The 565,427-nt window shown below is 39.8% G+C and overlaps 3 protein-coding genes and 2 long non-coding RNA genes across 38 annotated transcripts; 4 read left to right on the top strand and 1 right to left on the bottom strand.

Annotated features, from left to right (window-relative positions):
* Positions 1-2,837: 2,837 nt before the first annotated feature.
* On the bottom strand, positions 2,838-3,670 carry LOC116788184. Its single transcript, XR_004357568.1, has 2 exons — positions 3,270-3,670; positions 2,838-3,075 (listed from the first exon to the last, which is right to left on the bottom strand). It is a non-coding gene; the product is annotated as an uncharacterized LOC116788184 (long non-coding RNA).
* Positions 3,671-14,182: 10,512 nt separating this feature from the next.
* On the top strand, positions 14,183-60,411 carry ICE1 (interactor of little elongation complex ELL subunit 1). 5 transcript variants are annotated; one of them, XM_032690187.1, is made up of 21 exons: positions 14,183-14,522; positions 15,306-15,364; positions 16,881-16,938; positions 17,180-17,200; positions 17,366-17,382; positions 18,502-18,613; positions 19,603-19,679; positions 31,700-31,737; positions 33,511-33,593; positions 33,853-33,892; positions 33,978-34,034; positions 35,680-35,769; positions 35,853-35,906; positions 41,104-41,456; positions 42,624-47,075; positions 48,918-49,086; positions 51,962-52,122; positions 54,708-54,898; positions 56,281-56,387; positions 58,529-58,627; positions 59,530-60,411. In XM_032690187.1, exons 1-21 carry the CDS (start codon positions 14,442-14,444, stop codon positions 59,709-59,711), a joined length of 6,501 nt encoding a protein of 2,166 aa, XP_032546078.1. In that variant the 5' UTR covers positions 14,183-14,441; the 3' UTR covers positions 59,712-60,411. The 5 variants fall into 5 exon arrangements, with proteins under 5 accessions (XP_032546078.1, XP_032546044.1, XP_032546060.1 ...); XM_032690153.1 differs by lacking the exon at positions 17,180-17,200 and having other exon boundaries at positions 16,881-16,915; positions 17,364-17,382; XM_032690160.1 differs by lacking the exons at positions 14,183-14,522; positions 17,180-17,200 and adding an exon at positions 14,552-14,754 and having other exon boundaries at positions 15,325-15,364; positions 16,881-16,915; positions 17,364-17,382.
* A 4,903-nt stretch (positions 60,412-65,314) lies between these two features.
* Positions 65,315-73,375, top strand: HUS1 (HUS1 checkpoint clamp component). 6 transcript variants are annotated; one of them, XM_032690651.1, is made up of 9 exons: positions 65,331-65,531; positions 65,732-65,859; positions 66,325-66,501; positions 67,201-67,308; positions 68,268-68,342; positions 70,201-70,300; positions 70,623-70,754; positions 71,566-71,570; positions 72,883-73,375. In XM_032690651.1, exons 1-9 carry the CDS (start codon positions 65,450-65,452, stop codon positions 72,916-72,918), a joined length of 843 nt encoding a protein of 280 aa, XP_032546542.1. In that variant the 5' UTR covers positions 65,331-65,449; the 3' UTR covers positions 72,919-73,375. The 6 variants fall into 6 exon arrangements, with proteins under 6 accessions (XP_032546534.1, XP_032546542.1, XP_032546570.1 ...); XM_032690643.1 differs by having other exon boundaries at positions 65,315-65,443; positions 71,566-73,373; XM_032690635.1 differs by having other exon boundaries at positions 65,333-65,531; positions 71,566-73,373.
* A 53,218-nt stretch (positions 73,376-126,593) lies between these two features.
* TNS3 (tensin 3) lies at positions 126,594-356,078 on the top strand. 25 transcript variants are annotated; one of them, XR_004357506.1, is made up of 34 exons: positions 126,594-126,704; positions 163,151-163,195; positions 186,587-186,698; positions 201,436-201,473; positions 215,060-215,098; positions 230,344-230,382; positions 239,039-239,091; positions 239,883-240,054; positions 247,413-247,463; positions 248,434-248,556; positions 250,001-250,065; positions 252,889-252,972; positions 256,214-256,326; positions 257,983-258,043; positions 258,213-258,285; positions 262,348-262,477; positions 263,451-263,516; positions 266,163-266,267; positions 282,798-284,057; positions 294,806-294,984; positions 296,482-296,599; positions 296,695-296,778; positions 325,226-325,394; positions 327,726-328,369; positions 329,017-329,103; positions 332,128-332,256; positions 334,566-334,661; positions 337,388-337,465; positions 338,931-339,008; positions 343,062-343,230; positions 344,185-344,253; positions 344,471-344,497; positions 345,450-345,699; positions 354,031-356,078. XR_004357506.1 is itself a non-coding variant. In XM_032690197.1 (33 exons), the coding sequence occupies exons 1-33, from the start codon at positions 126,609-126,611 to the stop codon at positions 345,592-345,594; spliced, it is 4,797 nt and encodes a 1,598-aa protein (XP_032546088.1). In that variant the 5' UTR covers positions 126,594-126,608; the 3' UTR covers positions 345,595-348,734. The 25 variants fall into 25 exon arrangements, 24 of the variants coding, with proteins under 24 accessions (XP_032546088.1, XP_032546116.1, XP_032546110.1 ...); XM_032690197.1 differs by lacking the exon at positions 354,031-356,078 and having other exon boundaries at positions 345,450-348,734; XM_032690365.1 differs by lacking the exons at positions 126,594-126,704; positions 354,031-356,078 and adding an exon at positions 136,693-136,711 and having other exon boundaries at positions 345,450-348,734.
* Positions 356,079-479,236: 123,158 nt separating this feature from the next.
* Positions 479,237-495,204, top strand: LOC116788189. The gene is made up of 3 exons (XR_004357572.1): positions 479,237-479,246; positions 479,945-479,948; positions 494,713-495,204. It is a non-coding gene; the product is annotated as an uncharacterized LOC116788189 (long non-coding RNA).
* Positions 495,205-565,427: the final 70,223 nt, after the last annotated feature.

Raw genomic sequence — 565,427 nt, 5'->3', positions numbered from 1 at the left:
TGTGTAATATTTATTTGTGTATATACTTCCCCTTCCCTCTGTAGAAGCCTCTGGCCTGAAAGTTTCTCTCCAGTGTTGGGATAAATTGTGGGAAGGGGTGGGGGAAAGCCTGGAAATTGGATTTTGGATTTCTAATGTGGCTCAAACTGCCACACCTGAAAAATCTCTAATATAAAACTGCTTTGGTAGGAGAAGACAGGGATGTGTCAGCTATAGCTGACTTTAAAAAGCTGATTTTAAAAGAATGCTATAAGAAATCTAGAAAAGTACAGGCCTGATGTCCATAGCGGGCAATTTAATGGAAACTGTAAGATAGATCAGAATTAGTAAGCATATGCATAAAGATGTTGTAATAGAGATGAGTCATAATGGCTTTTGTAAAGAACTGCCTCACAATTCCACTGAAACGTTTATGAATCCCTTGTGGCTAAGGGAGATAGATCCTGGAATCCTGACCAGGGATTTCTGGAAGGTATTTGGAGAGGCCAGTCATCAGCTCTCAAAAGTTAGACTGCCAAGAAATAAATAATTGCAGGACTAAATAACTGATTGAAAGATAGGAATCTATAGCAGGAATCTACAGTAGGAATCAATAGCCCATTTTCACAGTAAAAGGAGGTCATCAATAGAGTCCCACAAGGAAATGTTTTAGAACCTAATCTGTGCAACATATTTCTCAAAGATCTGAAAATGGCAGTGTCAGAGTCTGCTGACAGTACAATGTTATTTAGGGAAATATAGGCAATGGCAGGCTGAGAAGAACTGCAAGCAGAAGAGTCTTTGGTACTGGGTATATGGGCAAAAAGATGGAAGCAGGGCATATGGGAATAAACCATCCTATCTTCACATTTGAAATAAAGAGCCCTAAGCTGTTACAACAGTTATAACAGGTAGTTGTATGAGAATGTCTTTTTTATGCTCAATAGTGTGAAAAAAAAGCAAATCAAATTATTAAGCATTGCTAAGAAAGAGTAAAGAATAAACAGAGATAACACCAAGACAGTGTAAGAATTGATCAATACTATACACAAATCGAGGTCCTCTATCTCAGAGGACAAAGGAAAAGGGAAAGGTTCAGAAAAAAGGCAAAGAAAAAGGGATCATAAGCAAGAATGACTTAGATATGTTGCCTAAAAGAAGCACTTAAAAGAAACCTCTAAGTTTTAGAAATAAGGCATTCTTTAATCAGCACTGGGTGCACTGGTTATCATTTTGCCATAATTCACCCTGAGGTATCTTCACTACAGCTTATATGTCAGCATTACATGATTATTCATTTTTCATTCCCTGCATTCCTGTTACATATTCACAGAATTTCCCAACACTTATTAACATATATGCATATCCTTATAAGGTCTTTGAGGGTCTTCATCAGTGGTCTTCCGTGGTCTTCTTTGAAGCCCCCCAAAGTTCTAAGTGACCACCTTGTGAACTTCTTCAAGTCAGTGCACCTGGTTAAAAAGTAACTGGATGTTGCCTGGCTGACTGCCTCAGTTCCCCCCTTCATTGTTTCTTTAAATCACTTGGCTCAGCTATCTGTAGTTTCTATGTTGTTCTGAAAAATATATATGTCAGGGTTGACAGCAGGTCTGTCGGAAGGAAGACAGGGCTGTAAAAGCTGATATCCTGAACTTTCTGCAAAGTAACCATGAGCTTGCTAGAGCAAGTCACTGTGAGTCTGCAAATGCTGAATCATTGTGAGTTTGCTATAGGGCAGCCAATCCTGAGGTATGTTTATGAAGAAACACCAATTATAATGAAACATGTATGTTACACTGGGGAGTACAAATGTCAGAGATCTGTTGCAATAAAGATCCTATCCCTCTCCTGTGTCCTATTTTTGGAAAAAGACTGTTTCTGTGTTGCTTTGGCCGTCTCAACAGCGACATATATATATGTTTCTGTTATTATGAGCCTCAAAAATGTCCAAAAGACAGAGGAGCTAACTAAAACTTTTATTCGAATAAAAGGGAGAGTTCACTAGACAATCCCCAGTGAAGTCTCTCAACTTGATAGAGGTCACAGCCTCTTTTATCTCCTTGCCTGAAATGCAGGTCCCTCCCCATTTCCCCATTGGCTGAGGTACTCTGGGGTTACCGCCTTCCCAACACGCCTACAATGTGTCGCCCATTATATGGTTCCTTTGTTTCTGGGCAAATTGCACTTTTCTATAACTAAACAACTGAACAACCAGTAAATTGTCACTACTCAGCATCAAATGCAACCACACCACAAGTTTTGCAAGAACACCTATTTATTCCTAATATTGTAAATACTAGCAGTTCTTGTTACATTTCTAAACCCCGACATCAGATAAACCTTTTGGAAAAGAGTGTGTATGTTTATGGATATGATAGAGGTCTGCAAAATCTGGAACAGCACAGACAGAGGAAATAGACTGAGCACTGACCTTTGAAAGGTGATATAAAATAAAAGATCATTTAGAGTCCTGGTGAGGCAGCACTGAAAGAGTAAAATATCAAAAAAAAAAGTTACATTGCACTTAAACTACCAAGTATGGGTGCCCTGCTGATCCAAACAAGTTTGAAGCTAAAAACCATAGTAGTGGGGTACTAATAACATGGTACTGATTAACAGAATGGTCAGTGTCAGTCAAAAGACAGTGGCCCAGCAGGGAGCCTCAGAGATAACTTTTCAGATGTTGAAATTCTGTACCCACTTCTGACTTCTGAGGTGCATAGCACAAGCTGATCTTGCCTTTTTTCCTGGTGTCTGTCGTGGTTTGAGCCCTCTAAAAATCCATTTTCCAATTTCCAAGCCCCCCCCCCCAATTTACCTCAGCACCGAAGAGAAATTTCCAGGCAGGCACAACTCAGTATGGGGGAAGGGGATTATATACAATTTATTACTATACACGATAAATACTATAGAAACTAAAAAGCAGTTATATACACAATATTAACACAATCCCTACCACCCCTTGGACCCTCCCACATCGCTTAAGGAGAAGTCTTCACGGCGATAGTGATAAGTCTCTCTCTCATTGGGGTATCTGGGAAAAGGGTCTCTTGCACCCCCACCAGCCCTCAGCTCTTGCTGAGGTCTCCTCCTGAGCTGCAAGGGAAACACTTGCATCATCAGGTTTTCATCACAAAAGGTCCAGGGAGTCAGCTTTTGAGTCCTTTTTCCCTGGTTCGTGAAGGTTTCCTCCCAGAGAGTAAGATGTTCCATTCTCACTCTCCAGGTTGCAGGCTCCTGGGTCTTGCTCAGTCTTTTTACCCCAAATAGCTTTCACCAAAAGTCCTTACCCAGAAAAAGCCCGCCAGTTTGGCTTCCTCTCTTCCTTAGCTGCTGCAGCTTTCAGTTTTTGGCTGCCCTCGTCCAAACCCACATAGGGCACCTCCGAACCCTTTGGCCCGTCTCCTGGCTCGGCTCCAGTACTGAGCCTTATGTCCACACCACCGCCTCCCCGGGCATTGGGGGAAGAAAAAAAGAGCCCCCTAGCCTTGGCCACGGGTACTCGGTCCAGTTATAAACTGTCCCAAGCTCCCCTCAGCCTAGCCGGCAAGGGAAGAGGGCCTGGCCCCCCGGCATAGGGGGCTGGAGGCCTCCCTCCTCTCACCTCATGGTTGCGAGTCTCTCCCTCACAACACACACACTCACTGCCACACACTGCATCCAGCCCTGGCCAAGCCAGGGCCGTGGGGGCCCAGGGGCCCCCCGGGTTTCAGGGACCCTTGGCCACCCCTCGGCTTCTCTCTCTCTCTCTCTCAGACACTCTCACGCTTTGCCAACAACTTCTGGCTGTTATGATGTCTAATTTCACAAGAGCGAAAAAACCAGCTGCGATTGGCCCCCTAACCAGAAACTCAGCTGGGACCAACCATTTCCAGCCCCCTGGCCCCCGGGGGGGCGGCTCAAACTATGACAGTGTCCCAGGTCCTAACAGCGTTCTTCCTACTTATGGAAGACAAGTTCTGAAGTCCCCACACAGCCCTTTTACCTGGACAAAGAGAGGTGGCCTACAGCAACTGTTCCCTTCTACGCATTGCTGAGATAGTGGACCAGTCCCACAGGGCTCCAAAGAACTTGCACCTTGGTTTGAACCCTTCAGCAAGCAGCAGCTCTGCTGTACTAGGAGGAAGAAAGCAGCACGTAACCCATAGGCCTAAGGAGGTGCTGAAAGCTGTCTGGTTTGTTTTTAAGGAAACTTCACAGTGAGCATTTGCGAGACTGGCAGTCACACTCTCAACACCAGACACTTTAACTGCTGGGACCAAAGCCCCTTCACAGCAGTCGGCTGCAGTGAACCAACAGGTGCCCGGCTTTACTCCCTGCACACCCCACTCACACAGTCAGACAAGGTTTCCTTATCGGTTTGACCCCAGGTTTCCCATAGCAGAGTCTCAGATGTCTAGTTCATTGAAGTAATTTATTCATGGCACAGCCATTATTCGAAAGGTCAGCAGTTCACAGCCTCTTGTCTCGGGGCCAATCTTCTGCATTTCAATCTGCAGCTTGCAAGATGAGCTACCTAGACCAGATATATTCCTCAACAGTTTGGAAAACAGCAAATGAGGTAGCAACGTGCATCACCTAAAGACAGCACAGGAACTAAGCACAGATCACCAGTCTGCAGGTATAGAGTAGGTATTATTTTAGTATGGCATCCTTAGGGAGGCAAGTAGGACCACAGGCTTTTACGCTAAAGGACTCCTGGCAACTAACTTCTGATGCGCTTACTGCAGGCAACATATTTTGGGGGAAGAATTTAGCTATAAACTCTATCTTGCTACAGAGTTTCCGAGCATCCATTGTTCTGCCTGGAAAATCTTGATGAGTGCTGCTGAGATACCCAATATGAACACAAAGCATCTCCAATGTCCACACAAAACCCAATGTATTTGGCTTACCATACATATATTTTTCAGTTAACTACACTTCTAACCATAAGGCACTTGCTCCATTGCATCTGTCACATGTACAGCTGGCATGTAGTGGATCTAGCACTGAGTAGTCACATCTCTGTGATTTCTAGTCAACTTTTCCTACTTTATGTAATTTCAAGAAAAAGAATACAAGAAGATTCTTACCAATGTTGTGTCACACAATTTCTCTCATGGCTAGGCTTCGCGAACGAAGATTTGGGAAGGCACTATCCACATTTGCTGCAGGCACGCTGGTGGCTTATGAGGCCAATACGTGACAGACATATCCGATTGCAAAAGGCGCAGCAGAAAGACTCCTTAGATGGTGTATTTTGCAAGATACGGTTCTTTCTGCGTTGCCTTTTTTCCTCGAGAGTGATCCTACGTGAGTTCTCAAAGGAGACAGCTGCGTTATAGATGGCGTGTCTCCAGGCCTCCCGATTGGAGGCCAGAGTAGACCAGTTATGGTGATCAATATGGCCAAGGCTGAGATGTTGTTTCAGGGTTGTTGTTTCACACAACAACCAGTAAAGTATGAATTGGATACTGCCCCCACTTTAGGAGAAACCCTCAAGGCCATACAGCAGGTAAAAATCGGCAAGGCAGCTGGGGTTGATGGAATTCCACCTGAAGTCTGGAAACATGGGGGCCTTGCACTCCACACCAAATTTCACGAGTTTGTGGTGCGCTGCTGGGAGCTCGGTGAACTACCATCAGACCTTCGTGATGCTGTCATCATCACTTTGTATAAGAAGAAAGGTACTAAATCAGATTGCTCAAACTACCGTGGTATTACTCTGCTCTCCATCGCTGGCAAAATCCTGGCAAGAATACTCTTGAACAGACTAATACCCACTATAGCAGAAGGAATTCTACCTGAAAGCCAATGTGGTTTCAGAGCCAACAGGAGCACCACAGACATGGTATTTGTCCTCAGACAACTGCAAGAGAAGTGTAGGGAACAGAACAAAGGTCTCTATGTAACCTTTGTCGACCTCACCAAGGCTTTTGATACCGTGAGCAGAAAAGGTCTGTGGCAGATTTTGGAACGTTTAGGTTGTCCCCCCAAGTTCCTTAAAATGATCATCTCACTCCATGAGGATCAGCACGGCCAAGTCAGATATGGCAACACACTTTCTGAGCCCTTTTTAATTAAGAATGGTGTGAAACAAGGCTGCGTTCTCGCTCCTACCCTATTCACCGTCTTCTTTAGCATGATGCTCCAAAGGGCCACAGCAGATCTCGATGATCAGGACGGTGTCTACATTCGATACCGTACTGATGGAAGTCTATTCAATCTAAGGCGACTGAAGGCCCACACCAAGACCTTAAACCATCTTGTCCGGGAGCTGCTTTATGCTGATGACGCCGCCCTTGTTGCCCACACAGAAGCAGCCGTGCAGCATTTAACATCCTGCTTTGCAGATGCTGCTGAGCTCTTTGGGCTGGAAGTCAGCTTAAAGAAGACAGAGGTCCTCCATCAACCTGCACCTCAGGAAGTCCCCCATCATCCCCACATCACCATTGGCCAATCAGAGCTCAAATCTGTCACACAATTTACTATGATAAGATTAAGCTTTCTTTAAAAAGGAAAGATCTTAATGTTTAATTGTGAGGGATTTTAAATAGATCATTGCAACCAGTATACCCTCCTTTCTCTACCACTTATCATTCTTTGAGGAAATTAAGTAAAAGAATTCACTGCATGAAGTAAAACTATATAGGACCACCAATGCCAGATAATTTAACACCTGGATGTTATCCCAATACTGAGAAGAGGCACTAAGAATGATACTTCAGAAATTATACAGAAAAAGTCTTTGATGTCATGGTAACAGAATGAAGAAGCAAAGCCCCTGTGGTAGTTTGGGCTAGGCCTTCCTTGGTGACCAGTTTGTAACCAAGGAAGGGCCCAGATTTTACCCAGTATTCCCTACGATTTTTATGTAAGCCAGACTATAAGAAGAAAGGAGGGAAGGCCTTCGCTCTCTTTCCTTCTGGCGACTTGGAGGTGCAGGTTCCCTGCTGTTGAGTCTGCCGTGTTGGGGAGCGAGGCCTGGTAAGGCCTTGTCGACCTTGGGAGGCGGAGGTTGCCGGCGATTGTTCCAGAGCGACTCTTGGTTGTCCCAAGGAGAGTAGTGAGATATTTCTTTGCTAACTCTTTTAGTGGATAGATATTGGGCTACTAATTGGGAGATATATATATATATATTTTTTATTTTGGTTTTGTTCCTTTTCCCTTCCCCCTTCCCTTTCCCTTGTGAAATTGTATATATTTCAATTGTATATAATTGTAACATAAGTGTAAATATATTTATATATATATCACTTTAGCTGTCTCTCTCTCGTTTCGGGTTTTCTTAGTTGTTTTTTCTCCCTCTTCTCCCTGAGGTTTGGGGGGGGGACACGGGGACTTCTTGTGGTAAGTTTTGGAGACTTGGCAGGGAGCCAGCTTCAAACCATATCAGTCCCTCTCTGAGTTACTTTCATAATCAGAAGAAAGCGTGTCTCTGAATTGATGAGTAGCCTGTGGTAACAGAGGTGCTTTCCAATATCTGACAAATCAGATCTAAAAAAGAGGTATTACAGTATTGAAGAGATATGCACTCAGAAAATACAGTAAAGAAGGAGAAAGCTTGAGAAGGGAGATAAGAATATGATATATCATCTTCACCCTGAACTAGGACTCTCCCAGATTCCTACACAATATCCATTAGACTACAGGAAACAGAAGCTTTTTGCATCCTGCAGTACAGTCACCTGAAAAATCTCCTATATATTTATTCTCAGGACTCTGAATACTATGCAGCAGTGATAACCCAGCAGGACTCTGAATACTATGCAGCAGTGATAACCCAGCAGACAAGTTCAACTGGTGTGTCTGGATATGTCTTACACTAGAGGAAAAACCTGAAAAAGATGAAAATAGAGAAGAGCAAAAAAGAGCATACCTGTGTCAAATTCCTTTACTGTCAATTTATGTAACAGAAACTCATAATTCTGCAGAATGCATGTGTGTGTATGTACATATCTGTATAGAGAGTGAAAGAGAGAGAGGAAGAGAGAGAAGTAAAATAGGAAGAGGTTCAGTTATACCAGACAGCCAAAGGTAAACTGTGACTAACCGCAAGTAATCATCTAACTGGAAGCCTAGTTAAACAGAATTTCTTAAGGGTCAACACTGAGGCTGACACTGTTTAACATCATCATCAATGACCTGGAAAAGGGGACAGAAGGATCCTAAGCAAGTTGGCATATGACATAAAATTGCAGGGAGCACATGAAAGGCCTGTCATTCACATTGACATTCACAAACTGGAGGAACGGGCCACTAAGGGAACCCATAATATATACACGGAGAGGCTAATCTAACTGGGTTTATCCAGCCAAAGGAAGAGAAGACTAAATCTCATTCCTATCTTCAACTATCGAAGGGGGTTTATAGAGAAAAATGAGCCAAGCTCTTCTCTGAGATGCACAATTAAATAAGAAGCAACAGACTCAAACTGAAACAACAGAAATTCTGACTGGAGAGGATAAAATGATTCTTCACTCTTGTAACAGTTAAGCAGGGTGGCCAGAGAGATGGTAAGATCTACACCCTTGGAGGTTTTAAAAAATCACATGGACAGGACCTTGTGCAACCCGATCTAGCTTGTAGTTAAATCCATTTTAAGCAGGTTGGACTACAGATGTCTAGAGGTCCCTTGCAAGCCATTTTTTTTCTATAATGCTGTAATGTTATTTATAGTAACAAAATTACAATATGCTTGCCTGCTAATGTCTAAATAAAATAGCTGTTTCAAGTCTGCGTTAAATGAGTTGCTTCCCTGCCATTATTGCATGCCAGGGTGCTGGGGACAGGAAGCAAGAAAAAGTGAAGCTTATACTTCCATCCTGATGTATTTTCTTTCTACTGAAAAGAGTGGGATCCTATTTGTCTGTGTTTCCATTCTACAGGTGTGAAGTATTTCTAACCTTTCATGTTAGATTGTCAGTAGGAGAACACCACAAGAATCTGAAATCAGCAAGAGCATTTGAAACAAGAGAAACCACTGAAAGACTGCATAGAAGTTTTTGCATAGGAAGTAGCTCTCCGTATGATAGGTAGAAGCAGCACATTTCCATGGAGTAATATTAAAGTATTAAACTGTAGAATAATTTAGGTTGAAAAAGACCTCTAGGATCATCATATCCAACTGCTAACCTACCACTTCCAAGTCCACCACTAAACCATATTCCTAAGTGGCTACATGACTTTTAAATACTTCCAGGGATGGTGACTCAAGCACTTCATTGGGTAGCCTGTTCCAATGCTTGATAACTCTTTTTCGGTGAACTAATATCCAGTCTAAAGATTTCTTTTACACTTACTACAGTTAATAAACTTTTCTAGTATAAAACTGAGAGTGCTGTCACCTTGACATGCTGTGAAGGTGGTTAGGCATTTCCTCTGCAGTCTCTCTAATTGCACCTATCATCAATATTGCCTTCAGTTACTGGTGGTGAAAGGATGACACTTCTGTGCTATTAAGGACCACCTGAGTGTTTTTTTGGGAACGTTAGCACCTGATTCTTTCTGTTCTTCATTCATGAAAACCAGGAAGGACAGTCTATGTTATCTCTATAAGCAACAGTAAAGAAATCATGTTTATGTGCTGCCGACTATTTCGGTTCCGCTAAACAAACCCTGCAGTCATAATTTTATTCTTTTAAAATGGCCCCATTCAGCAATGAGGAGATTCACAGCTAACCAACTCGCCAGTTTTCTGTTTTATCATCAACAAAAGAGACCAAAGTCTCTGTGACTCAGACTTCATGGCACAGACATCTTAGCCCTGTATAAGTCTACTGTTAAACTCATAGGGCTTTTTAAATTCCAGATTTATAACCTTTCTCTTTTAGATCTAGTCTGCCCTTCCTAGTGCCTTCCCATCCCCATGCATCTTCTGAACTCTGATGTGCTCATTACTGAGCACATATATATTCATTCATATATAATGAAGTAGAACTTGGAATTCCATACCCTACAATCACTCTTCTACTTGGCCTAATCAAGTTAAGTGCAATGTTTAAAAAAGCATATAATTTACGTTATTATTTAATATTACCTATTTTAAATTGTAAGATATATTATTTTTCTGAAGGAAAATAACTAGCTTTTTAATAACTAGTTTTTGTAGTGTGAGTTAAAACAGAACTTTAAAATATTTCTTGTTGTCAAGGAATGGGAATGTAACATAAAAAAATAAAATGGCAATACAAAATTTTCATAAGTTTACTTGCCTAATTCTGCCTGTATTCAGAGTCTGAACCATTAAAACTTACGAGCTGTTTTAGAAGAAGTGTGCATTAGGGAGTGTTTCAACTCTACAGAGCTCAACGATAGTGATGATAAGGTTGAGTGCCTATGGGTAAGAATCAGGGGGAAGGCTAATAAGGTAGTAGGCATCCTGGTGGAAGTCTTTTACAGACAACCTAACTAGGATGAAGAGGCAGATGAAGTATTCTGAATGAGGCTGGCTGATGTTTCATGATCCCTAGCCCTTGTTCTTGTGTGATACTTCACCTTGCCAGATGTCTGCTGGAAACTCAACAGAGCAGAGAGAAGGGAGTCTAGGAGGTTCCTGGACTGTGTAGAAGATAACTTCCTGATATAGCTGGTAGCGAGCCTGTCAGGGCTGATGCCACATTAGACCTGCTGTTTACAGAGAGAGAAGAAACCTGCTGCTGGGAGATGGGGGGGCTGGAGGTCATCTTGAGCATAGCGATGACAAAATTATAAGAGTTTCCAATTCTTGGTGAAATTAAGGAAGAGGGCCAACAGAACATCTACTTTGGACTTCCAGCAGGTGGAAACAGTCATCAATAACAAAGGGGTCCAGGAAAGCTGGACATATTTTAAGAAGGAAATCTTAAAGGCACAGAAGCCCATCCCTATGTGCCAAAAGATGAGCCACTGGGGAAAAAACCTGGCCTATCTGAACAAGGAGTTTTCGCAGGAACTCAAGGAAAAAAAGAGTTTATGACCCTTGGAAGAAGGGGCAGGAAGCTCAGAAAGAGTACAAGGATGTTGTTGGGTCATGTAGAGAGAAAATTAGAAAGGTGAAGGCTCAGCTAGAACTCAATCTGGCCACTGCTGAGAAAGCTAATAAAAAGTGGTTTTTATAAATACATCAACAACAAAAGGAGGGCCAAGGAAAATTTCTTAATTGGACATGGTGGGGAACATTGTAAGCAAGAATGAGAAAAAGGCTTAATGCCTTCTTTGCCTCAGTCTTTAACAGTAAGACCAGTTATCCTTAGGGCAACTGGCCCCCTGAGCTGGTACACAGGGACAGGGAGCAGATTAGAATCCCTGTATAATCCAGGAGGAAGTCATTAGTGACCTGCTGAGCTACTTAGACACTCAAAAGTCTATGAGTTCAGGAGGGATTCATGAGACAGTACTGAGGGAGCTGGCAGAAGAGCTCACCAAACCACTCTGTCATTTATAATCAGTCCTGGCTAACTGGGGAGGTCCCAAATGACTGGAGGTAGGCCAATGTGATGCCCATCCTCAAGGTCAGAAGGAGGATCCAGGGAACTACGGGCCTGTTAGCCTGACCTTGGTGCCTGGGAAGGTTATGGAACAGATTATCTTGAGTGCAATCACACAGCATGTACAGGATAACCAGGGGATCAGGCCCAGCCAACACGGGTTTAGGAAAAGCAGGTCCCGCTTGACCAACCTTATCTCCTTTCACGACCAGGTGACCCTCCTAGTGGATGAGGGGATGGCTGCAGATGTAGTCTACCTGGACGTCAGTAAAACCTTTGAAACTGTCTCCCACAGCATTCTCCTGGAAAAGCTGGCAGCCCACAGCTTGGACAGTTCTTTGCTTGGTTGAAGAACTGGCTGGATGGCCAGGCCCTGAGAGTGGTGGTGAATGGTGCTGCATCCAGTTGGTGGCCACTCACTAGTGGTGTTCCCCAAGGGTCAGTGTTGGGCCCAGTCCTGTTTAATATCTTCACTAATGATCTGGATGAGGCAATCGAGTTTGTGGACAATACTAAGTTGGGTGGGAGTATAACAGGCTGGATTGATGGGCTAAGGCCAATTTTATGAGGTTCAATAAGACAAAGTGCCAGGTCCTGCACTTGGATCACAACTCCATGCAGCTCTACAGCGTGGGGGAAGAGTGCTGGAAAGCTGCCTAGGAGAAAAGGATGTGGGAGTGCTGGTCGACAGCCATCTGAACATACACCAGCAGTGTGCCCAGGTGGCCAAGAAGGCCAATGGCATCCTGGCTCGTACCAGAAATAGTGTGGCCAGAAGGACCAGGGCAGTGATCACCTCCCTCAGCACTGGTGAGGCAGCACCTTGAGTTCTGTGTCCAGTTCTGGGCCCCACAATTCAAGGACACTGAGGTACTGGAGCGTGTCCAGAGAAGAGCAGCAAAGCTGGTGAAGAGTTAAGAGCACTATGAGGAGTGGCTGAGGGAGCTGGGGGTGTTAAGCCTGGAGAAAAGGAGGCTCGGGGGGACCTTATCATTTTCTACAACTACAAAGGAAGTTATAGCAAGGTGGGGATTGGTCTCTTCTCCCAGTCAACTAGTGACAGGACAAGAGGACACAGCCTCAAGCTGCACCAGGGGAGATTCAGGTTGGACTATGAAGAATTTCTTAATGGAAAGCACTGGAAATGGCTGCCCACGAAGGTAGTGGAGTCACCATTCCTGGAGGTGTTCAAGAAACAACTGGATGTGGAACTTATTGCTACAGTCTAGTTGACAAGGTGGACGTTGGTCAAAAATTTGACTTGATGATCCTGGAGGTCTTTTCCAACCTAAATGATTCTGTGATGTCAAAACAACTAGAAAATTTTGACATTGTCAATGCTAAAACAAAATTTTGATAACATTTTCACTTAAGCATGAAGAGTCAAAAGAAACACTGAACTCTTCTAAAAACATCTTAGCTATTAATTTCTTTCAGATATAGTGTGATATCTTTCTGCAGAACCCTGCCTTTAAATAACTCACCTAATAAAGTGCCTTGTTACCTGACCTGATCACAGCCCCAAATTCTCAAATCTAAAATGAGTAGTGCTCAGCTCCATTCTCTTTGAAGGGCGCTTCACATGGAAACTTTACCCAAGAGAGTGAATTCATTCCAGTGACACTGACACTTAAACTCTACTGCTGCTCTAATGACTATTTTATTATTCTGTTGTAAAGCTCTCAAAGTAGAAAGATTGAGAAAGCCTGAAATACTGTGTTTCATCAGAGCACTGATCAAGGAGTTAAAAGTTTCAATGTCCAGATGATGGAAGATTTAACATGGTCCGCAGACCTAGAGAACAATATTGATTCCTCTGAGGAATATGTACAAACTACAAGGAAGAAAACAATGAACAAGCAATTGGATAAACTGAGTCAGAGAAAGTTCTAGGTAGACTAAAAATGTAAGCATCAGCAATGTTGCAAAGAGTATTCAGTGAATAAAATCCAACAGCATGTGCTGAATAGAACTAACTCACACTGTGTGCAACTATCTGTCCTGTGTACAAAATACCAAATGATCGCTATGGAAATAAAGTGATGGAATCATACCTCAACAGTAATACAGGGTGGAACAACACAGCAGTTACTACTTTAACTTCTAAGTGATCGAACGCATGGCCTGAAACACATCAGCAATCTGTTCTAGCAGCAGGTGTCCCTACCCATTGCAGGCGGGTTGGAACTAGATGATCTTTAAGGTCCCTTTCAACCCAAACATTCTATGATTATGTAAACTCTTACCGTAGCTCGCTCACTATAGAAAGATGTTGCATAAGTGGTAGGTGCAGGCAGCCATGATAAGTGTGCTAAATATTACCCTTGAAAGCCTCTTTACAAATGCTCGAGTGAAATGAAAAGTTTGATCTTTTGCCATCAGTATCATGCTCCCACAAAATGCTGAGTGAGCTGAACTGGTGTGCTCCCGTTTTAAGAACTGGGGGTGTGTGCGTCAGAGAATAGCAACAGCTAAGTATGCCCATATCTAGACGGCAGCTCTAGTTCGCCAGAAGGGAAGCAGAGAGAGGGTGGCGAGAGCAGTTCGCCTCAGGCTTGTAGCGGATCACAGGGGCCAGTGTTCGGCAATCCTGGCTTCAGTAGAGCTCCGCTCGGCCCGTCCCCATCCCAGTCCGCGCTGCCCCCTCCTCCGCTGTGCCCACGGGCCCCGCCCCGCTGCTCGCTCCAGGCGAGGGAAGCTGCCCTGTCCCGCGCCTGCGCCGGGAACGCAGGAGCGCCCAGCAGAAGTGCCCGCACCTAAAAGGAGATAAAACAACCTGCTGGTCGAAGGGTGTTGCAGATGTGAGTGTCTTGCAGTTGGTCGAGTCGCTCTTCACCGGCTGCTTTCAACGTCGGTTTCTGCACAGAGCACTTTCTACTGTCTTTTCCGCTGCCACTACTCAGGCAGTGTTTGGCATTACCCTCGAGGAGGTGAAGGCGAGCTGGGTCCTTGCTGAGGCCATGGCGCGGCGTGTGACGCAGCGGGCTGCGCAGAGTCGCCGCTGTAGGCACGATGATGCCGGGGGAGACGCCGCCGCCGGCCGGGACTGCGGCCGCCGCCGGAGCCTGCGCCAACTGCGGTGTTCTCCAGCAGGTAGACATGGGCTGCCCTCCCTGTGGCGCTGGAGCGGGGTAGTGGGGCTGCGCCGGGCCGCTGGCGGGTGAAGAGTCCCGGGTCCCACAGTCACCGCTCCCGGCGCGGCGGGAACCCGGCTAGCGTGTGTGGCGAACGGGCTTTGTAAAAGTAGCAGCAGTGTCGAGCTTTAGCCGGGCGAAATGTGGAAAAGTAGCTCAGGTGTCTGCGGCGTGCCTGGGAATTTTTAGGCGTATCCTTTTGGCTTTGCTTCGGTGCAGTGAAAAAACTGTTATGATTCACTTTCTTCCTTGAGGTCTGTTAAGCGAGCGTGTACTTTTATAGTATTATGCTTTGGGCAATATTCGTTTCTCTTGTAAATAAAGGGAAGGCCCTGTTGAGAGTCCATAAGACACATTTAGAATGAGTATGGATTGAGAATCTGGAAAATCTGTAGACTCAAGTGAGCTGATGTTTTTTATTGCTAATATTCTGCCAAAGCTTAATTGAATTTTGAGGAGATAATCTTATGGGGATTTAGTATAGAATCTACCACAAAGGCAACGTTTAAACAGCTTTTGTAGTAAGGTCTCATTTAAGTATGTGTACTTTCTTGTGCAGCTTGCATTCTCTATTTGTATTTAAATGAATATACTTTTGATGACTTAGTAATAAAGACTAAAATAAAGAAGACAGATTATTGTGTTCTGTACCACACTAGCAATCAAGTTAGGGGTATTTACAGTAGATAGTACTAGTTTTGGGGGTATAAGTTCTTTACCAACTTGAGACTCTTCCTTACAGAATATAAATGAATATGTAGCCGCATTAATTGCACTGAAGCAAAAAATGATTGATGGCGAGTAAGTACAATTGCACGTATGTTTTCGTTTGGTGGGCTGGGTTTTATTGCTCTTAAGTGCTTAAAACAATGCAGGCGGATGCACCACACTAAATGCTCCAAAATGAAAGTAACTTCTTCACAAGCGGGTTCTAAATCTAGACTATAAGACTTCTTTAATATAAGCTCTAAAGCAGTGGTATGTAATGGCAGTAAACGGGGCTAAGTACAGGCAGAAGCAGTTCTGTGAAGAGATTTATTTCATTTATTTATCTATTAATTCATTTATATTATTATTTCATTTATTTGTGTTCATTTATTTCATTCTTGTGAAGAATATGAGAAATAAAGTCGAGTACAGGTATGTATGAACCTTTTAAACAAAATTAAGTCTGATCATTAGAGTGTGAAATGCTGTTGTATTAAATATCAGAATATGGAAAGTGAAGCTGAACATTTTTCAGAACAATAAGGTTCTAAAATACTTCTTATAATTTGTTTTCTCTTATTGCTTGCAGTTCTTTTCAAAAACCATCAACATATGCTTGTATGGAATAAAATATCAAGATATGTTATGTATACCTCCATAGTGTGGCCTAATATCCATGCTATGTCTCCTAATTGTAATGTTTTGTTTCTCATGTACTCTCTCCCAGATACATGTCAATTTGGCTTGAGTGAATCTAAATTCCAGTCCTGCATTCTGGTTTCCAAACAGTATTTAAGAGAGCACACACCGGGACCCTTTTTTCAAAGCTCCTTTACTATGTATGATTGCTTTTCTGACCTCCAGACTTTGTATCCCTCTTCCTTCTGCCAATGCACACAATTCTTGTGGGAATTGCCTCTTTAACTACTTGCAGCTCAGTCTTTCTTTTTTTGCCTTTCTTCATTACTCTTAAATGTTGCAAGAGAAAGTAATGCAACCTTCTCTGTACTGGGGTAATGGCCATGGTATTTCTCTTTCTTGTCCTTTCTTCTCACAGTTCCTAAAAACCATAGCATTTAGGGAAAGAGTTACTTTCCTTGGTGCTGTCCCTCTTGGATCATGGTCTTACCCTCTTATGGCTGCTGGGAGAATAATGTAAAGATTAAGGCATTTTAGGGTCTTTTGAAATATTTTTCTGAGATTTATGTGTTCTTTTTTAGGAAAACATCTTTTTAAGTTTTAGGAAAACATCCTTTTGGTAGCATGTTATATATGTATCTTTTAATTTGTGCATGTATATTAATCTTTACATACATACATATACATATGTATATAAATTTTTACCTAAACAGTATTTTTTTAAAAAACTGCAATTAGTTAATGGCTACAAAGTAATGTAACTCATTGAGTTTTTTATATTTCAAAGCAGTCTGATTTGAGGTTTGAGTGACTTAATGAAACAAAATGGTTATATTGACTACTATCAGAAAATGCAAACCAATCTTGCACTTTCTGTATTTATCTGTAAAGCAAAAGGAGAGATATCCTGAGACATAATTGTCAAAATTGGGGAAGAAAATTAGTAATGTCTTTTTTGCTTTACTTGCAGTCGTTTGCTGACAGAATATCAACAGAAATGCACTGATATCCTTTACTTTTCTATTAGTGTCCTTACAGAATTACTATACTTATAACACTTCTTATAAGAGTACTTGAGACTTTTTACTTAAGGTTTAAGTAGTGATATCTCCAGTGAAGAACAAACTGGGTAGGTTTTATAAAGAAAATAGGCCTTTGGAATTAAAACTATCCACTTAAAATCTGTCTGTGTCTAATATATGGTTCAAGATGGTCTATTTGAAATCTGTATTGCTGAGAATTACTCTTTCTCTCACGTAACAGAAGAAGCTCTGCTTATTTACTTCAAGTGTACTGAAATGTATGTATTAAACACTTAGTTGTGCAAGTCTTGTGGAGTTTTTTGTGTGAAGAAGTTTTTATTGGATGTATCTTTGCAAGTGGCAATTGAGTTGAAATACATTTAAGGACATTTGATGAACTGTTTTTAATTTCTACCTTAACAAGAGATTACAGCTTCAATTTGCTGAACGGTAAGTTGATATAGGTTGTTTAATAAAGATGCTATGTTTTCAATTTGCCACCGGCTGCCGCAAGAGAGGAGCCCCAAAGAAAAGATACAAGGACTCCCTGAAACAACATCTCAGCCTTGGCCGTATTGATCATCATAACTGGTCTACTCTGGCCTCCAGTCGGGAGGTCTGGAGACACACCATCTGTAACACTGCTAATGCTTTTGAGAATGCACGTAGGATCACCCTTGAGGAGAAAAGACAACACAGAAAGAATCGTGCCTTGCAGAATATACCACCTAAGGAGTCTTTCTGCTGTGCCTTTTGCAACTGGACTTGTCTATCTCGTATTGGCCTTTTTAACCACCAGCGCACTTGTAACAAACGTGGGTAGAGCCCTTCCCAAATCTTCGTTCGCGAAGCCCAGCCATGGTGTTTTCAATCTTGTGGTTAGTTTTGGGAGTCTGATGCTGTAATAGCAGCAGCCCTGGGTTTCAGCTGAGCATTTAGTATGGTCCTTTTACTGTGCTTCCTAGGCCATAGTTAGCAAAGCAGAGAAATCTGTTGTCCTTCTACAGTACCTGTGTGGGATTCTTTCCTGGGCCTATGTTACATAAGAGTCTTAAGTGACCAAGTGGAGATGTGGAGCTCATATTTTGGTGGTAGTTAAATGTAAGCCTATTTGGGGCGGCCATATTTGTATGAAGCATTTTGCCTTAGAGTTGTGGCTGCGTGCTCTTGCTTACTCTGTCTGATTATAGAGGAAGAGGCAGCATATAATCCTGCCTGCTGAAGAATACTGCAGTTGGACTCTGCTCTAATTTTACAGCAATATGTAGGCAGAGACACTTTTTACCAGCACTTTAGTGTAGGCAGCACACCTATGTGGCATGTGCCATCTGCTTGCATTTAGCTTCAGGCTCAGTGTAGTGTTTTTTAACCAGATCTTAAATTTTCTTTAAATGTTGGATAGAAAAATGAGACTACTGAGACTCTAAAAGCTTTTGGGTATCTCTCACAGCAGTTTTCCATAGGAAAAAAGCAAAGTACTCAAGACACTTGACTGAAGAATCAGAATATTACATTTGAAAGCACCTGTGTTTTTGGCAACTTCTGTTTTAATTGCACATCCCGTTTCAGAGAGATCTCTGCTCTTCGTTGCCAAGTGGAGCAGATGTTACAGAAAATTCTGCCTCTGGAAAAGTGCCAGGAAGAGTTGGGTTCCTTGAAGGCAGAGTTGGAAGAGAAAAAGGTGTGCTTGTAAGGTTTAAATGACTTGCACTTTTTCCATTGAAGGAAATGTGTATATTTAATGGTCATCTTAATGAAGCTGACTTTAATGAGCCCAGTTGTTATTTCCAGCTTATTGGGACAGGCAGCTCTGGGTTTAGGTGAAATTGATTAAATGATAGCAGGTTTCAGAGAGGCAAAAAATTTAGGTTGTTGTAGTTCATATGATTTTTGATCAGATTATTTGTTTTTTATTTCCTCACTTAGGAAGGAAGGAAGGAGAAACACTCAGATTCCTTTGGTTTTCTGTTCTGCTCTTATCAGAATACTGAATTCTTGTACTACTGAAAAGGTGCAAAGAGAGTCTGTGCAGAATAGGTTATGCTTCTGTTACCATTTTGAACATATGCTTTCAGATTATTAGCTTCTAGAGTTTATCCCTAATTTCTCTCCCATTTCTCCTGAGATTTAGTCTGCAGGAGAAAAGCTTTTAACTGTTCAAATCACGTAAATATATGTATTTCCTATACATTAACTATTATTTCTGCAAAAAATACCCCACGCTCTTTCTTATATTTTTTTTCATGATGGTACAAGGCAGGATATTAATATTTGTCTTGTCGCTGTACATAGTTTGTCTTCCCTGTTAGAACTGTTTTTAAGTCCTCTTCCCTCAGCAAGTTTTCGTAGCTGATGTCCTGATGGTACTTTCAAAAACAGCAGGATTATACATATGGTGCATAATAGTTGTGCTCTTGACTTCAACTTTGAGTTCCTATCCAGATAGATGTTAGAGGCACATACTCAAAAGATAAACACAGAGATTTACATATTTGTTTGTTTGTTATAACTTTTACCAGTAAAGGAGGATAACCTGACTTTTCATCTTGCTTGTTTTCTCATGGAATATACTTTTTTGGCTATGCATTAGAATAGGTAAGGTGTCTGCCATCTTTTTTTTTTTTTCTCCGCAGTATGGACATATTTTAACTCTGCTTTCCTTCTTCACAGAGTTCTCTCAAGATTTATCGTGAGAGTCAACTGGAATATGTTAAAATTAAAGAAGAAATAGTAAACAGTGATGCTATGTGAGTGACGCTTCTTTTTTTCACAATCTTTCTTTCCCCCTCTTACCTCTTCCAGAACTTGATCTTATACTTTACCTAGTTACGCTTTCCATTTGTTTATGGGTTCTTACAACAATGAGTTGATGGAAGGCCAGTCTTAAATTTTGTAGCAAGCACACTTGTGTGGTGTTAGTTTAATTATTATCTTGTCTTGAAGTGGCCCTTGGTGGTTGTTTAGCAGAAGTTTTTTAAGAACAGGATGAGATAGAGAAAAAGCTTTAGTTCTCCAGTTTTAAGTGATTTTTAGTCTCAGCTTTTTGTTATTTCCATCCATTTCAGTTGTGCTGATAAGTCCCTGAGGACAATAGAGAAATTATATTACCAAAGTGGTCTGCACTAAAATCAGTCCTTAAAATAATTGTTTTTAAAGAAACAGCTCAGCAGTTTAGGGTGAACTGTGTGCCATGTTTGAAAGTGAGCAAGAGGGATTTGGCACCAAAGTGCAGAAGCTGTTTTTGCTGCCACAGTACAGAATATTCTGAAGCTGTGCCTTGATAATTCCCAAAGTTTGTTTTTCCAGTAACCAGTCACTCCAAAGGTTCCTTGCCTGGAGCATATGTGTGTACTGTCATTTCTTACAGCTCTTGATGAATACTCTAATGAACTTGTCTACTTGCTTTTTAACCCTCTAATCTAAATCACCTGTATCACGGAATTGTGACTTCTCTGTATTGTTTAGAAAAGTGCTCATGCTCTCAAAGAGAACCAGCTAATACATAGCTGGGTGTTATTAGTTGGTAGTTGTGGTTATTTTTCTCTAGATGCATCACTTTGCATTTATCAAAACCAGTGATTGCTCTCTAGTAACTTGGAGTTCTAAGACCCATTTGCTCTTTTTTGTAGTCAACTTTTATTTCTGATGTGTTCCAGCACACATCTCAATGGGACTCCCACTGGTGACTCCTTACTTGCTTGTTAGCTTGCTATCATTTTTAATTTTGGTGTTCTTAAGCTATTTTGGTGCTACCAGCAGGTCAAGGGAAGGGATCAGTTCCCTCTGCTCAGCACTGGTGAGGCCAGACCTGGAGTACTGTGCCCAGTTCTGAACTTCTCTGTACAAGAGATATGGGTATACTTGCAGAAGGTCTAACAAAGGGCCATGGAGATGAACAAATGACTAAAGCATCTCTCAAATGAGATACCCTAGTGTCTTTACATGACTTGTGAAATATACAGTACTCACAAAGCACAGCAGCATGCCGCTATTGTCCAAAAGACTGTATAAACAGACTAACATTGTTGTCTCTTCTTCTGCCAGACTGCACTTATTTCACATATAGGTGTACTCAATGTTCTGTGAGCTTAATGGAATATTTAGCGCATCATCCTGTCTAAGAGCAGCAGAGGGCAGCTACACCATTGCTAACTGTATCTTAGGAGGGGACTGAGCAGCCCAATGTGCTGGCAGTGTACTGTGTCAATACAGATACGTTGCTTGTCTCCTATCTGTCATTTATATGTTCAGGAAGAAGGAGCCAGGGAATTACAGGTCAGTCAACCTCACCTTGATCCCTGGGAATGTGGTGGAGCAGCTTGTCCTGGAACTCATTTCCAGGCACATAAAGGACAAGAAACTCCTTGGGAGTAGACAGCATGGCCTCACCAAGGGAAAGTAATCCTTGACTGTCTGGATAAACTGACATGCCTGGTAGATAAGGGGAGAGCAGTGGCTAGTGTCTTCCAGTCCTTCAATGAGGTCTCTGACATTGTCTCCCATAAGAGCCTCACAGCCCCTCAGGCTTGTAGTGTAGGGGCTGCATGGGCAGACAGTAAGGTGGATTGAAAACTGGCTGAATGGCCAGGCCCTGAGGTTGGTAATGAACAGTGCAAAGTCTAGTTGGAGACCAGTAGGTAGCAGTGTACCCTGTGGGAGGACAGTGAGGGCCGCATACTGGGTCTAGTCCAGTTTAACATCTTTGTTAATGATCTGCATGATGGGGCAAAACATGCCCTCGGTGAGTTTGCCAATGATACAAAGTTGGGAGGAGTGGCTGATGGACCAGAGGGGCGTGCTGCCATCCAGCACGAGTTTGACAGGCTGAAGAAATGAGCTGACAGAAACCTTGGGAAGTTCAGCAAGGAGATATGCAAAGTCCGGCACCTAATGAGGAACAACCCCACACACCAGTACATGCTGGGGGCCACTCAGACGGAGAGCAGCTTGGGATTCTGCTGGACACCAAGTCGGACATGAGTCAGTGATACACACTTTGTGGCAAAGAAGGCTACCAGTATCCTGGTGTGCACAAAGCAAAGTTTTGCCAGCAGGGAGGGAGGCCTGAGGGAGCTGCTCCTCTACTCAGCACTGGTGAGGCCACCCCTGAAGTACTGTGTTCAGTTCTGGGCTCCTCAGTACAAGAGAGACATGGACATACTGGAGTGAGTTCAGTGAAGGACTATGAAGGTGATTAAGGGATGGCAACATCTCTGCACTGACAGAACGCTGAGAGAACTGGGACTGCTAAGTCTGGAGAACAGAGGTCTCAGGGCTGATTATCATCAGTGTCTATAAATACCTGAAAGGAGGGTGTAAAGACGACAGAGCTAGAGCCAGGCTCATTTCCATGGAGCCCAGTGACAGGACAAGAGGTCATGGGCAAAAACTAAGACACAGAAGGTTCCCTCTGAACATCAGGAAACATTCTTCTTTGCTGTGAGAATAACTGAGTACTTTCACAGGTTTCCCTGGGAGGTTGTGTCCTCTCCATCTTCACAGTACTCAGAAATCATCTAGACATGGTCAATTAGCTGTAGGTGGCCCTGCTTGAGCAGGGTGGGTTGGATAAGATAACTTCCAGAGGACCCTTCCAACCTCAACCTTAATTCTGTGATGCTGTAGCTATTTTGTATACATCTGATGCTGATGTATTTTAAGCAGTAGGTCATATGACTTCAGTAACTTGAAGGCTGGGTTTCTTCAGAAGCAGAATAATAGTGAATTGTTCATAAAATTATTGTTAATCTACAGTTACTGTAAAATAATTTAGGTCAGAAATTATCTCGCAAGTCCTTTGATCCAGTCTGTCATTCAGAGTCAGTGTCAAAGTTAGCTTGCTCAGGACCCTGTCTAGTTGAGATTTGAATATTTACAAGGATTGCCGTTCCCATGTTATGGGAACGCAAATTCTGTTAGCATAGCCTTCTGTCAGCTGCAGTTGTGCATGCATCTTAAAGCTCAGATCATGCACATGAGGAGAGCAGACTTCAGGCTGCTCAGGGAATTAGTGAGGTCCCCTGAGAGAGTGTTTTTGCAGGTGCTGGGATCCGTCACTGCTGGTCACTTTTTAAACATCGCCTCCTAAGGGCACAGGAGCAGGCAATTCCCAAATGTTGGAAGTCAAGCAGACAAAGCAAAAGGCCAGTTTGGCTGAGCAGGGATTATTTCTCTTGGAAATAAGGCAAAAAAAGAAGATGTATGCCTAGTGGAAGCAAGATCAAGCGATACAGGAAGAATTCAGAGATGCTGCTTGCCACTGCAGGGAGAAAATTCATGTGGCCAAACTCAGGTGAAGTTGAAGCTGACCAGAAATGTGGGGGACCATAAAAAGAGTTTTTTAAAATAGATGAATGGCAATAGGCAGTATAGAAATGTCATTGGCCCATTATAGGATGAGGATGGTCACCTCCCAAACAGGGACAGAGAAAAGGCAGATGTGTTTAACACTTTCTTTGCCTCTATCTTCAACACAGATGATGGACCAAGGGTGTAGCGTGGTGGGTACTTATTATGGTAAAGAAGGATGTACGCCCTTCTGAGGTGGTGATCAAAGAGAGTTTATTTCAAATTTTGTGCTTCCCTTTATACCCTGATATCATGTGACCTTCTAACCAATAGGGTTATCTATTTAGACGCATGCTCCTTTGGGCTTCCCAGCCCTGGCACGTCCCCTGTGCCTTGGACACGTCTCCTACACAAGGGGGTCTCAGTGCCCTGAGCTGGAGGACCATGACCACGAGAATGCACAACTCCCAGTCGACCCTGAAATTGTGTGGGATTTTCTCCTCTAGCTGGATGCCTACAAATCTATGAGGCCTGATGGAATTCATCCTAGAATCCTCAAAGAGCTACCTGATGTCATCACAAAACTCCTCGATGATTTTTGAGCAGTCTTGGAAATCCAGAGAGGTCCCAGCTGACTGGAAGCTGACAAATGTTGTCCTGATTCTCAAGAAGGGCAAGAAACAGGACCCTGGAAACTCCAGGCCTGTCAATCTCACTGCAGTGCCTGGTAAAGTTATGGAGGGGTTTATTCAGAGACGTATTGAAAAAGACCTGAAAGACAATGCAATCATTAGTCACAGCCAGCATGGCTTCATGAGAGGAAAGTCCTGCCTATCCAACCTGATTTCATTCTATGACAAGGTAACCCACCTAGCTGATCGGGGAAGCCAGTGAATGTAATCCTTTTGGATTTCAGTAAAGCTTTCAATACTGCCTCTCACAGTATCCCACTGGACAAAATGTCCAGCACACAGCTGGATAAACACATCATGCGATGGGTGAGCAATTGGCTCACGAGTCGAGCACAGAGGGTAATAGTGAATGGGGTGATATCAGACTGGCGACCTGTCACTAGTGGTGTTCCAGAGAGCTCCATCTTAGGCCCTGTGCTCCTCAACATCTTCATAAATGACTTGGAAGCAGGACTGGAAGGGATACTGAGCAAGTTTGCAGATGACACAAAACTGAGAGGAGCTGTTGTCTCCCCTGAAGGCAAGGAGGCCCTGCAGAGAGACCTTGACAAATCAGAGGACTAGGCAATCACCAACCAACAAGGGAAACTGACGGATTCTGCATCTGGGTTGGGGCAACCCTGGCTGTACGTACAGACTGGGAAATGAGATTCTGGAAAGCAGTGCAGCAGAAAGGGACCTGGGGGTACTGGTCAATGGCAAGTTGAACTTGAGTCAGCAGTGCCCTGGCAGCCAGGAGGGCCAACTGTGTTGTGGGGGGCATCAGGCAAAGCATCACCAACCAGTCGAGGAAGGGGATTGTCTCACTCTGCTCTGCACTGGGGCAGCATCACCTTGAATTATGTGCAGTTTTGGGCACCACAATATAGGAAAGATATTAAGCTTTTAGAGAGGGTTGAAAGGAGGACAGTGAAAATGGTGAAGAGCCTTGAGGGGAAGCTGTATGAGGAGCGGCTGAGGTCACTTGGTCTGTTGAGCCTGGAGAAGAGGAGACTGAGAGGAGACCTCATTGCAGTCTGCAACTTCCTCCTGAGGGGAAGAGGAAGGGCAGGCACTGATCTCTTCTCTGTGGTGACCAGTGACAAGATCAAGGGAAAGGCCTGAAGTGGTGTCAGGGGAGGTTTAGGTTGGATATTAAAAAAAGGTTCTTCACCCAGAGGGTGGCTGGGCACTGGAATAGGCTTCTCAGGGAAGTGGTCACAGCACTAAGCCTGACAGAGTTCCAGAAGCGTTTGGACAATTCTCTAGAGTGTGACTCTTGGAGATGGTCCTGTGCAGGGCTAGAAGTTGGACTTGATGATCCTTGTGGATCCCTTCCAACTTGGCATATTCTGTGCACTTGAGTTGTGTAGCATAAGAGGAGTTCTGTCCAAATGTATTATCTACAAACCTTGCTGTTTGTAAATCACTAGATTTAATATCTACCTATTTTCTTAATGTAATTGCAGGTGTTGATGAAATTAGTATACTACTGCACCTGTAAATGTAACTATTTAATTTGTAAATATCATTGCAGTGATAATGTTGGCACTTAGTGGCTGTTTGGTTATTCAGATTTTTTAGTTGTTTGTATCATAGAATTTTTATCTTGAGTTGAGAAGGACCTATAAGAAGCATTGAGTCCAACTGCTCAAAGCTAAACCATGTGACTAAGACTGTCAGTCACATGCTTCTTGAACTCTGACAAGCTTGGTGCCAATGATGCACTTCCCTGGGAGTCTGTTTTGGTGACCAACCACCCACTCACTGAAGAATCTTTTTCTAATGTCTGACCTGAACTTCTACTGACACAGCTTCATTCTGTTTCCTTCTGTCCTATCACTGGTCACCAGAGAGAGGACATCAGCATCTTCCCTTCCACTGTTCACCACTAAGGAAGTTGTAGACTGCTATGAGGTTACCCACTAGCCTTCTCTTCCCTAAGCTGAACAGGCCAAGTGACTTCAGCTGTTCCCTGTAAGTCTTGGCCTTGAGACCTTTCACCATCTTGATCATGCTCCTCTGGATGCACTCTTACTAGTTTGATGTCTTTATATTGTAGCGTCCAAAACTGCGTACAGTACTTGCGGGGGTGTTGCACCAGTGCAGTGTACCAGCAGGTCAGTCACCTCTCAACCAGCTAGCGATGCTAGGACATGGTTGGCCCTTTTGGCTGCCAGGTAGCACTGTTGACTAATATTCAACTTACCATAGATCAAAACCCCAAGATCTCTTTCTGATCTCTCATCCCCCAATTTGTGTGCATAACCAGAATTACTTTGACCCATATGGGGAATCCAGCACTTGCCCTTGTTAAATTTTGTATGGGTGATGATTGCCCATTGCTCTAGTCTATCCAGATCTCTCCGTAAGGCCTCTCTACCCTCAAGGTAGGAGGGTAGAATCTACAGCTCCTCCTAATTTCAGTTGGCAGAGCTACTTAGTGTACGCATTTGACTCCTGTATCCAGATCATTGAAGAGCACTGGCCCCAGAACTGAGTCCTGGGGAACCCTACTAGTGACTGAGCACCATCCTGATGTAACCCTATTTGCTATAACTCCTTTAGCATGACACATCAACCATCAAATGTATCATGGACTTTTCTAGCTGGATGCTGGTCATTTTGTCCAGAAGGAGAAACATATCATAAAGTCCAAAAAGCCTCACATCGACTGACTTCCCTTAGTCAAAAGGATGGATGACCTTTTTGTAAAAGGAAATTAATTCATTAAACAAGACTTTCCCCTCGTCAGCCTAGCTAAGACCAATGACTGCATTGTCTCAAGTGTTTTTCAGTAACTCCCAGAGTAACCTTCTCCATCATTTTACCAGTAACTGGAGTAAAACTGACAGGCCTGTCATTACCAGAGTCTTCCTTCTTACCCTTTGTGAAAACTGGAACATTTGCCAGCTTCCAGTTGACTGGGACCTCTCCAAATGCTCAAGACCATTGAGAAATAATGGAGAGAGGTCCTGTGCTAACATCGTCCAACTCTTTTAGTACTCTGGCATGAATCTTGTCAGGCTCCATAGACTTATGTGTGTCCACCTGGAGCAGCAAATCTTGAACAGGTTCAGAGTTGTCTGGGAGTTTATCACCCTACCAGTCATGGTCTTCCAGCACAAGTCTCGGTGTCATCAGGGCCCATCGTTGATGAGAGATGATGAGTGACAAGAGATGAAGAAGGCATTAAAGATCTCTGCTTTCTCTGCATCCCTATTTGTGATGTGACTGACCTCATCAAGCAGTGGACCAATGTTATTTCTGATCCTCTGTTTGCTGTTAAGATATTTTGAAAGACCCTTTTTGTTGTCCTTTAGAGTACTGGTCAGCTTGAACTCTAATTGAGCTTTGGCTGCATGAATCTTCTCCCTCAATGGTGAACAGCATCTCTGTAGTCTTCCCATGTCAACTGACCTTGCTTCCACTATCCACACACTGTAGATGCAGTGCTTCTGTGCATTGTTTAGAAGATTATCTACAGAGAATCAGATGTTTACCTCCTATTTTCTGAAGGACAACTCCTCCCCCCCTTTTTTTTTCTCTGCAAAGATGTTTTATGAGCAGTTTTTTTCTGAGATTCTCATCTACGGCTTGACTGTCAAAGTCATTATATAGAGAAGTAAGTATGAACCTATTCAGGCTGAGAAGACACAAGATCATTGGTCTATTACTTTATAGTATAAATGCTTTGACTACTTGTTATAGGCTATAAATCCAATGAGGGAATTTTTCCTTCCCCTGCTCCACTATAAGAAAAATGGAGTTTGAATGGGAAGGGGGAAGAGGGTCAGTTAGCTTTACAAAAGGTGTAGCCAGCAAAGCCGGATTCCTAGCTAATGGTCCATTGAAGGCTGGAGGGAAGGGGGGGGGGAGGAGTTTGGGATTTTTTTTTTTGGGTAGCTGGCCCGGCTCATGGAGGGTGGGGGGAGAGGTCAGTTTTTCTGGGTTCTCTCTCTGGGACAGAGATGGGGTTTGTGTGAGTGCTTTTGGAGAAGAGGCTTAGAGGCCTGTCTTTCTGGCTTCTCGTCCTGGTCAGCCCTGACTACTGGCCTCGACTTGCTTGCAAGCTGTCTTTGTCTCCAGCCCAGACCTGCTGTGTTTTCATCGGAGAGGTTTTTTTTGTGCTCACTGGGATAAAAAAGGAGGAGCCTTGAGATACCATCATCTGAGGACAACAGTGAGTTCCGTGGGGGTGGACTGCTTTCCTTTCCCCCTTCTTCCATTGGGGGAAGGGTCCCCATTTTTCTTTTCGGTTTCTCCCGCGATCCAAGACCACCCCCCAGACCCCCCGCGCTGCGCGGTGACCGCCAGCGCCCAACAGCGCCCCCTGCAGGTCAACACAGAGAACTGCAGCCTCTGCACCTCCAGCGATCCAACAGCGCCCCCTGCCAACCGTGATTAGAACTGCGCTAAAAGACAGAGAAGTATTTAGACTTCTCCTTTTGTTTGAAGAGGACTTTTGGGTACAGGACTATTGTCTAGTCTTTTTTTGTGTTCTGTTACTGTTCTTGCCAATATACATATATCTTTTATAAAGAGTTGTTATTTCTTCTGTTTTTCCACACTTCCTCGATTAAACCCCTTAATTTTGAATTTACAATTGCTGAGAGAGAGGAGTTTGGTCTGTCTCATAACTCATCCTCTTTAGCAAACATTCCAGTCTCTTCAGACTGAGACATTTTTGGCGCCAAATGTGGGGCTTGGAAAGAGGAAAGGTGGAAAAGAATAACTACCCTTTGTGTGAGTTACACATGTTTTGAACCCCTTGTGTGATTGACACGCGTTTTGAACCTGTAGGCACCATGATGTTAGGGGTTGTTGCTTTCCTCTGGCATATAACCATGCCAAGATATCTGTCCCACCTGTCAATGTGTTTCAGTTCAGATACTAGTACTCTCATTGCAATAAGTACCTTTGAGTTTGTGCATTGGGTATATGATACGGCAAACTCAGCACCTGTGATTTTCATCCGGAATATGTCCTCAAGGATGCACTATTGTTCTAGCCTAAGCTGTTTCCTCTGTGGTTTTAAGGATAATGGCACCCATTCCTATGTTTCTCCATCTCCCTATGGAGAAACACAGGGGAATGTGTTTGCCCAGCCCTTTATTCAGTTTCCCTTTGGATACAATACAATGGCCCTTGGGAAGTTTAAATCCTCTTTAGATGTCAGAGATGTTTTACTTGTTGGGCTTTCTATCCTAGTTTGTGCCATTATAGTATACCTAATGTACGAAGCCAAGGCCAAAAATTACCGAGAAGGTGTCCAGGAGCCTGCCCTAGGGATGGAAAACCTCGAGTGGCATGGATTATGGGAGGACATGGGCAAATTCTTAGAAAGGTGCTCAGCTCCCACAAAATGGAAGCTCACCCTTGAACAACCCTTGAACCCTACAAAAATAATGAAAGCCGTGAGGGAGAGAGGTTGTGATGGATCCATGGAGAAGCAGTTGGCAGCTGCATGTGGGGTTTTGGCCATTGCCTACCGGAAGTTGCTCGGTATAGTGCAGCACTTCCAGGGAAAAGGAAAAGATGAAAACAAAATGCCTAATACCAAGGTGACTCAGGATAAGGCCAAATCAAAGGGGCAGACCAAGCCAATGGAGGTTGCCCATATCCAAAAGAAGAAATATAAAGCCAAATCAGTTCACCCAGTTGATGATGATGGGAAGGCAGGACCCTCATGGGCGGCTGCTCCGAAGCCAGAAATCATCACTGAGTCTTTATTGTATAACAACCTCCGGAGCTTAGGGACAGACATTGCCCATCGCCCGAATGAGCCCGTTCTGTCCTGGATGATCCGAGTTTGGGACTCTATGGGTGATGCCATAAACCTTGATGGCGCTGAAGTGAGCTTCTTGAGGTCTGTTGCCCAGGATGTGGGTACTGAGGAGACCTTTCTGAGGGAATCAAAGTCCCTGTCTCTCTGGGCATGGCTTTTGGACGGTGTGAGGGAGAGGTTCATCTACAGAGATTCCTTGCAGGCAGATCATTATACCAGGGGCTGGAAGACCATAGAAGAAGGGATCCTACGTCTGAGGGAAATGGCACTGCTGGAAGTATTGTTTGGAGGGGATGGGCAACCCATCAACGATCCTGACAGGGTTAAGTGTACACCACAGATGTGATGGAGCTTCACCTGTATGGGGCTGTCCACACATAACGGTTACCTGACATCATTGCAGGCTGGGGAGAAGCGGGAGCCAGTGATGTCTATAATAAATAAACTTTGGTTGTATGACAGTATGATCAAAGGACCACTACAGGCCCGCATCTCCACTGTGGAGACAGTGATTAAGGATCTCAAGGAATTAACTACAGGGTTGAAAGATAAACAGGAGAGACTGAAAGAGAGGATTGAGGGAAACAATTTCCATATGGCCCCAGTGAGAACCAGATGCTCCCCAGCTAGAGAGAGCGGACAGACCTCACGAACTGAGTTGTGGTACTTCCTAACTGACCATGGAGAAGACATGAGATGGTGGGACAGGAAACCTACTTGGGCCCTAGCAGCCCGAGTACAAGAGTTGAAAGAGAAAGGAAAAGGGAAGTCTGTGAAAGTGAGTGCCGTGCCAGCATCCTGTGGGCAGGGATCTGACCCGCTAGAGGGTACCTCCCGTCGGTATTCACAAGAGGAAAACGGCGATTGGCAGGATGAAGACCAATGTTAGAGGGGCCCTGCCTCTAGCCCGGTAGAGGCACAGGACAACTGTGTCTATTGGACTGTGTGGATCAGGTGGCCTGGCATGTCAGACCCACAAAAATACAAGGCTTTGGTTGATCCTGGCGCTCAGTGTACGTTAATGCCCTCAGGACATGTGGGATCAGAGACTGTTTCCATTTCTGGGGTGACTGGAGGGTCTCAAGAGTTGACCATGGTGGAAGCTGAGGTGAGCTTGACCCAGAAAGACTGGCAGAAACTGAGACACTACTGAACATGCAAAAGGTGGGCAGTCATCATCCTGTTTATGAGTGAGTTTTCGAATATATTCCACTTAATGTCTGAAGTGATAATTAAAGCCTGCACATCCAAAAAGGCTTAGACTGTAAATCTCAATCCATTACACAGGTTTTAATATGGAGAATAGATGAACTGTGGTCTGCTTCATGAGTGCCATCAGTGAGCATGTGTTTTTCAGGACAGAGTTCTCTGTCACAGCAGTTTAAAAACAATTTCTGGGATATTGGATATTGAGATTTAACAGAAGGAAATAATAAAAATATTTACTTGACTACTTATTTTCCAGTTCTGTGTATGTTTTACATATAAGGTAGGTTTGGAAATGCTGAAGTCAAAATTATTCAGGATGCATGATTATTTTTGGTTTGGTTTGGCTTTAGTAAACACCTGGATATTGTAAACAAAAAGCTGTGGGACATGAGTGATCCTGAAGGCTATTCCTGATTATCTCATTTCTTAGATATTATTCGTTGTAAGCAAGGCTTAATTGTTTTTAAGGAGTAAAACCAACCTGTCTGCATTACATTATAGAAATACAAAAAACAGAGGCCGGTTTTCTGCTGTTGTGTTTCTAACTCCAAGATGTAGCTAAAGGCATATTTATGTACCTGGATTAGTGGATTGACCCTCTTAAAAGCAAACTCAGATATAGCTGTTGTGTGAGAAAGTCAGCAACATACTGCTGATTTATTTTTTCAACTTCGGGTACTTGTTGGTCTCACAGGTCCTGGGGTATAGGAAGTGTGTTTTTTCTGAAATGGCTGGATTTATTTTTTTTCTGGCTTTTCATGCAACATAATTCTGTTTAAAAAATGATCTATTAATGTGTTCTTTTTAACAGGAGAAAGAAACTGGAAATAAAAGTGAAGAAGCTTGAAGGTAACTTTCTACATTGTGTTGCTGTACTGTTGTTCACCTCAATCTCCTGGTTCTTTTTCTATCCAAAGAAGTAATTGTGACTTTAACTTAGAGGCCCCAAGGAGCAAAGCAGGGCCATAATGTGTGGAATTACATCAGCCCTCCTATAGAATGTTTTCTGATGAGTATCATAGGTACATGACGTAAATCAAGTTGGAAGGGAGCTTCTGGTCATGAAAACCTCAAAGGATAGAGTCTGACCAGCCTGTCCAGGCAACTTGCATGACTGACATGTCTTTCCTTATAACCAGTGGGAAACTCCTGTGTTTCAGTTTATGCCTGATGTCTACTGTACAACAGTGAACAGTCTCATTCCGTCTTCTTGATACCTTCTTCTACAGGAAAGCTGTTCTTGGATTCCTTCTAAGATTTGTTTTGTTCTCTTCTCAGACTAATTAAGTCTAGTTCAGTGATTTTTTTTTCATAGGACATGTGCTCCCGTGTTCTAATAATCCTGGCAGAATTCTTCTAGTCATGTTTGTAATAATGTTTAAATATATGGTGATCCTGGTGCGTATTTTCTGATTTTTAAATATTCTGGCACTTGTATTTTGGTTGGTCAGTTAGTTTGTTTGTTTGCTTTGTGTTTAAGTAGAGATAAAGCATTTGCCTCATGGCACTGTGTTTTTCTTGTTTTCTGGTAGAAGATGGATATGCATAAAACTTTCTGGTACTTCACTTGTACTGTCATCTGGCAAGGCAAATATTTGCATTCATTGCATGCTTACAGCTGTGCTTACCAAAGTTTAAAGTACAGTGAACTGAGAGACTTGTATCTTAGTGTTAGAAACCTCCCAAATCCTGCTCTAAAGTACAGGTACAAGGTGTTAATTTGGATGAGAATTTTGGAGTTCCATTTTAGGACAGCTAGGTTTTTATACACATTTGCCTCCAAAAACTCAAATTCTGCCAGAACTAGAACAAAATACTGAGAGAGAGTTTGTGTTAAGTCCAATTTTAGTGACTATTTTATGTGTTTTGGCTTTTTTTCTGTGTTCATTAAAATCCCAGACCTCATATCTTTTGTCAATATGAAATTTTGCCACGGTTGTTTTTTGTTAGCCTACCACCTTTGATGCCTTTTTAAGACCTTTTGTTTTAATATGCTTTCTTCTGTGACCTAATCTGATCAGCAGGCAAATTCCATCTGTCTTTTCTCTACTGTTCTGGGAACCTCACATTCAATTCTCATTTACTTACCCTGTACTCTCTATTCCCATCCATCTGCAGTCTTCCAAGGTGTCTGTTAGACATTAAGAGATAAGGTCCTCTTCTCTGTTTATTAGTATTGAGTGCTATCTGCATCTTTCTAATGCAGCTGACTGTGGTGTTTTCATCTTTGAACAAGAGCCCTCTTTTAAATAAGAGAATCAAACGTAAAAAACCCACTGCACCTCATTCTTAATTTTATTTCATTTTTTCACTTGGTCTGTATTGTTCTACAGTACAATATCATTACAGTATGACCCACTCTTCATTCTTGCATGTAAGTGAGAAAACTTATGAAAGTATTGCAGTAGTTCAGAACAGTAATTATGCAATGGAAGACAACATACTTGTATGCATGTGTTGTTGTCTTAATGACCCAAAATATAACTTCAGTAGTTCTTTATTTCACACTATATATTTATTTTTTCTGGTAATTTGATTTGCAAACTAGTGACGGGCACTACTTAAATTAGTGGTCATCATAGTGTAGTTTCTAACTTGAATTTTGGTTCATTTTTCTTGAAGAGGCTGCAACAAAGCATACACAGGAGTTCAGACAACTGAAAACTGAGAAGAAAAGGCTTGAAAAGGAGCTTAAAAAGGCACAAGTAAGGCTTTCCTTGTCTTTAAATGAAGCTTTTTTAAGTATTTCTAGGGGAAGCTGCTAGTAGTAGAGATACTGAAACAGTAAAATTACATTTATTGGGAGTATTGAGTAACTAAGCATAGCAATTCACCTTAAGAGAGAGAAATTTTCCAACTGAAGAATGACCTTTGAAATGTTGATTTAGTTTTCATGCTCATTGAGAGTAGATGCTCTACAAACTATATATGGCATAAAAAATTAATACCTTTTAATTTTAACAGGGAAAACTTGATGGTGTATTTAAAGAGAAGTGCAGAAAAGGTAGGTGTTTACCTTTGATTGCCTTCAGATTTGTATGTGGTATTGTTCCATTTGAACATTTTCTTTCCACCTCTCTTTTTAATAGTTAAGCATGCAGAGACCCAGAGTTCAAGTGAAGATCTTAAAACAGATATAGACAAAGGTAAGACTTTTTGCAAGACTGTTCTCTGTGTGGAACCAATCATTATGAATTTATTGCAACTCTTCTGGAGATGCATTTTGGAAACAGAGGATAGTGATGGAAATGCTGTAAGAGCAGATGTGGTTGATATGAGTGTGTTACACTTATGAAGGACTAACATAATAGGTGACTATTTTTCAGTTTTACAGTAAGGAAAATACTGGATTCATAAAAAGGACTAGCCTGCCACAAGCATATGTGAAGTCAGTTGATGTGCAATTATAAAACAGAATGCAAACTCTGAGAAAAATACACATGATCCCTTTGTCTTTGAAGCTCATTGCAATCATAAAGGACAAAAGAGGAGTATAATATGCTGCAATTTCTGTACGAGGATCAAGTGGAAATCCAGGAGTTATAACTGTATCTTATCCTATTGACTTTTTTCCCCCTAATGATGTAAAATATATGCTACAAATAATCTGAATGTAACTGTATGGAGCAAATTCCTTCTAAACTTCCTCTAAAGTACTGAGGCCAAACTTGAAGCAAATTTATTTTTTGTATTTTTTCAGTCTTTTAAAATATTGGTATTGCCTTTGAATTGTTTTGATATTCTGAAGGTGATTTTGAGGCAAAAGAACCTCCTTGTTCTGTTTCTTGCTTTGCAATTAGTTTGTTGCAGAAATTAAATTTTCTGGAAAAGGTAGACCTTGTCAGTTCCTGTGTGCCTTGGCATATTTTTTTACTTCCTTTTGAATTGTACTGAATTAGTACTCAACTTGGTCTTTTCATTTTTAATTCATGGCAAAACAGGAAAATTAATACCTGAGCATGAATTTAACCTCCAAATAGCAGACGAGTTTATTAGTAATGAGAAAATGTTAGTGTTGTTAATAGCCGCTAAGCAAACTTTTGCAGCTTTTCCTCTTGCATACTGAGGTTTTTTTAACATGCCTTTTCATAAAACAATTGCAATTTGGTGTGGCCTTTGACTTAACGGAATTGGCACAAAAACAATAGTCTCTATTCCTGGTTGTTGAATCTGATTATAGTTTTGGCATAAGTAGATGAGGTGCTTGTGTATTTTACTGAGGTTTTGGGTTATTTTTCCTCCTCCCCCTGCCCTTCTGTCTCTGAAACTAGGTTGTTTGACATCACCTAGCAATGGTGCTGTTAGGACTGTAGACAGGGTCTTCTAATGTTGAGGTCTGATAATTGATTCAGATACATGGTGCTATTACTCCACAATAAGACTAAGAGTAAGCATAAATGTGATATAAATCTGCCTAGAAGTTTTCCTCCCCCATTTATGTTCCTGTCAGTTGAGTTGTTTTAGAAAGCTATTTAATTTCTCTAGTGCTACATTCAAATCTACTTTTCCATTTTACTCGGGGGGCTGCTACAAATTTTTGCAGTGCTCACTATAAAAAGGAAAAGCTAGAGCATTCTGCCCCTGTTCCTTTAGACTTCCCTGTGGATATGACCAATACAGGATCTAGCATTTCTCTTTCTCTGAAGCTTGTACCTTGTCTTAATTGTTGTTGTGGGTATGTTGTATTTTGTTGTAGGCATGTCTGTGTTATAAGTAAAAATAAAGAAATGCAAATTCTTAGTACAATTTTCTCAATTTATTTTAAATAAAGATTTTTATTTATTTTTACAGTAAAAGTGAAGCTCTTGTTAGAAGAACTCTGGATGTGCATTGACAGTGCAACAGGAAAAAGAGAGAATGAGGAAAATCATCCCGTCTTGGGTAAGATGGCATGCAAAGTCTTGAAATTGCCTTGAAGCTCTCTCTTTTTCTGACCCAAAATAAATATTGGTACTTTTTTTCAGCTTCTCTTCAGGATAAGACATGGTCTGAAAAAAGAAGACTGACTGTCACAGAAGGTGGGTTCAAGTTGAGTACTGTTTGCGTAACACTTTTTTGAAAGACTTAAATACTTTCCTTGGTGACTACCTGGTCAAGTACACGTGTGATTAGCATGTTTGAAAATAATTCAAATATTAAACAGCCAAATAAACACTCTTTTAATCAAAAGCTATCGTAATCTGTTGTTGCAATTGAAAAATCAAATTCTTTTAGTATCAGCTGTTTTGACTCTTTTTAAGTAGTCAAAACTCACTGCATGTTTAACCTGTAATTATTATATCATTAGAAACTCTTCAGTATATAATGTGAATTATGGGATGCAGTGCTCTTTTTAGTTTGAGACAAACACATGGTAACATAATGGGGTTGTAAAACTTACAAAGCAGTTACCTCCGTTTTCTTCATTGTAGCATTTTATTCAGTGTAATAATAAACTAATCTGAATAGTTATCCATATGTAGTCACTGTTATGAGGTTTTGCTGTAGATCAGATGAGATTCTATGGCTAGGTTAGTTATTTTTATAAAATATCCAACATCTTAATCTTCTCCTTCTTGAGAGGAAAAAACCACAAGACTTGTTTCAGAAAGTTGCTTTGTTGCTTGAAGCAAGGAGAGGACAACTTGCAACAGTGAATTGCCCTACAATGGGGACAATCAGAAGTGAAGTTTTGTGTTGTGAAATTTAATTTGTTTAGTACCAAGGCAATCAGTGTTAGCATTGGATTGCTTATTTCATTTCTGCTCTTTTTTCTCCATTCGACATCAAGAAGGTATTTCACAGCAGTATGTGATAGATTTTGATGGAGTTTTCAGATCAGAGTAGTCTTAATCTTCTCTCAGAAGTGGGAAGAGGCAGCAATGTAAGGGTTTGAAGCTATATGAACTAGATTCCAGGTTGTAGATTTCAGGAGAGAACTTAATAATTTCAGTAAGTGACATAATAAAAAATTCCCTGGATAAAGTAAAATTTGTCTGTGAAATATGATTTTTAAGGGGATTCTTTCAATGAGATGAGGTTAATATCAGTAGGGCTTTTCCCGGACCTGAAGTTCTGGCCAAGGTGCCAAAGAGTTGACATTTGCAATAGAGAAACTTGCCATATCCTGAACCTTTAAAAATTGCTTTGACAACTCTTCATACAGTTAAAGAGGAAACTACGAGAAAAGCATCTCTCCTAAAGAAATTCACTGTTATCAGGGACTGGGTTGGTGTTGAGAGCTCCAAAATCCAATTCCGTAGTCCAAGTCCCCCTCCCACATCTCAACCCAGTGTGAGAGGGGTTTTCCAGACACCACATGAGACTCAAAATGGGGGGAAGGGATTATATATTACAATGACTGTACAAAATAAATACTACAATACATTATATACAATCTTAACTATCTCTACCATGACATAAAAGTATTTACAATAGATCAAATCTCTTCTCCCTTCCAATTAAAAGTCCAAGAGGGAAGAAGGAAGAGATCCTTTCCACTTTCAGAGCAGCGGTGTCTCTAGGGCAGCAGTCTATCTCTCTCTCTCTCTTCCATGCAGCAGCTGTAGCTGGATCTCTGCCAGTACACACGAGGGGCGGTATCCAAGCCCTCGTGGCCCTTCATCTCCAAGTGAGGGTCTTCTCTTCTGTAGGCTGTGTTCACCGGGACAAAGGTCACTTCACTACGTCATACCACGAAGCGCAGGGGTCTTCATGAAAGTCCCTATCTTCAGGGGATTCAAATTCCCCTGCAGAGATTCTGTACTCGGTCTCAAGGCAGTGGGGGGGCGAAAGCCCTCCTCTGCATTCCTTTGGCCGTCCTGGTCCAGCTTCCAGGATGCCTGAATTTCTCAGCTCCTCTCTGCACTGCTGCTGCACTTCACCCCTCCCTTCTAGGAGGGGTCTCCAAGGAGTTTGGGGGTTTTTGGTTCAGTTCTTACCCCAAAACTCTGTCTCTGTAGAGCTTAGTTCTCTCTCTGTTGCTGGCTCTCATCTCTCAGACAACTCTGTGTCTTCCTGCTCAGCTGCATGCTTGTTTCTGCTGCTTCTCCCTTATCTCTTGGCTCTCTGCCACTTTCTCCAGCCAGTGTTGTTTTTGCCGCCGCTGCTGCTGCTGCTTCTGACAGTGGAGAAACATCCCCCAGTTTTCTAACTACAGGTACTTAGCCCAATCTTACACTGTTCCAAGTCCCTGTAGCCCCCCAGCCGGGGGCTGGAGGGGCCAGAGCCCCCTGTGGGCTCCTGCCCTTTCTCCTCGTGGCTCTACAACATGGCTACTTCAACAACAACTACAACTACTTTCTTTTCTGGTCTGCTTGTGATATGTTTATATTTTGCAAAAGTGCTCATTGGCTCAAACCACCCCCTAGGGGTTTACCGTTTTATAGCTTCAGGGGAAAACTGTTTTCCCCCACCACAGCTGGAAAGGGATGGGTAGAGAAGGATGGAGAATCTCTTAGTTATTTAGAAATCTTTGATCCATTTCTTAGAGGAAACTTTTCAATGGATGGTGTGTTCTTGGGCCTGATGTAGGTGTATAACTGATCTTGAGAGTATAGATAGGATGTAAAGTTTCTAATAAAGTACTGTTGTGTAGTTCACTGTGAAAAGTAAACTTCCTAATTATCTAAGTTCTTCTAGGGGCCAAATATGTAACTGTGTTGCTACCCACTTCAGTGTGGGGAAAGTTCTGAGCTTTGAACTGATTGGCACAAAGCAGCATGAAAGAAACCTAAGAGGGAATCACTTTCTGAATTTTCCTTCTTTGTTTCTGCTTGTGTAGGATCTCCTTTTCTCTTGGATCATCTAATGGAACTCATTTTGTAAGAGAAATCTAGGTTTTCCATGAGAAAATTTAGAACATCCGGGAAGCTCTATGTGACTGTAGCTTATAAATACTTTTATAAAACAATATATGATCTTAAAACTTGTAAGATGCAAAAGAGATAGCAGAGTTTACTTGTCTTTGGGGAAAATGAGGTGATAAGGCCATTTAGGCTGAGCAGTTTCTCCCTCTTCCTCCTCATGTCCATTGCAGCAATTGAGATTTTGATACGGAGTTGCTACATGAAGTGACTGAGATGGATCTTTGAAATAGGGTTATTGGTCAGTTTTTCTAATTTACTCCTTCAGTGGAACCGACATATCAGAATGTGCTTAGAGGTTTTTGATTGCTGGGGAGGTTATTTTGACCTATTAAATTAATAGTTTTGAATATGATACTAACATTGATGTTGCTTCAGGAGTATCTCTGCACATTCTAGTAGTGGATTAACACAATACATCCTCAATACATCCTCTGCTCAAAACCACGCTGTGCATGTGTTGTTCTTTCTATTGTGGGATGGTGCGGTGACTTGCCTCTAAGGCAGGGCAGCCAGGTTCATTGTTAAAGGATCCCTTGGGGTGGATTAAAGCAAAACGACGGTAAATAACCAATATAACAATGAATTTTATTAGAACAACTGCTTTGAAACCATAACTGGGAAAAAAACGTAATGGACTGGAACATGGATTGGAAAGTGTGTAACACTTCTGAAGTGTATGATCATCCTAAGAGAGAAAAATTGAAAAGAGAAAAATAGAGAGAGATTAGAGGCAGAAAGATATTATTACCCATAGCTCCAGTGATGCATGGGTGATTGTGGTCTGTGGTTGTGATACGCAGTCCTGGTCCATCGGAGGAGAGGGCCCACATAGGCATCAAAAATTGGGGGTTTTATAACCCTGATTCTTCCAATAAGTGCCCCAGTACCTCCTCCAGAAGGGGTTCTGGGCATGCACAGTCTTCTTTCTGGAAGTCTGGAAGTCTGGCGGCATCAAGCAAGGGATTGAATGTGTGTGTGTCTGCATGTGCCTGGCAAAAGTCTTGAGTAAACTTTTCAGAGTTTTGCAGCTGTGCAGTGCAGGAGAGAAACTGGCATTAAAGAAAAAATCCACTACCCTGCTTCTGCAGTATCCATTGCTTAACAGCTGTTTCTCCTTTAATTCTAAAACAGCTTGTTTAAGGCAAAATTTAGCCACAAGGTCCAAGTGGTTCACTGCAGATGGTAGTCAGGTGTACACAGAATAGGCTTGATCTCTTGCTTGAATACTGCTAATTCGGTGTCCAGTAGTGTTTGTGAGCACTGTAAACAAGATCACACATAAAATGTCATACAAGAATTGCAAATACTACAGAGTAGATTCTAGTTCCATGTGACACACTGGGTTTTGGGATTGTTGATTTCTACTGTTTTCTTGGAGGTAATATTTTCATTTTATAAAATCAAAGAGTTTAAATTTCCAAAAACTGGGCCATATTTTCCTTTTTGAAAGTATTTAGCACAAATATAATCAATTTAAATTATTTGTCTGTAATGCTTAGACTTTTCTGGGGCAGTGTGTTTTGTCTGCATACATAAGAAATCAGTTCCTGTGTAATAGTAAAAACTGTAATCTGAAAAGTAGCAAGAAAAATGTACAATGTAAAGAATCACACAGGAATTTGGACATGCTTTCTTGCTGTTAGAATAACTGTGTAAAACTGGTATAGTTGACTCTGTCTTGGAAGGGTTGTCAGCTGTTCTTTGTCTTAGTGGTTCAAACTCCTTTGTGCATAGGTGTGTTGTGAGACTTTTCTATTGAGGATACAGTTTTGACTAAGCTATATCATTGAAGACAAAATCTTGTATGATTAGACTCAATATTGAAATTCAAAGAAGAAACAATTCAAAAGCACATGCATATTAAATCATAAACTAGGAATATAGCTAAGAACTCCATTACTGTGTTTATGGCAGGGTATAATTGTAACTGGCCTGCAAGTACAGGTGCAGGTTGCTCTAAGCTGAGAATTACAGCCTGAATGGGGAATGTCACTTCATGCTTGTCCTGCTTTTCATGACCATGACTTACTGGGAAAGACTGAAATAAACCACTGAGCTGTATGGACCTTCAGTCCTACCAAGAACTGCCCTTCCTGATAAGAAAAATTAGGAGGAATAGTCTTAATGACAAGTCAGAAAGCGTTTGAGAAGAAACTCTTTGCACACACATATGCCTTTTTCATGAAAAAAATAATTGTGAATAATAGCATCTCATCTCTGTAAGGAAAGTATTTCTGAAAGTGACATTAAGATCTTCTGTGGAACCATCACTTTAAAATATGGTAATGCATTTTTATTACTATTATATATTATCTCTGTAAAGAGAAACTGGAGAGGAAATATTCTTAACATTTTTTTTCTGTCTTAGACACTTTACAAATCCACCAAAAGATCAGGAAGTGTGATGGCAAAACTCTACCTTGGTATTCTTCAGTGGAAAGTGCTGTAAAGCAAAATTCTGTAACAGCCATGCAACTTCAAGCGAGTACTGAGCCTTTTGGAGATGATTGTGTTGAGAACAGAACTACTGAAGAATGTCTGCATAGCAGTGAGGATAAAAATGTTGATGTGATAATACAGACAGGTGGGGAGCACAGCACTTCAGGCTTCTCTGATCAGGAGCAAAAGGGCTCAGGTGGAAATGTGATGGAAATATTGAATTGGGCCAGGCCTCTCCCTGCTTTACTTTCTCCAGTACAACTTTCACCACTGACTACACAGGTGAGTTTCAGGATGCATCAGACTTGGCACTGACTTGGTCTTAAAATTCCTGCAGAACTAATGATTTTATATTCCTGGGCTTTTTTGGTTTTTTCGATGTTAGTTACTCATGCACTGAAAGGGTCTCTGTGTGTTTAGATTCATATGGATACTTTTTTTTACCTTGTAGCATACTGCCTGTGGAAGGGAGCAAAAGATAATTTTGGGAAATGTATGTGTCATGATTTAACCCCAGCCAACAACTAAGTACCACACAGCCGCTTGCTCACTTTCCCACCAGCCGGAACGCTAGGGAGAATTGGAAGAGTAGAAGTGAGAAAATATGTGGGTTGAGATAAAGACAGTTTAATAGGTAAAGGAAAAGCCACGCACACAAGCAAAGCAATGCAAGAAATTCATTCACCATTTCCCATGGGCAGGCAGGTCTTCAGCCATCCCCAGGACAACATGACTTCATTATGCATGAGTGACTTGGGAAGACAAACATCATTCCTCCAAACATCCCACCCTTCCTTCTTCCTCTCTCTTTATATACTCAGCATGATGCCATAGCAGTATGGGATATTCCTTCAGTCATTTGGGGTCAGCTGTCCCAGTTGTGTCTCTTCCCAACTTCACATGCACATCCAGCACCCTCACCAGTGTGGCAGTATGAGAAATAGAAAAGGCCTTGATGCTGTGCAAGCACTGCTCAGCAATAACAAAAACATGTATATATTATCAACACTGTTTTCAGCACAAATCCAAAACATAGTCCCATAGTAGCTACTGTGAAGAAAATTAACTGCCTCAGCCAAAATGAGCACAGTCCCTTGTGTCTCAAATTGCTGTAATAATTTATTTTCCCAATGCTGCAGACATAGTCCCAACTCCTGTTCAAACATAAGCATGGCTTTCATAGCAAAACTGCAGAACTTGAAAGTCAAATGCTACTCAAATGCAGTTTTCCAGTAACCTTAGAATGCAAGTAAATAGGTAAAGAAGTCTTTTAACAGAGGTACTTTCCATTTGCTGTGAAAAACAGTGATGGAGAAGGTTGTAATTTATGTTATCAGCCTTAATCTCTCAAAACCACTGCATCAGGGCCACCAGTGCATTTGTTTACAGAAGGATATCTTAAAACTGATACCAGGGTTTAGATTATTAACTTTGTTTTTTTCATTGAAGGATATGTTGTTTGGAGAAGTCACTTGTTCCAGTGATGAAGAAGGTGATTGCAGTGCTTCTGCAGCAGAAGATATTTTGCAAGAAGACCAAGTTCAGCCTCTGAGTTGTAATGTAGTCAGCCTCAATGAGGAGTGCAACAGACAGAGTAAATCATGTGAGCATGGTCTTGATGCAGAAATCTCACTTAATCTGAGTTGGAATGAAAAGAACATTTGTATCAGTCCAAAGATGACAAGCAAAGAGGAGAGAGAGGCTGAAATAAAGCTAGCTGAAGCTGCTACTTTAATTACAAACATGGAAACTAACAAAGATCGTTTGGAGAAGAATTCTGAGAATATGGAAGCTGAGAACAGAGAAGAAGCAACAGCACACAAACTGGAAGACATTAAAGAACAGAAAAGAGATAGTGAGAACATGTACAGTGAAGAGGGAGGTTCTTTAGCTAATTTTATGTTACAAAGTTCCAAGCCTCAGAATCAGATGGAAAAAAGTAGTGAGCAAACAAAAGAGAATGTAACCTTAATCAGAGCTGTTGATAATGAGGGTAAACATGAAAATCATGGTGAATTAATGAAAGCAGAAAGAGGTGGATTATTAGAAGAGAGAGGAAGTCCCAGGAAAGTATCTGTTCCACAAAGTGTAACTCATTTGCCAGCTGAGCAATGCATTGTGCTTCAAGGTGAAGATTCTGAGGAGAAATCTGGTATGTTGATGCAGAATGAAGTTGTTGAAAATGAATCAAAAAATGTAATCAAAGTGACTAATATGGCTGGAGCTACTGAGATCTCTGCACACTCTTTGTGCTCTGAAATAAAACATGACAGTGAAGAGATACTGGAGAAACAACATGTGCAAACAGCAAAGGATGAAGTGGGCAGAGAATGTGAACCAGAGACTGTTAAAGTCTCTAGGCATTACTTACCTATATCTGCTATTGAAGGAATCAGAAATTTATTGTCAGCCTTTCCAAAAGATGAACAGCTCAAAAGTGAAAACATGAATGTAACCAGAGCTCCAACTATTGAACTAGCCATGAAATTTAACAGAGGAAGTGTTCGAGAAATATCTGAATCATCAGAGTTACTGCATAGTACAGAAAATGGAAAGTTAGTAGGCATAAAGAAGGGGGGATATATGAAAAGCAAACCACATCAGGAAGAAAATTGTAGTAATTTATTTCAAGGGAAGTCAGACTTGGAAAGTATACTTGCACTACCAAAGAGAGCATGCATTATTGATGCAGGAAGCAGTGTAGCTAAGTGTGAATCCTCTGTGTTAGATTTTACAGAAATGAAAGGTGAAATAAAACACTCTGAAAACTTGTATAGTACATTAGAATGTAAGCAGTCCAAAACTCAAAACTTTAGGGAGTTTGAATCTCAAGAGACTCAATTCAAAGTTAATCCAGAAGATTTTGGAGAGGAAAGCAGTGAGCTGTTAACAAGAGGAGATTCTATTGACTCTATCTTAGTAGAAAGTAATCTTACTTCTCAGGCACAGTTTGCAAAACCTCTCAATCAGTTCTTGATAACTGAAAATATTAAATGTGATGAAATAAAAGGGGAATTAAATATGGTGACTGAGACTTGCTCCAGTTCATTTAACTCTGAAAATAATGACGTGAAGAAAAATAATTTTTCAGGGATCATCTGCCAGCCTTCTTCGGAAATGGATTATAAAAGTGGCTTGGCTTTTTCTACTCAAGAGGACTTGAAGAATCACTGTATAAGTAATGAAGAAACAGATTCTCTTGTGCAAGTAGGAATTGGCTTGGAATCCACAAGGCCTCCTGATCTAAATTTCAGTCTTCTGAAAGTTGTTGGTTTTGTTGAAACTAATGTCACAGGGAAGGCTGCTTTTTCCTGTACATGGGAAAACAAGGGAGATACAAATTGTGTTATGGGTAGTACATTTAACTGTTCTTCAGAAAGCTTGGAAGAGAGTGCTGAGATCCTGTCTGCTGAAAAAGGCAACATGTGCAAAGAACTGGGCTGCCCTGAGAGGGGATATGTACACAAAAACGAAGTGAAAATTCCAGATAAGGAGCAAACAGTAGATAAAGAACCTCAGGCATCTGTTAAATCACAGATATTGGATGCAAACTCTTATAAGAAGAATGCTTTTCTCTTCCAAAAGTTTGATTGTCAAGAATCAGGATGCAGGACTTCTACACGGGAGGTTAGAACAGATCCTTCTAGAACTGGTTCACTGTTAGCTGGGGGAGAAAGCAAAGAACTGAATAGTTCTGAGGGATCTGGGGAAAATGCCCTTAAAAGGTGTAAAAATGATTTTGATATGTCAGAGCAGAGCAATTACTCTGAAGAGAAAGACTGTTCTATACAAAAAGTTAGGTATGTGAAATGTTCTAAATGTGGTCCCATGTTCAGAAAGGAACTGAGAGCTTCCAAGAGAATTGCAGTGGGTGGTCTGGAAACTGGTGCAGTTGTTGATGCTGATTACGAACTGTGTGAACTTCATTCAGTGATGCACCCAGGAAATATTTTTACAGTTAGTCATCTAAAAGCAGGCACTATGGTGGATATAGATACATGCTGTGAACTAAACAGCTCTGGAGATACTGCAAATGAGTGGTCAAGTGTGACTGAGGAGGGTTATGCTAGAGACTCAGCCTCTTGGAAAAGGGAGTTTATATTAGTAACCTCTGAAAATACTGAGGGTGATAATGAACTCATAGATTCTAACATTGCTGGATGCATCAATGACAGTGAGGAAAGTCTTTTAAAAGCTGGGACATCAAAAGAAAGCCCTGTGATGCCAAGTGCTTCAAAAAATAGGTTACCACTATGCAAGATGTTAACCAGATTCTCAGAAAATTGCAGGCTGACTGTAAAAACCGGTAAATTAAATACAAGAGTGTTAGCACTTGGCAATTTCTTAGAAGGAAATGATTCTGCAAAACTGCAGTCAAATGTGGAACAAGGTCTACTACGCAGTGTTGATATGGGGGTCTCAGTGTTTGAAGAATATAATAATAATCACGCCTCTTGCAACATAAGAGAAAACAACACTGATGTTATCATAGATAGTAGTAGTAGAAAAAAAATTTTCCTCAAGTATCTTCCAAATCCAGCCCTATCTGATGTTAAGTGCAGTTGTCAAACAGTTAGGCAGCCCTCTGAGCCACGAAAGACAGTATTTGAGAAGTTATGCATGTTGGAATCAGATTCTTGTGCTCTCAAAAAGAGCAGTAAATTTAAGTGCCAAGAGCAAGAACCATCTGAAATCTCTACTGTTTCTATCAAAACAGCTGCCCAAGTAATGCATACCAAGCTATCAAAGAGACTGTTTAAAAGTAAAAGAAGAACAAAGACTCTCGAAGTTACTAAGCCAGTTCTTGCAAATGCTGATACTTCTATGCCAACAAAATGCTCATCTGAGATGATAAATAAAATTAGGCAAGAGATAGGTCCTCCTCTGCCCCCCTTGCTACTGCCTTTGATTGCCACTCCTCCTAAAACTGCTGGTATCATGTCCCCAGTAATGTCTTCTACAGGTCAATCCTCTTTGCTCTCCCCTCTTGATGACCTGATATCCCCACTACATGACACTCCTGTTCTTCCTCTCATTTCTCCATTAACAGATACTCCAACAGTAAAATCTGCTCTTTTATTTTCTCCTCCCTCACCCTCAGAAGTGGCAGTAGGTAGAAGGATTTGTTCCTCACCTTTGAAATTTTGTACTTCCATTCCAAAGCACGCACTTCCCGTTCCAGGAAGATTTCCTCTGTTTGCAACTGATAGTGCTAGTCCAGGTACTCCTCAAGAGAACTCTGTGAAAATATTGGACACTATGTATCCAGAGCTGTCTGCAAGGGCAAGGACACTAAACATTCTGAAAGGCAATATTCAACTTAACCGATGTGCTTTGTCAGAAAGCCAAAATTTGCCAGGACCTGTGTCTCAAATACGCGGATTCAAAGCAATTGCATCTACATCAACTGCTTTTGTTAAAACTGGGAGCAATTTGAAATCTGATAGTAGCAAAGATGAAGACAAAGATGTGCAAAATCAGCAATTGTTTTCAAATTCATCAAATCATCTTGAAAAAAGGACACTATTGCAGGTATCTATGCCAAGAAGTGCCAAGAGATTGAGGTTGGACAGTGAACCACCAAAGCTGGAGCCCAATGATACTGCTGCTGTCAGAAATACTAAAAATACAATCTCTGAAATGCAGAAGGCTTTCCATGGTAAAAGAAGTGAAATTAGCGATTCATCACACAGCTCCAGTTTAGAAGCATCACTACCAGTAAAGAAGGTTATTGATCCTGACTGCCAGAAAGTTTCTTTGGCATTAAAGAAAGTTGCTGAGTCCTGTTTTGACTTGTTACCAGTTATTAAAGGACACGTGTATGTTGGCAATATCTCAAAGATTCCGATAATGAGAAATGAAGAGAAAGAAGTTGTCTATGAATTTGGTATAAAAAACAAGGTAAGTAGCATAATTTTAAATTTTATGGTTTAATAATCACTTCTGTGCAGATGAAGAGTGTAAGTATGTAGTATTTGAATTCTCAATTGTTCTGGCAATCTGTAGTGCCAGAGTATAGTCTTGAAAGGTTATTAGACATCTCAATTTGTATAACATAAGAAAATATAGAACTGCATAAGAAATTATTGTTCAGTGGTGTCCAAGATGCAAAAGTGCATTTATAAGTACAGAATCACATAATATTCTGTGATGGAAGGGACCCACAAGGATCATAGAGGCCAACTCTTAAGTGTACAGGGATCGAACCCATAACCATGGCATTATTAACACCATAATCTAACCAACTGACCTAATCTCAGGGTGTAGTACATATGCTTTTCTAATGTATGCATAATCCACTTTATTTTTGCAGCATTTTTTTGTAGTGGATGGAGTGGAGTGGAAGGAGTTCCTCCAAAATTATTTTTTTTTAATTCAATAAGATAAAATTCATTGAATAATAATAAATAATAAAATACCTTTATTATTCTACATGAGGTTATTCAAATTAATTTTATTGGAAAAATCTTCCCATAGTTTGTTTCCCAGAACTTGCTTAGCATCAGTGCTGAAAAATTTCAGTTGCCATTTTTCTCATAGATAATTTCTAGCCTACAGCAGAGCAATTCACCAACTGATACATGGCAGCATTTTGTCCTGTTACATTTTTTGTTCATAAAGTTCTCCTTAGAAGTTGCTACCAAGATCTCAGGTCATCCTTGTTACGAGTTGCCAAATCTGTAACTTCTTAGAAGCAAGGCTATGGCAGCTTTATGTTTCCAGGTCCAGCCAGTAGAAGGGCCAGATATGTACTCCAAATAGGCACACATGCACATAACATGCAGCTAATCTTATTCCCTTTTCTGACTAATTGGAATGAAAACCTGGTAGTGGACAATACATACATGTATATATATATACAGGCAGTCTGGATTCCTCCAGTAGCTAACAGTAGGCACTCAATATAACTAGTAGGTGGCTTCTGTTCTTCACACTTGTCTTGTGCTCTGGCAAACTTAGAGACTCAGAAGCACATATGTATTCTTCCAGTAGCTGGTCCAGATGTGTCTGACTCTTAGACTCCTGGGTCATTCAGGTGGCTGGCTTGGACCTCCTGGTTCCTCACAACTACCTTGTGTCTGCAGGTACCCAGTCTGAACAGTGTATTCTCCAGCACTTGGCTCCTAAGCATCTCATTGTACTCCCTACTTTTAGCTCTCCCTCTAAACATCCTGTAGTAAGGTGTGTGCAATCCCAATATTCTCTTTCCTTGCATCTCATATTGAGTCCCATGTTACTGTAGGCAGGAATATCTCATCCCCACCTCCTGCAGTACATAAGGTGGTCTAGGGAGAGACTGCTGTTAACAAATCTAGTAAGCCTCACACCTGGACAGCGGGCTGTTTGTCTTCCTGTGGCAGCTCTGGAGTACCTAAGTCAGGATGCTGCATTTGCTTTGATTAGGTTATTATCTTCTACCTGTCATTATTCTTCTCCTCATTCCCTCTACCTGTTATTATTCCTCTCCTTGTTCTTTGTTTTAAATCACATAACTAAACAGTTTATATTTAAAGAATAGCAGCCCTATTCTGGATCTGTTTAAGGCATGTTTATTCCAGGAAGTTGCTCCTCACTCCTTTTTCTTTCACTTGTTGCTTCTGATTTAGTTTTCTGCATTTTCATATATATGCAAAAAATATTTTTGCAAATAAGATAGTAGTCCTTTCTATTTGTCATACTATTACAATATTGTCAATATCCTTAAGTATACAAGAGTCTAACAATATTTTTTGTGTCTTATAGCATTTAGCAGAGTCCTTGCTGCATGTTATTCTCAATAAACTCAAGGGTCAGAAGAATGCCACAAATTACAACTTCAGTCAGGCTCTGTGTCGAGTCTATGCAGGAATTTGTCAACAGTTGGGAGATTTGGAAAGAGCTCGCCTTTTCTGCTATAGCCTACTTAAAGAAGGTATAGTGTGGCTTAGTGGTCTTACACCTTAAATATGCTGTATGTCTTTGCTGTAGTGTTCCAGAATTATTATGTTTGTAAAAAAAAGCAAAAATTCTGTGAAAGAGTTGTTTTCCTTAGAACTTCTTTCTATAATGCAGAAGTATCGACTGTTCTAGAAGAAATTTCTTTTCTCACAGTTCCTTCACATCTGTGTTGTTGTTTGGTGGTGACCTGGGCTTTTAGTAGTTTACTTATTTTTCCAGAGAAATATTTTACTTAGGATCCTCTTTGCTTTCATTTTTGCCCTACCATCTCCAAAATGATAATATGATTCTAAGGACTTTTGTCCTTTTTGCCTGTTAGTATTTTCTTATTTTAATTAGGTCCTGATTCATAAAGTAAGTGTGATTTAAAAACATGTATTGGCTTAAAATAGTGTCTGGAGCTGGACAATACCTTAATCAAAACTCGTGTATTTTTATGACATGTCCTCTTTAAAGTTTTTTTTTGCTTCCCATTATTCAAAGTCTCGCTTGGTTGAGAGGGTTTTTTCCATTTTGGTTCCCTTCCTCTCCCCTGCTTCCTTTTGTTCCCAGTAACAAAGGTAATACATACATACTATCACTGTACTAAATTAAGAGTCTTAGTTTTGAAAGGACTTCACTAAGTTTGAAAGTACCATTAACATGCAGGGCTCAATAGTATCCTGGTATCCATGTTTCAAATTAAAATAAAATTTGAGAGCACTGAGGAACAGAATGCTAGAACTTGTGATTGTTTCAATTAGTGATTATCTTTCATATAACATTCTTGTCTTTTTTTCTGTTTTTTATCTTCAAAAGCTTTGTGATTTCATTTTGTTCTTAATTATCTTTTTTTTCTGGGGTGTCATATTGTTATTTGCTTGGGTTTTTTCTTGGTTCTTTTTTGAATTCCTGGGTTTGTATCTGTTTTTCTATCCTTCATGCAGTCCCTTATAATTCTCCTTTTACTTTTTCATGTTAATAGTTTTAATACTGCACCATGTTAGAAACTCATCAGATATCTTTTCTTAGTCTAAAATAACAGTTAAGCCTTTTGTTTTGCAGTATCTTGTTGTTTTTTCTTTTTGTGTGTTCTTGCAAATATTAAACATTCCCCTTTTTTTCCCTTTTTTTTTTCTGGGTAAGATTGAAACTTTAGTAGCTAAACGCAGATTTTTTTTTAAATGATTTTCTATTCTATACCTTGAATTGCATAAATTCCTGTTGTCATTGTTCTGTGGTTTTATACTTATGAGTGTGAACAGCTGTAAGCACATCTTAAAGGTCATTTAGTTTTTTTAAAATTCGTTTGTTTTTATTTGATTACAATGTACTCATTTTAGGGCTTTCTCTTTCATGTAGTTTTACGTATTCCCATGAGAATTATAGCAACACGAGCTACACAATTAACAAATTTACTATAAACAGTCAGTACTACCTCATTAGACTTGCATCATCTTTTGTCTTGACAACCTTTTTGTTCTGTTCTTCTTTCAGGTATTCTGCCTTAAATGACAGTAAATAAAATATTACAGTTTTTTGGTTATTTTGTCTTTTACCCCTCCTCTGTTCCCTTTGTCTTTTTTTTTTTTAAACTTTTCTTCTTTTCATGCCACTTTAAGTCTTAAGTCTTTTATATCACTGAGTGAATTTTGTAAGTGTTTCAAATTCCTGGGCAGGCAATTCAAGTTGAAGCATGTAGATAATGCTAGTTCACCTACAGTCCGTGTCCTGATAGAAAAAAGTTAATTATTATGTTATGAGCAGCTTCAGAGTAGAAGAAGGTTCATCCAAGACACTAAATTCTTTATGCTCATTAAAGCTTTGTGATTTGATGTATTTTGATATGCTCTCTAGTTCTTGAAAAAAGTTCTTCTGAAAAATGTAGAAGTTATACTTAAGTGAAGAGGGAAGGCACATTTAGCTTTTCACATTTCGTTTGTTTTTTCCAGGCATATGTATTCCAGTACTGCATTCCATACATGAAAGTAATATCTACTTTTTTACTTATTCCAGTGTATTTGTTATTGCTTACAGTCTACACATTCATGTTTCATCTTCATATTCTGCTCTGAAGCTTTCTGCTTTGGTGTTCAGAAGCATCTGTTGGCTTCCTCTTCATGGCCTGGAACTCTGTTCTCTCTTACTGATACATGTCAGATATTTGCACTGAATTACTTTAATGAATGAGGATTCTTGAATTATGTGGGAGTAGTGCAAATTTTTATGTCCATGGAAGTACAGATATTAATATGCATCATTCATATATGCTCACTTACAACTTGCATAATGTATAATTTCCCTGACAAAGTCTGGGAAAATTGCTAAGAAGTATCATGTGTGAATTGTATGAAAGTTCTTTGCAGGCTTTTTCTTTTTTTTAATGTGGATTTCACAGGTGTATGAGTGCAAGGTATTAGCAAGGATTATTTTTTTCTTTGGACTAGTTGTAGTTCGATCCATTAATCAGAGTGCTCACTTGTGTCTGGGGTATATATAGGTAGGCTTTTTGAGTGCATCTTACAGTTTAATCCTAAAAGAATCCAGTTTCAATGCTCCGAGACCATTCTCCTTAGTGAATTAAAGTGAAGTAAGAAAGATAAAGGGAGACAGAGTGAAATTACAGCGGGGGAGGTGGCTTAAGGTTTGGATTGTTGTTTTTTTTGCCTTGGGTCTTATTTTCTTATTTAGTCTCAGGACTGAGATGTGCTAGTTTAACTCCCCTTCCTTGGGCTGCTGTTGTGATGTGACTTCTATGCCTTCTTTCCTAGTTATATTGCTAAAGACTGTACTGGCTTTTAATGATTGAATATATTTTTTTGTTGTTTTTAAATACTAAAATCATACCTTGTTATTTCTTTTTTTCTTAGACTTTCCAGACTCAGAAAAGATGATTTTATTTATCACAAATGTATGGCCTGACATCCTTGTCTCCCAAGGTGCAGTTAACAAAGCTATGCAATTAGTTGTCAGGCAGAGTGCAAGCAATGAGATGCTGGCCTGTTTGAGTGCTTACCTCAGCTGGGAACAGGTAATGTCTGCTTTCATTGTGAGTGTCAGGTTTTGTCTGCATTGGTCACTTTGCTGTCTGAATCAAAACAAGCAGCTTACTTCTAATGAAGCGTGTGAAGATCCCATGGAGTCTGTATAATTGCACAACTAATGCTGCTTCAGGCCTTTTTCCTCTAGTTGTCTAAACCCTACTAGAATACAATACTTGTCTTGTTTTCCCTGTTAAATACTAATCTCTCTACTAAACGTTAAAAGTAAAGATTGTTTTTAAACTTTAACTAGCATGATCTTGGACTAGGGAATTCCCTCCGTCTATGGAACTGAGACCTTGATGTTCTTTGAGATGTTTTTTTGTTTTGTTTTTCATTGTTGGATCTTTTTAATACATATTGGTTTTGTCTGTCTTTCATAGTTCCCTGTGTAATAGGTAATAATGTTTCACAATTAATTTCAAGATCAGCCTGTCTCTTTTTACTCATGATCCTTTTGCAAAGTAGACTATAAATACCCATTTATCACCAAAAAAAGTCAGGCAGTTAATTTCAGAAGCAGTTGGCAGTACAAAACAAGTGATGGCAGAAGAAGGGTGACCAATGTTAAGGACTTTTGAGATTTGATTTCAAGTTTTTGAGCCCTTGGGCAAATAATTTCTATCAGTTTTCAGCAGGCACATATTACCATCCTGAAAGGGATGCTGCAAAGAGGAAAAATTGGACACAATTGAAATCATTAGGAACAAATTTATATCATAGAGATGGAAAGCCAGAGGTGCTTTGCTTCTGGAGAAGGAGTTTGTGTAACAGGCTTGTGTGTTTGTTTGAAAGCTAGGGCCCTGTATTTTTTAAAACCCCATATTAATGCTTGATTGAAGTGCTATAGTTTTGTAAATATCAAGTGAACAAAATCATATTGATTCATAGTTCCTGGTTCCATGATTCCTATCCTGGTTCCAGCCACGACAGGATTAATTTTTCAGTAGCCAGAAGGGGGCATGGCTAGGACCCATAGGTTGGTTATTCTATATATTCTGTACCACCTCATGTCATTGCCCAGGTGTGGGGAAGAGCTTCTCTTCCAGGGAGAAGAGCTCCCTTCTGCGTTGGCATAGCATGGTGGGGGGAGCAGTCAGTTATTGTTGTTTCTGTGTTAATCATTAGCCTCTTTCTTTTACCCTGTCACTAGTATTACTGCTGTTACTGTTTGATTTCTTACCTCACTGACTCATGGTTTCACTGAGAGCACTAAATTGCAGAATACCATTCCTAAACCATGACAATAGCTCACCTGTTCCCTGTCCAAACACACTGTTCCACAACTGCCTTGAGGACTGCAGCTAGTCTTACTGCTGTCATCATAGCCTTTATTTTTGTTTATTTGTTTGCTTGTTTGTTTTTTAAATCTGAAACGAGCCCTGAATCTAAAATGGTATCACTGGAATTACAGCCCCCATAAACCTCCTGCTTTAGAGCAGGTTTATAGTAGAGTGAGTTAAGAGGGCGTGGATTTGTATCTGCTTTTTTTTATTATTAAATCACAGTTGTGATGTAGCATTAAGCTCTGGTATTCACTTATGCTGTACTGCGGTCCCTGTTTAGCAAAGAATTTGCATTCTCCATGCTATTAGTTTACAGCTTTAAATTTCATGCCAATAGAGGTGCACATAAGTATGTCTTAGTAAATGTTCTTGGAAATACTAATTCTGTGCACTCACACTACCTACTTTATTTATGGATCTCTGAAATATGAGAGCTGCTGCAGGTGGGGAGAAGGACCTCAGAAATTTCTGTATTGATGATAGGAGATGGCATCATCCTATCTGTAAGCTCTCTTTTACTTATAGAAATACAGGGAAAAATTTCAAGTAGATTGTGATCAACAGTCTGTTATGAGAAGATTATTCTACTTATGAAAGTAAAACTCAGGTAGAATGGGTATTTATTTCTTGGTCAAAGTGTACCATTTTAGTGACTTAAACCATGGCAGAACTTGCCTATTATATGAGCTTTGGTACTGAGAAAATCTGCCAAGCAGCCACTCTGTTCCTGTGATAAGCCTAGGGTTTTTTTCTTGATACTTCAGACATTCAGAGAATGTTTGTTTTTAAATTTCCTTCTTCCCCTAGCTATTTAATTAGCAGAATTGTTTCATATGGCATGTTTTTAGTTATTACTACCTCAACTATTGAAAGTACTTGCTTGGAAATTAGCCCCTAATGAAGAATAACAGTAGCAAATTTTAAAATTATTTAGAAAGCGAGAAGTATTAGTCTTATCTTCTTGCATTGGAAAAATACTCTTCTGACCTTAAAGCTGTATTGAGAGAAACAAAAATCCCCAACTTGTAGGAGATAAGACAGTGGGCGTGAAGTCTGTGGGTCTTGCTGTTTGAGGGGGGGTTTTCCCAACTCCCATTTTAGTAGAAGCGTCAGGAAAAATACCGAGTACTTGAAGGTCTTGTACTCTATTTGTTTGTGTTAATTCAAACCAAAAGTTGGATTTATGGTATAAGATGTTTTGTACCGTCACTATCAAAGAGTATGTAAAGAGTTTGGTTCTCGGCTGGTAACTTTTCATGCACTAAGGTGATTACCTTCTAAAATTCCAGAGTTCCTCTTTAGATGCTGGTATTATGGTCTCAAACCTGCTTTTAGAAATGCAGTCATGTACAAAAGTAGAATTTCAATTGAGTGAGCACTATGGAGAAGATCTGAGTGAAGATGCCTGGCAGTACATATTTGCTGTTGATCTACTCTGCTCTCACTTGAAGTGGGATTGGACACATGACAATGTTATAAGGTATTGTGGCAAGCAGTTCTTTCAAATGTTTTCCTGTATGTGGTTTTTCTGTGGTTTGGTTTTGGTGGTGATTTTTTTTCCCCCAAATTCACTATGACTTAGCTTTTAAAGTAATAAAATATTGGATACATATTTAGAAATGAGGGTGTTTTAACCTGATGAGACCTAGACTCTTGTTTTTGTGTGCCTTATTTTAAGATAGAATGAATGATCAATGAGGAAAGGTAGGATTTTATAGTACTGTTCCAAGAAATGAACCCTGTTTGAACCATTCTAGTAAAGAATTGCTTTCAAAATAGCTCTATGTGGATGATTACGAAAGATTTTGAGATTGTCTGTCAGTGAGGCAAAATTATTGTTTTCCTCCAAAATTACTTGTTGAATTCCTCTCCCCCCATCAGAAAAAAATGAGGGTGGAACTTCTATATGTAAATAGCACTCCTTCAGTGCTGAAAGTGAAATGTACCCATATGCGTTAGTGTACTATCCTGATTTCAGTTTGATTTTAATTCTAAAATCATTATAATAGCTAGATTCAATGTCTTGAATTTTCTTTCAACCTATAATCCAGTACCTGGACTGCTACCATATTTAACCTGCTTTGAAATATTTCATTTTGACACCTACACTGATCTGACAGCCCTGATTTTCTAGAGGTTTCATAATGTAGTGGACATTTCTTTATCTGACATAACATAATAATTGATTATAAAGTAAATGCAAATAACTTACAATCATCGTCGTCTTTTGTACAAGTTCCATTACTTTCAAATAGTAAAGAAGTTGGTTTTGGTGAAATACTTTTAAATTAGTACAAATTAGCTTCAGTATGTCAGTTTAATTAAAGCCATACAGAGTTGATTGTGTGGAGTTGTGCTGATAATAGGTAACTAGGTCTATTGGCATCCTTTTAAAGACTAAAAAAGTCTTGGGTACTTTTATGTTTAAAAACAAGCATCAGATCCTACTTGTAACATACAAACTGACTTTTTAGTCATATAAGAAACTTACAGAACATTTCAGCATGACATTTGGAAGTAACACAATTTCATATATATCTATGAAGTCAGTCTACCTACAGTCAGTAGAGATGTAGAATGTTGCAGGGAAATGAATAGAAGATGAACATGAATCCTATCCTGAACAGGAACGATTCCATCCAACAGTTAGCTTTGATTGTTTGGGTTTAAAACCTTCTTTACATTACTCAGTTTTGTGGATGCTTGGAGTGTTATGAGTTTCCCTAGAAGGTGAAGTAAAGATGCAAGTGGAGCTATGGAAATATGTGGTAAACAAAAGAACCATTTGCCTTCATTATTGTATGAATACTGTACCATCCCTTCATGCACTATCAGATTTTCAAATTCATTTGTCTTTCACAGCAAAGTGCTTTGGCCTTCTATGGATAATTGGGTAAAGAAGAGAAAGGGGCAGGAAACTGCTCAGTCCATTCGTGATAGTGTTATAGCACTGACACTCAGGCTAATTGGTAAGTAATCCAAATTCTTGGTTGAACTTCTGCTTTGTATAACTATGTCCTTTGAAAGTGTCAGACTGCCTGGAAAGTGAGTTGATGTATTTTTGCATTTTACTGCATCTTTATGCAGATCTTTTCTGTTTATCAGCCTGTGGAAATCAGGTACTTAAGTCTTGAGAGATGTTACTCTGATTCATGATAACAAATACCAACATCTTTTATGTATTTAAAATTAAATAATCTGTAGCTACATATAGAATCATAGAAATCCTGGATTGGAATGGACCCACTAGGATCATCAAAGTCCAACTCCTGACCCTGCAGAGGGACAGCCCCAGGAATCACACCATGTGCCTGAGCATTGTCAAAATGCTTCTTGAACCACTCTCTGAGTGAAAAACCTTTTCCTAATAGCTAACCTAAACCTCCCCTGACACAGCTTCATGCCATATGGTTTATCGCAAAGTGTATTGTAGTGGTTTGGATCTTGTTTTCCCCCAGAGGCTAAGAAAGTGGTAAGACCCCAAGGGGTGAAAACCCCTGGAAGTTTTGAAGTTCTGTCCAATGGGCGCTCCTGCAAAAATGTAAACATATCACAAGCACTGGAAGAGACGAGTTGTAGTTTGGGTTGTTAGAAGAAGTAGCCATGTTGTAGAGCCACTAGGAAGGGGCTCTGAGCCCCTCGGGGCCTCTGAGGCCTCCCAGCCCCCGGCGGGGGGGACTGCAGAGACTTGGAACAGTCTTAGATTGGGCTAAGTGTCTGTAGTTACGCCGGGAGATGTTTTCTCCATCGTGGGCAGTGGCCGGAGAAAGCAGCAGCCGGCACTGACCGGAGAAACAGTGGCAGAGAGCCAGAAGAGATAAGACAGAGCAACAGTGACATGCAGCACCAGAGAAGGGACTCCTGGAAGGAGAGCTGAGGAAAAGAGAGTCAGTAGCTGAGTTCTACAGAGTTTTTGGGGGTAAGAACTGATTCCAGACCCCTCAAAACTCCCTTAAGACCCCTCTTGGAGAAGAGGGACATGGACTCCTATTTTGGAGAGCAGTTTTGGACATGCAGCACTACAGAGAGAGAGAGAGAGAAGCTGAGAAGCTCAGTTGTCCTGAGAGCTGAGCCAGGACGGTGTGGTAGGTTGGCCTTGGGGGCCCTCCCTTGCTGCAAGCTACAAAGAAGCTCGCAGCCTGAGACAGGGCACAGAGGCCCTGCAAGGAGCTTGAATCTCCTGGAGATACCAGACCGTCACGAAGACCCCCTGCATCTCGTGATATGACCGTGGTGGAACGACCTTTGTCTGGGGTGACGTAGTCCACGGAGGAAGACCCCTTTGCCTGCGTCAAGGGGCCCGAGGGAGCTTGGATACCTCCCTCGTGAGTGCTGGCAGAGGTCCAGCAACAGCTGCATGCATGAGAGAGAGATAGACTGCTACTCTGAAGAAGCTGCTGCCCTGAGAGACTGGAAGGGATCTGTCCTTCTTTCCCTCCTGGACTTTTATTTGGAGGGGAGAAGAGATCTGATCCATTGTAAATACTATATGTCATGGTAGAGATAGTTGTGATCATGTGTATAATGTGTTATAATATTTATTTGTACAGTCATTGTAATATATTCCCCTTCCCCCATTCTGAGTCTGGTTGTGTTTTGTCTGGAAAAACCCATCTCACATTGGGTTGAGATGTGGGAGGGGGAATGGAGCTAGGGAATTGGATTTTGGGGTATCTCAAACCATGACATGTATAAAAATAAGGTTTTATATGCAATATAATACCATAGTAATTTTAAGTTATATTAATTTATTTGGGATCTAGAAAGCATTTGAGGTACATAGATATAGTTTGAGTTTCAATAAATATTTTCCACATGTAAGCTATATAATATTGTTTGTTAAACAAAAATTGCATTCTTTATGATTTTAACACTTAAAACCTACAAACCTGTGGGAGTTGGATCAATCTGATGAAAAATGCCTTGGGGTGTTTAGTTACAAAAGGAATAGGACAACTGTTGTTCCCAAGACAACATGGTAACAAGAATGACTATTTTTTGTAATTGAAATTTGTATTTTCTGTTGATACTTCAACAATCAGGAAGTCTACAAGTTAGGAAGTTGACTGTCTAAATAGTCAGATACATAATAACCCTTTTTTTCTTTCAGGTCGATTGGGCCAAATAGGTTTGAAGGAAGGATATCTTGCTGCAGTGAAGAATATTAGTTCTGTAATTGGACTGTTTGTACAGCATGCAAAAGAGGAAGGTAATGTTTATTTTGAGGAACTTTAGTGTAATACCTGCAATGCGAAGTTTTGCCAGTGCCAGTATATAACACAAATTGAGATACATATGCCAAAACAGCGTGGTTTTGCAGTTTATGTTAGTGCATAATAGGTCAAACAGTTTTCAGTTTGAGTCCCTTTCTCTTCCAAAGTTAATGAAGTATTAACAGTATTACCTTCTGTTTGAGACAGAGAACAATTCGGAGATGGTTTTAGCCACCTTGGAATTAGACTGTTTCATATAAGAGCCTATAGCTACATTAGAGAATTTAAAGGGTGATCTTAACTTGAGCAGCAATAGCTGATTTTTTACCTGAGCAATTCATGCTGAAGCTTACTGCTAGCAAGATGTTGTATGGGAGAAAGACAGCCCAAATTCTTGACTGAAACAAAGCAAGGCAGTTAGGGCAGCAGAGATCGACATTGCTCAGTTATTCTGGATGTCAAGTACATTTTGCAGTGAAGCACTGGCCGATGTTAGGGAGCTGTTTTGAGCCACCTGTATAGCTTTTCTTCCTTGCAATCTCAAGTTTTTCCAAATAAGTGGTATATGTCTGTATCTGTTTCAGACTCAGTGTCAACCTGACTGTTTTCATAAGTCTGATCACTCTTAACTGGAGTAAAATCACTAGATACTCAACTCTTTTATGCCCTTTGAATGCTGAAAACTTGCTGAATAGAGAAGACTGAAAAGTGCTAGTATAAAATGTTATGGAATTTGTGTGTAGGTTGTCATCTTGCTACATTCTGGTTTTAGACATCACAGTTGCTGATGTGTTTTATTTCCAGTTCTTGAACTAATAGTTTCTTTAAATTCAGAATTCCCAAAAACATTCTTGCATATCAAAGTTTCTATGAGCTGATTTGTGTTAACTTTTTGCAGGTGTTCCCTGGGGTGTGCAGCTGGCAGCCATATATTCACTATGTGACTTGAGTTCAAGCAATCCAGAAGGTATTGTTGAGGCCATCCATGCTTGGAGAGCAACAGTTCTTAACAACATCCCTTCTGCTGTCATAAGTGGCATAGCTGAAATCACTTCTCTATGTGAAATGGAGCTATACTAAAATCTAGGGAAGTGGACTGATCTAAAGGAAGAAGTGCCTTACCAACTAAGCAGTAGTTGGTTCCAGTTAAAAACTGTATTAATACAAAGTGGTGTGTCTTCTTGTATTTCATGTTTTTAAACAGAATGTCTGATCATGCAAAGCAAGCTCAAGTATTTTATTTGGCTTTTCTGTTTGAGGGAAGAGTTTTTAAAAAATAAATTAAAATATTTACTTTTCAGTGATCTGAAAACCAGTGCATCTTCACCTTCTGAGATATTTCTGGTTTGATGTCAATAAAAATCAGTAATACTTTTCATTCTTTTCCTTCCATCAATTTGGAGTATGGCTATTTGACACAACAGAAAATTCAACCTGACTTGGAAACCTAGCTCTATTATTTTGTACTCTACTTATAAAGTAACCATTCAGATAGCAGAACTTTATTTTGCTTGGGTAATCTCATAAACTTAACTTAAAATATCTGTGCAAAACAGGTAGGAATTGACTTTTTCTATAGCAATCATGTATAGAATAACAGAGATATTAAATCTCTCAGCTTGTATATATGGTGTATTCTAGTGTGTCTCACATTTGGTATTGTTCCACTTGGGAAATTTTCTGTATGTAAATAGAGATTTGGTTCAAAAAAAGTTCATGTTTGTAATGGTAGTTTACTAGACTCTGTTTTTGTATCTTTCATAATAAAAGAGAAAAACACCCTTGTGTTTTTGTTGATCTGTTTAAATAACACAGAATTAACTGTTATTTCTAGCTTATATAGACACTACTTTGAGGGGCAGGCAGGAATTATCTGATGAGGTAATTTCACTGAATGAATTCCGCATAACTGCAGTTCTGGCCACTGGAAAGAGAGTATATTGTATCTCTCCAAAATTTACTGGTATGCTTTGAGGGCTTGGGAGGTAGCTTAAAAAAAAAACATTGAAAACATCTGTTTTCACTCTGTGATTGTAACCAAGTGAAGGGGTGAGCTTTGCTAATGCAGGTTCTCAGTTGTAGTGGGTTTGTGCCTAGTTCAGAAGTTCAGTTTCAGAAATTCACACACAAATGCATACACCCCGAATTATCTGCCCCTTGTCAGTACCCACAATTTTAACTGTTTTTCACATAATGCAGAAAAGCAATAGGATATTTTTTATGCAAGGATCTATTTAATTCTGCTTCAGGAACAGTAATTTTACTCAACATGCTGTAGTCCCAGCCTCTGTAGTCTTGTAAATATGTTTTTTGCCATGACTAAAGGCCACAGATTTTGTACCAATCTAGCAGTGCATGGTTTCAGGACTGTCCTGGCCTGTGCTGGTTGTAATTTGTAAATTTGTCAAGAGATTACCACCTCATCTGTGTTAGCTTTAGTTCTGGGAATATCCCATATGGTGAAAGTCTGACATTGCTAAGTAGTCAATGCATAACCAACAGCCCTTTGTGTTAAGTAGGTTGAGAGAGGTCAAACTGCAACCTTCAAACTTTAGCTGGAAAGGAGTGAAAAGGGAGAAGGTTGAGGTGAGAAAACGTACAAATATAGCCCATTTCAGGTGGCTTAGAAATACATGAGGGAGTTTTCTCATCTTTTAAGCAAAAAAGCCAGACAAGAACGGTGGTAGTACTGCATTAAATTGAGTGTATTGAGGGTAATTTCTTAATCCAGGTGATAGATTAGAAAAGAACTTTCTAAGGATGTTTTCCTTAAAAGAGCTTTCGATTCCCATATGTAAGAAACAAGGCAGGAAAAGGAGAAGACCAGCACAGCTGAGTAAGGACCTCCAGCCAAATGAAAGTGTAAGAAGAAAATGCGCAGGCAGTGGAACAAGGGACATGTATTGTGGGGAGAATACAGGGATGCTGCCTGGATGTGTAGGGATAGGATCAGGAAAGCTAAGGGACAGCTGGAGCTGAATTTGGCATGGGATGTGAAGAATAAGAATGGCTTTTGCAGGTACGTTGATCAGAAAAGGAATATTAAAGAAAACGTTCACACTGCGGTAAATAAGACAGGAGAGCTACTGACAATCAACATGAAGAAGGCTGGGGTACTAAAAAATTTTTTTATGTCAGTTTTCAGCAGTAATCCCTCTTCCAACCCCAAACTTCAAGGCAGGGTTAGAGGAAGATTACTTGAGGAACCTGAACATAAATAGGTCCATGGGACTTGATGAGATACATCCTATGGTCTTGAGAGAATCATATTTGGAAAGTTATGGCAGTCAGGTAAAGACCCCAGTGACTGAAAACAGGGAAACATCACATCCATTATTAAAAAGAGTGAAAAGGAAGACCCTCAGAACTACAGACCAGTCAGTCTCACTTCTGTGCCTGGTCAAATCCTGGAGAAGTTCTTCCTAGAAGACATGTTGAAACATACAGAATACAGGGAGGTGATTAGAGACAGCCAATATGGCTTCACCAAGGGCTAATCATGCTTCAGTGGAGAAGGGAATAACTACAGATGAGATTTACCTTGATTTCTGCAAGGCCTTTGATATGGCCCCCACAACAACTTGTTGCTAAATTGGAGAGAGATGAATTTAACAGATGGACTGGTAGATGAATAAAGAACTGGCTAGATGACTACATCCAAAGAGTTATAGTCAAAGACTCAATGTCCAACTGGCAACAAGTAATAAGTGGTATCCCACAGGGACTGTACTGAGATCAACAGTGCTTAATACCTTCATGAATAACACAGGCAGCGGGATTAAGTGCACCCTCAGCAAGTGTGCTAATTACACCAAGATGAGTTGTGCAATTGATTCTCTGGAGGGAAGGGATGCCATCCAGAGGGACCTTCATAGGCTTCAGGAGTGAGCCTGTGTGAACCTCATGAAGTTCAACAAGGACAAGTGCAAGGTCCTGCAAGGGTGTTGGCAAATCTCCAATATCAATACAGACTGGAATATTCAGAGCAGCCCTATGGATAAGGACTCAGGGATATTGGTGGGTAACAAATTAGGTAAGAGTGGGCAATGTGCACTTGCAGCCCAGAAAGCCATCACATCCTGGGCTTCATCAAAAAAATTGTGGCCAGCAGGTCAAGGGAGGTGATTCTCGCACTCAGCTCTAGTGAGACCCCACTTGGAGTACTGCATCCGGCTCTGGGGTCCTCAGCACAAGGAAGACATAGACCTGTTAAAGCAGGTCCAGAGGAGGACCACAAAGATGATCAGAGGGCTGGAGCACCTTTCCTATAAGGAAGAGCTGAGAGAGTTGGGGTTGTTCAGCCTGGAGAAGAGAAGGCTCTAGGGAGACCTTATAGCAGCCTTTCATTATACAGGAAAGAAGAAGAGAGTCTCTTTGTTTACACCTGCAGTGACATGTCAAGGGGTAATGGTTTTAAACTGCGAGTAGATTTAGATTGGACACAAGGAAGTCAATATTTATGATAAGAGTGGCGAGACACTGGAACAGGTTGCCCAGAGAAGTTGTGGATGCCCCCTTGTTGGAAGTTTTCAAGGTCAGGTTGGATGAGGCTTGAGCAACTTGGTCTAATGAAAGATGTCCCTGCCCATGGCAAGGGAGGTTGAATCAGATGATCTTGGTCCCTTTCAAATCAATTCTTTCTATTACTCTACAAGTCTCTTCTATGATTTGAATTTGGATAAGAGTTTAGGGTTAGAAGGTTTAGGGTTTGGCTGAGAAACAGGGATTAGGACTAGGATTAGTGTTAAGGTTAGGGGAAAACATATAAAATCATTGCTTTTGAAGCACAGAAACACAGGTTGTGGTTATTTGACCTGACTGGAAATTGCCCGGTTTAGAGCGGAGGGGGGAGGGTGAGGGGAATGGGAAAGTAGAGGAGATTAATTCAGAGAGGAAATAACCGACTGTGGTATCAAGTCTAGAAAGGAGCTATATAAGTAACAGAAAATATATAAAACCCCTCAGTAATGAGAGATCTGAGAAGGCTAACCTAGTATTCAAATGGAAATGGACATTTGAAAATTCCCTAGAAATGCCACAGCACTGAAGAACTTGCCATTTATTTTTTTCTTTTTTTCTTATTTTCTGCTTTTAAAGTTATAGCAAGTTCATATTGCCTAGACTGACTTGTTTATTTTGTAATTGTTATTTGCATATAAATGATTAACTGGAATATGAAGCATGAAAAATGTTGATATTAATCTGAGTATACATGTTCTTTTGCCAGCTTTCAACACATTGCCTAAGTAAAATTTTAAAAGTACATTTATACAAATTCTTGTACTGCATCTCTTCCCTGATTACCTAGTCCTTTTTAATTAAGTGCTTAATCATAAGATAGAGGTTTCTAAATGGATAACAGATATAAATAATATAACTGAGCAAATTAAAGAAGCCACAATGAAGATCTACAGCATAGCTAACGAGACAAACTTAAAATAAAGTTTTGCAGTGTTAATTTCTATCTCTCTCACTAGAAACAGAGTTGAAACACATCTCATTCTATTCTACTTTTTGTGAAGCCATCAGTATTTTAAAAATATTTCTAAGCTTGATGGCTAAAGACTAAGATGGTAGAGTCAGGCAAACAGCTTACATTTTCTTCCTGCCCTCAGTACTCCAGAAAGGAAATGCTCACCACTCCGAAAGAAGTGCTCTGTTGACATCCATCTGGTAGAACACAGAGGAGGTAGATAGGATTGATAAGCAGGCAAGGCTAAACCATGACTGTTTCAACTTAAAATAGGTGGGGGAAAAAAACCCATGTATTAGTGTAGAAAAGTCTAGGCCACTTAATTTAATCTCAGTGTGCTCTGTTGAGAAGTCACCCTGAACTCAAGCAACAGCTTTGAGCACTGGAGTGCCATAGTTGGGTTCTGAAAACAAAAAGTAGAAGGTTTTTTAGTATATTTATAAAAAAAAAGGAAAAGTAGTATCTTCAGAAAACTTTGAAACTATTCAGTTCCTTAAGTTATCTGTGTTCTTGTAAGAGCTGACATAAGAAAGAAACATCAACAACAGTCATGGAATTGCTTTCACTGGCTATCAGCTGGTAAGGACTGCTGTGTGAAATGTTGGGATACACCACTTGAACTATTCCAGCCTCTGCATAAACCCCTGCACATTATGCACTAAGCTGAAATAATGCCAGGCAAATGGAGCTTGTCTGCACAAGCTACCCAGTCTGATAGAGAATGCCTTTCTCTAAACACTCCCAGTTGGCCAGCCCTTTCTGGGTGGCCTGGCTAATAATGGGTAAGTGGAAAGGCCCGAGAGAAAGCTTAGTTTGCTCTGCTTTCTTACACTGACTGTTGCTTTCCTCCCTCACCATGGCTTCATGTTGGGCATAGTTCTGCACCCAATGGTAGTGTGGGGGCCTATCCCCTGCCATGGGCTGATGGTGTCTGCTATAAGGGGTCCCTTGGATTTGAAGAAGAAAATTCTTCGAGACATCGGGGGCGGGACCAATACAGATGAATTTAGACATATGTGCTGGGAGTGCCAAGAGGTTTTGCTTTGAGGTGAGCTTTTCAGCTTTGCCTGCGAGAACCGCTGCTGCAGAGAGAAGTCAGCCAGTGCAAGGCCGCAGGGGCCTGCCCGCCGCCACTGCGCATCCAAAACCGCATGCACTGCCCTCTGCCTGCGAGGAACTGTTCCGCCAGAGCACTCTCCCTCTCTGACCGCCTTCTGCCCGGGCCCGCCCCCAGCCGTGCCGTCAGCGGCGGGTGGTGCTGCCGCGGCGAGCGGGGGTCGCGCCGCCATGCGATTTCGGGCAAAGATTGTGGATCTCGCCTGCCTCAACAACTTCAGCCGTGAGTATGGCAGGTCAGGCTGAAGGGCGGCAATGCCTTGCTAAGCGGCTGGCTTCGGCTTTCCCGGGCAAAGGGGAGAGGAAGGGAGGTGAGGACCGGGCCGCGGGCCCAGAGGCCTTTCCTGGGAGGCGGCAGCATGAGGCGCTTTCATTTGCCCCGAGGTGTTTGAGAGTTTCCGCAGCAGCACGAGCTGCATTTTTGGAGACTGAGGGTTTCTCCCCTGTCCCGCAGGGACCGGGGTGTGTGGAGCGGTCACCTCTGTAACGTCCCCCTCCCTCCCTCCGGCAGGTGTAATTAACACAATCTCCAAGTTAACCAAGACGTGCACCCTGCGCCTTACTGTCTGCAAGTTGTATTTCATCCTCTCCGATAAAGTAGCAAATGGAGGCGCGAGTATGTGGTGTGAGCTGTGCCAGGTGAGCCCAGGGAAGTTCAAAAATCACATGGTGTTGAAAACCAGAGCATGCAGTTAGGTTTGGTGTATGAGGCATTTCTTGCAGCCCTCACCTGAGGTGTGCCAGATCTCTTAATGCCTGTCTGGTCACAGGCGTTTCAGGTTAGATATCCTCTTTGTCTCAATTGTCACTTCAACTGTAAAGCTTTGGTGTGTGCTGGCCCACATGGGCCTGCCCAAAACTGGAAACAGGAAAGCGTAACTCACTGTTTTGTAGACTGATACGTGTTAGACGAGAAAATAAATAGATTTAGAGCCTGAAGCAATGAGCCTTCATGCTTATGCAGCCTGTTTTGATTCCAGCAGATGATGCCAGGCAGAGGAGAGTTTCCTGTTGTTCCTGTGCAGTTCTAGGCTTAAGGTCTGATGGATAAAACTTGCCCCTCTCATTTGCTTTATTTTATTTCCCAACTTTCAAAAATTGTAGGGGAATTTCTTCGATGAATTTCAGATGGAAGGAGTAGCTGCAGAGCACAATGAAATCTATTTAGAGTTGGTGCCTGAGAACCTGTCAAGAGCATTAAAAACTGCCCACAGTGCTAAGGCAGTGAAGATCAAGCTGACTAATAAACACTGTCCTTGTCTCAGAGTTGCTGTGGAGTTAGTAAGTGCAACCATGTTTTTATGTTCATTATTAAGAAAAATTAATTCTTTAAAGTTGTGCTTTTCCTAAGATCAAATGATAATCTTTAGTGTAATTCTAGAAAACTGAAAAAAAATTGTGCTATTTTCCGTTTCACTAGCCTTTCTTGCCATTATGGTTGGTAGCACACAGAACCAGCTTTGTATTTTCCAAAAGGCAAGGGGGAGGAAGAATGAAAGCTATGCGATTGAAACAACTTTTTCTAATGTCTTCTTCTTTCCATTACTTCATTCTCTATATTTTCTGTGGATTATTGCCTTTTTATTGAAGCCATTAGGTTTCAGTGTAGTGTTTGGCTCTAGTGTTTTGCATTTGATTATCCTGACATTGCATTTCAAACTGCTGTCTTCTGATGTTTTTGTTGTTGTTGGTAACACCACTGATTCACCTCTTCAGGTCTAAGGATATCTTTTATATATATATATATATATATACATACATATATACATACATATATATATATATACTTACGAATGATACCTCAGAAACCTTTCCTCATTCAAAAGGGAAGTCCTCTTTAGAGCATATTGAGAGGAACCTAGGGAAAACTGGAACTGATGTCTGGGACACGTAGTTACTGCCCACAGTGGGTCTGAAAGCTTTAAATTTGGAATTCAAGTCCTGTTTTTAACTGCAAGAGCATCATCTCTTTCCCTCAAGCCATCCTTATCAAGCAGCAGTAGGATTGTGACACATGACATTCCTGTGGGGGTTATTCCCAGAAGAATATGGAATGACTTCAGAGAGCCCACTATGCCAGACTTTGATGTAAGCCTCTGTTTTTATATTCTGTATGGAAAGGGGAGGTTGCAATTGGAATGCTACTGCTACAGAGTATACTGCTGGGATTTGGAAAGGAATTGAAAAGAAAGAGGGAAAACTGGAGGCTACAGATTTGGAGAGGGATGGAACATGGCTTCTGTCTTGACAAGAGAATCCAGAACTTGTGAAAACAGAGCAGATAGTTACCAGTTTTTTTCTGTGATATTCAGAGTGGAGGAAGGGAGGAGCAAAGGACTTGCATGTCTCTAGAGTGGAATGTCTCTAAACCACACAGTTTTAGGCTGTTTCAGCTGTTTCAGCACCAAATGGCCCAAATAATCTGTTCTTTCTGAAATTCATGGCCTACCTGGCAGAGTTAGAGATATGTGTGTTTCCGCCTTTTAGATTTTTAGATATCATCTCTATGTCTTTTGTGACTTTTAGCAGAGTTGCAAGGAAAGGTCTTTGTGGAAATGTGCTCCTATTTGAGGTTGTGGATGCCTGTTACCTCTAAGTTAAGAGTATTTAAATTTTGAAGACATACAACTGAGTAGAAACTTGAAGAATTTTGTTCTGTTATTTCAGATTTACACTGCTGCAGTTCCAGAAATGAATGCAGTATCATGGGAATCTTTTTCTTTCCTTTCTGGCTATAGTTATTAACTACTTAGTTATACAGGTGTACGTTCATGTGAGCATCTGACCTGCAAAAACCTGTCTCTATTTTGAACACGGATTTGGAACATTATGTCTGAAGCAATTGCTAGAGTGCAGTTGCCTGTTGGTATAATGGGAAAGAGTTCCTCCATTCTGAGACATTTGCTGATTTCAGATAAATATTGTGCATCCTGCAAGCCATAGATAATTCAGTCCAAACTAAGATAGAATTGAAAGGAAAAATAAATGTGTCACATCCCAGACACACATGAAAAACTTGTGCAAATGAAGTTTTTATGTCTTTCTAGGTCAGTATTTACCTACCAGTGCTGAAAACAATGAAGAGTGTTGTGGAAAGAATGAAGAATCTCAGCAATTTCATTGTAAGTTAAGGCACTTCAAATATGTATGCTACAGACCTTACTTCATCAGGGACATAACATTTCACTGTTGCCTAAACTGGTGACACCACATTATATCTTATTTTGGGATGAGACAGACATTGAAATCAAGGCACCTGAAGACTATGTGAAGTTGAAGAGAATGATGGGATTTATTTTAGGATTTACACTGAAGAGCTTCGCAGAAAGTGATACTCTTTGTACTGAACTCTTGAAAGAACATGGCATCGTGTTGCTACAAGCCATCTTTGTAGCTGATAAGAATTTACAGTCCTTCAGGAAGCTGGCTAGAGACTTTCCAGGTGACTTCATTAAAGAAACGAAGAGTGAGTCTTGGGTTAGGTGTGTGTGTGAATGAACTTTAGGTAAACTTGAGGTAGGATTTAAAGGAAATTCTGCTAATAGCTCCTGGATGACAGACTGTGCTTTAGGCTCTGACATAGTGAGTTTCCAGTCTACTCTGGGTTTCTGGAGTCCTGGAGTGCCTTCCATCAAAAGAACCCCTCTGCAGTTGGACATAAAAAGGCTTTGGGTTTTTTATTTAGTTGTTTTTGCTCACAGTCACCAGAACTGATTAACATGGAAGTTAGTAAGTGTAGAGCTTTGAAATAGTTTGGTTTTGGTGCTGTTTATACCAGTTTTGATAAATAGGACATTTTCTGTTAACTGACAATCCTGAAATTGGGACAGTCTCAGTTTTCCAGACTTGGAAGAGTTGAGAGATTACCCTGGGTTTCTGGCAGTTTTGCAAGTGGCAGTCATCCTGAAAATACACTTGAAACTCTTATTCTTTATCAGTCTTTTGGGGGACTTAATTTTTGCTTTCTTCCCCCATGTCCTCAATGGAAATGCCTACACAAAATTAAGCACAGGGCTTTGTTTCCAGAGCTAAGGATCTTTTCTCACATTGGATAGCTGTATGATGGGATTGAATTTAGTGTTCAGCAGCACTCAGAAGAGGTAGTGTATCAACACTGGGCATACCCACTTTACTAAGTGCCTTGCTTTCATGTTATTAAAGAACAAAAACATCAGTTATCACAATTATTTTTGCTAGATGCATCCTGGTAATAAAACTGGTCAAGATCAGTGCTGCAAAATGGGTTTTTAGAAGTAATTTCAGATAGTTGGCCCATTGTTTGGGAGCTTGGCATCTCCATTCTATAGGAGATTTTGGTTGTGATGCATCTTTTTAAAAATTATTGAGAATTCTTCTAATCACAGAAATGAAGTGCTTAGTTATGCTTTAGGAATCCTCTGATCTGCTTGGGATTTGCCTAAGGTCATGTGTAGTCTCCTTCTGGCTGGACACTTGGTTAGGATGGAATTTGAAAGCTTTCAGCACTCTTCCAGGATTTCTAGTGGTTCAGCGTCCTTCTTAGAGTTACTGGTCTGATGCAGTGGTTGTCTTTAAGTTTTCTAAAGCAGCTCTGTAACTGCATGGTGCATCCCATATTCTGTGCGTGTCGTACAGACTGTGAGGTGCCTTTCTATTTGTGGAAATGCTGAATGGAAATGCAGGAATTCTTGCGTTTCTTCAGATTCAGCTTCTCATTTCTAAAGCCTTTTTATCAGCACATGAATTTCCCAAAGTGAATACTTGTTCTAAAAGTACTGGAGGGCAAGTAAATTTCTTTCTTTTCATAATTTCTGAGAGTTTGGTCTCGGATAATTCATACAGGAAGGATGAGAAATACACTTTGTAGCTGAACATTTGAATGTTCAAACCTGCACTGAAGTGCTTCTGGAAGCTTGTATTTCAACAAAACTGAACTGTATTCTTCTGTAATTCTGCAGTGTAAAAGTGGGTTGCCTAAAATCGAGATTGATTGTGTTGCAGGTGATTGAAGCAAACTTGAGTGGAGAAATGAACTTGAAAATAGAAACTGACTTAGTATCTGTAACAACACATTTTAAAGACCTGGGAAATCCTCCCTGGGGTATGTTTCTCTGTTTGCTACCTCTTGTGTGTTGATTATAACAGTACTTACTTTTTATTCTTTAGAAAATAGCATCAAGTACTTTAAAGTCTTCAAATGAAATCTTAAAAGAAAATGTGGCCTATGGCTGTTTCATGTTTAGAGGGGTGGGAAATCTCTTCCAATATTGTTGACAGCTTTGTAGGAAAACTCAGCTTTCTTTTCCTTGCACTGCTGTTTCTGAAAAACAAGCCAGTTTAGTTCCAATGCTTCAGCAGTTTTCAGTTGGGTCCCTGTATGTGTTGAAACTCCTTATGTAAGTGTTGTGTTCTTATGCTTTTAGCATCAGAAGATGGGTGTCAAAGTTCTGTTCAAGGTAGAGATCTGGAAAGTGTGGCTGAGGCACGCATAGACATCAAGAAGCTGCAGCAGCTGCTTGCTGGACAGCAGGTCAATCCTACAAAAGCATTGTGCAGTAAGTTCAGCAGCTCTGTTTGCAAACTCCAAGGAGGGATGTTTGCTGTACTTGTAGTCTCAGCAGAACAGCATATCCTCTCTTTTGTCTGTTTAAAACTCGACTATTTTTATTGTACCTGATGACTTTTAATATTTATATTTTTAGGCAGTAAGCTTCAGACTTAAGGCATTTGGGGAAGAAAAAAAAATAAAATAAGTCAAGCCCTTTTATCAAGTTGAATAATCAGACTGACAAATCATGGGTGTCTTCTTGTCTTTGTTTTGAAGTTGTTATTTTTATTATTATTTTGAGGTATTATTTTTTGGAAGTCTTAAAGTCCTTAGGTTCTAGTGGAGAAACTGGAATTTACTGTCATGTGTTTTTTTTTTTTTCCCCTTTGGATGCCTTCTTACATTGATTCTAATACCAAAATGCTTTTTATACAGCTTGTGTTTCTAGTCATAGAAACAGTATGTACTTTATAGCAGAAGGCTATGCAGGGGTCTATATTCTCTTTTAATAACTCGATATGCTTTTCCTGATAACATCTGTGTATTATCGTTTAGTGCAGATGCTAAGAATTTCCCAAGGAAGATTTAAATAATGGGTATAACATTATAAACCTATACCTATTACATATTTGCTTTTTGATATCAGCTTTCATAGACTATTAATGCTTCCTAAACCCTCAAGGACCTGAATATATCTAGTCATCCTTCTGTCAGAAGTGGTAAAAGCATCGTATTCTTATGGTGGCATTCTGTAGAAGATGTAAGTATTTTTCCTGCTTTAGGATGGATTTGTTTTTTATTCTTTTTCTCTTTTACAGATATTGTAAGTAAAAGAATTGTCCACTTCATCTTGCTGCATGAAGATGTTTCACTTCAGTATTTTATTCCAGCACTTGCCTGAATATTTTGGAATCTTGAGCATTTTCCAACCTGAGCCCTTTTCCATGAAGTCTGAAATCTTTCCTGAATTGCTGGAGTATTTTCACATGATACACTGTTAGAAGCAGCCATCAGATGGACATTATTTCAGTATATATGAAATTATTCATAATACCTCCTCATCCAGAAAGCCGTTTTGGAAAGGTGTACCTCTGGGAAGCTGGCATATTGCAGTCTTAAGGGAAACAAAACTGAAATTTGAATGTGCTTTTGGGATGCTTTGAGCTATGGGGATGGCAATGAAGTATTTTGGTTTTGTCAAAAAACATAAAGCTCCATCTCTGGAGCTGCTGCTGTGTGTATTTGGTATTGGGCAATGCAGCTTCAAGTTAAGAGGTCTCTAAGCAAGCCATCATACTTCCATGGAGCAGGAGAGCCCTCTGGAGGGTTTGCAGATTGGTATTTGCCTAAACAGGTACACACAGCCCTCCTGAAGTGGTACTAAATTGAATTCTGTTCCAGTAGCGATGTATGTGAACTCGATGCTGTTAAATGCTGTGCAGCAGAAATCTGACTGCCAGCAAGTAACAAGATATAACAGATGCTAAGGAGCACCAACAGTTCAGCAGCATCTCTTTTTACCTGGTTGTATCTTTTGATCTGACTTGCTCCAACATAACTCAGTAGCTCTGTGCTTACTCTTTGTTTAGCTCTTGGCCTAAGAGGATGAGCTAAACAGTCTGGATTACTTTGCTAATGTGGCAGTGAAAATCTGTGTACAAAATGAAGGTCATATGAGGACATGCATGAACACGGCAATTGGTGTGAAATAAAGGGCAAGTTATCTGTGAATCACATTGTTTTCCCTCTTCAGATGGAAAGCATTGTACAATATGTGTTGTCATGGTGTCAGACATGGTGAGATTGCATCTAGGCTCTCATGCCAAGCAGCCAAGAGCAAGACTTAAGTCTCATTCATGGGAGTACTGCCCCTTCTTCTACTTCCTGGTTATCTTATGAGGTCTTTTCCTCCTTATTCCATGTGTGATTTGTTTGTTATCTGGACATGTTCCATATAGCTTTTAGTTGTTTTAGAAATAGTGAGTGAGTTTTTGCTGCCAAATGTGACTGGGAGTTTCTACTGGGAAGTAACTTGTCATGGTCAGAAGTGCTGGGGTTTTGGTTGTTTGGTTTTTTTTCTTTTTTTTTCAAAGGGCATTGAGGGTAAGGGAGCAATGAATCTTTTGTTCTTGCAGATGCAAAGGGTCAGGAGAAGGCTGAAAGAGAGGTAGTGGTCTGGAGATCTTACGCTTCTTTGCCTTCTTTCACTATTATCATCAGACTAACCAGGAGGCATCTTCCAAATGCTGTTAGTTTTCATGGGCAGCTTCAATTGCGCCAAAAATCTGTGTAAGATCAAAGTAGGTGTACTCCAGCTTACAGGAATTGCATGGTAAGAGGTATGTGGTAAATATTCCTGGTTTTTTTCCTGGGGAGAGGGAAAAAACTATCAGAATGCGATACAGAACATGCACTGTGACGGTAGGCTTTGAAATGTTTGCATTTCTGTTTGAAAAATATGTGTATAATATAACCTGATGGAAATTACTTTTTCTGGTATAGTATAAAAACTAGTAATAATGACCTCTGTGCAGGCTTTGCAATTGGTAGTTTTAAAAGTGATTAGAAGTTATAATCACAAGAAACTGGTTGCCCTTTTTTTTTTTAAAATAAATAAATAAATAAATATGAGAGTAATGCTGGTACATGTCAAGAGTATGCAGTGACATGTCCATTTCATATTCTGGAGGGGAGGAGGCTAGACAGAGCAACAGAGATGTAGTTTCTCCAGCCCCAGTACTTTCTTACCCTCCTCGTCGATAAGTACAGCACATGGATACAGCTCAGACCTGCCATCCAGTTGACCATCCTGATCAGAGGGAAAAATACTACTTATTCAGGTTTAAACCAGCTGTCAACTGTGAACCAGTCATCAGAGCCCTGAGGACAGTATTGGGCCTTAATGGCCCTAACCAGTCTCACCAGGGAGACTGCCCCCATCCATGGGCCCACAGCTGGTGTTTCAACTCTGACTGTGTCATCCTGTACTCCCCTAAACTATGCCTGGGCCCAGCCCTATGGGCGTTTGGATTTCCTGGATTGGCTTCAGATGGGAGTTGTTGCTCTCACCACGGTTCTGCCTGCCTGGTTTATGAGCCTGTGCCCCAGTTTTACGGGTGCTGCCTAGCCTGCATTGTGGCCATCCTCTGCTTCTGGCTTCCTCAGTCCTGGGACAGCCTCACTTCCTGCTCCCTAACACCAATAATGAGAAAAACTATTTGTCATTATCAGCCCTGGTTGGTTCCACATGGTGAACCAATTGTTTTATGCCAAAAAATTATTGTTGTTGCTTAAGCCACCAAGACAAAAAGGTTTGGAGCTGCTGATGGGTCTAGAAAATAACTAAGACAATTCACCTTCTCTTCAACACTTTGTTCTCTGAACACACATTTCTATTACAGGATGTAATCTGATTACCACCTTCAGCAGCTCTGGCTCAGGACTTCTGCACAGCTACTGGAGCCTAGTCTAAGGTACCTGTGTACCAGGACTGTGTTTACCCTGGGCTGCGTGATGTAGTTGCCACTTTCCCACTTGCTGGTTCATCTGGAAGTGAAGCTGAGCTTTTGTCTCAGAGACACGTACAGACATGCACACAGGACACTGACATGGCTACTTACAGGCTGCCACAGACAGCTGCATCTTTAGCTGCATCTACCTACAGGACCTATGTTAAACAAGCCCAGGTGGCCACATCCCTTTCCTCCCCTTTGTCTGGCAAAGGCAGAAGGGCCGTAATGCAGGCACGCACACAATGCTCTCTAGGTTCACAAGCACATGTTCATAGATTCCTCGAGTACTGGCACTGTGTGCCTAGCACCCCTGCACAGATCCTGGCTCTCTTACCTGCCCTATTGGTCCCTTATTCACTGTCTTGTCCAGGCTGGTGCTCACTAGCAACGTTCACGCTCTCGTCCCACAGGCATCCCATACTCTGAATATAATCACAGACCCTTCACCTGCCTAATACCCCAGCCTGCCCCAAGCCCTCATGCTCACTGGCTCATCCAGCTTTGAGTTTGGTAGCAAATGCTCACCCCAAGCACACCTAGTTTGGGGAACGCAGACATTTGACCTGCATCATCCAGCACAAGGTACGTGGGCATGAGGTACATCACCTACAGTTCGGCTCTAGCTACAAGTACTAAGCTCCACACCTGCCTCAGTCATGGCAGTTCCATGCAGTACTTGGTATTTGGGACACACACCAGTGGCTGGTGGCTGGAACCCCCACATTCGCTCCAGTAGCTGACACCACAGCCCTGAGGCACTTACACCTCCAGTCTGATTCTAGCAGCTGGCACCAATCTCACTCATGCTGATCCCATCTGTAGCTGGCACCTAATCCTTGCAGCACATAGACACACAGGAAGGAGAGTGAGGTAGGCTATCCAGAGATAAGGAAGAAAGGAGTTAATGAGAAGATAGAATAGATTTGCAGTGATGAGTATGTTGACTGACTGCATTTATAGGGCTTTCTGCCTACTCTCCCTTTGTTCCTCTCAGCTCTCTCTTGCCCTGCACATTGCCTCATCAGTTGTCATATTTCCACCCACTCCCTCCAACATGCCGGCCCCTGAGGTTTGCATCTTTATAATTTGCAGCGTTCCATTTTGCCTGTGTTGTGAGTTTCCAGCACAGAGTGGCTGGAAAGCAACCAGGCAGAAAGGGACCTGGGGGTACTAATTGACAGGAAGCTCAACATGAGCCAACAGTGTGCCCAGGTGGCCAAGAAGGCCAATGGGATCTTGTCCTGTATCAAAAATAGCGTGGCCAGCAGAACCAGGGAAGTGATCCTTGCCCTGTACTCTGCATTGGTGAGGCCACACCTTGAGTATTGTGTTCAGTTCTGGGCCCCTCAGTTCAGGAAGGACATTGAGGTGCTGGAGCGGGTCCAGAGAAGAGCAACAAGGCTGGTGAAGGGACTGGAGCATAAGTCCTATGGGGAGAGGCTGAGGGAGCTTGGGGTTGTTTAGCCTGGAGAAGAGGAGGCTCAGAGGTGACCTCATCACCGTCTATAACTACCTGAAGGGAAGTTCTAGCCAGGTGGGGGTTGGTCTCTTCTCTCAGGCACTCAGCAATAGGACAAGGGGGCACGGGCTTAAGCTCCGCCAGGGGAAATTTAAGTTGGATATCAGGAGAAAATTCTTTACAGAGAGAGTAATCAGGCATTGGAATGGGCTGCCCAGAGAGGTGGTGGATTCACCATCCCTGGAGATTTTTAAACGCAGATTGGACGTGGCACTGAGTGCCATGATCTAGTAAATGGACTGGAATTGGACAAAGGGTTGGACTCGATGATCTCAGAGGTCTTTTCCAACCCAATCGATTCTATGATTCTATTCTATGATTCTATTGACCTTGATAAGCAGCTACTCAATCACTCACACCTGGTGGGATAGGGGAGAGAATCAGAAGGCTAAAAGTGAAAAAACTCTTGGGTTGAGATAAAGCAGTTTAATAGGTACAGCAAAAGCTGTATGTGCAAGCAAAGCAAAGTATAGAATTCATTCAGTACTTCCCATGAACAGGCAGGTGTTTAACCATTCCTAGGAAAGCAGGGCTCCATCATGTGTAACGCTCACTTGGGAAGACAGACTGCATAACTCCAAATTCCCTCCCTTTTCTTCTGCTTTTCTCTGAGGTGAACACAATGCTGTATGATATGGGATATCTCTTTGGTCAGTTGGGGTTAGCTGTCTTAGCTGTGTCCTCTACCAACTACTTGTGCACCCTCAGCCTATTGGCTGGTGGGGCAGTGTGAGAGTAATGCCTTGACACTGTTAAGTGGTGCTCAGCAAAAACAAACCCATCCCTGTATTATCAAGAGTGTTTTGGTCACAAATCCAGAATATAGCACCATATGAGCTACTATGAAGAAGACTAATTCTGTCCCAAACAAAGCCAATGTAACCTGCCATTTCTTGGTAACCCAACAATTATTGTGAATAACCAGATGTTTTTGGCTCTATTTTATTCTGGTTACTGTCTTTGTTAATGGTAATTAATCAGGGTTTATATTTGTGTGTTTGTCTCCTTCCTTTTCTTTTTATCATCCAATATAGGATGTGATAATCAAATAACCTTGGAATAAACATTGTGACACTCCCACATACTCTGCCTCTTATAATATTTCCATCAATTTTGTGTCCCTTGATGTTCTTTTTTACAGTTTCCTCCTCTTCTTTTTTTTTTTTTTTTGCATGGTGTGGAAATTTACTTATAACCTTCTCTTGTTTTCCTTGCTTTCTGGTTACACACTACATTACTGATCCTTATTTTAATGCTGCTTTTGACAAAGCCCTTGCATAGAGTCTGATTTTTTTTAAGGCCACAGGAATTCAAAAGGAGTGAAATTATGATTAGAAAGAGAAAACAATAGAAGGTACTCTGCATTCCTAAGAAAAACAAAGCTGGAAACAAGCAATGGACCTCAGTTAACACTTGTGACAGGGTGAGATTTTTTTTGTAGTCTTTCTTAAATGACAGTTCTCAAATGGGCACAGGGCAGTGACTAAATGTAAGACTGAAATTGTTTCAACTTCGTAAGCTATGGAAATAATATTGTATCTAGAACAAGCATCATAAATGACCCAGTTCAAATAATTTAGACACAGACTGTGGTATGCTGAACTCAGCTGAGATTAGGTGGCTAAATAGCTTACGTGATCTGGACTTCAGCATCTCTATGTTCAGTGCTTCATATGTAAAACAATAATCTTCCTACTATACAGCTGGGTGCAATATGGGGCAAATAAATGCATGAAGAATTTCTGGTGCATTTGGCTTCTCTGATAGAAGCTTAAATCTAAATTCTGGCTTTTGTAGGTATTATGTGGAGTATTTCATAGGTATTTATGTCAGGGAAACAAACTTTGTTAGCCTGTGTGGGCTGGTACCATAAATGTTTGGCTCTCCTTTCCCTAGAATGGGAGGATGTGTGTGTTCAACTCCTAGTTATTTAATAAGTAATCTCTCACTTTGTGATGTACTATTGATGATAATCTTAAGCACAATTTATTGCAGTTCACTAGAAGAATATTGGATTTCCCCACTTTTCAAACCAGGTTGTTGGATTTTCCTTATCCTTAACAGATTTAAAGACTGTATTTTATGAACTTGTATGGTTTACTGTCACGCCATTTTAACTATGGAAGATGTCAAATTGGAGCTGATTGCCTTCTACAATGGCTGGCTGGATAGATGAGGGGAGAGCAGTGGATGTCATCTACCTGGGCTTCAGCAAGGCTTTTGACACTGTCACCCATGATATCGTGATAGGCAAACTCAGGAAATGCGGGCTGGATGGTTAGGTGAGTTGAGAACAGATTGCATGGCAGGTCTCAGAGGGTTGTGATCATTGGCACAGGGTCTAGTTGGCGGCCTGTCACTAGTGATGTCCTCCAGGGAGAAGTACTGGATCCAGGAGGGCTGATACCCCAGAGTTCTGTACTGCCATTTTCTCAACAGGTTGAAGAGATGGGCAGAGAGAACCATCTGAAATTCATCAAAGGCAAGTGCAAGGTCCTGCACTGGGGAGGAATAGCCCCAGGCACCAGGACAGACTGGGGGCTGTTCTGCTGGAAAGCAGCTCTGCAGAGAAGGACCTGGGGGTCCTGGTGGGCAACAGGCTGTCCACAAGCCAGAGGTATGTCCTTGTGGCAAAAGACCAATGGTATCCTGGGGTGTATTAGGAAGAGACTGGCCAGCAGGTCATGTGAGGTGATCCTACTCATCTACTCAGCCTTGGTGAGGCTGCATCTGGAGTGCTGTGTCTATTTCTAGGCTCCTCAATAGAAGAGACATGGAGCTCCTGGACCAAGTCCAGTGGAAGGCAACGAAAATGATGAAGGGACTGGAGCACCTCATTTATGAGGAAAGACTGAGGGAGCTGGGACTATTTAGCCCAGAGGAGAGAAGAGTGAGAGGGGACCTTATCAATTGTCTATCTGAAAGGGAAGGTAGCAAGAGGCAGAAACCAGGCTCTTCTCAGTGGTGATGAGCAGTAGGATTAGGGACAATAGGCAGAAACTCAAACGGAAGAAGTTCCACCTGAACATGAGGAAGAACTTCTTCACTGTACAGGTAACTGAGCACTGGAACAGGCTGTCCAAAGAGGTTGTACAGTTTCCTTCCCTGGGGATATTCAAAAGCCATTTGGACATGCTCCTGAGTAACATGCTCTAGGGGACCCTACCTGAGCAGAGATATTGGATTAGATGCCCCACTGTGGTCCCTTTCAACCTTACCCATTCTGTGATTCTGCAAAGCTTGTCATGACCCAGTGGTCATTCAGATTTGCTGCGTCAGAGATTCAAGAGGGCCTTTTGGACAGGAGGGATGCATTCAGTAGTGTAGAATTAGGAAATGTGGAGCACGTGCAACACGTTCTTTATTTCATTCTAGTCTGAAGATGCTTCTTTTTCTGCAACCATATTTGGGGAAAATGTTTAAGGAAGTAGACATAAGGAAGAATTAGGATTCATTAAATCTCCCCTATGGAGCCTTCTAGCCATGATGACTCCAAGTTTTTCTAGAAATAACTTTCAGAATTTTGTCTTTTTGGCCTGCTTCATATAACGCATCTGAGCTCCAATCCTCTGGGCAGGGATGGCAGCGTTGTCCAAAAATTTGGCTACAGCTTCAGTGCTTGAGTCAGCCAGAGTATAGGAAGACAAAGTGTCCTGCATCTGCAACTAATTCTGTTAAAGGCAATTTTTGTATTTTTTTTTGGTTCATGGCTAGGCTTCGCGAACGAAGATTTGGGAAGGCACTATCCACTTTTGCTACAGGCACGCTGGTGGCTTATGAGGCCAATATGTGACAGACATATCCGATTGCAAAAGGCGCAGCAGAAAGACTCCTTAGATGGTGTAATCTGCAAGACACGGTTCTTTCTGCGTTGCCTTTTTTCCTCGAGAGTGATCCTGCGTGTGTTCTCGAAGGAGACAGCTGCGTTATAGATGGTGTGTCTCCAGGCCTCCCGATTTGAGACCAGAGTAGACCAGTTATGGTGATCAATATGGCCAAGGCTGAGATGTTGTTTCAGGGAGTCCTTGAATCTTTTCTTCGGGGCTCCTCTCATGCGGCAGCCAGTGGCAAGTTCACCATAGAGCAGGATCTTAGGGAGGCGGTGGTCCTTCATCCTTGAGACGTGCCCTGCCCATCGCAGCTGCGTTCTCAGTAGCACGGCCTCAATACTAGTGACAGCTGCTTGCTCTAGTACAGATGTATTGGTCACATAATCAGACCAGCGGATGTTAAGGATTGTACGGAGGCAGCGTTGATGGAAGCGTTCTAGGAGACGCAGGTGGTGGCGGTAGATGACCCATGATTCGGAACCATATAGGAGAGTAGACAACACTATGGCTTTGTAAACACCGATCCTGGTGCTTTTCTTCAAGTGTTTATTACGCCATACTCTTTTGTGGAGTTTTCCAAAGGCACTAGACAGGGGGAGCCTTGCCGGCGGGTGCTGCACCTCCATGAAAGAGGAGAAGGAAGCTTCGGAGCACACAGAGGTTTGGCGTTCCAGGGTTGGGGGGGAGGGGGGGGAGGGGTTGGGGGGGGGGGAGGATTAACGTAGTGTGTCAAGCGGGCCGTGGGGGTCCGTCGACCAGCAGGAGGGAGCACGGCACAATCCCGTATGAAATGTCGCAGGTGAGTAGTGTACCTGAAGATATGTGGAAACACAGTGGGGGAAGGATAAGGTCAGGGTGGATAGTGGGTTCTTTTAGAATAATGGGGGGCCCCGCCAGGCTGGGGCCAGTAAAAGGCACCCCCGCCTTGATAGGTACTGGGGTCAGAATGCTTGCTTTGTTTGTTCTGTCTGTCTGGTTTTGGTTTTCCTGTGGCTACTGCCCAGGTTCGGCACGTTCTGGATATACTTACTTTGCTCTGTTAAATCCTGAAACGGTGGACAGGACAAAGGGTTGTCCCTGGGTACCTCCTTCAGTTTGTTTATAGATAGGTGATAATAAAGCAGGAAATGAAAGACTTGCCCAAAGCGATCTAATAGGAACATAGTCTCTATAGCCCTGTGTGGTTGCAAGCTATATGGTACATGCCTCCAGAAGGGTCACCCATGCCAGACAGATCAAAAACGTGGGACCAGATCTAATACATTCTTGGGCAGGATGAGCTCATTAGCCTCCTGGCAGTCATCCTAGGAGAAGGACAACTCCAATCCCAAACCCGGGCAGATGGAGCTCGCTTAGCCCTGTAAGGCCATCCATCTAAGAGAAGGTCACTCTAATCAAACCTACGTCCTGAGGACCTCACTGCCACCGTCCAAGCTCGCTCGGCCCTGGCAAATGAACCTTGGGATTAAAGGGTGGGTTCAGTTCCGTGCACACTGAGTCTCACCTAAAAAATCCATTGCGCAGGCTTGAAGGCTTTACCCACATGCAAAAAGTCCTGTAGCGACGGGCGAGGGTCGAAACGGCAGGTGAAAGGTGCACTGGGAGCCGCAGACCCAACCCTGCATGCAGGCGGTTCAGGATATTGGTCATTTGAGACTGACTGGAGATGACAGTCTCTTGGGGCAGCACCCTGAATGACCAAGCAGCCTTTTCAAGGACAGCACTGCTTGCTCCACTCGGAGAGGGACCTAGAAAAGGTGGCCTAAACAAAACTCATCTCCACTTTTACCCGGTTGGTTAACCGCAGGCCAACGGGCATCTTCTTCCAATGCGGTCGCACAAAGAGCAAAAGACAAAGGCATGCACCTGCCTCCAAAGGTGTACCTAAATTAACTCTAGCATGTTGGAATATCAGAACCATGCTCGATTCTGCGGATAGCGGATGTCCTGAGCGTCGGTCTGCCCTAATTGCCCATGAGCTGGCTCGTCTCAACATCGACATTACCGCTCTCAGTGAAGTTCGCCTTCACGAGGAAGGAAGCCTCAGAGAACATGGTGCCGGCTACACACTCTTTTGGTCAGCCAAGCCCAGAACCGAAAAACACCTCTCAGGAGTCGGCTTCATGATCAAAAACTCCATTGTTCCTAAACTCGAAAATCTGCTGACAGGTCACTCTGACCGCATTATCTCCCTACGCCTTCCACTAAACAACAAGCAACATGTTGTCATCTTTAGTATATATGCCCCAACCCTCCAAGCTGACCCTGCCGAAAAAGATAAATTTTACACCGACCTGCGCCTCCTTACCCAAAAGGTTCCTGCAGACGATAAGATCATTATCCTTGGTGATTTCAACACCAGAGTAGGCAAGAATTTTGAAGCCTGGAAAGGAGTATTAGGCAAACATGGTGTTGGAAACTGCAACGATAATGGTCGACTTCTGCTAGAATTCTGTGCAGAGCAACAACTCACCGTCACTAATACTATCTTTCAGCAGAAAGATAGTCTGAAGACAACCTGGATGCACCCCCGTTCTAAGCATTGGCACCTCATTGATTATGTCTTGGTGTGACAGAGAGATGCCCGCGATGTCCACCATACCCGCGTGATGCCCAGTGCAGAATGCCAAACAGACCATCGGCTTGTGCACTGTAAACTCAATTTCAAGCTCAAATTCAAACCAAAAAGGGGCAGCATCCCAAGGAGAAGACTCCAAGTTAACAATCTCCAATCAGCCACAGTAAGAGACAGTTTCCAGGCAAACTTTCAAACCAGGCTCGAAAACATTCCCACAGCTTCTGCAGATTCCTCTCCTGAAACAATCTGGCATCATATTAAAAACAGCATCCTGCAATCCTCTGAAGAATCCTTAGGGTTCTCCCTCAAGAAGAACAAGGACTGGTTTGACGAAAACAACCAAGAAATCCAAGACCTGTTGAGGAAGAAGAGAACCACCCACCAAGCACACCTTGCACTGCCATCCTGTCATGCAAGAAAAACAGCCTTTCGTCTCGCATGCAGCAAGCTCCAGCAGAAACTCCGTGACATCCAGAACAAGTGGTGGATCGATCTAGCTGAAAAAACTCAATTATGCGCAGATATGGGTGATCACAAAGGTTTCTATGAGGCCTTGAAAACAACATACGGGCCTACATACCAGGTCCAAAGCCCTCTACTCAGCGCTGATGGTCAAACCCTTCTAACAGATAAAACCTCCATTCTGAATCGATGGTCTGAACACTTTCAGACTCTTTTCAGTACCAACCGTGTAGTCCAAGATTCAGCAATTCAGTCCATCACACAACAACCAGTAAAGTATGAATTGGATACTGCCCCCACTTTAGGAGAAACCCTCAAGGCCATACAGCAGGTAAAAATTGGCAAGGCAGCTGGGGTTGATGGAATTCCACCTGAAGTCTGGAAACACAGGGGCCTTGCACTCCACACCAAATTTCACGAGTTTGTGGTGCGCTGTTGGGAGCTCGGTGAACTACCTTCAGACCTTCGTGATGCTGTCATCATCACTTTGTATAAGAAGAAAGGTATTAAATCAGATTGCTCAAACTACCATGGTATTACTCTGCTCTCCATCGCTGGCAAAATCCTGGCAAGAATACTCTTGAACAGACTAATACCCACTATAGCAGAAGGAATTCTACCTGAAAGTCAGTGTGGTTTCAGAGCCAACAGGAGCACCACAGACATGGTATTTGTCCTCAGACAACTGCAAGAGAAGTGTAGGGAACAGAACAAAGGTCTCTATGTAACCTTTGTCGACCTCACCAAGGCTTTTGATACTGTGAGCAGAAAAGGTCTCTGGCAGATTTTGGAACGTTTAGGTTGTCCCCCCAAGTTCCTTAAAATGATCATCTCACTCCATGAGGATCAGCACAGCCAAGTCAGATATGGCAACACACTTTCTGAGCCCTTTTTAATTAAGAATAGTGTGAAGCAAGGCTGCGTTCTCACTCCTACCCTATTCACCGTCTTCTTTAGCATGATGCTCCAAAGGGCCACAGCAGACCTCGATGATCAGGACGGTATCTACATTCGATACCGTACTGATGGAAGTCTATTCAATCTAAGGCGACTGAAGGCCCACACCAAGACCTTAAACCTTCTTGTCCGGGAGCTGCTTTATGCTGATGACGCCGCCCTTGTTGCCCACACAGAAGCAGCCCTGCAGCATTTAACATCCTGCTTTGCAGATGCTGCTGAGCTCTTTGGGCTGGAAGTCAGCTTAAAGAAGACAGAGGTCCTCCATCAACCTGCACCTCAGGAAGTCTTCCATCATCCTCACATCACCATTGGCCAATCAGAGCTCAAATCAGTCCAACAGTTTAACTACCTTTTTTTTGGTTACTCACAGAATAATAGTCTTTACAGTGATGCTTTTCTGTCTGCCTTATAGTTTCTCTGGGAGAGAGGCAAGGGGGTTTGAATGTACTCTATATAGTTTTATTTCATTATTAAGGTATAGAAGGATCATTGCTATAATGCCAAAGAAAAAACCTCATAGATGTGGAAAGCAATCTGTTCTGCTGGTGTCTTCCTCCAGCTTTAGGCCAACATGTCGATAACTTAAGATCCACGCCCCACCCCAAAAAAACCCCAACCAACGAACCAAACAAAATCCTTCAGTTTCTGTACATGTGGAGAGTTTTGTGTACTTGGTTTGTGCTATACTGTTGCAGTCCTGTCAGCAAAATGATTATTCACAATTTTCTCACTGTTAGATTAGAGATCTTTGTCATGCAGTGAGTTAGAATGAGGGTGTGAATTTCATCTTCCTATTGCTAGTAGTTGTTACATGTGTTAAACAGAAATGACAAGAATCCTTTCATAGAAAGTTTATAGGGATTGGACTTTGGCAGTGTTCCTGAATTTTTGAATTCAGTTAGTCTTTTCTTAGAAAAGGGAAGGAAGTAGTTGTCAGAACATGGAAGAAAACTAATTTTCTGTTATAAAAACTGATTTATGCTAGAAAGACCAATCCAGCAGAGGAAATCTTTACAGCATAATCATTTATACCATCTAAATTACAAAAAACCCACCAAAACCAGAAGGTAATTTAAACGCTAGTAGTGTAATTTGGTGATGCTCTATTGCAGTCATTGCTGGGCAGTTGACTTGCATCTATGGATGGGTTTGACTTCTGATGAACTGTCCTTACCCTGAGAGGAACTCTGAGAGTTTTGTTATGTTGTGGTTTGGTTTTTTCCACTATATGCAGTAGTAATAGAACTATCAGGAAGGAAAAATGTCTCAGGGAAAAACAAACAAACCAGATTTCCCTCACTTTTGCATTCTTGTATGTCCTTTCATGTAGCACTCCAAGTCTCCTGCTTCTACCTGATTTCAGAAAGCTAAAATGTCTGTCAGAGAACATGATGTAATTTATGTCAGTATTTACCATGTCATTTCTTTCACAACGAATTGTCATGGTTTTAGAGACAAGATATATTTCTACTTGTAGTCTTAATTAGAATCATAGAATCATATTGTTGTTAAGGTTGGCAGGAGTCCAACCATTAACCTATTGCCGTGTTCACCACTAAACCATATCCCCAAGTGCCACATTCACACACCTTTTGAACATTTCCAGGGATTGTGATCCCACCACCTCCCTGAGCAGCCTATTCCAATAGCTGACCACCCTTTCAGTAAATAAATTTTTGCTAATATCCAATCTAAACCTCCTCTGGTACAACTTTGAGGCCATTTCCTCTCATCCTGTCACTTGTTACCTGAGAGAAGAGACTGACCCCCATCTGGCTACAACCTCCTTTAAGGTAGCTGTAGTGAATGACAAGGTTCCCCTGAGCCTCCTCTTCTCCAGGCTAAACACCCCCAGCTCCCTCCGCCACTCCTTATAACACTTGTGCTTCAGACCCTTCACCAGTTTTGTTGTCCTTTTCTGAACACACTCCAGCACCTCTATGTCCTTCTTGAACTGAGGGGCCCAGAACTGGATACAGGATTTGAGGTGCCACCTCACCAGCACTGAATGCAGGGAGAATGATCACTGCCCTAGTCCTGCTGGCCACACTATTGCTGATACAAGCCAGGATGCCATTGGCCTTCTTGACCACCTGGGCACACTGCTGCCTCATGTTCAGTCAGTTGTTGACCAACACTCCCAGGTCCTTTTCCACCAGGCAACTTTCCAGCCACTCTACCCCAACTCTGCAAAGGGCTGTTGTGCCCTAAGTGCAGGACCTGGCACTTCACCTTCTTAACCCTCATACAATGAAATTTCCTGCATGAAAGTGTGTGCTTTCATTTAGTTAAAGATAATCCAACTTTCTAACAGAGACCCTCTCAGTGTAGGCAAAATTTTCTTCCTGAATTCATGAAGTGTATGTTGGTCCAACAGTTTGTTGGATTCTCTCATGCCTGAGCCTTGATTATCTGTCTGTGTTTTCCCATGACTTGGCTTCTTTTTTTCAACTGGAGTGGTACTAGTGTTTTTCCTGAGCGAAATCATCAAACTATATTTTTGTTCAGAGCCTCTTTCTAGGATGAGGGGTGCGTCTGCATTTGTATATCACAAAAAACTCTTTGAGTCTGACTGAAGAGCCCTGAAAAGCTGTTTTGGAGTGGTCTGGCATACAGATTTGGCAGTAAAACTCTTCACAGGGCTGGATATGCCTAGATGCCAGGTCAGTGAGATCCCTTCTGCACTTTTCAGGTTACGTGTTTTCTCCCTATCTGTACAACAAGGCTTAACACTTCCCTAGAGAGTTGGAGATCTGTCACAATTTAAATTACTAATTTGATGGTCAAACAATTTCTAATTCCTTGTCAGAGAAAATCCCCCATTTTTAGCTTTGATCATAAAAACTTAAACATCACATTTGTCTGACAGAAATAGAGAAATAGAAACCAATTATGTGTGTTCTTAAATGGTTCATATACTGAAAGGTATTTGAATGTCTTCAGATATATTAAATAAGTTTCTGTCATTTTCACCCCAGTGTGTGTCCAGGAAAATAGGTATTTTGAAGAATTTCTCCAAGCTTCTTCTTTGCCTTTTCTAATAAGAAATTATTCCTTCAAATAAAGTTTGATTTTGAAAGGAAAATGTCTTCAGCATGAAAAGGATATGTTCTCTTGCAAAAATAACATAACAGAAAACCCTCATGCTGTAGAACACCGTATTCTTTCTCTGAATGGCATTTCCTTAAGAGTATTCACAAACTGGCTTAAAACATATATCATTCTTTACCCTTAATTCACACAATGAAAGGATTGGTGCAGATATGAGGATGCTCATACATGCATACCTAATCATAACTGTGATTCCCCTCCCTGTTCTAGAAGAAAGTCTGTGATAACTTTATGATGAACAAGCGATAGGCAAATTTTACAAAAACTTCTTTTTTTCTTAAAATAGTCAGATAATATTTGGATTTCAGAGGCAAGATGAAACTCTGCATTAGATTGCACGAGACAGGAAACCAGGGATAATTTGTGGCACTACTTTGAAAACACAGGTGCTGCTGAAAGAGTGAGGTATATCACCCTAATGAAATAATCAGAACGCTGGTCTCCAAGTGTTAATTTTGATCCATCACAATTCAGATTAAGATAATTATTTCTATGTCAGGGTATTTCTAGTGAAATGTTCTCCTCTACAGAGGTCCAAATAAATGACATTTGTAGCCCTTCCTTTGTCCACTGACATCAGAGAAGGGCACTAGGTTGATCAGGGAGGATTTGCCCTTGGTGAAGCCATGCTGGCTGTCTCAAATCACTACCTGTCCTCCATGTGCCTTAGCACGGCTTCTAGGAGAATCTATCCCATGATCTTCCCAGGCACAGAGGTGAGGCTGACAGGTCAGTAGTTCCCTGGGTCCTCCTTGCTACCCTTTTTAAAGATGGGTACAATGTTTCCCTTTTCCTGGTCACCGGGGACTTCGGCTGACTGCCATGACTTTTCGAACTTGGAAAGAATAGAGAACTCACGTTCTAACCTTTGATTTTGGTTCTTAAATTTGCGAGATCTTTTGAGCTTACCTTGAGATGGTGAAGAACCCTGCCTCATCTCACAGCCTCCAATCACAGCTCATGGCAAATCAGGGATGTCTTCAGTTGCATGCAGTACTGAAGCTTTTACTACTGTGTTGGCAAAGGTGTTTCTCAGTAACCTGGTGTAAGGACTTAAAGGGTACAATTGCCTGTCTCAAACGCTGTCAAGACCACAGAAGGAACTTGCCATAAGATAAGATACCACAGTGGGAACTTAGCACAGAAGGGAGAAATTTGTGACAGGAAGGCATGAATTCCAGGCCTGGCAGAGGTGAGATCTGCTTAACAAAAATTGCCACTGTGGCAAACTGCAGGAAAAGAAGCAACTGTTCGTACACATATCACAGGTCAAACAAAGATCACCCCAAGTTATGGGACAGATGGCATCTGCGACCACCAAAGACCCCCAAAATCTTGGAGGAAGCATGCACAGAAGGAGGACACACCCCTCCCTGCTTTGCATGCAAATGAAGGCACACCCATCCTCGCTTCACATATAAATTAGGAATATGCCTCTGTGGATATCCAGAACTTGGAGTGTATAAAGGAGATACCCCTCGAAGAACAACTCAGGGACCCCCACCCCTGAGAAGCCCAGGGTGAACAAGGACAAACGGGATGGCGCTGGATCCACAGGTGGTGACTATCTTCTGATTGATCTCTCTATCTCTATCTCTCTACCTCACATTCATTATTAAATAAAGTCTGTATACTTCGTGGTGTTGAAGCATAAGTTTCCATCTCTCAGGTCAGACCTCAATGACATTGCCGGGAAGAAGTTTGCTGAGTTGCTAGAGGAATAGTTGAGAGGTCTTTTGAGGTACATGGCAATTACTGTACCTCTGCAGGTAAGGAACCAAACATGGAAGATTTTCTCATCTTCTGAGAGGAATGAAGAATAGGTAAGCTGCAGCAGGCCTTCTGCTTCTCTCTTTTCTGTGCATTGAGAAATTGAAGTGAGGAATGTGCAAACATAATTAGAGCAACAAGAGAGTTTCTCCTTTTCTTCATGTCTTGTCAACCTGTCAAAACCTAACACCTACACTCCTTCCTGTCTTGACAGAAGACTAGATGCCAGGTTACATCTGCATGTCGTATCATGAATGTTTTTCAAAATTAAGGAGACAAAACCGAGGCATTAGCCTGTAGTCAGATTAACATAACCAAATACCTCTTCCATTATTCCTCCCAACCTGACATAAGAAGTGCATTCTGGTCCTCCTCATGCAGCTACCCCACGTAATAGACCATTTGCAGTGACCTTTCACTGTAACTAACAATTATTACTTCTGCAACCAGCAGTTCAGAAGTACAAGTTTGTAATATGTAGATAAGCATTGCTCTCTGCAGTACTTTGGAGAAGTAGGGAAACAGGCTCAGCCTCATTACTGAATAAAGGCAGCATTCAGAAATTCCAGGGAAAAAGCAGAATCAGGTTACCTTAGTGGGTATTATGGGATGTAGTATTCACAGCAACTTTTTCTTTTCCAAACTGAAAAAAATAAATTTCTGAAAAAGTAAAAAAGGGAGACATTTAACTTTATGCTGTTATGCCAAATAGTTGATTATACCTTAGTCTTCACTGACTGGCATTCATTGCTCTTCTTGCTTTTCCCTGATTGCCTTTTTTTTTCTCGTGAAAATGTTTTCACAATTTATTTAAATATATTAATTTATTTAAAAAACAAACAAAACCAACCCACATTTCATCTCCACAGACATAAATGCTCTTAAATTAAGCTCTGTTAATCTACTTGAAATGTATAAATAGGAAGAAAATCAGATCTCAAGAGAACTCAAGAGCTTAAATGGCAAAATTCAGATGTGGAGGTTTCCATATGACTGTCACATCCTTTAGCCCACTCTCTCTTGAGAAAACAATAGGTCAAAGCAGAAGCCTAGCTCTCAGAGCCTTTTAAACTATCTGTGCCAAGATCCAGAGTGAGTTTAAAGGGTGATTCAATTTCCAGTGGTTTTCTTTAAGGCTCTTTGTTGGGAATTTGACAGTTATATAAGTATTTTATCACAGGCAGTTAAAAACAATAGAAGATTTTGGGAGGTAAATGTCTTTTGCAGTTAAGATCACAAGGTGCTGTGTTGTCTTGAGTACTTTAGTGGAGGTTCTACAGACAACTGTGTTGAAATATGGGATCAAAAAATGTAAATCTGCATATATTTTAGCAGTGGCAACAGCTGGTGAAAGCCACTGGATGTCTGTATCACCATAACTTCCTGTTGCCTCTCTTTAATTTTTGCCCAGTAGTTGTGATCACTGGTTGTTCCATTTTTCCCTTCTTTGATGCTGATTTTAATCTTCATTGCCTCCCATTAAGTCAAATCAGGTTAGTTATATCTCTTATCCTGACTTGGTACAATGTTCCCTGCTCGGACTGCTTAAAGCACCATCTGTGACCCTTTGTTATGTGAAAAAAATAATATGAAGATATTCCTTTGTAGGCTGTACAAATATTCAGGTTTCTCCAGCACTGTGAGACTGTTACAGTTGCCCACTCAGACCTGAAACCCAGGTTCTGGAGGCTCATCAAGTGCCTTTCATACCAGCCTGCAATATGTGTTCAAGCTATGCAAATCTCTTGGAAAGAGCAGCTGAACCACCTACTTCAAAAATTATATGACTGCTTCAATGTGCATATAAAATGTTTCCAAAACACTTTAACAAATCCATTTTACTGGCATCAATAAAAAGGTGCCGTTCATTTGATTAACACTGAAAATTTGAAGACATGATAAAACTCAATCTATATAGAAAAGTGTGAAATGTTGCCCGTAAGTGAGAAGGCATTCTACACTGCTGCCCTTTATCCTCCTCAATGAAACAAAGATCAGATAGGATTGTTACATACACCTGAAAAAATGGGACAAGTTACGATTCAACAAATTATGACTCTTCTTCCTAAGCCACAAGTCTTTGGCCATGGGGAATTGCAAACTGTTAATGAAAAGATCTCCTCTTTACTATACTTCTTACTGGGATAAAGGTATTTTCCTGTCTTCACTGGATTCTCATACTCTGTTTAAAATGCTGTAAGTCTCATAAGTTTAATGAAAACTGACCACAGCTTCGTTTTCACAAGGCAGCACAGAGATTTCACTCTGATGGAGTTGGTAGAGATGATCAAAAGTTTTTTCAAAAAGCAGTTCTCCAGATAGTCCAATCTATCAAAATTTAAACTTCTTTTCATACCTTGTTTTTGATAGACATTTATTATATATATTTTGAGGGACTATCTTGACCTTGTTCCATGGGTTTCAAGTAACCATTTTTGGTTACCATTCCTAGCCAAAGCAAATGCCCTTTTTGTCTGCTACATGAGGTTACCCATGGTTCAGCTTCTCTTTAAAGTTTGTAGATCTTCAAAGCCTTTGAAAGGCCCAGAAAGTCAGTTTCAGCTCTTTCCATTATTTAATCCTTTCATTCGAAAGACATTAAGTTTGTAATAGCTACTAAAGTATTTCAGAAGAAAACCTATTCCTACTGTGTTTTATTATGCCTGATGCATCCACACAGCCACCCAAGAATGATTACACTGGCAGGAAAAACAGTAATAAAGAGTTATAATCTGTGTTTGGATGGCGATTACATAATTTCTAAACAGTTAAAGAAATTTCTTTTAATGTAATTTCTGCGGCACAAATCAGGAACAAACTTATAGAACTGGATGGCCATTGTGCATCTGGTTTCTGTTACTGAGAAGCTGACAGGCACCATTTACTCAGACCATCTGCAGAGAAAATGTTGGCATTTTTTGGTTTTGTTTTTCTTCTAAGACAAACCATTTTTGCTGTCAGCATCTCAGGCTTGAAGTAACACAAAGCATGTGTTACTTCCAGATAAGGGGAATGGTACTCTTAAAAATGTTCTGTTTAGAATTTAATCATATACTTGACATATGAGGGATACACTCTTGAGAAATAGAATGTCTCATTTTAAATATTTGTTGTGTATTAAGGAGCTGATACAAAGTCTGCTGTAATTGGTGTGTGTCTCCCTAGTTTTACTAGCATGCATCAGATCCTCAGTCCTTTCTGAGATTTGCTAACAGACTCAGATTCTGTGAAAATATTAATAATTTGTCTGCCTTTTCACTTGCAACATCCTGTGTTAAAATATTCCTTTAATGGATACTCAGAGTTAAGGAAGACTATAGAACTCTAAAACTTTCTTAAATGAAAGAGAAATAAAGGGGAGCACCTTACATTACTTGTTGTAATGAAGATCTTTACTCACTATTTTTTGTGTGAAGTCCAAATTATGTTGATGAAGGTACCTCAAGGCTTTATTTGACACACAGGACAAAGCTGTTGCTGCATGCCAGCTCCTGACAGAGAAAAGAGACATCCAGATGCCAGTGTTGACTGCATCTCTCAAAATTAGGTGTGCGCTGGAGCTGATGTTTGGGGCTGAAGGGCACAAAGAGATTAAAGTATTATTGATTCTTCCTGCAAGAGATGGCCAAATAATCCAACAGCTCCTGAAGACAGAGAACAGAATTTCCATGCTAGTGAATAAACTCCATGAATGCATGAATTTTGTTAGATTTGAGGGCAAATTCAGACAAAGCCACATCCAGTCTGTAGGCTAAGGATAAGCTGAAAAAATAATAATTATTCTACTAATACATTTGTGAAACAGAAGTCCCATCCCTCTTTCAAAGAGTTTTTAGGATCTGAAATAAAGTAAGAACCAGTTTTGCTGGTATTTAAAAGATTTTTTTCCTTTAATTAAGGAGTCTTTCAGGAATATCTAACTTCTTTTTCAACAATCTAGTAATATCACCCCTTACGGATGTAGTAAACATTAGGGCAAAAGACATGAGCTATATGATATCCTTCTACACTTAGAGTCACACTACAATTACCAACAGCTTTGCCATTTGTATGATAGCACTTGTTTGGGGGGTCCTTGAAACTGTATGCCATTGACCATCTCACTCACCTACAGTGTGCTGTCACTTAGATGACAACACTTAAATCCTTTTTACAGCCTGCTCCTTGGTATTTAATTTAGTCCTTGTCATAGGAGGTTGACATTTCTAGTTTTGGAGGCTGAAAGTCTTCTCCCTAGAAATAATGAGAGAAGGCAACCAATATTTCTTCCTGCAGAACAGGTAGAGGCAAACTTTCCCAGCTATCCCAGTCTTATAGTTTAACCTCCATCCAGATGGACTAATTAGTAAATGGAAAGTGCCTCACCTCTTTCCACAGAAAATCCACAGGATGTTTATTACTGTCAGGGATGATAAGTTTTGCTGCATTGTATTCCTAAAGTGAGTAGTTACATATTCAAGTCCTCCTTCAAAGTAGGTTAGCTGTTTACAGATGAAGAAGGGCTAAGAACTAAAAAATATGAGGGTAGGCAGGAGGAATGCTATCCAGAGTGCAGAAAAGTTTTTGGGGTTCTCAGTGTCAGTCCAGTAAAGTGGATGCAAGTACAACAGGTTTAAGATGCATTAGGAAAAAATATTTTAATTTTTTTTGCAGCAACATCTGTTTCTATTCTGTCTCATAGGAAAAATAGCAACAATCTCACACAACAGGAGCTGAAACAGTCAAAAAGGCAGTAGTATTGCAACACAGTCCCCGGAAGAACAGTATGTTCTGTTGCAGCTTTTTTTTTTTTTTTACAGATGGTTTTCAGACAAGTTTCTGACTTTAAATATTTGATTTGATGGTTGTTAGAATAATATGGGCAAAGAACAGCACAATTCACAGATGGACATCTCTTTACTAATCTGGTTTAGTACAAGAAATTCTGTGCTTCTTATTAAGAAGAACAAGCTCCTTTATCACTGTCTTATTTGGATTTTAAGTCTCATCTGCCTTTTCAGAATCATATTATAGTCTGCTGTCACACGAGCTTGGGCTCTAATTATCTCATAGCTCAAGCAATGTTAAACGTTCTCTGGGGCTGGTTGGGTGAATTCTAAGAAAAATTTAAGCTGCCACAGGAGCTGATTCTGATGCTTTCAATATGTGACCTTTGGCTGATCGTGAATTGTACTAGTAACCCAGTCTGGTGGTGATTATATCCTCTTCTAAATCCAAAGTAAAAGTTGGATTTTGACCTTAAGAGATAATGAGGGAGCTCATTACCTATATTGGGCTTGACCTTTTGGACTCTGTATTTTCTGACACCCCACCAGAGTCTTTGCACCCAACCTACAGCATTTTACCCTCAGCCAACAGGTCTTATACTAGAAGCCTTATATTTTAGCACATGTGCACATAAATCAGTTTTATAAAACTTAGTCTGTGCTGTAGACCCTCTGTCAGCAATGCACTACACCATTGTAACAAAATAGGACTGGATGATAGATTATTTGTTTTACTACACAGGCAAAGAAAAGCTAAATCTATGCATCGTTTTATTTTGGTGTTATAGGAAAATACTTTCATAGTGTTTCTAAAATAAATTCCTATAAAATATAGTCATCATGGCTAGGTTTCACGAACGAAGATTTAGGAAGGCTCTGTCCACGTTTGTTACAAATAAAATATAGTGACATTTAGGAAAAAACATTACTAAATTTTTGGCTAATTGTGGCTGAGAAGTAATTTTTATCTTAAAACAAACCCCTTTTCAGAAGTATATACTAATGCAGTTATGACACCTGACCTTCCAAAATACCAATGGAGTGCTGTGATGCTCTGAACATCTGTAATTACACAGAAAAATTAGTCTGCTTTTTTGGATCAGGAAGGTGCTCTTGCTATGAATCTCCTAGTAGTCTGGTTTTACAGCCCTTCAGTTCATATTGTGGAGAGGCCTTTGAGCACATCAACTGGATTCCTTCTGGATGAAACTAAGTATGAAGGCATGTGCTTTAATCACAAGTGGGCACTTGGTCTTTGTGCTAGTCTGAGAGTGGTGTAATGCCCAGTTCCACAATGCAACGTATTAAAAATTGTAAATCATTGGTTCCCAACACCAATGATTCCACTGGTCAGATCTGTTTCTGCTGGTCTGCTCTGTCAGCTAAGGTAGATGTAGGCTAGGGCACCACTTTGTAGCTCAGAGCAAGGGTTTGCTATGGGTTCTCTGTATGCCGTGAACAGAACAGCATCTCCAAAGAAAATTGCATCCACAGACAGTTCTGTAGGCCTGTTTTACATCTGAAAGAGTGGGAAATTGTTTGTGAAGTGTTGAGTTTAACAGACATTTTCTTACTGTGCTGTGTTTTTTTTTAAATACCACCTGCACCATACTTCAGCATGATCCTGATGTTTAAACCCATCTCCCAAACTGTCTTGTTATAGACAATTCCTATTTCTTCATTCAGGAGAAAAGATGAAGTGAGAACATTATAATTGTCCAGTCATTATTGGCTCTTGATCTTACATGGTCTCAATGAATTTTACTAATTTTACAAAGTTCTTTCCAGTTTGACTCCACCCTTTGGCCCAGTCTGAGAAATATTCAGGACTCTAGCCTTCTATGGATCCTCAGATCTGTATCTTGGTTTGAAGCTCTCCAATGTTTGGGAATGCTAGCTTTCATTACTGTAAAACATATGTTATTAAATTACGTATTCTGATAATATTAAGAGAACTTGTGAGGTTGAGCATCTACTTAATGTATAAAAAAAAAAAAGTGGTTTTCATTGAATCTGCAACTTCAGTTTTACTTTCTAAAGAGCTTTGTGGAGTTCCTAAATTCAACCTCTAGACTAATTGTGACTGTCAATTATATTTACAAATTTTGAAATTTTAGCACTTTCTTCATTAAAATAATATTTTTACAGAAAAATTTCCACTACAATTTTGTCGAATCATTGTTATTTCTCAGCAAAGAAGTAAGTTGCTTCTGCTTTATTTCCCAGTTATTTCTGGACAGGAAATGTAACACATTTGAGGAGTGCTATGAAAATTTTTTGGTTTCCGTTATCCATAACTTGGCCAAAGGAAATGTAAGTCAATTGTGTAAAATATTTCTGGCAGATAATAGCATCTTCTTTGTTCAGGATAAAGCACGATGTTACTAATGGCAGGGTGTATTTCCAGTGCATTACCATGGCTTAACATGGTATCAATTTTTTAATAACCTGACAGTTTACCTTCTCCTCTCCCTCAACAACTCAAAGATATTGGAAAGTGTGAGGGATTTGTCTGTTTTGAAAAGAAATCATGGCTGTAGTCACCTTGGGTTTTTTTCAAAATTTTTCAGATTTTTTCCGAATAATCTTGGAAGCTTGAAAAAAATCAACCACATGTTGTGGTGTGTACCATGGCTTTGACATTAGGCATTGTCAAACTGTTGAAATAACTGTTGAAGAACAAGATACCACTGTTAAAACAACTTTCATCCAAAGGAACATTTTAAGTTTATTTTTCTGAAGGCAATTTTGTGTTACAAATCTCTGAAAGAAAAGAGAAGTCCTTTACAAACAAGCAATCTAAAGATAAACTTTTCTCATGATCCACAAAGGTTAAACTTAAAAAAAGATGGCTAGAAATTGTCCTCTACCTGACTGAGGAAATTATAGAAACACAGAATGCCCTTTCTCTTCCTCGCCTACAGAAGAATAGCCACTGAACCCCTAACTTTACCAATGAAATAAATAAGATTATTAATGTTCTGAAAGAGGACTTTTCAACAAAGTAATCTTGAGGAAAATCAACTCACCCTTCCCCAATACTTTAAATCCATCAATATAGAAAACATCCTGTGCTTGTATTATCTGGTGTTATTCATTGAAAAAACTTTTACTCTTTCTTTTTACATTTACCTAACTTTTTCTCTTTTACTCTTTTTCTTTTTCTTATTTTAATTTCCCATTTTTCTTTTAATTCTTCTTTTTCTTTGCACATGCTTTTGCATGTACAAAATTAAGCTACAACAGCATAATGAAAATTACAAAATGCAGTCCACCTGAATAAGGCAATGTCAGACTTAGATGTTCTACACAAAATCTGAAACATTTCTGTGCCATGCATTATGAAGCCAGTTTGTTGAGGTGGGTGGGTTGAGCTGCAGGCTGATCGTTTCCCCTGGTGATAACATCAATCTTTTCTGGTTCACATTTTCCCCTTTCCCTTGGGGAAAAATTAGATTCTAATTAATAGGGGTTAGAAAAAGCAGTGCTTTAGAAAACACAAGCTATATGCTCAGATGTTCTTTTCTTTCAGGGCTTTAGTGATCTAGGTTTCAAGTACAACTTGGCAATTCCTGCTATGTTTACCACTTTCAGCTCTGTAAGAACTTTTCTGCTAGGGTAACATTTCTGCTAGTGGAGTGGTATTGCAAGCTCCAAGGCTGTCTCTGGCAGATCTTGATAGTATAAAGCTTTTGAAAAAATGTGAATTGCAACACCTCCTATGACAGACTAAGAAGATTTTCCAAAAGAACAGTATGCTTTAAGAGTTGCTGCAGTTCCAAGTTTTACCTTATTTTTGCTTCACTTTTGCTGTGCTTTGGTTATCCTGCACAAGACTTCATTGCTTTGGTTATCCTGCACAAGACTTCATCATTCCCAGAGTAAAATAGCTTCAAGCCTTCAAGCATCTACCCAGTTCTGGCTACAGTACATGCAAAAGATTGTAAATTAAGCAACTGCATAGATTTGCCAAATTCTTAATATAGCTACTGGGCACATTATCTCATCATAACCACATTGCAGCTTGGCAATTTTCATTAAAGGTTATGTTGTTGTTCAGTCACCTTGAGGTAAGAGCAGTCACATGGAGAGTTAGAGTGCAATAAGTAGTCTTCTGAAATACTCATACAACAAATTTTTACAGTGGTCAGACTGTATGGTACTGACATACTGTGTAGTAGTCATATTGCATGGTACCAGTAGCAGAATGTTTCTACTACAGACAGTATTGTTTCAACCATATGACTGCATTGCAGAAAGCTTCCGTCATAAAATCATTGGCTTCAAACATTCACTTGATCTAGAGACAGGGATCTTTCTTACTAGGGTTTGACAACCTGACACAGATTGATTTAGAAGATACACTGGTCTTCAGTTGTTTGGTTTAGTTATTTGTTGTTAGTTATATCTGGTTTGTTTTGATTGCTGTTTGTTTCTCACAGGACTGAAGCATTTTAAAGAGAAGAATAGTGAATGCTAGGCTTTGTATGCCTATTTGTACAAATTAAATTTCATCAAAAAAAATAGTCAAATTTCCAGGTTTCAGAAAAAAACCCATAAGTATCATAACTATACAGCAATTGTTCAAATGTTTGTTTGTAATGGAAATTAAAGCAAAGAGTTTTTGTCAAGATTTCAGTTTTGGTTATCTGCCCCCACAAGCTAAGATGTGGAAAGAAATACCATTTATTTACAGGCTACCTCTTTGGTAAGAGATAGAGATGTCACTAGGATTGTTTAGGACTTATGCAAGAAAGTTTTTTCCTTTTTGTGCCTCTTCTTCCTTGAAGTCCTATGCCACCAAACACCATGATGCTGTAAGATCCTTTAGTCAGTGGTGCCCAGGTTCTGCTGTTGAGGGCCTGGGTGTTCCTCATACAAGTGTCTCAGGGAGGGCTTTAGACAGGATCTGTCCTGACCAGACTGTGTTTGGAGATGATGGAACCTCTTTCCCTCTCCGAGATCCTACCATTCATCTGAGTTGCAGCCTCTCCCTCTTGCTCTGCGAGGGGGAGCCCACACTGACTTCAGCAGACAAGAGAGTCACTCCACAACGCAGCTCAGCCAGGAGCAAATCTCAAGTTCCTTATTTTCTCTGTTAGTATGACATACAGCTTGGTTTGGTGTATGTTTATTGGTATTGCTGTAGTCTGTACATTTCCCACTACAATTCCAAATGGGATTTGCACATCCTTGTGGATGCTCTAAATGGTTTTGACCCCATGTTGACTGCCAGGGACCTGGTGTGTTGGAGATCTACTGCAGAAGGAGCCTAAGGTATGAAAAAGTACCACTCTGTCTAGTAAATATATTAATTTAATAGAGGGTTTTAAGGAGATTGCTACCTCTTATATGTCAGCATCACCCTATCTAGGATAACTGCAACAGTGATATAAGGAGGGCTTAGAGAAGAGTGAAAGTTACATAGCTGGAGCTCAGACTCCTACATATCGGTCTTTTCTAGCACCATGAAGTCAGATAGATAGGATGAAGACTGCCTTAGATTTTAAATTGATTTTGAAGACCTTTTCAAGATTTAATAAAGACTGCAGTATCAGTTCTTGCACTGGTTGCATAGTCATCCCAAGTGTTTCTGCAGGAACAAAATTAGCTTTGTGCAACAAACTTAGGAGTAACACTTGAATTATACTTATGGTCACTAGTAAAAGTGTATTTTTTAACCATTTTCCACACTCAGTCCCCTTGTTTCCACAGCCACACTTTGTCTTCCTGCTTTATTTGGAAAGTGCTTATCTTTCCAGCCTGTTCCTCACAGTGTTTTTAAAATTTAACATCTTACTTCTGCCATTGTTATTCCCTGAAACTTCTGTGCATTTTTCATGAATATGTTGTCATGCCTTCATTAGATAAAGATTTTTTTCCTCTCTGCTGTAAAGATCTTATGGTCAGAATATGGATCTTCTTTTGGTTGTTTCATTTTGGGCAGTGTCTCCCACTTGGGCACTGTCCATTAGAACAAAATAAAGATATCACAGTGTTCAGTACATCTCATTTGAATGTACTTTGCATTTTCTTTATCACATTTCTATTTTGTTTGTGTCTGATGTGTGGCTTTGAAGCCCTATCATTTTGGTTTTGTGGCTTGAAGAGGGACTGACATTCGTGCAGGCATCTCTCTCAGGTAAGTTGATGCCTGTGGGGCGAAATAGCAGAGCTCATATTATTAACACAAGTGCTAGGGGGCTGCATGCTCACAAACCTCCAAGACCTATTAGCTGGCCTTCCCTGCCTGTACTGAGTTACTCAAGCCTCCTACCAGTGCTGATGCTTCCCAAGTTGTCTGCTTTAGAGATGCAAAAATTGCATAAATTAAATTGCTGGACTGTGCACAGCATTACTAAGATAAGGAACTACCTCCTGCACCTCCTCAGCCACTCTGGCAGCCCAGTTCTGTTCCCCAGGTCTCTCATGTAATACACAACTTCCTCCCTCTGTTTCTTTCCAAAATTACCCGCATCATTCTCTTTTTTATTTTTTCCTTTTTTTGTTTCCCAGAAGTTTTATACGATATTCCAGGCTTGTGTGTGTTATTGTAAATGAGAGGGGTTAATGTCAGTCTGTAATCTCAGTTCTGTACTGCTAGGAACAATTCATACTCATTATTTATTGTTGATTTTAGTATTTTCCAATTTGTTTTATAATAAAAAAATCACAGTTATGTGGCTGACGTCCATTAAAACTTCCATAAAATTTTGTCCAGTTGGTTAATATTTTCCAATGACAGTACAATGACAGTACGTTAAAAAAAGTTGGTTTTCAGTCACGTCAGTTATACATTTTTCTGTGATTCTATTTCTTTTTCCCTCTTTGTGATTGGAATGTTATTGAATCCAGCACAACGAAAGCAAAATACAAATTAAGCCTGGTAATTTTCATTGCATTCCTTTTCTGATGGATTCTGAGAGGTTTTGGAAGAACTTAATCCAGAATATATGAACAAGGACTACAGGATGCTATAGTGAAGTTTTATAAACCTAAGGATAAAGACTGTGTCTTCTGTGTTGGGATTTTTGGAACCACCCTACTGAATTTGAGAGCAGGAATCAAATTTTTTATTAAATTCTAGACATGTACATAAAAATATATCACTTTTTATTACATTCTGAAGTTTTTGCAAAAAGGAAAATGAGGAACCGGTTATCAGAGGATATATAACAAAAGCGAAGTGAAAAAAATGAAGTGAAAGTCTTGAGAAATATTTCTGTAGAAGGTAGAAAAATATTCTTATGCTGAGTTAACGTCAAGTAACCTTTTTTTCTTATGGAATAAAAGACCATTATTCTTTCATTGTTGGGTGACTGCTTCATTAAACATAGTGCTGACACAATTTTGTTTCAGCATGACTGGTGTAAAATGTCTGCAACACAGCAGAAATCAACATCTGTCATCCATCTTATTCCATATCTATCTTTTCAATAATCTACTTATTTGTGACACTCACTCCATTGGGGTTTTTTTAATCTGCTTAGATGGTACACTGCAAGGAACAAGGTCTGTTTTTCAGTTTGTTTATATACAGTGAGTAACTCAATGGTTCACTGGCAATTTTAAGATGCTTTTGAAATAGTGACTAATAATAATTAATAATGTTTTGAAATGAAATTATTTCCTAATTTTTTTCACATTTTTTCTTCTTACAGCTATATCTGGTATCTTTAATCCTTTTTAAGTTTCCTGTTGCACACAATGTGCAAAGATACAATGTGGTAGCCACTAGTATGTTGGGCCACATAGGAAGTAATACAAGTGTAAATAGAGATCTCTCTGTGTAATTTTTTTCTTAGGAAATGAAATACTGTCTGTTTTAACTGCTCTTTTATTTGCTTTATAATTTGTTTATTTTATTTTGTTTTCTTCCCTGATTTCAGCAAGCACTGGTCTGGCTAATTTCTATTCAATGTTTTTAAATCTGAGTTTCCATTGTACCTGGGAACAGGTGGGAAGTGGAAGCCACTGTTTGACACTATTTCCAACCTCACATTTCAGAAAGGCTGGAGCTAAATCTAGATATCAGATGTCAATTACCAAGTGTAGACTAAGATGGAAAGATGGAGGAGAAGGAGCACAGGTGGCATGAGCTCACAAGCACAGAAGGGATGCCTGCAACCCAGACCACTGGGCATGTGAACATGTGACACCTTACCATCCTCTCAGTCTCTCTTTCTCCTTGGCTTTAAATGCAGAGGCCAGAGAGGCAAAGTAAATGCTTTGCACTGAAAATCTTGACTGCAACAAGCCATGAAAAGGAGCCTCAATGAGCCTCCACCTCTCCCTGTCATATATTGCATTGACTAGATGAAGTTCTGAGAGGGGAGTTTTATACCAGAGACATCAGCTCTGTGTAAATTAGTATCTGTGTCTTCTTGGGGGAATTTTGTGTAAGATTATTTGTTTATTCTGTTGTCTCATCTGGTCCAGCTATGGACCAGCTACAAACCAACCTTGGTATTATACAATCCAACCAGATGAGGTGTTACTCACCAATACAGATGATCTCATTAAAGAGGCAAAAAATGGAGGCAACCTGGACTCTAGTGACCATATCTGGGTTGAGTTTGTTATCTTGAGGAATCTGGGCCTGGAGCGGGTCTAAAGTTCAGGACTCTGAACTTCAGAAGAGCAAACTTGCAGTTATGTAAAGAATTAGTGGATGACATCCCCTGGGAAACTGTCTTTAGGGACACAGGAGCTTACCAGAGCTGGCAACTCTTTAAGGCCAGTTTTCTGAGAGTGTAAGAGCTTTCCATCCTGATGTATAGGAAATCAAGCAAGGCAGGCTGGAAACCAGCATGGCTGAGTAAGGATCTCCTCATTAAACTGAGGACTAAAAAGGAAATGCACAGCTAGTGGAAGCAGGAATGTTTGGCTTTGATTGGCCCTTTCTTTGTTTTCCTAAATAAGTTAGCAATTAGAGTTTAGACCACAGTTACTCAGTTACTGTTTACCTATGTCACCTATTTAAACTAGTCATGCTAAAGGACTGAATTTTCCTCTCTCACATTTAACTAAGCCTAAGTAAACAGCCAGCCTAAGTAAACACTTTGCCCAGGAACTAAAAAACAGTGTCTGGATTCATGGGTTTGATTTCACTGAAGGATGATTAAAGTGAAATTGGACTAGAAAGAGGAGTCAGTAAAGCAGAACTTTTCATCTTTAGAAAGCATTTAAAAAATAATTCCCTATATGCTTCCTCAACTATAGGGCTCTTTCCTTCCAAATTTAGTTATGTGCTTACATTTCCAAAGGTAAGGGGAAAACTGTGGAAAAAATGCATTTCCTAATACTTAAATAGTATCTCTGAATAGTGCAAGAAAATGCTTTCACCCAAAAATTCCACCGTAATTGTCCTTTTTTCAGTAACTTCCTTTTCAGTGCAGACACAAATTTAAATCCTTGACATAGGCTTTAGTTTTCATGGCAAAATATACACAGGGAGAAGATAACTTTATAACTTGTAGAAAAGCACATGCTTGTTTGCCTGGGCAAACATCCTGTGTTTCCCATCCAGTTTAATAAGAAGACCCTAAGCAATGTCAGTATAGATGACAATAGAATAAGAACACTTCAATGCATAGCAGCACTTGATCAATAAGTGTGTGCAGAGACATTGGGACAATATTAGCTTTTCAGCTGGCTGCTAATATAAAGAGTTTATGCATAGGAACTCACATGTAATGGCCCAAAGACATAAAGTAGAAGCCTCAGCTAATAGAGGGAATTATTAGTTACAGCAGAGGTCCAGTTTTCAGGGTTGAAAAATGCTTCCAGTTTCATTTACCATGAAAGGAATTTGGAGAGGACAGGAAAGGGCAGCTGATGATGTATGATGATAAACACACATGGAGGAGAATGCAAAAAATGTTAAGATTGTAAAAGAAGAATGGATTAAAAGAACAAGTTGTTGTTTTTTCTCTATATGTTCCAGTATAAGAGGAGGATATAATTTTTATTATATTAAGGAGTACTGATCTGATTTTCCTTGTTCAGAAATCAAGTTCAGGAAAATATAGCTGAATATTACACGGAGTATGAATATTGGATCAAAAGCGAAAAGGACCTGCTGTTGTACAGTCATGTTAGTCTCTGACTGGGTGTCTCTAGATGGAAATTTTGCCATAGAAGTCTCTCTGGCTGCAATTACTAATATAATTTCCTCCTCCTATGAGAAATAAATAATCTGGTTTTATTATAAGCAAATTGAATTTAGTGGAAAAACAAAGGGTGGTGGGATATTTTTCTCTTCTTTCATTTAATTCCAGGAGATTTTAGGTGCCTTGTGGAGATTGTAAGGTGAAAGGCCCCATCTGGGCCTGACGCCAGGAAAACATCGCGATCGGGACAGGGAAGAAAATATATAAAAACGGAAAATATACCCTGGCCACATGGCCGGCCTTTGTGTGCGGACAGACCCCCCTGTATGTACAGGGGGGTAGTCATCAATCAATCAGAAGGGAGGGTGACACCCCCTCCTGAATTCGAAAAATTACCTTTTAAGGTAAAATACCTGTTACCTGTTGAATATTTAACATCTTAAGTGGCCAAGAGGGTACAAACCGCGTGTGCTTTTCCATGCCATGTGACTTGGGATTGCACCCAGCGCTGCAATAAAGGATTTCTTGCTGCAATTTTCCTTGTCCTGCAAGTATTTTTTGCCATTTCATAAATTGAAAGCAAGGATTTTTCTTACACTCCCCAAGCTCTGCAAGGTTATATGTAACTTCTCTGATATTTGTAATTTGTTGATTGGATGCTTTTACTGGCTATTATCACATAAAAGACATAAAGAAATTAAATTGAATGCTTATATATAAAATTTTTTTCCCTCAATCACTATGTACTACCCCTTGAGAGGAGGGAAAAGAGAACTTTGTGCTCAATGACTTTGTGCTCAAAGAATCTCAAAGGATTCTTTTACATTAAGCTTAAACAAAGCAGTTATGCAACCTGGAAAGAATTACATTTCAGGAAGTCCAGAGTTCTGGAAGTGCTACCCAGCAAGGCATGAGCTAAGCAGGCAAAGCTATCTAAATGCTTCTCATGGGTCTCCTTTTACAGTGTTCAGTCAGACAGGCAGAAGCCCAACAAAAGCAAACCATCCCAAAACCAGTCTCCCTCTGCCCAAGAAAAAAAAAGCAACAAACCACAACCGGAAGAGATATTGCAACGTGAAGTAACATTGTAATAAATCAGTGACTTTGCAGTAATTAAGCATCTTCTTGAAAGCTTTGCAGGCCTCCATGCACGAGCTTGAGACTTTTTAAAATATTTGATTATATGAGGAAGGTGTACATATGACTTATAGACACAGCAAATACAGTGAAGGAGGGATGAGTACGTGTTAGAAGACTTTATAAAAAATATAACTCTGGAAAGGATATTAGAAATTAAATCCTAACGCACTAGGGGAAGAAACACCTGTTTTAAAAATCTGATTTCTAAGGTGATGAAGTTGAATGTAATTTTTGCTTTGTTGTAAAACATGTGTGAAGAATCTTTCTGTCAGATCAAACATATCCTTTCAGAGTGCCAAAATCCCTTGTAGCATCATTATCCTCAGCTATTTTAAAGCAGAACACCTCCCCCTGCCCTCCCCTTTCCTACACATGCACACACATGCTTGTACACCTGCTGCCTTGCAAGGAAAAACTGCTTTTGCATTGACATATCATCCAGGATAAGGTATTTCATACGCATATCTGTAACAAAACTGAAATATCTGCTTACTTTTATTTTCTTAACTGGTTCATCACAACTCCAGATAGTCAGGACTACAAATTTGTGGGGTTATTTTTCAGAGACCTCTTTTTGAGTGTGTTTGAAAAGTCTTAGGGAATTATGTGAGCCAGGCACAGAACAGTGTTAAAGCAATTTGATGAAATTCAATGACGTCTCAGTTTAAATAATTCTTCATAAAACAAGCACAGAATCCATTGTCTTAAGGATCTGTACAAGTTCCTTTTAAGGAAAGACTGCATTGTCCAGAACTGTGCATGACTTCAGGAAGAAGAAGACATACAGCTTATAGCCTCAGGGGTCTCAGCTTTCTCAGTTTTCTTCCCATGATTAAAATATCTCCTGATACACATTCTTTACAAGGCCTTATATGAACCTGATATGAATACACAAAAGAAGACACAGGTTTCTTCTTCTTAAAGAAGATGCAGGTTTCCCTGTGTCGTAGATTTACTTGTTCTAAAAAACCAAACAGAAATTTTTCTTTCCCCTGCCCCACTGTAAAAGAAAGATGTTGAATGGGGGAGGGTGTTTTTGCCTTGGGTGATTGATCTACACAAAAGAACTAACTGGCGGAACTGCATTCCAAGCTGATGCCCCTCCCTAAGGCTATGGGGAGGTGATGAGTTTTTTTTCCTCCTCTCCTTGGAAACATTTCACTTTTGCCTTGGCTCTGGCAATGTGTGTGTTGGACAGGTTTCGGGGGCGTTTCGTTCTTGGCCTGGTCATCTGGCTGTTTTTTGGCCCCAGCTTGTCTGCGCTTTGTTCTGCCCCCAGCCCGGACTTCATCAGAGAGGTCTGACTCATCTGCAGAGGAACTTTTTGAGGAGGAGGATGCCCTTTTCCCTCTTTGGCAGCAGTTTGTGCTCATCGAGGAAGGGGGGGAATCCTGACCACAGCCAGCCGCAGACAGTGTGAGTTTTGTGGGAAGAACCTGCCTTCTTTCCCCTTTTCCCCCTTCCCCTTCTTCGGGGTTGGGGGGGAAGGGGGTGGAAGATCTCAATTTTTTGGCTTCTCCCGTGAGCCAGGGCCCCACGTGGTGACCGCCAGAGCCCAACAACATCCCCTGCTGACCAACACCGAGCACTGCAGGCTCTGCTCCTCCAGTGATCCAACAGTGCCCCCTGCTGACCGTGGTTAGAATTGCACCAGAAAAGCAGAAAGTACTGAACTGTTTCCTTTTTGAGGGGGATTTTTTTGGAGGGTACAGGATTATTGCTTTAGTTGGTTTTGTGTTCTTTTGTTGTTCTGCCAATACACATATATCCTTTAATAAAGGGCTGTTATTTTTTTCTTTTTTTTCCATATTTCCTCAATTGAAGCCTCTTAATTTCAGATTTACAATTGCTTAGAGGGAGGAGTTTGGTCTTCCTCATAACTCATCCTCCTTAGCAAAACACTTCAGTCTCATTAAACTGAGACACCCTGTCATTTAGATGGTGGTCTATATGTAGATATATATTTTTAAAGTCTATAGCCTTTACTAGCCTTCTATTTAATACTATAGCCTTTAATAGCCTTACTATTGTGACATCTTGTAAATGTTCAGCAACAAGGCTAGAGAAAATGGCACAGCTTTAAAACAGAGGTAATAAAAGAAAGACAATGTACTGCTATAAGCCAAGAACATTAGCCACGAGCATATGGATAATTTCTCTCTATGTTTTGATTTTGATACAGAGAGGTATAAAATTAATTAAGAAGTGAGTATTCAGAAAGCAGTCAAAGGTTTTTCAAGCTAAAATGAAAAAATATTTTATGAAACAAAATGATCTTATTACCTTCAAACAAACATTGCAGAGTGAATTAAAAATGGTGATTAAGGGATTAATCTTGACCATTTTGACTAGTATAGCTACAAGTCCTACCAGAATTCTGAAAGATAAATAAGGCAGCAGGTTGGCTTTAGAATCGCAGTTTTCACTGACAGTTCCAGTGAAGGCTTCCCCAGTCATATGTGCCCATGTGCACATAAAATAGCTATATTTGTAAAGATGGGACCAGAAATAGAGTGTCCACGCTCCTCCTCTTCCCAATTTTTACTCTTACCAATGGACTCGTATTTCACTGTGCATTCTTGCCCTTTCCAAGTCCAGCATGTTTGATTAATCTTGTCACTGCTAGTTAATGCATTTTATCTCACAGAATAGGATAATCTCCATCATAATTAACTGCTCTGGTGTCTTGCTCTAAATGATCCCCTGCCTTGTTTTATTGTCATTAATTGGCAAAATACTCTAGACCTTCTTATCAGAAGAAAAGGAAACTGATGCGTAGAGCCTCAACCTGTCAGGAGAAGGCCAGCCAGGGCAGTATTCTGCAGGGCATGATAGGGCCCTAAACAACATTTCCTGTGAGCCTGACACTTGGTCTGGAGAGGAAACTTTTGTACAATATTTGCCCTGTTGGTTTTTTTTTGAAATCCTATTTTCTCAATAATAGCAAGTTCAAGAAAATGCAGATAGTAAAACATGTTCCATCAAAGAAAATTAATTTGTTTCCTATAATACCTGGATTGCAACTATCTTATTAGTAGTTTCTGCAATTACAGCAAAAGAGCTCTTCTCTTCCCCATATAAACAAGGAATAACTATCACAACTTGATTATCCACTAAGTAAAAAATGTGGTACTTTCACAGGCAGGGGGAAGTGTTAATTGTGGTGCAGCCAATACTGCCAAGCTGTGTTTTCAAAGAGGGGCCAGGGCCACTTCTGGCTGAACAGTAAAGCCTCTTACCAGTGTTGGGGATTGTATGACACAGTTCACAAAGGCTCCAGAGAGAGCACAGTCAATTCTATGTATCCCAGAGCCAGGTTTCTGTTCAGTTCTTGTTTGTCCACAAGTGACCTATTTCTCTATTGTATGTCACCATTAAATCCTTTTTTGTTTCTGATGTGGTTAATTACCACTTTCTTTCTACAAAGTGTTGTCAAAACAGCCCAAATGTAATACTTCATCTTTCAGACCCACTTTTTTCCCCTTAGCCTTCCTCTTGTTCCTTAATCTATTCTCTGTACACTTCCCTTCATATTTTGATTTCTGTTGTTTTTTTGTAGGCTTTTAATTTCCAGTCATGGTTCATGTCTTTGGTAGAGTTCTTTGTTTTTTACTGCCAAATATCTTCACAGTTCTCTTTCAGAAAGTTTAATCCAAATGAATAAAATTTACTCCTTTGAGAAACTTTATTTTTGTCTTTACAAAATCACTTTTCATCTTGTACGCAACTACGATATCTTTAGGGTCAGCAGTATGTGAGAGTTTGCTTTATGTACAATTGATATATGCAGCTGGGCCTTGCTAAGCTATATGTAGTATTTCTGCTTAGTCTAGTCTGCTCTAGAGATGGTTCATTGTGGTGTGAGTGATTACTTGAGCAGACACAGATGAGATTTAGCTTGTCATGAAGATGCTGCCTGTCTTTTCAGAGACAGGTTGAAAGCCATCACCAATATCAGACCCACTGAGGAGGAGGATCACAGGCGAATGGTAAGAGCAAAACTTCTTTGCCAAAAGGTTAGGTTTCTCAACAAAGAGTGACTTAGGAAAAACACTTTTTTCTGCCAATGAGATGCCACTGATGATTTTGTCATTTGGCAAATCTAATAATAGATACTAAAAGACGTCAAGATTTGAGGCAAATTGAGTGAAAATTAAAATGTCCTGGGGAGAATACATGAGGTTTTGCCCTCTTATTATTTTAAGAGGAACCTGTTGCTTACTGACATCAGTTAACCTTCGAAGCACAATGTTAAACAACATTTCTATGTAAATTCCTTCACTGCACTTGATCGGGTGAAAAAACTCTTTCATAGCATTGGTTTCTCTGCAAATCGTGGCACAATGGCTTGGCACAATGGCTTTTCCCAAAGGATCTGAAAATCTGGCTCATGTTATACATTGAGGTACTACTGTCATTATTTACAACGCTCACTGCTCAGTAGAACTGGGCCATGTGGGAGGTACTTTGGATTCATTGTTTAGCACTGGACTACTGATGTACTTCAGTTTTATAATAAAATAAAACTTATTTCCTATGAAATTCAGATCTCAGAAGCCAAGAACTGTATTTACACATAGAGATTCCTGTTGTGGGGGTTTTGAGGTGATGCTGTCTGCTTGAGCAACGCCCTGTGATTCAGTCTGGCTCTCTGTAGAAGCATCAGTTAAACCACCAGTCTGCACCATGAACCTAACATTTTAAAACTAGTGGCAAGAACCCAAAAAATAGCATATATAAGCTTCTCCAATGTTATGGGTAAAGTAAGGGAACTACATCTTCTCGCTCCCTCCCTATTTTCTTCTAACTTCTACACCTAATTCCAGCTTCGACTGCAGAAGATGCCCAGAAAGGCATTCACTTGAATGGTCTACCATTCAGAAGGCAATTAGGCAGAGACTAGTGATTTTGTTCTCACTGACAGAGAATCTCATGGATTTTCTACTTAGGATAGAAAAGGTTGATGGTTTCACTAAGAAAAAATAATATTTAAATGTGAGAAGAAAGGCAAGAACAGACATTGCTGTGAGTATTTAAACCTTCACTACTTCTTGTTTTGTTTAGGAGATTAAAAACTGTTTAAAGTTTCTTTCAAATTAAGAAAGCTGCTTATAAGCATGAGAGCCTGTCCTCGTCTTGACTCTCCATCTACACGTTATTTGAAAGACAACAGTGAATTTCCACATAGTTTAATGACCATTGTTTTTATACACTGTGTTCGTAGTATAGTACATACTCTTTACTTGCTTCCTTTGAGATGTGACCTTGAAGAGCATTTATGCAGATGGACATCAGTATGTCATTTATTATTAAAACTTTCTATAGTTAGGACTCAGGCATTTGGAATATCTGTGCCTTTGTGTACTAAAAAGGCAAAAGTAATAGCTTTAGTTTTGCCTGAAGAATCCAATAAAATTCTTGGGTCTTTCATTGGGCTTCAAGGTATTCTTGCAAAAATGCATCATTCTTTTGTGAACTATTATAATCTCATCTATTTATTTTCTCTCTTAAATCATTACCATGTTTCACCGCATGAATTCTTCATAACTTGTTTTTGCTCATTATGCTTCTGGAAGCAAGAAGGGAAATCTCTCTGGTGGTACTGCATGTGTGTGGTCGGGAGCACGTAGCCATACATCCTTAGTTCTTTGTGAAGAACAAAAGGTCTCTGAGTAAATTTTGTTGATAGTATTGCAACATAGATCCGGTATGGCAATGCATCTGATGCCTTAAACCCCTAATGGTTTTTATTTTTCTAATACTTATAAGTTTTATAAGTAGATTTTAAAAGCAGAAACCCTCCCTCCCTTGTCCCTTGTTGCTTTCCCTTTCCCTCTAGCACCCTTAGTTTACACATTCCTTAACCCTCTTACCCCATTCTATGCTCCCTATATCACTCCTACCCCTGAATACAGCAGAAATGTTTAGTCTTTTGTCAAGGCAAGGCCTAGATTGTTGGCAGAACAGCATATCAGGGCCTAAACCACAGAATACGGTCATAATTAGGTAACTATGTACCCTTTGTGCTCTGATGATGGTGAAGGTGATGAAGTAGGTGGTCCCAAAATACACTCCAGACCCATTTTCAGGGGGTGGACCCGGGGCGGTCCAGAGTAAAGGTCACAGGGTGGACACATTTGGGATTGGATGGATGGTATTATAAAATGTAACATCTCAGGCACGGCCTGCGCGCGTCTTCTAACATCTACTGCCTTGGCATAATAAACCATTTCTTATCTCACCCCTAATTAACTGCTCCGGGAGATTTTTTCAGCACCTAAATCCCACGGCAACAATCTAAAAAATGAGATTCTTCCTGTGACCTCCTGGAAATGGCATTCCAATGGAAGACCAGATGACATGGTCATTTTTATAAACCAGAAGGTTTCACCTCTTCTGTAAGTGTATCTCAGGTGTTGGCAGGCGGGTTCTTTAAACCTCTGTGGTCTGCTTTTTATCTTTTGCACTGAAATTAATTTAGCCCCAGCTAAAGACACAGGCGGAGATGGCTTAATATTATACATTACACTACAGACAACAGCCAAAATTGCTATCACCTGGGCTCCAAGAAAACCTTGGCTCTTTTCTGATTCTAAAACCACCAAGAAAGAAAAGTACATTGAATGTTAAAGACTATTCAGAATATCTTGTAGGACAGGTACTGAGATGAAAAAATCACCAGTAATATATTACTTTTCCAGTGGGGTAAATCTGGATTTGCATGCTCTAATGGGAGCATATTTTGTCTACAGGACATTCATCTTCTGCTTTTTGGTTCAGCAGTTTGGGATGACGGCTAAGTGGAACGTTCAGCCAAACTACACCATAAACAATCTCTACATAATGAATGATGCCCACTCTGTCTTATTATGACTTGGGAAATGTTCATAGTCCAACTGCATGTTTCAGGCTTATATTTTATGGAGAACAAAACTGTCCTCTTATGTTCAGATTATAAGTGGAAGAACTGGATCATGCTCTCCTTACAAAGTCAAGGATAATTCTGTGGGAAGGGAATACTTTGTATATCTCACCTTTTTCCCTGGAAAAACATTTTTTGCAGCCTACAATGTGAAATACTGCGGTAAAGATTGAACTCCTCTCTGTAGGTCAGCATCTGACTCCAAGAAGAAAAACCTGGGTCTTGCTTCTGGCAGATGTTGATCTGATTTGTTTCCAAAGATTTCCATTAGCCTCCCTTTCCTTGCCAATCTAGTCTGGTCTAGGGTATCCTTATCAGTAGAAAATTTTTTCTAATAACTGACAGCAATTATACTGCTGCTGCTTAAACCCATTTATCCCTTGTTGTCATGCACTGGGGATATGTAAAATGCATTATCCTTCTCCTTTGTCATCAGCTGTATATGTTTTTAAAAATGCATGTGCATCCCCCCAAATGTAAACTGCAGACATAGAAAATAGCAGAACGTCTGTTTTTTCAGCCACCTAAGGTGTGTAACCATGCAAACCAGAATCCTCTTTACGCTGTTCAGTAGTATGCTAGCTAGCATCCTCTTCTGTTTGATAAATTCACAGAAGCTTTAGTTCATAAATATATACACTAATGGACACACACACGAATTGTAGGAGGACTGAGGTCTTAAGGAATAAGAAACTAGCAAAAAATAAACCCTTTGAACCTCCTTCCACTCATCATCTCTCCACCTCACTTGGGCTACACAGATTTAAAACCTACTTTCAGATCCATAAGAATGCATCTTAATGGATTTGCAAGAATAACTAATTCTTGTTTTTACAGACTACTTTTTCGTTTGGAATTTTTAGTGTTGCAGACACAGTGATTAATTAAATTTAACTGCTTTTACTGTGTGAAAGATACTGCAGTATTATGCCAACTTAAAAAATAGAAAATGAGACTATACAGGTTCAACCCAAAATTGGACATAGTTAAAACTAGACATTTTCAGAAGGTCTAAGCCCTCCTTAGTAGTGCAACTTTTACAAGTATCTACTTATGGCTACTAATAAAACTTAATTGGTCAACTCTTGAAAAGGAAACAGAATACTTAAATACTTTTTTCTCACCTTTCACAATAAATCTTTTTGTTTACTATAGTTGTTATACTACTTTCCAAACACATTTTCAGAAAATATTGTGAGAAGAGATGCAGCAAGGCTATTTCTGCAGAGTTGGTGACTTTATTGCCTTCTTTAATTCTTTTTACTTGTTTAAATATAGGCATGCAGGAAAAAACATAGTCTGTATTAACCATTGGAATTTTGGGTGGCTGACCCCAATCTATCTTTGATGACAACTCAACAAAGACATACAAACTCACTTCCATATGTTTCTCACTATTTGCACTCAATCAGTTACCTAAACATTCAGAGAACCTGGACATTCATCATTGCAGGAAAACTTCAGTGAGCTTTTGGGGTAACAAGGGATGCAGGATGTAACTCCCTAATGTGAAGCTTGCCAGACTAAAATTAGATGCATTAAGGAATTTTTATGGACACTTGCAATTATTTCTTCTCCAATTGCAGTGGTATTCAACAAAATTAGTCTCTACGTCTTAGATCAGCTGGAGGAAATGCAACTTTAAATCTTTCAAAATCTTAATTATTTCTTTGTTTTAGAGCTAGACACAGTCTGGTGGCAAAAACTTAGCTTCCCTATAATCAGTGATCTTTAATCAGTCTTTTTACCCTGAAAACTATTACACAAAATATTCTATATGCTGTTAGAAAATAAAACTTGGACAAAGTCCTACTTTGTGTGAGGACACATGGTTATACGTGTTTAAATGCTTTTGACTTCAAGCTTCTTTAGTTCAGTATTTAAACTCTTTATTTTTGGAGAGACTTTGCACTTTACCATTGGGTATTAAAAATATCAGAGCCAAAAGACAGTGTTTCTTTATGCTGAAAAAAATCCCACACTTTGAGATCCATCCCCAAGATGTAAAATAAAAATATGTGTGGAGATTGTTGAGCATGGTAGGGTTTTATTTGGAGTTCAGATGAATTTAGGAATTATAACTAATCTGAGATAGGAAACTCATTCTTCACATAGCCTGATTGATTATTCATATACTTTTAACATGTGCAAAAAGCCTAAACATTTTGCTATCTGTCAGTGTCCAAGTAGAGGAAAAAAAATGACTTCATTTTTATCAAATGGAAATTTGATATGTCCTAGAAACCACAATGGGATAGTTGGGAATAAAGTAACTAAAGAAATGTTGGCATCGATGCTCTAGTAGTGGTGAGTAAATGCCCTAGGCTGCAGTTACACAGTCAGATCAGTTCTGAGAATTTTGCTGTACTAGAATTATGGAGGATGTGGGTGGGGAGGTCGTTTATATGACTTCAAAGCATATCCCCATTTTTCCCCCTCATTTTTCTGAAAAACTTGTTTTTTAACATTTTACCTGCACCAGGAATTTATTAAAGCTGAACCAACTGAAATATGTGGTCTGCTTTCAGGTCAGCGCATGCATGTTTATTCTAGGTATATCTCTCTCAATATCCTTATGTCAAATGACTTTGAGGTTTTGTGTTTGCAACGGACTGATTTTGACTTTGCATTTAGCGAGTAAGCCATCTGGGAGAATTCAGGAGCATATGAATTATAGGAACAGACCATACAACCACATTGGTTTGCATAAGTTGAAGGGACTTAGATGCAAAACTACAAGGACGTAAAAGACAAAGGTAGAATTGTAGGGGGAAGTTTTACTCCCTGAATCAGCACACACGCATTTCCATAAAAACTAGTTATTTTGCACAGATGTTGTGTGGCTCAAGGCTCCAAAACCAGCTGGCCAAGGTAATGAGTGTGCTGTGTTTCCTCCATCTTTTTTTCCAAAGAAGTGAAATACAAGAGGTGAAACCTTGGCATCAAGTTGGGATTCAATTGAAGATGGCAAAATGTGAAGGCAAGGGCCCTCCCAGCCTCTTTAATTGTCACTCTTGAGAAGGGATTAGTGGCAGGGAAAAGTAACATAGACAACTTGCTATGGTACTCTAATGTAAATGAAAGCAGAGGAATAGTGACTTTCAAAAAGTTGCAGTCCTCACAGATAATCAGACCCCTTTGTTTGTGGCTTTTCTGCTGTCCACATCAAGGAGACTCCTGACAGCTTTGAAGAATAGACATGACTACACACAAAAATTAAATTACCAGATGGCTTACACTAGAACCTACTTCCAAGAGCAGCATTATGCAGATGTGTAAGCATTTGCAGTTTGGGGCCTGCAGTATAATTAATATACTGCAGTCTCCAAACTGCAATAAAACTCCAAAACCTACTTCTGCTTTGATTTGAAATCTCCCTTTTCTGTCCTTCTTCCTCTTATGTATTTATCCTCATACATTTTTAAGACTGTGCTAATTAGCTGGATCTGCATGTCTTATCACCTATTCAACAACCTATGGGAGACCATACAAACTAAATAGCTTTGGGTAGAATCACATATTTTTTCTTTAAAAAAATCAGGATACACATATCAAATACAGCTTTTCTTTTCCTTTGGTATAAGCAAGTGAATGTGTTTGGAAAGGATGTTTTGATTATATGCTAGGAGAAAGGGTGGTTTGATGATATGTTTAGGACTCGGGAGACAGCCTTGCAAAGGGAAAGTTTATTGGATACTCGGAGGGACCAGGCTATATAAACTCTCCCGAGTTCTGCAGAGCCACTCTGTACATGTTTGGTTTTTTTCTGAAGACAGCCTGCAGAGGTAAGTTTGGTTGTGAGTAATGAAGGTCTGGCAGAGATCAAGCTCAAGTCACCTGTCTGCTCCTGAAATGACCAAAGCATGATAAGCTTGAGGTAGAGGGGATGTGAAACAGTTCAGAAGCTCAGACACTGGGAAAATGAAAACATTACTGCAGCTTTGGACCATTTCCTGGTGTTTCACTACTTTTTTAGCAAGGGGGCATAGGAGAGGGACAGGTCTGGAAAATATTAAATTGGCTCCAAAGAGCATTTAAAAAAAAAAAGTGGAATTTTGCAGACATTAACTGTGTATTGCATGGCTGTGTGTTTGGAAATCCAGCACAGTTATGTAACACGTCTGAGCTTTTTTAACTTTTTTTTGTCTTTTTGAGATGCCCCCAGAGCTTTTGGCTAATGTTTTCATCATTATAACAAAGTAAGTTTTAAGTATGTGTTCTTACTTTTCATCAGTAGCTAAGCTGATCTAAGAACAAACACAAAACCTGAACAATTCTCACTCAGATCTGCATTTATGCAGAGATTTACTTTTTTCTCTCTGCTGTGTAAAACACACTGTAAGGTAGCTTTTGACAAAAGATGATGCTCTTTGCTTATTTACTTTCAGGATGAGGTTTTATTTGTGGTGGGAGAGTTAAGGTCAAAACGATAATGGGAGCATTTTAAATGGTTTAGCATAACACCCTTTTCTTTCTAGTCTTTCCAGGCACATATACTAGGATTATAAAACACATGTCTTTTCATTAGGTTTCCTAGACATGGTGAAGTTGTTAAGTCTGCCACATCTGTCTGTCTTTTCTCAACATTTTGGGCTTGGGATGAAAAAGCAATGTTTCCCCCATAACTGGATGACAGAGCAGGAAATGGGGTGTTCTTGCTGCTACATATCAGAGCTAAATGACATATTTTTCTGAAGCTTTTTAACATCAGCTCTTTTGAGAGGAAATTTGTTTGGTTAGACTTTATTTTGAGGGTATCAAAAGGAGAGGTTAGGGGAGGTAGTGCACAGAGACAGGAGAATGGCCAGAGTGGTTTCTTTGATATGTGAAATTAGTTCAGTTCTATCTCCAAAACAATCCACAGGAGTTAACTTAGTTGGATATGCTGGTCTCAGTTTGTAACCCAAGGTAGTTACATATCTTGGATAAGTGGGTCATGAAGATTCAGTTCTTAGTTCTTGATGAGAATTACATTCACCCAGATTTTCCCTAAACAAAGGTCGGAACAGTTTTTAAAAGAATCTCAATAATGTTACTTATTAGAGGAACAGGGGAATTAGAAGAATTTTGACACTATAAAGAAGCCATACTTGTCATTACTGGCTCTAATGTTGTGGTTTTAATCCCAGTCTGAAACTAAGTACCACACAACCACTCACTCACTCCCTCATCAGAGGCATGGGGGAGAGAATCAGAAGAGAAAAAGTGAGAAAAGTTGTGGGTGTGGGTTGAGATAAAGACAGCCGTGTACACAAGCTGTCTCAGTTTAAAGAGACTGGAGTGTTTTGCTAAGGAGGATGAGTTATGAGGTAGATCAAACTCTTCTCTCTCAGCAATTGTAAATCCGAAATTAAGAGGCTCCAATTGAGGAAGTATGGAAAAAGGTAGAAATAACAATCTTTTATTAAAGGATGTATGTATATTGGCAAAAACAGTAACAGAACACAAAAAAACCCTAAGCAATAATTCTGTCCCCTTCAAAAAGGAGACAGTCTGATACTTTGCTGTCCTCTAGCGCAATTCTAATCACGGTTGGCAGGGGGTGCTGTTGGATCACTGGAGGCACAGGGCCTGCAGTGCCCAGTGTTGGTTGGCAGGGGGCGTTGTTGGGCTCTGGTAGCCACTGCGTGGGGCCCCGGCTCACGGGAGAAGCCGAAATAGAGATCTCCCCCCACCACCACCAAGGAGGGGAAGGGGAAAAGGGGAAAGAAGGGCAGTTTCTTTCCCACGAAACTCACGTTGTCTGCGACTGGCTGCAGTCGGGGCTCCCCCTTTCCTCAACGAGCACAAACTCTCTGATGAATTCTGAGCAGATTCGGGCTGGAGACAGGGGCAGCGCACAGGCAAGCCGAGGCCAGAGAGAAGCCAGATGACCAGGCTGAGAGCAAAAACGGCCTCAAAGCTTTTCCAACACACACATATACCTTGCTTCTGTTAAGGCAAAAAGTGAAGTGTCCCGCATTGGTAAGGAGAGGAGGAGAAAAACTCTCCCTGCAGTTTTTTAGAAGGGTTATTATCCAGGAATGCAGGTCTGCCAGCTAGTTCTTTTGTATAGTTAATTACCCCTTCCCCCTCCTCATTCAACCTCCTTCTCTTACGGGGGGGGGGGGGGGAAAGGAAAATTTCTGCTTGGATTTTTAGAATAAGTAAATGTATGACACAAGCAAAGCAAAACAAGGAATTAATTCACTGCTTCCCATTGGCAGAGAGGTGTTCAGCCATCTCCAGGACAGCAAGGCTCCATCACTCCTAACAGTTACTTGGGAAGACAAACACCATCACTCTGAACGTTCCCCCTTCCTCCTTCTTCCCCCAGTTTTATACACTGAGCAGGACGTCATATGCCTTTGGTCAGCTGAGGTCAGTTGTCTCAGCTGTGTCCTCTACCAACGTCTTGTGCTCTCCCATCCCTCTCTCTGGTGCAGTGGTGTGAGAAGCAGAAAAGGCCTTGATGCTGTGCAAGCACTGCTCAGCAATAATGAAATCATCTCTGCATTATGAGCACTGCTTTCAGCACAAATCCAAATTTAGCCCCATACTAGCTACTGTGAGCAAATTAACTCTACCCCAGCCAAAAATAGCACAAATGTACACTTCATCCATATGTGTATCAAGATGGGATTCAGGCTTATTTTATTTCACATTCCTCATATTTATGCTGTATTCAGACCTAGAACTGATTAGGATAGCCAGGGTATCAGCCCCACTATTTCAGAACTCTACTGCTATTGATACAAAGTGTTGCTGATGCCAGAGCCAACCAGTAGCTTTTGTTGAGATAAATACATGGTCCCTGAGGGAAAGCATCCACAGGTGCTAAAGTAGCTGGCAGACATCATTGCAAAGACACTCTCAATCATCTTTGCTCAATCGCAGCAGCTGGGAGAAGTGCCCAAAGACTGGAGGAGAGAAAATGTCATGCCTATCTTCAAGACAGGCAAGAAGGAGGAGCTCAGGAACTACAGGCCAGTCAGCCTCACTTTGATCCCTGAAAAGGTGATATGATACTGGAAACCATTCCAGGCACTTGAAGGACAAGAAACTCCTCAGGAGCAGTCAGCCTGGCTTCACTATGGGAAAGTTATGCTTGGCCAGCCTGATAGCATTCTACAGTGAGCTGATTGATGTGTCTGGTAGATGAGGGGAGAGCAGTGGCTAGTGTCTGCCAGGCCTTCAAGTAAGGTCTCTGACACTGTCTCCCATAACAGCCTTATAGCTCAGGGTGGGGCTGTAGGGGCTGGATGGGGAGGTGGATTGAATACTGTCTGAAGGGATGGGTCCTGAGGGTGGTGATGAACAGTGCAAAATCTAGTTGGAGGCTGGAAAGTAGCAGTGTACCTCAAGAATCAATACCAAGTGAGTCCTGTTTGTTAGTGAGCTGCATGATGGGTCAGAGCATTTTACTGATGACACAAGGTTGGGAGGGGTGCCTGATGGACAAGAGGGGCATGCTGCCATCCAGCATGAGCTTGACAGGCTGAAGAAATGAGCTGACAGAAACCTTGGGACGTTCAGCAAGGAGAAGTGCAAAGTCCTGCACCTGGTGCCAAACAACATATCACTGTGTGCAGGGGGCCACTCAGCTGGAGAGCAACTTGTCAGAAAATGACTTGGGGGTTGGACACCAATTTGGACATGAGCCAGTGATGTGCCCTTGTGTCAAAGAAGGCTATCAGTATGCAGTAAGCAAAATACTGCCAGCAGTCTGAGGGAGGTTCTCCTTCCTCTCTATCCAGCACTGGTGATCTCTCACCTGAAATTCTGGATCTAGTTCTGGGCTACCTGGTACAAGAGAACTATGGAGTCCAGCAAAGGGCCTCTAAGATGATTAAGGGACTAAAGCATACCTCCTATGAGGAAAGGCTGAGAGAACTGGGACTGTGCAGTCTGGAGGGATATCATCAATGTGTGGATGTATCTGAAGGGTGAGTGCAAAGACAAAAGAGCTAGGCTCTTTTCAGTCGTGCCCACTGGCAGGATATCCTGGATGCAGAGAGGGACAGGGCTTAGTGCTGTGTTGGCATGGCTAGGTTGCTATTCTATACAACCCACATCATCGCTGGGGATTATGGTTCCAGGGGAAAGAAAAGGTGACTGCACCCCCAGAAGTGCACTATTTTGTCTCCCTGTCTCCATCCTGAAGGTTGTTGGATCAGCCCTGTGGACCTCGTCCTCTGCTGTTGCTGCCTGTTCCGCCAAGACATGGTTTGGAGATGTGATGCTGAAAAGCAGCGAATGCGACTCCAAGATGTAGTGCTGAAAAAGGGGTGAAAGTGGCTGAGCCCAATGAAGCTGATGCAGCAGAGCCCGAGCCCCAGCACAACAGAATGGTGGCATGGTGCCATGCAGATGATCTAGCTGTCGGGGTTTTGTCCGTCATTGTTTTCCATCGCCTCGGGCTCAGGGATGGGGAGCGCCTGCCATCTTGTCTTTGTTCTGGCAGCCACGTGGAACTAAGCTGAGGTGGTGAACAGCTTTTGTGTGTAAAGCACCTTCTCTTTGTATACTTCTGTTATTAATATTGCTGCTGTTATAGTGCGTTTCTTATGCCATTGCTGTTTGCTTTCAGTAAATTGTTTTCTCAACCAATAGTCTCTGCTGTTGTTCCTCTCTTTCCAGAGGGGGCAGGGGGAAGGGGCATGGCTTGTTTGGAGTTTAATTTCCAGCTGGTGTTAAAACCACCACACAGGACCAGAGGCAATAGCACAAAGTGAAACACAGGAGGTTCCCTCTGAACATCAGGAAACACTATTTTCCTGTAAGGGTGACCAAGAACTGTCACAGGTTGCCCAGAGAGGTGCTGGACTCTCCATCCTTGGAGATATTCAAAAGCTTTCTGGATGTGGTCCTGGGCAATTGGTGTCCCTGCTTGACGAAAGAGGTTGGACCAGATGACCTCCAGAGGTTCTTTCCATTTTCAACCACACTGTGATTCTGTGATGTTAATATTGATTGATTATTATACTGAATCTGGAATTTACTCTGGAAATATTAAACCTGACAAACCTAGTCTTCCCTCAACTCTGCATGCTCACATTCCTTCTCAGGAAAAAAGTGTTTTGGAACAACTACTGACAGCAATGCTGCTCTTGCATAGTTATCAGACTAAGGGCTTGTGACTGACACCAGTGTATCACACTGTCATTCCACCAGTGTCAGAGGGTCTAGGTATTGCACTGCATAGCTGAGGTACTATTTCACCTGCCCCGGAAGACAGTACTTAGTTTCTTCAGTCTTTAGAACTAGACATTACCTCTAAAGTCCTTACCAAAAAGCTGTACTGCTTGTGCAGACTCTGAAAAATGTGAAGCGTTACAGAAGAGGACATTCCTTCTTGGTTTAGCTTGGCTCTCAGATTGTACCATTTAAAGCACTATGCATAAATTAACCCCAGCCAGCAACTAAGTACCATGCAACTATGCAACCATTCTCCCCTCCCTCGCTCAGAGGGGTGGGGGAGGAGAATCAGAAAAAGGTAAAACTTGTGGGTTGAGTTAATAATTGAAATAAAGTAGAATATACTGCTACTACTATTAGTTGTAATGAAAAAGGAGATAACAGAAAGAGATGAATAAAAATAAAAAAAAAAAACCACCCCAAGTGATGCGCAAAACTATTGCTCACCACCTGCAGACAGATGCCCAGCCAGTCCCCAAGCAGTGATCATCCTGTTCTGCCAACTCCCCCCAGTATATATACTGAGCATGATGTTCTGTGGTACGGACTAGCCCTCTGGCCAGTTTGGGTCTGCTGTCCCAGCCATGCTCCCTCTCAGTTTCTTGTGCACCTGCTCAATGACAGAGCATGAGATACTGAAAAGTCCTCGGCTTAGGGTAAGCACTACTGAGCAACAACTAAAACAGCAGTGAGTTATCCACATTATTCTCATACTAAAATCAAACCACAGCACTGTACCAGCTGCTAAGACGAAAATCAACTCTATCCGAGCCAAAACCAGAACACTAGTGTAGATTGATCTATCATGTTTAAGACTTATTTTTGTCAGCCCAAGTAGAATAAACTGGCTATATTTTTTTTCCAAATACATAATTATTGTTATGTCCAGATAAACTAAATAATAAGAAACAGCCTATTGATACATACTGCTAAGGCTAATGGGAGTCTTTTGGCAGTCATATGCTGGAATAACAAAACTGTTCAGTACAGAGTGAAGCTATGTATTTGAAGAACAGAGGGCTGACAATTAGAATCGTGACAGTATGTGCAAAATTTAGGAGCTGCTCCCATTCCTGCTGCAATAATGCTAAAAAATCCTGGAGCCTTGAAAGAATGTCAAGTACTTTCTGTGCATCTTTCTTTGTAGATGTTCAAACACAGATCAGAGTCATGAAATGAAACTAACTTTTGTGCTACTAAGTAAAAATAATGGTACCACAAGGAAAATGTCCCTCTTGCCTGATTCCTCTCCCACCAAATAACTGGCTATAATGTCATTAATGTCTCACACTAGTGCATTTCCTGGAATGTTAATGACAGATTTGATGCTAATACAGCTTTGCCTCTGGTTCTGGTCATTATCCTCTAGAAGTGATCTATGTCTTAGTGACAATTAGTTAATTTTAAATCACTACACATCTGTGCATTTTTTGTTTCTCCTTTCCCCTCACTCCTTTGTCCTCCCCAGTCTCCCTCTGGTTCTGCTTGTGACAAGGCTAAACCCCATCTTTTCTAAACACTAACAATTGTGGAGGAAGTAGGAGGGGGACTGAACAGTTAATGAAACTCTTCCATTATTATTTTCTTAAATAATGATGGATCATCAGTGCTTGCCTGCCCCTCTTACAACTAAAAACCACATTTACTACTTTCTTTAAAAATATATCCTTTTCATTGGAGGTACTGCAGTAGATCAGGTTTGTTGTAATGAGTTCCCTGAATTAGCAATTAATGGAAGTTGAAAGCATTTGACATGTGTGTATCAGAGAGGGGTTACTTTATTGGGGAAAAAAAAGGTTCGAGAGATACTGGAAGGTAGAAAACTAGACACCGTTACTAGTTAACAAAATAACTATTTATTATGAAAGGTGGCTAACAGTAAAAAACAGGCACTCAAGAGAAAGGGATTAGGAAGGAGAAAAGTGAACAAAAAAAAACCCTAAAAGGAAGGTGCGACACCCAGGTGCCACCTATAAGAGAGTCTTACCCACCCTAACCAGTAATAAAGCCTCTCTGTAGCAGCTGCGTGTTCCGAAGGGCTGGCAGGCTCCCACTTCAGCAGGCGTCCCTGCTAAAAGCAACTTGGTCCTTCGTGAAGAGCCGGCCACTCAACATGGAAAGCGTGTCTGCTTTTATACAGTTCATTGAGTACACCTGCCCCGGGGAGGTGTGGCCAGTACTGCCCCGTCAGGGGTTCTCAATCCCACCCCCTTGGTTATGTAAGTGCACCCCTTCTGCGCATGTGTGAGAACTTTGGAAATCCCCTCACGCATGCGCAGTGAGTCCTGGGGGTCTTTCCCAATTGAGTCTAGGGGCGAGCCTTCCTCATCTCATTGTCAGTTTCTCCTCCAAATGCCTTTGACGAGCCATTGACCAAGCACAAGAAACCAATTAAAACAGTTTATACAGAAGTTCTCCCTCCAAGGCCAAATTCACTGTTTTATCAGTGAACTTAGCAGGGAGAACTATAAACTACTGCAGGTGGCTAAGGCCAAACACAGACCAAAAATATCATCCCAACTTCGTCCCAATACACATGTGTCATAGTTTGAGATTGGCCCCCCTGAGAGTTGGGGGCTCAGAGGTGATTGGGTGCCAGGGCAGTGTTCCCTGGAGAGCCAGTCACCATTCATGTTGTTCGCTTCTGCTAAAAATCATATATACACAGCACCGGAAGCTGTTGGCATTCTATCTGTTGGTGTCTGCTGCATGTAGATGTAGAAGGCCGGGGGGGAAGGGGAGCTCTGTGGCCCCACCAACTCTGCCTAGGCCAGAGTTGGAGGCAGCATTGGAGTGAGTGTTTGTGAGGGACGTGACTCACAAAACAACTGGTAAGCGGGAGAGAGAGAGGCAGGCCTTGTGGTCAGGCCCTCTTTTTCCCCCCCTCCCCCCCCTTTGCAGCCAGGCTGCAGAAGGGGGCTGTTTTTCCCTCTCACTGTTTAGTGGGAGTGGATGCAAGGCTCAGCATTGAAGCGGAGCCAAAGTGTACGGGCTGAAGCAGCTTGATGCCAGGGAGAAGAGTCCCAGGCGAAACTGGAGACAGGCCAAAGGGCTCAGGAGTTGCCCTACAGAGGTTTGACCGGGGGCAGCTGAAAACTGACTCGGAGGATGCTTGATAAGCTGAATTACACTACAGCAGCCTATGAACCAAAGTATGAAAGCAAAAGAGAGAACCACGCAACAGAGATGGCACAGAACCAAAGAGAAAGGACTTGGAGCTATCTTGGACTTCATGAAGAAGAAAGAATTGCAGCAAACAGCTGAAGGTTGGTAGGGAGTGTTCAGGGGCCCCGAACACTCCCACAAGAGAGAGACTAGTTACTTATCAGCCTGAAAAGGCTTTTCCTGGACTAATTAAAGGAGAAGCTTCGAAGGGACTGATAGAAGTATAATATATATATATATATATAGTTGCTTTTAGCTTGTATAGTATTTATTTGTGTAAAATAAATGTAAATGCTTCCCCTTTCCCCTATAGAAGCCTCTGGCCTGAAAGTTTTCTCTTCAGTGTTGGGATAAATTGTGGCAAGAGGTGGAGGAAGCCTGGAAATTGGATTTTTGGATTTCTAATGTGGCTCAAACTGCCACAACATGTCAAGGAGGTCATCACCTTCTGGAACTCACAGATAAAATTCCCTTCTAATTATGAGCAAATAACCACTGGATACTTTTGCATAGCTTACAAGCTGCCCAGCTGCATTTGAAGAACTGGTAAACCAAGGAGTAGCACATTAAATAAAGCTCTAACTTTAGTTATCTAACCAGTAGTATGACCCTCTGTCCTCTTTTAATTCTTGATTCTACTTTGGTTTTCAGAAAACAAATCCTGGTTGTTTGTTTTTTAAATACCAGAACAAGCAGCAGCACCATATGAAACATCAGCTTGTTAAGTTAAGCTTTATAAACACTTTCATATATACCAAATCATACTTAGAACATGACAGTAATTAAAAGCAGGGTCAAAGCTCTAAAGCAATGAAAATGATCAACCCAGTAAGATAGGATTGTGAAAAGTCTTTCAGAAGGTGTTGACATTTCCACATTTATACCATTTCATTTCAGGTATTTCAAACTTGTCAATAGCCATTCCTATTCTGTCAAAGTAACAATACTGACTTGAGTTTTCTCCTCTTTCTGCCTTTTATTTGAGCATCAGTCAACAAGGACAAGATGAACTCCTCTTAAAGTGGATGAGCCAGTACAGGGCCAGGTGGGGAGGTTGCTTTTGACTAGCTCATAAAAATCACCTTCACATGTCATGACTCCAGTTAGTTTGGAATATTTCCAATATATATATATATATATATATATATATATATATATATATATATATATATATATATATATTAGCTTATTAGTCATAATTTGTGACTTCTCAAGGAAAGCTTACATGACAATATCAGAACCACAAGTTATCTAAGACTTCCCGTACAATGACCCTTTCTCCCTTAATCTCTCACCCTACAGAAATAACTCACTTGTGCATTCAGACTCTTTGAACACAGAGTTCAGGGAATGGAGGGCAGAAGGAGAAATATGGGAAGATTTATGCAGTTAAATTAAATTAAAAGTCAAAAAACGACCCCTCGTAAGTTACTCAGTGGATACCTGAACTCATTCATGCACAAGATCAACTCATTTGCTGAAGTTAAATAACATCAGTCTCTTGAAACAGAGTGCCTGGCATAATGGGGGCCAAGTACTCAAGTAGAACATCCAAATGGTGCATATAAATATAAAAGACATATTCTTTTGAACTAAATCATAACTTTCTAGATGTTATCTCAATAAAAATGTTCAGAAACTATTTCTCATCTCTTGTGTTCCTTGAGGAAAAACAAAATTGATGAACTCAGTTCCTCTAAATCTATTTTAAGATACCTCTCCTAGAATTGAAATTCAAATGTTTGGAAATAGGTGATGAACTCCCTCTGTTGTTCAGCTACAGACATTTTTTTACAGCATGACAGGAAGTAAATATGTCTTGAACTTCTCAGGAGGAATCAGAGTCAGGGAAGCACTAGTTTATACTGTGACTTTTGCACTGGAGGAAACTGGGGAACCCAAAGAGAAAACAGCTGAAAGGTTTTGCCCACAAACCTTTAATTATAGTAGCAAAAGTTATCCAGTCTTATGGCCTTAGGTCCTGGTGGGAGGTACAGACTCAGCACTGTGTGTAAAGCAGCTGTGCCTTTCCTAAAGCTGAAGATATAAGAATTAAAACATTACAGAACATTTCTACTAACTTAAATTGCCCAGACAGCAAACATTTTTTTCGAGGAAGGAAACAGAGTCTCTGTCGCTAAGCTTACAGTGCCGTGCTTTCATCACATGAGTATCCTTCCCACCTCTTAACAGTATTCATTCTTTTGCAGGCAGGGAAAAGAAGTTATCCTAAAAACTTAAGGGAAATAATGTACACAGGCAGGCAGATTACACAAAGAAGCAGGAAATTCCTGTAGGTTCTCTCCTCCTGAAACTGTGTTCAGTCATTCTTGAAGTCAACTTTACCCATTTTACTCTCTCAAGTTACTTGGGTACTATCAGCTTGCTATAGTGACAGACTGCTGGAAAGTTTGCTTTTCTTTTGCCCAAAAGCAGTGCACCCTCCGAAGCGGACTGTTTTGCAAGTTATTAGTTTCGTTATTATTGTATCCATACCACTCAGTGATCCAAAAGCCCTCCCACAAGGGGTAGGGAACGCTAAATATCTCCAGCTGGAGACAGCTTTCAGCACCGGCTTTCTGATTTGTCATCGCCCCCCACGGAGGTGGCACGTTGTGGTCAGTTTGGGAGCCCGATAGCAAAAGGCGATGCGGAGAGGGAAAGGGCTCGGAGAGCGGCCGGGCGGGTGACAGCCAGGGGAGCTCACAGCGGCCGGCGAGGCCCAGCACCGGCGGCGCAGGAGCGGAGGGCTCATGCCTGCCGGCGACGGGTGAGGAGCGGAGAGAGGGCAGAGCCGTGGGACCGCGCTGGAGGCGGGGAACGGCCGGGCGCGCCCCATGGGCGGCCGGGCCAGCCTGGCGTACCGCGGGAAGAAGCTGCGTCCCTTGCCCCGTCGCCGCGTGGCGCAAGAAGAGGCCGAGACAATGATTCAGGTGCGCGGGCGAGGAGTGGGTGGCGGGGCGGGTTTTGGAACTGTCGGAGCCGCCGTCACCCCTTGCCAGGCGCCAGCGGCTGCTCTGCTCCGCTCGGGGCGGCACAGGGTGCGCGTGGCAGCGCCCGCCTCTCCCCTCAGCGGCGAGGAAAGCCAAAGCGCGGGTTTGCGGACCGGCGTCTTGGCCACCTTCCTACGGCCTGCCGGGGGCTTCCGGCGCCCGGTTTCAGCCCGGCGGAGCCCAAAGCTCCGCTCCGGTGCGCGTTCGCGGCAGCTCGCTGTTCCCGCTGCGTGCGGAGCTGGGTCAGAAGCGTGCTGCTTTCTCGTGACACTGGCCGCAGCTGGCACATGCCAGACCATGCGTTCGTCTACCTACTCTTGCAAATGTTCCTGTTTACCTTTTAATATAAGCCTCAATCTCTTTTTTTGGTCTTTTTCTTTCTTTTCTCTTTATTGTTGTTCAAAAATGAGGAAGGGTTGACAATCCTAAAGTACATATACCAACTTTTCACGGGTATGAAAGTTTGATCAACTTTGAATAATTCTGGTTTTAAACCCATTTGATCTCAGTGATTTTATGAATGTGTGCAAAACCAGAGAAACTGACAAAACAGCAGCTTCTCACACAACTGCAAATAGGAACCACCAGAAATCTGTAGAGCATTAGCTGAGAGTCTCAGCACCATGCAACTCATTCCACAGGCTCATTCAAGCATCTCTATTTCTGGTTTGCTAAGCAAAATTCTGGACCTTTGAGTTTTCATGCACTACCTTCTGGGTTACCTCTGAAAGCTTGATTCAACAGTGGATTTAAATTAATTTTAAGCATATGTTTAAATGCTTTTGCTTACTCAGGTTCAGCTATATCAGTCTTTCTCTCCTCTTGTGTGCTCAAGTAAGCAACCTCTTTCATTTCAAATTGTTTCTGAAAACATCCCATCTCTGTTGTAACCTTTTAGGCTTAGTTTCCCAGAAATTCATGAATAATATACCATACAAGTGGTAAACAGTGGATATATGCACTAAATAATCTTTACTGGTTTCAAGCTCCCTTTGATTGTCTCATATGCACTCTATCTGTGAAAATATCTCCATCACTCTTGTGTCTAAAACTTCAACCAAGCAGCTTCAAACAGCCATTTTATTATTAAAAAAAAAAAAAATATCTAAGGATATAGAAGGCAAGGAAATATCTAAGTGTGTTTACCTGTTCACCATGACAGTTTTGCCTCACTGTACTTTGCTTCTTGCTTTTCTTTGTGGCTGCCTGGGGATGCTAATTGAGAGTCTGCTGCTCAGGTGGCTTTCCAGGTAATTAATGTTATTAATATTGTTTAGGAGTAACTCCTTTTAAGCTAAATTTTTACTTCCAAATTTTCTCCTGTTAAGATATCTTGAAGGGTCAAGTGAACCTGAACATTGAACCTAGGTGCAAGAGAACAAACTGAATGACAAGTCCATGAGAACAAGTTCTCTTTATGTGACACTTAAAAGGAGAGGGGGGAAAGTAACACCAAACAAGAAGATACTGAAATCTGGTAGTTTCCTTACCACCAGTCTATAGGGATGTAGCAGGGGCTGCTGGGGCTAAGCAGAGCTTCACCACACTCATACAAAGTTATGTGAAATAGATGGTCTGCATTCTTCTCTTATTATATGTTATTATAAATCAAGAGTTTCTTCTCTTAAACCCATTGCATTTCATCAGTTTTAAATTTTTTGTTCCTGTATGGATTTCAGGATGGAGGGACCAGGTTGATGATGTTTTACTGTGGGACGGGTAATAGAGCTGTACTAAGCTGTTACTTCCAGTTTCACAGCTAGCTGGCCTTGGCTCTTTGGTACCTTTTGCCCTGAGAAGACCTTCCAACTCTGACCTACCCCAAATGCATCTAATACTGTGGAGGCATTAAGCCCTCCATTCCACGTCTGGCAGGAATGTGGAACACAACTGATGGAAAATGGACTGTTGCTTATGGATCTTCACTGTTATGAATACTTGTCATACAGTTTGGCTATTCCACCAGGACAACAGGCAGATAGTTGTATGTGACATTCAGGGACAAACACATGGAGTGAATTGTGGCAATATGTGGAAACATTACATATTCTTTCCTTTCTGTTAATTTAAAGCTGCCAGTGGTGAATCAGAGCTTGATGTCATAAGCCACTTATTTATAAAAAGCAGTTGTAAAGGAGACAAAGAGTGAATGTGCTGTTCAGCATCTTGTTTCTGTTGCTCTCAGTTCTCTGTCATCCAGCTACAAACACTAATGAAGAGCCTACTCCTAATGCTTTTTTTGTCAGTTATCCAAGCAATCAGAGCCAGACTCTCAAAAACTAAGGCAAGTTTTGGCCTTGAAAGAGCAAAAGCTTTTCATTATGTTTTTAAAGCAAATGTCATGTCCATGTAAGCCCAACGGGCATGTAATGCCTGCTTCCTGCCAAATCAGGTATTTATTATGGCTATCATTTAGAGGAAAATTAAAACCATATGTGTCTTTGTCCTTGAAGTCTCCCCATACAAAAGAAGGCTCTCTGTAGATTTATTACCATATCAGTTCACGGGTTTCCAGTGCATGCATCTATTTATTACGGGTTTTCAACAACAGACATGTTGTGGTCTTGAATGCAGTGGCCATTTAAGCATATGCATAGTGGCACCAGGACCTAGACACGGGTGGTGTGTGTGCAGGCATGTGTGTGTGAGAGAGAAAAAAAGATCGTACAGAAGTTGAGTTTGTTCAACCTGGGGATTTTGATCTGGATTTTGTATGGCTGTAATTTTGGTAGGCACTTAAACACAGGGTTGTATTTTTAGCCTGTCTTTAAGGTATTTGGAGCAGTTTTTTCTTGCTTTTGTGCTTGAGCAGGGGAAAGTGCTACTTTGTGCATGAATGATTTTGATGGGCACTGTAAGAAGAGCTATGTTCATGTGAAAATGATTTTAAGTATAGTCACTTCGCTCAGCACTTCCAGTGCCATGATGCCAGTGGCAGTACTTGAGAAGGGCTGAAGTCATGCAGTCAGTCTCGTGGCTGATCTGCTGCCCTAAGGTCTGATAGTTGTAACTTATAAAAGTAGGAGAAAGCTGAGGTTTGCAGTTACTTTGACACAAAAGAGTGTTTTCTGTTACCTGCTTATGAGACATCTGACCTGTAACTTTTGCCTGAGTCAATCCTAACTTATTTCCTGTTGAATTCTGGGTAGCTTTAGTTGCGTGAAGAGTGTCCCTACCTGGAAAAAGAAGAGAATCTGTTGGTTCAAACTGAACAAACCTTGCAGGATTTTAGGGTTTCTAGGTTGTGATATTTTAAAATCAGTGATCTGAAGGCAAAAGCTGTAGTGTTCTTCATTGTGGAACCATGTCAGACCAGTATGGGGATGGCTTTTGTTTCCTTAGCCCTCATTTGTAAAGAATTCCTATTTATGAATGCATTTATGCATGTAGCAAGAAGATTCTTAAGATATGGGAGCCTAGAGAAAAGGAACACTGACAGAACCATCCAAAAGAGTGATGGAGTAGCCTCTGTGTCACCAAACCATGACACTGTGCTGTTTTCCCCACAGAAAAAGTAATATGGTTTTAATGTATCACACAGATAAAGAAGCATTATTTTAGACTGGGATCACTGAACGTCCATAAAATGCGAAATGGAAGAATACCGAAAGCAAAAAGATGTTTTCCTTATTCATTTTACTTCTCCCTTGCAATCCATCTTGAAAGGACATTGTTGCTGAATGTTCACTGAAATGTAGAACTAATTGACCAGAACCAAGTGCTTGGTTTCATTGTGCGTAACCCCCATCTTCAGAGGCACAGATTTTCTAGAAGTGTGGAAGCTGAGCTGTAGGCAGCTCTGGCTGGCATTCCAGCAATGTTTGCTTCTTGGGTTTTGCAGCTCTATTGAAGTTGTCAGTGTAACAGTATTGGAATATCATTGGAAAACTTAGGAAACGTGAATGGCTTTCAGCAATGTTGGAGGACATTCAATGGAAAAATTAATTATGTGGAACCTATCAAGAGTTTAAAAAGAGTTTTAAACTCTTTTAATTCTAAGTCTGACAGTTAGCTGCAAAGGCCTGGCTCACAAGGTTTAAAAATATAATATTAACTTTTTGCTGAAACATGCTGAGAATGGTGAACATTGCTACAGGTTTGTGCACTTCAAAGAAGTAGCTATTATCCATACTGTGGATTTTATGATTTTCTTATAAATATTCATATTCTCTCTGTTGCTTCCCCATACTGTAGAAATTTCCATTTAGAATTTTATGTATTATGCTTTGTTACAAAAATTAAAAACAATGAATAAATAAATAAATAAATAACAAGAATACTTGTTAATACTGCAGTTGCATTTCAGTGCTATCTTCAGTGTTTTGATCAATTATCACTGTACCTTTTAAAGCTAAAGATATAATTAATTGAATTATTGTCTTCAACACTTATGTATCTCAAACTAAAACTGCAAACTAAAATCTGGCTTATACCTGTCAAACACTGACAGGGCAAATATGAAAAATGCATTGTCAGTCGATGTTTACTGAGAAGAAGGATTTGAGTTGGGGTTTGCAGTATGAAGCTCAGATCCAAGCATCAATTCACAGGGATTTGGCACAGATAAATGGACTGCTGGCTTCTGGATTCTTGAGAATTCTTTGAAGATCTAGTTTTGGCTATCGGTGGGTGGAGAATCACGTTTTGCTCTTCTTGTAATGAGTCCGAAAAAACTTGCTACAATGCATTCCTCCTCTCAAATGTTGTTGGAAGTTTGGCCATTATACAGAAACTGGGAGACAGGACTAGAGGGGAAACCTTACCAAGAAATCCTGAAAATAGAAAGCTGAAAAATATTACTAGTGTCACTTGGAAGACCTACACTTCTAATTACTTTCATCGTTATGGCTTTAAATGCTGTGAAAATCAGAATACATTGAAGGCATTCTTCTGAAAGTACTTGCAGATTTAAAAAAAAAAACCAACAACTTGCAAGCTGGACATTTAGCTGTGGATTGATTATAATATCATCTCATGGGCTATTGGACTTTATTTTGAGGTACACTTATTCTGACTTTCATTGACTGATATCCTGCAAAAACCTACACTAGTGAAGCAAATGACATTAGGAAAATGTACAGAACTATGTATGGGATTATAACCTGTTTTGTTTTTCTTTTGAATTACACACAAAAATGTGTAACTGGGACACAACATCATGAGCTGTGGAATACGTGTGAACCTAGTTCTCACAGTTGAATACCATGCAGAGTGTGGGAAAACCAGAAACTTTGCTATAGAGAGAGGCTTCTTCAAAGCCACATGGATGACATCTGAGATATCAGATTAATGTGCAAGAGGAGGAAAGAGCTGATGATTACAGTTTCTGATGCATACAGCTCTCAGGACATAGCAGAAATCATAAGTTGCAAACATAATGGTCGGAGTGCACCCAGAAGTAAGTTCAAAGGGACTTTTTTTCATTCTGTGCAAAAAACATGAGGCTAACTGGGTTTAGCTGCAGTGCTAACCAAGAGAAGAGTTCAGGCTTTTGGGGTTGTATCGTGCTGTCAATTGCAAAAATTGCAAAAGGCAACATAATGTCTTGCTTTCAGGCAGACTGAAGACAAAATCTTTTGTCTTATGTTTACTGTATTTATTGTATGTTCTTGAAACTGTCATTGGGAGCTGAATAATCGGTGTTAGCAAAGAAGTGCTCTGGCTTTTCCCCTCTGGATTTTTCTTCCTCAGTGCATATTGCATATATTCTCCTAGTTTTGTAACCATCTGAAAGGACGGGTGTTTATAAAGGTGCAAAAATAATTTTCAAGGAGATGAGAATTCTTTTTTTTAGCCTCTGTCAAAACTATCTAGAGGACAAGGGCAGGAAATCCTGACTCCTTCCTGGAGCAGCACATCTCTACTTGGGGTGCCAAAGCCAGAACATCAACCCCACACCTTTCATTAGGAAAGGCCTCTCTATAGTTGGTCTTTAGCCTTCTGATTGTTACCACTGTTACTGATCTGGATATCTCTGAATGTTTGTGGTATCTATTTGCAGCGTGCATTGCTGGTGGTGAAAGTTTTCCATTACTGGGAAGGGCGCGTGGGTTGAGAAAGCTGTGATTTCCTTGTGAAACCAGAGAGGTGTGGTAGTAGCAGCAGCCAGTGATTATGACCAGCATGGGTCCAGCACTAGGGCCAAAGTGGGAAGCCCCACAACCAAAAAATGGCCACATGGAGCCATTTGGAATTGCCATGCATACTTGCACCTAGGACGCTCTTTTTTTATATGCTGCGGCCTGTTACTACATGCAGAGTAGTTACATTTTTTGTTTGCTCCCATTTCTCCCTCAAGTTCTACACAGATGTAGCAGTGGGGGTTGATGGGTTGAGAGCCCATTCAATGTCCATCTATCTAATTGTACTAGAAAGTACAAGGTGAAAATGGAGCAAATGTAGTATGAAAAAGACCTGCTCCTGCCATGTGGATGAAGGCAAATAAATCCTAAAAGAATCTCTACTTCCCTCCTGGACTTTGATTTGGAGGGGAGAAGAGATTTGATCCATTGTAAATACTTATGTCATGGTAGAGATAATTAATATTGTATATAATGTATTGTGGTATTTATTTGTACAGTCATTGTAATATATTCCCTTTCCCCCATTCTGAGTCTCGTGTGATTGTCTGGAAAACACATCTTACACTAGGTTGAGATGTGGGAGGGGGCTTGGACTAGGGAATTGGATTTTGGGAATCTCAAACCATGACAGAAGTGAAACAAAAATAGCTGAGGAAATTAAAGATAGGGTGAGGAAGAGACGGGGAAAGGGAGCAGAAGATGAAAAACAAAGAAAAGAGAATACACAAGCTGCGCAAATTTCTATAATACGTATGTAGTTGCTTACATTAATATTTATCCAGAAGTTATGCATCCAGGCCACTAAGAATCTAGGCTTCCTACTTAAGTATTCCGGAAGATCATTCAGTCAACCCGTGTTATAATTGGCTACTGCTGTTTGCTGACTACAGAAGGAACTTAGACAGTTTAAGCTTGAAGACCAGCTTTTACCTGGCTCACATTTGGCAAAATTATTTCTACTTACTATATAAGAGTTGGATACTTTTGTTTTTGAAACTGTAAAAGATGTGGCTTTTTTAGAGAGATCTTGGTATTCTTGTAGGATCAGGATGGAACCATAGGCCAGCAAACTTCCTTGGTGGGGAAGGAAAACTGTTTAGGTCAAAATAATCTAGCTTGACACTTATACTTTTTTTTTCACCCATGTCTAAAGAATATGACAGTGTTTAGTTTGTGTGTGTACTTTGTATATCACTAAAGGATCAACACCAATAGCTTTTTAGAGATCTTGCCAAATTGTGAGGGTGTAAATATAAGTATTGGAAAGGTCTCTGAGCACAGCACCTCAGAATGGAGATTAAAAAAAATAAAAATTGTGATTATACAAGAAACTTAATTCTGTTAATAAGTACAGTTAATAAGCTGTACCAGTCTTCACACTTGTAATTATGATATCCTAAAACTTCAGTTCCCATAACTGAGAATATAAACCTGAGTTACTGTTATTCAGTGTTAAAGGAGCTTAATATGTTTCTTTGACTTCTGATTACTTATCTAACAGCACTGAAAGCTATGGGCTTGTCTTCCAGTTGAGAAGGGGAATGTATTGCTTTAATTCAGTTGTATTTAGTCTGGGATAATTGTGGAAAAAGACATTGCTAATTGTTTTTGAGGGAGAAATGGAGAATTTTTCACACACATGCACTTTTGCCATGTTTAAATGTCTGTCTGTAAGTGCAGGTGTTTCCAAGTAAAATATTAGGAACTTTTCTTTTTGCTTTTCTGAAAAAGTGTTGAGTAGAAAATGAGTATAAATAATTTTGCTAAAATGCTGCAAGTAGTCTTTGGCACTTAGGACCATCACATGATTTAGGTTTAATTGACTCTATGTACCTTCTTACTTGGTAAGCCAGAAGTATATGGTGATGTTTGCCTCAGCTGTGCTAAGATAAAAAAAGCATTGTGGTTATTGTGTATATGTGAAAGACTAAAACACACAAAAAGGAGGATATAGAATATATCCATGGGGAATTAAAGGATTTAGTAGGCAAGCAAAATTTCACATAGAAAAGAACTACTTACTGGAATATATGGTTTTGGGATTAAATGTTTGATATTCCTCCCTACATCTCTGAAGGCTTGAATCACCCAAATGAAATTAGCACAGTATTTCCTGACACAGATTAGCCAAAAGCCTTTTCTATGTTTCCTGTATGATTCCAGGCCTGTGCTTGGTGTGCTTGGTCTGCACAAAGGGATATTTGTGTGCGTGTGCTGTATCCTCCATATTGAAGCTTTATGTAACCATTTCTCTGGACACTCCAGCGGCATGCTCTTGTACTCCTTGTTCTGTGTCCTGTCTGCACAGCCAGCACCGTCATGCTGACTGAAGCTGTGGCTGTGGTTTCTGTTGCTCAGAACAGCGCCAGCTTTTGTATGAGCATCTATCAGGTGCACTGACCTGATCCCGGAGGGAATAAAACCCGAAAATTATTAATTAGTTATTTAAATTTATTTTTACATAAAGTATTAATTGATTATATTAATTAGTTATTCACAATTAGCAACTCTGTCCAACGTGTGCGTTTAGAAGAGAGCAGATGGTTTTTGGAGGGTTAGTCTACTATTGCACGGGAGGTGTAAAGAGGAAGGGTTTTGAGAAGCGCAGGAAGAAGCCTCGTCCCTGGCCGCAAGCCTGCGGAGAGCGGGCGCTTGCTGCCACGGGAGGGCACTGCAATCCTCCCCCTCCATCGGCACTCCCCAGACTGGGCCTTATTTCTGGGAAATATTTTGAAGTTTCAGGAGGAAGCTTGTAATTTTTACCTTTTTTTTTTTTTTAAATGTCAAAAAGGTATCTCCTCCTCATTTAAGGACTAATGAAGTAGCCTCTCGTTTTAGTTGTGTTTCAGCACGTACATGTTTACAAGGTTTCATAGTAGTTACCACAAGCAGATTGCGACTTAATCTTCTTTCACTATTACTCCATCCTTTTCCCTCTTCTTAATTAACCATCACTGCTGCTTGTTTCTCTGCATATACTTTTACATTCCTCTTTATTCTTATTTTTCAAGGTGATTGTATTATTTTATTTATTGTAACCAAAATAAAAGAATAAAACCATAACGCAATCCTATACAAACCACCTACATTTAAGATAATGTTTATGTAAATCAGGAGAAGGCAATATTAAAGATGCCTTTGCAAAGAACCCAAAGGAAAGCAAAATGAAAACCCAAACTCACCACCAAGAACAAATGCAAAAATTTTTCCCTTAGGCCTGTAAATAGCTCCTCTGTGACCTGTAGCTATCCTAAATAAATTTATAACCTGAAAAGTAAATATTTATTAACCTTGATGATTTCTCTGCTGAAAATGGAAATACCTAAAGAGAAAGTCTGGAATCTCTCAGACTGAAAAGAAAATTTTTATCAATATTTTCAGAAACAGAAATGTTTGCGAGAATCGTCGCTCTTGTAATATACCCTGCTTTTGGTTATACCAAGTATTCTTTTCTTCATGTGGTAAAAGCTGACTGCACTGGAGAGTCGTCTCCCTGGATTAAGTGCCACATGCCAAAGACACTGACTTTAATCAAACTTGGAGTCATTTAAAGCTGTATTGTGGCACTGTTGAAAGTCAGGGGAAGTTACTCTAAATGGATTGCAAGCACAGAGATACTCAGCATTACATGCCGCCTTTACTACTCTTTTCAGCTTGATATTCCCACTAATTTATAACTAGTAAGCAAGTTCCCTCCATAAAATAAGTTGTGTCATCTGACAAGCTGACTTTGTTATATGTTGTGTAACATTTTCCAAGCCTTTATTCTGCAGTCTGAAGGAGCTGTTGCACACTGCCATTAATCTCAGGGCCCCTGCCATCCCTCTCCTTGGGCTACCATGGCCATCGCTTGACTCTAAACAAGTTAGTATCCATCTGCTGGTTTCTGCACATCTCTACTGTATTTCTGTACAACTCTACATTATGTATCTGTCTATAAGTTTGACTGCTCCTTGTTATTTATATCTCCAAGTTTTCTTGGTGAGAAAGAATAAGAAAAGTGATCAATATTTTATCTTTCTGTGTAATTTTAAATTATTTTCCTTCCTGTCAGTCTTTATTTGCACTGATTTTGTTGTCCTATAGCACAGTGAAACACTGGGAACTTGTTTTGCATATGTCTCCCTGGTGATGAAAATGAAAGGAAGCATGGTGGATTTGAGGCTATAGCATGAGTTGAATGGAAGGAAGTGGTTTAAGACATGCAGTGGTGTATCTTAGATTCAGAAGTCACATGCATTTAATAGCTGTCTATTGATCTGCAGAAGAAGGTGCAAGCTATCTCTGGGACGCATAGACCCTGATGTCAGTGTTATAGCTGTCTGTCTGCAGCATTATGAAAGCTGGAGTCCAAAGAGAGGTGGCATAAAATACTGCAAGTCCAAGATGTCATCAAAATGTGTGCAAATTATTTAAACCATTGTCAAGACTTATACTGAAGAAAGATGTTAGTGTTCTAATTTCTAATTCTAATTTCTAGAACTAGTGTTCTAGTTTCTAATCTGTCAGGTAGTTAGATACTTTTGCTAGATTTTTTCAACACTAGCAAAAAGGTTTTGTAAGGTATTTATCTACAAAAAAAACCAAACTCAAACTAAACAGGAGTTAGCCTTATTGCTAAAATTAAAGTAATTGACATTTAATAGGAATTTAAATAAATCTAAATTAAATATGAAATCTGATAATCTGGACATAGTGGTAAAAGTGGAATAAAGAGAAGAAAATGACAAACTTAGCAAAGGGAGGTGATTTAAAATGACTGTGCAGGTACAGGCATTTTTGGAAATAGAAAGGCTTGAGCTAAGTAAAGGGCAGAAAATGGATAGAAACCAATGTAATTCTGCTTTATATTCTACTTAGAGTTTATATGCAAATACTCTGATGGTAGAAAGGCACTTGTGCTGGTTTAAAAGTTAACCAGCAGGGGAAACCAACCCAACTCAAAAGAGAGATTACAAGTCAGAATAACAATTTAATAAAATAATACAATAAGTATGACCACACAGACAAGCAACCGGCCCTAACCCACAAAGCCCAAAAGTACAACCCAGCACCCGGGGGCACAAACAAAGTGGTGCTCCCTGGGCCCCCCCTTGAGTCCAAAGCAAAGGGAGAGGGGAAAAACCTGCTGGTGGGAGAGCTGCTGCAGTCCGGCCAACAGTGGTGATTGCAGTCCAGTTGAGGGTGGTGGTCTCAGTCTGGTTGAGAGCGGTGAGCTGCAGTCTTCCTCTGGATCCCATGAGTGGTAAAAAGGTTCCGAAACTCCAGGTTTATATACTCTCCAGTTCAGGCAGGAATGTTCAGTCCTCCCCTCAGAGTGGGGAATTCCATAAAAGGGTGTTTAGTCCTTCCCTCAGAGCGGGGAATTCCATAAAAGGGTATGAGGGTGCTCATTCCATAAAAGGGTATGAGGATGCTCATTCCATAAAAGGGTACGAGGGTGCTCAGGAACATTTCCCCCCCCACCTCGCAGGCCTCTACTGACAACAGTTTCTGGGAAAATGGCATGGAAGGCTATAGAATACACAGTTTTGGGCTACACCCATCCAGTGATGAATCGGTCCCAGCTGTTCTAACTAGGACTGCACTCCAGGTTCTGAGGGCTATGGGCCTTGCAAGTCAACAGGAAGCTAGCAGTGGATCCCAGTTAGGATGTACTGTACTATTAAACTAAAGAATGGGCACATTCATAATGCACAAAAAGGTGAACACCAGCAAAAGTAAAGAAAAGTAGGCACTGTATATATCAGCTTTAATAGCAACTACATATATGGTGTTCAAAGCTGAAGATAATAAAATGGTGCAGTAAAGTAAGGGAACATAGTAAATACAGAAGAAATAAGAACTGATCCCAATTGTATTCATGGTGGAAAGGACAAAATATGTAACAGGGAATTCTACTAGAAACGAAAGAGTTGCTCTTGGGTAAACCTTAATTTCAAACCTTTCACTTTTCAAAATTCATCAATTATTCAGTTGTTCCAAAATAGTTATTTACATGATTCCCTGATTTCTCTGTCAAGGTTGTTCTGAAAAGGGACAAAAATTCCTATCTCCAAAGTTTTTGGAAGTATTTTAATGGTAAAATGAATTTGTAGAGAAGTTCCTCTCACTTTTAGTATGGAGAAGGGAGTGGCTGACAGGATGGGTCTTATAAAACCTGGGCATGAGTTAATATGCTAGGAGAAATTGTTATATATACTTTAAAGGCAGTCAGCCTCCCTGTATATCACTTTCAGTGATAACTCACTAAAAAATGGCAAGATGCTTTGGATATAAGAATGAATACATGGATTTAATTATACGTAAAGTCACTGGTATTGTGATAAACTGTTATCCACACGTACTTCCCCTTCTAGTGCACTAGGGATTAGTTGTAAGGAAATGATGTTATCAGTACTGTTTTGTGATCTATGCAAAGTAAGCTCTGACCTTAACACAGCTCTTGCTGAACAGTTGTTTGGTTTGAGTGATTATTGAAAACTCAAACTGAAATGCTGCTTACTTAGCAATTTTGGCATTTTATCTATTTCATCAGAGTGTACAGATGAGGTTGAATTGGCTGAGTCTCTATTCAGTAATCTCTGCTCAGGTACTGCATGTTGGAAGTACCTGAGCAGAATAGTAGTAGGGTACTTGCACTGTTGATTAAACTTGGCCCTGGGATCTAAATCAGGGAAAACAGAATAGCCTTCCTTTGAACAAGGGCATTCCCTTTCTTTACTTGAGTTTAGGTTCAGATATAGCATTACCAAATGTCAGACATGAGATCTCCCCTCCACTTCTATACCTATAAATTACGAAGCAGTACTTAGTAGAATTCCTCAGGGCACAAGAGTTAAGGCTGCATGATGTGCATGCTTGAGGTTTCTGTGGCCACATTTGCAAACAATAAATGTTGTGTTTTTATCTTATTTCCCTTGGGGAATATCTTTTGTGTAATTTGGTTAAATGGTACGTGGATTATAAGTGTGTACCTGTGTGTATATAAATACATACCCACAATTTACCCCCAGGCAGAAATATGAATAAATTGTTAAAGGTCAACAGTTGTCTTGTTGCTGACAGAGGCTCTCTCTTGATGAGCCAAAGAATTATGCTTTCTTAGTTATGTTCACTCAGGTAAGTTAGCTGAATGTGATGGAAGAGTTCTCTTGGAAGTTTGTCAATGTGCTAACATATCTTAAAGACACGTTTGCTATTTATATTGTAAATTACTTCTAGAATGCATCATAACTTGGCCTGATAACTTGGCTTCAGATGTTCTGTGAAGCTATAAACATGACGTTGGTTAGAGCTTGGTGCTAGTAATGCCAGGGTTGCAGGTTTGATCCCTGTACAGGCCATTCACTTAAGAGTTGGCCTAGAGGATCCTAGTGGGCCACTTCCAACTCAGAATATTCTGTGACTGTGAACAACAGTGAGATCTTAAAATACAGCTTTTGATGTGTTTCAAGTTGTTTGAGATTTTGTTGTACCTTTTTATGGGGGCTGTTTAAAATAGAACCTTAGAAGCCCACCAAGTTTCTTTTTCTAGACCCTCTCTCCTCCACTAAATGCATTAAGCATTGCTGCAGTGAGTGTTGGAAGAGAAAGGAAAAAGCAATTACAAAAATCTGAGTCATGTAGTTAGGCTACCACCATACCTTTTTCTGCTATTGCAGTAGGCATAGGAAGGATCCAAAATAGCTATAAACTTGACAAAGCTTGAAAGAGAAATTCCCTTATTGCAAAAAAAAAAAAAAAAAAAGAATGTGAGGTAACATTCCTTATTTTAGGCTTAGTTCTGTTCTCCATACTGAAGAGAGAAAAGCACTGTACCTAGCTCATTTCGGAGTTGCTACTTTTGGAATAATGCAAGATCAGGAAGATTTGTCAGTCTGTAAATTTGACATACATCAGCTATTCTGCTGACATAGGTAAATAAGTAGATATGCCTTGCCCATAGCAACTTTCTGTAGTTCTAGGCAACATCTACTACCTGTGGCTTTGAGAACGTGGATTTGCTTGCCCATACTGTTCATTTTATTGTGAGTCTTGCAATAATTTGGTATATTTATAAAGTCCAGGTTCTGAAGATAAGTAAATAATACATTAATCTCAGTTTTCTTTGTTATGAGTAAAGTTCCTGGTTCTGGATAAAGGCTTGAAAATGTGAACTCTCCAGCCTTAAAAAACAAATGGCAAAGAAAGGGAATTAAAATGAAGATTATTATGGATGAAGAGGGTCTTCATCTCAGAATTTTGTCTTGCTCTACTTTATAAAGTTATAAGGTTGGAATGGCACCATCATATCAGTTGGGAGTCCTTTTAGGGAAAATCCCTTTTTCTAAACTGATGGAGCACTGCTGACAAAGCCTCAGTGGAGATGGATGCCTCCTGGCAGAAGAGTAGTTCTCTGTGTGTGGCTCATATTGCTAGAACAGGTGAGATGGCTGTAGTGGCCAAAGAGATCCTGTAGGCCAGGATGTAAGTGCAACGTAAGTCTGTGCTAGGAAGATGTGTCAGCATAAGTGGGCCAAAAGTGTGGGACAGCACCAATTAGGGGTCCGTAAGCTCTACACGAGAAGTTAAGGGCTTTCACAGGTGCCTGAATGGACATAGAGAATAGCTCATGACAGTGCTTCTTGTCACTTACTGTAAATAACATCTTTGTCTTTATTTGTGTAAGAGTGGCATAATCTAATGGGTAGGCAGAAAGCAACTTTTCAGAAACTTCTATGGAGAATGCTGAATTGTAAGAAGTTTTTTTTTTATTGTCTTCATTTAGTACAATGAGAAAATATGAGCACCGAAGATGCAGTGAAATTCTTAAAACATTCCATATCACTAGAACAGATTTCAGTGAGAAATTTTATTGTTTTCTATCCTATATTTTTCTTGACTGGGTACTATGCTGAGATTTGGTTATTGAACAAGTAGCTGATGTGATTCCCCTGTGTTTTATAATTGCTGCTATGCTAAAGCTTTTCTTCCTTCTCATTCAACTCTTATAATTTTGGTTTGTCTTGCAGAGTTGAATGTAAATTCTGGGAAGATACAACAGACTTATTTGTGTCCCTTGTTCACTCGTAATACTGTTCCTCTGTTCTATCTTATTATAGCTAACTGGAGGTATTTTCCTGATTCATGTGGCTACAGTTATCTTACTGCAACTCTCCTGAAGTCATGGGACAACATAAGCTCACATAAACTTGAAATTGGTGTCTCCCCGTATGATTCAAACTGGGGAGAAAAGGATTATTTTCATTTATAAACATCGGAGTGGAGGGGAAAGGATACAGGAGTTTGAAACGGGATTTGGTGCCTGGAGGCAGACATGTCTCAACTCACATGTCATTCAACTCGGTAATGTTTTTTATACAGCTGATATTATAATTAAAGTTGAGGAAAATTCATTAAACTGGAGATGACTTTATGACGATTGATAGCTGACACCACTAGACCATAACTGGGAGGTAGGAGGCTATGCGTAGGCTTGAAGAAAGCTTGCTTTCTCTTCAGTTTAAGGAAATCCTACCATCTCCACTAGCTAGTGTACACAGTTACTAACATTAATACATAGACACACAACGTCTACAGCAGATTCTGTCTCAGAGCTGTTAGCTGAAAAATAAAAAGTCCTCTACACATTATTCTGAGCTGGGCCCTGTTTCACTATATGAAGAAGGGAGGTGGAGGAAGAGAAATAAATTATTTTGAAGCTCCCATGCCATCAAAAAAAAAAAAAAAAAAGGCAGTCACCAATGCTTAGAGTACGTATGGAGCAATGCACTGAGATTTGAGAAGGCATGTTGCAACATCCAGCTCTTGGTTCTCTGTTTTCTTGAACTCTGTGTAGCCAATTGCAGCAACTTTTGTATCCTCTGCACTGAATTTTCAGTCATATTACACTAAGTATATGACACGTGGCATTTGATTCATTGCCCACCCAAGAGTTGAAGAATTGTGCAATTGATCCCTGTGTGTGGAACTTCTGTCTGAGCCCTATGAGAGGAAGTGATTGAGTTCTGAGAAGAGCAAGAAGCAGCAACTGTTTTACTTTTCATTTAGTTCTCTTTCCTATCAGTTTTCTCTGTATCAACTAACACGTGATTTCCCTCACTCACTACCACCAGACTTGTGTTGAAAGCACCTTCTGGACTTGGGAGTTTTTTCTGGACTATAGTCATGCTAGTATATGTTACACAAAGCAGCAATTATACAGTACATCAGAGGCTTTTCTACAGCCTTCACAATTTTACTTTTAAACTTGCCAATTGCAATGTTTCTCACTAGTTTCTTCTTACTGCTTTTTTATTTTTTCAAGGGGAAAAAAATAAAAAAGAGGAACAATTCTAGGAAACTGAACAATAGTGGATAATGTAAAGTATCAGGCATTTTTTGTTATATCACAGGGCATCAAGTATTGGATTACGTGAATAATTACACACACAGCGCTCATTATATCATAATATATATGAGCCAATGTTAAAACTACGTAGTCCTACCTTTTAATGGTTATTTTCAGCATGCCTGTACTATCTTGTAGTGGGCAATGTAGACATGTCCTTGCAAGCTGATAACCTGCAAAAATGTAATCATTTATTAGGAACATAATAAGCAAATCAGTACAAGGAGAAAATGTTGTAAATACTGTGCAAGGTTCTTGTCCATTTTTCATAAAGAATCAGAGTACCAAAAGACAATAAGATTAATGTCAGATTTTTCTGCAGCACACTATAGGTATGGACTGAAGTTATTAATAGTTTAGAGAGATTTTGTATTTATCATTTGATTTTGTACAAATAGAATGTTTCAGAAGGTTAATGTAGATTTATGTTTCATTGCTACACTTGTAAGACAACCACTGGTGTGTTTGATCAGTTAGCAGATTTAACATGAGCTTTTTGACCACCACAGATACCATGTATCATCTCTACTAGTAAGTCAGTGATGGAAAATAGGTAATGTGAGTTCATTCCTAGAACATAGAACATGGGGTTAAATATGGTCAGTTGGTGTGGTAACTTGAATATGTATGAAATTGTGACTTGGTGCCCAAAGTTGACATATGGAGGGGCAGTTCATAGAATCATAAAATAGTTTAGGTTGGAAAGGAACTTAAAAATCATCAGTTCTGTTAACAGTACATGAATGAGATGATTATTACTTGTACAGCACTGCAGCTATAAGGATTTGTTTTGTTGAAAATGAAAGGAAGCAATAAAACCAGTTACTAGAAAACTCTGCTTTTTTCTTGTTGCAAATAAAAATGTGGTGGTTGTTCATCCTAGAATACAGAACTGCTGGGGAGACATTTATGAAGCATTGTAAATTCTTAGGCTACTGTTTATGTTACATAGTTTCTTTGGAGCTACTTAAAGCTAATATTTTGTGATCTGACACTAAAGTCAGATTACAAATTTATATTGTGGCCTAGTTTGAGAGAGTATACCAAGTTTCAGGAGACTTGCTCAAGGGAAACTTGGTATGTGTCAAGTACTCTCTACACAAATGTGACGTATATCTCTATGCCTTATGAGTGTTTATAAATATAGGATATGTCATCACTGTATATACTTTATGCACATGAAAGAATATTGTTTTAGTTTGTGTTTGTGTTATTTGAGCAAAATAGCAATAGGACTGAAACCATTTTTCTGTGTTGTGATCTCTGCATAGCTTGCTCTCCAAGTTTTTGGTTGCTGATAAGTGTGAATGGTTAGTTTCAACACAGTGATGATTGACAAAGCAATTCCCCTTCATTCTGATTAAAAAACTTTGTTTACCTGATACATGATTCAAATTTCATTACTTCTATAGAAAACAGTAAGAATAAAGCACATTGCAAAATCAGTGACCCCCAGTGTGTAAAAGATATGAGTCATTACTATAACTCTTCTTACTCCATTATTTGGAATGTTTAAAAGTGTTTGTGGTGTTATTAAATTAGAAGGCAAGACTATTTTGATTAGCAGGTTAATGTAGCAACTCCCTTCATATAGCAAATTCCTTGATTAAGCAAGTTTGTGTCTGAGATGAATGCTTAATTTGGTCATTGACTACACCTCTGGGCAAATTCAAATACACTGAACCTTCTTTAAAACACAGACACAGATTTTCTCTCTCCTTTCCTATTCTTCCTCATTCCTAGGAGAAGTGAGGAGGGTAGGAATTCAGGGTATAAAGATGATAATTACAGATGTAAACATATAAGAAGCTATCATTTATTATAGATGTAATATAAAATGTAAAGAACGTGGTTATGCTAAACTAACACTGTGGCATTAACCCTACATACTGAACTTCCTGACATTGAGCCTTCACATTTTTGTGTTGTTCAAGGTGTTATGCAAAAATAAATACTTTTTTTCCTTTGGCTAGTGTCGTGTAAAAATATGTGCATCTGTAAGCTGATATCTGCATATATATGAAGTATTGCATTTCAAAATCATGTGTCTGAGTGCTAAATCCCATGATAGTTTAAATTTTTAAAAATATAATAATTTCTGCCTTTTTTCCTTGGAGGTCAAGTTTTGAAACTTTTGCTTGAAAGCTAGAAGGTGACTGTAATTCTGTTTTTGTTTTGTTGGTGAATTTTTCAGGTGATTTGTGTGATGGGGCTTTAAGAGAAACATCAAATGTTGTGAGGCTTTGAAGGTGCTGATTATCTGTACACTGCTGATTAAGAGCTTGGTCCCATTCCAAGAGCCTCTTGGCTTAATTTAGGGACACATAAGATATTATTTAAATGAGCCATAACAGTGGGGTTATGCAGATGGCATTGATCCAGCAGGAAGTCTAAGAAAAACTGTATCTCAGAAAACAGTGAGATGCACATGTCTAAAAGATTTGTAACACGTTCTCTTTCTCTCCTTGGCACAAAGAAAAAGAAGAGATTTAAAATGTGATGATGAATAAAGGATTTTGATTATGTCTGCTTCTAAATGTGCTAGAGCTTTTCTAGCAATATAATATAGTCTTCTCTAAGTGAGACCCTAAGCATATCTGGGAACTAGTGTGTCTTTTGTTTGCATGGTGTTCATTATATTGCTCTCCCAGTGACATGTATTTGTTCGGGTGTCATTGCCTTCCATATGGTCAGCTGTCTGCCTATTCCCATAATATGAAGCATTGCAAAGAACAGACTTTGAACTTTGAAACCTGGCTCTGGGATCTCTATTGGTGGTCCTTCATCCTCAGTGTAACAGAATTGCACATATTAGCCACTGTATTGCCTAAATACGTCTGGGGGAAATGCCTAGTGCTAGAATGGGCTTGGCTGTAAATCTAGTCTCTAAGAGTAATAGAGTAAGGTATCTATTCTTGCTTATCACTTCTATCAGCTTGTTCCTGGATCAAGCTACAAAGAGGTCACATCAATATGATGTCATAACAGGCATGTTCAAATCCTTTCCATTGTTGCTGATGATATGCATTCACCTCTCAAGTTATGACTCAGCTACCAGCTAATAGTGTGGTCTGTGTTAGCCATCTCAATCCTATAAATGAAGTTCCTCTTTGCTTCAGGAAATATTTGATTTTATATATATATATATATATATAAATGTATATATATATATTCTAATGCAAGGAATGGGCCTCAGGTTATACCTGTTTCAGCTAAGTTTCAGGGTACCTAAGGAGATGAAATTCTACATCAAAGGACGGACATGAACTCTCATTTCTTGCAACTTGGGTGAAACTTCTGCTTTCTGAAATGTGAAGTAAAAGGGCAGTAGTACCTCTGTTTCCTCCCTGCCCTGTTCTTTGTGTTATGCCATGTAAGTTATCCCCTTATTCAAGAGTCAGCAGCTGTGAACCAGCAGGTACAGAGGACAGTGCCTAGCTTGTGGATCCTGCAGAACTCCAGGTCTGAAGCTGCCCTTTCTTGAGCTTACCTGAAGGGAGAGGTTATTCTTGCTGTGTAAATAACTTAAATGTCAGTGCAGTAAAGAACTGTACTTGCATGAACACACGGAATATAGAGCCTTAGGCAGCGTCTAAGCAGTGCTTCTGGGGATCATCCTGGCACCTCTGGTGCCGTGCTGAGAAACTTAGGCAGGTGTAGACCTCTCGGCACCCAGCCAACTTCGGCCTCGTTACTGTGGCCTCTTAGCACGTGGCTGCCCATGGCTGTAGGGCTCACTCTTCTGCCGGCAGCCATGGCAAGCCGTCCTGGAGAGAGGTAAGTGTTCGTGTCCCAGAGACTGCAACTCCCAGCCTTGCAGTTAAGCTCAAAGCCGCCGGGGCACGGCTAGGAAAGCCCAGCTATGCAGGGCCCGAGGGGTGGCGGCGCTCTCCTCGCCCGATGCCCTCCGCCCCGCTCCCAAGCGGACCAATCTTCCGAGCGGGGCAGCCAGGCTGCCGCGGGGAGATGGCGCCAGGGAGGGAGCCCGAGGACGGGGCCGGTGTTGTTGTCGCCGCAGGGCGAGGGCAGAAGGGCACGGCACGGCACGGCTGCTCCGCGCGCCCCCGCCCCAAGGCGGGAGTGGTGGTACGCGCCTCTTCCCCGCCTCCTCCCCAGCCTTGAACGAGGCGCTGGACGCTTTTCCCGGCGGGAGGAAGCGCACGAAATAAAAACAAGTGTGTCCGCGCTGAGGGAGGGGGATTTCTGCATCCCCTCACCGACCGAGCCGCCGTGCCCTGTTGCGGAGCCAGGAAAGCGAGGTAAACTTTGTCGGCCGTCGGGAGCCATGGGAGTGAGAGCGCGCCCGGCCGGTGCAGCGGCGCGAGGCTTTGTTACTAGGGGGGCGGAGGAGGTCTGGCGGCGGGGAGGGCAGGGAGGCCCCTTGGCGGCCGCAGTGCCGCCGCGTTTGGGACTGAGGAGAGACGGTGGTTCCGGGGGCAGCCTACACCGGGAGCGGAGGCCTGCACTCTCGCCCACGGGGGGCGCGTTAGGGCGGGAGAGGGGTAGTTAGTTGCAAGCGGTGGGGCTGGCCGGGGGCTGGGGCATGATCTCCAAGAGGGATCGGGAGCGCCGTCCGCTGGGACAGCGTTCACGAATTCGCGTTACCGGGAAGGTAAAGGTGGCGGAGCGCCGCCGCAGGGCGGGATGGCGCCGGGCTTGAGGGCCATACCGTCCGCAGGCAGGCTCCGGCCGAGGGACGCGGAAGGCGCTCTCGTATCTTTGTAGTCAAGCTGGGTCTCTCCATGCTGGGCAGCTTAGTGGCTAGGCACGCGCCTGGAAAGTTACTTAAACCCGTGGGCTTGTCAGGCAGGGAGATCCCCGGTGTGGGACTTAAGTGCGTCCGGCAGCGGGAAGCCGCCCTTACGCCCGGCTCCTCGGGTCGCCGTCCACGGACAGCCCCTGCGAGGCTGCCCGGCCTACTGCAGCGCATCTGTTCGTGTGTGTGATAAATGGAGTTGTCTTTGGTACCCACCCAGATCTCTCCCAGTGCCAAACTGCTGAACTATTGGCAGTGTTATGTTATTGGCAGTGTTTTGCCATCGCTGGCTAAATCTGCCAGCTGCATGAAGAAAGGTCAAAATCTCTAGTTGCTTCCTGGTGCCTTTACTAAATAAATAATATTTACTGAGGATCGAGGTTCAGGATCTTTGTGTGTCTTTTGACAACTGTACAGGTCATAAACCTGCATTGGTGCTGGCCAGGAGTGCAGGCTGGATAGCTCAGGCTCTAGAGCCGTGATCTTCCAAGTCGAGGTGGTCTCCTGAGTGGTAAGGAGTTGCATGTTAACCAAGGGTCACATTTCCAAGCCTAAGATTAGGTGATAATTGCAGCATTTTGTGGAATTTGATTTTTTTTTTTTAATTTTGGAATGCTGTGTACATGTTAAACAGAATTTTTTTTTGTGTTGAGGAGTGCCTGGTGGCATTACATTTGTAATAGCAGTGTTTACATTTTACTAGGTATGAAATGAAACAGTGGCGAGAGCTATAAGGGCGCTAGCTGTATGAATGAGACTGGGTCTTTTTAAGGTCATATTTGATAGGAAACTTCTGTATACTGCTCAACTTCATGACTGATTACAAACATCTTAAGCTGGCTGATCATTAGAAGAAACTGCTGCAGTTAGTTAGTCAAGTTTATTGTATAGAAGGCCAAGCAGGATTTTTCCTGAAAGTAATGAGGTTCTTGATGACTTTGAAGCTGTGAGATAGAACCTCTGAAGTATTTGAAGTAGTGGATTTTTAATCCTATATAGCCAAAACTGGCTTTTTGTTTGTGGTAAATAAATTGATTGTTTCTAATAAATAATGTTTATTGGAAAGCTTACTTAGTCAATTTGTTGGAAGTACAGGTGCTCATGAATCAGTGCTGCATTGTCAGGAGTTTTCCATGAGTTAAATTAAAACATTCCGTTTCAGCATAGACATGTATGTGATTATTTAGAGAAGACAGTGGCCACAAGTGGTTTAATCAGTGTTTTTTGCAATCTCTGATTTAATCCAAAGTACTTTTCTGCAGGTTGTTTTACTGAACAACTGTGATATTTTGGGATATCATTACCATTGGCATTACCTTCTTTGGCCTGCTCCTTGTTTGCTGGTCATTCAGAAAATATTTATATCTTGAACACAGAACCCACAACAGGGATCTTTTTCTTTCTCTCTTTCTCTGCTGCTTGCAGATGGCATGGGAGTCCATCCCTCAGGCTCATCTGTCTCTTTGACGATAAGCTCTATGCTGGCAGAAGATTGGACGATATCACTGAGATAGTGATATAATAGTGCAGAATATTGAAAAAATACAGCAATTTATTTTTCATTAGACAAAGCTGATTGAGAGTTTCTTCATCTCTTTTGTGTCTGAGTTTCCTTCTCTGTAAGTGACCAAAATGACAGAGAATGAGGTGGTATTTTTGAGAGATGTGTGGGTCTTATTTGGGTAAAACCTTATTAGTATTGTTACCCACGTGTCTCCTAAATATGCTCTTTAACAAAAATAGAGATGGTAACCAAAACAGCAAGCAGGGCTAAAATTGCAAAACAGCTGTAGTGAAGGAAAACCAATGCAAGGAAATTAATTTAAAAGTAACTAAAGATATAAAAACTTACTGACTGGTTAAGCATTTAATTTTAGGGCTTAGAGTTCAGTTTTATTCCTAGTGAGATTTTCTAGTGGTGTTTTTCTGGCTACCAGTTGAAGAATCAGATATTAATTCATTTGCATGTTGGAATAATCTCCTGATTGTACAATTCCTACCATAGTAACAAGTGCTAAATGTGCTTTATCCCTCAGCTTCACAAAACTTGTCAAAAATTTACAGCTTTATTTTTTTGCCACAGTTTTGCCCTTTAAGTGCAACTTAAAGTGTTGCATGGGTAGTCTGAGTCCTAATTCTCATTGAACAAAGTTGAGAAGATCGCAGTGGAAGTGATATTAAGTAAAGGTATTTGTTTACCTCATGTTGATGATTTAAGAATTAAAATGTATTGCTTGAGTGAAATGACACTGTAGAGCAGTTCCTTTTGTTTTCGATGCAGAAATGTCAGACATTTTTAGCAGTGGGGTGGATCAACAGGCTAAGACTGACCAGCACCAAGGAAGTGAAGCCTAGAAAAGAAGAACCTTTGCAGGTCAAGTTAACTTTAGTTCCTGCGCCTCAGTACAGAGGGCTCACATGTGGCACTGAAAGTAATCAGAAGTTACCATATCCTTATGAGGGTCTTTATAAAATGATCATCTCACTCCATGAGGATCAGCACGGCCAAGTCAGATATGGCAACACACTTTCTGAGCCCTTTTTAATTAAGAATGGTGTGAAACAAGGCTGCGTTCTCGCTCCTACCCTATTCACCGTCTTCTTTAGCATGATGCTCCAAAGGGCCACAGCAGACCGCGATGATCAGGACGGCGTCTACATTCGATACCGTACTGATGGAAGTCTATTCAATCTAAGGCGACTGAAGGCCCACACCAAGACCTTAAACCATCTTGTCCGGGAGCTGCTGATGACGCCGCCCTTGTTGCCCACACAGAAGCAGCCCTGCAGCGTTTAACATCCTGCTTTGCAGATGCTGCTGAGCTCTTTGGGCTGGAAGTCAGCTTAAAGAAGACAGAGGTCCTCCATCAACCTGCACCTCAGGAAGTCTCCCATCATCCCCACATCACCATTGGCCAATCAGAGCTCAAATCAGTCCAACAGTTTAACTACCTTGGTAGCCTCATCTCCTCAGACGGTAAGATCGACGGAGAGATAGACAACAGGTTAGCTAAGGCATATAGTGCCTTTGGAAAACTCCACAAAAGAGTATGGCGTAATAAACACTTGAAGAAAAGCACCAAGATCAGTGTTTACAAAGCCATAGTGTTGTCTACTCTCCTATATGGTTCCGAATCATGGGTCATCTACCGCCACCACCTGCGTCTCCTAGAACGCTTCCATCAGCGCTGCCTCCGGACAATCCTTAACATCCGCTGGTCTGATTATGTGACCAATACATCTGTACTAGAGCAAGCAGCAGTCACAAGTATTGAGGCCATGTTGCTGAGAACACAGCTGCGATGGGCAGGGCACGTCTCAAGGATGAAGGACCACCGCCTTCCTAAGATCCTGCTCTATGGTGAACTTGCCACTGGCTGCCGCATGAGAGGAGCCCCGAAGAAAAGATACAAGGACTCCCTGAAACAACATCTCAGCCTTGGCCATATTGATCACCATAACTGGTCTTCTCTGGCCTCAAATCGGGAGGCCTGGAGACACGCCATCTATAACGCAGCTGTCTCCTTCGAGAACACACGCAGGATCACTCTCGAGGAAAAAAGGCAACGCAGAAAGAACCATGTCTTGCAGATTACACCATCTAAGGAGTCTTTCTGCTGCGCCTTTTGCAATCGGATATGTCTGTCACGTATTGGCCTCATAAGCCACCAGCGTACCTGTAGCAAAAGTGGATAGTGCCTTCCCAAATCTTCGTTCGCGAAGCCTACCCATGAGTGAATGAGGGTCTTTATGTATTAACTACACACCTGAGCTATTGCTGAAGAACTTTCTCTTGAAAAATCCCTCTTGACGAAGATTCTTCAGCTATGAAGGAAGATGTGTGTGATAGTAGTGGGGGGCGGGGAATGACATTGGTTCAGCCTTTTTTGTTTTTTTTATTTGTTTTGTGTTTGTTTGGTTGTGGGGATTTTTTGTTTGTTTTGGTTGGGCTGGCTTTTGGATTTTTTGTTGTGTTTTTTTTGGTGTTTCTCCCGGCCTTAGTACCTTTGTGGCTGGAAGGCAAGAAATAAGCCAGGTGACTGTATAGCTTCTCTTAAAGTCAGTTTGGTCCCTGCTTAATTTTTTCTTGCACAACAGGGATTTGATGTAAGTATTTGTGGTGTTTAGCAGCAAATTATTTTAGTGAGGGGTGGGAAAGCAAGCATCCAGGAAAAGTCAAAGCTGTTAAAGTTTTGGCAGGCCAATGTCCCCAAAGTGAGGACTGCCATTTGATGAACAGAAGTTACATTTCAGAAAAATAGCCTGCAATATGATATTATGCAACTGGGGATAGAGCAGTCTTCTACCTTGCTCCTTGCAGCACCCTTTAGCACTGACAGGAATGTACTTCATTGCATTAATTTTGGCTTTTAAAATTAATCATAGAATCATAGAATCATCAAATCAGACGGGTTGGAAAGGACCTCTTGAGATCATCAAGTCCAACCCTTGATCCACTACCACCACAGTTGCTAGACCATGGCACTAAGTGCCACGTCCAGCCTCATCTTAAAAACCTCCAGGGACAAAGAATCCACCACTTCCCTGGGCAGCCCATTCCAATGGCTGATTACCCTCTCTGTAAAGAATTTCTTTCTAATGTCTAACCTAAACCTCCCCTGGCGAAGCTTAAGGTCATGCCCTCTTGTCTTACTGCTGGTTGCCTGGGAGAAGAGACCAACCCCCACCTGGCTATAACCTCTCAGGTAGTTGTAGAGAGTGATGAGGTCTCCCCTGAGCCTTCTCTTCTCCAGGCTAAACAACCCCAGCACCCTCAGCCTCTCCTCACAGGACTTGTGTTCTAGTCCCTTCACCAGCCTTGTTTCCCTTCTCTGCACCTGCTCCAGCACCTCAACATCTTTCCTGAACTGAGGGGCCCAGAGCTGGACGCAGTACTCCAGGTGAGGCCTCACCAGTGTTGAGTACGGGGGCAGAATCACTTCCCTGGTCCTGCTGGCCACATCCTTTAGTGCAGTGCAGTGCTTGGGCTGGCAGAATAAACATAATAAGCTACTTCTGGTAAATGAAAGACTAAAGTTTTTCTTTATGGCAGTGTAAGGGAGTCTGCAGTGATAATGGTGATGCATGAAAGTACCCCCTCACCCTTTTTCCCCTCTTGATTCGGTAGTCTTCTGTATTGATGTATTTCATCATGTAGCTCTGCTTCTAAAGTTGCTATTTTTTTGCACAGCTTAAGAATATAACTGGACTTGCATACTCAGGACTTGTTAAGCTCCAGAAAAGGGTGTAGTGTTCTGTGCTTGATATATTAAGGCAGAATTTTCATAGCCTGCAAGATCTGTTGTGTTTCCAGTGATAGGAAATTAACATCACCCTGCTTCACAGGGACTAGGTGTTCACTTCTTTCTTTTTCTCCCCCCCCAATCCCACTGTGCTATTATCTAATTACCCTGTGGGTACAGACCTGTGTGATAACAGAATTGAGAGAATGCATTGCTTCAGGCATAAAGTGGCAGATTGATCTGCAGTAATCTAATGGACAGATGTGTTGATGCAGCCTGCTTTCAGTGTACCTCCACTGAAAGCCATCTGAGGAAATTAAGCAGCCTGAGACAGAGGAAGGGAAGATGCCGTTACCTCTTTGTAGTTCCTTAAGCTACATAGACACTGTCTTAGCTTTGGGGGTGGCAGAAAAAGGATGTTAATCCATTTAGGAATGTATTTGCTATTTTGGGGAATGAGAAAAAGAATGGTAATGTTTAGAGAGCACTCTATTAGGTTTTATGTATTCAGGGAAAACGTCTAGAGTTCAGTTCAATTTAAGCTTTCAGTCTTGCATTAATTTACTAAAAAAACCCAAAAGCTTCGGTGGTGATCTCTTTTAAGCCTTAACCACATAAATAAAATAAAAAAAGTGGACTAGAGGTCATCTTTTTTCCTCTCTGTTCAAAACTGTATGCTTGCAGAGTGAAAAACTGAGAGTGATTTAGACTTTTTCTTTCAATTAAAATGCTGTATTATTGTTTTTCTTGAAGGAGATAATTTTAGTTGGGGAAACTATGGAATCCTGTGATGAGTTTGATCTTTTTTTAATACAAGGAAGCATGTGCATTAGACCACATATAAAATTTTCTATGTACCATTCTGCCTTCTTATCCCTTGCATACCATTTCTCAGACTCTATTCTCACTTGTCAATATGTGTATTTACAACTGTCTTTTTAGTTGAAGTAAAATGGGTTGGCTTCCTTCTTCCATAGGTGTTCATGTACTTTTGCTTTTTCTGCAGCTAGTACTACTAAAATTCTTTTGAGAAGATAAGGTAAAAAGAAGCTACTAGTGTGTAATTTGACGAGGGCTATTTATATTTCTGTAATATTGTCTTGTTGGATACCAGGGCCTCTGCTGAAATATTTTCTCTATCAGTGTTTCTTTCTGCCAATAAAAAAAATAAAGCAAGTTGCACCTTCTGTCTTTCAGCATGAAAATATCTTAGACAAAACCTTCAGGTTTTTGCAAGGCTTCATGATTGCCAAAATAGGGCACTTCTGTGTCTTAAATCATCCTTATTAATCTCAATGTGTTTTGAGGCTTTTTTTTTTCTTTGCTGTCAGGTTTCTCTATTTCCATTTTAATGATTCAGCAGGTTGGTGCAGTTGAGAGTGACCCAGGGACACTTCCATTGGGCTTGCCATCTTTTTTCTGTAGGTGATGAGGAGGTTCCAGACAGCTGTGTGCTGTGTTCTGCATCTCCTTTCAGCCTGCTGGTCAGTGTCAGATTGCTGCTGTTGCTTCTTGCAAGGGCAGAAGTGGCTATATACTTAACTCTTTCTCCAGTCCTCTGCAGCTGTAGTGTCGGTAGCTAAGTCCTTTGAAACAGCTAGTTTAAATTTTCCTATTTCAGGGCAGCAGCTGGGTTGTGGTGGCCAGTGGATATGGCTTGTTGCGATCAGGTGGGTAAGTTGGTAGTTAGTAGGGTGGGTGGAATTGAGGGCAACCCATTGGGAAGGGGAAAAAATTGGTGTTTGAATTGTGGTAAATAATCCAGTATTCACAGAGGCAAGAAGAGGCAGATGCTGTAGCACTGTGTTTGGGGTGCTCATCTGCAATCTGGAAGCAAAGGAGAGAAGGAGCTTAAAGCTGAGCCTTCCACATCAGAGGAGAGTGTACTGGCTTAGAGGTCCTACGATTTTACCCCTTTATATGCTGTGCATGCAGACTCTCCCCTTACTGCTTCAGTGCTTTAGTATGAAGTGTAATTGTTATACCAGGAGAGACTGAGATGTGCTCTGGCCAGGTGTAGCACAAGCATTCCTGGCTGATACCAAGCGCAAGCTAATGAGTTACTCCTGTGAGAGTTTTTTTTCCAGAGGTGGGGTGGTTCATAACCCCTACCTTTAGCAGTGTTAGGTTCTGTACCACATGGTGGGCATCCTTGTTTTCTGCCTTTCATGGAGCTAGTGAAGAGGGAGATATAATCTGTGTTCCACAGCCTTGTATGACTTTTCCCCTAGTTGTAAATGTGTTAGTAATGGAAACACAGCTTGTGTGCATCCAAGCTTTTGTTTTGAAATGCAGCTTGTGTGCAAGAAAGGTTTTGTTTTGTCTAGCTTTGATGACCGATGGATGATAGTGACTTGTTACAGGATATTTTCCTAGCAGTCAGTGTCCTGGAAGTAGTAGCTGTGAGACCAAAGAATATCCTTGTGGGTATTGTGTATTTGTACTTCTGAGAACACCTGATTTCCTGAATATACGTTAGGTTTTGTTTATCCAGTGGATCTGAGCCTTTCTGTAGTGTTTGCAATTGAAATGTAATTTTTAACAAATTGTTGATGTTGTACATCTGCCAGGCTATGAGTAATTTGTCAGGTTTTTATTTATAATATGTACACAAAGAAACTTTAGGTGCCTGGATTTTGGTAACAAACCATTCTCTTTGGTTTTGGTGAAGGAGTTGTTACCTGATCTTAGGTCATAAACATGTAGTCTGTTGCAGTGGTCAATAAGAGAGAGCCTAGGTCTATGGTTAAATTAATTATGTTGATTTTAGCATGTAGTCAATTTAATTTGAGTTTGAAAAACCTCTGAAAACACTTATTTATGATCACAAAATATTTAATTAATTAAAGGCTTTTCTGAGGAGTGCTGTCTTTTTTTTTTGCAGTCATTCATTTACTCTTGCAGTTATCAGCCACACTTAGCCTTTAGGATAATTTTTGTTTTCAGCTGAGATGGATTTGATTTAGAAGATGAAAAATCAAGTACAATTTATGACCTATTACTGCAGGTTCTGGGAAACCTGGCATTTCTAGTGGCAGTTTCAGTAAGTTAGGGTGTTTAAGATCAAACTCTGGAGGAGGATGTATGTTTTTAGTAGTAGATTGGATTTTAAGTAATAAATGTTTAGATTAGTAGATTTCAGTTGAACCACTGAGATTATTAGCCCGTTTCTTAAAATTCCGCTCTCCTTTCCCCTATCTAGCCCAAATACTGGATTTTTTTGAGCCGTAAGGTTATAAGTGTCTAAAAAGCCCTGCTATTCTCTTAGCTGCTCTTACACTTTGATTGCAGCTTGTTGAAAGAAAAATTGTGTTTTTCAAATATCAGAAACATGTACATTTTAGAAGTGCATCCTCAATCCATAAGTGAAATATAGCAAGTAAATATGGGCAAGTCTTATACACCTTATTTATAGGTTGTGACTGTGAAAAGAAATAACTGACAATAATTCTGTAGTTGCTTTCAAAGGAGTTTTATGCATCTTTTGTGCTTTTTGTAACCTTGCAGGTTTCCCTTTCAGCAGATATTCAGCACTGGCCTTGCTGAAATTAATTCCAGTTCTGTGTTATTTGGAGAGCTTTTCACGTTCTACTGTATTTTATGGATGCCAATATTCTTTTACTTCTGTCTTATATACTGTGGTTACATGAAATATTTTGGTGCTGTCCTGCCACTCCTTTGCCTGCCTTCTGTCCAGAAGCATACTTAAATGTGTAAGCTTTTCAATTACTTAGGTGTTTCAAGATACTTAATGATGGGACAGGAAAAGAAATGAGTTTAATTCTGGCATGACACTTAATTTTCTTCTGTAGACTTCTTGCCTTCTGAAGCTTGAAAATTTTGCATTTTCAGTCTAATATTTTGCTTTTATTTCTGTTCTGCTTCGTGGAATGTGCTTAATTTGTGATATTTTCTCCCCCCTTCCCCACCTTGGTAAGCACTGGACTTTACTCCAAGGAGTTGCTTTGCTGAAGCACAATGGTTTTGTTATTAGAGTTGATGAAGTGCATCAAGTAATTTGTAGTTTTGTCTAGGAAATTAATCTCTAGAAGAGTTATTCCAGAAGGCAGCTAAAACTCTAGTCCACAGGAAGGGCAAGAGTAGCATGTCAAAATCTTTTGGCTTAAGCTGGGAGTATTCTTTTGTTAAATATCTGCTTTCTCTGCTGTGCAAAGTTACTTTGAAGAAAGCTAATTTTAAAAAATGCAGTTTTAACTTTTTATTTCTATGTAACTGAAACACTTTGACTGTCTCCTGTTTGTATACATGCTATTATTCACAGTTTTATTTTGAAATGCAGATGCTCATTGTGTTCTGAAAAGATAATAGCCCTTTTTTTGTACAGGTAGGCTCATAAATTTTGTCGACAAGCTGACCTTTCCTGAAAGCTAGAGACTACTTAATGAGGCACTCCAGCTTTCATTATGGCCTGCAGGAGATGGTTTAACGCTTCCTAAGAAAGAAGATCTGGAGGCTAATTGGGAAAGAGTGGCTGTGTTCAGCTGTGATATCTCAAATCAGGAAGTACAGAACAGTACCTCTGGGGGAAACCAGGACCAATACCTTGATTCATAGTCTAGTTTAAGATAATAGTATCAAAATGGTCTGTGATCATGTGGTGCAAGATCACATGTGGCTTGAAGGAACTGATGAATAATCGGAAGCATCTTTGAGAATTGTTTTCTAATGGCTGGTGCTCATTTGTGAAGAGGAAGGCCTCTAATGAATTAACACATTATATCAACACCCAGTTGCACTGGTTAGTGCCTTATCTGTGTGCCTTTCAGTGAAACTGCTTTCCCTGCAGGTATGAGATTTTGTGAAAAAATAGTTATTTTGCTTAATACAGAAAACATGGTTAGGCTGAGCTGGAACAAAATGTGAATAAAGGCTTTCCTTCCTTTTAATACATTTTTTGATTGAGTTTTATTTTGTTTTTAAAGAATGTGGTGACTAATGTGTGGAGCACAGGACTGAAATTCAAGCAAAGCAGACTTTACTGTCACATGTGCTCACTGTATCTGACTCATACTGATATAATCATCAGTAATATAGCTTGATACTGATATGCAGGGAGAGAGAATGATATGCAGGGAAGGAGTTTGACACTTAGCCTTCTTGAATGCATTTTCTGTCTTTTGGGATACAATAATTGTTCCTACCTCTTGCAAAGCAACTTCAGTTTCTCAGGTGTCATTTGCACGGTGATGTCTGATGTTGCTTAACTAGGTGGAATTGTGCATCTGGTGCTTAGAGCAGGGCTATGGGTGTTACTGCTGTGGGAGAAAGATGCTTCTCTTACAGTGTGTGTAGAGGGAGCATTGGCTGTATTAACGTTTTTGGGTAGTTCAGTTCACTTGCTTTGGCTTACCCGTGTGGATGCTATTGTAGTTAGTTGTAGTGTTCCAAAGACCCATAGAGCTGAGAAGGAAAAACATTTCAGAACAGTTGGAATGTTCAAGCAGGCATGATTTTTCACTTCATTATACTTGAAGTGGTATGAGAGATGAAGCATGTATACAGAGCAAATCAAGGTTTTCCCGTGAGTCATGAACTATGTTTTGATAGTTCTCAAAAGTGGTGAGCTTGCTCCATTTATTTCTTAATGACACCAAATTGGGCACCAGTTCTATCTGTTTACTATGGCCATGAAATCTGCTGTATGTGGTAATAGATTTGGGAATTTTAGTTCAAGTAATGGACTTGCTGTATTCAGAACTGAAGTTCTCCTGCACTTTCTGAAACAGTGTTGTGCTCAGATGAAGATTGAGTACAACTTCAGTGTGATATAGCTGATATAATGAAGTATTTCAGGTGTAGCTGGATCAATTAGTTAATGAAGAAATGCGGTGATTTTCTGAATTGCACACTCTTCAGTATAGTGAAGCTGATGGATGTAACATGGGTGATAGCAGGATAGGTTTGCTTGTAAACTCACAGGAGCCATTGCTTCCTTAATCCAGCCTGTGTCCTGATGTGGTGAGAATTTGATTTGGTATTATTATAGCTCTAACCAACCACAGCAGCTAATATCCTGTTTTAACACTTTTTGTGAAAAATGGGAATTTTGATGCTTCTGTAGGAATGAAACTGGGTTATTCATGTTAACAACTAGACTTTTTTTGGAAGAGGTAGCTTTTTTGTCCGTAGTTTAGCAGAACAAGAATCTTTTTTCAGACCTTCTCTAAATCATGATAGTTTTCAGCTTGTCTAAGAGAAAAATGTAGCAGCTCAAATGTGAATAAAATTGTGGAAATACTAGAAGAACTACCTCTCTTAATCTATATATTTGCCTTTCCCAATATATTTAGCTTCTTACTTTTTCACTTTTTCTTTTTTATAAAGCAAATTTGCTTCAAAGAATCTGTGTTACGGATGATAGATATTGCTTTTGCTATTTTATCATTGGGAAAGGACAGACATATGAAAAATGACTCTTTTGTGATGCAGGTGCCATTTCCAACCTGAACCTACATTGAATTGTTTTGGTGAAGGATAATGTTGTGTTTGATAGACAACAGGGGAAAAAACTGTCAGCTATCTGCTTGTACATGTCTGGAGATAGAGAGAGAAGAGGTAGGAACATAGTCCTTCGAAGAGAAAGGAAGGATGCGTGTATTCTGGGGAGTATCATATTAGTTTAAAAGAGTTTGACTTTTTGCTCTGAGAGGGACTGGGGGAACATAGTGTGAATGGGGGAAGATGGTGAACATTCCTGGAGGGAATTAATTTTAAGGTGACTTAAACAGACGCTTTGATCCTTTCCATCTGCAGGTTGGCTTGTTTTAGCTTGTTAATGTATGGGTAGCAAATTCCCTCCTTCCTTTTATGTTTGCAGAATTGCTCATAGCCCACACATGACTCTGTAACTGGAGAGAGATTGTTCATTCTTGCCTGCAGGAAGACATTTCTCTGTCTGCTGAGATGGAGTTCCAGACTAGATAGAGAGAATGCAAGAAAAAGCAGATGGGAAGGAAGAAAAAAAGAGATGGGGAAGCAAGGCTACGCAACTCCTAATCTATGATATTTGAAGAAATTGGCACTAATCCATCTGAGTTTGCATTCAGAACAACATCATGTATTCTGCAGGATGAGGGAAGTAAAACTGCTCAGTATCACTCAAAGCCTCCCATGCATCTCAGTGTATAATGTTGTGGTTGTCTGTAGGATGTGGGTACTATGTAGAAATGTCAGTGAGTTTAGGAAAATTTTCTTTATTGTCAATCCACAATAGTTCACTCTTATGAACATAATTAGTTCTTGTTTATTTCAACTTCAGACATCTTAAATATGAATAGAAATGATTACATATATTTAGGTATATGATTATATATATTTAAGTAACCTGAAAGTAAGCAGGCGTTTGGTGATATCAATTATCTGTTTCTCAACCAGACTTCTTAAAGATTATTGAAATTGTTTTCTGTTGAACTTGTATTGCCCTGCCTCCTCTCAAGTTGCTCTTTTAAGTCAAGATTTTCCAAAAGTATCAGGATTTTCTTCACACTGTATTTTCTCAGAATTCTGTCTGAGTGCTTATCCTGCAGGTAAGATAGCACTCATCAGGTTAGAGATATAATTAATCTCCTGCCTCTTTTCCCACCCTGGACTAGGGTGGGAAACCTTTGGAAAGGTTTGTGTGTGCATATATGTCATTTGAAACTTTTAATCTCTGTGAGGGTATATCATGCCACAAATGAAGATTTTATTTCTTGATTAAGATAGAAACTAGAAGCACATAAAAGTCAGTGCTGGCATAAGCTTCTAGTCTTTAGTTAGTGGAATTTTTTCCTGTGTTGCAGATCTCTCTTTGGTTATTTTAAAATCTCACAGAATTTTGTTCAGAAGTATGTTTTACAAAGGCCATGTTTTAGGATGAATAATTGCAGTCTGTCCTCAGTTTGATTAGATGAGTTGCCTTGATGCTTTTGTAGTTGCTGGCTCATTCTGACTGCTTTGGGGTCCTAAGGAAACAATATAAAGACTCACCCACATCACAGAGACCTTTTTAAAAGAAACTGGGGGCAATTGAATCCTCCTGAACTCATGGAGACTTCTTGTCAGCTGCTGGTGGCTGGGCCTCTGCTAGTAGGAGATTGTGTATTCGAGGTTAAATTTGAGTAAACCAAGAAAAACATGGGGTGTTTTTTTATGTTTGAGAAATCTTGGGTGATATGGAAGTATTAAAAAAAAAAAATTAAAAAATTGGCAAATCCTGCCATTTTGCAGGTGCCAGAAGTGGTTTCTAGTAATAGAATTGCTTTCTTAACAAATGTCTCTTGAAGAAAAAAAGCTGATGACTAAAGAAAGTTGGGTGAGTTAAAGAAAATTAACTGTGCAATACCTGCAAAAACTATTTTTTTTTTGAGAATTGCGTAAGATATAGGGACTTATTATATGAGGACCTTTGGAGGTCCTTGGAGGATGATGGTATGTTGCTGTCTGTGTGGAAGTATTTACCTCTAGATTTAAATCAGTCAACGGTAAAGAGAAACTCTTAGCATAGGTCACGATTTAAGTAATCACTTCAGTAGATTATGAGCTGTACAAGCTCATGTTGGCTGTAATGCTTGGAAATGATGACATGAGTTGGACACCTGTAAGTGTAAAACTTCCAGGTAGTCAGATTGTTTTAGAAATTTTCACTTAGATGACCTTGCTTTCCTGAGACTGAGCTTACTGGAGCACCAAGTTGCATGAATGAAATCTTAATCTCAGTTCGGGGAGCCTGATGTTTATAGAATACCTCACATAAACCAAGAAGTCTATAAGGAGTTTTCTCCTCTTCACAGAGCACACTCATATGACTACATTCAATCTCAGAGAGAGACTTAAACACAGCCATCCTCCAAGAGGCAGAGTAATAGAAAGATAATAAATATTCTGCAAAGTGTCATTATGACAAGACATTTCATTTAGTCTGAAGGCGTCTGTCTGTACTCGCAGTACATGCAAGCAGTAAGAACAAAAAAAGGGCATCTGTATGTTGTGGTGTAGGTATTATACAATTAATAGCTTGTGTATATGTGCATGTTTTGCATGGAAAAGATTAATTTGTCATAGTTGAGTTTATAGAGTACAGTAGTTCAGGTTACTGAATTGCAGAGTTTGGTTTGGCTTAACTTTAAAGGATTTTATCACTTATTCTAAGAAAAAAATACTTAACTCCACTCTTTATTTGGTTGCAAAATGGTATTTCTTTGTTTAAAAATATATGCACTGGTATTGATGTCTTACTGCCTGTTCTATCAGTGGTAAATTTTGATTTCCACAGTTCAAGTTGCTATGATGTATAAGCATAATATGCTAGTGGTTGTATGGGGGACTTTGCAGGGACAGGTTAGAGTCTTGGGGGCACATGGTGAACCATGGCCTGTTAAGTTGCTCAAAGTGGTAGAAGAATAACTGGAAAGCAAAAAGGTGGAAAATTAATTGCAACTAGGGGAATGTGACAGCTGCAGTCAGTATAGTAATAGGCTGTGAATTCAACTTAACCTGAACTGAAAACTGGTTTGAACAGTTGTCTGGCATTTTGCTTTCCTTTATGCTTCCCCCCCCCCCCCCCTCCATGCCACAGGCCTCCCCTCTGCCCCCCATAAGGAACTTCAGTCCTATCAGGATCTGATACAGGTCTGAAATGAATTGTTGCCATAATCCTCTGGTAATAATATCAGTAAGCTTTTTCAGATGCTTTGGTAAACATTTTTATTGCTCACTTAACTATTTTTTTGATGTACAGAGGAGAAATGGATATACTTAGAGCTTACCCATGTGGTTGTATAGGGGTTAAGTGCTATTTAAAAAATTGTTTTAATGGGGGGGAAAAGGTTTTCTAATTGTAGTGAAGTATTTTTGGAATTTACCCTGTCAGTAATATTTCACTAATTAAAGCAACCCTTTGTTTAAAACAGGCTGACAACAGGTCGTCTGGAGAGTTGGCTGGTGGACAAACTGAGGTATGTTCATTCCTCAGCAATTCAACCTACTTTATATGCTGATGTTTCTGAAGTAATGTTTTGAACTTGGAAGAAGGTAATCACATCTCTGCATTCCTTGTGGTTTCTCTACTGCTGAGGGTTTCAGCTTATGAAAAATTTTACTGCCTTAAAGCCTTGTGTGTAGTGAAAATTAACAAATAAAACAAGTATACAATCACTAGGCTCTCTTTGACTGGAGGTAGTAGGTTTGTTTGGCAACATTAAGGGATTATAAATCTTTGCTGAAAGAACATTAGCAAGAGAGTTCTTTTCTCTCTTTTTCCCTTTCTCTTATGTACACTCTTGCTTGGGAGAACAGTGTATATTCTGACTACGGTCAATAAGGTTTTATGTGTTTGTAGAAAAGTGGGTTCTTGTCTGGAAGTTGTACATTTGCTGTAAAGGAAGGGGCAAGGGCTACATTGACATACAGTGACAATTGAAAAATTTTACAGATTTTTCTGCCCTAAACTGCATACAAAGAAAGTCACATAATACCAAAAATTCAACATACAAATCTTGAGTAGCTAACTATACACTTGCAGATGGTGTTTTCCCAGTGCTCCAGTATTGCTGCTTACTCTTAGTTGCTTGGTTTTGTCAAATGGCTTGCCATTGTTAAGAAGCCTACTTTGCCAGATTGAAGATCCTGAAAGAGTAAAACTTCTGACCATCCCGGCATTTTGAGTGAAATCTGTTGAGTGATAAATACCTACTTTTGACTAGACTGAGACTTGGTAGCTTTCTTTTGAAAGATTACCTCTTTATTAATAAATTACCTCTTCATTAATAGATGTTCACAGACACACCTCAAGTCTTCAAAAAACAGTGTTTGTGCTTTCTCTTCCCAGCATTTATAAAAATACCAGTCTGCCGATCGGCTTTGTCAGCAGACCTGCAAACAAACATGTCCAAGCAGCGAAGATAGGTCAAAAGTTTTATTTGATTTAAACAGCAAAATTGATACATTGCATGATGTACTCTGTAATAATGAAGATGATGCTGGAACAATTGGATGTCAGAACTAGCTAAGACTTTGGAATAAGGATTCTCTAGTCTCACATGGTTTTTGTTTTACATTTCCATTAAATTATTTCAGCTTTTAGCAAGTGTATCATGGGACTGTTGCTTTTGTAAATTGCTGTGATCTAGAAATGACTTTATTTGAAGAGTCTGTTCTTGGAATGGTTTCTTTTTTTTTTGGTAGGGTAGAAGGAATAGTAACTGCTGTGATAATGAATGAAATCCTCTAAAAGTGCAAGAAAAGAAGTCTTAAGCTATGATAAAGTAAAAATCATGAAGAATTTGAAGGAAACTGTTGTTCTGAGAGAAGGGTGAAAAAACTACTTTTCCATTGTGACGATATGAAAGTACCCTTGGTGCAACAGATGTGAATGGAAACTGGAGAATCCTGATGAAGTGATACTGATGAGATTGGAGATAAGAAGAGTAAGGGTTTGTGGAGCTTCGTGGTTGTTAGAAGGAAGAATTAAAATTTAGTATTTCACGTGGATTCATTGGTCCTTTAGAAAGGATCATGAAAATTGAGTTAAGCATATGTTTTAGTGAGCTTTTCTTTACTTGCTGCGATAAGAGGTTCTGATTTTAATGCCAGGGAAATAACTAGGATAGTTATTTGGAAATTTAAAGTGCATAGTTTTTTGAGCCAAAAGGAAGGAGCAAGTCAGTTGAGTTAAGTAACAGTTGTGTTTAATGTAATAGTTTTTCTTTAATTATTTGTCCTTGGGTAAGTGACCAAGTTAATCAGCTACAGGGCAGGCACTGTATAATAACTTTGTAAATGTCTGTTGTGTTTGATTTCCATTTCCACAAGAGCTTTAGGTCTTGTGGCTGAATGTGATCCTTGTGCTTATGCCAGTTTACATTATCCTGGTTCATTTGCATGGCAGAGGAGAGAAATTAAAGTTCCAAGCCTCAGGCCAGTACAAACAGAAACAAATCTTTTCCTGGCTGGGTGGGAGCACACAGTGCTCCCAGTTGTTTGCAGCCTGCACTAGTCAGTGACCCAAATTTATGTAATTTTTCAAGATGGCTATTTTCTTGTATTTCTGCTAGAAGTTAATATTTCAATGGAATAGCTAATCGAAAAGGTGGAGACCACTCGGACAGGCAGGCCAAGGGTGTCATCACTCCAGTCTGTGATGAAAGTGACTGTGAATATGGTTACAATAATAAGGCTAAGGTTAACTTAATTCAAATTTTTTTAGGTATAAAAATCTGAGGTTCTGCAGAAATAGTAATAATTTTGGTGATTAGCTTGCTATTGATGCATTCTTTTACCATAACATGGTATGCTTTGCTGCTAAATTGTTCTTACTCTGAGTTGGAGGCTAAACATCAGAATGTATATGTGTACTGAACATCATATAATTTAATAAATTTACTCTCTCAAAGGTAAAGGTTGAATCTGACGTGGCAAGTGCTTTCTCTTTCTGTATGTCTCTTTCTCTTGTGCTTGGCATGTCTGCTGGAGCCTGAACAACCTACTTTTCATAGTACTGATTTAGGTACCAGAATGTGAAGAATGGTTAGAGCTGGAAGCAGCGTGAGAATCAGGAGAGGAGCCTTATTTTGCTCTTTGCCACAGTGACAAGTGTGTCTGCTGCCATCAGGCTAACCTTTATTCCTTCTCAGTATTTTTTAAAATAGTTGTACATCACAGAAGTGTTGTTTTAATATGAATAACAGTTTTAACCAGGAAGTTTTAACACCATTGCTTGCTGGGTTTTGTTTGTTTGGGATTTTTTTGTGTGTGTGGTTCATGTTCTTCAGTAGAAATACAAACCTACCTAGTACTAGCCTTTACTCTCTCTCTTTCCTCTGATTTACCTGTTAGGGCTTAGGTGAGTGTGGCTCTGTATTAATATTATCTGTGGTTAGTAGCAATAAGGGAATATGATTGAGACTTTCTGGTTCAATATACTGTTATAACGTGAAACACTTTGAGAGATGTGTTCAAAATGGTCAGTACCACTAATCTTTTAATCTCAAAGGAGAATAAATAGAAGGTATGCAAAATCTACGGTTGCAAGTAGAGTGTTTTTCATCAGCTTGTGTTTTCAAAGACTCATCTGACAAGACCACACAGGAACACCAGGAAAAAATACAAAATAAATGGCTAACCACAAGTTGTCTGCTCTCTGATGAAAGTAGTGCAATTACATCCTGGAGCAGGAATGTTGAGTAAACATTTCTGATTTTTGGAGTGGCACTTATATTATCCTGTAAAAAATTTTGTAGCAGTCTGTGTAATATTAGTTTGGTTCTGTTTCCTGAAAATGGTTGATTATTACTTGATGGAAAAAATTGTCTAAGCTTCAGTAAAATGGCATCAAAAAGTAAAACCAGATATTATGAAAGAAACTAAGTTCTACCTAAAAGTGGACAATAAAGATTTTTATGTTCCCCATGAGGTTCTCTTCTTAAATTACTTACATTACTGAATACAAAATTTTGTAAGCTAAAAATTTTGAATCCTCAGGTTTTATGAAATGCAAAAAAATGTGCCTTTTTTAAGTTATATAAAATATGTTGGTTTAGATTACTGTTTGGAACAGTCTTAACTACATAAAGTAAGATAAATTTGTAAAAAGAGGAAATAGATACAGACATAATTCCATGCATAAACACAGAATGTTGTTTTCTATATGAGTTACTATTTTTAGTGCAGATGGTAATCTGTATGGGATTGCTTGTTTAACTAGAGCTGTTTCCATACTGAAACACAAGTGCTTGGAATACCTTTGCTTCTGGCCTAGAGGAATAAATTGAACTACCTACTTTGGCGTGGAGAGAATAGGTGTTGAATGAAGATGTTCTGGCTACAGATGCTGGTCTGCACTCTGTTCCTTGCTTAGTGTTTCTAAGGACAATGTTCAGGTAGACTTTGTGCAGTCTTTAATACTGTCTTTGTTAGTAGGTCCTATGAAGCACACAGATAGCTTTCGTTAAAATAAAGTAGTTAAGTAAGGATATGTGTGGGGAGAGGAGAAAATTGAACTGAGGTTGCCATTTTTCATCCTTCTGAATACCTTTAATGGGGTTTTCATGCTTACTTGGAAAGCTTGTTATTTCCTATTTTTGAAGATGTAATCTGACTGATGACTTCCCTGATAAATGCACTTTCAGCATTCATGCTTCCTTAGTATAGCAGCTGCTAAATGCACATATGTACATATATATATATATTATATATATATATATATAAACGAACTGTGCAACTGTGAGCTTCCTTACTGCTGTGTATTTCTAGCCTGGATGCTGACTTTCTCTGGAAGATAGTGGGGGGAAGAAGATATATCTGAAAGATCTATTTGAAAGGTAGCACTTCTGTGCTGTGCACAGTATCTGCATGAACCTAAAGTGCTAAATTGAGTATGTATTAGTGTAGCACATCTGCCTCAAGCAGGATTGTAAGGGTAAGGGAGAAAACTCAAGCTGTGAGCCTGTATGAAATGGGTAACATTATTCACTGCCTTAGTAAAATTTCCTCTGTTTCTTAGTGACTGACATAGTGACACGCATCTTCATCCCTCTCAGCTATTTTTTTCTGACCAGTGTTCTGGCACACAGCTGCTGCTGTCTGTCCTTTTTCTAGTGCTTGTCTGACCTGTTATGCTTCTACTTCCATTTCTCCTCTTTCTTTATAGATTTTGGTAAATTTCCTGGTTGTTTCCTTGGTAGATTTTCTTTTTTTTTTTTTTTTTTTTTTTTTTTTTTTTTTTTTTTTTTTTTCTATTTTAATTATTATTTTGTTTGTTTTTGATATCTGGTTCTTACCGCATGATATGGTTTGAAGCTGGCTCCCTGCCAAGTCTCCAAACCTTACCACCAGAAGTCCCCTCTCCCACTCCCCCAAACCTCAGGGAGAAGAGGGAGAAAAAACAATCAACTAAGAAAACCTGAAACGAGAGAGACAGCTAAAGTGATATATATAAATATATTTACACTTATGTTACAATTGAAATATATACAATTTAAAATATATAGAATTACACAGGGGAAGGGGGAAGGGAAAGGGAACAAAACCAAAATAAAATATATGTGTATATATACATATATATATATATCTCCCAGTCAGTAACCCGAGATCTAGTAACTAAAGAGTTAGCAAAGAAAATATGCCACCACTCTCCTTGGGACAACCGAGAGTCGCTCCAGGACGATCGCCGGCAACCTCTGCCTCCCAAGGTCGACAAGGCCCTACCAGACCTCGCTCCCCAACATGGCAGACTCAACAGCAGGGAACCTACACCTCCAAGCCGCCGGAAGGAGAGAGGGCGAAGGTCTCTCCTCCTTTCTTCTTATAATCTGGTTTACATAAAAATCGTAGGGAATACTGGGTAGATCTGGACCCTTCCTTGGTTACAAACTGGTCACCAAGGAAGGCCTAGCCCAAACCACCACACCACATCAGAAATTGCTACAAGATAAAACTCTTGGTAGATCTTTGGTGTTTGGGCTTATAACTAGCTACATCATGTCACAGGAGGATTAAGTTATACATTGCTGCAGTCCTTTGGGCATTTGTTGGTTTTGTAAAGGTTCATTGGGGACTATTGAGACAGAGGGAGGAAACATGGATAGAAGTGTATACTTTCCTCAATGTGTTTGTGTACCTGCAAGATTCATCTTCAGTGGGAAGAGATTTGATTAGAGATTCTAGGAAGAAGATGATTTTTGGGAAAAAAATAAGCTTTAGCTGACAGCAGTTCAAGGCTAGATGTGATGTTGGTGAATTTTAACTTTTTAAATTTTATTATGCCCTTTAATGTTTTCTGTGAACAGAGTAAACCAAGTATGTTCAGAGATAGCCTTTTCCCCCTCTTATTTTAGTATGTGAATTCTCGTCTTCAGCTGTCTAGCTCTGGCTTTGGGGGAGTTCCAACCTTCATATAATAAAAGCGGTGTTGTAGCTGCAGAGAAGCCAAAGCCAGGTCATTTAACAAAGAAGAAAAATAGCCATTGACAAACACTGAGCTTTCATGATGCACATAGTCCTTTGCTGCTTTCAGACATTTCCTTTGTATGGTATTTTCCCACACAGAACAAAGTGTTGGTTTGCCAATGAGATGAGGATGAAAAAGACAAGTTTTCCAGTGTCTGGAGTAACGATTGTCTTAATAGACTGTCCATCTGTCTTCTATTGCTTTTCCACAAATACAGATGCATGTGCAGTGGAGAAATGAAGATGCTGAAACAAAAATGCAAAGAAGTGATGAAATGGAAAATGTGAGATCTGCTGCTATTTTATGAGTGAGGAGTGACTATAGGCTCCCTTGTTTGTTCCTGTTGGGAGGAGGGGGAATGAACCACTGCTCTCAGCAGGTGACTGATTCCTAGGGATACTGGGATGAAGGAGAGCAGTGAGGATTTGGCTGGAGAAAGGCAGCCTTACCTTTCTCGAGCAGGTGTGCTGCCTGCATTCTGCTGGAAAGAGTGTTGGGCTGCTAATGGGCATGCATTCAGACCCCCATGGGTGCTGTTTTTCTTCAACAGGTGTCACCCACCTCTATGCAGATCTGGATCTGTTGTTTTCTGGACTGAAATCTCAGCAAGATAATAAGGGGAAGGACTTCAAACTTCCTGGGAAAATTGCATATATGATGAAGTTTCTGTATATTGTTTAAAGTTGGAGGTGGCTGGCTTCAAACTTTAAAAAGGAAAGAGAAATTTATGTAACTGTCAGTCTTTTTCAAACACTTTACTCTCATATTACCTCTGCATCCTGTAGAAACCATTTTTCAAAGAAAGCTGATAGCGCTTTGTCTCAGGAATTTAAAACCTTGAGAAGAGCACATGCAATTGATTAAGGACCTCCTCCAGGGTGAATTGTCTACATAGAACAAATGTAAATTCGTGTAGCATTAAAGAATAGTGCATGAGACATAGGTCTCTCTTGTCAGAGAGCAGTGAAGTTGCTGTTATGTTCAGTCATGGCTCCTTCCAGACAGCCTCATGACTGAGGCTGCAGACCCCCATTCCAGAACCCTGTGGCAGACTAGGTTCTGCTGCTTCTTTATTAACGTAGACAGAGCTAGTCATGCAGTCCCACAGTGCAGAAAATAGTGTCAGAAGTGGTGGGAATTTACTCTGAAATGAACAATTGAAGGTATTTTAGACAAAGGGGAGTGTGACTTTTTAGAACTTGCTGCTGTAGAAGGTTCTGGCGCAGAAAGGACCAGCATGTTTAAAGCAGAGTTTGACAAAACTAGTGGAAAACAGGGATATTGGAAGGGTGAGTCAGTGATGGACCTTCCAGCAGGCCTGGTCGAGCAGGAGTGGGACACAGAAGGGGTGGTTTGCTCACAGAAGGGGTAGTGTCTCTGAAACAACAATGAAGTGCTTGGGTGAATGAGATGCATATTGTGCTGACCCAGTAAAGCATACTTATGTTTTGAGCCATGTTTTTTACAACTGGCTGTTGATATGCTGAATAAACCTTGAATGGAGGTGCTTTGCACATTGACCTCCTTCTTTACATCTGTGTAAGTCCTGTAAGGTCATTGGACAGAAACTTCCTTTTCAGTTTTTTATTTTAGAAAAGTGTATAGCTTTGAAACCTTGGTACCTAGGCAGAGTTTCTTATTAAAGTAACGAAGACCCTGATCTTTTTAGACTTCTGCTGTTTAAAATTATAGTACCTGATATGGTTTGAAGCTGGCTCCCTACCAAGTCTCCACACCTTACCACAAGAAGTCGTGTCCCCCCCCCCCCCAAAACCTCAGAGAGAAGAGGGAGAAAACCCGAAACGAGAGAGAGACAGCTAAAGTGATATATATAAATATATTTACACCTATATTACAGTTATATACAATTGAAATATATATACAATTTCACAGGGGAAAGGGAAGGGGGAAGGGAAAAGGAACAAAACCAAAATAAAATATATATATATATCCCAATCAGTAACCCGAGATCTAGTAACTAAAGAGTTAGCAAAGAAATATCTCACTACTCTCCTTGAGACAACTGAGAGTCGCTCCGGGACGATCGCCGGCAACCTCCGCCTCCCAAGGTCGACAAGGCCTTACCAGGCCTCGCTCCCCAACATGACAGACTCAACAGCAGGGAACCTGCACCTCCAAGCCACCGGAAGGAGAGAGAGCGAAGGCCTTCCCTCCTTTCTTCTTATAGTCTGGTTTACGTAAAAATCGTAGGGAATACTGGGTAAATCTGGACCCTTCCTTGGTTACAAACTGGTCACCAAGGAAGGCCTAGCCCAAACTACCACAGTACCAAATATTTTAAACAATCGCTTAATGTTACTCTTTTGACCCCTTATGCTTGTACAATTATGTACTACCAAATTGCATGGATTTTTTTCTTCTTGACATGAACTTTAATCAGCTGGTTTGGTGAGACATTTTTTTCATCACCAACATCTGCATGTGCTCTCACTTGAATCATATATCTCTTCTCTGGCTTGGTCTGCTAGTCTGTCTTTCTGTGAAATGCCTTGAATGAATGAGGAGGAAATGGAGTGTTTGACAAATACACTATTTACTTTGCAATTCCTCTGAAGTTATGTGGTAGTAGTAAGTGTTAGTAGTATAACTAGCTATTTGTGTACATTTTAGTTTGTGTGTGTAAATACAGATATAAATATATGTATGTGCTATGTCTGACACTGTAGAAATAATCTTTTTGAATGACGCAGCCAGAAATGCCTTATTTCAATCTGTGTAAAAATCCTTTGGTGCTTTTAGTTCTTTTGCCACCATCCCATATTCTCTGCAAAATTTATGTATTCACTGGTCGTAGTCGTGGATGTACTTCAATGTGTGTGATACGTTCAATTAATGTCATTTGGCTAACGTACAGTGCAAATTATAGTATGTTTTCCAAGAAATGCTCATACACGAGAGCTGCAAACAATCTCGTAATCTATGGTCTTTGCTATTTCTGTAAAGTTCTTCATTGCATATTCATATTATCTTTGGGTGAGACTTTTAAGATAATCAGTTTTTAAAGTTACCAAAAAGTTGTGGTCAGGCCTGTTGTTCTCAAAGCCATTTTTAGAGGGGTCTGTATGCATGGTAGGCACTCTTTTCTAGAAATGAATCCTGCAGCAAATGTGGAATTCTGGTTCAGGAGTAGGACAGTTAAAAAATGCTGTTTGCTATGTGGAGAGGAGAAAAAAACCTCTAAACTATTTTGTGTCATCAGCATAATATCAACTGTTGTATTCTGGGCAGACCTATCTCATCAGTGTTCACTGGTTGCGAGAAACTGTGGGTAAATTGATGGGATTTTATTCTTTGATTTTTCTATGGGATCTTTAGGTAATTGTTCAGAAATCATGGGACTTTTGCTGTGCACTTCAAGTTGGACTAGGGAGAAAAGAAGTGGAGAAGTAACAGAAGTAACAATGAGTAAACTTAACAGAAAGGATTAAGAGGCCGCATTCCTCTCAGTTGGGTGTACTTTTTTTTCCTTATTTTTCCTGTAATTTATTTTTGAAGCAATCTTACAGAAATAGATATATGGCTTAGTTTTGCAAAGGTTTCTGTTTTTTTAACTGGGCCTCAGCCTTTTCATGAAGACTTCTTTTCTTCATCTTCATCTTCATGGCTAGGTTTCGTGAACGAAGATTTGGGAAAGGCTGTATCCACGTTTTTTACAAGCACGCTGATGGCTAATAAGGCCAATACGAGATAGACATGTCCGATTGCAAAAGACACAGCAGAAGGACTCCTTAGGTGGTATATTCTGCAAGACATGGTTCTTTCTGCGCTGTCTTTTCTCCTTGAGAGTGATCCTGCGTGCTTTCTCAAAGGAAGCAGCAACCTTATAGATGGTGTGTCTCCAGGCCTCCCGATTTGAGGCCAGAGTAGACCAGTTAGGTTGATCAATATGGCCGAGGCTGAGATGTTGTTTCAGAGAGTCCTTGTATCTTTTCTTTGGGGCTCCTCTCTTGCAGCAGCCAGTGGCAAGTTCACCATAGAGCAAGATCTTAGGGAGGCGGTGGTCCTTCATCCTTGAGACGTGTCCTGCCCAACGCAGCTGTGTTCTTAGTAACATGGCCTCAATGCTTGTGATTGCTGCTCGTTCTAGAAGAGATGTATTGGTCACATAATCTGACCAGTGGATGGAGACAGCGTTGATGGAAGCGTTCTAGGTGACGCAGGTGGTGGCAGTAGATGACTCATGATTCGGAACCATACAAAAGAGTAGACAGCACAATGGCTTTGTAAACATTGATCTTGGTACTTTTCTTCAAGTGTTTATTACGCCATACTCTTTTATGGATGTGCTGGTTTAAAGGTAAACCTGCAGGGGAAAATGATCTCAACCCAAAAGAGAGATTATAAGTCAGAATAACAATTTAATAAAATAATACAATAAATACAATTATACAGACAAACAATTGGTTTTAACCCACAAAACCCAAATGTATAACCCAGCACCCTGGGACATGAACCAAATGGTGTTTGTTGGGCCCCCTGAGTCCAAAGGAAAGGGAGAGGGGGAAAACCTGTTGGTGAGAGTGCTGTTGCAGTCTGGTCAAAAGTGGTGGTTGCAGTCTGGTCGAGAGTGGTGGTTGCAGTCGGGTCGAGAGTGGTGAGCTGCAGTCTGGTCGAGAGTGGTGGTCTGCAGTCTGGTCGAGAGTGGTGGTCTGCAGTCTGGTCGAGAGTGGTGGTCTGCAGTCTGGTTGAGAGTGGTGGTCTGCAGTCTGGTTGAGAGTGGTGGTCTGCAGTCTGGTTGAGAGTGGTGATTTTCAGTCTTCTTCTGGATCCCATGAGTGGTTAAAAAAGTCCCAAGACTCCAAGATTATATATCCTCCAGTTCAGGCAGGAATGCCCAGTACCTCCCTCAGGGCAGGGGGTTCCTCAAGGGGTGTGAGGACAAAAACACCCTCCTATCTTGCAGACCTCTTAACACCTAGTTTATAGCCTGAGGAGTCAGGCTGCTCTGGGAAGAGGGTGCAAATAGTCTACTGGCAGCACTTTCTGGGAAATGGCATGGAAGGCTATAGAATACACAGTTTTGGGTTACACCCATCCAGTGATGAACTGATCCCAGCTGTTCTAACTAGGACAATGGAGTTTTCCGAAAGCACTGTATGCCTTTGCTAACCTGTTGTCTGTCTCTCCGTCAGACTTACCATCCGAGGAGATGAGGCTACGTAGGTAATTAAACTGCTGGACTGATTTGAGCTCTGATTCGCCAATGGTGATATGGGGATGAAGGAAGACTTCCTGAGGTACAGGTTGATAGAGAACTTCTGTCTTTTTTAAGCTGACTTCTAGCCCAAAGAGCTCAGCAGCGTCTGCAAAGCAGGATGTTAAGCTTTGCAGAGCTACTTCTGTGTGGGCGACGAGGGTGTCGTCGTCCGCATAAAGCAGTTCACGGACACGATGATTTAAGGTCTTAGTGTGGACCTTCAGTTGCCTGAGGTTGAATAGGCTTCCATCAGTACGGTATCGAATGTAGATACCGTCCTGATCATCGAGGTCTGCCGTGGCCCTTTGGAGCATCATGCTGAAAGATTGTGAAAAGGGTTGGTGCTAGAATGCAACCTTGTTTCACACCATTGGTAATTAGAAAGGGCTCAGAAAGTGCATCACCATATCTGACTTGGCCGCGCTGATCCTCATGGAGTGAGATGATCATTTTGAGGAACTTGGGGGTACAACCTAAACATTCCAAAATCTGCATAGACCTTTTCTGCTCACAGTATCGAAAGCCTTGGTGAGATCAACAAAGGTTACATAGAGACCTTTGTTCTGTTCCCTACACTTCTCTTCCAGTTGTCTGAGAACAAATACCATGTCTGTGGTACTCCTGTTGGCTCTGAAACCACATTGGCTTTCAGGTAGAATTCCTTCTGCTATAGTGGGTATTAATCTGTTCAAAAGTATTCTTGCCAGGATTTTGCCAGCAATGGAGAGTAGAGTAATACCACGGTAATTTGAACAGTCTGATTTATCTCCTTTTTTCTTATACAAAGTGATGATGACTGCATCACGAAGGTTGGATGGTAGTTTGCCTAGTTCCCAACAGCGCACCACAAACTCGTGAAATTTAGCATGGAGCGCAAGGCCCCCATGTTTCCAGATTTCAGGTGGAATTCCATCAACCCCAGCTGCCTTGCTAATTTTCACCTGCAGTATGACCTTAAGGGTTTCTCCCAAAGTGGGGGCAATATCCAAATTATTCTTCACCGGTTGTTGTGGGATGGACTGAATTGTTGAGTCTTGAACTACAGGCTAGTACTGAAAAGAATCTGAAAGTGTTCAGACCAATAATTCAGAATGGAGGTTTTATCTGTCCAGAAGCATTTGACCATCTGCACTGAGTGGGGGGCTTTGGACCTGGTATGTAGGCCCATATGCTATTTTCAAGGCCTCACAGAATCCTTTGTGATCACCTGTATCTGCGCATAATTGAGTTTTCTCAGCTAGATTGATCCACCACTTGTTCTGGATGTCACGGAGTTTCTGTTGGAGCTTGCTGCGTGCAAGATGAAAGACTGTTTTTTTACGTGACAGGAAGGCTGAGCGAGATGTGCTTGGTGAGCAGTTCTCTTCTTCCTCAACAAGTCCTGGATCTCTTGATTGTTTTCCTCAAACCAGTCCTTGTTCTTCTTGAAGGAGAACCCTAAGGTTTCTTCAGAGGACTGCTGGATGCTGTTTTTAATATGGTACCAAATTGTTTTAGGAGAGGAATCTGTAGAATCTATGGAATGGTTTTTGAGTCTAGTTTGAAGGTTTGCCTGGAATCTGTCTCTTACTGTGGCTGATTGGAGATTGTTAACTTGGAGTCTCCTCCTTGGGATACTGCCCCTTTTTGGTCTGAACTTAAGATAGAAGTTAAGTTTGCAGCGCACAAGCCGATGGTCTGTTTGGCATTCTGCACTGGGCATCACGCGGGTGTGATGGACATCACAGACATCTCTCCGTCGCACCAAGACATAATCAATGAGATGCCAATGCTTAGATCTAGGATGCATCCAGGTTGTTTTCAGACTATTTTTCTGCTGAAAGATAGTATTAGTGACGGTGTGTTGTTGCTCCGCACAGAATTCTAGCAGAAGTCGACCATTATCGTTGCAGTTTCCAACACCATGCTTGCCTAATACTCCTTTCTAGGCTTCAAAGTTCTTACCTACTCTGGCGTTGAAATCACCAAGGATAATGATCTTATCGTCTGCAGGAACCTTTTGGGTAAGGTGGCGCAGGTCAGCATAAAATTTATCTTTTTCAGCAGGGTCAGCTTGGAGAGTTGGGGCATATATACTAAAGATGACAACATGTTGCTTGTTGTGTAGTTGAAGGCGTAGGGAGATAACGCGGTCAGAGTGACCTGTCGGCAGATTTTCGAGTTTAGGAACAATGGAGTTTTTGATCATGAAGCCTACTCCCGAGAGATGCCTTTCGGTTCTAGGTTTACCTGACCAAAAGAGTGTGTAACTGGTGCCATGTTCTCTGAGGCTGCCTTCCTCGTGAAAGCGAACTTCACTGAGAGCAGCAATGTCGATGTTGAGACGAGCCAGTTCATGGGCAATTAGGGCAGAATGACGCTCAGGACGACCGCTATCCGTAGAATCGAGCATGGTTCTGATATTCCAACATGCTAGAGTTAATTTAGGTACACCTTTGGAGGCAGGTGCATGCCTTTGTCTTTTGCTCTTTGTGTGACCCCATTGGAAGAAGATGCCCGTTGGCCTGCGGTTAACCAACCGGGTGAAAGTGGAGATGAGCTTTGTTTAGGCCACCTTTTCTAGGTTCCTCTCCGAGTGGAGCAAGCAGTGCTGTCCTTGGAAAGGCTGCTTGGTTGTTCAGGGTGCTGCCCCAAGAGACTGTCATCTCCAGTCAGTCTCAAATGACCAATATCCTGAACTGCCTGCATGCAGGGTTGGGTCTGTGGCTTCCAGTGCACCTTTCACCTGCTGTTTCGACCCTCACCTGTTGCTACAGGACTTTTTGCATGTGGGTAAAGCCTTCAAGCCTGCGCAGTGGATTTTTTAGGTGAGATGCAGTATGTGTGGAACTGAACCCACCCTTTAATCCCGAGGTTCATCTGCCAGGGCCGAGCGAGCTTGGACGGTGGCAGTGAGGTCCTCAGGGCATAGGTTTGATTAGAGTGACCTTCTCTTAGATGGATGGCCTTACGGGGCTAAGCAAGCACCATCTGCCCGGGTTTGGGAATTAGAGTTGTCCTTCTCCTAGGATGGTTGCCAGAGGGCTAGTGAGCCCATCCTGCCGATGTGCATATTTTATATGTGACCCTTTGGTTTTGACCTGTCTGGCATGGGAGACCCTGCTGATGGCATGTACTGTCGCCAGCATAGCTCGCAACCTCATAGGGATACAGAAGCTTCCTCCCCACTGAGACCCCACGGCCCGTCAGACCCCCTCCCCCACCCCCAAATTGGACTGGCAAACATCTGTGCGCTCCGAAGATCCTCCTCTCTTCTCTCCTCATCTGGGGCAGCCTGCTAGACCCCTCCCTTCCTCCCCTCCCCTTTCCCCCTCCCTCCCTCCCCCCACTCTTCCCCCCCCTCCTCCCCCCAGCCTCCCCCAAATTGGACTGGCAAACCTCTGTGCACTCCGAAGATCCTTCCCTCTACTCCCCTCCTCCAGGATGGCTGCCGGGAGCCCACCCTTATTTGAACTTTCTTTGGTACATCACCTGTAGGCATTTCCCTAGCCTATAAGAGGTGGTGAAATACCTATTCTGCTAATGACACTGCTGGCCCCTCCCTTCATGTATTTAAAATAATAGTCATAAGCATTATATCATCCAGTGGATTTAAAGCTACCTTGGAGAGTAGAGGAATATACAAAGAGAATCCTAGGAAATTGCAGTATTGGTTGGTAAGTTAGAGAGAAGATAGGGAGAAGGGATCATATTTGTATAACCACAGATGGGAAATGAACAAAAGATATTTTTGCTTTATGTGATTCTGCTGCTGTAGTAAGAGGCTGTGTAAAATTCAGCAGGAGTAGAGTCTTGACATAGGGCTTTGTATGTATGTTTATAATTATCTTTTAGCTGGAATATGACATGGATTGTTAGAAGTTTTGGAGATGGAGAAATAATGTACAAACAAGTTTTGGAGATGGAGGAATAATGTATAAACAGGTTTTGGCTTTTTTTCCCCCTTAACTTAGAGTAACACCTGGAATTAACGATTTACTTTTTAAAGTCTAATAATTTTTGTGCATAATAATTTTGTGTTTTGTATTTTCTCAAAAAGATTACTTAGTCACTGGCTGGATGACTTTGTAAGGAACCAGTTCTGTAGAAGTAATAAATAATCATCTAAGTGCCTTTTTCTTGGTTTGGTTTGTTTTTAATGGAGTATATATGTGTGTGAATATAGTTACATACTTTTTTTGAAGATCAATTGGCAAGGTTCGATTTTAAAGTATTTCCTTGATTATTTGATAAAAGATCTAAGCCCTCTGACTACCTCTTTAAAGAATGAACTGTTATCGCAGTTTCCAAGTCAGAAGAGTGGAGTTAAAATAAACAAATATAGCTTGGGTCTGTTATTCATTAGATAATTAATTGCTATGATGTGATCTGGTATTTGGCAATAACATTGTGAATGCCTGTTCCATAGGTGTAATGAACCAGTGTTAAATCTCTGTCACGAAGGAATTGCTGTATCAGTATTGCCAAAACCAAAGTTGTGCATCTTGTCTGCTTTAATCTGTATTGGCTTAATTTAAATCTGGAGAATGCTTTTTGTGTAAACTGCTTTTCCCTTCTCCAAGTGTTACGTGTCTCAAAAGTCTTTGACAGAGTTGCTGTGAATTTTGCATCTGTTTGCCTGTTGCTACCTAATGAAAATGCTCAATGATAAGTAGTATTTGAAATTCATCATAGCCAGGGATGCCCATTTAAGTCTTCAGGCGGTCTGCAGTGTTATATTGATGCAAGTCCGGGAGAAACTTCAGCTTCATTAGATTTCTGTGTACCACAGAGAGTGTAGTATGGCAAAATATTTCCAGTGTAATTTTCATAACACTATCAGTTGAGACCAGAAATAATTATGGCCTTTTTCTTGGGCAAAAACTGAGTCTGTAGCCTGTGATTCTGCACTGTTTTCTTGCAGTTTTTTCTCCCAACAGTTATATGCACTTTAGATTCCAGTCTTAAGCCTCATGAAAGTAGCACTGCTTGCTGCCTGCTGTGGTTGCTTTTATTTTCTCCCCCTGTCCCCATACGTTCCACACAGTGGAATGTACCTAAAATAAACAAAAGGGAACAAAAAATGCATGTATTTTAATGCAGATGCAGAGGCTCAATTGCAGAATATTTCTTAAATGCCATGGAGGAAAATTACATTTGATGTTTACATTACAAATTAAATGGACAGACTGACGAGTTGATCAACTGATATTAAGACCTACTTACACAAAACTCCAGTATTCTAAACAGTGAGTTCTCATGACAGTTGTCTTTCTTTGGAACAGTTTAAGCATCACAGTTCACCAAGAAGTGTTTGAGAGGTAGGAAATAAGGAGAAGCAGGCCTAACTACAGAATAAATGTTTAGTGAAGTTTATCCATTAATTTCTTCAAAAGTGCAAGCTCTGCAAAACTCATTTTCAAGGAATTGCAGACATGTCCGAGAAGTTAGACTCTGTAGGGAAGAAGAGAGGAGAAAATAAAATGAGATTTCTGTTTTTCGTAAATCTACAAAGCATAGAAATTGCAGCAACTAGTGGAGATGATGGCATTGCTGATTTATTTTTTTTTTTTTTTTTTTACATAGAAGAGGCTGTGGACATGAGGGACTCTCAGCTCTTTGGGCACAATGCCTGAACCGTGTATGTTCATATGTAATTCTGGAGTTCGGCTGTTCTTTTTTTTTAAATATAAATCATATGTCTTACAACATCTTTCAATTTAATCTGAAGTAACATATTGCAAATGCCAGCAGTTAGAGATACAGGGAAATTTGTGATTTTGATTTCTACGGTGAGTGATTGAAGTGTCTAATGAAGCACTGTAATTACAATTCAGTTTTATTTCTCAAGTGTTTTATCCCCTGCTCGAGCCTTTCAAGGATGTGGACTATTAGATTATTTCTCTTACTAATTTCTACTGATTAATACACTTCACTAGTGGAAAGATCCTGAGAGTCCAGACTAAGGCTTATTCCTTCAAACCCTGTAATTTCTACCATATTGTTTATGGAAGTATGTGAATTATCTTGGTTTTCCCGCCATGGCTAGGCTTCGTGAACGAAGATTTGGGAAGACACTATCCACTTTTGCTACAGGTACGCTGGTGGCTTATGAGGCCAATACGTGACAGACATATCCGATTGCAAAAGGCGCAGCAGAAAGACTCCTTAGATGGTGTAATCTGCAAGACACGGTTCTTTCTGCGTTGCCTTTTTTCCTCGAGAGTGATCCTGCGTGTGTTCTCGAAGGAGACAGCTGCGTTATAGATGGTGTGTCTCCAGGCCTCCCGATTTGAGGCCAGAGAAGACCAGTTATGGTGATCAATATGGCCAAGGCTGAGATGTTGTTTCAGGGAGTCCTTGTATCTTTTCTTCGGGGCTCCTCTCATGCGGCAGCCAGTGGCAAGTTCACCATAGAGCAGGATCTTAGGAAGGCGGTGGTCCTTCATCCTTGAGACGTGCCCTGCCCATCGCAGCTGTGTTCTCAGCAACATGGCCTCAATACTAGTGACAGCTGCTTGCTCTAGTACAGATGTATTGGTCACATAATCTGACCAGCGGATGTTAAGGATTGTCCGGAGGCAGCGCTGATGGAAGCGTTCTAGGAGACGCAGGTGGTGGCGGTAGATGACCCATGATTCGGAACCATATAGGAGAGTAGACAACACTATGGCTTTGTAAACACTGATCTTGGTGCTTTTCTTCAAGTGTTTATTACGCCATACTCTTTTGTGGAGTTTTCCAAAGGCACTATATGCCTTAGCTAACCTGTTGTCTATCTCTCCGTCGATCTTACCATCTGAGGAGATGAGGCTACCAAGGTAGTTAAACTGTTGGACTGATTTGAGCTCTGATTGGCCAATGGTGATGTGGGGATGATGGGGGACTTCCTGAGGTGCAGGTTGATGGAGGACCTCTGTCTTCTTTAAGCTGACTTCCAGCCCAAAGAGCTCAGCAGCATCTGCAAAGCAGGATGTTAAACGCTGCAGGGCTGCTTCTGTGTGGGCAACAAGGGCGGCGTCATCAGCATAAAGCAGCTCCCGGACAAGATGGTTTAAGGTCTTGGTGTGGGCCTTCAGTCGCCTTAGATTGAATAGACTTCCATCAGTACGGTATCGAATGTAGACGCCGTCCTGATCATCGAGGTCTGCTGTGGCCCTTTGGAGCATCATGCTAAAGAAGACGGTGAATAGGGTAGGAGCGAGAACGCAGCCTTGTTTCACACCATTCTTAATTAAAAAGGGCTCAGAAAGTGTGTTGCCATATCTGACTTGGCCGTGCTGATCCTCATGGAGTGAGATGATCATTTTAAGGAACTTGGGGGGACAACCTAAACGTTCCAAAATCTGCCAGAGACCTTTTCTGCTCACAGTATCAAAAGCCTTGGTGAGGTCGACAAAGGTTACATAGAGACCTTTGTTCTGTTCCCTACACTTCTCTTGCAGTTGTCTGAGGACAAATACCATGTCTGTGGTGCTCCTGTTGGCTCTGAAACCACACTGACTTTCAGGTAGAATTCCTTCTGCTATAGTGGGTATTAGTCTGTTCAAGAGTATTCTTGCCAGGATTTTGCCAGCGATGGAGAGCAGAGTAATACCACGGTAGTTTGAGCAATCTGATTTAGTACCTTTCTTCTTATACAAAGTGATGATGACAGCATCACGAAGGTCTGAAGGTAGTTCACCGAGCTCCCAACAGCGCACCACAAACTCGTGAAATTTGGTGTGGAGTGCAAGGCCCCTGTGTTTCCAGACTTCAGGTGGAATTCCATCAACCCCAGCTGCCTTGCCAATTTTCACCTGCAGTATGGCCTTGAGGGTTTCTCCTAAAGTGGGGGCAGTATCCAATTCATACTTTACTGGTTGTTGTGTGATGGACTGAATTGCTGAATCTTGGACTACACGGTTGGTACTGAAAAGAGTCTGAAAGTGTTCAGACCATCGATTCAGAATGGAGGTTTTATCTGTTAGAAGGGTTTGACCATCAGCGCTGAGTAGAGGGCTTTGGACCTGGTATGTAGGCCCGTATGCTGTTTTCAAGGCCTTATAGAAACCTTTGTGATCACCTGTATCTGTGCATAATTGAGTTTTTTCAGCTAGATCGATCCACCACTTGTTCTGGATGTCACGGAGTTTCTGCTGGAGCTTGCTGCATGCGAGACGAAAGGCTGTTTTTCTTATGTGACAGGATGGCAGTGCAAGGTGTGCTTGGTGGGCGGTTCTCTTCTTCCTCAACAGGTCTTGGATTTCTTGGTTGTTTTCGTCAAACCAGTCCTTGTTCTTCTTGAGGGAGAACCCTAAGGATTCTTCAGAGGATTGCAGGATGCTGTTTTTAATATGGTGCCAGATTATTTCAGGAGAGGAATCTGCAGAAGCTGTGGGAATGTTTTTGAGCCTGGTTTGAAGGTTTGCCTGGAAACTGTCTCTTACTGTGGCTGATTGGAGATTGTTAACTTGGAGTCTTCTCCTTGGGATGCTGCCCCTTTTTGGTTTGAATTTGAGCTTGAAATTGAGTTTACAGCGCACAAACCGATGGTCTGTTTGGCATTCTGCACTGGGCATCACGCGGGTATGGTGGACATCGCGGGCTTCTCTCTGTCGCACCAAGACATAATCAATGAGGTGCCAATGCTTAGAACGGGGGTGCATCCAGGTTGTCTTCAGACTGTCTTTCTGCTGAAAGATAGTATTAGTGACGGTGTGTTGTTGCTCCGCACAGAATTCTAGCAGAAGTCGACCATTATCGTTGCAGTTTCCAACACCATGCTTGCCTAATACTCCTTTCCAGGCTTCAAAATTCTTGCCTACTCTGGCGTTGAAATCACCAAGGATAATGATCTTATCGTCTGCAGGAACCTTTTGGGTAAGGAGGCGCAGGTCGGTGTCAGCAGGGTCAGCTTGGAGGGTTGGGGCATATATACTAAAGATGACAACATGTTGCTTGTTGTTTAGTGGAAGGCGTAGGGAGATAATGCGGTCAGAGTGACCTGTCGGCAGATTTTCAAGTTTAGGAACAATGGAGTTTTTGATCATGAAGCCGACTCCTGAGAGGTGTTTTTCGTTTCTGGGCTTGGCTGACCAAAAGAGTGTGTAGCCGGCACCATGTTCTCTGAGGCTGCCTTCATGAAGGCGAACTTCACTGAGCGGCAATGTCGATGTTGAGACGAGCCAGCTCATGGGCAATTAGGGCAGACCGACGCTCAGGACGTCCGCTATCCGCAGAATCGAGCATGGTTCTGATATTCCAACATGCTAGAGTTAATTTAGGTACACCTTTGGAGGCAGGTGCATGCCTTTGTCTTTTGCTCTTTGTGCGACCGCATTGGAAGAAGATGCCCGTTGGTCTGCGGTTAACCAACCGGGTGAAAGTGGAGATGAGCTTTGTTTAGGCCACCTTTTCTAGGTTCCTCTCCGAGTGGAGCAAGCAGTGCTGTCCTTGGAAAGGCTGCTTGGTCGTTCAGGGTGCTGCCCCAAGAGACTGTCATCTCCGGTCAGTCTCAAATGACCAATATCCTGAACCGCCTGCATGCAGGGTTGGGTCTGCGGCTTCCAGTGCACCTTTCACCTGCTGTTTCGACCCTCGCCCGTCGCTACAGGACTTTTTGCATGTGGGTAAAGCCTTCAAGCCTGCGCAGTGGATTTTTTAGGTGAGACTCAGTGTGTGCGGAACTGAACCTACCCTTTAATCCCGAGGTTCATCTGCCAGGGCCGAGCGAGCTTGGACGGTGGCAGTGAGGTCCTCAGGATGTAGGTTTGATTAGAGTGACCTTCTCTTAGATGGATGGCCTTACGGGGCTAAGCAAGCTCCATCTGCCCGGGTTTGGGATTGGAGTTGTCCTTCTCCTAGGATGACTGCCAGGAGGCTAATGAGCTCATCCTGCCCAAGAACGTATTAGATCTGGTCCCACGGTTTTGATCTGTCTGGCATGGGTGACCCTGCTGGAGGCATGTACCATATAGCTTGCAACCACACAGGGCTATAGAGACTATGTTCCTATTAGATCGCTTTGGGCAAGTCTTTCATTTCCTGCTTTATTATCACCTACCTATAAACAAACTGAAGGAGGTACCCAGGGACAACCCTTTGTCCTGTCCACCGTTTCAGGATTTAACAGAGCAAAGCAAGTATATCCAGAACATGCCGAACCTGGGTAGTAGCCACAGGAGAACCAAAACCAGACAGACAGAACAAAGAAAGCAAGCATTCTGACCCCAGTACCTATCGAGGCGGGGGTGCCTTTTACTGGCCCCAGCCTGGCGGGGCCCCCCATTATTCTAAAAGAACCCACTATCCACCCTGACCTTATCCTTCCCCCACTGTGTTTCCGCATATCTTTGGGCACACTACTCACCTGCGACATTTCATACGGGATTGTGCCATGCTCCCTCCTGCTGGTCGACGGACCCCCACGGCCTGCTTGACACACTACATTAATCCTCCCCCCCCCCAACCCCTTCCCCCCCTTCCCCCCCTAACCCTGGAACGCCAAACCTCTGTGTGCTCCGAAGCTTCCTTCTCCTCTTTCATGGAGGTGCAGTACCTGCCGGCAAGGCTCCCCTTGTCTCTCCTTTCTCCTGCAATGGACGCACCCGGGGGCACAACCACGCGTGCAGAGCGTGCGCGGCGCGGGAGCAGCCCGTGGCAGCCCGGGGCCTCCGTCCACGAGGGACGGGGGGCCCCCCCAGCCTATCTTGGTTTTACACTGTGGGTAAAACCAGTGATACTTCCTGAAGCTATTCTTAAGATCAGGCTGACTGTGCATCCCTACTGGGGATGGTCTCTGAGCCGCTAGTCTGGTCAGTGTGGTCAGTTACTGCCATTTGTGTTCCTCAGGGCTTCTTTGGTGTTTTGGGTGGGCCCATGTGGAGGTAGTACTTAGAAGGTGACATTCATTTTTATGGCTGTTCTTGTGCCTATTGTGGCACTATGTTGTAGTTATGTTTGGAGACAGTAAACATTTTGCCTAGAGCTGCATGTTGAGTTGCTTAAAGCCACAAAGAAATCCCATGATACCTCATTGCCACGTTACCTTGTGTGTTGCTCACACACTGGGAAACTTTCTCATCAGACGTATGGATGGAAGTTGGGTGCTGTGGTGGTCTGGCTTGGCTGTGGAGGGACAGCTTTCTGCTTCTAGACACTTGCGCTGCTAAAGCTCAGCACAGGTGTTAGTGTTGAATGCAGGCCTGTTTGCAGTACTGACTGTAAAAAACGTAAGGTGCAAATGTGAAATGAAAATGAAGAATATGAAGAGATATTTGGAGATTTTCATGGTCTGGTGAAATGTATTTTTGTTTTTGAATAGGTAACTGATATTTTCAAAAAATCTGTCAGTGAAAATGAATGTTGTTACATGCCTTCCAGAGGAGATAATGGCTGTCATAGGCTTTTGGTAGACTCCTCTGTTCTGTTATGTAAATGTTACCTAAATGTTTCCAAAGTTGTAGAAGCCATTGCATACATGATACTGACTTTTTGAGTTCTGTCCCCAGTTAGAAATTTCTTTATTGCATTGTATTTTAACATGATATTTCAGCTGCTGTGACACTGTGGAAATAATGTTACTTTAAGCTAGTGTATATTTCTTATGCAGGAAAGAAGGGATTTTAAAATTAGTGATCTGTGCCAAAGTCAGCTTACATGGATGCTTTCCATTTATTGACCAAGATATTATTAAGACATCCCATCCTACCTTCTGCACCAGATGAGTTAAATTTACTACTGTGATAGAGCATTGCTTAGGATATTTTTAACTAGTTTTTATGTAGATAAGACCTTAGGTTGGAAGACTGTTGGGTCATATCGTAGACGCTATTCCATATTTCCTCTTAAAAGGTAAGTCATAGAGTGAGTTCTGAAATGACAATAAAAATGAATTGAAATGTCTGTGTCCTGATATGCAAGAGGTTCCTAACATTCTGTTGTTTCCTACTCTTGAAAGTAAAAAGCTCATGTTGTTGAACAAGAGCAAAGATGAGCGATAGAGTGGAAGCACTAAATATACTACTAAATATAATATGATATTATATTAGATATGCTACTAAATATTACTACTGCTATATTTATATATGTATTATATATGTGTATTTATATACATACTATATATGTACTACTGTTATATTTATTTTAGAATTATTTATATTTCACTTAAAAGTATAACTCAAAAGCTGAGTGATGGTCTGATGTTATTCTTCTTGCTTCCAGCCTCAGGAAACAGCTTCAAGGTCTCATACCTTCAAAAACAAGTCTTTTAAAAAATCCAGAATCTGTGGAATCTGCAAACAAGTAATTGACAACCAAGGAATTTCTTGCAGAGGTGAGTAATGTGTGATGTGGTGTTTGCTTTCTTGCTGTGTAAAGGAAATTAGTTCTATATTGATGTTAAAATTTCTAGGAATCCATGTTTCTGGAATTCCCCCTGGACTAAGCATGTATTAGCTTGGTTTATTTCCTTCCTTTTGTATGATAGTGTTCCCAGCTTTTGTCAGGCAATAGGTTGCTGTAGTAGGTAATTAGGCTTGTATAATCACATGCTTTTAGTACTGTGCTATTCAGACAGGTTCCAGAATAAGGCAGTGCCTGTGGAGGCTCTGTGAGGAGCATGTGAGTGATGTGTACACGGTGGGTGACAGATGCCTCTGGAATTCAGTCTCCAAATGAGGAAGTGTGTGACCCTCTTTCCCTGAGGCATGTTTTATCTACATTAATTTACAAAAAAATCACAAGAGCAGCTGTGTATTTATTTAATTTTTCCAGTTGTATTATGCTCTGTCTAATCCTTAGTCCTTCAGTCTGATCACTCGCAAAAATAATAAAGATCTGCATATACAGACTAGAGACTTTCTGCCCCTAGCATTGCTTCCTGCTCCTTACTACTGTTTTCCCTCAGTCTTCTCCCTTGCTGTGTAGAATTGAGCCTACTTCTCCATGGGATACCTGTGATGAAATTAAATGTTGGGAAAGCTCAACAGGTACTTTCTGCAAGTTGTTCAGGGATAGATAGGGCTTTTGATCCCCTGTGCTGGTTCTGCCTGGTTAATATTCAACTACAGTTATTCCATGTTAATGAAACAGTTTCTTTACTTGCTGTATATATGGTTTACTTCCTAGAATGCGAATGCTATTGTCTCTTCATGTAAAATGTAGTGGATATTTCACTGAGAGATGTTTGCACCAACTTCCAGTTCTGGTTGGATCTCATTCTCCCACCTTTTCCCAACCATATTCTTCAGACACCTTAGGGTCCCTTCGAGGGTTTGAGAGGGAGGTGAAAGATTTGGATGTGGAAGGAATGTGGCCATTACCTGAGCTATGGTGCAGACTTTACAGATGAACAGCATTATAGTTATCATCATAGGAGTGGTAGTTATGAATGCATTTCTTTAACATATTTCTTCTGTCTGTCCTGAAGGTTGGTTCTTAGGATTTACTTGTTTTCAATTTAGCAGAAATAGTATTTATGGAAGGAAGCCTGCTTAGTGAAGGAACTGCCTAAAGAACTTCTTGTCTGTGGTACGTCTGTGTCTGTATCTAAGTCAGTCCGGGATAATTTTCTCTAGGTTTCTGGATGCAATTTTCAGAAGGAGCCCCTTGATACTATCACATAGCCCCTTTTGTTGATGTAAGCACCAGGCAGACCCGCTGTTCTTTGCTGTTGTTACATTTTGGTTGTTCATTGATTGATACTTATCTGTGGGATGGGAGCAAACAGGAGTTGCACAGTGAAGTGATGATTCCAAGTAGTTTCAATTTAATAAGAACCCATTTGTATTTTAACCTACAACATGGACTTCATAAAGAAGAGTTCTGGAAAAGCTGGAACTGAAAGTTGCCTCTTTCTTTGCCAGCACTGCAGTACTTGAAATGTACGCTAGTGTAGCACTAAACCTGCATTATATGGGAAAACTGTTGTTTAAACATGTTTCAAAATGGCTTTTTGTATTTTCTGCAGTGTCATTGCTGCCTCTTCCCGACACCCCCTGTGAGGCTATTGTCTCCCATACAGAGTGTCCTGGGAAGGTGTCCTGAGGTGTTTCCCATTGGCCTTTGTTAACCCCTTCCTGTGATTGGGTGTTCCTGTAAGCCCCTTGAGACTTCTAATCGGTTACTCTGTGAATCCTCCTGAACCCTATAAAATGTAACATCCCCAACAATAAACCCTCTCTTGCCTCCTCTCCACACCCGGTGTGCTGTCTTTGTGCCGGCCATGGGACCACGTGCGTGGGGGGAGGGGAGGGCAGGGCAGCTCTCCCCTCCAGGCTCAGGGCCAGAAGAAACCCCTGAAGAAACCCCTGGAGTTCCCTTTCCCCATCCTTCAAGACGTCAGAATGGTTCCTCAGATGGAAATGGAACTAGAACTGGGCTGCCCCACGTCGTGGGTGGGGAAAGGGATCCAGAATGCTAGTACCGTGAAACTCTGTTAATATGAAGAAAAATAAACTAGCTGTTTTGGAGTCAAATACTGATGCTTTTGGTAAATTTCCCCTGATGTTGCTGAATGAAAGTGTGCAAACTGGCATTGCAGGAAAGGGGGGCAGGGAGGGGAGAAAAAAACCCTTTAGTTAAGAAGAAATAAAGTTTGTCTATTAATGAGAAAAATCTTGCTTTTTAACAGTTTTTTCTCAGAAAATAACAGCTCTTTGTACAGGTTGCAGTTTCCTTTCAGTCTGTGTCTTATCAGTTAAAGGAAATTTACATATGAGAGAATTGAGGGAGGGGAGAACTCCAGATTGGTCAGTATGTAGTATTTGCTGTTTATCTAGCAATGAATCATTGACTTGTAAGGAAAAAAAAAAGCTATAACTAGGTGTTGTGTTGGTTAGACAAGCTTTCATTAGTATGTGGCAGACATTTTTGGGATGTGTTTTTTAGCCCTGTCTTGCAAAATGTGTCCTTTTCTTGTAGCAAGGTCTAAATGCAGTTTCTAAAAGCTTACTGTGAACAATGAACGATTGAATGAAGGGTACCCTTGAATGATGATGTCCCTTTGTCCTTGTGTACTTCAGTCCACCTCAGTAAAGCGTACTCAGTTACAGTTTTTCAGCAAAAACAGTGGCATAAAGCAAAGATAGATTTGAAGAAGGGGAAGCTCGTGGCTGTTTCTGTGCCTGGTAAACATGTTTGTCTCTGGACAATGTCTTTGATGCAGATTCTCATTATGAAGTAAGGACAAACAGCTGTTGATTGATTTCTACCATACCTGCACATTTTGCAGTAAACCGTGGACCACATGACTCCCCATATCTCTTCAGCATTACTCAAACTTGAATGGATTTGAACTCTGGTTTGATCTTCCCTGAAGTACAGTTCAGTTTAATTCAGGGCCAAGCAGATATTTACATAGTTAGTGAAAGGCCTGCAATGTTACAGAAGTATTTTGATTTTATTTTTTATTTATTTTATATATGTAAAATAGATGTTCAAAATTTTCTATTTTACTTTATTTTCCCTTGCTTTTTTTCGTGGTTGTGTTGTGATCGAATGATTGTTAGTGTAAAACAGAGATGATCTTAGGTTCTTTGAATCTCTGGAAAGTACTTTTCTGGCAATTAAAAAAACTGGAGACCAGATCTGGGAGATTTGAGTAGTTTTAAATAATATAGTATTATTTCGTAGCTCTTAGAGCATTGATGTGATGAGTGAAAGAAGCATGAAAACTTGAAGCACTGTACAGATGTCTTTTGATGAAATTCTTCTCACCTCCAATTGATGATTAAGTGACCTAGTTTAGGTGCTGCTAATGAGGCTTTACATGCAATACAAAGTATTCCATAAACTAAATTTTGAACTTAAAGCAGTTAATGGTTCTTTGAATGAACTGAGTATCTTTTTGTTAATCTAACTCGTCTATGAATGTCTTGGCTGTGGAAATATATGTTGGAATGATCCCAGAAAGAGTTCTTATAGAATTTTAGTTTCTAATTTTTTTTGTGTTTTCCTGAAAACCTTTTTTCCTTGATGGTTTGACTACATAAGAGCTTTGCTTTTTTCCTTTGAAATCATGTATATGTATGTATATATATGAAACTTTCATACTTTGAACCACGTATAAATGTTAGCCCAAGAGGTGTTAAATTATGTTGATATGTGCTGTTAGCTATATTGTTAGCAGAGAAATGCTTACCATGCTATTATGGGCAAACTGAGTGTAACAAAGAATACAATTCACCTTCTTTACTATGATAAGTTATTATACATCTGTATAATAACTTCTGGGTTGTAAGTTGTGTTAACATACGATTTCATGCAATTGTTAATTGGCTTACAGTAAATAAGTCCTTAACTGTTTCATTGAGCATGAAGTGCCTAGTAGAAACTATATTTTCTCATCAAATTACAATATCTGTGTATAATCAAGAGCTTCCAGATGCTTAAAGATCATAGGTCAGGATTTGAAGAGACAATTGGAGCTGTTTTTCTCTAAGAGGTTTGGTATTTTCCTCTGAAATTCACCTACTCGTTTGTGACTGTGCTTGTGGTTGGGTAGTGATCCACTTAAAGTCTCATTTTGGGTTAGCTGGAGTTACCCAATACAAAGAGACCTCTGTATTTAATCAAATATTTGTTGCTTCTGGCAAGTCAAAATACATTTTTACATTAAGATTCACTTGGAGCCGACAAATTGTTTGGACATACCATGTGTGTAAATATATGCATATTTAATCTTATATAATTATATTGTAGGTGGTTTTATATACTCTGTTTTTCAATAATTGCTAAGTTCTGTAATAACATATGAGCATCTTAATAATGTGCAAAGCATGTCTCTTTTTACAGGCAGACAAATTAGAAAGCTAGAAATGCCAAAGGAATTTGTATCATGCTTGGGCCAGTGGCGTTACACTTGGCTCTAAATGGCAAAGCATGTAGTGAGGAAGAGGTGTTTGTGTTACTCTGGTTTCCATGGCATGATCCTTATGAAATAAGATCCTGTATTAGTAGGCACTTACATGGGTGTATTATGAGATCTATCAATCTATTGATTTTATAATACATATTATACATATGAACCCCCTGTAAATTCAACAGAATGAAACCATCTTATAGTTAATTATGACAATAGACATTGGTTAATTAACCATAAGAATCATTAATGATGGCCATAGGCATACCCATCTAATCATGTTAATCTTAGTGTGGGACATCTTTGAGAGGAGGAAAAGATTGTCAGCAAATTAAAAGGGTTTTTTGTCATATCACTCTTCGCTTTCTGTGTGGTGTTTGTATGTACGCTTACATGTTTTTTTTGAGCAATGATCCAGCAAATCATATTGCCTTCTGTGGGACTGTTTTAAGAAAGCTTTAAAATAATTGCTTCAGTTGATAGTTTAAAGATTTACAATGATGAATCTCTTGCATGTGTGGTTCAGACTTGTCAAGGAACAGCAGAATACAAACCAGAAAACCATACTATTTTTCTAACTGCTGATTACCTCCGAGTTTAAATCAGGACATGCAGGCTATAGGACCAAATAGCATGGTTTGTTTTGTCCCTAGAGCAGATTAATAGCTCACAGCTGCAGTGAACTCCAAGGAAGAGAGATTACGAGTTGGTCAAGCAAGGCTGAGTTAGGTAGGGACCCACGCTCTTGCTATAAAATTTCAGTTGACTGTCACCTTGTTTGTGAAAGTCATCTGGGAGGATATCCAAGGGAGACTGCATGAATTGTTGTAGTTGCAGTAAAGAAGTCTTTTTAGTACCCCTTCAGAAAAGGGTGGATGTTGACCTGGACATGAGTGGTGCAGAGTGTCCTGTTCTGGGAAGGAGGAGACTGAAAAAAGAAATGTGGACTGTAGCCCATCTGTGGCTTCGGAGGTCAGCTCCTCTTCTCTAGACAAAAGGTGCACACAGTAAATAGCAAGTTCCACTAGATTAGTAAAACGTACTCTAATTAACAGAGCTGTACAAGGTATGCATTCATATTTCAGTGCAGAGCTTAGATAGTGAAAGATGGAAGCTATGTGCATTATGGAAATTATGTGCATAACAGCAGCAAAGACATGAAAGGGAAGGATGAATAAAGACTTACTGGAGCATAAGAGATACAAAAGAAGCCACTGTAATTAGTAAGGAGTACACAAGTGGTACATAAGCATCCTGGCTGAACACAGCGCTCTCTGGAGCTAAGAGAGACAGTAAAATTGACAACCTCAGTGGGAACTGGGGAAGGGGGGAGGAGTTTTGACAGAAATCTCTAAGGTAAGTTTCTACTAATTTAAAAATAAAAAATACACAAGGCAAAGACCTCTAGTGGAATGTTTAATGTTCACAGCTGGTAGATGATGTTTCAGAAAATTGTCTGTATTGAAAACACGAGTTCCCTATTTGTTTACCTCAGAAGGACCAACTTAATCATGCCAGAATTTGATCTATGGTTATAAAATTTATTTTAAAGTTAAGGTTTAAATCTCAGAGTTCTCTAAAAAGCTGCAGCTTCTGTTCATTACAGCTAATAAATTAAAAAAAAAGTAAATGTGATCCTGTGTGCTTTCCACCTCGCAATTTTTGACAGGAAAGCCAGGGACTGCTGCTGGATCTGGTACTCCTGCAATTTTGTAAGCTTAGCCCACTTGAAGAAAACCTAAAATTCCTAAGGGTAAATTAAAGTTAGAATTACCTGCTCTAACATGAAAATTTGAAATGAAATGCTACCATCATTAGAGTGTACAATTTGAATGTGATGAACTTGATATGCCGTGGGGTGAGAGTAATCTCAGTGTAAATCTTGATGCATTTGGCTTAAAGTTCACCCTTCTAATTGGCTTCAAAACAAGGGGTGGGGCTGGAGGAACAACTACTATGGGAGACAGGAGTAATGTATAGGAAGATAAAGTTTAAATAAAGAAAAGATGAATGAAGAGAACTGTTGTAACACTGGAGAGTTTGCTCCAGTACATGAAGAAAGCTACAAACATAACTCAGTTTAGGCACATTCTGGATCTGAACCCTGTAAATAGGTAAGAGTTGTTAACTGTTAAGTAGTTGTTAACTGATTTTGAACAGCATTCCCATCTATTGTCATTGATGAGATTTAAAAAATACCCTTAGAAAACATGCCTACAACTGTGTAAGTACTTAAGGATCATACTGATGATCTCCTTTGCATAGTCTATATTATTTTTTCTTCTGGTAATGGTCTTTGTCACTTATATTTTCCATAGGAGCTTAAGAACATCTGCGAATCAGAACTTCAGGCCCACTAGGTCTTATCCACAAAATAAGTTTCCTAGCAATATCAGATTTCTTACTTATTTTGGAGATCGCCCATTTTAAGCCGATATCCTGTTTTTCTTTGATCCTTGCTCTGAGCATGATTTATACAGTTTGTTTTCAATATCCATCACAGATGTGCGAGCTCTTGACATCTTACAGTTCTTGCACTGTCTGCAGCTGAAGATGAGAAAAACCTGGAGACAGTCTAGCCATTTTTTTGTTTTCATATGGGTTGCTGGCATGTAAGCTGTAGTCTAGTTGAAATAGTTTTGTGGATGAAATGTTGCAACATGGGGTTATCTGTTTAGCTGGAGGGAGGAGGTAAAAAAATAACCTTTGGTTCTAAACTGGTTTAAGGTTTAATAATTTCCTACCTAACTGGTAGGTGTAGCTTAAATAGATGGGAGAAATTTGCTGTATGAGTACCTCATTTTTAAAATTGTGAAAACATTTTCATTGTTGGTAATATTCTGCCTTTGTAACAGCATCTGTAAGAAATTCAAAACCAAACACCACACACAAACAAAACAAACAAAAAAAGGCCCCCAACCAAGGACTTTTCAGGATGAAGTTAAAATGATAAAGTTAGACTATACATTCCACGGTGGGGGGGAAGGGAAGAAAAAAACCCAAACAGAAAAAACACCCCAAACCCTACCCTTTGATGGTCAAGATTTTTCTACAAGACAAGAAGAAAGTGGGAGTAAAGAAAGAGACGTGCTATTGCAGCACTAGTGCCAAAATATTTTTCTCTTAATAAAGATTTTCCACTGCTGTTGTCAGTAACAAGTAGAATATTTTTTCTGTGGGAAGGCTCATTCACAACACTCTTTACTGTATAGCCACTCCAAGTAAAAAAATGCTGAAGCTTTGCACAAATTTCCCATAACTGTCTGTTAGCCTTCATCTTCAAAAACTATATTTGCAGTCACTGTCATGAAGTACTGGGAGCAATAGTCAGATGAAGAGACAGTGGTTGGCTGAATCTAAAAAAAGAACAAAAGAAAATCTAGAAAAATGTTTGAGGCATAGGAAGTGCACCAGCAGATGTTGCTGGAGTGTGTCTGTTAGACTTGTGAAATCCTTGGCATGTAACTCTGATAACTCCTTAAAAATAGAAGTGTTTACTTTTGCATCTAAAGCCCAGTATTTCCAGCGAGGGTACTCTTCCCTCATCCCCTGCACAAAGGGGTAAGAGTCACACAAAACTGCTTCACATAAAATCGCATGCCAATTTATATTTAATGCTGCAAATAATTTCCTTCTGTCTGGTTTTCATATTGCTGTCCTTTTGACCTTTTTCTTAAGTCGAATTGTTGCAAAGCTGGTAGGAACAGGTCAGCAGGAATGTGTATGTTGGTGCAAGTTTATTTCTAACAATCTGATCACAATATTATTAAACACTCGTTGAAATAAAAATAGCCGGCAAGCTGCATATGTTGCAACATTTCATCCACAAAACCATTTCAACCAGACTACGGTAGTTGTGGCAGTAAATCTGCAGTATATGAGAAACTGTGGTTTAAACATGCTTCAAAATGGGTTTTTGTAGTCTCTTTGCTGGCTTGTACTTTCTTCTTCCCAAGACCCTGTTACGACCCGCCCCAGGAAAAGGGGGGGAGGGGGTAACTCAGGTTTTTATCAATAATTCCCTTGGGGTGGATTAAAGTGAAACGACACTAAATAATCGGTGTCTGAAAACATATACTGGCAAGGTTTATTTTAACAATTCTGTATCAACAGGCATGCTAGCAGTTTGGGTGCTGTCATACAACAATGTGATACAGAGATAACCTTTGGGGGGCGAAGAAAATGCATAGGGGAGAGGAAAAAAAAACCCAGGATGACAGTAAGGGAAAGTAAGAGAAAGAAAAGCTGAGGGTGGACAGATGTATATAGTCACCGCCCACGTGGTCCAACGATGCTTCCATGTCTGAAGTGGTGGCCTTGATCCGCTGGGGGTGAAGGAAGGAAGCCCCCACACTCCAAGAAGTTGTGAGTTATATCCATGGTCAGTGTCACAGGCCGTGCCTCGAGCCTCCAAACATCTCCCGGGTCTGTGCTGAGGTTTTTTTTTTTGTGCCTTGCCTGGTTCCTGCCTTTCCAAATTAGCGGAGGGAGGGGCCTGATTGCTCAGCAGAGGTATCAACAGTCAAAGGCCTGCGAGCTGGGCTTCTTGCCTTTTCAGGATTTCACACCTTCAGCACTGGAGGGAGGGAGGGGCCCAATTGCTCATCAGAGGTATCATGCAAGTCAAAAGCCTGTAAAAGTCTCCTAGAATGCATAAATCATTAACCATTTCAGTCTCTGACAGACCCCCCACTGTAGTGTTCCTGAGAAGATACCAAGAAGTCTTCCCATTGGACTCTTTTAACCCCTTCCTATTGGTTGTTAACCCCTTCCTGCAATTGGGTGTTCCTGTAAACCCCTTGGGACTTGTAATTGGTTACTCTATGAATCCTCCTAACCCTACAAATGTAACCCCCCCAACAATAAACTCTCTCTTGCCTCCTCTCCACGCCCGGTGTGCCACATGGGTGGGGGGAGGGGAGAGGTAGCCAGCAGCCATTTAAGAGATTTTGGTCATATGTGGCTTTCTATACCAAGCTCTGCCTGGAGACCCTGTTGTGGTGGCCTTGCTATGCATTTTTAGAAACCAAATTAAGATGTTTTAACAAAAAAACCCCCATCTTTTCTTCAGAGCCAATGGCAGACCTGATATTTTGTGCAAAACATTTCCTGCAGGCCTGAGATATTGCTCAGTAGTGGTAGCACGAGCCTATGTACTAAAATTGCTAGGCTTTACCACTACTGCGATGGTCTGATACCTATCTTACCTGGTATTAAGAGAGAAGACTGGAACTGGGAGCTATAAAAACTAAGTCTTAATTACACAAGTCTTTTTATATGCTTGGTTTAGGTTACATTTTGTTGTGGATCTTCAAGGACTCTTCTATTACTGTCAAAAAATAGGTGTAATAGCATCTGTCTGTTTTGGGAAGCTGCATTGGAGGTGCTGAGGGAAAGAAAGCATCTTTTAAATATGTAAGCCTGTGACCTTGTATCCCAACTTGTTTTGTCACCAGGAAGTTAAAAATTCATATCGAGGCCTGTGGAGTCTATGCTTTCAGGGCAAGTGATTTTTCTTAGAGATTAGAAAGGTATTAAACTGGGTTACATCTCTTAGATTCTCTATTTGTATGCAAGTTTCTACCCCAAGAGGATTCCTGAATTAGCTTGTTTCTGCCCTTACTGTACACAGTTGTTTAAAAAGAAACACAGAAAAACCCACTATGGAGAATCACTCGATAACAGCTGTGGTTAAGTGCAAGGTTGTCCTTATAAACCAGCCATGTTTTAATACTCACTGCGTGTGCAGTGTGACAGAATGTTTGTATGGAATATATGAAATATATTGCCATACCATATGACCATTAAATGCTAAAATCTGTCAAGGTGCATAGCCTTTACCACACAGAGCAAAAGTTAAACTCTTTGTCCTGTTAAATCATAAATCATGCTCTGGTTAGTGAAGTAGTTTCTTACTTTACAAATACATTGCTGTGGGTTTTCAAAGAGCATCTTACATGCAAGAATGTAAAAAGCAGAACTTTGATTTCACAAAAATTTTGGAACTTAAGTCTGAAAACAACGACTCACCATGCTTGTCCTTCTCTCTTTAACCTGGCAGCAATATTGGTAACTTACAGGAGTGTACTGGTTTAAAGGTAAACTGACGGGGAAATGAATCCAACTCAAAAGAGAGATTATAAATCAGAATAACAATTTAATAAAAATAATACAATAAATACAATTATAAAGACAAACAATTGGTTTTAACCCACCAAACCCAAATGTATAACCCAGCACCCTGGGACATGAACAGAGTGGTGTTCGTTGGGCCCCGAGTCCAAAGTAAAAGGAGAGGGAAAAACCTGTTGGTGAGAGTGCTGCTGCAGTCTGGTCAAGAGTGGTGGTTGCAGCCTGGTTGAAAGTGGTGGTCACAGTCCTTCTGTGGATCCCACTACTGGTACCAAAGTCCCAAAATCCCCAAGATTATATATCCTCAGGAATGCCCAGTACCTCCCTCAGGGCAGAGAGTTCCACAATGGGTGTGAGGACAGGAGCATCCTCCTATCTCACAGGCCTCTTAACACCCAGTTTATAGCTTGAGGGGTCAGGCATGCTCTGGGCAGCAGCTGTAAATGGTCTATTGATAACAGTTTCTGGGAAATGGCATGGAAGGCTATAGAATACACAGTTTTGGGTTACACCCATCCAGTGATGAACTGGTCCCAGCTGTTCTAACTAGGACAAGGAGTTAACACATCTTCATTTTGATGCAAAGAAATGTGGGGATTTTTTTTTTTTTTTTTTTTGTTTTCTTCCCCCCCCCCCCCTCCTTTTCTCCTCCTCTTAAGAAAATGGATTCTTGGATCTATTGTTTAGGAGCTGTTTTGAAGTATAGTAAATTGACTAAATATGGCTTGGTCTCTGTTTTATTACCAGCCAGCTTGGGACAGTTGTTCTTGGAACTGGTGCCAAAATCCTTGAACACAAATTTGGAAAGTATGGTATTTGCAAGAGCTGATGTGTGGGATGCAGAAATTCAGCTGTTCAGCTGAAGAACTGAAGTAACCTTGTAGAGTGTGACATTGATTAAATCCTCTGGACTGTTTTGGACACATTTTAGAATTTGAATACACTTAGGCTACAGTCCTGAGGAGAGCTGAGTGCTAGTTCACTTGTGAGCTTTACCTGAAGAATACCAGCTTTCAGTAAAAGATGCTTGTTGAGATCTTTTAAATGTAAGTTGTATGTATTTTCCTTAGCATACTAACAGCACATCAGTTGTTCAGTTATTCATATGCTTTTGCATTGCATGTTTGTTGCACTGAAAAGACATGTGTTGCACGATTATGATATAATACTGCTTTTTTGGCCTTAGAAATTTTCTGAAAGTGCATCTCTAATATTTAAGGCTTTTCATTAAAAAAAAAGCTGGCATATTGAACCATGATTCAGTCTCTCTGGCAATCTGGTAGGGATTGAAATAGTTTATCTCTTTGCAAGTACTGTAAATGCCTGGGCTGAGATAAAACCAGCATTGGACTGAAGTGTTGCAATCATCCAGGTAAAACAGTTCTGCGATGTAGTAGAATTCATCGTAGCTTTAGCACAATGAATTCTAAATAATGAAATATCAAGCAAATTGATTTCTCTCTGTGGATAACTGTTGAATTTGCTAGTGTTGCTGAAGGGATCTCTCACTGTTCTTGATGGTAGCAGCTATAGCAGAGAAACCCATATGAATTGAATTGTAAAAGGATGTGCCTGGAAAGGCAACAGTGCTTCTCTCCAGTACTCATCTATACTCAGATACTGGACTGCTGCAGCCTTGCCCTTATTCCATTCACTCTTTCTTAGCGTGCCCATATGCTTCCTCATACCCAATTCATATTATTTTCTTAATATCTCCTTCCCTTTCAAGTGCTTCGAATACTTCTCCCTCCCTCCTCCCCCCTGTGATCTCCTTTTGGAGTGCTTATTTCCATCCAGTTTTATTATAATCAGCTTTATTAGATATTGAAGAAGAAAAGATAATGACTTAATCTAATCCATACAAGTGCTGGATTTAGATATGAATAGGATGTTTCTGTATGCTGAGGAGGAGTAAAGCAGTCTTTGTGAATGGATCAGATCTCTATGTTCAGAACGTAATAGATTTGAACACCTGAAAAAAAGTACACGGTTTGTTTCAGTCAGAGAGCTTTGCCTGATGTTATTTGACTGATTACCTCTTGAGGCTATAGTCTTTGTTTTGTTTGAATCTCATAAATATAGCAATATAGTTTTGTTTGTGTTTTCCCTTTAATTATGTATGGAGTTCGTATGATCTATTTCTGTGTTGCTTATGAGTTTGAATGAGGTGCTTCTTCAAGGCTGAATCTTGATGTTGCTATCCAGGCTAAGCTCATGTCTGACTTGAGTGATTTCTTTCCAAAAAAGAGAGTAAGTACTGTTGTGTTTCACAAGAGCAGAAAACACTGACTTTACTTGTTACGTGGAAGCTGAAAAAACTCAATGCTTGCATTTACTGTTATTGACATCTTTAATAGAGATTTTGTGTTTTGTTGGTGACATTTGTGATTTGGTTTTGCATGAAGTAGTAGCAATATCATGGAAGTTTGTCATGGAATGAAATCTATTTTTTGTATTTCATCTTGCCCCCCATAAGTCTAGGTATAAGCATCAGTAAAGAACATGAAAACCTTGCCTGTAATATTAGGGTTTTCTTACAGATTTACTGTTTTATTCTTTGTTTTTTTGTGTTTGTCTCAAAGTAGCTTATAGAATAAACATATAACATGCATATTTTTAGAACATATTAGCCTTTTGCAAAGTTAAAGCTAATCATGCTGATTTAAAATATGGATTCTACTAGACAGTTTTGGTATGTCAAATCACTTAATGAATTTAGTTGTTTATTCTGTATGTCACACAAGAAAATGAAGCTTTTTATTATGAATTAAAAGCTGTCTTCCATTTGCTTTAAGGTGATAGCATTTGTAAGTGGTGTGTGGCTATAGATCATTATCAGTGCTAATAGTTAGAGTAGTGTATTTGCGTCAAAGCTAATAAATTTTTAGAATAAAGACAACTTATCCTGTGAAGCACTCTGAACAAAGAACTCATTCCTAACTTATACATGGGGAAAATAAGTGAACATAGCATGTACAAAACTGAATAGAAGATGGGTCAGTAATCCTTACTTTTTTTTACCCTGAGAAGTGACTGCAGCATAAGGGTTTTTCATTCAGCAGTTAATGCACTTGAATCTGAAATGAGTTTTTGCTGACCTCACACCTTGATAGTTGTATCTTTCCTGTTGGGTCAGGCTGTATATCTTCCTCTTGGTAGAAACATCAAGAAACAAGCATGACTTTCAGCTTCAGTGGTCTAAGGTTAGGCTGCAGTTAATTTTTCAGTTAAACCTCTATGGTATTCTGTAGCTTACTGATCTTGGAGACTGAATAAGTAAATTTTTCCTGAATTTAAAATTTAGTGAGTTTAGCTCATGGTAGCCCAAAGGGTAGACATTGCATGGAAATAAAGGAAATTTCAGAGTAAAGAAGGAAGTGTATATAAGTGGAAAACCAATTAAAACCAGGCTGTGTCAGATTCTAGCTATTGTGCTGCTGCATCATAGCTACATTGCTGCTCATCTGGCTGCTTTTTAAGTTAAGTGGTGTTTTCTGAATCTAAACTTGCTGCTACAATTAATCCTTGCCTGCTCTTACAGGAATTTAAAAAACCTCAAGTGCTTATGTCTTGGAAATAATGTTCGCAACACTGTATAACCTGAATATCACATTATGAAATTATACTCTGGCCAGTCATAGTTGCCTGTGAGTTGAAGTCAACCTGTTTTTCTTAGGTCTCTGGAGCTGCTGATATGACTAAGATTCACAGGTTACTCTGGGAACAATTTCATCTTACTGTTGGTGTTATTTAAGTGGTAACACTTCCAGCACATGTGAAGCTGTAAAAGTAAGTGTCAAGACAATCAGCTCATGACGTTTAACCAGACATATGTTATCACAAGCTGATAGAATGCACAAATCTGATAATGCTGCTGTAGTTTAACTAATCTTTCAGGAATGGGTGAAAACTAAATGAATTTCTATTTTTAGTTTAGTTTTGTTTTGAAGTATGTAAATACTTTTATATATACAGATTTGAGTTTGGCCTGATCTCTTGTAGAAAGCTGCTTTAAAGAAAGGAGAGAAGTCAATCCACATACTCTTTTACTCATATATTCTGTTTATTTTTGTTTTAGTTTGCAAATATGCCTGCCACAGGAAATGTGAAGAAAAGGTAAGTGTACTTACTGGCCTCCCTTTCTGCTATTGATCCCATGTATTCACAGTTGAGACTACAAAATCTGTATCAACTAATAAAGAATAAGATGATTATTAAATCAGATGCCTATCTGGGATATTGTTCTTACCATTAATAAAAAAAAGGTCCCTATGTAGTCAAAATATTTACACCAGTGGTTGAATTTCTCATTCTCCCACAGGAGGATGTGTTTTCAGTTGAAAACAGCAAGTTAAGTGGGTGAAACACAAATCACACAGTTCTGCCAGAAAATAAAAAAAAAAAATATTTGAGTGAATAAGGTGTATATAGGTATCCATGCACACCTATATTATTTTTACAGTGCCCCTCTAGGTGTTTCAGAGTGTGTGTATATACACACACCTATATATGTAGATATTAAAATTTGTACAGCAACAGAGATTTAAAGGCAAACTTTTGGCATTGGGATATAAAAAGCACATTATTACTTTTCATTAATTACTGTAGATTCCCCTCAGTTCAGTATCATTACTGGATTTTTATTACTTTTAAAAATCTTCAAGTTCCTTTCACACATGTTGAAATCAGTATTTCCATGGTCTCAGGTGACTTAGAGTTTCCCCTTGCTAGATTTGTGTAAATCAGAGGCATTTACAGAGTGTTGCAGTCTAAATCTAGGAGTCTTGGAGGGCTTTATTTTACTGGAAGCACTTTAATGAGGTAATATTCCCTTCTTTTAACTTAAAACGTTTTATTAGTACTTGCTATCTGTAAAGACAGCGTTTGTTATAGTTAGAGAGCACTGAGCTTCTGGACACCACAGATCTAGTCCTATTACCTGTGTTGTTGACTTGATGTTTGGCCTTATGCAAGGATTTGTTTTGTTCAATGCTTCCAAGAAATGTAACTAAATTCAAGAGAAGACCTCTACTTGTGAAGGACTTAGAGATTTTTTCAGGCCGTTTGGGGAAACTCTAGTAAACACAAGTTTCATTTGGCCGAGCATCTCTCATTTTGAGTAAAAATGGCACATGTGCATTTGAAAATCACCGTGTTATGTGGTATGCTGAGTAAATGCAGAATTCTGGTTTTTTAATGAAATAAGATGATAAAATACAGTGGTAATTAAATTTACAAGTAAGGTATTACCTTTTAAAGAGTTTTATCACCTATTTACTTTGATAATGATTTGTAATAATGCTATAGAAATGGTGGTCCAGAAGTAGAAGCAAAACTGTTTAGTAGAAAGAAGTATTTTTTTGTTAGACCAGATGATGTAATTGATCCCTCTTTGCACAGTAGCTTTAGTTCTCCAAATAGCACTTGCAGTATGGAATTCACTGGTTCCATGACAAAGAATCTAGTTTGTTGATAACATTGGTAACTTGTAGATTTGCTTGGGTGGGCGCTACACAGAACTAGAGTTTCCTGAAATGATGATACTTAAATGATGCTGGAGACTGTTGTAATTCTTTAAACTTGTTTTGGAGACAAATAATTTCGTATGTGTAACATATGTTAAAAACAGAAAACTGTCTTTCAGCTAGTATTTACGCTCTCAGGATGTTGAGTGTTGAAAAGACTTAATATACAGAGTGCCAATACTATATAATAGCCTAACTATCATCAAGATACTGGCATGCTTTATAATTTTTGAATAATTGAAATGAAGTGTACTTCATTTAGCATGTACAAAGCATGTATTGCAGAATATAAAAACCCAAATTCTGGAAAGAGGACCGAATTTAATAATCAGTTATTTCTTACAAGAGGCTTATTTTCTGATTTTTCAGAGAAGTAGTAAGCCAACAAGTAGCTTAAATTCAGAATCTTTCTATGAGTCTTCTCTGCCTACTTGTATAAGGCTCATGACTTCGGCACTCATCAGTGTGGTGTACACTGGTAGTGCTGAGCTGGGACAGCCCTGTTACTCTAGCCTCAGAAACTGCATCAGCTGCATGTTGATGTAAAAGAGAGCCTAAAAATGCTGCCCTGCTTCAACAGTGCCAGGGTGTTATTAAGTTGCTGAACCATAGTGATGCCTCTTCTGATCATGGGAAGTTCTCATAAACTTGTCATTGAGCTTGCATAGATTAAGCTGTTGTAATGTATTTGGTTTTGCAGCAGGCTTATTTAGAACTAAAGCAAACTTTTCAAATTTTATACCAACATATAATACTGTCTCCATTTACTTTTAAAAATATTTTGTGCTTTACTCATCTGTACTACTTTTAAGTGATGGGGGCAGAAAACCACTCTAGAGGAAAATAGTTTCTATTCCCATATGTATTATATTTTAGAATGCTCTCTAAAAGGCAGTGTTTTTTATTTCACTCTGAAAAACATCATAAGAATGAATTCTGAAAGAATTTTTTTTGTTGTACAAAACCTGGTTCATTTTTTTGACTGTCCTGTGTGGCCTCAGTCTTTGCATGTTTAACCTAGAAATGTTTCTGTATTGTTCAGATGTATGTACCTAGTTAGTGTTCCCTGACATTTCTGAAGCTGCAATATGTCTAATGCCTCGGGGCTTTACTCTGGATTTTTTTTTCTGGGAACTTGAGTCCTTTCTGTTTTGTAGCTTATTCTTGGGACACATCTCTCTGCTTATGATAGGAATGTATGATCTGTAGGAATATTTAGTTGTCCCACCACAAGGCTTTCACTTAGCTCTCTGTCTTGGGATACCATTTTTTTTCCTATCTTTTGCTTTTACTCTGTCTGTTAGGTATAGAGCTGAGTCATTGAAAGTTGTCATCCCATGACTGTAGCCAGACTTTGTCCTTTGAAGTCTGGGAACGTGAAAACCAGTTTCTATCTTCTGTCTTGTGGGAAGAGTGAAAGCTAGAGGGGGAACCTCTCGACCATGTTTTTTTTGACTTGTTTCTTGTATGTTAATTCTCCCTCTTGAGAACTGACTGATTTTATTAAGTGTGTAAGCAAATGCTTAAATTCTCTTAGAATCAGTCAGCATATTTACTGGAGTCTTTGGTTGAATCAGATGTGATGCAGCTTTATGCTTTTGCATAAATTATTTAATCTGTGCAAATTAATTATTAATTCCTTAATTCCTTAAGTTATCCTTTATTCAACCTGGAAAATATTTTTTTTATGCTTAAGCCAAAAAGACTCTTTACATAATACACATTGAATCTTAGCAAGTCTGAAATGATGTTTCAAGAAGACTAATAACCTAAGCTCTATGGTTTTTTCCAGTTCCAGTAAGATTAATTTATTTACGTTTGATTCAGCACACTTCCTCCTTCAGCTTCAATAAGCTGTCTTAAACATCTCAGTCGAGTCCAAATTTAATCAAAGCTTCAGAATTTTATATTATTAGACTAAAATACTTGTTTGGACTAATTTCCTGTGCTGTGCTGTGCCACTTGAATGCTGGTAAACCAAGATCAAACAATTCATTACTTTAAAATTCTGTAGGTGGGTTTTTTTTAAAGAGAGAAATGACATATTTATAATATGTTTTTAGCATTTTTAAATTTATAAACCTACCAAAATTATTTTAATCATAAAAGGTATAAACTCTGACTTGGCACTTTGTCTTCTGTTTTTCTCAAAGGCTGTTTTTGCTAATTCTTTCTTGTCTAGGCATTTGTGTCTGAGAAAATATAATTCTTCCCTTCACACTGTTCTTCTTTTTCCCTTAAACTGATTAAACTGTTGATGATGGAGAGGATTGAAAGGAAGCTCCCCACTACCCCCGAAGTTCCTTGTGATACCCTAACTTTTTCTTTCTTAGTCTCTTTTAACAGTCTAGGAAATATGAACATGATTGCAGAAAAATGCATAGAAATAAACTAAAACTTAACTTGATTTAATATAAAACACGTGACTAGCAGCAGTATAGAAGGGAGAATGAAAGTAATCACAAGCATAAAAATTAGCAAGGAGCGATAGTTGGTTTTATTAGTTGGTTTGTTCGGTTTGTATTCTGAAAATAAAGAACTTCTACCTATCTATATATATCTGCATATATAGACACATTAATATTGGTCACGTGTTTTTAGTCTGGAGATTTAAAGCACAAGCTGTCCTGGGTCTCAAACGTCTCTGTTGGCTTTTGTCACTTGAGTACTTCCTGGACAGGTTTGTGAATAAACCTTGTGCTTTCTTGGAGCAGGCTTGTTAAGGTTGTGCAGCTGGGCTCTGGCTCTTGCAGTGGATGAGCATGAAGGCAGATAATTTTACCCTTTGAAGAATGAGTTTGGTTGGGTTTTGTTTTATTTCAGTATGGGTTCTCCTTTACCCTTCTTAGATTTTGGGCAAAGGGAATCAAGGATTTAAATGAAAACTTTTGTTTTGTTGTTTTCGGGAGAGAACTGTGTGAATGAACTTCTGTGATTGACACATTTCTCTGGAAATCCATAAAGCCAAACACATTCAATAAGGCTGAAGACTTCAAGAATTTTTTTGTTTAGAGGCACTGTTTCGCATGAATATTGCCATGCATGGAACCCTATTAGTGCTGCCTGGCATTGGGATGAAATGAAAATGTTTGCAGTTGAAGTCCAAGGGATTGCTGTATGAGTTTTGTGATTGACATTTGTAGCTCATATGAAGTCTTCAATGTTTTTAGATAAGAACTCTCATTTAGACTTAGTTTCAGATAGCTGGCTCTTGTTGTGCAAGACCTAGGTGGAACATGTATACTTTGAGGTTGGTTTGTTTCCTTGCTGATTTTCATTAAAAATAAATAAATCTGTTGGCAAGGGGAAAAGAGGATAAGATTATATTAGTGAGAGAAAGAAACAGCAAAAAAATTTCTGCTTTTTCCTCCTGTGCCCTATCCTGTTCTGGCTGATTTTGGGAAGGATCTGTTTATTACTCCAGTTATTTGCTGACTAGGTCTGATCATTTTGTATAGATACAGGAAATCTCACACAGGCTTGCCATCTAACTTTTAAAAATGATTTATTTATTATTATTATTATTTTTTTAAGAGAATTAGAAAGGCATTTGTTAGCCCTTGAAGGTAGGATGAAAGAACCTAGGACTGATGCATTTTACATTGCTGCTACTTGGAATGCTTCCTTAGATCATATTACATATCTCGTGCTATGTTTGTCTTTGGGAAATGGGAATCAAGTAGCTTACAAGAACATACCAATCCTTTCTTATTGAGTTTCTGTTATAAAAAGTTGTTTGCCCTTACTGTACATTAGACTCTTAGCTTCTATTCAAGAGGCACTGCCTTTGCATCCACTATTACAGCTAAAGGCAATAGCAACATCTTGAAGGGTACTCTGAACATCAGCAGTGGCTGTAATTGGGTAGCAGGCAAAATGCACTGGGCCTCAGTGATGTATAGCATTTTACACCATTGTTGTGCCATATTATTTTACTTTTACTGTGTCATACTATATTGCTTTTGCTGGGTATTTTGATGAAGTGTGCATACTCATGAAACTGGTTGAATTCCTTCATGCAATATTGCATCTCAAAGTTAAAGCCACCTGAGCCGTACATTGCCTTACTGTCTTGATAAAAGATTGGAAACCGAGGTACAGACGTCATTATGAATAACCACAATTTTGTGGAAACATAATGAGAATATTACCTGTTTTGAACATTATGAGCTCCATCCCAGAAGTTCTGACTGTTTTGTATCAGCAAACTGAAGTATCTAAGCTTCATTAGAATTTTCTTTTACTACTTCTGTGTGGTAACACAGCATTTCATGGTATTTTACTAGAAATTATTTCTAAAAGGCTCCTTCTCTTGTCTTGTTCTGTCTTGCTGAAGGAAGCATTTAAAATACCTCCCACAGTTAAAGCATAATAGAGCAAATTCAGTCTTAGTGAAAGCCATCTGGGAGAACTAGTTTTGATGATTAAAAGAATATGTATTTAAATGTGTCATTCTGTACCCTATTCTTGCATTATGTCTTTTCTGAATAGCTGGAAAATTGAAGATATGTTGGGAATATAAATGTTTAAGACTTTGTTTTAATGTATTTTGAGAGGAGAGGAGAGAAATTTGTTAAAATGAGAGCTATTGTGATATAAGAAAGTCAGAAATAATGCCATAAAATTCAGACACTTCCTTTGTTTTCATGTCAACCTCCAACAAAGTGCTCTCAATCTTAAAAATGGGAAAATGGGGGCCTTCTAGAGGGGACCCCTTCTTTACAACATGAGAGTACATTTTAGTGGGAAAGTGAAAGATTCCTGCTTGGTTCACAACCCTTTGGGCTACTTTAGTGTCCTTTGGCTTGTTGAGCAGTGTACTCCCAACAGTTTTTCCAAAGGTTTTCTATAAACTTCATGCTGGAGAGGTCACTGCCTCTTTGACTTGACTCTTGCAATCCTTCTGTCACAGACTGAAACCAAGCCTGTGCTAAATTGCTCTGTGTATCTTAGTATTGCCTGATGCAATTCCTTTTTGTGATTTAATACATTAAAGCATTGAAGGCCTTAGGGAGATGCAGAGTGTTGTAGGAGCAGCTAAAGAAGAAGAAGAAAATACTAAAGCAATAATATTGTGGTCCTGAGCTAGCTAGAGCTAAGATTAGTCTGCGTGTGAAAAGAATCGCAAGGTCAAGCTGGAAAGCTGCTTGAAGCATGGTTGTTCTCTGTGGCTGGGAGAGTCACATGGATGTATGTGATATGTGAGAGATAAGAAACACCTGGCCTGGCTGGGGAGTTTGGACCCAGAGTCAGCTGAGAGCCTGTGTATAGTTATGGAGCAATAAAGTTACAAGAGGGTTCTACCTGGACAAAAGTCTGTCCCACTTGAATTCATTTGCCACAAGTGGTGCTGTAAATGGTGCCCCATGTGCCACAGAGTGTCATCCTGCAGATGGATGGGTTTCAACTGTAGGGAAATAAAGCAAAAAACTGAAACCACCCCCAAACTCATTACTTTACAAACAAGCTTGACACATGACTTCTGCTTTCGTATCTTTCTGTGATTTGAGTGGAAAAGAATGACATTGCAGACTTCTGGTGTTCTTCTTTACCACATGCCCTTCTTCCCTGTAATATGTATCAAGAGAAATACACCTCTGCCCCCCATTTTAACCTATGTTTATAATTTATATATTGCTTTAATATCGTTAATATCTTATCTTTAATTCTTTCCTATCATGGGCGGCATCTATATGTCCTAGATCTTAGGGGTACACTGGATGCTGTGAAACCTGTGGGCTGAGCAGTGGCCTCTGCAGTTTGTTATGACAAAGCTCCTATTTCATTCTCCTAAAACTTCTGATACTTTTGACTCTGTGCTGCTTATGACCATAGGACCATAATGCCTGTAGTTCTTATCACTATTGCTCAGACGTTGGAAGCCTACTGAAAGCCTGAGAAATCAGACCGATATATATGTTATAGGTCCAAAATTCTGAGGTACCAGGTCTAGTGCACAGTTCGTTTCCATTCAAGAAAATCCAATCCATACTGTAGCTTGTTCCTTTGGGAGTGGAAAATATTGGTAGAACTGTATCCCCTTTGTTTCCTGGGGCCCTCCCTGTCTGGTAGTGTTGCAAATTTTGTTTGACTTTGCAAATGAAGAATGTTTTCTCATGGGGATTATACCAAAAGAAGTAGTCCTAGTGTCGTGAAAGGGTAACATAGTTCCCTGAGGAATGTATACTTCGTTAAGCTTGGAGAGGTCAGATCTCATACAAAGAAAGCAGAAGTCAAGTCTCTCAAAGATGTGTACAATTGTCAAAATCAGGATTATTTTTTTTTAGCTGAAAACACTGCAAAGCAAGACATTTTGAGCAAAGATATTACGCTTTTACACTCATTTGCGTCAAATAATTTCAACCTACTTTATAAACCTCTTTAATCCGTTACACAGATTAGCTCAGGAGGGACAGTAGCTAGCATTTACAGTTCAAATTGGCAAACTAAACCGCAGTGCAGAGGGCTAGCGCAAAGTCCAGTAAAATCTAGTTTTAGGATCCTGGCTCCTGCTAGCTGTTTTAACCCCTGTTAGCTACACCCAGGTTCTGACCAAGTTTATTTTCTTTTGCTTCTGAACTCTTTTGGAGCAAATCTAGTGAACTGATAAAGGAAGAGGCTTCATCTCTTGTTTACAGTTATCAAGAGAAACTTACCCATTTTTGCTTCTAGGAACCTCCTATTTCATTGGAGTTTGGAGTTGTTTGTTTGTTTGTTTGGGTTTTTTTTGTGTGTGTTTTTTTCTTTTTTTTTTAACCCTTTTCCCAAATAGCCAATGCAACAAGTGTCTTTGCCCTATATGTGTTCTTTAAAGAGTTGAACAACTTCAGTGATGTAGGTCAGGACTGTGACATAGCAAGATCAAAATATCACAGCATGGAAGAAAGCCAGACTTTTAGATGGCTTTCTATATGTGAACAATACATTTCTGTATCTTGGGATAACTGCATTCCTAGTTACTTGTGAAAGATTCCTTTTCCTTCAATGAATTAGTTTGAAACAGCTTTGTCGTTTTGTAGACAAAGGGAAATGTGAATTTTTATGTATATAAATACGTTAAATTTTGAAAACCCTCCTGAAGGCACGTAACTTTTAATTTCAGGTGCTAATTTCAGACATTATTTCATAAGGCATAATCCCAAGTCTATAGCTGCATTGAAGCTCAGCTGATTTTACTGTATCTTATCTTTTTTCTTTTGGGCAAACAATTGTATCTTGTTTATTAAAATATTCTACTGACTGCAAAGTGCTTGTTCTGTTTCTACTGTATTTGCCAAGTCTTCCTTTAAGGCTGCTGTTTTCAATGTATCCAAAAAATGCTTAATTTGAAGAGGAAAACTTGGTGGGTTTTAGGCATGCTTTAGAGCTATTCTGTCTGGCATGAAATACGGAGGCTACTTGATATCTCCAGGACAAATGTCTGAGTTAGATGCTAATATTACACAATGGGAGATGGTCTATTTAAAAGAACAAACAAACAAAGCTATTGTAGTTTTTTATCTCAAGTTAATATCCTCTCTGTGTCCCTTTTTATCCTAGAATTTGAATTTACATTTTTCATTTTGTCATGCTGCAGTTTGTATCTTTGAGAGCACAGAGTTACTTGAAGATATACTGCACTCAATATCCTTTAGTTTGTTTTCTAAGTTAGTAAGGGAATTTATGGCTTGGGTGTTTTGGGACAAGAGGGACAATAACTGACAGACATGCCAGAAGAAGAAAACTAAAGAGAAAAATTTCTTACATTTTCAAGACTTAACTCCAAAGTTTTAGATTGAAAGAAATAGCTAAGTGTTTGTGTTTAAAAAAAAAAAAAAGTGTGTGTGTGTAAATATATATATATATATATGTATATAAAGATTCATATTAAATATGTCCATGAGCTTACCATTTGGGCTCCTCACAATCATCTGTGCAACATCCAGAAGGTCTCCTAACATAACTAACTTTACGTTATTTGCAGGATGTCAGTGGCTTCAATTTGCTGCTCTTTTCACCCTTTCTCATCAATTTTGTAACATGGTTAGTAGTGAATTAGTGATCAGGTTTTTTAGTAGGTCACTTTATATATTTGGTGAAGATTCCTTCACCTGCACATCCTTTGTGTTACATATAACCTGTGGCATGCATGCCAGCATTTCTTACTTGATAAAACTGTAGCTCGGAAGAAAGTGATGCATTATAGCCAAGTGGTTAAATTGCTTTTGCAATTTTGAGATTTGAACTTTGAAATGTGCTTTTGGTAATAACTGGCTCATTCTTTGAAGATGGTTCTGCCTCTGAAAAATCATGTACGTTTTGCAAAGAGAAAATTAAAAGGAAGGAAGATAAAAATGAAATATGCATTTAGGAGTGAAAAATGCACCGAAATGTCATTACTGGATATCCCAGCAAATGACCTGTTGCAATGGGGGGCACTGTTGTGTCTCTGTTACAGCAAGCGGGGACAGGTTTTATTTCCTTAGTGCCAGATATCCTGCCATTTGTTGACTTTTTCATTTGAGTTAACATTTATCTCATGTTAGTCAGTTATTCATTAACTGATGTGACTGGTGTTACACTCATATGAAGAAAAATTACCCGCAGATTCATTGAAGTCAGAATTCTTCATCAAAGAAATTTGTTAAATCTTTTTCCATCTGTATGGTATGTTTTTAAACTAAGGCTTGATTCAGGAAGTATCAGACCAGGAAAATGTTTTCATATTTGCTGTGTATGCAAGAACAGGTACTTTGTCTTTCAAATATGTGCTTGATTATTTGTGAATAGGTTGATAATGTGCCTATATGTGTGTATGTGCCAGGCACTGAAGAGGTAACTATTTTTGAAAATAAGCAAGGGATTCCTATATTCTGACATTGCTTGTTAAGATGTGAATGTACAGAAGTGCAGAAGCTAAATGCACCTTGATTGTGTGTAACTATGAAATATTACACTAATGTGTATCCAGTACATTTCTTTAAAAGAATAAAGAAACAATTGAAAGCTGACAAACCAGGTTATTGTAAATATCTCTAAGATTAGCTGTAGCTTCAACTGGGGGACCAGAGAAGTCTTTCTGAAGTTTGTTTTATGCAGTTGGCACACAATGTGTAACTTTTTAAACCCATGAATGAGACTCTTACGCTCCATTTTCTGTCCCTGCATTGTTATTGAAGTCTTGCAGTCTTGCTTTTCAGCTCCATACTTTTTCGCTAAATGCTAATTTCGTAGCATGTCTCAAGCCTTTGGAAACGAGGAAAAAAGTTGGAGCTACTCACATATCTTCAGTGTAGGTTGTTTGGATGTTATAATAGCCTCTCTGTTATCTTTTAATAAGTTAAAAACTCTTTTGCTTTTAACCTGTGTCTGGATTAACAGTGGAAGAATTTGCTGCAACTGCTCATGAGAACTGAAGTTAGATACAATGGATCTTGCCTGTTTTGCTTCATATGGGAAGAAATAATGCTATTTGTATACATGGAGTCAGAGGAAAAAAAAATCAGTGTATCATAGGTGGTTCAATGTGTCTTGCATTGAGTCTTGTAGCTCAAAACCAGTAGCAGAGTATTAAAGTCTTCTATTGAATGATGCATTTTGAGTGCTTTGCAGTTTAGTGACAGTTCAGCATAGTGATAAGTGGTACCGTGCAATTGCAAAGGGATTGTTTTATATACAAGAAAGGGTACTTTGTGACTCTCGTAGTCCTAGAACAATACCATCTAACATGGGAAAGTGCGGACGACACAGAACCAGAAGAATATGGAATTTTTCTGTTATCGATAACGTTAGCTCTCATCTTCTGTATCTGAGATGAGTGCAGTTGGTTAGAGCATGATAAATAATGCCAAGGTTTTTTAGCTTGGATCCCCATATGGGCTTAAGAGTTAAACTTGATGATCCTTGTGAGTCCCTTTCAACTCAGAATATTCTGTGGTCTTCTTACAGCCCAGAGTTGCCTGGCTAAGATGCCATGAAGCTACAGAGATTCTCACTTCTTTTCTGAAGTTCTCGTCCACTGGATGTCCCCAACGTTCTTGTGTCAGAATAAAGGGGATTTTACTTAGGCAGTAAGTCAGCTGTAATTATCAAGCAAATTGCAGCAGAGTTGTGTTTTAGTCAACCAAAGGATAAAAGATATGCTTGATTCCTCACAGGTTTTGATCAATGGAGGGAAGGGAGAGAGCAGAGATTATATTTATGTATGTCAGTAATGACAGTTTTATTCTACAGTGCTTCCAGTTATTAATTACATGAGTATATAGTATCAGTTCATCTGTGCTTTTCCACTGCGCTATCCAGCCAGCCTGCAAACTTCTTTGGGGTTTTTGTTAATTCTCTCTTCTTAGTATAGACAGTGAAAGTAATTGAAATTTCATGTGTTTATCTACTTTAACCTTAGGTGTTGCTAATGAGAACACTAGCAAAACCTGTTTATAAGCAGTGGGTGATCATGTGGTCAGGACAGTCTTTTCTCTGTAGATAGAGATGTTTGCTGCTTGTGATAGTGGTGCAGAGTGCATGTGGCTTTGATTCTTTAACTGTGAATTACCCTGCCTGGTGGTTTGTCACTTTGGCTTGAAAGGAGAATTGGCAGTTGTAATTGAAGGTGGCATACGAAGTTTTGCATGCTGTGTCAGGCAAGAGGTCACAGAGGCAGATTATATCTTTGCTTTCAGCAACAGGAATGCTATCATGACAGCTTAATTAACATCTTCCGTGTTTTTAGTATGGGTGTTTGGTGATACACTAGTAAATCATGAGTGGCAGTTACAAAATGAGCTGCAGAGATGCAGACCTTGGACTTACAAGCCCACCGAGGAGTCAGAGGGTACCGCAGACAAACTTCAAGGGGTTCAATCTGTCTTATTTTCTTTAGGGGTAGTGTGGAGATCATAAGCAGGCTAGGAGTTGAACAATCAATGTGCCACTTTTTTTTCCTTTTTATGAGTATTTGCGATTTAAGAAGTATTGAGAATCAGAGATAGATCTTTTTCATGACTACTTGTGGAGGGAAATGCTATCCCTTCTATGCTAGTGGTTAAAAGCTGGTACTCAGTGTTAAAGCTGGAATAGGTTGTCCTAGTGTAGTCAGGTCTCTTTCTTTTTGTCTGTGCTGCGTACAGGACTGATGCTTCTTTTTGTTCTTGCAGCTTGCTCTGTTGTGTGGGCTGCATCTTCTTTTTATTATTCTAAGGATTATAAATTACATGAGGCATGAGGGCCCTTCTGCTCAGTAAGCCACTCTGTGTACCATGACTTGAGATCTGGCAGGACAGCTCACCAACAGTTCCTGAAAGAAAACTCCTTTGTTGTCCAGGTGTTACCACAGAGTTTCTGACTCCACTCTGCTGGTTGAGAGGTGAGTCTGTCCTGGAGAGCCATTAATTTGAAGGTGAACATATTAAATGAAACAGTTTTCACTGTTTAACTGGGGTTGACCTCAAGGTGCTTGTTAAAGTGAGCATGCACGGTGACTATTACTGAAACTCACTTGAGTGGCGTAAATGGGTGAACCTACAGTTTTCTGACTGTATGTGTGAAATTTGAGGGTGCCTGTTGTATGGGATTGTAGAAATAATCTAACACTTGATTTTCTCTAGTCATCATGTGATCCATGTTAGTCATGCTTTTCCTGGATTTCTTTGAGTTTTGCTTTCTGAATATTCAAACAAGGTGGTTTTGGTTTTTTTTTGTGTGTGTGTGGTGTTTTGGTGGTGGTGGTGGTTTTTGTTTGTTTGTTTGTGAGTTTTTGTTTGTGGTGTTGTTGTTTTCTTTGGGAGCGATGTATACACAATATCTTCATCATAGGAAGTGTTTTAATTTGGAGCCAAACCTCTGAAATTGTGTGAGTGCACAGAATATGTATTCTGCTTGCTCTGCTCAGTTCCAGAACAAGGGTAAGGTATTGGGGATTGCAGAAGTTCCAGATTTCTCAAAAAGCTGAAAAGTTACTTATTAACTAAAACTGAGATGATGATAGAAGAATGCTGAAAAGGATAGAGGAAAGGAGAAAGCCCTCCATGTTTCCCTGTAAGTAAGTAATGCAGCTGAGAGCAGCAGTGGACACTCGGGTTCTGCACCTGGTCTGGCTGGTGACCCTTTGACTCTGCCTGGAGGGAGCTCAATCAATGCAATTGGGACATATTCAAAGGAAGTATCTGTTTTTCCTTACTTTATTATCATTTTTTATTCTAGGTAGTGATACCCTGCTTTTTTCCAGGCAACTATGAGCTGGTAAGTATTTTTGGCACTACTGATATCCATCAAGTTTTATTAGGTTATAGGTTAGGTTATTGTTGCAGTCTGATACATTCTCTTGTTATTTCAGTACTGTGCCATCACCTTTCCTCTCTGAAGGCTTGGCAAATTAAGGGTCTATTCCTGAAGCTTGTTACTGTGTCTTGTCCCATGCAAGAAAGCATAAAACTGGATGTTTTATGCTTTTATTTGTGTTTTAAATAAAAAAAAAAAAGACAACGATTATTTGTTTCAACATACTGATGCCTCATGTCAGTTTGAAAGTACAAGTATTGTAAGATTTGGTTGGGGCCTGTTATTTTTTGTTGAAGGTGGAAGACAGGAAGTTAATCCACACTTAGTCAGGATAGGAAAATTATAAACCTTTTCTGGCTTGCATGACTGAATGTGGTTATTCCAGCTCCAAGGGTAACATGAGTGATGCCTGGAGGATGGGGTGTAACAGTTACTTGTTGAACCAGCATTGGTACCCACTAGTGTCATTACTACGACTAATCAGCCAACAGCTGATGCCCAAGTGTCAGCAAAGAACTCTGTGTATTGTAATGCAACCACTGGCAATTAGGAATCCTGCATCTCACTTCTGCCTTGCTAAGTGAATTGGCTAAGTCACTTTGCATATTTTAGTGTCTTGATTTCCCTTTTGGAAGAATACAGGTAGCGATACTTACTTATTATGAACCACAAAAGTCAAAAGGTGCTTTTTAAAATTATTATCCTATAAAGGAAAGCCTGGGAACCTAAATCAGTATTCTGGTATTATGAGGAATGTGAATGTCAACTCATTGGAGGTCTCTCCTAAATTTGACCCAGTAATTTTATGAATTAACCCACATCAGGGTCTGAGAATCTTGTATGGCATCACTGCTAAAATTATAAATAGAAAAAAACCCCTTTCTTATGTATGCAACTCACAGTATTAGGTGCATACTGGCAACTGCACTTGCTATTTCTTTTGTGTTGTGCACACAACCCGAGTATTGATTCTGGCAGAGGACATTTGTCATTGTGATTCAGGAACAATTTTAAACCTGTGGAGTATGTTACCAGTCATTAATAATTCTGATTGAATTTGGTTTATGTGAAGTGTTTATATAGGGCAGTGCTAATCTGGGCACAAGTGTGACCTGCTGACAGGTGAAGAGCTTAGATGGCAAAAGCGGCCTAACCAGTTCTAGTTTACTAGCAGGGATGTAGACAGAGGTATAGTCAGTCTCCAAATAAAACATTTACTAGTTTTAGGCAGAAGAAGGAGTAGAATTCTATTTAAATTTCTTGCAGGGAAATCTATAGGTGAAATATTTTACTACATAGTGTGCAATGTGTTCTTATTATTGAGAGTGAGATTGAACAGTGTGTTTTGCTTTTGATGTGAAGTGTGGTGACATTTTTAGATTAAGAGTCTTTGTTGTGCACAAGTAAATTTTATCTGTTTAGTGAAGAGTTCTATTGGTCTGAAGGAGCATGATCTGTGATAGCATTAGCTGTAAGCTGTTTTTTTTACAATTTTCGAGTGTAAAATCTTGAGAAGATCAAGAATTGATCTTCTTGAGATTTTTAGATAATAGAGAGGGCAACATCTATCCAAATTAACCAAAACTTTGTGGCATTACAATTTACTGCAGAACCATGGATTTGTCACCATTTATTCCAGCAAGGAATTCCAACCTTTTAGTTTTCACATGAGTAAACAATTTCGTATGCCTGCTTTAAATCAGCGTTGCATATATTTAGCCAGTGTAAAGGCTTCCTGTATTGCTCTCCTTAAGGTGGTTTATAGCAATAACTGTAGTTAAACTCTCCATGACATGTTTGTTGGAAGACTGTTGAAGCCTGATGAAATTCACAGATGTTCTTTTTCTTCAGAACATGGGGTTTATTGATTATTTTCGGCTTGGATGCCAGTTTCCAAAGAGGCCCTTTCTTCCCATTTCTCCCAAAGAGGCATTGTCCTAGTTAGAACAGCTGGGACCGATTCATCACTGGATGGGTGTAGCCCAAAACTGTGTATTCTACAACCTTCCATGCCATTTCCCAGAAACTGTTATCAGTAGAGGCCTGCGAAACAGGAAGATGTTCCTGTCCTCATACCCTTTTATGGAATTCCCCGCTCTGAGGGAAGGACTGAGCATTCCTGCCTGAACTGGAGAATATATAAACTTGGAGTTTCAGAACCTTTTTACCACTTGTGGGATCCAGAGGGGGACTGCAACTCACCGCTGTCAACCAGACTGCAGCTCACCGCTCTCAACCGGACTGAGACCACCACCCTCAACTGGACTGCAATCACTACTTTTGACCAGACTGTAACAGCTCTCCCACCAGCAGGTTTTTTCCCCTCTCCCTTTACTTTGGACTCGGGGGGACCCAAGGAACACCACTTTGTTCATGCCCCAGGGTGCTGGTTTATACATTTGGGTTTTGTGGGTTAAGACCAATTGTTTGTCTGTATAATCGTACTTATTGTATTATTTTATTAAATTGTTATTCTGACTTATAATCTCTCTTTTGAGTTCATTTCCCCTTGCTGGTTAACTTTTAAACCAGCACATTTTTGGCGCACAACATGGGGCATAGAGAGAGAAGTCAGAATCACAATTTCATTTTAAGCATTTGTCTATTTGGATATAGAAACTCCCTGATCACCATGTTGTTTGATGCATTCACGTGGATGTTGTATGTGAGCCTGTTCATATTTCCACAGATGGGGTACTATTTGCCTGTTTTGATGCTCTCTTTAAGACCAGGGAGAGGGATCCAAATTGCTTTACTAGTATACTGTGTTTATGTCGTCATAACATCAGAAGCAGTGAGTTTCATTGTAAATGTGTATTCAGTCCTGTTTGCCTGTCCTGGTTTGGGTTGCTACCTCTGGGGCCTCATTAAAAATCGCACCCAGCCCTTTGGGGGAACAGGGGGGAATGGTTGTTTCCAGCCTCTCACCTCCTTCTTCCCCTTCAGACCTGCTACAACAGTTTTTGAAAATATTGGGTTCCCTTTTGATGTTAAGGATAGCATAATGTTATTGTTAGTGTTGCTTTGTTTGCTCTGTACTGTCTACACCACTTTTAGGGTCAGAACAGGGCCTTCTAGGGAGGTTGTTTGGACACCTGCCCTGGGAGCAGATAATGCTGAGTGGCACAGGAAGTGGGAGGACATCGGCCAGTATTTGGAGAAGTTTTCTCCTCCAATGATCTGGAAATTCACCCCTGAACAACTGCAGGATCCCGTTAGCATGATAAGACTGGTAAAGGAAAAATGCTCTGGCAACTCCAGAGATGGCCAGCTCACAGCACCCTCTGGGCCCTGGCCACTGCCTACCGGACACTACTTGACATGGTACAGCACTGTCAGGGGTAGGAGAGAAGGAGCAAATCCACAGGCACCACGTCCACCCAAACCACAGCTGAGTCAGAGGGAGAAAGAAATGAATCAACCGGCACCGTGTCCACACAAACCATCGAGGAGCCAGAAGAACGACCGAAACCAATAGCAGTCGCCCCTGTCCAGAAAAGGAAATCAAAGACTAAATCAGTCCATATAGCAAATGATGACGAAGAGGCAGGACCTGCACATCCACCGGAGGAGACAGAGCCAGAAATAATCACTCGGTCCCTATCCCTGGGTGAGCTACGTGAGCTCCGGAGAGAGTTCACACGACAGGCGAATGAGTCCATTCTGACCTGGCTGCTCTGAATCTGGGATGCCACAGCTAACGATACAATTCTAGATGGGAGTGAAGCCAGACAGCTGGGATCCCTGTCTCGAGATGTAGTCATTGATCAGGGGATTGGAAGGAGGCAGGAAACTCTCAGCCTCTGGCGGCGACTGTTGTCCCGTGTGAGGGAGAGATACCTTTGCAAGGAGGACCTCCACGTACAGCAAGGACAGTGGAACATGATGGAACAGGGTATCCGGTGCTTAAGAGAATTAGCTGTACTGGAGATAATCTTTTCAGAGGACGAAAGATTCCCTAAAAGCCCAGATGATGTACAGTGCACATCCCAGATGTGGTTAAAGTTTGCACGACTCGGGCTGGAAATGTATTCCCACTATTTAGCAGCGCTGCAATGGAGGGAGGGAGAGGACAAGGTGGGTGCGTTGGTCAGTAAACTCAGGATTTATGAAGACACTGTCACCACCCCATTACAAGCCCACGTCTCATCTGTGGAAACCAAACTGGCCGAACATGTCCGAAGCCTGGAAGAGAAGACTGAAGAGGGACACCAGAACCTAAGAGAAGAAATTAAGGAAGGGATTTTCCATATCTCACCAGGACAAACAAGAGTCTCTGCTATTAGGAGCCAGCGTCCCCCAGCTAAGGAGAGAAGGTACACTCCACGTGGCAATCTATGGTTTTACCTCCATGAGCACGGAGAAGATATGAGGAAGTGGGATGGGAAACCCACCTCTTCCTTAGCAGCCCGGGTACGTGAACTGAAAAGAGGAACAAGTACCACAAGGAACTCTTCAAGGGTAAATGCTGCTCCAGTCTCTCGTGGGCAAGACTCCAGACGGTACAGGAATGATGATACGTCTGATCCTCTTGAAGGGACCTCCAGGTCATACTCACAAGAAGAGCACAATGAGTACCATGACCAGGACTAGGGGTGCCCTGCCTCTAGCCAGGTAGAGGAGAGGGACAATCGAGTCTATTGGACAGTGTGGATTCGGTGGCCTGGCACATCAGAGCCACAAAGATATAAGGCCTTATATCTGGCGCACAATGTACTTTAATGCCATCAAGATATGTAGGGGCAGAATCCATCTCCATTTCTGGGGTAACAGGGGGATCCCAACAGCTGACCGTACTGGAAGCTGAAGTGAGCCTGACTGGGAAGGAATGGCACAGACACCCCATCGTGACTGGCCCAGAGGCCCCGTGCATCCTTGGCATAGATTACCTGAGGAGTGGGTATTTCAAAGACCCAAAAGGACTTCGCTGGGCTTTTGGCATAGCTACTGTGGAGACAGAGGAAATTAGACAGTTGAACACCTTGCCTGGTCTCTCAGAGGACCCCTCTGCTGTGGGACTGCTGAAGGTTGAAGAACAATTGGTACCGATAGCCACAGCAACAGTGCACCGTCGGCAATACCGCACCGACCGAGACTCTGTGACCCCTATACATAAGATGATCCGTGACCTGGAGAGCCAGGGGGTGGTCAGCAAGACTCGCTCACCCTTTAATAGCCCTATATGGCCAGTGCGTAAGTCCAGCGGAGAGTGGAGGCTGACAGTGGATTACCGTGGACTCAATGAAGTCACACCACCCCTGAGTGCTGCTGTGCCGGACATGCTGGAGCTCCAGTACGAACTGGAGTCCAAGGCAGCCAAGTGGTATGCCACCATTGACATTGCCAGTGCCTTTTTCTCCATTCCTTTGGCAGCAGAGGGCAGGCCACAATTTGCTTTCACTTGGAGAGGTGTGCAGTACACTTGGAATCGACTGCCTCAGGGGTGGAAACACAGTCCCAGCATTTGCCATGGACTGATCCAGACTGCACTGGAAAAGGGCGAGGCTCCAGAACATCTACAGTACATTGACGACATCATTGTATGGGGGAATGTAGCGGGGGAAGTCTTCGAGAAAGGAGAGAAGATAATCCAGATTCTCCTAAGAGCTGGTTTTGCCATTAAATGGAGTAAGGTCAAGGGACCTGCTTAGGAAATTCAGTTCCTGGGAGTGAAGTGGCAAGATGGACGCTGCCTAATTCCAACGGAGGTGATTAACAAAATAGCAGCCATGTCCCCACCAACCAGCAAGAAGGAAACACAGGCTTTCCTAGGCACTGTGGGCTTTTGGAGGATGCATATCCCCGAGTACAGCCAGATTGTAAGCCCTCTCTACCTTGTGACATGGAAGAAAAATGATTTCCAGTGGGGCCCTGAACAACAACAAGCCTTTGAACAAATTAAACAGGAGATTGCCCATGTGGTAGCCCTTGGGCCAGTAAGGAGAGGACAGGACATGAAGAACGTGCTCTACACTGCAGCCGGGAAGAATGGCCCTTCCTGGAGCCTCTGGTAGAAGGTGCCTGGGGAGACCCGCGGACGACCGCTGGGATTCTGGAGTCGGGGATACAAAGGATCTGAAGCCAGCTATACACCAACTGAGAAAGAGATCCTGGCTGCTTATGAAGGAGTTTGAGCTGCCTCAGAAGTGATCGGCACCGAAGCGCAGCTCCTCCTGGCACCCCGACTACCAGTGCTGGGCTGGATGTTCAAGGGAAGAGTTCCTTCTACACATCACACCACCTATGCCACATGGAGTAAGTGGATCGCTCTGATCACAGAGCGAACCCGGATAGGGAATCCTAATCGCCCTGGGATTCTGGAAATTATCACCAATTGGCCCGAAGGTGAGAGTTTTGGACTATCCTCTGAAGAAGAAGAGGAGTAGGTGACACGGGCTGAGGCCCCACCATATGACAAGCTACCAGCAGATGAAAGGCGATATGCGCTCTTCACGGATGGCTCCTGTCGCATGGTAGGGACAAACCGAAAATGGAAGGCAGCCGTGTGGAGTCCCACACGGCGAGTTGCAGAAGCGACCGAAGGACAAGGTGGGTCAAGTCAGTTTGCAGAGCTTAAAACCATTCAGTTGGCTTTGGATATAGCTGAACGAGAGAAGTGGCCAAGACTCTATCTCTGCACTGACTCATGGATGGTGGCCAATGCTCTGTGGGGATGGCTGGAGCGATGGAAAAAGGTCAACTGGCAGCGCCAAGGGAAGCCCAACTGGGCGGCAGAGATATGGTAGGACATTGCTGGCTGGGTAGAGAAGCTGAGTGTAGGACATTGCTGGCTGGGTAGAGAAGCTGAGTGTGAAGGTCGGTCACGTAGATGCTCATGTAGGCAAGAAACGGGCTACTGAGGAGCATCATAACAACGAACAGGCGGACCGAGCTGCCAGGATTAAAGTCTCTCAGGTAGATCTGGATTGGCAGCACAAAGGAGAATTATTTCTGGCTCGATGGGCCCATGATGCCTCCGGTCACCAGGGGAGAGATGCAACATACAGATGGGCTCTTGACCGAGGGGTGGACTTAACCAAGGACATTGTCTCACAGGTCATCCATGACTGTGAGACATGTGCTGCCATCAAGCAGGCCAAGCGGGTGAAGCCTCTATGGTATGGTGGACGGTGGTCGAAGTACAGGTATGGGGAAACCTGGCAAGTTGACTACATCACGCTCCCCAAAACCCGCCAAGGCAAACGCTACGTACTGACCATGGTAGAAGGAAGTACTGGATGGCTGGAGACATACCCCGTGCCTCATGCCACTGCCCGGAATACCATCCTGGGCCTTGAAAAACAAGTCCTGTGGCGACACGGCACCCCGGAGAGAATTGAGTCTGATAATGGGACCCATTTCAAGAATGGCCTCGTAGACACCTGGGCCAAAGAACACGGCATTGAGTGGGTGCATCATATCCCCTACCATGCACCAGCGGCTGGAAAAGTTGAGTGGTGCAACGGACTGCTGAAAACCACCCTGAAGGTACTGTGTGGGAAGACTTTCAAACACTGGGAGCTGCATTTAGCAAAGGCCACCTGGTTGGTCAACACCCGAGGCTCCATCAATCGAGCTGGCCCTGCCCAAGCAGAACTTTTGCATACTGTAGATGGAGATAAAGTCCCCGTGGTGCATATGAGAGGAATGTTAGGGAAAACTGTTTGTATTAGTCCCACCTCAAACAAAGGCAAACCCATCCGAGGGATTGTTTTTGCTCAAGGGCCTGGTTTCACCTGGTGGGTAATGCAAAAAGGTGGGGAGACACGTTGTGTACCGCAAGGGGACCTAATTTTGAGTGAGAAGGGTCTGTAATGTTTCATTGTATATTTATATATATATATAAGTGTATATAGTTTTAAGGAGACATAGTTTTTAAGGGGGTTAATTTGGGCATGACATGGATGGCATAAAATAAGGGGTGGATAATGTCCTAGTTAGAACAGCTGGGACCGATTCATCACTGGATGGGTGTAGCCCAAAACTGTGTATTCTACAACCTTCCATGCCATTTCCCAGAAACTGTTATCAGTAGAGGCCTGCGAAACAGGAAGATGTTCCTGTCCTCATACCCTGTTATGGAATTCCCCGCTCTGAGGGAAGGACTGAGCATCCTCATACCCTTTTATGGAATTCCCCGCTCTGAGGGAAGGACTGAGCATTCCTGCCTGAACTGGAGAATATATAAACTTGGAGTTTCAGAACCTTTTTACCACTTGTGGGATCCAGAGGGGGACTGCAGCTCACCGCTCTCAGCCAGACTGCAGCTCACCACTCTCAACCGGACTGAGACCACCACCCTCAACTGGACTGCAATCACTACTTTTGACCAGACTGTAACAGCTCTCCCACCAGCAGGTTTTTCCCCTCTCCCTTTACTTTGGACTCGGGGGGACCCAAGGAACACCACTTTGTTCATGCCTCAGGGTGCTGGTTTATACATTTGGGTTTTGTGGGTTAAGACCAATTGTTTGTCTGTATAATCGTACTTATTGTATTATTTTATTAAATTGTTATTCTGACTTATAATCTCTCTTTTTAGTTGAGTTCATTTCCCCTTGCTGGTTAACTTTTAAACTAGCACAGGCATTTATCTTGAAGCTTTGTAATGATATCAAGAGCCTCATATATCAACTCAATGCAGCTGTTAGGAGTTCAGGTGCTAGAATATAAACAGGTGCTCTTAAGTGTTCTAATACTACTTTATGTTGTCATGCACATTCCTCAGATTGGAGAAAGGGAGATAATGCTAGTCCAGCTCTGTTAATTCAAGCCAAACGTTTAACAAAGATGACCAGTTCTGCTGCACTTATATTTCATGAAGAGGCAATGGGCTATTTTTAAAAATGGTCTTTCATTGCAGAGATGTATAGCTTGACCCAAAGATTTTGAAAAAAAAAAAGGAAAGAAAAGTGCCATGTGTGATGACCACACATGGTCACTGCCTTTTTTTTTTTTTTTAACCTGAGAGTGACTTAACCTGCGTAATACTTCTAAAATATGATAAAATAAAAAATGGTAAGTTTGTTTAAAAAACCTTTATTGGAATTATTGGATCTTATTTTGCAAGATTACTAGTTACTCAGTAGATCGTATTTTTTTAAATTAAAAAAAATTGCTAACAACTACACAGTTTTTTTCTTAAATAAGTCTTTTTCTCTAGTGCTACCAAAATGAGAAGGTTTAGGCCCTAACCTTAAAGCTCCAAATAGTTTTTGTTTAATCTATTACTTAAAGATAAAAATTAAAGGAAAGCTAGTAGAAGGATATTATTTTTTAGGTAATTTTTAGATTCTGGGAAATATTCTAGGATAGTTTAAGATGCTTCAAGATCAGTAAGTTTGTCTTCTTCGCTGAATTTTTTTTTCTATCCTTCATAATGGTGTGTCTTTGAAAAGAATAAAGGAAACTAAATCTTAATTCTTCAGAGGCCCATCACCTATCCTGACAAATACCTCGCAGTAATGAAATGTGGTGTGAAGGCCCAAACCTCTTATGTACGTGGATTCTTATTGTAGAATAACTTCATTGATGAATGGTCCTTATCACTGGATGATTTATCAATTCTAAGACATGGTTAAATAGTGATCTTGAACAGAGAAATTTCTGATTTAATCTTTATAACTTTTCTTCCTTTCCCACCGCTTTTTTTTTTTCTCCTCTTCCCTCCGCTCCCCCAAATGATTACCAGGAAATTCTGCATACTTCTAGATTACCATTTAAACATCACTTTTCATAACCAGCTGTTCTGATGTGGAAAGAGTAAGTGGACACTTATTTGGAACATATATTTTATTATAACAGTCACTTCAAACTGAAGTTCAGCTATTTTGCTAAGTCTTCAGTGGAAGTTTGATCATTTTGACAAAATTGGGGAAGGGTGTCTAATTATGCCTCCCTCCTCTCCCCTTAATTGTTCAAGCCTCTTTTCTGTCTCTGGGGAGAAAAATTAAAGACTTGAACATTTATACCCCTCATAACTAACTAAACATTTGATATTGAATAGTGAGTCAAACTGTGCTCTAGCCTCTTTGAAAATAAGAAGAGAACAGAATAAAAGTAATTGTGGGAGAAATAGATTTGGGGATTTTTTTTGTGTGTGTATGTGTCCTTTTTTAAAAGGAGCAGGAGAGAATACCTTGAAAAAAAATGCTGAAGAATTAAATGATAAAGTCACAAAGCCCTCATTCTACTTGCATACCTCATTTTTTACTTGAAATCTATGGCAATTAACATATACCTATATGTATTCAACCTAGTGCCAGCATTTTCTCAAAAAAACCCCTAAAAGCTGAAAATACATGTTGATAGAAAATAAAACCAACCCCCCAACTATATATGGGGAAAGTGAGCAAGACAACAGAAAACCTTAAGAAAACTCAGTACTCTTAACAGTGTTATAAAGAATGTTTGTTCCCTATGGCAAAAAAACCCCTCCCTCTTTTTCATGTTGTCCGTTGAATGCAATCCTCCCCAGATGCTTTGTATGAAAAAGATCAGTGAATATGACAGCTTGAATTTTTATGTTTATTGCATTCATTTTTAAACACATCTTTTCAGAAGAACAATGTGAGACAATCTGATGGAACTCTGCCCATCTGTTTTTAATGTGAACCTGCAAGAAATTTTTTGAGAAATATGAGGCTAAATAAGTGTGTGCTATTGGGAAGGCCTGTGCGTGTAGATGAAGGATTGCATTCTCCAATTTCATTTTAAGTGGGGCCTTGGTATTAGAAGATGTAAGATGTTAACTTGGGTCGATCAGTATGACCTCTGAATACCCTGGAGTATGATGACTGTGAGTAAATAGTTAGAAACTGACATATGCAATGATTTTGCTCTGCTGGCTGTAATTTTGGTGTCCAGCTTAAATCAGTGAAAGCTTTTCTGGAAAATGTGTCAGGTGGGTTTGATTTGTAATAAAAGTGTGACTAATGGCTAATTAGTTTCTAGATTTTCCTGTCTTTCTTCTTTCAAACAGTAGCACGGAAATCTTACAAAAAACTAGGAAAATGCCCAGGTCTGTTTTTTAGAGGGACTTGACTTTTTTTCCTATTTGCTGCATTCAGGCATTTGCTCACACGACCTGTGAGTTGCATACAAAACAAGCATTATATGCACAGAGCAAGCATGAGTTGGTGAAGGATACACTGAGTCTCCAGACATCCCCAGTTGCTGTGACCTTTCCTGGCTCCTTTCATGACTCTCACCAGAGCAATTCTGCCAGGGAGTGCTGCAAATTGTAGCTTGCTCTGTCTTGCTATTCAGTTTTGCTTTATTAAATTTTGACCTGTGTTTTTTTCTTCCTTTCCTTTTTTTTTTTTCAGCTTCAAAAAAAGAAATAAATCTACTTTTCTTGATTTCTTAGTGTCAAAGATAGTCAGAAGCATGGACTTGATAAAACCTGTGAGCTGATGCCCGATTCGAATATGAATATTTTTCAAACTTTTTTTCGATTTGCCTCTGTGTAATGCACTTCACTGGAGTTTGTTTTTTGGTTTTACGTTTCAAGTGCTTACCAGAGTAAGACCATGGACCTCAGAGATCTGCAGAGCAGATGTTCAAAAATGCTATTTTAAGTGCAATCAGTGCCTTGTTCATAAATGTCTCTGATTTAGCCATAAGAGGGAACAGAGAATAAAACTGCCTGAGTATGGAAACGCCACTCCCCTAAATGAATGAAATGTAGTGATCCTGAATTGAGCAGTGCAATGTATACTAAATTCAAAAGCTATAATTTACTAGGAGGGAGGGCTCATGTTGTTTCTAGGAATATTAGAGAATTACAAGATTCAATAGGTCTTCAAATATGAAGTTTCGTTATAATGCAGTGTGTTCAGTCCCAGGTGTTCATCCAAAATGAAATGAACAGCAGGCTTTCTTTGAACAAAAACAAACTACAGAAGTAGGGGATCAGCAAGAGGGAGAGGTTTGGCAATTTTCAGAGCCAGGTTTGCCGGCTTGTTTATTTTCTCCAAACCTTTCCACTGAGTGAGGGAGGTACTTTTGCAAGGCAGAAGTGTCTGCTTTTCTGAAGCGTGATGCTATTTACTGTAGCAGATAAATGCAGAAGCATAATGTTCTTCCAAGGTAAAGCATGCTTCTTGCTGCCTTCCTAACTTTGTTTTTCTAAAGCAAAATTATCAGTGTTTCGGACTCTCTAGTATCATTAGTTTTCAATTGGCATAGAAACTTTTTATATATGTTTGATTTCTCTAAACAGCAAATGGACTTGCATAGATTCTGCTGGACAGCTCACACTGGAAAAGGGAAATACACACTCCAAAGTGTGGGTTTTTTTCCTGCTTATCTGCATAATTTTCTATTCCTTCATAGCTTATCCTAAGAATGACAGATCTTATATCCCCTGTGAATATGCTTTTAGTTAGTCTTTGAAAACGCTTTCTCAACAGTGGAATGTGTAAAAGGAAAGGACAGCACTAATCCCACCACTATAAAATGAATGTCAACCAAATATTAAAATGATAAATGACTGTAGTATTAGTTATTAGTGTCATGGAGGACTGCCACCTGTCTTTCGAAAGGAAAAGAAAAATCTTTTAATGTTAATTTAAAAATCAGCTTTTCTTATAGTCAGCATTCATTTTAATAAACATGATGAAGATGTAGACCCCTCTCTTCAGATAGAACTGTGATTCCTTAGATTAAATTCTTATGTTTGGTGTGACTGTTATATAATGGTGGATTCTGTTTGATTATTGCTTAACTAAACTTCAATCTCTAGCATCCAATTCAAGTTTAGTTCACTGTCATGTCAGAAGTCATGCTGGTTAATTTGCTTTAGGTTTTTCACACTGGCTCAAAAATTTAGTACTTGTATATAAGTAACAAAGTGTGTGTGGCAGAAGTGTTATGTATGAACTTGCTTTTGATTCTGGAGTCAAAGTTCAAGCCTGTTTCTTGGAGAAATGTCACAGCACCTTGTAGATGTGGGTGGAAAGGGGGAGCTAATTTGGTTTTGGTTGTCTTTAAAGTGGAATCCAAATGAGAAGCTTTCAGGGCAAGATAACCCTCCTGACTAGCAAAACGGTTAACAAAGGTGAAGAAACTGTCCTCAATGAGGCAAGGGGGTTAGAGCATCTCCTGTGGCATTCTTTTAAGGGCTGATGTATGTTCCTTTTTTGTAATTAGTAAAAGAAATATAACTTTATTTTGAAGTAACAGTGTCATTTTATCTTTTGCTTTAATGGCTTTTCTTTCAGAAAGGCTATTTTTAGGGAACCATTGGCAGGAATCTGTGATGGTGTTCTTCTGTGATGATGGAAGATGGGATAATTTGTTTTGGAATGATTTTTCCTCGTTCCGTAGAAAAGAAGTTTTTATTTTCTAACCATGTCAATCAAATTTCCTCTGAACTGTCTTTATTGGAGAGTGAGGACAAGAATATTTTGTTGTGTTTGATTTTGAAATGCTATGATTGGTGATGTGCGTAAGTAGAACCATAGAATCACAGAATGGTTTGAGTTGGAAAAGACATTAAAGATCTTCTAGTTCCAACTCCCCTGCCTAGGCAGGGACACCTTCCACTAGACCAGGTTGCTCAGAGCCCCATCCAGCCTGGCCTTAAACACTTCCAGGTATGGGGCATCGACAGCTTTTCTGGGCAACCTGTCCAGTTCCTCACTCCCCTCACAGTAAAGAATTTCTTCCTAATATCCAAGCTAAATCTACCTTCTTTCAGCTTAAAATCATTCCCCCTTGTCCTATCACTGCATACTCTTGCCAAAAGTCTCTCTCCAGACTTCCTGTAGGCCACCTTGAGGTACTGGAAGGCTGCTGTAAGGTCTCCCTGGAGCCTTCTCTTCTTCAGGCTGAACCCTAACTGTCTCAGCTTGTTTTCACAGGAGAGGTGCCCCAGCCCCCTGATCATCTTCATAGCCATCCTCTGGAGTTGCTCCGGCAGGTCTACGTCTTTCTTGTGTTGGGGCCCCCAGAGCTGGATGCAGTACTCAGGTAGGGTCTCACCAGAGCAGAGGGACAGAATCACCTGCCTTGACCTGCTGGCCACACTTCTTTGGATGCATCTCACAATATGGTTGGCTTTCTGGGGTGCAAGCGCACATTGTTGAGATATGTCAAGCTTGTACATCAACACTCCCAAGTCTTCCTCCCCAGGGCTGCTCTTGATCCATTTTCTGCCCAGCCTATAGTTGTGCTTGGGATTGCCCCAACCCAGGTGCATGAACTTGGATTTGGCCTTGTTGAACTTTGAGTTTTGCAATGTCCCACCTCTCAAGCCTGTCAGGGTCCCTCTGGATGGCATCCCTTCCTTCCACTGCGTCCATCACACCACACAGCTTGGTGTCATCAGCAAACTTGCTGAGGCTGCACTTAATCCCACTGAAGTCAAGTGCAGTCTTACCTAACCTACAGCACTTAGTTCTAGTGTTACTTCATTTTCTCATTTTGAGTGTTTTTCAAGATGAAATACTTCTGTTATTCTTCCATTCTAAATCCAAATTATAAAATCTTTACTCAAGGTATCTTCTCTTGTGAAATGCTGAATCTTGGTTTGTTGAAGTCTTAGGCAAACATTTTTACTTTTTCTGTTTTACATAGTTTTATCACTGTACTTCCCCATTATACTGCCTTAATTTCATGCTGATTGTGGTCATCAATAAAAAAGGATGTACTTTTGGAATGCTGTGCTTCTGGTGATTCATGTTACATTTTTGTAGTAATAACTTGGCTCATTGCTTTTAAAAGTTTGTTTTAAATCTCTGTTGATATAATTTAGCATGTTTTAAAGTCAGTCTTGAACAGATTTTTTTTGCACAGCACTTACAGAAAATTCTTGGCAGTTCACGTCATTAATACCTATGCAAGTGTCTGTTTTCATGAAAAAGTATAAAATGAGAGACTGGGAAAAGAGGCAGAAGGGCACATGTGGTTAACAGTGTACATCTCCATGTATATTGTAACTTGGAATAGGCACTCCCAGTACCTGAGCACTGTCTTACAAGACCTGAATATGCAGAATGATAAGGCAAAATCAATTAGTTTTTCCACATCTGTTTGAAAGATAATTTGTTTGTTAGTACTATAATATGAATATTGAATGATGAATAAGATGATAAGATGAATTTGTTGTCGTTGTGTGTATATGTTAGGAGGGGATTTCTTAGAATGTAGTTAAACTATCTGGAAAACTAAAGTCAGTTTTGTTAACTTTTCTGCTTTTGCAGGCTAACTCTGAGGTGGTTAAAAATCATGTAACCAGAAGCGTAAGTAATTTTATTTATTCCTTTTTCTTTTACTTGGCCTGATTTATTTTCCTGTTTGTGTCTGCTTGTTTTTACTACAGCTTCACAAAGCATCCATTGCTAACCATTTGCAAAGTACACATTTTGATTTCTATACTATGTGAAATTAGCTTCTGATTAGCCTAAGTGGTTTTTCTTTACCCTTCAGTTTATCCAGGAACAATGAAATGACCTCTGCATTTCTTATTTTTAATTTAAGCAGGGAAGAAAGTAAAGATAAATATTAAAGTATTCATAGACTGAATTGTATTCAGAAGAGTACAGAAAGTCAAGAGATTTTATTTTTTCCCAGCAAGAATGATGCTAGTTTTTGTCTTGTGGTCAATATGCAATTGATCTTTTAGCTTTTATTTGTTCCATTTGTATGCCATGTTTTTTACAAAACAAATAAATGCCCCTTCCCAACTCTTTATTACTATGACTGTAGTACTACTGGTACAAGTAGTATTAAATACATTTATTGAAGTGCAATAGAACCCAGCAGTCTAACTGATGTAGAAATTTCTGCAAATGGGACGTATAGCTGATTTTGATACTGATAACCCTTAAAAGTATACTTTTAGCACAATTTCTGTGAAGTAAGTAAGACAAAGAAGACAACTTTTTGAAGTCCTTTAGAGTTATCTTTTAACAGAGATGTCAAGTTTTGTAGATTTCTAAATAAATGATGGGAGATGCCTATAGTTAACTATCTGTTAGTAGGCAACTGTGATGCAAGTATTTGATTCACTACTGTAAAAATGAGGTTAAAATTTAAAAAGAGGCAGAGGAAAGGACTTGCAATATGTACATGGTCTTCACTGATTCATTGTTCAATTCCAGCGCAGTTCTCTATTGCAACAAATGAGCATGTGTTGCACAGTGCTAGTCTTGTGTGCATTGCATTTTTTTTGTAATGCTGCTGGTGCCACTCTGTGCAGGGTGTGAAGAGTTCTGATCCTTGGCTACCCATGTAGACAGGAGACATTCAGAGGTTACATTTGTATTAGCAGTATAGTTTGTTTACTTGGCCTGGCAATGAATGTTTTTCTACAACCAAGGGTATTTCTGTGGTTGGATCCATGCTATCAACCACAGTGTTCTAATAAAATTAGAGTTAGAATATATTTGATAATGAAACCAGCTATAAATGACTAGTGACGTGATTGTTTCACCTTTCAGTTCGCTGTTTGCTTTCTTATCTAGACAAATTAACTAAAACTAAAAAATCAGAGAAGAGCTAAGTTCTTAGTTATCTGTATGTGAATAATTGGTTTTGACAGCTGCTTCTAGTGCAACAAACATGAAGCAAAATAATGAGATACATTGTGAGGAAAATAATTGTAGATCATTTTCTGTCGCTAGTTGGAAGTTCTTAGCATAATTGTGTTACATTTGAATACTTTAGAGGGTTTTCTGTTTGTACTGGTTGCTTATTGCACAAACCAAGATCATATGTTTTTTGTTTTTTTTTTCTGTACATGTAATACCTTGTACACAGCCATTTTGAAGGCAGCCTTAAATGTTTTTCAGCTGTACCTTTTGTCTTATTGCATTTTGCAATGATTATTATTTGACCATTAGCAAGTTTCCTGAAATTGTTGGTAGTTACTTTCTATGGACAAGTATACTCCAGGCACAAAGGATGACTTGGTTCTGACACTACCTAGAATGCAAAATTTTGTTAGCTTAATTCTAGTGTTTGGGATAGCTCTGAGGGATGGATAGCACATTCTTACTTGGGAAATAAGAAGTGCATTTTCTTACATTTAGAGGGCTTCCTCGTGCCCTTATGGACTGGAATATTATTTTATTCTTAATATTAACATACTTAAAACAAATAATTAAGCTTCTTGTTTCAACTAAAGGCTGGCAGAAGTGTTTCTGTCACTTTCTATCCAAGGATTGTGTGCACATAATTTTCTGTTAGTTAACAGGGTGCAAAATTTGTAATGAAAGTTTACTTCAGTTTTCATCTCTTACATCCTAAATAGGTCAGAGAGAAACGCAGGAGATTTACTCTGAAGTCTTTCCCTCTGTGCACTATTTACAGAGTTAGGAAGCAGAGCGCACACATACAGGAACTTTGTATTAGGTACTACTGGATCATGCCATACATTACTTCTACAGAACCTCACCATGTGGTATGTGTAAATTAATGCAGAAACTTTTTTTACACTCTGCTGTATCTGTTGTGCTTAAATACATTGCCTGTGGATAGTATTCCTTCAGGAAGCTCTTTCAAAGCTCTAGTGTACTTGTGAAACTATACTACAACCAGAATTAGACCACATGTATTATTTTAGTCAGTTGAAGTACGCTCCCTGCCTAACACTTAAATATGAATATAGGAAGTTTCTCCATAGATTTGTAGTGGAATACAGTCATTTCAGTGTTGACACGACTCTAACTCACCTGGGTTAGAGTGAGTTAGTGCTCCTGTTCTGTGTGTGCAAGAGACAATAGCACTGGCTAGGGGTAGGTGCTAGCCTCACAAAGCTTTGTGTGAACTCTTTGTCTTGAGACATTGTAGAACTAAGGCTTCAAAAATACAGTTTTCCAAATGTGAGTATGTATACCTGTGAAATTTTACATTAATTAAAACACTAATTATGCCTCATTCTCACTTGAATAATAACTTTATATGTATTCAGTATTTTCTTCTAAAGAGTCCTTAGTAGCTAAAATGTGCTACATACCTTCTCTCTGTTATGAATTAAATATTTTAAGAAAAGAGCAAAGGATGAATAGACAACCCAGCTGTACCAGGAGATTTCAGACTGTGAGCAGGGCTGCTTTTGTCAATAAAAGTGAGTTGGAAGATGATCTTTCTGCCCTGATTGGTTCCTTGTTTCCCTGGCAGATTGCTAGATAGAACTCCATATCCAAGTGCCCCACAAACTTGATAAAAATGAGCTGGATTGCAAAGCCCTACAGTGAACTTGTTTAGAGGAGCCTGGCCTGTTTTGGCTCAAGTATCATAGGAAAGAATCATAGGAGCACCTTTGCCATCTGGGTAGGTTTTAGCAGAGAGAAAGCAAGCTGGGATTTATAACTTCTGCAGACACTGCCAGGGGCACATCTGTTTGGAGTCTTGCTGTTATACTACACAGGGGAACAGATCGTGATTTTTATGGGACACAGCATACAGAACAGAACTAAAATCTGCTCTCAAATAGCCGTCTGCAGTAGAAATGATAAATCTCTTCTGCAGAGAGAACTTCAAAAATATTTTTAATTAACTTGTAATATTTACTAAGCAATGCATACACAATAGCATAGAGACATTTATATTTTCAAGGCATGAATCTTTTCTGCAATAGGAATCATTCTAAAGCCAGAGACCAAATTCAGGTTCTGGTATGCAAATTCTGGTTCTCATCCAAAACATCACATTCACTGTGTCAGTAGGAATTATCATGGTGGAGTAGTCCAACTATCAGTGTAGTTCACTGTTCTGTCTTTTTCTGCAGTATCCTGGAGTGTATAGAACTGTTACACTGTGCCTTGGAATAGGTTGCAGAATTTCTTCTGATCCCTGTCCATGGCTTGGGGAATGAAAATGCATTACAAATTTGGTTCAAATGTATTCAGGTCTTCTGCTGATCAGTCTCTCTATTCTTATTCTTATTTATGGTGTTTGAATGGTGAGCAATCATGTGGAAAAGAGTTTCAGAAGCTGTGTAAAATGCATGTAGTTTTATGGCAGATTAGCTAATCAAATTTTCTGATGCTTATAGCAACATGAAAAATAGGCACAAATAAAATACTTACATCCCAAATAGATCCATGTCATTCTTTCAAAATATGTCCTGATACCTTTAAGCCACAGATTAATTAGTGATTTACATTTCAGATAGTTCTAGTTTCTACTCATTGGTCCTTATACCTGTTAATACTCTCACTCAAGAAGGACCCCAAGAGAGAAACAGATGAGCTGCATGAATACATATCAGATCCTGGAGCCCTGAGTTTTCAGCAGTGCTGTTTCTTGGAGGAACATATGTGTAGTTCATGTACAGCTGTCTCAACTGTTTAAAACAACCCAGTCCTTGAAATCAGTATTTCTTATATTCTGCTGAGATAGCTTTTAAGCAGATATTATTATAGTTCAATGCCAGGAACAGGGCCTTGGGGAAGGTAACTGAATTATTTTTCATTTGGCTTCCTTAGCCTGTCGTCTTTGATTCTGGTCTCAAAAGGGGCAAGTCATTATCCCACCTGGTATTTTTAAGTTCATGCATGGCCCATGTGTCTAGTTTTACTTTGGTATTGGAAACTAGTAGTTTACCCACTAGGGTTTTTTTTAATCTATTTTTGTAGAGCTGTTATATAAAACATAGTAACTCAGTGTACTGCCAAAATGCAAATGAGTTTATCTGGGGTAAAACTGATCTCCCTTTACCCTTTGTCCTTTCTGGTCTCTGGCACTCTATGACAGAGGACTTTAGCCTGTGAAGTGTGTAAGCCTACTGATTGTAATGCAGATTTCCATATTCAGTTCTTGGAAAAGTTGTGGATGATCATTTTTTTTACAGATATGATTTTTTTTTTTAGGTGTTATTTTTTACTTGATTGTCTCCATTTTTTTCCTTGAGAGTCAGCCTTTCATCACAGAAGACATAGCAGGAAGGTTATTTCTTATTCCTTCTGTTTCTGAACTTTTATGGAGAAGTTGTCTCAATGCCACCTCTGTGCCACACTGTGTGAGATGGCCTATACTATATCTTTTGTCATGTTTTTGCTCTGAAGCTGTGGAGCAGCTCAAAGTAGGATTGTAAAGGTATGAGAGGCTGCATGCTGCATTGGACAAACACAAGCTTGCTATTTGAGGCAGGCCAGGTAATCCATAAACAAGTTCACCATCTTTGGTGTCAGAAGAAGGTGAATTAACAGGGCTGATCTCAAAAGTCTGTTTTGTTCAAGCTGTACTTTAGTTTAATTGGGCTCTTTGGCCCACTTTCTATGCTTCCATTGACAGCAGGCTGTCTAGTGAATGTTGTCACCTGGTGAAAATTATGTAGAATTAAGTATGGGACTGTTTCTTACGTTCTTTATTATGCACAGGCTGTAGTGGACTCTGGGATGCTTTTGTCTGAGGACTGAATTTTTGAGAAAGTTGGGATAACTGGGCTCTGTGATGAGCCTAGGACTGACAGGAGCCAACGGTGGTGAAAGAAATAAGGATGATGTCAAAGGAAAGAGTTGAATGGCTTGAATTTTTACTGGAAAAGGGCAATGACGTAGTGCATTGGATGCAATGAATTTGCTTGGTAATCCAATTCTGTGACTGGTGAGAAGATGGCTGTCTTTTATAAGCAATTGCTTCCCCCTGCTGTCTTCCATACAACTGCAGCTTAATTTTACCAAAAGGCTCCTCGCACTTCTTTACATAAGAATAACTTCTATATGTTATTGTTTGGGATTGATCTGTTTGTTTGGAATACGAAAATTCCTTAAAACTGAATGAGTAGGTGAATAGAAGGTGTTTTCTGTTTTGAAAACTCTGTTTCTTGTATGACTGGTTATACCGTTTGCATTGCCAGGCAGTCCCAGGGAAGCAGGGGAACAAGAATCATGGGGAAAAGCTCACAGAAGATTAATCTCAGGTCTGTCCTACTGGCAACATATCAAGCGCTAGTTTCACTGAATCTGGCCTGGTTACAACTCTAAATTTTTAGCCAGATGTGTTTAAACACCCATTTTGAGCTACGGATTTTAATTCCCTTTCATCTTCTCTACTGTTGTTGGTTGTCAGGAAATGAAAATCATACCTAGTTTTGCAAGATTTTCCAGGTAACTGTCCATCCTGGGAGATAGCAGCATTTGCTCTCTGGGAAGATTAGCCAAATGTTTTGCTATTATCTCTCCAGTGTGCAGCAAGGCAGAAAACAATGTTTTTGGGTGGGTTTTTTGTTTGTTTGATTTTTTTGTTTTGTTTTGTTTTTATTTTGCTTGGATGGAGATGATTTGCCTTTATGGATAGTCTGCCTCGTGCCACTGAATCCTCTGCTTGGTTAAACTTGTATTCTGATGGTAGGTGTGTATGACTTGGTCCAGAATGAAAAAGAAGCCCTTCTTATCAGTGAAATGACCCTGAAACTGCACAGAAATGTTAGGAAAAAGCCCAGAGAGGCAGTCACAGAAGTTTGAAATAAGTTTAATAGTCAATCAAAACCAGAATTCAGTCAGAAGCATGGTAAGATGTGGCTTACATTTTCAGCTTACCTGTTGTGAGAAATGCTGGAACACTTATTTGTATTAAGAGCATGTTGTAGGGGTGTGTGTATATGTGTTATATGCTTCACCAAATCTTTGAAAAGCTTTTTCAGTAAACATTTTGCCTCTGTAGTAACTCATATCTTTGTTGGATTTTGCTAAATATTGCAGCTGTGATGGGAAAAGTTAGTGGTGTAGTCATCGAGAGTTAGTAAAAAATAAAAATGAAGAAAAAATGCATTGCTAGCTACAAGATAATTAAGCCATGGAAAAGAAGAGGAAGGGAATATAATCTAGAGGGCACGCAGAAAAATGGTTGTGTGTCCTTGACTGCTTGTCCATTTGCCAGTAAGTCATTGGCTGTAGCCAACATATAACATACAAGGTGATCGTGACCTTATGCAAGTTTAAGTAAAATTTGTTTAGTAAGTTTTGTGCACCATAGATAGGCAATGGAGAGTTTGATGGTCTGAATCAAAGTATCTTTTAAAAATGGTATAGTTCTGTTGATTTTGGGAACTGTACAGACTCTGTATAAAAGTGTACCCATAATGACAGACAGAAGAGTATTGCAGCTATTTGAGACCATATAATGCAACATGATACAGAGATGAGATATCGAAGGAAGAATTCTTTTAAATTACTAGTGTTGTTTGAAGTTTCCTTTGAGTATCCATAACACAGTCTAAAACACTAAGCTGATTGCTTACACATATAAAAATATAAATCTATCAGTTAAAATTTTAAGTTGTACCAGTTATTTAATTGTGGAAGTTGTCAGGACTATCCATTTTTGTACACAGAGCAGGAAAGAGTATATAGAACTGTGTATTTCAGTAGGTGACATGGCATGCTTACAGTAAATACATATCTCACTAACAGGTTTTTTTTTGTTTGTTTGTTAGTGGTTTGAATTATGTTGTTGTTCATATACTTACATGCTGCATGCTACTAGGTTATATGCTAATTTATGTGGCACAACAGTGCAACAGAGAATGATTTTATCACTTATTTTCTTACCAGAGGAAGCTGTTAAATGATTGATTTTTCAGGTTACATGGAGATTTAGTCATATAATTTTTAATAAATGGTGGAAGTACTTTTTAAGCAATGGATACATCTGTGTAACCAACAGAGACCAAGGAAGTGGAGGGAGAGTCATGATGCTAATTGCTTTTTAGTTACAAAACCAAAACAAAATATGCCAAACCCTTGAATTTATGTCTTGTATTTCAAGTATAGTTATTTACTTGTTTTGGCACCCATGGTGTATTACCTACAACCTTTAAAATTCTAAGAAAGGATTGTGTAAAAAGAGGCTGGAAATACCATGAAGTTCCCTCATTTTCTGTTGTCTAAGTAAAGACAGGAAGTAGTGAAACTGGAACTTATGTGAGGTGCACCTTATGACACCAGTTGTGCTTTAAAATTTGCCAGAACAGTTCTCTTTCAGAAATTCTGAAAGAAAATGTGTCACTTTCATGATTGTATGTCTTAGCTATTCCCAGATTTTGATATACAGCATCACTTTATGTAAGGTTCTAAGGCCTCTTCCATTCAAACACAGTTTATTTGGTTTGGGAATACTTGCCGTGTGTGTGCCAAAATAAATAGGGTTTATCAGCCTTCCAGCTCTTACCCTTAATCTAAATAAGCTTTTGTGTGCATGTTTCTGTATATTCAGGGGAGGGAGAGGAGTGAATACTCTTTCACCTATGGAGTTACTGATGCATGATATTAAATTGAACTCCTTCTTTTCTGTATTAAAACATATTATACTTATCTAAAGGCTAAAATAAAATATATACTATATGTAAATTAATATATATATAAAATAATATATATGGAAAGCTAAAATATATATAGAGAGACATAGCTAAATGTAGAGTGAATTATTTTTATTTATTTTTATTTATTGTTAGTATAGTAGTAGCTGTCTTTGTTTTTCCTTTTACCAAGGTTCACAAGGGAGAATATTTTTATACATGAATAGTTGCTATTATTGAACAAATGGAATTACAAGAATAAACTACTACAGAATAAATTCTCAGGAATATATTGAGTATATATTTCAATATTGTCATAAGGAAATCAGTTGAGAGGAACTTGGTTTTGCAGGTTTATAAAAAAATTCAAATTTCATCTTCTCAAAGACCACTATGTTTTCTCTAATCTTAATGCAGTTACCAAGAAGAGCACAAAAGACTTCTCTGGCAGTAGTGGGTTGGAAGAGGTGATAGAGAGTTAGACATAACTTGGTCGTAACCACAGTGTTTGCCTTCAAAACACAGGGCAATGATCCTCTCATATCCTCTTGTTATAATTTTCCTCATAAAAAATAAGGAAAAAAGCCAGAAACATTGACATCAGTGACAGTAAGTAAGCTTCTGGATTGACTGTTCTGTTTTCTTTGTTGCAGAATTGCAGTAGTGCTTCGAAGAATTCTGCTTCCAGTTGTGACAGAGAATCACAGCAAGTATTTCTTTCGTATTTTATGTAGCAGTGTCACATCTTGCCTTGGTGGGTTTAGATTTTGTTATTTGTGGTTGTGATTTCTGAGTTCAGTCTTCTGCAAGACATGACCTGCTATGCAAATACCATTTTACAATCTTTGTCTGAGAAAACAACTGAGCTTACTTTGTAATTTAATGACTAGAATCTTTTGATTATTCTATTAAGACAGGCAAGGTGAGATTGTGCCCTTAACCTGGAAAAGAAAGAAAAGTTAAAGTAAACAGTATCCGTACACTAACCTGTGAAATTAATTGGATTATATTCATGTCTTGCAGTCTGGGGACTGGTTTTAGATTCATGTCAGTGTTACTCAGAGCAGATTTCAAGATCTGCAATGTTTTACAGATCACTGGTGAATCTACCAACTTGTAAAGCATTTGCGGAATTCTACAGAGAGATGTGTGCAGACATAAGTACCTAGAAGTTTCCTATTTAACTCCCAAATTTGTTGTGCTAGTATTTGCCAAAAGTGCTTGTATTCATTTTAGTGCTTTTCCACGTTACTGGTTGCAGAGATTTTTTCACTATGGTTTTGATGTGAAGAACTCTGATTTTTGGCTAACTCAGTTTGTGTTCTGAACTGAATAATTTGAGCTCTGTAGGCATTTAATGAGTTGTAATTGTAATGAAATTATTGGAAACATCTGATGCTTGTCTATAGGAGTTCAAGTTGCAGTTTCTTTTCATTAATATGCTAAGTTTGTTCTTGGCTGCTTTGCTGTGAACTGCCATATCTAATTTCTTCACAGAAGTGCAGACTTTGATCACATTATGGAAGAAGGCTATGAACTTGACCTCACTTACATCACAGAGCGGATTATTGCTGTATCTTTCCCTGCTAGCTGTTCTGAGGAAACTTACCTCCACAATCTACAAGATGTAACCCGAATGCTCAAATCCAAACATGGCAGTAATTACTTGGTATGTGTAAGATGAGTGTTTTGTGATACATCTTCTTTTGTCTACACAGGAAGGCTACTGGTAGGTCCACATATACTATTATAAACTAGAAGTTATTCTTTGGTCCATCTTTACAGCCTTGCAAGCAAGTGCAAGATTTTCAGTAGTGTTTTAAACTGCTAGGCAAGAACAGATATTGAAAGCACTCTTTTGCTGGGGCACTGCAGTCTCTTTGTAATAACACGTAGTCAAACACTGTAGAATGATTGCACTGACCATTTTCATTGTCCAAAGTATGCTTTTAAAAAATACACACCCTGCAATGTGGAGTGTGTTCTTTTTTTCTAACAACCAGCTGTCTCTGGTTCCTCAAGTGGGCATCTGATAGTCTCTCACCATCATGTGTTCACTGTCTGTCTCTACCGTATACTGTGAAACAACACGTAAAAGTAGGATTGCTGTTGGTGTGTTCTCTCCAGATCTTTCTCATTAACTTGTTGTAGATGCATTTTTTTACTGCTGTTTAGTTTTCTGTAGGAAATTAAGTTGTAAGCAAATCTATAACGATCCTCGTGTGCAGATTTTTTTTTTTAATGATAACACAAGCTATTAATCTCCTGTGTTGTTTTCTGGCTAGTGCCATGGCATGTGTTGTCTCAGCTTGTTCTATGAAGGTGAATTTAAAACAAGACCAATATTTTATTTATTTTTTTCCTTCTACTGTCTTTTTAGTTAGTGTGTATAAACTATTAGAGTAAAATCTATGACTTCAGGAGCTTGAACTTTACTCACAGTAGAAATTAGTTTCTGGAGAGATTCCATCTAATGATTTCAATACATTATCTTTTTACTCACAAACCAAAATGTCATAGATGCATTATGAACCAGATTGTCCTCAAGATGCATGTGTAATACTTCTACCATGGTCTGATGCCCTCAGCATGCTGCCTTGGTGCCTTTTGCTTCCCTTCTGTCAGACACTGGTAGCTTATAAGGCACAAAATAATAATAGTTTGAAGGTATATATAAAGCTTCTGTATGTAAAACAGTACAGGTACAAATTCAGCTGTTCTCAGTGGTCTTTTCCATGGGACAGCAGTGTAAGCTTGTAAGTCTCAGTCCAGTTAAATCTCACTTAATACCTGTTTGTATTACAAAAATCTGATATATGGTAATTCTTGTTTAGTATGTCCTCTCTCTGAGAGGGAATGTAGTCAGTTTCTCTTGCAAAGCTGGAATTTTTTTATTTTGATTTGGTTTTGTTCTATTTATTAATTTATTTTCTAATGAACATTTTGGAAATCAGCTGTCTTGGTCATAAAAGACCTTGATGCCATCTGTTTCAAGTATGTTTTTGTGAATTCACAAGACAACCTGACAAACCACAACCAGGTTGTAGGTTCAGAGCTTGTTTTTAAACTCTTTTGTTTCTTATGTTTTGAATACCTCTTCAGCCTGCTCAAGAGGCACATGTATATCAGCAAAATCTGGCAAAATCCTGGCAAGAATACTCTTGAACAGACTAATACCTGCTATTGCAGCAGGAATTCTACCTGAAAGCCAATGTGGTTTCAGAGCCAACAGGAGCACCACAGACATGGTGTTTGTCCTCAGACAACTGGAAGAGAAGTGTAGGGAACAGAACAAAGGTCTCTATGTAACCTTTGTCGACCTCACCAAGGCTTTCGATACTGTGAGCAGAAAAGGTCTATGCAGATTTTGGAATGTTTAGGTTGTCCCCCCAAGTTCCTTAAAATGATCATCTCACTCCATGAGGATCAACACGACCAAGTCAGATATGGCGACGCACTTTCTGAGCCCTTTCTAATAAAGAATGGTGTGAAACAAGGCTGCATTCTAGCACCAACCCTATTCACAATCTTTTTCAGCAGGATGCTCCAAAGGGCCACGGCAGACCTTGATGATCAGGACGGTATCTACATTCGATACCGTACTGATGGAAGCCTTTTCAACCTAAGGCGACTGAAGGCCCACACTAAGACCTTAAACCATCTTGTCCGGGAGCTGCTTTATGCTGATGACGCCGCCCTTGTTGCCCACACAGAAGCAGCTCTGCAGCGTTTAACATCCTGCTTTGCAGAGGCTGCTGAGCTCTTTGGGCTGGAAGTCAGATTAAAGAAGACAGAAGTTCTCCATCAACCTGCACCTCAGGAAGTCCCCCATCATCCCCACATCACCATTGGCCAATCAGAGCTCAAATCAGTCCAGCAGTTTAATTACCTAGATAGCCTCATCTCCTCGGACGGTAAGATTGATGGGGAGATAGACAACAGGTTAGCAAAGGCATATAGTGACTTTGGAAAACTCCACAAAAGAGTATGGCGAAATAAACACTTGAAGAAAAGTACCAAGATCGGTGTTTACAAAGCCATAGTGTTGTCTACTCTCTTATATGGTTCCGAATCATGGGTCATCTACCGCCACCACCTGTGTCTCCTAGAACGCTTCCATCAACGCTGCCTCCGTACAATCCTTAACATCCACTGATCAGATTATGTGACCAATACATCTGTTCTAGAACAAGCAGCAGTCACAAGCATTGAGGCCATGTTGCTGAGAACACAGCTGTGCTTAGCAGGGCACATCTCAAGGATGAAAGATCACTGCCTCCCTAAGATCTTACTCTATGGTGAACTTGCCAGCGGCTGCCGCAAGAGAGGAGCCCCGAAGAGAAGATACAAGGACTCCCTGAAACAACATCTCAGCCTTGGCCATATTGATCAACCTAACTGGTCTACTCTGGCCTCAAATCGGGAGGCCTGGAGACACACCATCTATAACGCTGCCGTTTCCTTTGAGAACGCATGCAGGATCACTCTCAAGGAGAAAAGACAACGTAGAAAAAATCATGTTTTGCTGAATATACCACCTAAGGAGTCTTTCTGCTGAGCCTTTTGCAATTGGATATGTCTATCTCGTATTGGCCTCATAAGCCACCAGCGTACCTGTAACAAACGTGGATAGAGCCTTCCTAAATCTTCGTTCACGAAGCCTAGCCATGATGGGCAAAACAAAAAGCCCCCAAAATCTCCTCAAAAGAGTATTCAAGTCAGTAATTCTGCTGAAGTTGATGGGAACAGTTCTGCTCTTTCATTGGGCCAGGGTCTCAACTAGCAGAACATATACTACAAATCAGCATTTGTCATTTTTTACCTAGTTGTTCTCTCTTCGTTGAGAGAGAGTGAGAACAGAGAGAGAGAACTCTCAATGTGAGTTGATAGTGAGAACAGAGAAGGGAATGATACACTCAAAGAATTGTGTGAGTGCATTGTTTCCTGTTTGAGTCTGTTTGTTATGAAGAATATGAACAAAAAATCCTAAGTATCTAATTTTCTCTAAGCAGTAGAGGATTATACTTTGATGGTCTGAGATAAGAGTCCTTTATGGAGAGATGAAAGCCTTTCCATAGCTTGCGGTAAATTTTTCTGTGCTTCGTTACTGTAGTGGTTTGGACTTTGTTTTCCCCCAGAGGATAAGAAAAGTGGTAGACCCCAAGGGGTGGAAACCCCTGGAAGTTTTGAAATTCTGTCCAATGAGCGCTCCTGCAAAAATGTAAACATACCACAACGAAACGGAAGAGAAGAGTTGTAGTTTTAGGTTGGAAGAAGTGGCCATGTTGTGAAAGACCACGAAGAAGGGGGCTCGGAGCCCTTTGGGGCCTCTGGGCCCCCCCCCCCAGCCCCAGTTGGGGGCTACAGAGACTTGGAACAGTGTTAAGCTGGACTATATGTCTGTAGCTGTGAGCTGGAGGATGTTTTCCATCGTGAGTGAGCAGAGTCAGAGCAGAAGCGGTGGCAGCGTCCAGAGGTTATGGCTAAAAGCCCACTGATAAGACCTGAACCAGAGAAGCAGCAGAAACAGCATGCAGCCAAGGAAGACTCAGAGTTGCTCAAGCCGAGGTAGAGAACCAGCAGCAGAGAACAGAACTAAGTTTCTACAGAGAGAAAGCTTGGGGGTAAGAACTGCAAAACTCCCCTAAACTTCCTTGGAGATCCCTCCAAAAATGGAGGGGGTGGACTCTTACTGATTAGAAGTCCTAAATGGGTAAAGGAGCTAAGAAGCTCGGTCGTCCTGAGAGCTCAGCCAGGACGGTGTGTGGGAGGTTGGCCTTGAGGGCCCTCCCTTGCTGCAAGCTACAAAGAAGCTCGCAGCCTGAGACAGGGCACAGAGGCCCTGCAAGGAGCTTGAATCTCCTGAAGATACCAGACCGTCACGAAGACCCCCTGTGCTTCGTGATATGACGTGGTGAAACGACCTTTGTCTGGGGTTACGAAGCCCACAGAAGACCCCTCGGTTGGTTGACGACGGGGCCGAGAGGAACTTGGAGGCCTCCCTTGTGAGTGCTGGCAGAGATCCAGCCATCAACTGCTGCATGAGAAAAGGACAGATGACTGCTGCCTTAGAGACATTGCTGCTCTGAAGAAGAGATCTGTCCTTTTTTCCCTCCTGGACTTTTATTTGGAGGGGAGAAGAGATCTGATCCATTGTAAATACTTATGTCATCGTAGAGATAGCTAAGGTTGTATATAATGTATTGTAGTATTTATTTGTACAGTCATTGTAATATATTCCCTTTCCCCCATTCTGAGTCTGGTGTGTTTTGTCTGGAAAAACCCATCTCACATTGGGTTGAGATGTGGGAGGGGGAATGGAGCTAGGAAATTGGATTTTGGGCTATCTCAAACCATGGTAGTTACTCTAAAAAAGGATCTTCCCTGCAGACTTTGGTACCTAGAAGAAATGTGACTTCTCCAACAGATAAAAATTTAGAAACTGATGCTAATGCTTCTCTTTCTTGTACCAAAATATAAGTAAGTAGACCTAGGATATGCCAAAAAGGGACCAAAAAGGATGCAGTTAATCTTCCACTGTACCATGGCTTAACCTCAGCCAGTAACTTGGTCCCACACAGCCGCTTGCTCATTTCGCCACCAGTGGGACAGGGGAGAGAACTGGAAGAGTAAAAGTGAAGAAAACACATGGGTTGAGATAAAGACAGCTTAATAGGTGAAGCAAAGGCTCTGCACAAAAGCAAAGCAAAACAAGGAGTTCATTCATTGCTTCCTGCAGCAGGCAGGTATTCACTCATCTCCAGGAAAGCAGGGCTCCATTATGCGTGGTGGTGACTTGGGGAGACATCACTCTGAATGTCTCCACTTTCTTCCCCAAGCTTATATGCTGAACATGTCATACAGTATGGAAAATCCCTTTGGTCAGTTAGGGTCAATTGTCCTGACTGTGTCCTCTCCTAACTTCTTGTGCACCCCCAGCCCACTCACTGATGGGGTGGTGTGAGAGGCAGAAAAGCCCATGGCACTGTGTAAGCGCTGCTCAACAATAATGAAGACATCCCTGTGTTATTAACACCATTTTCAACATAAATCCAAAACACTGTGAGCTACTGTGTAGAAAATTAAATCTACCCCAGCCAAACCCAACACACAGTGACATCTATTTATGGCATATACTTCCCTTCAAAGACTTCTGTAATGCCTTGATTTGTTGTTGTATATGAAATGTTGGTTCTTGTATCTTCTGGTCTTTATTCTATGCTGATAGGACTCCTGGAGTATCTCAGCTTCACAGGACTTGGGTATCTTTGAGTTTGACATCTGATCCAGCAATGACAAATACCCATCATGAACAGGGCTGTATTCTGACACACAGGAATTTTAAATTGATCTTAAATATAAAGCAACAAGAAAGATAAATAAAAAAGTTATTATCAAATAGCCATTTTTTTCCCTGTGCAAAATTTTAGGTAATTGATTTCTTAACATAGCTTTATCACCGATTTTAAGAACTCTGTACTGAGATCTGTACCGAAAACTGCAACTCTTAATTTTTTGGCAAATATTAAAGCTAATAGAAAATTAGAAAAAAATGTCTCATTTGTAGAAGAGACTTTTCGTTTCATTCCGGTTAAATTACTATTGATATTTATGGAAGGATAAGTATAGTCTTATTTATAATTGTTGATATATCTTCCTGATATATCAGAGAATGAACATAAAAATTTTTGATTGTTATTTAACTCTTCAGGAGTAATCTGTTTAAAATGAAAACAGTATACTGGAATTTAGACAATGTTTCTCATAATATAAAGAAGTTTTATTCTTTCTTTTGGAGTTTGATCAATGGAAGTGGTGTATACCCTTTATGGTCAATATCATATGTAATTTCAGAAGCTTGTGCAGCTTAAAATAGAAGCTGTTGTCTTGAGTGCCTTGTTAATTTGGGTGTTTCTTCATCTGGATAAATTTCTTGCCTAAAAACCGTAATTTTTCCTAGAGGTGCCATAATGTCATACTGTTTCCACTATGTCCATAATGGAGTTGCACATTTTTAAGTACCACATTGGTGAGCAGCAGGCACCAGTTTCTAGAAGGAAAATGATTTAGTTCCTTTAACCTCTTTGACTTCTGGCTTTTTTGGTGAGCCAGCTGAGGTTAATGCCTCAGGTGGTATTTTAGAAAAGCGTTACACTTTAGAAAAGGGTTCTTAAATTGTCCTTGAGTAATAGTAAAATATATAATGGACTTATATTTACCCTATCTCAAATTTATGATCTGTTTATTCCATTTCAGAAGTGTAATGAAACTTTTTCAATGATTATGTCATCTGTACTCAACTTGTGATGTGAAATAGCCACACTGTGAATCTGCCTCAGTAGCATTGTTTCAGTTCTTCAGTATTGATATTTCAGCTTTTTGTTATTGATACTGATTTAAAGTACTTTCTCATGAAAGAGACAGTTGTACTTGTATACACTGCTTTTTTTTGTTCATTTTACAGTCCATCTCTTTAACTGTTCCTTATTGAGCACTAAGTGTATGGTAACTTGCTATCTAATGAGTTAACAGAAGAGTTGGAAGATCTCATAGGCTAAGCTATAGTTAAATAGCTATGTCATATCTTCCCTACAAAGTTTTGACAGAGCAGTAATTTCTTGTCAGGCCCACAAATTCGAATATTTAATGCTGTACCATCCTCACAGACTTTTCATTGTTAATTCTTACACTCTGCAGTTATTTTGCATGGTGCCCAGGTCTCTCACTATACCTCTTACTCAAATAAAGCCATACGAAATAAATAAGATGTAGTGGAATTTTAACTGTCCTTTTTCAAAATGTGCACTTAGTTTCAGTTTTAGCTTCAACATATAACAACTGAATACCTAAAATACATTTGCTAGTGGTACCTGACTTCAAATGTTAATTTAGTTTAGTAGAACAGTGGACAAACCTGAAACCATATCACTGTAGTTTCTTGTAGTTTTCATGTTTCAAATACAGCTATTTACGACATAAATTATGGATCTTAATGGTTGATTTTTTTCTTTCTTTTTTTTTTAACAGGTATTAAACCTCTCTGAAAAGAGATATGACCTTGCCAAGCTTAACCCAAAGGTATTGATTGTCTTCCATAACATCTCTTTCTAGTGTTAAATAAAACTTAAATGGCCTGGTAAGCCCTGAAGCTATGCAAGTGTTGATATACAGAGTAAGAGAACAAGTTTTGGAAGATGATAAAAAGCCCCACATGCATCCCTTTTTCCCAAGTTATGTTTTGTGTCTGTTAGGTCTGTGTTTTACGTACCTGTTCCTGTTGTCTTCTTAGACTTTATACACAGGACCTGAAGCCTGTTGTGACTTCTGAAAAACTCCTATTGAATGCTATAAATTTTACTTCAAGTATACTTTCTTTGTGCAGTCACAGGATACTGAGATTATATACTGTAATGTACAATCAGATAGCTGAAGCTAAAAGAACTCTTAGTTTTAACCGTTTTAACCGTTTCAGTGCTTTATTGATCATAAAGGATTTAAATTGTTCATGGTTACTGGGTTACTGGTTTTGTTAGTGCATATATTATATATATTATTATATGCATATATTATATATGCATATAATAATAGGTTGAGTAAACAGTATTATGTAGTGACTAAAGCTGAATAGAAAAAAGGAAAAAAATTAAGATGCCATGTCTGTTGCACATTAAGGAAATAAATTTCAAATCAAGTGAAACCAATCAAATTAGAACAATCTTTGACTTTCTTTACTGTTATAAAATACCTGAATATCTAATTGAAAAATCTTTAAAAACTTGAGATCTTCAGAAATGTTGTCACTTTTAAGTGGTTGGTGGGATTAGGGGGGGAGCTTTTTGTTTGTTTTTATAAAATACCAGAATCTTAAAAACAAATTCCCTTCTTCCCCTTAAGAGACCTGTAAGCATCATGGCATTTGAATGGCATGGTTGTCTGGGATTGGAAGAACTGTGGAGACTTTGAACCATCACAGTTATTTGAATCCAGATTATAATATGTGATACTAGGGTCAAGGTGTCTCTTGTAAATATTACTTGTTTAATTGCAGATTATGGATGTGGGTTGGCCTGATCTCCATGCTCCGCTTCTTAATAAGGTGTGCACCATCTGCAAGGCTATGGAGTCATGGCTGAACAATGATCCTCAACATGTGGTGGTAATACACTGCAGAGTAAGTGAGCCTTTTATATACACACAGTTTGTATTCATTTTCAAAAACATTATCCTTTATTCTTACTCTTTTTAAAAAATAATAAGTTTGATCTGTTTTCAGTGTTGGAAACAGTATGCCAGATCTTCAGTTGATATAAGTATGCTTAAATCTACTAACCTTACATGCTTCTTACAGATAGCTTTTTATGATGACTAAGATCCTAGCCCCTGCTGCAGATACAGCATGCAGTGATGTTAGCTCACATCCTGCAAAGATCACTGTTACTTCTGTGGGCGTATTTAGAAGCTTGAGGTTTTTCCAGCTTTATAGGAAACTCCTTAGAAGCTCTTCATGTTCTGTGATGTTCATGAATTTTGTTGTGGGGCAAGGTTTTAACTGGCAGCATCACTGCAATGCATTATAGCAAAGCTACCAGTATGCTCTGTTACTTCCCCTTCCATGCTCACAAAGAAGAGAAATAAAGAAAAACCTTAGTTAAATGTGGATAAAATGAATTCAGAACTGAGTTGGTAGCTATGCTGGTGACACTTGAGGCAAACCTGTCTCTCTATCACTAGCAGATGTTACTGTAAACAAAATGAGCATGATAATATTACCGAAACTTCTTTTCAAGTCAGGTTCTATAGTCCCCAGTCCTGAATTTCTTACAGACAGAATGCCATTATTGTATGAAACACTTGAAGTCTTACTAGTTTGCAGGACTACTACGAGGAGTAAGGGCCATTCACAGGACAAAAGAAAAGGGAACAAAGTATTTCTAGATATACAGTTATATACAAATTGATAATGCATGTTGTTGATTAATGTCTTTTGGTAATTTTGGTTTCCACCTGCAAAGATAGATACAGCCAGCTATGTGTATCAGCTGAGAGACTGAAAACGTTTTGAAATCCATGAGAATTACTGCTTAGTAGATTGTACTGAATTTGTCATGTACATTTATTTAAAATTACTTTGGAGCATTTTTTAAATTATCCATAGAAAATTAGTTGTAAATCTCAGATGTTGGGGAGGTAAAAATGCCTGAACCTGTTAGAAACTCATATTCTTTCCAAAATAGGTATTTTATAGCATTTCATGCTGGAAAGTGCAACACTGTCTAAACTTGTTGTGAATGATTTCTGAGAAAAAATAATAAAAAATTAGAATAGTTGACACAATTTTTCTGTCCTCTCCCCCCCCCATTCCTTTAAATCAGTGAGACTTGACAGGCATGCTCATAGAAATCCTATTTAGTGGGGTTTTTTGTCATTTCTGAGCCAGCTTGCATTGACAAATAAGCTGCTGCCCATTTTTTCCACCTTTCCATCAACAAAGGGGATGCATGAGTAAAAGGACTGACTGAATCTCTTGTCTTAAAATTGTATTTACTATGGGTCTTAAATAAAATAATGCCCATTCATGTAATAAATAAGTTATCATTCCCTTTTTCCTAATACAGGGGGGAAAAGGAAGAATAGGTGTAGTCATATCATCGTATATGCACTTCATCAATGTTTCTGCAAGGTAAGTATGAATAATGCATGTTGTGTGTTTTTTACAATATACATAAGGAAAAATGCCTTTTAGTTGAGTAGTCTCTGTCAGTTTGTCAGTTAAGGTTTGTTAGATTTTCCTCCCAAAGAGTCTTGGAGCATGTCTTAACAGAGCCTGCTTTCATGACACACTGCTCTTGTAGTCCTGTTTTCAGTAGGAGATTGGACTAGGTGACACCCTAAGGTCTCTTCAAAACTGAGATTTTTAATGGTTTGCAGGAAACTTCTAAAGGGTGTTTCAAGATGGCCTCTTTTGAATCAGTGAGAAATTATTCTTAAAGTACTTAAGGAAAACAGATATTAGAATCTGGACACAGTATTTGAATAGAAAATTCCTAGACATTGATCAAAGTGAAGAATGCAGTTTAAGAAATAATCTAGACTTTATTTTGATTTTTTAGTTGATTCTTTTGCTCAGATTATGAAATGGCAATTGATAATTTGTCAACAAGGATAAAATTTAATAGATGGTCTCAAAAAGGATGAAATGTGTTTCGGAGGGGTTTGTTGGGTTTTTAATCACATCGTTTTCTGTTGGTTTCTTTTATATGTATACACGTACATAAATGTATTACAATAAAAATGCCCTCTAACTGCCATGGTTAAGTCAAATTTGGTTCTGAATTCACACCACCCTGTCAGTAATAGATTTGATCCACTGCTGTAGTTGATGGGGTCTTAAATCACTAGAGGTTGATGGCAAATTACTCATGGATTTCATGAAAATGAGAATCTCAGATAACAATCTGTGCTCACTAGGGTAAGCCCAGTCAAGAGGTCATTATAGACCAAGAAGCTAGGTGCATTGTATACACCAGTATGTGCTGAAAAAAGTACTTGAACAACTACTTGAATATTTTCAAGTAGTAATTGCAACAGTGATTGCCCCAATTTCATAATATTTTGTTGAGAAACATTGTGAATGACAAAATCAGTCAAGTAAGAGTAGTACGGTACTGTGGTGTGATCTCAGTGTTGCAATATTATGTCATCCTTAAAGGTGGTACCTCGCAGAAAATTACTATGGTTGCAGCTGTTGAGGGTGCCAGCTTCTGTGTCAGAAATGGTACTCAGAAGACTTTGATGTTCATGCCAAATAAAATTCCTGATTTGTCAGCATGTACATATCTCCTACTTCTGTCCAGGGCAGTGTTAATTTTTGCAGTAGCTAGGAGAGGACAGGGGTAAGGGAGTCTCTTCAGGGGAGAAGGGTTCCTTCTGGTCAAAGTGTGGTGGAGGGAGTGGTGCGATGGCACCAGTTCTGATCTGGAGGGAATGGTTGGATAATGCTGGTTCCAGGCTGGAGGGACCAGCTGGGTAAGGCCGGTTCCAAGGGTAACATGTTGGAGGGGGTGATTGGGTATTGTCTCTTGCTGGGTTTCTGAAATGAGCAATAATATTTCTTTTCTGGTACCCTCTCATAAGTATTGTTGCTGCTACTGTTCATTTTTTGGCAGCATGCCAAAAAATCTAGGCATAGTGAATTTAGGCTTAACACCTTTCCTGTGAAGACAGGCTGAGAGGGTTAGGGCTGGTGTTGTTCAGCCTGAAGAAGAGGAGGCTCCAGGGAGACCTTCTGGCTGCCTTCCAGTGCCTAAAGGGGCCCTACAAGAAGAGTGAAGTAGGACTTTTGACAAGAGTATGCAGTGATAGGACAAGGGGGAATGGCTGTAGACTGAAGGAGGGTAGATTTAGTTTAGATATAAAGAAGGAATTTTTTACTGTGAGGGTGGTGAGGCACTGGAACAGGCAGTCCAGAGAAGTTGTGGATACCCCATCCCTGGAAGTGTTCAAGGCCAGGCTGGATGGGGCTTTGAGGAACGTGGTCTAGTGAAAGGTATCCCTGCCCATGGCAGGAGGGTTGGAACTACATGATCTTTATGGTTGCTTTGAAGCCAAACCATTCCATGATTCTATGAAAAAGCCTTTAATGATGTGAATCTATTTTGGTTATGTCTTATAATATCTGATTTGTCTCATTTAAGAAGGAATAATGTGCCATCAAATTTAATGAAGTCAAACAGAGCTCTTCATAATTGTTGGTAAACTCTGTTTTAACACGCAAACGCAGTCTTTGGCCCGTTAGGAATGGGTTACCTAAATTCTGAATGGTAGTTTGGATGAAGATATATGATGGATTGGGTGAGAAAAAGTTTTTAGGTCAAGTACACACTATGTAATCTTTAACATTCATAAAGAGAAGGTTTGACTTTACAGCCTGTCAAGACAATTGGCAACTTCTAAATAATTTTTGGAAAAGGCATAAAACACTTATTTTAAATAGTCTCTTCCTTGGTGGCTCAGGGCACAGCAAACAAAGACTGAATGAATTGTTGACTGCTTAAATGATCCGCTAGCTGGGTACTGTAGTTCTTTTTGAAAAAGAGAATAAATTTTTATTTTGTAGAGAAAAGTCCCCAGTGGCACTGGGAGGAAATTATGGCAAGTATCCTTCTTTGGGAGCTTCAGCTGCTTGGCTTTGCCCAAGTTCGTTACATTATGACTTTAACATACTCATGTTGCATGTATGCAATCCAGTTAATTGAATAAGAGGGTAGGTGCTTTGCCTCAGGAAGGAAACTGCCTTAACGTGTCGAATGAGAAGGTGTCAGTGGAAAAAATGTTGTTCACAATGTCCAAAGTGCTGAAGTTGCTAGTTAGGTGCTTCTTTTTTTCCTTGCTTCCCTCCTTTTTGTCTTTCAAATATTTTTGCATATTTCAAGCAGTAACCTGAAGAATTTCCAAGAAAACACCAAAGCAAAATAACATGATGTCTGTGTCTCTCTTTTGACAGTGCTGATCAGGCTCTAGACAGATTTGCTATGAAGAAATTCTTTGATGATAAAGTTTCAGCTTTAATGCAGCCATCCCAAAGAAGGTATTCAATTTGCTTCTGATTCATACCAATAAGAAATGTCATCATTATCTTCTGCTCCCATCCCTTACTCCCTCCCGTGCTACGTGAAGACTATTTCCACAAGATCCTCTGATGCTTCCTGAACTCTTAGCACTTTATCTTATGTTAATATTCCTTGATTGATGAGATCTCTCCTTCAGATCCTGCATGTAGACCAAGACAGATAAGACCTTTTGTACCACACTGTTATCTGAGTTCTTAACTGCATTGTTTGTTAATAAAGAGATGTCACAATCTGTTTCTTGATTCTTCCAAGATAATAATAAACTCATTGTGACGTAAATGATGTGTACGGAATGTGTGCTGATTAGTGTGCAATAAGGATCTTAGTAATACTTGTTTAGAGGATCTATAGATTATGCATTTGCCCCATCTCCATGCTAGTAAATGTTTGTCAAAGCAGGCATTATTCATTATGTATGTCTGGATGTGTTACCTTTTCAGTCTGTCTAAATAAAGTTGAGTTAGGACTCAAAGTAATAAAACATTTTGGAAAGGGAATAGATCTGGAGTTTGCTATTTACCTTGTTTTGATGAGAGGTAATGAAGGATTCAGTACCAGAAGAGTGATATCCATCAGAGTAATTGTGATATAGGTGAATCTTCTTTTAGAAATATAAAATATCAACTGGATTTGATTTGGTAATTACTGTTCATTTATTTTTGTATTAATCCACATGTAGGCAGTAGGTTTTTTAGAAGTTGTTTAAAGTATAAGCCTTTGCTAGTAATTAAAGCAGAAAAATCAGTAGTAACAACTAGAGTAAGGCATTTAGTTTTGTTATCTCTAAATAAGAAAAATTTTTCTGTTAGTTTTTTAACCTATTTGTTGGCATGCACAGCTATTTTTAACTTGAAAAATAGTCACACAACATTCCATTAGACTTGAAATAAACTTTTCATAACTAGAAGTTTAGTGGCCTTTTTTGGTTTTAGTTTTGTGTTTACATATATGTGTATTGCATTTTAATAATAAGAATTTGAGAATGCTGCCTACCACAAAGAGAAGTGTGAACCATAGCAGCAAAAGGGAACAGATGTTGTTAATCTTCCCATCAAGAAGCCTCACGCAGCAGGCATATTTCAGGGAGAGCCAGGAACCGTCACAGCAGCCTGTGAATTGTGCATCAGGGTAGTTTTTTCAATCATGTTGACAGGAAGCTTCAGTAGCCACTAACTTAAGTGATCTGTATGTGAGTCCTAAAGCTAGAGATTAAATAGATGTAAGTAGTTGCATTTCCTACCCTCTTCAAGGACACTTGCTTAATTAATTCTTCTGGGGGGGCAAGGGAGAGGGTCTCAGAGATACTCAGTTCACCTCTTGACTGATGTGATTTATATCTTTGCTCAGCAGTACTGAACTTGAGCTGCTCTTACTATCTTCCAGACACATACACTTACAGACACTTTATTTTGGAGAGTTATTTCCCATGAGAACAGAGGAGGTTCTCCAAACCATTGGTCAGAACCATTCTCCTCCTGAATATTGCCTCTCCTACCTTTGCCTGGCCTGCCAGTGGCTACTAATCCTATTGCAGGGAAAACCAATTCTAATATTTTTGGATAATTTTATAACCCTTTTTTTTGTTCCTGTTCTGATCAGTGAGTGGCCCGAATCACCTTTTTAATATGCTTTTTCTCTGAAACCATTCCTGGGTAATTAATTAGTGATGTCCTTGTTAAAATCCAGTTGACATATAAATGGATATAGCTTAGGTGGATCTCCACATGATAAAATATGAAAATACATCCATTAATTGTATTTTGAAAACTTTTCACCAGTAAGTTTTGTTCAGATAAATTGTGGCCATTAAGTGCATCAGTCCTAAAAATATCACTCAGCTTTTCCCCACTGCTGTAACAGTGACAAGAAAAATAACTATAGACTACATCTCCTATTCTAAATCCATTCTGACAATACTTAAAATGGACACTTACTCTCAGATAAGCAGTTGAAGATTTGCCTGAAGAACACATGCAGATACATACCCTTCATATGAAAAAAATTTCTCATAAACTTTCAGGATAGATCTTTGAACTCTCTTCTCAAAAGTAAGCCGACTGCCTATAGGCCTCTTAAATGCAGTGCTTTGAGAAAGGCTTTCAAAAATTCAGTCAAATTTTTGGAATAATTAAAAGCAGGTAGTGGTAGAGAGCAAACGTTCAGACAAAACATTTTGCTGCACTGTTTTTTTGTTTAAGTGTGACAGTTTGTAGATTTGTGCTTTTGATGTACCAAGTACTTTCAGAATACCTTTCTGAAGGTGGAAACCAAAAAGAAAAGTTGCCTTTACTTAACATTTCAAAATAAATTGAGCTTTGCTAGCTCTCTATAAAATGAAACCTATTTGAAACAACCACAACCCCCATTCTGGTGTAGTAAAGCTGTTGTTGTTGGGTAGAATATCTTTAGTTGTGCAGTATGAGTTCAGTTAATGAGATCTGTGGATAAAGGGGGAAAAACAGGTGATTTTTCTTTCTTTTATACATTCCTGAGAATAATGTTAAATGATGATCATCTCATAGGCATGGAAGAAAAAGGGACTCAAATCCAGTAGAAAAATTAGAGACCGATTTCCCTTGGTTATTTAAGGAAATAAGAGGAATTTGTTTAATGTACACTTCAGTGATATTCACTTGCATGTATTTGCTCATGAGCTTGTGACTAAACCAGGTGTTAAATAGCAGAAATAAAATGATTTTCACATTGCTATGGTAATTTTTTCTGTTTTGTGCTGAATGAGATAACTTCTCATTCTGAAGATGTCATTGGACTACATTGCTGATAATGCTAAGATTCCTGACAGGGCACTTCTTGCTTTTATTTTAATGAAGTGAACTTCACTGTAAATGGAGTAGGACCCATATCATACTGCTGTGAAAGCTATTTAAGACCTGCACTTGCAACTAGGAATGTATACCAAAACAATTGACTTTACTGTATCTTCTAGTTGTTTTCTTACTTAGAGTAGTGATGTAAATAACTAAAATGAAGATATCAACAACAGAAATGCAACAGCCATGCTTTTAATAAAGTGGTAAAGTGTCTTTTAATGCTGTTTTGTGAGGATTATTATTCTGGAGTTATGTGCCATGTCACAATGCTATTCATTATTCATGATCTAGAAATATCAATGTGTAAATAATGTATTTCCCTGATATTACTACTTTTATTTAATTCAGATAAATTTTGTATTTTTAGATATGTGCAATTCTTAAGTGGCCTTCTATCTGGATCTGTGAAAATGAATGCAACCCCTCTTTTCCTGCACTATGTTATTCTTCGTGGCATCCCAACCATAGATGCTGGGGGAGGTAAATTACCTAACTTTTCCTATTCAGGTATAGGATTAAAGTCTTGTTTAATTTTGGAGCTTTCGAGAAAGCCTGCATGAATCTCAAAGTAGAGTATCTTCTTGATATCCATCCAAATATTTCCAACAATGAAACCAGAAGAGAAACATCCTAAGAGTAAAAATTGGAGCAGGTCAAATGAATTTCATGTTCTCTCTTAAATGAAGAGTTGATGCTATTCATGTCTGCCTAGTTTTTGAACAGCTGTGAGCCCTGTTACTGCAAAAGATCTGAGAACCTTGTCAGGTTTCACAATCATTTCCTCTTTGTTTAGGAAATAATTGTAAATATAATTTCTTTTCTGTTTTGAGATTGAATTTTCTGTGGAAAAGCTGTTTGGCTGTGGTGTGCTTACAGAATTACAGAGTCACAGAATCATTTAGGTTCAAAAAGGCCTCCAAGATCATTGAGTCCAATCTTCGACCAATCATTACCTTGTCAACTAGACCATGGCACTAAGTGCCACATCCAGTTTCTTGAACACCTCCAGAGATGGTGATTCTGCCACCTCCTTGGACAGTCTGTTCCAATGCTTAACAACCCTTTCCATGAAGAGATTCTTCCTGATGTCCAACCTGAACCTTCCCTGGTGCAACTTGAGGCTGTGTGCTCTTGTCCTGTCGCTAGTTGCCTGGGAGAAGAGGCTGACCTTGCTACAACCACCTTTCAGGTAGTTGTAGAGAGTGAGAAGGTCTCCCCTTCTTTTCTCCAGGCTAAACACCTGCAGCTCCCTCAGCCGCTCCTCGTATGGCTTCCTTTCTAGACCCTTCACCAGCTTCATTGCCCTTTTCTGGACACACTCCAGCGACCCAGTATCTTTCTTGAAGTGAGGGGCCCAAAACTGAACATAATACTTGAGGTGTGGCCTCACCAATACTTCTAAGGTGGCTTGCTATACTAAGTGGCTTTAAAAGTAAAATGATAAGATACTGTGCTAGAGCACAGTAAAAGAATCCAACTCTAGTAGTTGGACTTGATGACCTTAAAGGTTTTTTCCAACCCTAACGATTTATGATTCTATAGCAGTTCTATGAATCTGTATTTTTATTATCTGAGAGTTAAATAACACTGGTCTTTTAAAATATTATCAGCATGAATTTACAAATATTCATTGTCAATGTTGTTCAGTCTGGTTTTATTTCTAAAATAACTGTTTCAATAAAGTCAGGGTATTGTTTGTTCAAGTAAGAAATTTAAGGGCCTTATTAGTTTTGAAATGAAACTGTAGATCAAATATTTTGTTTAATTTTGAAAACGCTTTTTATTTTTTGGGGAGGTGGTTGGTTTTGTTTTGGCCATTGTCTTACTTCCGTAATAATTTTATTTTCTTGCAGAATTTGTTTCTGTCCTTACCAGAATCCTTTAAAATCCTAATATCCATAATTCAAAACTAGTCTGGAGATCAGGAAAAAGTAAATTTGTCATAAAATACAATACTTTTTTGGGGGAAAATGAATCTATCAAAGCAAATTTTGCTTTGAAGGATATTTTTACAGTCAACATTGCACCACTTGTGTGCCGCTTTGCTCAGTCTGGATGTGCATGAAGCTTCCTAGTTGTAATTGTTTTCCTGTATCTAAATATTACTAAACAGTCTTTCTGTTGACTTCTTTTCAGCTTGTCGGCCTTTTCTGAAGTTATACCAGGCTATGCAACCAGTTTATACATCTGGAATATAGTAAGTTGTAAACATTTCCCATTACGTTTGAATTTAGGTTTTAATTTTCATAATTGCAGAATTACAAAGTCTTTTTTTGTTGTTGTTGGTTTTTTGTTGTTGTTGGTTTTTTTTGTTTTTATCTCTTTAAACCATGTATTTTATTCTTCTTTTCTCTCCTGTTGAGTAGTATAGGGTCAGAAAATCAAAACCAAATCTGCATTGCTATAGACCCTGCCCAGCTTTTGAAGGGAGATATTATGGTAAGCTAATTGTATGGAATGAAAATCTATTAATGTGCCATTTAGTTTACAGTCTCTGACCTGTTTTGTGTTCTTGTAAAAAAAATTATTTGAGGAAATGCTTGGAGATACTACAAAATACATTATTAAGTTAATTCAGTCATCATCTTTGAGTTTCATGGGAATCAAAATTCTTCTAAAACTCAAAACTAGAAGGTTTTTTAGGAGCCAAAACAATTGCTCTCAGCATTCCCATTTCATAGCATCACCAAGTCCAGTAAGGCCTGTATTGCTATTTTCTTCTTAAATACTTTGGGGAGTATTTGTAGCTTGGCATTAAAATTTGTTTGTCCTATAATTTGGCAGACAGTGTGCAAAATTGTAAAACTGTATGTTGTAAAGAAAATACCTAAGTAATTTTAAATTGTTTTGGGACTCAGAAAGGTGTGATACCCAACAAAAGCTTTCTGATTCTACAAGCACATGCAATATTTAGAAGGCAGTTTATATGTCCTGATACAGTGTATTGCAGCACTATAATTTTAAATCTCTCTGCTTTCTTTTTTGATTGTCATATACAGTTAAGCCCAGAGAAAGCAAAGAAAAATAGCTGCTGTGCCTTTCAAGTTGTTAAACTAAAACACGTGGATTGAATGGTGGGGGGAAGCATTGTCAGAGAGTATTCCTGGTCTATTGCTAGTAGCTTTCATAATGTTTTTTTATGTTATTGACTACTTTTGAGAAATGCTGGACCTAAATATAAGTGGGTCTGTCCTGGTTCCAGCCAGGACATGGTTAATTTTTGCAGTAGCCTGAAGGGGCATGGCTAGGACAGGGTGGTTGTTCTATACCACCTCACCTCATTTTCTGGGGAGGGGGGAAGGGCTCCCTGCTGTGTTGGGTACTGTGGCAGAGGGTGGGTGGGTGAGCAATCCTGTGAATCGTTAGGGATTTTTTTCTTGTCATTAGTATTGTTGCTGACACTGTTTGTTTTACTGTCCCATTGCTGTTTTCAGTAAATTGTTTTTATCTCAACCTGTGATCTTTGTCTTTTGTGCCTCCAGTTCTTCTCTCCAGCCTGCCCCAGGGGGAGGGGGAGGGATCGAGCCATGTGTGGTTTGCAGTGTTTCAGTGGGAACACTAAAGTGGAGAGTACCATTCCTAAACCACCATAGGGTCCTTAGCATCAGATTCTTTTTTTCATCTTCCCTCCCCCATTCAGTTTGAAATAGTGTTCTTTCTTTCTTTCACTGAAAAATGGAGAAACAATTTTTAAATATACTTTTATAAATTGGCTTACTGTGGAGGTTTTGGACAGTTTCAAATTCAAACGTATTGGTGGACTGTTGGTGCCTAAGGAAGTGGAATATATAACAACAAAAATCAGTCTGAGATCCATTCAGTATCTCTCAAATGAGTTTCTTAGAATGAAAAAAGGATACATAGCTTTTCAGTAATGCTTGCATAATTTTAAAAGAGATCATCTTCATTTATCACATGCTATTATTTGAGCTAATTCTGAGGAAGTAACTGTCTTGTTCAGCATAGTAATATTTCCTAAACAAAGGCTTCACTTAAGTTTTGAATATTTTTTTATTATGTCTAAGCAAAAGCATCAGTGGTATCAGACAAAAATAATAATCTCTAGGATGCTTCACCTCCAGTTCCAAAAGGTTTAACTACTTGAAGTGCATGGTTTAAAAAAAAGAAAAAAGGAAAAAAAATATCCTTGCTTTAGAGAATTTAATACAATGTGAACAGCATTTGGTGAAACAGCACAGCTGTTGAAAAGCTGCACTGACATCTGTAAATGCATATAGGTATTTTCCAGCATATTACAGTGGCTTGCATTAATTCTGGATTATGCATCAGAAGGTAGTGGAGTCAGAATTCAAAGTTACACTTAGACTTTATTGAAAGTTTACAATATGTACTGATCACTAAAAGATATTTTCAGTATCTGTGTATAGATGTACAATATTACTGATTGTAAGAGAGGACATATTTTCATAAACCAGTAAGTTAATTTTAAGCTATACTAAGTTAATTTTAATCTTTAATTAAGTTTAATTTTAAATTAATCTGTGTTAAAATTATCCAAGGCTGTTACTTTGAATTAGAAACTAGAAAGAAGGAGGAACTCCTTCTCTCATTCAGCATTTTTATGAACACAATTATGCAAAAGACAGTACATTTTCTGTAAATCCAGCAACTGTGCGAAGCCAACTCTTGACAAGCTGAAGTATAAAATGTATTGTTCAGGTATTTAGTTTTCTGTATCTTCAACAACTCTCATATGTGATCCACATGTAAAAATAGTATGATTGTTTGAACAGCTAAAGAAGTTAATGTTGTAATTTAAAAATTAAATTGTGGCGGAATGTATATAACTTTAAAGAAACTCTTTTCAAACTTGTTTTTGCTCACATCGTATGATTAAATGGAATTATCACAGTTACTTCCCCACCGATTCTACATTTTGGAGCAGGTTAGTTCTCATGCCTCTCATTGGGGCTCTCTTAATTCCATTTTTGTCTATTTTTCACTTCTGGGCAAACTGTCAGTTTTCATCCTTTATGATGATGTTTTGCTTTTACATAGAGTTGCTCCGCGTAGTGGAGAATGAGCATTTAGTTATTCTTGAATCAAGCAGTCAAACTTAGTTGTACCTTCCATTTTGGTAATTTAAGTAGTGAAGTGATGGTGGGAGTTGTGTTGGACTAAAAGGAAATAGATTCCTTCAATAGGCAGGGATCACAATGTTCACAATGTACACAAAGTTTCTTTTGGTGCATGTAAAGCACTGTCTAAAATAAGAAGCAAGTACTGTTTTATCTGGTATTGGCAATATGCTGTAGGGGGATTCTCTTTAAAAAAAACCCAAAAAAACAAACAACCTCGTCACTTTCAGATAAAATAATGATTACTTGCATAGAGAATCTCCCAGCCCTTACAAAGGATTAGAAATATGTAATTTGTGTAGAGAATACCATAAACCATCTCTGGTACATGGGCTGAAATATTTCAGTAGTTGTCCTATGTGCCATGTATATCCTGATTAACTTCAGGAATTTAAGACATCATGAGGTTACTATATGAAGGTCAGAGAACAAGGGCTTGTGTTAGAGTTTTCAAATCCTGTAGTGAGAAGAATTTCATAACTATGTTTTAATCCCAACTTCCAGAAGTGTCCCTCTTAAACTCCTACATCTTTCTTCTATTGCTTCATTTTGAATAACCACTCTTTAGTTGTTTGGTATTTTCTATCTAGGACACTTTTCTTAGTCTACCTTTAATAAAAGTGATTTTTGTTGTCTTTTAATACATTTCATTAATATCTGCTTTATCATAAAGACCTGATATCATCAGGATAATATAATAAAATTTTCAGCCCTGTGACTATGATTACCAAAACTTTTATGTATTGTTCTTAGAATACACTGAGTGGTTTTGTATTACAGTTGACTGAGAGAATTAGTTGGTAAAATATCCATAGATTTAGTCTTAGGGAAGATGGTGTTAGAGAACATTGTTTTTACTTCTACCTGCTGAAATTCATAGTAGATATTTTTATAGAGTTTTGTGTCCTACGCAAGATATCAAAACTGCTACCAACTTCCTGCAGTAACATAAAATATTGCCATCACTAGAGTAGATTTTTTTAAAAGTCCTAAAATAGATGTAATCAGCTTTCAGGCTTGCTTTGAAAAACTCCTCATACTCTTCAGTTATTTTGAAATGGGTGTACTGAAATTCATTAATTTGGTACTGCGAAGAAGTCTGGATACAGGTCAGCATTTCAGTATTGTACTGCCAGGTATTGTGATTCTGAAACATAACCTACTGATCAGTGACTGATAGTGATGAAAACAGCAATTATTATTTCTTATACATCTAGAAATATCCTGCCTTGGGCCTCTGTAATTTTAAAAGATTGAATAATGTATACCCTTCTCGGTTCAACATCAGAGGTGTCTACAGTAAATTGCATTGTGGCTGCTTTAATTAGCAACTAATGCATACACACTTATTTGTTCCAATTTGTAAGAAAATACATCCTGACATGTTTCTTTTTATTTCTAGATGAAGTGTTATCACAAAAAATACCGTTCAGCTACTCGTGATGTGATTTTTCGCCTTCAGTTTCACACTGGAGCTATTCAAGGACATAACCTGGTGTTTGGCAAAGAAGACTTGGACAATGCCAACAAAGGTACTTGTCTTCTGTGGTTGTTTGGATGTGTTTGTGGATGGGGATGCAGGTGTGTGCCTGTGCATGCAATGATCATCTTCAGCACACATTTTCAAAAGGATTATTGGCTGTTTTTTTTTCCCTTCCTTATTTTTAGAGAGACTGCTTTGTGTTAGTTAACTTATAGTTAACTTATAGCACGTAACACAGATAAACACAAGAAAACACAGGTAAAGAAAGAAAAGCTCTTCAAGTGAGTCAACTTGTCAAAATACTCAGATTCTCCTACATAGTCCTTATCACCTTCTCTTAAATTTATAAAAACAATAGACCTTTGTTTAAATGGTGACACTGCTAGTCACCATTGAAGGAAATAAGATGATGAAAAAAGTCTCTTGCTGTGTTTGTGACAGTCTGCTTGAGTATGGAGATCTTATAATATGCTTCAGAATATCCAAAAATGGATATAAAGTTTTCAGACACACTTGAAAATTTTCCAAAATTATAACTTCAGTTTTATAAAAATAAAACATAAAAATGTTTATATGCAGGACTGTAACTCTCTCACACTATGTTACTAGCAAGCTAAAATCAAGCATATTGTCCCACATTCAACATATGGCTACACAGAAGTTTTGTGATCAAGTATTGCAGTTTAGCCAATATAGGAAACAATTTTAATTTTCATGGATGTGTTCTTAAAAGCAAAACTCAACCATGTCTGTCTAGAGAGAGGGTTAGGAACTGTACATCTTTTCGGCTTTTGACTGTTCTTGAAAGTAAACAAAACTCCAGCTGGCACTTATGTGATCTTTTCTGGAGAACATGTGGCACAAAGAATGTGATTTTTAAAAGCAAATCACTAAACTGCAAGTGAGAAGGGAAGAGTGATAAGGGTATGTGTATAGATAGCTATAGAGAATCCTGATTTCTGAGTGCTCTGAAGCTGCCCTCCTGGGAGACAGCCTGTTGAAATCCTATCCTTTGTTTTCAGATGACCGTTTCCCGGATTACAGCAAAGTGGAATTAGTGTTTTCAGGAACTCCAGAAAAAATTCAAGGTGAGTATACAGAACTAAAAGTATGCTTAGTTTGAAAATAAATAATACTGAAATACGTACTTAAAAAAAAATTCCAAATCTCTTGTAGGAAATCTGAAATTTGATTTTGTCATTAAAATATGCAATATAGTTACTCGTTTAAATTTGAAAAATTTAATGAAGACTCTGCATTTACATCAGCCTAGGAATGATCAGATTTTGTTTTAAAGCTATACCAGAACAGTTGCTGACAACTAATAGAAAACATTAGTGTATCTGTATAAAACATGGATAGTATAGGTAGCTTGGCCCAGCATAAGTGACAGGAGTGGCCTATCCCCTAACCCTTTTTGGATGTTGTCACAACTGATTATGTTTGAAGTACTGAAGTTTGAACTGTCTTCAGTTTAGCATAAAGAGATACAGTTATAGTTTTCTTGGAAATGCTTCTCCTTTGAAGTTGGCTTGTAGGATATATTCTGTATGGTTCCAGAATTCTATTATAATATGTCTGAGATTATTTGATAATTATGACCTGCAGTAAGAACTTAAGATCATGCTTTATATTGCAATTTAATTCTGTTAATGAATGTGTTCTTAGTCATTTTATGGTGTCCCAAAAAGTATGGATTCTGCCTGAGATTGAATGAAAACCAAGTACTCTTAACTGTATGTCTCATACATATTCCCATTCAGTGTCCTGTGAATTGCATGTTTTCCTTTTTTTCCCCCCACCCTAGTTTAATAATTTAGAAACTTATGGATTCTGTCCAACTGAACACAAAAATCTCAGCCTGTTGGAAAGCTATGTAAGAAAAACAGTTTTATGAATAAATTTGTCTAGCTTGTTCTAAGCATTTCTGGATAGTAAATGCTTGAAGAGAGGCCAGCTGGCATATTAAATAAAGGACAGAAATTTTTTCAAGTTTCCCTTCCTTAGATGGCAGATGAGAGGTGTGGTCTTTTTAGTAGGCTTCAAGTTGTTGGAAAGTAACGTTCTAAGTAATTGATATTTGTGTTCAGTTAGTGTCTAAGGGATTAACTGGTTAGGAAGAAGAGCTCACCTTGAAATATTTATTTACAATTTCTGCAAAATGACTTTTCCACATCTGGAAATATTACAGAATTACAGAATAACTACAGGGTATCTCTAGTCTATCCTCCTGCTGAAAGCAGGTTCATTTGTGAGATTGGGCCAGGTTGCTCAGAGCTTTGTCCAGTCAAATCATGACAACCTTCAAGGACGGAGACATCACAGCCTGAATGGGTGGGCTATTCCAATGTCCAACTGTCCTAACAGTGGATTTATTTTTCCTTATATTGACTCTAAACTTATCTAGATTCAAATTTTACCTGTTCCATATTGTCTTTCTGCCTTGCTCCCATCTGGCTCTGTCTCCTCTATGGCCTTTCAGGGGCTGCTGTCAGGTCCCTGTCAAGACCATCTCATTTTCAGACTGAAGAAACCCTGATCCCTCAGTTTTTCCTCACAGGGAGAGTATTTCAGTCCTGACCACCCTGGTCATGCTCCCCTGAACTTGCTACACTTTATTCATATATTTCTTTTATTCTGTAGCTTGTAACTGGACATGGTATTCTAGAACATAACTGACTGTGATACAGTTTTAAAGAAAGAATGAGGTTGCCAAGAATGTAAGGCCCCTAAATATTTAGTAATAAATTTCATCAGTCTGCTTTGTGACAAATGTAATCACAGAAACATTCTACAGACGGCTTTTTCCAGCTTGTATGTAAAAGTATAGGACTGTAACATTCTTGTCCTTCTAATTTTAACTATGTTTTAAAAGTCACAGCATGTGCATAACATTGTTGCTTTAGAACAATTTACGGTAGGACTTGCTTCTGCAGACACAGTCGAAGAGTTGATAACTGAGAATTTCTTTGTTCCCTTATCTAGATAGAGGTGAAAAGACAGAAAGCCTGTTTGATTTGCATCAGTATCAAAGCCAAGTTCAAGGTCATGAGTTCTTGATGCCTGTGTTTTGCTTTTGAATCACTGTGACCACACCTAAATTCCTCACATTTAAAACCTGAATATTACTTTATGCTTTGTTAAGGGCACAAAAATATGGGTTACTGCTGAAAATTCCAGATAGGTTTTGCAGAACACACTTTAAAGCAGCAAAACACGTTGAAGGCAAGCTGCCCAGTCTCAGGTTCTGAAGAACTGGCACCTTGGGGGAACTGAAAAGGACGTAGAGTCACAGTTTTCAGCTCTCCCTATTCATCTTTAATGATAAGTTGCCTGGTATCAAAATAATAACCTGTAAAAAAAAGTCTAATTTTATAATTCCTTTAGTACCATCTTTTTATAGATACTTGTGGTTTCCTTCTCTGTTTTCGTTGTGTATGGCTGGGTGGGTCATCTGTGTTAGTTATGTTTAGGAGTTGATCCAAATTATCAGACTACATCATAGTCAAGAAGCTCAAGATAAAATTCGCTGCTTGAACCATAAATTAAGCTTTTTTTAAACTGTTTTATTTAATCTTTCTTCCCCTATTGCTGCTTCTTACATTTCAGAATATGATATTGCCATTTGGGGAGCAAACTTATGTCAGAAGGCCACATACATACATCTGTGTGTGTATATCATTACAAATGTGACTATGATAATTTTTGGTCTCAAACATATATTTATTTTTCAGGATGTGAACACTATCAGAATGATCATGGAATAATAGTTGATTACAATACCTCAGACCCACTAATACGCTGGGATTCCTATGAAAATATGAGCCCTGATGGAGAAGGTGAGTATTTAGTCACATGAGACCAAAGCAAAACTTTTTGCAACTGTTGCAGAGTGTTTGGAACGAGAAGGGAGATCTCATTTGCTTGAAGCTAATGCCAGTTTACTGATGCGTTAAGTAGCTGTCTAATCTCCCCTATTTAGCATTAGTGGCTCTAATTTAGGAAAGAAAGCAGTTCTAGTTAAGAGAGATTCTTGTCAATGCATGGAATTGGACTGAGAAACAACTCATTGATACAAGTTACTTTATTACTTGTAAATTTGCCTAAAGACTCTTTTTTTTGTTCTAAAGCTTGTAGTGGGAATCTTAACAGAATTTTAAGAACAACAAAATAATATGGTGAGTTTTTAGCTTTTGCTTTCTATGTTATCTGGAGTATTGCAGAAGGTGCACTAGACTGTTATGGATAAACAAACAACAAAGGATGTGGCTATTTGCATATCGCCCTTTGTAAATTTACCTATTTCCAAATTGCCCTTTTATTTCTTAGATTTTTTTTTTCTGTCATCTGCTGACGAATGTAGAAGATGAAAAGCTCCAGTAGCTGCCTTCAGATTCTGACTTCAGTGTGGATGATTTTCAGATGTTTTGCATGAATGAATGCTGTGCTTTTAATGGATATAGTTTTCATGTAAGGACTCAGAATGTCACACCTGTGTCTGCACACCTCAGCACACGTGCAAGCCTTACATTGTTGCAAGTAAAAACATGAGACAAGGTACTGATTGGATGCCAAAGTTCTTGTTTTTACAACTCTCCTGTTCTGAAATGAGAGACAGACAAAGCTAGGATACTTAATTAGCTGATCTCTAGGCTCAGTTTCAGTCGGTTTTTATAATCTGAATTCAGCATTGACCATCTAATTACCATATCAGTGAGGGTTTTAGGGGCGGAGTCATACTTGAAGCTTGACTTTTTTTCACTGCCTCACTCTCGTACAGGAGCATTTCCTAATGCACAGCAGACTCTAACTGTGGAAAACTAGGGGAATATCGAGAGTGTAAAGAGAAGAGTCATTTGGTGTTGTTACATGGGGCAGGTAGAGCACTCCGTAAGGGAGTCATCAGAGCTTTTATAGTTGGATAAGACTGTGTAGTGTAGAAGGACTAACATCAGAGTGTGAATCTTGACTGGATGTCTTAATTTCTACCCAGGATGTTTCCATATAATTTGTGATTCCTTTACCTCCCTCCATCTGCCATCCTTTTCCCTTTCCTTTGTATATACCTAGCCTTCACCAAGCATTGCATTGATATAAAATATTTTTTAATTGCTGAGATTGATTGGCTAGATGGATTTGACTTTCCCATTCTCATCCATTACATTGTAGGTAACTACTACAGAGAATTGAAAGTAGAGGTAAATGTGCAGGCAGCACTCTGTTGGAAGATACACAGCTGTATGCTGCTCATGTCTTCTAGAAGAGTTGATCAGAGACCGTTCACAAGTACTATTAGCTTGTTTGCCTGTTGTTCAGAAGTCATATGTGCCACTTAAAGGCTTTTATGTCTAATTTGTGTGCATGATACATTTCTAATTACCTGAGCTAGAACAGAAATATAATGTTTTAGCATAGATACTGAGTTCATTGTGCATCTGCAAAGAAATCACTCAAGTTGAGCTAGAAAATATACCATAAGAATATGAGATGTATCCAATCTCTTCTCAAGTAACCGTTTAGGAAGCAGGCTGTTACCCTCTGATATTCAGCAATGGAATTGCAGGCAGAGCAATTCCATTTGGCTCTGCATAAGCTGGGCAGAAGAACATGAAGGGCTAAAGCACATAGGGGACAAGTATATTTTTCTCTTAAGGATGAGGTCAGTTCTTAGCACAAATTTAAGCTTAGTCTGATGCTTGAGGTAAATATAGTGCAGTTAAGTCATCCTCTGTGTAAGATTTCTAAACACTGGGGCAGACTTCTCTTTATGGTTTGTGCAGATGTTCAGTAGCTCACTTGTACATTAAAAAGGTGTATTGAGTCCTAGTTTTCACTGCAGGTGAGAGACCACTAAGAGGAGAGGCTGACTTCACATTCAGAAAGTGATCTAAGTCAAAAGCCCTCGAATCTGAAGCCTTTAGCTACAATCCTGAAGGCTGAGAGAGAATCTTTTCTGTATTTCAGAAAAGATTAAGGTGCAAGATGTGGTGCATTTGAAAGTGCATAACAGCGGTGGTATGCTTAAGGATCAGGGAAGTCTCATACAGAATACCTGTTTCAGATCTACTTCACATTAAGTTAAACTCCTAGCTTTATGTAGAAACTGGTCTTCAAGATTTTACTTGGACCTGTTTTCCCACAGGAATTTCAGTAGGAATAGTATGAGATGTTACTGTGACAGATGATTCCTATATTACAGTTATACACCTTTTTGTGAATTTAAAAAATGTAGGCCTATGAAATTTCTTAACAAGGAAGGCTACAAAGGAGCCTTGTGAAGTGAACAGAATTTGCTTTGCAGGTATATTGTGTGTGGAATAGCTATTTCCAAGCTGATGTATTTAAATAAAAAATTTAGAAGTGAACAAGAAAGCAGTATGTGTCTTTTGCAATCATACAACTATTTGGCCTTATTACCAAAAGAAAAAAAGACAGAAGGACATGATAAAAGAAAAATGTTCCCAAGGTCTCTTGGTTTGCTGGCATGATACAGTATTACAGACAGAAGCAGTTGCCTTTAAATGATCTTGAACATTCTGTTAATAAGGTGGTGTACATGTGTTGAATATAGCCAGGCTATGGATAGTTTGCTGTCTGAATTTAGTTCCTTATCCTTCATTCTTAACATTCTTAAGGAATTTTGACAATTGGAAAGCATTAAATTATTTGTGCTTCTTCTCATAAATACTGTTTCACCTTGGGAAGTGGTCCTCCATAATAGACTGAAAATTATATTAAGTTTCTAATTCTCGATTTGTATCAGATTTCCTCCTCCTTGACAGAGAATACCGTGATACTGATGTAAAAGTATGCAGTCACATGTAGGATTTGTAATCACAAGAATTGGGTCTTCCAACTGCCATGTAGAAGTCTAACATAACTGCTATTTGTTTTTCCTGTGGTTTTGAAGTCAGGAAGGATTTTGTGGTATGAAGGAACAGGAATTGCTTTTGATCTTGCTGAGTACTCTTACTTTATTCTTTAAAGCATCACTTACCATACAGTAGATGTGTATGGATTTACAAAAGGTCACTCATTTGCTACAAAATAGCAAGATGACCACAAAGATATAATACCTGTAGCCACACGTGTAGTGTCTTCTAATACCAAAATCTCCATTACCAAATGACAGATAATTTTGAAAAAAAGCTTCCCAGAGGGATGAGGTAAATGGTAAAGGTTTTTCTCTTTTGTTGAGGGTTCTTTTTAGTTCTCACTGATAATTTTCAGCATTATTGGTATAGTGCATAGGAGATATTGTTGTTAAACACTTACCTCCTGATGAAAGTGCAAGTCTTCTTTTGGAAGGTGGAAACCATCAGTTTGTGCGGAGCCCACAGGTGGAACCACTAAGTCCCTCTGTGCTCTTTTGTCTTCCAGCTCTACAATCTGTGGAAAGAAAAGCACATGTGCACTGTTAGAAATTGCTTAAAATGACAAGAGAATTACTTATAAGTAATTTATAAGGCAGGAACTTAAGATACTTAAGTATCTTTCTCAACAAAACCTTGCTATTTATTTCCTAGCAAACTATGTTTGCTTGCTTAGTAGTGTTTGATAATTAGAAAAGAAACAGCTTTGGCAACAAAAAGATGTTTATAATTAAGCCAAATAGGGTAGGCTGAGTGAATCCAAATATATCTCAAGAATGTTGCTTTACAAATTCTCTAGCCTTCTGTAACTGTAATCAGCAACAATCAGTCAAAAATTGTCAATTATTTATAAACTGGTTTGTTCCTGCTCTTTTTCTTTTCATAAAGAATAGTATCTGAGAAGTGTCTCCGTGTAGGCAATAGCTAACATTCTGGTATGCAGCCATGTCATGTGATGAGATGGGATGTTTGACTTTTATTGAAATTTTCTTCTCCTCTTCAGCCAAAGTAAATAGCTATTCAGTGGGGAGGTGCCCTCACATGTAGTTAAACTCTTGTTTTTCCCAGAGGGCCCCTTCAGTATTGCAAAACTCAAGAGCTGAGGCAAAACTGCTTGGCTTTGGTACCTTGACAGGAATGCAGATGACTACCTAAGAAAACAGCAGCTTTTATGCCATTTCTGGTGAGTGAAGCTGAAGGATAAATTGGTGCTGAATAAATGGTAATTCCAGCTTGTAGTCACCAGTTGGCTGCAATATTCTTTGAGACAAAGAGATTTGATAGAAGGTAAGGATGAAAAAGTGGCCTCCAGCAATTTCCCTCTGTCTGTCAGAGAAAATAGACACCCCTATAGAAGACAGAAACATTTACACTGTAAAATGCTGCCAGCTTGAAACAGTATCTGAAATGCCTTGGAGTGTCTGTCTTTAATTGATTTTTCTCTGAGGAAACTTAAGTCTTTTGTTTCTTGAAGCTCTGTATGTTCCTTTTTTTAAAACATATATAATGTAAAACTGGTTAGTCCACTTAATCATGAAGGTGACAATGAGCTGAAGAAAAAATAATATAAAATGGTATCTTTTGTATGTTAACAGTATTGAATGCAAACATAAGGTTTCATTTCTAAGTGTGCAGTAATAGTCAATTCTCTTTCTTTTCTTCCATTAATACAGCATTAATTGTAAAAGAACTGTGGCTTAAATTTTTTGTTAGCTCAATATGTTAGGGAGTAAATATAAGTTCACACAGGTGTTTTCAACATTGTGCTTGATAAGCTGAGATTGCTCTGGACTATATTTGCTCTGGACTCTCATTTCCGTGTTTTGGGGATTTGGGATTTTTGGTTGTGTTTGGTGTGGGTTTTTTGTTGTGTGTTTTGGGTTTGGGGTTTTTTTGGTCTGTTTTTTTTTGTTACTTTGGTTGGGGTTTTTTTGTTTGTTGGTTTGGTTTGTGTTGTGTTTTTTGCTTTTTTTTTTCCTTTATTTTGTTACCAAAAAGAAATTTATTATAATATTTTGGATAGGTCAGATAAGAGCCAACCGTTAAGTGCAGCCAGGGGCCAGACTTTCAAGGGATTTACTGTTTTAAAGTGACTTTTTTGGCTCTTTTAAAAGAATATCTCTTTTACTGAGTACTTCTTTGAAAGTCTGGAGTATTTGCTTAAGTGCTAAGCTGAGTTCCAGAACTTGGCCTGTCCAGTTATATTGAAAGCTATTTTTTACCTTTTACCTAAACCTGTAACTGTACTGATAAGGCAGTGTCTGAAGTGAGGAATTATGTGCATTTTACTTAGGGCCCTGGGACACTGATTTTGCTAGGTACCATTTTTCGGTGCTGCTGAGTTTAAACTTATCTCAAATAAAAACAGAATCCTTCCAACAATCCCTCTAGCTAAGAGCCAGAGAGGAATAGTTATAACTAACCTAAATAATGAAAGTCTTATGTTTGAAGACAAGAACAGAAGCAGGGTCTCATAGGCATTTACCCTAGGCACCTGTTTTTTTCCATATGCCTCTAACTACCTGTACTTCCAGTTTTGGGTACCCTTGCCTCCACACCCCCTAGGATCACTGTCTTTAACAGTGCACAGGTTTATTTGAAGCACAAGTTGCACCTGTCAATTACTTTCAAAGCTACTGCAGAACCAACTATTTGCTTTTTAAAAGAAGCATTTTAATGTCTTCCAGTTTATTTCTGTCCTGTGTCAGTAATAAGCACTGTTGTTATCCCAAGGATTTATTCACTAGCCCTTTGCCAAAAGCTTTTGTTACACTTTTAGACCCAAAGACCAGAGGGTGAAATTTGAGTGGTTTAATAGATGTTTAAGGTAGTTTATGGTACATTCAAATATCTTTTGCTGTTGTATTTTTGTAAGACTATGCAAAAGACTTCTCTCTTCTGCAGAGGAAGATTCAGACAGTAGAAACTAGGAGGAAGGCAACAAATGCTAGCACAGTCTAGCATTATCTTAGGGATCGTGTAATGCTGCTTTTTCAACCAAGTCTATCTTTGCCCAGGTTATATGCATTTTTGAGCAGGCCTGCATTTACCTTTTAGCATGTGCTTGTTTCTTAGTCATGTCGACTACAATCCACGGTTGTTAATATTGTTAATTTAAACACTAATGTCCAAATCAATATCTCTCTCCTTCTGTGTACAGATACAACAGTAGAAGCCTCTTTGCCCAATCTTATAACCTGCTTAATGGACCAGGTTGAATAAAAAGTTCTGAAAGGCAAACCTCTGCCACAGTTGCTTTCCTCTCTGCACCCGCTTCCTTAACAATTCTTTCTTGTGAAGGCAATAGGGCACCCCACCTGGTTAGCTTCATTAGGCAAGGAAAAATAACTTTCATGATGGTGTAGGTATTGGGTATATTTTTTTTATTGGATATATTTTAACACCTGACTTGCTTGGAAATAAAGCATTGGAGATTAAAAGTGTTAACTGGAAGAAACAAACCAAAATGCAAATTGGGATTTGGTGCTTGTTTGTTCTGTGACTTTCCTAAGACCAGAAAGAGAAGCATTTAAGTCCTGTCTCTGTGTCTGCACCAAAGCATGCATACACTGAACTACCTTGCGCAATATGAGTGTTGAGTCCAGTAACCAAAGAAAATGTGAAGGGCATAATCAGTCATGGCACCATTTGCACATGATGTTAGAGGTCATAAAATCATTGCATGTGCATGAATGCACTTGTGAGTTATGATACCGAATTAGTTATAATTGTCGAATGACAAATCTCTGGGAAGACTTACAAAACAACAGACAGCATGAAATTGGTTGGAGTTTTCTTGGGTTTTTTTAGGCCACCATGAAGCAATAGCAATCTTCTTTTTGGTAAATCCTGAAGTAGTCATATTGTTCTGCCCTTTAGCTGGTCTTTCAACATCACATACCTTGCCTTTTTTGGCTAGATTTCTTTCCATTGACTCTTTCCTCTTGGTCCTGCTTCAGGATTTCAGCTAGCCACTGCACCACTCCCTTCATAAGAAGACTAATGATTTTGTGGTATGACGTTCACCCTTTTCTGCCCATCAGCAAACATGTTCTGTTGATTAGAAAGGCCTCATGAATTTCTGCTTACAGCTTGTGCAAAATGTGTTTTTTTGTTATGAAAGTGGCTTGTTATGAAGGTGGATCAGGTAGGCTTGTTTCTGTGACACGCATTGGTTTTGAAGGAGGGCTCTTCCAGCAAATTTGGCATGCTGGGATTTGTTTGGATTATCCTGTAACTGTCTCTTTTGTTCAGTATGGCACACAGGTTAATTAAGCATATGTGCTAAGTTTCTGCCATTGAATATATACAGCAGATACTGAAGAACTGATAACTTTTCATGGAAAGGTTTCTGCAGCAAACATCTTCTGCAAATAGTGGTTCTCTTTAGTGAACCATAGAGAGGGTTTTTTCCCCTTTGCATGTATTTTCAAGGTGGTATTAGTACTTGCATAACCACTTAATATATGTGCCAGTGGTTTTTTTCCTGACTTCGGAAAAGAGCATCATAAAAGACTAGTCCTTCTGAGTCCCACAACTTTATACTTCAGTGTCTCAGTTTTGAAGAGCTACCTGTCTCTCAAGTAGTATGGGCTAGATATTGTTTCTTTTATCTTATTCTGGAACTTGAAGAATGTTTCCTAATCTGTTACCCATTTGAGAGACTTGCTAAACCTCTGAAGCTCATCTTAGGCTTCTGATGTCAAGATATTCCATGTCTCCCTTTCAGTAAATACATGTAAAATATTCTTTGTATGAAGAATATTTGTTTCTAAGTCATTTAGGTACAATATGAATTTTCCACTAAATACACATAACTTATTGTGTTAGTATATGCTTGTATTGAGCATGTGTAGATCATCTTCAAGTATTTTTTTTGAGAAAAGTAATTACTATAATTATCATCATATAAGCTTACTATATATTGCTTCTGCTATTGCTGTAATACTTGAAAATAACTCACAAGTCTCTTGAGTTCCAGTGCAAAACTTTTTAAGTTCAACAAGCAAATTAGGAAATCAAAAAGTTCTGCTAAATGTATCTGTGCCTTTACTTCCCTTTTCGATATGTGGACCTGTTTAGAAACACGTAAAATCAATTTATTGAAGGTGCCATAGCATGGTGGAGCAATTTTATTAATAATGGCAATATTGTGAAATTACACATTCCGTACTTAACAGAAAGAGGAAATTAACTATGTCGACCTTTTAGATGGCCCCTTTAAACCTTTTTGTTTTATACTGTGGTCCTGTACAGTTTTCAGCAACCAGTGTTTTTCCACTATTTTACACTTAATGAGCATAACTAATTCTTGCTGAAAGCCTAGCAGTATAGTAAGAGAAATGCACAATTCACCGTGTGTGTGCTGTTCCAGCTGTAAGGAAGAATAATAATCATGAATTCTAAACCTCAACATTTGGAGTATACACTTGCAAATTAATGAAGTGTTCCTGAAGATGGGCTTTGGTTTTGATATGAATGAAGGGAAATAGTTTCATGTAGTTCAGTGACTTTGAAATGCCTTAAACTTTGCTTAGTATTTTGTACTTGTGGCAATGTTTCTGTACTGTGATGTTTTGTTGTTCTTTTGCTGGTTATCCAAGCACAAGGTACTTTAAGTTAAGTTTTTGCTTAAAATGACTGAGAAAAGTTTGTAGAAGTAGAATCAAAATGACACAATAGCTTCTGTATATTGGGTTGCAGTAGTAAATGTAGTAGTCTGTTCTTTGTACTTTGGATCATGGCACAGGTATTATTTTCTTTTGATCCCAGGTGGGCAAAACTGGGATGTTATATTACAGTAGTATTCTAAGGGTGAGTCTGTGCTGGCTGACTCTGCCTCTGTTCCATATTGGCTGGACAGCAGCCAGCCTCTGGTCTAGAAGCTTGTGCTTTGTGAAGCACATTTTCTTGCTCCAGTGTAGTTGTAAAACCATTAAAGTACAAATGTGATCCTTTTGAATGTTTGGGAAATACACCTATAAAGTAAGATACACAGGTATCCCCAGAAATGCCAAGGCAGTGGAAAGAATTCAGAAGTTTATTTAGAAGTCCAGAACACGAGAAACTTACAAATACCTGACAGTGCTATTTAAGCAAAAGGCCCCAGGGAGAAAAATGCAACTTTGTGTGCTTTATGTCTTTTATCAGAGTCCTGACTTGTTTCATGTGCAGCCATTTACTGATTTGCAAGAACAGAAACACTTGAACCAAAAAGTCTGTGCTTTCTCACTTAGGTTTGAACTTCTAACTCTTACATTAACAATGAACAGGTAGATTTATTTTTAGGATACAAGAGCCACTTTTATCCATTGTTCAACTGAGAAGTCATTCAACTGAGAAGTCATTCAAGTGCTGACAGTCCCTGAAATAGAAAATGAGCATTGTCCAGGGCCACAGCTGTCCGGTGGTGATGCACATGTACATTTGGAATAACGTTTAGAGCAAAATTTTGTGAGCTGCTGTGTGGTGAGATACAGCTGTTATTAAAGGAGGAACTAAAGAGTTCACGCCCCCCTAGTTTGAGGTGAGTCATCCCAAAAACAGAGAAGGCAAAGCCTGCTGGGGTCTGGGAGCTCGAGAGCAGTAGCTGATTGTTCAGTGCAGGAGAACAAGTTTTTCTAGCAGCTGTTTGTTTTAGGAAAAAAAGATGCCAAAAACTCACGTAGCTTCATTTGGATTTTGAAACAGTCTGTGAAAAGAACCACTGTAAGGAAATAGCTTGTAGACTGAATTACCTTTTTAGCCAACACATTTCCATTTCTCCTTGGCTGCGTTAGTTCGGATTTCATAGAACTTGGTTGTCCCCCCTTGTGTTCACATTTTCATTTGCTTTTTCTGGCTGATACAAGTCTCATGCTTCTTTAGCAAGACCATTTACCTCCAGGAGCAGGAACAGCAGGAGCAGTTCAAACAGCGGAAGTAGAGGCATTTCTGGCCTTTTAAAGCTAGGGGGTTTTACCCTAACTTTGACTTTCCTCTGTGCATAGTTTTGCTTAGAGAAAATTAGTTGATTTAAATGAGCTACTGATTAACTATTGCAGAAAGTTCCTGATTGTGCCTAGTAAAGAGACAAGAAGCTTTGTTGCGGTTCGAGAGCTGGAAATACAAACCACACATATTTCTGTATGGATTTTATAGGAAATATACAGGAAGAGCTCACAAGGAATGAAGGCCTGTCTTAGGGAGGGAGAAAGGAAAGGAAAGTGTTATAAGTAAAATCCGCACTAGATTTAATATCGTAGAAAAAAATTTATTATAGATTTATATAAAATCAAATAAGCAAAACAGCGCTGGGTGACTTGATGAACCTTCCTTGTTCATCAAGGCACACTTCAATAATTTTCAGTCTGCCTTTTATAGGTTTGTAGCTGCTTGTCTTTGTTCAAAATCCCCTCCTTTTTCTGATTCCTCCGTTGTACGTCATCAGGTCTCTCTGCGCCGGCTCTGTTCTGTAGCCGAGAAGCTGTACGCATGCGTTACCTTGTTGCTAGGAGACAAGCTCGGCTAGCTTCACTTCATCCTTTTGATGTGGTCGGCTTCCTCTGCGCATGTGCCAGCTTGCCGCTGGGAAATAGTTCTGTTCTCTTTTCGGGTCCTTTTCTTGACGTAATTAGTTCCCTCTCATATTGCTTTAAGTATCATTTTATATATATATATTTCTAAGATCTACAAAATATCACTAATTATTGTAACATAACGCTATGGTTTATGTGATATATAAATAATCATGATTCGTGGAACAAATAAAAATATGGACTGTAAAACTAAACTACATCCCCACAAAGAAATAAAACAGACCCTCACAAGGTCAAGAGGTCTAAAACTTCCTTACTATCCTAAGAATGAAATACAGTAGAACTTTAAATCTATAGGCGCCTGTTAGTCCAAGAATACATGAATTAGGACTGGCTGTAGAGATGACCTTTTTAGCTTTGGCTGTAAATATAGTAGAACTTTAAATCTTTAGGCGCCTGTTAGTCCAAGAATACATGAATTAGGACTGGCTGTAGAGATAACCCCTTTTAGCTTTGGCTGTAAGAAAACCCATATATAAAACACTTAGCAAAAACCTGCAAAATGTACATGTATATGATACAATCAATATGCATATCACAGTTTGTAGTTACAGTGTTGCAAATATAAGTTGATAAGCAAATTATCTCCTTTTTGGTCTTTATTGGCTATCACAGAAAGCACCCAGAAAAAGATTTAACTTTGATGGAATGCAGCTCTGGACTTGTCCAGTTTGCCTGAAGGTAAAATATTTATTTATGAGGTTGAAAAAAATAATCCAGATCTTCTGTAATGTTTCCTGCTGCAACATGAACAAGGGTACAGTTTGCAAAGGTTTGTGTATTTGCAGCCATCCTGTTTTTGTTCAGGTGGACTGAATCAGAACAGCTCTTGCTGAATTTGTGGTATATGAGTTTACCTAACGGGCTGTTATTGGTATGTGTTTTCTTAAGTGGTGAATGGACAGGGGGTAGCTGTGGGGACAAGTCAAAATACTGAAAGACTGAAATCTTTTTAATTCACAAACCTGCCTTTGTATCTTTGGATTTTAAGGAGGGAAGTGCCAGGAAAACACAGGCTTGGAAGGGTGCCACTAAATTTGGTATGTGTTAGTATTTCAGGTCCTAATTTTTAAATAAGTTGCTCTTTGTGTATTAGGTAGAGAAATAAAAATACACACATACCTTTTGCTCTGAGGTTTTCATTTGTAAGGGAGTCCCTGATGTTGGGGGCAGGGTGTGTGTGTAATTCAGTCTTGGTTTGGGAGTGTAATGAGGCTTGAGCCTGGGCAGTTCAGAGAGTTCGAACAGCTCCTGGGAAAAGCAGTTAGGTTGAAAGAAAGTGGCTCCCTTTGGTTTGGTTAACTAAATTCCAGCGTTTCTTAGGTCTCCATTGTGAACTTTCCTTGTTTTTTGACAGCTGTGTTACTCCTGCATTTTACAGAGTGTTGCTTCCTTGGAAAAAACATGAGAGCAGGGATTGAGTTGTGCATGGAGATGAGGTATTGAATGCTCTGTGGTACCATCACTATCAAGGTGAATAGAATAAAATGTTGCACTGCCATTACATTTTCTCATTTTCTTTGTTCAAAAATTTTTCCTACCTATATGCGTAGATTAACTTTTGCAATTAAGTTGGTTATCACTTCTTTTTGAAAAATATGGATGAAGACCAGGGTAAAGTGAAGTTCAAAAGTCCTAGTGAAGTCATATTCTAAAAATATGATTAAGAAAAAGGTAGCATATGAAGAGAAGGTGTTACATAAGAACAACTTCAAAACCTTGTATTTTGGAGGTTTCTAGTATTTGAATAGTTCATTTGTCCTAGTTTTATGAAAATATATATATATATATAGTTTTTATATATATGATTTATATATATATATATAGTTTGTATAGTTTAAATTTAATAAGACCAACTGCAAGATGCTGGGTCTGGGTTGGGACATCCCCTGATATCAATACAGGCTGGGGGGATGAAGAGATGGAGAACAGCCCTGCTGAGAGACTCATCAGAATAGCTGGATTTTTGTTTAGCTGCAAGTCTCATTCTTTCTCATCTGTTTATAATGCAGAGATAATTTTTTTGTTCCTAAAAAGGCAACTGTCTAGTAGAGCAAAATATCTAGTTGCAAGTAAATTGTTTTGATCTACAATCACAGGTATTTCCTTGTGACATCTAACAATATTGTATTGATATTTAAATTCAGAGCCAAAAATCAGCAGGTCCCAAACTTTTCTGTTTCTCACTTCACTTGTAGACGTATAACATAATAGGACTCCTTGAGCTCTAGGATAAATATCAAAAGTAATGTCTGCCAGGCTCACCATCCTAGTTGTGACCAGTGAGACCTCTGTTTGGGAAGCCACTGCTTTAAGAAATTGCCTTAGGGATTTCTGAAATTTGGCAGTGGACCAGAATTTCAGATATGGATACTTAAGTAAAACATCTGGTTCCCACACTTTACCAATTACATTTTTCTTATGCAGCTTAAATTTCTTTTTTATATAGCTGAATGTTCACTTTAAATGGTTCATGCAGGACTGGGAATCCTGGTAAACTGCTTGCGCATTTAGTCATGTTGAGTTCTTGGTTCTCCTCTCATGTATGTGCATTTCCTTCCAATTTAAATAATCTACATTTATCAGATAACAATGCAGCATGCATAAAATATAAGCTGTTGGTTTATTTCATTGTGACATTGTTCTTAATAAGTGGTTGTTTTCTTGGTTAAGAACAGTTTTAGGCTGACACTGAGTAAGGTAGTACTCATGTTCACAGATGTTCAGGCATTTTAATCCGGTATTCTGCATACTAGCAATCTTGAGGTAGTAGGGTGAGACACTGAATGCCACAAAACCTAATTGCCACTTTTATGGTGACAAAATATTTCACAGAGATGTTATTGTGCTGACATAATCCCTTCAGCCATGGTGTTCAGTTCTGACAGGTTTGTGTGATTCATTTGCATATGTAATAATTGGGAAACCCAGACAACTCACAGTTGTCAGTTGCTTATATGAAGTGGCTCTAGTAATTTTAGAAAAATTTCCAATTTCAGAGATTTTATTTTTAACAATTACCATATTGTAACAAAAACATGGTTACTGCTGAAGCTCCAGACCAGTTGTTTCCATATACAGACTCATTAACATATGCAGACTCATGTATGTAAGCTTTTCTCTCCTGGCCATGAACCTTTCAGTCTCTTACGTTTGCTGCCTCTGTTCTAAGCAGTTTTTTTGGGGGGACCGTTCTGAGCCAAACCCTATGAGAAGTCCCAGAAAGACTCTTGTTCTCTTTATCAATCAGGCTTCTAAGGGGTACAATGTCATTCTTCAGTGTAGTAGACATCTATGCTTTTAAGTAATTTTGGAAAACTGTTTGCAAAAAAGATATTTTCATTCCTCTACATGACAGGTTAGGGGAGGGGGAAATTCCTCTAGCAGAGTTTTTCTTCCTTTCATCTGATTTACTGGCCCAAAGCATTCCCACTTCCTTGACACTGAACGGGTAATGCTAACCATTCAGACAAGCATGAAACTTTTTACAATCTCAGTGTTCACTATAAACTATAGCTCAGATTAAAACATGGATTTGAGTGGTAATTAATTAAATGTCTTAGCAATGGAATAATTTGAGAGTTCAAAACCAGCTATTTAACTTCGACATTTATCAGAAAAAGATACTTTTAAACTTACTTCAAAGATATCTCAGAATACTTGAAGTAGTTTAAGGCTAAGCTTTGTACTAACACATAAATGCAGTATGAAGAAGAACAGTCTCTAAAAAATGTAAAATAGTCAGAATTTGAAGAAAGCAAAATCCCAACAAAGTCCTGAATATTGTGAAGTTGTTGTATCCAATCTGAAATCTAATGGAAAGAAGCACCTGCTTTAGTTTGCATACTTCATAGGTAAACAGCAAACAATGATCATAAGCAACTAAGCCCCTATACTCTGAAAGCTGTGTTCATATTTATACCCAATGAGGCTAATTCTTAACCCCATTAAAAATAAATTGAGAATTATTTTTGTACATTTTCCAGTTTGTGTGTAACATTACTATACAGATTGAAGAGAAAAAACCCCAGCTTTCTAAAAAAAGCTTTTTTTGTTTTAAGTGGAAACATTAAGAGGGGGGATGAATAATTCTTGATATTTATAATTCAATTATGTGGCTGTAGGTTTCTTTGTATTCCATTTTCTGTTTGGGGTTTTTGCTCTTTTTTTTTTCCTAAATGAGTTTTTAATAAGATGAACTCACATCTCTTCTTCAGAATGGAAGCTGTACAGTTTGCAGTTGGAAGACCCCCAAATAGTTTGTGGTTGCTTAGCATTCCAGGCAACATGTAGAATGAATTTGATAATTTTGTACTAGGGTTGAAGTACTGGAAGGGGTTGAAGTACTGGACAGGGTTTTCTCTGAATCTTACAGAGTGCACATGTGGAAGACACTCAGGTCAGTAGTCCACTGGTATCTGTCCGTCTTCTTATTTGTACTGCTGTTACCATGCTTGGATGGTACTGTGTGATGGTACAGGGAAGGCTAACAAAGGGAAATACACAAAGGTTTTCCATTGCTTCCATAGACGTACTTAAGAATTTGACAGGTTTTTTGTACTTAACATTTCTGCAAGGAGAACTAAATGTGCATGCTAGAATGTTTGATCTGGTGTGAAGTATTTAAGACTGACTAGCATGTCTGAAGGGTTTACAGCACTGTGCGCAGGAGAAAAGTCAGACAGGAAGACTTTGTAATAGTTCAAGTATACAAGTTTGGTATTTGCTTAACTGTGTTCCAGTTCAGAACTGTAACCTCTTCAAGTCTATGTCGTGTCAGGATATTCAACTACTCCAAACAAAGCAGGTTTTTTATTGGGTTTTTTTCTAGTTTTTAAACTCAAAACTAAGCAAACAGAAAAGCATCACCTAATAGTTACTCAGTACTTCCACATGAAGTGCCAAGTGTGCATCATTGTCCTAGAAGTCACAGCTTATGAGAAATCACAGCATGAAAAAGTCTGTTATTGTTGAGTATATATTTTATGTGATTTCTATTTGCAGTAAAGCATAATATCTAAAATATTACATATGTGATAAAACATGTATGTAGGAGACAATTCTGAGGCTGAGATTTGAATCTTTAACTTTGATTCTCTTGACTTTCTGCTGCATGTTTTATATGCATTTTTTGTTGGTTATTGAACAAAAATAATGATGGCTGCAGCATGAAAGAAAATCAATAGTTCAGAATAAAAATACAGGATGCATGTCTTGAGATAGCAAGAAGCAGCAGGGTTTACAGATACCAGTAACAGTTCTGGGATCAAAGTCCATATAGTTGCTTCAGTGAAGCCATCTACTTGAGTTCATTAGTCCTTTTTTGAAACAAAACCATGAAACGCATACTAGATCCTCCACACGTGTGGAAATTTCATACTCTAATATTTACTTGTGCATCCTTTGTGAAGAGGACTGCAACTCTGATTGAAGGCTTGTTTTGTCCTTGCACCACCAAGAAAGGGAGAAAATGATTCTTCATAGTGTAGTTAGACTGTCAAATAGCATGAACTAGTATAATATGTATATTGAAGGCAAGTATTGCTGATAGGTTCGTACCGTTCTTACTCTGAATGGAATGCATAGTAGCTACCACTCAAATTTCTAGTGCTGTAAAGTGTGATTCTTCAAACTAATATGAAGAGTTTGTGGAGCTATAAATATGCATTCAAAACAGCATAAAAAGAGTGAATTATATTTGATCTTGATCTATAAATGGCATGTTGTATTTTAATCTAGAAAACTGTTATAAATTGAAATGTAAAATGAAAGAAGATAATGCCATTGGTGGTTTGCTGTAGTTGTAGAGTAAACAATACCATTAGTGTTAGCAATACTTCATGTGGTATGACACCAGTCAAAATCCTTATACCATGTCTTCTTCTTATGTCTCCCTTTCTTTTCACTTATCTCTCCACAGTGCTGCATACCCAAGGTCCTATTGATGGCAGTCTCTATGCAAAAGTGAGAAAGAAGAGCTCTTCAGACAACAACATCCCTGGTGTTGCTCAGGGTGCTCCTGTGACTGGCAGTCCTGATCACAGTGATCATACCCTGTCTGTTGGTAGTGATTCAGGACACTCCACAGCTTCTATCAGGACAGACAAGACTGAGGAACACCGTATGCCAGGAGTCAAATGTGGTCTGAGCCCACAAGAGAAGGCAGAACTGGACCAGCTCCTTAATGGCTTTGGTCTGGAGGATTCTGTGAACACCACTAAGGATATGACTGATGCTCAAAGCAAGTACAGTGGGACTCACCACATAGTGCCAGCTCAAGTTCACATGAATGGAGTCACCAAAGTGAAGGACAGGGAGACTGATATTCTGGATGATGAAATGCCTAATCATGACCTTCACAGTGTGGACAGCATTGGAACTTTGTCTTCCTCAGAAGGGCAGCACTCCACCCACCTAGGGAACTTTAGTTGTCACAAGAGCAGTCAGAACTCACTGCTTTCAGATGGCTTTGGAAGTAATGCTGGGGAAGAGCATCACAATGCTTTTGCTGCAGACCTGGGAATTGGTGTGGATCTCCTCTATGAGAGATCATTTTCAAGAACTGAGCCAAAGTCAACTCAGCAATTGCAACGGAATCCTTCTGCCTCAGCCCGTCCTCAAGCCTATGGCCCAAGTAACTACTCTACTCAGACCTGGGTGCGCCAGCAGCAGATAGTCACTGCTCACCAATATGGTTTTGCCCCAGGGAATGAAATTAGGGTTGGCATTCATAATGCTGTGGAGAATTTGAGCAATGTCCAGAGCCAGTCTCGAGTCCCAGACATGCCAACACGTGGCTCCAGCAGCAGAGATGCTGTGCAGAGAGGATTAGGAAGTACGCTAGGTGCTGCAGAAACTGAGGAACATGCAAGTGCTGAGAGTTTTAAGTCAAGGCCAGCGCCTCAAAGGAACACAAATGGCCTGAATCTAGGACAGAATGCTGGGGATTTGCCAGCTTCTCCAACTTTGGATATTGATCAGTCCATTGAACAACTGAACAGGCTGATCTTGGAGTTAGACCCTACCTTTGAACCTATCCCAACCCGCATTAACACTGTCACCAGCGACGGAAATCAAGTAAATGGCTTTGCCAGCCTTGATGTGAATGTGGAAGAGTTTGAGATTAGTCCTGTAGGCCGTGACAAATTAGAGGTCACAAACAGGAATCACTCCCAGCATGGTAAGCTGTAATACTTTCTGAACATAATGCTTTTTCTAGCACCTGTGTATTCATGATATGGTACAGCAGGACCCTCAGGTCATGCCTTAAAACTTTGAGAATGATTATCAAGGGATTATTTCTGATATCCTCTTTACGTAACAATCCAAGATATTATGGAATCAAATTGATGTAAGATAAGTGAGTTTTGTGGGTACTTGGTTTTTTGCTTGAAAAAAATACTGTTCAGCAAGTTCTTATCTGTTGTGGATCATCAGCTGGGATTTTTTGCTGCTGTAAGTTTAAGGGAGCAGAATTTGTACATTGAGACATTTTTTGAAGGCATCTATAGTTTGGTTTTTTTTTTTTTCATTATTTCCATTTGAAGTAGGAGAAAAAGCTCCAACAACTTTATGTTCAAGTTTAGTGCAATGCTGCTGGCATTAAATTTTTTATGCAATATTTCTATAAATAATGTAATATTTTCCAGTAAAGTATTTTAAAACATGCTCTTTCTGAAACCTTTTTCTGTTTAAAAATTCACACGCCCCAGTGCTTGCTTGTTATCTCTGGTTCTGAAATGACTGTAGAAATCAATTGGTGGAATTAAACATGCAACACTTGTTGAATATATTGCCTAAGTAATGCTACTAGAACTAGCAGCTTTGCAAAAGGATGAGTAGTCTACCTCTGGCTAAGTTCACCGAAACCTGTTATTAATGGTGTAGCTAAAATTTATGACAAAAAAGCTCTTGCTGGTCTTAGTGTCATGTTTGAAGAGCCTATGTGGTCTAATTCCTTTGGCAGGACATATCCCCTTACCTTCCTTCCTCCCCTTCCATCTTCCTCTTCTCCCTCTTCCTGTCTCCAGTCATGGTGCAATGAAAGAATAGCTTGTGTCTCCATGATTTGAGGAGCTGACATGACAGAAGATGTGCCCGTGGCCTCATTGAACACAAATGAGCTGCTTCAGCTCAAGCCCTGTAGGATATGCTAAACCAATCAACGATGAATGTGCCTAACTACTGTGTGGTTTCTTTTAATGTGCAGGCCTTATGTGATTAAGGATGGGATGCTTGTAGAGAAGGAGAAATCACAATTTTCTGTTTAAGAGGGTAACTGAGGACTAAAGAAGTCCAGAAATCCATGATGCATATATGTGAGATGCTTCACTGCTTATTTTTAATAAATGATATCCATTTTGTGACATTAATTAGTTTGTAATTCTCTTAAATCTTTTCAAATTATTAGCTGATGGACAAATTGAGATTTTTTTCAGCAGGAGAGAACTCTTCTCCTTATATACAGTAAATCTAGTGAAGGGGATAAAAAGGTCGCTCAGAATAAGCCACCTTTTACAGTTCTGTGTTTAAATATATGAAGCTAAAAAGAGATATTTGAATTTTTCTCAAAAATTCTGGTCATCTCCCAAAGGAAGTAGGAGTCACTTCCATTTTTAAAGTCAAGTAAATAAGACCAGTGTCCTTGGGGCACGTTCTGGAAGAGGATTTGTTTTAGAGAATTAGTAGTCAGGACATAAGAACAGCCCTTAAAAAATATTTAAAAAAAAGTTAATTACTTTGTGTAGTTTTAGCACAATATAATAATTTTTTAAAGTTTGTCTTTATGTCAAGTGCTAAAATGTTCTGTTTCTGACTTCTGCAAGTAACATTCAGTTCAGACTAGCAAGAGTTTGATTTTAAACCTTCTCATGGTTCCAAAGGTAAAACAACACATAGGTGGCGTGCTGTCACCTCTGCTTGAGACTGGGAGTTCACCAGCACACACTGATTTTCCAAATGCTGTAGAATGTATTTATTTACATATCTGGACTTGCCCCATTGATATATAACAGAATCATTTGTGCATGGTGTGCACAAAGCAACAAGGGGAAAAAGCAATTTAACTGAAAGAATGTTAAGAATTAGGAACACTGGAGTGTTTTTTCCCTTGATACACCATTGATCTGAGTCTCTGGATTGAGAATTGGCTGCAAGTCAGGTCTCAGAAGGTTGTGATCATTGGCACAGTCTAGTTGGATGCCTGTAGCCCAGGGATCAAGTGCTGAGTCTAGTCTTGTTTAATTTACTGATGACTTGGATGAAGGGGTAGAGTGCCTCCTCAGCAAGTTTGCTGATGACATAAAGCTGGGAGGAGTGGCCATAATCCTGAATGTGTTGGATGTGGTTTATCTTACCTTGGAGTAGCCTCATAGAATTTTATAGAGTTAAGATAAGCAGGAGAATCTCCAAGGCAGTTAATTAGCTATTTAAACTACTGTGGCACAGGAGCTGTAACTGATAGCACAAAGAAATGATGGCTGCTATGGAGATGAAGAAATAGCCATGAATAAAGTATAGCCAAAACAGCAGTTGCTCACAATGGTTGATCTTACACAGTCAGGTTTTAGAGGAAGCTCTATACCCCGTGACTTAAACAGTCCTTGACCTAACAAGTATATTAAGGGAATGAATTTGCCTGTGATGGAGGGAGTTGGCAAATCAGGACTGAATGGTCTGAGTGAGGTTGAATGGACGAATGAGATATTCTGAATGAGTGGGAGCGAACAGTGCTGGAGGTGAATGGGATTGACAGGATGCGTGATATGCATGTGCCTAATTTGAGGCTGAATTCCAAGAGGATGGTGGAGTTATCTGGTCTCCTGCATGAACATGCAGAAAATGTATGCCTTAAAAGGCATGTGCATGTTTCCAGTGCCAAACAAAGCTGGAAGAATAAGCTTAAGAATGAACTGTGTGTGTGTCAGCTGGGATGTACATTATAGTGCATTCTTGCCTCCGTTCATATGATTCTGCACTGATTCACAGATAGGCAGCTACCTCTCCTTTCATGCTGCTTCTTAGATGTTTTTATTCCCTTAGCATAGGTCAACATGGTACATGGCACAAACTACTGACTGCCCATGCAGCAGAGTTCTGTGTTCTGTCTAAAATGATGTCTTGGGTTAACTGGTCAGTGTTTTTGAAGATAGGAAGAAGCAGACAGTGATTGTTGAATTTCTCTTCCTAGGAGGTATCTTTATGAACCATGTAAAACAGTGGCTGGTGACTGCTTTTTTCCTTCAGTGGTACGTGTGAATCATTGCACTGTATGTTAAGATTTTTCCAATTTTTATCTTTTATGTGAACTGAGTTATGCGGAGATGAGTTTCTGGTAGTCAGGGGAGTTGCTGTTTACTAATAACACAATGCTGCAATAGTGTTTAATTTTAAATGACAGGAAGTTTGTAGCATGGAGAAATTTTGATGTGTGTACATAAGCTTTTATCTGCAGCCTTATGTTCCCCCTTTATTTCACTGTGTATTCTTTCATGCCTAATAACACATGACTCAGCCTACTGTTAAAGATATTTGTAAGACTTACTTTCTCAAACCAGCCATCTTTTACTGCAAGGTTTATACTTATTAGGTAGTGAAGGAAAGCTAAACCAATGTTTTGCTTCTACCTAGAAAACTGTAAAAGCAAGAATCTTAATAAATTTAGAAAACAGAAAGGTTTTTACCCATTTTCATTAAAACATACCATTACTGTCACCCGTGTCTCACCTTGTCACTGTTAAAATGTAACAATTTGCATCTTTAGAAAAATGGTAGATGCAGTTGAGATGTGATCAAGCTAAAGGAGAATGCAGGAGAACACAGTCATTCAAGATTTGAGGCAGCCTGTTTCAATTTCTGTGACCAAGAGATGCATTTCTGTCTGAATTGGCCAGCATGAGGAAGGGAGGAACTGTATTTTCCATAAGGTTGAAATATATGTTGCTTTCAACTCATTCTAATTCTTCTTCCTGCATAAGTTACTGTGTTTGAAATTATTATCTTAAAACATATCTAGGTCGCCTAATATTGTAGGGACAACACAGATACACAATTAATACAGCCTTTCATTTTGCATGGAGTTTATGTAGCTTATCGGCTCAGTAAAGAATTGTGCATTAAACAAAGCATTAAAAAAATAAAAACAAGGTGGCTAAGCATCTGATTACAGATGTCTAGAATATCTTCAGAGATCTTTCCTCTATTAAAAGTAAATATTTGGAGATGGTCCAAAGTACAGTATCATAAATCATACTACAGTGCATCTGCAGACAAAGGAGAGGGGAAGAAATCCTTTTTGCATACTTTATTAAATAATAATTTTTAAAAGCATTGAACTGTTCCAGATGTTCCCATTCACTTTGCTATTCTGTGGGAGAGCAGACTCAGTCTATCTGAAATAAGCTGTGATGTGAGAGAAGAATAAAGATTGTCTAAATCTTCACCTGCCTTATTTGTATGTACAATACACTACAAAAACTGTTGTAGTTTTCATTGCACAGGAAAATTTTGATGTCTGACTTGGGAGGTAATTTTACAGTGGTTAACAGTAAATTTGAACTGATATTTTAGCTAAATTAAAAGTAAAAATTGATTTTTTAAGTTAAAACTGGAGTTTTAACTAATCTAAATTTTAAAACGGAGCTAAAACAAATAGTTAAATTAATTTTTAACCTACAGCTAAAACCTGAATTTTAGTTACATTTAGCAGCACTGTAATTTTTAATTTGTGTCATGTACTTAACTCCACAAATTTTTTTTCCATCCTGTAATTTTCAGGATGTGAGCCTGCATGTAACATCATTATGAACTCGCTCTAATGGTTTGGAAATACCATTTTGGATTTTGCAACAGGCTTGCTGCCCATCCTCAGTGTAGTGTAAAAGGGCTAAGAAACTGAAGTGTCCAGACCTGCAAAGCTGCTCTCTGCCCTACATGGACAGGTTTGATGGTGTGCTTGGATTTGGGGTAGAGTTTAGACCTTTTCATTCGCTTGTTAGACTAATGGATTATAAGGAGTCTACACTCCTAGTCTGCTAGGGTCTACTAGGGTAAAAAGAATAGTTTGCTTGTAAATCATTGCTAAATATGGTGTGCAGCATCACTTTGTACTACATTTTAGAAAGATTAATGCACTGAAGATATCACAGGCACAGCTTAGTTGGCTTTTTTTCTAATTAATCCCTTTGAAACAGTGTTTCTATAGATCTATGAATCTGAAAATTTGAGTATATCAAGATAGTGCTTTAGTACTTGCATCAGAAATCCACCAAGGTCATGGGTTTGATCCCTGTAAGGGCCATTCACTTAAGAGTTGGACTCGATGATCCTTATGGGTCTCTTCCAACTCAATATTCTGTGATTCTGTGATTTTGTTTCAACTGGGTATATATTTGCTTATCCTTTTTCCACCACAGCAGTGTGTAGTTTGAGTTTTGTCTTGCTGTCTTTGAGGATGTTATTTTTCTTTTAAGTGTGATTGTAAAGCTGATTCTAAGTTCCTAAAATAGATTTGCTATGGTTTTAAGCATAAAGCTGTCTTGAAAGCTTGATCATTACAAGTCTTCAAAAATCTTAAACTTTGCAGCAGATAATTGGTGCTAGAGAAGAAAATCACTTTTGATTTGGATAGTGTTGTTAGTAACATTTTTTAGTATGTGGGATAGTCCCTAAATGCTTCTCTGTTAGAAGTTAACTTATGGACCTTTTTTTCCCCTTGATGAATTCTTAAACCTTATGGTGGATTGAATCCCTTTGTTTCACAGTAATTCATAGGTCTTTTTAAAATGCTGTAAAGGCATCTGGAATTTCTGCAATGCTAACATAATTCTCCCCAGAGTGTTATTTCAGCCTTCGTGACTGCTGCTGAGGTCTGTGAAAGGGGCACTGGAAAAACAGCCTTATGGGAGTTTTCACTGTACCTTTCTCAAGAGAACCCTGCATTTTATTGATCTGTGGGTTGAATTGGTAGAGCCTCTCATGTCATGCTAACTTTTCACACCAGTTGGAGCTGTGGTAAGAAGCTCGCTTGAAGTGCAAGCGCTTTGTCTGTTCCTCTCTGTGCCCTTCTGCACACATTCTTGTACACAACAATGATTTCTAACTTGACTGTTTGTAGAGTCTGTTGTGTTAAGTTGTATTAATTAGTTATTGATTAAACATACATCCTAGTAAATTTTCCTTTTGTTTCATGAAACAGTATGTAATTTTCTAAAACCACCAGAAGTTTGGCAGATTTTCTTGTATGTATAGATGTTACCTTTTGTCTCTTGTGAAAGGGAAAGTGTTAAAATGAATTGCATATTCCAAAAATCCTGCTGGGGAATAAATGAAATTAAGTAAGCGAGAAGCTGTCTGTGAAATAATAGTTAACATTGCTTAAGCTCTATCCAGAGAAAATTACCTTACTGTTACTTAAGCATTGATGATCAAAGGGGTTAAAATCAGTTTTATGAGTTCAGACATTTATATTTTAATGCTGTAACAATTCACCATGTTTGCAATCAGTTGGATAATTTCTGCAGTAAATTTTTAATGTGTCTTGTAAAAACTAAAGAATCAGTTTCTTTCCTTTTGATGGCAGCAATTCTTGCTTTCCAGATTTTAAGTACTTGTTGAGGACAATGTGAAATTTCAGTTAATAGTATTAGGTTCAAAGTTTGATAGCACTTTTGATTGAAAAAACCAAAACATCACCTTTGATCACTCATTTATTTATAAAATTATGAATAAAATTTAGCAATCTAACACATTTTCTTTAAACACTGAAGATGATGTAAATATTTGCTTATTTCTAAGCAATATTGTAAGCAATATTCTAAGCAATATATGAAAACGTATTTGGTCTTACATTTAAATGTGAAAAATTTAAATTTAATGACTTCAGTTTGAAATTGATTCTTGGTGATTTGATATTGTCTGGCATTGTCTAATAATAAACCTGCTTTATAAGGTGTATTTAGTGTTGATGTGGCCTCATCTTGAGTACTGTGTGCAGTTCTGGGCCTTACCATTTAACAAGGATGTGAAGGTGCTTGAATGGCACCAAAGCTGGGAAGGCGGCTGGAAGGGATGTCCTGCGAGGAGTGGCTGAGGATGCTGGGTTTGTCTAGTTCAGAGAGAAGGAGGCTGAGAGGTGACACATACCGCTGCCCTAAGCAGTTTGAATGAGTTTGCTGATAGAGTTTTAAAAGTCTTTTCTGTAATATATTGCTTTGTTTAAAAAGCAAAGAACTTCCTCTATCAAGAAGAGCAATGCAGAGGTATAGAAGGGTAGTTGAGTGGCCTGTAGTATTCAGATCATTAGAATTGCTTTGTGCACAACATCCTAATGTGATTTAGAGCCTCTTATAGAGGGGTAAAGAACAAGATGCTGAAACTTTTATATTTCTTTTGAACTTTGTTTTGTAATTATCTGCTCCAGTTTGACTTTAATTTGCACAGTTAGCTGTGATACACACTCCTAGTGTAGAAGTTAAGGGAATGCCTTCAATGCACCATGCTGGGCTTTGGAAAAGACCGATAGTTCTGTTTTACAAATGATTAGGACTTCCATGATGGGAAGGGCTATCAGCCCAGTTTCTTTTTATACATCCACAAGAAAAGTTCTTCACAGAGAGTTCTACCACGTATGCTGTGCTTGCTCTGCTCTCACATAAAGCTGGTTTTGAGGCTAGCCCACAAGCCCTGTGAATCAAGTGAAAACATGTAGGCATCATCTTGGTAGTTGTTGTGGTAACTGAAAGTAAATGTGGACCTTTTTAATGCACTTGGTAAATACAAGCATGTATAACACATCGAGAGATAATGTAATTTGTTTTGCAGTTTAGCTGGGACAACTACTAGTATATGAGATAGAGTACTGTTATTGGCATGCCACCGTAGACAAGCTTTTAAGCTTAGTGTTGTTTTCTTTCTAATAGCTGTAAATACATCTCAACAGTAGTCCAGGAAAGCTAAGCAGCTAAAGAAACCAAAAAACAATTAACCTTTAGCCACTGGCCATGCTTCTGTTAGCTGTAGCATCAGCATAGTGATAACCATTTGACAAGAGAAATGGCCAGTGTTGTTCTGATGCCAGTCTTTTGAAATGTTATAATTTGTTCTTCAGGAAAAACAAGATTACTTCTGCAGTTCACATGCATTCAAGAAAAGAAGTAAATGTGCTCCTGGGATATTTATGAAGCTCTGCCAAAAATTTAAGCTAAATTATAAGAAAAAACCAAATGATGTAGCTTCTAGGAAGTCTTGGTTCCTGACACTTTACACTATAAAAGATGCCTTTTAAATTGGTAACTCTGGTACCTTAAATGAGGCTACTCTGAAGTACATTTTTGAAACTAATAAACTAAGTAAAAGTATTTTTTTGCTCACTCCCTCACTTAATTTTAATCTCTTAGATTTAGTTGCTTTAAGCTTTATTGTAATATATCAGCTCAACTTCTCCCCTCTATTGTCCAGCATCTGCTGGGAATTTGATATATTGTGCACTTCCAGTCTGTTTAAGGAAAATATCCATTTTCTCTGAGATACCTGTTTGTAGCCAGATTTCTGGGGACTACATTAACTTTGTAGAAATTACAGGCTTCATGAGTGTATGAATACTAATGACATGAGTGTATCAATATCATTGATGATTGTCCTTTCATTAGTATGACAAGCAAAATTTGCATTTAATTTAAATGGGTCTGTTTTGACCTATTCAAAAGGTAGACATTCTCTCTCATAAAGTAGTCTATGAGGCTGTGTTAACTAAGAGAGGCGTATTCCAAAATAAACTGTCTGTACCTCATTAACTTGGTTACAAATTGAGTGAAAGCTCTTCTGTGCTGTTCCTGCCTCCGATTGCCTCCTGTGGAGGAGCAGTGGGACTGGGAGTGTCTGGTCTCAGATGGTCTGAGATTCTGCCAGTGATTCACACTCATTTTTCTTTATGAACTTACAAATCAGAAAAAGAAATTCAGTACAAAAAGTTGGTAAATTCTGGAGTAGTATGAACTCAGTCTATATTCCTAAGTGTCTTCAATTTCAGTAAAAATCATCATGACTTTTTAGCATCATTTAAGAGGTTTGGAAGGTATTTGATATTTCATGTCCCTTTCTGGTTTAGAAGATCTTGAGCCATGCATTTAGTTTGCTCACAGTGTCTTCAGAAGATACTCTTTCCATACATGAAAGATCACACAAAGTTTCAAGTCAAGGGAAAAAGAGTTAAATAGGTGATTACAATATGGATGCTTAAAAAGTATTTTAGTTTTCGAAGTTGCACCATAAAAACTGAATCTCAGCTATGTATTTTCCAAAATGTGCTAGGTGTATAAATGTTGACTCAATAAAATAAATTACTAGCTAAATTTGGACCCTGAAATTTAACCCTATTGCTGGAATTTTCAAAAGTGACTTGACAGGGTTTAATTTAGTTAGTTAGTTAGTTGGTTATTAAAGTAGTTACTATCATACTGGCTTTGATGCTAGCAGAGCTGGATTTTTTTGGAAGTGTCTAATCCAGTAGTTTTGCAAGAGATTTTTTAATAATTTTAGGATAAGCCACTACTTGCCAGCAAGTTACTTAGTTTGATACATATGTATGTCAATGCAGAATCATTTAAGTACCATACGTTTTAATCTGAAATCTCTCTGTTTCAATCTTGAATAAAAACTGTTCTTCTATACCAAAGCATATTTGTGCATAGTTGCTCTATAATTCTGCTGTGTAATCAAGGTAAAATGTCTATAATACAAATACTTATGCTGCATGCTAGACTTCCTACCTTGGCTTCTGTACAGAATGGATGTGTGTGTAAGGTGTATGCTGTTGTCTTTCTCTACCAAAGTCCAGTTCAGCCCTCCCGCTGGTTTAGATGAAGGGCACACTTTGGACTCCTACTGTTATGGTGCCACGATCAGGGTGTATAGGAGATGTGCTTCATCAACACTTACTTACAGTTGAAAATGATTGTAAGGGTTTAAATGACACCAAGCAATTAAAGTAAGTTCTTTAAAAAATCTTCAGTTCTTTTAAGAGAAACAGCTAATTCTCAAAGAGCTTTTTGCATGTACAGACAATAAAAGGTCTCAGAGGAGTATTTGAATAGTAGCTATGCATACAGTTATTTTTTTACTGTCCTGTGACTACACAGTAAGGACTGTTGTGGGATCCTTACTGTTACAAAGAAGGGTAGAATAGGCAGTTGCTGCAGGAATGTTCTGGAAGTACCTGCTGTTTGGTGGGGATGACCAGATATAAAGTACTGCTAATCATAAGCCTGTATCTAATGACATGCTCTTAATAGCAACTTTGGAAACAAATACTGCTTTATGCCCTTGAATATCCTGGTTTGTTCTGCTGGGTCAACTTACTCTTCTGTGCTGTTCCTCAGAAGAGCTACAGCTTCTACGTGTATCTAACACCTAATTTTTGTGATTGTGTGATTGTCATGTGAGTCACAAAGGGTGTACAATGAGCTGAGTTTATAAGGGCCAGGGTCTGTTTTAGCTAAAAAGAAACTAAGGCGGTGGGGGGGAGGGGCGGTTGGGGAGAACGCAGTCCTGGACGGCAGCAATAGCTTTTCCGCCCAGAAGCGCTGTGCGTCAGGAGTGGCAAGAGAGGTTTCCCATTGGAGCTCCCGTAGCGGCCCCTGCTGGCAAGCTCTACCGATGTCACTGGGGATGCAGCTTCAAAAATGAGCGTCAGCAGAAACGTGCTGATTGACTGACTCCTCTAGAATCAAGGGCACTGTGAATATGTTCAAGCTGGTGTCAGCAAGGCTAACTACAACTGATATTTTCCCCCACTTATGTGGTTTTAGTAAAACAGTTATTTCATGAACATTCTTGAATAGAATCACTACGGGCACAATATTAAAGTTTGTTTTAACAACTCTAACTGGAAAAAAAAAGAGTTTCTTAATCAGCTTGCCTATTTATTTTCAGCAACAGGTATGCGAGATGATGGTGCAACAGGGAAAAGGATGAGAAAGTTCAGTGTGGGGCAGTATGACAATGATGTCCCTGGGCAGCCATCGTGTAACAGGTGTGGATGGATGACATCTCCTGCTACTGACGAGGCCATAATTCTAGGAACACCAATTGCTCTAGGGGAGACCAAGGAGGTAAACGATGAAGAATTTTTCAAGAAATACTTACTGAAGTGAATGGCCAGTAGGAAGTCCCATTCATGTTCAGTGTCCAAAATCAATGTGAAGCAATTGGGCAGTTGCATCATGGCAAGAAGAACAAATGACTGCAGTTACCTCAGAAATGCAATTCAGTCTTTAAGGATATCTTGCTCTTGTCTATTCTGTGTGTTAGCATGTTTTTCAGTGTTCCAAGATATCTCTGCTGGAACAGTAGATCGTATTATATTTGATTACAGAAACCTTCTGTAATTTGATGAAGAATGCCCCACTGTGTCGTAGGGTTGTGGCAGTTTGAGCCACAGTAGAAATCCAAAATCCAGTTTCAAGGCTTCCCCCCATCCCTTCCCACAATTTATCCCAACACTGGAGAGAAACTTTCAGGCCAGAGGCTTCTATAGGGGGAAGGGGAAGTATATACATTTATTTACACAAATAAATACTATACAAACTAAAGGCAACTATATATATATATTACATTTTTATCAGTCCTTTTAAGCCCCTCCCTTTAACTTTAGTCCAGGAAGAGCCTTTCAGGGCTGGTATGTAACACAGTCTATCTCTTATGGGAGTGTTTGGGGACCCAAACACTCCCCCCTCACCAAACTCCAGCTGTTTCTGGCAGTTTTTCTCCTCACAAAGTCCAAGAAAGTAGCTTTGAGTCCTTTCTCCTCGGTCCCATGTCAGTCTCTGCTGTGTCATTCTCTCTCTCAGTCTCATACCTCGGTTCGTAGGCTGCTGTAGTGTAGCTTATCAATGTATGCATCCTGGAATGTTGATTCCTCCTCTGGGTTTTCAGCTGTCCTGCGTTTAAATCATGGCAGAGACATCCTCCGGGCCTCTCTCTTCGGTCCGTCTCCAATTTCACCTGGGATTCCTTTCCCTGGCTCTGAGCTGTTTCGTCAGCAGCCTGTCCACTTGGCTCTGCTTCAATACTCAGCCTTAAAATCCACCCCCCACCAGCCTCAGTGCAGTGGAGGGGAATAAAAGCCCCCTAGCCTTGGCCACAGGCAGCTCAATCCAGTTATACGCTGTCCCAAGTGTCCTGCAGATGCAGGGAGGGGAAAGAGGGCCTGGCCTCCTCCCTCTTACCTCAGGTGCTGTGAATCTCTTCCTTCACAGCACACACTCCAAATGCTGCCTCTAACTCTGGCCTAGGCAAAGTTGGGGGCCGCAGGGCTCCCCTCTCCCCCCTGGAGGGGGGAAAGAAGGAACCCAGCCACCCCCTGGCCTTCTACACCTACACACAGCAGACACCAACAGAAAAACTGCCAACAGCTTCAGATGGCTGTGTATATATGATTTTTAGCAGAAGCGACCAACATGGACAGTGATTGTCTCTCCAGGGAACACTGCCCTGGCACCCAGTCACCTCTGAGCCCCCCACTCTCAGGGGGGGCCAATCTCAAACTATGACAATGGTTAAGTGAGAATTTTCACACCATAATTTTGCTTTTTTGTGCCTTTTCTTAGATGGTTGTTGTAAGTTATCAAGATGAAATAGGTGGAGAAATCTTCTCCACAACAAAAAATGGAAATGAATCTGTCACATCCATGCCAGTTTTTTCCCTGTCACCAGAGATGACATACGGTAAGAAAATGTCCATCTCTATTTATTTATTTTAATATCACTATTAACATTTTAGCTGTTACTGAAGAGGAATTGCCCTTTTCCTTCTCCCTTAGTGACAACACCTCCACTATACCAGCAGCGGATTCTCTCCAACCAAAAGGTCAGCAGCCCGTCTGAGCTGTACAGAACCATTCCTGGTAAGATACTCCCTACTTCCTAAATAATGTGAAAATGAACCGTGTGTATAGGCAACGAACACAAACAGTGGTTTATAAATAGGACATATAAATGGTGAATTTAGACGTGTAAGTCAGAGAAACAGATTTTAGCAGTTCTGTTTTAATCATACCAAAAAGAAGTAAATAATGAAGAATTATCCAAGAAAGATTTAATGCCATCCAGTGTTTAATTGCCAACAGGGAGTCCCATGTTCACGTTCAGTGTCCAAAATCAGTGTGGAGCAATTAGGCAGCTGCATCACAGCAACAAGAGGAAATCCTGCTCTTCTCTTGATCTGTTTGTGTGGTTTCAGTGTTCCATGATCTCTCTGCTGATATTTGATAATATTGAAATGGTACTGTCAGGAGACTTGAGTTCCATGTGATTTTAAGTAGGTTTTGTCTCCCTCTGAGGAACGAGGGGTGATATCCTTCTTGTCGTCTCTCCATTTGAGCTTGACCTGCTCAAATGAAGGAGATCCTTAATCAAAGGAATTAATGTTCTGGAGGGGTTTTTTGCCACAATACAGTTTGTAAAAGTGCAAGCTGGAAAAGTACTTGTTAGCAGATGATTATATGGTTGTCGTGGTTTGAAACCCCCAAAAATCCAATTCCCGAGTCCAAGCCCCCCTCCCACAACTCAACCCAGTGTGAGAGGGGTTTTCCAGACACAACACAAGACTCAGTGTGAGAGGAAGGGAATTATATTACAATCACTACACAAATAAATATTATAATACATTATATACATAATCCTAACTATCTCTCCTATGATAAGTAATATTTACATTGGATCAAATCTCTTTTCCCTCCAATAAAAGTCCAGAAGGGAAGAAGGAAAGATCCTTTCCACCTTTAGGGCAGCAGTCTCTCCTCCTCAATGCAGCAGCTGTAGCTGGATTGTTGTAGCTGGATCTCTCTCTCCGTTACGCACAAGGGGGGGTCTCCTCTCACCCCTCTCGGCCCTTCGACTCCAAACGAAGGTCTCTCTCCTGTGGACTGTGATGCAGGGACAGGCTTGCTTCACCACGTCATATCATGGGGTGTAAGACCCCCATGAAGATCCCTTCCTCAGGGGATTCAAGCTCCCCTGAGTCAGAACATCTAGGACAGCTTTTAGTTGAAAGTCTTTTCCTCAAGCGTTCTTTGCTCTGTCTCAGACTGCCAGCTTGGCAGCAGTGGGGGTGGGGGGCAAGGCCCTCCTCTGCATTCTTTCCGGCCGTCCCAGTCCAGCTTCCGGGACGTCTGAGCTTCTTAGCTCCTCTCTCTTTGCTGCATGTTGCATTTTAGGACTTCCATCCAGTAGGAGTCTACCTCCTCCTCTTAAGAGGGGTCTCAAAGGGGTTTTGCGGGGCTTTGATTCAGTTCTTACCCCCAAAACTGTCTTTGTTGAGCCTTCTCTTCTCTCTCTCTCTCTCTCTCTCTCTCTCTCTCTCTCAGACATCTCTGTGTCTTCCTGCTTGGCTGCATGCCACCTTTGCTGCTTTTTATCTCTTTCTGGCTTTCTGCCACAGTTCTTTGCTCAGTGCTGTCTCTGCCGCTGCTCCTGCTGCCCACTCACAGTGGAGAAAGACTCCCAGCTTTTCAGTCACAGAACCCAGTTCAGTTTAACACTGTTTCTGAGTTTCTACAACCCCAGCCAGGGGGCTGGGGGGCCGTGGCCTCCTAGCGGGGCTCCTGCCCCTTCTCCCCTCATGGTCTCAGAACATGGCCACTTCTTCTCCAACTACCTCATCATCCTTCTTTTCTGGTCTGGTGTGATATGTTTAAATTTTGCAGGGGCACTGATTGGATCAACCCCAAGGGACACCACCCCCTCGGGGGTTACCATTTTTTTTAACTCTAGGGAAAAAACACCCTTTTTTTCCCCACCACAATGGTTAAAGATTTAATGTGATCCAGCTATGAATTTTATTAATAAAGGATTATTTTTGAGGCCTTAACTCTTTGCTGCTAAAAATAGCAGCTAAGCTGCTACCTATGACCTTTTTTGTGCAAAATTATTTGAAAACACTAAGATTTAAAAGAAAAAAGTATTTCCAGACTTTGCACAGAAAGTGCTGGACATAGAAGGAAGCCAACTAATTTGTTTAAAATCTCAATATAAATCACAGACATTCATTTAAGTTTTATGCAGTAGAAGATTTTAAAGTGAAAGTTTATGTGTAGATATAGTTTTATTGCTTAGGCTATGACTGTCTTCTCAGGCAGGTTCTTGATAGTAGAGTTTTCATTAAATTTGATGGTGGATTTTGATGCAATAATAGTGTTGCAGTTCTGACTTAAAAAATATCTTCAAACCAACTCTCCTGTTTAATTTGCCTCATTTAATAGTTGTCAAAATCAAATAATATCAACACAGAATAAAATTATCTTTAGTAATAAAAAATCATCTACTCAGTTCAAGACATCTCTTTATGGTTCAGTTGCTGTGGCTTTTCCCTTTACTCTCCCAACTCTTAAATAATAGTGGTAGGTATCCTCCTGAGGACAGCTTCAGCAAATCCATTACAGGTTAATCTACTGAACACCTTCTTGTTAAATGTTTTCCATCAATGCTGCTAAGAGTTAGGACTTGCCCTGGAAAAACTTTTGGCTTTCAGTGTATTTCTCTATTTTGATTCTCCTCCTTTATTTTAAATATGTCATCTCTCAAGTGTTGGATTTAGATACTCACTTAATGAATGGAACACTGAAAACAATTACTCTAGCTTAGACCAAAGGAGACAATTCTCCCTTAGAATGCCCATTTAAACATGAGGCTCAAGGTGCACTGAATGCTGCAAGTTAAGTGCTCATCTCCGTATTGCTTGTCTTTTATCTGGAAACATAATGTACTTTGACACTAAGGTTAAAGGTGTATGACGGTGGGTCAGCTAGAAAACATGCAATTCACTGTTAGCAAGCATCTCAAAGGATTGTTGATTGGGTGACTTTCCCACCAGAGCACAGAAACTTCTATTGTCAGAGGCAAATTAGAAACCTACTTTAAGTATTATTTTAATTTTCTCTCTTTTAACTTCACTATTCTTCTTATTTATTGCTTGTATCTACTGTAAGTATTTATTGTATCTACTTGCTTTGGTGCCTTCTGACTTTAGCAAGAAGTGAAGAAGGCTACTTATTATTTCTGCTACCAATCCCTAATTCATGCTCAGAGCCAAGAGTGTTGTGTTTTGTGTGTTGAATGAGGCCAAGAATCTGAAGGGAACAGAAATAGCTGTTCTGGTGGTTGAAACTGCTTTAATGCACATGCAATAAAGGTGACACTAACAGCGTGCATTTTGCAAGCATTTTAAAAGCCCCAGTTTTTAGTACTTTTCTTTGCAGCCTTGCTCCTCTTTTAAATGCTGATGTGGTCTTTTTTATTTTTGTCAAAACTTTGGACTTCTATCACATTTCACTGGAAATTTTCTACAGATTAAGGCCTTTGAAGTCATGGACTAATTCTGCCATTAAGATTATTGCCCCTTTTGTTTCAGTTCAGATCACCCCAAATTCAAAATTGCTTTGTGCTGCATCTCAGCTTTGCTGCTTATCTGCTTTCCACATTAGTAGTGAGGATGCTGTAACCTGGTTACCAATTATCTGGATATATTACCGTCGTATTTCTTCCTCATTTCCTTGTGGAGAACAGCATTCAGTGTAGTTAGCACTTACCAAGGGATTCTGTTGTGGGTTTAGAAAAGTGCAAAAGTATACATTTTAAAAAAAACAATACATGGGGTTTTATATTCTGTAGTCAAGAATTGCAATGACATCCAGTCCATATGTACAAAAATGATAAAATTATGTGTTCTTTCTTAAGATATTCTTGTAAACTTTGTACCTCGTATCTTGAATGCATCTGATTTTTAAACTATTTATTGAAGAGCATGATCTTTAATAAAGCCTTATAAAACCCTGTATAAAATGGTGCTCTGTTATCCCTAGAAATCTTAATTTTCTTTCCAGGTGAAAACACTTTGCTAGGCAAAATCAGTTAAGTGGTGTTATCTATCTGTCTCCCTTTCATAAACTATGCCCTAACCCAAGGAAACTACAGGACTGTCAGCCCGACCTTGGTGCCTGGCAAGGTTATAGAGCAGATCATCTTGAGTGCGATCACACGGCACCTACAGGACAGATGGGATCAGATCCAGCCAGCATGGATTTAAGAGGGGCAGCTCCTGCCTGAACAACCTGATCACCTTTTATGACCAGGTGACCCACCTGGTGGATGAGGGGAAGGCTGTGGATGTGGTCTACCTGGACTTCAGCAAAGCCTTTGACACCATCTCCCATAGCATTCTCCTGAAAAAGCTGGCAGCCCACAGCTTGGACAGGGGCACTCTGTGCTGGGTTAGGAACTGGCTGACAGTCAGGTCTAGAGAGTTGTGGTGAATGGTGCTGCATCCAGTTGGCATCCGGTCACTAGTGGTGTCCCTCGGGATCAGTGTTGGGCCCAGTTCTGTTTAATATCTTTACTGATGATTTAGATGAGATGATTGAGTCCACCATCAGCAAATTTGCAGATGACACTAAGTTGGGGGGGAGGGTCGATCAGCTGGAAGGCAGGAGGGCTCTGCAGAGGGACCTGGACAGGCTGGATAGATGGGCTGAATCCAGTGGTACAAAGTTCAGCAGGGCCAAGTGCCAGGTCCTGCACTTTGGTCACAACAACCCCACGCAGCGCTACAAGGCTGGGCACAGAGTGGCTGGAGAGCAGCCAGGCAGAAAAGGACCTGGGAGTTTGGATTGACAGGAAGCTGAACATGAGCCAGCAGTGTGCCCAGGTGGCCAAGAAGGCCAATGGCATCCTGGCCTGGATCAGGAACAGTGTGGCCAGCAGGACCAGGGAAGTGATTCTTCCCCTGTACTCAGCACTGGTGAGGCCACACCTGGAGTACTGTGTCCAGTTCTGGGCCCCTCAGTTTAGGAAGGATATTGAGGTGCTGGAGCAGGTCCAAAGAAGGGCAGTGAGGCTGGTGAAGGGACTCGAGCACAAGTCCTGTGAGGAGAGGCTGAGGGAGCTGGTGTTGTTTAGCCTGGAGAAGAAGAGGCTCAGGGGAGACCTCTACAACTACCTGAAATGAAGTTGTAGTGAGGTGGGTATTGGTTTCTTTTCCCAGGCAATCAGCAACAGGACAGTCTTAAGCTGTGCCAGGGGAGGTTTAGGTTAGACGTTAGGAAGTTCTTTACAGAAAGAGTGATTGGGCATTGGAATGGGCTGCCCAGGGAGGTGGTGGAGTCACTGTCCCTGGAAGTGTTTAAGATGAGACTGGATGTGGCACTTAGTGCCATGGTCTAATAAGCAAGGTGTTGTTAGGTCAAAGGTTGGACTTAGTGATCTCAGAGGTCCTTTCAAACCTAGCTGATTCTGTTACTCTGTGATTCTTCTTTCTCCCTGTACATTTATGGGAGATGTCCTGCCTGTAGGATTTCTTTCCAGAGCCTTGTTCTTTCTCAGACAGGAGCAAGTTTCACCTCCCTCAGTATGTGTGCATGCAGTCATTTTGTGTCAGCACTGCTGCTTCAGGGATCATTTCCTGCCATGGTTTCATCGCCCTTTTCCTTACTTTACATAGCTTGAAAGTAATACAGCACCCACAGAGTTCAATCTGAATTATCTTTTGAAAGATACCTTACCTTGTTTCTTGAGACAAACTTGAGTGGTCTATAAACTGGCTAGCAGTCTATAATATGGCTAGTTTTATAAATACCCCATTTAAAAGCAGGGCTCCAGGTAGAATTCATATACAGCTCTCTTGAATATCACAATAGCAGTTGTATATCCCATGGGAGGGAGAGTCCCACACATCAGTGAAGGAACAGAAACATTACTTGTAGGCCATTTTGAAGCTTATAAAGGCTCTCTTGTCTCAGACAGCATACAGCTAATTGCAGTCCCTTTGTATACAGAATAAAAGCATAGTAAGCTCTTTGACAGAGGACTGAACTCTGGCTAACCACCCTGCCACTCCACCCTTCAGGCTGGATGTGAGGAGCTGCCCCTTCTTCAGCCCTGGCCAAAGCTTAGACAGAACTTCGTAGAAAATCTCCATTCACAAACAGGCACTGTCTTGTAACAGAAAGCAGGGATCTGCAGAACAATGGAAGATTGTCTATAATCCTTTATCAATGTACTGACAAAGAGAAGACACAATGCCTCGTTTTTCCATCTTTTCTAAACAGCCCAAGTATTGTGTAGTTGAAGCAGTGCATAGGATGGAATGATAGCATTGGTGCTGGTAGGAGGAATCTTGGAGCCTTCAAAACATGTGAGGCCTTGCCTTTTCATCCTCTCTTTGGAGCTTAGCCTAGATACTGTACTCAAAGGTCATGTATGAGCTGCATCTGTTCTAAAATTTTTAAAAATTTCATCTTTTCTCCTCATGCTGTCATGGAACTCTTCCAGACCAGACACTGGAATATTTCCACAATTTTTCTCCTACAGACTGTTTTTATCTGACATTGTAACCCTCAATTCCTCCCATTGACTAACATAGACTTACTCTGTTACATCATCCAGTAGTGATGAGTGTTTATAAATCTCTTGGAAGACAGAGCCACAACCTGAAGGATATCCTCATTACTGCATAATTGTATACTGATTAGAATTTTACACTGTTGTAGTTTCATACTGTTATTCCAGGATTATAAGTTCTTCCAGTCACTGAGTTGCAAGGGAAACAAAACATACTGCTTAATTGTTTGATTAAAAGAATCTCAGGGTTCTAGACTGAAAATGTCTTCTGCGTGTCAGGAGAGTCAGTAGCATTGGGAATAAAAGTGAAACTAATTTGTGAAAGGAAAAAATTCCCTGTTTATGATGGGCAAACACTTTCTCCACAATGTGAAAAGCTTTCATATAATATTGATTTTTACCTGCCTTTCTCTCCTCCTCTTACCTGCTTATATAAGATATACATGGCCAAATCAAGTAATAGGCATGGAACATTTCCAGGCATTTGGGTTCATTTGCCTAAAACAAGAGCGCATCCACTTATGTGCATGGTTATCATAAGCTCTGTGCTCCTGGAAACAAAGGTGCATTTTGGTTTTTGCTGTTGTGATTTTGGGTTTGGGGTTTTTTGGGTGTTTTGGGGTTTTGTTTATTCTTGTGGTTTTTCATTTGTTTGTTGAGGCTTTAACAAGAAATAAAAAATACAAGTAGAGACAGGAAATTTATGATGTTTAATACAAAGCAGATATACGAAGTTATGTTTTTCATTGTCCTGAAATTGACCTTGACATGTTTATCTCATGGATGAATATTGTGTTCATCTACACAATATTTTTATAATCAAACACCTAATGTTTCTTAATTATTATAAATATACCATTTACTAGTGCATAAGAAGCCTCCATAGGCTTCAGGAGCAAGCAGGAAAGGACTCAGTTCTCCTGTTTGGATTCTACCAGCGTGAACTTAATGAAGTCTTCCAGAAAGAGCATGTGGAATATTGTAAAGCTTAATCATAAATGTTCAGAGACCGCTTCCTGGCTTTTGTAAAGACTGAAGTCAGTATAATGTGCTATGATCTGTGTCACACTTTTTGTCCCTGGATTACTTTCATTGAGACCTCAATAAAACTAACCTTTGTACAAAGGTTTTGTTGCATGAAGGTTGGAGATGACTTGATGCATTTTCAAGTCTTCATTGTCACAGACCTCCCTCCCTATGTGCCACTGATTACAGTACAGTTCTTAATATATCTTTCAAATATAAACATGGAAATTTTGTATTTGTTTGGCCTGCAGAGAAATAAGCATTGCTTATTATCAGTGATTTCACTCTGGTAGTCCAAATTCACAGCAAAGGTAATATTACATCTCATATGCTGAAAAACATAACCATTTAATTTAGTTTATATCAATTAGAATGGTGGAAAATATCTTGTAACAGAAGAACCAAATTGAAACTGAAAATAACTTAAAATACTTGTAGCCTATGCCTGCTTTTAGTAAGCAGTATTAACCAAAATACTTACAGTTAAATGTCTACAACTGTTTGGTAATCAGCTCTAATTTAGCTTTTTTTTCCCCCCCACTCAGTTTGGGTAAGATTTTCATGGGAGGTGGTCTCCCAGTCCACACTGCTTAACTTCCCGAAGCTTTATTCTCTGGCTTAGAGATTAAATATTTAGATATTAATGCATTTAGCTAGCTAAATGCATTTAGCTAGCTAGGTTTTGTTTACAGCTATGTTATGTGTTTCTAAATGAAACTTTAAAAAAACTGTACATATTTCAGCCACTCAGTAAACATTCTAACATGTCATTGATTCAGAGGAGAAAGGAATACAATTATACATAACAGAATATAAAAAACTAGGTAGTGCCAAATCCATGGAAGATAGTATGTGATGATAAAGCAGTGGGACAATATAAATGTCTTTTCTTTGGCTGATACGTTAAAGTTTACAAATTATGCTATTCTTTTTACTGGATTTTCATAAGAAAGCTCATTCTCTAAAGTATACTTTGTCCTGCATTGACTTTGGATACTGTAGTTTGATAAAATATTCTGAAACATGAATGCATTTTGTTTTGTAGCCAGTGTTGTACCTGATCACAGACTTAAAAATTCTTTAAATCTGATGCTCATGTCAAGACAAAGATATTTCATGGTGAAATGTTCTTACAGCCCCACGAGCTAAACTTCTGCAAAGGGACAGGGTCTGCTGTGACCTACATGTTGAATGAGAAAAATTCATGTACTACAGATGGTCGTGGAAAATACTGTGCTAGCAGAATGCATAATCTAGTGCACATGTATATAATTCCATGTGCAGCTTCTCTATAATCCTGCAGAATTAAAAAAAAAAAAAAGAGAAGATGATTAGGTGCTTCAGACATTACGTTGAAGAGATCTTGTAAAGCTATTCACTCTCTTCTTTTCCTCTCCCCTTCACGTTTGTAGCAGGATTTTCATCTGGACGGAAACAGTGTGATCATAGGTCAGAACAAGCCTTAAATGGTATTTTGCCCTGTTAAAAGTGCTTTGGAGAAAGAATCAGATACTGGTTTGGAAAGACTGTTTTTATAGTGCATGTTCATTTTCCTGTGCAAATATTCACATTGCTATATTTTCTTGGTTTTAATGGATGACTTTTCATTCCATATGGAGAAAGTGCTGATTGATAAGTAAATCAGAGAACTGAGACTGTCGCCCTAAAAAGGGCCCTCTCTGTATTATCCATTTGAACCAAGACACTGCTGAAAAGTTATATGAAGTCTTCTGCCTAAAACAGCAAATGTGAATTAACTTTTTTTCACAGGCAAATGAGTATCTAAGTGGTGGGGACCCTAAATGGAGAGAAATAGGCTCTCCACTTTCTCATCCACTCAAATGTTGAACTGTGTTAGAAGAATGGCAGATCTTGTGACGAAAATGTTGTCCTATGGAAATTCATATGCAATAAGCTTTCTAGATCAGGACATCTTTAAAGTCTCTTGCATGTTATAAGTCTTTCATCAGTGGTACCTCAACAAGTCTGACTGCTCCATAATCCCACACTAGTACCGTTAAAGCAAATAACTACTGATAGGTTCTTCTTCAAGAAGACACAGCCTGTAGACCTCACCCCTTATTTGGAGCACTTCACTTTAATGCAGTCTGTCTGCTATTTGTTTGGTCTTGACTAACTTTTCCTAACACTGTGAATTGAAAATTAAACAACTGCCTTTTTTCAAAAGGAGTTAATAACTGAGAAAAACCTGGATGAAGTTTTGTGTAAGATGCATGCTATTATGGTTACCATATTGCACCAAGATTATATGTTGAGCACTCACTTGTGTGCTTTCTCCCTTTCTCTTTCTCTCTGCAAAACTAGTTGTGTCAAAAAGCCTTGAAAAATCACACAATTCTTCTAATAGTCTTTGGAATTGTCAATTTGCTTTCATTTATTATTACCTCCTGCCATCTTCTACTACCCCCTGCTCTAAAAACCTGATATATGAAATTTCTCTAATATGTATATACACTGTTTTTTGCCCAAGTGACTTTAGGATTCCTGAGGGGCTACAGGTACATTGAATTTTTTTGCCTTCATTCCCAGAAGGTTTGGCACTGGCTTAGTACTTGCCATGGTAAAAGTGGAGGGGAAAAAAAAGTGGAGAGGAAAAAACTACGTGTGTGTGTTGGAGGAGAAACAGCAGGAAGGAAACTGGGGAGGAGCAGAGTCACTATAGCTGGGGCTAAGAGAAGTAATGACGGTATGTTAAGAATCAGTGCAGAAAGCAGAATAGATTCTTGTGTTTTTCAGTCTTTCATCAAACACTGTGCTAAAAGCTCTAAATTGGGTATAAATAAAATTAGAGTCTAAACAGTAGTACATCTATAGCATTTCAAGAAAAACAACGTGAAGGCAATCTCAGTATTTCAATCACACTGCTAGATTGTGCCCACTGTTGTAACTGGATTTCCTGAATATTCTCAGTTTGTCAGTGGTCTCATGGTGTTTTAAGAATTTGGTCAGAAAGCTTCAAGAAACGAAAATGAAATGAAATTTCATTTACATTTTCAGTGGAGGGTAAATGAGAATGAAATTCTTTGCTGGGAGTTTATAAAACATGAAGATAATGCAGTACTGCAGGTGAGATGTTCTGAATCTGTGGAATAGTCATGGGGATCCTTGAATTGATCTGTGTACCAGATGAATTCTAGGAAATAAAAATTTTAATATAAAGAAGTCTATAATCTTTCTAAGAAGATTAAAGTGCGCCATATGAATTTTACTGCTTTCGAAAAACCTGAAGAAATTTTTGTAATTTCTTGTTATTATCTTTTATCATATTCAGATTTTTTTTTACTTTTTTTTCCTTTGAAGATAAATGAAGAACAAGTTGATGAAGAGTATAAAAAGCCTAAGGGAACATTCATTCAGATATATTTAATTACTGGAGCCAAACTGAGCTTTCATTTGTATACATTTACCCACCACTATATGAAAGCTGAATGATATGATAGTAAATTGTATATTGTGTTTATTTTGTTAAAACTGTTTAATGCAAAAATTGGAATAAATTATGTCAAGAAGTGGTTCATTTTTCCTGAGCGCTCAAGAGCCGCTCTCTGTTGAGGGTAGAGAACAGACAAAGCTCTTAGTTTCCTACGACAGGATGCATTAGATTATAAATCCATTATCCTCTTGATCACATCAAAATGTTACCTGAAGATTAGCAAGATATTTTTTGTTCTGGAAAACAGTGGGAATATTTGAAAAATAGCTTGAGGTTACACATCAGTTGCGTCTTTCTTTTTTCATTGGCTTTATTTAGATACTTTCATACCTGGTTAAAAGAAAATTCATCCCCTTTATCCGATGCTTTTGAAGGGTACCTGTTGGCTGTAATTCTCTGCAAACTGGTGTGATGCCCAATTGGGAGATGACACACTCAGCTGATAAAACTGCCTAGTACTAAGGTATATTAGTAAGTGTTTTAATGAAAGCTGAGACCTGCATAAGTAAGGGGAACCTCATACTGTTCTCATGTCTCTTGAAATTATAAGATCAAGCTCAATACTGTGTGAAACAGGAAAGTATATTGTTAATGTTTCTGCTGTGCTTAGAATTTGTTTCTTTTATCTTGCCATTTATTTCTATGTCTGAGTGACAGCTTAGCAATTTAAGATCTTTTCCTACCTATGTTCAATTGCCACAAATATTTTGGTAATGGAATGATAAAGCATGTTTGAAAAAGATGATAAAGCTTAAGAAAACATTAGAAAACAAAACAGAGAATGTAGAATATGTTCAAAACATGTCCTCTCTATGCAGTATTTGTTCTACAAATTTCATTCCAATACTATACGAGCAGTCTACTGGGATCATTGCTAAGCACCAGGGTTAGCTTAGCAAACAGATGCAGTAAGAGACTCATAAATATATGCCTGTCAAATAAGTGTCTTCTGATATCATTCAGGAAATTGATGCATTTTGGAAACTTCAGGTTGAGTTACTCTGAGAGGAAAAGCTGGTCAGAAAATAATATCAAAGCAAGGGAGTGTTTGCACTGATGGTCACGGTTCTGGAACTTTACAGTCTGAGGAATCCTCCTACTACTCTCACCACCCAGTGCTGAGAGCTGTGAGTATCGTGGGCATTAGCACTGCAAACAGTAAAGCAAATACTGTGACTTCAGTCGAGTGGCCACTGAGGTCTTGACAGGTCTGCACAGTCATGCTATTAAAGCCAGTAGTATTTACAAGCTTGATTGTCTTCTCCATTTTCCACCAACTGAACCTAAATACTAGACATTTTCTATATCGTGTTTATAAGGAGGAACTTTTTCCCTGCAAATCTAATGACCAGTTCAAGAATTCATATGTCTTGGAAGACATCCAAAGTCATCTTCCTGTTCTGCATGATTATCAGCAGGACTTGAACCAGGCTTTCCTATGCGGGTCTGAAAACTAAGATGCTTTTGAGCCAAATTTCTGTTTCTGGCTTAGTTCATACGTATTATTATTTAATAAAAATTAGAATAGAACAGACTTCTCACAGGAAGAAAACTTAAATTCAGATCTGTGGCCTGATTTAAAGAAAGTTCTCTGACAGGGATAAAGGGCTAACTCCATTAGACTACTTAAAGTCTGTAAGTGTGAAACTTGTGTAAAAATATTCCTTTGGTCAGCAATTGTAAGCTTTCTACAATAGCATAAAATCTCCCTTGTGCAGTGTTTATTACCCAGCCTTAGGTGACCAAATGAATATGATTCTTCAAGGCTTGTACTTCCCATCTATTACATAGCAAATCTAGGGTTGTGCCGGGGCTTTAAATTTCATTCAGCAACAATACATCTGAAAGTTTAATTGTGCAGCCTGCAGCTTACATCCTTCCTGTAGCTCTAGTCCAAAGATATTTTCTCTTGAGAGAAAGCAGTAGCATTATCTGGTATTTATTTATGTGAGGCTTTTTTATACTTGCCATCCAAGATAACTGACTGTACTTGAAATATGCACCCATTAGCTGAAAAGATGATGGCACTTCCAAGGGTGCTGAACACAGATTTTTGTTATGTTCAGTAATAACTGTAAGAGCTCAAAATTCTAAAATTCAGGGAGTAAAATAAACTGTGTAATTCTGAAGTTATAAATGCCAAAAAATATTGTTTACATAATCAAATATTACGTGGGAAAAATGTGTTTATAAATCCTTCAGTGTTGTCACTTGATCACATCTCAAAGCAGATGTGCCTCTCCAGTTAGGTTTGAAATACACCCTGATAATACACTGGTGGGTGGTGGTGATTGAGTTTGGTGTTTTTTCCCCCTTTTTCTTCACTAAGAACCATTGAAAAATTGATTACGTGAGAGATTGCTAAAGCACTAAGTTTTAGAGAGCTTGGTTTCTGGTTTTTTCCCTTTCAGTGGGAAAAGTCATGCATTTCCCCACATAAATCTGTCATTTGATAAATAACTCTGTGCATGTGTTCATTGAAATACAGAGGAATAATATCTTACACATATATAAAAAACAGAAGAATCTGAAGCTGAGAAGTCCACCAGTAATTTTTGCTCCTTCTGAGGATGCAACAGATAAGCCATTGGCAGAAACTTATCAACAGTTTAACAGAAATACAGGATTGAATGAGCAGGCAGTCTGGCAGATTTGGTTTGATTTTACACATACTTGATGATGCTTGTTAGCCGTGCATGTGTGTAGCATGCATTTTTGAGATGTCACTAGTCACTTTGTCTGGAAAAGGTTAAATTAACAAAAATCCATGGGAACAACTACTTATCTTGCTATGATTCCATGAAATTTTTTCAACTTTTTCAGGGTGAGGTCTCCTACTATATTATGTGGTACTCCATGTCTCTGATGTACCAGAGTAATCCATGTAGTTTAAGGGAAGGCTGAAGAAGAAAGTCCAGAAACTGAAATACAGCTTGAGCACACTTTTTCCAAAAAATAAAGTTTTAAAGTGATCCTGTGTTTGAGTGTCTGGGAAGGTCTGTCTACTGCATTCACAAGTCAAAGATGTTCTGCAGTTTCAGAATTACAGACATGTCAGTGTTTAGTGGGGACAGAGAGGAAATACACATTCAGTTGCACTTAATTGTTTATAGTCCAAAGGTCATGTTTCTCTATGTTTTTTAAGATGGTGTTCTCCTCAACATTAATTCTCTTCATGTTTATTCCCTCTTGCAGAGGAGAAGAAAACTAAATTAATCTGTGTTTTTCCATGCCAGAGTTAGGCATGTTATTTCACAAAGCCATTTATATTAAAGCACCTTGTAGACAAAATAAGAAATGCACAACCACTTGACATTGACTCCCACATTTCTCTCTGTTATGGGAGTAGCACGGAAATGCATGCCATTCCTTCACAAAGTGCAGCTGAATTTGCATGAGGGCCACAGCATAGCCACCCACCTGCAGGGCTTTATGTTGGAGAAGAGCGTGTGTTACAACTCAAGCCCTGCATTTTAAGCTACTTTGGATAGATCTTGCACTGTGATGGATTCTGATCAAACCGGGAATCTTGTGCACTTCATCTAGAAGAACTCACTATGTCAGTAAATACTACCACCTGGCAGAGGTTGGAGGAGCTGATCCGTGTTGCTGTGCTGTGCCTGGAACAGCCATGAAACCAATTCTCCTTGCCAAGTAACAGACCTTCTGAGATGGCATTATCTTACAAACTGCGCTCACCTAAACCCAACGAGTTCTTCACCCAAGACATCCAACACTGCCCTTCCCTTCCTAACTCTTCTATTTTTTGTATACAACCAGCCTTGCTTTAGAATTTCAGATGAATTTTTTTTCTTCCCTGGAGTTCATTTCATCTGGTTGAAACTTTGAATTTGTGACAGAAGGACAAACAAAAGGTGAGATTTTCTGTCCTGTACCTTTTGTTTGTCTGTTTTGTTTAACTGCCCATGTGAGAGTGATTTCCTTGATGTCTGCCAAGTGTAACTGGGCCTGATTTTGTTAGAAAGATCTATGCAAAAAAAAAAAAAATCTTAAGGGTGAATTTGATAAATGTTGACAAAACTCAAGTGTATTAATAATTTTAATTACCTGATTTCTGCTTATATTACATCTCTACATTACTTTGGAAAATAATGTTTTCTTACTTATTGCAGCCTTCTTCGTATGGTATGTCAGACCACTGTTATCTGCTTTGTTAAAATTATTTTCTTTGTTCTCTTCTAATTCAGCAAGTGTAAATAGCCAAAAAAGCAAAGCTTCCAAGGTTTGAAAATCAGGAAGGAAATGAGATATCCAAAGATTCCTGTGATTACATTGCTTTTTATGCAGAGCCAGGAATGCTTTCTATGGAGAGCAGTTTTCTCTAATTATTATTGTTTGATTGCATCTGTTTCTGCCAGGAAGCATCCAAGACAAAGTGTAGTTGAATAATGAATTAATTGAAGCAACTGATGGCAGCTCTGGACTGCTGCATTAATAACTGGTTCTGCCCCTGCAGCAAGGATTTTCTCTTCTCTTTACCTGATGATATGGTATATATATCACAATTAACCCTTTCTATTTGGGTCTCCTTACTGCAACCACTATGAAACCTGTTTAATTAGGAGTAACTGGTATGAAGAAAAACAGTAGTAGGAATGAATATTCTTATAAAGGAGTAGTTTGATTTACATTTTAGTCTGTGGAAGAAAGAAAAATTCTAATTAGTTTACTAGGACTCATCTCTCTCTATAATCAAGCCAATTTTTAAATTATCAAAAGAGTTTAGTAGACACATTCAAAATATGCTGGTAGAAAGTTGAAAGCAATAGAGTAATTCATTATGGGAAAGTTTTAAATGGTCATATTTGTTTTTGTCTATACCTAGTAATTTCCTACAGTCATCCTTTCAGAGAATCCGGTGCTCTGAGGAGGAAACGTGCTGCTCATTGTGGAGCTGCAGTGTTTCCACTCATCTTCCTGACCTGTAAATAAAACCTGCTCAGAACAACGACGAGGTATGTTGAATGCAACACAGTAAGGTTACAAGTCATGTTTTGTGAAACAGATCTTGGGAGGCAAATCAAAGGTTATTCAGACCTCTGGATGCTAAATTTATTCTAGAGCGTTGAGCCAGTTTGGTATAACAGAGCAGCTGGGCTTTGGTCCACATTAAAAAGCACTGATCTTTCAGTGCTCGGTTCCGTGTCCTGCATCTCTCTGAAAGAAACAAATCTGTAAGGTCAAAGAAAGTGGTGGGGGAAGACCACCACCACCAAGAAACCCAGAACACCCTCCCCCGCCCCTCAAAAAACAACAGAAAAACCACCCCCAACCAAACCCAGTCAATCAAACAAACAAAACCAAACAAAAAACCAAAACCAACCAACCAACCAAAAATCCCCACTAAAACAAACCGCCAGTCGGCCCAGCTCCTGTTCGGCCGCGAGCTTTCCGCCCTGCCGGCGCTGCGCGAGGCGCCGTGAGCCGCGCGGGGCGGGGGAAGACGTCACATCCAAATGAGGTGGAGTCAGCAGAGCAAGCATATACTGACTGAGCAGTTGAGCTAAACAGCAAGCGGCAAACCTAACCCAGCAACAATGGGGGAATTAACTCCGGCTCTTTTCGTCTAGGTGGCTGTATTAAGATCGGGAGCCTGGTTTTCTCTCCCTGCAGACACCTCTTTGCGGTGATATTCTAACACGCGGGGGAGAGCGGAGGGTGCTGGTAAATGTGGGAAATGGCTTTTCCCAAGTCTCTGCGTGGCGGGGCGACGCGCCCCGCAGCCGCGCTTTGGTGAAAAGCGTGCAGCATGCGGCACGGCGGCACGGAAGGAGGATTGCGGACAGCCCGTGCCCTCCGGGAGAGCTGCTGTTACCATGGCTTCCATAGGTAGGTTCGTGGTTCCCTGAGCTCCTTATGTTTTGTGCGTCTTCCTTAGTCTGAAAATTCGTTTCGTGGGTTATCGGTCTTGGGTTCGGCTGGCTGCCCTCGCAGGACCGCGCACCGGCAGAGAAACGTGACCCCGAGGGAAGGGGGGGGCGGGGTTATAAATAAAGCGAAACGGGCTCTGGCAGCGTCCGCCGGAGGCTACTGAGGCCGCTTTGCCGGCGGGGCGGGGAGGGGAGCGCAGAGCGCGCACGCAGGCTGCGGCCTGCTACTGGTGCTGCGAGCTCTGTAGAAAAGAAGCGGGGGTGAGAGCTGTGCCTTTTGTAGTGATGTAGCGACGTTGGAAGTCTCCTGAGAAACTGAGAACAAGGAGTTCTGCCAGTACGAGCGTTTTCTGCGGTCGCTGGTGGAACGCCGGAGGGCATGAGGCCGGGCTCGAGAGCATTGTGCAGTCACTTCTTTGCCGAGGAAGACTTCTCATTTTTTGTGCGTCGTGGTGGGGTTTTTACAAGGTAGAAGAAATGGGGACTGCTGGAAACATACATAGCTGTTGTCTACGTACGAAAATTTTGTCCGGGCTTAGTCTTTTTCCTTCTCTGAGGAGTTCTTAGTAATGTTATCAAAGCATTGAATTTCCTTTCAAAAGCATGAAAAATGTACAGACTTTGTAAACGTCTTTCCTGAATGACATAGTTTACTTCCTTTCTTACTTAATGAGAAAAAGAGTTCGTTGTACCATTACTGGCGGAGTAATTCCTTAATTCTGGCAGTACATGGAAAATACTTTCACTTTCTTACTCAAGATCTGAATTTTCCATCAACATATAATAGGGTCTTGGAGCAACCAACTGTTGTGTGATACGATGTACAGGATGCACAAGAATAAAGAGCCTCATTCTTACAGCCTTAATGCAAACAATTTTTCTATGCAGTAGCAGCAGATACTTGTGTAAGGACTGCAACTCTAAAAGGAGAGTAACTGAATCACAGTTCTCAGGAGACAAACCAAGGAAAAAACCAAAGATTTTCCCTTCTCAGTCCTGTTTTCTGATACTGAACAGCACTGAAGATAAACTGAACTGAGTTTGATTTTACCTGTTTCAGTTAAAAGCAGCTTTTGAAAAATCAGTTCTTTTTCTGATTTTAAAATGAAAGTGCTTTAGTTATACTACTTGAAAACCAAAAAGCAGCCCTCGCTTTTGCTATTCAAGCTTCAGTGAGCTTGGTTCAGTCTTTTCTTATTGGCAAGTTACTAGAAAAGCGATCAGTTCAAGAGTATCACATTCAGGCAGTATTTTTCTGACAGCAGAAGAGTGGGACCAAAGTGAGACTTTTGGTAGAAAGTACAAACATCAGTTTGATTGCTCCCAATTTTTTTTCCTGGCTAAGTACTCCTCAAGCATCAAAAACTGTACAGCCTGGGACCTCTGGTGCCTGCTGGTACCAGGGAACTGGATTGAAACAGGAAAGGGGGAGTGCAGACTCCTTCTTTCCTTTTTTTTTGCCTTAGGAAAAATAGATAGGATCATAACACAAAATCAGAAATTCCATGGATGAATCTTGGTGCTTGCTTTTCAGAAATGTTAGAAAATCAGGCTCAAGCTTCGTCCCTTCTTCTTTCATTCAATATTTGCTTCAGTTTGCCCCCTCTACCTTCACCCTTGCACCCTGTCCTTTGGTTTTGTGTTGTATGTGTCAGTAGACAAGAGTTGCGTTTTTGAGTTCAGCACAGGCAACCCAGACCTGCATCTCCAACATCTCAGGCAATTTTGTATAGCTAATGAACTTTGGAGCTCAGGACAGACATTTTACTCTCTTTTCTTAACAGATGCTTGGCTTTTCAGTGCATTTTGCCTGAAAAAGTATTACTATTCATTTTGAAAGTACCAATTTGCATACTTCTAATTCCTAGGTTCTTTTTTTCCTGCTCTAAAACTATTGCAATTTAGTTTTACAATTTAATGAAAATCGACGTATTCAGCAATGTGAATAACTGTAATTCCATTATGAGATAAACCATGATAAGGATGGAATTGTCTGTCTCTAAAGCCACTTCACTAATTTACTGTGAAAACTTAGTGTGGGCATGTTAATAACTATGTTCTAATCGTTTTGTTGGATTTGTTTTTTAAAATCACTGAATGATCTGCTGCACTTAAAGACAGAATAGTAGTGTTCTTGTTTATGTGTTATGTACTGATAGTGTGTCTCCTAAAAGAGAGTTTTAATAAAGTTACATTTTTCATTTGCATGTGATGTGGATGACCTGAGGACATGCCTCTGCAGCTGATTTGCATTCCTAAAACGGCAGAGCTATGCGTACAGTGAATAGCAGACCATCTGTAAGATCTTTTAAAATACATGAGAAGATGTGCAACTGATAGCTTTAGTCCCCAGGGAAGTTTCTTTTTTTTTTTCCTGGTGCTATTTGGGAAAATAAAAAGTATAAGAAAGTCCTTCAGAAATGCATGATAAGGGTTTTATTGCTTTGAAGATGCTGTATTGCATATTCTGTTCAGCAGATAGAAGTTTTTTGTATTTTGGTGTTTGACTGAGTGTACGATACCAAGTTATCTGTAAAATGGTCTGGCTATTTCCTCAGTAGAAAAGAAGTCAGATCATATAATCTTTAGGGCAGGGACTGTGGGGGGGGAGAGTGGATTCTGGTAAATCACCCTTTTGATTCTTATCCCCCTGCAGAAGGGGCAGAGGGTAAGTGCAGTTAATTCTGGCATCCTGTGGTTGCCTGGAGATAAGTTGACCCCTGGCATAGCTTCAGAGGCTGCATTTGATTGTTACTGGCAGGAGCCTCTGTGGGGCCATTATGGAACACAGGAATCTCCCAGTGCACTCCCACTCTTGCCATGCATCTTGCCAGCAGGCCAGAATCTCCAAAGTGCTAGCCTTCCTCACCCAGTGCTTACTGGGGAGGGCTGCTGTGCCAAGGATTATTTCTTAGAGGAACAACATGGATCATTTACAGCCCTCTTTAGGCATAAGGCAAGAATGATTTTTTAAATTCTAAATACATTTGAAAGGTTCCCAAAACAGAGTGAAAGCTTTCTAAATGCATACAATAAATAATTGCATGAAGTTAAAAACCTTCAGTACTGCAGTGTAGATTATCTTTAATTATTAGCAGTGTGGGTGGTTCTACCTGTTGAATGTGTTACTTCTTCCACCAAATAAATGTATTTGAGAAATACTTTACCGTGTCTCCAGATTTGTTGTTTTTGTTCCCCAGGTTGTCAGCCACCCCATTGTTGTATTTTCTGTCATATATCAGCATACATATTCCATTGCAGTTCTTCTCAGATGAAGCAACTGAAGCTAACCTTTCTCGCTCAGAAAGGTTAATACTTAGGTGCTTGAGCTGCCATCTTCATAACTTCTCCAGGTTCAACCTGACTGATTGGTTACTTGCAAAGAGCAGAATCTCCAAGCAATAGTAATTTGTCTTTTCCTTCACAAGCATGAAAGAAATTGTATTCTCTTCTATCTGTTTGCTATTGGTGGGTTTTTGAAAAGTGTGGGAAGCACTAGTATCTCCATGTTGGTACATGATTTTGGCTCATGACATGTACTATTTCTAAATGAGAAGTGGAATTACTTACGTTGGATAGGATAGCGTATACTGTGCAAAAGAGACAATAAAGTTATTCCCTTCCCTGGCATCTGAAATTGTAGAAGACAAGACCTTAAGCATCTTTCATTGATTTCCACATATACTGTGAAAAGGAAGGAACAATGTGACCCAAATTGATGGATTTCATGTAAGGGAATAATTTGGTTCACTGTATTTTTTTGAAATTGAAAGCAGAATATAAGAAGTATACTAGGCGAAAGTTTCAGTGAAGTTAATATTGTTTGCAGACTGAATGAAAGCAAGAGAGAGTTTGTTTCTCTTACTAATTTTGGTACCTGTGCATTTGGAAAAGCAAGAGAGAGTGAAAAGGATAAGCCATAGGAATCTTACAGTGCTAATGGACTTGGAAAGGTGTTAGTTTGTAAACTGGTTCAAGTGGGCCACCTTTCAGCCTCCTTTCTTCACATGCAGGGTTTTTAATTCTGTCCTTAGAGGTTGCTAAGGATCTCTGTAGCTTCATCAGTGCCAGTTCTGTTGTTAGCACTCTGTCAGCTACTCAAATGGTTCTTTTTCAAGGGAGACAAATCCTTTTGTCATGAATTCACTGTTACCAGGGTTTCTGGCTTTATGTTGTAGCATAAGCCTCTAGAGCTCCTCCATACTCACACTTTGCCGTTGGAATTGTTTGGTTCTTTTCACTTTGTTCAGTCCAGTTAGCTTATCACTGAATGTTGCAGGTTAGTACTTCTCTTCCACTGAAGCTCTCTTGCTTGCTTCAGTTTTTTATTTCAAACTGTGATTTTTCTAACTAATCTTTTCATCAGTATTTCCGTTCGTGAAATGCTGGCAAAAGGTCTTAGAAGAACTAAAACTGTGCCTAGTCAGTATTATTAGCTCTGTATTTTGCTTGTTGGGGTTTTTGCTTTCGTGGACTGTTTTCCTGATAAAGCTTTTTCCTTCCTTAGATTTTAAGGTTTGGAAAGGAACATATCTAAACAAACTGCTTTCATAAAATGTGCCTACTTTTTATCTTACTGATACAGTTCAAGCCATGGAACCATCCACTGTGTTTCTAGATAGATTGTTCTGATGTTTAATACTAAAAGCTAGGGTTTTATTCAGTCCTTGCTCTACCTTTCCTTGTACATGTAACATTTCAACTTTGAATGGAGCCTAAATCTTCTGCATGGCATCCAGGTGAATGGCAGAGTAAACATGCCTAATGAGCAATAAAAATTAATGTTGGGAAAGAGTTATCTTTTGACCCTTGATCTCCTAGGTAGAATAAAGTTGTATCAGCAGAGACTGTTAACATAAAAACTTTTACAGTTCCATAGATGTGGGAAGGAGAGATGAACAACTTCAGCACTGAGATGGAGTTTACATTAGAAGTAACGTAAACTCCAAATGGTAGTTGGAGCCAGCTGATTGCCAAGCTGCAAAGTGCCATGGAGTTTTTGGCAAATACTGGAGAGTACTGTGTGCTTTTTTCCAATGCATTTTGAAGGGAGGAAATCCTTAGCAGAATGCAACCATACAAAACCAAAAAAAAACTTCTACTGTGACCATCCAAAACCAAAAAAATATTTCTCCTGTGTAGAGAAGGTAACAAAACCTCTTCCATTACGTTCCTGGATGCCTTCAGTTCTGTCTTTGTAAACAAGTTTGTCAGGAAGTCTGTGTAGAGGAATTGCCTCATTGGCTGTTGGTGTGAACAGTGAGAGGTGGAAGCAGAGGGACCTCTGAGTGTGTTGGTAAGAGGAATGTTTCACAGCCGTGTCTGATGTGGCTTCTTGCAAGTCTTATAGTGAGGTTGGATTTTTTCACCATTGCTGAAGTCATCAAAGGATAGACCGAGAATAGAATGGTAAATTTAAAAGTACTGCACAAAGCTTCTTATCCTTCTGCTTACTGTTTAGGGCAGGCAGTGGCTTGGTTACTTTAGAGCAGTATGGTTTTCTGTGTCCATTAAGTTTTTAGGCTAGCCTGAAGTTGTTGTGGGGTGTCCAGCCAAGGGTTTTGGCAGCGGAAAACTGCCCTAAAGCTCCCTTTCCCCAAAGGATGTAACTGAGGGTCTTGACTGGAGTTTTCAAGCTCATGTGATGCATGTCATCTTTTCACAAAAAGGACTACGAAGTTGGAAATGTGTGAGAAGCTACTAAAATAAAAGATATGATAATGGAATGACTACTTTCACTTCCCTGCCATTGTTGGACTATTGTCTCCAAAGGTATGAGGTGTTTTTTACCTTCAGCTGTTACAAGAAAGGAAAAGGAGTATTTTTACCTATCTTTTATCTGGACCATGGTGTGGGTTAGGCCACTCTGGGGTTTTTTGGTAGATTTTTGGGTGGAATTCCTTTTACTTTTTTATTTTAACAGATTAAGTGGATTAAAATACAGGTTAATCTGTAACATGTTACTTAGTATAGCTGTGTCCTAGGCATATCCGGGAGTTTTGGCTTACGACTGAAAGAGGCCTGCAACTTATAAGTTTGCTGCCGGGTAGAAGAGTGAGCTGGATATTTTTCTACCTTGCATGTTGGCACAGTAGTATTCATTTTGTTCCTGAATGTCACTTTTCAATAGTATATTGTGCAAAGAGTCCAGTTCCTCTCTCAGGTTCTACCTGTAAAGTTGATGAGCAGTGATAGTAACTGTAGGTCTGACCTGGCTGCATGAAGAGACACAGACGTGAATGATCTTGGCTTTGTCATGTCACTTCTTGAAGCAGGGAGCTGCACTTTTGCATTCTCAATATTTCCACAGCTATAAATGGCATGGTAGGGGCCTGAACCAAGCAGCACCAATGCTTTGCATCAAACGTGCCGGGGTAGTTCTTACCATGCATGTAGAAATCCTGTAGAAGTGACGAGTTTGCGGAGTTATTGATTCCATGAGATAAAGGGTTAAAAGCTGACCACTGAGTGTGGACTCTGCATCAGACAATGGAGAGGACATAGCTGAAATATCCAGCAGGCTTGTTTCTAATTGAAATATAAACAAAGCTGCTTTCTTGGGAAGTGCCTTTCAGATATACTTGTTTATAGCCTGGGAAGAGTTGTACTGAGTTTGTATTCTTTCTGCAGATGACATGCCTGGCTGCCAGTGGCCTTCCACTCTTCGTTTAGTATTTTACACCTGTGAAAATGGGGGTGAAAAGAAATGTTGCGTCTGTGAGCATTACAGCGGTCCTTCTCTCATGCAGTGTAGTGTGCTCTAAAGGTAATAGCAACAGTCCAGCGCCTGAAACAGAGAAGAAACAAGTCTTGGTCCATTTCTTCAAGGAAGTGCTGTGGAAGAAGGAGTGAAATTTGGTGGTTTTATCCTTTAGATTAACTCTTACGCACGTAGTTGAGATGGCATTAGAGTGGGAGAAGATTTTCAGCTATTTCAGAAGGAGTACCACTCCCCTTCCTGCCCCCAGGCTCTCGGTAACTGTATTCCGGAGGCTCCCCTATGTAGTCTGGTATCAGAGGAACAGACGTAGAGGCACTGAAAACAAGCAAGCATATGGAGTTACGCTTGTGATCATAATTCATATGCCTGCATTAAGCTCTCTTATACTGTAATGGAGTCATCTCAGCCTGCAGTATAATTCTGCATGTTCATGTGCAGAGATGAGATGTCAGTTGCACTTTTAATACTTTGTCTTACAGGTGCTGATCTCTGGACATTTGTTTGCTTTTAACCTAGTTAAACTTGGATGTTTGGGGAGACTCCGGTAGTCTTCAGACATACAGCATCAATTTGACCAACCTACAATAAACTAACTGACTTTTTATATTTTTCTTGAAATCGTTGCTCAAAGCTTGACATCAGTTTTTATAATATTTGGATAAACAGTCAATATTTGTGTATTATATATGTGTGTAAACAAGCACCACTCATATTAGTAGAAATATGGCCTAAATCATCGGTTTATGCAGCCAGCTTTTCTGACTCTGTTTGCACCAGTACAAGGATGAATGTCATTTAGGTGATCTAGTAGATAAGAAAGAGATTTAGATTTCTCTACCTTTTTCACACCAAACACATTTCTGCAGTATTTCCTTGAAGTTCACTTTTATGGCTGTTGTGGATATAGTTAATTCATGCGTATAGTAAAAGACAGTGTTGCACTTTTCTGTTTCCCTCATCCAGTTAAATGTTTGCTCTGTACAGTATGTGTGCTATGTGAGGAATTAAGATGGTTTATAGTCAGGACACTGATTTGCAGATTTTCTTATCTCAGGCATTTCTTTTAAGTACCTTGCATGCTCCTATCAGGTTCTGCCCTGAATTGAAGGGAAAGCAAGATTTGTTTAGACTTGTTTCAGTGGCCTTCCTCCTTTTTACATTAGAAAGATTTCTGTGTAAAAAGGTGCATTAGTGTGATCTTAGCTCTTTGTAGGTATGGAATTGTTTAATAATTTTCTTGTGGTTTGGTTTTTTTTGATTGGTTGGGTTTTTGTTGTATTTTGTTGTTGTTGTTTGCAGGGGTTTTTTTGTTTGTTTGGGGTTTTGTTTGTTTTTTATTTTCTCTTGCCCTCCCCCCGTCTTTCAAAGTGCATCAACTCTAGAGACAGTAATTAGATATTGTTTCATCTGTGATTGTCTTATTGGATTCCAGTTGAGTAATGTGTGTTGAGGTCAATGGGACTGTTCAGGTGCAAGAAGCTATTCAGATGCTCAGGCATTTGTAGTATCAGTGCATGGCCTTTTCTGTTGTAGAAAGTAGTGCTGTTGAACCTGGGTTTATGTGAATAGGTGTTGACTTTTTTTTACTAATTCAGAATAATAAAATATAATCCTCATTGGAGCTTGACTGGTTATTTAATGCACCTGTAAAGCATAGGATGAAACTGGTGCCATATAAAGCTCTTCAGTAATAGCATCCTTATTATTCTTCATCCAAATGCATCTATTTAACTATATCATTTAGTATTTATGTCCAGTATCATTAAGTTGAATGTAGTTCAGATTCCAATCAGTTTAGAAACCAGTTACTCTGGTGCTGTTTGCAAGCTATTAGAAAATAATTTACAGTTTACAGTTGCTTTATATTAGTGTCTCTGTGGTGTGGACAAACTCACACGTGAAAACTGCAGCTGCACAGGTGTCATGGTTTGACCCCAGCCAGCAACTAAGCACTACTCACTCCCCCACCCATAGGACTAGGGAGAGAATTGGAAGGGTAAAAGCCAGAAAACTCATTTGTTGATATAAAGACAGTTTAATAGGGAAAGCAAAAGCCGCACGCACAAGCAAAGCAAAACAAAGAACTAATTCACTGCTTCCCCTGGGCAGGCCCAGGAGAAGTTGGCCATTCAGCCATCCCTAGGAGAGCAGGGCCCCATCATGTGTAACTTGGGAGGACAAATACCATTGCTCCAGATGTGCCCCCTTCATCCTTCTTCCCCCTACTTTATATGCTGACCATGATGTTGTATGGTCTGGAATATCTCTCTGGTCAGTTTGGGTCACTTGTCCCAACCGTGTCTCCTCCCAACCACAATGTACCTCAAACTTCTTTACCAGCATGGCAGTATAAAAAGCACAAAAGGCCTTGGGTCTGCATAAGCCCTGCTCAGCAATAACAGAAACATCTCTGTATTATCAACCCTTTGTTTAGCACAAATCCAAAACATAGCCCCATACTTGCCACTGTGAAGAAAGCTAACGCTATCCCAGCCAAAATGAGCACAACAGGTAACTAAACCTTGCGCTGCTCTGTGCAGCTAAACTGCCTTTCAACCTCAGTTCTGTTCTTTTCTCCTCATGTGAGCAGAAGAGTGAGAAGACTGGCTCATGTGCATTCATTCCTTTCCATCAGGTTTTTACAGTCAGTGATAATATACCCCTGAGCCTTCTCTTCTCAAGTCTGAACAGTCACAGCTCTCTCAGCCCCTGCTTCTATAAAAGATGTTCCAGTCCCAGTGACGGTTCAGGCATCTTTGAGACCTTGCACTGGACTTGCTCAAGCAAATCCCTATCTCTCTTGTACAGAGGAGTACATAAATGGGCACAGAGCTTCATATATGGCCTCATTAATGCTAAGCAGAGAGGAAGGATCACCTCCCTAGACCTGCTGGCAACACTTCGTGAGGCAGTCCAGGGTACTGTTGATCACCTTTGCCATGGGGTTGTATTGCTGACTCATGGTCAGCTTACTGTCCCTGAGGACCCCCAGGTCCTTCTCCATAGAGCTGTCTCCACCCAACTGGTCCCCAACATGTGCTGGTGCCTGGGATTTCGCCTTGTTGAACTTAAGATTTCTCTTGGCCCATTTCTCCCACTTCTAAATGGCAGCTCAACCATCTGGTTTGTCAAGTCACTCCTTAGAGTTTTCTGTTGTCTGCAAACTTGCTGATGAAACTTTATCCCATCGTCCAGGTTGTTAATGAAGGTGTTGAAGTGTATTGGTCCTGGTGTTAGCCCCTGGGGTATCATGCTAGTGACTTGCCTTCTAGTGGACTTGGTGCAGCTGATTGTAAGCCTCTAGGCCTAGACATTCAGCCAGTTTTTAGTAGATCTCACTGTCCACTCACCTAACCCTTGCTTTCTCAGAGTGTTTATGAGCATGCTATGGAAGACCATGATAAAAGCCTTATTGAAATCAAGATAAAGAACATCCGCTGCTCTTCCCTTAACCACTAAGCCAGTCAGTTTATTGAAGAAGGTTATCTCGGTGGATAAGCATGATTTCGTCTTCATAAATCCACCCTGTCAACTCTCAATCATTATCTGTTCTTCCATATGTTTGGAATTTGTTTCCAGGGTTAGTTGCTCCATCACCTTTGCGGAGACTGAGGTTAGGCTAGCCACATCTGCAGTTCCCTGGATCATGCTTCATACCTTTCTTGAAGGTATGAGTGATGCTTGCTCTCTTCCAGTCTTTAGGAATCTCTCCCAATTGTTGAGACCTTTAAAAGATTATTGAGAGTGGCCTGGAAGTGGTATCAGCCAGCTCCCTCAGCTCTTGTGCGTACAGCTTATCAGACTCCAATAGACTTAAATATTTCCAGTTTGTTTTAGTGCTCCTTTGCTTAGTCCTCCTCCACTGAAGGTACATTTTGATCCAGATTTTTCCTGTGGTCTCGAGGGTTTGAGGTTCCCAAAGGCCTGTCTTACTGGTAAAGACTGATTGATATGAAGAAGGTTGTGAGTACCTCATTGTGTTCTGTGCCATCATGCACCAGGTCCCCTGCCTCATTCAGCAAGTGGGCTGAATGGGCAGGCTGAATTAATACCCGAATGTTGTGAGATTCTCGAAACTGCTGCTCACTCGTTCCATCTCCCCCTTCCCTCTGCAGTGGGCTGGAGAGGAGAATTAGAGTCAGAAAAGGTGAAGATCATAGGTTTAGATAAAAAAAATTTACTGGAAACAGCCATGAGATAAGAAAATGAACAGTAACAGCAACAATATTAATAACAAAAATGTACAAAAGAGAGAACGAGTCACGTGCAAAAATACTTACTGGGGAGCTTTACCTGACCCAACTGCAGCCATGCCACCCTCACCGCTCCCTTTGACTTGGAACTGGTGCCATCCCACTGCTCCTTCCACCATGCTTATTAGACTGGAAGGAGCCCCTTCTCCCTGGAAGAGACTCCCTTCCCCCCACCCTTGGCAATGACCTGAGGTGGTATAGAATAACCCCCAGGCCCTAGCCATGTCTCCTTCTGGCTACTGCAAAAATTAACCCTGTCCTGGGCCAGAACCAGGATACTCAATTTTCTGTCACTCTGCTGTTTAAGTGCAGATAGTGTATATAGTCACACAGGATGCTTGACTAGATGTACCTGATTAACACTGTGGACTGTGGAATGCAAAACATCTTGGAACAGGTGGGTCCGTTCTCATCTGGGGAATGTATACTGGAGAACTGATCAAACAGTTTGTGTTGCAATTCTGTAATCTTTATTCCATATGCCACTTGACCTGCTGGATGTTTTCAGTGATCAACATAATTTTGTGAAATAACTTGTTAGTGCTCAAACAAACAAAAACTCTTCAAATGCGTGTTGTTTTTAAATTTGCTTTTACTTTGTTTTCTTTGCCACAGAATCTCAAAGTTATATGGAAGCCATTAACCACTCTGTGGTGATGTCTGACAGCACTGTGGGCACTGATCCTTTGCTGAGGGCCAACATGCAGATGGATCTCCCCTTTCAGCCCTGTTTTGCATCTTCTTGTGCTGTTTCAAGTAACAGTCCTATCCCAGGGGCAGAAAGGTAGGAAAAGATTCCCCTACTTTTTTGTTTAGTTCTTATAACTATAGTTTCCAGCCAAGACATTATGATTGCGTCTTCATTGCAGAGCATTTGTCTAGGGACTTTGAGTTTGGTTGTGACATTTAATGTAGATGTTGTCCACCAGCTGGACAGATATTATTTATTATGTCAGGGACACAATTAGCTTTGAAGGTACAGAGGAAGAAAAAAATAAATAGGATTTTATAGCTCAGTTATGTTACATGCTAACACAAGCTCATATATGTTTTTCTGTGTGCTTAATCAACATCTCTAATGGTTTACTGAAAACTGTTTCATAAAATTTCACATTGGAATATGAGAGAAAGGGAGCACTCTTCTTGCTGCAATCCGTGCGTTTTTAGTCAGTAAAATGTCAGTGGGTTTGTTTTGGTAGTGTATAGCTGACTCCCTTTCTACTGCTCAGCAGGTTTAGAAATTTTATTATTTTATAATTGTATTGTGGTAAACTTGTAGGGCTCTGGACCAGAGCTTGAATAGTATAAATTTACCAAGTAGTGCTTGTCCAAAGGAGCTTACAGAATAAGCTGAGAAATACCAAAAAGCAGCAAACAAACAAAGAGTCCCTGGCTACTGTTTGAAGGTTCGGAGCACCATAGCAATAATCATAAGTCATTAGTTATGCCCTATATTTACTTAATAGGCAAGGTGGCATAATCTGATGAGGTTACCTTCTCTATCACTATGCGATAACATTCCTTTATGGCTAATTATCCTGTTGTTGTTCTTGGCTATTTGATTACTTTTTCTCATTAAGTATTTGGTTGGTGTGTCAGACTCTCAGTGAGTACTTCAAGTATGTTGTTACCTATTTATCTTTTATTTGTCTTCCAATATAATTGGTTCAATTTTCTATCAGTACTGAGACTGTGAAAGAATGTTTTGATTTTGATTACGAATGTGAATCATAAGACTGAACAACGTATGTTGCTGTTTGCTTTAGAGGATGCAATGAAACAAATAAGTGGATACATATTAAAAGCTTGTCAGGCAATGCAGTTATTATTAAGTTTACATACCTGCTTCAGACTTTATTGAGAAAATTTTGTTCCCTTCTTTCAAAGTATTTTTTCTGTCATTTTTCATTTCATCTAGCAGATAGCTACAGCTGTAGAGTTTTTCTTCTTGCAGTGATGTCTTTTTCCATTTACTTCCCTTCCGTTTCTTTATGGCCCTTCTACTTTGAGCCGTTCAAATCTACTGGCATCCATGCCCACAGTTCCCTTTTAATTAAATATCCTTTCCTTTTTAATATATATCTTACGTCAGCTTTTTCCCCCTTGCATTTCATGATGAGTTTGCTCCCTCTAGATTTTATATTAGTAATATTTTCCAGCTACAGTCTAAGGACATACATTTTTAGAAGCAAGGAGACAAACTTTTATCAGATGATTTCATCAGAAGCTTAGTTTCTCTTGTTTAGAAGGAATTTTTGTTTATTTTTCACTTGAATAGGTAGAATTGCTACGCAGTAGAAAAATCTAATGTTTACTGTTGAAATATTTAATTCTAATTCTATAAATCAAAATTATTCCATTGTCAAATAAATCAACAGCTGGACCTGCCTCTTTTTTTAAATATAAATTGTATTAAAAGCAACCTGGTCTGCAAGATGGGCCTTGTGAACTCTGTTTTTATAATAGTTATTAATTTATTGTGTGATGGTGCACAGCTACCTCCTTAGCCCATTTTTTCTTTTTCTTTTTTTTTTTTTTTTTTTTTTTTTTTTTGTGAGCAAAAGACACTCTGCATGTAGGAACTGATTTGAGCATGTCAGGTTCCTTCTATAAACCTCTACTTTTGATGGCAGCTTTGGCATAAGAAATTCTTGCCTCCTACTGCTCTTTTCCAGGTAGAACTTTAGCTCACCAAGACCACTGTATGTGAAGCAATGCTGTGAACAGCTTCACTAAACTCATTCATATTAAAAGTAACCCTCTCAAACAGGGAGAAGGAGAAGTATCTTTAACTGTCATTGATTTGATGGACTGTTCTATGGTGCAAACTCAGAAACTATCTCATCAACATGGTTAGGTGGAGGATGAGATAAGTAGAACATAGTAACCTACACTGAAGAAATGAATGTCAGGGTGAGAATGGAATCCCTTGATCCGGCTGCATTATCTGGTCTAGCAAATTTTCAAAGAGCACTCTGAGGTATTGTCCTGGGTGTGGTGTTTCATTGCTTTCAATGATTGCTGAAGTATGGGTTGTACAGTGACCTTTTAAAGGAATGACTTGGCTGTTGTTTTATTTTTATGTTCATTTTTTGGCTTTTTATTTTTTTGACAGCTCTCCTGCAACAGAACGTCTTTGGCTTGAAAGCAGCCCTAAAGCTTCCCTATCACCTCAGTTTTCAATGGGAAACACCAGGCAGCCAGGAGGTTACCTTGTGCCCTCTGAATTTTCAAACGCTATGCAAGATGTCTCTCTCTTGTCTCATTTCCAAACTCCAGGACTGCAAGTGGTCACGCTGAGCAACCTGGAGAATTCACCAGCAGAACCACAGCAAGAACATGCTATCAGTAGCAGTACCCGTGCCTTCCTGAGCTTCAGTGGGGCTGTCAGGGGCAGTAGCTCTCCTGGAGAGGAGACACAAGCTACTTGCATAGCCAGTGCTAGCACCTCTCCTAAAACCCTGAGCTCATCAGTGGCAAGTGCTGAGGAGAGTGGCTTTTTGACACAAAACTTTATTAGAGTGACCTCTGGACACAATAACCAGAACAGTGCAGTTCAGCAGCACCATGGAGGGAACGTACGTGCTCAACCACCTCTTCCAGAGAAGAAGAGGTCCTCTGAAGGAGAACGTTTCTTTGCCTCCGTGTCACCTTCTTCAAGTGGCTTCTCTAGCCCTCACAGTGGAAGCACAATCAGCATTCCCTTCCCAAACGTCCTCCCAGATTTCTCAAAGATGTTAAGCCCTTCCCCAGTGCCAGGTATGTTCTGCATCAGAGAAATGCAAAATACATGAGGTTTTATATGAGTTTATAAAAAGCATTTAGGAGATTTTAAAAGTGGAAGAGAGAAAGAAAAAAATAGAGGGGAAAAAAAGCGGTGGAATGAAAATGGCGCAGAGGACTTGAATGTTTGCAGTAAGTAGTGCCAGTTCACTGTCTTTGGATGTATTATTCAGAAAACAAGGATGCAGAGTTCTTCCTGCACTTCCTAGATTATCAGCTAAGAGCAGCCTGCCTATTCAACTGCCAAACTACAAGTGAGTAACGTGGAGTCCAATTTCTTTTAAAAAGGGCTGGCTTCTCTCTGCCCCTTTTAGACTTGTGCCACTACTAGTTAAAAATGTAGATGTGTGTTCACTGGACCCTGTTGAGAAGTGTGTATTTAATACAGTTTTATAAGAGTTTTTAATATTTTGTAGATTTTGCAAAATGAAGCTTCAAACATGCTTTCAGAATCTTAGTGCAGTGTATCTTATGTATTTTCTGGTTCTAAAACAGCTCAGTGTCTTTAAATTGTCCTAATGATGAGATTTTTGAGTAATTAGGGTGATTAGACATTAGAAAGAAAAGTAAAAATGCTTTTATATTTAAAAGATATCTTGACATTTTCCCCTTTTATTTTACAGAAAACACAATTGATAAACATGTGACCGTAAAATTTGTTCAGGACACATCCAAGTTCTGGTATAAACCCAATATTTCACGAGAACAAGGTATATCAACTGATATATATTCTGGTATATCCATTCACAGAAAAGCTAGTTGATGAAATCTCGTTTTTTGATACATCCCTGATGCTTAAAAGAAATATAAAACCTAGAAGGGCCATAGACAACCTCACTTTAATTTCTTTGGTTGAAAGGCTTCTGAATTTGAGTGTGGAGGGCAGTCAAATAGTCGTTAAAAAATATCCAGTTAATCAGATTAATCAGTTAATCAAATTATTAGCCTAACTGAATGAACTATGAAGTAATTCAGATCTACCTGTGGTAGCTGCTGCAAATATCCTTTACTGAGAAGCTCCAGATTTTGGAATGGCAGATAAGCATGAAGCAATACCAAAGAACTGTCTGCTCTCAGAAACCTTTTGAGTGTGTGTGCTATTCTGGCATGACTTCAGAATAATTTATTAGCTAGAAGTCATCACAAAAGTATCCTCATCTACGAGTCCTTCTGTAGCCTGAATTTCAGTTGTCAGCTGCAGGTGACGTAAATAATTTCTTGAAGGTCATGAAATAACACTTCCACGGAACAACATCTTTATGATGTACAGTGCAGATACAGTACATTTATATGTAGATGTATTATTGAATGAGCTGAAGAAAGCTTTTATTACCTATGTGAAAATGTATACTTACAAGCACCTTGAGTACTGCATCCAGCGTACAGGAAGAACAGAGAGCTGTCAGAGTGAGTACAGAGGAGGGCCACCAGGTTAATTAGAGGGATGGAGCACCTCTGCTTTGAGGAAAGGCTAAGAGAATTTGGCTTGTTCAGCCTGGAAAAGAGAAGATTTCAGAGCGACCTAATTGCAGCCTTCCAGTACCTGAAAGGAGCCTACAAGAAAGATGGAGAGGGGCTTTTTACAAGAACATGTAATGACAGAAAAAGGGGGAATGGTTTCAAACTGAAAGTAGGTTTAAATTAGATATTAGAAAAAAATTCTTTACTCTGAGAGTGGAGAGACAATGGAACAGGCTGCCCAAAGAAGTTGTGGATGCCCCATCCATGGAAGTGTTTAAGGCCGGATTGGATGAGGCTCTGATCTGATGAAAGATGCCCCTGTCCACAGCTAGAGTGTTGGAAGTGTGTGATCTTTAAGGTCCATTCCAACCCAGGCCATTCTGTGATTCTGTGATGCTATGAACTTCCATCTTGTCCCTGAAACAGTGCATAAAGAAGCATGCTGGGTGCTTTGCAAATGCAATTGGTCTGATGGTGCTGGTGTTCATACTGAATATTAAGCTATATTGAATTGTGATTAATGAGTTATGGCAGGATCTTAAACTACAGTTTTTAAAATGGACTTGTCAGAAAGGAAAAACTACTAATTAGTTCTGCATTGAGAAAGATGTTCATACTAAAGCAAAACACTGTGAACTTCAGCTATTGGCAAACAATGAATTGCTATGTCTGTCTAGTTATTAGGTTCTCAGATGGTGAGAATGTTGTTGTGTAGTGGTAAATATGCCCTCAGTGGAGTAAAGATCATAGAAAACGGAACATTAATTCATTTTTGGATGATGGTTTAGTGGTCCTTTCACTCCAATCCGCTTTCTCTTACCTGTTCACCACTCATAATGAGAAATGAGTCTTTAAAAGTACAGAAAAATATTTCTGACTTGATGCGTGTCTAGGGAGGGAAGTCGATAATGAAGGAATTTTAAATCTAACTGCTTAAACAAATGAGATGAAAATTTTCCCAATCTTTTAATATGCCTCTTTTTGAAGTAAAATTCCTTTTGAAAAGTGTTTTAAGATACTGTTGCTGAGGAGGAGGAGCATTTGTTATTTTTTTCTGTGTTTAATAGAATGTTCATGTGATAGGTTATTTCTGTGTATTTAGAAGTATTATGTGAATACTGCTGAATTGCAAGGTTTTACGTATTCATTGTCATCCTCTCAATACATGGTGTTGTGAAAAAAGGTTTTTTCTTTTGCCATCTGACAGATGAATAGAACAGAGTGTATATATGTTTGCTTTACTTGCTTTAATAGAAGAAACAATTATGTCTGCATTTTCTCAGGGTTTTTTTTGTTACTTGCCCTTTTTTATGGGAAAAATATATGTATTTATGATGTAATCATTGCTCAGGCCTTGCAAAATATGGCTTCATGCCCCATATGCATAATATCCATGTTCTGTGTAAACAGACAATTATGGAGTCCCAGATCAAATCTGGGCTTTTTCTAGGGTTTCTCTGAAGGCTTTCTGATCCTAAGAAATTCTTGAAGCAAACACAAGTATTGCTAAAAAGTGGGGGGGGGTGGGAAAGCAAAGTACAAAGGTTTTATTAGGATGAGTCTTTAGATTAACTTTTTGTCTGTTTTCAAAATAAGTTTAAAATTTTGGGCGACTAGATTTCAAAGTCTGCAGCAGACTCATGCAAAGCAACTGCAAGTGGTTCCTCCTGGGGAAGGACACCACACTTGCAGAAGAGATCCCAGAATATAGATGTAAAATATTTCAATGCTTGGACAGTGAAAGAGCAAAATATTCAGTTACCTCCCTTCCTTTGCTTTAAAACTACTAAGGGAGTGAGACTGCTTTGCAGAGACAGAAACTTGGTGGTGGATGAAAACAAATCTGTTCTGCCCGTTGAAGCTGAATAGGAAGTGAAAAACAGTGCTGTCTAGTTACCGTGGGAATTACAGAGAGCTATGCAGTCTGTAACACTTCTAACAAGCTGACAAAATCTAAACAGAAATCAACTTGCTCTTGCACTGCTTGTAGGAATCCTGGTGGGACCTTAGCACCCTTCTCAGTTTAAAAATCGGTAGGGATCTGTACTTCAGGCTTCTTTGAAAGAAGTATCTGTGAAATTTGGACGAGGTGTTTCCACTTGGGTCCCCCAAATATGCTTGACTGTATTCTGTTTTACAGCAATTAGGACAGAGAAAAGCATCTTATTTCCTTTAATCCTGTATTAAATATAGATTTGCACTTCTGTACGTTTTGAGTCTGTGCATTGTACTTGAACTGTTTTTCTCTCTCTCTTTCCTGGAACTCCTTGCAGCCATTGCTGTTCTCAAGGACAAGGAACCTGGGTCATTCATTGTTCGAGACAGTCATTCTTTCCGGGGAGCCTATGGGCTAGCAATGAAAGTTGCAACACCACCTCCTTCTGTGCTGCAGTTAAAGAAAGGTACTTAAGGGCTTTTATATATTATTAAACAAGCCATACATAGTAGGAAGTCCTTGTTACTGGGTAATAATCTGTTGGAATCTTCCTCTCATCTCATAAGTGCAATTGAATTGCAGGCTACATTTGGTACCTTGTTGAATGAGACTGGATAAGATGCCTGTTGTACTATACAGTTTCACCATGATATGTAAATCTATTCATTGTGGCTGTGCATGTGTTGTACCTTCTCAGCCTAATAGAAAATTATTATCATCTCAGCAATTAATCCTCCCTAGCAATCAGAAGTCTGCATTTGATTCACAGACCACCATGTCAAGCTTTCGCTTAGCTGGAGGGTTGAATATTTTTGACCCCAAAATATTCAGTTTAGTTAAGTAGAACTGAAACTCGATAGAGTTTCAGTTCTACTTAAGGTACAAATCTGAGGTGGTTCCCTAAGGAAAGGTGGTAATTGTTTAAAAGAAGTGGTGAAATACACCTACTCTGCTGGTTTCAGTGCCTCCCTGTTCCTGATGGTTGTGAAAGGTAAAATGAGAAGAACGTACAGAAATCATTAATTGATGTATGGAAACTCAGCCTCCAATATCTGTAGTGTTCTTATAGTAGTAGCATTTGTGCTACTGCAGGGGTAGTGGGGTTATTTTTATTGCTACTGTTTTTCTTTTACAAAGCTCATTGTGTTTCATTAGTACATGCTATCTGGTGAGCCAAGCAACAGAGATCATCGGAAAGCAATGATTCTTAGGGTTGTTGTTATGGAAGCATGGTTTTGTCTGTTTTGGTTGGTTGGTTGGCTGTTCATTTGGTTTTTTGGGGTTTGGGTTTACTTTCTCTGGGGCTAGGTTAGCAGTGCACCTCTATTACAGTAACACTTTCAAATTCTGTTTCAATCTGGTATCTTGAAACAACTTTTAATAACAATTTGCCATGTAGTCCTTCTTTTTATTGCCAGTAAACATCAGCAGAACCACTTCCATGTCACAAAGACAACACAGGGTGGTGATAGTTGCAATAAGTACAGAAAGACATGAAAGTTCAAACCCTGCTAGCCTTTAAGAGTTTATGTTGGTAGTACCACAGGTAAGTAGTAGTAAGACTGTAGCATTCTTCCACTTCTTACTTTGTGATACTTAGCCTTTTTGATATCCATTGTTTCATCCCAGAAGGCACAAATTTGTTCAGTTTCCTGCAGGGTTTCTTGTTCCAGGCTTCCCCTTCCCATATATCTTGTAGTCATTTATTTTTAATTTTGCGAGAGCATAATGGCAAACAGTAAACTGTTTGAAAGAGCTGTCTTTACAATATTTACTTGTATAGAAGTTTCTGCTGTCCGTATTAATATGTGCATCTGTATTAGCCTGAAAATCAACCCTTGATGTGTTTCCTGCTAGATCAGAGTCAAAGGGAGTATTCTCATTTGTTGCTCTTTTGTTAAGGTTTGAATGATTGCATAGCTTTGTCCCATTGCTGTGAAGCAGCCCTGTAATTATTTGGAGTGGGATTCAGTTTGTAGTTAGGTGTGAAATATTGTGAATGCATCTTTCAAGAAATAATTAAGTTGCCTTAATTATACGTCTACATATATATGTTTATGTTTAAAAGAATGCTAAAACTCAAGGGAATTTTTCAATGTCTCTTGGACTTTGAATCTCCTCATTATGTCCAACTATTTTGGTTTGTTCTAGATTCCAGAGATAAAAACTGTCTTTACAAATCTAGTGAAACCTGAGTGTTTCATGTAATATGTTTGTTTTCAGGAGCAGAGACTTAGCATAAAACTGCAAATATTTTGAAATTTAAAAATCCACTGAAAGACTTGGCATCATTATCTTCATGTAGCTAAATCTTCTATTGTTTTAATCTGGAAAAGTTGTGCAAACAGAATGTCACTGGAAATTGGAGTATTTCTTTGTACTTCTGCTTTCTGGTCACAGTGGTTACGAGTTCTTTTAATGGGCAAGTGCATCAAAATTTCTAGCCATTCATTTTCCAAATTTCTGTTCCCGTCTGTAGTTGTGACCATGCTTGGACATTTTGGTCACCAGTGTATATTTGGATGTCAATCACTTATGAATATAAAACTGTTTCCTCTGGTTGTTTAAAGTGAACTAGTTGCTTATTTATTTGTCACAAAATGATCTTTTTACTACAGCTTGTAATTTTGCATCCAAGTAGATCTAATGTATTCTTCGTGTGCTGCATATAAAACATTTGGTCATAATATGGACAAACTGCTTCATAATGACTTGCTAATTTCTGAGAATTGTCAGTTCATTGCTTCTTTTCATGAGCTTTCTTTTTTAACACAGTTGGAGATTTGTCAAATGAACTTGTAAGGCATTTTCTGATTGAATGTACTCAGAAGGGGGTACGCTTGAAAGGATGCCCAAATGAACCATATTTTGGTAAGTACTGTGCATCACAGGGACAGAGAAAATGGAAACAGTTTGTATTTGCCAGTGCTGACTTGGGTGAAGTGCAAACGAGAGAATACTTAGCTTGAGTCCTGATGACTTCTGTAGGAACCCATTGTAAGGTTATGGGAGCCTTGTACACATTTACCTTAAGTAGATGTACAGGGTGCTCTAGCACAGATGCACATGACCAAGCTTCAAGCAGTCAAGCTTGTCTGCCACTGCCAATGTCGCATCAGATAGCTGAGCTATATTGCTGTTGTGGTCCTTATTGATTCAGGACCTTTGCCCTGTTTTGTCCTGTGTTATATATATGCTGTATATTAGCTGGCTAAAATGAGACCAGAATGATACATTCACAAAGTACATTATGCTGTGTCAGCCTACCCAATGTAATATGATAACTGTAATGATCAACAGCCAAACACCTACCTAGCTGCTCACTCATTTGCTTTCCTCGGTGGGATGGGAGGGTAGGATGAGAAAGCTTGTGGGTGGAGATGAAAACAGGGAGATGCTAACCAGTTACTGAGCAGAAGAAACTCAACTTGGGGAAGATTAAAGTTTTTCCAATTAAAATCAATATTCAGGTAGCGAGAGTATGAGGAATACATTCAGTGCAGGTAGTAGCTTGGTGTGCAGCTGCAGTGTGAGCTGCAGGTTTGAGTGTAAGTGGTGAAAGCCCCAGTCAAGATGCCATGACTTGCCAACCCTTTGAATAACAAAGGGCCTGTGGACCTTTGGCTCCAGGGGACAGGACACTGAGAGACACAGCAGGAGCCGATGACTTCCAGACTTTCCCCTGCTTAGAGTATAAGGATATAAAAGCCCATGGGTTCCTTCGTTTGGGGTCCCTCCTGAAGGCACACAGCTTGAGTTTTTATTTTCTTATTTAGTTACTGCACCAAGATTAAATTATTTTAAGTGTTGGGATGTGTGAGACTTTGCTATGGGAAACCTGGGTTGATCCAGTAAGGAAACCTGGTCTGACCATGAGTGTGGAGTGTGTAGCTCCTGTGAAGGGACCTCAGTCCCAGCTCACATGGTGTGACAGTGGCAACCAGAGTGGCTCCTAGATGATTGGTCAAGGAAGTTTCCTTAACATGAGAAACAAAGACTAGTATGAAAATAGCACTTATCCTTCCCCTTTTCCAAGCTCAATTTCACTGCTTCCCCAAAGGCTTCTCATGCCCACTACAGGGGGATGGGTGGCATATGGTCATTACAAAACAGTTCCTCTGCTTCTTCATCCCTCTCCTAACTTTTCCCTGCTGAAATGTGGGCTTTCCCCAGGGACTGCTATCCTTCAGAAAAAAAATCTACTTCAGCATGTGTTTTCTGTAGATCACATGTAGACCAGCTCCTTCAGAAAATGTCCATCTGCTCCAATGTGAGGGTCTCCAGAGGCTATAGGGTGTGGAATGTCAGCTTGGATGTAACCTAACCCTAACCCTCCCACCCCTTGCTACGAGCCTTGTCACATACATTCAATACATCCATGAAAGGGCCATCTACCATTAAATAAACAAGTGTAAAATGACAAATCCTGTTTAAAGTAAAGGTGGATTCAAGTTTGTCAGTGTTTGGCATGAGACTTACTTCAAATCAGAATTTTTAGTCTATTCCTACCTTGATCTTGAAGTACCTGTTTATGACACATATGTAGCCCTACTAATTATTAGTTTGAGCATCTCCTAATCTCATAATCTTTCAACGTATACAGCCTCAAAACTGCTTCACAAAGTAGGTGGACAGGCACTATCACACACTTTTGTGGGAAACACAAAATGTAAAGGAGTAATAGTTTGGAATAACTGGTCTTTGCATTTCTGTAAGAATTGGGTCATCTTTTCATTTTGAAGAAATTTTTGATGAACTGTAAAAATGAGGTTGGTTTTGGTTGAGCTGGGATTTTTCTCCAGCACATGGTTATAATGTTTGATGGTTGTTTGTAAATGGTATTGAAGGATGGCTTTTTGTACAAACAGATTGATGAATATTGCGCTTTCCTCTCACTGTTTAGAGTATAGTTTCACATGCTAATTTCAAGGATTATTAATGTTTAATTATTTTAATTAAGCCAAGTACAAATGACAAAAGTGACTTTGAATAAAAAAGAATAATTTAATAGAGAATGCTATGTACCTCACTGCTGCATTGAATGAAAGGGGATTTACCCAGACCATCTTTTACACTTTTAGAAGTACAGAATACAGGTATGTGTATTAAACAGAACACTAGACAGTGAAGGTGGCTAAGAGGTAGAACTCCTCGGTCTTTCTCTGCCTCATAATAGAATAGTGACCTCTTGTGTTCTTATCATCTTAATAAGATTTTACTACATTTAACGTAGCAGAAGTTAAGAGCATTGAAAAGAATCTACTGACTGTATTTTGGCATTTTTGTGCTTTCTCCATTTGAAGTAAAGACATTTAGGTTAGGATTTAAGCAGTGCATTTAAGCAGGGAAAGGGGGCATATGATTGTGATTAATGAGTTCAAGATCATCCAACTAGGATGGGAAGCATGAATACACTAAAGTTGACCCAAGAAGATCTTGGGTCCTTCTTGGTCTCTTGGTACCAGGAGATTTTTTTTTTTTTTAAGGGAAGCAGAAGGGGCCCTTGGTCTATAAAATACTTGAAAGCAAACATAACTTGTGCATTCTTTTTGTCCACCAAGTTAACTGTGCATGTGTTGTTGCTTTTCTGACCACAGGGAGTTTGACAGCTCTGGTGTATCAGCATTCCATCACTCCACTGGCATTGCCCTGCAAGCTCCTCATCCCAGACAGAGGTATGCTTGTTAAAGTACAGAAGAGATATACCCAGGCAAGCTCTGCTTTAAAGTCAGTGTCTGAAGGCAGGTGAATGTGTCACAAGGCAAGAGCTAAGCAAAAATGCTCAGGGAAGCAAGCTGTGTTTTAAGAGTTGTTCTTCAGTACTGGTGATGACCCTTATCCAAGGTGTAGTTGTGAACACTCTAGTACTGTGATATTCCCGTCATAAAAATCTATGCATCATGGAAATCCACACAGTAATCTAGCATGTAGGAAGACAAATGTACTTAGACATTATATTATGCTCGTGCATGGTTAGATTTAGACACAGCTGTCTGATATTCTCCCACATTAAGTTAACCTCAGACGCATTACTAAGATGTTAAATGTTCAAGTGGTTTTTGACTGAACTTTTAAAACTTTTGTTAAAGACTGTATGTCAGTGTTCAAAAATAGCATTTGATTTATGCAAATACATTAATGAAACCATTTTAGCACAAAAATATGCTATGGTAGATGTGACAAGAGATCTTTTTATGTGGCAAAACAGTGTGGCAGGTGGGCTTGTTCTCCTTACCCTCCTCACCTAAAATGGAAAACTGCTACTCTCTGCCAGAGGTACAGGACTGAAACTTTTGCCTTACCCTGAGTAAACATACCACAGTGAAATTTTATTTTGCATTTAGTTTTTAATCTGATTTGATCTCATGTTTTAAGATGATCTTCTGTGGTTAATGACAGGATGCAATGCCTGGAGTATTTAAAGCATCTGGATAACTCTTATAACTCTAGACATGTGAACAGTGTCACAAATTGTATTATGGCTCTCTTCCTCATTTGAATATATTCAAAGCTAGCATACATCATGCTAAAGGAAGCAGTAAGTGACATGTTTTTACATGCATTTGTATAATTGAAACAACAGGCTGGTAGATGGTTTTCTCACTAATTTTAACAAACAATTGGGAGGCAAACATTCCACTGCTGTCTTAAAGGTTTGAGATGTTTTTTAAGGAAGAAGAAAGGAGCATTATGTTGTCATCTTCTGAATCAAAATATAATTAATTGGCTTCATCATGGTAACACAAAGCCTTTGTGTATAAATTAGTGTAAATTATACAATGAGATAATTAAAATTTCACTATTTAAAATATTTTCAGGTTGTAGTGAGGGAATATAGCTATAAGTACTGTTTCAGTGTGGCATCGTGTGCCCCTGCAGCATATGCCTATGGAGTTATGTCTTTTATTGTCAGGAAATAAAGGTTTAGCATCTTGCAGTGCTCAAGGCAAAAAAACCTGATGCAGCACAAAACCCACATAAATGATTATAATTTCAGATACAAGATTGTTTCATGTTTCTGGCCAAGAGTTGTCCAGTAGATGAGATCACAGTTAAAAATGCTAAACTCATACTTGACCATATGCTTTGATTTGTTGATTGAAGTCCATACAAGACACTGATAGTGTTTTCTGTTTGCAGATCCCTTGGAAGAGATAGCAGAAACTTCTCCACAAACTGCTGCAAACTCAGCTGCAGAGCTTCTCAAACAGGGTGCAGGTCTGTTAAACTTCTTCCTTGCATTTGACTGTCACCAAAGTTTGTATCTTACAGACTGGGAAAAACTGAAACTTGGACTAGACTGAAGGATGTGTAAAGGGAGCAACTAAATTTAGAGTGCTCTGTAGAAGTGTAAAGGGTACAGTGTAAATCTGTAAATCTGAAATTAAGAGGCTGCAATTGAGGCTGCAGGTTTCGTTCTGTTTTCTGCAACCAGCTCCTAAGTTCTACAGTCATGTGTTTGCTTTCCAGTCATGTATTTCATGAGACTGTGAGGTATACAGAGGTTTATTCAAGCACAGCAGCTTCTAAGCAGTGACATTGCTTTCATAACTGATGATCTTAGAGAAGATATTTTCAGCTTGTGGTTGCAGAGGTTCATGAACTATGTCTGAGGTCTGTAAAAGCCAACTAAGGAAGGTATACAGTAAAGTTAAGTTCTCGTAATAGGGGTCAACAATACCACTGGAAAATGCTTACTGTTCTATCAATCTGAAAAAAACCCTAAAAATATTAAATAACAATGCACTGTGCTTCACTTGGTGCTGTGCTGCATGTTGTTCCGAAATATCCTGTGTATTTCCCATTGGATGCTGTTTTATGGATTCTCATGCATACTGCAGCACTCATTCTGGCAAGTTAATTTGTCTTACAATGAGATTATTGATGTGACAAAAGAACCCTGACTAGACTACCTCCAAACAATGTGATGCTATGCATTGGTACCATCTGTATCACTCTCAAATGGAGGTATTAGCAGCAGCTGTGTAGGGGCAACTCTGCTTCTTATCTGCTTTGTTTGTGTACGGCTGATCCAGAGAGAGCTAGTTAAACAACCTGTATGAAGAACTGTGGTGGCATCCTAACTCACTATATTGGATATTGCTCTGAGTACCTCTTAGTAACCTTAAGGCTGTCCTCAGAAGAAATGCAGCTACTGTGTTATTCCACTATACAGTGAGCATGCCCAGGGAATCCTGTCCACGCCCTCCCATGGTCCGTGGTTTTCAGGCTGCTGTGAATTCTCCCTAGGATCTATCTATCCACCCAATTAGTGCCGTTAGAGCATGGGAATACACTACATTTACCACTCTCCTTTGAGTTTAGTCTACTACTGGAGCCACAAGTGAGTGTTGTGGCCAAGCATGCCTTTCTAAGAATGCTGCCTCATGGCCCTCACCTATTTTAGAGCACTTCTGAAGGAGGTAGTTGCCAAGCTGAGAAGCTCTGGAGAGAATGTTGCTCCTTGCTTGTGCAGCAATCTGCTTTGACTTAAAAATGTGAAGTACTACTTCAAGTGCTGTAATTGAGCAGGCATGTGTGGCTGAGGCAATAACAAGTCTTTGCGAGGCTGTGCTGGGAGTGAGCACATGTTGACTCACTGGTTGGGGTTTCTTGTGGACAATATAGAAAAAATGTTGGTTTCTCCTTGCTCAGACAATGCTTTTCAAAGAAAAAGAAATAATTCTTCCTTCAACTGGGGCAGTAGTCATATGGGAGCTGTCATATCATGGATCATTTGGGGTGCTTAGTACATTTGGTTTTAACCTGTTTTGTTGTTATTTTCGTTTTTAAACAAGGGTTTGGAACCTGAATAGATAAATTAGCTAGGAGAGATTATCAGGTGTTTGGTTTTTATTTTGCCCTGATACATCATTTCCCACTGATTTTCCATGTTTCAGCAGTCCCTTTCCAGTCATAGAGACATTTAGCTGGTGGAGTTCAACACTGAAGTGCAAAACAGAAACTTGTACATTTTGTCCTTTCAAAGAAACTTCAAAGCAGATACACTTTCTCCCTGCTCTTCTTTACCCTACCCTTCTCCCACTCCACATGCAAAATATTACGTGTTCTCCTAGAATGATTATTTTTTTATAGCTGTCTGAAAAACCTAATGAGCATTTCCAGTTATGATCTAAATGCAGAAGCCGACTAGAAATCCTTTGCTTCTTGGAGAGTGACAGTTGAAGACTAGTAACCATACAGATAAGAGGTTTTTCTCTAGAACAGACCTTGCTTTATTAAACTTCCTGTTCAGCAACAAAATCTTCTGCAGCAAATAAATCACAGTTCTTCATTTCTGTTTCCACTGATACAGTCAGGGGACTAAGCATTCTAAACAAATCACATTGCCAGTCTAGAAGCAGCATTGTTAAGCTGTTGCTGGTGGCACAAACGTGCTCCAAAATGCCATGTGTGAAAGACCGAGAGCAGCAACATTGCAGCACAGCTGCATTAAATACGTTGTTAGACCATGCTTGATGTTCTTAAATGAGAAATTTTTCAGCCTTTCTCATTACCTTTCCTTTTCCATAATCTCCTTTTTTAAGCTGGCAATCTTTGCACTTTCCAACACTTTTGAAAAAGGTTCCATTTATTATTTTTTGTGCTACAGAAGTAATCTACTGTATTTGGTAACTGCTTTTTGAATTATCACATTGAGGGTGATCTAGATAAAATGCTTGGTGATTTCATTTAGAAACAAAACCTGAATACAGTCTGTTGACACCAATGCCACTGTGTGGCAGAAGAGGGACTCTTGAGGTCACAGAAGTGGTGATGTGTGTGACTATGAAAGAGGGGAAGCTTCCTGTGGTGGGAGGGACTCACAGAATAATGAAGAGCTTTAGATCTGTATCAACCATACACAGTAGTGAGGTGAGGAGAGCTTATGGTTTGGAATGTTATTTACAGTTTTGGGTTGCTACTCATCATCTTGAATCCCTCTGTGCATTGATTCAAACGAAAGTTATTGAAACCATCGCACCCATGTGCAAATATATTTTGGAAATCTTACCTTGCAAATCAAATAAATCAAAGCTCATGATCCCTTCTTTCACTGATAGACTTCAGAGCTTGAAGTTACTGGGCTGATTATCATGCTGGAATCAGACTTAGGCTTATGCAGTCTTTAACTGTGTGATTACTCGGTTGTTTTGAAAGTGCCAACGTCTAGCTCTATATGGAGATAATAATAGGAGAAAGCTTAAGTCTTGATTACAGAATAGCCATATGAAAAGAGAAGCCATTAGATTTAATTTGATCTTTGCTTTCATAATGTTGGCAAGCCAAGCTAAAGTGCTAAACAAATGAAATATTAGCATGGTAATTTGTACGTGTCAGCTGCCAGAGTTGTAAATTCTGTCCTGGATACCGACACAGATGTTTTTACCAAACACAAAATCTGTTGGTACCAGTGTTTAGCTATGGATGTGTATTATCATTCTTGCTTGTTCTTAATCTGTTTGTAAATTTGACTTTATACCACAGTCCCAAAATGAGCGTGTGAATAATTCTATTAATACTATATAATAGTAAGTTGTACTGCACAATGTTAGATAGCGGTGTACTATGTAGTATTATACAGTACTATAGTACTACTGTATAATTCTATGTAAGATTAGTACATTTTTTCCTAGTGCTCATTGCAGATTTGATATTAAACCAGGTCAAAAAAGTAACTGTTTGGTAGCCTTAGAAACCAATGAGCATCTATTTTATGGAGATATTTCAGAAGTTACTATTATCTCTGGGAGACAAATAGTTCTTTTAGAAGTAAGCACATGCTGAAGCAAAGAATAGGCCTAAAAATATATGTCAGTAATTTTTATCAGTGTTTTGTTTGCCCTGAAATCCCTAAACATAAAAAACACTATGAAATTAATGAGAAGTGAGCTTTGCAACAAATCTCAATTCTTTCTGGGATGAAAACATTTTTGTCTTGTCAAACAAGTGAATAGTTTCCTTTGAAAATAGTTTAAATACTATTTGAAACTAAAAAATGTTTGAATGTATGCTGCGAATGTGTATTTTCTAATTGGCTGATGTATTTGAACTTAAAAGCAAAATATTCCCCTTCTTTCCCCTAGGGAAAGCCTTTGCTCCAGTAGTCCCTACAAGTGTACTCTCTGGTAATGTCTTGTATTTATTTAAATTTCAGGATCTATGGGTAATAGATAAATATAGTCATTGGCTTTAATATAGTGGTGTTAAAAACAAAGGGAGAGCAAAATGCCTATGACCCTTCAAAGCCTTTCCCCTCTTTTGTTACAGCATGTAATGTGTGGTACCTGAATTCAGTGGAGATGGAATCCCTCACAGGCTACCAGGCAGTACAGAAAGCCTTGAGCTTGACACTGATGCAAGATCCTTCTCCTGTCTCAACCGTTGTCCATTTCAAGGTGTCTGCACAGGGAATCACACTGACAGATAATCAAAGAAAGTAAGCAAAAGAGGGATGGGAAGAGACTATCCAGCCCTGTCCTCAGCAAGTGTTGGCTGCTGTTGATTTAATGTTCCTGCTTACATTCTTAGAGGATACTAGGATTATCGAAAGAATGATGGTGACAGTGTAAGCTGGCTGGAGTACTGGAGCTATGGACATTAGTAATATTTAAGCTATGTAGATTACTTCCACATGGCATATTTTACCTCCGGAAGGTCATTTTACCATGGCATTTTTTTGTTGCTGTTTCTTATAAAAAAAGAAAGTAATGGCTTTGCCAGCATTTGATATTGAACTTATTCAGTGAAATGATTTATCTTCACAATGTCTTTCAATAGTATCACTGAACAGAGTTGACTTAAGCAGATGCTGGGTATCTCCAGTATTTGAAACAGTGCTTTGGATATCCTGTAAAAAACTATGATTAAAAGTTAATTTATATTTACTTTGTACTAAATGCTATTTAGGCTACCATGAACTCTCTTCATTTTGAAAAATTACAATAACAAAAAAGGGACAATAGGAATTCATTATAGATTTAAAAAAAAGTGCCAGACTTCTTAATTCCATGGGGTGTGCAAGCATTTGTAGCAGATCAAGGACAGAACATTAAACTGTAATGCCTAGAAGTGTGTATATTTTGAAATGTAACGTAATCAAATCATGCGCAAGTTCCAAGAAGTTGCATTATGCACTAATATCGTATCTAAATGGCCAGTTTTTAGAATACTCCTAATCCTTTTTCTTAGCTTGAGGATTAGTTTTCCTTTGGTTCAAAAAGTTCATGTTGCTTGGAGCAGTTCAGTTGGCTTTCAAGGTCACTCAGAAATACCAAAAAGGATATATTGTCATTGTTAAGACTAAAACAATTTATTTTTCAGATCTGCTTATTGTTTAAAATTTTAAGCATCTTAAATGTTTCTGAAACTTGTTCTATTTCTTCCTATCCAGACTCTTTTTTCGGCGACATTATTCAGTCAATACTGTTATTTTCTGTGCCTTGGATCCACAGGACAGAAAGTAAGGAAGATAAGCAGTATTTTTAATATGCTGTTTGTATTGTTGATCCACCAAAAAAAACCCCAACCTCCCCCCCAAAAAACAACCCCCTACAAAACACCACACAAAACCAAAAACCACCAAAAAAAACCAAACAAAAAACCACGCAAACCAAAACTAACATAGGTTTCATTTTTGTTTCTCCATTTATTTTTTTACTGCTTTCTTAATGGACAAGATGGATGAAAGATGGCCTTTCTGCAAAGTAAGTGGACACTTCTGTGAGTCTTTTAACTGAATGTTTTAGGCATATCATTAAAGTGATCAGTTTCTTGGTGTTCTAAATTACCTTTGTCAGAGATGTAGAAGGGAAAGCAGCTGTTAAGAGACAGAAGTCTCTCAGCCCACTGTAATTAGACTTTAGTTGCTTCATCTACACCTCTTCAAGTAGAGGCCTAATTGTGTGATGGGTGATGGTGGGATGTCTGGTTGATGTAGATTTCAGGCCTATGATTTGACTAAGGTTTCAGAAGTTAAAACAGAGCTATTTGCTACTCAGTTTTGTGTTCCACTTGTCCTGCAACAGTACCACAAGCTTACTTGTCTCACTTAAAATGATAGCTTTAGAAAAAAATCGCCCCCTGTGATACATAGATGAAAATACTCTTAGTGATATTAATGTGTGGCATAAATATATAATTACCAGTGGATTGCATAGTGTTTTCTGTTGAAGGCAAACACTGTTGTCCCCTTTAACCAAAAGAAATAACCTAAAGAGAGAGGTTCAGGCACTTGTTTCTGGAAAGTGAAGAAGAGTAAGAAAGAAATAGATGGTCTAAGTCCTTTTTACAATACTCTGTCCACTGAGATGTGTGTCCCTCAAAAACCTCTCTTTAGGCAATTCCTGATACACCACACCACACACTCCCCAGAGTAGGTAAGAGAACAGCAGTATTGAATCAGATTAAATATATCCCAAGGGTCATCAGCACTTCTCTGACAACACACAGAGTAGAAGGAAGGGGAAAGTATCCTTCCCTGATTCTCTCCTGAGATGTCTGGTCCATCTGGATCACTGTGTTTAGCAGTCACATGGGGCCTTGTCCATCGGAACAGAGGAAGTCTGGTTTGTGTGCTTCATTTCTGCAGTATCGTTATGAAGAGAGGTGATGCCTGTCTGTCTCTTCTCTGACGTACTGTGATTGCTGCCCTTGCAGAGTGTTTGGGTTCATTGCCAGGAAGCAAGGCAGTGCCACAGACAACGTATGCCACCTCTTTGCAGAGCACGATCCAGAGCAACCTGCCAGTGCCATTGTGAACTTTGTATCAAAGGTCATGATTGGATCTCAGAAGAAGATCTGATGCCTTTCCATCCTTGATTCAGAGCTCTTCGCTGACTTCACTGAAGGAAATCACTGTGAGAAGGAGAAAGGCTATTCGGCAACAGTCTGAACCTTGTCATTCCCAGTAAGGAAAGCAGAGGATGGTCTGTGTACTTTGTTTGCAAGGGTTCAGGCTTTTATTTGAAGATGCCTCTGACTTCACAAAGCACTATTTCTTTGCTTTCATATCAGATGATAAAACAAAAGAAGCTGGGCACCACCCAAACCCATGTAGCCCATACCTGAATGAAGCATAAACAAAAGACTTTTCTCCTGAAGGGTTTCTAATATATCTTCACACGCTGTTTCTCATCATTTATTGGAGTAGAAATGCTCATTAGATTGTGCTACTTTTTTGTTCAGAAAGTGTATAACCTCTACAAACACACTTACCATGGTTGCATCAATGGTAGCTATAGGCCTTGCAAATGTGCTTTTGAGAGAATGATCAGCTGAGGAAGACTATTTGCTCTTCCCTTCATATTTGTGATCAGTGATGGGAACTGAATGGAGAAAGGGGAAGATGTATGTGAAGAGAAGGTTTGTGCAGGTTGATTTCTGGTAAGAATGGAGTGGCAGTTGGAATATTCAGGAAGATAGCTCTGTATTTAGTATTAAGAAGGCTAGGCTGTTTTACTTTGAAAATTTTTAAATAAGGAAGAAGTGACAGAACAAAAAAAGTTTGTGTGGAAATCTGTTTTGTAATTAGGGAGGTTTATATTGTCTTTATACAAAGAACTAAGCAGGGAACATTCTGCATTTTAATAATTACAGGATAAAAATGAGGGGAAAACAAAGAGGAAAATTGTGTAATTTATAGTAGATCTCAGATCTTGATATGTCATACAGATCATTTTGAAACTATACCATTGCTGAGCTTTGCCTCTTTACTTACTTTGTGTAAGTAAAAGTGTGTATAACTGTATAGAGACAATAGAGTCTGATATTTTCACTTTTGTGTTACAGTGACAAGATACATCCAGTTTTCTGTCTCTGCAATACTGATTTGGTAGTAACATTTGTTCTCCTACCTAATAATTATATTTGTGGATTCTTTTGCCCCCCTTTTGTTGAATTTTTGAGGATTTTTTGGCTTTTTTTATCAGTAGGAACTATTTTTGATTTATAATTCCTTGAGTCAGCAAATCTGAAAGTGAATGGAATTTATTTTGTTCCTCTGTCCCATTTCTTGAGAGCATTTATGTAATGATTTCTACAACCATCACACTTGTACATATCTCGGTATCTTTCTAAACACATTGATATTTGAAATGCATAAGAAAGTGCTAGTTAGCTTTCCAGAAAATTGATACAGTAGGTTACAGTGGAAGCCTGCACAAGGAGAGTAAGCCTCTGAGGTCTACTGTGTAATTCCCATTCACTCAAAAAGAGCAGTACTAGACCCCTATACGAGAACTAGGGGTAATAAAGGAGCTTTAGTGTTCGCAAGTGCTGAAAAGTTTCATTGCCTCTATTTCTTTCATGTGTGGCTGTCAACATTATATTCATAACCCAAGGAATAAAATGACATGCTGAATACTACATGAATACTACATGAGCATGAGCCGCTGGATTAACTAGTAACTATACCCACTTTTAGATTTTAATCCTTTTATCCACTGTTACTAAGTAACGGTTAAATGGAATGAGAAACTCTGGTTGGGCTATATTTTAAGAGGGTTCCACCAATTTGAACTAGATTTGTCCTATATAAAATATGATGGGTTTTTTTAATAGCTCTCTTTCCTGAAGTATTAGGACCATGGAAACCTTATTCAGTGACCATAGCCAAAGTGTTTTATTTGTGTAACTATGAATTTTGTGTAAATAACTTTATGCTTTTTAAAAGGAAGGGAATAGGGAAGAGAGGGGAAGATTTGCATTGGGACCAGAAAATGGTGTACTAGTAGCAGTGGGCATTGGATGTCTGTGAAAGGGTGAAGCAATCCAAAGAGCAATAGCTACCATTGAAGCAACAAAGGCTCTGATTTTAACAAATAATTTTGTTCTTCTGGCACAGAGGTATACTACTTAAAGAGTTTATGTACCATCCAAAAAAAGAATGCAGTTCTTACTTCCAGGAGTTCTGCTCCTATTAAAAAATGTGAGGACAAGTTTTCTTTTAATATTCTTTTGGTGTACAAAGATTCCAGTTGCCTAATGTAGTCAGCCAGTTGGAGCCCAGAGAATTTCTTCAGCTGACATCTCAGTTAGATTTAAGTCTCAGTTAGACTTAAATCTGATGCATTGTGAGCATTGAAATGAGGAAGAATTTTTTACTCTATTTTTTCACTTCTGTAGAAAATACTTAAATTTTAGTGTGTCTTCTCAGACACCAAGTGTTGGCCTTTGGGCTGAAGATAAAATGTCTTTTTTCTCACGTATTGTTATTTCCATTCAGGGCCTTATTTTTTATTCCTTGTGCTTTTTCAAGGTCTTCTAAATTCAAAAACATAAGGGATTGAATGCTGAAACTCCTGGTGGTATTTCCTGGGAGTTTAGCTCTACTTGGTAAGTGGGAAAAAAGAAGTTACCCTGTTTCTAAGGGAAGTTTTCTGTTATGCATTCCTTTGGATGGTATAGTGCCATGTGCTCTTGCTTTTTAATGAATTAAAAAATGCACAAAGCAAAATAGTTCAGTATGTACCATTACGTAGTGTATGTAGAAAGATATTCATGGAACTTATATGTTCAAGGCAAATACAAGACTAAATCTTTAACAAAGCACTTTCTTTCAAGATTTTTGGTAGATGTGTATATGCAGTTTCATAACTAATGGCAGCAAGTTGACACATGCATTTAACCAGACTCCTGTTAACATAGTTAGTAAATATGCTACTATAATCATACAGTGTTAATAAAAAAATGCTAAAAGCCATGTTTTTAATTAAATGGTCTCAGTGTATCCAACAGTATCATTAAAAATTTAATGTTTCTTTCTTGGTTTTTCTATTAGTGAAAATTATTACTTTTTTCTTGAAACTGTAAAGAAGCATCTGAAGGTCTGCAGTATATAATGAATGTTTCTATAAATTCTTTGTATAGTCATTTTCTCTGCTCTTCAGATACCACTTCTTTCAGAATTATAATAAAATTACAAATGTGGAATTCCATAACACAGTGTGACATGGCCGTCTGTTCTGAATGAAAGTTACCTTCTGGTATTCAAAACCAACTAATGAGTAAAACGTTCTTCGTGAATTAAGAATAGGTTGCGTGCTGGGGTTTAGTTTTAAGAAACACTTGAGATTTATTTCAAGGACTTGACTTTGCATGAGTCTGTGTTAGTGGTTCAATTCAGTTAATTGAACTGAATCCCTAGTTAATTTTTGGTTATAGTGATATAAAAGTACCTTTTGCCTGTTTTGCGTATTTCAGTGTAAGAAGGAAGAATATGATGTCATCTTCTGAGATGCTGTACCCATTTAACTGTATCTCCGCAGTGATTACACTGGAAAACCTTCCAGAGGAGCATGAGAGGGGGTGACAAATCTTACCCCTAGCTGAAATAGGTTCAAAATCAGTGCATCAACCATACATTGAAGGTTGAGTAATATAAATAATATATTATTAATAATATATTAATAAAAATATTATAAAGCTCAGGATTATTTTGGAGACTGATATGTCATGCTGATATGTCTGGTATGTCATGCTGACATGCTTTTCTAGGCTGGCAGGAATTTTTCGAGTGTACTTTATTGTCTTTCATCACTACAGGCTGTTGTGAGGTTTATGTGTGGGCATAATGCAGTGGAGTTAGTAATAAAAAGTATTAGTTTTTATTGGAATGTTTTATAATGTGGAACAGATGACAAGGATGCAAGAGCAAAATGAATCTTCTGTGTCAGGAGTCCAGTCTCTCCTGTTAAACTCTTGTCCTTGAACTTGGATGCCATTGTGCACGTGTGCTGCTCTTGAGTGCATTTGAAGAGGTCTGTTTGCTCTAGTGGATGAAAATCTGCTTTCAGTATTCATCCTAGATGTATTCACAACTGGTTTATAGGCAGTGGTTCTTACGCCAGCACTGTCTCTTAGCATGAATAACTGTTTTCTCCATGAGGTATTTTTAGCAAGAGATCTAACCCCCCTTCAGTCCCTCATTCTTCCTTTGGCAAGATTAAACAAGTTAGCACTCAGCCCTTATGTGTTTTTGTCTTTGAAAGGGTCAGTAAAAAAATTTCTTTGGAGGGACTTTTTAAGTGAACAGTGATACTCCTTAAAAAGGGGCATAACCTGTTGCCTTGTGATTTTTAAAATATTTTTATTAGAAAACTCTTGAAACAAGAAAACTTGGCCCACCAAGATAGGCGGAGTAAATCCCTCATCTGCTTTTGCTGTTTACACCTAGCACGAAGATTACAATAGTGTAAACTACATCAGGCAGTGTGCACAAAGGAGACGAGTAGCTAAAGAAGTTCTTAGTAGCTTAAGTCAGAAACCGGAAGCTTGCAGGAGTCCTAGCAAATCTGGCAGACTACTAAGAGGGCAAAGGGGCGCTTTTTAGAGAATTTAAGGATCTTGCTGAATAACTGAGAAGGAATTTGCATTGCATGTCACTGTAATGGATATCAAACCGGAACTATTCCCTTTCTTTGAAGACATTTAATGTCTCATAAAGCAGAAATGTTTGGACCTATTTTAATGTTTTAGTATTTGCAGAATCATAGAGTGGTTGAGGTTGGAAGGGACTTAAGGAGGTCCTCTAGTCCACCTCCCTTGTTCAAAGAGGGCCATCAAGAGCCATTTGCCCAGGACCATGCCCAGACAGCTTGAATATCTCCAGGAATGGAGTCGCCACAATCTCCCTGGTCAACCTGTGGTAGTTCTCAGTCACCCTCACAGTAACAAAATGTTTCCTGATGTTTGGAGGTAACTGCCTGTGTTTGTGCAAATCACCTCTTGTCCTGTCACGGGGCACCACTGGAAGAGCCTGGCTCTGTCCTCTTTGCACCCTCCCATTATTTATACATGTTGATAAACTCCTCCTTGAGCCTTCTCTTCTCCAAGGCTGTACAGTCCCAACTCTCTCAGCATCAGTTTTGTGTCACTGACAAACTTGCTGAGGGTAAACTCTTCCCCATCATCCATCCAGATAATTGATTAACATGTTAAACAGGACTGGACCCAGTATGGACCCTTGGGGTAGACCACTGCTTACTGACCTCCAACTAGACCTTGCACTGCTCATTAGCACTCTCAGTACCCAGCTATTCAGGTGCTTTTCAATCCACTTTACTGTCTGCTTATCTAGCCCCTATATCAACACCTTGTCTAGGAAGGTGTTACCCAAGACAGTGTCAAAGGCCATACTGAAGTCCATGAAGACAATATCCACTGCCTTACCTTCATCCAAACCAGTCATTTCATCAGAGAAGGTTACTGGGTTGATCAAGGATGACAGAGAGGGTAATCAGGGATTGGAATGGGCACTGCCTAGGGAAGTGGTGGATTCTCCGTCCCTGGAGGTTTTTAAGATGAGACTGGATGTGCCATGGTTTAGTAACTATGGGTGGTAGTGGATCAAGGTTGGACTTGATGATCTCGGGGGTCCTTTCCAACTGGCTAATTCTATGATTCTGTGATTCTATGATCTCACCATGTCCGCATTTATCTTGCCAAGTTCCCCTTCTAAGTTTCTCCCAGGGTCATATAAATTTGGTTCCCTACAAGTGACTGAGAAACAGATTAAGTAGAAAAAGATATCACCACTCCATAGGTTCTGACAGTGTCCCATTGGTGCTCTTCTTAGGGTCTTCTCAATGGTTGCAGACTGTATCTGTTGAGTGGTGGGGAGAAAGAGTCCACCTAACTCCCATTTCATGGGGTTTATAACGTGCTAGGTGGAAACGCCCCCTGTACCTCCCCTGGATGATGTATTACTGGATCATCAGACATTCCACAAGTCTTTGACACCTTCTAAGATGTTGCAGCTGTCAGTGTAGTTGAATTAATCATGGCCCTTTATGGTTCATCATCCGAGATGAACCAGGCTCAGGCTAGGTGTGAATGTCTTTGCTGCTCCCTGGAGTGGTTTTCACAGCTGAGTCATCATGTAAGGGAGGACATGGGCATGATAAGAAGGAGTATCCCACCTGGTAGGATTTTCATCTTATCAGCCTCTTCCCTTATCTGGAAGTCCAGTTTGTGTCTTCAGGTATGCATGCCCTTCTGCGATTGTGATACTTGGGCAGTAGTACCACCTTATCTCAAGATCCTTTCACAGTCCAAATCAGTAGGCATATTCAAGGAGGGGTGGACTTCTGTAGACTAGCATCTGTTTCTTTGCAATTTTCTACAGTAAAGAAAAGTCATTTGGTTTTTAAGCCGTTAACCATTTCAGTCTCTGACAAGGGGATAGCTCTGACTCCCAAGTTATCCCTAGGATTTCTGCTCACGTGAACAAGGCATTCCCTTTCTACATGCTTTTGTGTTAGATATTTACAATGACAAAAACTCAATAGAAGTGTTGGTTTTTTTGCCTTTTTGTCTCCTGATCTGACCTATTGCCAGCTGGTGGAATGATACAGTCACAAAGCTCTAGTGATGCAGCTCATGGTAGCACAACCCCATGGAGGAGGTTGCCTGAGCAGCTCTTTGGGAATTGTTACTCTGTTCTGCTACTCAGTACCTATTTGTGATGGACACCAGAGCAGCTCGAGGAGCACCAGCAGGACAGCAGCAGACACAGGAGAAAGGATACACATGGAGAAGACAGAGTTTGTCTGAACGGAGGTTGTTCTCCCACAGCCAACTTTGGGCTTGCTGATAGGTGTCGGCAAGGCAAACAGTGACAACCGCATGCAGCCGCTCTCTCACTTCCACATAGTGAGGTGGGGAGAGATTTGGAAAAGTGGGAAAACTCATGGGTTGAGATAAAGACAGCTTAATAGGTAAAGCAGTAAGCTGCATGCACAAGCAAAGCAAAACAAGGAATTCATTCATCACTTCACATAGGCAGGCAGGTGTTCAGACATCTCCAGGACAGCAGGGCTCCATCTCGCGTAATGATGAGTTGGGAAAACAAGCACCATCACTCTGAATGTACACCCCTTCCTCCTTCTGCCCCAGCTATATGTGCTGAGCATGACACCATATAGTATGGAATATCCCTTTGGTCAGTTGGTGTCAGCTCTCCTGGCTGTGTCCCCTCCCAGCTTCTTGTGCACCCCAAGCCTCCTCACTGGAGGGGTGGTGTGAGAGCCTGTTAGGATCCACTGTTAAAGTCCTCTGCCCAAATTAAGGTGCAAATAAGATGAAATGCCAGTTCAACAATACCTGCTTTATTCCTAACGTTAGGTGTATAGGGGAAAGAGAGAGAGAGAGGAGAGGGGGGAGAGAAGGAGTGCGAGCAGAAGATAGTTAGCAGTGTGCATCCAGTGGTGTACCATTAGTCCCTCTGTGTGCCAGACTGCTTCTTGATGGTGGTGTCCCACTGTTTGAAATTACATAACTTTTCTAATTTTATTAATGGTCTTAATTAACCTTTTATTTAGTTGTTTTAATTAATCATAGGTTGTGTGTTAGACCTTAAATAACTTTTAGCCAGAATATAGAAAACAGTTGTCATAAACAACTTTTGTGAGAACATAGCTCGGGAAAAGTACTAAAACTGTAAGTTTTGTTAAAGTTAACCTTGATATGCTTCAGTGAACAAACACCATGAGAGAAAGATGTGTTGTTGAAGCTGGACATTTGGAAATAAATATCTTTTGCATAAAGCAGCAGATAACGAAGAAGACTAAAAATGGCTCAATATTTGTGTCGGAAAATCCCTACTGAGACTAAAAGACTAAAAGTATGAATTAATTAGCATAAGCAACGAGAGATTAAAAACCAGTAGTGGATAGAATACTAATAAATGATGAACATTAATTTCTTTGTTTGTTAAAAATGTATAATTAGGTGAAAAAGTGATGTATTGGTGTCTGTATGGAGGCAGGATTTTTGTCGCTCACGTACACACCCAGTGCTGCAAATAAAGCAATGCCTTGCTTTCTGACACTAAAAAGACAGTATTAGAGGGTTCTGTTATTCATAACAATTTTGGAGGTATTTGGCAACACCACTGGCTTTGTGGTGGTAAGGTCCCACTCGGTTCACTCCCTGAGTCACTTTTATACCTGGCATGGGAGGTGAGGTTTTCAGTGGGAGTAGTGGTTTTCAGTTCCTCATTAGCATGAGGCAAGAGTAGGAGTGGTCATTGCACATGCTTGGGTCTTAATTCAGTGGTCGTCGGGGGTCTACTCTGGGGGTCTTACAAGTCAAGTACTCCCAAAATCAAGTGTCCTGTTTGTGACCCCACTTCTTGCACTTGAGCAGTTATACACTTGTTATGTAACACACTGCAATGGACAGTTGCAGGGTTCAGTCCTGCCTCCACAAGCCAGAACTAACACTTTGTTTCTTTTTGCAGCTTGTGCATAGGCACCTGTGCTGTTTTCTGCAACCTTTCACCACCAAGCCTGACATTTTCTGCAACAAGTTTCACCACCAAAGGCATGTCTAAGGCTTATGCTGCACATGTTATTAACTCTTTCCTTACAGAGAGGGACAACGCCTTGATGCTGTGCCAGCACAGCTCAGCAATAGTGGAAACATCTCTGTGTTATCCACACTGTTTTCAGCACAAATCCAAATACACCCCCATAGGAGCTACTGTGAAGAGAATTAACTCTACCCCAGTCAAAAACTTTCATAACTATTGAAAGGCATTTAAAAAGTAGTGCAATCACCAGGTACAGTCAACATGGTTTCACAAAGTCCTGTTTAACTGTTTTGCTGTCTTTTTATGATGAGGTCACCTGCTTAGTGGATGAAGGGAAGGTGATGGATGTAATTTTTCTGGATTTTAGTAAGGCTTTTGATATTGTCCTTTCCAGCATCCTTCAAGACAAGTTGTCCAGTTGTAGAATGAGCAGATTCATGGTACGCTGGGTGACAAACTGGCTGAAGGGCATAGCTCAAGTGTTGCAGTAAATGGGGCTACATCTGTCTGGTCACTGGTCACCAGTGGCATTCCTCAGGGCTCAATTCTAAGGCCAGTTCTGTTCAATATGCTTCTCAGTGACTGGATGCAGGATTTGAATGCACCATTACCAGATTTGTTGATGGTACCAAACTGGGAGATGCTGCTGACTCTCAAGAGAGACAAGATGCCTTGCAGAGGGATCTGGATATCTTGGAGCGTGGGGCAATGATTAATGGGACTAAATTTAATGAGTCCAAATGCATCTGGAACAGAGTAGCACAAGGCACAAGTCTAAATTAGGTGAGGAGTGGCTGGAAGGCAGCCCTGCGGAAAGGGGTCTGGGGGTGCTGGTTGACAGCTGGCTGCGTATGAGTAAGCAGTGCGTGCCTGGGCAGCCCAGAGGGTGAAACGTCCTGGGATGCATCAAACACACCTTCACCAATCGGTCCACAGAGTTGATTATCCTTCTGTATTCAGTGTTGGCACGGCCTCACCTTGAGTGAGACCCACTGTTTAAAAATTATGTGAAGGTTCTTGAATGCATCCAGAGGAAGGCAACAAAGTTGACAAAGGTACTGGCAGGCATGTCCTCTGAGGAGCAGCTAAGGACACTGTGTTTGTGTAGTTTGGGGGGAAGGAGACTCAGGGGTGACTACACTGCTCTCTACAGCTTCCTGAGGAGGGGAAGTGGAGAGGCAGGTGCTGATCTGTTCTCCCTGCTACCCAGTGCCAGGACTCTGGCAATGGCTGAAACCTGCATCTGTCAGTGGAGTTTCAGATTTGACAGGAGGAAATATTTCTTTACCAAGAGGGCTGTCAGACCCTGGAAGAGTGTGAGAGCCCAGATTTGTATCTCACTGGGTTATTTGATTGTTGGGTCGAATCAGCCATCTTGTCTGTGTGTGTGTGTGGTGGAGGGGGGGAGGGGGCCAGGTGTCCAGTTTCAGTGTCCACTAGGTAAGGCCTTGCAGCCAACATGGCTGAGTGCCTGGGAGCAATGTGGCTGTGGGTGGCATGTCAATCAAAAAAGGCCTGTCTGGTAGCCCACCCACACCACACCCCCTGGAGCCTCTGATTGGCTGCACTACTCAATGCACCTGGATGGCATTGAGTAGTCAGTGAGCTGGATGTCCTGCCTGGCAGGGGTGGCCACATTGACTAGGGCACATAAATAGAGGTGCAGAGGGCTTCTGCGTTGGCCTGCCTTCTCTCGTGGGACCTGCTGTCAAGTGACCTCTGATGGTAGCACAAGTTTCTTCTTCTAACCTCTTTCTTTACTTTTTTCTTCTTTTAATCTCTCTTTCTTTCTTTACTCCTTTCTTAATCTCTTGTGGGTAACTTAAAACTGATGGGTTGTATTTCATTAAAAATTGTGGTGGTTGTGTGCTGGGTGCTTTAGTTAAATACTTCTCCTTGCTTGTATTTTACTCCTGTAAAACCTTTTGCCAAAATGCTTATTTTCTCTCTAAATTAAAAGAAGTCTCTTGGGAAAAGATCTGTGACTTTTTGTCTTTATGTGAATTTAGGGTATTCAAAGGCTCTGGAAAAGTTTGGTGGGCAAACTCTTGGAGTCTAAATAAAAATAAAACTCCTGGTAAAGCTTGAGACTTTGGGACCAGGGCTTTACAGGTGGTCATGCCTGACTTGTCTGTCAGCATTAAAGGTCATTTGGACACTGCCCTTCATAACGTGCTTTAACTTTTGGTCAGCTGTGAAGTAATCAGGCAGTTGGAGTGGATGAACATTGTCGGTCCCTTCCAGTTGAAATATTCTATTCTATTCTATTCCCATATGTGGAACATGATCAGATTTTGCCTTATCAGGTTTAGATATTGCCTTAGTGTTCCTCATAACAACTGCGACTAGAGCTTGCAGTGTTTTGATGACCTCACAGTTCAGATTTGTACACATTTCTGTTGAGAAAATTTTACTTCTTCATTCAGAGCACTTCCCATCATGATTGGAAGAATCTCTTTTTTTGCTTCACTTTGCTATTATCATCATGGCTGAGCTTCGCGAATGAAGATTTGGGAAGGCTTTATCCACATTTGTTACAGGCACGTTGGTGACTTATGAGGCCAATACGTGACAGACATATCCGGTTGCAAAAGGCACAACAGAAAGACTCCTTAGATGGTGTATTCCGCAAGACACGGTTCTTCCTGCGTTGCCTTTTCTCCTCGAGAGTGATCCTGCGTGTGTTCTCAAAGGCTTCCGCAGCGTTATGGATGCTGTGTCTCCAGGCCTCCCGATTTGAGGCCAGAGTGGACCAATTATGGTGATCAATAAGGCCAAGGCTGAGATGTTGTTTCAGGGAGTCCTTGAATCTTTTCTTCGGGGCTCCTCTCTTGCGGCAGCCAGTGGCAAGTTCACCATAGAGCAAGATCTTAGGGAGGCAGTGGTCCTTCATCCTGGAGACGTGCCCTGCCCATCGCAGCTGTGTTCTCATCAGCATGGCCTCTACACTTGTGACTGCTGCTTGCTCAAGAACAGATGTATTGGTCACAAAATCTGACCAGTGGATGTTTAAGATTGTACGGAGGCAGCGCTGATGGAAGCGTTCTAGGAGACGCAGGTGGTGGCGGTAGATGACCCATGATTCGGAACCATACAAGAGAGTAGACAACACTATGGCTTTGTAAACACTGATCTTTGTGCTTTTCTTCAAGTGTTTATTACGCCATACTCTTTTGTGGAGTTTTCCGAAAGCACTGTATGCCTTTGCCAACCTGTTGTCTATCTCCCCGTCAATCTTACCATCCGAGGAGATGAGGCTACCTAGGTAATTAAACTACTGGACTGATTTGAGCTCTGATTCGCCAATGGTGATATGGGGATGATGGAAGACTTCCTGAGGTGCAGGTTGATGGAGAACTTCTGTCTTCTTTAGGCTGACTTCCAGCCCAAAGAGCTCAGCAGCATCTGCAAAGCAGGATGTTAAACGTTGCAGAGCTGCTTCTGTGTGGGCAACAAGGGTGGCGTCATCAGCATAGAGCAGCTCCCGGACAAGATGGTTTAGGGTCTTGGTGTGGGCCTTCAGACGCCTTAGATTGAACAGGCTTCCATCAGTACGATATCGAATGTAGATACCGTCCTGATCATCGAGGTCTGCTGTGGCCCTTTGGAACATCATGCTAAAAAAGATTGTGAATAAGGTAGGAGCGAGAACGCAGCCTTGTTTCACACCATTCTTAATTAAAAAGGGCTCAGAAAGTGTGTTGCCATACCTGACTTGGCCGTGCTGATCCTCATGGAGTGAGATGATCATTTTAAGGAACTTGGGGGGACAACCTAAACGTTCCAAAATCTGCATAGACCTTTTCTGCTCACAGTATCAAAAGCCTTGGTGAGGTCAACAAAGGTTACATAAAGACCTTTGTTCTGTTCCCTACATTTCTCTTGCAGTTGTCTGAGAACAAATACCATGTCTGTGGTGCTTCTGTTGGCTCTGAAACCACACTGACTTTCAGGTAGGATCCCTTCTGCTATAGTGGGTATTAGTCTGTTCAAGAGTATTCTTGCCAGGATTTTGCCAGCAATGGAGAGCAGAGTAATACCACGGTAGTTTGAGCAGTCAGATTTAATACCTTTCTTCTTGTACAAAGTGATGATAACAGCATCACGAAGGTCTGATGGTAGTTCACCGAGCTCCCAGCAGCGCACCACAAACTCGTGAAATTTGGTGTGGAGGGCAAGGCCCCCATGTTTCCAGACTTCAGGTGGAATTCCATCAACCCCAACTGCCTTGCCGATTTTTACCTGCTGTATGGCCTTGAGGGTTTCTCCTAAAGTGGGGGCAGTATCCAGTTCATACTTTACTGGTTGTTGTGTGATGGACTGAATTGCTGAGTCTTGGACCACACGGTTGGTACTGAAAAGAGTTTGAAAGTGTTCAGACCATCGATTCAGAATGGAGGTTTTATCTGTTAGAAGCGTTTGGCCATCAGCACTGAGTAGAGGGCTTTGTACCTGGTATGTGGGCCCGTATGCTGTCTTCAAGGCTTCATAGAAACCTTTGTGATCACCCATATCTGCGCATAATTGAGTTTTTACAGCTAGATCGATCCACCACTTGTTCTGGATGTCACGGAGTTTCTGTTGGAGCCTGCTGCATGCGAGACGAAAGGCTGTTTTTCTTGCGTGACAGGATGGCAGTGCAAGGTGTGCTTGGTGGGCGGTTCTCTTCTTCCTCAACAAGTCCTGGATTTCTTGGTTGTTTTCGTCAAACCAGTCCTTGTTCTTCTTGAGGGAGAACCCTAAGGATTCTTCGGAGGATTGCAGAATGCTGTTTTTAATATGCTGCCAGGTAGTTTCAGGAGAGGAATCTGCAGAAACTGTGGAACAGTTTTCAAGCCTAGTTTGAAGGTTTGCCTGGAATCTCTCTCTTACTGTGGCTGATTGGAGATTGTTAACTTGGAGTTTTCTCCTTGTGATGTTGCCCATTTTGGGTTTGAATTTAAGATTGAAGCTGAGTTTGCAGCGCACAAGCCGATGGTCTGTCTGGCATTCTGCACTGGGCATCACGCGGGTATGGAGGACATCGCGAACATCTCTCCGTCGCACCAGGACATAATCGATGAGATGCCAATGCTTAGATCTGGGGTGCATCCAGGTTGTCTTCAGACTATCTTTCTGCTGAAAGATAGTATTAGTGATGGTGAGCTGTTGCTCTGCACAGAATTCTAGCAGGAGTCGACCATTATCGTTGCAGTTACCAACACCATGTTTGCCTAATATTCCTTTCCAGGCATCAAAATTCTTACCTACTCTGGCGTTGAAATCACCAAGGATAATGATCTTATCATCTGCGGGCACTTTTTGGGTAAGGTGGCGCAGGTCAGCATAAAATTTGTCCTTTTCGGCAGGGTCAGCTTGGAGAGTTGGGGCATATATACTAAAGAGGACGACGTGTTGGTTGTTGTGGAGTGGAAGGCGTAGGGAGATAATGCGGTCAGAGTGACCTGTTGGCAGATTTTCGAGTTTGGGAAGAATAGAGTTTTTGATCATGAAGCCGACACCTGAGAGATGTTTTTCGGTTCTGGGCTTACCTGACCAGAAGAGTGTGTAACCAGCACCATGTTCTCTGAGGCTTCCTTCCTCGTGAAGGCGAACTTCACTGAGGGCAGCTATGTCGATGTTGAGACGAGCCAGCTCATGGGCAATTAGGGCAGAACGCCGCTCAGGACGTCCACTATCCGCAGAATCGAGCATGGTTCTGATGTTCCAACATGCTATAGTTAATTTAGGTACACCTTTGGAGGCAGGTGCATGCCTTTGTCTTTTGCTCTTTGTGCGACCGCATTGAGAGAAGATGCCCGTTGGTCTGCGGTTAACCAACCGGGTGAAAGTGGAGATGAGTTTTGTTTAGGCCACCTTTTCTAGGTCCCTCTCCGAGTGGAGCAAGCAGTGCTGTCCTTGAAAAGGCTGCTTGGTCGTTCAGGGTGCTGCCCCAAGAGACTGTCATCTCCGGTCAGTCTCAAATGACCAATATCCTGAACTGCCTGCATGCGGAGTTGAGTCTGCGGCTCCCAGTGCACCTTTCACCTGCCGTTTCGACCCTCGTCCGTCGCTACAGGACTTTTTGCATGTGGGTAAAGCCTTCAAGCCTGCGCAATGGATTTTTTAGGTGAGATGCAGTATGCGCGGAACTGAACCCACCCTTTAATCCTGAGGTTCATCTGCCAGGGCCGAGCGAGCTTGGACGGTGGCAGCGAAATCCTCAGGACGTAGGTTTGATTAGAGTGACCTTCTCTTAGATGGATGGCCTTACAGGGCTAAGCGAGCTCCATCCGCCCGGGTTTGAGATTAGAGTTGTCCTTCTCCTAGGATGACTGCCAGGAGGCTAACGAGCTCATCCTGCCCATAGATTTATTGTATCTGGCCCTGCTGTTTTGACCTGTCTGGCATGGGTGGCCCTACTGAAGGCATGTACCATCGCCAGCATAGCCCAAAACCACACAGGGACATACAGGCTACGTTCCTGTTAGAATGGTTTGGGCAGGTCTTTGATTTTCTGCTTTACTATCACCTATTTATATACAGTCATAAGGAGATACCCAGGAACAGCCCTTTGTCCTGCCCACCCTTTACAGGACGTAACAGAGCAGAGCAAACTTATCTGGAACATGCTGAACCTGGGCAGTAGCAGCAGATGAGCCAAAACCAAACAGAAACAGAAAAACAAACTGACCGAGTGTTCTGGTCCTTGTACCCATCCAAGGCTGAGGTGCTTTTCAAGTCCCCAGCTTTGCTGGGACCCCCATCACTCTGAAGGAACCCCACTATTCTCCCTGACCATGTCCTTCCTCCACTTTGTTACCAGGTATTTGCAGGTGCACTGCACATCTGTTACATTTCATACAGGAGTGCCCTGCTTCCCCCCCCGTCAATTAGAAGCCCCCCATGGCCCGCTCGATACCCCTCCCCTCTCTTCCCCACTCCCTTCCCCAGAACCCCCCCTCCCCCTCCCCCCCCGACCTGAAACGGCAAACCTCTGTGTGCTCCGAAGCTGCTCTATCCTCCTCCATAGGTGTGTAGCAAGTGCTGGCAAGGCTCCCCCACTTTCTCTCTCCCCTCTCCTGCTGAGACTGCACCTTGAGACTAAACCGCGCGCGCAGAGCGCGCGCGGCACGCAGCGTGCTCTCCAACCCGGCCTCGGAGCCTACCCCAGCCCCCAGCCCTTCCCCCCCAACCCCTCTACCTATCCGGCACGCAGCGTGCTCTCCAACCCGGCCTCGGAGCCTACCCCAGCCCCCAGCCCTTCCCCCCCAACCCCTCTACCTATCCGGCACGCAGCGTGCTCTCCAACCCGGCCTCGGAGCCTACCCCAGCCCCCAGCCCTTCCCCCCCAACCCCTCTACCTATCCGGCACGCAGCGTGCTCTCCAACCCGGCCTCGGAGCCTACCCCAGCCCCCAGCCCTTCCCCCCCCAACCCCTCTCTTCACTTTGCTAGAACAGCATAAAAGACATTTCAATTCTCTATACAAAGATGCAAATGATGAACTTCATCTGTTGGTGAGCCTGAGCACGTAGCTGGTTACTGAGTTGTACACTTAAGGATTTAGTGTAGTTTGAATGTTTATCCCAGGTAAATAATACAGATGCTGTTTCATCACTGAAAACTCAAGTTTCTTCACAGTGAAGCATCAGTACTGCTGAGCTCTTTGGACTTTTCTGAAGAGCTGGCCATCGTTTTTTGGTTGTGGGGTTTTTTTAAGGCTTCAAGAGCCAGAATCAAGTTAGTGACTTCTTTCTTGTTCAAAAGAAGTTTTCACCAATTTTCAGTGAAAAGCCTCTCAGCATAAACACTACATGATCCAGCAATAGCATGTACATAAAACATATCTAAATGTATTCTGTATAGAATTTTTTTAAGGCTGATCAGTGTTTGAGTCTTGATAACAATTTATAAATTCTGGACACATAGTGAAATTGCGTACTACAAAAAACTGGGGACAAACAATGCCTGCTGATACATCTTCTTTCCAAATCTAATTGTTACACTGAAAAGCCAGCTCTTTATTAGGATTAGAGACTATATAGATATCTCGATATCTACTGTGATATGTGTCATGCATAGCTGTATGTCTTAATGTTTAAAAACACAACAGAAAGTCTTTTTAAAAGATGACGTATTCATACTTGGAAAAAAATTCAATTGCCTTCTGAATATTAGCATTGTGAAGTCTGAAAATATGCTTAGGTGGGAAAAAATTAAACCAGTGAAGTTATTCATAAATACATGACTTCAGCACCTGGATTTTCAATTAAAATACCAACTATTCTAGCACTTACTCCATGTTAAGACACATGCATGTTAAGTCTTTACTTAGCACTTTGGTTACATAAAGAAAATTCAATTCTGTATACAAGTTAAGCAAAATGACTTTCACTCTCCTCACAGATCTAATTAAAGAATGCCAAGATTTTACCCATCTTTAGAAATCATCACATCAGTAAGCAAGAAACTAATGGGAAGTAACAGCACCCATTGTCTTTCCATTCTCCTGAATCACCTGGCCATTCTCTCCCCTAGCAGACTCTCCACTGAACAGACCAGCACTCAGCATTTAACTCTTGAATCTCCATTTTGCTTGCTTTAGAATGCACTTCTTCTGAAACTCAAGTTCTTGTGAATTAGTATATTTCTATAAGAGCAGAAATCCTTCTCAGGTAGGATAAATTCTAATGAAAAGGAAGAAGAAAGTACATAAAAATTCACAAACTGAACTAGATATCAGATACAGGTGTTTTCTTCTTGTCTGTGAGAATGCAGGAGAACAAATTAATCATGTCCTCCAAGACCTCTTCTTTATAAAAAAAAAGTTTAATGTTTGTGTCACATGTCCCTGAAACAGTAGCCCCTCTCTGTTCTCATCCCTTTTCTACGACCAAGTTGTAATGAAAATTTTTCCATTCCTCTGGATGACTTATAGCTGTCATGCAATAGTGGTGTTGTCAGTGTCACACCGTTAGGTACTGATGAACGTGCCACTGATGGAGTACCTAAAGTACAACCAGTTGCTAATTACGGCAAGGAAGACCTTCAGTTTTAAGTGTAGTTTAGAAAGAGACATTGGAATCCATGCCCACAGCAGAAATAGGTATCATATGCAAAGTCTAGTAAGCTTAACAGGTAAACATATAGACGTACATATATGGACTTAATACTAATATGTGCATATAAGATTGCTGATATGCAGCAAAATAATATATTAAAATTAGTTCTTTGGCATTGTGAAATTTATGTAAAAGACATATACATATATAATATTTTTAATAAATTTAATATTTATATAAAAGATTATGTACCATATAAAGGCTATATACACATTTATATGTATATATATCATATATAAATCATACATGTGATATATATGATATATATATAATATATATAAATCATATATGATATATATAAATCATATATGTCATATGTAAAAGATATACACATTTATATGTACACATGTACATATAAGACATAACATACATGTTAATGTATCTGCACATGTATTAAAGGTGTTCAAATGACTTTCCATTATATATTAAAGCAAGGCATCAGTTAAGCCAACAATTAGACCTTACTGCACAAATGCTCCCTTTAGGTTTATTTGCATCCCTCATCCCTTCGCAGCAGGTGGCTCCAGTGAGATGATGGGTGCCCTGTTTGACTCCCTACACCAGCACACTCACACGGTCAGAGAGGTTTCCCTCATGACTGATACCTGAGACCTTGTGGCTGCTGCGCTGTGTGCCCACATTACCAAGGTCTGTTTGCTGCACACACAACTTGGCAATAGCCATTGCCTTTCACTTGCCAGGCAATGGCAAGATCCACTGTCCTTACTGCTTCTTCATATGAGGTCACATGCTGACTTAACGGGTGTGGAAAGACAGAGAAGGTCCTTTCACTTTCTGCACAGTGGCTCCTGGGTATACTGCCTGTACTTTACAGTGCCTGAGCCTGCAGTAACATCTGGCACGCATGGATAATGACTTACTGTTGGACAGCATCATGTGCCTCTCCTGAAATGGCCTATCTTCCTATATAAGCTTTGCCTTCAAACAAGTATTGAAGTATTTATGATGCCAGGTTACGCTCTGAGGACTGCTTCCAGTTTGGCAGTTGCCCAGCATGCAGTGAGCCTTACCACCACTGTCATTTGGTCAAGTGCTTGCATGATTCCTGCTGCTGAGGGAATGTCTAGCTCTCCCCTCCCCTTTGTTGCCAGCACTACTGCTTGTGGGGTCCTTGCCTGAAAAGCAAGCATGGCTGCTGGGATGCAAAAGCAAATGCTAGTAAACCTCCAAGGACAGAGCCCACAGCCCCCACACTATCAGAAACACAGTGTCACACACAGATCCCAGACTGACTCAGATACCATATTTATCCAAACTATCCAAAACTGCATTGCAAAAAAACATGCTGGCATCCCACAAATACATTTGCATACAGCCAGACAAGAATGTCACATTATGTTATGTTATCAGAACTATAATGTAGTATTGATCTATCTGGTATTAATTATCTGCATACTTCTAAATATGTTCCATGAGATGTGCATTTGCCACTGGCAAGTCTTACTGATTGTAAAATTTAGGTTATTCTTTCAGTCGTATCTAATACAGATACAAAAACTGACTCAGCAACGCAATTAAGTTTGCTTATTATCTATGATTCTCTCTCCATACGGCAAAGCACTAAATCAGAAGCTTCACAGCATTATCAGTCCATGTCATGTGAAGCAGATCTGTGAGGAGAGTGGAAGTCATTTTGCTTAACTTGTATACAAAATTGAATTTTCCTTACGTAACCAAAGTGCTAAGCAAAGACTTCCAGAATCAGAGTTGTCATGCATGGTCTTGGTGTGTTCTCTTTTTTATATACTCATATATGTGCACTGTATTATATTTTTGTATATGCTGAAATGGAGGAAAGTGAAAGCCTGGAAAATTTAAGAAGTCTGGCCATGCAAGGTAATGACAGAACCAAAAGAAAACCTTACTTTCAGAGCCCTTGACAGTCCTAATTGCCATTGAATTACTGCTGTGCCCAAGTTTATTTTGTCTTATTTCCTTGGGAGCATCTGCTTTTATTATTCTTGAGAGAACGCAGTTGGGAATTCTTTTTTTTTCATTTAATTTACTATTTATGCTTGGCCATACTGGGAATTGTACTTAAGAGTTTTAAAGACACCAATTCTTGTTTAAAGGCCTTCTCTTAGCCTTTGGAATTAAGCAGCCATGAAGAAAGTCTCTACGGTGGAGACGGTGGTTAACTGGGGTTCCCTTAGCTCCCAGCACTGTCACCCTTTCATCTCTAGGTTCCTCGGAAGTTTTTGCTGATCACTGAAAATGTCTGCCCAGCAGATGGAGCGATTGTACAGTGCCTGAGACCTGCTTGGGCATGTAAAACTAGTTCTCTGTTGTTGAGCTTTCCGAGGTACTGTTCAGCTAGTTAAGATTACACAGAGTTATTGCATGTACACTTTTTGTTCCACAGAAAACAGGGGGCATATTGTATCTGTCAGTATCCTTGGAGGAGATAGTTCTTTTGAACAGCATAAGTTGTTCAGCTTTGTTTTATTCTGAAGTTGAAGCCATTCTGGTTAAACTGAATGGTGCCACTTGGTTTCTAAAATGCAGGAAATAATGGAGGTGGTTTTGGTGAATGTGGGCAATGAATAGTATCTGAATGGGGTCTAGAAACCTACCAAGGAGAACCCTGAGCTCTTGTGCCCCCTCTCCTGGGAGTTGTATCCCCACATCCCCACTCTGCTAGCTCACTATACCTCCTTCCAACTGCTCAGAGTTAAACTTAGAAGTTCCCAGAGTGAAATATGAAGAATTATGAGAGAGACAGGATATCACTCTTTCCTGCTGTGTTTCTAACCTCTACCCTGAGCTGCATCAGCACAGCCTGACACACAGGCATTTCTTTCCTTTAAGTCATTAGTATGCATAGTTTCTGAATGGATTTTACAGGTATTTAAAAATAACACCTTTTAAGTAAATTTCTAGCAAAATTTGTGTTAGATACTGTTCTGAAATGCCTTATAATGCTTGTATACTATTGTGTAATTAGAAGCCTATTAGGAACTTATATATTCTATATGTAGTTAACACCGAAAAAGCATGATGTGGTTTTCAGTGTGTTCAGAGAATTGGAACTAATGTGTCCTAAGGCCTAGATGAAATTAAGTCAAATCTGCTGCTAATGGATGTTCCCTAGACAAGCTTTTTTGCTTTGTCTGGTAAGGATTTTGTGGCATGGTTTGTTGGGGTTATTTTGTGTTTTGGGGGGGTTTTCTTTTGCTTATTTGTTTGGTTTGGTTTGTTAGTTTTATTTTTTTAAATTTTTTTTTTTTTTTTTTGCCATGAGAACATCCAGAAATGATAAGGCATTTGGATTATGAAGAGAAATAGAAGACCTTCTTAGTAGATTGATGCCAAAATGAAGAAACTGCAACACATGCTCCCAATTGTACAAGCAGGCCTTTCTAACCACATCTTTGAACTCTCACATATTAGAGCTGTCTCTGCTTACAGTTCAAACTGGAAACTTTGAATATGCCTGAATACAGCTTCTTTGTTTTATCAGTTACTAGTTCTAGTGAATTTAAAATACTGGTATTCAAATATGGCAATTATAGAGATCTGTGGGAAACTTGAAAAGCTAGTATTCAGTCAAAGGCTTTTTAGGTTGCAGTGCTCCCTTCTAATGTTTGTGTTTGCTATCTACATGGGTCAGAGTAAATACTTTAATTTGATTTTGTAAATATTTTGAGTTTCTTTTTATTAAGTATGAAGTGACAAATATAAAAAATAGCTTGTGGTTAGCATAGACATTTTTCTTCGTCTCAACAGTGAGCTCACAACAATGTAATTACTGTCACTGACTCCTCTCATCTGTGAAGATGGATTCAGAGTGTAAAAGTAGATGCACAAGTGGAGCTTTTCCATCTTTGTCCCATCTAAGAAACTCTAGCAGAGCAATGTAGTCTGAGCCACGTCCCTACACTTTTTATGGTTCTCTCATAGAAGATGTCAGTGGTTAAATGAAGGAGAAAAACAGTGCAGTTGCTGCATAAGGCTTTTTACTGAGCTTCAGGAGAGTGCTTGTGCAGATACTGCAAGTCCGTGATCGAGCCCAGAAGATAATCAGATTTGATAGTCAGAATGATCAGTGGCACTGAAAAACTATCAAAAGTCCTGGTTGCAGCCAAGTACTTACACATCTTTAATTTTGCTTGTACTCATGTGCTGCAGACCAGAATGTGTTAGGTGCATAGTCATGATTCCAGTTCACCCAAAGAGCAGTAGTAGAGGAGAGAATTTACTCTGTTTAGTGAAAATATAGCTGCACAGTGCACATCAAAAAACTAACCTTGATTGCAGCAGTCCAACAGTGCCTCATAAACTCGATTCATTGTTATACATTTACACTGCCATAAACATATCATAGGTTAAAATAACTCAACATCTATTAATCTTTGTAATAGACCCTTTGTAATAATCTTAGTGATCCACTTCAAGGTTACCTCATCTTGTTCTTCTTTTCTATTAGATCCATGGCAATGTCTTTAGAGGATATTTTGCTAATCTTCTCCTTGATTTTAGGTGTGTTTTCTTTGTACTTTACTGAGCTCCCAGTGGGAGGAGAATTGCTGTTGTTTGCTTGATGAGTTACTCATCTGTCAGAAAGTTCCATAAAGCCAGTTCACTTTCTACTATACTTACTACCTCAGGCATGCATAGAAGCTGAGTCGTGACATCATGTCATTAGCTACAAGGAGTTAGAAATAGTATTTTGTATAACTTTTAGAATAGTTTAATAAATAACTTGCAAAACTGGACAGGCACCATTAGTAGAAGTTTTTATGCCAACAAAACTTGATCAAAAGACCACATAAAGCCATAGATAGCTATTTGTGTGTTTAGATGACATGTTAGAGCTGATGTTCCTAGCAGGAAACTTTGGCTGACTTGGATTTGTTCTAGAATGGAGATTAGTAGAGTGTACGACCTGTGCAGTCCTCTGTCCTGCAGGAGCTCTGCTGATCGATACAGGTCTGCTGATATTTGGTGCAACCTTTTGCTTGAAATATTTCTCCCCCTGGGAGACTACATCCATCCGTACTTGCACTATATGCAGTTTAGCCTTACAGGCCAGGAAAGGACATTAACCTACCAATAGCCAACTTTGCTGATGTTTGTGCTTTTGAGGATCAAATGCACAATTCTAATGCTTGCTCTAGTCAAAAGAAAGATCCTTGTATTCTGCCTAGACCCATCCCTAAATGCCTTGCTTTTTCCTCCAGAAGAAACACAGGAACAAGTGTTAGGAGCCAAAAGGAAATTTGGCAAGCTCCTCTCATCTAGATATATCTGCAGAAGTACACCTAATTAAATAACCCTGTTGCTTCTGGCGCAGAAAACTTGCCTGGTAGCGATAGAATTAGTGGATGTTTCTTTGACAACCAGGCTGCACAGCTACTGCTCCTGGGACTGTTGAAACTTTTCCCCTTGAGTGTGGCTGCAGGTGCTTTTCCCAATCTGTTTTCCAGTTAGGACTGTGGTGGAAGTATTTCCATTCACTTCATGGAACAATGGATCAGACTGCAATGAATAATGAAAAGGCTATAGCAACAGATACATGCATTTGCAGGAAAGTCTCAATGTAAAAGTTTCCTAATTTCTAACTGTTACTGAGCTTCACTCTTCTCTCCTTTCAGGTGCATTAAGTAAATTCTAGCTCACTCCTCCAAAAGGCAGTGGTGTGACAGCCAATGCAATATTTTTTAGGAGTTGTGTGTTTATAGTCTGTTTCGAAGATGAAGAAAACTAATTGAACTGAATTGAACTTAATAGTTCTTTTTGTTGAGACCTAAGTTTTTTAAAAAATATGTCTTCAAAGTTGTGAAATAATTGTTTTTGCAGCAATATGGACATTTTTTTTGTGAAGATTTGACATAAAAGTTAATTTACAGGCTGCATCAAGCAGCCTGAACTGGTTCTTACAGATAATAAAGTATGAGTCTCTCCCTGTTCTGCCTAAAAGCTAAGATTTAATAATCACAAAACCAGATGTCCATTTGAGTTTAGAAGTGATATCAACATGAGATTATAATTTTTATTAAACCCTTTCTTTTAAAAGGGAGTGGAAGGCAAACATATTGGGAGTGTAAGTCACATGAAAATGAATTACTTTATTTGTACAAAAATTTTTGAACGTGTTAAGGGTTTAGATAAATACTCTTCATTTGGTTAAATTAGTTACAATCCACCTGCAAAGAAAATCACAGAAAATTATCACACTTACTTTTCATATTGAGTTGTCACCTGTATGTGCCTAATGGAAGAATGGTGTTATAGCCATTAGACTAAAGTGTTTTCTTCAGTGGTATGTTAAATTCAGTGCAGAAATGAAGTTGTTACAAGCTCCAGAGGAAGGTTTCAGCTGATCAGTTTTGGATAGACTATAACTATTGGCTGACTGCTCACAGTTGTGGTAGGTCAGGAAGGAGCTGGTCAATGTAAAACAGCAATCAAAAATGACAGTTTGTGAAGTAGTGCAATGAAGGAATTATAGACCCCTTATGGAATTAGAGAGTTGGCTATTCCATCCTGAATACAGAGTTAGACATTTAATTTTCATAGGGATGTAGCAGAAGCTAAGGAATTTCAATAAAAAGGCAGTGAGATGACAATGGACATTAAAATTTGACTCATTTTTTTTCCCAAAGAGGTGACTAAGAGGTGTAAGAGAAGAAAAGCACTAAACAATAGGAAGGTTATTGTCACTCAAAATGATATTTTGATAATGAGTAGTTTAATTTTATAAAATATTGCCCAAGTGATTCTTTACAATTTTTGCTTTTATGCTTGAATATCCCCTTGTATACAAATTAAAGCTGCTCAGCTTTGCCTTTGCTTGACAAACTTTTAAAATGGATTCCCCACCCCCACCTTTCTTTTCCTGTTTACAAAGTAACCACTTTTCTAAAGTACTATTCTCACAATTTATCACAGTGATTAATTCCTTCTCCATCTTCTTACTTTCACGAAAAAAAAATTAAACAGTATACATCAGCACAGATGTGGCATCATGAGATGCTGTAATTTAAGAAGAATGTGCATGCCATTGTAATAAATTAATTAGAATTCCTAGGGGCAAAAATGTCACTTCTGTTGTTTCTTCCTCAATGGCCCAAGAAAGATAAAATTTGTTCTTAGTTGTATGTTTAAAAATATTTGGTTTTGGCAGGGCCTGTATGAATGTCAATTTTAGGGATATATATTAAAGCAAGACAACAATAAAGCCAACAGGTTTCTGAAAGCTGCATTCAAACTGCAGAGTAAGTATCAAGAAGGAGGTGAACTCATGGAGAGAGAGTTGACCTGAAAGGCCGTAAAGACACCAGGACCCAAATAACGTTCATCTGAGATACAAATTCTCCTGCTGATTCAGTATGTGTCATGCACAAGTCTGTGACATGGATCACTTCCAAAACGTAATGATTTAGCTTGAAAAATAGTCACCAATTTCTCAGGGTTGGCTACAGTTATGGTGGAACTGGTGGGTTTACATTTACATCAAAGGCTGAACAAGAGCTTTCCAGGTGGTAAATTGATATGTGGTTGTGGCTGTGCTTTAGATTTTCAGAAAAGCCTTAATTTGAAGCTTTGCCAATTATTGAGCCAATTGCATATAGTTTTTATGCACCAGTTTTTAAATATCTGCCTTTGTCCTCCATCCATGCCTCTAGCTTTCACCATCATTATTTACCACCCTTTGCTATTGTATAATGGGGGAGATTTCCAGTTGCACAATTAACTGCTGCTGGGTGAGAATCAAGTCTCAGTGATAGTGCCCTACAACTTCAATAGAAATATCAGCTTTCCTATTTGAGAGACTCCTGTAGTCATAGGCTTTTTTAAATCTCATCCTTGTTAGCATTTCTATGCTTTTAGCTTTACATACAAATACTAAACAAGACCCCCTTGTGTTTCTCAGGGTAGGTAGTCTAGCTCAAACAAAATGGCATTAACATCCTTCTGCAGCTTTTCTAATGATGTGATATCAAGAGCGAGTCTCCTTCCTGTTCAGTCTCCTTGCTCCATGACCAGAATGTTATTATTTCTCTTTTGTGATGGAGAATGCTGCCTCTATCCTTAATGAAGATGCCTTCAGCCAGTCCCACCAGCCTACACTTCCCGTGGCTCAGGTGACTTTGGCACAGCAAGTATCTGGGTTTTTTCCCAGATCAATAACCAAAATTTTGTGCATCTGCTTGCTTATACCAGCTGGGCAAAAGAACCCCATCAAAACCAAACCAAAGAAATATTTAATCACTGGCACCCTGTGTATGCTGACGCTGTAAAAGGCTAAAATAAACTCCCCCCCACACCTATCCCTTCATGAAGTGTGAGAAAACTGAGCTTTTGTCTTTCTGTCAGCAATATTTTTCTTTCACTTGAATTCATGACTTGTGATGTTCAGCAAAATATGGTAGAGGTGAAATGGCACGTTTCACTGTTTGGCTGCTGTTACGTGCAAGATGGAGAACAGCAAGAAAGTGATGCAAAACTGAACTGACTAGACAAGCTTTTCAAGTTGTCCAAATAAGAGTTGAAACTGTAGGACTAGACACAAAAATCTGTAAAATGTCGAAAAATCCAAGATGACTATTGTAAGATACATACAGTTATTCTTTAGCTTAAGTCCCTTGTGGCTGGAGATGACAGCACCAACTAGATACTGTCAGTGAGTCAAACAGATAAAATCTTTACAACAAAACATTAGAATGAGGGGAAACATTTAATATTTCTATTCAGCGGACTTCTGAGACTGAAGGGAGGCAATAGGGGTGCTTTAGAGAACCTTGAACTCCCTTCAGATGTTTCAGCTGGTTTATGTGTTTATGCTTTGTATAATTCAGATGAGTATTTGAAAGGACACAGATTTTAAATCTTGGTGTGCCTGGCTAAGTTTCATTAGCTGGTTGATATTAACATAGTAAAAATTGCAAATGGTATCTAAAGATTTGCGGATTTTGCACATACTGACGAACAATAAAAGCAAGCAGTACTTTCATATATAAACTCAATCTGCCTTTATTAAGTAGGGCTGAAACTGCTTCAATGATGCAAAAACTTTTAAATGCATCTTTTAATGTTATTTCAATGAGTTTGGACTATAGTCGCTTAGTTGTCTTTCTTCCCTCTGATGTTTTTTTCTCATGCGCTGTGCTCTGTTGAACCTTTCTTCCTTTTTGTTTCTTCCGTCTATTTTTTAAATTGTTTTTCAGCTCATTGCTTTCTCTTTTAGTGCAGCATGCACAAGTACATGTAGAAGACCCTGTAAATCCTAGTAATTCAGATTCTTATATACAAATCAAGTCTCTTTCTGTGTCCATATAGTGGGTCCATAAGTTTTTGCATATATGGCATGAAACTGTCATTTTGCAGTACTGGAGCTTAACTTTTGACTGTGTTATAACTGTATTATAGTTCTTGAATGGAAAACCTTAGAAAGAAAATGACTGAGGTCACTGAAATCCTATTGTTATATCATGAAGCCATATATTTTATCCTGACCTTGCTCCAGCAAGTTCCACTGAATCTTTCTTTGGGCATTTGGTCTTTCAGAGATTTCGAGTATTCCCACAGGTCTAAAAAACTGTATGTATTGAATACAGTTTTCTATTCAGAACATAGTATCTGCACATGCTTTCCTGATGTGGTTAGAAGAGTTTCCTGATTTTTTTGTGAGTATAGCACGTTTCACTCTGTCATTTTTCAGGTGCTGCAACTAAGTGTGAAATTAGAAGGCAATAAATATTATTAGGTTTTGAGAAGTTTTTAATGACTGTTTCAGTGTTTAGGGATGTTACCTGTCATATTGCCAGCTCAGGGTCATAGTTGCTCTTGAAGCCAGGTAATTCATTAACTATGCACTAAAATTATCTTATCTCATCACTTAAGTTAACTGCATGACTTCCTGAGGTCCCTTCCAGATTTATGCACTGATTTTTTATCATTTATCACAGTTTTGAGAAACATTCCTGGAATTATCCTTAGAGTAATGTTAGAGTAACATTATATCTGTTTAATAGAGGGGTAGCTGAGGCATGAAGCAGATTCAGGTCTGTCATAAGTGGGACCTGAAATTAAATTCTTTGTTGTCTACACTGAAAAGTTACTGGAATAAGTCAGCATATCAATTAATTAGCTAACAGCATGAATTAGCTATTCCCCTGAAGATTGCTACTGCTCATGACCTCCCACATCCTACCTTCTGCTATACTTTGCTGCCTCAAAATCACAGATACCCAAGCCCTTCACAGCCTAGTTCCTGAACTGGAGAAGTCTAGCATATCAGATTAATGTGTCTTAGCTGCTGGTTGAGCTTCATGATCTATGCTGATTTTTTTTTTTTTCCATGATTTGACAATAGTCAAACAAGTCTGACAGGTACCTGCCATCAGCAAGAGCTTTAGCCAGCTCGTTTTAATTCACTGTTTTAGCATCTGTCAAAAACCTGTGATTATCCACACATGGCACTATGGTCAAGCAGCTACTGAACCCTACATTTTCCCAATTTTATGTAGTGCTTTAGTATAAACAAACTTCCCATCTCTTGAATGTATGTGCAGGACTGTGCTCTAGACTACCGCTCCTGTTATGTGCATATGGCTGCTACCTCTATTGATGTTGAAAACATCCAAAGTATTTTATTAGAATATAAGTAATATTAGAATATAAATGATCTCAACTGGGGATAGATATTTGAGGGATCAACTTCTTCATTTTGCCAAAAGTCTAGTTTGACACACAGAAGAAATCTTTCTAGGACATTACAAATTAGCCAGAAAATGAAAAGTAGCACTGACTACATTTCCAAAGGGTAAAAAGTGAACTAAATTGAAAAAAAAAGTTTAATGTTTTACTGAAATTATTTTTTCCCATGGACATATTTTTGCCAGCTGAACTCCTCCCATCCCACCTCTACTTGTTTTGGCAGTCAGTAGTCTGAAGCACTTGGAAGAGCAGAAGTGGTTTTTTTTTATTCCCTAACAAGTTACCATTATAAAAATATTATGAAAGAAACAAAGAATATTTTAAATTAACCCATGCAAGCAACCCTCTTCTTACAAGCCCTATACTTTTCTTAATACCTGCTTCCATGAGTTTGATAACATCAGAATTTGAGATTAAAAGAAACATTTAATCCAAGCAATGGCAGTAGATGAGAGACATGAGGGCTTTTGAGTCCAGGCAAAACTCCTACAAAGACTTTTCTAATGTGAGCAATTGGCTGTCATGTTATTTCTGTGACAGCCTTTGTGTGGAATTTGATTACAAGGGAAAGGCAATTTTGAAATGAGGGATTTTGCCCTTGTTATCAGAAAACTTTCTCGTAGTTTGCTTTTTCTTTTCAAATTTATTCATACAATTTGGGAGCAGGCTTTTAGTTTCAGAGAAGTGACAATTTTTATTCCTTGAGACATGGGTTACATTTGTCTTCATTTATAGGCATATTCTGAAAGTTCAAAAGCATAGAAATCCTCAGGTATTTGTCAGGGTTAGGTACTCCCAATCTACCATACAGCAATGCACAGTTTTAAATCCCATGTGGTCTTATTGTTCTGTGTTCTTGGTGGCAGATTGCTACACAGCATGCTGTGATTACTGAAGTGCTGTTCTTTAGTTGTGTGAATTCCAGTCCTGAATGACTTGTCTTTTTAGCCTTGTTTTCTTCAGTAAATATTACTCTATGCTTTTTTTTTTCCTTACTCAAACCTCAGATAGCTGAACAGAACTGGATGCTGCTACTTTAAATTAGTGTTTGAAGAATGCTCTACCGCAGGAATTATCTACAATCCTGTGTGAATAAATGAGTAGAACAGGAAAAGAACCATGGCAACTTTTTTAGAAATCTCTAATTGCAAAATAAGGCATCTGAGCAAAAGTATATCTGATGGGCACGCCACCTTTTGCTCCCGCAGAACAGGTAAGGGGAGGGATTTGTTTGCCAAAGCAAATTAGAGTAGATATTGTTTCCTATTTCCACACAGAGACAGGCCACTGGAGCAAGTCAGAACACAGTCACTTAAGCATAAGTGTTCCTTAATCTAAAAGACACATTTTGTCCCTGTTTGTGTGGTCATGGCAGCATGGAGGGGGTTGAAGCTCAAGCTCAACTATTATAAATGCTAAGTATGTAAATAGACTATTCTTTTGACTATAAATGGGAAGCTGAAAGAATGCCTATGAGGTTTAGGCTCACAACAGTGCCTTGGCAGAAAGCCTGGCTTAAGCTTTAAACTTTACCATAAACTTCCTGTGTAAAACAGTGCTCTTTTTGGGTTTCTTTTCCCTCATCATGTATGTAAGAAATAAATAGATTTTGTTTATTTTAAAAGAGTATTATAGAAAGAAAATCACTGCTTTATTCAAAGGACTTTGGTTATTAGATACAGTAGCTTCAGAGACTATGTAATTTTGAAATGGTTAACTTCAGGGCTCAACCTAAGGGAGGTAAAATTGATAGCATATTATTTAGCACTTAAAAAAAACATAGCTATATCATACAGATGTTCCCAGAGTATAAGGTATAGTTGGGAGGAACAGTGTTCACTAACTAGCTGTCCTCATCTCTGGGATCAGATTAATTTTGAATTAATCCATCAAGCAAGTTTGTCTTGCATGCTGATACTGTTGACTTGTGAATTAATGAATTGTTTTTCAGACACTGTTTTAGTAACACTAAGCAGGTGAGGATCTGTTTTATTTTTTTATCTACTTAGGTCTTTTTTGTTGTCACTGAACTACCATTGTTTTTCTCCTGTAGAAGTCTGGTGAAATGCCTTAAGCTTTTGTTAGCAAGTACTGGTTGGTATAATGGATGTCACCGAAAGAGAATAGCCTACAGGTCTGATTGACTTCAGCCATGAAACAAATGTAGGACAATGGCTTCTTAAGGACTAGTTATGTCACGCGCAAACCATAAAATATGACTTAGTAGGTGGGCAAACTGGCTGGATCTAATAATGCACAACTTGAGGAACTTCAGTCCATACTGTGAACGTATGTGAACGAACACAGCACCCAGCGGTCATGGCTTCAGTATGGTGTACACCAGGAATATTATTCCTGGAATAAGTGACTTAAATTCGTAGAAATCTGTGGTTCTGGGCATATTTTTCCCTTGTGCTACACTTACTGTGATATCCCACATCTGGCAGTAGACAGGTCGCTACTTGAATTGTGTGTCTCAAAACACAAAGATCTGGGAAAAAAGGGATAATGACTGCTTCAGAAATCTCTGTAGGAAAACACATTTCCAGAAAAACATAAACAAAATGAAAACAAAGTTTACAGTCATCTAAGAAACATTTGGTACAATAAAAGGAAAAACAAACAATCAAATCATCAACAGCTGATAAATGAGTCAGAAGTCAGTGATCTCCTGCTGCAAAAGTACGGTGAGACTAGGCCAACACTGGCTTGTTTTTGATATATGAGTCTGAGACTTGACCTCGCTTCAAAGGGTGAGTAGCACATAAAGGTGAATGTTCTTTGGTATAGAACCCTTGCAACCTCATTTATAGTGATTAAAAAAACAAGTGCCAACAGGTCCTAGTGAAGTCATGACTAAATCTTTGAGAGTGATCAGAACTGTGAAGAAATTTCTTCAGTTTTTCAAAGGATGTGGAAAACTTAGTCTATGCAGACAGTAATGTGTTTTCCATCTTTAATTTGTTGTACAATTACATGCAGTAAATTAGTAAACCAAAAACCACTAGTCAAAGGGAATAATATATAAGTAAGTAGTGGACACGATTTCCACTCTTAAAAAGCGAAAATCTGCAATAAAATTAATATAAATTGCTATATGACTTCCCACCTACCCTGTTGCCAGTGAAGAATGAATAACATTTCTTTTTTAACAGTGTATGAAGTGTCTTTGAATGAATCTCAAACAAGAGGATGTTTATTGTTTCCTTCTCCAACACTAGGAAATTAAAGCATTTTAGCTATTGAGTTTTACTCTTCCTTTCCAATTGTTCCATAAATTACATTTTCAGCTGAGATATAGTGAGACTGCCATCTTGCTCTATGACCTGAAGTAGAGTGGGTATCCCCAAAATGGATAGTTTCTTTATTGCTAGTGCTTCACATCTCCTGTATGAAACACATCTAATACAACTGCTTTTATGCTAAACACTTGTTTTATTGTTAACCTTGTTTTTCCAACTCACATTTCTTTAAGCCCATCTACCTGCCTGACAAGGCAATTGCAAACCTCCTGAAGCTGGGATTTGTGTGTCTCTGCTCATCTACATGGTGCCTAGGACATTCTATTTGTCACTTTTGACCAGACATTTAGGAAATGCTCTTCACATAATTGAGGTCTGTGTTTTTCTGTTTTGTTTTTATTGTGGTTTTTTTTCCCCCCATCACTTCCTTTTCCATGTTTCTTCCCTATTCAAACTGTTTAATTTTCCCTTCTGAGAAGAAATAATTGTTGGTTCTATATATTTGAATTATTTTGTCCATTTTTACCACAGGTATTTTCTTCATTCCAGTTTTTCAGTGTTTGCCTGTCTTCGCAGTAGCTTCATTTAAGAATATAAGAGTTAATTCTTCCTCCTGTTTATTAGAGAACAAGTGCAATAGGGCTGGTTGGTAGCTAACCATATACTGTACTTCATTCTACAAATTGAGAGCTTTCTTGTTTTGCTTCAGTTAATTTGCAGTGTATTTGGTAGTTAGTATTTATAACCAAGCCAATCTGAATTAGTGATACAAGTTACACAACGTAATCTTGCCTCATATATTTTATTTTAGAAGAAAATCAGGTATTCTTTGTTACATGATCTTTTTTCTCTAGTTTTATATTTATACTCTTGCTGATCATAGTTCTTGAAGTATGGGCCTAATAACTGTGTTCTCAGAAACCTGGAAGACATTAGTGTCACATGAGGCATTCTTCTTTTATTCTAAGTGTGAATATAATTGCACATATGCACTGCAGAGCATGAGTACAATAGAATGGCTTTCCTCTCTAATACTGATTCTTCAGATAGGTTTATGGTTTTGTAATAGTTGGTGTCAGTCCTCTTCTTATTCTGAAGTCCAATAGTGTTACCCTTTCCTTTTGCTTCAATAAGTTCTTCCTTTTGATACTCTTTGAGTACTGAATTTTTTTAAGACCCATCAGTTAAAAATCAAATAGTTCTTTTAGCAACCGTGGCATTGTGTTATTTATAATTGTTCTGTTTCTATTTGTACATTCTTTGTAGCACTGGCTTTTTAATAAAGAATCATTTTATTAGATGCTCAATTCTTCCAATAGATATTTGTTGACATTGACTGGCTGCCAAACCCTGATCCAGCTGCTCTTTGTTGTGTACCCTCCTCAACTGGACAAGGGGGCAAAATGATGAAAAAACTTTTGGGTCAAGGCAAAGATAAGAAGGTCACATACTGATTACTATTACAGGCAAAACAGATATGACTTGGGGAAAGTAAATTTAAGAGCTGTTTCTTCTCCTTTTCCCCTCAGCAACCCCCCACTGGCCAGTGCTCTGCTCTTTCTCAGTTGTGCTTCCCCTATGGCACCCATGGCTGAGAGGCTGACAGGTTGAGGGGCTGCACTAGGGCTGTGGAGCTATCTGGAACCAGCCATACCCGGTCTGGGGTAGCCTCTTCCAGAGATCACACCTGGGCACTTGCTGATAAAATATTGCCAGCAGATTTGTGTGTTTATTTCCTCTTAAACAGTACAAAGCAGAACTGAGTGCATATTTGTAATGTGGCAGCTCAGCATTGATATATTTGGCTCAGCTCAATTAAAGCTAACTCTAAATATTAAAAAAAGCCCGACTGTGGCAAATAAACTTGTATACGAGGGTGAATTAGTATTGGTACGCATGCTGATGTCTTCAAAGTTACATCAGTTGATTCATATCATCTTCAATATAGACCTGTTTTTGACTCACTGAAACAGAATAACTGTGTTGTGTTGGATCACTTTCTTTTTTACTATGAAATCTTGTCAGGGTGCTGAAAGAAGAGACATGTGAAGTTAGTGTAGACAAAAAGATTAAAGAAGGCTGAGCCTTAGAGCTCTGTGTTGATTTGAAGAGGAGCTAGGCATCAAGCTGTATTTGAAGGCTGGGTTAAGTAGCTTGAAGTATGTATTTCTTCCTGAAGCTACACAGTAATGAAGGACATATTTCTTGCTTGCCACTGAGATTTTCAACATTATTTTTAATTTCCTTTTACCCATGGGTAAATATCTGTTTTATAATGAACAGACTCACTAACACGTGTCTTCAGTAATGCCAGAGCAGTGCTGAAGTTCCTACTTAGATTGATATCTACTGTTTCCCCAGGGCATACTGATGACTGACTGCCAAAAACTATGTATGCCTGGGGAGAAAAGAATATTTCCACATGATTGCAGCTTTGTAGACATAACAATGCCACATATTTAAAACTTGTTCTTTAGTGGCACACTCTGTATTGCAGGGTTTTAAAAGCCCAACTCTACCTGACAGAAGAAAGCAACATAGTCACTAAAAGGCTTTGAAGGTCAGAGAAAATGCCTAATTGCAGATTAGTGTCATTGTTAGATGCAAAAACGCTATTACAAGTGGGGTTATTTTGTTTGTTTGTTTGCTTGTTTGTTTTTATTTGGGGTTTTGTGGTTTTTGTTTGGGTTTTTTTGTAGTTTTTGTTTATTTGTTTGTTTTTTGCTTTTTGGTTTTTTTGGGTTTTTTTTCTGTTTGGTTGTTTTTTTGTTTTGTTTTGTTTGGGTTGGGGTTTTTTGTTTGGTTTGGTTTTTGGTTTTTTGTTTTTGGTTTGTTTTTTTTTTAATTGTCGGAATGTCCCAGTTCATTGGATTGAGTCTGCAATTATTTTAGGGTGTCAGTAATAATAAGAGCCTTTGTCCAGAAGTCTCTGTCCACTGCTGTTGGATTTCAAGTGCAACATTAAGCATGGAAGTATGAAGTGCAACAATAAGCATGGAAATACCAAGGACCAGAGTCAATTATGAAACCTGGAGATGCTTCCATCTTCTGATGGTAATCTGATGAGCAACAGGGAGTGGGGAGTTTGCAAAGTGAGGTAATTATGGCTGAAAAAATAACCATTTTGCTCACATCAGGAGAGAGATGGCATGTAGCATTGAGATAAATCTAGTAAATGAGAATCTCATTCAAGCTATCAGGATCAGTAAATGTCCCTTCCCTGTTGCATTTCAAATCTTAGTTGAAACCTATTTTGGAATATGCAGAATAAACCTAGAAAGCTGTCAGTGTTAGTTGGAAAAGAGAAAAAAGATTTCTAAAACTGCATGGTAATTATGCTTGTGCTAGCTTCAACAGATGTTATATTCCAAAGCAACTATTGTTATAGTGGTTATGATCAGTTAATCTAAGAGTATCTTGGAGGTTAAATAATTGCACTAGAGTGAGGTATTCAGAAAAATAAGCTTTGGACCTCTGGCTCTCTTCTATGCATGTTCCTTTTTGCTTTCTTCAAAGAAACAGCATCATTCAGTAGAATTGCTAGTCATGAGGCAGATAGTGGAACCTTAATCATACTGAAAGCAGATGGAAATTCACCCATCATTTCTATACAGGCCTTGTTTGACTTTCTAGCCAAAGAAAAGTCTCTGTGCCTCCATCGCTTTTCTTCTGCTCTTCTTCAGTTGTTTACTTATACATAGCCATTAGTGGACTTCCAACAATTTTCACATAGTTATTTTTTTTACATTGGCACATGTTGTTTGATACAAGTATTTTTATAGTTAATGAGGGATCACAAGGTCCAGGATTCTGACCAATGATGTGGTTGAAATTCGTGCACAGGACTGAGTTTCTGAGAAGTACACAATCAAAAAATATTCAACTGAAATGAGTGATTTATTAGAACACTGAACAAAATATTTTTGTTTTCCAGTGAGTATATCTTGATGTAAAATTGTTATTGTAGGAGTTTTTCAAAGTTACATAACTTGCTCAGACTTTACTGAGGGGTTGAAAATAGTCACTTTCTCAGTCCTTATCACCTAACCAAAACATCAGTCCTTGTCTTTAGAGTACTATTGAAGCAGAGAATCTGAACGATGTCACAGGAAATATTTTGTGACTTACAGACATGTTGTAAAATCCTATTAAGTTGGAATCTATTTTTTCTGTTTTGTTTGTAACTCTTACCATTTGTATTAGCTCTGACCTCAAACTAGACTTATTTTAATATAGCTTTATTTAATTTACATTTAGACAAATTTCACTGAATAAATGTAAATGTAAGGAGATTTTTGATTCTGGTGTCAGTGGCTTGCTTGAGAAAGGAGGGAGCATAAGTTGCTCTAGCAGTTAGTTGCAGCATGTTCCTCTGAGGCAGAGCGTGGAGATTCTTGGGCTCTCACATCTTCATCCAAATGCAGTGAAGGAGTAGAAATGATTACTCTATCTTTTGGAGTTCTCTTCTCTGAATTGAGCTAAACTTTCTCTGCCAGATATGGCTCATCTCTTAAGGTTCATAAAAATAAATAGGACCATTTCCCTTTTGGAATGACTTTGTACAAAATGGCAAACATTTAAAAATATGCTGTAGGAAGATATCCCAGGTATCCTCATAAAATCTTAACTTCTCCTCTGTCCAAAGTATTGTGGTTGTAAAGAGTACTGTGCTAATTCTATACACAGTTGTATTTTACAGGAGTATAAAATCTAAAGTAAATGCCAAAAGATGTCACTTTCTTTCAGTTTAACTTTCAGAGATGATTTTTTGGGGCAGTTGACCTTGGAGAAATGCGTCTTTACTGCCTGATGTTCAGTTGGTGGTAGAAGACTCAGAGGAGTTTCCAAAAGATATACAATTTGTTTTGTAAATGAAAAAAAAAAAAGGATAACTAGCTGTTTACTTATTTATTTATTTATCATTTTGTGGCAGTTTGAGCCACATTAGAAATCCAAAATCCAATTTCCAGGCTTCCCCCCACCCCTTCCCACAATTTATCCCAACACCGGAGAGAAACTTTCAGGCCAGAGGCTTCTATAGGGGGAAGGGGAAGTATATACATTTATTTACACAAATAAATATTATACAAACTAAAGGCAGCTATATATATATAGTATTACACTTCTATCAGTCCTTTTAAGCCCCTCCCTTTAACTTTAGTCTGGGAAGAGCCTTTCAAGGCTGCTGGGTAACGCAGTCTCTTTCTCGTGGGAGTGTTCTGGGCCCCTGAACACTCCCTAACCAACCTTCAGCTGTTTACTGTAGTCTTTCTCCTCACGAAGTCCAAGAAAGTAGCTTTGAGTTCTTTCTTCTCGGTCTGCTGTGTGATCTGTCTTTCTCAATTTCATACCTCGGTTCATAGGCTGCTATAGTGTAGCTTATCAACGTACATGTCCTGGAATGTTGATTCCTCCTCTGGGTTTTCGGCTGTCCTGCGTTTAAATCACAGCAGAGACATCCTCCGGGCCTCTCTCTTCGGTCCGTCTCCAATTTCACCTGGGATTCCTTTCCCTGGCTCTGAGCTGTTTCGTCAGCAGCCTGTCCACTTGGCTCTGCTTCAATACTCAGCCTTAAAATCCACCCCCCACCAGCCTCAATGCAGTGGAGGGGAATAAAAGCCCCCTAGCCTTGGCCACAGGCAGCTCAATCCAGTTATACGCTGTCCCAAGTGTCCTGCAGATGCAGGGAGGGGGAAAGAGGGCCTGGCCTCCTCCCTCTTACCTCAGGTGCTGTGAATCTCTTCCTTCACAGCACACACTCCAAATGCTGTCTCTAACTCTGGCCTAGGCAGAGTTGGGGGCCGCAGGGCTCCCCTCTCCCCCCTGGAGGGGGGAAAGAAGGAACCCAGCCACCCCCTGGCCTTCTACACCTACACACAGCAGACACCAACAGAAAAACTGCCAACAGCTTCAGATGGCTGTGTATATATGATTTTTAGCAGAAGCGAACAAGACGACTGGTGATTGTCTCTCCAGGGAACACTGCCCTGGCACCCAACCACCTCTGAGCCCCCAACTCTCAAGGGGGGGCCAATTTCAAACTATGACACATTTCCACTAAGAGAGAAACTGTAATTCAAGCACTGCCTTATGACAACTGTTGTTAAAGTCCAGAAAACCTTTTATGTAGATGAGGAGAAGGAAAAGTCTTAGAGAGGAAAGAAATATCTCCACTTCAGTACTTTAAATTGACCCTGGGGAGAATACATCTCTGATCTGAACAAATACAGTGCAGCCTTTTTTGAAGATTTTAATTTAACCACATAAGTTTGATAGTATAAATGTTCTCTGTAGATTGTAATGATGAGAAAGATAATGACAATTTAGTGTGAATTGCTTCATTAGAAAACTTTATTCAAACTTTTTTAGCAAACCTTCCCTCTGAAACATAATATGATAATTTTTTTTTATTATGAGATACTAGATGAATCTTTTATCAAATCCCACATCATATGGCAATTCATATAGTTTTTGAAGGACTCAGTACAGGTTACAGTGTAGATAGGAGCTTTGTTTTTTATTTCTGGCAACATTGCTGATCTTTTCTACAACCTCAGTCATTTGACTTCTCACTCTGTTGGCCTTATGTATTAAAATAATAACCCACCGAATCATCTACAATTTTCTACTGTGTTCTTTTCTAATGGCATGTACATAATGGATTGAAGGCTTCTGGATATTCATATACCTAGTTATAGCATTTCTACAAGAATAACATTTAAAACTTGTGTTTCCAGTTTAAATGAAGTCTTTTATTTTAGTTACTTCTGCAGCTGAATATTCTGTAAGCCTGTTTAGGAAAAGAGATACATGAAGGTATAAGTGACACTATTAGCTGAGATAAAGACAGGGCTGGGTAAATGCTTCCCTACTGGCAGTTTATTGTACTCACACAGTCAGACTCAGACATTAGGTTTCAACATGATTGAACAATTCAAATGTGTTGAAGAAATTAAGAGCTGCATTTTATATTCAATAGTTATTACAAACACTTGGTAGCTATGAGATTTCACACACTGCATGAATCTTAAAATGTGGGCATAAAACTAAGCATTTGGTAAGAAATGAGAATATTAGTGCAGAGTAAGTCCAGGAAATAGGATGATTTTCTTGGTGTTAGAGTAGTGGAAAAAAGGGACGGAAAGAGAGACTTTAAAAGATGCTTATTGTTTACTAACAATAACTGTGAGAAAGCTATACCAAGGCCCTTGTGTTGCAATCTCTACCTGGCAACATGATAGTTAAAATCATAGAATGAACCAGGTTGGAAAAGACCTCCGAGACCATCAAGTCTAACCCTTGATCCAACACCACTGTTGTTACTAGATCATGGCACTAAGTGCCACATCCAGTCTCACCTTAAAAACCTCCAGGGATGGTGAATCCATCATCCCCCTGGGCAGCCCATTCCAATGTCTGATTACTCTCTCTCTGTAAAAAATTTCTTCCTAATATCTAACCTAAACCTCCCCTGGCAAAACTTAAGACCGTGCCCTCTTGTCCTGTTGCTGGTTGCCTGGGAGAAGAGACCAATGCCCCCTGGCTACAACCTCCTTTCAGGTAGTTGTAGAGAGTGATGAGCCTCCTCTTCTCCAGGCTAAACAACACCAGCTCCCTCAGCCTCTCCTCACAGGACTTGTACTTGAGTCCCTTCACCAGCCTTGTTGCTTTTCTCTGGACCTGCTCCAGCACCTCAGTATCCTTCCTAAACTGAGGAGCCCCGAACTGGACACAGTACAGGACACACCACTTGCTCTGGTCCTGCTGGCCACGGTATTCCTGATACAGGCCAGGATGCCATTGGCCTTCTTGGCCACCTGAGCACACTGCTGGCTCATGTTCAGCTTCCTGTCAATCCAAACTCCCAGGTCCCTCTCTGTCTGGCTGCTCTCCAGCCACTCTGCGCCCAGCCTGTAGCACTGCATGGGGTTGTTGTGGCCAAAGTGAAGGACCTGGCACTTGGCCTTGTTGAACCTCATCCTGTTGGAATCAGCCCCACCCTCCAGTCTGTCCAAGTCCCTCTGCAGAGCCCTCCTGCCTTCCAGCTGATTGACATTCCCCCCCAGCTTGGTGTCATCTGCAAATTTGCTAATGGTGGACTCAATCCCCTCATCTAAATCATCGATAAAGATATTAAATAGAACTGGGCCCAACACTGATCCCTGGGGGACACCACTAGTGACCGGCCGCCAACTGGATGCAGCACCGTTTACCACCACTCTCTGGGCCTGGCCCTCCAGCCAGTTTCTAACCCAGCACAGAGTGCCCCTGTCCAAGCTGTGGGCTGCCAGCTTTTTCAGGAGAATGCTGTGGGAGATGGTGTCAAAGGCCTTGCTGAAGTCCAGATAGACTACATCCACAGCCTTCCCCTCATCCACCAGGCAGGTTGCCTGATCATAAAAGGAGATCAGGGTGGTCAAATAGGACCTGCCCTTCCTAAACCTGTTGCTGACTGGATCTGATCCCTTGTCCATCCTGTAGGTGTTGTGTGATTGCTCCATAACCTTGCCAGGCACTGAGGTCAGGCTGACAGGCCTGTAGTTTCCCGGGTGCTCCTTCTGGCCCTTTTTGTGGATGGGCGTGACATTTGCCAACTTCCAGTCATCTGGGACCTCCCCAGTGAGCCAAGACTGTTGGTAAATGATGGACAGTGGCTTGGCGAGCTCTGCCCCCAGATCCTTCATCACCCTAGGATGGATCCCATCTGGTTCCATAGACTTCTGAGGATCCAAGTGGTTCAGCAGGTTGCTAACTGTTTCCTCCTGGATTACAGGGGGGCTGTTCGGCTTCCTGTCTCTGTCTACCAGCTCCAAAGGCCAGTTGTCCTGAGGACAACCTGTCTTCCTGTTGAAAACTGAGGCAAAGAAGGTTTTAAGTACCTCAGCCTTTTCCTCATCTTTGGTGACTATATTCCCCCCCATGTCCAACAAAGAATGGAGGTTTTCCTTGCCCCTCCTTTTGTTATTGATTTGTATTGTTATTTGTATTTGTAGAAGCACTTCTTGTTATCCCTAACAGAAGTGGCTGGATTGAATTCAAATTGTGCCTTTGTCTCTCGAATTTTCTTTCTACATTACCTAACTATATGCCTAAACTCTTCATGAGTAGCCAGCCCTTTTTTCCATAGTTGGTAAGCTCTCTTTTTCCCCCTGATTTCCTTCAAAAATCTCCATGTTCAGCCAGGCTGGCCGACTTCCTTCTTGAAATATGTCCATCCCTCCTGGATCCTTCTGAACCAGTCTTCTGAGTAGGCTGAAATCTGCCTTCTGGAAGTTCAGGGTAGAAGTTTTATTAATGGTCCTCTTTGTGTCCCTGAGTATTGAAAACTCTATTATTTCATGGCCACTGTGCCCCAGATGGCCTCCAGCCACCACATCTCCCACCAGCCCCTCTCTGTTTATGAACAGCAGGTCTAGTGGGGCCCCATCCCTGGTAGGCTCATTTACCAGCTGGATCAGGAAATTATCCTCTATACACTCTATGAATCTCCTAGACTGCCTCTTCTCTGGTGTGTGGAGTTCCCAGCAGACATCTGGCAGGTTAAAATTGCTCACAAGAACAAGGGCTGGTGATTTTGAGACATCTGCCAGCTGCTTGTAGAATAATTCATCACCCTCATCATCCTGATTGGGTGATCTATAACAGACTCCCACCAGGATGTCAGCCTGTTGGCCTTCCCCCTGAGTCTGATCCACAGGCACTCAACCTTAGCATTACTGACTTCAAGTTCTAGAGTCAAGAGACTCTCTAACATATAGAGCCACCCCTCCACCTCTCCTACCTTGCCTACTCCTTTCGAAGAGCTTGTAGCCACCCAAGGCAGCACTCCAGTCATGCGAGTCATCCCACCACGTTTCTGTGATGGTGACTACATCATAGCTTTCCTGCTGCATGATGGCTTCCAGCTCCTCTTGTTTGTTACCCATACTGCGTGCATTGGTGTACATCACTTCAGCTGGGCTGCTGATTTCACTTCTAACTTTGGCTTTCCATCCTTAGGCTCAGCTCTGGAGAGCCTGATTTCAATCCCTTCCCCCTTCAAACCTAGTTTAAAGCCCTCCTGATCAGCCCAAAAAACTTATGGGATTGAGTCCTTTTGCCCTTGCTAGATAGATGAAGCCCATCTGACTCTAGCAGGCTAGATACCATAGAATTTGCCCCATGGTTGAAAAAAGCAAAATTCTGCCAGTGGCATGAATCCTTTAGCCACCTATTGATAAGATGGTGTCTCAGTTTAATGAGACTAAAGTGTTTTGCTAAGGAGGATGAGTTATGAGGAAGACCGAGCTCCTCCCTCTAAGCAATTGTAAATTCCAAATTAAGAGGCTCCAATTGAGGAGGTATGGAGAAAGAAAGAAAAAAAATAACAGCTCTTTATTAAAGGATATATGTGTATTGGCAGAACAACAAAAGAACACAAAACCAACTAAACAATAATGCTGTACCCAAATCTGAACAAGTCTGGGCTGGGAGCAGAACAGGCAGCAGGAGAACAGAGGTGAATCAGGGCCAGAAGCAGCCAGATGACCCAGCCGAAAACAAAGCGAACTCAGAGCCTTTCCACACACATACTCTCCCTGAGTCAGGGCAAAAGTGAAGTGCCTGCCATTTCCCAAGGAGAGAAAAAAAACCTCATCACCTCCCCCTGCCCCAGGTCTTCTGAGGGCTATCAGCCTGGAATGTGGGTCTCCTAGCTAGTTCCTTTGTGTGTGTCAATCACCCTAGGCCAGCCCCCTCCCCCCCCCCCCCCTTGTTCAACATCTTTCTTTTACAGCGATGCAGGGGAAAGAAAAAAAATCCCCCTTGGTTTTTTCTAGAACAAGTAAGCCTATGACAGATGGGTTTTCCTACTCCTCATTCATCCCTGCTACTGCAGGAACTGAGGGGAACACCACCTGTGCTCCTGCTGAGATGAAGCAGCTCAAAAATCACTGTATGTTGGGAGCAATTTAGTCATGATTGTTGACTATTTTATAGGTTTCCAATCTTCCTGGTTTAAGCACGTTTATATAATGCCACTGGCTTGTTCTGTTTGTGGGCTGTACTGCAAGAATTAATACTGGAGTTGACTTAGGATAGCTAACTTCCTACATGTTAAAGTTTGAATTCTAGAATTGGAATGTTTTTGTAGTCTATAAGTATTAAAGATGGTGCTGTTTTAGCAAACTGTGCATAGATGTTACATAGGGAGCCATGTAAAAAGTAAATCAAAGGAAAATGTTTTTTCTGTCAGTGAACAATTTTTTTTTCTTCTCTGATGATAGAGTTAAAATCATGGAAGTCTTTACAATTTTGCTGAGGGCACTGTTGGTGAAAGGAGGACTAATCAGGTTAAATTTGTAATTAAAGACCTGTAACAAAAATCTAACCCTCAGAGCTACTACAAGTAACCACAAGAAGTATTCATCTGCCCTCACCCCCAAAAATCCTATTATAATTAGGACATCATTTTGTCTCTTGTTTTCAGTTTGTTTTTCCTTTGACCTCCCATGTTTCAAGAAAGATGAAACCCTTACCTGGATGGTAACATTTCTGAGAAGAGCAAGACTGAAAATTTACCAAGGCATTCACAGAAGGAGTGAATATTACTCTTAATGCATGCACAGTGAAAAGAATTTTAAGACCCTGGTGAGTTGGATTACCTCTAAAAGAATGAAATTAGAGCACGGAAGATTCACATTAGGTATCTGGGAAAACTTGAAAATGGAAATAACAATGACCAGTAAACTGGACTAAGGAATTTATAATCTAACATAAAATTCCATGTTACTTTTCTCCAAATGTCTGCAAAAAGTTCAGAGTCAAAAATTTACTCTTAATATATGCCTTTCCACTGCTGCTGAGGTGCTATTGCTAGCTACTCTCCTCTGTCTTCTAAGTAGGGATAATCAAGAGTCTTTATTGCCATACTGTTTCCTTTCTATTTTTAGTTTTGTATTTATTTCTCAAGAAATAAAGGAAAAGGTGCCTTCAGAATAAGACATCTCTACTTTCCTCTGCGCTATATCTTCCCAACCTGCAGATTTTATAAACTCATGAAACTAATTTCTGACACGTAATCAAATCCCATCCTCCACACATGCATATTTTCCAAGTATTTTCACTCTGCACAATAACTTTTTTCCTTCTTAAATGTGTTATCATAGGGGTGTTACTATCTTCTCTGGTGGGCTTGGCCTTGGCCAGAGTCTGGTCCATCTTGGAGTCAGCTGACACTGGCTTTGCCAGACATGGGGGAAGCTTCTGGCAGCTTCTCACAGAAGCCACCCCTGTAGCCCCAACCCTGCTACTAAAACCTGGCCATGAAAACTCAATACACAAGGTCAGGCTCTGAATTCTTGCAACATATATCTTAATAGTTTATTTTTTACTCCTAGGGAGATTCAAGTGATTTGGCCAGAACCTGTGCCTAAGCAGATACCACATTTAAACTCTGGCCATTTCTTTTTCCCAGCATCAAGTAATGTCTTCTGAAATAAACGTTTTTCTTTGTAAATAACATTCAGGTTGCCTCTTAGCATTTCATTTGCCATCTGCTGACTTTGTTGAAAGTCTTCATCTAGTTGAAAAGCCCCTGCACAGACAGCAGCACTGAGTCAATAATAATAATTCTGCTATTGCTAGTTGCATTCTCATGTATGCTGTATAGAGAACTACAGGTTTTTCCCCGCTGTCTTTTCTTCTGTTATCTAAACTTTTTTGGACTACTTTTAATTTTCCTTAGTACAGGCATAACAGGTCCATAGTTTTCTACATTTTTAATTAACTCTTAGGCTGTGCACACATCTCATGAAGAGTCAAGATAGATGAAAGACCTTTTGGTTTGCTTAGTTCTGGAATGGTTACTGTTTTCCTTAAAATATTTTCTGTACCAATATTTGCATTTCACAAATAAATCTGTTTCTCTGAATTTCAAATATAGGTGTTATCATCTGACAAACACAGGAAAATTTAAGTTGTCTTTGAATCTGAGGAAACAAATGTTTTGGTTTTTTAAGAGCAGTGGGTGTGAAGAGTAGGATATCTTTAATATGATTATGTTAAATACAGAAATACAATTGTATACAATTTGTTGCAGCATAAGTGGTATAAGAGAAAGGTGGGAAACACAATTATTGCTTTAAATATTTTATTGTGAAACAACCATGATTTGGGAATCTCTGACATGGATTTTTCTTTTTTCTTTTTTTCCTTTTTCATTTTTCCTAAATGAAGTCTATAAAACTGTTTCCTACAATGCACTGACTATAAAATGTTCTTTCCTATGGAATAATACCCAGAAGGCCTGCAATGACATTCTGACATCTCAGTTATGTAGCCACTTGGCCCACCAACCATGGTAAATTATACTTCAGTGTGCTGTATGTTCTCTTTGCTTGGTTCTCCTTTTGCACTGTATCTCTGTGGAAGAAAGTTTAGGCACGCTGTCCTAGAGGGAAAGGGAGATCACTATTCTGTTTGGGGAGGCTATTCTGTGGGAGAAGAGGTTCACAAGCCTCATGATATAGAGTGCTCAAGGTTTACAGGAGCAAGGTACAACCCCCTACATATGTGGAAAAATGGGCAGTTTGCTGTGAAGATAAGAGAATGAAAAGTCAAAACTTGTACCTAGAAATACCTTTCTGGGGGTTAGGAAGGGAATTATGAGTTCTGTTTAAACCTTTCATATATCTTATTATCATAACCACTGTGTTTTTCTACTTCCTCATTTAAACCAAAATAACATATTTGATATTCAAATGAAGCATGACTTTCTTGAGATTTAAAACTCTCTGGTCTATTTTTTCAAGCAACTTGCTGGAGATGAGAGGCCTGGGCAGATCTGCCCTGCAGCTCTAGCTGATTTGGGGCTCTATCATGTGTCATCAATCACATTAATTGTTGCATAGATGAAGCCTGTATCTCTGGTCTTTCTGCTGTTGTCAGTAAAGGGAAGATCAGATCTCAAAACTTTTATATTGCATGTTAGCCTGGCACATAGTATCTGTTAGCCTACATCCCCCATATGGGAGGATGGAAAGGAGAGCTCCTGTGTGGTCTCACAGGGAAATTATGAGTATAAATTCACTAAATATTTTGAAATGGAGTGCTGCTATATGACTGTCAAGATGGCTAAGAGTTTTGTGGAGAGCAAGATTTTCTTTGAGTTCTGAAACTGAAATTCAAGCTGAATTTGTTCTCAGACAACTGCAAGAGAAGTGTAGGGAACAGAACAAAGATGTCTCTCTTTGTTGATCTCACCAAGGCTTTCAATGCTGTGAGCAGAAAAGGTCTATGGCAGATTTTGGAACATTTAGGATGTCCCCCCAAGTTCCTTAAAATGATCATCCTACTCCACGAGGATCAGCACGGCCAAGTCAGATATGGCGACGCACTTTCTGAGCCCTTTCTGATAACTAATGATGTGAAACAAGGCTGTGTTCTTGCACCAACCCTATTTACAATCTTTTTCAGTATGATGCTCCAAAGGGCCACAGGAGACCTCGATGATGAAGATGGTATCTACATTCGATACCGTACTGATGGAAGCCTATTCAACCTCAGGTGACTGAAGGCCCACACTAAGACCTTAAATCATCGTGTCCGTGAACTGCTTTATGCGGACGACAACACCCTCGTCGCCCACACAGAAGTAGCTCTGTAGCGTTTAACATCCTGCTTTGCAGAGGCTGCTGAGCTTTTTGGGCTGGAAGTCAGCTTAAAGACAGAAGTTTTCTATCAACCTGCACCTCAGGAAGTCTTCCATCATCCCCATATCACCACTGGCGAATCAGAGCTCAAATCAGTCCAGCAGTTTAATTACCTAGATAGCCTCATCTCCTCGGACGGTAAGTCTGACGAAGAGATAGACAACAGGTTAGCAAAGGCATATAGTGCTTTCGGAAAACTCCATAAAAGAGTTTGATGAAATAAACACCCGAAGAAAAGTACAAAGATCAGTGTTCACAGAGACATTGTGCTGTCTACTCTTTTATATGGGTCATCTACCGCCACCATCTGCGACTCCTAGAACACTTCCATCAACGCTGTCTCTGTGCAATCCTAAACATCCACTGGTCAGATTATGTGACTAATATGTCTGCTCTAGAACAGGCAGCAGTTACGAGTATTAACGCCATGTTGCTAAGAACACAGCTGTGTTGGGCAGGACCTGTCTCAAGGATGAAGGACCACTGCCTCCCTAAGATCTTGTTCTATGGTGAACTTGCCACTGGCTGCTGCAAGAGAGGAGCCCCGAAAAGAAGATACAACGACTCCCTGAAACAACATCTCAGCCTTGGCCATATTGACCTTCATCACTGGTCTACTCTGGCCTCAAATCGGGAGGTCTGGAGCCACACTACCTATAATGCTGCTGCTTCTTTTGAGAAAGCACGCAGGGTCATTCTTGAGGAGAAAAGACAACGCAGAAAGCATCGTGTCTTGCTAATACCACCTAAGGAGTCCTTCTGCTGTGCCTTTTGCAACCAGTCTTGTCTATCTCGTATTGGCCTTTTTAGCCACTAGCGCACTTGTAGCAAATGTGGGTAGAGCCCTTCCCAAATCTTCGTTCGTGAAACCTAGCCATGATGATGATGACTGCTTATATGGAGTTGGGCAGTGAAATACTCTATTCCCAGAATCTTTAACAAAATACTAGTAATTAAAGACTTTCTGAAGAAGTGATAGAAACATATTTTTCTTCTCATTTAAGAAGCTCTATGTTCACTAATGAAGATAACACGGCAAATCATGCCTTATACAGACAGTAATTTTGTTACTATAGAGATCCATAATGAATATTTGTTCTGTGCAGCAGAGGCAACTAACAGATTTCAGCTTGTTCAATAAAGGAGAGTGGAAATTCCTTTTTCTGGCATGGAATAACCCTATCCACTAGTACAGGCCAGACAGATGAAAAGAGGCTTTATAGAATCAGGGATACTGTTGGAACACTAATTGAAGATAAGCCAGCAATGTGCTTTTGGTTGAGGAAAGTGGTTTTACCCCTCTCTGTGATACCTGTGAGATTGTATGTGGAGTGCTGTGCCCAAATTTGGGCCAGAAGTCAGGCAGTGACATACTGGAGCACGTCCAAGTGGATAGCTATCAGCATATGGTGAAGGGGTCTAAGAGGAGAGATCAAGAGATCAGAGTCCCTTCAGCCTCAGGAAGAGAAGGCTAAAGACAGGTTTTATTGGTGTCTATACCTACCTATAGAGAAGATATGAAGCCAGATGATTCTCAAAGGTGAGTGTTGATAGTACAAGAAGCAGTAGATGCAAGCTGTAACATGAAGAATTCCAATTAGAGAGGAAAAAAATTCACCATGATGATGGTCAAACAGTGTATCAATGAGGCTGGAGTATCTTCGTCTTTGGAGGTAATCAAAACTCAATAGAACAGGGCCCTGAGCAACCTGCTTTGAGCAGGACATGAGTTTGACTAGATAACCTCCGGATATCCATTCCAAACTTGATAATTCTGTGATTCTAAAAAAAATACCTGAAGGAAGTCTTTTGGGTGATATATATTCAAACATATTGTTTGTTAGATCCTCACTGGGTGATTTTGGTGAAGAAGTACTGCAATCTGGGTATCTTACTTACTGTCATTACCAACTAGTAGGAGTGGGGCTATGCAAAGTCAGGAGCTTTGGTAGGCATTAGTGCAGGCTGTGCCCTCACTGATGGGCTGCTGTACCCCTGGACTTGAGCCAGGTGGGCAGAGCCGAGGACTTGTAACTGAATTCATTGACAAGCCCTGACACAATCAGGGAATAAACCAGCTCTAGGATCTGGATATGGGCTTCAAGTGTGAGCAAAAGCAGACAAAGGCAGGGCTGGAGGTAATGCTGCTTTGAAGGTCTGAGTAGTCCATCCAGGAGACTGGCTCCAGGCCTACCGTGGCACAGAGCAGAAAAGGGGTAAGGATTCCCAAGCCTGAGCTGATGTGTGTCTTCTGGGCCTAGGGGCAGGGTGTGAGGGAGCATAAAACAGGAGACTGTTCAAGGCCATCAAAGCCTATTGATTACCTTGGAGCCCTGAGAGTATTCTTGCAGAAAAACTAAACTTTCCTAGGGATGAAAAATTTCATGTTTATTTTCCACAACTTTTTTTTCCTATAAAAAATTTAATTCATTCATTTAAGTTTTTATCCAATCAAATCTATGTTCAATCTCCTAATTTTAACACTACAGGAATCTATACCAAATTGAAAATTATTTAACTAAAACATTAACTATAATGCACTAAATTTTACAAACGATTATTGAAAAATGCAGTTTTATATAAAGATAATTATTTAGCTTGTCAAAATCTAGGATTACAGGTATTTCAGAGGATTTCTTGTCTTTTAAAAGTGCTAAGAATTGCAGTATTAGGTAATAGACAAATATAACTAACTTTGTTACATATGGATTTAAGAGGAAAATGTTGAGTAACTAGAGGTAGGACAGTAAATAATTATTCTTCAGTTAGAAATGAGGAACAGCCAGTGTATCTGGGGCAATTTGCCACACTACCCAGTCCCTTTCCTTTGGAAATTCTGGGCAAGGATAACCTGTCAAAATTATATTAGGAATGACAAAAATATGTAATTTGTGATCTGATATGCAAGTCCAGATGTTTTGGCACATGCTGTCTGACTTGGAAACTTCTTGTTATTTCAGGCTTGAATATCTGGCCAACAGTCTTCTTGGGGGATGTACTGGTGCCTTAGTATAGTTTTCAGAAGTCAAATCCAAAAGCGATTTTTCTTTTTTTAATCCTGGGCTGTCAGAAAAAAATGTAATTATTGAAGTAGTTGCTTGCTTTACATCAGGGCCTGGAGGGCACTAATAGGCCCTAACAACCCTGCCCTGCCCTGCCTAGCCTGACCTGGGACCTCCACCTTCTGCCTGCTTTAGATCCCACTGCAGCTCCCTGGTCAACTTGGCGCAGACCACCTCTATAAATGGCTACATCTCCTGCTTCACCTGGCTGGGCCCTGGACCTGGTTAATCCCCTGCAATGACAGGGCCATTGATGGAGCCCATTACCTCCTTGTAGCTCTGCCCATCTGGGTCAGGCCTGTTGTTCCTCAGAAACAGTGTTTGCTTTTCTCCTTTTCAGGTCTGCCTTCACAGAGTTAGTCAGGATTGTCTGCTATGAACAGATACGGCATTTTTCTCTTTAATTTTCAAGAAGAACTAAATATGACTGAAGTGCTTCCCTGTCTGGAACCCTATCTCACTTTGTTATTAGTTTGTGAAGATATTTTTGTGGGTATTATTTTAATCTTGAATTGCTTGATCTAGGAGTGAAATCCTGGTCCTTCAACAGAACGTGCAGGTGGACAAGTGAGCCTGAGTGGCTAGAAGAATCTCCCTCATGATGGAAGTTAATTATCTGGAAGAACAAACAGCTCCCCTTCCCTGCCTTGTCATGTGCAATAACTATTTTCTCCCTAGTATCATTTTTGAAACTATCAAGTGCAGAGCAGATATTCTCCAATTGTTCTTTGCAAAGCACCACTCTTTGTTTGAAAAACTGTGGCAGAAAGGTTATGGTGGATCAGATCTTTTTGCACAATTGCATTTGGACAATACATGTATTAAATATTTTTCAGTTTGAGCTGTTGCAGTCACAGGAATGGTGTGCATTAGTAAAACCAAAGGAGTGGTCTAGGGGGGTGTACTATGGTGCTCATAGTACTATATCTATAACTTAAGTCAGGATAGGATAAAAGGCAATGTGAGAATTCTGACCTGGGAAAGATAAAATCTATAAAAATCTATAAAATCTTGAAAAAGAGAAGAATGCAAAGAAAATCTTTGGTTTTGTAACTTCCCGAGAAAAAGAAATTTTCTTACTAGCTTGTTTGTATAACTCCAGATTTTGCCATAGACACCACCGGGGAAATTTAATTTTGAATTTTATCTCAGCAAAATTTTGTTTGTTGCTTTTATTTGGTTAATCTGACTTTCCTTCACCTTGCTGGAGGCTTCAGCTTCCTCTTGTCTTACAGCGTTTTTATGGGTGAAAGACTTGCTGTATAATTTATATCTTTTTGAATGCCTTTAAGATCAGTGTATTGGAACATTTGTGAGGAAACTGGCTAGTACTCCTTCTCCTTTACTAAATAGCTCCTCTGGTAGAGGAAGAAACCAGTTAGACAAAAGGATTTTTGAAGAGGCCATGATGCTTCACTGTAAAAAATGCACTTTCCTTTTGTTCTGTATGTGGAAATGTAATTACTTCCCTTGCTATCCTTATCCACTGACTGGAAGAGGGGAGAATCTTCCTGAAAGCTTTTTGGCAATTCCTACCCATGTACCAAGTAGACTAACAAGCCTGTTGACCCCCTCAGAGGGTTCATGAGACAAAATCTCCCTTTTCAAAAAATATGTTTATGTGTATACATGTATATTTTCACATCTATTTGTTATTCATATTTCTTTCCTTTGCTTTTTACAGTGCTTACTAGGGTTACTGGCATGATGTCTCATGATGTTTCTAAAAAATTGGTGAACACTTACCATCTTCCTGAACCTAGATACCAAAGCAGCTTTAAAAAAAGATCCAATTCCATGTGATTTGGCTTTCTCTTAAGTCTGATGAGCAATCTACTCCACAAGAAGTGGAATTGTGGGATCTTCATTTCCTCAAGAAATTAGGACCAAGTAGTAGCTAAAAAAGTGCAAGTTAATATTAATAAAAAGCAATATTGATTAAGAAATATCTAATGTGCAAAACAGAATTCAGTCAGAGTAGATTGTTAGACTTGTTTTGGTACACAAGAGCACTAGTCTAAATTGTGCTTTATGTAGAGTAAACATATTGTATATTATATACATGGATTGTTTTGTTTTGGTTTTTTGTGAGCATCATTCAGTTTCAAACAATGAACAACAATGGTTGGACAGATTTGTTTTATTACTGATATGCCTAGGCCAATACAATTCTACTTGCAAGGATTGTCATGTTTTGGTGGGAATACATGTTTTACTTGAAATGTGATTTACTTGTGACATTACTATGAAGGTCTGTATAAGCAGTACAAAAGTCCTGATGCATTCAAACAAAGGTTAGGAGTCTGTGTATAAAGTAGCCATTAGTTTTTCTGGGAGGTTATTCCTATTACAGGTCTTGGAGGATCCTTATAGAGAAAGATTTAAAGAAAATATTCCTTGCCTAGAAAATTATTGTACAGATAGTTTCTAGGTCCTTTGTGTTTCCATGAAATGTCTTGAGACATGGTATGAATATGCTATATATCTTTCTGGGGGTTTAAGTATTATCACAGGACTCTTCAACTTGTTCTAGTGGGAAAGGAAGAAAAACAGGAATAGAAGTACTGTTTATAGAAGTAGTAGCCAATGTATTTATACCAGCTGAAGACTTCATCCATATATTCTATATTTGGTGATCTAGCTGCTCCTTGACATTGATTTCTCAATATAGTTCTAATATGTATTCTTTTGGCAACAAAACCTCTAAACTTTATCTGCAATTTCTAGAAAGCAGCTTTGTTAAACAGCAGATATATTGTCACTATGAGAGCCTACCAATGAGAGCTCTGCAAAGGGTACATTTACTATTTTGGGCTATATATATATGAATGTTATGTTAACAAAGCCCTCTCTTGATATGTGTTGTTGCCGTGGGAACATCCTAATTCTGTAAGTTATTTCCAGAAAGCAGTTCAGACTTATTTAAGGGGGGTGCTAATGCAACCAGGAAGAGTTCAGAAAGAATTTCCTGAATTCCCACCACCTCAGGCACTTAGACATCTAGCAGTTTCTTTGCAGAACTGGACTACTATCTTCCTCTCTTTACCCTTTCTTCATTTGTTTGCTTTTTCTCTTCCCCCGACTCCACTCTCCCCTCCCCAGCTGGATATATGTACTCTCCTAAAATAAAAGCAGACCTTGGCTGAAAGCTGCTACTGCCTCTTTTCTACAACATGCACTGGAGATGTGGCTCCTTTCTCTTTCTAAGAGAACTTTGAGTACAGTAAGTCTAAAATTGAAATAAAACTACATTTGAAGACTTTGGACTCCTGCATGAAAAGTAATCAGTGTCTTTGCTTAGTTTGTTGTTGAATACTTCTCCAGACAGAAAAATGAGATTAATTTTGTGATAGCTCATTTGTTTTCAACACAAACTTCACTTTGATTTGACTGAGGACTTTGAAAGCAGAAACAATGTGTTGCTTGCATGTTTTTTCCTTTTTAAAAAAAAAGGAAGCTGTGGTTGGTTTTAAGTTCTGGTTTCTGGAATGATAAGATTATGGAACTCCAAGGAAATGTTTCTCTTAAAGCCTATTTTATCCAGCAGATGTCACTCATTCATAAAGAATCTTACAAGGGTTTTTCCACTGCCAATTTGTAGATAAGTGAAGACAAAGCCTTCAAAAACAATGAAGTGCCTTGTGACTTACACCTGCCCATTTAAAAGCAAATACAAATTACTATACCATATATTACTGGACTTTGAAATTAAGGAAACTTCATAAGAAGTAGCTCGCATTTTGACTTTAGTTCAGTCTGAACAAAAACAGTGGAAAGCCTTATAGCAAGAAGAGGCACCACCCTCTTACTGATTTTGTGGCTGACATCTCATTTTCTGCTCAAAGACCAGAGGAGGAAAAAGAAGAAAGGATCCTAGTTCCCCTGCCCTCATCTTTTCTACTACCAATTCCTAAAGAAGGTGTGTTAGACCATTTTTCTTAGAGTTTTCCCAACATGATGCTATTTTTATCTGCTTGTATTTATGTCTTACAGTTGCCAAGTTAGCTGATCCAGGAACATATGTGTTGTCTACTCCCTGGACAGATCACACTGCTATCTCTGCCAGTCAGGAAGTGGTAAATGCATATAAAGATTAGGGTAGGACCACTAGTAAGCATTAGAAGCTTATTTGTTAATCAATGGGAAATTGCCAGTGTACTATATAGCTGGAATGAAATACAGCCTCTCTGGGTTTTGAGCTCCAAGAGATTAAGAAAGCACAGCAGGTAGTATGAAAAGGACATTGATTTGCTGCCATGAGTTCTAACAGAGAACTACCTAATCATAGCAAAAAAGAGTCCGTGCACACTGAATCCTAGGAATGTAGCCTGAAGCCTCAGGCTCTGGAGAGGGGCCAACCATAAAGCTCTGCTCAAGTTAATATTGAGTCCATTCACTTGGACACAGAGGCCATTTACAGATGCTAAATTTTGCTTAGTGGATATGTTGCAAAAGCCAAAAATAAATCAATTTGTTTTTTAAACTCCACAAATGTAGTTCACATTTGTTTAAAGCTATGGTTCCCAGGCCTGCCAGCAACTCCAAGGTAAGAGGTTTTTGAAAATGGAATTATTATCTTAGCAGGCTTTTGTGTAACACATCTGTTGACACATACAAATTATGGATACTATAGTATATTTTGGTGCACAATAACTATACTAATCTTTTGTGAGCAATGAAGTGGTTATTTTTTAAGAAAGAAGAAACAGCCATGCTCCTAAGTGTCCCCTTTACTTTCAGTGCAGAATGTCCATTATTTCAGATTGCTGAATAATATAGGTATTTATGTCTTCTTTGCCTGAATGACTATGGTTGGAAAGTTATTTGATGAAATCAGTTATAGCAGGTTATGGGAGCAATAAGCCATCCAGAAACTTATATATCTATTAGGATATATAATAAATATTTAAATAAAAGACATTATATTGCAGTAATTTCTTTAATTTCCTACTGTAGAAAAATAGTTAATTTTGGACATCATGTCACTCAGAACTACATACCTATTTTAATGAGGAGCTTGGATATGCCAGGAAATAGAAGGGATCCAAACGACAGAATACACTTGGTTTCCTGACTTTAAGCATCAAGTATTATGTAGCATATGTGGTACAGAATAAAAGAGAAAGGATTGGTTAATATACCTTATCTGACATATTTGATAAAGTTACCTTTGATGGAATTGCATATAAAGAAATAGAAATAGAACAGCATTCCTATTTTGCTGCAAATTTTTTCCTTTAAATTCCTTTTCACTTTCTTTGAATAACTAGCATCCATAATTGTGTTTAAGGCTGCATCAAGAATGCACTTTATCTCCCAATTGCCACCACTGAAAATATTTTGGTTCATATCCTGGGACAGTCTTGAAATGTATGAACTATTTCTCTCTCTTTCTTGCCTCTCTCTCTGCCATCCCTCCCCATCCCCCCCCCAGCTATATCAAAAAAAGTGTTCCAAAAGTACACCTAATGCACTTGAACCACTAACAGGTGTTTGGTCTAGGTGGTCAGACTGAAGCTACTCCAAAATAAAGCCTCCAAATCCATGTGTTGTCGACATGAAGTCCTCAGCACTAACTGCTGTGCTGTACTAACCTGCCCTTAATTGGGCTGTATTGCTTCCTAATGCAGAGAAAGACTGTGATGTGATGAAAAAAAATTAAGAAAAAAATAGAATTTCACAGAATATTCTGAGTTGGAATGGATCCACAAAGGCCATCAGGTCCAGCTCTTAAGTGAATGGCCCATGCAGGATTGAACCTGTAACCTTGGTGTTCTTAGCCCCATGCTCTAACCAACTGAACTAAAGTCAGGGTTGAATTGCAGCATATTTAGGCTAAAATAGTTATACAACTTTTGTGCTTTGTAGTGGGAAAGGTACTGGATTTTAAGCTGATAAACTGAGAGGGGGGAAAGCATCTTTCTGTTGTTTTAGCTAACAATTTTTAGCTTTAAGATTGTGACCTGTTGTATCCGCATAGTGTTGAGAACTATACCCAGTGCAGACAGCTTGGCGAGCAGCTGCATTGCAAGCTGCATGTTGTGCCCTGGGTGGGGGTTCCTGTAAAGAAAATATACTGTCGTATGAGTGCTACAATGGCTGCAATTCCTTCAGGAATATCCATCTGCTCCAGCATGGGGTTGTCCATGGACTGCAGTGACTATCTGCACTGGTGCAGGTCCTCCATGGGCTGCAGGGAATCTCTTCTCTAGCACCTGGAGCACCTCCTCCTCCCTCTCCTCTTTCTCTGAGCCCAATATTCCCCCTCTTGTTTCTCGCCTTTTTTTTTTTTTTTCTGTCCCCTCTTCCTCTCTCTCTGTGGTGTTTTTTGTTCTTTCTTACATACATTTTTACAGAAGTACCTCTAACTTTTCTGGTGGACTCAGCTCTGGTCTGTGATGGGTCTCTCTGGAACTTGCTGTGACTGGCCCAGGCCAGCACGTAGCCACCCCTGCAGCCCTCCTGCTGCCAACATCTTGCTTTCGATACCAAATAGAGTTTTGTATATTTGAAAACCTGTAGAGTGACTGATAAGGTAAAATGGATAAATCTTGACTGATCTGTTTATTCTGACCCACAGAACAGGAGTGTGGTAGCTATCAGCCAGCAAGTATGAAGGCAGCAGTAAGAGAGATTTACTATTGTACACAAATTTCTTTAACAATTGTAGAAGATACACATAAAATAAAAATTATACAGTATATTTACTGACCTCTATTTTACTTCACCTGCCTTTGAACATTTCACTTATACTAGGGTTAGATGAGTAGTAAAGTTAAGTTAATGGCATGTGACTATAAGAGCCTTACCCTATATGAGGTTTCTGAGAAAATGAGCAGAAATTTTGAACAGCAAACAAGAATACCCTGAACCAGTATTAGAGTCTAAATTGCAGAGTACAATACTAATATAAACAAACGTATTAAATTAGGATTCATGGTACAGCATAAAATACACAAAAATGAAGTGCACAAAAATGACGCCTTAAGTAATACATGGAAAGCCTTGAAATTTCACAGAATGTCATCGCTGCCAAGGTACCTTTCAGTCAGATCTTGTATAATGTATATTTGGGAGGAGAATAATTTAATGTGAAAATATTTGCATTTGAGGTGTCTGGTAGGAAATAGTACTTTGCTTTCCTGCAGAATAACTAACAGAAAGGGAAGAAAGAGTTTATCCACGTCTTTTTAATTTACAGTTATTCTCTTTGGTAGTTAGTCATTAATGTTTATATACTGGTTCCACATAGTTTTTTCTGCTTTGAATATTTGAGAAGAATAGAAACAAAGAAATGTGGTCTATTCACAGGCACATGTTAGCTTGCTTATTTTTAGGGAGGTCAGTGACCATGAAAGCAGATCTATAGCCTTTATAGTAGTCTCTACTACCATATGGAAAAAGAAATAGTGTAAATTTTATACTTTTTTTCCCCACACACCTCAGTTGAGCCTGTTTTGTCGTTATTTATAGCTCATGGTCCTCTAGGCCCAGATCTAGACCTTTGGATCTCCCAGTGAGGGTTAAGTATGAGAATTAAGCATTAAAATGTGTTAAGCATGTGAGACTGAGCAAATCTACATCTTCATGGTTTTGTTTCATCTCTTTAAGCACATTTACAGTTATGCAAGATAGTGTAGTCCTAGAACATCTAAACTAGAGACACTGTAAATTGTTTCAGGACTGTATATAATATACATATTACAGTACATGACTGAGACACAGCATACATTAATTTAGGAGTGCCACATTGCTAACCCAGCTGTTATGGGTTAACTCTTACATGCAGTTAAGACCCATGCAGTCATTCACTCACTCCCCCATGGTGGGAGTGAGAAAGAGAGAAAACTCATGGCTTGAAATAAAACATCTTAATAGGTAAAGCAAAAGCTGTGTGCTCAAGCAAAACAAAAAAAAAGAAGTTAATTCATTACTTCCCATCAACAGGCAGATATTCAGCCATTGCTAAGAAAGCAGGACTTCATTACACATAGAAGTTGCTTAGGAAGACAGACTTCATAACTCCAAATATCCCCCATGTTCTATTTTCCTTCCAGGTTTATATGCAGAGCTTGACACTATATGGTATGAAATATCCCTTTGGTCAGTTTGGGTCAGCTGTCTCAGCTGTGTCCCTTCCCAGCCTCTTGTGCATCTCCAGCCTTCTTGCTGATAGGGCAGTTTTATTTCTATCCTTTTAAGTTTAAATATCCTTTTAAATCTAAGGATTTCTATCCTTAGCTCTCTGTAACCTGTGCTTGGCAATAAAATATGGGTGTTTTATCAACACTGTTTTGGTCTCAAATCCAAAACATAGCATCATATGAGGTACTATGAAGAATATTAACTCCAGCACAACCAAAACCAGTAAACCAGCTTTAATGATTGAATTTCCCTTATTGACCTGTGCAGATGTTCAGAGCTGGGGCGTCTGGGACATTTTATACTGCATTGTCATATGTGACTTTCATACACCAGAGAACACCTACTATGTTGTTGCCATGGTACAGACAGAGATGTATAGAAAACAGACTGAAAAGAACCTGTCAAAAGAACAGAAGTCAGTAGTCTAGATTTTAAATGGCTGTCTAGATTTTTTTCTCATACCTTAGCAGTTTCCCACTAAGCAAGTAGGGTTGCAAAAGTGTTTCAAAATGACGCTTTTTTATCCTCTGAAGTAAGTATTGCTTTTTGAGAGACTCTCTTTATTTATTGTGTTCCCAAGGAGAAAGACTTTTTATTAGTTATTAGGACTTTTGAAGATTAAACTTAGAGGAGAAAAAAAAGGAAAAAATATATTCAGGTTTTTATGCTTAAAAAGACAAGTTTGAGAAAATTTGGCTTGCTTCTTAGAGTAATATACTTTAACTGGCCAAAATGGTGGAGGAAAAAATGTTGCTTTCAGTTTGTGTGTCCTGAAATATGTAGAGAGAACTTTCATTATGCTTTAAATAACATGGTTTTTACTGCTAGGAATGTGTCAAATTATGCATAAATAGTTAATTTAAAATGTTTTTCATTGAATATGCTGACTGGTAATTAGGAAGGTATTATGATTTTCTCTTAAAGGGTGAATTCTTGTAACTGCACATCTGAACCCAAACTGGGAGCATTCGGCTTTTACCACTCACTTTTATGACATAAGTTACTCCTGGCACCAGTGCAGTAATACCCTTGCTTATTTGACTCCCATGAATTCAAGAGTGATGATATATTTCTCTGAGCTTAATTTTGTGCTTCAAAACTAGTATCACAATATATTCAATACTATTTATCAATAGGAGATTGCAGTTTAGTAATATCACCTATCTGATGCAGAAGCTCAGCAATCCTTATGCAGACATTGTTGCCAAATTCACAATTGCAAGAGCTCTTGGCCTCTCTTCATACCAAGTGGAGATTCTTGATTGATATTTTGCTATTTCTGCTTCACTGCCCTTGGTTTGCAGAACATTCTGGTTTTCTCTGATTTGTCCACCTCAGGTGTGGCTGAGATGTGGAAGACTTAGCCACTGGATATAATTTACCTAATTAACTAAGAAATTCAGCTTTAAGAGGTTCAGTAAAAAGCATGTAATTGTAGTTTTTGTTTGGTGTTTAATCTGCTTGTTAGACCAGGCTGGAAGCTCTGTGGTGGTTGATCTTGGCTAACTGCCAGGTGCCCACTAAGCCATTCTATCACTCCAGTTCCTCAACAGAACAAGAGCAGAAAATACAATTAAAATCCCATGGGTTGAGATAAGGACCGGAAGATCACTTAACAATTACCATAATGGACAAAACAGAATCCACTTGGGGAAATTAATTTAATTTATCAACAATCAGAATAAGATGAGAAATAAGAATCAGATGGGTGTTCTGGTGTTAGAGATCAGATTTTTATCTCACTGATTGATGGGTCGATCAACCATCTTGTCTGTGTGTGGGGCGGATACAGGGAAGGGCTAGGCCTAGGCCTAGGCCTGCAGGTACATGGCCAGGCCTGCCCACAGAAAGCACATGGTAAGGCCTACAGCCAACATGACCTCCACAATCTGGAGGCACATGGCCAGGAGACATGTGTCTGGGCTGTCAATCAAAGAAGGCTTGCCTGGTAGCCTGCCCACACCATGCCCTGTGGAGCCTCTGATTGGCTGCAGCACCCTTCACTTTGGCTAGAAGGGCAGTGAGTGGTCAGTGAACCAAATGTCCCGCCTAGAGGGTATGGTCACAGTAACCAAACTCTGTAAAAGAGGCACACATAAGCTTCATCTTAGTTTGGCTTTCTTTCTCTGGACCAGCCACCATGTGACCTCTTGGCAGTAACTATTTCTCTCTCCTCTCTTTCTCTCTTTATTTTTCTCTTAATCTCTCTTTTCTTCCTTTACTCTTTTCTTCCTCTTCTGAGTAACTTAAAACCGATTGAGTGGTATTTCATTTAAGTTGTGGGTTGGTGTTTTGCTGAGTGCAACGAAGTTTTCCTACTCCACAGCAATGCCTACTGGCTGGTAAAACCCTTGGAAGAGTATAGAAGCAGAGCTCAGAACGCTGTTTGGAGGGAAGTAGGGAAATCCTTTTGTACTTAGTAGCCTGCTATTGAGTGTAATGCTTTTGTGGAATATTTTCCTTGGTTGCTTGTTGCTCCTGTAAACGTTTTTTGCCTAAACACCTATTTTCTCCGTAAATTAAAGGAAATTCTCTTAGAGAAAAGTGTGTAGCTTCTTCTCTGGATGTAAAATCAAGGTATCAAAGGACTAAGACTGCAAAAGTTTTGTGTGGGAACTAAATAATAATAAAACACCCAGTAAAACTTGAGGCTTTTGGACTGAGGTGTAACACCTGGTAATGGAAGACACAGAGAAGGTGGAATTACTGAATGTCTTTTTTGCCTCAGTCTTTACTCCTGAGGTCAGCCTTCTGGAGTCCCAGACCTCAGGGGTTAAAGAAGGCTGGAGAAAGGAAGACTTGGTCATAGAGGGTTGGGTTAGAGATCAGCTAGACAGACTCAACACCCATAACAACATCCATGGTCCCTAATGGGATGCACCCATAGGTGCTAAGGGAGCTGGCAGATGTTGCTCTGCCTCTCTCCATCATCTTTGAAAAATCATGGAGAATGGAAGAAGTGTCTGATGTTTGGAGGAAGGCCAATGTTACTCCCGCCTTCAAAAAGGGCAAGAAAGAGGATCTGGGAAACTACTGACTGGCCAGTCAGCCTCACCTCCATCCCTGAAAAGGTGATGGAACAGGAAATTCTTTAGGTCATCACCAAGCATGTAGAAGAAAAGCAGGTCATCAGGAGTAGCCAGGGGAAATCATGCTTGACCAACCTGATAGACTTCTGTGATGGCATGTCAGGATGGGTCAATGTGGGGAGAGCAGTAGATGTTATGTATCTCAACTTTAGCAAGGCTTTTGACACTGTCTCCCGTAACATCTTCATATGTAAGCTCAGGAAATGTGGGTTAGATGAATGGACAGTGAGGTGAATCAAGGACTGGCTGAATGGCAGAGTGGAATGGTCATGATCAGCGTAGTAGAATCCAGTTGCAGGTCTGTAGTCAGTGGTGTTTCCCAGGGTTTAATACTGGGTCCAGCCTTATTCAACCTGTTTATTAATGGCCTGGATGAAGGGCTAGAGTGTACCTTTGGCCAGTTCAGATCAGCTGTCCTGGCCATGCTCACTCCCAGCTTCTTGTGCATTTCCTCACTCACAGAGCATGGGAAACTGAAAAGTCCTTGATTTAGAGTGAGCATTACTTAGCAACAACTAAAATGTCCTTGTATTATCAACAGTATTCTCATACTAAATTGAGAAGCACAGAACTGTACCAGTTACTAAGAAGAAAATTAGCTCTGTCCCAGGGTCGTGGTTCAACGTCAGCTAGCATTTAAGTACCGTGCAGCTGCTCACTCACTTCCTCCCGTGAGTATTTTCCCGTGTTCTCATTATGCTGGTCATATTCTTTTTATTTCTTTGTAGTGAATGACTGTTTCCTATTGTTTGCATTGCACTACTTCTATATAGCTTTTTTTTTTTTTGGTTCTGTAATTAGACTTTTGTTAGAGTTTTAAAACAATTTCTTTGTTCCAAGAACAAAAGAAAGGGCAATCTGAGGGTTTAGACAATATGATGTTTTAGAATTAGAGCCTGAAGGTGTGAAAGTCACTAAACAAAATAAAATCTGACCAATTAACAAATTTATAGTATAGCAGCATATAGTATAGCAGCAAAGGAAATAAATACATTCCTCATGTAACCAGATGCTATAGTGTATCAGGGGTTAATTATGCTGATACTTTTTGTCTGTGTTTGGCCCCGCCACCTGTGAAAGTTTTGCTCTTTCCCTGCCTAAGTTATGGGAAAACAAGCACTAATAAACAGGAAAGTTGTCCTTGAAGAGAGCTTCTTGTATAAACTGTTTTAATTGGTGTTCTGTGATTGGCTAATTGTCCTCCAAGGTCGCTTGAAGGAGAGATTGAGGAGGAGGAGGATGAAGTAGCGCCCTCAGACTCATTTGGAAAAGACCCCCCCGAGTGGAGTATGCAGGTGCAGGGAAAGCCACGTGTGCGCAGAAGAGATGCACTTACATAATGAAGGGGGTGGGATGCAGAGCCTATGGCTGGGCAGTGATGACCACTCCTGCCCAGGTTGAGGTCACTCAGTTAATTGTATAAAAGCAGATAGTGCTTTCTTGGAGGGGAGCTAGCTTTACCTCAAGGACAATGTTGCCTTTGGCAGGGACACCTGCTAGCTTGTGAACTTACTGACTCTCCAAGGATGCAGCTTCTGCTATGGGTAATTATAGGTATTCTAGGTCGGTAAGATAACTTTATGGGCAACAACGGGGTAACTGGGGAGGTCGTGCTGGGGGCTTATTTCTCTCCTCCTTCCTCCCTTTTGGGTTTGTTCGTTTTGTTGGCCACCTCTTGGTAATAAATACTGGTTTTTGTTAAGCTTTTAACAGTGTCATGGTTTCAAGATTCAGTATATTTCAAACCCTCCCTAATACATATAGAAATTATAGGAATCACATTCTGAACAGAGAAAACTGATAAATCTGTGAAACAAGCTTTTTTTTTCCCCCTAAACTAGAATGGCAGAAGAATAAAGTAGATATACCCATAGGTACACAACTTTTGAAAAGCTTCTGATATTTTCTTTTTTTTTGAGTGGCAGTAAAATATCTGGTTACTTTTCCAATCTGTTGTCATTTTGCTTTCTTAGCCCTTAGAGGAACAGGTTTATTAGTGATTGAAAAGCTTATAGGAGTGATATATAATATAAGGAAATATATGCTAAATGCTATGAAGTGCCAGCACTATCAATCCTATTAAATGAATCAGTTTGAATTGTCTAAAGGACACTTTTTCTACACTTGGAATAGGTAATTTCTGCTGTTCCTGTAATTTGATCAGTTCTTTCAGCAGGGCTTTTCAGGCTTTTTAAAATCCACTTCAGATTTATCTGGCTATTTCAATTTTTTTATTTTTAACCCTGTCCACCTCTATGCTCTACTCATGGGAATACAAAATGCTGAAACTACACTGTTGGAAAGTTTGGCTACTGGAACAGTTGGGGAATTCCTTGTTAAACATTTGAAGAAAGAGGAAATAGCATATTGCTTTGAAAACCCCCCAAAAGTGGTACTTGGGAATAGGACAGAATGCTAACTTCTGAAATTTTTCTATGTAAAAAAAAAAAGAAAAAAATCTATTTGTGAGGGCAACATCCAACAAGAATGTGTGCAAAGTTTTGAATTAGCTGGTAATGAGAATATAAAGTTTAGTCTCTAAAGTCTAGTTTGCTTTGAATTGTCTGGAGGTTTGCAGATGCCTTTAGACAGGTAGGATTATTAATTTTAAGTTGAAGCAAACTCGGTAGAATTTCTTTGATATGGAAACAACATTTAGCATGAGCTTTTCAGTATACCCTAGATATGACTGAACTGGAAAGTTACACAAGAATAGCCCTTCCTGTGGTATTCAGGCATTCCTTTTTGGCTGAAATGGAAAATCTAAAATATGCTATTTAAAATAAAATAAAATAAAAAAAGACATGCTGAACCTCTAAACTGAAAAAGTTTTGTGCTACTGTTAAAAGATAAGGGAAAATGTTGAAGTAGTTTCAGTTTCATTGTCTTCAGTCTGTTGTTGATTTTATTTTTTTTGGAGTAATATGGGAGAAAGTAGAGGATTCATGGATTTTTAAGACCTATTTAATTTGATCTCAAAGAAAGATTTAAGAGAGATCATGTGAACTTCCAATCCTTCACATGAAATCTGTGACAAAAGCCTGGAATTCCCGAGATCTAAGTCAATACTTTAAGAACATGGCTATTTTTTACATCTTATGCAAAATTCAACTTAGGGCAGTGTCTGCTCTCATGCAGCTGACTATAAGCAGAAATGGTAATGTAAATTACCAGCTGAATATATCTTGATTAGAAAAATGGCCAGGTTTTGTGGTCCTTAACTTCTACATGCAATCACATTATTATATATTTGGAATAACAGTAATCAAGTTAAGATAATAAGAAAGGAAAAAAATAGCATTTGTTAGCCACAAGTGGGAAGTTTCAAAAGGCTGGCTGATTTAGTCTGCATTTACATTTGCTGCCAAACACAGACACTCCTTAAAAATCCATAATTTTCAACTTGTTGAAAACTCCCATCAAGTGCCCTGAAAATTACGATAGCAGTTTCTGTAGGTAGTAGACATGTCATCCCATAGTACTGGTTTTTGAAGAACAGTTACCAGAACTTTTCTTTTCTTTGTGTGTATGTGATTCAGGTACACGCTAAGGTGAAAAATAATATGTTTTAAAATAAATGTTTCTACCTATATATTAAAGAAACCTCATTAAAAATATGGAATAAAGTAGAAGCTTTGGCTGTCATTTATATCAGAATGCCTACCACTAACTGTAGTACATGAGATATAACTTCATTTTAGCTTTTGTGGAAAAGTTAACTTTAGCTTTGTTGTATGTACTAAGGGAAGGGAGGACAGAAGAAACAAGAGTATGGTGATTTGTAGTTACAGATTTCAAAAGCATCTAAGGGATTTCAGTAGATAACTTTTGAATGTCAAAATCAATGAAATCTCTGTGTCCTTAAGAATTTTTTTTAAATGCTGCCTTACTTCATTGAAATCCTGATTTAACAGAGCAAAGATGGTTTATTGAAGTTAAACCCTGGGCTTAATATTTGTGAATACTTTGAAAGCCGTTATTGAGACAGCATAGAATTGAAAGTAACTTATTACACCACAGCTGACAGTTTTTAGTACTTTAGTTTTGCATTGCAAAATAAGAAAGTTCACATTATTATTATTATTATTATTATATTCTAAGAATCCTAGAAATGTAGAGATCTCTTCAGTACATGTAAAACTTAAATGGGCAAATAACTTCAGCTAAAGTGGCTCACCAGCATCACATTAATATGTGGACACTTCTTTTTTACAATGTTAAAATATTGAGGAGCTTTCCTTTACTTGTCTGATTCACTGTTTTAGATATTTTTTGTGATAGAAAGAGACTTCTAATGCTCAGAATTATTCTAAAAGGAATTTATCCAGGATTCTGCCAACCATTCTGTCAGGGTAATTTTTATCCATGTCACACTTTACTCTTGTTTGCTTGCTTATCATGTTAGTATCTGGATGTGCACCTTTTCTTACCCTTCGACCTGTTTGAAATATTGTCCCAGATGTATAATCATTTGTTGTATTATCTCTAGTTTAGTTTCTAGCACACTGAGTTCTAGCATAACTGTTCTGTACTGTACTTTAATAATTCCAGGAAATACAAAGCTGTGCTCCTGAATACTGATGCTGTACCTTCCTCATGTTAGAAATATTCTGAGTATCGCACTCAAGAACTTACTGCATAGACAAGCTTATGGAAATTTTAATGGCTAATAAGAACTGTAGTCTATCCTAGTCTGGACATGAAAGGATTCTTTTATCCATCAAAGCCAGAATATACTGTCCTTACTTACATAAGTAATGATCCACAAGAAGTGATTGTTTTTCACATTGCTGGGTTTTAGACTACATTGGTGCTACTTTTCAGTCCACAAGGAAATGCCACTTATTGAAGACTTACATTTATTCTCTTTCTATTTTTTTGTCTGGTATTTGTGTGTGTGATTTCTCTAGACACAGAGAATTTTCCTGTCCCTTAATCACTGTGAAATAAGAAATGTATGTGACCTTCCAGTCCTGTTCAATATCTTTGTCCTTTTCAGTGTCTTTAGGCCACAACAACCCCATGTAATGCTACAGTCTGAGGGAAGAGTGGTTAGAAACTGGCCCAGAGGTAACGGAGGTGGGGGTGCTGGTTGAGAACTGCTGAACGTAAGCCAGCACTGTGCTGGGGTGGCCAAGAAGGCCAATGGCATCCTGGCTTGTAGCAGGAATAGTGTGGCCAGCAGGACCAGGGAAGTGATTGCCCCCATGTACTCAGCACTGGTGAGGCCACACTTTGAGCACTGTGTCCAGTTCCAGGTCCCTCAATTTAGGAAAGACATTGAAGTGCTGGAGCAACTCCAGAGAAGGATAACAGAGCTGGTGAAGGATCTAGAGGGTAAGTCCTATGAGGAACAGCTGAGGGAGCTTAGGGTTGTTTAGCCTGGAGAAAAGGAGCTTCAGGGGTGACCTTATGGCCCTCCACAACTATCTGAAAGGAGGTTGTAGCCAGGTGGGCATTGGTCTCTTCTCCCAGGTAAGCAGTGACAGGACAAGAGGAAATGGCCCCAGGCTGCACCAGGGGAGGTTCAGGCTGGACATTAGGAGGAATTTCTTCACAGAAAGGGTTGTCAAGCATTGAAATGGGCTTCCCATTTCAATGGTAGGTAGTGGAATCACTGTGCCTGGATGGTGCCAAGTGTGTGGCACTTGGTTCCATGGTCTAATTGACATGGTGATGTCCAATCAAAAGTTGGACTTGATGATCTTTTCTGACCTGTGATTCTGTGATTCTTCAACTTTTTAGTTTATGGTCTAATCAGATTGATCCAGCTAGTCTGACTGGGAAATTCTTGAGCTAACATAGTTACAAGCTAATCAGGCCAGACTCTGAAACAATCAAGTGGAGAAGGTCTGTCCCTTGTTTGCTTGTGTTTTTCTGATTTGTCAGGTCACACTTATCTGTTTTGACTGAAAATATAGTGTTGACAGAGGGGTTCAGAGACAGATTGCACATGACTAGTATGATCTACAAAATGTCCGCTTTATTTACATAAGCTACCTTTTTTATACTTTTTCTACACCCCGACGTGTGATCACTTTTACATTATTGATTATTACATTATGATAGTGTTCATGATCTAAACATGCCCTATTGACACACTTCTAATTGGATTATTGCAGGTGTCCACACAATGTGAAGACATTGTTTACCTCTTGGGACTCCTTAATTTTGGCACAGATTTCTCTTTGTTTCAGCCTCAGAACCTGTAGCCATGATGACTGTGCACTTTTACACTGTCTGTGCCCAGCCATGTCAAATGCAGGATAAATTGCTCACACAATCCTGCTCTCTCCACAATATAGCTTTCTGGTTTTGAATGTATTTGGACTACAAATCAACCAAACTGACATAAATTTAAAGAAATTAAATCTACACAAAATTTTATAAAAAATTTTCACACAAATATTTTTAAAGATTTGTGGGGTGCTTGGATTCATGTTGCAACTTGGTTTTGTTTTTTTGTTTGCTTCCCAACATCAGAAGCCAATGAGAAGGCATATCTAGTCTGTGCTTTTTAAAGTTTATTTAAACTTAATTTTCTTTAAAGAACTTTGTCTTTTTTTAATGACTAATCAGCAAGGAAAAAACCGAACTAGGTTGTTATGCTATGTGTACAGATAGTAAGGACAGTCTTAATTTTATAATCCAGGATGCCTCTGAGGGTTTTAGAGTACTACCTTCTGTAGAAGGAGTCATGCCTCATGTTTGCCCAGTGGGCCATGCTGACCTATATAAAATAGAAAAGGTAGGGGCTTCAGCTCTCTTCCTAGTGTATTGGAGACATGATGCTAGACCATCATGATTTCTGTGATGTATTTTAATTGCTAAACAGCATTAAACATAATAAATAGTCTAATTGATATTGCTAAAAATTATTAAAGAACACTAATCAAAACCCCCTTAACAGGGAAAGTTTGGTCCTTCTAGTACACCTCCCTCCATGTGCATCCATGCAGGGCTAACCATAGTACAACCCTTAATCTGGACAAATCAGGGCTCAAACACTCTTCTTCTGTTTCAGAGTATTTTCTTTATTCTTTTCATTTCACATCAAGTTTGTAGGCATTTTCCCATCTAAAATTATTTCCGATATATCTCATGACAATATTTGCATTATGGTAGATTATATTTTTCATGTTCTCTCCCACAGCAAGTGAATTCTGAAAGGTGACTCTATAAAGAATACTGCCTACTGTGGAATTCTGTGATTTTTCTGTAAAAAGAGAATCCTGAAGAGGAAAAAATATTTGTCATGCCTATACGGGAACGTTTCACTTAGGCTAGCCTGAAATGCTGAGTCAAAAGGTATTTGCACATGTCGATTTAGGCTAATGAATCTGAGACTGTTGTAAAGAATTTAAATTTTGACAGACTATCCTGTCCCTTGGATTATTCCCACACAGGCATGTACTATGTTCAGGAGTACTTTTGCAAATTTAGGGACCATATCTGCAGGCCTGCTCACACTCTAAATGTTGGACAGAGGGATGTGTGGAAGAAATAGTACTGTATGCACACAGATATGTTCAGCTCAGCTTTTGTGAAGTATAGCAAGCAGAATGGACAGAAGATGAACTCTTTATGCAATGTATAGTGTACTTTGTTCTGCTATTAACTTCACAAGTAGAAATAATCTAGATAACTTGTTTGGAGGTCACAGTGAGTAGCTGGGGCAGAACAAGGAATTTACTATAATTTTCAGTGTTATCCTAAATACTTATTCCAAGCACATTACTTGATCCACCTTCATTTTTTTTTTCCTTCTATATTCAAAGAGGTCAAAGACATTGACTATATGCAGAATTGATAACTGTTCACGCATTATTTTGTTTTTGCTGCAGAGATTAACAAATATGCTTTCACATATACAGTGATCAGCTCCATTTACTTGCCAAGAAAGCACTGTTGTTTAATAACCACTTTTCAAAGTAGAACTACTCTTGTAATTGTTGTTTTTCTGTGGCTTCAGTTACTGTGCTGTGTTTCTCTCATACTGTGAATGAAAACACTGCACACACAATGTCCAAAGATTTAATTGAGCACATTTCCAGCTTAATTGCTGCATTGAGCCTTTCCCTAAAGAGTGTTGTGTCATATAACTGCTTGTATTGCTATATGAAGTGTGAGTAGTTAAGGCAAATGCCTCAACAGCATGGAGCCATTTGTATACTGGGTGTGTGAGACAGTAGTCAGGGAAAATAAAAGTCATATAGTTTATATATTTTTCAGGTATTTTGTTTTATGTCAAATTGATTTTATGACCAAAAGACAGATTTGTGTTTAGAGCAGTTGCAATTCATGAAAAAAGTAGTTTTAGTCAAATGCGTTATTCCAAGGGACAAAACTAGGCTATTTGGACAGCATATTTAAACAAGCGGATGAAACCAGTTGAAAATATTTTCTTGATTACTTTGCCACACATGAGTAAGATGTTGATTCTAACTTAACCTAGACATTAATGAACAAAAAATTCAAACCATATTTGTTGTTATTATCTTTAAAAATAATTAAAACACGTTTGAGTGTGCTGGTTTAAAGGTAAATTGGCAGGGGAAATGAACCCAACTCAAAAGAGAGATTATAAATCAGAATAACAATTTAATAAAATAATACAATAAATACAATTATACAGACAAACAATTGGTTTTAACCCAGCACCCTGGGGCATGAACACAGTGGTGTTCGTTGGGCCCCCTGAGTCCGAAGTAAAAGGAGAGGGGAAAAACCTGTTGGTGAGAGTGCTGGTGCAGTCTGGTCAAAAGTGATTGCAGTCTGGTTGAGAGTGGTGGTTGCAGTCCTTCTCTGGATCCCACAAGTAGTTAAAAAAGAGTCCCAAGACTCCAAGATTATATATATCCTCCGGTTCAGGCAGGAATGCCCAGTACCTCCCTCAGGGTGGGTAGTTCCACAATGGGTGTGAGGACAGAAGCATTCTCCTGTCTCGCAGGCCTCTTAACACCTGGTATATAGCCTAAGGAGTCAGGCAGTGCTCTGGGCAGATGGTGTAAATGGTCTGTTGATAACAGTTTCTGTGAAATGGCATGGAAGGCTATAGAATACACAGTTTTGGGTTACACCCATACAGTGATGAACTGGTCCCAGCCCTGACTTCCAGAGAAGCCTAAGAGAATCATGTTCACTACATTATCAGTGTTTCTATAGAATGGCCAAGAATTTGCCATAGCTGAACTGGATTGCCCCAAATTTAGATGTCCTACTGTGCAACATTTGACAAGGATGTTAGGATTGTAACTTGTTGCAGTACATCCATCTTAGACAAATTACTATGTACATATGTACTTAATGCTTGTGCAAACATTTTTTGTAGATTTGAATAGAGCAAAAAAGAAATTTCACTCTCTGTTTAGTGCTGTAATAAATCACATTCCATTACAGTAGTAACCATAGCTATCATGGAAGTAACTGATTCGAGTTCCTGTTTAAGAGTATTACACAAGATATGTAGATAGTGCTTCATTTATTTCCTGTGTTACAGCATTCTTATTTTAACATCCTGACTCTCCTCTAATTGCTAGGCCTGACTGAAATATTCCTATTCTTACAGAGAAATTGAAAGACAAGGAGGCTAACTTTTTAGACAAGTTAAACTTTATTTTTATAGAACACTACAACTTTTAAGTGTAAGGAAACCGTATTGACCTATACTTTAAAGCTGCTAAATTAAAACTGAAACTCTGAAAGTACATTCATTTAAGGTTCTTCTGTGGAATCTGTGAAGAATTATAGCTTCTATGTTTCACAAAATCAATTACTCAAAAGCTGAATTAAATACCCTACCAATCTGTTCCTCCGCCCAGTAAAGGAATGGGTTCCTTTTTACCCTTTAGCCCTCATAAGAAGGCAAAGTAGGATACAGAACTTTTAAGTTCTACTCTACTGTCTTCTTGATTCAGTTCCTATTTGTAAGAAGTTTCCTGTCTGTCTGTAAGTTATTTTTAGGTAACTTATTCTTCCCTCTCCAATGACTGAATGGCCCGAACACCTAAATGACCTATTGAGCATTTTGACTGTTTGCTCAACTGCTGTATAGATTTTGGCTAAGCCAGCTCATGCTAAGGCCTGATGAATGCTGGGAGCAGTGCCATTAGGTCAAAGCAGGAGCATCATGTATGCAGGACAGGTGACCAGAAAGAGTTACAGGGCCATTATGCAGCAATTGTCTCCTGGCAAATTATGTTTTCCCTGGCAGTGTCATCAGAATCCACTAACTTATGGAAATGGTAGATGCGAATCCTCTAAATATACCTTCAAGGTATAAAATGCCAGCTATCCCAGAAAGCTTTTGAAGTGGATCCAACAGCAGCTAGACTCTTGAGGTTTTTGTGCTTCCTGGTGTGACCCAGGGGACATCTGCATTGTGACAAAGATGGAAGGATGAACATTTTCACCCTTGGCTAGATAAAATACTTTCTTTTTTTCCCCATAAGTGCATGATATTGAGAGTTATGGATTATAAGTTATGAAACTCTATGACCTGGATGGTGAATAAGAGCACCTGATAGATTGCTCTGGGCAAGAGGGGATTTGTTTATTATGTTTTGTTGTTGCATTTCTGAATGAGCTCATGAAATAAAGTTTAATACAGAGTAGGCTGTGCTGTAAATTGTAGAGATACAAATGGACTGTGACAGCACTTTCAAATAAAACATTAAGATCATCACCTGAAAGGAAGTCATTCTTATAAGATATTCTCATATCTATGCACTGTTCAATAAACAGTCTATGAATAATTACTCTGATACTAACTGAAATAGAATTCTGAATAAATTTAACACAACTTGAGACATTGCTACAGCACTTCCAAAGTTCCAAGAATAGTCATTCTGTATGTCTGCCTTCAACTTTAACTTATCTCTCACTTGTGTTGTAGTTACACCTAGCTCAAACCAACCTAAATGACAAGTAAATGTGATTGTTTTCTTTTTCTTCTACATACATGCTGATTGCTCTAGGTGGATAAAAAACTGAGCACTTTATGCAGAAATATTTCTATTTTTGTAATGTGGTAATAATTACCTTAATGCACTGAAAAAAAAATAGTAAAGAAATGCTTAGTATTAACTGCATGTCTTTCCAAACCATATACTGATTAAAAGAATTTAAAAGTAGAACTTGTTTGAGAGTGTTACTTTTGCATAATAAGAAAGTTAAAGCTAATGAGAAAGCCAATATAAAACATTTTTCCTATCATTCAAGGGAAAATAATTGACTCTGAACAGTTTTCTCCTGGAGAAAAAAAAAATTGCATGCACTCTGAACAGAGACATATGAAATTTGTTAAGTAAGCTTTTCTTTTTGTGGCTGCATTCTTCCAAACTGGAAATGTAGAATGCCAAAGATACTTGATTTTGTTGTACTTTATTGAAGCAAAAGCTAAGTAAAAGATTAATTAATGGAGTAGGTGTTGATTTAAGGAGCCAAAGGGGTATTCAAACCATTCTCCATGCTCATATTTTCGGAAGTGGTATGTACCACTGTGCATATATATGGGGTTCGGAAGTACCAAACAAGGTTAGGAACCTAATTCACTTAATTTCAGTGGAAATCATAGAATCATAGAATCAGCTGAGTTGGAAAAGAGCTCTGAGTTCATCAAGTCCAACCCTTGATCCGCTACAGCCATGGTTACTAGACCATGGCACTAAGTACCGCATCCAGTCTCATCTTAAAAACCTCCAGGGACGGAGAATCCACCACTTCCCTGGGCAGCCCATTCCAATGTCTGATTACTCTCTCTGTAAAAAATTTCTTCCTAATATCTAACCTAAACCTCCCCTGGCAGAGTTTAAAACCGTACCCTCTTATCTTACTGATAGCTGCCCAGGAGAAGAGACCAACCCCCACCTGGCTACAAACTCCTTTCAGGTAGTTATAGAGTGATGAGATCTCCCCTGAGCCTCCTCTTCTCCAGGCTGAACAACCCCAGTTCCCTCAGCCTCTCGTCATAGGACTTGTGTTCGAGTCCTTTCACCAACCTTGTTGCTCTTCTCTGGACCTGCTCCACACCTCAATATCCTTCCTAAACTGAGGGGCCCAGAACTGGACACAGTACTCAAGGTGTGGCCTCACCAGTGCTGAGTACAGGGAAAGAATCACTGCCCTGGTCCTGCTGGCCACACTGTTCCTAATATAGGCCAGGATGCCACTGGTCTTCTTGGCCACCTGGGCACACTGCTGGCTCATGAGCAGCTTCCTGTCAATCCAAACTCCCAGGTCCTTTTCTGCCTGGCTGCTCTCCAGTCACTCTGTGCCCAGCCTGTAGCGCTGCATGGGGTTGTTGTGGCCAAAGTGGAGGACCCAGCACTTGGCCTTGTTGAACCTCATCCTGTTGGAATCAGCCCAACCCTCCAGTCTGTCCAAGTCCCTCTGCAGAGCCCTCCTGCCTTCCCGCTGATCGACATTCCCCCCCAGCTTGGTGTCATCTGCAAATTTGCTAATGGTGGACTCAATCCCCTCATCTAAATCATCAGTAAAGATATTAAAAAGAACTGGGCTCAACACTGATCCTGGGGGGACACCACTAGTGACCGGACGTCAACTGGGTGCACCAGCACTCTCTGGGCCTGGCCCTCCAGCCAGTTCCCAACCCAGCACAGAGTGCCCCTGTCTGAGCAGTGGGCTGCCAGCTTTTTCAGGAGTATGCAATGGGAAACAGTGTCAAAGGCTTTGCTGAAGTCCATGTAGGCTACATCCACAGCCTTCTCCTCATCCACCAGGTGGGTTACCTGATCATAAAAGGAGGTCAGGGTGGTCAAACAGACCTGCTCTTTGTAAACCCGTGCTGGCTGGGTCTGATCCCTTGTCCATCCCGTAGGTGTTGTGTCATATGCTTAATCTGTTGAAGGACATTTTAAAGTCCCTTTATAGAAACGTATGCAGTTTTATGTTGTTAACTCACTGTAAATATCTTGCCTAAGGTAATTTGCAAATCCATTAAATAATAGCAGATTAGTTTCCATGCTCTCTGCTCTGTGCATTCCATTATATTCACTGCATTCTTGTGTTTACTATTGAAAATAACTGCATCTTGGTAATTTCAACCGAGTGTGCTTGCTAGTGTTAGAGATTTAGCAAGGTCCTCTCTATAACGAAGACTAAAATGTGAATTTCCAAGTGCTAGAAGAAGAAGAATTTGAGGGCAACAGGAAAACATTTGTAACTTTTCCCTAGACCTGAGGCTCCATATGCAAGGTATAGTTGTTAGGGGCTCCTCAAATAGGCAACAAGCTACAGCCAGGATGGTGCATGGGGAAACTCAAAGCATCACAACTCAGATGCAACAGTAGCTGCTGTAGAGACCAAGTGGCAGAACTCGCATACATAAGTTGAGCTCTGTTGGGAATACTTAACAAAGTTCTGTTGGAATTGAACTTAGCACTCCTCTGTGCTTCTGTGCTTAGTTGTGAAATATCAACACAAAAGAAACTTCTGATGTATATTCTGCTTGCAAATAGGAAGACAGTCCATGTGCTACCACAAAAGTACTGTCTCATATAAAGTCTCATGCTATTTGACTATGAATGATAGAATTATATCTTGACTTTTCTTCCACATAGAAAGTTTAGAAACCTCCTTTATAAGGAGACACGTTACTATTTGAGCTTATAGATATCTTTGTAGGAAAAAAATTGCAGTTTGGTCAGGAAACTGTTGTGAGTAAATTAAGTAGCCTTATTACCTTTCAGCAGGAAGACAATTTCTTTTTTGCAATTAGGTTAATACAAAATAGTTCCATAAAGAATATAACATTTGAGTTAAATTTTTCCTTATTCTAATATAACTGTTATTAAGTTCTGAAATAATGTATTTTCCCAAATTATTTGGTAGTTTTCATACATCTTTTTCTTCTGTGGGGTGATCCCTCTGTCTTTCCTTAAATGTAAATTGAAATAAATAGAGAATATTAGAGAGCCTGACAGTGCTCTGTGCATTTTTCACTGGAAGCTGAGTAAACTTAGGTATGTAATAAAGTGCCAGGTTTGAATATATTTATTTTAAGTTGACAAATAATTTTTTTATGAAATACTATCACATTGCTTAACACATTTGTCTTTTAACATAATGCGTGCAATGTAATCTGATCATCAGGACTAAATAGTTCTTATTTTTTAAGTGAAGGCATGTTTTGCAAATAGGCTATTGTCACACTTTGCGATTAAATCCTAGTATGCTCCAACACTGAAAGAAAGAAAGACTTTTTAAGACTTAAGGGGATAACTGCAAATTCAACTGATATTTTTAACCTATTCAATAACCTACATGTATTTAGTGATTCACTTTTGTGAGAAAGTCATGTTATAGGTGACTGTGAGACTAAGGTCTTACAAATGCAAACATTTGGGACACAAATGATGTGATGATGTTTTCATTATACGTATGTGGAATTAAACTGATTTTTTACTACTTCTGTTAGCCCTGAGAGGTGAATTTTATGACTGAGATAGTGATAATTTCTGCCCTGCTCCTTGCTTTTTCCCGAAATGAAATACTTTTTGTTTTACTTCATCTTACTAACAATACCAATTCGTATTGAGCCAATAGAAATATTTCTGGCAAAATATACTTTAATCAAAGAATGCATTTTGTCATAACATAAACATTTGATGTGGTTCTCTTTTGTGAAAACATTCTAAAGTTTCTTCATTTCTGCTTCAGTGGAGAACACAAGTCAAAACTCAAAATTTGTTGAAAAATAGAATAACCAGCCCTGTTCAGCAGCCTCTTCTGCTGTGCTTTTCTGTTTATGATTTTTCCCAGACTATTCACTGTTTGCCCATTCTGGATTGAGGAGAGATGAAGATAAAGTGGAGCTTTATCTACCAACACATAAAAATTGTCTAGTGCCCTCCTAGTGTTTCATCCTGCGATATTGAGAGCTCATTGCAAAACTCTTGCTTTCAGAGGAAGAAGAAAAAAGCTTTTTTTCCCTTTTAATATTAATTTAGGAAAAGAAAGATTAAGTGCATGAGGCTGGAAGAACTAGTCTTAAAGTTTTGACACTCTTCCAGAATTAAAAAAAGCTGTTTAATGAAAACATAGGACATAGTGGGGCTCATTTTTGTTTCTGGAAGAAAAGTTTGAGAAAAGTCACATGGAAGTCTTGCTAGTTAGGCTGTTGGAAATCTTGTATAGCCTGCATTATCAATACTGCCTTTAGCAGAATTTCAGAATGATATACTGAACCATAAAAGATATAGTAGAACCCAAATGTCTGTATACAGTTTTCTTCCAAGATTTGTCTTTTAAATGAAAAATAATTTATTTGTATTTTGAGCCTTCAGTCCGAGCATTTAGGTTTGTTGCATTTCTTAAGAACTGTGTCAGCTAACCTTCCCATTTCTTTCAGCTGTTGTGAACCTTTCTCTGGCCTTTGGGGCTGCTTGCAAGAACTTTGTGACACAAAGATTTTTTTTGGCTCTCAGTAGCTGAAAATATTCCAGAGCTGCTGTGGCAATGTTGGTAGTGTGGAGTTTTTCTATTTTTTTTTTTGTTTATTTTGTTTTAATTTTGTGGGGTTTGTTTGTTTGTTTGTTTTTTTAGTTAATCTGAAAAGTGGCTCCATATTAAGGCACAGTTTTCTGGGTAAAAATAGTCTCAAATCCATGGATGCAAATTAGAAAATGTGACATTTGGGTGTAAATTCTATGATATAGATCTGTATTTTTACAGGTATACCTGACCAAGCTAAAAGCTAAGCTATGTCTGAAGAAAGGTGTGAATTATGTAAAGGAAAATATCCAGGTCCTGCACTTGAATCACAACAACCCCATGCAATGCTACAGGCTTGGGACTGAGTGGCTGGAAAGCTGCTTGTCAGAAAAGGGCTTGGGGGTGCTAGCTGGCAGCTGGCAGAACATCAGCCCACAGTGTGCCCAGGTGGAAAAGAAGGCCAATGGCATTCTGCCCTGTATTAGAAATAGTGTGGCCAGCGGGACCAGGGAAGTGATTGTCCGTCTGTACTTGGCACTGGTGAGGCCACACCTCCAATCCTGTGTTCTGTTTTGGGCTCATCACTATAAGAAAGACGTTGACGTACTGTAAATTCTCCAGAGAAAGGAATTGAATCTGGTCAAGGGTCTGGAGCACAGGTGTTATGAGGAGTGGTGGAGGGAGCTTGAGGTTGTTTAGGGTGGAGAAAAGGAGGCTCAGGGGAGACCTTATTGCTCTCTATAACTATGTGGAAGGAGGTTGTAGACAGACGGGGATCTGTCTCTTCTCTCAGATATCAAGTGACAGGACACAAGAAGAAATGGCCTCAAGTTGTCCACGGGAGGTTTAGATTGGATATTAGGAAAAAAATCTTCATGTTAACAGGTTATCAAGCATTGGAACAAGCTGCTCGGGGAAGTGGTTGAGTTACCATCCCTGGAGGTATTTAAAAGAAGTATAGATGTGGCACTTAGGAACATGGTTTAGTGTTGGACTTGGCAGTGTTAGGTTAGTGGTTGGACTTGAAGATCTTAAAGGTCTTGTTCAACCTAAATGGCTCTATGATTCTATATAACCTCTTAAATACACTGTTAATTCCTTCTTTCATGCATGCTCACTGTTCTTTTTCTGAAAGGCCTTTTTAATTAAAAGAAGTAAGTTGTGCTGTATTAAGCAGACAGTGTAGCAAATTCTTATTTCTATTCTGTATTAGCATGACCATGGAAATAAGCATTTACTGCAGAGAAGACTAAGCTGGATACTGTCTGTGTATAAGACAAAAATAAAATGGCCCTTGATTCAAGATTAGGTTGTTCAGCCAACAAATTTTCAGAAACATTTTGCTGGCTTCGTAGTTATCTGCAGAAACAGGTTATAGGCTCAGTGCACCTACAGAACATTTATATTTTCTAGTCCATATGGGTTTGATGAGATTCTTTTCTTTTTCTTTGGGGAGGGAATGAGGATAGACGAGAGGGAAGCTGGCATTTAGATTGATGCTTGGATTGGAAAAGATTCTTATGAGTGGAGTATTTTCAGCCCATTATTTAAATTGCCAGTCAGTTATGGTATGCTTATTTGTCAGACAGCTGTTTTTGCAATCCTTTAAAGGTACTGTTTTGTCCTGTAGTACAATATTTTTGGTATAGGTGAAGAAAGAATTCAAAAGACTAACTCCATGTGAAAGTCATATCAAGGAGGAGTACTCCGCAGTAACAAATTGGAGCTATGCTGCCCCTTGTTTGAGAAAAGAGAAGGAAATATGCAGGCTCTGAAAGGTTTAGGAAATATCACTGCTGTGGTGGGATGAAAGCCAACAGAGGAAGTGAGCAAGATTTTGGGTCACTGCTATAGCTCACCAGATAGTGCAGAATCAATGTTGCTTGTCCAGTGAGAGGCAGCATTGCACTTTTTATTCCTTCTTGACATCAGTTTAAGAGACAAAATAATACCAGTTTAAGTTCACATTCTTCAGTTTTATAGATTTTTAAGGCAAAAAAAGTTTTAATTTCTTTTCTCAACACCTCTCTAACTGTGCTGAACACAAAGACTCCTCTCTACATTTTTATACTGTTTTCTTCCTGTAGATTACAGATAGCAGGTTACAGCTCAGTTTGCTCTTTAATCTTTTGCTTTTAATTTCATTTGTTAATTAAAATGATGCTGTGACTGATTGAGAAACCTCAAACTCTGAATTAATTGCTGTTTGTGCCACTAGAAAGTTGTCATAAGTGAGTATTCAAAAAGTTTGAAGCTTTCTTTTTAGAAAGTGTCCAATCCTGGTAGAGCTTAATATTGTTTTCTGCACCCTGGCATACAATAAAAGTAGTCAGACTTACTAATTTCTGAACGTATGCTGTCAGCTGTGGCAACAGCACCAAATAGAAACTCTGTAGTTTTGTTTCAGATGTGATGCCTGTCTTGTCTGAGTCTCCTGAAATGCTGTCATGAATGTCTTTTTGGGGGGGAGTAGGTGAGATTTGGTCTTTTCGCAGCTAAGACAAGTAATTGAGTTGGTTTCTTATGTGCAGAGCACAGAAGTTTTTCCTTCAATTGGGCCAATGACTTTTCATGAAGGTTAAATTCAGGAACTTTTAATGGTGAATCTACTGCATGTTCTTCACACTGAGAATGAGACTTCAAGATTGTATTTGTTTCCAGTTCTGTTCCCAGGAGCCCTGTGTTCTCCAGAGGCACAGTTGTATGCAGAAGGGGCATAGTATTTGCATGTCAGTGTGACTTTAATGAAAATTCCACACAAACAGGAGAGGAAGCATACCATCAACTGCAAGAACTGGAAATTTTGAGATCAATCTTGAGGAGCATGATGAGGATTAAAGGGTAGATTGCCAGTGTTTGCTAAAGGCCATCTGATCAGGAGAAAGAAGTAGATGAGGTCTTTTACAGACACCTAGAAGCAACCTTAAAGTCAAAGGCCCTGGTTCTCATGGAGGACTTCAACTACCCTGACAACAGCTGGAGGAAGAGAACAGCAAGGCACAATTAGCCTAGGAAGTTCTTGGAAAGCACTGATGATAACTTTTTGGTACAGGCGGTAGAGGAGCCAACAAGGGAAGGTGTGCTGCTGGACCTTATGCTAACAATCAAGGTCTGGTTGGAGATGTGAAGGTTGGTGGTGGCCTTGGCTACGGGGACTGCTAGATCACGGAGTTCAGTATCCTGCAAGGAGGAAGCAGGCCAGTGGGTAAGATCACGACACTGGACTTCAGGACAGTTAACTTTGGCCTCTCCAGGGACCTTCTTGGAGGAATCCCATGGGAATGTGCCTTAGAGGGAAGAGGGGTCCAAGAGAACAGATCAAGGATCATTTTCTCCAGGCTCAAGAATGGTGTACCTCTGTGGGCAATAAAGTGAACAAAAAGGGCAGGAGACCTGCGTGGATGAACTAGGAACTCCTGTCAAACTCAGACATAAGCAGGCCTGTGCTCCCCAGGAGTCAGTACTAGGTCCAGTGTTTAACTTATTCATCAGTGACTTGGATGAAGGGGTAGAGCATCTCCTCAGCAATTTTGCTGATGACACAAAACTGGGAGGAGTAGCCATTAAGAAGGATCTCAGAAGGTTGGAGAGGTAGAGTGGAACCTTCTGAAATTCAGCAAAGGTAAGTGTAATGTCCTGCACCTGGAGAGGAGTAACACCATGCACCAGTACAGGCAGGGATCTGACTTCCTGGGAAGCAGCTCTGTGGAGAAGGACACCTGGGAATCCTGGTGGACAACAAACTGTCCATGAGCCAGCAGTGTGCCCTCATAGTATCTTGGGGTACATTAGGAAGATCATTGCCAGCAGGTCGATGCAGATCCTACTGCTCTACTCAACCTTAGGAAGGATGCATCTGGAGTGCTGTGTCCAGTTCTGGGCTCGTTAATACAAGAGAGACACTGAGCTCCTGGAACAAGTCCAACAAAAGGCAATGAAGATGATGAGGGGACTGTAGATTCTCATTTATGAGGAAAGGCTGCAGGAGCTGGGCCTGTTTAGCCTGGAGGAGAGACATCTGAGAGGGGACCTTATCAATGTTTATGAGTATCTGGAGGGAGGGTGTCAAGAGGGTGGAGCCAGGTTCTCAGTGGTGTTGAGAATGATGAGAGACAACGGGCAGAAACTGATGCACAGGAAGTTTCACCTGAACAAGAGGAAGACTTTCTTTTCTGTGCAGGTGACTGAGCACTGGAACAGGTTGCCTAGAGAGGTTGTGGAGTATCCCTCCCTGGGGATATTCAAAAACAATCTGGACACACTCCTGAGTAACATGCTCTGGGGGACCCTAACTGAGCAGAGAGGTTGGACTAGATGCCCCACTGTGGTCCCTTGCTGCCTTACCCATTCTGCGATTCTTTAATCATGACTCTAACAGTGATTAAAGAGTGTGTTCCAGCTGTGGACTATAGGGGTTTTTTTTAAGCACAACTCTAAGCACATATAAAATTAATGGACATGGACTTGACCAGAGGACAGCTTTCATTTTGGTGAATTTTGGTGATAATTATTAACTCAGTTTGAATGTGCACACTGCCTTCACAGCAGAAGGTGGGCAACTATACTAATTAGACCCTTTTCAATGTCTGGCTAGTATTTGGCAGGCTCACTACAGTGAAGGTTACTTTGACATCTTGCTGCAGAGTTGATATTGCAGAGTTCATGTGCTGATGGAAGGAAATAGCGCTGATTATCCTCCACCAGATACGTGTTGCAAGGTAGTCAATAGCTTTGTAGTCAGAAAAAGCTAGACAGCACAAATTGTGACTACAAGATTTCTAGCCCCTGCCCCCATGTTTTGATCTTGGAGGAGGGTTATGTGATAAAGCTGTTTTATTTTTCTAGTAAATGCCAGCCTTTCATGGCTAACTGACTGGCCTCTTGGTGCAATGGGTTATTGTTCTGTCCCAAATGAAAGCATGCTGGATGGAATTAGGAATGTGGGGCTAAGTGCCAAGGAAAACATTTCTCTGGCCTCAAAACCTGCCACCACTCAGCACCTGTCTGGGCATGAATTGAATATTGTAGCACTTGATCCAGGGTAGTCAGACTGAGAGATGTGTGAAATTTTTAACTGAGTGTTCTCAGTACTTGAACACCCTCCTGGAAAAAAAAGCATATGAAGCACATTAGCTTAACTCCTTTTGTGGAAAGCAGGCAGCCTAGAGTGAGGGCTTGCTTCCTTATTTTTCTGTCTCTTGTTTGGGGAAAATAGGGAGAAGTAAAACACTTGCAAATCAATGCAAATTCCTGTTGTGTTAGAGGCCCTGGAGGATGGTGACAACTGGGGAAACAGGGAGAGAGTGGAAGAGAGAGAGAGAGAGAGAGAGAGATGGACTTCAGCCTCGAAGTGCACATTCTATGCAGTTCGGGAAAATAATTTGGTTAGCATTTATTTCTTACAGGGAAATTCTAATTGTAACTGCTCAGCAGTGGTAATTTGTGATGGAGAAATGATTTTGCATAGAGGGAGGGCAAGGAGGCCCAGTTGCAAGAAGGGGTTAAAGTTGCTGAAAGCAGGAATGCAAGAGACATAACAGACTCCTTGCAAGAGAGAAAAGTTGTCCTTGGTGAATGTCTTGTAGAGGATCCTGGAATTTAGGCACTCAAGGGCCCAAACCAGCAGTCACCTTTGGGCTGGGCTATGGGATGAATCCAGGACTGGGCTGACTTGTCCCACACAACTGCACTTGTGATTGGTGCTGGTTCAAGTATGTATAAGGAATCTGCTTGTGACACATCTTTGCAGACTCTGTGCAGAACTGCATATTGCAGTAGGACTCTGCTTAGTGCATTGTTCATTAACTTTTTCTTTTATATTTCAGCATGTATATGTGTGTAGTTTGCCTCATAAAATTTCCCCAACAGTTTCCTTCCCTATCTGGATTCTTTCTGGTACAGTTGTCAGCACTAAACATGAAACAAACAGTAAATAGTATGCAGGAAAATTCTGAAGTTGCAGACAGTGTAATTTCACCTGTCTTACCCTAGTTTAAGATTCCTCATGGTCCTGAATTTATCTACAGGTGTCAGCCATTCCCCACAAAAGTCTGTGAGAGAACTACTTAAAAAAACCCCAGTTAAGTAAAATAGAAAACTAAGTGCTAAGATAGTGATGGGCAGATTGTTTGCATTGCTCAAGAACTCCCATCCTCTCTCTCACCACAAACATGATCTGAACTCTGAAACTTTAAAACAGTTTGAGTGGGTACATATAGACATTCCTTTATATTTTTATTTTCACTTCTTGAATTACTCTGAAAGAAGAACATAAGAAATAGAGAACAAGATATTTTCTATTTCTTAGGCAGCTCAAGGCAGGATAGAAAAGAAATATGCACAAAGTCTCATAAATTTCAAGTAGAAATAGCACATGTAACAATTCGTTTGGATACATGTCCGGAATAAAGACAAGTGCCGGAAATATTCAAACACACAAAATATCTTTTATTACAGTGAAAATAATAATAATAATAATAATAAACGTAGCAAAGAGAATCAAAAACTAAAAAAGGATACAAAATAACTACCTTATTGTGTGGCCTTAAAAACAAATACTACGAACAGCATTTATAATACGATATTAACTAGTAAAAAGGGAGTTTAAAGGGAAATACTATGAACAACTTATTTATGTAACAATATTCAATAATAAAAGGGGAATTAAAGGAACACTAAACTGATATTAAAAAGTTTCTTCCTATCAATAAACTGTGCTTACCCACACAGACAGGCCAGGGCTGTCACGATCTGCACCAGCTGGTCGGTACCCATGCTTAGCGGGCGTCCCCGCGGAGCAACACAGTCTCGGTGGCAGGATGAGTATCGCTCAGCTCAGCAGCCTCGACACCCCATTTTTATCAGTTCCACATTACACTACGTAGGGCCAGTACATAGTAAAAGGTGACGCCTGAATGGCAGCCAAGCACCGCCTAATCATTACCTAATGGCAACAGTCTGCACATGCCCTACTTGTAGGGCAAGGGGCGAGCGACCCCCGCTCACATAATCTTCCTCCCATCATCATCTTTCTCACCCCCATGTATGACCTCTACCATTGTGTTTCAAGGGTAGATGTATCTATCTTGCAGTACATAGCAAAACCAAGGAAGAACTCAGCTCTGATAATAGGGGATATCAAGCTGACTTGATAAAAAGCACAATGGGCCTTACAATTATCTTGTGCCATGAAGTTACATTGTACCATACTCTAGCTGGTTTCACATCCTAATATGATTTCTTTCTCACGCCTCTATGCTCCATTGATCATCTAATTCAAAAGTACCCCCTTACAGCACAATCACAAAAGATCTCTGGTCAATTGTGCCACTTCAAAAGTCAGTCTATATTTGGGTCATATATGAGTCTGAATTTTAAAAAATAAGCTTTTCTAGAGTTTTCAGTGAGCCTTGTGAGCTCATCATTGTGGTTTAAGCTGGGCAAACCAACAGAACTTTCCATCTGTCTCAAATCAGACATGAGCTCTCACTTGCCCTCCAGAGAAGCACCTATTATTCAACTGACCATAGATTTAACATAATCAGCCTCTATAGGAAAAAGTTAGAGTCTATGAAACCATTTCCCCCTGCCTCAGTTTTGTGTGGTTGCAGTTGTTTGGAAGAGAATTTATTTTCTAACTAGATGGCTCTCTGCTAAGTGAAATGAAGAAAAATTAACAGATATGAGAGGTAGAAAAACATAAGTATTTATGTATATCCCGTTTGCCTGCACTTTACCATCATTCACGATTAATTAAATTTTTAAATGTGTTTTCTTTTACATATATAACATAAGAGACTAGTCCATCTAAAAATTATAACGAAATGTTTTTGTTCATCTCAGCTACAGAAATGCCAAAGATCTGTGAGGGAATAATTTCAATACAATCAAGAAATTTGCACTGTGATATCCAGAGCCTTTGCATCAAAATGGCACAATAGGAACAAGCTGCTGACACAGTTGGTACTTAAGGTGCAAAGGCTTGATGAGACAATTAGCAATGGATAAGCTTCAAAAGTTCAGTCTGGATAAGCTTTTACAAGTTTTTACATGCTAACCCAAACCTCAAAATTTGTACTGGAAAGGGCACATAGACTCTCAAGATTTATGAGGCTTTGTGCGTCTGCTTTTAGTGGAAACATGATGAAAAAAAAAAGCTTTCTAAATAGTCCCTAAGATTAACTGATGTCAAGGTGTAGAAGATATTGAATTCTCCTCTTAGACAAGCTTTTTGAGTTTTCCGGGTTCCTGTATAATACAGTTTGCCAGCATGGTTATTCTTTTTTTACTTAACCATTGTAATGTTGATTTCTGATGAGAAAATATTGTTGGGGTTTGGGTTTTTTTGTTAAAAGGATAAAATGTTAGTAACCTGTAATATGTTACATGTAATTGGCACCTACTGTATTATATTCACAGCAGTTCTCCAGAAAACTTACTTCCTTTCTTTCTTGAAAAAACCCTAGGAAATAAGAAGCAGGTAGAAAAAGGATTCTCTGGGTTTGCTACAGAAAGGCACAAGGCTTCCTGGTGGGTTATATTAGGTAAGGTCACCCACACATTTTGCTTGGGTTGTGGGACCATCCGTCCGTCGACAGGAAGAACCATCAAGCACAGGGAGAACACACCAGGTAGGTACCCACCGAGGGCCACCACCTGTGGAGACACAAGCATATCCCCTTCCCCAAGTTACAAGTTCATGAGGTGGAGACCATTGACCCAAAACCAAATCCCTGACCTGCACTGGAGCATTGTGCGTTAATGGTTTAGTCAAAGAAAGAGAAGAAAAATGCAAAAAGGAGAGTGAGTAAGAGGAATCACTGGGGAAGGTTAAAAAGTTCAATACATATACAGCTTTATCTAACCGTGCCGGAGGGGGTTCCCCCTTTTTGTTTTTGAAGCTATTGCTTCAAGGTACCATGCATACGTTCCACAATGGCTTGCCCCATTGGAGAATGTGGGGTACCTGTAACATGAGTCACATCCCACGTTGCAAAAAAGGTCTGTACGTTTTGTGAGACATACGCTGGATCTTTATCCGTCTTTATTTCATGAGGAACGCCAAGGGTAGCAAATGCACGCTGAAAATGACAGATTACATCCTTTCCCCTTTCTCCTGTATGGGCTGTGGCAACTACAGCATGTGAAAAGGTATCTACAGAAACATGTACATATTTTAAACGACCAAAGTCATCAATATGAGTGACATCAGTATACCATATCTGTAGGGCTTTAATGCCCCTCGCATTGGTTCCAAAATATATTGGGGTGTAAGTTCCTTGACAGTCAGGACAAGCAGCGACAATAGAGCATGCTGCAACTTGAGTTAAACCGAACTGTCATCGCAGTGCAGTGCTACCTTGATGAAAAAACTGATGTGATGAAAGAGCTTGTTGTATATTGGGCGTAGGGCCCAGGCTATAGCAGACACAGGGGCATCTGCCTTGGAATTACCTTCAGTAAAAAAACCTGGTAAGGCAGTATGGCTGTGGATGTGTAGAACAAAATACGGTGTAGTTCTCTGTTGTATGGCTGTCCATAACTCTAAAAGAACAGTAAACAGCATCCATTGTTCAACTGAGGCTAAAACAGTTTGATCTAAGTGAGAAAGTAAATTGGCAACATAAGCAGAATCAGTAACAATATTTACAGGTTGTGAAAATAATTGAAAGGCCGCAATCACAGCTTGCAATTTGGAGGCGAGCCTTCCTGTGTGACTACCTTATCATGACAACCGTGTTCGTCATGCCAGACTATGGTGGCTTTACCTGTTTTTCCAGAACCATCTGTGAAAATGGTGAGTCCTTCAACTGTTTCTGATTGACTTAATTTCTTCCGTCCTATGAGTACTTTGCGAAAAAAATTAATCAGAGGGCGAGAAGGTAAGTGATAAGAAGCTTGTCCTTGAAATTCAGACATGGCTGCTTGCATTTCATGCTTATGTGCCATGCACCACTCAAAATACGAGGACTGGACAGGTACAACAATTTGACTTGGATCTCTCCCCAGTAATTCTACACATCTTTTTCTAGCTTTCATAATTAAGTCTGCAATAAGTTCAAACAGGCCAGGAGCAGTTTTCTGAGGTCTAAAGGGTAAAAATAACCACTCCAAAATATGCAGGGGGTCAGTCCACTCAGTATTCCACTGTGCAAGCACACCAAAAGGGGTCACATGGTCAATAAAGACAAACAGCTGAACTATCTGTGTGGGGTCAATACAAGATACAAATTTACTTTGCAGTAACAATTCCACCCTCTGGATTGCTTGAACTGCCTCAGAGTTCAGCGTTCTGGGTTCTGAAGGGTCGACAGAGTGCTTGAGCAATTCTAACAAGGGTTGCAACTGAGTATTTGTAAGACTGAGGTAAGGCCTAACCCAATTTAAGGATCCCATTAATTTTTGTATATTGGTAAGGGTTTGTATATCGACATTAAGTTTGATGGGTTATGGCATTACTCTACAGGTGGTGACTATGAGGCCTAAATACTTCTAAGGTTCCATTCTCTGCACTTTCTCAGGTGAAACGACCAATCCAAACTGCTGCAGAGATTGTCTAGTTAGTGGCTCTAACTCGCTCAGTTGCTCCTCCTTGCTGGCTGCAAGAAATATGTCATCCATATAATGATAACAATAACATTCTGGGAAACGTTCACGTACAGGTGACAGTGGTTGGGCTACAAACCACTGGCAAATTGTGGGCGAATTTTTCATACACTGGGGTAACACTTTTTACTGATACCTTTTAGATGGTTCAGCATGATTGATTGATAGGACAGAAAAAGCAAATTTCTCTTTGTCAGATGGCACTAATGGGATAGTAAAAAACCAGTCTTTTAGGTCTATGACTACAATGTTCCAATCCATAGGAATCATTGATGGTGCTGGAAGGTCTGGCTGTAAGACTCCCATTGTTGCCATTACAGCATTTACTTGCCACAGGCCATGGTAAAGTCGCCACTTGCCAGATTTCTTTTTTATTACAAAGACAGGGGTATTCCATGGACTGTGGGAGGGCTCAGTGTGGTCAGCAGCAAACTGTTCTGCCACTAGCTGTTGCAGGGCCTGCAATTTTTCTGTTGGCAGGGGCCACTGATTAACCCACACTGGAGAACATGTCAGCCAAGTTAAAGCAAGTGTAGGTTGGCGAACGCCCTGCAACACAGTGGCCCCTGTTAAAAATCTGCTGTGATTTCCCCCCCACCCCACTCTAAGCAATCTCTCCCCCAAAGAGTCAGAGACCCTGTAGTGACATAAGGTTTTATGGTAGCTCTCTGCCCTTCGGAATTGATGATTGCTACAGGCAGCTGGGACACATTGCTTTGAGCAGTCCCTCCCAATCCAACCACCCCCATCCCCGTATTTACGAGTGGCCAGGACAGAGGCCAGGAGTGCTGAGAGATGATGGTTACATCTGCTCCAGTATCCAGTAACCCTGCAACCTTTATCAAGGATGGCGTGCAGCTCTTGTTGAAGATGGTGCAAGTCATCTGTGGTTGTTGTGCTGAGATGGCTTGGGACCAGAAGACTTGAGGTGATCCAGTCAATCAGAATCCTCCAGACTGCTGCTCTTGTTGCTCTGTTTTAGGAACACAGCTCACAAAAGGTACGAGTTCAGCGATTCGAGTCCCTTTTGGTATAGTCACTGGAGGATAAGGAGTAGACACCATTGCACAGATCCGCCCTGTGTAATCGGCATCAATGATGCCCACAGGAACAATTAGCCTGGTTATGATGCTACTAGATCGTCCAATTAACAGTACACTAAACCCTCTTCCTATTGGACCTTGTGTGTCTAGTGGCACTTTAACAATATCTCTCACTGTTAGAGTTATTGTGTCGGTGGTGGAAACATCCATGTCTGCTGATCCACTGGTTTTCCTGGTGAGGCGGTCACAGAGGGATAAGCCATCGGGGCTGTCCCCATGTATGGATTCGATGTTTGAGGTATTTGTGTCCCCGCACGCCTCGCCATGCTCGTCTTCCCGTTTCCCTGCAGTGGCTGCCCACTGGCATGGTATTTTGATCGACATTGTCTAGAAAAGTGCCCTGGTTTTCCACATCAGTTACAGTTAAGTCCTGTCTCTGGTGTTTTCCCTTTCTGCTTGCTCCCCTTTGGCCTGGCCAGGCAGTTAGCCTTAACATGTCCTTGTTGCACACACCCATAGCATTTGGGATTAGGTAGAAGGACAGCAGCTAATGCAGTCATTTTGTGTGCCACTGATCCCACCTTAGAGCATGCCGCCACCATTTCAGGGATGGATGGATTCCCAGGCATTGCCTCAATTATTTTTTGGCAATCCTCATTAGCATTGTCCTTTGCTAACTGCGGGCAGAGCTTTTGTTGTAGATTGTCATCATCTACTTGTTTTTCTAATGAGGTGCCTATTCGCTCTACAAATTGCAGGAATGGTTCCTTAACTCCCTGTTTCACAGTGGTGTATTTAGGTTGTGGAGCCGCTAGCTCCATTGTTTGTATGAGCACCAACATTCCCAGACGCTAACATTGCTCTAGCAATGCAGGGTCCCACTGGGCTTGAGTTGGAGGGTTTGAGAAAACTGCACCCATTCCCATTAATGTGTCAACTCCAGCCCCTCTTCTCGGGTCCCCCGGAGGCAGCTGCATGTTGTCAGCCCTCTCAGCTAGCTTCCTCCAATTTGCTAAGAATACTTGATACTGAAGAGATTGAAACAAAATTTGTGCAAGATATGTAATATCATAGGGTGCTAACAAGTCCATATTTATCACTCTTATCAGCCTCATTACTTCTAATGAATTGATCTCATACTTAGAGGCACACATTTGCAAGTCCTGTACCACTTTCCAAGTGAATGGATTATGCTCATCTTGTTTTCCAGAGTTTGGTGCCACCTTAAAAACTGGGAAAGCCTCAGGACCCAAAGGTCCAATTACATCACAAGTCTCAGAGGGATAGCCAATCCTATGTAATAAATTCCAGTTCCCTACTTCTGCTACTTTTTTCTTTACCTGGTTCCAAAACTTGCCTGGCTGCCGAGGCAGCACTGTAACAGTCCCAGGAGGCAGAGTCCATGGCTCTGCTGCTTTCCGGAGGGGTCGACAGGCAGCTCCTTCTATCCGACCAGTGACAGGGCGACAAGTTACGGACTCTTCATCCTCATCACTACTAGGCAATGAAGGATAAAGTGGATTGTGAGGAGGTGGAGGGTCCCCTTCATCCTGATCAATATGAGGAGCAGAGGGCTCCGGGCATTTGTTCTGAGCTTCAAACTGCCAACTGCTGAGCAGGGGTCTTATAAGGAGACAGGGTGAAATCATTTGGGGATCTCCAGCATTGAGATATTTTACTTTGTTCGCTGGGTGTAGGGTATTTACGGCTTGGCTCAGGTTCATCCTTTTTGCCAGCTGAGCCTCTCCCTAAAGATTGCAAAGCCTGCAGCTGCCATGGATTGTTGCCAGCTGAACCTCCCCCCCAACATTCCAAAGCTTGTAGCTGCTCTGTAATCGTTTCCACTGAACTCCCTCCCTTGGGATCTGAAGCATCTTGTGTTGCATCTGGTTTTGTCTCACCATTGCCCTTCTCCTGCTCCACCTTTCATTCTTTCAGAGTTTCAAACAGCAAACGCCAGGTAATAGCAAGTTCATTACTTCTTTTGATCCCTTTGATATTTCATCCCATAGTCTATCACCTACACTCTGCCATGCAGATACACTAAAAGCGATATTAGATGTAGCTTCAAAACCCTGTTTTCTGCATCATAAAAGCACACGTCACAATGTAAAATTGTTAACCTTAACACCCTTTTGACTAAGGAGGGCTTTCCATGTGAACAAAACCACATTTTCATCTTTAGTTATGTTTAGTCCCATTGTTTTAATTTTTGTGTCCAATGGCTCACCTCGTCAGGTGTCAGTAAAATCAGGTCCGGACTAGGCAGAATCCCACTGCTCTCGTGGGATTGTCCCCAAATCGTGCTTTGTCCCACGGTTCAAACTCTCTCTCTCTAGGAGATCACTTCAAACTCACTCTCTCTCTCGGAGATCACTTTGGCGCAGTACTGCGTCAGGGTCAACAGATATCACTGTTGAGTTGAGACGGCCAAAGTGACACAGAAACAGTCTTCTTCCAAAAATAGGACGTTTATTGCAACAGATCACCGACATTTATACCCCTGGTGTAACATACATGTTACATTACAATTGGTGCCTTTACATAAATATATATCAGGATTGGCTGCCTTGTAGCAAACTCATGATGATTCAGCATTTGCAAACTCACAGTGACTTAGCTCTTGCAGGCTCATGATGATTTTGCGAAAAGTTCAGGATATCCACTTTTGCAGTTCTGTCTTCCTTCTTCTCACTTCCTTCCCTAGAGTTGTTTACATTCTTCTGCATTCTGCATGTCATCCTCCTTTCAGGGGTATACCATAGTCTGGCCAATGTCGATTGCTTTGTTGATAAGTGCCAGGCTGCTGACAAACCTGCTGCCTCCCCCAACAGCTCATTTGTGAAAAACTCAAAAGGTTTAGGTTAAGTCCTAATGCTGGAGCTGACATCAAAGAATGTTTCAGTTGTTGGTTTTCTTTAGAATGTAGTATAGTGTGCAGTTTAGTTTTGCAAATCTTTTCTGGTCTGTGAGGCTGACACTGGTCTAAATGAGAAGAAGCTGTCAGAGGAAGTTTGTCTGGGCCTGTCTTCCATTAGAAAGTTTGTCAAACCTGTTTGTTTCCATTTTGAATCACAAGTGGGATGATTTTTTTTTTTCCTTTCACTTACAAACTTAGAAGAAAGGTCATAAGTTTTAATGCTTATGAAAGTATATATAATTCCATTAACTGAGTTGTGGTTATACATAATCATATTCCATCTAAATGGCCTTTCTTTACAGTTCTTATTTCTCCATTCTAGCTTCTTATATGTTTGAGTGTTGTTTACTGCATAGTTCTGTTTTTTAATCTATGTTCTTTAACATATATATGAGCATGTTAAACAGAGTACTATACAGAATGGGACTTGCTTTCTTTGAAGGTTTTTGTGATTTATACAGTGCATCCTGTTGTGATCCACTGTATAAAAGTAAATGTCATTGTCTAAACAGAAATGAGAGGTTAAATAATTGATTTGTAGGTCTTGGAATTAACAGGAGGGATGAATTGTGCACTTATGTCCCAAGTGTGACTGCAGAGAGGATCACAAACTTGGTTTCCCGTGCATACTTTTTGTATCATTGCAAGCAGGTTGTTATTGACACAGGGCTGTGTACAGGTCATAGTAAATTTTCATGCTGCATTTGACCACTATTTTAATTACAGGCTTGAGAATTATTCTTGGGGTTCTCAAATTTTATTTTTTTAAATATCTGATTATAAAACAATATTTGAGAATGAACACAGTACAATCTAAAATTAATGTCTGGTGGACTTACAGCAATGTGACCTGACTTAATGCTTTGCTGACAGATGTAAGAAAATTCTCTACACCTTTAAAAAAAAGAGACCAAGCCTAAAAACTCCTGTAGCGATTAATAATACACTGAGATGTTAATAAAACAGTAAACCAAGGAATTGATAAAAATCTTTGGCTTACACAAATTATTGAAAATAAGGAAAAGTTGTTCCAAAAAAATACAAAAATTCCAAATCATAATTTCATTGTATCGTCATTCTTATGAATTAGTTTTGAGCCAAGCCATTTTAAATAGTAAATTGTACTAAAGACATATATATTCCCCAACTTACTCATACAAGGGGGAATTTATATTTTTCTCTTAGGAAAAAAAGAAGGAAAAATAATAGATCAAGTTTCCAAGCCAGACCTCATTTCTGCTGCGGCAAGTATTTACATACTTTAGGAGTGATACAACGGGAACTAAAAAGTTTCTTTTAATATTTTCATTGAAGGATGTACTTGGAATTAGGTGTTGATATGTGTTCTATACATGTAAGTAACAACATGCTGTTACTTAAACGTGTCTTTTTTCCTAACATACTGTACCAAGCTTTCAAAGAGTGAGAAAATATAAAGAACTGATATTCTGGAGTTCAACATATGGGGGCATGAGAGCCTAAGAGTGATGATAAAATTTTGCCACCAAAAAAGGCGCAGAGAACTGCTCAATGACAAAGTTTTAGTCTTTAAGCAGTGAGGTATTTATGTGAGGCAACGTTGAAGAGCAGCCAGCTCGCGCTGGACAAACTGCTCTGCCTCTTCAGTGAAAAGACAGGATTATATACCATTTTTACAGGTGATTTCAGCATTTTCACATACATATTCATATAATTGCAACATCTAGTTATAATATTCATAATAGGCAGAGTCTAGGCGGAGTCTGGGGTGTGGTTTTCAATTTGGGGAGAATCTAGGAGGGTCGTTCCTGTTCTTCATCCTTATGAGCCCCTGGCCCAGCCTCCATCCTCTTCATGAACTTTGTGAACTTTCCTACTTTGGCTACCTTTCTAGTGTATCTGGCAGAAGTTCCTGGTATCTTGGCAAGGTGTACCTATGTTTTGACTCACTTTCCCTCTTTATCAGTCCTTGTTTTCTTGAGCACATATACTTCTGTTCTTTCGTGTCAGTGTGTTCTACATACCTTAATGAATTATTGCCTCCGCTGTTTCTAAGACCAAGTTTTCTGTGCCTTTGCTTAAAATCTATGTTTTGAATTTAATTCTCTACTTTTAGTTTTTCTATATTACATTTACTTTCTAGGCCTTACCTGGCTTCAAGAGAACCCAACAGTCTTCACTTGGGACACATGAAGAGTCCAATCTAACATGCAAAGCAGCAATAGCAACTGTGTGTTTTATTAACAGAGCAGCTAACAGTGACTTAACCTTTTTGGAGTTCAGCTGTCTCAGAACAGAAAACAGGGCACCAGGAGGCTAGCTACATTTTTTAAAGGTAGGCCTCCACATTACTGTACATAATGTGCCAAACTGTCTGTCTTTTCAGAAGAGGAGCTTATTTTGCACAACAGATTTTTAATATTTTTTTTTCTTTTTGTATCTCAGCGAAAAAAAGCTGCACATGGCTCTGTACATTTTCAGTTGTGTTATTAGCTGTTTTTATCTGAACAAGTTCTTGATTGCCTATATCTGGATAAGCCATCATGTCAGTTATTGACCATTACTTTCAGAACCCTGGTTTTAATTTATTGGAAAAAATGTAGCGTAACATCCTGATGCAAATCTAACTCAGAAGTGTCTGCCTTCCTCCACAAACATCCTGCAGGGGGGGGAACATGGTGATGTTCTGTAGTTCAAAGACCATGTCGTATCTGTCCACTAAGGAAGACAGATGACAAGGACAACTACCCAATTAAGTACTTATGACTAGAGTCACTCAAGCTCCACCTAAACCTAAAGAAATAATATAAAAGGAAGTTGGAAAGAGGGGAAAATCGGAGGAAGATTCCACCAAAATTGTGGGAATGGCTGATGGACTGAACTTGTCTTTCTCCCCCCGCCCTGCTTAGGGATGCCATTAGGGTAAGAAACTTATTCTATGTGCACTGTTTTTGCTCCACAGTATGTTAGTAGATTGTTTTTGATTAGAGTTTGTACTTGTGCTTGCTTTATAGTATTATTGGATTGCTTTAAACATGTTTTTGCAGCTAGACACTATCATCAATGATCTGTGAACCTTATTAACCTGTCACAATTTGTATTAATAAAGAGTGTTATTTCATAAACTGTTAGAGAGTCCTTTATAAGGTGCTGACAGTTTGCTGGCTGCAGAATAACATGTTGGAAGGCGCACTGAGGGGTCTCCCTTACACTGTTGGCCACCCCTGAAAAGGACAATTGAATCACCCCCAGATCTTGTGAATCTATTGGTGAAGGGTTCTCCCCCCACCCTTATGGGACAATTGACAGACTCATGGGACATAAATGGTTTCATTTTCCCTGGGGCACTAACAGACAAAAAAATCTCAGTGTGTCGAAAAAAATCTCCCCTCTGTAAGGGTTGGGCAAATCCCCCCCTCTTCACATGACAGTATTTTACATGGTACACTGTGTGAATGACTTATATTTAAGTATGCTGGCCATGCATTACAGATCTTCCCATAAACACTTCTGATCTCATGTCAGTGTAATGGAGAAAGCAATTCACCGAAACCCTATTAAACAAATAGCTGATTGCCCCACTTGCTGTTTCTCAGGAGAGAGAAGAATACTTTCTTAAATTTCTTTTGGTCAGTGAAATGGAAACCAAATTGTTCTCACAGTGCTAATTATGTTTTATACATGTATTTTTTTATTAGATGCTTGGGTAGTTCAGGGGATAGGTGAGAAAGTAGTCTTTTCATTATGTATAATGATTTCATGTCTGGTATGTTATTGACAGTGTTTTAGTGGGAGCAGATACAAAATTACTTCTAAATAAGTTGAATTATTTTACATCCAGTTTAGCATTTTAAATGCTAAAATACAAGGGAATGGTATCAGCTATTGTCTTCCTCTAGAATGGAAACTAATTTATTTCAGTAATACTGCTCAGGAGGGATTAATGTAATTTGAATTCACTTTAGATGATGTTAGGCCTCTGAATTTATGTTGGCTGCATTAGACCCTTCTAATGCTAAAGGAGGCAAATAGAGGACAATGGGCACTTGAGCTATTTTAGATGTCTTATTTTGGGAGAAGAGCAGCTGCGTGATTGACATACTTCTTCTCCGCACAGAATATAGAGGTACACAAAGGATCTATAAAGGGACTACGAAAGAAAAACTAGCCCAGCTATCTTTACTTGATAGCACCTTTGCAGCAAGCCCACTGACTTTAGCATTGCTAGAATACTTATGTTGCTTTAGCCACACCTGCCATTTACTACATTAGAAGTTAATTTTCTGGTTTTAAAGTTCCTTTTTGTGGGGGTTTCTGTTTGATGCTGACTACAGACATAGGCATCATATTCCCAAAGAATTAGAAAGGCTCAAGAAACAAAGAGAGATGGTACTAAAATGCTACCTAAAACTATATTGTTGAAAGAAAAATTAAAACATTATGGGTAAGTGTTACTTGCTGGTTTTTTTCTGTAACATAAATGTTACCATCACTAGGGTTTGCTTTAACTCTTCTCCTTGTCTTATTGTAAAAAGTCTCATTTGTAACATTATTTTCATCCATGTATCTAATTATGCCTGGTAGGAGATCAGCAGACGAAAGCTTAAGTGCATGGAGAGTAAACTTTTTCAAAGTTAAGATGAACTACCCATTTGAGACTATGGTTTTGAAAATGTATGGATTGTCTATGCAGTTGTAGATATTCATATAAGCCATGTGAAAATCTGCCATGTTTAGTGGCACAGTATCCCTAATTTCCTATAAAGCATATGTAATGAATTAATATCAGGCAAATAGGTTGTATTTTTCTGACCATGAGTTATTTTGGACTAAAATAGATTATATTGAGGGTAACAGTAGGAGAGACACCAATTTGGAAATATTTAAGGAGCTAGGAGCAACAAAATCAAACCTATGTCAACATGATTTGAAGAAAGGTTTGTGTGCTTGATCTCTTGCCTATAATTTCCCCAAATCTATTTGTTTGTCAATTAAAAAATAATTAGCCCTCCCAAGACATCTTACATCACGTATGTCTGTAGATCACCATTTGCTACAACAATGCTTCTAAATCAGCATTTGAAGATTAAAAGCATTGTGGCATAAGAGAAAGGAAAAAGTTCATTTCTTACTGTGATTTCAGCACATTTTCCTCAGCAAGCATTCCACCCGAAGGAAATGCTCAAGAAACTGATGTAAATCAATGTGAATCTTCACTATACTTGATGAGTCTACAATGACAAGGATTTAGGACTAATTCTACCACAGTAAAAGAGGCTGTGCCAGTGAAGAAAAGTTTTGAGGGAGTTGATAATCAGTATGTTTAATTGCATGTTCATCTGCTGTCTCGGGCTCTATATTTGTCTGTGCCACTGTGTCATTTCTGAAAGAACTTTGGCTCAAGTTAATGTGCACATTGTTTAGTTTTTAAGATAGCACTGGGTATGCTTTATAGCTCAAGTAGCTAATCTATCAAAGTGTGCCAGGTAGAAGTTGCTATATGGCCACATGCTTTTTTGTGGTAGTTATTAAAGGAGCCTCAGTAAAACGCATTTTACATTACGTGTATTAAACAATTATGAAAACATTGAATGTCTTTCCTTGAGCTTTTTTTGATGAACTTTGCTCTACTTATGGAAATCTCTGTCAGTAAACTTCAAGCTTTTGTCCTACCTTGACTTTTGTGCTTTCAAGGTCTTGTATTTGCAGATATTGAAGTTATTTCTGCATGGCAGTGGACAGGTCTGATGATTCATTAGAGAATTGGTGGCTAAATATCCACAAAGGCTGCCACTCATGCCATGTCAACTTTCTTAATTTTGAAAGTCACAGGAGAAGAATGTGTCTCTGGACTATAAAGTCTATACACTTACTAGAATGACTGTTGCAAGTTGTCCTAGTTCTGGCCAGGACTGGGTTAATTTTTTTGCAGTAGCTAGGAGGGGGCATGGCCAAGACCCTAATGTTACTCAGTACCATTTCACATCATTGCGGAAGGCAGGGGAAAAGGATTCTTTCTCTCTTCTGGCGAGAAGGGATTTCTTCTAGTTGAGAAAACATAGTGGGGGAAGTCATCTGGTATTTGTTTATTGTTGCAGGCTTTCCCTGTAAGCTGTTTGTTTGTTTTATGCCTTTTGTTACTAATATTGTTGGTGTTACTGTTCCATTTTTTTAATCTCATTGCTGTTTCCACTAAACTGTTCTTATCTCAACCGATGATCTTTGGCTTTTGTGCCTCTGATTGGATGGGGAGGGGAGTTAGCAGTAGTTTGATTTTAGCGGGAGTACTAAATTCAATAACACCATTCCTAAATCACGACACAAGTCAAACTGCATTTTATCCATTTTCAATTGTTTTCAGATTGTATTTTCCCCCTGAATGCTTACTCCAATATCCCTCTATTCCTTGTATTCCTTTGGGCGTTTCATTCAGACGTTTCAAGCTCAGTTACTTGCTTATGTGAGTTCATCTACCAGGGTACATGAGTATTTACAATTTTGGGGAATTCCTATGTGCATCCTCCTGAGACTCTTTGCTAGTTGCTGTTGTATGATTGAACACACAATTCTAGTTTCAAAAGTTTCTTTTAGGCCTCTGTAAATACTGAAACTGCCACTATCATGAACCATTTGTAGAATCAACATTACATTAATGCTTCTGGCTAACTTTGATGTTCTGCCTGTTTGATAGACGATGTATTGTGAGTGTTTTATAATCTTGCTGAAATGCATACACTGCCAGGATAATCTAAATAGATGTTTAGAACTTGCACAATCAGGAATTTGACAATTTGTATGGCACCTTTTTTTCTCAGAAAATAAAAACTTCAAGCCAAGTACTCTAGGTGGCTATTCACATGAAATAGCCTACTTAGTTATCAAATTTTGTTAACATTTAAACAGATAAAACCCCTCTGTTGCTTGCAAACCATGAGGAATAAGTTCCAAGCTGAACAGTGAACCACATCTTCAGTTTAAAATTTGTATGTTGTTTTCACCAGATGCCTGCCAGTGTTCTGATTTTTGCTGCTGTCATGATCTGTAAAACTGAGACCCACAGAGACCAGTAGCTAGAACCAAAAAGTGTCATTCGTAGGACCTTGCACAGAATAGCAGTCCTGAAAAAAATGGCTAAGTTACTTTGTGGCTCTACAGGAATGGAGATTCTGTCATTACTGAGTAAAATGTTTTTTCAGGTGCCTGAAATATGCTGTAGGTCTCAACCTATGTTGCTACCTTGTAGTCAAGGATTCCCATTGCTTTTGTTGTTGACAAACTCCATAGTAACGACTTGGTACTCCCATGATACTTTTCAGCAGCTTGACTCCTGTTCTTTTTCTGATGAACTGATAGCCAGGTTCTGTGGCTTTCTCATACTACGACCAGCTCTAGGACAGAACATCTGGAAGTCCTGGGTAAAATAATATTTGCCCATAGCTTGAATAGCAAAATTTGGCTAGTTGTGTCTTGATAGTAATATTCTGTGATGACGATGTAGGAAGCACAAGGGACTCCAGATAATCAAGTAGGATTCTAAGAGTCAGCTGTTTTAAAATTTGCTGGCAATTTGCCAAACTTATAGATTTGTGTTGAAAATGTTCAGTTGATTTTTTTTTTTATGTATAGACATTTGATTTAATTTTAAGGATTTTTTTTAACGGTGACTGTTTCTGAATGTGTGTCATTTTTCAGTCCACACACCCTAGTAAAAAAATCTGAATATATCTTAGTTGGAAGCACCTAGGAAATCATGATTTGCCTTACAAGTACTCCCATTTCATAGAGAGAATTGATTGGCTACATGAAGAAAGTATTGGGAAATCTACTTCCTTTTGTGCTCTTTTTAATATGAAAAAGGTGAGAATAAGGCCCAGAGGTATTATGAAACATCTGTTTTCTTTTTCTTATTTACATCAAAACAGGCTCTGGAAAACGCAAAAATGTAAAATTATGCTTAAAATGTTGTAATGTCATTTTGTGTCTTTTACATGTATCTATAATGAGCAAATAATTCTGTACTGGAAAAGTGTCAAAACCTGAAAGATGATTAAATTTGGAAAAAAAATTCATTCAACCCTCCTAGTAAATTGGGTTATCAGGCAAAGATTCCTACATGAGTGATGTAGCTAGGGGATGCACTCTAAATTCTTATGGGAATTTAATGGTAAAGTCTTATTTTAGTGTCATTTGGGTAACTAATATAACAAAAAGGCACTATGAAACACGAGTGATTTTCAGCAATTAAAATCATTCTAGCATTTTAAAAATCTTAATATGTCGACATTTACTAGTTTTTTCCACTAAATGTGTCAAAAATAAGATGAACCTGTAAATCTGTCCCCAAATCAAAAAACAGCGCCTGCTACAGGTTTTGTAAGGTATGACTTTCCTTAATTTTGCCTTGCAGCAGTAGCACTGGGAAAGATTTTTTTTTCAGAAGCATTTGTGATAATCTTCTCTCAGTAGCATTGCCAATCTGGTTGAGAGGAAGAAAATAGAAGAAAGGAAAAAGGAATGAAGCACAAATTTGTAGTCATTTCTACTACTGCTGAATGGTCCTAGTTTTCAGTACAGCTAGTGTGCTGATCCTGTAAACATTTGAAAGGAAATAAAAAAGGAATTTTAGACCCACAAATAGGCAAATATAATGCCTAATTGTTTAAATTAGATAAATATATTATGTACTATGTGTAATCTAAAAATCAGGTTTTGGAATCTCTAGTATTTTGCAACTGTTTTGTCTATGATTTCTCTCTGTGAAAGGTCTTGACGCTTACTGAGTAAAATCTCTTTAAGGAAGATACAAGTTTTTATAACTGTGGAAAATGAATGAAAAAAAACCAACAAATGCCCACAAATCTAGAAGCCTTTGTCATAGCTGAAAGATGTTTATAAAATGTGAGCTCATATTTCATCTTTAGATTTCAGGTAACTGCTGAAATAGTTACTGCTTTGGGTATGAATTTGCATATCATGTGATTTTCACAGAAGTATTTGTCATGTTGAATTACTGAAGTTCTGCATTGACAGTAGTACTAAGTAAAAAGGTGATAACAGGAATAGAACTACTCAGTTTTAAGCCAAACTTAGATGAGATCAGGATTCTTATAGCTTAAATTACAGAATATGGCATTGCTTATGGAGTATATGAGTGTATTGCATGAAGGTGTAGGTTACCCGCATGATTGCTTTTACGTAACTGTCTCAGCTATCCCACTATATGTACAGTAAGAGCTTTGGAAATCTCAGTCCTCAAATTCACTTGGTTAATTATGTAATCTATTTCATTGGTAGATACTTATTTTAAGAAAAAACAGAAGAAATATTACGGTAATGTGAATTTAAAAAAGGTTTGAAACTTTAGGCATGGTACCCAATTTATACCTTGAAAATATCCCTGAAGAACATGAAGGGGAAAAAAAAACATGATGGAGTGCCAACTTTTAAATCTAGGAAATGTGAATGCCTTCCTAGTTGAAGTAAAAGTAAGAGCAAAACATATATTGGAAAAAAATGGAATAGATGATTGTATAGACTGTTGTGAATTCTTAGATCTGACCTTTATTGACTACATTGCAGGCGGCTCTTATTTTTGACTGTGAAACACAGATGAGCTGGAGTATTAGTTTTAGCAAATTATTATAACACTGGTTTGGGCTTTGGTATTTGAAGCATTTCTTTCTGTGAAAAAATTTAAGAGAAATAAGGTTACATGAACATTGTTTTAAGATTGTGGATGTATGATAACAATTCAAGTAAGCTATAGTTAACAAGACTTAATTACTATCATATTTACACATTGTTATATCATTCTATGTGTGCACTTTATACCATGTTTAGCATATGGCTGACACGTATCCCATACATACATCTTTCCATATGCAGCACTGCCAGAAATTGTGAGTACCCTAATATGTTAGAAAAGCTTTTTAATGCATTTGAGGATGGTGATTTAGGCAAAGTATATTTACTGTATAATGCATTAATGAATGGTAGGAATGATAGGGATAAGAAATATTTTAAATTAGTGTACTTTATTTAAAAGCTCTTGACCTTCAAAACTATTTTAAAAATAATAATCTGTCAGTGCTTTGGAATTTGTGGATTAGGAAAAATCATTGAGAACTTCTTCAGATAACGTGAAAATTAATTTAGGGGCATATTAGAGTCCATATTTGTATCTTACCAAGTTGTTTGATTGGTGAGTTGAATCAACAATCTTCTCTGTGTATGTGTGTGTCAGGGGAGGGGCCATGGTCAGGCCTGCAGCCTCATGGCCAGTAAAGCACATGGTAAGGCTTGCAGCCAGGAGCCACGTGGCTGAGCTGTCAGTCAAGGAAGGCCCCAGAGTCTATTGGCTATGGCACCCCTCACTTTGCCTAGAAGGGCAGTGAGCGGTCAGTGAGCCAAAGGTCCTGCCGGGGGGGAGTGGCCACAGTAGATAAAAGAGGCACACATGAGGTTTCCATCTCACCTCAGCCTGCTCTCTTACAATTAGACAACATGTGACCTCTTGGTGGTAACTGTATTTTTCTCTCCTGTCTTTCTCTCTTTATTCTTTCTTCTCTTAATATCTCTTCCTTTACTGTTTTCTTCCACTTGTGGGTAACTTAAAAACCAGCGGTATTTCACTTAAGTTGTGGGTTGGTGTTTTGCTAAGTGCAAGGAAGGTTTCCTACACCATAGCCATGCCTGCTGGCTGATAAAACCCTTGGAAGAGTGTAGAAGCAGAGCTCAGAATGCTGTTTGGAGGGAAGTAGGGAAGTCCTTTTGTTCCTAGTAGCTTGCTATTAAGTGCGATGCCTTTGTGGAATATTTTCTTTGGTTGTATGTTGCTCCTGTAAATCCTTTTTGCCAAAACACCTATTTTCTCAGTAAATTAAAGGAAATTTTCTTAGAGAAAAGTGTGTAACTTTTCCTCCAGACATGAACTCAAGGTACCAAAGAACCAAAGGCTTTTCAAGAGTTTGTGGGTGCAAAATCTCTTGAAGTCTGAAATTAAAGTGTAGCACCCTGTAAAGCTTGGAGCTTCTGGACTGAGGTGCAACAGGGCAGGTTTCCACTGAGGAATATCTTACATAATGTTGCAGGAACTGAGAAAAACTTTGGGAGTTTTGTTGTATAGAAAGAATAATAACTTCATCAGTGCCAGTAATATATATGTATGCTTTCCAGATTTTGTACGATTTGATTTTAGAGTGAAAACATATTTGTATTTTGAAGAAGTCAGAGCTTGATTCTGTGACCTTTATTCACACAAATACATCTTCAAAGTGAATGGATCTACTTGACTGGACAAAAACTGAAAGTCTGAACATATATGTTCTTCAATTTGCCATCTCTAAAATAAAGTTTTCTAGGCATAGTAGTATTTCAAACTACTAAATGCTTTACAGCATTTGCTTTTCCAAATCTCTACAACTCCCTACTTAAAAAAAAAAAAACCAAACCAAACAAAGTCCCACCAAACCTAATCCCAAGCCAAATGAAAATAAGTCAATCCCCCTATCTCCCCTTCTTTAAGAAAGATTTATTATCTTAATTCTCCATTTGCCGATTCAGTTTCTGACCAAAGCATAAATTGTTGCTTCACTGTGAATGTCTAAAATACTAATATCATTCCACAAAAGGTTTTCTTTATTCAATTCCTTCCTTCCTCAGTTGTTTTACTTCTCAAGGCTAGGTTTCTGCACTTTGTAGCCTGAAGATATCAAATCAATGCACAGAAATATATCTAAGTAATTTTCAATAGGCATGAATTTAGATGGTATGATGTGGCTTTCGCTGTAAAGAATGTAGGTGGACAGACGAGGTTTGGCTTCAGATGTTCAAAGCTTGACTATATGGCTCAAAGTACAAATTCAATTTTCCACACCATCTCAGGATTTCAGGTAGACCTTACTTGCATAGACATCTGCAAAGATACAGGGAGCTTAATTTTCATGTAAAACTCATGTATGGTTTTTATTCCATTATAATAACTTAGTGGAACAGTGTTAAAGTAGTTCTACCCTATCAGAAAATTACAGAAAAAGGTTTAGCTTAACTAAATTCCAAGCGTAGATCATATGCAATTAATTTTTAATTGCTTCCTATGGTGGTTTGGGCTAGGCCTTCCTTGGTGACCAGTTTGTAACCAAGGAAGGGTCCAGATTTACCCAGTATTCCCTACGATTTTTACGTAAGCCAGATTATAAGAAGAAAGGAGGAGAGGCCTTCGCTCTTTTTCCTTCCGGCGGCTTGGAGGTGCAGGTTCCCTGCTGTTGAGTCTGCCGTGTTGGGGAGCGAGGTCTGGTAGGGCCTTGTCGACCTTGGGAGGCGGAGGTTGCCGGCGATCGTACCGGAGCGACTCTCGGTTGTCCCAAGGAGAGTGGTGGGATATTTTCTTTGCTAACTCTTAGTTACTAGATCTCGGGCTACTGATTGGGATATATATATATATATATATATATATTATTTTGGTTTTGTTCCCTTTCCCTTCCCCCTTCCCCTTCCCTTGTGAAATTCTATATATTTTTAAATTGTGTATATATTTCAATTGTAACATAAGTGTAAATATATTTATATATATCACTTTAGCTGTCTCTCTCTCGTTTCGGGTTTTCTTAGTTGGTTGGTTTTTTTTTCTCTCCCTCTTCTCCCTGAGGTTTTTGGGGGGGGGGGCTTCTGGTGGTAAGGTTTGGAGACTTGGCAGGGAGCCAGCTTCAAACCATATCACTTCCATAAACACACAAAAATTAAATTAGCAAAGCTGGTGTAGGTTTTTTGGTTGGTATTTTGTAATGCTAATATGAATCCTAGAATCGTTAAAGTTGGAAAAGACCTCCAAGATTATCAAGTCCAGCCCTTGTCTGAACATTACATATCCATGTCAACTAAACCATATCACTAAGTGCCACGTCCAGTTATTTCTTGAACACTTCCAGGGATGGTGACTGAACCACCTTCTTGGGCAGCCCGTTCCAGCGCTTGACAACCCTTTTCACCAAAGAAATTCTTTGCGATGTCTAACCTTAATCTCCCCTGGCCTTTTCCAGCTTGAGGCCTTTTCCTCTTGTCCTGTTGCTGGTTGCTTGGGAGAAGAGACCAACCCCCAACTGGGGGCCTTTGTGCGCATAATCATTAAATTCTGTCATTATTTGTAAAGTTGAAATTCTTAGGCATTTTTTAAGATCTCACTGAAAATAATGTGGAAGTTTTCCAAATCTTTATGGCATCCTTCTTTCTCCATCACAAGCACTCACACATGCACACAGTCTTACTTATGTTTCAAATATCCTCAGCAGCACTAAACCCAAGTTGCAGTTATGCATATACTGTTTTGTTTAGCTGTTCCTGTAGAAGAAATAATGCTGAAAAACAGACATGGAGTTCAAAACAGGAAATGCAGATGGTGCAAAGGCAAATGTTGCAATGCTGTCATAATGCCTGTGAGAAACAAGAAAATATCAATCTCAAGACATCTGATAGTGGAGTTCTGTGTTCTGTTGTCCTGAATTGCACAGAATCTTAATGGCATTTGTGTCCTTAATCACATTTCTCTTACTCCAACTCATCTCACTCATTTCAACAAGACTGCTTTGGGATTCATTACTGTTCAGTATAAGGAGTATTACAATTTTGCACTAATTTAATGACCATTTAGGTATAAACATGTATTTTGAATGATAGCTATGGACCTCCTTTTCTAAGCACACACCAAGGATATTTAATTGCACAGTGATAATACTAATTTCATTTCAGTTATAATATTAATTTTGGCCATATTAATTTAATAACATCCACTAGCAAAGCCATTCATGGTGTGGAAGCAGTGCACAAATAAAGACCATGTGATTCAATGAGCTATACATTCTTAATGTGCAGTACTGCTTATTTGAATTAGTGTTTAATTTACTTGCTTTGGCAACATCTTAACAAAATACTGAATGATAAAAATGAAAGCTAGCAATACTCAGGAAATCTGCAGATTTTAATTTATGTTGTGGGCCATAAGCATCAGAGAAAAATTGGATCTTTGAGATGTTTCTTTACAGATAACTAGTTAGCCCTAAATTGCATGCTACAAAAGAAACATCATCAAATGCTAAAGCACAACTCAGCATGTAGTACTGGAAAAAGTACTTTAATTGCTGTTTGAATGAATTTTTTACATACTTCAATCTAGAATAATTTATCTGAATTAAAAAAAAATTAAAATACTCTGTAGTAAGGCATATAAATAAGTGGAACAAAGCAGATGGTACTTAATATATTGTTTTCTCTCCACATTGCAAAAACAAGGCATTATTGAAAGTGTTGAAAGATTGAAGACTATAAAACAAGCTAGAAAAGGAAAACATTTCTGTACACCAGAAGTCCATAAATATCTCTAATCTGAAGATTACAGACATACATTTGGCCACTTCCATTTTCTTGGTAGTGTTTTCAGAAATGACCGTGCAGTTTTTCCATGCTGAAAGAAATGGGTTTACTGGTTTTTTCCCTTTCTTTCTTTTTCTTCCTTGCTAGTTTTGTTTGGGTTTGGTTTTGGTTTGGTTTTGGTTTGGTTTTTCTCCTTTTCATTGGCTAGTTCATCTGCAAGCCAAAAAGAGGCACACAGCAAATGAAGCCTGTACTGGGGCAGTACAAATGCATCTCTTGTCTATGAAGATGTAGTTCTATAAGGATTCTACGAGTGGTAAACTAGGACAGTAAGTCTGATCTTCAGTGGCCTTTGTGTAGTGTTACATTTTTTCTTTTTGATAGTATCTGATACGGTTTTATGTCATTACTTATTTACACTGAGCCTTTTTCTATATTCTATCTCAAGGGTACTATTCCTTTTTAGAAGGAAGACCCGCATGTTTAAGTGAGCCAGAGACCTGGACTTGTATGTTTCTAACTTATGCTCTCCTCTGCAGTGTTTGGCTTAACTCTTATTGAGGTCATCTGAGTCAGAGAACTCAGGAGGAGGTACCAGTAGTGAAACAATGTGCTTATACGTGTGTATTATAAGAGGAATGGCAGGGAAGTTGTATTTGTAATTTTTGCTGTGGGCTTATTAAGTTTTCTAGAATTAAATAGTATATTTGTACCACATTGATTAACCTAAATGAAAAACTTAGGATGCGGCCAAACTTTTGTCTTCTCCAGTGTGTGTTCTCAGTTGCCCATAGTTAAAAATGGTTGCGTTGAGATTTTCACATATAAAATTTGAAGTGTACAATTTGCTATTACTCATATAGAACAAATTCAGTCAGTCAAAGGTATTCTTGGGAGCTGGTGTCCCAGTACAGATCACATCACACAGATCACCCTGTTGCATTTCATGCCTACAGAGCTGGTTTGTGTGCCAGGCTTGATAGCTTCAGCACTGGACAATGTTTCCATGGAGAAGAATGTTTATTACTTTTTAAACTCTAGCATAAGAATAGATTTTGTCATTCGCAACTTTATTTTATGTTTATTTTATGAATGCTAATCTATACATTTGAGCAATTAAATAATAAAGATGAAGGCATATCCTTGTGTGACAACCCACCCTTAAGGAGAAGGGCATCCCCTTAACAGTGGGACATCACATCCTGTCAAACCACAAACCAAAATACTTTATAATGTCAAATAAATTCTTTTAGCTGTTTTACCACCCTCTCTGTTTCTCTCAGCTTGAACTGGAATTTTGCTTTTTAACATGAAATTTCTTTAGAGTTACTGATGCTGTCGCTTTATCCATCATACAGTGGAATATCTGAAATACACAGTTGTCCTACTAGATCTATCTTTATTGCTTCTCTATTTTAAGACTAAAACTAAACTGAGTATAACATGCCTACTCAATAACAGCTTCTGCTCAGTTGAGTAAAATTTTGGTTCATCTTCGTCAGGGCTACCAATACAACTGGTTGTACTGCATATTGCTTTAAAACAATAGCTGTCATAGCAGTTGGACTAATTGCAATGCAGAAGGAATAAACTTTGGGATGATGGTAAGGATTGTGGAGATCCTTGGAAAGATTAAACAAGACTATTTCTATAATTTTTTCTAGACTGTGCAACTGGAAACATTATTTTCATGTTTATTCATAATGTCTGACTTCATATTTGATATCATTTTAATAAACAGATAAGCCTAATTAAATTTTGCTGTACTGGTTTTAATTGGCCAATGAAAAATCTGATGGACTGATGACAAATTGAAAAGGGTAAAGATTTACAACAAGTACGTAAGGTCTAAAAAATAAGACTAAGGAAAAAAAAAAATTTTAAGAGCTACCCTTGTCACAGACTAAAAGCACCTAAATTAAGCAAAAACTTTTAGTGTTGGTGAAATGGGGTGTTGAATAAGGCACGAACACCTCTGTTGACACGATTGAGTGCCAGAGCAGAATTAATTTTAATAAACAAAGCAGCAGTTTAAATACAGTGTTCAAAAGTGTCACATGATCTGTCAACCAATGACTATCAAGTATTTCATTGAGCATGCGTTAAAGCCCGGGAGTCTATTATCTGGGTCATTTTTACTTTCTTGCACGGTGCATTTAAGGCTATCATAATGTCTTTCCATGCTGCTAAGTTCTTCACTGGCTTTTTCAATAAGCTTGCTCCCTATTTTTCTCCAAGATGATATTTGATAAGGTCCAGTTAGAGGTAATGCAGGTTCATGCATAGAAATCCAGTGTAATAAGTCCTACAGTCTACTTTTTTCTATATTTCTGTTCTGTTCTTTTAAAAATTGAGTGATAGCTTCAGCTGTTTGATTTCTGGAGAAATCCTCTCCTGACAACTTAACCACCCTCCCATATCGCCAAAGTGTTTTGGTTACCTCTGTGTGCTGAAGCTCTGTTGTCCTCTTTTCATCTTTTTTTCTTCCTTTTTGTCCCTTTTTGCAAAGGTAACCCAGCGCGCTAAATTCTTCCTTTTCTTCCTTTTGATTTTGGCAAAATGGGCACCCCACCCCACAGCTTTACTGCTCCTGGTATGCAATGCCAGGAAGCCCCTGTAAATCAGGCAGCCATTTGGGGTGTTGAATAAGGCATGAACCCTGCTGTTGACACAATCGAGTGCCAGAGCAGAATTAACTTTAATAAACAAAGCAGCAGTTTAAATACGGTGTTCAAATGTGTCACATGATCTCTCAACCAATGACAATCAAGTATTTCATTGAGCATGTGTCAAAGCCCGGGAAACTACAAATCCCATTATTCCTTACTACATTCTTCCTGCCATAGTGAAAGAAACATAATGATATATTGACCAATTGAGATCAAAAACAGTGTGTTGCTTTTCTCAGTGAAGTAATTAACAGTTGACTGAGGAAGTGGTGGATTCTTTTATTACTGAGTAGAAAAACCCAGATTTGATGTGTTTCTAAAAAGATAAAGTCCAACCCAATTAGAAGTTATGACAATAACTTTTTCTGATATGGTAATAATGTCTTGGGAGAATGTCTTGGTTTTAAGACAATGTTGCCAGGGAAACGGGACCTTAGATGGAATAGAGAACCCTCTTTTCCTGGACTTAATGTGAGTTTAAAAATAAATTGAGACTCATGAGGAATGAAGTAGAAACAAATATTTACTGAAAACCAAAAGTCAAACCCCAAAAATAAACCATAAACACAAAATAACAGAAAGAGAATATCACTGTCCACTGCTGTGTTCCTGAACCGGTAACGTGGTTTCCTTTGGTGCACTTACAGCCGCGGCCAGAAGGTGGGATTTTCTTGGCGACAGTGGGCCCCTGGTGGCAGTGGTGGTACTGGCGGCCACCACGGAATAGTGGCAACAAAATGGCAGCCGTGGCCACGGTGGTGGGCTCAGGCGAGGGGGGAGCTCCCCTGTAGACACTGGTGATCAGCAGAGCGGGACTGTGATGGGACAAGCCCTCAACTTGGCATAACTGCCTCAGTGATGGTCCCCACCTCTTGGCAGCTGGAACCATCTCTGGTGACACGGTGGGGGTGGCTGCAAGGGATGGGGAGGCGGCAACTCCTTTTTCAGAGACAAGTAGGAACAAAGAGAGAGTTCACATAATGCCAGGTGGATTTTATACTGCCTAACTCTCACTCTACTTCCTCCACCCCGAGATGGGTATATGTGCTGGACGTCTTGTGCTTTTTTCGTTGTTGGTGAGTGCCCTCGCATGGTGGCAATGGGAAAATTCATGCAGGAACTTTAAACACATAACAGAGAAATACACATCAAAATCATTGTACTGGCTTTCAGATCTATGAATCATCGTCTATGTTTAAATTGACTTTTTTGTCCCCCTATTTGTTACAGCTCAGAAAAAATGGTTATAAGTATATTCCTCAAATTAGATTTGATTTTAAGTTTTCAGATATTTTGAGATTATTATAGAAAGGAATTAAATATTAAACAGTGAAATTCAGAACTGTTTTATCATTTAAATATAAAATATTAAAAATTATACTTTTGAAAGAAAAATTGTGACCTTTTTTTCTATAGCAAATCTGAGAATGGAGTATTTATTTAATAAATAATTTATTTTTCTTCTCAGACTAGTTAGTATTGGTATCATGTAGTTTATCAGTGGGAATTGGGTATCATAAATGTTAGTTTTACTGTCTGAAGCTATGTCCATTCAAAAAACCAAAGGTGACACAGGGACAACATTTAATGTTATTCATTATAAACATGTGTTGTTATTCATTATAAACATATGGGTTATAGTCACCAGTTATGAAAAGTTACTACAAAAATCCATTAATTTTAAAATAGTATGGAAATTTTATTCATCTAAATACATTATTTTGAAAAAAGCACATAGTCTTGAAAATGCAGATGCAACTGAAATAGTCAAACTATACTATTTCTAGTTCACACAGCAGTTCTGTTAATAACAGTAATATAAGGTATAAGTAGAATATTATAATTGTATTTGTATACGTTGACTGTGACACAATTCCAGACAGTATAAATGAAACATTTTTAGTTCAGTCTCATAACTATATAACATCTTCACTTCAGCACCAGGGAAACGCTTTGTCAAAATCAGCTTCGTTAAATAATTAGTGCTATTTTTCTGATATTTTTCAATACCGAGTGACTAAAAATACTGTTGCGATAGTTTTCTTGACAAATAATTCCCAACAGTAGGTGTGTGCAAGTAGAGGTGCATGTAGCTGCTATCTCGCTGGTACTCAGTTTGAGCCCTCTGTAGCCAACAGAGTTGTGAATAACTTCAGTCCTGAAGGGCAAAGGAACAGGCTCCCCATGGAAGTGGTCACAGCACCAAGTCTACCAGAATTGAAGAAGCGTTGTGGCAATATTCTCAGGCACATGGTGTGATTCTTGGGGCTGTCCTGTGTGGAGCCAGGAGTTAGACTTTGGTGATCCTTGTGGTCCCTTCTAACTCAGGATATTCTATGATTCTAATACTTTCCAGAGTTTGGCATATGGAATTCCTAATTTTCTGAAAGAAGAGTAAAATGCAATCATCCCTTGCTAGTGGCCTTGTAGATTGCTAAATGAGTACTGAGAACGCTATGTCATATACCACAAGCTACATAACAATTTTGGGAAAGGATTCCAACCACAAGACTAGATCTTTCCTAAGAAAATAACATTATTATTTTAACTGCAATTGATGGCCAAACTCCTTCTATGCAGGCTAGTTTTCTCATACCTTCTCCAGATAATTTTCCTTCTGTCAACATCAAAGTATCTGAACCATCCTCCAGCTTTTGGGCATCTCCCTCCAACTTTGTGTGGACTTATTTGCCACCAGATTGCCACATAAATTATCTTGTGTTAAAGCATACTTTTAAAACTTTTAAATATTTTTCTGTTAAAAATAAACAATGGGATTATCAATGCTCACAGAAGAAATTCTGGCCAGAGTTGTTATAGGTGCAGAAAATTAGGTGGGGTTCACTCAGTTCTACTCTATTATATAGCAGACCACAGTTGGTATTAGTAACACTAAGTAAGACTCAGTTCCATAGTTTATTTTGCGTTATAAATTTTTAATTGACCTTAAGTTTATCAGGATGACACTAAAATCTGGTATTCCTGAGAACAGCTGGTTTTGATCATAGCTATTACTGCTGCAGGCATTGTTGAACTTTTCTTCTGGGGTTCCAAGTCAGATGCTTTTGCTAGTTGAAGGGGTGATAAATGTTACAAGGCAGAGTCTAAACACTGGTGTCTTAGACAGCCTGAAACAGAGAAGAAGTGAGCCATGGTGTGGCACTTAGTGGTATGGTTTAGTGGACATGGTGGTATTTGGTCAAAGGTTAGACTTGATCTCGGAGGTCTTTTCCAATCTTCTATGATTCTACGACATTTGTTGTGCATATTTTTAGAAAACAACAGTGAATAAATGTGACAGTTCTAAAATACAGCTCAGTCTTGCTGTGCAGTCATTTGGCTCATTGGTAAGTTATTAACATAATCTGTTGTTAACATCATAATTTCCCGTAATTTTATTTATTTCACCAGGCACATGATGGCAGCAAAGTACTGAGGAACCCCACTTGTCTCCTCTAACATTAGTAGCACAGTAACTGGCTGCTCTAAAACTTTAGTGTAACCAGAATGAGAGCCACAGACAAACTACATTAAACGTAGGCACAGACAATGATGCTCAAGGAATAAAACCTTAATCTCGGTGTATCTTCATCTATGAATATTGCCTTTCTGCCTTGTTATGCAAAAAAGATATACTTGAGTGTTAGGTGTCAGTGTGGGTTAGAAATGTAAGCTCAGTGTAGAAAATAAATAGTTTTTTTGTAATTTACATATCCAACCCTCTCAATTGAGATTGAAATTCAGTAGAGCTATGCAGGTTCTGCTAAAACCTAAAGTAGATAAGAGTGTGATCTCCAGGTTTAAAAATTGATCAAAAAAATAGAGTAGAGATATCTTACTGCCATTATTAAGCCTATGTACATGAAGAAGTTTTGCATAATGTATCTGTAATACACATGAATAAAAAGGGAATAAGAGAGTAATTTAGCTGAAGACTTTTTATATTTTTTAATAGCAGTCTCCTTTTTCTAGTCAAAAGCTATATATATACATATACATGTGTGTGTGCATAGAGATATATGTATGTTTTTATTTATATATGTATATGCCTAAGCAAAAGCCACAGAATTAAAAAGCTAATTACATAAGAGCTACAATTTTGCTCTGAAATGTTAAGTTTCTGAATACAGAACTTTTGAGTTCATTCCATGAAGAGTATTTGGGTTCATTCAAACAGCTTCAATGTCATAAATGAAAAATGCACAACTGGTAGTTTCTGAGTGTAATTCTGACTCATCTCACTTATTATTTTATTAATTACCTCTGTCATTAATAATGCTATATGAGTAAAATGATAAAAATCACATTTTGTGGTGCAGGTATGAAAAATGTGAAGAAAAACATTTACACATGTCATTTGGCTAAAGACAAATGGCATGTTTATGACCAGTGAAGTAGGAGAAAATAATTGTTTCTTATGATAGCTTCACATAGCACTTACCCAACAATTTAGTTCAGCTATGTATTTTCATCAAGAGTTGATTTTTTTTCTGTGTCCTAACAATTTTTTAGTATTACAGAAAATTGCTAAAACGTTATAGAGAGTGCTCTATTTCCACTGTTTTGAACTTCACAAAGAAGCTTATAGAAATTTCCTATTTGAGTAGGATCAAGCAAGGCTGCTGATTGTTGGAGATGTGAGTCTGAACAGTGTCACTCCAGTGAACAAAAATTGTGCCAATGAAGATGTGACTCCTTGTCATGTGGACAAAACAGGTTTTTATATAACCCATGTAGCTTATCTCCCACAACATATATGCTTTATTACACAGCTGCTCATTCAGTATGTCTCTAACTAGGTATGACGTAAGATATTTGAAGGTGGTGAGGAACTGGTACAAGTTGCCCAGCAAAGTTGTGGATGCCCCATCCCTGCAAGTAAGTGTTCAGTGCCAGCTTGGATGGGGCTCTGGGAGGTTGGAACTAGATGATCTTTAACAACCTGAACCCTTCTATGATATTATTCTATGACCTTTTTCTTAATCTTAAATAGATTAAAGGAGAATATTGAGGTATAGAATACAAATTGCACCTAACCTCTTTGAAAAACATGCAGAAAATACTCATGTTTTCATGTCAGTGTAAAAAATAAGTCTCACACACACACAATTTCAATCTCTATATATTTAATTTAAATACAGGAGTTATTAATTTACATATCTACCTTTCTTAAAGATTCCTTTTTCCATGGTAATATATTTTTTGTGACTGTAGGAGAAAGTTAATAACCCTTTGGGACAAGTTAAAACTTGTAACTATCTTTGCAGATCCCTGATCAGCTCAAGTCATTAAAAATTGTTGGTTGGACTATGGTATAACTCTTTAAAAATTATTATTTTAGATGTATGGAAGCCTGTTCCGACTCAACAGTTATTCTATCTGCATAGTTAGGTAGTAGCTCAAATAGACCAACTAACACAGGTCAATGCCTCCAATGAATTTCCACTTGCCTTATTTATCAGTATCAGTTAGGTATGTTTCTTACTAGAAAGCATCTCTTGCTTTTAGTGACTAGTCTTTATATTCTGCTTTCCCTGAACTACTTAGAGGTAAAATAAAAAGTTCATATTTTCAACAGATTAGAGTGGTTGCTCTTTTACTAGTGGCTAGATTAAATGTCAATTTTTTTCTAACCATAGCTAGGTCATAGAGAATTATAAGGGTAGAATTTTTCAGTTTCTCAATCTTAAAAAGCTTATGTCATAAAGTATAAAATATCCCCTCATTTTCTTATCCTTTCATTGGTCTTTTAAAAAAAACTTGCTACTTGAATATCTGTAGAAAGGGTGGCATAAACTACCTATAAAAGTAGGACAAAAGTCAAAGGGTAATGAATGCTAATGACTGTCACCTACTGTTTTGAGAGTTTGTACTAAGCACACACGTGATCAGTTCTGAAGTTTATTTTTTCAAAAGAAAATGATCACATGAATTTTTCTTAGCATTTCAGCTACCTTTGGAATATGATTTATGCTGCCTCTAATTCTCAATTGAATTAGTTTGAAACCTAAGAATTAGAGAAGCAAGCTTTAAAGTAACCCACCTCAACATGACCTGTCTATCCTATGATGGCAGCTCGATGTGTCTGAAGGGGTGAGTCAATGGCTCAATGTCCAAGTGAAAACTAATAGTGATTGGTGTCCCTCAAGGGTCTGTAGTTGGACCAATACTATTTAATACCTTCATATAATAATATAGTAATATATAATAATATAAATATATATATAAAAATATAAATATAAATATAAAATTATAATATAGCAATAATACCTAATATAGGCAGTGGGATTGAGTGCTTCTATCCTTATAATATTAGGCTTAATGAATGCATCTCTTCCATCAAATCTCAATTACAATGATACTGCTGTGTCAGAAGATTTTCACCAAATCTATTCTAATGTCTTTTAGCAAGTTGTTGGTCTGAGCCCTCATGTAACAAAATAATGAACTTTTATAACTTACTATACCTTGTTAGTTTCATAGTATTTTTAATCAGGAAGAATATTTTCAATTTAAAGGTTTAAGGTTGGGTAGGGTTTTCTTTTTTCTTCATTTCCCTTTACCCAAGGGAAAATTCTTTATAGATTTCAATAGCATGCCTTTCAAGTGCTCGTAGTCTGCAGTAATGGAAACCTCAGCTCTGTGTTTGATAGAAACCCTATAAGCTAAAACGATGGCAATCTGAACTATTCAAATTTGAATCAGGTGGCAGAGCTGTGAGCATAGACTTGTTAGTGAGTTTTTCAGACAGCAAGTGGTAGCTTCCCACAGTTTTTCGTGCCATCTTGGGGTATATATAGTACCTTTTAAAGATTTTAAATCACATTTTAATTTCATAATTTTTGGTTTGCTTGTAGAAACTTTTCCTTTCTTATGTTTGAATCAAATATTTCTCTGGTTTTTACTGCTTTTGTAAAGTGTTTTGTCTATGTTAATTATAGAGATGGCTAGGGAAGTGTCATGGTTTGAGATACTCCAAAATCCAATTCTCTAGTCCAAGCTCCCCTCCCACATCTCAACCTAGTGTAAGATGTGTTTTTTCCCAGACAAAACACACCAGACTCAAATTGGGGAAAGGGAATATATTACAATGACTATACAAATAAATATTATAATACATTATACACACGATCTCAACTATCTCTACCATGACATAAGTATTTACAATGGATTAGATCTCTTCTCCCCTCCAAATAAAAGTCCAGGAGGGAAGAAGGACAGATCCCTTTCTAGTCTCAAAGCAGGAGTATCTTCTAAGGCAGCAGGTTCTCCTCATCTCATGCATGCAGCAGCTGTGGCTGGATTTCTGCCAGCACTCACGAGGGAGGCCTCTAAGCCACTCTCGGCCCCTTGACGCAGGCAAAGGGGTCTTCCGTGGGCTACGTTACCCCATGACAAAGGTCGTTCCACCATGGTCATATCACGAAGTACAGGGGGTCTTCATGACAGTCTGGTATTTTCAGGGGACTCAAGCCCCTTGCAGAGCTCCTGTGCCCTGCCTCAAAGATGGCTGCGAGCTTCTTTGTAGCTTGCAGCAAGGGAGGGCTCTAAGGTCAACCTCCCACTCACTGTCCTGGCTAAGCTCTCAGGACAACGGAGCTTCTTAGCTCCTCTCTCTGCAAGTGCTGTAGCACTCCAAGGCTCTTTCAAGTAAGAGTCTATCATCTTCCTCTTTTCTTGGAGGTCTCAAAGGAGTTTGGGGGGTCTGGTTTAGTTCTTACCCCCAGAACTCTGTAGAACTCAGTTCTCTCTTTCGGCTGCTGCTAGCTCTTTTCTCGGACAACACTATGTCTCTCCTGCTTGGCTGTAATGCCTCTGCCGCTTCTTATCTCTTCTGCTGGCTCTCTGCCACAGTTTCTCTGGTCAGTGTTGGCTACCGCTACTCCTGCCGCTGCCAACGGTGGAGAGAAAACTCCCAGCTTTTCAGCTACAGACACATGGCCTAGTTTTATGCTGTTCCAGGTCCCCGCAGCCCCTCGCTGGGGACTGGGGGGGCCCCAGAGGCCTCAAGGGGTTCTGGGCCCCTTTCCTCGTGGCAGTCAGAACACGGCTACCTCTTCTTCCACCAAACTACAACTCTTCTCTTCTGTTTGGTTGTGATATGTTTAAATTTTGCAGAAGCACTCATTGGACAAAACTTCAAAACTTCTAGGGCCACCACTCCCTGGGGTTTTACCATTTCATCTACAGGGGAAAAACTTGATTCAAACTACTACAGGAAGCCTGGGCTAACCTGTGAAATTAGTAGCTTTCCTGTATAATTTTGTAGTTAGATCTAAAAAAAATGAGCTGATTTTTTTTTTGACAGTGTTGCATGACTAAATTAAAAACATATGTCTAATTATTTAAGAATTTTAACTTTGTTGTCTGTAAAACTCCAAATCCAAATACTGTCCTAAAGTTAATGTCATTTTAGATGTCTGATTTTCCCAACTTTTATTTGGGGCATCTCTTATGTTTTGGGAAACTTTCTGTAAAATAAAAATTGAAAGATGTGCTTTTCAGAAATAGAGTTGCATTATGACTAGATTCTAAGATATGCAGGTCTAAGCAGACCTTTATTGTCTTAGCAGACCTGCTCTCAAGCTTCTTATCTTGCAAGTCATAACATTAACTGGAGAACTATAGATCAGTGGTTGAATCAATGCCCTTGTCTGTTTTATGAAAGAGTTTATATGAAATCTGTGGTCAGCTGAGTATAAATATTTTGGGACAAAGTGAGGGTCTCTAAATGTGTGTATAGCTAATACATGCTTCAATTAAAATGTTAATTTTAAACTGATTTTAAATTAATGCAGGGGCAAGTTTGAATGTGCATTTCTATTCAATACCATTCATCTTTTTCATGTAAAAACAAGCTCTGCAAAACCTCTTAACATTCTCTTGGAGAATAGCAAAGAAAACATTCTTATTAGTTCTAATTATTTTAATTGTGACCCTGCACATTTCTCTTTTTAAGACAGGACAGAAAACCAACCAATTTTAATTACTGAATTCGAAGACATTTCAAATTATCTATAAGATCACCTGCTTGTGAGAGAAAGTTTTAATTTGCGATGAATTGCAGTAAATTACACTTTCTTCATCATTGTCAAAGATTCAACCAATGCAACCCTAATTTTAACTCATCTATAACTAGTTTGTTCAGCTAGAATTTTTTTCCACAGGTTTTTGGAAAAATTTATCTTGCTTCTTGGTATTTGCTCAAGGAAAAAGTTGAACTAAAAAATCAAAAGCAATTTGATAGTCATGGTGATTGTTGTACTGCTAATGGGTATACTCAGCAAATATGCTACCTATGTGAGAGAGTTACAGAGTGCTAGCTAAAGGGCACGACACTTATGGAAAGAAAAAAAAAGAAAAAAACACCTTTTCTGGCTATGGCAATAGCTATTGAATCTCAGCAGGAACTTTCTTCACTTAATATTTATCATGGCAAGATATTTCTAAGTAGCTTTCTAAGTACCTTCAGTGCTTCAGTACCTTGAGCTCTAAGAAATATGGATCATGCAAAAATGGAACCTTCGCCTATTCTTTCTAGTGAGAAGTCCCATAGGAAGGTTTGATAATTGCTATATTAAAAAAAAATAAATTAATGTGCAACTTGTAAAAATATTCTGTCACGAATAATGTTCTGGCTGAATGAAGGGCATCACTTAAGTTTAAACCAATTACTTCAAATCTTGTTTTTTAGACAATTACAAATCTAGTACTTGTACTGAAGATGGGGAAAGACTGGGAAATAATACCACCCAGAAGCCATACCAAAATTTGTCTAACCTCAATAGGATGCAAATTTCAGAACAATTATGAAAGAAACATGGAAAACAAAACAAACAAAAAAGTGCAGTGCAAGTTTACCTATTGCAAATCCCTATGTATATGGTGGACAATGTGCTTCATTCAAAACGTCTCACCATCTATAGACAAAAATTTGGGAGAAAACAGAGTTAAAATTAGAATGCTCTAGCATTTTCATGATGCATCCGGCATTCAGCACCACATATGAAACTATCATGGAGGATGAGGAATGCTAAGAAAGATCCTATGTGGGCAGAGGTTAACAATGTTAAGTGTCAGATGGTGACTTGTCTGGTATGAGATTATAGATGGTGAACTTGAAAGAGTTTTTCAAACACTTGGTTCATAGTTTTGTTAATGACCTTGGCATTAAACTAGCTGTCAGTACAAGGAACTAATTTGAATAACTGAAGATTAAGGTAAAAGAAATGGGTTAAGATTGGATATGATAAAGCCATTTTCTGAGAGAATAGCATTAAGTGTATCTGTTGTAAACTTGGTGTCAGAAGGAACAAATAAGTAAATAAGAAAAAAGTATTTCCCCGCATTTGCGAGGATTAGAAAAAACGCTAATAACACTAAATACTATTACCAGAAGAAGAAATAAGCAAAGTGATTACTAATGCATTGAACTAAAAAAAATACAAGGAAGTTCTAACCTCATTGTAAAGCAATTCAGTTAACTTGTAATTGGAGTGATTACTTTCAAAATGCAACTCAGTATGATTGTGAAGGGAATTCTATATGGTAACAACTGCAGAAGAAGAAGACTGGACTAAAAGAACTGGAAAATATGTTCTAGCATTATGCTCTTAATTGTGTCAAAGAAATAACTGGTATTCTCAGTGTACTATATAATGCATTTTTAGGTTTCAGCGTAATTTGGATTAGTGATAAAGAAAGATAACTGACTATAATGCACACCTTAAGAAAGTGTTGTGGGGGGAGATGGCAGGCCCATGGAACCCCTGGGCACCCTGGAAGTAGAGGAGCTTGAGGCGTTAAAGGGAGTAAGACAGTTCCCTTGAGAAAAGTAGAGATAACTGCACGTTCCCATGGAAACAGTCCTGAGTGCTGGACAATGCAAAGTCGGAGCTGCTTGACTAACTGCAGGTGTTGCATTCCTGGGTGTTTTGTAGGAACATGTTTGTAGTGTGTGTGTGGGAAAGTGGAAGTTGGCACTAATAAAAAGCTGCCTGCTCAGCGTAGCAGGCAGACATCTCTTTGTCTCACTACCCTCATGTGATTGTGTGTCATTCTTCCCCCTTCGGACCGAGGCCTTTCGACAGGTACCTAGCGACAAAGTGTTATGAAATTTTATGTATGCTTTAATTTTTACTTTCATTTTGCTTATCTGTATGCTTTTTCTTGTGGTGGGAAGAATGTAGTAAGGAATTATGGGATTTGTAGTTTTCTGGGCTCTCACGCATGCTCTATTAAATACTTGATTATCATTGGTTGAGAGATCATGTGACAAGTTTGAACACTGTATTTAAACAGCTGCTTTGTTTATTAAAGTTAATATTAAAGTTAATATTAAAGTTAATATTAAAGTTAATTCTGCTCTGGCACTCGATGGTGTCAGCAGTGGGGTTCGTGCCTCATTCACTACCTCAAATGGCTGTCCAAAAGGGACTTCAGCAGGTTACCGGGAAGCAGGAGCAGTAAGCTCTGGGGAGCCTGTCCGGAGGTGTCTATTTCACCAAAATCAAAAGGAAGAAAAGGAAGAATTTAGCGCGCTGGGTTACTTCTGCAAAAAGGGACTAAAAGGAAGAAAAAAGGATGAAAAGAGGACAACAGAGCTTCAGCACACAGAGGTAACCAAAAAACTTTGGTGAATATGGGAGGGTGGATTATCCATCAAGAGAGGATTCCTCCAGAAATTAAACAAAAAGCTGAAGCAATCACCCATTTTTTAAAATAACAGAACAGAAACATAGAAGAAAGTAAATTGTGGGACTTATTATACTGGATTTCTACGCATGAACCTGCATTACCTCTAACTAGACCTTATCAAATATCATCCTGGAGGAAAACAGGGAGCAAGCTCATTGAAAAAGCCAGTGAAGGAAAAATGGACACTCTCAAAAATCTAGCTGCATGGAAAGAAATTATGATAGTTTTAAATGTGCATTACAAAAAGGCAAATGCACCAAGGAAAATAGACTCTCTGCCCCGAACTCCTTTCCCCTCACCAACCGCCCCTTCAACCTCAGCCCCCTACTGACTGCATGGCATGGAAACAGTGGTATGAGGGCGGGTGCACGTTAGTGGGGGAGAATGAAGGGGAGGTGGAGCCCCTGGGGGGGACAGTGCAGCGGCGCATGTGGTGTAGAGATGCATACTGCTGTGAGAAATAGAAACCCAATCGGGCAATTTTCAATCAGAATTTATTATATGATACAAGCAAATTCAGCGCTGGATGATCAGGGAAGGGGTTCAACAACTCCCAACGCCTGTCACACCCAAAGAAGACAGTTGTTCTACATTTATTTCCAGCTACTACATGAATATTCATTATACATAAGTATAAACATTACACATTGTTAGGTACATGAGTATAAACATTATTTCTTAACAAGAATGTTATCTATAAGCATAATATATTGTTAAATCAGACATTCAGCAGATGTTTGCTTGTTATCTATAAATTTTAAGAAAGGTGCTATTATCTAGCTAACTAAACAAAATTCTCTCACTATAAATCCTACACAAGGTAAAAGGGAGGTAACTTGTTTTATCTCTTTATAGGGGCCCAATTAAGTTTTACAACTTGTTTTTCTTTTCTCTCTCCAGGTCATATTGACCTTACACTGTTTTCTCTTAATTAGCTCGAATCATTTTCTCAGTTTATCACACTGCTGGGTTCATGACCCAGTCATATGCTGCGCTTGCTGGCGCCCCCCCCCCCAGCTCGCAGCCGGTCGATTTCCCTCTGCGGCAGCCCCGGCCGCTGTGGCGGCGGGGCTGCTATTGGCCGGAGCCAACACAGAGCCAACACAGAGCCGCGCGCCAGATGGGTTACCGGGGTGGCTGCAGCGGATGTGCAGCCAGCTGTGCCGATGTTTACTGGGACCACTGCCGCTCCGACTGGATTCATGGCAGAACCACTCGCAGTTGCGCCGCCCCCTCCCCAAGCTCGGAGGGCGGCAGCGGGGGGTCGGCAACTGGGGTTTCGTCTGGCCATGCCGCCGCCGAGGCGACAGCATGGCCAGTGGGTGGTTTCGTTACGGAGCTACCCGCAGCCGTGCTGTCCACCCCTGGAGCTGCAGCAACAGGAGCTGCCGGCTTTGCGGGGACCAAGTGTCATGCTCCGTGCACCAGCGCTGCCAACCCTGTGGCGATGGTAGCACCGTTTACAACAGGCGCGGGACTGGGACGAACCAGAGCCGGGGCAATGGCAGCGTGGGGGGCTACCGGCTTCATGCCAGCGCCCATGGCTGCAGCTGTCGCCGTGCCGCTTGGAGCAGCAAGCGACGCTGCTGGAGCCACTGTTTTAGCAGCCCCAGGGGAGCTGTTGCTGACTGTTGAGATGGGGGCACAACGCGCGGGCAGCTGCCATGAAGGCAGGGGAGGCATGTTAGTTTCATTAGGTTATGCGGCAGCCCCGACCCCGGGACCGTTGTGGGGTGACCACACGGCAGAAGGGGCGCAGCCGCCTTGCTCCTGCCATGGGGTGGAGGTGAGGGTGCCTCTCCAGCCCACGGCGGTTGCGCAGTCAACATGCGGAAAGCAAATAACAACAAAAGCACCGCCACGTTGCCCCTGCTGCGTGGCAGAAGTGAAGCCTTCACTTCCGCCACCACCCCCATGTTCAGGCATTTCTCCGGGGAGGGAGGAGGATGACTATGACGAGCAAATAGACGTCGAGTCTACAGAGGACACAGAAGGGGAAACGGCTACAGAATCGGGCAGGGGTCCTTCCATAGGTTTATGGGACAAATGCCAGGAGGAAGCATCTCGCTTGGGTAACTGGAAAGTAGTAAATGTTATACATCTACCCCGGCAAGCCCTTCAGTACCAAGCTTTATCATATGATGTGATTAAGGATTTAAGGCAAATAATTAAGGAGAGTGGTGTCTCCTCATCCCATGTATTTTCCTACCTAGAAACCCTAAGTAGCACACATATGTTTACACCCCATGACTGGAAGGCACTACTAAAAATGGTACTAACCACTACACAATTTAGTGTCTGGCTCATGGACTTTAGAGAAAGCTGTAAGGCTTATACTAATGACCAAACTAACTCACAAATGGGAATGACCTATGCTCAATTAGCGGGGGAGGGGGCACATTCAAAGCCCGGGTCCCGAATAGACTACCCCTGAGAAATATACGAAGTAATTGCAAAGCTTGTATTGCAAACGGTGTGAAAACTCCCATGCACAAAGACTCTAACCTGTCCTTTTCCAAAGTTTTGCAAGGGTCCACTGAGCCTTACCCCCAGTTTCTAGATCGACTGCAGGCTTCCTTAGAGAGGCAAATTGATAACAATGAGGTGAGAGAGATCTCTTCAGGTAACTCGCCTACGAAAATGCCAACTCTGACTGTCGACGAGCTCTGCAGCCGATCCCCAAGCATGACCAGTGCACATTAGTTGAAATGGTCCGAGCTTGCCAGGATGTTGGGTCAGTCAATCACCGTACAGACTCACTAGCCACGGCATTAGCAGCCAAACTGCGGGTACCCGAAGAGGAAAAGGGAAAAGGCAGCTGCTTCCCATGTGGAGCAACTGACCACATTAAAAAACACTGCCCTAAAAAATCCCCTCCAGGATACTGCCCTAGATGTGGAAAGGGAAAACACTGGGCTAGCGAATGCAAGTTCCAGGGTGGTGAAAAAGGGGAGACTACACTGCAGGGAAATGGGAAACGGGGCGTGAAGCCGCACGCCCTCACCAACCAGACAAATATGGCTTCAAGCAATGCGCCAGCAATTTGCTTGCTGCCACCTCAGGCAGCACTGGGCTGGGCCTGGCCTCCAGAGAACCAATAATTTTAACATCTACCACAGTGGCTTTGATACCCACTGGAGTCCGGGGGCCTCTGGAGGCGGGAATGCATGCCTTACTAATTGGGTGCTCATCAACTACCACGATGGGTATATTCATCCTGCCCAGAGTGATTGATTCAAATTCCCATAATGAAATCCAAATTATGGCCTGGATGCCTGTGCCACCTTGCTATATTCCAAAGGAGCAGCACTTAGCCCAGTTAATTCCTTTCTATAGTATTCCTCCCATGTGAAAGGGCAACAAGGGTACTGAGGCATTTGCAACCACAAGTCCCCCACAAATCCCCTGGGCCAAATCGATCTCTGCCTCCCAGCCCATGATGACATGTCACATTGATGGGCATAAATTTAAGGGTTTAGTGGATAAAGGCGCAGATGTGTCTATAATTAAAGACACCAAGTGGCCCTTGGACTGGCCCACAGTGTTCCCCACTTCAACCACCTTGGGGGGGGGCTATGCAAAGACCTAGACAAAGCAAGTATCTATGTACGGTACTGGGGCCTGAGGGACAGACTGCCAGGATTGCACCCTTCATAGCTCCCATTTTGTGTACCTTGTGGGGGAGGGATGTCCTTGGTCAGTTTGGTACCACTGTACAGATAGCAACAACAAATAATCAGGTTTATCAGTGAGGGTCATTGGTCAGCCGTTCCATGGAGTTATCAAACTAGAATGGAAGACAGATAACCCGATATGGGTGCACCAATGGCCCCTACAGAGGGAACGGCTAGGTCATCTGCGAGACTTGGTACAGGAAAAACTGAATGCTGGGCATATAGTACCAACTTCTAGCCCATGGAACACTCCAGTGTTTTGCATACCCAAGAAGAGCGGCAAATGGCATTTACTACAAGACCTCAGAGAGATTAATACGGCCATCGAACCAATGGGAACCCTGTAACCAGGACTTCCCTCCCCTGCCATGCTTCCTGCAGGGTAGCCACTAGTGGTAATAGACTTGAAAGATTGTTTTTTTACCATCTTTTTACATCCAGAAGATGTTCCTTGCTTCGCCTTCGCAGTTCCAGCCTACAACCACGTGGAACCCATGCAAAGATACCACTGGGTTAGTACTGCCTCAGGGCATGAAAAACAGCCCGATGATTTGTCAAACAGTGGTAGCTAACATCATACACCCTGTTTGGAAACTACACCCTTCAGCTATCATCTATCATCATATAGATGATATCCTAATAGCCGCAGAACATGAGACTGAGTTACAAGCTACCTTGACTGCCTTAACTGACGCCATCCAGAAAGCAGGTCCAGAAAGCAGCTTGCCCCAGAAAAAATTCAATGCACCCAACCATGGACCTATCTAGGATGGAAGATCACGCAACAGGAGATCATACCACAACCACTAACTTTCAAAGTAACGGACACTATAACCCTGAATGATTTCCAACAGCTTTGGGGAGCCATTAACTGGCTAAGGCCTGTTTTAGGAATCACAGCAGAGGAATTACACCCCCTCTTCGAGCTACTTAAAGGTGACCCAATTCTCACATCTATTCAATCCCTAACTCCAGAAGCAAAACAGGCTCTGGAAGTATGCTCCCAGGCCATTGAAAACAGGCAAAGCAGATGAAGACACCCTGACCTGCACATTGGCCTTGCCATCATATCCAGCAAATTCCAACGTTTTGCCGTCCTTTTCCAATGGGATCAGACAGAATCCAACCCCTGGAGGATTCTGGAATGGTTATTTCTGCCCCACTCTCCACCTAAGACTGTTTGGACTATTAATGACATGTTTGCTAAGCTTGTCATTTAAGGTAGAGAACATCTGCAGGAGATGGACGGATAACACCCCGAAACCATCTACATTCCAGCCACAAAAGACAACTTAGACTGGCTTCTCATGGAGGACGCTGGGTTTCAAACTGCATTAGCCGACTTCCATGGTAATGTTTCCATTCACTTCCTGAAACACAAACTCTGGGCAGAAATAGGAAATATACCTCTGATGGCCATGTGTTGCTGCAAATCGCAACCAGTAGCTGGAGTCACCATCTTCACTGATGCGTCCGGAGGATTGAGAAAAGCTGCCGTGACGTGGAGGAACCCTGCCACAAGACAATGGGACAATAAGGTACAAACCTTGGACCAAGGTTCTGTGCAAGTATTAAAACTAGTGGCTATCCGCATAGCATTTGAATTGTTTTTTTGATTAACCTATGAATGTTGTCACACTATGCAGCAGGGTTGGTCTCATGTCTCGAAGCCTCCTTCCTTTCAGATGTCACTAATCCTCATTTATTCACAGAGATTTGTACCATATGGTTTCTTATTAATCACAGAAAATTTGATTTCTACATAATGCACACCCAGTCACACACAGAACTTCCAGGATCCATAGCAGAGGGCAATCAAAGAGCAGATGCAACCACTATGGTAACTACGGTTCCCAAAACCCTAGAGCAGGCCAAACTTTCGCACCAGTTCTTCCACCAAAATGCACGCTCATTAAAGAGACAATTCCAAATTACAATAAAACAGGCCAGAGACATAATCATGTCATGCTCTGACTGCCAGCAAGTTGCCCCAATGCCATTTAAGGAAGAGGTTAATCCCAGAGGCATAACAGCCAATGAAATCTGGCAGACAGACGCTACACACGTAGCTGAATTCAGCAAACTAAAATATGTGCATGTTACAGTAGACACGCATTCCAAATACATCAATGCAACAGCACACACAAGAGAAAAAGCCAAAGATGTTATCAGACACTGGCTTAGTTGTTTCGCAATCCTGAGAATTCCAAAAATCATAAAAGTTGACAATGGTCCTGTTATTGTTCTGAAAAAATCAAAACATTTCTCACAGATTGGGGGGTATTCCATTCCACAGGCATACTGCACTCACCCACAAGACAAGCGATTGTAGAAAGAGCACACTGCACACTAAAAGAAATGCTTCAAAGGCAAAAAAGAGGGGAGTCGGTATGTAGCCCCCAGGAACACTTATGGAAAACATCATATGTTCTAAATTTCTTAAACTGTGGTGATACAGACCATAGCAGGTATGAATACCAACATAAAACTAAAATACTTTCATCCTCCAAACCGCCAATTATAATTAAAAATCTAATATCTGGGTAATGATCAGGACCAGTAAATCTCATAATTTGGGGGAGGGGATATGCCTGTGTATCCAAGGGTACCAAATTACAATGGTCAGGCCTTATATTAGCCCTCCCCCACAACAGAAACAATCAACAGAAGAAATGAGTGAAGAAATTGAATCTGAAGAAACATAACCAACAATACTAAAAGAACACACTACGCATTGGGAAACATGCTATAAAAACAAAAAAAGGGGGGGAAAGAGATATGGGTCTGGTTTCTATATGCGTAAATCTACATTAACACTTCTTCAAAACAGGAACAATCACAAAGAAGCAATAAACGATACAACAGAACCAAAAGAAACACACAAACAGTAACCAATACAGAACCAAAACTCCATGATTCAAACACAATAAAGGGTTTAAGAATGCATGTGTGAGGAGAGAATGAAACGGTGGCCACTGGGATGTGAATGAGAAAGTCGAGTGGAGAAGTATGTGTGCGTGAACGCAAATACACTTTATGACAAAGACACCTTAAACACTCATTCAAAAACACTACCTCAACCAACACTACTCCAAACACAACATCTACAACCCAACACATTTCCCTTTCAAATAAAGATGATGCCTTTACCCAATCACACAAAATCACCCTCAGATAAAAGATTTTACACATCTACAAACCCTGGGTAATTTAAGGTTACTTGAATATTGCACGAGCCAATAAAGTTATAAACGGTACAATAAAGGCCTTATGATGATAGGTTCTGGTTTTTATAAATGGTTAAGATAAGATTGGTTGTGATAAGAATGTTTAAAGAATATATTGTTTTACAACTTGTTAATTATATATAGAGAGAGAAAATGTGGTGGGAAGATTGTAGTAAGGAATTATGGGATTTGTAGTTTTCCAGGCTCTCACGCATGCTCTATTAAATACTTGATTGCCATTGGTTGAGAGATCATGTGACAAGTTTGAACACTGTATTTAAACAGCTGCTTTGTTAATTGGGTGTATTGACTTGGCTTTATACTTCATCCTCTGCACTGGGGCTACTTCTGCTGGCTGTGACTTCCCTTCTGGCATGACTGCAAACTGAGCACTTGTGATGTCTATTGGTTTCTCTACTCCACTGTCTTTCCCTTCTGACTGTAGGTGGTGTTGCCCAGTCCATACCATGGTGCGGTAAGCATGGGCTAAGGTCCAGCACATTGCTATAAGCTTTCCATCTATGGAATTTATGGATTGATGTTCTTTCAGGCACTCAACAACCTTTCAGGGGATCTGTGTTTGGTCAGGGGAGAGCTTCTAAAGAACTGGGGGAGAGTATTCCTTCAGCACCTGGCCTATCTCTTCCCATCCAATCAGAGTGATTTATGTCTAGGGCAGGCTGTTGGGCCATGGCGGGTAATTGGACAGTGGCAGGTGGTTGGACCGTGGCAGGCTGTAGAACAGTGGCACACTGTTGGGCAGGTTCCTGGGTAGGGGCAGTTACAAAAGACAATCTCACACTGTCTCTAAATGCTGGGTAGGCCACACTGAACAAACACAGCAAAAACATCATCAAGAATAGAATATCTTTAACATCCAGGGGAAAAATCAACCCTTCAGAAGGTACTGGTGTAGAGCCATATGAGAAGTGGGTGAAGGGTTGGGAAAACGCATTTGCCTGTGTTCCTCCCCCAGAATAGGTACCATTATCAGTAAAACCCCCAAAATAGGAATCTAGGTTGTGGTAGTAAGGCATCCATGTATATATATTCCAAAAGAGAACTACAGAGCCAGAATTTTTCAGCCACTGGTACTATTTTACAAACTTAAGAGCAACCACAACTATTGAAGCCACGGTGTCTATCTTTAAGAAGTGATCCGTAAATGGAAAGACCATATACACCGCCAAATGCCAAAAGAAGTTGGACCATATGATGGCTAATGGTGTCTCTATATGCAATACATAGGTAATTAAACAAGAGGGTTTATTCCTTTTCCACATTTCCTCTAGTCAAGCCCCACGATTTGGGCACCAATAAATGTCTTAGTTTAACAAGATTACAATTTAGAAATTAAGAAACCTCAGGTGAAAGTGTGGAAAAGGAAAAGAACAGCTTTTTATTAGCAAAATCTGAATAAACAACAAATGGTGCAATCAAAAAATTTCAGAAGAAACAAAACAAAGTCCCAATTCCCCAGGTGGGGGGAAGAAACCTGCGGCAACCTGGGACGGGGGAGGGAAAGGAGGGGGAAGGACTGTCCCGTCAGTTCAACAGCTGCTTGTATCCACGTGTGCCTGCAGCAGCCAGCAGCCGATGGCTTCACAGCCAGTTATGGAGTCCTTTTTCCAACAGGCAGTCCTGAAAACAGAATACCTCGCTCTGAGATGGGTTGGTCTCTCTCTCTCAGTCATCCTCTGCGAGGTGCCCTGTGGGGGAAAAAACACTGACTTCCTCTCAGGAAAAGAAAAGCAGGCAGCTGAAACTGGGTGCCCCACTCTGTCGTCCATGGACCAAACCCAAAAAACCCCCAACAAAAGACTCCCTCAGCGTGACCTGTGGCAACCATGATTCCTGAGAAAGCCCACTCTCCCCCTGACTCCCATGCTACCCAGTGTGTGAGGCTTCGCTCTGTCCCCCCTGCATCCCAGAAGAAACAGATGGGGGGGGGGGGGGGGAGGGGTGCGAACATTGGAAAAAATTCCAACATCTCTTTTCAAACCTATGACAATAACATAAGCAGATACAAGAAAAAACTATGGGGGAAAAAGGACCTGGGAGATTTTAGAAAATTTCTGAAGGAAACTATTTCCTCTGTATTAAGGAATGTTTTTTCTTTCTGAATTGTATGTATGAAACCAATGAAAACACTGTCATTCTACTGAATAGGGTAATCTATTTGCTGGATTCAGTCTACATTTGCTGAAGAAATAGAAGTTCATAGTTGATTAATGCAGTAAAATTAGTACTTTCTTCAAACCCTTCATGAGTTCCACTTCACCGAAGGCACAATAATGACTTAAAATATAGATATTTGCCGATTTTCTAGAATCATTTTAGAGAAATTTGAGCCATGTCCAGATGACTTTCAAAGACTTCCAGTGCTAGTGCTCAGTCACTCTTGCAGCACTGTGGGAAATAAATAAGACAGTTTTATTACAAGCAGGGGTTTCCATGGCTGCCTCCTGCTGAGACACCTGGAGGCCATTTTGTTTGGAAAGTTGAGGAGCCATTTTGTGGTCAAGGATTTGTGGGCTGCTTGTGGTTCACTTGCTGCTGCTTACAGTTCTGTTTACCTGCTGCTACATACATTCTGCTTGGGGTTGCTTATTGTTGCCTATTGCTACTTACAGTTCTGCTTACTTACTGCTACAGTGTGAAGGCAAGCCGGGAAGAATGTAAGGTGGTGAGACCAACCTGGGCTCGCTGCCTAGGGACCATGCAGCTGGGGTCAGGGAAACAACCTGGTACGTGGATGAAGACAAACAATAGACTGCCCCAGAAAGCAAAGATCACCTTTAAAGGAAGAAAAGATCGCCTGGCATGGGAGGAGTGAGGGAGTGGTTATGCAAATCAAAGAGTCTTAAAAGGGCTCGTCCCTCCCATTCGGGGGTGCTCGAACCTGGTCATGAGTTCGGTACACCTGGTGCACTGTTAATAAAGTTCTTTGTTTCACTTTATTTGTCCGTCTCTGACATTTTTAATTAGAGATATTTCTCACAGCATGAAAGCATTTCCTGATGTTCAGAGGGAATCTCCTGTGTTTTCAGTTGGTCCTGTCAGTAGACAAGAGCCTGGCTCTGCCCTTTTTGCATCCTTCCTTCAGGTATTTGTATAGATTAATAAGATACCCCCAAGTGTTCTCTTCTACAAACTGAACAGTTCTAGTTCTCTCAGCCTTTCCTCATAGAAGAGAAGCTCCATTCTCTTAGTCATTCTAATGGTCCTTCACTGGACTCTCTCCAGTATGTCCATGTCTCTCTCATACTGGGGAGCTCAGTACTGAACACAGAATACTTTCTGTCTGATTAATATATATCAATAAACAATATCTTCTAAAAGATGCTAATAAGGTAAAGTGTTGTTTAGGCACGAACCCCACTCAGACATGAGTGCCAGAGCAGGATTGAGGTTTATTTCAAAACACTTAAGTTTAAATACAGCACTTAAACATGTCACATGATCTTTCAACCAATGACAATCAAGTATTGATTGAGCATGTGTGAGAACCCAGAAAACTACAACTCCCATGATTCCTTGTCACATTCTTCCTGCCACATCTCCCCTCTCTCTATTTAATTAACAAGTTGTGAAACAATACATTTTTAAACATTCTTATCATAACCAATGTTATTTCAACTATTTATAAAAACCAGGGCCTATCATCATAAGGCCTTTATTGAACTGTTTACAACTTTATTGGTTCGTGCAATATTCAAGCAACCTTAAATTACCCAGGGTTTGAAAATGCGTATAACCTTTCATCTGAGGGTGACTTTGTGTAATGGCATCATCTTTATTTGAAAGGGAAATGTGTTGGGTAGTAGATGTTGTGTTTGAGGTGGTGTTTAAAATGTCTTGCTATAAAGTATATTGAGTTCACACACACATGCACGTATCCACTCAACTTTTTCATTCATACTCCAGTGGCCACCGTTTCATTCTCTCCTCACACATGCATTCTTAAACCCTTTATTGTGTTTGAATCATGGAGTTTTGGTTCTGTATTGGTTACTGTTTGTGTGTTTCTTTTGGTTCTGTTGTATCATTTATTGCTTCTTTGTGATTGTTCCTGTTTTGAAGAAGTGTTAATGTAGATTTACACATATAGGGACCAGATCCATATCTCTTTCCCCCCCTTTTTTTGTGTTTTTAGAGTATGTTTCTTAATGTGTGGTGTGTTCCTTTTACTATTATTGATTGTGTTTCTTTAAATCTAATTTCTTTACTCATTTTTTCTGGTGATTGCTTCTGTTGAAGGGGAGGGCCAATATAAGGCCTGATATATCCAGAATGAATCCCCCGCAATTTAGCACTCCTTGATACACAGGCATATATCTCCCCTCAAGTTATGAAATCTACTGGTCTTGATCATTGCCTAGATATTAGATTTTTAATCATAACTGGTGTTTTGGAAGGTGCAAGTATTTTAGTTTTATGTTGGTATTCATACCTGCTATGGTTTGTATCATCACAGTTTAAGAAATTTAGAACATATGATGTTTTCTGTAAGTGTTCCTGGGGGTTACACACTGACCACTTCTCCCTTGCCCCCGAAGCATTCCTTGTGTGTTGCTGCACCACTCTACCTGGAGTGTGTGTGAATGGATGTCTTATGTAAGAGTTAGATTTTGTGTGATTAACAAGGAATTATGTGGGGTGCACTTTTCCAGGCAAAGCAGTGTTAGTGAAATCTCGAAAAAAGGCGGCTTCAAGATGTGAAAGTAATTCTGTAGCATAGCATGAATCAATTATAACATTCATAGCTTAATTACAAAACAACTTAAATGTGCTAAGTACATGAGTAACTTGTAACACTTGTATAGAACCTGGTCCAAGGTTTGTACCTTATTGTTCAATTGTCCTTCTTTGTCTGGATGCAGGTGGTCTCAGTGTCTTGTTCATTTCTTGTAGTTGTTCTTTATTCTTAAAAACAAACTTGGCAAACATGTTAATAACAGTTCAGTCTATTTCAGATGAAAGGTGGGCAGGAATAGGTGCGAGGTTCAGGTGAATCTGTAGTTTTTGAAGTAATAGCAGTGAGTCACTCTATGTTATAGTGTCTTTTGCTTTTTGGCTGAAGGCTTTAAAGATAATCTTTCGTTGTGTAGTTTTCTTTGGAGATTTCATTGTTGGTCCTGTTAAATTTTTCTGGAACATTTTACAGTCTCCATTTCTTAATAATATCTGTTAGAACAACCTGTAACCAGGTTTAATTCAGTCTCTTAGGTAGTTGCAATTTACAAGCAGCTATTTTGCACTCTTGTTGACATTATGTATGTTGTTTTGTGACAGCAAAATATTTTGAGAATGTTTGAACGTAACAAATATGGGGATGTTTAAGATTCTATACTTATTATTTGAATAACATTATTGTGATAAATTTTTAAAGCTATTGGGAAATGAATGAAAAATAGGGAAAATTTTTGAAGCTGTAGTGTTCTGGTTTTGTGGAGATAAACTTAAATGTTCTTGGTTAAAATGACACTAATTTACATAGCGAAAAATAATTACAAAGGCTTTTAGGCAATAAGGAGAATTTTTCTCTCTTTTTATACTATGAAGCAGAAGGTTTCAAATCCTTTCTGCTGCGGTCTGAAAGGGGAGGATGGGACCATGGCACAGCACAGGTCCGGGACACGAGGGAGGGATGCAGGTAGAGGGTTTATTCCAGTGTGCACGCAGTTTTTATCAGCTCCGGAGGGAAAGGGCCAGAACATAGGGCGGAGCAGGAGACAGACAGGCAGGGGGGACAAACCAGGATAGGGGCACAGGCGAAAGAGGGAGGAACGTGGGAGGAACCGGGGAGAGAAGGGGCGAATGGAGGCTGTCTCCTCCCTGCAGCCTCTCCAGCCAGTCCGCAGGAAAGCAGGGAAGCGGACAAGCCTGAACATGCCTGGGAAATACAAATTCTGGGGAAGCATACAATGTGTATATACATAATAACTGTAAAGTCTGTATCATAAAGTCCTTTCAATCACTGTACATCTTTTTCCACTTCTGAAATTTTCTCTGTTCTGATTCCTGGTCCTTCACACTTTTCTTTACCTTGAGTTCAGTAACTGATTGGTAATCAGCATGCATATTTATGCTAAACAGCCTGTATGTGAATTTATTTAGTTCAAATTTAATTCCCTAGTAAATTGTTTATATTGCTCCAGTTTTCGTAATATGTGTAGCAATTTTGTTTGCTGATTGATAAAAGGTTTATCTTGCATACTTTATCATAGCTAGAAGAACATGAAATTGCTAAACTTAATAAAAGTTTTGCATTAGCCAGTTTTATATTTAAAAACATGAATTAATGAATATATTGGGCTTTAAGATGGTGAGATGTTAAATTTCCTGTGTAAATGTTTTTAAACTACCCTCTACCCTTTATTTCCATTGTCAAGAAAACAATTTACACCACTTTTAAGAAAACTGATTTGAAGGCAAAAAACTACAAATGTTACAAGCAAAACTTATATCTTCTTGACAATGCAAAATGCAGTGGTATGAGTGAATAGTTAGCAAAGTTTTAGTTTGCCATGTCCTGCCTTCCTTTTCCACATTATATAAAAAAGGAGATTCTGAGTGAGAGATAAGAGGGGCTTGCTTGCCGTCTTCCTCACCCAAAGGCAACTCACTTATTTGTTTAGCCAAGGAGTTAGGAGGAAAGTTTTTATAGGAACAGGAATAGCAGTAGAAAATGACAAAATCTAATTCCACCCAATTGTTAAGCAGTAAACTATTGTTATTATGTTTAAGGGGCAACACATTATTTCCTTTTTCGCAAAGGCAATCATGCAAGAAGTGTTTTTTACCCTTTTCTTTAACTAAAAAGTAAGTTATAAAATCTCAGTTTTCAAAAACTTCATTCTTTTCCAACTCTGACATAGGGGCAAAAAGCATGAAAACCCATCTTTCTTTAGGTTTGAGAGATTAATAGATTAGTGAAAGGATTTTTGTACATAGTGAGGCTATGTTTATATGGTTTTCTAATAGCGTATGTAAATGCATCACCTCTGTTTTAAGGAAAGGCCATTGTTTTATTGATTTAGGGTTACCTGTTTCTTGGGTCACTTGTGGGTTCAGCTGCAATAAAGCTGCCTTTGGGAAAAATCTGCTGTTAATTGACTTCCTCTAACAGAGGCAGTCTCTTCTACAGAATGAGTGATTTCAGTGGGTCCAATGGAAACAGAGTTAATGTTTGGGTTATTGCTGGTTATGTCTGTGTTTTGCTTTGGGGATGCTAGTTTAAGAAAACTTGTTAAATAGGTTGGGATGTTTTTTAAGGACTATTGTGAGGTTATATCTGTTCTGCTGCTAAAAATCTTTGATATTCCTGTCTTTGCCTCCCATTCTAATTGTTTAATTTGGGTATAGGCCAATTTATGCATGTTTGTGTTTTGAGTGATTTAGAGGTGTGTATTGCTGTATGTTGCAACTTTGTGGTGCATCTTTGGGCTTGTGTTGTATGAGGGTTTTGTTTGTTTTGCTTTCTCAAGGCTCTTGCAGTGACTGTGTATAAAGAATTCTGTATTTCTGTAGTTGAAATTGTAACTGGTTGTTTCTTTGCTACTAGTTTAGGTTTGACTTTCCATGTTGTGTATGGCATATTGTCTAACAGCATTTTAAAATAGTGAGAAGCAAATACTTGATTTGGGGCTTCTCTTATTATTATTATTCTTACCCCCGTAACACAAAAGAACTTTTTATAATAGCAGATAATCTGTCAATTAGTAAAGTTGTCCTTTTGTGACTTAGAAAATTAAACATGGTAGCTGAGAGCTGTATGTCTGCTGCATTTTGCAATGTTACCTCTAAATTGTTGGTTCTGTCAGTAGGTGGATGGTGTTGTCCCAGCTGAAATTCTTGCAGTACAAAACCAACAGCTATCATTGCCAGCAACACAGTCAGTACACTTGCAGTCCACTTCAATGTTGGTAGCTTTGACTTTGCTGGTGGTCTGGGCTTGGGCAGGCAGATGTCCTGTGTGCTTTCCCAGTCTGCATTCTCCTCCTCGAGCTGAAGTAGTAGCTGTAGCCACGTTTGCTGTTCTTCCTCTTTTGCAGGATCCAAAACTGCTTGTCTTTTTTCTGGTTCTGTCGTCTCACCGAGTTCAGTTTGCCACAGCTCGGCTAAGATTTCTTGGGCGTTAAATTCTCTTCTTCCTCCTCCATCAGGCCGTCTTCGGTGTAGAAGCTGTTCTGAGGCTGGTGAGGGCTGTGGGTTGGTTTCTTAATAGGAGATCCACGGTGGTGCTTTAATGGTTGTGTATTTGTTGTGCGTTGGTTGAACTGGTGGTAACGGAAGAGGCACTCTCACTTCTGCTTCACTGCTGGAGTAAGTTGGCTGTGTCCATGTTGCTGCGTGGTTGTTCTGCAGTGGTCTCATGGCCGCTGCGCAGCCAAAGGGTGTAAGTGGACCACCCCAACCCCCGCAACAGCAGTCTGTTCGCTGCTCTCCCGTCGCAGCCCCCGCTGCTGCTGGTGCCAAGCCCCAGCCGCCTGGCCGTGTCCCCGCACTCTCTCTGCAGTGGTCTCATTTAGCCCCTAGCTAAAGGGAGCTAGCAAATTCTCTTGACTCCCGCAATAACAGCTTGCCTGTTGCCCCCCAGCTGCAGCCCCCACAGCGCTGGCGGTCTGTACCCCCGTCAGCATTCCGCTCTGCCGCGGCGCAGCCGCTGCCACACCGCCTGACCCGGCCACCACCCCAGCCCCCCCGGCCACCGTTCCGCATGGCCCGGTGTATGGTGCAGGGGGGCACAGCTGTAAGCTGCAAGGCGCCAGCTGCAGCCGCCGGCATGAAGCTGGCAGCCCCCCACGCCGCCACCGCCTAGGCCCCAGGTTGTCCCGGCAGTGCCGCAAAAACGGTGGCTCCGGGTGCCTGCAGTGCAGGGGCCGCTACGACTGGGGCGGGCAGTGCGGCCGCGGGAGGCCTCTCAATGAAACTACCCGCCAGCCACGCTGCCGGCCTGGGTGGGAGGTAGTCCAGGCAAAGCCCCAGTCACCGACCCCACGCTGTTCCCTCCTCAGTCCAGGGGGGGGCGGCGCAGCCGTGAGCGGCTCTGCCACTGATCTGGCGGCCGCCACTCTGGCAGCCCTGCACCAAGAGGTACGGGATCCTGTGGCAGCCCCCGTCAGCAGCGGAACCCCCGCTGCAGGGACCGGGCTCGGTGCGGTGGGAGACCATGCAGCCGCGCACGTAGGGGGTGCACCGCCCGCAGCGAGTGCCACGTGTGGCCCCGAACACGCGCCAAGGAGCACATGGTTCCAGGGTGAACCCAGCGCCATATGCTTCCGGACTACACAGTGCCACTGCACTGTCCCCCACCCAGGGCTCCCCCTCCCCCCCCCACCCCCCCATCTCTCTCCGCTAACGTGCACCGTCCCTGCTTTATTGTTTTCGGGTCACGCAGTCGGCTGAGGGTCTGGGGGCAAAAAGGTCTGCTGTCCTGGCTGTTTTTGCTTCTTTGTAATGTAAGTTCAAGGCAGTCATCACCTCTCTCCATGCTGCTAAGTTTTTGATAGCTTCTGTATCACATTTACTTGTTTTTTCAATTAACTTGCTTCCTATTTTCCTCCAAGATAACACTTGGTGAATGCCAGTTAAAGGTAGAGCTGGTTCATTTATGGAAATCCAATACAATAAGTCCCAAAGTCTATTTTTTTTTCTATATTTCTCTTCTGTTCTTTTAAAAAATGGATTGCAGCTTCAGCTGTCTTTTTAATTTCTGAGGAAATTCCTTCCTGACGGGTAATCCACCCTCCCATTTTGCCAGTTTTTGGTTACCTCTGTGTGCAGAAGCTCTGTTGTCCTTTCTTCCGGTCCTTTTTTGTCCCTTTTTGCAGAGGTAATCCAGCGCGCTGTATTCTTCCTTTTTTTCCTTTTTGATCCTGGTGAGATGGACACCTCTGGACAGGTTCCACAGAGCTTGCTGCTCCTGGTTCCTGGTAACCTGCTGTAGTCGCGATGCGGGCAGCCATATAAGGCGTTGTTGAGGCATAAACCCCACTCAGACATGAGTGCCAGAGCAGAATTGAGGTTTATTTCAAAACACTTAGGTTTAAATACAGCGCTTAAACATGTCACATGATTTTTGAACCAATGACAATCAAGTATTGATTGAGCATGCGTGAGAACCCAGAACACTACAACTCCCATGATCCTTTGTCACATGCTTCCTGCCACATTAAGGTCTACTTTTTTGTACGAATTTTTACAGATCTCATCTTTCTTCCTTTTTGTTGCAGCTCTTTTAATAATCCTAAGACCTAACTACTGAAAGCTAGTTGTCTTCTTCTCAACAATGTGCTAAGGAACAGTGGACAGTGTCTCTTTCTCTGATGCTGCTTTTAGACTACTTGAAAAAGACCCAGTACCCACAAACTGCGTGTGCAAGAGTAGATTTAACCATGATGATGGTTATGGTTGTCATAAAACTTGATACCCGATGTGCTTCTTTAAATTCCACTGGGTATTCCATTAGAGCGTAAATGTATTTGAAAGTCTGCCCTTAAATCTGTGTATATCAGCTCAAACTTTTTTTAAGTTGGAAGAGCCTGAACATAAAGATCAATTTAAAAGATGAAATATTGGTTGTTGTCTGTTATCTAAGTTGTATCATAAAAATTGCTAGTATTGTTGTTACATTCTATTCATGATGCACAATGGTGTGTACTTAAAGATTGTTTAATGTCTGTGTTTGTCTATACTGTGTTAACAGAAGTATTCTTTGTACTCATCAGAGTTTCACATCAGAAACATCCTCACTGGGAGTCTTACTAGGTCATTAAAAATCTGATACTGAGTGTAGAGTTTTAGTATAAGCTACTTAACCTTATTTGAGACATGCTTATTTTAAGAATTGACTTATAATTATTTTATGGATGCCTGATAAAGGATCTTTAAAGCTGTTTGATAATTTTTAGTGAACAGAAATTTACTTATCAAAGGCTACAGGGTGGCTGGTGAGCAATCTATATTACATTTTTAAGGTGGAGTGGAATTCGTGCAAAACTATTTTCCATTTTCTGCCTTTTGTTTGGACTCAAAATTGTGACTACTCTAGAACCTACAAAACATCTCACTTGAAGGGTCTATTACTATTACTGCTGTGTCCTCTCAGTTTTCAGAGTCCTGCTATTTCCAAACTCTGACTGCATTAATTTTTTTTCTGGCAAATAAACCTACTATTCACTAAATGACTCCATACTGTTATTCTTTTCGGGAATAATTTTCTCTAGTGACTTGCATTGATTATAATTTGTTTGGTTTGCTTAATTGACTGAATTGCTTCAGCTGATCTTTTTTTCCTAAGTAATATTGTTTTCAAACCTTACATATGAAAATAACTGCTTTTGCTATTTTCCTGATGGTGGAACTGTGTGTTTATAAGTTTTAAGGATGATGAGGGAAAGTTACAAGGAAAATAGAACTATGTTGGCAAAATGGCAAATTGTAAAGATATCCTGGAATCAACATAGAGCAATAAGCTAAAATCATGGCAGTGGTAGTGGTTTAATGGGATAGATTTTGCATGGTGATAGTGAACATCATACTAAGCTTATTACCAACATCTTTGGGGGAAAAACCCTAAAATTTTCAGGAATGGGTGAACACATAGTTATATAAACCAATGTATGGACTCCTCAGCTTTACTCAACACTCATAAAAATTTGTTTAGAAAGCTGCTTCCAGATTTGGGGAAGGTTATGGCTTTTAATTTTGCAATGTCATTTAACTATAACAGCCATAGTTAACTTCAGGTGCCACGTCAGAGCTATAGTTTTTTCTGTTCCTTAGGTGTATTTTGTCTATCTAGAGCAGAATTCGTTTTCTCTTGCGCAGGATGATTGCTTCCTTCATCTTTGTAAAAGTACTATAGCCAAGTTTCTTTATTTCTGAGTGATTTCCAGTTTGATAACATCTAGTGTTGTGTTCAGTTTTTTCCTTTTTATTTTTTACCACTCATCTCAAGAAGCACTGCATTCTTTCACCTGTATGTTTGTGTTTTATATATGGTTTTTTTCCAACACTGAACAGTCCAGTTTATGTCTGCTTCTTTATCTCCAATACTAATCTGTTTTAGAACCTTCAGCTTACCCAGTTCTCAAAAGTCTATCCTGTTTTCAAATCTGTTCTGGGTTTTTTCCATCCCAGATACCTTTCATTTATCAGCTGTGTAATCTGAGCCTGTAAATTTTTCCTGTTGAAGGCTTAATTATTTGGCCTTTATATTCAAACTTCCTTTGAATAACTTCCTAGTTATTCAATGCTAGGCTCAAGTATTCTGTCTTTAGAATTAAATTTTCAGCATAAATTTTTCCCACACTTTCCTACAGTTCCTTGATATTTAGCCAGTATTCTGCATGTGAAACTATATATACAATCTCTTTCCTAACATGCAGTTTATAGCTCATAAGGACTACAGTTCTGAATCATTTGCTTCCTCTTCTGCAAGTTCTTATTTGCTGTTCTAACTCCTGACTTTTAATTGAAAGAATAAAAATTCATTGTGCGTCTCTTAGTTGGCTTGTGGTATCCATTCTAAAATCAGAAGCAGTGAGACATTAGCTACCTTTGAAGGAAACGATAAATGCATTTCCCTATATCAATTTAAAAAATTGAGGACTTGGCTAAAAGAGAGGCTTTCTGCTCAAGTGGAACATGAAAATAAAAAAAGAGGTATTTGATAGACATGGCCCACCGTTTCTGACTTAATTTTCTTCCTCCCAGTTCCATGCATGGAGTGTAAATGGGAGATTATTCAGTGGTGTTCTTTAGAAAAGTCCATATTTTACACAAAGAGCTCTTTTAATGTTTACAGCACTTCACAAATCACATGCTTATTCACAAATCCCTTTATTTATGGACTATGCAACTCAGTTGACCTATGCTGATGCTGATAAACCCTAATTCCTTATTTCCTCTGATTAAGCTTGGATGATGTAAACATCTGCTGACGCATTCAGTGACCTGACATAATTGGCCTGACTCCCAGAAAGTCCCATAAAACCCTTCCTGTAATAGTTTTATATCCTGTGCTTTTACTGGAATAGGAATCATGAAAAGAGTTCGGAAATACTCAATTCATATGTGCAAAACCTTAAGGGTTTCCCATATTGACATCACCACTCATTCTTTCAAAGTACAACTCCACGTATAAAATGTCAGTATTATTTTATAACCAAGTCTCAGGGTGCTATTTTAAGCAGAAGCTCAAAAGTCAGCTTATACAGAAAAAAATGAAGTACTTTTTAATGTTACAGTGTGTTCTCTGCATTAGTTCTTCTTACCTGTCCTGGCAGGGTATCCCCTCTTGGCTAGTATTCAGAGCCAAATGCTGTTAGACAATACAAGCTTTCAGACAGACAGCTGTATTCTGCATTTAAAGATGCTGACTGGGGGAGGCTCTTACATACTGTTGTTAGAGTTCTAATACACTAGCTTTGTGCACTTCATCCTACCTTAATACATAAATGAATGGAAATTTGGTGTGATATTTTTCTCATTTCCCACACTTGCAATGCTCATTTATGCCCAGTTGCTTGGTCCAGTGTATGGTAGAGAAAGGATGCAGGATATTGTTCTTTTCTTTGGTAGCTATTCTTTATCTCCTCAGTAACTACTGAAACCACTAACTTCTATCAGTTGAAAAGGAGAATGAGCTCATAGGCACAGCAGCTGTGCCTGGAGGAAGGACACTCTCCAAGTTCCCTTACTGAAAAGCTGATGGAATTGCAATGGGTGATTTTCATCAGACTTTTTGATACCAAGAAACACTGTTGGCCCATGTTTGTCAGCTGACAAATCAGACAGAAAAAATGCTCTCTCTTGCCCTGTCAAAAAGTTGGATGTTTTGGGGAAAAGGGAAGCAAACAGTAAGGAATATATTAGGTACTCACAGGTATTCTGGTAACTGAGTTACAGAGAAAAGCAAAGTTCTATGTTTAGGAAGAGTATTTCAAGGAAGGTGGAATTTTAATTATAGGGAGCTGTAAATTAAACTAGCTTCATAAACTGAAACATAAAAATATTTTATTATTAAATATTGGAATGTTTGGGGTTCTGTATTAAAATGAACAATCTGCAGCTCTAAGTAGCAGGCCTTTCATTTTTGGATTCTGAAACACTTCAGAATAAGGATGGTTTTTACTTCATGTAAGATGCCTTTCATGTCTATATTGATAATCATAGGAACAAAAAAAAATGAAAAAAAGCTTGGAACTTTGAAAACCTTATCTTGAATGTTTGGTTGAATGTTTGGCTATGTGGACAAAGATGGACAGCTTAGATATTGGTGAACTGATTATAACATTAACTTGGCTGAGTGACTTGCAAAACTGTTAAAACTTCTTTGTATTTTTCTATGATTTATGGCAGAAAGGGAAAGTTAACTATACTTCTGTTTAAGACCAGTGAAAATATCTTTCCTTTCATTTATTGCCTGGTAGACAGGTTAGTTCAGAAAGTATCAGACACACTATTTTCCAGGACAGAACTTGGATTTTCATCTATCATGACTTATTAGGTGGAAAACAATACTTGGCAGAATTGACATTTGGGAAATTTGAAATAGAAAGTTTTGTATTTATCTTTGACTGGATTGTCATTAATCATTGCATTTGCCTGAACATCTCTGCAGGTGAATTGTGTATCCTGTGTCTTTCATGCAGCAACTAATGATTTCTTGCCAAGACGGTCTCTTTATAGCCTGCCAATGTTATTAAATTAAGTTACCTGTAAGGAAACAAATATGAACAAGCTCAATACATGTAATGGATATCAGTCTATTTACCAGGAATTTATTAATTCTTTGATAAAGTTGCATTTCTGTATTTTCAGTTGGTTTTTACCCCTGTATATGTGCTAAAAAGCTGGCCTAAGGCTGCCATAAGTCAGATTTTCTTTCTTTCTTTCTTTCTCTTTCTTTCTTTCTTTTTTCTTTTTCTTTCTTTCTCTTTCTTTCTTTCTTTTTCTTTCTTTCTTTCTTTCTTTCTTTCTTTCTTTCTTTCTTTCTTTCTTTCTTTCTTTCTTTCTTTCTTTCTTTCTTTCTTTCTTTCTTTCTCTCTCTCTCTCTCTTTCTTTCTTTCCTTTTCTCTTTCTCTTCTTCTTTCTTTCTTTGTTTCTTTCTCTTTCTTTCTTTCTTTCTCTCTTTCTCTCTTTCCCTCTAGATCATTATAAAATCTAAACCATCAAATTTCATGCAAAGTTCAGTGAATCTCTGAACTTTTTTTTTTATTATTATTATTCATTTTGCAGATACCAGAATACAAGCCTGGAAGAGTCTAATTCAGTGCCAGTTGGGAATAGATATTCTCATTTCTGTGTCATTATTGCTGTTGGCCAGAAAAGGACTTGCAGGTCTATGGAAATAGGAAGCAATAGAAGTAGTCAAAAGAAGCAAAAAGACGGTTACTTGATGGTTGGAGGGGTTTACTTCCTGTCTGGCTGTGCTGAGACATTTTGCAAGAAAGTAAGCATGGCACTGTCAATTCATCATTTCTCTTTGTATCTTGCCATAATGTCACAAAAGTCCTCCAATATCAAATATTAAGTTTCTGATCCAAGTAATAATGTGTCATAACTCCAAAATGCAGGCAATTGTGAAATTCTTTCTTTCTCAGTTTTGAATTGATTTATTTTGAATAATATTAAAATAAACACCTTGGGTTTTAGGTCACAGCAGTAAGGTTGAGGGGACAGGAAAAGGGAAGAGGATAAAATATTTTCTTAATATAAAGTAGCTTTTTAATTATGAGCAGAGTAATATTTCTGCATAATGTAAATCCATGCATCAGGATTAGTTGCATCTTTCTTAAAGTATTTCATAAATTCTGTCTTGCATTGCATTTTGATATATTTTAGTAGCATGATGAAAATGATTGATTTGCAATAATGAGATTAATGAATCAGAACAGGTAGTGACAGGAAGTTTAAACGTGTCAAATTAAATCAGAACAAGCAGAGGTAAAATAATTAGTACATTCACCATCATGTAATTCTAAAATCACTTTGCCAGTAGAAATAAATTTCAGTAATTTAAAAGACATTTTCTTTTATTATAGAAGACTAATTTGAGCTGTAAAAGTAATAGCTTTGTCTTGTGTACCTGAAAGGTAATGGATAATGTGATCACAAATATACTTTTACTTCTAATTGTCTCAAAGCTAGTTACATATGTTCCATCATCATGGCTAGGCTTTGTGAATGAAGATTTGGGAAGGGCACTACCCACATTTGTTGCAAGCGCGTTGATATGTTCCATATTAGAAAGCAAAATAGAGGAAGACAGTGGATAGAAATGTTTGTTCATGAAGTGTAGGACTTGTTTAGACTAGTGCTGAGTGTTTTTTTTCTCATGCGACATTCCCTAATTTTTACATATTTAAATTGGTTTTTCTATTCCAGCTAGAAACATACAGTTCTAGAAACTACAATAGATGTGAGGAAGAGAGTTAGTTGAGAAAAAAACAAACATAAACCACAATAAAAAAAAAAAGGGAGAGACTCCTCTTTATCCTATTTAAATAACATGTAAATTAAAATACCCTCAAAACAAATAAAACCCTCAACAGTACAATCCAGGAGCTCTTTACCTAGTGAAACTGTTGTAGTTTCATCAACTGGAAACACACGTAACAAAACCATGGAAATGTTTGTTTTCTGATGAATACCATATTAACATTCTCCTTTCTTACAGCAAATATATGACATAATTTTAGATATTTGTGCCATACATATAAATTTATCAAATGTGTTACAATTTATCTTCATGAAAAATGTATTTTAACATAATTTTACAAGATAATGAATAGATCTGATTTAGAGCCATATTGGTATGCAGTGGCATATTAGAAAAGGGAATGTATAAATCTTCACATAATATATATATTTTTAGCTGATATAGCTAGTCTTGTAAAAAAATATGGTACACTTGAACCCTTAAGTCTGTGCTATCATTAGTCTGTGGTAGAACTAGCTATTGGTGTTTTGGGGTAAGAAAACCATTTCTAATAAATGACTACAGAGTGGAGCACTACCACATTTTGGAGCTGAGTTAGGTCCTGACTTGAAGCAAATGGCAAAAATGAGGCAAAGGAAGGAACAGTAAAGGCAGGTTATTTGTTTATACTGAAGCTGGACTGAGACACAGCTAATATAAACCAGATTTTGTGATGTGCTAGTTGGAAGGGAATGCTCTGTTGAAAGAGGAATTTTTGGCTATCAGTGGTTCACATTTATGGAACAGAGAATATTGCTTGAGAAAATAGAAAGGTTTCTTTAAGCATTCAAAAGATGTTTGTGCCAAAGAAGCTATTGGAACAAGAGCAAATCAAGATTAGGCAAATATTTTGTGAACTTCTTTTCTCTCTATAAGTAATTAATAATAATAATAATAATAATAATATAAAAGAAGAATATTCTACACAGCTATAAACAAAGCATGAAATGATCTGCTTAGAGCAAGTTACACAAACAGGATTTTGAGATTCATCAAACTCTAATACTTGTTGGTGCTGTACAACAGCTGTATCAGAATTATACTATTAGGAAAGAATTGTTCTCCGGACTAGTGCTGTGTAAATTAATTGAAGGGGTTTTTGCAATAATGTTAATACTGAAGGTGGTCAGCCTTAAGGTGGGCAAAGCACAAGAGAATACAGAGTAAGAAACAGTTATTCTGGGAAGCAGGATAGAGGTCTTCAAATGTCACCACAAATTTTTATTCATTCTGATTAAGGTAAAAATCCTGCACTAATCAAAAAGTGTTTTGTCCATAAGTTAGCCAGGTAATGACAGATTGTAAGTGCATGAGAATAGGTTTGCTGTACTTCACTGCAAATATATACAAGTAGTAGATACCTGACTGTAATACTCTCCATCGTAAGTAAGTATGTGTTTTCCCTTCAAAAGATAAAAAGGCCAATGCTCTGAACAGTTATTCATGTACTCAATCCCAAGCATGTCTGTTGCTCAGTGACTTCAGGATAACTATTCATGGAGGAAGGGGCACAAAGGTCAAGTTAGATTTTTGTTGTGTTAATGGAGCACCAAGTTCAGAGGAATATTGCTTTTGGTGTTAGCTTTTGGGCATTTTATGCACCTTAAGTAAGGAAAAGAAATCATCATTTTTGTAATAAGATGTTGAAAAATGTAGTCACCAGTGAAGCAAGGGAAACTCGTTTTAATTATTCATACGTATAGCTAATTTCACAAATCCCTTGAGGATTTGCAGATATGCTTCCTAATTATTGGGGAACTTATGGTACTGTCTCCTGCTAAGTACACTTCAAACACAATGCTTCAAAAATTAGTAATCAATTAAGATTTTACTTTAGAGACAAGCTTGCTTCTTACACAGTTAGTCTCAGCTCATAAAAATTGTGCTGACAAGTGAGTGAGTCATATCTTTTAAGATCTTGCCAAAAGCCACACAACAAGCACAGGGAAGGATGACATAAAGTGAAACCATGTGCACCAACTCCACAATTAGCTAATTGTCCAGATCAGTATTGCTATGAATGTGCATTGTGAAGCAGTAGATGTCACACTGTGGATATTCATGCCTTCTGAAAGGGTCTGCTACACTCTTGGAAGTGAATTCAAAGTCCTGCAGTGCTGCTATAGTGACCTTACCAATATCTGCTAGTCAGTTATGATCTTCAGGATTTTGGATTTCTGTAAGAGCATTAGAATTTATTAATAGCACTCAGAGAAAAAAAAAAGAATAGTATTCTGTGAAGTAGACTACATATAAATGGTAAGCCTGACGACCTCAGCAATGTTAATGTGTATTTGTGTGGATCATACCTATATAGTAGCTTGTGAATGGCATCTATGCTGTGTTTCTTCCTGATTACATGAATAGGAACCTATTGCTTACAATTAAAATGAGTGTAGTAATGGATACCATTATTCCAGTAGCCTTAACTTCTTTTTCTGTGCATCTGAGAGTTTGTAACTTTTTCCATGAGATCCACAGAATTCCGACAACCTCTGCTGCCTCATCTTTTATCTCTTTTGATTATGCAATTGAGAACTGGATGTAATGAATTTAGTGCAGAGTTTAGACTGGAATGGGAAAATACACATTCAAACCTACAGTATTCTTCCAGGTTTTGTGGCATAGCAAAATGAGTTGAGGGGTGTCTTTTTAATAGAGTAAGAGCACCATACAAACCTGCCCTATACTAGCTCCATTATTTCTTCCAACGACAAAATGACTCGTTCCAGAGGAAACAATCAGCTTGTCATGTTTCCAATTGCTAATACTTGTCCTCTGTTTGGCAGATGTCAACTTCCTTTCCTTTCAAATTATCCAATCAAATGGTGTATCATAGAGAAATTGTTCTCAACTTATGTTTCACTTTGATATTATTTCACTTTGATGTTAGAAGTTTCTATCTGAAAACAGATATCTTTTGGGTTTTTTTTCCAGCTATAGCAGAATCCATAACAGATAAGAATGCATGTGAGCCTTAACTTTTACAGTTACTTATGATGGACGACTTAACCATGTAAATATATATCAATAGGATTTTGGGGTTTTTTTTTGAGAGGTGAGGTGTTGAATGACTTTATATTCTTCCTATGTCAATAAAATGCTTGTTTTCACAAAAATAACCTACATGTGCATTCATAAATGCATGTAATGATTTTGCCAAGCTCACAATGAAACTGAGGTAATTTGAGGAGGAAGCTAGTTGCTTTCTGTTATAGATCACCCAGCCAGGATGAAGAGGCAGATAAAACATTCTATAAGCAGCTGGAAGAAGTCTCATTATCACTGGCCCTTGCTTTTGTGGGGGACTCGAACTTACCATGTGTCTGAAGGAAATGAAATAAAGCAGAGAGGAAAGTCTAGAAGGTTCCTGGACTGTGTGGAAGAGAAATTCCTGGCACAGCTGGTGAGCAAGCCAACCAGGGCAGGTGCCATGCTGGACCTGCTGTTTGTGAAATGAGAAGGATGTTGTAATTATTGGAGGCCTTCTTGGGCACAGTGATTGTGAAATGCTAGAGTTTTCATTTGTCAGAAAAGTAAGGAGAGGGATCAGCAGAACTGCCACCTTGAACTTCCAGAACACAGACTTTGGCCTGTTTAGGGCAAGAGTTGAGAGATTCCCTTGTGAGGCAGCCCTGAAGGGCAAAGGAGCCCAGGAAGGCAGGGAAATGCTTCAAGAAGAAAATCTTAAAAACACAGGAGAAGCCAATTCCCATGTGCCAAAAGATGAGATGGGGGAAGAAGACCAGCCTGTCTAAACAGAGAGCTTTGTCTGGAACTCAGGCAAAAAAGGAGAGTTTATGACCTTTGGAAGAAGGTGCAGATAATTCAGGGGGACTACAAGGGTGTCATGAGGTTCTGCAGTGAGAAAATTAGAAGGACCAAAACACAGCTAGAAGTTCATCTTTACTGCTGTAAAAAATCCAAATCAAAACCAAAACCACCTTCTATAAATACATCATCAAGAAAAGGAGGTCTAAAGAGAATCTCTATTCTTTATTGAATATGAAGGGACACATAGTGATAAAGTATGAGGAAAAGGATGAGATACTTGATGCCTTTATTGCCTCAGTCTTTAATGGCAAGACTAGTTGTCCTCAGGATACACAGCATCCTGAGCTGGAAGAGAGTGATAAGGAGCAGAATGAAGCCCCCATAATCCAAACAGAAATGGTCAGAGACTTGCTACACTACATAAACATGCACATGTCACCTGTCTTTGCTCCCACTGGCCATACACATTCTTTTTTTGACTTAGTTCCAGAAGAAGTTTCCCTTGCTTCCTTGTTTTCTATTCCATTCTGCTGTGGGTTAGATCTTCTTGCTGAATTTTCCCCTACCACCATCAGGGGGCCCTCACTGATAATGGCGCACTGCGCTCTGGCCCCGCTGCCGAGGGACCAGCCACACAGGGGTGGGGGCGGGCAGTGCAGGAGGCAGTATCTCGCGAACTGCACCAGAACTGGAGAAATAAAAGGCGCAGCCGTTTCCAGCTTGCTTGCCTGTGGATCTGTGAGTGTCCTGGTGCCTTGCTCGTTCCCGGCAGGGAAACGCTCTCTTTGTCTTGGGATCACCCAGGCGCACCCCGTGCCGGCTTGCCACAGTCCCGGGATCACTCAGTCGGGATTGCCTGGCCACAGCCCGTGCCAGCTTGCCACAGTGAGCAATGGGGTGAAGCACGAGAAACAGCGAGCGTTATGGCAAGGAAGTTGAGAGCATATGAAGACACCATTCAAGCATCATCCCAAAACCAGGTCAGTTTTGTGTAAAAGCTGGCTGAGGACCTCTGGAATTTCAAAGAGGTGCTTACCAACAAAATCAAAGAAAGCTGGAAAAAAAACCTTAAAGAGAACAGCTTCCATGTGGCACCAATGCAAACTAGAGCTCCCGAGGTCAGAAACAGACGTCCCCTAGCTGGGGAGAGGGATTACTCCCCAGAAAACTACTTGAGCATGGAGAAGACATGAATCAGTGGCACAGGAAACTTACCCACATCCTAGCAGCCTGCAGGGAAGTCATCCGGACTGAGTGCTATGCCAGCCTCTCCTGGGCAGGCATCAAGGCAAAACAGATAGGACTATGACATGTGTAACCCCTTAGAAGGTACCTCCCGGATGTATTCACAGGGAGGTAGGAGCAGCTATGATGATGACTAAGATTAAAAAGGCCCTGCCTCCAGCCAGGGGGAAGAAAGGGACAATAGGATCTACTGTACTGTGTGGATCTTATGGTCTGGCACATCAGAACCATGAGAATTCAAGGATTTAGTTGACACTGACCCTCACTATACTTTAATGCCATCAGGACACGTGGCTGGAATCTATTTCCATTTCTGGGGTGACAGGGGTTTCTTAGGAGTTGAGAGTGCTAGAAGCTAAAGTGAGCTTGACCTGGAAAGACTGGAATAAACACCCTGCTGTGACTGGACCAGTTGCCCCATGTATTGACTATCTCATGAACAGATACTTCAAAGACACAAAATGACATTGATGGGCCTTTGGAATTGCTGCTGTGGAGACAGAAGGGATTAAGCAATTCAACATTTTGCCTGGTCTGTCAGAAAACCCTTCTGCTGTAGGACTCTTGAAAATGGAAGAACAGCAAGTACTGATTGCCACCACAACAGTGCATTGCCAGCAGTACCAAACAACTTGAGACTGTGATTCCACATCCACGAGATGATTTGTGAACTGCAGACCCAAGGAGTGGTCCGCAAGACTCATGCACCCTTCAACAGCCCCATTTGGCCTGTGCGTAAGTCTGATGGAGAATAGATTGACAGTGGACTATCGTGGCTTGAATGAAGTTACTCTGCTGCTGAGTGCCACTGTGCTGTACGTGCTGGAGCTTCAGTAAGAACTGGAGTCCAAGGCAGCCAAGTTGTGCCACCACTGACGTTGCAAATGCATTATTTTCTATTCCCTTAGCAGCAGAGTGTAGGCCACAGTTTGCTTTCACCTGGAGGGGCGTGCAGTACACCTGGAACTGACTGCCCCAGGGGTGGAAACACAGTCCCACCATCTATCATGGGCTTATTCAGGCCGCACTAGAGAAGGGTGAGGCTCCAGAACATCTGCAGTACATTGTATGGTGGAACATGGCAGAAGAAGTCTTTGAGAAAGGAGAGAGGATCATCCAGATTCTCCTGAAAGCCAGCTTTGCCATCAAAAAGAGTAAGGTTGAGGGACCTGCCCAAGGAATACAGTTTCTGGGGGTGAAGTGGCAAGACGGACGTTGTCAGATCCCAACAGAGGTTATAAACAAGATCACAGCAATGTCTCCACCAAGCAGCAAGAAAGAAATGCAAGCTTTCTTAGGCACCATGGGTTTCTGGAGGATGCACATCCCAGAATACAGCCAGATCGTGAGCCCTCTCTACCTGGTAACCTGCAAGAAGAACAATTTCCAGTGGGGTCCTGAACAGCAGCAAGCCTTTGAACAGATAAAGCAGCTCATGGTAGTCTTTGGTCCAGTCAGGACAGGACCAGATGTGAAGAACGTGCTCTACTCTGCACCTGGGGATAATGGTCCTTCCTGGAGCCTCTGGCAGATGGTGCCTGGGGAGATTTGAGGCTGACTGCTTGGATTCTGGAGCCGAAGCTACAGGGGGTCTGAGGCCAACTACACACCAACAGAGAAGGAGATCCTAGCAGCCTATGAAGGAGTTCAGGCTGCCTCAGAGGTGACTGGCACTGAAGCACAGCTTCTGTTGGCACTCTGCCTATCAGTGCTGGGGTGGATGTTTGAAGGAAAGGTTCCCTCCATTCATCATGCCACTGACGTGACATGGAGTAAGTGGATTGCTTTGATCACACAGGGCACCCGTATTGGAAACCCTAATCATCCTAGGATTTTGGAAATAATCACAAGTTGGCCTGAAGGTGAGAACCGTGGCCTGGCAGATGAAGAGGAACAAGTGGCACATGCTGAGGAAGCTCCACCATACAATCAACTATCAGAAGATGAAAAGCAGTATTCTCTTTTCATTGACAGTCCCTGTTGCATTGCAGGGACAAACCAAAAATGAAAGGCACACAAAATGGAGCCCCACACAACAAGTTGCAGAAGCCACTGAAGGACAAAGGTGGATCAAGTCAATTTGCAGAGCTCAAAACCGTCCAACTGGCCTTGGACATTGCTGAGCGAGAGAAGTGGCCAAGGCTTTACCTCTACACTGACTTGTGGATGGTAGCCAACACTCTGTGGGGATGGCTGGACAGATGGAAGAAGGCCAACTGGCAACACAAAGGAAAACTCATCCAGGCTGCCAAATGTGGCAAGACATTGCTGCTGGGGTAGAGAAGCTGATCATAAGAGTCCGCCATGTAGACACACACGTGCGCAAAACCTGAGCCAACGAGGAGCAGGGAGACCAAGCTGCCCAAGTCAAAGTGTGATAGTTACTGGCAGCACAAGGAAGAGGTGTTCGTGGCTTGATGGGTCCATGATGCATCAGGTCCTCAGGGAAGAGATGTCACCTATAGGCGGGCATGAGACTGAGGGGTGGATGTAACAATGGACATCCTATCCCAGGTTCTCCACAATTGTGAGACATGCTACAGTCAAGCAGACTGAGAGAGTGAAGCCCTTGTGGTATGATGGGAGATGGACCAAATATAGGCCTGGCAGATTGACTACATCACACTGCTGCAAATCTCTCAAGGTAAGCACTAGGTACTCACCATGGTGGAATCAAGCGCCAGATGGCTGGAAACATACTCTGTGCCTCACACCACTGCCTGAAACACCGTCCTGGGCCTTGAGAAGCAAATCCTGTGGTGACATGGCGACATGGACAGAATGAAATGAGTCAGACAATGAGACTCACCTATTAGAAGAGTAATAGGTAACCTACCTCAAGGATTAGTTACCACCTGGGCTAAAGACCATGGTATTGAGTGGACATATCATAACCCCTCTCACGCACGAGGTGCTGGAAAGATTGAAGAGTGTAATGGATTGTTGAAAACTATGTTAAAGGCATTGATCCTCTTAGTTAGTCAACAGAAGAGGCTCTGTCAATTGAGCTGGCGCTGCCTAATCAGAGCCCCTTCACAGGGGGGAGAGATAAAAATGGAGATGAAGTCCCTGTAGTGCACCCGAGAGGTATGTTAGGGAAAACAGTTTAGGTAAGTCCTGCTTCAAGCAAAGACAAACCCATTTGTGGGATTGTTTTTGCTCAAGGACCAGGGTACACTAGATGGGTGATGCAGAAAGATAGGGAAACACGTTGTATACCCTAGGGAAGACCTGATTTTTGGGTAAACTGTCCATCATGCTGTGCATATATATATATTTGTAAATGTGTATATAGCTGGAATAATATAAGTATGTATATACTTAAAAAGTTTAAATCCCATATAGCATGTTGGTGTGGAAAAATTCAGGGTGGATAAATTTATTGTCTTGGTTTTAAGACAATGAATGCTAGGAGGTGGGATATCCAATGGGATATCCCTCCCAGACTTATTGTAAATTTGAAAAAGAAAAAAAAGAGAACTTGGAGCAATGCGTAGAAATGAAATAATAGTTTATTGTACTGAAAAAAACAAAACAGGGAACAAAACAATGCCCACACAATAACAGAGAAAATGTCACCCAGAAATCACTCTTTCATCTTTGCGCAGCTGAGGCAACATAGCACTCCCGGTGCAGTCACATGATCCCAATGGGGCCAGAGTAAAGCTGCCACCATGCTGTGCAGGTGACATGTGGAGAGGTTCACAAAGGAACCCCCTGAGTCCCCCCAGTACAGCTGCAGTAGTGGCGAGGCAGAGCAAAGACAGTGTGGATGAAAAAACGTCAGAAGGCAACAGAAAAGCAGCGAGGGGGATTTGTTTGGGTGCAGCAGCTGGGGTAGCCGATGCGTGGCCAGTAGCTGACTGAAAGACGGTGGACCAACAGGAGCTGGTGGCTGTGGCAGGTGGGAGTTGGCGGCTGCTGTCCTGGTGCGGAGAACCAGGACTGTGGCAAGACGGCATGGGCTGTGGCTGGGCGATCCCAAGACAAAGAGAGCGTTTCCCTGCTGGGAACAAGCAAGGCACCAGGACAATCACAGGTCCACAGGCAAGCAAGCTGGAAATGTCTGCGCCTTTTGTTTCTCCAGTTCTGGTGCAGTTCGCGAGATACTGCCTCCTGCACTGCCCGCCCCCACCCCTGTGTGGCTGGACCCTTGGCAGCGGGGCCAGAGCGCAGTGCGCCATTATCAGTGAGGGCCCCCTGATGGTGGTAGGGGAAAACTCAAGAAGATTTAACCCACGACACACTCATCAGTTAACTTTTTTTTAAAGCGTTTGCTAGGAGTATTAGCAATAAGTTTAAGAAGAAAGAAATATACTGAATATCAGAGCAATTTATGATGCTGGATTTAGTGTTTGAGAGGGGAAAATATGCTTTCGGTAAAGGGAAATTACCTTACAGATTTTTATAATTGGTAAAAAAACCACAAAACGTTTTTGTGTGAATATAGGAAGTCTTTGTGCCAAAGATAACAGATGTTATCACTTTCAGTTTTCTGACCAATTTGTTACCCTCTTCTGATTTTCTAGGGGAGATATTTCTGTTTCATTAGTTTGTCTCCATATAAATAATAAAAAATTTCTTTCCTTATCTTCAATTAGAGTGTCCTTTTTATTTCTTCTTATATTGTATATCTGAATTTAGTTTCAAATTCAAGTTAGGTTATCAGCTCAGCTGAAAATATATGAGGAGATGTAATAAGTAATTGGCATTTGAAAAATTGAAGGAAAAATATTCCAAAATAATCACAGATATAGTTATTTCTTAGAATTTGTTTTATTTTTATTTCCTAACTCAATACATGACAAAATTTCAAAATTGATTTAGCAAGCTAAATATTCACTGTTTTTAGACACATACCTATGGAGTAGTGCCATGTAGGAGGTTAATACAACATGCTCCTACTAAAGAATATATTTCTATAAGACTCTCAACAGTCTTCATAACATTTTCTAAATGGAAACCCTTTTTGCTGGATCACAGTAAACTTCCAAAGAATTCTATCTATTGCAAGGTTTTAGCCTTCAGTCCTCTCGTGCAGAATTTGTTTTAATAGAGTTGTAAACATTTCTTATATTGTTTATTTCCTCACACTGCCTTTTTTAGACAACAGATTTAGTTTTGTACTTCAAATCAAGCTAGGTAATACTTGACAATGGTACTAACTGAAATGAATAGTGACAGGTGTATCATAAGCTGAATTTTTAAAAGGGAATTATGTTTCAGAATCTGACCCAGCAGACTGACCTTTTTATGCTAAGCTTTATGAAATCACCCATAAGCAGACACTAGGCCTGTACAATTAGGCATGAATGTTTAATTTCATATGAATTAAATGCAGATTTAATAGTTGTTTAAAATTAAATAGGCAGATAAGTTTATCTGCTTCACTGGAAAGCAAAGAATGAGTGTTTCTTTTGCATTAGAAAGCATTTTATCATGTTGATTTTTTAAAATCCTCATTCATCCATGAAAAAAAGCTATAGGGAACAATAACTACCATGACAAACAAATTATATCTAAAAATATTTTTTACTGATAACAGACTGAGTTATTGAAAAAACTAACTTGTAAATGGGTAGATTTTCTTTGTATTTTTGTTTTATTCTGAGTACACCTACTGTACATCTCCAACATGGCACATAGGCATGAAGCTGGATGTGATTTTTGGATATGTTTGATAGGTTCTCTGATTTTGTTTGTTTGGGTTTTGTTTGTTTGTTTGTTTGTTTTGTTTTTTGTTTGTTTGGTTGGTTGGTTTGGTTTTGTTTGTTTTTTTTTTAAGTAAGGAAAATACCAGTTTTATTCACACTCTTATCTATGAAGTTTTTCAGGGAAACAAGTAATGGATTTTCATTTTGATACATTTTTAAGAAGCAAAGAGAAAATTGAGGCTGTGGTAACCCATCACTGTATGTTTTCTGTCACCCTAGGACTGAGAAACCCATTTTCCAGGCAGAACTGGGCTTTTAAGTTATGTCTTTCAAGTTGTGGGGGAGAACTTTAGCTCTCCTTTCTTTGGCCTTCCAGGACTTCTCTTGCTTACCCTTGATCCCATTCTGGTGCTGAATGGAATAATGTTGAAATGTTTGCATTTTTGCAGATTGTTAAAACCACTTCCTGCCCAGTTCAAAGCTCTAACTTTGTTCACTGAAGCTGGTGCTCCACGTATTCTCTTTGAGGAGACATCGTCGATGTATTAAGAACAGTCTGGTGAGAACAATATATCCCTTAACAAGTGGCATATGCAGTTTGTTGTTATTACATTGGAAGGATTTTAATCTTTAAAATTCAGTGAGTCACTGCTAGAGCGGTTGCAGATATTTCCATGATAGGACTGATTTGATCCCGGAAGAACAGTGAGAGTAAATGCCTTATCTGCTGCCTTGTCACATTGTGCTGTTGGAAAGTCAAACCTGAAATACGTAGAAAGTAAATAAGCTGGACAGTGCATATCCTATAGTGTACTTTTCCACCTGGTACTCTGTGCACGCTTTACAGCTATTATCTGGACATGCCAGTAAATTTTCTTCTGTCTTGGTTTTGTAATGTCAGAATGTTTTAATCTTCAAGTTTGGGTTTTTGAAAGACGGCAGGGGAAAAAAAGCAGGACTAAAGAGAATTAAAAAGGATTGAATTTCTTCTATCAAGTCTTTTCTACTGCTGCTCTGGCTTCTGCTTTGTGACACTTTTAATTGTTGACCATTTTTTAAACAAGTAGCATTTTACAGTACCACTATGTTCGTTTTTCTTTAAAGGTGGAACTGCTAAACTGCCCTTTGCCAAAAAAGACTTGCCCTGATTAGAATCCAGCAAGTAAAATATAAGTAGTAGTGTGGGAAGCACCTCATCTAAAAGATGCTATTAGATTAACAAACTTTAGTCTTACTTTGATCCTCTGTTAGTCTGGAAAGATATATTCTTGTCCATAAGGACTGGGCATATCTTTTTCCCTGTATGAACTGAGATTCACTGTTCACAGATCATGAAATCCTTAGAAATTCTTTGACTTTTCTAGCTTTGCTTAAAGCAGAATTGGTAACTGTACAGACTCTCATACAATTTAATTTTATGTGAAGTAGACAACTCAACTTTAGAGAGAGAGAGATCACAGTAACCAAACAATATAAATTTGAGAGGATTCAGTCATATTAATAACCTAGGACTTGAAAAACAACACAACTAGCATCACAGAAATATTTAGCAGAATACATGCTTGGCTATGCTTTGCATATCTGTGCCTGCAGCTCATAACTAGTACTTTGACCTCAGACTCATTCCCTTCCCCTGTGCTGGTTTAAAAGTAAACCAGCAGGAGGAATGAACCCAACTCGAGAGATTACAAGTCAGAACTAAAGTTTACTAAAAAAAGATTACAATAAATACAATGAGAGAAAATCAGTTTTTATCCCTAAAGACAGATGTGTAACCCAGCACCTTAAGACTAGAGCAGAAGAGTGTTTGTTAGCCTCTGTGCTGAGCAGCCTGTGGCCCCCCTGGGCAAAAGGAAAAGAAAACCTGTTGATCCCAATAATGGTCATAGTTCTGTTAAGTAATGATCACAGTCTTGTTGAGAGTGGCAGTTGCAGTCCTGTTGAAGTTCTGGTCCTCCTCTGGATCCGACAAGTGGTACCAGAAGTCCCAAAACCCCAAGATTATATATGCTCAGGTTCCAGTGGGAATGCCCCGTACCTCCCCCAGGAATTTCACAATGGGTGATTTAACTCTGTGAATCCTGGCATATTTTTGCAGTCTTTAATGGTCTAGGTCATTGCAGCTGCCTGTTATACCAGTCCAGTATGGCCCATTAGCAGAGATGACCCCTCAGGCTGGGTGTGAAGGTGCTAATGCCTCCTCAGAGGGGAGTTACCACAGCTGAGTCATTGGTGTGAAGACAAAGAAACACTCCTTGCAGAGTTCTTTAACACCCAGCTTGTAGTCTGAGGTGTCAGGTGTGCCCTGGGCAGCTGCTGCAAATGATCCATTATTAACAGTCCACCAGAAACCACACAGAAGGGGTAGAATACACAGATTTGGTTATACCCACAGAGTGATATACTTGTCCCAGCCCCTGTAGTAACTAGGACATCCCCCAGCATGCCCTCCAAATCTTTGCATCCTCCCTTGATTGGTGGTTGTGTGCTGTGTTTCCATCATGGTATATCTGCCATAATGATACCATTGTTTGTTGTAAACATTAAAAGATCACATAATACAACAATTCACTCTTTCTGTTTAGTTATGATCAGTACTTTTCTGTGTCACATGTTTTGTCATGTAATGATTTTGAGTTTTGGCATAATATACTGATGTTATCCACGCCTTGCCTTTTTTCCAGATAGCTGGTGGCACTTTGGACCTAATCCAGAACTATTGTTTCATGAGTCACATTTTAGGAGTGTAGAAATCTTTGTTTTGCACTGCTGCCAGTTCCATTAGGTACTAATAGTAAGTGTGTCTTTTATTTCTCCTTTGCTCAGTTTTGCTAGTCATAGCTACTTAGTCTTGGTTTTGATTTTTTTTTTTTCCCCACTCCTTGTTCATTTCTCTCCTCCTTCCAGCCTAATTACTGCCACATTTCTGGGAATTGAGAGGATTCAGTCATATTAATAACCTAGGACTTGAAAAACAACACAACTAGAGCCTGTTTGCATTATGACTAATTTGCACTCTTTGTTTTGGGAGCTGAAAAATGCTTTATACTTAATACTCTTACAGAAACGAAGAGTCTTTCCTTCTCAGTGAGTGCTTACAGCAGATGTATCCTGAATATCTTACCCTGATGAGAATAGGAAACAGATACAGGGACTGACTTAGTTTGGGTAGGAGCACACTGTGTGAGTAATGAATTATGAATCACCTTCGTCATGCATGCAGTGTGAAATGTCACTGTGAAATATCTCACAGTCAAGGGGCAGTGATTCCAGGATAGGGGTCAGACAAACACCATCAAGAGATGCAAGAGAGATGCAAGATGTTTGGAGAGCAAGCAGATAGGGTTGACAAGCCCTGTGATGCTGGTAGTGATTCTTTTTCATGAGAGAGCAAGAGAAGAGAAAACTGCACTACTACTACTGTTGTTGCAGTGCAGCTACTTACTGACTAAACAATCAGTCTCACTGTTTTTAATTGTTAGCTATATTTTAATATGTTGTGAAAAAATATAGCACAGTCAATCAATTTTGTGATTATATTCCAAATCCCAAGATTCATCTTCTGTTAGTTCAAATGCATAAATACATTTATTATTTCTGTAATAGTATTTCATGGCTTTCAACTCAAACTCTACTGTTTCACCAGTAGAAATTGAGATATATTGTGTGCACACACCTTTCTAGATGTAGGTACAAACGTATGGTTGAGAATTTTTTAATTAGAATTTATTTTCATGATGGTTCCCAGAAACTAGAAGTTTGGGGAACATATTACCTCTGATAAAGGCTTTTTTGGGGAGGGGGGAGCAGGCAGGTAGATGGGGGAAAGAATTCTCATTTCCAGACAGGAATATCTGATCTGGAATCTGTTCTCCATCTTTGTGACTTTGTATTCACTATTATGAGGCAGATCAGACTTGATTAAATTCAAACAGATAGATATATTTGTGTGTGCATAGCATAAAACGTAAAACACTTCAGAACCATCTTGCATAAAACGGAGAAGTACACAAGTGTATATGGAAAGCTACGTTTCAGACATTTTGGTAGAAATTCCTAATGATCCCTTGCACTGAAACATCAGACATTTTGTTAATTTCTGGTCATATTCTGTCGACAGACAAGAGAATGTCTTTTACATTGTGTGAGTTACATAAATAGCTATTTTACTATCTACGGTAGTTAAAATGCTGCATGAAGAACTTGTTTTGTGGGATATTTTCCACCCAGAGCAGGAGTATAGAGGAGTTTCAGCTGGATAAACTTGTAGAAATGAAGTGTGCTTTCTCTAACTATGGGATGAACCATCTGATGTGAGCACATCCCTTTTTGTTACTCATAGCAACTAAATTTGCCTTCTTAGAATTTTGGATTGCATTTTCTCATTGAAAAGTATACCAGTTCATCTTTCCTGTCTTCTGCAGACTTCCATAGCATAACAAATTTTGACATAGACTTGGCTTTGCTAAGTGAGGTCTCAGAAATTAAGCCCTTCAGTCATGTTTCATCTCCCCCTAAATAAAGTGTCTGCTATGGGCCATTCCTCTGTGTCAAGGAACAGCAACAAACTGGCCAGTATAGAAGATGTTTCCTCCTGAATACTTTTCCAGCCACTGATTGTTTTCACTTTTTGGAATTTCTTGATCCTGTTTTGGGTTGGTAGCTCTTCCTAGAATTTCTCTCTAAGTACTTGTCTGATCTCTTCTGCAACCCATGAAAACTCTTTTAAAATCACAGTATTCAGTGGCAAAACATTCCAAAATTCTGCTGCCTGCTGCATGAAGAAAAACTTAATTTTAGTTTGTTTTGCTGTTTTCACCTGTTTTAAATCCAGATATGTTAATGCTCCTCTTGAAGGCCTGGGAGAAGGAGAACACTTTGAGGCTACTACTTTAGCCAGACTTGTGCAGATGAGCTTTGATGGGCTGGTAACTCCTGGGATGGTATTATTTGAGTTCCCATCACCTGCTATTGCCTTTTGTCACGTAACCTGACATTATCTGTCAGGATCTTACGCAATTGTCAGAAACTGGATGTATTGGGTCTGGCTGAGCTGAAGTTCATTTACCTGTAGTAGCCCTCGCAGAGCTGTGCTTTGCATTGGTAGCTAGAAGGGTGTTGATAACACACTGGTGTTTTGGCTACTGCTGAGCACAGCATTAGCACTGTAACATTCTTTCCTCAGTTGAGGGCAAGATCCTGGGAGAGGACCCAAGTAGGCCAGCTGGCCCAAACTGACCAAAGGGATATTCCATACCATATGACATCAGCTCAGATATAAAAGCTAAGGCAAGGAGCAGGAAGGCAGGCATTCGTTGTCTCCAGTGGCTGCCTGCTAAGGAACCGTTACACGTGCTGAAACCCTGCTTCTCGAGAATGGCTGACCATTGCTGCTCATGGCAAGTAGAGAATAAACCCTGCTATCTTTTGCTTCGCTTTTGCACGCGCAAGTTTCTGCTTTGCTTTTGCTTTAAATAAACTGCCTTATCCCAACCCATGAGTTGTTTTTCCACCTTACTCTCTCCCCTGTCCAGCTGGGAAGGGGAGTGATAGAGTGGCTGGGTGGGCACCTGGTGTTTGCTAAAGTCAACCCACCACACTGGAATGAAGTGAACAGATGGTTATGTGTCTTTCAGAAAGACTCCAAGTTGCTTAAAACAATATGTTGCTCTGTATATTTTCATTTATGCTTTTTTGTGTTCAGATGTAAAGTCTACATCTGGGGAAGTTTTAACCTTTTAATTTGCTAGTAAAACAAAAAACAATCCTTAAGTTTTCAGTTAATCAGATTTGACCACTTCAGATTTCTCAGCCTTGCTCTCTAAAACATCAGAGTGTGGAAATGTTGGAGTTTTTACAATTTTCAAATTGGCAGCTGAGTCATTTTCAGAGTTTTCTCTGCCTCTGCTGGGTATCATGTCAAAAACAGAGCATGCAATTTAGCAGCTCTTTTTGGTTGTAACTGGAAATTAATAGGAAGAGAAACAGTTAATTGAGAGAGGAAATTTTTGCAAGAGGGCCTTACTTTGGTGATTAAAATCTTTTAAAACCATACTCTGTTCTCTTATAACTATACACAAGCAAGCATGTGCACCTTAAAATACTTAAAATACCCAATGCAGGGTTCAGTTTATACAATAAAGATAGCAGTATAGCTGGACAATATAAACTTACTATAGTTATTCTGATTTATGTGGGATTATTTTTCTGGCTATATTAGGGAAAAAATTATCTTCTATGGAATAAAATGAGTTTTTTCAACTCTGTGATGATTCTAATTTGACTTGAAGTCTCATTCATAGTGTATGGATGCAATATGGTGTTTCTGAGGGCTTCTGAAAAAAGTAAATTGGAAGGAAGTGGCTTTGATTAAGTTGATGTGTATAATTTCACTTATATTGTTTTAATATATCTACTTGAAGAGGAAGAGGGGCAAAGAGGAAGCTGTCAGGGCTTAATGATTTATATTACTGTATCTGAAGTCAAATTCTTGTCTATGAATCTTTATCTCCTTAATCTCTACTGAAGATGAGCTTTCTGTATCAGTATGAAAACTAAAAATGCAGGCTTTTTTTAATATTTTCAGCAAACTGTCAGCAGAATAGCAAAGATGAAAGATGTGAAATGATCATATCTTTGTGTGATGTATTTTTATCTCTGTATGCTTTAGTTATAAGGGATAGATTAAGATGTTTTGGTGCTGTTTTAAGGATGATGCTGAAACTATGGAAAACAATACCATTTTCCACAGTATAAAACCTTTCTGACTGGAAATAATTTGACAATTTTTTGTGTACATCAGACTAAACTTTGGGAAACTGAGCTTTGGAATTCAGAACTATCATACGTATTATGTATAAGTTGAGAGAAAATGTCTACTTTATGCTCACAGCCTGTATAGAACAGCCTTGTTGATTATTTCTCATTTACTGTAAAAACATTTTGTAGGGTAGTTGAAATGATTAAAATTTATCTTAATGTGTTCTTCAAGAACTCAAGTGCTGAATATCACAGCTACTCAAACAAATATGCTCCAGTTTTTCACCTTTTTTAAGGTGTTTCTACTCCTTAAAGTTTAACCTAAATCTTTCTTTCTGCTACTTAAACCCATTGCTGTTTACACTTTCTACAACAGAAATAGTAAGGGTGATATTTCTTACTCTTTGTACAGACCTTCCTGCATTTAAAAATTATTATCATGCATCTATTTAGTCTCCTCTAAACTTCCTTTAGTTTTTTCTTGTAGGTCATATTTTTGTAAAGCTCTCACCTTCCCTTCTTGCTCAGCTTTGGACTCTTAATATCATCTGCAACTTTTTAAAAGCATGGTACACAAAATGAGGCATACAGCTGAAAGTGAGACCTGTCTATCCAGGGTGATGTTTTTCTTTCTGCCTGTAAGTATTATTAAAACAGCGTTTTCTACCTTCTGTGCCTTTTATGTCTCATCTGGATTGTATTTTACAACTTTTCAAACTGTGTGTCAAGTTAATCCACGTAATTTTGAATTCTTGAATGCTTACTTGCATTTCCTCCAATTCTGAGGGTGCTAATATTAAGCACGCTCTCAGCATTTTATTATTTGATTAATTAATTAATAACCAAAACTAAAACCTGAAGAAGTGCTTTTGTTGGGAAGTAATAGTTACTACTCTGAATACAGATCTTAACAATTCACAACGGATTCGCCTAGACTGTGCTTTTCTCAACTTTCTGACAAGCATGTAATGAAAAACAGTATCAGGAAGTCTCCTACCTGTAGTTGCCTTTTCTGTATTCATACAGCTTGATAAGGTGTTACTGCAATAGTAGATTGATTTCATGTTCCCTGCTCTTCATAAAATACAGTTGGCTCTATGTGTGTCTTCTTGGGGTTTTTTGAGTCTTACAAAATATCTGTTTCTTTGCTCAGTGTTCGTTCTGAGGGTTGAAATTGCCTTGTTCTGTGTAATTGCTTCCTTTTGTCTTTGATGGTTTTTAGAAAAAAACTGCTAATGAGGATGAGGTTGCTTTTGCCCAGCTGACTGAATTTTATGTGGTAAATTAGGGAATATGCAGCCAATCTGGAAAATGTAAAAATATTTTTTCCTGTCCTTGTTTGAGATCTCACTGTAAAATCACTAACATGACATTGCATTAGCTGTTTGATTTGCAATTGCTATTTTGTAAGAAGATGAGAAAAGAAAATCATTCGTCTGGCCTCCTTAATATCATCACAGTTGTGCATGATTTTACAAAACTGTCAGCCCTAAATTAGAAAACACATGTAGTGCTTGTGGTTGCAAAGAAAATCTTGAAAATGTAGTGAAACTCATGATGACTACATCTTTCAGTGTGAAGGCAGAAATAATAACTTCTAGAAACAGTAATTAATATTTAATCCTGTGGGGTTGTGCACTTCTAAAAATCATTGCTGTGCTAGAAAAGATGATCTTGTCTGAAAAGGTTATATGACAGAAACAAAACTATATAGAGTGTCTGTCTTTTGATGCCAGGACTGCCTTCTTCCCATTCTGTGTTCTTCAAGAAAGGCTGTTCTTCTGGGGAAGGATCTCATTCAGCTACTCTTCTCAAGATCACCCATGCAATGACCATGTCACAAAATGGAGTGGTATGGTGTGTTTCTACTCACTACCTTTCTGATATTGAACATGAAAACCAGTTTCAGTGCTCTAGAAACCAAAAGGGCAGGCAATTCTGTGTTTTAATACCTGCAATACATACTAATTTTCCTTTTTAGTAGTTACTATTCAAAGAAATATAATCTTGGAACTAGCAGAAATGGAAGTGGCTTTTAAGAATAGTGTAAATAAAAACAAAGGTGCATCAAAATTTATTTTTAGAAAAAAAGAGGTGGAGTTGAGTTCCTTCTTATGAGATTTTTGAGTCTGTATGATAGATGCTTGATTTCTTCTGCGATATTATTTTTTTATAGTATAACTCATATCAAGTAAAGAATGTAAAATGACTTTCTGAAAAGAAAGGAATTTTGTTTGAGATCCAGGAAAGCTTTTACTTGCAATGTGCTTGGACTTGTACTCATATTGGCAAACTAGGACTTTAACCGAATTATAAGAATTGCAAATAAAACCATACTGAACATATATCCTAATAAAAGCTTTGTGCTGTGATTCTTGTGATATTTTCAGAGAGTGGATATATTTTTCTCAAAGTGATGCACTTTTAAATCTTCTGGCTAGGCCTATAAATCTGAGTCAATGAAATACCAAATGATATCCTGCAGTTGTCTGAGCAAACTCAAACTGAAAAGCACAGCTGCTCCAAAGTTAGAATAGAAAAAGTGTTTTCTGTTTTTTCTATTAAGAAAGATGCTGTAGCATTTATTTTAATTTGGGAATCTGTTCACGTATTTTATCAATGAAAGTTATAGCCCTACAGAAAAAATTGTAATAAAATTTATTTGTTTAATTTATCTTTTAATTAAATAATTTTTATTTTGCAGGCCATAATTATTAAGGCTGACTTAGACAAGAAAAAGGGAGCAGAAGCTACACTTAATGCCAGCTGCAGTGGCAGTTTTTGACAAGATGATTACTGTTGACCTGCATCAAAATATTAATCAACAATGAGGGTCTTGAGCTGAATCTGAACTTACAGCTTTGGGTCTGTGTTGTCACCTCTTCTAAATTTTCTTTTCATAAAGCTAGCTACAGTAAACTAAAAGGAACGTAAAAGGTCTTAATTGATGTTTAGATTTAACATATTTAGATGAACTGTGAATCGGACTTCAGGACTTTGCTGAAGGAGGGATCATCAAATGAATGAGAAAACAAGGAGAAAGAAAAGTAGCGATGAAATCAAGATGAAATGAGTGACAGTAAGAAATGGTAACTTTTCAAAATTACATATTTTCCTTCAGAAGCATTTACAAAATATAATGGACCAGCATTTGTTCTCCATTCGTTCTTCAGGCAGTGAAATCAGTGGTGTGCAAAACTCAGAATGAGTCTGATTAAATGACATGTAAAGGAATCCCTTTCTGAATGTCCTTTGTGTTGCCTTCACACCTGCTGGGCTAGGAGAAACATAACAGCTCCTTTCATTGCTCCACTTAAAGCCTGTCCCAAGGGTGACATCATTGCTGCCACAGACACTCTAACTTGTGGCTCTCGAGCCAGCCTTTCAAATTCTTTGACAGAGAAGTATCTGAACATCTATAGCTGATTTGCTAATTAACTTGCCAAAATCAGTTTGCAGGTATACGTTAGGTTTCTTCAGGAACAGTGTATGTCAGCTAATCATTGTTAGCCATTTAATTTTCAAATACAGATGTGACTGTGTGAATAGTCTGAGTCCTAGATAAACTTCTGCAATACTTCTGGGATTTGAGTCTCAAAGACAGCGTATGAAAAGCTTTGGCTTCTTCTCAAATACCCACATAAAGAACTCTACAAATTGCCCTTGTGAAGCATGAGTTTTCAACTTTTTGAGTAAGCAAAAGAAAAAAAAATCTTTAAGTGAAACTTATGAATACAGATCAACAACAGCATGTTTTTCTTGGCTCTCAAGATGTCTTTGTTCATTGTTGCCATTGAAATGGTGAAGAATAGGAAGAAGACCATGTGAGAATTAAGAAGAAAGAGTTGAAGAGCAAAGTGGGGGATGGGAAAACTCACTACATGGTTTGTAAATTTTAAATTTCAGTAGAAATTTACTTTCTTAATTCTGGCATTTCTTGCGTCATGGTAGTTTTGTTTGTGTGTGTGTCAATGCCAATTAAAAGAGAGTAATCAGTATGACTTTTTATCATCAGGAAGAATTCATTTCCATGAAATCCACCTTAGATCACATGTGGAACAGGGACTTGCTTAATTACATAGTAAATAAATGAAAGTGGCAGATGCGTTTAACAAAAAAAATGAACTGTGCCAAGAGAAAAATTGGAAAAAATCAGTCAGTCATTTTCCCATGGTAAACACCATTTACTGTGTCTTTACTTCTCTATTTTTATAGTGCATTGGTAAAAATGTTCTCTTTGCTAACTGGAGTTGAAGGGAACAGTGCTAATCCACATATCTAGCAGGTACCACAATGATAATCACAAAATATTCTGAGTTGGAAGGGACCCAGAAGGATCTTTGAGTCCAGCTCTTAAGTGAATGGGCCATATAGGGATCAAATCCACAATCTTGGTGTCATTAGCACTGTCCTCTAACCTCTAACCAACTGAGCTAATCTCAGGGTCAATAATAGAAGAAATATGTTTTCCAGTTCATGTTTTGACTCAAACTGGGGGGAAGGGAATATTGGCAGTGTCTCTAACAAAAGCTGAACCATACTTTTATTCTGCACTACAAAGCATTATGAAGTAGTCTAATACATTATCTTAAATAAATCTCTATAAGTGGAGTGGTCTGTGTGCTACTTATTGTCAGATTGAAACAATTTTTATTGTGGATGTTCCTAAGAGAGGTGAATTGTTCTTTGCCTCAGTTCCTGAGGAAGTCAATGGGAATATTTATTCATTTTGTTTAATCTGAATTAGTCATTAATAAGCAGGAAGAAGAGTCTGGTTTTATATGCTGTCTTATGGGATTTGTGCGTACTTATTTTCTCAGTTTGTAGACAGCTTTCCAGGGCTTTGAAATTTTTTTGTAATATTCTTCAGTGATTTCCAGAAGTAGAACAGAATGAAAAATGCTGTATGAGGTTTTTTTCTGCTTTTAGGACCTAGAGATTCTATGTACATTGATTTTCTTCACTGCAGATACTCAGATATTTGTTTTAACCCATCCAGCAAAACCCTTCTTGTTTCATCACACAGAGTGACATTGGAAATTGCTATGGGGACTATACTTATTCATTTGCTGGGTTTCCTGTAACCCTTATACCAAGATGTGCAATAATACATACAACATCCTAATTTTGGGTGCAAAACAAATCCTCGCTTTCAGGTCCAGTATCCAAGATTTATGGTTTGATTTTTTCCTCCCTCTCCATTAAAACATGATTTTCTTTCCTTTCCTAGCAAACACAAAAATAATAGGCAAACCTGACTAAAAAGGAAGACAGGTGAAAATTATGACCACCTTACATAGTGAACATTTCTGATAGAATTTCTCTTCTTAACTCCCTGTCTCTGAGAAGTTCTGAGCATTTTGTATTTAGCTATGCTTTTGCTAATGGCAAATATGTCTCTCTTTAATTTTATTGTATTCAGCATCCTTAATAAGTATATCCTATTATGGATAGTAAGAGAAACATATATATATATTTATATATTTTCTAAATTAAAATTAAATCTTTATAAATAAATAATTTCCTTTGATCAACCATTCTTTGAAGAGTGCTTTCTCCTACTTGCTTCCCCTTTAATTCCACAGTGTAAGATGCCAGTTTCCATACTAAAGCATTTAAATTAATTCTGAGCTTTGCTTGACTGTACTGAAACCCAGTGCAATCTAGGTTTTTTTCCTATACATGACTGCTTACCTAAAATTTACCTAAACCTAAGCTTAGCTCCCAAATCAGTTATTCTGAGTTTGAGTGTTGAAGTTGTGAACATAAATGATTGCATTAAAATGTATAGAATCACATTTTCCATGTTCAATTGAAAAGCTTTTGAGCTTTTTTTGATGAAACCTCTATAATTTTTTTATGGAAAATGGCAAATGCAAATAAGAGAACCACAAAATGTTAAGTATCAATGTATTCTGAGACTCTTGTGCAAACAGAGTACGCTAATCTTGAATAAATAGAAGTTTTCATGCGTTAAGCTAGACCATGCTGATATTGGTTTAATCCTACCATAAATTTGATTTAGCATTTTCATTGATTATCTGGGTACTCTCCTGGAGTCTAGCTTCAAGTCTTCTACAAAGAAAAGATTTTTCTTTAGAGATAAGGTTAGGGTCTGGAAGGAAAGATTTGTAGGTAAAGTTTGGATTCACTTAGGAGTACAGCATACCAAAGCAAGACATGGACGATTCACTGGAAATGAGGCATACCATCCTTGCAACATGGTACAAATATGAACACTTTAATTATTTTATCACAAAAAGAAACATTGTTAAAAGAGTAACAATAAGAAACGAACTTGTGAACAGACTTGTAGTGTATGAAATCTGTGTACATCTGCTAGCTGTTAATCAGATGAAATTGAATTCCTTAAGCTTTTATCCTAAGTCTTCTGCACTTCACTTCCAAGCTGGTCTAGCTTGCCTGCCATGTTCATATCTTAAAAGTTGTAGTTTGGGTTTTATCTGGTCTATGCTGAACAGGCAGCTGCTTTTTTTCCCACAAGAGGGATTTCCCAAAATCTTGCTATGCAGCCTTTGCTTCTGTCTAGAGCCTGGCTTCATGGGAATGCCTGAGAGTTTAGTATGCAACACTAATCAGAGATCCCAGATGTAAGTAGAATCTCTAGAGTAAATTCAAATTATTAAATGTCACAAGCATTTCAACTCTTAACTCCTGTTTCAATGGCAGCTTAAATAAGAGTTACTAGTAGAAATATTCACTCAATTCTCTTACATCCAGATAAATGCGACGGATACAGTAGGAATAAAGATTTTTCTTGGAGATGACTGTGATAAAGCTTCACATTCAAGGTTTTAAAACTCTCCTAGCTAGATCTGAACAATGAAGTTTGGCTTCTGTTCTGAAAAATTACCCCACCCCCCCCAAAAAAAAGAAACCCAACAAGCAACTCAACAAATCAAACCCAACCTGTGGTCCAATAATCAGTGACAATATAGCCCTCTGCTAGTTAACAGAAGTGTTTAAATGCTCCATGGATCCTTGCTGCCATGTATTCTTAGAGCTGATGTGAGTAGAGGTGACTGTGATTATTCATTATGACTATGAATTATAGTAAGATTGAAATGCATTAAATGTGTTCATGTATAGTAGCAATCTTAATATGTTCTCTAGAGTTCAGGGTAATTTCATAAATTAAGGCAGATATCAGTGCAAGCAAAATCTAATCAGATTATAAGAATTAGTTTAGCTGCTTCAGTGCTCCCATGGATGGTATATGGCTGTGCTCTATTGAAATTAATCAGACAGTCTCACATAGCATTTCTGGGACTAAAAGAACACAACTGAATTGAATGCATTATTGGAAGGCATTAAGCATTTCATTGATTGCTAGTCTGATAACTACAGTATTCAAATCCAAGAAACGTTCTACATCTGTTAATCTCCAGACAATGAAAGCCCTCAATAATCCACACCAATGCCAAAACAGAACAACTACAATGTGTACAAACTGTACACAATAGAGAGCAGTGCTGCTCAGCAGCAAGGCAAGTATCACATGTGACACAATATCCTGACACTCTAGTTTCAGTTGTAAAAGGAAATATGAAAAAACATTATGGTGTGCTCATAGATTTGAAACTGGAGGGAAAAAAAGTCAGTGTGAAAGCCATAATTACAACTACTGTAAAGAGAACACTGACAATGTAACTAGATTCTGGATAACTGAGCTAGCATTATTTTCATCTAGTGCTTCCACTTCAGAAGAGAATTTTTTTTTTAATATAATATATAAATAAATATATGTACTTCTGCATTTCTAAAGTCTAATGCTAAATATACTGTATTGGTCAAAAAACTACTTTCTTAGTAGATTCTTATTACAAAAATGTTTTGCAAAGGTTATATTTTAGTTACATAAAATGAAATTTGTAAAGTATAATTTTTTTAATAGTAGAAAATTTCTGGTAGTGTTTATTTTTCTGTATTGTATGATGAATGTGACAGACAGTCACAGTGACAGATATGGTCTTCAGAATTTTAACACAATCCACCTTTTTGTCCATGATGAAAAAAAGTGAAATTAAAAATAAGAATCTTCGTGGCATTTAGGTAGATCATGGGTTAAAAAAGAAGAGTGAATTTTTTGCTTTGCAAAGCAGTTTCAAGACTAGATATACAAGCACTATAAAGAATACAGGTAGAATTCTTTAGGTGCTTGTGGCACATAGAGATACTTTAGAGTAGTGTTCGATAATATCCTTTATTAAATCTACTATTTTTTTTTCTGGGGTAGAGATCTTTATATGTACAGGCAATAGAAAGAACTTTCTAAATCAGATGGTATAATCCACAAATCTTTACATTGTTAGAATTATTTTTACGAGAATTTCAGGTTCTGCAAACAGTTAGAACACATTGACATTGCTGTATGTTTGACAATAGTTAAATTTTCAGCTTTGATGAAAACATGCAGAAATTATTTTCGGTTCTATGTCCTTTACTCCGAGAAGCTGTTTGTTTGAAACAAAGGTTGAGAGCAGATCACCATGCTTCTAATGTCCTAATTCAGTGCATGTTTTCAGTACATGCCATTGTCATCTTCATCCTTGGTATATCTGCTCAGTTCTCTTCCCTACCCTTGCTCCTTTCCCCACAGCCCCCGTGCCCCTGGCTCTGACAGTCAACACAATATTCAGAGCCTTCTTTCTTGTGTCACTGTGTACCATTTATCTGCTTGCCATTTTTCATCTTTCTTCATTCATTTTTCTTCACAGCTTGTCAGCCTAGAATGACACTTCTTTATCTGCCTTAATTCTACATGTTCACTCAGTGTTCACTGACTTTTCTGCATTCATTCTCATGCACTGCATGTGAGTTAAGCATTCATAATTTTATTCTGTAGGTCCTCTTGCCTCCACATCCTTTAATTTGTGGTCTCCTTCCTTTTTTCTATTCATTATGATTCAAATCACTCTCTTAATATGTCCACGACCTGTTGGCAATAGCCTGCAAAGCAAGAAGGCAGATCACAGTCCTCTTTTATAATTTAAGCCTGGATCAGAGTCCAGACTTGACTGAGAATTCAAACCATAACACCCCCTAGCTGAAGTTGGAGGGATGAACAAGGTGGCCTTTTGCAGTTAATTTCAACTGTCAACAAGGCTCAACACAGAGAGGGGTTGCAAAGTAACTATCTCCCTGACATCCTGAATTAGTGGCCTGGAGGAGTCTGGACTCCAAGGAGTGGCCTGCTGTTTCAGCTGTTAAATAGTGGGGAGAGCTTTACCCCAAGTATTTCTTCAAAGATATAGGGTCCGTAGGTTTTCTGGACCAGACCCTGGACTTAGAACTTGCTGTGGTATTTGGAACAGAGCGCAGTAACAGCCAGACATGTTGAATGGGTTTGAAAGGCTTATTCATTATTTGGAGGATATTCAAATGCAAGATCCTTGGATCATGCAAGTTGGACTTGTGCTCTAAGACTAAGACATCTGTTTGTGTACTAGTATCTTGTATTGAACTGTAGTTGTCTCTCTTAAATGCTGCATAAGCATTATGAAAACATGGTTCTTGTTCCCCTTTAATGCACTGAAAATTTAAGTGGAAGAGTGCTGTTCCCATTTGACTTGCAGGCTTCTGCAGAAACCACTGGTAAAGCATATGAATTCTCTCAGCTGATAACTATTAATTAATTCACTGGTTTAGGCCTTTGTAAGTCAAAAAATATGGTTTGAACTCTGGTGATGTATGTAAAATGTGCAGAGAATTTACTGGTTCTCAGTTACTTCCTAAGTATTCAAATATCAGATATTCTGTGATTACTGTGATTTTAAAACTAAAATAAGTGACTTGATTTCTCCTTAGTAGCTTCATATTAACAAAACAGAAACGCATATTGGAGTGAGCCGTAAAACAGAATGACTTATAACAGGCCACAGCACACATCCTAAAGAAATGCTCCTGAAGAGTCTGGAATGACTCTGAAATATTCTGTACAGCTAGTAAAGGCATAGACAGTCAGACAGTCAGAGATCTACAGTAGGCCACTTCATGGGTCAGTCCTGGTGCTCCTTGGCCACGCACTGACAGAATTGTCATTATGATCCTAACATGATACTCATGGAGGAATTAAAGTTTTCATTTTGATATCTATTAGAAAAAAATAACACGAATAATTTAAAAGCTTTGACTACTTGGTGAAATATGATCACAGTGTTGTAAATTACAGATTTTGTACCCCACAGTGAAGCATTCTCATGGGGCTGGTGGATGATGGTTATCCTGAAAAAATACTTCACAAATTATTTTTGTTGTTGTTGAATATTAAATCTTCAAAATCCGTTTTGTAGTTAACAAGTGACAATACGAGAGGCCTGTAAACACAGTCTTCAGGTAAGTTTAATCCTTGCTTGATGTATTCAAATTACAAAGTTTCAGAACAGCAAAAGTGAAAAAATTCTGACAAGTAGTGGAAAACTTACTGACACTAAACTACTGCGAGGTCTGCGCAGAAGTTAAGCCACAAAAGCCATGGAGAGAGAGGAAATGTGCCAGAGACAAACTATTTCTATTGCTCTGTTCAGTCTCTACTACAGGAAGCTTTTATAGTTGAACTAGTGATCGCTTTATTTCTCTTGTCACCCCAGAAACCAGGAACATCTTTGCTTCCTTTTTTTCTATAAAAGGGTATGAGAGATCACATAGTGAAACACCAGTCAATCTCTTCCTTAGGGTCTCCCATGCAGCTGTCATGTGGGAAGGTATTTTCAGCTGTGGCAATTTAGTCATCAGCAATCATCCTGCCTGAGCAAGGATTGCAGCTGCTATCAATTCATTACCTGTATGTCCTTTTAATCCAATATTGTATGTGACTGAAAAACAGCAAATTTGTGAAAAGTAATAGAGTTTAAGTGCTTTGTACACTGTTCTGTAAGAAGAGTAAAGACAAGAGTGGAAAATGTTGAGTGATGAAAGTGAGGTGAGTGTTCTCACCTACTGATACTATAATGAACAGCCATGAGACTAACAAGTGCCTTTTCTTTTGAGTATGACTGATGAGTTTTTTCATTTACAGGGAGATGAAAATGTGATGGATGAAAAGACAGAATGGGAGAGATATGTTGCCTGGAGAAGCATTAATGGAATCTAAATGGACTTGTTACTGACGGGACAATTCACCCAGCGGACTGACAGTTTTTCCCCAGTTTATTATTGTGTACTTATGGATTCTTATGCACCCCAGTTTATTGTTAAATTTTATGAATCCTGCTGTACCTCCATATTGTCCCCATTTCTCCCTCAGATTTTCCCTCCGAAAGTTGTTTGTCTCTTTGTCCTCCCCTCTTTTCCCGCTCCTCTGCCACCGATTGGTTGTAAGTTAACACAGTGCAGGGAGAGCTACCATTGGCCAGTTCCCTCAGAGACCCGGGAGTTCCACCCATCTTTCCCCTGTCCCCCTATCACATTTCTCCCTGAGCTGTCAATCTCTTGCGCCTCCCCGGTTTGGAATCCGCCCCTCAAACCTAGTTTATTTAAACCCTTGTACCCCCTGAATAAACCGGCATTGCTGCACACCCTCCAACTGTGCCAAGAACCCTGTTTGCAGTGCTCGGTCCCATCCCCCTTACCATGCGGACCGTGGCATGAAAACGTTTTATTTGTTCAACTGTGGCTGCTGAAGAGGTAGTACAATCCTTGGCTTAGCTGTGGTTGAAGCATCACAGTCCTTGTTTATGTTTACTCATAATACTTGATGAAGTAAGTCAGGAAGTGAATGTCTCTCAGAAACTCTGTTTTTCACCTCCCAATCTATAATCCTTGGCCTCAAGTAAAACTACTTCAGACAACTCAGTAAAGCCAAGAGTGGTCCTACAAATAAAACTTCAACAGCAGATTGTCTGCATCTGAGCTAATTGCTTAAGTTGTACTCTGACCTGTAGAGCTCAAGGAGATGTTGTCTCACAAAGAGGTAGTGGCGTTTGCATCATGGTTTTTTAATATTTTCAATTTGGGAATTGATGTCATGGATGTGTTTATGGTCTTTTAAAGATCATCAATCCTCTTTGCTCCAAAATTAAACTTGACATTCACATAAAGCAGTTAGTGTGATGTTTGTGGGTGGAATAGACAACGTGGACTCCACCATACTGTTTCATTTTTCCTGGCAGAGATAGGCACCACCCATTTATTTATCTTAACTGCTAGACACTGCCACAAGGTCTTGACTTGTCTAGATTGAAGATCACTACACTGTTTTATAGAATCATAGAATCATTTGGGTTGGAAAAGACCTTTAAGATCATTGAGTCCAACCATTAACCTGACAGTGCCAAGTCACTAAACCATGTTCCCAAGTGCCATAACTACGTCTTTAAAATACCTCCAGGGATGGTAATTCAACCACTTCCCTGGGAAGCCTGTTCCAATGCTTGATAACCCTTTTAATGAAGAAATTTTTTCTAATATCCAATCCAACCTTTCTGGTGCAACTTGAGTCTGTTCCTTCTTGTACTGTTGCTTCTTAGTTGGGAGAAGAGACTGACCCCCAACACACTACCACCTCCTTTCAGGTAGCTTGTAGAGAGCAATAAGGTCTCCCCTGAGCCTTCTTTTCCCCAGACTAAACAACCCCAGCTTCCTCTGCTGCTCCTCATCAGACTTGTGCTCCAGACCTACTTCTTTGCTCTTCTCTGAACACACTTCAGCACCTCAATGTCTTTCTTGTAGTGAGGGTCCCAAAACTGAACACAGTATTTGAGAATGAAGGCGCTTTTTTTGATAGACAGGAAGAACACACTGAATGACAATAGTGCTGAGTGTCTTTGGCAGGCAGTCGGGAGCAGCTTAGATAAATGTAAAATGTAAGTAGATAAGTTTACAAACAAAAAGCTTTTGTGTTTCTGCTTTATAAATTTGCCTTACAGAGCTGCTTTTCACTTTAAAGAAGGGTCCGAAGTGGATTTACTTCAGACCTAGGATTATAGTTTGGGACATGAGAAACTGCGTGTGAGTTTTTGTCACTGTGTTTAGATTACACAGAAATACATGCTTAATATTATTGAGTGGGAAAGGGGGATTCTGTTCAGCTCAAAACAGTGTTTGCAGTTGGATACATGGGACAATATTTGATAGAATTTTAAGGAAGAACAGACAGTTTACTGTTATTAAATTGTGAAATTGTTTGGGTTTTTTTCCCCTGCATTCAGATACTGCAAAAGAGCCTATTGAAGTTTCTACAGTGTCATAGGAGTCTTGTTTGTTTCCCACAGAGTAACAACCTGATGAACTGCTGTCCCCAGAGTCCATTTACTGTAGAAATGCAGATTTTGTCAAATGCTTGACCAGATGGATGGAAGTGGTATGCATATGTCTGTGAACAGAATCAAGCAGTTTGTGCTTTTCATTATCATTAGAGAGACCAAACTAAGCAGCTTTATGTACTCACATTGATTTTTTGTAAATTACTGTTTGCTTTGTAAATTTCTGAAGTGAAAGACAGTTTCACTTGAGCAAGAAAGTGAAAGAAAGATAATATGAAGAAATCAAATAAAAGTTGAGGGCTGGAGGTTGCAATTTGTGTTCAAGACTGCTGCTTACAACTCAGTCTTTTTTTGTTTATTGTCTGATATAGTTTATTGGACTATGGAGTATAAAATTTATCACATTATAACAATACTAAAATTCAATATGTTGTCTAAGGTGGAGAATACCTAAGCCTCAGTGTAGAATAAACTCTTTCCAGTTTAGACTTTTTGATAATCATAATCTTCTTTTTACTGAAGTCCAAGTGAGTCCGTATCACATTCAACTTGTTGCTTCCTTCAGATCTGGTAAAAAACAATTTGTACTAAAAAAGACAATTGTTAAAAGAAAATCCCAACCATTTTGGTTAGTTGATTGAACTATTACATTTTGATGTGCAGTGGTAGCTGGATTATTTTGGGTTCCAGATAGGGAATAGATATAATTTTAAGAAATGTTAGCTTAAGGCTCAGCATCACATAGGAAGTCTACTACAGAACTGTGTGGGAATATTAGCTCTTTTTTTGGTCACAGCATATTGACATATGAGAAAAAATTTCAAACCTTGACTGAAAGAGCACATCAATGAAAGGGTTTATTTTTTAAGGGAATAAAATTTCTTTTATTAATTCATCTATGTGAGTAGATTGCTATAAATCTATAAATGTAATAAGGTTCTTTGTTAAGAAGATGTGATGCTGCTGACATTTAATATGTTGAGAATGCCTTTGCCTAGGTCACAGTTGTGATTGCATCTAGGGGAATGCAGATAATGATTTAGTCAATGGTTTGGTTTTGATACCTAGATATTTGCAAAGAATTGTCATGTATATAAATTATTTGTGGTAATTTTACTATTGTAATTAATCATCTTTTTTAAATATGAGCTACATTTTTTTAATCCTAGGTCGTAAAGCTGAACACATGCCTGGATCCACATGCAAAGGACAACAAAACAATACTGCTTTTTTTTATGATTAGGAAAATTTTTATTCATTCAACTAAGAAAATCTCAGGACTTATAATCATCTAACTTTCATGTATATTCTATGAAAATGTATAAATGAAATTGCAATGTTGTGGAATTACTTTGAACACAAAGAGTACATAATTTTATTTTACAGCTTTTAGAGAAAACAAAAAAATTTAAAAAATATTCAGATGAAATCCAATATCTATTTTCTTTTTTCCTGTAATGAGTTTTTTGGATGCATCTGATGAGCTGTAGTGTGTTTTGCTTCACAGAGTTCAAATGCAAGCTTCTTGACATCTCTGCTTTTCTGTGGTGATTTACATTGTCCTTCTGTTTATAATCCTTTTATTAATGTGGTTTTGGTTCTATTAATTAATCAAGGAATTCTTAGATCTGTTAGGAGCAGATGGTCTAGTAGCATCACTTTTGTTAACTGTAGCACCATTTTTCACTGCTGAAATTCTGAGGAAGTGGAGTCTTTGTATTTAATTGTATCTGGAGTTTCATGGCATGGGTCTACTCTGGTACTGCCTCAGACTGGAGACATCTAATCTCCATTAGGACCTCAGTTTTTAGTTTGTTTTTCTGTGGAAACAAAGTACACGATGTATTCTTTTCTTCCTGTACCTGCATGTTCCCTACATGAACAAATCAGGGTGTTTGTGAAAATAGAAGGCAATTCCTTTTCTGAAGGAAAGGCTCCGTTAGAAGCTCTCCCTTAATTTGACATGAGAGAATTCACGTTTTTTTGTGTGGGTGGGACTTTGCAATGTTTCTGCCTCACATGGAATCTTTGATCTATAATGATGGATGAGGCTGCACTATACTGCTGTTAAAAAGTAATTAAAAAACTTATTTAAAGTTCACCTTCATTTACTCTGATGTTCACACAACTGTTGTTTATCTCACAGCTCCTCAAGCATGTGAGATTGTGCTAGAAATGTTCTTTCAGCATTCCTGATGAGCATTGTGTTTATCTTATGCTTACACTTACATGCATTCAAGACTCAATGATTAGTCAGTCTGCTTAGAGAGCCTTGGTGTGGTGGTCATCCCAACACACATGGTCAGACTTTATGAAAATATGGTAGCAGCATGTTTCCAAGTCCAAAAGCTTGGAGTTTCCTATGGCAGCCTGGCTGGTAAAGTGGTCAACTAGAATAGGGGAGCATCAAGTTTGCTTTGCCACTTGAAGGCACTCTCAAATGTAATTTGTGACAATTTTTAAGCTTTTTGCTAGGAGGTTAGGAATTCCAATTTGTTAGGCTGTAGCTGTTATATTCTGGTCTGTCCTACTTTGCAGTTCTTAAGTAAACCAAAGTTCTGAGTGTCATTACACCTGAGCTATGAGGAAACTCATCTCCTGATCTGAATATTATCATTAACTCCAAGACAAGCCAAACCTAAAGCCTTGCATCCAATTTCTCCCAGTTCTTGGAGTAAAGGGAACATTCATGTCCAGATGATATGACCCAGGCTTGCATCTAATTTCAACCTTTCAAAATATTTGCATTCCTACTAGTTATAGATACATAAGTCACATGAGGCCTTCTTTAGAGGAGGAATAAAGAAAGAAGCAAAGCTCATGTCAGGAGACTGATGCTCTGCACAATGCATGGGCTAGCATGTGGTATGGCACAGAGCACTGAAGTCTTTGGGAAGAAATAAAGGCTGCACTGTGTTTGAGTGTATTTTTTCTTGAAGTGAGAGACTAAGTTTTTGAGGTTAGCGTTGTCATTGTTTATAAAACAGCTGTTTTAAGAAGGTGTTACTCCCAAGGCAACAAACTTGTGTTTGCCTGGGTGACTGTTGCCTTTTCCTTAACACTGCAGCTGCAAATGTCAAAGTTCAGTGCAACTGAAGACAGCACATATCATTTCCAGAGAAATTACAGGAAACATTGCTCTTTTTCTTAGAATATTCTCCACAAAGAAGAAAATAATACAACAAAAAAAATTAGCACAAATACGTAATGGTCATACATTCCTGTTTCTTTTGACCTTTAACACTATATTTAGAATATTTTTTTGATGTGACCATACGTCTCTTTTAAAAGCAGCATTTGTATCTGCTAAGAGGAGAGGCATTCTTTGGTGGGAGATGATCTGTGGAAACAGATTTTCCATCTCACTTTATTTTCTCTTAAATTAATGTTTTTACTGTAGGCTCAGGCTTGTTTGCATCTGAAGATAATTTAAGATTAGTCATGGGCTTACGTGAAAATAGGACTGAATTTCCAACAGTAGGCCATTGAAAGAGAATCTGAATTGAATGCGCTATAACCACTACGGAAGATACATTATTATTAGATCCCTGTGTTTTTTTCTTTCTACCTTTTTAGTTCTTAAATCATGTGATGAGTATATTTTTCTTATGAACTTCTTTCAAATATTTTATTTAAAGAATTATATATTCCTATAAAATAAATGTAGAAGTTAGAGAATTTAAAAGTCTTTGCAGATGGTAGTACATTTTTTGTATTTACAGAAATAAAATGGTTTTTTATTTAAAAATTCTTATGAAAAAGATTAATCTATTTGTGGCTTAGGTCATGTGAACAGACAACACAGAACGAAATACAACCTATCCAACCAGATTTGTGTCTTTTCTTTCACAAAAACTTGTTACAGAACAAGTCAGCTAGAATCAAATAAATACTGAATATTATTTAACTTGTCCTAAATAGTGGAATTCTAAAAAACCAAAGATATCATTCTCCACAGATTAGTGCAAACTGTAGTGTTTGAGACGAATGAGAAGTCAGTAAACTGATTATTTAGCTTGTCCTATAAAGTCAGGGAAGTGGCATGAGCATTCAGCTTCCAAGAACATTTTGTAGCCTTTATTTCACACTTTTACAAATTTTTTATACCTAGTTGTATTTTTTACACTTTTTTTTTTTAGCTTGAGATTACAATTAAGATATTAGTGATCAGTGTACTTAAAAAGTAAAAATTTTATTTACTTAGTCATTACTAGTGTTTTGACATTTGTTTAGCAGCTGTTATAATCAGTGGTAGTAGAGATAAACTTGTATTGCGAAAACTACAGGAATGAAGGCATTCTGATAAAGTACCTTTGCAAGAACTGAGAGGGTAAACAGACATCCAAGCTTTTTGTGCATTAGCAGAAAATTTTGGTAACTTTTGAATTTTATGAGTGAAAATAATTTTTGAATGAAAAAATAATTCATAAGAATTATTTGTCTATATAACTGTAGTATGTCTACAAGATTGTGTATAGTTCTTTTATACCAAGATATATGCTCATTCTTTGTCAGCCATAGCCTGTGATATAAACCTAAGGTCTGTTTAATAGACATGTATTACAAACATTGTCTATTTTCATTCAAGTACTGAAAAACATTAGAAGAACTTGGTGATTGTGTGGCAAGACTAACCCCTTTTTCTCAGGAAGTCCCTCTAAGAGTAGCAGAGAGTAGTATAGTAGTATATGACCACAACTAGTACAAGCATAAGAAGGTTGCAATTGGTACTGGATCCTCTTTGGAAAACCTTTGAGGACATTTTGAGCAGGTCGAGGGAACAAAAATATGGTTAAACCAGCGGCAGATGATCAGAATATTCTGGAAAGTTTCAGGTGTGCATCTGAACGGAGTAATTTAAAAAGGTTTAGTAACAGAACAAAAATTCATAGTATTTTACCTTAGAAATAACCTTTTTTTTACTAAGGAAGTTCTTCAAACAGGAGCTTTGATTAGTGGCCTTTAAATAGTGACCTATCAAATGGCCAACTTGATGAAACATCTTATATTGCTCTATGTAGCCCCCATCATAACATGCACTGGAAAAACCAGATTTAAAATTTCAGAACTAGTCTCTTTCATTTCTTCTTATTGGATGTTACATTATTTTAGAAGTAGTAGGATGGAAAGAAAACATTAAAACCCATGTCTCTGAGATTTCCTAATCCTCACAATTTGAAGCATCTGTTTTTGAAACCTACTTTTGTTAACATTAACTTAGGTGAAAAGTTTTACTGTAGCTTTGAACAAATATTATTCTATCATCATTATTATTATTCTTAGTGCTTTCAAGATGCTTCTCATTAAATAACTTTAAAAATCTCTCTTTTGTTACAGCGCAAATTTCATATAACAGTTACAGCTTGTATTTAAACTTTTTCCCAAAAGAACACATGGCTTCTTGCCATATTGGCTTTGGTTTCTCAGTGAATCACTCATAAAGGAAATCCAACTTGTGAAGTAATGACTTGATATTCTCTGTTTTGCTATTTTATTTTATTTTAAAAAAATGTCTCCCAAATTACAATGATACTTTTACTGAAAAAAAACCCACCCAAACAAACCATTTAAACCAAACATCGAGGTCAACCATCTTTTGTAATAGAAAAACCATATCAGAATGCTTTTCTGTGCTTCAAATAGATGCAAATATGTTTGTTTATAACTGGGACGTGTTCTGGGGGAGATAATGAAGCTGTGGAGAATGACAGAATTTTTTTTACTGGTAGTAAAGTATTGACAGCACCTTAGACTGTTTGCCAGTAAAGTTGGTAATAACATATAGGTACAAATTCAGTATTGCTTTCAGGCCTTCCCAGGGCATGTCAGTGAGATTAACCCTGAGATTAGCTCAGCTGGTTAGAGCATAGTGCTATATAAAAGTAAGATTGTGAGTTCAATCCCTGTATGGGCCATTCACTTAAGAGTTGGATTGGATGATCCTCGTGGGTTCCTTCCAACTCAGAATATTTTGTGATTAAATTTTTCCTCTGCTTGGTAAAAAATGGTTTTCCCTGGGTAATCTTCTTCCTTTTAGTTGCAGTAATGCTGTAGGGCACTGCAAATCATTTTTATTCAATACCTTAACTCAAACCATCTACAGGTTGTAAGAATATAACATTCCTGTGCTAAATTACACAAAGGATAAATTTGCTTAGAGGTTTCTATACAAATTTTGTGTTTCCGTTGGAAATCACTTACAAGTGGCAAAGCACTAATCTTGGAACAATCTTATTTTGCCTGTCCTTGAAACCTTAACAGAATAGTTTGGCTAAGTCCTCACAAAATTTCCTCTGTACTGGCATGAAGATGTGATGGACTGAAACGTTGGTAATATCTTAAACACCGTCAAAATCGTAGAAAGACTTTTGTCAAACTGCAAGGAAGCAACAGTCTGTCTGTGGCCACTGAAGCACCCCTGTCCTCCCAATGTCTCCTGACTGGAATTTGGACTGTGACGGGGGACTTGAGATAAAACTATGGTCTAATCATCTCAAGTCTGAGGAGAAGTAAATAAGGCTCAGGAAAGAAGAATGTATCTGTATTAAGAATCAGCCCTAGCTGTGCTCAGGGGGTGGTAGGGAAGAAGCGGTTTGAGTGTGTGATAGTGAAATCTCTCCACACCAAACCAAAGGTGGAACCCCCTGCCTGCCCTCCCCAGCCCCCCAGAAGACCATGTACACACAAGACATTCACATGAGAGGCAGCTGAGAGGGGGTCATAAAACACCAAAGACCCCCAAAGTACCCTCCTAATTAATTCCTGAGACCTTCCACCACTAGAAGACTGCATGTGATCCAAGTGAGGCAACAAAGCTGTTACAAGAGACTGCAAATTTTCACCCCCAAGGGGAGGTGCCGGGCATCTCCTGAGCATATATTAATCCATTGGACTCTGTGTTTTCTGGGGAAACCCTCAGATCGGAAGAACTGGACCAACAGGATGCCACTGGGTTACACGGAGTGGTGATACTTTTTCTATTTTAATCTGTCACTTTCTTTCTTCTACCCCCCCCCCCCCCACTTCCTTTTCCCTGTTTCTTTCTATCTCTCTTCCTCTGTCTCACATTTATCATTAAATAAAACCCATAATATTGGCTTTGTCATTTGGTCTCATTTGTACCTTAATTAGGGCAGAGGCATTTCTAATAATTTTAATAACCAGATCTTAACAGAATACTCTGGCCTTGGCTGAGACAGGGGTCTTAGAATAGTTTTTGCTGCCAAATCTAGTGGTTCTTTAGCAGCCAAATGTGATAGATGTTATAACTGGTTACAGTGCTACCCCATTCTGGTCTGAGAATGTTCAATGCTGAATACAGAGGCAAAGGGAGTAATAGAAAAGTGTGAGTATAAGTAGAGAGAAAGAATACATGAGAACAAGAAGCTCATTCTCTTCAGACTATTTTCCCCATTTATAACTCTTCAGACAGGAATATAATATTACAGTGCAATTAGATACAATCATGAGTACTGGCAATGGTGACTTGGAAGAGATGCAAGCCAGCACATGTGTTTGCATATGTATAACCATGTATACACTCAATTATACACATGCATTTATTTTTACCTAGAAATTCTTCTATGTACATGTTAATTTCATAGGTAAAGAATAAACTTTTCAAAGTGCATTTTGCTTCTTTTCCACAGCCAGGATATTAACTCTAGTAGAGGGACATTTTTGAAGAGCCTTTTAGTGATTCCTCTGTACTGCTGCTTTGTTAGACCTTTGACTTACATTGACTAAGCGGTCATCTCCAAGTCCCTGTAATATAAATGGCTAAAATACACGTGTATGTGGGCATGTATACACATGTTGTAGAAGCCCAGAAGATAAGGGTCTAATGTGTATATCTCAAACACCAATAGTGAGATAACTATGAATAGCCAAGAATTGTTGGTAATAACACACTGTGAGAAAGAATGGGATGTGACTAGAGAAGGGGCCATGGTGGTAGGGCAGCACTTTTCTGCGACAAAGGTCTTAATCATTTAGGCTTAATAATTTGCAACTTTTTCAGTTGTAAGTTGCTTGAACACAATAGTTAAAAGTCTTGTAGCTTAACTCTTGTAGCTGAATAAGTTCTACCATTTAAAATCATGACCCGTATCTTTTCACGTTCATGAAAGGATATCAACTAAATGTTGTTCACAAAAATTTCTGAGGACTCTATGGTACTCTTCTGTTTCAGATAAATTAAATAATAACAGTTGTCTGTTTCTTCATAGTCATTTTTTTATTTTAAAATGCACTTCTAAGTCTCATGGTCCTTCAAAAGTACTACTGCTAGTACTATTACAAGGTATACATTTTACACATATTTACAAGGTACTTGGTTTTGAAATATGAATTCTGTCATAGGTGGTTATGTTCTTTTTTTGTAGCATTTCAATGTAAAAGAGAGGCTGGTGTATCTGGACAACTTTCCCTGCCATGTTTCAAAATCAATAAAGAGCTGATGTAGTAGCTGGTGTATATCTCTACGATATACACCATCCCACAAATCTTAGAACATTTTGTGTTTTTATGTGTTGTCCTTCTGTGGATCTTTACATGGTATATGTTTTATGTGCACTTCTTTCTGGAATAAATCCAGCACTGAGTTGAAATGCAATAGATTTCATTCTAAATCACAGCAATAATTCATTTCATGTTCAAAACAATGATGAACTAACTAGAAACCAACCAACATTAATGGTTTTGAATGTCACAATTCCTGCTATACACTCCTCTTTAAAATTTTTTTCTTTGTTATTATCCAAGGATTACATATCGCAACTCTTCAAAAATTTGTTACCTTGGGTTCATTATACTAGAAATCTCTTTTATCTTTGTTGATAACTGTTCTGCTCATATTGCAGCAGGCTTTTTAAAGATTGAAGGAATAATATGAATTCCTGTCTCATAAAAACAGTAATTAAACCTGGTCTAGAAGTTAGTTTGATTAAAACAAAAGGTCTAGGCAACACTCTGTCTTAAGCTGAAGAAATATTTCCCTCTGAGTGATAAGTTTCAGAAGCTTAGCTTTCCTTTGCCTCTAAAATGTTTATATGTGTGCACTGAAGGTCATGTCAGCTTAGGGAGTTCATAATTTCGGGAGGGAAAGGGAAGACCAAAGCCAGAGCTGCATGGCAGTGCACACAAATGCTGTCATGTCCCTTGGTGCAGCCACTACCAAAGCTGCCATTATCACTGCTCAGCAAGACTGACAAAAATACATCTGAGTGCCAAGTTTACCTCCTTTTAACAACTCCCTTTGGCTTTTTTTGGAGAGGGGGCCTTCAAGTTTGTGAACATCACATATCAGTATGAGATGTTGTGGTGGGGGGAAAAACAGTTTTCCCTCTGAAGTTATAAAATGGTAAAACCCCAGGGGGTGGTGACCCTTGAAGTTTTGAAGTTTTACCCAATGAGCGCTTCTGCAAAATATAAACATATCACAAGCAGAACGGAAGAGAAAGTAGTTGTAGTTTTGGTAGAAGAAGGTAGCCATGTTGTAAGGCCATGAGGAGAGGGCAGGAGCCCCCCTGGGGGGGGCTCTGGCTCCCCAGCCCCCAGCAGGGGGGCTACAGAGACTTGGAACAGTGTTAAACTGGACAATGTGTCTGTAGCTATGAGCTGGGAGATGTTTCTCCACTGTGAGCTGCAGCAAGAGATACTGAAAAGCGGCGGCAGAACAGCAGTGGACGGAGCAGTGGCAGAGAACCAGATGAGATAAGACCGAGCAGCAACAAAGGCATGCAGCAACGCAGAGAGAACTCCTGGAAGGAGAGCCGAGAGAAAGCCATCAGCAGAGAGAGAACTGAGCTCTACAGAGAAAGTTGGGGGTAAGAACTGAACCAGATCCCCCAAAACCCTTTTGAGACCCCTCTTAAGTTGAGGTGGTGGACTCCTACTGGATGGAAGTCCTAAAATGCAAAATGCAGCACTGGAGAGAGAGGAGCTGAGAAGCTCAAAGCGTCCTGGAAAGCTGGACCAGGACAGAGAAGGAATGCAGAGGGGGTGACCTTGGCTCCCCCTCACTGCTGTTGCCAAGCTAAGCTGGCAACCTGAGACAGAGCACAGGAGCTCTGGTAGAACTCTTGAGGCAAAGACTTTCAACTGAAAGCTGCCCAAGATGTTCTGACTCAGGGGTGAACCCCCTAAGGAAGGGACTTACACGAAGATGCCCCTGCACTTTGTGATATGCCCATGGTGAAGCGAGTTTTGTCCCTTCTGGCAGTCCACGAGTGAGACCTTTGCTTGGAGTTGAAGGAGAGCCAAGAGGGGTGAAAGGAGACCCCCTTGTGTGTATTGAAAAGAGATCCAGCTACAACAATCCAGATACAGATGCTGCATTAGAAGAAGAGAACCTGCTGCCTTAGAGACATTGCTGCTCTGAAGAGGGACCTTTCCTTCTCCTCTTATGGACTTTTATTTGGAGGGGAGAAGAGATTTGATCCATTGTAAATACTTATGTCATGGTAGAGATAGTTAAGATTGCATATAATGTATTGTAGTATTTATTTGTACAGTCATTGTAATATATTCCCTTTCCCCCATTTTGAGTCTCGTATGGTTGTCTGGAAAACCCATCTCACATTGGGTTGAGATGTGGGAGGGGGTTTGGACTAGGGAATTGGATTTTTGGGGTTCTCAAACCATGACAGATGTGAAGATGCCAAAACTAACGAATCCAAAACCAGCAGTCAGATGACCATAGGTAGGCTTGTGGATTTGTTATCAAGTTAATGGTATGTACTGTAATGAGCAGTGCTATGCTGAGAATAAACTACAGGGACTTGGGTGTCTATCTTTCTATATTTCTATCTCGTTTCTTATGATTGGAAACTTTTCCATAATGATTAGGTGACTAATCAAGAAATTTAATATATTTTTAGAACCTGTAAGTTTAATTCCCTATTAGATATTTTAAAATAGTGTTCTTGCTCCTAAGATTCATTTTAACTTCTTTTAATCTCTTTGTTAACATTGTTAGAAGGCTCTTTCTTCCTTTCAGTTTGGGTTAATTTAGTCTGACTTTTAATACACTGTTTTGATTTCCTGCAGATTTAACCATTTGCAGGAAATCAAAATGTTTGTTTCTCAACTCTGTCCTTAATGTCTTTTTCCTTGTTCATTCCAAGATCACTTTATGTGCTTCTGTGATTTTCATATTTTATAACTTCTTGCAGGTATACATAAACTTAACTATAACAGTTTCAGGGCCTTTTTCTGGAGTAGTACCTTATAAAATTAACTAAAAAAACCCTCATCTCCCAGTGTTGGAAAAATATACTGTATTTGATAACAAATTTTACCATGACTTTAGAAATGATGCATGCAAACAGAATTAGGGTTTTGCAGATTTCATTTAAATTCTTCAAGCTCCTGCTATAGATCACATTGATCTGCTGAAAGCCAGCTCTTCCAAAGGTGTGGGCTACTGTGGAAGGAGAGAAATGAGCAATGGAAAAACCAGCTTAAGCTGTAGAAAGCTAGAGCTATTCAAAAGCAGTGGCATTTTCTGGGTTAAAATTGCAACGGACTTTTTACAGCTTCTTTCCCTTTTACAAAAGTATTCACAGATCTGTTTTCTGCCAATTTCCACTAAGTAGAAGCACCCTTAAAGTGTCTCCTTGGGCCTTACTGCACGGAGGATAGAACTGTAAGCTTCACAGAATGTTTCCATAGTTCTTTCTTTCTGAAAGAAAACTGAATCTGGTGCTTAAAGTCCACAGAAGTTTATATTCACTGAAGACAATGTCTCACTCTATTCCCTGTATCATCTTCTGTGGTTAAGCCTTAGTCAACAGTCACTCTTAACTTTTAATAGATCTAAAATTGAATGCAACCCCTCCTCCTTAAGTAGCTCTTTTTTTTTTTTCTCTTCTATATAAAGGCTGATGAAAAGAAGCTGAATGCATAAACCAGACTGCTCAGCATTTCTTCCTAGCTGTATTTTCTCAAGCCCTTTCAATGGGTAATCAGCCTTTAGGAACATGTCTATTTTACTTGTCCCTCACTGCTTTCTGTCTCAGTGATGTCATTCTGCTTTACCTAAGCTCTCAGCTTTGTTGGATGGTATTGTTACCATACATATGGTGAGGGTCAACAGTGCTTGCAATGTTTGCTTTGTAATGCATGAAAAAAACTTAATTGTTCATGTTGTTTCAGTAGGCTTTCCAAATAGACATTCCTATTAAACAAATTTTAAAAAATTGGCTGGAGGCAATGGTAGAAACAATAATGACAGAGAACAAAAAAGTTTGAACAAGATTTGAGATTTACACACTAACAAATGTTTAGTTCATTTAACATAGTTTTAGGTTTAGGAGAGGAAACAAAATCTACTGTTCTGTTGAGCAAGCATTTTTGTTTTTCACTAACCTCCTCTCTGTACAACAAATTAAGCCAGTCTCACCTGCACATGGATATGCACACAGGAAGAGCAAAACTATTATTTATTGCAGATGCTTGTCAGTATATAAGATAGAGATAGTGTAGGGCACAAGGTGCCCTATCATCCTGTATTGAGTCTGGGACATATTTAGCTTGAATAAGGTTACACATGAACATTGTATCAGCTAGGAAACCCAGTAGAGGTTGCTAGTGTTGAATTTCTGTATAAATGGACATGTACGGCCAGTAAGGATGGAGAATCCCCATGGTGGAAGCTGGAGTACTTCCGGGGGAAAAACCCTCAGCAAAGCTCAACTTGTCATGATGTCCTTTGTGAGAAGGAAAAAATTAGCATGAGCATTCAGGAGAAATGAGGTGAATATAGTTAGTGATGATGAGAGACCGTAAAAATCTTATTGCCTGCAAGTCACGTGTTTCACCAGGTAGTATTTCAAACCAAACACTTATGGCTCTGACATCTGGAAATAATTTGATAACAGAAAGAGTTGGGAGAGAAGTGCATAAATAGAGTGATAGTACAACTCATATATGTAAATTAAGAAGTGACATTCTTTTTCAGGGAGGCACTGGTTTTTTTGTTTGTAAGAAATTTGTTCATCAAGGGTAGTAAAAAGGCTTTGTTATTCTCAAAGAAAATAAGTCATAGAAACTGTGAAACAACAAAACTAGAAGTCAAGGTTATCTTTGGTTAGAAGTCTAGGTGCAGAATCTCACCACAGGAGGCAATTAACAGGTTAAGTGATAGGAGCATATCTGCATACTTCAGAGGAGCACAGAGGGACAATGCCAAGCTGATAGGCATCTAAATAATACCCTGTCCCCACAGCTCCCAGGCCTCAAGCCTGTAGACACAAAGAGGCACAAAGGCAGGTGGAAATCCGAATTGCAGACTCAAAGGAGGTGTGGAACACATTATGGCATGCAGGGGAAGAATATTTTGGGATTGTACTGGATGTATTATGGAATGTTTAGAGGAGGAACTAAGGATGAGGAAAAGGAAGGATCTAGCTGATAAGGTAATCTAGGTGAAAGGGATAGCTGTCTACTACAAAGTTATGTTAGCATAATTTTAGTTTAATACAGTTTTAATCTGTTAATTACATACTTTTTTTAATTAAAAAGTTTTGGTCTTCAGGATGATTAGAAGTTAAATTTATACCACTAATTCTGTTTGCTGACCAGTTTTATTTCTTATATAAAATAAGCACCTTATGTGATAAAGTTACAGAACTTTAAAAATTGTCTTTATGAATTTGTGGGGCTTCCTGTTTCTTTTTTATTTCATCAATCTATACACAGGTTTTATAAATAATTTTTGAAGTTTAACAGCTAATTAAAAGTAAGTTAATGCAATCTTTATGAAGAGTTGTTGGCATATTTTAACTAGTCCAGAGGTTAGAATTTTCTTAACAATATTTTTGAAGAGTTAGTTAGGAAATCAGTAGCATTTGTTTTTTCTTAGAGAGAGGAATGGAGGAGTGCAATAAGGAGATGAGAAACATACAGAATGAAATGAATAGTCTGCTAAGAAGAAAAAGAAAGTATTGCCTTATCCATCAGCCTTAGACATAGAAATAAAATAGCAAATGGGCAATAAGAAGAATTTGGTTCTCAAGGTTCAAATCTGTTCAGGGTTCAAATGGTTCAAAACTTGCCCATAATTTGAATCTGAGTTGTAATTTAATGTTTGTGTTCATGTTCATAATTTAACATTGGTTTAATGTTCTATTTAAGCCTCCTGCAGAAGCTAGGCACTTTGATGTCCATAGGCACATGAGATTTTCCTGTTAAAGTGCTTGGTTGGCCTATAGTCCTATCTGTGGATGTATGCAGGACTGGTACCTGAACAGGAAGGAACACACACATTGTGTTTAAAACCTCAAAGGAGACAGAATTTTCCACTTACATTTTCTGAGGGTCCAATAAGGCAATAATGTTCTCAGTCTCTTAAGTCATATTAACCCTGGGATCATCAAATATGACAGCTTTATTCACTACGATTTAAAAATGCAGTTGCAGGAGGTAAATGCTGCATGTGTTTTTGACCATATATGTTTGGTTAGAGTAAAAAATAGGAAAAAAAGATTAAATTCTTTTACAGAACACCTGTTCCAAGCAGCTGGTAAATTTCCCACTCCTTCGAAAGCAATACCAGAAGACTTTATGTTTTCTTAGTCTACTCACAGTTGTCATGCGAAAGATGATATCTTGGAGCCCTGCAGTTAGGTCACTCAGGTGGTAAAGAATCATAGAATGGTTTGGGTTGGAAGGGACCTTCAAAGATAATCCAGCCCAACCTCCTTACTAGGGGCAAGGGTATCTTTCACTAGACCGGGTTGCTTAAAGCTGCTTCGAACCTGACCCTGAACACTTCCAGTGGTGACATATCCATAGTTTCTCTGGACGACTTTTTCCAGTGTCTCACCAATATATCATAAAAAAAAAATTGCTCTTTATGTTCTATCTAAATTCACTTTCTTTTAATTTAAAACTATTGTGCTATGTCCTGTCACTACAGGCCTTGATACAAAGTGTTTTCCTGTCTTTCCTATAAGGCCCTTTTATACACTGGGAGATAGATTCTGGTCTTTATGTATGGGAAATAGATTCTGGTCCCTGTTTCCAAGGTTGCTTATGCAATTTGTATTTTGTCTTTTTGGAGAAGGGAGACACTAAGAGCAAGTAAGTGAGTATGTGAGTGAATGAGGGGAATGAATTGGGTATCCTTAGTTATTACACCTCTGCCACTCCATCAGATTGGGTGTAGACGGCTAGTTCATAGCTTTAAACAACTGCCTCCACGGAGATACTGAGTGGCTTTAACTTGAATCAGAGAGAGAATATTAGGACTTAAGATCTACGTTGGGCTTCCAAATTTGTACTACGTACTCAGTATGTTGGCTGTAACGAATCTTATTCTAGTAATGCCCTTGTCCATATATTCTTGTCCATATACTGCACAAGGTCTTAGGAGACTTGCCCTGGCAACACCTAAGTCTAGTTCTTGGTCTGGACAATTAGCTTCAAGTAGTTTTTTCTCCTTCTTCTCCCAGACATTAAAAAAGAAAATATGTCACATGATTTTTTAATTTCTTTTTAAAAAACTGCATTCAGTGGTGCTTTTAAAAAGTTCATAATTTATGTATTTTTTTAGTTGATATTTAATCTTTAAGTGTCCTATATACTAAAAAAACCAGTGAAAATATAATACATGAAAAATCTGCAAATTCTGACTCCTAGCTGAATAGGGATGACTGATGAGCAAGTGAAGATTCATAATATCTTGAATAAAATAGCAATATATCAATACAAATAAAATTTAGTAGGTTTTTTGTCTTGAATTTGCTCAGTTGTTGAAATTACATTTTAGCCAAATTGAATAATCGACAGTAATTATGTTGATATACTATTATTATGATAAAATCACTTAAAGGAAAGAGAGCTTTCTAAAAGTATTGAGCAAGTTTGCAGAATGTTATAGAAAATTTTTTTGATTGAAGCACGCTTGTGTTGTAAAGATATGATAAATATTGTGTATGCAACATACAGCAGAAAAATTGTCCCTGATAACAGTGTATGAATTACTTTGAATGGAAAAAACTTACTTTTTCAGGCAAAGGAAAAAAAGTAAAAAGCCTAACAGTACTTTTGTTTTGCAAAACCTAGATGAAACAGACAATTATTATCTTTTAACAGGCAAACATTATGTTATGAGCATATCTGGCATAATTCGTGAATGACATTACTGAAGAATTCACACCTTGGTATTGAAGCTCTCTTGAAGCTAATTGTGCTGGGTTTGTCTGGGGTAGAGTTAATTTTCTCCACAGTGGCTGATATGGGGTTGTGTTTTGGATTTGTGCTGAACACAGCATTGGTAATATAGACCTGTTTTTATTATTGCTGACCAGAGCTTACAAAGACCCAAGGCCTTTTCTGCTTTCCATACTGCCATGCTGGCAAGGAAGTTTGGCGTACATGGGAGGTTGGGAAGAGACATAGTTGGGACACATGACCCCAGCCAACCAAAGGGATATTCCACACCGTATGACTTCATGCTCAGTATATAAAGAGGGGAGAAGAAGGAGGAAGACAGGGAACATTTGTCTTCCCAAGTAACTATTACGTGTCATGAAGCCCTTCTATCCTGGAGATGGCTGAACACATGCCTGCCTATGGGAAGCAGTGAATCAATTCTTGTTTTGTTTTGCTTGTTTGTGTGACTTTTGCTTTACCAGTTAAACTGTCTTTATCTTAACCCAGGAGTTTTGTGGCTTTTACCCTTCCTATTTTCTCCATGATCCTGCTGGTGAGGGAGTGAGGGAACAGCTGCGTGGTGCTTGGTTGCTGACTGGGGTTAAACTATGATGCTAATGGCGAAAGATCAATGTCTACTCTGTGCATGAAATAAGAGAGTCAGCTCAGTCAGTCTTCTAGCATGAAGGGAAAGTGGTCCTTGACACAAAGGAAACTTAAAGGGGAGAGTATGAAATGAGAATGTGTAGCAGGTGGAAAAAGGGGAGACTGTCTGATAAGGGGAAGTTCAAGATGTCTGTGCAATCATGTAGCATAACACTAGATGCTACCGTTCTTTTTAAATAAGTAATTTAACAGCTTTTTGGTATTCTCACTACCAAAAAGAAAACCCTAAACTACTACACATTTCCTGGTAAAATATTTATTACTGCTGCTGTTATTACTTCTGCCAAACTTTCCATTCCTTGTGTAAGGTAAAACATACGCAGGTACTCTTCCTAAGAATGCCAAGGCAGTGGAAGGATTAAAATATTATGATGAAAGGATCACTTTTTTACAATGCAGCATACATCAGACCTTCAGGGGAAAAAGGCCTCCTCTGGGCTTCTCATATCTTCTCTCTCTCCTCTCCCACGCTCTCTGGTCCTAGGAGGCCTTGTACATGTCTGCAAACATGTTATCTATCTGCATACCACAGAGAGAGATATCTTCCTCACAGCTTTTCCCTGTAACTTTCTGTGAAATGCAGAAGGAAGGAGAAAAACTTCTAACCCGTTTGAAAAGGCATTTTACAGTTTTTCTAAGCGAAACAAGTTCTAACTTTCCGTTACAAATTCTTGCATGGTTGCACCTATCCCTAGCACTTGTTTTTAGTTTTTCTGTTCTATCACATTCCGATACATGCAAAGAATTCGTATCATATTTCCCAATAACTCTCTCCAGTCATTAACATGGAAAATGCACCTCTTTGCACCTTTAATAGGAGAAAATTGGACTTTTAAATTGAAGTTACATTGTGCTGCCTGGCAGGCTAGCACAAATACAGCAAATGACAAAATTAAAAAACCCTGCTTTTTCTCTTTCTCCAAGGTGAGGGGGAACTTGCTGCCATTACTGACAGCACTGCTGAGACAGACAATCCTTAGTTGGGGAGGAGATATTGGAGCAGTTCTCTATTCTTTATTTCCTCTTATTCTTGTAGAGATGGAACAGCCTTCTTGTAATTAGCCTATATTTGCACCATATACAGAATGTTATGCACAAGTTGGATACATTTTTTTTGTTCCCTTGATAACCACTTATAGACAAATCTCTAAGTTACATCCATTCAGTGGTCTATAATTGGCCATTTATGTTCTGCATAATATTCCTTTTTCTTAAAGGAAAGTAAGAGACAAAAAAAAGAGAAAAATAGTAAGAAATAGTTGAAGACCGTCTTGTAAAATATATCCAATCCTACACACTGGTGTCAGAGGATTTAACTCTGTAGTCTGCCTAAACCTAAGGTGAAAAAAGATGGCACTTACTGATGAACTCAATAGGATTATTTTCATATACCTAACTTTTTGTACAGTGAGAAAACCACAGTATTTACAACCATTTAACTGCCTGAATCTAGGGTTTTTTTGTTATTTTTAGATATTGTTGCAGAGAATTTGTTTCCACAATATGTGAAAAGAAAATTACACTATTAAGCTGTTAATTAATACAAGTGATTCTGGAGCAGACAACTACAGTTATGTAATGCTCAGTTATGTGGTCCTGCCTTCCTTCAGCCGTCAGATGAAACTTTGATCTTTCTCCATTATGGGATTATTAACTGCATGATATATGCACTGCAATGTAAAACAGTCTCCAGCCAGGCTGTGGCAGGCTTTAGAAAACTGTATTAATTTAGTCTCTTCCCCTTTTTTCCTATATGATATTTCTTTTCCCCCGCTTTCTCAACAATTACATTGGCTTTCTGGTATGGAATAGAGGGTAGAGAGGCACTATAGCAGGTTGTCCAGAGAAGCTGTGGAAGCCCCATCCTTGGAAACGTTCAAGGCCAGGTTGGATGGGGTTTTGAAGAGCCTGGTCTAGTGGCAGGTGCTCACAGAAGAGGGGTTGGAATGAGATGATCTTCAAGGTCCCTTCCAACCCTAAACCATTCCATGATTCTGTAATTCTAAGATGGGTTTGATGGCCTTTGCTAGATGGTGGCATTACCTCTGCTTTATTCTGTGCTTCCTCCGATGCAATAGTGGTGACAGCTATTGTGAGACATGGTAAAAGAAATTTGTTAGTTACTTATTAGGTGGAAGGCAAAATGTACAGTATACACTAATACTGAGATGGAGAAATACACAGTAAAATCATGCCTGATGTTGAGCCATCAGTACAAAAGACTTTGGGAAAGTATCATAGCCAGCAGTTACAAATGCCAGCTCAGTTTTTTGCTAATGAGGTGGCAGAGAAAATCGCCACTTTGCTCTTTAATAGTAATGATTGACATGCTTCAGGCTTGGCTTAGTTAATTAAGTGTATTGTCTAGAAAAGTTACAATGTTGTTGAAAACAAAAGCAATCTTTTTTTTTTTTTTTTACAAAATTCACCATTTATAAGTCAAATTTTTTTTTATAGAGAAGAAGAAACTTTATATATATATATTTCCTTTGTAATTTTCTTGACAACCTCCCTGTTATTCTTATGTAAGAAAACAAAGACAGATCAGCAACTCTGTTTGCAATTGGTTTTTTAAAGCCTTTGATATCAGGATTAAGCCAGTTCCTGTTTATCTTCTCTCTTTTTTCAGAACTTTTTCTATGATAATTCTAAGTTATCAGTCTGAGCATGTTAAGAAAAGTTTTCTGTTATTTTTCTGTGAAAATTTACATCTTGGTAGGTATCAGCATGGTAAAGGTAGCCTCAAGTGTTCACTTAAAGATGTTATGTTTCAGATGAGAGATTTGTAGGAAAGCCTTATTACACATTATTAAATGCATTAGCTGGAAAGCTGTGATTCCTTGCAAGTGAAAGTGGCTGCTTAAGGGCTGCTTAGATAGCTCTGCAGATCTTCCTGGCATGATACTTGCATATTGTTGCCACATATTTAGCAAATGTTTTCCTAGAATTATCAATTCTAACACAATTTGTTCATCTAAGCAAAAGGAATGAGGAAATATCAGTCACATCAAAACAGCTTTGTATATCAAAACACATTTATTAAAGACTGTTCATATAAGCTGATTTCAATGACTGATGGGTTTGTATTTTAACTACAGTTTGGTCTACAGTGGTCAAGGCTGTAATATTTCAGGACAAGATAGCAATATAGTTCTATATCAGAATTAGATTTTTTCTCTATCTCATGCCAAATTCATTTTTCTCGAAGTACAGTATCCAGAACACAGCGTAGTGATGCAGACTATATCAACTTTGAATAAAAAGAGCAGTATTCTGTCCCCTTATTTCACACTGCTCTCATGTCTAACTGAAACATGTTATGAGAATTCTTCTTTTTAGGCACTACTGTAATACTTTTCCTCCTCAGAAGAAACACAGAAGGAAAAGGCCCAAACATACTGATGTTCTCTGGAATCTATATTCACAAAGATATCACCAGTTATTCCTCAGGATGTGTGTTAGCTGTATTAGAAGAATGCTTGCTTTAGTATTTGTTAATGTACTATGCAAGCCTTCGAAAGGAAAATTAAAGAAATCTTAGTTTCTGAATTAGTTTATAATATCAGAGCTTGCCAAAATCTATAAACTACTTAGAGTTGACACTAGACTGCTAAGACTTTGCTAAGATTATAAGAGTACCTGTAGGTTATGGTGTACCTTTTCCCATCTTAAAATACAAAGCAATTTTTTTTTGTTTGTTTTTGATGATCCCTACCTTAGGATTCTCTATCTTTTGAATGAGTGTAAAAGATCAGGATTAATTGATTTAGCTAAATATTTTGCAGAGAAATATTGCTTCATTTATAGTTGAAGTTAAAAGGAAAACTATATTTAAAGATTAAAACACAGTCATGAAGTAATTATTTGGATCAATTATAAAATTTAGGAATGCACAACCAATATGAAAACATAGCAATCTGGCAATGAGTTTTAACTCTCCGTGCTGGAGTCTGAAGGAGCTGAGTGCATGACCAAGAATTCCCTGAGTAATTTTGATCAATCTGTGGTACTAAATATAATAATAGTACTGACTGCCTTTGGAGGAGAAACACTGTTCAGACATTCAGATGAAATCTAGGTCAACTTCACTTGTGGTCCCTACAGGGGTGGATGGAGGAAGCAGGAAGAGGAGAATATTCAGGTGTCTGGGATTAAGGAGACTAATTACTGAATCAGTCTTGAGTGGGAGAGGGGAAGGGGGTAAATTAATGAAGTTTTCAAAATCTTTTTTATTTGTTTTTCCAAGAATCCTTGGCATATGGCAGTTAGGTATTCAGTTTCTGTTCAGTAGGTATTTGAGCCTATAATTTTAGAATCCCGAATTACATTATTTAGAAAAATGCTTGCTTCTGGTTTCCCTTCTGTAATCATAATTTTTCAAGAGACTTCTACTGCCATATGACTCAGCCACAGTTACTGCACATCCAAAGATTTCAGATGGACTGAAATACATCTCTTGGTTCCATGTGTTATTCTGAAAATAATTCTGATATTGCAATCATTGACTGACTTAAATTTAGTTTATTTTATTATTTTTTTTTAAATTATCATTATCAGAGGGAACCCTTCTGGCATTCCCAACTTGATATCATTTGATGTACAATCGTATTACTAGACAGAAAATCACTATTTCAATTGAAATGTAGCAATTAATAGTGTAGAATTGCTGTGTTTCAAAGATATTTTTACATGCTCGGCTGTTAAAATTAGGTGCATTCCAATGACTTGTACATTTACAATCCTTTCTACTGAAATCCTTTTCAGAAAAACCCTTTTTCTGACTTCAGCTGTTGGATACTAATATAAGTGAGACAAAAATTTTAGGAAAACAGAGTATCCTCATCTGCGTAGAACTCAGCTTTGTAAACTGAGATTAAGTAGTATTTATATATGTACATGCACTGCTTTATATATGTTTTTCATATTCTCTAAGCTTGGTTAATTGAGAGTATTTTACTTATCTAAGATGAATCATATTCCTATCCCATTGGATTGCAATACAGCGCAGTAAAACTCAGTAAACTTGATAAACTTGTCCGTAAGTCCACATCTTACAACCATTTTATTCCTAGTCTAAAGTTGTCTTGCTGGTAAGATATTGATATTTGCCTCAGATTATTCTAATTGCATGCTGTGAAACCAGGTCCCTAACCTTATAGCTGGGAAACTATACATTAAATTATTTCTTTTTATTCATTACCATTTAGGTGTAGTCTTGTAAAAAGTTTTGAATTACTATGGACTCACAGAATCTTAACATTTCTCTTCTGCGAACTTCTAGTTCTGTGTTAATTTACTATCCAAAACCCAATTTGTTGCTATTCCAATATAAAATTTAATGAAGTTGCCTTCAGCAACATTTAAGAAAAATGAAAATGCCAGGAAGTCATCCTTAGGTTAGAAAATGACCACAAATTAAGGCACTTAAACATTTGGGAATTCACATAGGCATATTAAGATTGCTTATCTTTTCCTCCCCTTTTCTCCTTTTTCCTGCAGAAGGCACCTGCCTGTAGGCGAACACCAGGACTATGAAACTTGGAAAGAACAGCTTTGGAAACAGGTCCATTACAGCGGCGACTTCCCGGGATCAAGAGAAGCAGAAAAACAACTACTTGCGTGTTTTATTGTACGGGTTCTCTCCCTGAGCTGTGTATTTTCCCCTGACCCACATGGCCCCCCATTCGGAACCATGTTGTCTCCTCTCCCCGATCGCCTACTCCACCCCTGCACAAGCAGGAGAGGCTGTCTCACCCGCCTCTCCCCAGTCCCTGGTTCTGTTACTGGAACACGATCCTCCTGTATCTCCCATTGGTCAGTAGAGCCCTTAAACCACTCCCTTCCTCCCAGACCTTGACCCAATCACGTTCCTTCTTCTTGCTCTCCCCCTGAGCCCATATAAACCGCAGGAGTTTTGAAATAAAGGTCTTTTCGCCTTGGGACACTGAGAGGAAACTTGGTCGCTCTCTCCTCCTGCCGAAGGGGGACCGCATGACTCAGTTCTTCTCTGGGAAACCTCCAGTGGAGAGTCCACACTCAAGATCCGTTAATTGGCGCCCAACATCAAGACCCATTTGAAATTTTCTACTGTGTAGAGGATTTTCGAGGATCTCTGGGCTCACGCGACAAAGCAATCGTGGCTTCCCACTCAAATGGATTCCTGTAACTCAGTGTGGGATCTTGACCTATCGATTAGGTAGGCCTGCAGTTGCATAGTTTCTGGAACTCTATTTTATCACATTCATGGGGGCTCTATCTTCAAAGTGGGAGCACGACACCTACAAACACTTAAAAGGTCTTATTTATTTGCATGGACACCCGTTAGACAAAGACTCCCTAAAAGCACTGATTAAATGGATTTCAAACCACAACTGCACGCTACTCAACCCCATATCATATCAGGAATGGGACTCATTAGGACGTGAATTATGGAACGCTATACAGGCAAATGACTCTTTAGCATCCCGGGCAGCAATAGCCTGGCGGCTAATGCTAAGCATGTTAAAAAAAAATGAGATTGTACAAACCATGATTTGGGAGGAGGGAGTGGTGCGGCATCCAGATTGCGGCACGACTGTGGCGGTGGGAACGGATTCTGGATGAGAAAATGTTTCCTCTGTATCTCCATTCTGCACACATCACGGAGAGCTTAGCTCGCCCCCCTGGACCTGAAAGGGTGGCGGCCGCATGACTGTGTCGCGACCCACAGCCATCCCCACCACCACCACCCACCTCCCAGGATGGCCCCAGACTCATGACTGTGCTACCCTCCCACGACCAAAATGGTGGCGACCATGTAGCCACACCTCCCCACCCCCCTTGACCCCCCCGACTGATTTTAGCCACAACCTAGTTCCCTCCCCACCCCGCCCTCCTCCCCTCCCTTTCCCCCCTCCCTCTTCCTCCCTCTTCCACTCCCACCCCTGTCTATCCCCTCGCCCCCAACGCACCCAGGTACCGCCTTCCAAAACCCCACTCCCCACGACAGCACCGCTTATCCCGCCACGCCAGTAGCTGGTGCTGTAACCCCCTCAGTACCACCACCCTGTGGATGTACTTGTTCCTCCACACCAGCAGATGGTGCTTGTCCCCCACAAGGCCCACCACTCCCCCACACCCCAATTATTTCCACCTCCCTGTCCCCAGATACATGCCAACATGTTTGTAGTTATGGTCCTGGTTTCTCCGGAGTCAGTGCCCAGAGAAGCAGATGGTCTTACATAAAGAACAAGCATCGACAGCTGATGATTTGAATTTAGTTAAAGCATTTCTTGTATTTTACCATCCCAACAGTCGTCCTGTCTGGGAACCCATTCCCCTCCCAGTTTTTAAGGATACAAAAAAAGCTATTACTGACTACGAGCTAAACTCACCTCATGTAATAAGGGTACTAAATTCACTCTTTGCTGCATACACATTAACTCCAAATGACATAAAGGAATTACTAAGCTCTTTTTTCACTAACATGCAGGCAACACTTTTCCTAGATGAATGGCAAGCTCTCATTCGCCAACATGCCCAGCGAACCTTTGCTACCACACAGATCCCAGTCCTGGAGTCTTTTAATAAGCTCTTTGGAGTGGGACCCTATATTTCCAATGAGGCCCAAAGAAAGATTCCTATGAATGAATTGGACACTTCAAAAAAATCTAGCCTTCTAAACTATTCAAACCATTGCTGAGGCAGCCGAACCGACACCTTCATTTACACAAGTACAACAAAAACCAACAGAAGCATTCATACACTTTACAGAAAGGCTAAAGACAGCTACTGCAAAACAAGTCAAACACCCAGAAGCTCAAGATGCACTATTTTTAAGACTGGCTATAGAACAATCTAATGATGATTGCCAACAAATACTAAGGACTCTTAAAGATCCCACTCTAATGGACATGGTTAAAGCATGTCGTAATGTGGGATCTGGAAATTATAACAAATCCCTCCTGGCTGAAGTCCTGGTGGTGCAGAAGGAGGCTACGTGCCACCATTGCAAACAACCTGGACATTTTGAAAAAGATTGCCTGCAGCTAAAAGCAAGACTGCCTACAGTACCTCCCAGCTTGTGCCCCCGATGCAAAAAGGGATTGCACTGAGCGAGTGTGTGTAGGTCACTCTTCAACAGAGACGGTAGATCACTCTCACCTAGGGCTACACCAAAGCTGGCTTCAATGCCAGGAAATGGACTGCCGAGCACCAGGGGCAGCGCTATGACACAAAATGCCCCAAAAGCCAACCACACTCATCTACTCCTCTCGATCCCAGATGGACAACCAGAGCAGGTATCGCTAGGGTGGAGCTGGCATCTCCCCACCAACTCACCATAAACAACGACAGCTACCAGACAGTCCTCCTGAGGCCAACAACAGAATTACTGTTACCTGCTGGACAATATATTCTAACAGGAACTGCTGCATCCACCTATACAGGGTTAACAGTTGTCCCTCAATCAATAGCTCTAGACAACCCAAAAGTAGTAGAAGTAACTGTCAAAGTTCTGTTTCCACCTGTGGAGCTTGACACAAATACACCGATTGCCAACCAAACTCCCATTGAAGTGCAGGGAAACACTTTGGACTCAATGCCTTTGGTTCATTGGTCACAATCAATTTTACTTGATCTCCCTATGCTAACCTGTGCTGTGTTGTTTCCCAATACTAACCAGTGTGTTCGCGTTAAGGGCCTCATAGACACTGGAGCGGACGTCACCATCTTCGCAGAAAGTGACTGGCCTAGGGAATGGAACACGACACAGCCCTGCATCAACATCAAAGGGGTAGAAGGAACCCAGTCACCACTCCAAAGTGTCTGCACACTGTTGATTGAAGGTCCTGAAGACTCTCGTAGGTTCACGTTCACAGTACCTCCATCAACGCAGCAGAGCTATCTTGATGCTATCACTGGACCGTCCTTCCTCAAGGGATGAGAAACAGTCCCTCTCTGTGCCAAAGAGTCATCGCAGACGTCTTGTCACCAATCCGTCGGCAATTTCCACTGTACCACTATATAGACGATATCCTCCTGGCTGCCGAATCCAAGGAACAGCTTGCACAAGTTCATTTGTCTGTGAAAACTGCTCTGTTAAGACATGGCCTTGAGATCGCACTGGAAAAAGAACAAGTGACAGTGCCATGGAAGTACCTTGGATTTCACATCAATAATAACACGATTCAACCTCAGACTGTTGCCTTACCCTCCAACATCCACACCTTGAATGACCTGCAATCCTTGTTAGGTTTAATTAATTGGGTTAGACCTCTCCTAGTATAACAACAGACTCTCTGGAACCACTATTCCACATTCTGAAAGGGGAGGCAGACTTGACATCCCCTTGACACCTGACACCGGAAGCCTGAGCGGTGTTGCAGGACGTAAATCAAAGGCTGAGTGCATGTCAGACTAAATGAGGAGTGTGGTTTACCAGTCGTGTTAGTAATTTTCAAAGGTATCAAGCAGCCCTATGATGTTTTGGGACAATTAGATCTAAAAGGCAAGAACTTTCTGTTATGGGAATGGGTTTTTCTAAGCTTTCAGTTTTCTAAATCAGTTACGACATATCCTGAGATGCTCTCCAAGGTGTGTCACAAAAGCAGATTGCAGCTGTGGGAATTTTTGGGAAGGGACCCAGAGGTCATATATGTTCCTCTTTCTACTGTTCAGCTAACTCAGTTGTTGATTCATAGTGATAATTTCCAGTTAGCTATTGCTGATTTTAAGGGTCAATTTTCAGTACACCTCCCACCTATCCATTTTCTACAGCTACTAGCTCTCACCCAGCCAGAGCTAACAAATAATTATTCACCTTTCCCACTAACGAATGCTAGAACTGTTTTTACAGATGGTTCTGGCAAGACGTCTAACGCAGTAGTCACCTGGCCTGGATCTAGCTTCCTTCTGTTTTTTTCCTATGAAACATTGGACTGAGAAGTATGTTTACAATATTTTTATTCTTATGTTCATTATCACTATGAGGGTGTTTCTGTAAATTTAAGTTCATAGTAAATTTCTGTGTGCATTCCCAGTACTTTCTTGTTTGTTTAGGGTATGAATTACCATGGTGGGACATTCTATGTGTTTCTTATGTGTTTCTTATCAGTGTGAAATGACGTTATCATACCTTTAAGTACAACTTTGATTGTCATGGAAATATGAGAAACAAATGCTGCAAGCACCACTGTTTAAGGACTGTCACGTTCCATTTAAAAAGCCAATGAACTTCTACAAAAGTAAACTATTTCAAAACAGTTCAAAGGACAACTTAATTATGAGTCAAGTAACAAATTATTTGTATCTCTGTGAAAAGATCTCAGTATCTATTTTTGATAATTCATTTTTTTTTTTTATTATTTTTTTTTTTTTTTTTTGGTGAAAGAAAGTGAGGGATGAATCAGTGAAGTAAAAAAGAAAGATTTCCTGCTAGGGCATTGTGAAAAGAGAGCTCTTAACTTTCACTGTCCTGATAAACCTGTTTAACAAGCATAGTGCATGAATACTTGAAGTGGGTTACAAAAAAGATTGGGACAGACTTTTTAGTGGGGATAGGTGCAGTGGGTTGACCCTGGCCAGATGCCAGGTACCCACTAAAGCCGCTCTCTCACTCTCCCTCTGCAACTGGACAGAGGAGAGAGAAAAAAAAAGCAGCCAAGGATTCATGAGTAAAGATAACTGGGAGAGGTCAGTTACTGATTACCTTCATGGGCAAAACAGACTCAAAGTGGGGATAGTACTTAAATTTTTTACTAACAGGATGAGAACCAGAGTGAGAAATAGTCTTAAAAACACCTTCCTTCCATGTTTTCTCTCCTCCCTCCCCAGCAGTGCAGGAGGATGGGAAATGGAGGTTACAGTCAGCTGTTGTTTCTGCCACTGCTCAGAGAGAGGAGTCCTCCACCTGCTCCTCTGGATCCCTTTCCCCACCCACGACGTGGGGCGGCCCAGTTCTAGTTCCATTTCCATCTGAAGAACCATTCCGACGTCTTGAAGGATGGGGAAAGGGAACTCCAGGGGTTTTCTCAGGGGTTTCTTCTGTCCCTGAGGCTGGAGGGGAGAGGTGCCCTCCCCTCCCCCCACGCACGTGGTCCCATGGCGGGCACAGAGACAGCACACCGGGCGTGGAGAGGAGGCAAGAGAGAGTTTATTGTTGGGGATGTTACATTTATAGGGTTTAGGAGGATTCACAGAGTAACCAATTAGAAGACTCAAGGGGCTTACAGGAACACCCAATCACAGGAAGGGGTTAACAAAGGCCAATGGGAAACACCTCAGGACACCTTCCCAGGACATTTCTGCATGGATAACATTACCGTGGGGGGTGTTGGGAAGAAGAAGCATGTGTTTGCAAAGACCACCAAAAGCCATTTTAAGACACATTTAAACAACAGATTTTCCATATAATGCAGATTTACTGCCACATGCTCCTGTGGGGTCCCTCCCACTGGAGACAGTCCTTGATGGACCTCTCCAACGTGAGTCCCTCCCTCGGGCAGCAGCTCTTCCCAAACTGTTGTCCCATGGGTCACTACTCTACGGGGTCGAGTCCTTCACAAATGAGCTGTACCGACATGGGTCCTCCACAGGGGTCACAAGTCCTACCTGGGAAAAACCTGCTCCAGTGTGGACTTCCCTCTCTACGGGTTGCAGGTCTCTGGCAGGACCCTACTCCATCTTGGGCCTCCCACGGGGTCACAGCCTCCTTCATGCATCCACCTGCTCCAGCGTGGGCTCCTCCACGGGCTGCAGGTGGGTCTCTGCACCCCGATGGTCCTCCATGGGCTGCAGGGGGACAGCTACTCCACTATGGTCTTCATTGTGGGCTGCAGGGGCCACAGCTCCAGTGCCTGGAGCACCTCCTCCCCCTCCTTCTGCATTGACACTAGTGTCAACATTGTTATTCCCATGTTCTCATTCTGCTCTTCCCTGGATGGAATGTTGTCTGTGCAACAATCTTCTGTTCTTAAATATGTTATCACAGAGGCGTTACTATTACTCCTGATTGGCTTGGCCTTGGCCAGCAGCAGGAAGTCCGTCCTGGAGCTGAGTGGCATTTGCTCCATGGGACAGGGGAAGCTTCTAACAGTTTCTAACAGAAGCCACTCCTGTAGTGCCCCCTCTACCAAAACCCAGCCATGGAAATCCACTACAATAGGACAAGGGCAATGTTGTGATAGGACAAGGGTAATGGTTTTAAACTAAAAGACAATAGCTTCAAGCTAAATATAAGGAAGAAATTATTTTTTATGAGGGTGGTGAAAACACACAAAGAGGTTGCCCAAAGAGGTGATGCTCCATCCCTGAGGACATTCAAGGTCAGACTGAATGGGGCAACCTGGTGTAGTGGTAGGTGTTCCTGCCCATGTCAGGGGGCTTGGACTAAAAAGGACTCTAAAGATCTCTTCCAACCCAAACTATTCTTTGATTCTATTGTGTCCTATGCAAACACCTCAAATTTTCCTTTGCCTGATCAGTAGGTCTCATGTAGCCCTCTTATACAAAGTAGGAGTCTAAGGTCTACAAGTTTTGATACAACACTTTTGCTCTTGATGATTGGGTACAAGCTAAAACCTAAACAAAGCCAATGTCTCACTTTGTAATTTGCCATTAAACTCAATGCTTGAGTATGCACATTGTCTTTTGGAGCAAACACTATTTTGTTTGTAAGCTAAGGAAGTTAGATTGATATGTCTTTTCTAGGCAATTAATGAGACCCCCTGATGCTGTATTTTACTGTGTTGTTTTCCTGGGGACCATACAGTAATTGAATGGACCCTGATTAATGCATCAGGAAATGATCATAGGCTAAAATTCTTGGGGGACAGGATGTTCTACCAATTTCAGTCCTCTGATAGTTTGCATATTTTCAGAATCTGAATGAAGATTCAGTTAATATATAAAAGAATTAATATCAGAAGCTTTTTTGCATATGTATTATCAGTTTTCTAGTTTTGTTTTTATAAACCTGAAATTACTGTTGGCAGAAGTATCAACAATAAATGGGAAAAACTTGAAAACACACCTAGATTACAAAAGCTTAGAATAATAAATGATAAACTGCATAGCTGAGGCAGAGAAAGATTACAGCTGCAAGTATACAATCATGTCTGTGTGACTGCCTCTGTGAATACCTATAGGTACACTGTTCACACATTGGACTGTACTTTTCATGTCTTTCATATCCTGCTTACATATTATGCTATTTTGTGGCACTTAGTTCCATAGATAAATTTATACTGCTGGTGAATATCTTGTCTTTCACCAAATCACATTTTTTAGTCAATAGTTCATAGAATCATAGAATTAACCAGGTTGGAAAAGATCTCCGAGATCATCAAGTCCAACCCTTGATCCAACACCACCAAGGTTACTAGACCATGGCACTAAGTGCCACATGCACTCTCATCTTAAAAACCTCCAGGGACAGAGAATCCACCACCTCCCTGGGCAGCCCATTTCAATGTCTGATTACTCTCTCTATAAAAAATTTCTTCCTAATATCTAACCTAAACCTCCCCCGGCACAGTTTAAGATCATACCCTCTTGTCCTACTGCTGGTTGTCTGGGAGAAGAGACCAACCCCCACCTGGCCACAGCCTCCTTTCAGGGAGTTGTAGAGAGTGATGAGGTCTCCCTTGAGCCTCCTCTTCTCCAGGCTAAACAACACCAACTCCCTCAGCCTCTCCGCATAGGACTTGTGCTTGAGTCCCTTCACCAGCCTCATTGCTTTTCTCTGGACCTGCTCCAGCACCTCAGTGTCTTTCCTGAACTGAGGGGCCCAGAGCTGAACACAGTACTCAAGGTGTGGCCTCACCAGCGCTGAGTACAGGGAAAGAATCACTTCCCTGATCCTGCTGGCCACACTGTTCCTGATCCAGGCCAGGATGCCATTGGCCTTCTTGGCCACCTGGGCACACTGCTGGCTCATGTTCAGCTTCCTGTCAATCCAAACTCCCAGGTCCCTTTCTGCCTGGCTGCTCTCCAGCCACTCTGTGCCCAGCCTGTAGCGCTGCATGGGGTTGTTGTGGCCAAAGTGAAGGACCTGGCACTTGGCCTTGTTGAACCTCATCCCGTTGGAATCAGCCCAACTCTCCAGCCTATCCAGGTCCCTCTGCAGAGCCCTCCTGCCTTCAAGCTGATTGACACTCCCCCCCAGCTTAGTGTCATCTGCAAATTTGCTAATGGTGGACTCAATCCCCTCATCTAAATCATCAGTAAAGATATTAAACAGAACTGGGTCAACACTGATCCCTGGAGGACACCACTAGTGACTGACTGCCAACTGGATGCAGCACCGTTCACCATCACTCTCTGGGCCTGACCATCAGCCAGTTCTCAACCCAGAAGAGAATGCCCCTGTAGAAGCCATGGGCTGCCAGCTTTTTCAGGAGTATGCTATGAGAGACCGTGTCAAAGGCTTTGCTGAAGTCCAGGTAGACCACATCCACAGCGTTCCCCTTATCCATCATAAAAGGATCACCTGGTCATAAAGGTCACCTGATCATAAAAGGAGATCAGGTTGGTCGGACAGGACCTGCCCTTCCTAAAACTATGCTGGCTGGGTCTGATCCCTTGTCCATCCTGTAGGTGCTGTGTGATTGCACCCAGGATGATCTGCTCCATAACCTTGCCAGGCACTGAGGTCAGACTGACAGGTCTGTAGTTTCCTGGATGCTCCTTCTGGCCCTTTTTGTGGATTGGCGTGACATTTTCCAACTTCCAATCATCTGGGACTTCCCCAGTGAGCCAGGACTGTTGGTAGATGATGGAGAGTGGCTTGGTGAGCTCTTCCGCAAGCTCCCTCATCACCCTTGGGTGGATCCCATCTGATCCCATAGACTTCCGAGGATCCAAGTGGCTCAGTGGGTCGCTGTTTCCTCCTATATTACAGGGGGCTGTTCGGCTTCCTGTCTCTGTCTACCAGCTCCAGAGGCCAGTTGTCCTGAGGACAACCTGTCTTCCTGTTGAAAACTGAGGCAAAGAAGGTGTTAAATACCTCAGCCTTTTCCTCATCTTTGGTGACTATGTTCCCCCCCATGTCCAATAAAGAATGGAGGTTTTCCTTGCCCCTCCTTTTGTTATTGATGTATTTGCAGAAGCATTTCTTGTTATCCCTAACAGAAGTGGTTAGATTTAGTTCAAATTGTGCCTTTGTCTCTCTAATTTTCTTTCTACATGACCTAACTATATTTCTAAATTCTTCGTGAGTAGCCACCCTTTTTTCCACAGTTGGCAAGCTCTCTTTTTTACCCTAATTTCCTTCAAAATCTCCCTGTTCAGCCAGGCTGGCCATCTTCCCCACCAGTTCGCCTTTCAGCATACTAGGACAGCCTGCTACTGTGCGTTCAAGATGTACTTGAAGCATATCCATCTCTTCTGGACCCCTTTGTTTTCAAGGACTGTTTCCCAAGGTATCCTCTGAACCAGCCTTCTTGAGTAAGCTGAAATCTGCCCTGAGGAAGTCCAGCATAGAAGTTTTATTGATGGCCCTCTTTGCATCCCTGAGTATTGAAAACTCTATTATTTCATGGTCACTGTGCCCCAGACGGCCTTCGACCACCACATCTCCCACCAGCCCCTCTCTGTTTGTGAACAGCAGGTCTAGCGGGGTCCCATCCCTGGTAAGCTCATTTACCAGCAGGAGCAGGAAATTATCCTCTCCTCACTCTAGGAGTCTCCTAGACTTGTTGTCTTTTTAATTTATTCCTCCAAATTTTCTAACACCTCTTTAGGGCCCCTGTGGAAGTGTTTGTTTACTACAATCATGTCAGAATCTGATCTCAAATTGCAGCTTTCTTCTGGCTGTGAAACACACTCTGCACAGTGGGTTTTCTAATCCACAAGATTTTACCTTGACTAATCACTCTGAATATTTCTTTTTATTCCATTTTTCAACATTATGGTGGTGAAGGCACTCACTCAGATTCAATACCTGAAATCTCCACAGTAAGACCCATTAAGACCCATAAAGTGTGGTTTATTGAACTTTGGTGGGTTTTGGATTTTTGTGTGTAGCTCTTTTTTTTTTTTTTCCTTTTTCTTTTTTTTTTTTTTAACAGAGTACTGAATATATGAACTTTTTGAAGCTAAATTCAGACATGCTACCTTTATTCTCCCACCTTACCCCAAATACAAATTAAGAGATAGGAGTGCTTGTATGTTGTACAGTGTTTTGAATTAGTAACTGTCCTAGTTATAGGGAAAGGAGGCAGGGTTTAGCATGAGGTGGCTGTGACTAATTAGGTATTCTATCCCATTCAGTCATTTTTTATAGACTGTCTCTTTAAGCACAGAAGGCGGAACTGTTTTTCCTTGCCTGAGTTGCAGAAGGGAACGGAGGGGCCGCCTTTAAAAGCCACAGGGTGGAAGCAGAAGTGCTGCCATTGCCGTTTCCCTGGCGAGGGAGGGAGAACCTCTTCACCGCATGTTGGAGCTGCTTCACAAGTCCCAGACAAAAGGGGAGCTGCCCTATCACAGGTTGGGGCTGCTCCACGGATCTCACCACTGGCCCAAGGAGGAGGGGCTGCCCCATCACTGCAGATTCTGAAGAAAGAAATTTTTCTGCCACCAGGAACCCCCTGGTCAGCACACCTACTGCTATTGTAGCTGGTACTTCTGCTGTTACTGTTGCCACTGTGGCTGCCCGCCACCAGAGAGAGCCCAAGGGAGAGGTAGAGAGAAAGAAAAGGCAGCGATACCAAGCTGCGGCCACCTGCACCTCGCCACCGCCCACCACCACTGCGAGGCAGGAAACAAAGACTCCTGGCACTGATGCCAGTATCGTGGCAACACTACCTTTTTTTCAGACAAAATAATCTTCCAGGGTTTTCTTTCCTTTTACTGAGCGGGGCTTTTAAACCGTGGAACCTTGTTTGCTACACTGTGTTTCTTTGTTCTATCAGCCTTGTGGTCCAGGAGAGCAGGAGGACCAGGAAATATTTCTTGGTCTTTTTTGGTTGAAATCATTTTCCAATGTATCCTTGTAGCTATTGCTATTTCCTTTAGTAAATTCTTATTTTTATTTATACTTCTCTGTGTTAAACCTCCATTATTGGAGAGGATGGGGCGAAGAAAAACAAAAAAAAGGGAGTGACCTATTTGGAGTTCTAGTTCTCCAGTGGTTGTCCAAAATGACCACAATAACATAGTTCAAATGGGTATAAATATGCGCCTGGAAGTTATTTCCCTATTCAAAAACGGATTTTAGAAAGGAAAGCTAGCTTATAACACTCCTTTACCTTATCTGACAAAACTTTCTACTTGTCACATGTTCTCCATTAAGATGACCTGCTGATTCTCTGCTTTGGATATAGTCTGTTTAAGAGATTTTTTTAGCTGACTGTCAGGAACAGGAAAAGGCAATTTTATGCTTGTTACCCTACTGCAAACCCCATTATTCAGGTTTGTACAGTACTTCTATTGTGGAAACACAGCACTTTTGATTTTGTGATGACATTTTGCTTGCTCTAAGAAGGACAAGGTTGAATCCAAGCTCTTTCACTATGATAGCAGAGAGAATTTTCTAAAGTCAGAGTGATAAAGGGCCTTCTTACAAGAATTATTTTTTTTATATTATCTTATGGTATCTTGCATATATTGCGTCTCATCAGCACCATTCCTTTAGAACATTTTCTGCATCTTTATTGAATAGCTGTCTAAGTTTTATTTGGCTCACCACCAAGTCCCTAGACCCAGTACAAAAACCTCCGGCAAAGAGCAAAGCGAAAAAACCATGAAAAATCCAGACTAGCCGAACTATATTAAAATAAATGTATTTATGTATATTACAGTTATATACAGTTGAAATACTATATACAATCCCGAAGGGAAAGGGAAAGAGAAAGGAAGGGGAAGGGAAAAAAAAACCAACAAAAAACCAAAACAAATATACACAATCAAAAAAAACCACCCTCAGGATCTAGCAAACTAAAGAATTAGCAAAAGAATATCTTGCTACTTTCCTTGGGATAGCACAATCGCCCAAATGCCGCTGCCACTCTACCAGACTCTGGATCAGCAGGAACAACAGGCCCTGTAGGCCCAGCCAGACTCCAGCTCCCCCACAGAAGCAAGACTGGCTGCGGGGAATCTGCTGTCTCCAAACCTTGCTGGAAGGGAAGAGAGGAAGAGGCTTCTCTCTCCATCTATTTATATGTTTGGATTACGTAAAGGAATAGGATAGAATACTTCCTTCCTTCCTTTCTGGCAACCAGGAAGGAAGACCTAAACTCAAAACCATTACAACAGCATTCTTAGGGTTTTTTTTCTGAGAAGGAGAGAAATCTTAGACTGCTTTTGGCAGCAATTGTCTTGTACATACAATTGGGTTAGAGCATACTAGGAATGTTTATTTGTATCTTTATTTCTGTTTTATGTTTTTTATTACCTTGTTCTGCATCTGTAGGAAACTGAAAATCAATCAAAAATTATTAATTAATTTAAGAACTTGTGACTGTAGGTGCCATATGAACACCACTATGGTAAGTGAGCAGAAGCCACAACAATCATCTTAAAATCTAACTGGAAAAAATATCTATAAGTATATTCAGCATGTTTGATTTGGATAAGAAGCAATGGATACAAGTTAAAACATGGGAAATTCTGACTAGCTATGAGGAAAAAAATAAGAATAGTTAAATACTGTCACAGATTCCCTAGAGAGCATATGGGATTTCCATTCCTGGAGAAGTTCAAGCCTTGACTGGATACTGGAACATCCTGATTTAGTTAAACCTACTGTGAGCATAAGATTGAACTACCTCATGTCATGAGATTACTTCCAGCAAAAATTATTCAAGTGCAGCTGATTTTAGAAGTCAAACAGATAAATTTATTTTTAGTCCTCATAAACATATTTTTCTTCCTAGTACTTCCTAGTTCTTTGAGTTTGAGGTTAACAGTTTGAGGCATGTATTATTATTTAAGATTTTTACTCAAAACATACATTTAGCAATTACAAGGACTAAACAACACAGACACTGTGCACAGGAAAACTTAATTGCACTGTCTGCCCATAGAGTTAATTGCATAATTTTCTTATGTGATTATATTATATACCTGCTTATTTATGCTTCTAACATGGTCTTTCTATGCATGCTACAGAGAAAGCCTCAAAGCAGTTGATGTGAAAAGAAAATAAGAGCAAATGCTATCCTTGCTGGGAAGTCAAACCAGAAAGAGATTAAGCAAACATCTGTGAAAAGCAGGTTACTTGTTTTTTATGTAGACTAAGAAGCTGAAAATCTGCAAGAAAATCTGCAGGACACTTGAGAAGGATGGGAATTTACAGGATCCATTTGTATTCCCTGCTAAACCTAAATTTTGGAAGAAAATTTAACAGCTTGAATTTTATTTTTAGAATTCTTCATAACCCTGGGAATACTTCTAGATGAAGAAAGAAATACATTTGTTTCAAATATTCACCTAAAAAAAACCCCACAGTGATTTTTTGCTGTTGATTTCAGGAGCTATTAAACATGAGTATTTGTCTAGAAGTGAAGGAACAAGATGCAGATCAATAAGGACAATTAGAAGTACTGAATCTAAACTGCGATGAACCACTGCCAAAATTCATGAATTGCAGTTCTTCAGAAATGTTATGGAAAGCTAGTCTGAATCAATATGGCTATGGTTTTGCTATGGCAAAAACAGCATTCTGGCTTGCACAGAAAGGAAAAATCATCACAGGGAAATTCTAGGAACATCTTCACTCTCTGTGATGTGGTCTTTTGTGTAGCAAATGTTTGTAGCTGGCCAACTCATGATATCTCATCCAAAGAAGGGCTTGGAAGGAATGAACATTTTATTCTACTGAGTGCAGTGAAAGAGTACTTTACCACTCTGTGTCTATTCAGAATTCTTTGAATAACAAAAAAACCTGAATGTTACTAAATGTTACTGCAAGTGTCAGGGCTTCCTAGTAAGTGCTGTTTTCGATAATGTCTATGTCATAAATTTACTTGTTCTAAAATACCAAGCAGGGAATTTTTCTTTCCCCTGTGTTGCTGTAAAAGAAAGATGTTGAATGAAGGAGGGAGAAGGGGGTTGCCTAGGGTAATTGACACACACAAAAGAACTAACTAGTGGGCCTGCATTCCAAGCTGATGGCCCTACTAAGACTGTGGGGAGTTCATTTTACAAGTGGATTTAATTATTAACAATGGTGGCTGTTAAAAAACAGAGCTTTTTTTCCATTCTGGAAGGTTAGTTCTTGAAGACTCATGTATCTTGTAGACTGTCTCAGTTTAATGAGACCGAAGTGTTTTGCTAAGGAGGATGAGTTATGAGGTAGGCCAAACTCCTCTCTCTCAGCAATTGTAAATCTGAAATGAAGAGGCTCCAATTGAGGAAGTACGGAGAAAGGAAAAATAACAGCCCTTTGTTAAAGGATATACATGTATTGGCAGAACAACAAAAGAACACAAAAGCAACTAAACAATAATCCAAAATTCCCAAAATTCCTCTTCAAAAAAAAAAAGGCAAACAGTTCAGTACTTCCTGTCTTTTGGCACAATTCTAACCATGGTCAGCAGGGGGCGCTGTTGGATCACTGGAGGAGCAGACCCTGCAGTTGCTCCACATTGGTCAGCAGGGGGCGCTGTTGGGCTCTGGTGGTCACCGCGTGAGGTCCTGGTCCATGAGAAGCTGAAAATGGAGATTTCCCCCCTCCCACCGAGAAGAGGAAGGGGAAAAGTAAAAAAAGGGGTTCTTCCCATGAAAACTCACACTGTCTGTGGCTGACTGTGGCTGGGATTCCCCCCCTTTGTCGGTGTGCACAAACTGCTACCAAACACGGGAGTGGAGGAGGGAAAGGGTGACCTTCTCCCCAAAAAGTTCTTCTGTAGGTGGGTCAGACCTCTCCGATGAAGTCCGAGCAGGTCTGGGCTGGGGCAGAACAGGGTGCAGGAAACGGAGCCAAACCAGAACCAGAAAACAGCCAGATGACCAGGCCGAGAACAAAATGACCTGGAAGCCTCTCCAACACACACCTTGCCTGAGTTAAGGCAAAAGTGAAGTGTCCGTTTCCAAGGAGAGGAGGAGAAAAAACTCATCACCCCTCCCCACAACCTTAGAGGGCTATCAGCCTGGAATGTGGGCTGTCGGCCAGTTCTTTTGTGTGTGTGAATCACACTAGGCAAATCACACTCCCCCATTCAACATCTTTCTTTTACAGTGAGGTAGGGGAAAGAAAAATTCCTGCTTGGTTTTTTAGAACAAGTAAACCTATGACAGCAGGTTGAAGGAATATAATGACAGGAACAGAGCAATAGCCTGTATTCATATACATATACATAGTTCAGTATTCATATCAGAATACTGAACTCCATTTTGCTGAATACAGTAGTGAAACGCTTGGAACAAGATTATGGCAGCAAACAATGATTTAATCCTCTGCCTTGACCTTCTTCCTAAACTCTCCTCTTTCTCCCTGTCACTGAAAAGGGGTCAAAAAATACAGTAGGGAGACTCACCTAGTTTACAAAGAAACAGAGATGTCAGTGACTGATAAAACACTGACTTTTTTTCTTTCCTTTGTGTAGGTAGGTTAGCCTCTCTGTGAATGAAATCATCAGGCATTACTTGTCAGCTTACAGGTGTCACCCAGTGCTTGAAAATCTGGATGATTTTCTCTCCTTAATCAAAAACCTCCTCTGCTGTGTCCCCCCCATATGATGATGTCATCAATGTACTGCAGGTGTTCTGGAGCCTCACCATTCTCTAGCGTAGCCTGGATCAGCCCATGGCAGACGGTGGGACTGTGTTTCCACCCCTGGGGTAGTCAGTTCCAGGTGCACTGCACGCCCCTCCAGGTGAAAACAAACTCTGCTGCTAAGGGAATGGAGAAGAATGTATTTGCAATGTCAATAGTGGCATACTACCTCGCTGCCTTGGACTCCAGCTCGTACTGGAGCTCCAACAGGTCTGGAACGGCGGCACTCAGCAGTGGAGTGGCTTCATTCAGGCTATGATAGTCCACAGTCAATCTCCATTCTCCATCAGACTTACGCATAGGCCAGATGGGGCTGTTGAAGTGTGATTGGGTCTTCCTGATCACTCCAAGAGGCCAGGTAACAAGTTCAACTGCTTAGCCACCTCTGTCTCTGCAGCAGCTATTCCAAAAGCCCATCTGTGTCCCTTGGGGTCTTTGAAATACCTGTTCCTGAAGTAGTCAATGACCAGTATACATGGGGCATCTGGACCAGTCAAAATGGGGTGTTTCTGCCAGTCTTTCCCGGTCAAGCTCACCTCAGCTTCCAACACAGCCAACTCTTGAGACCCTCCTGTCACCCCAGAAATGGAAATAGTCTCTGATCCCACGTGTCCTGAGGGCATTAACGTACACTGAGTGCCAGTGTCAACCAAAGCCTGGTATTCTTGTGGGTCTGACATGCCAGGCCATTGGATCCACATAGTCCAACAGACATGGTTGTCCTGTGTCTCTACCTGGCTAGAGGCAGGGCCCTGCTAACGCTGGTCTTTGTCCTGCCAATCACAGTTTTTCTCCTGTGAATACCCATGAGAGGTACCCTCTAGCAGGTCAGATCCCTGCCCACAGGATACTGGTACTGCACTCACTTTCATGGACTTCCCTTGTCCTGTCTCTTTTAACTCTTGTACTCAGGCTGCTAGAACACAAGTAGGTTTCCTGTCCCACCATCTCATGTCTTCTCCATGGTCAGCTAGGAAATACCACAACTCAGTTTGTGAGTTCTGTCCGCTCTCTCTGGCTGGGGGCGTCTGGTTCTCACTGGGGCCATATGAAAACTGTTTCCCTCCATCCTTTCTTTCAGTCTCTCCTGTTTATCTTTCACCTCTGTAGTTAGTGCCTTGAGGTCCTTAATCAATGTCTCTACAGTGGAGATGTGGGCCTGTATTGGTCCTTCATACTGTCACACAAACGAAGTTTATTTATTATAGACATCACTGGCTCTCACTTCTCCCCAGCCTGCAATGATGTCAGGTAACTGGCATATGCAGATGGCCCCATCGTGTGAAGCTTCAACGCATCTGTGTTGTGCACTTAACCCTGTCTGGATTGTTGGTGGGTTGCCCATCCCCTCCAAAGAATACCTGTAATAGTGCCATTTCCCTCAGGCACAGGATCTCCTCCTCTATGGCCTTCCAGCACTTTGCATAATGGTCTGCCTGCAAGGGATCTCTGTAAATGAACCTCTCCCTCACACTGGCCAAAAGCCGTGCTCATAGAGACAAGGGCTTTGATTCCCTCACGAACATCTCCTCGATACCCCATCTTGGGCAATAGACCTCAAGAACCTTGCTTCACCACCATCAAGGTTTATGGCATCACCCATAGAGTCCCAAATTCAGATCATCCAGGCCAGAATGGGCTCATTCGGGCAACAAATAACATCTGTCTGTAAGCTCCAGAGGTTGTTCTACAATAAGGACTCAGTGATGATTTCTGGCTCTGGACTAGCTGCCTGTGAGGGTCCTGCCTCCCCATCATTGTAAGCTAGGCAAACTGATTTGGTCTTATATTTCCTCTTTTGGATAGGGGCAAACTCCATTGGCTTGGTCTGCCCCTTTGATTTGGCCCTATCCTGAGTCACTGTGGTATCAAGCATCTTGGTTTTGTCTTTTCCTTTTCCCTGGAAGTGCTGCACTATCCCAAGCAACTTCCGGTAGGCAATGGCCAAAACCCCACATGCAGCTGCCGACTGCCTCTCCATGGATCTATCATGACCTCTTTCTCACGACTTTCATTATTTTTGTAGGGTTTAGGAGTTGTTTGAGCATGAGCTTCCATGTTGTAGGAGCTGAACAACTTTCTAGGAATTTACCCATATCCTCCATAACCCATGCCACTTGACATTTTCCACACCTGGGGCAGGCTTCTGGACACGTTCTTGGTAATTCTTGGCCCCATCTTGGTATATTAGGTATACCATGATGGCACAAACTTGCACAAAAAGCCCAAAAAGTAAAATGTCTCTGACATCTAAGGAGAATTTAAACTTCCCAGAGGCCATTGTATTGGATCCAAAGGGAAACTGGATGAAGCCTTTCTTTGTAGGGATGGGTGCCATTATCCTTAAAACCCCAGAGGAAACAGCTTTGGCTAGAGCAGTAGTGCACCCTTGAGGACATATTCCGGATGAAAATCACAGGTGCACAAACTCAAAGGGACTTGTTGCAATGAGGGTCTTAATATCTGAGCTGAAGCATATTGACAGGTGGAGCAGATATCTTGGCATGGTTATATGCCACAGGAAAGCAACAATCCCAAGCATCATGGCACCTACAGGTTCAAAACACCTGTAAATCACACAGGGCAGTTATTCCTTTCCCACCTTTCCTCTCTTTGGGCTTCATGTTGGGTGCCAATTATTGTCTGAGTTTAATGAGATAGCAGTGTTTTGCTAAGGAGGATGAGTTATGAGGTAGGCCAAACTCCTCTCTCTCAGCAATTGTAAATCTGAAATTAAGAGGCTCCAACTGAGGAAGCATGGAGAAAAAAAAAAATCAACAGCCCTTTATTAAAGGATATATGTGTATTGACAGAACAACAAAAGAACACAAAAAAACCCTAAACAATAATCCTGTACCCAAAATTCCTCTTCAAAAAGGAAACAATTCAGTACTTCCCGTCCTTTGGTGCAATTCTAATCATGATCTGCAGGGGCACGATTGGATCACTGGAGGAGCAGAGCCTGCAGTTGCTCAGTGTTAGTCATCAGGGAGTGCTGTTGGGCTCTGGCAGTCACCGCATGCAGGCTCTGGTGTGCAGGAGAAAACTGACAATGGAGATTTTCCCCCCACAATGAGAAGGGGAAGGGGAAAAGGGGAAAGAAGGGTAGGTTCTTCTCACGAAAAAACTCACACTGTCTGCCACTAGCTGTGGCCAGGATTGCCCCCTTCATCGATGGTCGCAAACCACTGACAAAACATGGGCGTGGAGGAGGGAAAAGGGTGACCCCCTCTCCAAAAAGTTACTCTAGAGGTGAACCAAACCTCTCCAGTGAAGTCCGAGCAGGTCCGGGCTGAGGGCAGAGCAGGACGCAGGCAAGCTGAGGCCAGAAAACAGCCAGATGATCAGGCTGAGAGCAAAGCGGCCCTGGAGGCTTTTCAACACGCACACCTTGCCTAAGTTAAGGCAAAAGTGAAGTGTCCTGTTTCTGAGGAGAGAAGAAAAAAAACCTCATCACCCCTCTCTGCAGTTTTAGGAAGGGCCATCAGCTTGGAATGCAGATCTGCTAGTTAGTTCTTTTGTATGGGTCAATTACCCCTTCCCCCTTCCTTGTTCAATATCTTTCTTTTACAGCCGGGCAGGGGAAAGAAAAATTCCTGCTTGGATTTTTAGTACAAGTAAACCTGTGACAAAGGGATAAGCAAATCAAGACAGAAAGCTGCAAGTCACACATCCATCACTCTCTCAGGCCGGCCTATCACACATACACACACAAACCTTGGAGTTTCAAGTTGCCCCTTTTTCATACCCCTGCATGGTGAATTGCAAACTGGAGAGCTCAGCTCTCCCTGGGCAGTAAATCATGGCTTAGAGAAAACAACACAAGATCATCTGGACATTCCTCAAGCCTTTCTCACACTGGCTGCTACATCTCCCCCCTTTCTGTATTCAGCACAATGGAGGAAGACAGCTATCTCTTGGAGTTCGATGGGTCCGCTCGATGGGAAATTCGATGTAGCCACTGCAAAACTTAGCAAAGGTTACTGCAATTCACACCACAACTTATTTCTAGTTTACAAGGCATGTTGTCTATCATCTAGCCACATGATAGCAGATTCTAAGGCATCTAAGCAAACCATAAGTGCTTAATTAACTTGCTTAAATTCATAATCCTTGCAAGATGTTATCAGAGACAGTGTAATCTACACAGATTTCCGTTAATAAGGTGACCACAACAGAGGCAGTAACTAAAATGACTACTGCTAATACGATACAGAATAACTAAGCAATACAGAGAGATGCAGAAAAGATCAAGGCCAAATAAGCTAAAAGGATGTTTCCAGTGCTTTATACTGCACCCACTGTTGCAGGAAGAAGAACACATGCGTACCCTCTTCCCTAAGCAATTAGCTCAACAGGTCCTTCCCACTGATGTGTCTGAGGATCTCTGTACCTGACCTTTGGTTTAGATGCTGTAAAGAGTTTTGCTGAAAAATGTTACTATACTGCAGTACTTGGAGTGATATCTTCCTGCATATTGAAAAAACATACAGGGCTTTTTGTACTCGATCATGCACTGAGGTTAGAGTTTCTCCCCTTTTTTGCTTTTTCATCACCTCTTTTAGCGTGTGACAAGTATGTTCCACAATAGCTTGGCCTGTGGGAACATGAGGGATACCAGTAATGAGTGACTCCCCAGTCCTGCAAAAAATGCAGTGTCAAAGCAGCAGTGGAAGCAGACCCATTGTCTGTTTTGATAGATTTTGGTACACTGCAAAACTAGCAAGCCAGTGGCTTCGAGGGTCTTTTACTTTTTCACCTATTCTAGCAGATGCGTGACAATCAGGGCATGCATGAATGATATCTTGTGCCTGCATTCCTGTTAAACGGAAAGATTTCTGTAAGGGCAAGGCGTTTTGATGATAAAAGGAATGAGACAGATGTGACCGTTCAAAAAGATTTGGTACCACAGCTGACATGGTTAACTTATCTACCACTGAATTACCTTCTACAATTGGTCCTGGCAAGTTGGTATGAGAATGAATATGGCAAACAAAATAAGCATGGTGACGAGAATGTACCAAATGAGACAAGAGCATAAAACATTCAAACAACAGCTTGTTAGAGGATTCTCTGATGAAAGAGTCTCCAACCCAAGGTATGATAACTTTTTTGGTGCTATCTCTAAGCCATAAATTTGCAGGGACTGTTGTCCACCATAAAAATTTGCTCAATCATCACTGAATTAGCTGCTGCTTTTAAGATATCGTCCATATAGTGATATATGGGATCTGCTGTCTCACTGGCCCTAACACAGAATCAATGACTAACTGGCAGATTACAGGGCTATTCATTATCTCTTGAGACAATACAACCCATTGATATCATTGCATGGGAGCACTATAATTAATACTGGGAACAGAAAAGACAAATCTTTCACCATCTTTCTCATGTAACAGGATGGTAAAAAACAATCCTTCAGGTCCAGAACAACCATGTCCCAAGAGTCAGGGATAAGCATTGGATTAGGAACTGATAAGGGAAAATGTTAAATTGCTATTGGAAAAATGTAACGTTGCTATTGATAAGGGAAAATATTAAGTTGAGGTTGATGGGGAGGATGTTTAGTTGCCATGTAATTGGTACAGTTTAATAAGTGCAATTTTAAGGTTTGTATGCTGTTGCTAAGAAAGTAGCCGTGTTGCCAGCGAGCAGCCAATGAGGAGCTGCCCAGAGACAGCCAATGGGAAAGCTGCATGGAGGCGTGAAGGGGCAGCCAATGGGAGAGTGTGCAATGTAGCAAAATGTAGCCAATAGACAGCCAATGGGACACCAAGCGGATGGGCAGCCAATGAGGAGCTGTCTCCAGGGAAGGTGCTGAGGGACTACGTATGCTCTGAGAAAGGAAGACTTTGAGCCTTCATCCCCCATGACCACCTAAGATGACCACCAGAGAGAAGTGTGCAGGTACCAGAAGATGTGTCCCGAGATTTACATAGAACACTGCCCACTCTCAGATGGTTCATGAATATATAAAACATGTACAATGAATATTTATGAGCCAATTGCATAAAATGGAAGCTGTGATGAGGGACTGGCATGTGCATGTTGGGCAGAGCTATCCTCTGCTCGTTCCGCAATGAAATAAACAAATACCAGCTTAATAGCACCTGTGACTATTGAGTTTTACTACTGCTGCCTTTTCTCTCTGGCATCAGTTCTGGTGAGCCAGGCAGGAGTCTTCCTCTGCTCGACTGCAGGCTCTGCTGGAGGCAGGGACTCCCTAGGGTGCCCTTGAGATTTTCTCAAAGGGACTCCTCACTTCACTCAACTCGCTGTGGAAGCAGATGGGGACCTCCTGCGGCAAATTGAAGGTATTTGTTTTTTATAAGTCACAATTTGGTTTTGAGAGTGACCGGTCATAGGAAAGTACTCATAAGCCTCGGGAGATATCCTGCACTGGGGCACCCATAAGACACTGGAGACCTTAGGCGCTGGGTTCGGGCAGTGCGTTACGTGTCCCACAGTTTGGCACACCGTCTAGGTGTTTGGTGCATGCAGTATGTGTGGGCTATGGGTCCCACATTTTGGTACACTGTCTAGGTGTTTGATGCATGCAGTCTGTGTGGGCTATGGGTCCCATATTTTGGCACACCATCTAGCTGTTTGGTGAGTACAGTGTGTGTGGGCTGAAGCCTTGCACCTTCAAGCATTTACTTCTTAGCAAAGGTCCATGAAAATCTTCTGTCAGTCAATGTATGTGACATAATTTTCTCAGATTAAAATGATCATATGTCTCAAACAATGTCAAAGCTGTAAGGAAGGAAGGTTTAGTTCTGTGGCCATATTCTGAATGTCAGCTGTTTTCCCATTGTAATTGGAAAAAAAGGAAGAAATGTCCCATTTTCACAGATTAGTATCACGGGTGAAAAAACCCTAACCCTAACCAAAACCCTAATACCTTGACCCTAACCCCCTAACCCTAACCCTTACCCTAACTTCTAACCTTTCTTTGTAAACAACCATTTCATTATGATAATCTCAAAATATGCAATTTTTGTTAAAATAGTGTTTTGACCTTTTAAATATCTTAACATTACTGCATCAAAATGTTAATAAATTTCCTTATTAATTAAAATTCTTTTAAAAGAAATTTGGGATATTTTATTATAGAGTACACTTATTGCAAAATTTCAAGTCAGGAGTTGCATTGAAACTTCCTCACTAGTTCTGTTTCCATCTACTGAACTTCTCGTAAACAACATTGTGTCAAAATAAAGAAAAGAAACCCACCAATACAGACACAAGGAATAAACCAATAGCAAAAGGACCAAGCCTCATGAAGTTTAGTGTAAAACATGATGAAAGGAAAAGAAAAAGCCATTTCTAAGTGGTTTGCTAGACCTGAAAGCATTGCTCTTTTCTTTATTTTGTGTTTTGGTTTCAGATGGATTAGTTGCTCCCTGCATTTTGAGTGAATATGTGTGAAATATGTGGAATTCGTTTTACTGCATGTATGCAAGAGTTTATTTTTAAATAATAGAATGAACAAAATCATTAATGAGAGTATTTATCATGCTATTACAAAGCAATACTTGAAGTAAACCACAAAATATTGCTCTTTTATTTACAAATGGGCCCGAATAATTTCCAGACACACAAAATGGATGGGTGTTGCTCAAAGGATTTTATAGTCTTACATAGAGAAGATCTTACTGTATGAAATATAGATGCTAGAATACCCAAACTAGAATAACCTTCAATGTTATGATAATTATAAAAATGATGTAACAATTTTGTTAGTAGGCTCTAACAACATTACAATTATCAGATAATTCCAATGGAATTCTAATGGAAAAGAGTCAAACACACCAGTATTGGAAGGGGATTGATAAAATCTGAAATCTGTGGTTGATCCTTGTAGTATGTCCAGGTCCCTTTCAAACACTAATGACACAGTTCTGAATCTTAATTTATACTTCTTGGTTTTCTCTGTTAAATAAAATATCAACATAATAAACTAATGTCTTTATATGCATAAAACATTGCACTCATTTTAACTGACTTTCTTA

This window comes from Chiroxiphia lanceolata, chromosome 1 (genome assembly GCF_009829145.1).
Source record: "Chiroxiphia lanceolata isolate bChiLan1 chromosome 1, bChiLan1.pri, whole genome shotgun sequence".
In the NCBI taxonomy this organism is placed as follows: Eukaryota; Metazoa; Chordata; class Aves; order Passeriformes; family Pipridae; genus Chiroxiphia; species Chiroxiphia lanceolata.
The sequence above is the reverse complement of the archived record's forward strand: the minus strand, read 5'-3'. Positions and strand labels throughout refer to the sequence as shown.

Bases quoted from the DNA above. Each gene is read 5' to 3' on its own strand.
- ICE1 (XM_032690187.1), top strand. From the start codon at position 14,442: ATGATGCCGGGGGAGACGCCGCCGCCGGCCGGGACTGCGGCCGCCGCC. The intron at 33,594-33,852 runs GTAAGGCTTTCC...TAATTTTAACAG, and splicing joins AGGAGCTTAAAAAGGCACAA to GGAAAACTTGATGGTGTATT. The intron at 33,893-33,977 runs GTAGGTGTTTAC...TCTTTTTAATAG, and splicing joins TAAAGAGAAGTGCAGAAAAG to TTAAGCATGCAGAGACCCAG.
- TNS3 (XM_032690197.1), top strand. From the start codon at position 126,609: ATGGGCGGCCGGGCCAGCCTGGCGTACCGCGGGAAGAAGCTGCGTCCC. The intron at 252,973-256,213 runs GTATTCAATTTG...TTGTATTTTTAG, and splicing joins ATGCAGCCATCCCAAAGAAG to ATATGTGCAATTCTTAAGTG. The intron at 329,104-332,127 runs GTATATCAACTG...AACTCCTTGCAG, and splicing joins CAATATTTCACGAGAACAAG to CCATTGCTGTTCTCAAGGAC.
- HUS1 (XM_032690635.1), top strand. From the start codon at position 65,450: ATGGCAGGTCAGGCTGAAGGGCGGCAATGCCTTGCTAAGCGGCTGGCT. The intron at 65,532-65,731 runs GTGAGGACCGGG...TCCCTCCGGCAG, and splicing joins CAAAGGGGAGAGGAAGGGAG to GTGTAATTAACACAATCTCC. The intron at 70,301-70,622 runs GTATGTTTCTCT...TTATGCTTTTAG, and splicing joins CCTGGGAAATCCTCCCTGGG to CATCAGAAGATGGGTGTCAA.